The following is a 576,716-nucleotide window of genomic DNA, read 5'->3' as shown; positions in this document are numbered from 1 at the left end:
GCCAGCTGAATAAAATATCTTGTGATTTGAGAGGATATAATGATGACCTCAAACTCTATGCTATTCTATCGGCAGAACTTCCCCTCGGAAAGTGTAATGCCTAAACAACACTTGCTGGAGAATCATGTAATCCCTTGGCTAAGGGAATTGGGAGTCATCCTTGGAATGATGGATGAGCAGGGAGGAGAGTCAATTCACTGCCAGCTGAATAAAATATCTTGTGATTTGAGAGGATATAATGATGACCTCAAACTCTATGCTATTCTATCGGCAGAACTTCCCCTCGGAAAGTGTAATGCCTAAACAACACTTGCTGGAGAATCATGAAATCCCTTGGCTAAGGGAATCGGGAGTCATCCTTGGAATGATGGATGAGCAGGGAGGAGAGTCAATTCACTGCCAGCTGAATAAAATATCTTGTGATTTGAGAGGATATAATGATGACCTCAAACTTTATGTACAATGCATGAAAAACCAGTGGATACTAAGCAGCCCATCAAACTACTATAAGTTCAGTTTGAAAAAGTAGATCCACTGCAAAAACTCTCAAGAGTAGCATATTACTGACCTCTCATCATTCAGAGAATTTGGGTCTATTTGTTTCATTGACCTTGTATTCGAATATCATTGAATCACATTTCGATTTTCTATTCCATGGACAAATTGCTGTCACTATGAAGAGCTCAGGATATTCCAGAAATGACATAGAACCTCTTGCCATTTGATTGTTATCACTTTGCTTATTTCAAAATTTCTTTCAAATTGAAGATTCTGGTGTCATTCAATATTACGCCACCAGAGAAAGTTTAACAAAGATATAATAAAGCTAAACATTTTACATTTTTTGCAGGATACTGCTATGCTATAAAAACAAACCCACTACTCTGCATGGTTCTTTTGAAGTCGTGTTTATATTGATATTAGTATGAAAATGGATTTCAGTTATATGGGTAAGAATTTAATTCAAACCTCTTATTGAATAAAACAAAAATTGTATTGATTAAAACACGTCAAGGACCTACATATATGATGCCCATAAAGATACACAAATTTGAAGGGATATTTACATGCCTTAAACACTTAAATTAGTGTTTAAAATGTTCATCTCAATGTGTGAATGAATGGATTGAATGTGTAGATGAAATTGTAAATTTTGATTTAATGCATTTTAGAAAAGGTAACTATTTGCTTCTCTGACAAATATATGAATTTACAATTTTAGTAATTTGCATTTAACACAATTAGAAATAGATAATGAATTCACTCAAAAGCCCGCCTATTGATCATCTACAAGGAAACTCAAGGTATAATTCCCAGTAACATCAAACATCTCTTGAGAATCAACATGGCTCAGAGTATAACAACAAGGCACTCTTCAAAGAAGTTTGCTTACAACCACATAAGGGCAAACAAGAGATCCTACCAGCAGTCTCTATACCCAAGAACTATCCCACAATGGAATAAACTCCGATACTGTAAGGGAGGCTACACCAATCCCAAATTCAAAGAACTTCTTGAAAAGATCCAAATAAATTAAGTACACATCCGACTTCATGCACTGTTGCCATAAATGTACAGGATAGCCACACCAGGCGTTTGTACATCAACCATCCAGATCCAGAAAATAGAGTTTGCAATGATAGTTACATTGTATACAGAGTCGATCAATTAAGCTGGCCTCAAGTGGCCTGATAGAGTATAGGGGCATGTTTTACGGTTAGTGTGTATAATTCGACACTTCATTATCACTGGTACTTTTCTTGTCTAAGATTTATTCATTATAATTGGCTATTGTTAAAAAACTGAGTAACTCAATGTATAAATAAGTGGTGGTATGCTGTTCAATTTGTGTGAAATATTGTTTACATTTAGCTTTGAAAGTCAATATTGAAAAAAAAAATCCTCAACCATCATGGAGATCAATGGCTGTAATAAGGTTTGTATTACAAGTTATTGTGTATTATGTGATTGCCTTTGTTATGTGTGTTCATATTTGCCATAAGGCTGCAGAGCTTATAAAATTTGTTATCAGATCTTGTTGAAATTTTTTCGTGTTTCGGCTTTTGCAGAATTTTCATTTTATTACTTTTTATTTCATTATTTTCAGCCTGGTGTACCTCTTTGTTTTGAATGAAAAAGATACAATATACACGTAGTAAATCAACGATGCACATAATATGTACATAAACTTTTCACTTGCCCCCCCCCAAAAAAAAAAAAAAAAATCTGCGTAGCCGTATGGTCATGTTCAGGCATTAAATAACTAAATGGAATATTTCTAGCTTTGAAAAATAACATTCAACTGTTTGACGATAACACTAAAACCACTGATAAGGAGAGCGACTTGCAACAATACCTGTAGATCTATATTCTGCTTTCTTGGCCTTGCCCTTGCCTTGTTCCTGCTCATTTTTCAACCAACTTCTCTCAAATCTCGAGTCAAGTCAAGTCAAGTCATTAAATTCTTGTAGATATCGACCCTTCACTTGATGCCATGCCATGCCAATGGTCTGTAAAAAAGCAAAAAAGGTGTCTTCTTCAAATAATTTCAAGACAGAGCAGAGAATCTGATGCAAACAACAACAGTAGTTACAGTGGACGCGACACACGTGCAAACCGTACCCTATCACCTACCCCAACTGCTATCTTAACTATCGAGGTGGGACTGAGTAGTCTGCGCCTGCTGACATGGCGGTGGAGCGTGATCCGCTCCGCTATGATAGAAAACATTGCGGGTATTGCTTCACAGTACAATGCATTTTACAGGAAGTTGGAAAATAAAATCCAGTTAGATTAATATCACATCAGCATTAGACACTCTTAGACATTCAAATCCAATCAAATCACAAATTCTAGCATGGACATTTCAATTATGATATCATAAAAAACAATGGCATTTTTTCCACTGAAAGTACTATTTACCTAAAATTTGAGCCGGTTCACGGTGAAATCCAGTTCTGGGAAAAATCCTAGGAGGTCTCGTGAGCGTGCAATTGGGAAGTACTGGTCCTCGATCCCTTAATGTGCAATATCCCTAAGTTGTGAAAATAATGTTTTTTTTTAGAATACTTTGACTTTTAGATAAAAAATTACAGTGAATTTTAAACATTTTCCCCACAAAATAAGGTATTTTAAAATACAGATTATCCTCCCTGATACATACATGTGGTAACTATTATTCATGTAAAAGTGCTAAAGTGGATCTGAATATCAGGTCAATTTACCTTTTTAAGGTAATTTCATACTCAGTTTTGATTGGTTGGTGCATGAACAGGGGACATCTTTCGTTTACATTTTTTTCCCTTTAGCGATGCCCATTAAGTGAGCGCGTATGAACATACATGCTTGGTCATGTGACCTGAAACTCGCACAGGATGTTCAGTGATACTTCATTACTCTTTATGTCCAAGTTTTATGAATTAGACCAATACAATGTCGTCAGAGTTATGATGGTAATTCAACAAATACCCCCCCCCCCCCAAATGTCCAAAGTTCATTGACCTTGAAGGACCTTTGCCCTTGCACATATGTGCAAAGAATGCCAGAGCTGCTCAGGTAATGTGTACATAATTGGCCGAGAGAGGGCTCACTTGATTTTAAAGTTTAAATAGCTGCACGACCCTCGATTTTGTTGACTTTGGGTTACTACCGACGCTTTGACTCACAAATCCAGGGCAGTTGGGGAAACCCCAGAGTGATAACCGACCATTTCTTTTGATAATAATGAAATCAAGATACATACACTTACATACAAAACGATGGTTTGAATAATTATTGTTATTTTCATAAGTATGATAAAAAAGAGAATCCAAAATGATTTAAGTCCACTATAATTAAATGCTTAGGAGCATTTTTAAAATCCTAATAGTTTTATTAATTGAACAAATTTCCATGGTATTTGTATGAAAATGTTGAATACTATTTTCACTACTTATTACAGACTTGGTGAACTCACCTGGCATAGGGAGCAATACCGGACAACGAAATCTGGCTGAAGCTAGGTGGGGATGAGGAGGAACCTTCAAATTAATGGTACAGGTTGCCAACTTGAAAAGACCCAACAGTCTACACAACACAAGGGTTATACTTCTATTTCCAGCCTCTGATTCCACATATAACCTTGATGTGACGCTTATGATGATGAGACACCAACTAGATGAACTGAGGTCCATGTCATGGAGGTGGGTTTCTTCTGTTGATTAAAATATAAAATCTTTGAAAGTTTTAAATGTGTAAAATATGTAACAAATGTAAACTAATGAATCAAATTTCATTACATATCAAATCTTTTCTTTCTACAGAGGGAAAAACCATTTAAGATCTTTGCTTTCGGCGACTATGAGTATCTTACTTGTATGTACGGTCTCACTGGCCCAATGTTAAGTCTTGTTTTATTAAACATGATATTGCCACCTACTCCCGCCCCGCCCCTCAACGAAGCCTGGAGACCCTAGGGGAATCACTGGAGCAGTTTAAAGTGCACCTGATCCCCAAGGAAGCAAATAATGTCATCAGAGTCCATTCTTTGATATCCCAATCAATATGGTAAGATTTTACTTTTAACATCAGAGACAAGAGGTGAATTGTATAGATGTATAGGTAGTGCGACTGAAAAGTCGGGACTTTATGAGCAACATCATAATGTGAATAATGTACATGTTAATGATTAATAAACCTGATAATATCAACTCTTTAATCATTGCAGGTATGCCCTCCAGGGCTCCACATTTCGCTTGGAGTGTTTTAAAACACTTTGGTGCATTGTGTCATGCATGCCACATCCTTGACATAGAAATAAGCAATTCCTTGAGTCTGATGGACACCCCAGCAGACTAACTGGAAACCAGAGAAGCTTTCAAACAGCAGATAAGAAAGCTCACCCTTGAGTCCAAAGTGAAGAAAAGCGGAGGAGGAAATCAAAGAGCTCATGGAACAGCATGTGATGATTGGCCTTCTTTACACCGAAGCTGAACCACGGTTAGTATCCTGATAATATGAGTGCATACAATATTATTGTATCTTGCATCATCATATAAAAGGCATAGATATAAATAATGTTTGATGTCTTATTTCTATTCATAGGAAAAGAAACTTGGCAAAATACCCAACATGGCTGTACACTCCGGACCAATCAATGAAGGTCTTGAGGATGCTTTACAACAACTAAAATTCAGCCTGCCATCGAGGTATGAACACTGGTACAGTTTCGGACAACTCTCATGGACAAGTTGGGTAAGATCTGAAAAATATGTTTGTAATATTTAGTATTCTATCTCATCAAATACAGTACAGAATGAAAAAAAACTTGCAATTCTAACATTATAGATTTGATTTAAGTACAAACAGTTTTTTTTTAAAAATTGTTGGCAGATGTCGACATTAAGGAATACATGCTCTTCTATCGGCAGAACTTCCCCTCGGAAAGTGTAACGCCTAAACAACACTTGCTGGAGGATCATGTAATCCCTTGGCTAAGGGAATCGGGAGTCAGCCTTGGAATGATGGGTGAGCAGGGAGGAGAGTCAACACACTGCCAGCTGAATAACATATCTCGTGATTTGAGAGGATATAATGATGTATTCATTGGCAGATGTCGACATTAAGGACTACACGCTCTTCTATCAGCAGAACTTCCCCTCGGAAAGTGTAATGCCTAAACAACACTTGCTGGAGGATCATGTAATCCCTTGGCTAAGGGAACGGGGAGTCAGCCTTGAGATGATAGGTGAGCAGGGAGGAGAGTCAGGTCACTGCCAGCTGAATAACATATCTCGTGATTTGAGAGGATATAACGATGACCTCAAACTCTATGCTCTTCTATCGGCAGAACTTCCCCTCGGAAAGTGTAACGCCTAAACAACACTTGGTGGAGGATCATGTAATCCCTTGGCTAAGGGAATCGGGAGTCAGCCTTGGAATGATGGGTGAGCAGGGAGGAGAGTCAACACACTGCCAGCTGAATAACATATCTCGTGATTTGAAAGGATACAATGATGACCTCAAACTATATGTACAAATACAATGCATGAAAAACCAGTAGATACTAAGCAGCCCATCAAACTACTATAAGTTCAGTTTGAAAAAGTAGATCCACTGCAAAAACTCTCAAGAGTAGTATTTTACTGAACTCTCATCATTCAGAGAATTAGGGTCTATTTGTTTCATTGACCTTGTGTTCTAATATCATTGAATCACATTTCAATTTTCTATTCCATGGACGAATTGCTGGAATATGATGTCAATCAGAAGAGCTCAGGAAATTCCAGAAATGACATAGGACTCTTGCCATTTGTTTGTTATCACTTTGCTTATTTCAAAATTTCTTTCAAATTAAAGATTCTGGTGTCATTCAATATTACGCCACCAGAGAAAGTTTAACAAAGATATAATTATGCAGAACATTTTACATTTTTTTGCAGGATACTGCTATGCTAAAAAAAAAACACCACTCTGCATGGTTCTGTCATGTTTATATTGATATTAGTATGAAAATGGAATTCATTTATATGGGTAAGAATTTAATTCAAACCTCTTATTGAAATAAAACAAAAATTGTATTGATTAAATCATGTCAAGGACCTACATGCCTTAAACACTTAAATCGGTGTTAAAATGTTCATCTCAATGTGTGAATGAATGGATTGAATGTGTGGATGAAATTGTAAATTTTGATTTAATGCCTTTTAGAAAAGGTAACTATTTGCTTCTCTGACAATTTTAGTAGTTTGCATTTAACACAATTAGAAATAGATAATGAATTCACTCAAAAGCCCGCCTATTGATCATCTACAAGGAAACTCAAGGTATAATTCCAGTATCATCAAACATCTCTTGAGAATTGACACGACTCAGAGTATAACAACAAGGCACTCTTCAAAGAAGTTTGTTTACAACCACATACAGGCAAATAAGAGATGCTACCAGCAGTCTCTATACCCAAGAACAATCCAATGGAATAAACTCCCTGATACTGTAAGGGAGGCTACACCACTCCCCAAATTCAAAGAACTTCTTGAAAAGATCCAAATGAATTAAGTACACATCCGACTTCATGCACTGTTGCCATAAATGTACGGGATAGCCACACCAGGCGTTTGTACATCAAACCATCCAGATCCAGAAAATAGAGTTTGCGATAATAGTTACATTGTATACAGAGTCGATCAATTAAGCTGGCCTCAAGTGGCCTGATAGAGTATAGGGGCATGTTTTACGGTTAGTGTGTATAATTCGACACTTCATTACCACTGGTACTTTTCTTGTCTAAGATTTATTCATTATAATTGGCTATTGTTAAAAAACTGAGTAACTCAATGTATAAATAAGTGGTGGTATGCTGTTCAATTTGTGTGAAATATTGTTTACATTTAGCTTTGAAAGTCAATATTGAAAAAAAAAAAATCCTCAACCATCATGGAGATCAATGGCTGTAATGAGGTTTGTATTACAAGTTATTGTGTATTATGTGATTGCCTTTGTTACATGTATGTGTGTTCATATTTGCCATAAGGCTGCAGAGCTTATAAAATTTGTTATCAGATCTTGTTGAAATTTTTTCGTGTTTCGGCTTTTGCAGAATTTTCATTTTATTACTTTTTATTTCATTATTTTCAGCCTGGTGTACCTCTCTGTTTTGAATGAAAATGATATAATAGACACGTAGTAAATCAACGATGCACATAATATGTACATAAACTTTTCACTTGCCCCCCCCCCCCCCCCGAAAAAAAAGGGGAAAAAATAAAAATGAAACTTTAAAGTTTTAATTTGAAATTTGCTTGAAATCATTCAATTTCACTTTAGAAATTGAAAAAGAACCCAATGAGCTTAGTCATTAATTCACTCCCTCGCTTTAGTTTCTACAACAATTTTTAAATGTCTTGAATTTCTTAACACCCCCCAAAAAAAAATATCTGCGTAGCCGTATGGTCATGTTCAGACATTAAATAACTAAATGGTATATTTTTAGCTTTGAAAAATAACATTCAACTGTTCGACGACAACACTAAAACCACCGATGAGAAGAGAGAGCCACTTGCAACAATACCTGTAGATCTATATTCTGCTTTCCTGGCCTTGCCCTTGCCTTGGCTGGTTCCTGCTCATTTTTCAACCAACTACTCTCAAATCTCGAGTCAAGTCAAGTCATCAAATTCTTGTAGATATCGACCCTTCACTCAATGCCATGCCGTGCCAGTGGTCTGTAAAAAAACAAAAAGGTGTCTTCTTCAAATAATTTCAAGACAGAGCAGAGAATCTGATGCAAACAACAACAGTAGTTACAGTGGTCGCAACATGCAAACTGTAACCTTTCACCTACCCCAACTGTTATTTTAACTATCAAGGTGGGACTGGGTAGTCTGCGCCTGCTGACACAGCGGTGGAGCGTGTTCCGCTCCGCTTTGATAGAAAACATCGTGGCTATTGCTTCACAGTACATTGCATTTTAATACAGGAATTTGGAAAATAATATCCAGTTAGAATAATATCACATCAGCATTAGACACTCTTAGACATTCAAATCCAATCAAATCACAAATTCTAACGAATGGACATTTCAATTATGATATCATAAAAAAACAATGGCATTTTTTCCACTGAAAGTACTAATAATTACCTAAAATTTGAGCCGGTTCACGGTGAAATCCAGTTCTGGGAAAAATCCTAGGAGGTCTCGTGAGCATGCAGTTGGGAAGTACTGGTCCTCGATCCCTTAGTGTGCAATATCCTAAGTTGTGAAAATCATGCGTTTTCTTTTAAATACTTTGACTCTTAGATAAAAAATTACAGTGAATTTTAAACATTTTCCTCACAAAATAAGGTATTTTAAAATACAGATTATCCTCCCTGAAAAAATAAATGTGGTAACTATAGTTCATGTAAAAGTGCTTAGTGGATCTGTATATCAGTTCAATTTACCTTTTTAAGGTAATTTCATACTCAGTTTTGATTGGTTGGTGCATGAACAGGGGACATCTTTTGTTTACAGTTTTTTTCCCTTTGGAGACGATTTGACCTACTTCCGGGATGACGTCATAACAGAAAATGGAGCCTATTAAGTGAGTGTGTATGAACATACGTGCTTGTTCATGTCACCCGAAACTCGTACAGGATGTTCAGTGATACTCGTATGTCAAAGTTTAGTGAATCAGATCAATAAACTTTTAAAGTTATCATCGTAATTCAACAAATACCCCAACTTGGCCAAAGTTCATTGACCCTAAATGACCTTTGACCTTGTTCATGTGATTTGAAATATTTAGTAATATTTGATTACCCTTATGGCCAATTTTCATGAACTAGGTCCATATTCTTTCTAAGTTATGATGACTTCAAAAACTTAACCTTAGGTTAAGATTTCGATATTGACTCCTCCAACATGATCTAAATTCATTGACCCCAAATGACCTTTGACCTTGGTCATGTGACCTGAATCTCAACTTAGGATGTTCAGTAATACTTGAATAACCATATGTCCAAGTTTCATGAACTAGGTCCATATACTTTCTAAGTTATGCTGTCATTTCAAAAACTTAACCTTCGGTTAAGATTTGATGTTGACAACGCTGTCAGAAAAGCGGCGCCTATACTCTCACTCTGCTATGCAGGTGAGACAAAAATCAGTAGCATCATCAATCATCATCAGACGATTTTAGATTATGAATAAAACAGTTCTAACGTTAAGGCCTATGCCTTATTTTTTCCTTTCTTTGTTGTGAGTGATCAAATAAATATAACCAAATAAAAAAAAAACATGATATCTGCAGTAGATATGAACCTACCTCAGGTGATGGTTCATGTACGCTCCTCTACACCTCACTACTGGGGGGGGGGGGCATCTGAACTTGATTCTTGATTAAATGAAGTCTGGTCTAAAATAAAAAGAAAGTGAACAGATTTAAAATTTGAGTGGCAGGGTACCACTGAGTTCAGCTCTCCAGTCCAAGGATGGAGAGTGATACCACCTGCGGTATAAAAATGAAATAAGACAAGTCATGTATTAAAATAATTTTTGTTGTTATGTCTACATATAAACCTGTTTAACATATTGATATTCATGTTTAAACAAAAACACCTTATATAAAGCTTGCTAGTGGACCATCTGACATGGCAACAGTGAATGCGGTCACTCAGGGAAGGCACACATATCAATCGATCAAGTAATAACAAACTGGTCCCCTATGAATGATTAGCGTCTCTTTATAATTAAATAGACAACTAGGGCAATATTCTGTGTATACATTTTCATACACATCTTCCATAGACCCTATTCAGTTTCACAGATCCATAGACCCTATTCAGTTTCACAGATCGATAGACCCTACTCAGTTTCACAGATGTGAAGATATTCTCAAACATGCTCTTCAACCCCCACACCTCAAGAAAGGTAGATACAACAAGGTAATGTCATTGAGTAATTCTAATCAATTCAATAGTAAGACAAAAAAAAGAAATAAAAAGGTATTCACATCAGAAGTTGGGTTTGCCGTCAGGATGATGTTGGATAATTCAGTCTCTGCTTCCTGGACGGGACGGCTGAGATCGTTGGTCCCGACCTTCAAGACTATCACGTCAGGCCGGCATGTGAAGTTGACGAGGCAAAGTTCGGTCTGTACATCCTTGCATGTGCCTCCTGGGTGGAATTTATCTTGGGTACATCAGGCAGGAGGACAGCCCCTTGCATAAATCCAAGTAATTTGCAGTCCCCAAAGATACAGCATAACTGAAACCGAAACAAAGGTAAACAATAATTTAGTGCGCTACTGTATATTGTTTGCGTTTCTTCGGGGGAAAAATGTAGCACTGATTTTGGAAAGTGAAGAAATATTTTTAATAGGTAGAAGCATTACATTCATTTTTTCTCATCCCTCCTCTCTCTCTCCCACTCTCCTTCTCCTCTCCCAATACTGCATCTGCAATATACTTTTGAATAAGTTTTTAAAAAAATAGTCCCTTTGTAATTTTTTTTTTTGGGGGGGGGGATTCGGTGGCAATGCATCGAGCTGCTTTTCATCTCTGTTTCTTGTGTTATTCCCCCTATTATTTTTCTTTTTAGAACTTATAAAAAAATCATAGAGGGCGGTGGCAGGTTAACCAGACGTCCTGTATTCCAAGGGACAGTCCCGTATTTCAACATTTTGTCCCACATCCCGTATCACCCTTCCCAGGACACTGTTTTGTCCCATATTTCACAATATTGAAAATATTTACGTGTATGTGAGGATAGTTAAAATAATAATCATAATATAGAATTTGTATAATGCACGTATCCACCTTGCTAGGTGCTCAAGGCGCTCCTATATTACCCCGACTAAGCTAGTCTACCGATTCTGGTGCGCACATCTTTTTGAGGAATTACTTACAACATGTAGGTATTTTTTTCACATATAATCTTGAGTTTGGGTCTCATCTATCTAATGAAAGTAAAAGTTTTGACAGAATGTTACACTTGAGTGAGCACTGTCCATTAATGAAAAGCTCGCAGAAATCTGTTTGCGCAGAAATGCTTGTTTTCACGCTGTGTCAAGGGGAAAGGGCGAAATCAAACTTACCCTGTGAAACATTTCTCATACATTTCCCTTGCACTTTTAGTCAATTGAAATAAAACGGATACATTCAAGCATTTTGTAACAATTTTGCCACCCAAATTGAAATTTCAACACTTAGTAAGCACAATCTTTACCCTTTTTGTGCCAGCTGGATCTGAGGACATAACTGAATCTGAACAAAAGTTTATATCAGACATCTCCAGCATTTTTTTACTAAGTTTCCATCATTTTAAGTGGGTTAACATTTCATTTTTCATTTAATACTTGTTTCTCCACACTTTTTCCAAGCTTGACAATGATTAACAAAATGAAAATCAAGCCTAAGCCATTTCATGTAAATCACAGCTCAGTGTAAAGCAAAATATCGTCACGATAGCCTTGGTGTATGGGGATTGGGTTGGGGCGCAATGCACTCTTCGAAGTGTTTTGGGCAAGGAAACAAGTTTAAAAAAGGTAAAAGATATATTCAAATCAATTTTACGAGCTAAATTCATGATTAAGGTCTACTTTTATTCGCATAGCTATTTTAAAGTTCTGCGCAAATCATTTTTCACTAACTTTTCAAAAGTTAGTGGTGCTCACTCAAGAGGAAATATTTTTCCACAGTTATATCGTCATTTGCTTGAATGGATCTGTACCAATGTTAAAATGTGGAAAAATCTTCAGGATATTACAAATGTATAATTTTACAGGATTTTTTTCTAAGTGTGATCTTTTTTTTGATACGCACTGTATAGAGAAAATGTTTGTAATCGGCAGTAGTTATGAACGTACATGTACTGCAAACGTGTGTCTGTGTGGCTGCTTGTTCACAAAAGATGATAAGCGCCTAAATCTATGAATCGATTGGGCAATCACTGACCAACTTTCTCATATTTTGTATTGTTATTCTGATGCCTTCTCACTTGGGTATTTGCATCCAATTGGTATTTTGAATCTCATTCTGTATTTATAATTTGAAGTTTTACCAAGATGGCGGCTTCAGCATCATTTTCTGCTTCCAAGAAAATGTTCAAAAGGGAATGCATCTTCCAAGCCGAGTGGCAAAAAACATACAAATGGCTTGCACCAAATTACAAATCTATACTGTACTGGGCTGCATGTATGAGGGCTTTCAATGTATCCCATGGGAGTCTAAGCGATGTAAAGCAGCATGCTGCTAGCAATCAACACAAGATCAATAAGAGGCATGTGGCAGTGAGGATGATCATGTCTTCTCCCCAACTAAAAATTCCTCAGAAGCAGAAAAGGTGAGCATGCCAACAAATTTTGGTTATGAATGAGTGTGTGGACAAGAGCATCGTAGAAAAATATCGAATTCAAAGATAATATTACTTTAATACAGCGCTATGATCTTACATTTTGCTTATTTTCTCTTTGTTTACCTTCCCTATAATATTCTTTATAGTATGACATTATTCTCTTGATCATTCTCTCTGGCTTTCTGATTTTTTCCACCCATATTTCCTGCTTTCTTCATGCATAGTCTTCCTCTCGTATTTTATCCGACTTACCTTGAAGTAGAACAAAGCCAATTGAATGTGACAGATTTGATCAAGAAACTAGAGATCAGGATCATACGGCGATGGCCCTTTATATTTCTCGGTCGCAACAGATACATCGAACAAAGGAAACAAAAAATATACCCTATTTGCGTGCAGTATTACTTTCCAAGCGTTGGTTGCATTACCAATCTTCTTGACTTTTCAGAAAATGCCTTTGAGTCGGCAAAAGCCATTGCACAACAAGTTTTGAGTGCTCTTGAATAGGAAGGATTAGACTTCCAGTATGTGTCAGCCTTCTCCGCAGAAAACAGAAACTTTGGACGTCAACATTCTGCATTCACCATCCTTGCAGAAAAGAATCCAAAGCTCTTCAAGGCAAGTTGCCTTGCTCATGTTGTGAACAACTTCAAGGCTGGATTGAGGGAGATTGACATTGATCTTGATGCTGCAGTGACAAAAATATATCCATGGACATTTTTCATCTTAAAAAAAAAATATATCCCCAGTAAACTTGATGATATTGCTGCTGAGTTAATGCAATGTGTGGCTGTTAAGAACCTACAATGGACCAGAATGAAGAGGCAAGGATAAGCCAAAGGTAAATCTGAGGAAGTCAAAACATCACACTCTGGTGTGGTGGTCAAGAGCTCCTGAAAGAACTTGCTGGAGATATGAAAGAACCAATCAAGAGAACAGTCACAGCATTTGCACACCACCTTTTTGTTGCAGGTTGGCAATACCGACAGTTTGATGTAATGAAGAGAAATCTCCCTGAAGACAATGTACTGATGATTTGGGATTTTGGCGAGAACATTTCGGTCAAGTTCCAACATGAAATAGAGAGTGCTCACTGGTGCAAGTCCCAAATGACCATTCATCCAATCTCATGTTACTACCATGAATGCCCGTCTCCAACAACCTAGTCCGCGAAGCTTTTGCGATGTTTTCAGACTACATTCAACTTGACCACCATGCTGCTACGAGATTTATTCAGGAAGCCAATGCCCATCTCTTGGAGAAGTGATCGCTCTCAATTAAACACGAGGTGCAGTTTGATGATGGTGGTGCTACTCAGTACAAGAGTGCCCCCCCCCCCCCCGCTTTAATTAATGTGAGTCATGATGAAGTTTGGCTTCATGATTTAGAGGGCTTTCTATGGATCTAAACATGGTAAAGGCGAGTCTGACTGCATTACCAGTCATGTCAAAGCACAGATTAACCTTGTTGTTTTGGGCCAGAAGGCAATAATCTGCATTGCAAAAGCATATAAATTCTGTGAGAATAGTTTCACTACCGAGATGTCCTGTAGCAAAGATCATGTTGCCGAGACAAGGAGACAAACTTTCTTCCTTGTCAATGACATTAACCATTCACGGGGTAGAACTGAAGAACGCCGCAGCATACTGAATACGTACAAGAGAAATCACATCAGGTTTAAAGGAGAGCCTTTTGTTCTCCAAACTAAGATGCTGTGTTACTTCTGCAATAGGTGCATGTTCGGGACAGGACCTCCCTGCATCAGTCAAATCTACGCTAGAGATTATGCAACCCACAGACTCAGGAATGACACATCAAAGAGTATTGTTTATTAAAAATTCATTTCATATTTTGGTAACTTCACAATTGCTCTTAATTTTACACTTTTGATTTATGCATATAATGATTCTTTAATTGGAAATGAACATCAGGTTCTGTGCATGAAGATGATGTCAGGCAGACCAAGGTGGCTGATGAGACCGAGAGGAAGAATTCAAAAGATGAAAATGATGTAAATAGATATAAAGTTGGCACCTTTGTAGCACTGAAAGCAGGAGAATGGTACGCTGGCTTGATAACACAGATAGATAAAGATGAAGGAGAAGTACTTAAGCTTCTTGAGTCGACCACCAGGTATCTTGATTTTTTTGTTTCTAAATATTTGCTAATGCTAATATTAATTGTGACAACTGACAAGTGACTGTTTTGTAGAAATTTAAATACATGTATAGCCATTGTGTGCTTCTTTCATTACAGATGCAGATTACTTCATCTGGCCAGCTGAAGTTGATTACTCATGGATGAAGCTGAATTCTGGCACTCTTATACCTATTCCCTTTCTGACTGTTGCAGCAAGAGGGTTACGAAGATGAACATATGAAGCGAATTGAAAAAGAAATTAAGTCATTGAACTTCAATGCTTGGAGATAGAGGCATGGGCCCACCAGTTGTCTATTGAATGTAGTTTTCTCTTGTCTGGAAATATCATACAAATGATGGCCAAAATCCTACATTCAAAAGGTGACCGTGAGTCACAAAACAAGTAGGTGTCCCCAAACACAATCATTGTTTCCATGCAGTGAGAGACTACCTCAATGATCCAATGTAAAATGAAAGAAACTTTTCAATGCCAAAAGCCTATTTGAATGCATACGTTGGTCTTCACATTGTTATATTCTAGAGAGTCAAAAGGGGCCTAAGCTTTCGATCCTAGCAGAATCTTCGTCGGAGGCAAAATGATTGTTATATTCTGACAGAACATACTTGTACGGAAATGCCAAATTTTGAGGATGAAGTGCATATGAATACATGTATCTAGCTCTGGCTATGAAACCTTAATGCTGTTTTTCACTTTCATAAATTTCATTAAAACTTCAAAATGACCATTATTGAATCAGATGCCATGATATTAATTAAGCTCTGGAATTAAATTTTATGGTAAATTCACATTCTGGAGATGACAAATGTAGAATTTTCCATAGTTCAAATGAAACTTGAAATTTTGACACCCAGGTTGACAAAAAATGCGCCTAACCGTGAAACAGGCCATATATGAAACACGTAAAGTACACGGGAGAGCACTACCACATTCCTTGACCCAGAAAGCTGACAACTGAAATTAACACATTAGGAATGTAAATAGTGCAAGTAGGCAAACAAAATTTTTACCAAAACAACCAAATCTCTATTTTCCACCCCACTATATTTATACAGAGAAAACTGTAAACAAGTAACGATGAATAAATAAAGAGAAGTGATCATATGTTATCTCAAATGCCCACATCTGTGGTACTCACTGTTAACTTATTTCAGGCCATGTATTTTTCTTTCACTTGATAATAGTGGCAACAGCCAGGGAGGGTTAATCTTACCTGCATCTGACCAGGGGCCTGTTAGGGACAGTGATTTTCCGTTTCTAAAAATTGCCTTTTCCGTTTCAGAAAATCTTTAATTCCCTTTCAGCATGTCTGATAACGGAAATTCTGTTTCCCCATAGACTTTGTGTACATGAAAAAGTGACGATTCCGTTTACAATAGAAAATCAATGCGCAATGAGTAGCGATGTCAAAATGCTTGCGCTGGTCAAAATTTGCATCTGCCACTGTACTAACAACGCTTAAAAATCGATTTTAATCGAATAGATTAGAGTACAATAACTATTTAAAGAAACATAATCAACATGAATATATCCTCACCTTTCACATTATTAGCATTATTTTATGATTAAATGAGATTTTATCGTTGATTTTGGGACTTTTTGGGCATCGTTTTTGAGCAGTCGACGACTTGGACCGTCTATCCGCCATTTTGGATTTGTTGAATCACCGCAATCATGATATTATGACCGAACACAGAGGGCAGCAACACACGACCGTGAACTGCCTTATATGCGGACGTGAGTGTAAACTAATTTCGATACGATCGAGTGATGGAGGGGCTCGAGTGCAGTTTCTAAAGCCGGGGTAATAATAGCAGGGCCCGATGGGAGAACAGTTTTCGGAACTGAAGCGGCTACCCTGGGTAAATATACCGCTATTATTATTATTATTATTATTGTCATGATTGTTGTAGCGAAGTGAGTTCATGTTTTTTCCAGTTGATATTCGTATTTTGTTGAGGATTTGGGAGTAGTTTCTGTTGCTATTCTGTGCATTTTGAGAAAAAATATGTTTTCCATGATTTTCCGTTTGAAAAGCCACTTTCTGTTTCAAAAGGCTGATTCCGTGATTGCGGAAAATCACTGTCCCTAGCCTGTTTCATAAACTTTGCCATAATGGCAACTACCATGGTAACCTTGATTGTGATTGGCTGCTGAACCCTGTTACCATGGTACTTGCTATGACAAAGTTATGAAATGGGCGCCTGGAGGTGTCCCGTATTTTAACTGTCCAATTCTGATCACCCTGGCCAGTGGCCCCCACTCTTCGCCTGCCCCAAGCGAAGATGATAGGGGTTCATTATAATACAAATAAAATGACTTGTGCAGGCCTACCAGCTAAATATTTCAGAATTACATTTTGATAAAGTTGTGAATATTCTTCCAACATATTTCTGACAAACCTGTGGAAATGATGGCATGGACATGCATGATATTGTATCGATGCATTACATGTATGTAGTTAAGATTATCAGGGGCAAAGGGGGGGGGGGTCTTCCAGGGGCCATGGCCATAGAGAAATATGAAGGCATTAATCGACAGTTACATAATAATTATTGTCATTCACCGGAGACTCGTATCATAATTTTGTTTCCCTACTTTCGTTTACTACTTTCTCAAGCCCACAATATGAAAAATACACCATGTTGTACACCTACCTTTCTTCTCCTGTCATTTGGCTGCCGAACCATCCATTGTTTGCCGGTAGAAGTCTTTTTCAAATGTGGTAGCCCTCTATCTCTTTCCGGTTCCAGCCATGGATTCTAATGAGACAATGAATAGAAATAACTCATTTTTCAAATGAAGAACACAACAATAGAGAAACAATACATGCAGCATTAAAAATTTGTTTGATGCAAATTTGGAGAGTTAAGTTTTAATTATCACTTTGTTTCTTCCATGCCACGAGCATACTGGAGGGGGGGGGGGGCTTTGAGGTGACATCATTGTCACACATGCATGATGCATCACATCTTGTCTAGACAATTTAACTCGCTTTTGAATGACATACCACAGAAGGATATCTCCCAGCAATAGAGAATTCAGAATATCTCTACACATGTCACACACGGCGCACTAGATGTTCATCATCCATAATAAAAAATATTTTAAACAGGGGGGGGGGGGTTGTGCCAAGTCCAAAGGCTGCTCAAGAATTCTTCAAAAATGAATAAGTGAGTGCAAGCCGCGAGAACAAGAAAAAAATACAGAAAAACAAGAAAGTGTATTGAATGCATTTCACAGAACAGTATGAATGATCAAAGCCAACTGCCACGTTGGCAGTGCTGCCTCAAGTGTTGCTGCCAAGATGATGATCATGAATGCTTGCAATGGAAAAATGAAATGAAAAAAAATTGGTATCATGTAGGGATGAAAATAGCAAGCTAAATCGGGAGCTGGATGATATCAATATGCAGTTGGTGTCATGACAACAAACTGTTGCATTTGGTTAAATGTATCCAACAAGCAATAACTCATTTGTGGATGTTATTATACTATACAAATACGAAGGAAGGGCAATGGACAAAGGAAGGAATATCCACAACAATCCCACTAGAATGCCCACAAACCAATCAAATACCAGATATCTGCATGTTTGGAAGAACATAAAGAAACTTCACACATTTGAATTATCAGTCCATATTGAAATGAATATATCCAATGCCACATGAGTTTAAATCTAACAAGTACTGTAGGCCTATGCCCCCTCAGTGGTATTTCTTTCTTTGGAAATTGGCTCTAGAGGTCACATATCACCAGACAATCTACAGTGTATCACGACTGGCTATAGAAGTTAAAGAAAAGATGGAAACAAAATCTGCTGTGATTGGTAATCTGCAGAAGCAAGTCCTAAAATTTTGAAGGATGAGTTGTGTGTATACATTGACAAACCAATGGCTTTCAATGAGAAGCAAAAGTATACCGAGTGTAATTGAGAGGTTCACATGAGGTTCAACAAAAGAGAATGTCAAACTCTCAAAAGAGACTGCAGCAACTGTTGTCTATAAAAGAAGATCACATCTGTTTCTCTTGCACCGTTAAAGGGGAACAAAGTTTTTGGAGTGGCTAGGCCAAAGCCCTGACCTGTACCCTATTGAAAGTCTGTGGGGAGGGGGGGGGGGGTACTAAAGATTTTTAAAGGTAAATGCAATATTAAAACCAACCAACTTGAAGGACCTAGACGAGAGAAATTTGCAAAACGAGTGGTGGTGCAAAATCCCAGATAAAACATGCAGGAACCAAAGAGTAACTTTTGGAAGGTGTCTGGAATCTGTCATCGCAAATAAAGGCTATACTGTATTCCATTGATTACTAACTTGCAGTTATATTACAGGGATATGAATATTTCTGAACATCCCTTTTTTGCATATTGTGGAATAAAACAGCAATATTTCAGAATTTTCATCTGAAAAGCATATTTGTGTAAGTATGTTGTAACCTCTATATGAATTCAAAGAACAAAGGGAATGTGCACAGAAATACATGTGACAATCCTAAAACTGTCAGGGGTATAAATACTTTTGAGCACAACTGTAACTTTAATAATTTGTTAGGCACCATATCCATCTCATAAGAGATGCTCAAGGCGCACAAGTGAAGGGGGGGGGGCAAACAAAATTACAAGTAACAGAAAATCATTGATAAAATGAGTTAAAGAGGTAAGTTTTTAGCTTAATCTTAAATGTTTCGACACTCTTGCTATCTCGGATCTCTCGTGGGAGGGAAATCCATAGTGAGGGCCCTGCATGGATGAATGCACTTTGGAAAATATTCAACATTATAATAGAATATAAATACTGGTTCAATAAATAAATCATTCAATCAATCATACAATCGCTAATTACTACCTGATACAAAAATCCAAAACCATTCAAACATTTATCATTGAATTCTTTTTCATTCCATTTATAAAAAAATAATTTCGAGAACCTATAACTCCAACTTCCCTGATCTAAGAATCATTCAGCTTCCAACTGATTGTTTGTTATGTTTTTTTGTTTGTTTTTTTCTCATTGAATTTGTGATTATATGATGTTTTTAATATTTCTTTAACTTTAAGTACAATTTTTGTTATGGGTTGGCCTCACACAAGGTTTCTTCCTTTTTGGTCATTACCTTCCTCACTTTCTTTAAATTTGATGCATATTGTGTTTACATTGTCTATTTTTTATGTATTTTTATCTTGATCTCTTGAGGAGAAATAAATGGAACTTGAAACTTGAAAACAAGTGGAATGCCTCTGGCCGTCTCACCTGCATCGAGCGATTCAATATAGCAGCAGTGCTGATTTTGAAAACTACTATAACTCGCACAAGATGTTCAGTGATACTTGGTTACTCTTATTTCCACGTTTTATGAACTAGACCAATACACTTATAGAGATATGATGGCAATTCAACAAATACCCCCAACGTGGCCAAAGTTCTTTGACCTTACATGACCTTAATCATGTGACCTGAAACTCGCACAGGATGTTCAGTGATACTTGATTACTCTTATGTCCAAGTTTTATGAACTAGACCAACACACTTTCAAATTTATGGCTGTAATTCAACAAATACCCCAATTTGGCCAAAGTTCATTGACCCTAAATGACCTTTGACCTTGATCATGTGACCTGAAACTTGCACAGGATGTTCAGTAATACTTGATTACTATTATGTCCAAGTTTCATGAATCAGATCCATAAACATTCAAAGTTATGATGGTAATTCAACAGATACCCCCAATTCGGCCAAAGTTCATTGACCCTAAATGACCTTTGACCTTGGTCATGTGACGTGAAACTCATGCAGGATGTTCAGTGATACTTGATTAACCTTATGTATAAGTTTCATGAACTAGGTCCATATATTTTCTAAGTTATGATGACATTTCAAAAACTTAACCTTAGGTTAAGATTTTGATGTTGATTCCCCCAACATGGTCTAAGTTCATTGACCCTAAATGACGTTTGACCTTGGTCATGTGACATGAAACTCAGTCAGGATGTTCAGTAATACTTGATTAACCTTATGGCCAAGTTTCATGAACTAGGTCCATATACTTTCAAAGTTATGCTGTCATTTCAAAAACTTAACCTCAGGTTAAGATTTGGTGTTGACGCCGCCGCCGCCGCCGCCGTCGGAAAAGCGGCGCCTATAGTCTCACTCTGCTATGCAGGTGAGACAAAAACTAAACAAAAAACAAGCGAGTGTGCATGTTCAAGCCATGCAATAATTTTGAAAATGCCAGTCATACATGTATGCAGACAATCACAATGTTCATTAATGACTATTCTATCCCATACCTACAACACATTTTCATCCAATATTTATTGGTTTATCTTCGAACAAACAGGTCATTTGATTTGACCTGCACACTCACCAACATGTTGTCCTGGTGGAAGGTATTTGTTATTTTAACGATTGAATAAAAATATTTAGGATCATTTATACTGCACTCTATTTTTAAAAAAGAACTCCATGGTGTATGTTTGATATTCTGAACAACGCCACCTCATGTTTAGAGGTTGCTAAGTGTCGACTCGTATGCATTACGTTTATTTCATGACATTGGCGCAACATGTAACAAATGGCTGCCGGACGAGACAGAATTACACAATAACGATCAGTAAATAGCACTTGCTCAGAGGTAGGACACCTACTTCATGTTATTTTTTTTTCACTAGGGTAGAATATATCTAAATACATTAAGTTCATGAACTGAAAATGGTAACATAACTGGATTGGCTGGTGCGTTTGCATGCTCCGCTGTGTTACAAACATGACAGCGAACGATCGAAGAACCTGATCTTGGAATGAATGTTTATCATAAAAATCTGGTATTTATATATTTCGGAAAGGTGGTTAAGCTGATTAGATCCAGTTCCAGTCAGTCTTTGGAGATGGAAAATCCTTTACCAAGGATGAATTTCTACAAAAGACTGGCATGACAGATCCAGGAATTCCCACAATGGACAAAATTGTGATATCTGTACAAGGAGTAGAAAAACTGATGGAAATTCTACAAACGTATAAGGCTAGCGGTCCTAGTTTGCTTAAAGCACTCTCCAGAGAAACTTGCCCCAGCACTCTCCAGAGAACTTGCCCCGGCACTCACTTGTGTCTTCCAGTCTTTACTTACAACAGGTTTTGTACCAGCAGACTGGAGATTTGCTCATGTGGCCCGTGTTAAAAAAGGGCGAACACTACGACCCAGGTAACTACAGGCCAATCTCAACTTTGTCATGATGATCAAGACCCTCGGCTGGCAGACTCTTCAGCAGAGAAGAAAGATCACACGCCTCTCCATGCTCTTCAAAATAAACAACCTTGCACATTGCCCAATAATTAATTCAAAACTTGTCCCACTACCAACTCGCCTGCATCGTTCTCACAACAGACAGTTCCAGCTGATCAACTGTAGAACCCAGTACAGAGAGGATCTTCATTCTTGCCTTGCACTGGAAGGACTGGAACGGGCTACCAGCCGAGGTAGTGGATGCTGCAACCCATGACACATTTGTGACAAGGGTCAGCAAGAAAATGGCATCACCAGCAATGTCTTTTTTATCTTAAAGAAAACAAAATTCAAATGTTTCAACAGTAGGGCCTACATGCAGTAGGATATTGCAGTCACAAGGTCAAGTCAACTTTTTTCAACTTTGCCATTTAATCAACGGAAAGACAAGACAAGATCCTATATACTTAAGACTAGACCTATTCACTATTCATTTCCTCTTTATAATTGTGCCCCTTTTTGCCCATTAAAAGGGGGAATTAAGCAGTAGAGTAAAGTCGCCAAACATCGGACGGTTCCAAATATCGGACAAAAATGACTTCAACTCCCTCCCCATAACTACCCGCACTGGCAGGGGACTTGCATGCATATTACATGAACATACCTTCTATTGAACTGCACACACAGTATCCAAGTTGCTGCTCAAAAAATATTCCAGGTGTAAAATACATGATTTTGACTTCCAGAGATTCTTATGACACTCGCTAATTATGGACTCCAAGATATTGATGACCAAAAAATCTTGTAAGGGGGAAGTGATTTCCGTCGGAAATATCTCTGCCATGATCGCACATGTTCGATCTTTCGCAAAAAAATCTGAAATGGCCTCTGCAGGGGTTCCTCTCGGCGAGAAATTCAACTCCCTTCCAAATATGGCATGATCCCGGCCAAACATCCAACATATCGGCCGATTGAATTGGAAATGAGTGCTGTTGACACGTGCGCGCTCGTTTTCAAAACAAGTCGCGCGCAACTGAGCAAAGACGTCCGATGTTCGGAGCCGAAAGAGGTCTGTTTGGTAAGTAAATTATTATTATTTACTGATTTCTAAATCAAAATTATTGATAGTGATAAATAAAATCGGCATTTGCGCAGCTAAAATAAATTATTTTATCAACATTTAAGCAATTATTTTCAGGTCTAGAGCGCGATTTAAATTGCCGAAATTGATTGTGGCGCACAACTCTACGGTCTACGCGTCCGATATTTGGAAACTGCTTCCGAGTTTTGGCAAAGAGCAAGCTTCTGGTAGTAAGTAAATAATTTCTGTTTACCATAATTTTCTTTATATTCTGTTTTTCTATGACATTAATATTCTACATTTGTGGTACTACATTTTTATTTGATTCAATGATTGTATTTTTGTTTTGGTCCAATTATGCTTTAGTGTCCAATATTTGGGCACTTTAATCAAGGAGGGTATGCTAGCATACCCTTTTCTTTATAGACGCTGTCGAACCTCCACCATTACGAGCCCAATTACAGACATCCGTCTGAATAGGAAGAAAAAAAAAATTCGAAAATGCTAAAAGTACTCCTCCAAAACAGCGGATATAGGATTTTTTCTTTTGTTCTGGATGTGAAACGAACGCTACACAACTTTATCTCTCATGATTTGTCTCTGGGACATAGTTTGCACGGGAGACAGAAAATGCTTTGAAAACAGCAAATATGTTTTCAGTCGCTTATCAAAATCAATTCAATAAACCATGGACAAGAATATAATAACAATCTACAACCTCGTCCCGTTATACGTTGGTCGTGAAATCTGTCACCAGCTAATAGGATTTCAAAGTTGTATGTCTACATATACATCTGCACAATAGGCCTAACGTTGAAAATCTTGATCAAACATTTATTTCGTGGATTGGATTTTTGAAATCATGGGTTGACTAAATAAAACTAATGTTTGAAGTAAAGTTATAAAGGAAATAATTTTAGTGTTTTGGATATTTCTAGATTTTAGGAATATTTTTCACTTATTTGCAGAGAAGAAAACCAAACCACTAAATAAATCAATATTTCATCGTTCATTTAGTATAAAACTCTTGTCGACTGAAAAAGGCTGCAGAGATCATTTCATTGAATTGATGAATGCCTATAACGTTTCCGTTGAGAATCACAAATCAACATTTATTCAGATCATGGATGATCATGTTCAGATCCATTTATTTAGTGATTCACTAAATTGCCATCCTATTTTCCAGCAGCCGAGACCCAAGCCCACATACGTTGGGACACAAAATAAATCACAATGATGCCTAGGCCTACTTATTATTTTTTTATCAGAAATATTATATATCATGTATGTTAATTTAGTGTATTGGATGTTTTTAATCATTGTCTTAAAGAGGATAATTGCATTTTGAAGAAGAAAACGTGATTTGACTGAATAAAACTATATTTGAGGAGCTGGATTGTTTGGATATTTATAGAATTTGTTTTTAAAAAAAAATTTATGATAGCCAACTTTGAAAGAAAGTGGGAGCGGTTTTGAAAATTAAGGGAAGTGGGTGATGGAATAACAAGGCAAACGCCAAGCGTTGTCTCGCCTGCATATTGCAGTCATGAAGAGACTGCATGTATGCTATATGACTTAGATGGACCTCTGTTACGAGTTTGGCGATCCCACCTCGAAGCTATAGAAAGTTATTGTGTGTACAACACAGCAGTGCCAGTCATGGAAAGTTCATTGACCTTTGACCTTAATCAAATTCAACTCACATTCGAACTTGACCTGCACCTTAAAGAGATGGACCTCTTGTTCGAATTTGGCAATCCTACCTCGAAGATATAAAAAGTCATTATGTGTACAACACAGCACAGTGCCAGTCATGGAAAGTTCATTGACCTTTGACCTTAATCAAATTCAACTCACATTTGAACTTGACCTGCACCTTCTTAAGTTCTAAAGTGATATTAAGTTGTTAATTTTTATTCTTTTGAAGTATTTGAAAAAAAAAAGTTTTACCCCCAAGTAGAGGAGGAAAAGGACATCCTAGTTGATTAAAAATTGCAATATGCAACATTGATGTAGTGCTATGTTTCTTAGTGCTGTACATACTATTACTCCAGCTTTAGATTAGACAGATGATTTTGATTTGAGAGCCCATTTTCTTTATGTAAATTTTGATAGATGAATTCCAGATGAACATATCACGTTATGCCTTCACCTACTTTCCAGAGGTGACTAATTCACATAGTAAAGGTGTAAACTTGTACTATTGTAGTTTTGTTAATACCTAAACTCGACCCAATGCAGCTACTGCAGCAGCAACAGCAGCAACATAGCATGGGTTGGAGTATGGCACGGCAAGGGCAGAGTTTCAAAAGCGAACGGCGGGGGATTAAAAGCTGTAATGGGATATTTCCTCTGAGTGTGATTACGGGGACTTACGCTGCAAAAATAGCCAATGTCAAGGCACATCTGACTGAAACAGAGACACATGAGCAAAACATGACTTCTTGTGTTTCAATCTGGTGCTGCCAGATTGTCAGAGTATCGGTAGAAACATACACAGCGCGCTGCTTTATGCATGTTCCGATACTTTGATTGCAGTTGTAGAAGAATCGCTTTGGAAAGTCTTAATTTCCTTGATTTCCAGAGTGATCCTGCTTATCCCACTTTAAATCGAGGAAAGGTCTTTACAGTAAATGCGTAGGCTAAACCTTTTTTACCTGGCCTTGAGTGTGTACACAGTATGGATTTGAAGAAAAAACACAACGTAGCTGGTTATTTTTTATGCTCTGTACACAGTAAAAATGAAAAAAAAATTATACAACCTGGGCCTTTGACCTTATTCAAATTCGACTCATATTCGAACTTGACCTGTGCCTTCAGGAGATGGACCTCTGGTATGAATTTGGTGATCCCACCTCGAAGCTATAGAAAGTTATTGGGTGTACAAAGTTATTATGTGTACAACACAGCACAGTGCCAGTCATGGAAAGTTCATTGACCTTTGACCGTATTCAAATTTGACTCATATTCGAACTTGACCTGTGCCTCCAGGAGATGGACCTCTGGTATGAATTTGGAGATCCCACCTCGAAGCTATAGAAAGTTATTGGGTGTACAAAGTTATTATGTGTACAACACAGCACAGTGCCAGGCATGGAAAGTTCATTGACCTTTGACCTTATTCAAATTCGACTCATATTCGAACTTGACCTGTGCCTTCAGGAGATGGACCTCTGGTATGAATTTGGTGATCCCACCTCAAAGCTATAGAAAGTTATTGGGTGTACAACACAATTGTTGACGACGACGACACCGGAAATAGTGATACCTATGTCTCGCTCCGCTACGCAGGCAAGACAAAAATGACAAAGAATAACGAATCAATTTGAATTAAAATTAAGAAGAAGCAAGGAAGAAAATACGATTCATTTAGTGATTAAAGAATTGCCAGACTATTTTCCAGCTTTTCACAAAATAAATCACAAATCATGAAATAGGGGCCTAGACTGACTTCTGTGATGCATGCTCATAGCAGGGTTGTTGATTTTTTTGATTTTTTAAAAAAAATCAAAAAAATCGAATTTTTTTTATTTAAATCGGATTTTTATGATTTAAATCAGATTTTATTGATTTTTTTTCCAATGAAAAATAATGGTCACACTTAACAAGTTTTAAACTATATTTTAACTGTTTTACACCAATAATAGTGGTCAAGTAGTCTTTTGAACATTGTGTATTGTACTATTTGACACAATAATCCACTTATATACAGGTAATTTTTTTAATTTTTTATTTATTTATTTGCATTATAGAGAGGGACATTTTATGGAAGCCCAAGTAATGTTATGTATTATGTATACATTTAATTTTTTGCTCTGTTTCATTTCTATATTCCCATAGACATGTTAGCATACACGTGAGAACATGCAACTCAGATTTTTAAAACTGAACACAATGTTAACCAATGCCTTTAAGCCATTGTAAAGCTTTATCATATTAAGTCTTGTTTCCACAGAAATAGGGTTTGCAACTCTAGAGCTACATCTGGTATACAAAGCATTCGCAAGTCACAACTGTACGTTAACATCTAATTTGAATGTAATATTTAACCAGATTTGCAATATAGGCACTTCCTGATATGCTTGTAACAAAATACACATTTTATGTTTTCATTACAGTGTAACCTCAGTTCCAAATATAACTTCAATAAATTTTGTTGCAAGATGCAGGATAAGCACCACTGTCCACCACATCATTGATGTGCTGTTTTTTACAAACTATTACATGAACAAGCAAGCACAGCAGTTGTATTGCTGCATACAGTAACACTTGCCCAGCAACTTTCCCATTTTTAAATTCTTACTTATTAAGTATACATGTGTACTTTGAAATTGTGTAATTGAATGTATGGGTATTGATAAGAAAATACACAAGCATGCAAATATACATGTAATTCTTATCAAATAAACACATATGCCTTCAACTTAAGTAATTGAAAGAATGGGTATTAATAGTAACAAGAAGGAGGTACATACAAGTAGTTCAGCTGTTTTGTAAAAGTATCCAAGTTGTGGACTTTGAGCACCTTTGTAGATTTTATATATTATTTTATTGAAGATTTAACAGTTCGGTGTACATACAAAGAGTTATTTATCATTACTTCGTTAGAAACTTGTTGTTTTCATCAGTTTTGCTTGTTTTACAATTTGAAAATAAAACAGTGGTGTTAAATCAGACTCCATGAGGGTGTATCATTCTTTTAAAGTATCTCTAAGGCATGTGGAACAGAAATGAAAATGATTACATTGAAAGTATCTGTTAAGAAGAAGAGAAAATAGAGAAAAATAATTTTTTTTCATAAAAGTTGATTTAAATCAGTGATTTTTTTGAAAAAAATCAAGTGATTTAAATCGCGATTTAAATCATGATTTAAATCGACATGATTTAAATCAAACAACCTGCCTCATAGCCAGCGGATTGTCATGAATTCGAGGTTTCGACCAACTACGAAACGTACGACAATAACAAATTGATGGCATGTGCAAAATGAATTAGTACAATCAATGACTTCAAGTTTAGACCAATCACAACGCTGACTGATGAGCGTGCGCAAACATTGACCAATGAATGATGAACATAGATAAAGGCTGCCGAGCGTCGGTGACTTTCGAGCATGTGCATCACAGAGAACTCCCTAGTACAACCTGCCTATCTTACGCGCCCCACCCATTACTAGTAACCTTGAACCGCCCGCTAACTTCTGCAACCCGCCCAACACACACACACACCCACCCACCAACTTGTATTTAGTTCATTCACATCCCACGCCACAAAAGAAAGAACCACTTCACAGATCTGACTCCTACCAGAATTCGGATTTTCCAGATAGTCGACTCACTCCAGCTTGCTCAGTATGGATGCAAAATAAGACAGTCGAATTCCGGGGTCGAATTAAAATGCTGCATTGATTCCCTGGATTGTTTGAATGATCTCCCCTTCCCTTCCAGAAAGTTAGTTTTATCCTGAATTGATCAGGAACGACGATGTATTGATTTATTTAGTGTTTAATTTTTCCTGTTTTTAATTCGTGAATTCTTTTCTATTGGTCGTTTGTCACCACTTTTTTCAATAAAATAACGATAATTAACCTTTTATTCCATCAACCCCTCTTTTCCCTCCTCTTCAAGACCACTCTGCCACTTTTGGACAGTTAACTATCCAATTAATGAATCAATATCCTTAGATTCTATGTAATGGTCGTGAAATTTGTCACCACTTGTTTTCACTAAATTAACAGTAATTTAACTTTTATTCCATCAACCCCTCCTCTTCAAGACCACTCTGCCACTTTTAGACAATTAACTATCCAATTAATGAATCAATATTCTTAGATTCTATGTATTGGTCGTGAAATTTGTCGCTTTTTTCACAAAATTAACAGTAATTAAACTTTTATTCCATCAACCCCTCTTTTCCCTCCTCTTCAAGACCACTCTGCCACTTTTAGACAGTTAGCTATCCAATAAATGAATCAATGTTATTAGAATCTATTTATTGGTCGTGTAATTTGTCACCTCTTTTTTTTCCATAAATTAACAGTAATTAACCTTTTATTCCATCAACCCCTCTTTTCCCTTCTCTTCAAGACCACTCTACCACTTTTAGACAGTTAGCTATCCATTTATTGCCTCAACCCATCCGTCTCCTATTCAACTGTTCGTGAAATTTGTCACCAGCAGTATATTAAATCTCCGAAATCCCATAGCTGGTGACAAATTATAAGATCAATACATTATTACATAGAAGCCGATTGGGTTGAGACTATAGGATGGCATACTGTCTAAAATAGTACGTTTTTACTTGTAGATTTCAGAATACGCACCCGCGCGTATCCTGAAATTTACAAACAGAAATGTAAAATAGCCTAAGTGTGTGTATTTTGAAATTTACAAATATAAATGTACGAGAGAAGGCGGAGCGGAGTGATATCGACAAAGAATTTTAAAATCCATGATTGACACGCCCCGGCAGTTTTTCATGATTGACACGCCCCGGCACGCGACTCTATTAGTGTTATTGACGTGGCTCTAACTTTTTTTTTTTTTTAGACTAGGCCTACCGGTATCTGTATTGCCGCATATCACTCAGGTTAAAAAATGACCCCCGTGGAAATTTGTCACTGGTGACTTATTTCACGATAATGCCCAAACATTGATGTAGGTCTAAATTTCATTTTGTGGAAAGACATTTTAGAACAAAAAATACTGCAAAACAGCTTTAACAATACATGTCAAATTCTGGGCAGCTTACTCTCGTCTAGACAGCTGGCAGCCGTCTGTTTTGAGGAGTTTTTTAACATTTTTTTTTTAAAGTTCTCCTCATACACAGACGGCTCGCTAGCGTGCAGCCACCATTAGGGGACTTGCAATGCAAAATCCCCCCGTCGGGGCTCTTCAATTTTTGTCTTTAATCAATAAAAATTTTGAAAATTAATGCGACCAAAATGCAAATTGATATTCCCTCTTGGCATTAATTGCCAAGAAACGGAGAAAAATCGAGTTAAAAGGAACAAAAACAGTGACTTACCTCGGCTGTCGCGCAAATTCACTTCCCCGTTTTATCCGATCTTAAGTACATAAACATATGGCCATTGAGTCCCCTGTACAGATCGCGCTAGAACTTCGGTCTCTGTATTTGGTGAGTGAAGCCAACGGAGTTCAGCTGAACAACCAACATAACAGAGACCGAAGCTTTTGGTCTAACTCTCGTCTAGTCTCGCCAGGCTGACGACGGCGTCTGCCGCCGCTGGGCGCTAAAGTCAAAGACCGCTCCGACTACGAGTACGAGTACGAGTTTGTAACTTCGTTAGAATTCTAATACCTACCGGAATTACATGAACACCCTCCTCCATTTGCTGTCTTGAACATCCTGATTGCACGACAAGCTTTGATTCCTTGTACAGAGCACAGTGGGCCTTATTTAGGCATGTCTTTAACTGAGTTTGAGCCTGAGGTCCGACTTGGGGTGTCATCACACGGAAATCACCGCCACGCTTGCTACTCCATCTTGTTGTGTGTACGCGCCGCGAGATGGCGGGCTAGCTGATATTGACGTCATCCGAATACTACTGTCTCATTGGTTTAAAGTTTGCGACCCTTTGCGATTCAGTTGGGAAGCCCCCGCACATTACAGTCACGATCCAACTATAACGCAGATGTATATATACTATTTAGAATAATATATCTCTATTCTATGACGTGACTTTTTAAAATCCTTTTTTATATGAAAGTTCATAGAATTCAAATTATTTTTATTTTGAAGTTCAGTATGCATCTAAAATCAGAGTTTGGCATTTGATGGAAGCCATGTTGTCAGAGTGAAGTCCTAATCAGCTTCAGGTCACAGATGGCGTAATTATGAATTTGAATTGAATTTGCATTTTACATCCTACAAGGAAACTGGAAATAAACTGGCTATTTTTATTTTTCGTACCATTGTTCGGAACGATAACTGTTAAGATTTTTGAAGTTGGTTCATATCAATTGACAATAATATGATAATAATAATAACGTTTACATAGCGTTTCATACTGTATCTAAGTGCTTTACATTGTAATGAATATTCCAGTCATAGGATCCATCACTGTTCCACGCATGAAGTGCACTATCTTCAATAGCGTATCCAGCATCAACTCTGACAAAGAAATGTATGGGCCCATGCACAAGGATGGTAGACTCACTATTGTCCCAGGACAATTGGGCCCATGAAATGCTCTGTAGGATCTGATGCTGGATACGCGCCTGATATCCACTCCCTGGGGAGTATCATAAGCACCATAATCATTACAGCAAGTTTCTTTTCTCCCTCTCTCTTGCAATGTTATATAACTCTTTAAATCATGCATTCTGGCTTAGGATTGGTCAACAAAAGAGGGATCAAGCAAACAGTAAGCCAGCCAGCCAACCAACAACCCGACCAACCAACAAAATCAACTAATCGATCGATCAATCAATCAATCAACCAATCAACAGATCAAACAATCTATCATTCGCAAATCAATTCATCACCCATACAGCTAATAAGCCAGCCAGCCAACCAAGAACCCAACCAACAAAAATCAACCAATATATTAAACAATCAATCAATCAATCAGTCAGTCAGTCAATCAATCAATCAATCAAATATATCAAACAATCTATCATTCGCAAATCAATTCATCACCCATACAGCTAATAAGCCAGCCAGCCAACCAAGAACCCAACCAACAAAAATCAACCAATATATCAAACAATCAATCAATCAGTCAGTCAGTCAATCAATCAATCAATCAAATATATCAAACAATCTATCATTAGCCAATCCATTCATCAACCATACAGCTAATCTATAAATTAATCAGGTATATCCATCCTTACTTACTTACGATGTATTCTTGCATCCCTATGAAATATGTCAATCATGATGAATGTTTGATAAAAAAAAAAACAAGATGAAAACAGTTTACAATATCACCATATAATCAGGTTTATTTTCTTACAGTAAACACAACAATACACATACCACATAAAAATGAGAAGCAAGCACAAAAATCAAAGGCACATCTTGCTTACAATCCCAATCTGCACTAGATTCATAGACCGACTATTGAATCTGGTTTCATAAAACAGCAAATCCTTGAATTCAGTGACAAATTTGCTTTAAGCCAATCAAACAGCACCATTTCAGTGGCTTATAACAGTAGTTAGTAACTTGCCACTGAAAAGAAGATTCATGAAACAAGGCCCATGCACCTATATAGAACAGGTCCAAACTTGATACTTGAGTTAAGTGCATTTTTTCTGCAATTTGCAAAGGAAGTGAATGCCCAAGACTAACAGAGGATTTTATACAGCAAAAGTTTGATCAACATGCGCATAGGTTTGCCAATCACCCACTGGCATTTTAGTTGGCTAGAAATAAAAAATAAAACAAATTCTTGCAAGCTTTTCTGCACCATGGATGTTTTTACTTGTCATTTTGTTGACGTTTAATTCCTTCACAAATAGTTCACATGTTCCTTGTAAACCACACTTTAGTCAGCCTTACATAACTAAAATAAACTGCTAAGTGGAAACATGTTTTCAGATCATGAAAAGCAAGCATTAATACGTCTTGTAATGGACATGGCAAGAAACTTGTAATCAATGCAAGTCATTTGGGGTAAAAATAAAATCAAACATGTCTTGCAATTAATTTCAAATGTGCAGTTAACTGCTTGTCCAATTCATTAACTTCTGTAATATGCTATGAAGCACCTTAAACATCTAATTAAAAGATGGAAAGTGTGCTATACAAATTCTATGTATTGTTATTATTTTGAAACATGCAAAAAAACAAGCAGTAAACATGAATTTGCTTTAGTTGCAAGTGATATGTCAAATGTGATTTTGCAATGAAAATTTGCAAATGATTTGCAAATATTTTTGCAAAACATCCTAGTTGCCGGTTCTTTCTATTTTCCCAAGAGATCCAACTTTAGGCACCTGCAAAAAGAAGGTGATGGTAATAATGTGACCTCATAACCATTATGAAATATTTCATTTAGTAATTTTATTATTTTTATATCATCATAAGTACAATTTCATATATATGCAATTTCGTGCTCATACTTGATAACATAGGTTCAATAAAATTCATCAGACACTGAAGGACAATTCCAGAAGGGAAGTATAATTCCATGGCTAAATGTTGTTAGTAGTTGGTGTAGCTGTTTTACCATGGTAAATATCACAATGTCTGTTCTATTATTGAACTCTTCCATCCCATAATTCATTCTACTGAAATTGCTGACAATGTTATATTTACCATGGTAAATATGACATTGTCATATTTACCATAGTAAATATCCTATTGATGACATTATTATATTTACTATGGTAAATTCACCACAAAATCAAGCCCATTCTACAAACAAAAATCTTCATAAAAAGAACCCCCAAAACATGAATCATACAAATACTAACTTTCATTGGGCGATTTCCGTTTGTATAAGATTTTTTTACTCCAAGGATATTGGTCTAAAGCTTAGTGATTGATTATAGGGCTCAATTTTAAGATTGATCTTACACATTAATGAATGCAATCAATCATAAGTCAGCCCTATGATCAATTGCTACGCTTTATGTTACAGGGGCCCGTTGCAGAAAGAGTTACAATTAAAGGCAACTCCGAAAATCAATCGCAAGTCCCTTATGAGCGCATTTCATTGGTTAAAATCAAGTTGCATTTGATTTTTTGAGCTGCAGTTGATTGTAACTCTATCTGCAACGGACCCCAGGACTGTCGACATGATTATTTTACTGTAAATATAGAGTGAACTGATCATTTTCTCACATAGGATTGTCCTGAAACAAATGTAAAAGGAACAGTACTTGTGCTCTTGCCATTTTTTTTTAGTATTGCAAGGCAGAGATTTGTGTTCAATTCATGACATAAAGCAAGGCAGATGAATAAATATAATCAAATCAATTCATTGAAAAGATGGTAACCAACAGCCACCATCAAACTCAATTAAAATTCACAACATACAACTGTTCATAGAAAATTCAATAATTTCAATTTGATTTTCAAATTCTATTTCATTGTGGCAATAATAATAATAATAAATGCTGACTTTGTATAGCGGTTTTTGCCTGAGGATACAAAGCGCTGCTATTATCACAAGGAACAAGGTGTATATGAAGAAAACCAAAAATAAAATGATACACCATCTTAAATAGCTCTGAATGATCATTTATAATGCCTGCATCGTTAGAATAAGAGTCTTCATTTCGCATGAGCTGCTATACATGCCAGCAGGTTTGACTACCAGAGATTAGATATCTGACGGTCCTTTGCAGGATAAGCTTTCTGCAATTGTGTTTAAATGGTGAACTGCCCGCTCGACAGCATAGGAAATATGTGAGAGCGATGGACAATTTTGCTCTGACAGCCCTAATCGCCCCTAAAATTTCCCAAATTGAATGCTATGGGGCGACCAACTTTTCGAATGTTGCCCCAATATCTACCACAACAATATTCAAGAAAGTTTAGAAAATAAATTTTCTACATACAGCAGAATAATGAGAAATGTTTTGGCAGCATATCTGCCTGCTGCACAAAACAGAATGAAAAAATAGACCCTAAAATTCAGGAATTGCCCTAATTAAAATGAATTGCTCCTAAAAAGTTCAAATTATTTCCAACACTGTCACTTAAGATTTCACAGAAATTAAATTGTCACCCTTCGTGAATTTGTGCAGGTAACTCAAGAAAAGAAAGTGCACCATTACAAACATATCTCCCCATTCTAGCCTTCCAATTCACAATAGAGAGTTTACGTTACAAGACAGGAGGTTCCCAAGAACACTTAAATACTACAATAGAATTCAGGTGAACATGCACATGAGTAGGGACAGTGATTTTCTGTTTAAACGGTAAATCAAAACTGACAATCTGTTTTGGTTCTTTACTTATGTAAAAATCAATGAATCTACCATTATAAAACAGAAAAAAGGACATTCTATTAAAAAAAAAAAAAATCACTGTCCCTGCATAAGGCAAATCAAGGGTTGAATTGCCCCATTCTCTACACTATACAGTATTATATGAATAATGCCAAGAAAATACAGGAGACAGAGAAAATTATTGTTGCTGCATGCATTGAAGGGAAGTCAGTTGATGGATTTCGTTCCATTGAATCCTTTTGACGTTAAGAGACTGTTTTCAAGCAATATGAGGTTGCTAATCATTGCCATTTCTAAAATACAGCCTTTTCAGAGGTGCATTCATCATTTTTTAATTTTGAGATTCAAGAGCCTTTTTTAAACATCCCAGTGACAATATAGGTAGGGATAGTACTATGTAAGATGCAAGACACTTCTGTACAGTCGAACTGGGTCAGTTGGGTGTAGGGAAGGGACGATGGAGATGGTATTTGATAGCCTTCATCCCATTAGGATAGAGCATGGTACAAAATACTTATGGACCACATGTCGATTCACATCCAACATTCCTCGAAAACTGAACTCTTGTCACAAGTTACCATTCATCGGTTCATCAGAGTGAATTTTTCTCTATCAGTTTTCCTTCTCTTCACACATCACATTCGTGTTCATTTCTTTATCATCTTCCTATCATTCACGACTCCATCAAATAAAGTAATTGCATCAGCACTTGAAATCCTTCTTCAATTAACCTTTGGAAACAGTCTCAATAAACTAGCCAGTTTCATAACTTTTTCAACTTTCATAACTTTTTCAACTTTGGTAATTGGTAGCCTGCTGTTAAGCTCCGCCTACTTTTTGCCCTTCATGAGTTCTGATTGGTCCATCTCAGCTGTCAATCACCCAGAGTATGTTGACCCCTGATAGTCCAAGGTTCACCCTCCTGTGATAAAAAAAAAATGACCAAAATCAATTGAACATTCAAATTCTGGCTTGTGATATAATTACCTGCAGCGAGATTTAAGAGCCAATAGATTTTTACAATTAGTGTGGCCAAAAATTCATGCATGACCTTGTTTTGTTGACAGTCATATATCTAAAAAAGTAATTTCTATTTTGAAAATCTGATATCACCAACAGGACAAGTTACCTAAAATTCCTGAGGTGTAACTTGATACCTATTGACAAAACAACAGCAAATTTTGTCAACTTTTGTATCAGTTCCAGGAAAATCTGAACTACAAGACCAGCAACAGGAAATCACTATTTTGCAAGCAGATCTCTTACAAAAGAGCAAGTAAAATAATGATAAAAACCATGTGATTTTTTTATTAAAAACCACATTAATAATTATTCATTAAATGAGCATGAAATATGGACACCAAATCATACCTGTCTTTACTGAATTTTTGATAGTCTAAAGATGAAATTACGGTCGTTAGAACAAAAATATCTAATAAACTATATGATGCTTCGGAATAACGAACCTTATTTCATTTTCAGATTTACCAACTTCTTAAATATTGAAACTAATCATTTTCGGAATAAACAAATTTTGGGCTAACAAACCTTCTGACTAATGAATTTTCAAAATATTGAACCTTTAGAATACCAAGCTGTAATTGATTAATTAATTTCTCAGCATATACACTGCAAAAATGCTCCATTTACGAATACATGCTTCTTATTAGGATTTCAGCATAACTGAGCCCACTATTTGATTTCTACTCCTTAAACTTAATCTGGGCCCCGTCTTACAAAGAGTTACGATTGATCTGATCAATCGTAACTAAGGACGGCCAGCAATGTCAACATCTACTATGCATGTTTGTTCAAAATATTTTCGAACTATAATGTATATTCATGCATTCATTGTTTTCTTGAAAATTCATTGTGCTTCTCTTTGTTTACAAAGGACATTGTGCAAATTTCCTTTGGAAAAAATTATGACACTGATGGATTTCCATAGAGTTACGATTGTTGATTGGATCAGTCGTAACTCTTTGTAAGACGGGGCCCTGATATCATAAGATATACTTACCCCAACATTCCATTCTCTTTGGTTTTGATATGATGCAGAAATAAGAGGATAGCCTGAAATAAGTTGTTTCTTCCCTGTATTTGGAGGAAATAAGAATATTTATAACATTAAATGTATGAATAGCTTAACATCATGATTCTTGTCCACTCGAGATGTATATATATTCTAATGACTTCTTTACAAAATTAGCATGTAGTAATGACCATGTATGAATAAAGGTTTGTTCATATTTTAATGAACATATAAAAAAAAACTTAACGTAGAAAATACATACCGGTACATCAAACATTTTAATATCCAAAATACCAGCAAAATTTAATAGTGTGATTAACAAATGGAATTAACCCCCCCCCCAAAAAAAAAAATAATGAAGTGAAGTGAAAAGGGAGATGGGTATGACGAGCAGCAACTTTATAACCATAAATTCAAAAGCTATTTGTCGGAGTAATCAACAAGAAGTTATTTTTGTTTTCTTCAAATTTATCTAAGCTCACCCAAGGCAATGGCCTCTGATGCCTTACTGATTGGCCTAAATGCCTCTTCCACTGGCCTAAGGTAGTTTAGTGGCCATTTTATAGTTGTAATACAAAAAAAGCCCTTTGATAAGTGGCCTTGTCTGAAAAAAATAGCAATTTATGGCCTAAAATTCATCTCGAGTAATCCAAGCGTGTATCGAACTAGTTACATTTGGTAGGTCCCATGTATTATCACCGAGTAAAACCTTGCAGTGAGGGGGGGTCTAGGATTGTTCTGAACTAACCTTTTGGAAGTCCCATGTGTCATAACCAAGTATAACCTTGCAGTGAGGGGGGGGGGGTTGGTGTCTAGGATTGTACTGAACTAACCTTTGGTAGGTCCTATGTATCATCACCAAGTATAACATTGTAATGGGGGGGGGGGTGTCTAAGATTGTATTGAACTAACCTTTGGTAGGTCCCATGTATCATCACCAAGTATAACCTTGTAGTGAGGGGGGAGGGGGTGTCTAAGAATGTACTGAACTAACCTTTGGTAGGTCCCATGCATCATCACCAAGTATAACCTTGTTTGTAGTGAGGGGGGGGGGGTGTCTCAGATTGTATTGAACTAACCTTTGGTAGGTCCCATGTATCATCACCAAGTATAACATTGTAGTGAGGGGGGGGGTCTAAGATTGTACTGAACTAACCTTTGGTAGGTCCCATGCATCATCACCAAGTATAACCTTGTTTGTAGTGAGGGGGGGGGGGGGTGTCTAGGATTGTATTGAACTAACCTTTGGTAGGTCCCATGTATCATCACCAAGTATAACATTGTAGTGAGGGGGGGGGGTCTAAGATTGTACTGAACTAACCTTTGGTAGGTCCCATGCATCATCACCAAGTATAACCTTGTAGTGAGAGGGAGGGGGGTGTCTAAGATTGTACTGAACTAACCTTTGGTAGGTCCCATGCATCATCACCAAGTATAACCTTGTTTGTAGTGAGGGGGGGGGGGGGTGTCTAAGATTGTATTGAACTAACCTTTGGTAGGTCCCATGTATCATCACCAAGTATAACATTGTAGTGAGGGGGGGGGGGTCTAAGATTGTACTGAACTAACCTTTGGTAGGTCCCATGTATCATCACCAAGTATAACCTTGCTGTGAGGGGGGGGGGGGGTCTAAGATTGTACTGAACTAACCTTTGGTAGGTCCCATGCATCATCACCAAGTATAACCTTGTTTGTAGTGAGGGGGGGGGGGTGTCTAAGATTGTACTGAACTAACCTTTGGTAAGTCCCATGTATCATCACCAAGTATAACCTTGTAGCGAGGGGGGGGGTCTAAGATTGAAATGAACTAACCTTTGGTAGGTCCATGTATCATCACCAAGTATAACCTTGTAGTGAGGGGGGGGGGGGTGTCTAGGATTGAAATGAACTAACCTTTGGGAGGTCCCATGTATCATCACCAAGTATAACCTTGTAGTGAGAGGGAGGGGGGTGTCTAAGATTGTACTGAACTAACCTTTAGTAGGTCCCATGTATCATCACCAAGTATAACCTTGTAGTGAGAGGGAGGGGGGTGTCTAAGAATGTACTGAACTAACCTTTGGTAGGTCCCATGTATCATCACCAAGTATAACCTTGTTTGTAGTGAGGGGGGGGGGGAGTGTCTAGGATTGTATTGAACTAACCTTTAGTAGGTCCCATGTATCATCACCAAGTATAACCTTGTTTGTAGTGAGGGGGGGGGAGTGTCTAAGATTGTACTGAACTAACCTTTAGTAGGTCCCATGTATCATCACCAAGTATAACCTTGTAGTGAGAGGGAGGGGGGTGTCTAAGATTGTACTGAACTAACCTTTGGTAGGTCCCATGCATCATCACCAAGTATAACCTTGTTTGTAGTGAGGGGGGGGGGGTGTCTAAGATTGTACTGAACTAACCTTTGGTAAGTCCCATGTATCATCACCAAGTATAACCTTGTAGCGAGGGGGGGGTCTAAGATTGAAATGAACTAACCTTTGGTAGGTCCATGTATCATCACCAAGTATAACCTTGTAGTGAGGGGGGGGGGTGTCTAGGATTGAAATGAACTAACCTTTGGGAGGTCCCATGTATCATCACCAAGTATAACCTTGTAGTGAGAGGGAGGGGGGTGTCTAAGAATGTACTGAACTAACCTTTGGTAGGTCCCATGTATCATCACCAAGTATAACCTTGTTTGTAGTGAGGGGGGGGGGGAGTGTCTAGGATTGTATTGAACTAACCTTTAGTAGGTCCCATGTATCATCACCAAGTATAACCTTGTTTGTAGTGAGGGGGGGGGAGTGTCTAAGATTGTATTGAACTAACCTTTGGTAGGTCCCATGTATCATCACCAAGTATAACCTTGTAGTGAGAGGGAGGGGGGTGTCTAAGAATGTACTGAACTAACCTTTGGTAGGTCCCATGTATCATCACCAAGTATAACCTTGTTTGTAGTGAGGGGGGGGGGAGTGTCTAAGATTGTATTGAACTAACCTTTAGTAGGTCCCATGTATCATCACCAAGTATAACCTTGTTTGTAGTGAGGGGGGGGGAGTGTCTAGGATTGTACTGAACTAACCTTTAGTAGGTCCCATGTATCATCACCAAGTATAACCTTGCTGTGAGGGGGGGGGGTCTAAGATTGTACTGAACTAACCTTTGGTAAGTCCCATGTATCATCACCAAGTATAACCTTGTAGCGAGGGGGGGGGGGTCTAAGATTGAAATGAACTAACCTTTGGTAGGTCCATGTATCATCACCAAGTATAACCTTGTAGTGAGGGGGGGGGGGGTGTCTAGGATTGAAATGAACTAACCTTTGGGAGGTCCCATGTATCATCACCAAGTATAACCTTGTAGTGAGGGAGGGGAGGGGGTGTCTAAGAATGTACTGAACTAACCTTTGGTAGGTCCCATGTATCATCACCAAGTATAACCTTGTTTGTAGTGAGGGGGGGGGGGAGTGTCTAGGATTGTATTGAACTAACCTTTGGTAGGTCCCATGCATCATCACCAAGTATAACCTTGTAGTGAGGGGGGGGGGAGGTGTCTAGGATTGTATTGAACTAACCTTTGGTAGGTCCCATGCATCATCACCAAGTATAACCTTGTAGTGAGGGGGGAGGGGGTGTCTAAGATTGTACTGAACTAACCTTTGGTAGGTCCCATGTATCATCACCAAGTATAACCTTGTAGTGAGGTGGGTTGATCTTGGATTGGAAGAGCAGCAAATTTTCCTTCTTCAGATCTACAAAAACAATGAAACATCAAGATTGGATAATTTGTGTTGCATAAAAATGTGATGATCAGAATGTAGGGGCTTGGTAAAATTTTTAATACCATCGGTCACAGCTTGTTATTCCAAATGTTTATATACTCTGCAGTTTTGACATTCTGAAGCTTCATTAATCTGGAGATTTGTTAATCCAAAAAATGAATTTAGATTCAAGTTTACAAAAATTTGTCAATCTGACAATAAAATAATGCTCGTTATTTAAAACTTCTTACAAAAAAATTGCTAGAATTCTATGGAAAATGTGCTCTTGGTCAATCAAGCGGCATCATATTTTCAAAAGTTTGAACCATCACTAAAAGTGTTTCATCAACATTAGCCTTCCAACATAAGTTGTCAGATCTGACAACTTACCTTGGTTTTCATTAGCTGAGAGGGACAAGTGTCTGAATGCTACCATGGTAAATGTCAGATCAAACAAACTTTGTTGGGTAAAACATCCAATAAGTACTTTTATCAAACGCTCTCATGTATTCAGGCATATATCATGAACAATGGTTAGAATGAGAAACAGCCAACAGGTCATTTTTTCAAACAATCTGCACATGATGACAATCCTCTCCTGCTCATTGTGAATGTTATAATAATTTGGTGGATCATATTTGTTTGGAATGATATATATATATATATATTTTTTTTTTGGTCAACTTTATCTGGGATTCAAGTCCAAAAGAGCAATCAACTTATTATACAAATGATATAAATGCAGAAAGAAAACAAACAAATAAAAATCAAATTAAAAAGTACCTGGTTTGTCAGGCATCTTCATGAAGTATTGGTCAGTAAAGATTTTTCCATCTGGATGCTTAGGGTGGGGTGGAAGGCAGGAATCCAGATAGGTGCATAGAGCATGGAGTACAAGCTGCAGAAATAAATAAGTACAGAAGAGTTTGTGAAAATTTGCTCAAGGAAATGAACACAAAATTACAGGATAAAATAATTACATTTTTCAAACACGATATTGTTATAAGTCCCCCAAAATTGAACTTACAATACTCTTCTATAAGATTTTGAATCACCTTTTAAAAAAAGTTATCTTCACCTTTAAAAAAATACATATATATTTTTTAACCTCTATCTAAATTTTTGTTCTATCCTAAAAATATATAGAGAAGATATCTTTAATAAGTGTGGGAGCATCATAAACTAGTGCCTTTCGATCAGAGGAACTTGGGTTTGAATCTCAACCATGGCAATGTTTCCCTCAGCAAGAAATTCATCCAAATTGTGCTGCACTTGACCCAGGTGAGGTAAATGGGTACCTGGCAGGAATGAATTGCTTTAAATAATTGTGTGGTGTATAAAGGCTGGCCAGGCCAAGGCCAGGGTAATAATATCCAAAGTGTAGTTTTGGAAGCATAGAAACATTAGATGATAACGTGATATGAGCTATATAAATACACAATATTATCAATTATATCATAAAACAGAGATATGAATCCTAATCAAACAACCAACTGAACTCTTTCACTTTACCAGTCTTATTGGCCCAAATTCACAAAGGTGGTTTTGAAAACCCAAGGTTGAATCCATGGTTTATGCAGATTTCCTGTATAAATTACGCTTAATTTGGCGCGTATCGGGCGTGTGTATAAAAAATGTCCAATGCTGATGCGCGCTGTTGTCACAGTGCGCCAAATTGACGCCCGTTACCATGGTTAGATACGCTATTTTATTCATGAGTCCACTGTTTGAAGAGTGGACTCATGAATAAACAGCGGACTCATGAATAAAATAGCGTGCATAACCACGGCAACAGGCGTCAATTTGGCGCACTGTGACAAAAGCGCGCATCAGCATTGGACATTTTTTTTTATATACGCGGTAAATAAGCATAATTTATACAGAAAATCTGCATAAACCATGGACTCAACCGTGGGTTTTCAAAACCACCTTTGTGAATTCGGGCCATTTTGTTTTAGCTAACAAGCAAATTTGCTAATGACTAATACTAACGACTAGTTCTATTGACCAATCATGGTTTTGAGATGAGGATGGTTTATCAAATTACAAGGATCAACATCACTTTCTTTGAAAACATATAAGAAACATCATATTACACAAGCATTAATATAATTACACACACTTGTTACCTTTAAAAAAGTCAAAATGCCCAAGGCATAGTAAGAGCTGTTCCATAGTTACCTAGTGAATAATTCTTACTAATGCCCTCCATGATGTGTATTATTTCATACTATTTACTCACCACACAGTCGGTAGGCAAATCCTTCTGCCACTTGCGGCCCTTATACTCTCCACCCTGATCCCAGCGGAACTCACAGATGTAACCACCTCGAGCAAGGTCTGAGGAAAAGGTGCCAGAAATTTGCAAAATTGATTTGAAGATTCTTTCTTTTCTAATGCATGAAGAAATGCATCTTAAACTACTGAATAAATAAGGATTAAACCTAAAAGGACTTCACACGATTTTTCTGGAATGCGCAAAGATTCTTTGAAGTCTTGTACACCATTTGAGATCAAATTTGTGACATGTGGGTTTGGCATTGTGAGACCACATGACTTTTACGAGACAATGTCATGCCAAAAATGGCTCATTCTCATACCTCATGTACAAAGTTAATGGGAGATGAAATTCATAAAAGAAAGATTATTTTCAATTCGTAATAGTCTGCTTAATTAATTTAGGATTAAATTTACTTCTTAAAAAAATAGTCTGTAAAAATTTTGATTGAAAACTAAACAATGAAAAACAAACGATGAAGAAACAAAGAAATTGGGTATAACCAGGGTGCTACATAACTTTTTTGAAGCACTTGCCCAGTCGGGCAAGTAAATTTTCAAATAGTTGGAAAATACTTGCCCGTAAGAAAAAGGACAAGACATAAATTCATTCCTCGTAAATGACAAAGTATGACAGCTTCGGTCTCGTCTTTGATTGAATTTTTATCAGTCTCAATTTTTTTATTACCATGAATTTATTTATTTTTCTCATAAAATGTGGGGACATTTTAAGCTAAACTCGGTTAAAAAGTGTAGTTGAATTACGTATAAGTGTAATCGATCATGATTGTGATCGGGCGTCCATGTAATTATTTTGTATTTAATAATAGGAAAAAAATGACATAAATTCATTCCTTGTGACTGACAAAGTAATGGTAAAGTATGTATATTTTACCTTCTGAAATATACATATCAATATTAAAGATAAATAAATAAGAGATGAAGTACTGAGGTTAGAAAAAACGGAAAAGATAAAAATTCAAAGCAAGTCAACGCATGTTCCCTGATCGTGTACCGGAAATGGTTGATAAGGAAAGGAAAACAGGACGTCCAAACAACCTGCTCTCAGTTGCTATTACGCTGGTAAAATTCATATTCTGAATTTGAAATGTTTTTCCATTGTCAATCGAGCTTAACTCGGTTAAAAAGTGTAGTTGAATTACGTATAAGTGTAATCGATCATGATTGTGATCGGGCGTCCATGTAATTGTTTTGTATTTAATAATAGAAAAAAAATGACATAAATTCATTCCTTGTGACTGACAAAGTAATGGTAAAGTATGTATATTTCACCTTCTGAAATATACATATCAATATTAAAGATAAATAAATAAGAGATGAAGTACTGAGGTTAGAAAAAACGGAAAAGATAAAAATTCAAAGCAAGTCAACGCATGTTCCCTGATCGTGTACCGGAAATGGTTGATAAGGAAAGGAAAACAGGACGTCCAAACAACCTGCTCTCAGTTGCTATTACGCTGGTAAAATTCATATTCCGAATTTGAAATGTTTTTCCATTGTCAATATTTTCTAAAAAGTGGTTTAATCTGGTCATTTACTGAAAATGAAATGATAAATTTTCAGTTCCTTCTTGGTTCTGACGATCAACGCCGAGTGATTTCATAACACTAAAATACACAGTACAGTCCCATGTACTCATTTTCGTGTTGGAAATATGTTTGAAGTCACTCGAGTGTCAATCTTTCGGGACCAAGAATGGACTGATATTTTATCTTTTTAAAGTAATTGATTGACCAGATTTAACCACTTTTCAGAAAATAGGGACTTTCTAAAAGATTTCATATTCTTTGGAATGTGAATTTTACCAGTATAATAACAGTTGAGTGGAGGTTGTTTGTCTACTGTTCCGACATTCCCGATCAACACATTCCAATCGGAGAAGCTGCGTTTGCAATGGCATTGTAATCGATCATGATCATATTTTCATGGAATAATCAATGAACAAAAAATATTCTGTTCTTTGTAATTCTGTTTCTGTCCTCATTCTCTCGTTATCAATATTATTTTCTTTGTTTTTTTATTCAATTTAAAAATGAAAGTAGAAACGACTCTTATTTTTGGTTTCAAGATTGAAATAAATAAAAGAAAGTTATGCAGCAATTTTTATAACCATTCTTTATAAAAACAAAATTTATTATAAATATACGACAGATATTGCTTATGTTAATTTGTTGGAGGGTTGGCAATCTTTAGTTTCATGTGTTGATAATTTAATTGCGCATTTATTGCCGAACCCCGAACCGAACCAAAGTTCAGAAAAAATTTGCCGAACCCTGCCGAACCGAACAGAACCCGAACATGCCGCCTGACTTGCAGCACTAGATGAAGGAAGGCAGAAAGAAAAAATAAGGAAGAAAAGAAAGGATGGATGAAAAAAAAAAGAAAGATCAGAAGAACAAAAGACAAAAAAAATGAAAATCAGAAAGAAAGAAGGAAAGAAAGAAAGGAAGAAAGAAAGAAGGAAGGAAAGAAAAAAAAATAGAAAAAAACTGAGGGGAAAAGAAAGGAAGGAAAGAAAGGAACGAATAAAAAAGAAAAAGAAAGAAAAAAGGTAAAAAGAAAGAAAGGAAGAAAGAAAAGGTAAAGGATTGATGGAAGGAAATGAGAAAGAAAGAAAACGAGAGAAAGGAAAGAAGGAAGATAGGAAGAAAGAAAAGGTATAAGGATAGATGGAAGGAAGGAAAAAAAGATAGAACGATAGACAGAAAGAAATGAAGGAAAGAGATGAAGGAAGGCAGAATGAAAAATAAGTAAGAAAAGAAAGGATGGATGGAAAAAAAAGATCAAAAGAACGAAAGACAGAAATAAAGAAAAACAGAAAGAAAGAAAGAAAGAAAGAATGAAAGACAAAAAGAAAGTATGAAAGGGATGAAGAAAGTAAGGAAGAAAAAAAGACAGGAAGAAAAGGTAAAGAATGGATGGACGGAAGGAAGATAGTAAGAAAGAATGAAAGGAAGGGGAAAAAGAAGGAAGGATTAAAGAAATAGGTAAACAAAGGGCGGATGGAAGAAAGAAAGATAAAAAGATAGAAAGAAAAGAAAGACAGCTATAGTAACAGAAAAAATTAACAAAAGAAGGTAGGAAATTTAAAGAAATAAAAAGAGATTCAAAAGAAGGAAAGATAGGCAGAAAGAAAGAAAATAGAGAGGAAGAAAGCTCAAACTATCCAGTCATAGATAAAGAAGAAAATTTATCAATTTCCTTGGCTAAAAAAATAGTTACGAAAGAAACCACGTTTATCAACATACACACAAATGCATATGTGGGACTGTCAAACAATGTATTTCAGTGTGTGCGATACAGACGATCATTTGAAACCCGATCTTTTTGAAGCATAACAGAAGGGAAAATTTCTCCTTTTACTGCTTACAAATGACAGAGCTACCTCCAATTTTTAGGAAATATGGACACTACAAGAATTTTCATTGGTAAGAAATGTGAATTTTGACAGTTCTGTGGGAGATTTCTTCCAGAGCAAACTTCATTCGTGCAGCACGGTACTCGTACAAACTTAACTACATGCTTATCGGCTGCGTGGACTAAGCGCTAGCTAGCTAGGTACATGTATGCTAGACTGCCAGTGATTCTGTGTGTGTGTGTGTACGTCTCTGAGCTGTGTGTTTATTGCAGAAAATGGCGCACATTGCGCAAATTTTGCAATTCGAAAGAAGAAATTAAGGATATTGCTTTTTTTTTGTCTCTTTTTCTTTTCTATATTTTGATGGTGAAATATGGGTGATCTTTCTAAAATATAATTTCCATAGGAGAATTTTGCTTGCCCGATTCGGGCAAGCAGTTTTTGTCTTTGCTTAAAAACACTTGCCCGACTCTAACTTTTACTTGCCCCGGGCAATCGGGCAAGCGCTTATGTCGCACCCTGGTATAACATATGCAATTAATGTTTTTCATGAATAAATTTGCATATTTTATTCATGATAATAAAAAATAAAATTATTTTAGGAATTTTTGATTTTATACTGGCTTGACATCTATGTTGCAAAGAAATGGCCCAATCTATTTAGGGATAAAAAGGAAGCATGAGCTCTCACCTCTGTATCTCTGTATAATGTATTCCTGGTTGGATGATATATCAAGGTATGAGAGCAGGACGTTGAGCGAAGGTACATGCTGGCTCTTCAAAATGGCAACCTGACGAAGAGCTGATATACTCGTATCTGAAGCAAGATTTGGAAAAAACACAACATTACTCTCTTGTGTTACAAAGTCCTGAGCGGCTGAGCCCAATAACATAAAGTTTCGCAACTGATTTTGAAGCTGATTTCTATGACTGATTGCATTGATTAATGTGTATGATCCATTGTAAAAACTAGCCATTGTTATTAAAGCTTTAAGTTTCAGTGTCCTGGTGGGTGTTTCATAAAGCATTTTGTAAGTTATGAGTGACTTCATGAATGACTGGTGACCCTTTCTTACGAACAAAATCAACACCTATGGAAATCTGGTGGGTTTCATTTACCACAAGAAAGGAACACCAGGGCCCCGTCTTACACAGATATGCAATTGATCCGATCAATCACAACTATGGACGGCCATCAACGTCAACATCTATTATGCATGTTTGTTCAAAATATTTTCTAACTATGATTATATTCATGCATTCCTTGTTTTCTAGAAAATTCACTGTGCTTCTCTTTGTTTACAAAGGACATTGTGCAAATTTTCTGTAGAAAAAATATGACACTGATGGATTTCCATAGAGTTACAATTGATTGGATCAATCGTAACTCTTTGTAAGACGGGGCCCAGTTGTTTGTAACTTAAGAACAGTTTTATGAAACACCCACCAGGTTGAACCTGGGAACGGTACTGCAATCTGTACCCTTATCTGTATAACTATATACATACCCCCTATCTGTAGATCCCCATGTCCAAGCCTATGGAGTGTCTTGTTAACATTGTCTATCTCTTTGACAATAGGTGCAAGTACAGTCTGACTCAGCCACTGAAATAGATAAAAAAATAACAAAATAAACATATACCCAGGCATCTCATTCATTGCTATTCAGTAGTTTGCATATTACACACCATATTTATTCATTTTCAAGGCCTTCACAGGGTTTTCATTAGTCTGGATTAGGATAATCATTTGATTGTTTTTTTTCTCTGCATATGTGTTGTAAGCAGGATGCAGGCAATAAAAAAAGAAGTCACATATATCCAGATCTAGAATAGGTTGATTCCATACATTGGCGGCGGAAGGCAACACATTTAGGGGGGATCCACCTGAAATTTTGGGATGGACACAGTTCAAAAATTTGACAAGCCAAAAAAAAAAATCAATAAAAAAGGTTATCAACACAACATTTTTAAAAGGGACCACCAAAATTTTTTGAAAAGCAAAAAAAAAAAAAAAAGGTTACCAACCAAAGTTTTAGAGGGGGAACACAAAATATTTAGGGGGGACACCTGAATTTAAGGGTGAAGCAGGAAACAAAATTGACCAGCAAAAAAAAAAAAAAAAAAAACGGTTCTCAACAAAAAATTTAGGGGGGGGACCAACCCCCACCCCGAATTTAGAGGGGCACAGGTCCCCCTGTCCCCCCCGCTTCCGCCGCCTATGATTCCATATACATGAAGGTTGCTCCTTATCTTTTTGAATTATAAAAAATTACATTACATTATATTCTGCTTTATCTTATTGTTATAACTGATGAATCATTTTATTGTGTTTTGTAATAACTTTCTTGTTATAAGGCTTATATTTTCTATACTAATTTGATATCTTAATCTTATTCATTCATATTTATAAGAGCTTAAGAGAACTAATAAGTTTTTTTAAGTATTTAATAAGCATTCTGCATTATTCTTATCATTATTATTACTATTATTATTATACTACTGCATATGTGGCCATTAATTTTCTTTTTTTTTTAATGCCAATTATACAGATACCAAGTAAAGCACCTGTAGGAGTGATATCAAAATAAGGGTGCAAAGATAGTGAAATGCTCGAAAAATCATTCCTATGGCCCATACCAACGCACCTGTCTTAAATTGGCAATCCACCGGTCAAGGGTCTCCCTGTCCACCTCTAGCTTCTCCCAGGCCTCTTCTGCTCCGTAGGTAGCGGGATAGTCCTGGTCATCCTTGCCCCGTCCAGTAGCCGGAGACTGAGGAGACCTACTGGCTAGCTGGTACTGATACTTGCCCAGCAGGTAGGTGAAGTCCGCAGCTGACCGGTTGTAGGCCCAGAAGGACGGGCTACTGTTTGGAGATTGGTCTGGCATTCCTGTTGTTGTTGTTGCAGAGTTGATAACACAAGTTTAATTTACTGAGACACAATTTTAATCATAGATTGCTTTACGATTGGATATAGGAGTTTCAAAATGAAAAATTGTGACTGACCGAGGTTCAGAATCTTTAAAAATCTAAACTTGAGTGACTTAAATAATCTTTGAAAACCACTAATTGCTGATAATTGAGTAAATGGAAGGGAGTGGGGCATTAGTCTATATCACTTGTCAAAATCTATTTATCTTGACAAAATTACAAAATTGTATTGATCTCATTTTTCAAATGGCCATAATCTTTTTTAGTTGTATTATCATATAAATAATTTTATAATGACTGGATTCCCTTAATGATGTTGCTAGAGTAAGGGGTGTTTATTCCAATACCATAAACAATAAAAATGTTTTTTTAGAGATAAAAAACTACAAAACTATATTAAAACTCGTACAGGATGTTCAGTGATACTTGATTACTCTTATGTCCAAGTTTTATGAAGTAGATCCATAAATTTTCAGTTAGGATGGTAATTTAACAAATACCCCCAACACGGCCAAAGTTCATTGACCTTAAATGACCATTGACCATGGTCATGTGACCTGAAACTCGCACAGGATATTCAGTGGTACTTGATTAACCTAATGTCCAAGTTTCATGAACTAGATCCATAAATTTTCAAAGTTATGATGGTCATTCAACAAATACCCCCAACACGGCCAATGTTCATTGACCCTAAATGACCTTTGACCTTGGTCACGTGACCTGAAACTCGAGCAGGATGTTCACTAATACTTGATTAACCTTATCCTTAAGTTTCATGAACTAGGTCCATATACTTTCTAAGTTATGATGTCATTTCAAAAACTTAACCTTCGGTTAAGATTTTGAAAATAATTTTCCCAACATGGTCTAAGTTCATTGACCCTAAATGACCTTTGACCTTGGTCATGTGACCTGAAACTCAGGCAGGATGTTCAGTAATACTTGATTAACCTTATGTCCAAGTTTCATGAACTAGGTCCATATACTTTCTAAGTTGTGATGTCATTTCTAAAATTTAACCTTAGGTTAAGATTTGATGTTGACGCCGCTGCCGTCGCCACCGCCGCCGCCGTCGGTAAAAGCGGCGCCTATAGTCTCGCTCTGCTATGCAGGCGAGACAAAAAACAAGTGGAGCGCCTCTGGCAGTCTCGCCTGCATTACACAATTCAATATAGCAGTGCTGACTTTGAAAACTACTATATTATATCATATAATGATATAATACTATGTTCATTTGGCTCTAAATGACATCTGATCTTGTTCATGTGACCTAAGACTTGTAAGTGATACCGGATTACTCTTATGTCCAAGTTTCATGAACTAGGTCCAAAAACTTTCAGTTATGATGGTAATTCAACAAACACCCCAAACATGGTCAAATTTCATTGACCTTAAATGATGTCTGACTTTGGTCATGTGACCTGAAACTCGCACAGGATGTTCAGTAATACTTGATTACTCTTATTTCCATGTTTTATGAACTACGTCCATAAACTTTCAGAGTTATGATGGTAATTCAACAAATACCCCCAACATGGTCAAATTTCATTGACCTTAAATGACCTCTGGCCTTGGTCATGTGACCTGAAACTCGCACAGGATGTTCAGTGATACTCAATTACTCTTATGTCCAAGTTTTATAAACTAGATCCATAAACTTAGTTATATTGGTAATTCAATAAAATTTCCCCAACTTGGCCAAAGTTCATTGACCCTAAATGACCTTTGACCTTGGTCATGTGACCTGAAACTCAGGCAGGATATTCAGTAATACTTCATTACCCTAATGTCTAGGTTTCATGAACTAGATTTATATACTTTCTAATATATGATGAAATTTCAAAAACTTAACCTTAGGTTAAAAATTTGATGCTGATTCCCCCAACATGGTCCAAGTTCATTGACCCCAAATGATGTTTGACCTTGATCATGTGACCTGAAACTCAGGCAGGATGTTCAGTAATACTTGATTAATCTAATATCCAAGTTTCATGAACTAGGTCCATATATTTTCTAAGTTATGATGTCATTTCAAAATCTTAATGTTCGGTTAAGATTTGATGTTGACGCCGCCTACAGTCTTGCTCTGCTATGCAGGCGAGACAAAAATTAACATGGGAGCAATAACCACTGTATATAACTATAAAAATCTTATCTGAATGTTAACTTTTCTTACCAAGCATGTTTTTCTTTTCCTTTTCTTCATATGAAGATAAGTAGCTTCTTAAAGCAGCCTCATCAGAAATAACTGTATCTGGCGTCATCACTGGAAAGCAACAAATCAAAGATATTTTACATTTACAGGTACACATCAAGATATGAGCCAGATATATCATTTACACATCATGGTGGACTGATAGATGGATGGAAAGATGGATGGGTGGAAAGATGGATGGTGGAAGGATGGGTGGATGGAAAAATGGATGGGTGAGTGGAAAGATGGATTGGGAGATGTATGGATGGGTGAGTGGATGGATGGATGGACAGGTGGATGGTAGATGGAGGGGGGGGGGGTTGATGAATAGATGGATGGATGGATATGGATGGATATTTAATTTTGTATACAGTGTATATACATTTGTGTTACAGTGGTTATATCTATATAGATTTATAGAATTTTGCTGATTATTTTTACTCTACTTATATCATATAACCCTTGTATAAAAATTTGATAGGGGGTCTACATTTTACAAGCTTTGCTTTTTTAGTAGGCCCCTCCACTTTTTTCCATTTCATTGGTACGTTTTAATCCTGCATGTGTTATGCAGTTGATGCATCTTTTCATTGTAAAAATTATTTATTACCAAATGTACTTTGATGATTTGTGGAATATGAATATATCAATTAAAAAATAAAAAAAATAAATGGTAGATGGATGGGAGGGTAGAGTGTGTGGATCGGTTGATGAATAAATGATTCAATTATATATTTTTTTAATTTCATCGACACAACAGTTTCAGGACATTCACTTTCATATAATGTAGTAATGAACTGGAACAGTGACAGACACAATTAAGGGGTTAACCAAAAACTTTTCAGAGGCTTTCACATGACTTACAAGGAGAGTGCCTGATTGGGGATGATTTGTGTCTGGGTCGAAGATGACTTCCACCACTTCCACTGGTATCTCTGAACAGAACTGATGAAGAAACAGCTGGAGTATGAGGAGTGCTTCCTGGAGTCTATCAGAGAATTATTAAAAAAACAAACAGAAAATAAGCAATGATGACCATAAACAGTCAATATTTGTACAAATTTAGTTATTTACAAATAAATGGAAATGATGCATATTAAATATTTTACAATGGTTAATGTCATGTGCAAGATTTATACCATCATTCGATACCGTAAAAAATGTACCATTGTACTGCTCTATAGTTGACATCATAATACCGCTCAACATACTGATCTAAAAGTAAATAAATCCAGGTGCAATACGTGCAGAATCAACTGGCTGAATGAAAAAGCATGCTGTAAATATGATGCACACTTAAATTAAACCTACCTAAGTGTGCATTTTGCATGGTGTTATTCAGGGACATTGCTTTTTACTCTGATATTCCTTTCCTAATTTCCATAGATTAACTGGGAGTTTTTGCTAATTCCTAAGGTGTTGTACGACACAAACAGCAACTTTTCTTATCTGTGCAATATTAAAAGACTTTGCATTCCATGAAAGAGAGACACTCTTTTCATTGAGGCATATCTTTCTTTTACCTCATGGTTAATCTTGTACCATCGCACTCATACCTATTTGCTATTTGTTATTATACAACTCCCAAAAATGTTCTGTAATCCGACATTCAGCGAATTGCAATATGGCAGCGAAAATGCACTATCCTGCACTCTGACGTCATACCAAATGTACTATCCTGCACTCTGACGTCATACCAAATGCACTATCCTGCACTCTGACGTCAGAGTGCAGGAATAGTGCAAGGTCTGCACTGTGGCGCGACGTACGTAATGATCAGTTCCGCAGCGCAGACGTCTGGCAAGTTGAAGTAAGTTCGCACCAACAAATTTGCAACAGAAATTCCAGTTGCGCTGCACGTATTTTGTAGACCAATACGCGGGCAATACAGTACGTTAAACGCACTCGTGATTTCAGTCAGCTACACGTAGCTTGACGTAGCGCAATCGCGACTTTTGTTGGGTAAGGGTTGCTGTACTAGATTGACCTTGCAACGGATTTGTTTATTTTCTGCTTTTGTCGTGCCCCTTGTTGGATATAAATTGGATTATCAGTATGAATGAACAAAGAGGATTAGGATTTGTTTTGTTGACTGATCAAGAAATGGATGAACTTCTGGACAGTGTTGACAGTAAGAACACAAAAAAGGTTGAACGTTTCGCCAGACACCGAGTTGAAAGAATTTGTGGTTTAGTTGGAATTGATGCTGATGCTGCTTTGCATCAACTCCCTACGAGAGAACTTGACAGTGTCTTGAGTCGCTTCTTTGGTATTCTGAGGAAGGAAGATGGCACCTTGTACAAAAAGAAGTCTCTACAACAGGGATTATCAAATGGTGGCGCACCGAGCCTTGCAGAGTGGCGCGTGGGGGGCCGGTATAGAAAAAGAAGAAAAAATGAGAAAAAAGTTTGATCTTCTATCAACTCAGCTCTTTTTGAAATCTAAATGCTAATTGATTTCCTCTGATTTTGTGCAATCTAGAATTCGATAACCCCTATTATGGAGGATCGATGGTGTTCTTCTTATTCATTCTATCCTTGATGTATTCATTTACGATTGGTACAAAGACTATGTACATATGCTTTTAATAATAATCATAATTACGTTTTATTTACTCAGGGTAGCCATTTTAGTTAGGGAACTGCAGCGGGCCCTGCATTTCCATGTATGTTATTACTACCCTTCTCCAATCTAAATGCTGAGCGCCAAGCAAGAAGGCAGGAGGTTCCATTCCTATATTTTTTTGTATGACTCTGTTGGGGATCGAACCCACGGCCTCCCGTTCATGAGACTGACGCTCTACCACTGATCATCATACCCGGTTTGCTTTTCAAACATGAACCTCATCAAAAACAAAATTTAATACAGAAACATAATAATAAACATTAATTTGAGCAAGTCACTTATCATTTTTTGAAAATAAATTGTGTAGTATGTTGGTATTTTTATATCTTCTGTTGATTTAGACCCCTCTCAGCCATTTAAAAGGCTTCCTACTTAAGCTCTTCAGGGGGTCCTGTATCCCCCCCACACAACAATATTCTGCTCATTCGCGTGTTGGATAGAGCAGTCAAGATTCTCAACATGAAATTTGGAGCTTCAACAAAATTATTTGAGAATGGCTGCTCTACAATCTATCAAATTTGGAGTATGGAAAATGTTCATCGCCAAAGAAATTGACATCTCGTCATCAAAGGAGTTTCATAAGTTGAATAACACATACCAAGCTGTCCTCAAGCAAGTGGAGAAGGATGGAAAAGGTAAAACACAAACCTCCTGTAAACATCGATGACATGAAGAAAATCCATGGTAGTGGACACCAATTGGTCTCCAGAACAAGGTTTTCCTGGATGTGATGGTCTACTTTGGACAGAGAGGAAGGGAAAGCCTCAGAGCCATGGCACCGGATGATTCTCAACAGAGACAGCAAAGGGAAGAGATATTTCAAGATGAAGAACTCATTGACTAAAAATCGACGAGAGGGAGAAAGCGAAGCATACAGTGGGCGAATGAAGAAAGGGATTCTCCAAGATGTCCTGATGAAAGTCTCTTAAAGTATAAGTCAATGTTGAACCGCACTTGTACAGCTTTCTGGCATAGATCAAAATCTCGAGTTCCTAATGATGGACCATGGTATGACGCCGTTCCACATGTAGTGAATACTTTTGGCAAGTTACTGAAAAACTTGGCAGCTGAAGCAGGATGCGTCACTCCTTATACTAACCACAGTCTAAGGGCTACCACCGTTACAATGCTGAATGATGCTGGATTCCAAGCATGAGATATAATAATGGTGACTGGAAACAAGTCAGAGAGCTCCTTGAAACATTACAGTAACACGAGTGACTAGAAAAGAGGAAATGAGCAGAGTGATATTCAAGAGCAATTAATGATGAGCAACCGTCAACTAGCGCAGCCACCCACGATGATGGAAACAATGTCAGCAGTCCAACAAGAGGCTGATTCACATGACAAAGGATTGGACTCCATTGGCTTCAGCCTGAGTCAAGAGCTCACGGTCAACAATACGTGGTCTTCACGGGTCCAAAACTTCTATTTCAACGGGCCTGTGACCTTCATAAATAAGGCATAGACCCTTACAAGAATTTGTAAATATGTAAATATCCATGGTTTGAAACTTGTGATTTGACAGCATTTTGTTTTATCTTAAATTGTGTTGGATGTTTGATTTCATTAATGACTTTCTGAACATTTGGAATAACTTTGTGGAATGACTACCATATAAACAGTGACTTTCTGGATTTTTTAATTTGTGGACAACTCAATTGGAGTCAAGACGGTCAGACGTACTCAAGCAGCATAATTAAGGTATGTGATCTATTATTACAAATTATAGACCCTAGACTAGATCTAGAATTTAGATCAAATATAGCATTCAGGGCAACTCAGTAACATGGGGGGGGGGTGTATAAAGCAAACAACGCACGTATTCTTGTGCATAGAGGACCTAAATAATGAACTCTATGCTCGGCTCGCCAAATGGATATACCTCACTCGGTCCTGCAGACCTTGGTGCGGTATATCCATTATTTGGCCCTGCCTGCACGCGCATATGTGCATTATTTGTATACTATACCTGATTGAAAGAATGTCCAGTCATCGAGATGAAGCTCCCCTGTGAGGAAGGGGAAGCTCCTGGAGAGTACTGGCCCTTGTAAGCACTGTTTGGCGTGAGTCTGGGGGTTCCATATGCACCCATCAAGGATGGACTAGCCCCAGGGCTACCGGTGGTTGTGTTGGAGTAGAGGTAGTGACTGGGAGGTTTCACCGATGGGGACGATGAGGATGGCGATTGGTGGGAGCTGTACAGGTTGGCAGGAGCAGATGCTATCCTTTGGCGGGAAAGCTTGAAACCAACAGCTACAGAGATAGGAAAGACATCATACCATTATTTACAGATGATATTTCAAAACAAGTTTCATTTTAAAAACCAAAAGGTCTGTATTCTCAAAGGCAGTTTGTGCATATTTCATTCTAGAATTATTTTATAAATAATTATTCTATAAATTACTGGACTCTCTCTATATACTTGTTGAATAAAGCATTCAACAAGTATATCGAGAGAGTCCAGTAATTTAGGTAACATGACATTTCCTCCAGGCTTTATTTTGTCTAAGATATAGGGTTAGGTGAAAGGATGCTATAAGATTTTATGCTAGGTTTAGGGTAGGGTATAGTGTTAAATCCAGGGTTGAAGTTAGTCGATTGAGTAGTGTGTGCAATTTATAATGGAGCAAATGTCACAGAACCATAATTAATACTCACATTTATCACAGCGTGATAAATTGATAGTTTGTTACTTTTCATTATTGAAAACTATCAATATACTGGCTGAATTAAGCGTAATTAACGGCTAGTAAACAGATAGATGAAAACTCAATAAATCATGGTTTCAAAGAATGGATTCAAAATCACCTTTATGAATTCAGACAGAAGCTTTACATTTCTCAAATATAGGCACATTTACATTACGAAACTGTCACAAATACTTAATATCATCTCTTTTTAAAGTATGTTTTATATCCATCACACTAAAATCATTTTTGCTTGCAATCGTTTGTGATAAGATTTCACTGGTTTGATGAAGGTTATCTTCTTTAGGTGACATAATTTTGGGATCACATCCAGGTGAGGATCCAGCCGGATTACACACAATACCATTTTAGGGACCATATTGTTTTTGTAAAACAGTCGGCTTCTCAAAAGTATTGCGTCCAATTTGGCTCGAACCGCGTCTGATCACAGCCTTGTGAAAAGTGTTAGGAAGCTACTATTAGCATGAGCTAAGCAAAGCTGCCCATGTCACATTAGTAGTCCAGTAGCTCAAAATCACTACTGCATATTGAGTAGGCTTGAGATACTGCATCAAGTTCTCACCATTGTCTTGGACACCAAGCATACTCTTCTCCACCGGTGACAAGGCAATGGGATGCCGCATTCCCTGAAGAGTGGGTATGACATAGCGCCACAGATCCACCAATGAATTGAATGTAAAGAGTACAGTGAAGGCACAGGTGACATACCAGACAGACGGATGGCTCAGCTCAAAGAAATCAATCGTGGAGCTGAATGTCCTGTGGGTGTGAGATAATGACAATGTTAATACCAAGCAGTCTACTACACATATTTTTTAAAGAAAAAAAACATTGGGTGATTTCAAGTACGGTGTTCGTCAACACCAGCCGCAGTGCTGGGTTCAGCAGACGACAATCAACACCATCCTTCAACACGAAGATGGAAATACGTCATATTTTTTTTAGGTCAATCCCAACACCAGCCTGATTTCAAGTGCGGTGTTGTGGCTGGTGTTGGTGTTGTCACAACACCAACACCAGATTTCAACACCGTACTTGAAATCACCCATTGTGAAGAGGTATTACATAATGTCACTGGGCAGTTAATCCTTGTACCTCCAAATGTACAAATTTTGGACAAAGCTTAGAAATAGCTAAGGTGGTATTCTAATAGCCAACCTAATCTGTCAATCAGCATTGTGTCTAACAACCATTTGGTCCAATCACCACTTTGTCTATCACCAGTTCGTCTATGACCATTTTTTCTCATAACCAGTTGGTCTAATATCCATTTCATTTTCATTAATTTCACCAAATTAACACAAGTTTAGTCCAATTAGACCAAATGGTATATGGACTAAATGGCTATTAGACCAACTGCTTAAATACACAAAATGGTGAGTTAGCAAATAGCAATTAGACCATATGGATAGTGGATGAACTGCTGATAGACCAAATGATAGTAGACGAATTGGCATTACACCTACTGAAAATAAATAAAAATGTCAAGCCCCTCCCCACTCAGCTATATAAAGTTAAATATAGAAAACATATTTTATGAACTCACATTTCCAGGAAGAAGAATACAGCGAGGATGAAGTTGATAGCAAACCATAGCAGAGCCCGGTTAGCCAACTGATTCTCTGTCTTTCGTTTCAGAGTCTTCTCTGTGACAGGGGTGGCAGTGGCAGTGCTCCCGAGGCCTGCTCGTAACATGATGGACCTACATTGTAAATACGAACAGATAAATCAAGAGATGATGATCAAGAAGACAAAGGAACCAATTATTAGCTGAATTTTTCAAACAAGAGAGCTTTGAATTACAAGGGCATTTTGCATCTTTGATGATTAACTGCCCCTGGGACATGACTAGTCTGGAGTCCTGGAAATGCATGGAGAGTATTGTATTTCGCTATTGACTATTTGTGAGATTACTTGTACAAATGGACAATCAGCCAATCACTAAGCTAAACTGAAACAATTAAAACAATTTCTGACATTTTACTTTAATCCCCATTCATCGGTAGAGTGTTGGTGCTAGCCTGCATGAGTAATCACATCGCCCAATTCGGCCGGTAGTGTTTTGTCTAGATTTTTATTTTTTTTAAGGTCTAAATGACATATTATCTTGAACGATGGCCTACTATTTTCATTAGACTCTAATCTTTCTTTTGATACTGCGCATATTCCAAAAAAATATATGTTACCTCTCTGCCGGAGAGGAAAGAATGGCAGCCATGTGTTGTTGCTGCCCTCTACATTCATTGAGTAATACTTTTATCAAGGCTTTCCGATTAGAATTTTCGATATCCTGGCCAATCAATACGAGCGACAAGTTCCGAACGCACGCACATATACAAGCGCAAAACAGCGGCAATAATCGCTATATATAGCGACTGGTAAATACGTCTGTAAGGATGATGACGTCATTCAAGTCCAAGATGGCAACTTACGATGACCAGCGAAAGGATCGAGGATGACTATATTTTATTCATCATTTGAAAGGAATTAGCGGTAACTGAGGCCTAAAGTACGATATTTCTGAATTTTATATATATAGGGAGGGAGCGTAGCTCAGTCGGGTAGAGCGCCTGTTCCGGATAAGATCATAGATCTCAACGTGTGTGGGTTTGAGTCCCGCAGCATGCCGGAAGATGTCTAACAAAAAAAAACTGATGCTAGCGTTGTGTGTTAGCGTGCTTCACCGCCGTGTTCAGTGCGGGTGTGAATACAGTTGGAAAACACTCCGTCCATCGGAAAGGACGCAAATGTTGGTCCAGTGTAGGAGAGTCACAACCTATGCACGTTAACACCAATACACTACTCGTCAAAGATTAGGGTGTTCACCCGGTGTATTGCACCTGCCGGTCCCGGTACTATACTACTGCAATAATCTTCAAGATTGAAGGAGGCAGTCAGTGTAGCTTGAAGAAGGTTGAAGAAGGAACCAATATATTATTTAGTAAATTTGGATGTAATTTTTTTTTATAATGTGACATTTTATGTACAAAAAACGATCCGAAAATCAGGTTTCTGCCAAATGTTTGATCTAACGTTACTGCTAATACATTGTCTTTACATACGGGCCAACAACTCTTCAGTCTATGTATTGATGAGCGGAGCAATGTGATTTCATAGTACATTTTGACGTTTTCATCACACGAATGTGAGGGAATAAAACACGCCAAAACTTTAAATATTTCTTCACTATGTAAATGACAATCTTCTGAAATAACTTAAAGGGGAATGAAACCTTTGGAATAAGTAGGCTTGTGTCGAAACAGAAAAATCAGAGAAACAGATCAACGAAAGTTTGAGAAAAATCGGACAAACAATGAGAAAGTTATGAGCATTTGAATATTGCGATCACTAATTCTATGGAGATCCTCATATTGGCAATGCGACAAAGATGTGTGATGTCACTTGTGAACAACTCTCCCCATTACATTAGTATATATTTCATTTAAATTGCCTCTTTTATCACATCTATCAGTACTAGATCATGTATTCTTTCTATAGGAGGGCATGTAAAACAGATTTTTAAAGAATACATCATGGATAAAGAGTTTGTATCACCATAAGAAAAAGCAAAGAGACATTTTGGGGGTATTTTATAGTCCATCAAAGAAAAAGTTGTTCACATATGACATCACACATCCTTGTCGCATTGCCAATAGGAGGATCTCCATATCATTAGTGATTGCAATATTCAAATACTCATAACTTTCTCATTGTTTGTCCGATTTTTCTCAAACTTTCGTTGATCTGTTTCTCTGATTTTTCTGTTTCGACACAAGCCTACTTATTCCAAAGGTTTCATTCCCCTTTAAGTTATTTCAGAAGATTGTCATTTACGTAGTGAAGAAATATTGAAAGTTTTGGCGTGTTTTATTCCCTCACATTCGTGTGATGAAAACGTCAAAATGTACTATGAAATCACATGCGTTGTGCGAGGTCAGTATATTAACCTCGCTAGACCAAGAGCTTCAGTCTCTGTATTTTGGTTGTTCCGCTGAACTGCGTTGGCTCCACTCACCCATACATAGACTGAAGAGTTGTTGGCCTGTATGTACAGCCAACTCTCTCTCTTAGGTGATCCCTCCACTGTTTTGGAGATTCTCAGAAACGAGTATATCAATTCCAGTCCGATAAGTTAGTGATTCAACATCAGGTTGGAGCGGTGGTCATGAATTTTATGTAGAAAAAAGAGAGATTTGAGGAGCAGACTATTATTCACTTTGGAAGGGAGACCAGGTTGGTGGGTTAATAAGGTAGCACAGGAAAATTGCCAACGTATTAGCAGTAACGTTAGATCTAACATTCGGCGGAAACCTGATTTTCGGATCGTTTTTTGTACATAAAATGTCACATTATCAAAAAGAAAGTAAATTCAAACTTACAAAGAAATATATAAAATTTAAAAAAAATCGTACCTTAAACCGCAGTTACCGTTAATTCCTTTCAAATGATGATCAAAACATAGTCATCTTCGATCCTTTCGTTGGTCAACGTAAGTTGCCATCTTGGATGACGTCATCATCCTTACAGACATATGTACGAGTTGCTATATATCGCGATTTGTGCCCCTGCTTTGCGCTTGTAGATGAGCGTGCGTTCGGAACTTGTCACTCGCATTGATTGGCCAGGATATCGAAAATTTAATCGGAAAGCCTTGATAAAAGCACAACACGTTGCGGCTGCCATTTTTTCCTCTCCGGCAGAAAATCAAAAAAATAAGGAATAAATCATCGGTAATGTATATTTTCGTTATTTTCTTAGAACTTATAAAGTATCAAAGAAAGATTAGAGTCTAACAAAAATAGTGGGCCTTCGTTCAAGATAATTAATATGTCATTTATAATTTTTTAAAATAAAAATCTGGACAAAACCATTCCGAATTGCTGACCTGATTACACATGCAGGCTCGCACTAACACACTACCGTCGGTGAATGAGGATTATAGTAAAATGTCAGAAATTGTTAAATAAATCCCCAGAAATGACGGTTATTCCTGTCTATAACCTCGCTAGACCAAAAGCTTCGGTCTCTGTTATGTTGGTTGTTCAGCTGAACTCCGTTGGCTTCACTCACCAAATACAGAGACCGAAGTTCTCGCGCGATCTGTACAGGGGACTCAATGGCCATATGTTCATGATGTTTATTATGTATTTAGTATTAAGATCGGATAAAACGGGGAAGTGAAGTTGCGTGACAGCCGAGGTAAGTCACTGTTTTTGTTCCTTTTAACTTGATTTTTGGCGCTAGTGTAGTTTCGCACCTCCCCGTTTAATGGTTTTCAAACATGTACAATCTCACCCTAAATTGCCTAAATAATTCACAACCTAAAATACTTGCATCTGAGCCTCCAAAGTCCAGTAGAAGTTGAATATTTGCCGTTTTGACACTTTTTTACAAAGTTTTACACCTATTTCGGAATCACTCGGTCGCTTGATCAAGCTCAGCGCTGCACATAAGCAGTCGGTACGCGTACAGTACGTACCACCTAGTGAAGTGCAAGAAGAGCGAGTTTTTCTATGGTATCTTCAAAAAGATTTTTTCCCCTCTTTCAGCTTGCACCAAGTATTACGGTAGTGGTTGTGCAGAGTGGTTGATGTTTGTTTTGTGAAGGTGTGTGTGGGGTGTGCGTGTGTGTGAGATTTTTTGAATGAAATAAGAAATGTGAAAATGTGAATACACGTAGATTTAGCGATGAAATAAGAAATAATAATGTAGAGCCTTGTTTTGAACTCTAGGTCAGAGAACTTTCCTTCAGTTTACAATTGTATGCCGATTCGGCCCCCTCCTAACAGCCTGAACTCAACAGCATGAAATCAACATACATGTAGCATACAATCAACATAGCATACAATTGTAAACTGAAGGAAAGTTCTCTGACCTAGAGTTCAAAACAAGGCTCTACATTATTATTTCTTATTTCATCGCTAAATCTACGTGTATTCACATTTTTCACATTTCTTATTTCATTCAAACAAGCACACACACGCACACCCCACACACACCTTCACACAACATACATCAACCACTCTGCACAACCACTACCGTAATACTTGGTGCAAGCTGAAAGAGGGGAAAAAAATCTTTTTGAAGATACCATAGAAAAACTCGCTCTTCTTGCACTTCACTAGGTGGTACGTACTGTACGCGTACCGACTGCTTATGTGCAGCGCTGAGCTTCAAGCGACCGAGTGATTCCGAAATAGGTGTAAAACTTTGTAAAAAAAAGTGTCAAAACGGCAAATATTCAACTTCTACTGGACTTTGGAGGCTCAGAATCAGATGCAAGTATTTTAGGTTGTGAATTATTTAGGCAATTTAGGGTGAGATTGTACATGTTTGAAAACCATTAAACGGGGAGGTGCGAAACTACACTAGCGCCTGATTTTCCCCCGTTTTTTGGCAATTAATGCCAAGACAAGAGGTAATATTAATTTGCATTTCGGTCGCGTTAATTTTCAAAAGTTTGATTCATTAAAGACAAAAATTAAAGAGCCCCGATGGGTGGATTTTGCATTGTAAGTCCCCTAAGGCTAATGGTGGCTGCACGATAGCGAGCCGTCTGTGTACGAGGAGAAATTTAAAAAAAATAAAAAATTATGTTAAAAAAAACTCCTCGAAACAGACGGCTGCCAGCTGTCTATAACCTCGCATGCTTGTGTGAGTGGGTCTAAAGCTTGGACTGGATCTTGGAGCAAACACAATAATGTACATCTGGGACCGAAGTGAAAACAAACGAACAGACAAGAGGCAGACAGCGATAATTAGCAAAACCACACATCCATTCAACTTACTTAACCAGGTTTAGTTGTTCAGAACAATTCAAAGAAATATAGAACAGCCACAATATCTAAAATTATCAGGAAAACAATAAATTCACAGGCAAAAGTGATATAACGGAACACGATCCACATCCCGCGATCCCGCGTTTTGAATTCACGTACCGTAGGCCAGGGTGTCGTCGAGTCGATCGAGAATACCCGTAAACTGGGTTCCAAAAAAGAAACTTATCAAACTTCACAAGCGCACTACACACATTCCACTTAATCAAAAATAAAATGAACAAAATTTTTAGCTTTAATAATCTTTAATAAGCACATGTCAACAATTAAGAAAATTGTTTAATCACAAAGAGGCTATAGCGGCCCCTCAAAACAACTGGTTCCAGAATCCAAAGTCACAAAATGGCAAAAGAAAGACCATATTGAAAATGAGATGGGATTATGTCGGCATGTTTAATTGATTGCCTCAATAACTACGAAGTTACATGAAGTTAAAATCAACATTTTAAACACACATACTGAGGTCAAAGAAGCATAATGCATGAATGGACTCAATAGCATTCAAGCAAAGAATGACGATTTGGTTTAATCCCATCTCATTTCCCCGTTTTTCTTTGCCATTTTGTGACTTTCGATTCTGAAACTAATTGCTGTTAGGGGCTACAGCTCTTTGTTATTAATTAAACCAATATAATTATTGACATGTGCTTAGTAAAAATTATTGAAGCTGGCCTGTGTTAAAATTTTGTTCAGTTTGACTGAGTGGAATTTGTGTAGTGCGCTATAGTGAATTTGATAAGTTTCTTTAGGAACCCAGTTTAATATTGGTATGTGAGGAGAAGTGAAAGCCAATGGCGACAATACTCAAATATGACTAATCGCCAATCAAACCAACAGAAGAAGCAGAAGAAGAAGAAAGCCCACTATCTGTACGCCAGTGCAGTCAAATCCCGGAGGGGGAGGGGTGGGCACTTCCATTGATTAGTGGACCATGCGTGACCATGGGGTTTCAAAAAGCACCCTAAACAAGTATTTCCATGTTCTGAAAATGCACCCCTGAACAAGTATTGGCGTGTGAAACCCTACCCTTAAAGGACAAGTCCACCCCAACAAAAAACTAATTTGAATAAAAAGAGAAAAATCCAACAATCATAACACTGAAAATTTCATTAAAATCGGATGTAAAATAAGTTTCGCTTAATTTCACAAAAACAGTTATATGCACATCATGATCGGTATGCAAATGATGAGACTGATGACGTCATCCACTCACTATTTCTTTTGTATTTTATTATATGAATATTCTCATTTTCTCCTCATTGTCAAGTGAAACAACGATTAATTCCTCCCTGAGCATGTGGCATTAGCATTGTTTAATACTATATGTAGGCCGTAACTATATGGTTCAGTCAAACTGGTCCTTATTGTCAAATCCGTAAAAAATGAAATATTGGCTAATTCAAACAATACAAAACAAAAGATATAGTGAGTGGGGGACATCATCGACTGTCTGATTTGCATGCCACTGAAAATTAATGTGCATATAACTGTTTTGTGAAAAATAAGCGAAACTTTAAAATGTCATAACTTTCTTATTTTACATCTGATTTTGATGAAACTTTCAGTGTTATGCTAGTTGATTTTTCTCTATTTATTCAAATCAACATTTTTCTAGGGTAGACTTGAACTTTAACAAGTATTGGAAACAAAATGGTATCCTTGACAAGTATTCCCTGAATTGACCCCCCTAAAAAGTACAACGATATCTTAATTGTTATGTCACGAACGTGATCACGGATGTCGGCTTTACCTTATATTATATTAACTTTCATTGGATTTAGTAACTACCACCACACATACCTCGCTCAAATCGGACCCTAAACAAAAAAGGCAGAAAGTACATCCTTTATAAAGTATTTCAGTATTTTTTATACCCTTGCAAATTGGACCGTAAAACACGTAGTTTTACACCCTTATTTTTGACACCCTTATTACGTTACGTAAGTAACCTGCCCTATCTTGAAAAAGGAGATCATTTTTACGCGTTTTGGGGATCACGCATGGTATCCACTCGTCAATGGAAGTGCCCCTCGCCCCCCCCCCCCCCCAGTTGAATATCACACAGTTAGATGATAGCGGAGGCAAGAACACAATCATTATAAGATGACCCAATTTTCTCTCTTAATAAAAAAAATATTGACTGGTAAAGTTTTATTCCTTTCCTATTTTTTTTCTTTGATTCACCCCTTTTCACACTATGAAATGGCTGAGGAATGTCAGCTCAAATATTGACAATTTGATAATAGTCAGAAATCATTGCCTATTTTAATTCTGTAATTCAGTAGCCTATTCTATTTTTTAAATCTTCATTACCATGATTACTACGATTTGATAGCGATAATGTAAACAATAATCTTCATCATCATCATCATCCCCCATCATCAAGACAATCCCCTAGAATTGAGTCATTTAAGAAGTCCCTTAAAACTCTTGTTCTAGGCAACTGCCTTCATTTAATATGCCATTCCGATTTTTTTGTTTGTATAAATAAGTAAAATTGAAATTGTGAGCGCTTTGGGCCATGTAGGAAAGGCGCGTAATAAATGTTGAGTATTATTATTATTATTAACATCATCATCATCATCATTATCATCATCGTCATCATTCTTGTTATTGTTGTTATTATTATCATTATTGTTATTGTTATTATTATCATTATTATCATTATTTTGATTATTTTTCATCCATATAGTTTATTGTATAATTTATATCTTTAAAACTGAAATAGTCGGGCCAGTCTTCCCACCCCCCCCTCCCCGATTTCGTTACCCATAACAATGAGTTTATGTGTCAAGTGAGACACCTTCACAACCCAGTGAACTGTAGCACAACACCACCAGGCGTTCTTTGTTCCAGTCAACTGTAAAAACACATGTGTCCAGTGGGTAACAAAGAAAAGGAGTCGTGTCGTCTGCTACGGTTTTGGGGTCTGGTTCAATCGCAGTTGCTTGTCTTTGATTTCAGACACGATATTTGAAGAGGGGAAATATTAAATTAAAAGATGAGAATGAATTACTGTTTTAAGAGATTATCAAGAACCAAAGTAATCTTGAGCTTTGAATGTGTTTAGATTTGTGTAACAATGATTAAATGATTCCCTTTGTTGTGGGTTCATTTTCCTCACCACGCTGAATCATTACATAAAAGTCTGTGCTAATAGACTAAATAGGTCTTCTTTTACGTGGTCCCAACCGATCTCTCTTCAGCATTAGATGTCGTGATCTTCTGGAATATTTCTTACAATGTCATTCATATCATCACGATTTTCATATTTCCAAGATATTCTGGTAAGCCACCTTACTGTTTATTCAATGTCTGTATGGGAATTAAGGGTAATTTATTTCGAATTTGGTTATGAATTAATGGTCCCTTGCACTGTTGAAGAATCTCAATGCGCGACGTCTGTAGTATATACCATTTGCTAAAGTTGTGAAGTTCGGTCCATGCATGCTTTCTCCCAGACATAATGATGGCGGGAAATGAGTTGCATGTTAATTCTTTGTGAGAGTGGAGACGAAATAAACACGGAAGTATTGACTTGAATTATTGAATATCATGCGCATTCCTTTATTGTATGATGAATATGAATAATAGTACTGTAATATAACACAAAATACAAGCCCATAACAATGTGCAATAGAAAATGAATAGTTTGCAAGCCCGTATACATTTTTTTTTCTTTGTCAAATATTGGTTCCAATCGACAATTTCCTCCACAAGAAATTGACAAGTTGAATAAAAAAATTTGAGAAGAAGCTTATTAACTTAAAACCGTTCGACATTTGGGTTGGGGTAGCGCGACCCCCCCCCCCCCCCCATTTTGCCCGACCCTTATAATATTGGATGTATAGTCGTATTAATTGTTAAGTTCGTTGATTGATGATTGAAATAGCAAGGAATGAGAAAAGTAATACATCTGATTCGGATGAAAAAACAGAATGAAAAAGTAACGAAGCCATATTATGTTTTGATTTAATTCAGCGAAACACTGCATGGATTATAAAGTAAAGCTTCGTGTGCAAATAGTAAATGATGTGTAAATGTACTTTTTATGCCATACGACGGAGTAATCATGCGTGATTATGATCAATGTCTCTTTTTTCCCATCATCTCCGAATTTTCCGTATAAAATTCTAAGTCTCGGTTTTATAACAACATTCTGATGTTTGACTGATTTGTATTATTATTAAACTTAATTGAAACATTCCGGCATTTTACGAATCTATTTCAGTTAATAGAACTATATTGTGGTATGAATATGTTTTTCATCAACCGAGTAATATAAAGAGTATCTAAAGTTTTTTGGTACTGTTTGTTTCATAAATTTAAAGCGGTATGGGCTTATTAACAGTATTCCAGGAATTATGTTATTTTCTTCTCCATCATGTCCATGAGCTTCGAATAAAACTTATATAAACATAATTATATATAAATATTTTCTTTCAATAATCTCTTCCTTTGACGGTCGGGCTTCCATTAGCATTTATAGGGGATCATAAGACTGAAAATCCGTTCGGAGTTGAATAAAGAATCCAAAATCATGAAAATTAATTAGAAGATGAATGGAAATTACCATGGCAATGACACTCGCTGCATGGATTTAAGCAATGATTTTAATGCATACATGACCCAAAACACTCACCATAGGCTCGTATTCAAATACATGCTATAATCATGCACTTTCAGATTTTTTTTTAAACCATGGACCATACTGTTTTAACCAACCCCCAAAGTTTGTTATGAATTGACCATGTTGGTTGAACATGTCTGATATGAGAGTGTGTCTTGGGGGGGGGGTCTCGTGTTGGATTTAACCAATTAGAGACCAATTAACCAACGGATCGGACAAAAATCACAAATGAGTTACATGACTGTAGATCACTAGCGTACCTACGGGGGGGGGGGGGGCAGAGGGGGCACTCTGCCCCCCTGACGAGCCACAACCCATACAAAAGACATATACCTGCCCCCCCTGACGAGCTTAAAATACCCTTTTTGCCCCCCCCTGACGAACTTGAAGACCTTTAATGCCCCCCTGAAGAGCCTGAAAACTTTTTTTTTTTTTTTTTTTTTTTTTTGCTTGTCAAATTTTTGGCGGCCGATTTTGCCCCCCCTGTGGAAAATCCTAGGTACGCCACTGCTGTAGATCCATTCTTGCATGAATAATCAAATGTTGCCAATAATTACAAATCGAAACTCTAAGTATGGATGATCTAATGAAAGTTGTCATCATGCGATGACGGAACGTGATTGGCTAATGTAGATGTGACGTCATACAGGAGAGCGGTGAATTAAAGTTACTTGCCATGTTGCCGAGTACCCCCGAGTACTAGTATATCACATACCAATATTCGCACTCGCTTCATGACTGGTCAAGCGAGCGACGCTGTTTTTCCTGCTCATTTTCTATAACATTTTCTCGACGATTTCTGCTTCACATCCATCCTCAAAGGTTCTTTTCGAAGTCTTGAAAGTCATTCTCCCACTAGAGGTCACACGAAGCGGAGAATCACGGCTCTGTCACGGTCCAGCGTTTCGTATGAATAGTGTGAACATGACAGAATTGCGACCCTCGCATGAACGCAACTCGTGGAGAGGGAGAGCAAATATAACAACAAGCTTTCATTTATGATATCTGTCTGGAGATCATTCACTAATAAATAACATTTCTCTTTTTGTATGTATGAGATTTTCCCAGGTTTGTGGCCTGTGCACGTCACATGTGTCCGTTTGAAGCGTGACAAAGTGTTATATAGAACCCCTCCCCTTTAGTTCATCCATCACTCCGCGTGTTTGAGGTTGGTGTGCAGTGAGGAATTGCGCTGAAACGCACCGCACATTGTGACCTTAACCTGGACATTCTTATATCTACCTTGAGCATCATAGGCCTAGTATTGTCTCATCTCTATTAAAGTTCATCAATGTGTCATAAGTGAACAAGTATTCTCCACAAAAGAGGACACTTCTAGCTTTTATTCATCAGCATGGCTCAAACTCACTTTGAGAAACCAAACTCAAGGAAATTGAGAGATTCTCTAAGCAGTTTCATATCACCTCATCTGCCTTCCTTTGTAAGTATAACAGATAAAATATCATTTTGAAAGTCATGTCACCATGCCATTCTTTATTTAGAGAAAAATAAAAGTTTATAAACAGTTGGAAGTTTAAAAAGATGCTGCTGTGCTGGTCTTAGTTAGAATTGAATTCATAGTTCGTAAAACTATGTATGTTTGTATATACATGTAGTTGCATTTTTACTGACATGCATCAATCTATAATAATTTACGTCTGGGACCAGTCCTCAACGTCACCATCAGAATGACGTGACCGGGGATCGAACCTCTGTATCAAGTTGATCGTGCCGTGGCCGAGTGGTCTAAGGCGCCTGGCTATACATGGAAAGTCCGGGGTTCGATCCCCGGCCGCGGCACCTATGCCCGTGAGCAAGGCATTTAATCTACAATGCTCTTTTATCCTGCTTTCAAATAAATGGAAATGCTATATGCATTATTGGAAACTAGATGTGCACTTGTTAAAAAAAAATCGCGACTTTCCCAATAGCTTGGATGATAGGCGGACGTCACACAACGTCCAGTTGACGACGAAATCTATTTATTATACATCATACCGTGCTCTTACATTATTGTATAACTAACAAAATTGTAAATATAAAGAGAACATAACTAAATTCCAAATCGTCACCCATAACGCGTCAGTTTTCAGTTTAATTTCGTCATTTTTATAGAAATATATCAAGTACCATTGTTTTTGTTTTGTGTTGTTTATTTGCTTTTCTGCTAAATCATCCAATAACATTTCTATTGTTTCATAATAGTCCTATACTATATTACCATGGTGTGTGTATATATATATATCGGTGTATACTCGTTGTGAAGAGGGTAATTAACAACCGGAATTAATGTCTGTGTGACACACTATGTTTACCGAGAGTGAGTCATGACTGTATACATTCTGTGGTATATAATCACCATGCATATATTACGATCAAGGTCGTTACTGAACTTTCACATTCATGTTTTCATTTGTTTTCCCATATTCTCGTATATGGACGAGGATTGCTTTGATAAGGCATGATTTGGGTAAAATATGGAAATGTGAGGACAGAGGACATGCAGTAATCAACTATGTTTATAATATATATTATGAGATAACTATTTGCATTCAGTGTGAAAGTACTGCTTTCGTACACCATCCTTTTCACTTATTTTGTGAATCTCATCTTACTTGTGTTTATTTCTATTCTTTGATTTAATTTCCTTTATATGTCTATTGATTAATGCTTTGGTCCCTTCCTTTTGAGAAGGGCACTGCAACTGAGTCATTGATCTCCATGTTTACAATGCTGCAGTCACACCGATGGAAACTGACTCCAGACTGATCAAAGCTATTACGTTATTTTCGAACGGCATATCATCGGTCGGGTTGGACTTGATTTCGTGGTGTGACTGCAGTTTTGTTAACACTCCGAACATTATAAAAATTGAAGAATTCGGTTCTATTTGGTCAGGTCTGATTTAATAATTAGACCTGTAGGCCTGAATTATAAAATCGTAAAAGCTATAGAAGATATAGTTCTGAAAATATTACATTGATATGGATAGAATAAATGTGCCAGCAGAATTAATGAAAATTCGTCATATGAGCTGCTGAAGGCTGTTGCTCCTGTTAACAGGTTAATTGGCTAATGCTAATTAATTTTATTGACAATGTTATGCCATATGACGTTAAACCACACGAATAACATGTTTTGTTCTGGAAATGGTACAAACTATACATTATGTTGTAAAGCATGACCGACTACAAATCTCATTTCCTCCTTACATGTACGTATCCAAGTCAGATTTAAGGAATATGTTGGTGAAATTCAGTAAGGATATAGATCAGTGTGGTTTCTCATGTAAAGGACATAGGACACCTTTAAGTGCCATCTTCCTTCCGCTTTCAAAGTAATGAGGAATTGAGAAAAACAAACAGTCGTATCGATTTCATGATAGCCGAGCATTTAGGCCATAACGAAAAAGGTGACCCTAATACAAATAAATCTTATAAACGTGTTTTCTTTTCCTTGAAAAGGTATAGGGAAACAAACACGTACGAGAATCGAAAAGGCTTTGACTTTCATTGAAAGGTTAATGATTCTTGGATATTCCTCAGCAACCTTTGGTGACTTTTTATTTTTAATTGGCCTATTGAAATTGTTATTTCATCACACTTTGAGGTCTCAGTATTATGACCCACTTGCGAAAAGATGGGAGGGGGGGGGCCTTGGGGCCATGAATTTCACGACCAAGACCCACCCCCCCCCCCCCAAAAAAAAAAAAAAAAAAAAAAAAAAAAACACGAGAAAGGACAGGAAAAGAGTGAAATGTTATAGTATTTTCTGAATATCTATCAAGAAATTATATTTTTACAATAAAAAGATAATGTTTGCACGCTCGTTTCTCTCGCTCGCTTTTGTAGAAAAGTTCTTATTTTATGTAATAATGACGTTGATGATAATAAAAATGATCAAAAAATACCCAGTAAAATAGCATCCGCGTTCACTAAAAAATAAAATGAAAAACATGTACGAATAATAATACAACATGTGTTAATAAACAACAATTAATCGTAGTTTCACTTGACAATGAGAAAATTTGAATATTTCATATAATAAAATACAAAAGAAATAGTGAGTGGATAACGTCATCAGTCTCCTCATTTGCATAGTGACCAGGATGTGCATGTAACTCTTTGTGAAATTAAGCAAAACTTTAAAATGTCATAACTTTTTATTTTACATCCGATTTGATGAAATTTTTAGTGTTATGCTTGTTGGATTTTCTCTTTTTAATCAAATCAACTTTCTGTTGGGATGGACTTGTCCTTTAAGTAATACCTGGGCCCCGTCTTATAAAGAGTTACGATTGATCCAATCAATCGTAACTCTATGGAAATCCATCAGTGTCATATTTTTTTCAGCAGGAAATTTGCAAAATGTCCTTTGTAAGCAAAGGATAACACACCGAACTGTCAAGAAATCAATGAAATTATGGATATACATTCATATCTAGAAACAAAAAAATGAGCAAACATGCATTTTATATGTTGACTTTGCTGGCTTTCCATAGCTGCGATTGATCGGACCAATCGCAACTCTTTGTAAGACGGGCCCCATGCAGGTTGTATCATGGTTGTGTAAAGTGTTTTTACTTGCACTATCTTCTCGTGTTGGTTAATTCCTTGGATTGAGACCTGCAATATAGCGACGTGCTGAGATTTATTTTTAGTCAGCCTGAACACGTGCAAGCGAGTAGTAGATGGTTTAAAAATAGACCAACATTCCATGATGCCCGTCGATGAATTGCCAAGATCATGATGATAGTGTGAAAGAGATGCATTGATACTGCTCAGTTTTTAAAAGTCTCCGTTTAAACGATTGTAATTTGATTATGTCTAGTCTAGACACACTGATTTGCATGCAGTCAAACTTTACATTGCTTATATATTTTTACATTTTTTAATGTAAAGAACACCGTTGGACCCCCCCCCCCCCCGTTATTGCCGATATGCCTTGAGCATCTAATCAAGATGGAAAGTGCGCTAAGTCTTATTATTATAAAGTTACAGTATACTCTGAAGTCAGATATACATATAAGGATTAAATTGGAAGCACGTTATATCAAATAAAATGTCCTTCTTAATTAATTGTTTACTGTATTGCCGAAAATCTTTTATTTCTGAAACATAGGCCCATATAATATACATTTCTAAAAAACTGTATTCGTGTAATCATGTAACATTGTATATTGTACTTAAAAGTAATTCTTGGTTTCATTTCGACTTTGTGGGTTTTTTGTTTTTCCCATTCAGAATCACTCATTTTGATTGGACTTATTCCGAGTTTTGATCAGATGTGCTCTCTCATGAAATTGTGATTAAGAGCAGAAGGGCATGTATATTGCAATCGATAAGCAGTTGGAGTTATGCCATATGCATAACAACTCATAATTATGAATGGGTATCTAGTTCCTGTTTGTTTTAGGCGTGCACACAAAGTGTTTTAATCATGAGTGATGATTTCATAATCATAAAATAACTGCAAGTTTAGTGGTAAAAAAATGATGGATTTTAGACGCACTTTAGCTAACTATATGATTTTTTTTCAGATTTCAGATTTTTGTAAGTTTTTATTTCTCATAATAATATTTAAAAAGAATATTACCACCACAAATAATAAAGCTTCATCAAAATAATAATCATAATGAATAATATATATAAGTTGTACACAAATACAAAGCAACTATTACAAGTCAACTCTTTATAAGTCATAAAAGTAAGAAGTAGTTTTAAATCAAATGTATATAGACCAAGTGGTATAGACGAACTGGTATACTACCAAAAGGAAGGTAGACCAAGGGGTGTAGACCTGACCAAGGAACAGTTTATACCTCATATTTATCCCGGGTCCCTAAACCGTGGCATTACAAAACTTAGCGACAGATCGTCCGACTGATATCAACAACCGATTGTACTTTATCGTCAATGCAATCAATCGTTAAAAAATTGCTCTACATTTATTGCTAAGCTTTTTCTGGGACCCATGCAGTGATTACCATGATTAGATGATTATATCACAATATGGCAGATGAGATAATAATTCTGGCAAAGTGTGAACAGGCGCTGGCTAAGGACAACATCTCTCATTATGTTGCATGATGTGATTATCATCTCAAGGCAACATGCAAAGAAAGATTGGCAAATGTGTTTCATTCCTTCGTAATGACCAAGGTGTATAACATTTTTGGACGGACGGTTATTTTGGCCAGAGGAAACGTTTTGAAGGAACACTGAATTTGGTTGGTATTTTTTAAAACCATCTCGTAGCCAAATTTTGGTCCATGGGTCCAATGCTTCCAATCACATTTTGGGCATCTATCACCTTTGTTGGTTGATTTCTCATACATACACTCACATTGGGTAAATCTGACTCAATATTGGATAATTCCCAATCCCATCGATCTTTTTTTTTCAACGAAAGGTCGTATTACTGTTGTCTGTTACATTGGGGGCATTTATTGCCCAACTGTATGAATTTACCAAACTGTTGGGTAACAAATTCGAGGTCATTGGGCAAAGTTCGTTGCCCTCACTTTCAAAATATAAAATTATATCCATTGTTGTTTCACAAATGTGCAACCGTTAGCCTATCCTATTCCATTCAATTGATAAACTATAATCAAAAGTCTTATTTAACCAGTAATACAATAAGAGTCGTGTGACTATTAGTGACCAAAATTGCAATGCTGCGTCAGGGTATGCTAAACCCCCTTAACCATGGTTTTAAGAGTGAAAAGGAAGACAATAATAGATGCTTGACAATTTTGTTCGGATGTGCATGGTTGAATAAATTTAAATGATTCATATCATTTTGTTAGCACTGCAAATGATCATACGAGATCGTTCATATATATATAGAGAGAATTGTGAATAAGAAATAAAATAAGTACATGAGATTAAAGAAAGGGGAACTATCTGGAGAAGTTTTCAAACATTTTGTTTTTTACTTTTTACTTTCTCCTACTGTAAACATGGTAAAAAAGGAGGTGAAGCACGATGTTGTCTAGCGGAACAACAGAAAAAACAGAGACTGAAGCTCTCGGTCTTACACAAAGAAGTTATGAAATTATACTGAGGACAAAAAAAAATTGTTTGTCGTAACGGAGGAAATAATAGGGCCGGTCGGTCGAATTTTCTTTTGTTGTCTTATGAAAGAGCTCCTCTATATATACAGTAGAGGGTTATTCGGGCATATAAGCGTCTTCTGTTAACAATATGGACAGGTTCTTGTCCGTCGGGTAATGGCAAACAAATATTTACTTAATGTGTTTTCTTCGAAGCAGGTCATATCATAGGTGGGTCAGGGTATACCTCATATCGCGGTATATATTTATTGAACGCTAGAGATTCATGCAGTTCAGTTCTTTATTCAATTTCCACTCAAATGTACTGTAAAATCGTATACAAATTAATGGATTGACATTTTAAAGAAAAGCAATATAAAATAGAGCATGTGGAACTGGAAATGTGGGGGTCCAATGAAAAACAATGCTTATAAAGTGTGGATTCTCCTTGAAAATGTAAAACATAATTGGGTACTTAATATTATGTGCGTATATATATTACAAAGAAAAAAAGAGGAAGAAACGAAAAAGGTAGATGGCAGACTGAGGTAGGTATAGTACTTTGATTGATACGCTTGACAAGAAATTGACCATGTTAAAGGGTGAAATTCACTCAAGAACAAATGAAAGTCACTCGTAATATAGTGAATTTTATGCACTCCCTCCGAGGAGGTTTTAAAAAAAGTACTTGTCTTTTAATTCGAAGCAGGTCAGATCATGGTTTGGGTCAGGGTATGCGCTTGTCATAACTCATATCGCGCTGTTTATTGAACGCCATAAATTAATACTTCTGAAAAGAAATTGTCTCTGTCATCCAGCTCAAAGGCCCCGGACTTCCTTCTTCTGACAAGTAAGGACGCGTGATAAGTGGCGTAATCAGAACAAGATTGGCACAGAGAAGGGGACTAAAAGAAGTTTGGCTTGTACTTGCAAATTGATTAGAGAGGCCATCCACTTCCCTAGATAGTTGGGGTTCGATGGGGGTGACCCGGCTGTTTTTTTTTTCTTTTTGTCCTCCTTTTTCTGAAAAAGAACCAACTTAATTTAGGAATAGCTCAAGCCAACTGAAAGCGTATGAATTGTGTTTATAGTGTATGTCGGAAGAAATAGTTTTTTTTTCAATGAATTCCTCTTCGACTGTAGAAAACTTATTTCATGAGTGTCTATTATGGTATTACTTCTCCCTTAAATATTGTTCACGAAAATTGTAACCTTTGCGAACCGATCTTATATTTGTTTTTGAAACTGTCAGAAATATACATTTCACAACAAACACTTGTTTCTTTATTTATAATTCTCCTCTCAGCAGAATGAAATTGTTCAGATAAATTAACTTATATGAATAGGCAACTAGACCTGTCTTGGCCTAAACATTGGAATTGGTTAGATTTATTTATCACCTTCTACTTTCGCGTTGAAGGCTAGAAAGACATCTCAGACATTCAATTGTCTATATGATACGATATACGGCCTTGGGGTGGTAAACATTATAAACTAAGTACACGACACGGACCTGCAAATGTTAAAGTCACGTGGACGTCGTTTGTTTCAAGGAAACTTCTGAAAGAAGTCACATGCAGCGAAACATGTTTTAAAGACAGACTTCTCTTACAATAAACCGTAGATTGAACTTGCTGTACGATTACTCTTTCCACTAAACTTGCAGTTATTGCAAGTTGCCATGGCATTTCAAGCAAAACTATTTTTTTAACGATCCCCCCCCCCCCCGGAATTCGGAATCTTAATTCTCTTCATTGTCACCAAACTTTCTGTGTCATATATAAAATGAGAAATAAGGGATTTGTGTTATGATCCAATCCAAATAATACAGTTTTGGGTTTTCTTCTCTATATATAGGGGAGTTGGGGAGGTTATTCTTATCTCATTTCGTTTCTTTGTATTGGTGACTCCATTCTTGTCTCATATTTTGCATGCATTTGTTTCAAGAGCATATCATAGAAATGAATAGCCCATTAAAGATTTTACATTCCCCTTTTCCTAAAGAAAACGTTTCTTCACCTCAGCCGGTGCCACAGTATTCAGTATTCCCTTTTATTCGGTAGGAGGGGGGGGGGGGCGGATATAGACAACCAAATTTTTAAAGGTACATGAGGGTATTAGAGTTTCACAATCCAGGCCTCTCTTTTGATAAATTTCTTTCTTTCCTTTTATTTCTTCCTTTTTTAAAAATATATTTCCGCCTCTTTGTTCACTATTTGAAAAATCGTAGGGGTGGGACTGTCCCCCTGCCCTCTCCCTTTGACATCCGCCCCTACCTCACATCATCCCACATGACAGGCATGAATGGAATGCTTTCAAGAAAAGATTATGAAGCGCCCCGGTGACTGACAATCTTGAAAAAATATACCGGAGAGTTGACAGCGCACGAAATATTTGGCTCACCATCTAAGAACTCATATCGGAGATGCCAACGAGGTGGGCCGGAGGGGGGGGGGGGGGGTGAAAACTTAACATATTTTTTTTTTATTAATATGTTTTATCGGGTTTACAATCACAAGCATAATTACAATATTTACATATATCAGTGGTAACAATATTGGAGAAAAATCAAGGTAATAACTAAATATTAATTGTGGAAAAGAGGTTTACTTCCAAACGTATAGCCTAACGAAATATAACCCATCTGATGTAATGACAAATGAAGTGTAGCCTGTAACATTTGAAAAATGTATGATGCAGAATTTTTGTTTAGTTAAAATGACCATGTATTAATTTGTGGTTTACTGTATTAGCTACAAGATTTCTCATAGGCCTATCTGTGCTGACTGTTGTAATAAATGAATTTGAGCGAAAACTGAGCACAGATTAGTGTTACATAGAATGTTAGGGTTATGTATAAGAATGTCATAGGGTTATGTATAACAACTCATATAAAAACTTTATTTCATTATTTTTTCAAACCATACAGGCCAGGTCGAGATATACTATGTTAGGTCTATTCATGTTTAGTCAACATAATGGTCAAGGTTGTGGTCAAGGTTGTGAGAACTTTAATGTTTCTTTGTTATTGGCCTAAACCAGTATAGGTCCCGTACCTCAAAGGTTGGCGATTAATCGCACGCTTGATTTTCATGATTGATTGTACGTTGTAGTCAATGCAATCAATCGTAGAAAAATGTTCTACGATCATTGCTAAGCTTTGTGTAACGGGTCTCAGGTGACATCATGATCACCGTGTATACGTACAGTCTGGGTTTTTATTTTGATTTTTGAATGTACATGTCTGTTGTTAATATATTTCCTGTATAGTTCCCGTCGAGAAGAGGCGACTCACTCGTGACTAATGCTACAGTCACATCGGTCAAACGTACCCCAAACCGACCAAAGATATTACGTTATTTCCTATGACATATCATTGGTCGGTTTAGTGTGGTGTGACTGCTCCCTTTGACTGCGGTTGTAAGATTAAGATGATGATTCATAAGATGACAGGTCAACGTCATGGTTGAGGTCTTGTGAGGACAATGGAAGAAACCTTGGTAGACAGGCTGAGGCGGTGCTACATGGGGGGGGGGCAGGGGGCGATCACCCCCTTTATTTATTTCTTAATGGTGGAAAAAAGAGAATACATAAAATAAAAGTTAGAAATGAGGAAGAAAAAAAAAAGTTTAGTATTAAAAGAGAGGTCTGGGATCGGGAAACTGTATGTTAGCCATGTTGTTCAATTTAAGGGAAAATTACGTAATAGTTAGATCATTTAGCCCCCCCCCCATATTTTGAAAAATACCCTGGCGCTGCCAAGTTTGAAAGTATCCCATACGATATCAATCACTAATAGGTCTACACGTGTATATTTTCTCGCTCAATAAATTTGCATTTCATTTGCATCATCTTGATAAGTAACATTACGTTATCAATAAAGATGGAGACAACTTTCATGTAACGATTCGTATGGAGCACTGGTCTGCAAAGACCGATATATTACACTGTTCTCCGAAATAATTTCCAAGCGTTGCACAGTAATTTGATGGGGGATGTCCTGGACCCCCTGTGAAGGGGAGGCGGGCTGTAACACTCAAAGGGATGGTTGAAGGGTAAAGTACCATCCCCACTCTTTATAAATCATTAGGCTATGCGGAAACAGCACTGATTTATATCATTATCATTCAATTTCTAATTTTTTTTTTAGGTTATCAGCCCTTCCAATGAAGAACAAGCTGTTCCAAGGGACCTAGCTATATCAAGTGCATACCGTTTGCCGTCCTGCACAATTAATGCTACGAACAGTCACACCAACAAACTTATTCCAAACCGACCGATGATATGCCTTTGATAATAACGTAATAGCTTTGATCGGTCTGGAGTCAGTTTCACCGGTGTGACAGTTTCCGTAAAGTACATTCACCTAATAAGGAGTGCATGGGGTGGAACGAAATGTATATCGATTTCCTCCTCTATAAATCTTATTTATTGCCTCGTTATCTCGTTGGAGCATGCTGTTTGTTTTGTGCTTTCGATAGCGAAGGCATGCGGGAAAGATTAATTGCCTATGTTTTTTGTGTGGGTATATTCCTCTTTGTGATATGCAACATGAATTTTGAGTGTGATTTGGAAATTGGACATCCAGGCTCCCTGCCCGTAGTTTCCTTGTGCGACAAAACACATAGAAACTGATGGTACTTGATCCTTTATTGACGTAAATGCAATTGGTTGTGGTGTAGGGGTGTATAATGGTGATTGAATTATTCGCTAAAATTTCACCCCACGTCATTACGCCCATGCCCGGGCTTATAATGTTTACATTGACTCATTAGAAGGGGGGGGGTGTCATTACTTTATTCCTTTGTTATAATTTGTAGAAAAATTAATAATTCAGGGTCTAAATTAAAACTAAGTTGTTTTAAAAGTCAACATGAAACGTAAATATGATGCACTAAGCGCTTGGCTCTTGGCCCCAAACTGACATCGCTGGATTTCACGAACCCCTCCCCGCCCCCAAAAGTCTGAAAATGAAATTGTTTTCCTCTCAGAAGCGTGTAATGCTATTTATTTATTTGTTTATTTATTCATTTATCTATTTATTTATTCATTTATTCATTCGCTTTCCGAATGTCACGTCATGAAATTAAAACTTGAAATATTCACATCTCTCATTTTTCTGCTGAACCTTTATTTCCCTTTTTCTCAGGTTTTTTTCCAGCTTACCCTTAACTGTTTTTACAATTATCATATCACTCATCGAACATGCAATTCAACATAATTATCATTTATTATTTCTAAATAAAATTGAAAGAAAGAAAAAAAAGCTTTATGTAGTGAGAGTATGGGCTCCTCTTCCGGCACGATTTCCTCTATAAAATTAAATCTCACACGCACAACCCGTGAAAAGTCTTATCTCGACTTACTAATTGGTCATGATGAGCACATCGCTATAGATGTGATGCATGTGTAATAGTTTCACCGAGGGAACGATTACTTATTAAATGCGATCTTTGATAGAGCCTATTACGCCGGCTGCTTTGGCATTTAATTCTCATAGCGGTGATTGATAGGAAAGAGAGTCTTGCTCGGGGAGTATTTTAAGTTTGTGATTGGTCTCATACATCCATCATGTACATGGACGTAAGTTTTCTTTCTTGTTTTATTGGCTTATTTTCAATAACTGCCAGGGACGACGGTTGCTAAATCCACTTTTATAGTTATGCATGTGATCAATGTTTTTTTTTTTTTGTTCAATCAGGGGCGGCGGAACATATTTACTTTTTTTTACATTTCATGCAATAAGACATGAAAATTAAACATTCCGAGCATTTTTTTTTTGTCATGGAAAAGATGTGTATCTAACATTAACGCGATCGCGAAGCGCGCGCTGAAATTTGTAATATACTGACCATAAAGGAACCTGTAAAGGAATGCATTTAGTGACTCATGAATAGGATGCCACTCGAATAATGCGAGCGCGAGCTGAAAATTGATGATAATCCAACCTGAAAACTGGTAATTCTAAGCATTTTTTTGTAACCAAGAACAGAATGAGTACCTTACTAAACAATAATTGATGCGAACGAAAAACGCTAGCCAAAGATTTTTGATATTCCAACCTGAAAACTGGACATTCAAAGCATTTGTTACCATGAACATTATCAATACCTTACTAATATCAATAATTAATGGGAGCGCGAAGCGCTAGCCAAAATTTTTGTGATTTTCTAACCTGAAATATATTATGTTTTACTTCAAACATGCTATTTCATATTGAAATAGGACACATTTCATTTTGAAAAAGGGACTTTCCATTTTGAAAAAAAAGGCTTTTTTTTTCCTCCGGGGATTTTTTGGGGTGGCAATTTCCCCCCTGCCCCCCTCCCCGTTCCGCCGCCCCTGTGTTCAATATCATATTTTTCAAAATACATTTAAGTATATTTACCTGATATATATACACACACCGACATTGTCCATTGTATTATTTACAAAATGATAGACACATGGGCGACAATCCGGGGGGGGGGGCAGAGGGACAATTGGAGTATAGGCTTGATGCTTTCAATTAGTAAATGAGATCTTATTATTCTTGTCCTTATTGTAAAAATAAATATCATCCCTTCATTGCTATTCCGCTCCATGTCTTACTTCATGCTAAGGGCTCTATTATTGGTTATATAAATTATATCTCTATGTTATATCTAAAGATGGCCCTTTTCCTCACTCGCTTTGCCCACTTAACAAACCAAAATACTAATACCTCGGTCACATTTGCTCTACGGCGAGTCGAAAACAGCCGTTTTATTCATTTTTATTTAAAACCACCTATATGTAGCTGGTACAAAAATGTTAAGACGGCTGTTTTCGACTCGTCGTAGAGCAAATGTGACCGAGGTATAAAGAATACTGGATGTTATGTAGGCCTGTAAACACGCATATATGTCTACATAAAACGTATATCCACACCTAATGCACGGTGAGCAAATCATTTTATGTCCTATCCCCTCAAAGATGTTTGGCTCATTATGCCTTGGTAAGCCATTATTAAGCCATAAGCATAGCCAACCGCGGAATGATGCTAGTTTTCAAGGGAAAATGTACTTAATCAAAATTAATAGTTGAATTTGATATGCGCTATCGACCTCATACGGAATACGATCAACATAAACATGATAACTTCTGTGCCAGTCGGAGTATTATCGAGTTGCCCATTGAAATCCTATCCAACATGTTCAAGGACTAGTTTGATATTTGATGCACTCTAGTAGTCTCATTGGTTGAGTGTTGCTTTATTTTAACCAGTTTAAAGTCACTCAGAAAATGTGCTTAATTAATTTCATGAAAATATTTGTCAGTGACTTTCACCGGCATACTTTATGTTAAAAGCTATTACATATCCTCACATCTGGTTGGCTGAGAGCAAATTTGTTGGTAAAAAAAAAACACTGAGGAAACTTCTTATGAAACACCCCCAGATATATTACACTGTAGCCCGATACACTGGTATTGTATACGTGTTTCTATCTCTTAATATTACGAAATTATAAAATTTGATTGTTTGGAATACATTTTGAAAGGCAAAGAATTTTCAACACTTCCTCAACCGAATACACGTTCACACATATATGGTTTAGAGTTTGCGGACATCAGCTGTGTAACCAGCTGTTTAACCCGCATTAAAATCAATACCAACCAATATACTGATATTCTGGTTGACGGCATCAGGTTGTTTGATATTGAAAATTAGATTGATTGGTCTATATACCTATCTTTGTTTGTTAACACTCTTTGTTCATTGGAAAGTAATTTCGTTTTCAGTCCATGTAGATTATTCCATGCTGGATGATAACAGTTTTAAATGAAATTTAAGTCTATACTAACCTGAAAAGTGAACATTTAAGAGGTATTAGTATTTTTGTACAAATTCGTGAGCATAGAACGATACATAGCGCAAGCAGTAAACAAACAATGCGAGCGCGAAGCGCGAATATTGATATTAAAAAATACTTCTCCTTGGCCTTTACCCTTTGTCCCTGTTCTCTACTTATCCCCTTGTTTGTGTTACCGAAGTACGGCCGCGATGCCCCCCCCCCCCCTGGATCTGCCTATGGTTATATTAAATAAAGAGATGTCGTCCCGATGTTACAACGTTGTATAAAGCGTCATAATGATTATTATTGTTATTATTATCTTTCACTTTCGTCAAGCCCTCATTGAAAAGACGTCTAATGGTCTAGTAGAACTACCAGCTACTGTAGCTGCATGGCGATAGCAAAATACTTTTATCGCTCTTTGTTTACCAACGGTCTGAGGAATAATGAAAATAGGCCAATATAAAATCGCCCTGATATTTGACAAAACTGTATAAGCGTACGGGTTATATTGATGTAATAATGTTGTAGTTTCGCTTGGCGGAAATTAAATCTTTAATTAAAAACGCCAGTCGGCAGTCACCCCTTGTTTCTCCCATCTCTCTGTGTGGATCTCTCATCCCACCCCCTCTCTCTTTCTTTTATCTGTATATATTCCTGTCTCTTTTTCCCCCTCTTTCTTCTTTCTCTCACTCTCTGTTCCTCATTCTTTATATCTCTATCCAACCCTCTCTCTCTCTTCCTCTGCATGTCCTGTGTTCGACCTCTAGCGATCATACTGGTAACGATTAAACATTAACATGATTAACATATAATCACGATCTTGGTTCAACGATGCCACTGCACGTGATGGTTAAAATGATTGTGATGTGCAAATAATGACGTATTTCATACCCATCTATATCGTGTGAACCAGCCGGTAAGGCGTTGACCCTTGGTAAAAGGTTTTAAAATTCCCCGTTGGCGTAAGATGGTGAGTTGGGACCCTGGGGGGGGGGGGGGGCTTGGGGGAGATGAACCCCAAAAGCTTCACGACGAAGAAAAAAAATAGCTCATAAGAGAAAGCAAAGGGATGAGAGTAAAATATGATAATATTATGTGAATTTTATCACAAGTTCGATTTTTGTCCTAAAATTGTCTCTTTTTTGCTCGCTCGCTTCGCTCATTTCGCTGTATTATGTATCTAATCAAATGTATTTCTTGTATTGTGTTATTATATAAGGAGTTAAATAATTTTGGACATGCCTATAAGCAGTGGAAGAGAAGAGATGGGTTGGGGCTGAGCGAGGGGGGGAGAAAGAAAGGTACAGGCAAAAGTTAGAGAAGGAGCGCGGGGAGGGGGTATAAGGAGCACTTTGTGTATGATCATCGGTTCAACATTATGGTTAGTTCAGTTCTAGTAAGTTAAATACTTTTATTTTTAGTACAGTGACGTATTTTTTAGCAGACATCACCCGTTGTATGTATATGGAAGTGAGTCTGTTTCCGGGCAGATGTTGGATGGCAGAAAAAAAAAATCGATAACATGAATCCCGAATGATTGTGGTTTACTTTTTTTGCGGAAATGATTTACACCATGATTTAAACATACATTTAAAACCAGTGTGTAACCATAAAGATGTATTACTAGTTTGCTTAGCGTTATTAGTATATATCTCTATTTGTGTAACCAATCCAACCATACACACGACATTTTCCCATAATTATAATGATTAAACAAGAATTCGAATTGATTTCTTACTGCACCGGAACATCAACGTCGGACAAGATAATGAAATAATTATCGTGGGAATTTAACCTGGTTTCTCATGGAACGTTAATAGAATTAAATGTATCAGAAGTATAAAAATACTTCGTCATCTATGTGGCAAAATGTTCTTTCAAGATTATATTTGGCAAGAATGATCCAAATTCATCGTTTTATAATTATGAAGGATAAAATTTGGCACTCATCAGTCAATTCATAACGATTAGGTTAGATTATAATCTAAGCGTTTGTCGCTTGAAACGACAATAGTACATTAATTATCTGGAGAAATAAAACCCGCCAATTTAGTGTTTTTTTAAATCAAAATTTAAACAGTCCAACGTTCATGGGATGGTCCGATCATGATCTACAGTACAGAGATACTTCATGAACTGGTGAAAACGTGGCCGTTCCCAATACTAATTGCGTCCAGAAAAACCCCACAATATAACGGTCCAAACGAATTCCTCATTACCACAAAGAGTTACGATTGATCCGATCAACCTCAACTATTTTTTCTCATGGAAATTTGCATGATGTCCTTTGTGAACAAAGAGAAGCATAGTGTATTTTCAAGAAAATAATTGATGTATGATTACACCTCATATCTACAAATTATTTTGAGCAAACATGTGTTTTAGAAGTTGACGTTGCCGGCTTTCCATAGTTGTGGTTGATCGAATCAATCGTAACTCTTTGTAAGACGGGGCCCAGATTATTATCTGTTAGGATCTTTTGACCGTGGGAAAATAAAATCCATCTATCTATCTTTTTACAATTAACTGTATAAACTTTTTTTTGCTTGTCAAATTTTCATCGGGAAAATGTGCCCCCCCCCCTTTGGAAAATCCTGGATGCGCCCCTGGGAACAAGTATGTTTGTGGGGTAATAAACAACATCACAGTCATGTTTGATTAGAGCTCTATACTTTTGCATATTTTACAAAGGAACCTCATTATTTATCATTTAAATCTCAAGATTTTTGTTTAAGATTTAAACAAAACTTAATTGTCATTTTTTTTTAAGTTAACCAATCGGTAAGTAGTTTTACTTTGTAAGTTTTATCCGTAAAGTGCAAATGCAGGTCATATTTTGTAGTGATCTTATAATATACCTGCTTAAGGTGTGATTAAAATACAACTTTACGACTGTTAAGGAGGGGACTGTGTGTCGGTCGGAAATAAGCCAATACGTGAAGGCCTTTTTAATGATGGCCATTAACGTTAAGGGTTTCGAGGAAATGCCAAAAAAAAGATTACAACCTGCGTTTCCCCGCGTAATGCATGATGTAACGTTTACCTGTTAATCATCTTGCTATTTCAGCTCTTGACTGAATAAATCAGATATAAACAGAACACTGCAAATTTCATCAAAATCGGATGAGAAGTAACAAATTGATAACATTTTGAATTTGTGCATTATTTCGGCGATGCACTTATTAATATGAAATTTCATATAACAATATTCGTGCAATTTTCGGCTCCGAATAATGTAAAAATAGAATCCACTCCTGCTCACATGAAAAAGAAAAATTGTGTAAGATAGCCATTGCTGTATTTTTTATTCCAAAGGAGACATGCTGTACGCTCATGTGTTAATGTGAAGTGATTATAAAATAAGAAAATCGGAAAATGGGGGCATGATGTCATCAGCCAATCTATTGCATATTCATGCACGCCGGCATAGGCCTACATTTCACTGTTTTGATTATTACTTTAAATTCAACATCTTTGTTATTTCAGATCAGATTTTATTAAATTTTCGGCGTTTTGTTCCTGAAATTTCCTTATTACTTTTCGTTAAGATGTAATTATCTTCAGTCAAGAGGAAAGAAGAATGTCCTATTATTTTGTTATTTCACTCGTGAATTCCCGAAATTTGTAAAATTATTAATTTTCTCTTGTTCTTTTTATTCTCTTGGAAACTTATTCAGACGAGTATAATTATGATAACACTCGCGATCGATATAAAATTATTTCAAAAATATCATTAAAGATATCATGTGGAGCCACTAGCGTACCTACGGGGGGGGGGGGCAGGGGGGCACTCTGCCCCCCTGACGAGTCACAACCCATGCAAAAACGTATCTTTGCCCTCCCTGACGGGCTTGAAAAACCTTTTTTGCCCCCCTGACGAGCTTGAAGACCTTTAAAGGGGAATCCAGCCTTGGCCATAAAATGTTGTGTTGGGAAGGAGAAAAATAAATTAAAGTTTGAATGAAATCGGATAAGCAATAAGAAAGTTATAGCTGCTTTAAAATTGAGATCACTTATACTATGTAGATTTCAAATTGGCAACTGGGTAAGTAAATTATGACAAGGGGCAAGGACAACTTTTCCATAGGCCATGTACTTTATTATCAGGGATTTGTGGTTTTCTCTTAAGTGCCCATTCCCCTGGGGGAGTAATCTAAATATAACCCAGGTAGTATATTGTTTTATGTCCTCATGAAAGAAAAATATAATTTGAAATAAAACTTTTGGGAAAAACGACATTTTAGCCATAATATGTATTGGAGTACATGGAAGAGTAGTCCTTGCCTTACATCACTATGACATCCCATATGCGGCCAATTTGAAGTTTCCATGGGTATAGTGATTACCAATATTTACAACTTTAAAAAATTCATAACTTTCTTGTATGTCCAATATTGTTCAAACTTTCACCTATCAACTTGTCTGATTTTTCTTTTCCTTATAAAAACAAGTTTTTATTTGGGTAGGATTCCCCTTTAATGCCCCCCTGACGAGCTTGAAGACCTTTTTTTTTTTTTTTTTTTGCTTGTCATTTTTTTTCTGGTACGAAATCCTTTATTTGTGATCGAAGACCTTTTATTTTTTATTTTTATTTTTTATTTTTTATTTTTTTTTGCTTGTCAATTTTTTTGGCGGACGGTTTTGCCCCCCCCTGTGGAAAATCCTAGGTACGCCACTGTGTAGAGCCCATGATGAATAGTTGCATTCTTTTCTACCCTTTCTTTCCTCATTTCATAAAATTGATCTACTCCATGCCCCTCAAGTAGTACACGTCTGATGCATGTGAGCTCTAGTTGACACCAAAGATACAGCATTTTTATAAGATTCCTGGGTTTATTGACATAAAGATGCATGCGTAAGGTGGATGGATGGTCACCCTGTTCGCGTGCACGTAATATTTGAGTGCACTAGTCAATGATATACAATTTAATCAAGGGCATTAGTAAGAATTATTGCACGAGATACCTTTGGAACAGGTCTATGACGCACGAGGCAATGCCGAGGGCGTTTATATTGTTTCAAAAAGGTAACATGTGTATGAAGATTGCAAGTATAAAAATTATAAAAATTTGTAGGGATCAAATGTATTTTATAAATTTCCCCCATCTCTTACCATAATCATGATTAGGGGGCCAGTCAAATCATGGAGCTATTAGCTCTATGGTCAAATAATTATATTGCTGTACACACGCGTGACCAAAAAACGCGTTTAAAGGTGTTTTTTTCGCGGGCGCGCGTGCACTCGTTAAAGGTATCAAAACACCGATTTTTTTTTAAAAGGGTAGTTTTGAAAGACTGGTCAATGGTCAATCGCAGGGTTAAACGTATTTAGGGTATGTTTTTTTCCAAAGCTTCTTTTAAGAGACTAGCCAAACGTGTTTAGGGTATGTTTTTCCCCCCATTAAGCTTTTTCCCCGGGGTCATATTCTGGCGACAACTTGTTTAGGGGCCAAAATGTGTAAATAAAGCCCGCGATAAACTTGTTTAGGGGGTTATTTTGCACACAGAGAAAAACTCGTTAACGTGGTTAAGGGGATTGTTTGGAAATAATTTGGCCACGCGAGTGTACATAGCAATACATTTGACTCCCCCCGGATTAATGTACCTTCTTCTTCATGTTTTCGTCGCAGAATCAGACTTGAACTCGATTGCGTTCGGGCAGTGTTCTTCATTACACTTAATGAAATGATAAAACTATGACAACGGTTGGTGAACATGATTAATTTGTCCTATTTACTTCATAAAAAGCCATTCTTGATCAACAGTTTTGGCAATCCTTTTTTTAAAATAGGCTTAATCGTTGTACTCCGCCGTTCGATTGAGTGAATAATAATAAAAAGAGATAATCTACTAGCTAAGGGTAATTCATGGCTGAGAGGGTTTCTAATGCTGTGGTGGAGCCACAATATGGAGGGGGCAGCTGCCCCTTTTTTCAAGTAATGGAAAAAAAGAGTAGAAAATGGAAAAGATGGAAAAAGGAATACGGAAGGGAGAAGGTTACTAACCAATCTGTAACCCTTATTGATAATATTTTCTGTTATGTCACTCCTTTACCCGAGTCGGGCATTATTTTATCTGATATCTCAGACCATTTTCCGATATTTTCAAGAGTCCCGTTTAGGTTAACAAAAAATTATTCCCCGCAGCAAAAGTTCCGAAAAGTAACGCCAAATAATATAGCGAGGTTGAAAGAAGGTCTAGAAGACGCCGACTGGTCTGAGGTGTTCAGTTTGCAAGATTCCAATACTGCATATAATATATTCATTAAAAATTTAACCACACACTTAGATAAACACTTACCTTTAGTAAATAAATATTATAATTATAAAAAAGAGTCCAAGACTTCATTGGATATCAAAATCAATATTACGGTCAATATTCGGTCAATTTTACTCACCGACCAAATCCTAATTCTCTTTTTCTATTACCAGTACATATATAGGAATGAAATAATAGATACAGTGAATAACTTAAAAAACAAAAAGAGTTGTGGTCATGATGGTATTGATAATATTTTATTAAAGAATGTCATAGAATATATTGTTGATCCATTAGTACACATATTTAATCTTTCCTTAATTAGTGGCGTCGTGCCTGACAATATAAACATATCTAAGGTAATACCAGTGTATAAAAAAGGAGATAAGAATAATGTATGTAACTATAGACCGATATCTTTATTGCCTACTCTATCAAAGGTTCTAGAAAGAGTGATGTATACAAGACTATTAGACTTTTTGAATAAATATAATATAATTTCTGACTTTCAATTTGGATTCCGCCAAAAGCATAGTACATCTCATGCTACTCTTTCATTTGTTGAAAAATCACAAAAGCTATTGATAACTTTGAACATACAGTAGGTGTTTTTCTGGACCTCTCCAAGGCCTTTGACACTATAAATCATGAAATACTACTATACAAACTTGAAAATTACGGAATCCGTGGAAAGGCCTTGGAGTGGTTCAGGAATTACCTAATAAACCGTAAACAGTTTGTTAACATAAATGAACGAAATTCTTCTCTACTAAAGTTCAACTGGGGTGTTCCTCAAGGTAGCATACTGGGCCCACTTTTATTTACGATCTATATAAATGAAATCCACAATTCTTCGACAATATTATCTTATATTATTTTTGCAGATGATTCAAATGTACTTTATTCTCATCCTAATCCCGATATTTTAGTCAATATATTGAATATTGAACTGGAGAAGCTAGTACAATGGATAAGATCTAATAAATTGTCAATCAATGTACAAAAAACGAAATGCATGCTTTTCAGCAATTCTTTAGATAAATTACCATACGATATTAAATTGGACAACGCTGACATTGAAGTGGTTGCTTCAACAAAAATTTTAGGCTTGATAGTAGACAACAATTTATCTTGGAAAACACACATTGATTCTATATGCCGTACAATTTCACGTAATATTGGTGTTATAAATAAGGTCAAGTTTTTTCTTCCAACTTCCTCCCTAAAAATGCTTTATTCAACATTAATTTTACCTTATCTAAACTACGGGATAATTGCCTGGGGAAATACACATACATCATATCTAGAAAGAATATTACTTTTATAGAAAAAGGCATTGCGCGTTATTTTTAATATGTCCTGGAGATCCCATACAGACCAATTGTTTATTGACAATAAAATCTTAAAAGTAAAAACATTATATCAATATAACTTGGGTCAATTTATGTATCAATTAAATAATAATATGCTACCATCAATCTTCGATTCTTCATTTAACAAAAACAAAACTATCCATAAATACCCTACACGTCAATCCGACGAATTTCATTTTCCTTTACCCCGGACAATTCTTGCCAAATCTATCTTTACTTTCGAAGGCCCTCGACTTTGGGGCACTCTTAATAATACTATCAAAGATTCCCCAAGTCTAAATTCTTTTAAATTTTAGTTCAAAAAGTTTCTCCAAGATACTCGTTAGTTTGTTTAACTCTTCATCACTCATACATTATATTTTTCATATATACTTAGCACTACTAAGTGTGAAATATGATAATTTTCGTTTTCCTGTTGATCCGTAATATTCGCTGTGAGTGCCGGGGCAAGAATCTGAAGACCATTGATATCGTTTTTTCTCTCATTTTCTATTTCTTTCTTTTTTTCTTTTAAACTATTCATTTAAATAGATTTAAGCTCAACTTCTACATGTTGTATTTGTGTTTTGTTTACATTGTTCATACAAATATGTAATAGGAGGCTGCATTCTACAAGCTTCGCTTTTTTAGCAGCCTCCTCCGTTTCCGACCTGTTATCTTAATTATTACATATAATAAGTTTCTTTGTTTTATTGATTATATCAAGATGTATGTAACAAAAATTATTGTAAATGATTGTTGGAAATGGAAAAATAAATGAAATGAAATATAAAAATGAGAGGTCTTGTACGTGTAACTCTGTATACCAATATATTAAATTTGAGAAAAATTTAACATATCAATATGCATTCGTAACGTGCGGACGTCATCAGCATATGAGCTCTCAATTTTCAAGATTTTGAATATGTTAGAGGACCTTATTTCGAGTCATGCCTAATGAGGAACGTTCCTATACCCTTAGATCGTCTTCTAACTCCAAAGCGTCAGTAAAAACTCAGGAAAAGGGTAAATTAACGGCCTCCAAGACCAGCAAAGCTGGGGCATCAGGAATTGCTAAGCACAGCACGGCACGCACCGAGAACCCAGCCCAGAGGTCCCCGAGTGGTTTGCCCCAACATAGCAGCAATTCAAATACCAGTGGACGCTCGAACAGTCACGTGACCGCTCAAACAGCCAACGCCCAAGCAAGCCCAGAATATCACGCAATGGCTTCAGGTCAGTCTAATCTTTTGCCAGAAATGAAGGAAATGTTTGCTAATTTGAGTAAAGAAATGAATTCGCGTTTCGATAACGTCAGCTTAGATATGCGGATGATGAAAGTTGAACTTGGTGAAACGAGGAAAGTCTTACAAGATTTAGAAAACGCGGTTACTTTCAACACAAGTAAGATTAGAGAGATCGAAAAGGAAATCATCCCCCAAATTTTGGAAACCATTGAGAATAAAAACAAAAAAATAGAAGAGAAACTTATGCTGCTAGAGCTACATGATAGGAAGCAAAATCTGCTGTTGTATGGAGTCCCGGAAAAGAAAAGTGAAAATGTGTATTCTGCAGTATACGAAGTTATTGCCAAATTCCTTCAGATCCCTATCCCCGAGGCAGCTAGGACGCCACTTGTCAATGCACATCGTCTTCCGAGCCCGAAACAAGGAAACCCTGGGAGGTCAACGCCGCCGCCGCCACGCCCTATTATTGTTCGATTCGCCTTTATGGAAGACCGCAATCGACTGATTGAATCCTTCGAGAAACCCAACCGTCAACGTCCTGCTAATTCCGCTCATCCAGATCAACAGACCTCCCAGCAACCTCAACCGCAGCAGACACCTGAGAATTGCTACGATCGCGTTACGATTCGTACGGATCTCCCACCGGATATGAAACGTGAACGTGGACGTTTAGCTTCAATCGCCTACAAGATTAGGAAAGAAAAACAGCTTTCTACGAGAATTCGCGTCAACGGAATCAACCTATATCTCCAAACCCGCAAGAAAGCGCAAAATGGTTCGGCCCAATCGCCATGGATCAACTGGGACGAGTGATGCAGTCTGGAATGCTTTGCTGATTTTGATCCACATGTAAGTGATGAATCTATTTTAACATTTATTGTGGATCCGAGTGTCTACGTTTTTTCGTCAGTGATGCAATAAAAATCCTGAAAAAAAAGTCTTTTCAACCAGATTATTTACTGTCTCAATTATATTTTGTGTTACATCCAAATTGAAAGAGGTTTGGTTAATGGTTTACGTTTGATATCAGCCAATAAAGCATCAAGTAATGCCTAAATGTCTGACAAAAGTGAGTTAACACTGATTTATTATCCAGATTCCATTTTTGATGAACCTAGAGAATGCATTAGAATGCAGAATTTTCAAGTGCCTCTTTCTAAGTGAGTCCTTGTTATTTTCGCTTCTAACCATGACATCTTTGCTTTAGCTCACTCATCCTGTGGACGAGCCGAGATAGCTGAGATAGATATACTGAGTTACATGCTTCCAACAAGATCATAACTCGTCTTTGAACCGTTAACTTCAGAGAAATGATAAAATCAATTTTTATTTTCTTAGCAGCGCTTATTTGCCATGCCTAAAACTTAACGTGTCTTGAGTTATATCAACAGTCCATAGAGTAAGAAAACTACATTACATTAAAAGAAATTGTTTTTCTCTTTTGTCATGATAGTCATGTTAATGATAATGAATATCTTCCATATTTTCTTTATCAAAATGCATTTTTTTTTCATTAAAAAGGATACTCTTTAGAATCGTGCACTGACTAATTTCAGGTATATCATTGTTTTTAATGCTAGACATGATTTGTATTGCCACTTGTCTCCTTTAGCATGTCAAGCATGTTTGGTATTTTTATGTCCCACAATTCATCTTTGAAAAGCATTTTCTTGTCATATTCATAATACCAAAACCAAATAGTGCACTAGCTGTATGTGTTGTGATATTTATCGCAAACATATTTTGTATTTCGCAAGCATTCCTTTTTTCACAAGGTTTTTGACAACTCAAAATATTGCATAAAAACTATAGATAACTTGGAAAGTGACCATAATACATCCATCTTAATAAGATTTTTCCACTTGCATGCTTTAATAATAGTAAATTGGTTCCTACTATACATGCTATAGCATAAACATGTTTAATGCCTGTTCATGTTTACTTAAAATTTGAAATATGTAACACAGAATTATTACTTAGTGTTTTATTCTTTAGAATAAAGCAAGTGATATTGCACTTGAGGATCATCAGTTGATATGATCTCGTTTGACCTGATGTTTCAATAGTACGCATAATGCAGATGTCACAAAACCTTTATCATTGATGATTAGATTTCTGCATTATATCAGTATTGTTCACATTTATTATATTGTCTTTAATACGTCTCTATACAAAAATAGTATATGCTCCGAATGTATATTTTGTTTTCCGGGCATTAAGCTTCCACCAATTATCTTTATACTAAGTTTATGGTGCAGTTTAAGATAAGGATTATCCAGTATGGTAGCTTCAAATCATTTTCATTTGAGCTGTATTAGCACAACAAACTTACCTGTTTATGGGTCTTACATACTTTTTACAATCAAATAATAGCTTTTTTCATTGGCATCGATCAGTGTTATCTGGTCATCGCAGTATTTTTCCTGCTGACTTTTTATTAATGCACATGCTGAATTCCTGCATACATTAACTGGTAATGAACATGGATAATGAACCTTTTCGTACTTGTGATCGGTTCTTCTTTTTAATTTTTTTTTTTTCTACATTCTTCTTCGTTATATTCAGATCCTTTACATCTGCCATTTTTTTGTTATACGTATTCATGATACACATTGCATGCACCGTGTGTTGCTGGGTTGAGTGAATCTTAATGTTTGCCCGACCTAGTGTTTGTGCCCGCGTTTGCATTTGGACCGTTTGGATTTTGGAAGGGTTTTGTCGGTTGAGTGGATGATCACTGAGCAAATTTGTATAAAAAAAAAAGAAAAGAAAATCAACACATTGCAAAAGTGGTTCATTAGATTCCTATTGCTGAAGTTTTTATTTATTATTTTAAAGCAGATGTGCCTACAAAATGTAAAATCGTCTACTGGCCTGGTAAACATACCTGGCCCAGGCTACTCTTAGTAAACCTAATTTTATCTTGATGTGAATAAAACATTAGTAAAGCAGTTATGTCACGCTGATTTGTTTTTTACTCAATTTTCTTCTTTTTTTAACGATTAGAATCGAGAAGATGTATTTTAACAGCTTAGTCAGATGGACAGTTCTTAGTTCGGTCAAACACAAATGCCGTCAAATTCTTTTCATTCGTTTATTCTGAACAATGATTTATAGTATATGCAATGATTATCATTGATCCATTGTCATGATAACTGAGTAGCGCATGTCTTCTTATATTACAAAATGCTAACTTCGTTCATATTCTAGAACGTAATCATATTGTTTATACAGTCATGTTTATCCCACAAATCAAAATACTTGCCACGATTAAATGTTGGATTATTCTGGCACTCGTTCATTTAAAAATGATTGTTTCTTTCTATAAGGTCACAGTATACGTATTGTAAGTAATACTTCTATATTTTCTGTGCGGATAGCCTTATATGTTTTTTTTTTTTGGGGGGGGGGCGGCGTGAATCTATGTGGCTTTTGATACTGACTTACGTTCTCGTACGCGTAAACTTATCTATTTGAAAGAATACATCCTCAATCTATATGTTTATCCTTTTTTCGTTTGTCCTTAGTGGTGCGAATGAAATATCTTCCAAGTTATCTAAATAAGGGTTGTTTTATCAGTATAGTAGTATTTGCTACTTTGTAGAAAATGTTGCCATTTTTTCCCTCATTAGAATGAATTTTGTTACAAGTATATTTGATGATTTATACCTCTATTCTATCAAAATCCCTCATTATACAAGTTCTTGTTATTTGCTCTAATGCTGATTATTCTTTCCTATGATGTTCCAGCCTTTAGATTGCCCTAAGTTTGTTGTGCCATCAGAGACTCTGTGTTTGTATCTCCTTTCTTATTCATCATCATCATCATCATCATCATCATCATCATCATCATCATCATCATCGTGTGTTCATTTCTCCAATCGTTTTTTGTTCTTTATCACCACTTTCTTCCATTTGCATTTGTTATCCATCTACTCGTCTCCAACCTTACTTCATGTGGACGTTGTTCATTCCCCACATCCTCTATATCTTACTGATAGCGCTATTTTAGACATGATTTATTTTAATCGCCAAATATCTGTAATGAGAAAATACTTTTTAATCTATGACGATGTCTGATTCGTTTGATAGACAATCATTGCCTTTCCATAGGCTTAGTGATGACGATTTCTTCGAGTTACATCGACCTATGCAATATAATGATGCCTCTCTTACCTCTACTAATTTATACGACAATCTTATCAGAGATAGCATGAATTCTTCATGTGTAAACTTGGAGTTTGATTTTGATTTCGATGACCCAGCCCAACGAGGAATTACTAATTATTTAACCGTCAATCAGTTTTCCCGTGTCTTGAAAGAATTTGAATTAAATACATTTTCCTTACTTCACCTAAATATCAGAAGTTTGAATCGACATTTTGATGACCTTCTTTCACTTATAGATAAGCCCATGTCAAACCCACTTTCTCTGATCGGCCTTACGGAAACTTGGTTAAATCACGATTTAAACCACCCATTTCATATAAAGGATTATGAGTTCATCAATAAAAATAGAAAAAATAAAGTTGGTGGTGGTGTTGCTCTCTACGTTCGCAAATCACTTAATTATACTATTTTGAATGAAATCTCTGTTTGCAACAACATTATTGAATCCCTCTTCATTGAAATTTTGATTCCTGGAAATAAGAATATCATCGCCGGTGTTATTTATAGATCCCCTAGCTCTAGTACTAAAGAATTTTTACAATATTTTTCAGATTTATTAAGAAATATTAATTTTGACAATAAAGATTTTTTTCTGATGGGAGATTTTAACATAGACTTATTGAACCATGAACTCAACAACGTTTCCCAAGAATTTCTTGAGTTGATTTTATCGGCCTCTTGTCTGCCACTAGTTTCCAAACCAACGCGCGTTTCGAATACATCTGCCACTTTAATTGATAATATATTTTCAAATGTAATCCCACATCCTGATTCTTATATAATAATTTCGGACATTACTGATCACTACCCTATTGCAATGCACTATCCACTGAGACAACCTATAAATACCAATAGTTCCTCACTATTCAGACGTAAAGTTAACGCCGAAAGATTGGCACGTCTTGGTATTAATTTGGAAAATTATGATTGGTCGAGTGTTTACATAAATGAAAACATAAATAATTCATATGAAGCTTTTTCCCAAATATTAAGCAATCAGCTGGACATAGTTATGCCGAAACAAAAAATCAAAACAAATTATAAAAAAACACCAAAACTTCCTTGGATTTCAAAATCTATTCTACGCTCAATTAATCGAAAAAATAATCTTTTTTATAAATACAAATTAAAAGGTACTGAGAAAGCAAAATTAAAGTATACGTCCTATAAAAACACATTAATCAATATCATTCGTTTAGAAAAAAGAAAATATTTTGTAAATCGTTTGGAAATGTTCAAACACGATACCCAAAACACATGGAAAATCATCAAACAGGCGATGAACTTAACTAAAGGAGTTTCTGAAATAAATAGAATCAGGAATAATAATGAAATTTTTGAAGATCCAAAATATGTAGCGAATATTTTCAATAATTACTTTTCCTCAATTGGTAACGATCTGGCTAAAAATATCCCCCCTTCTGACAGGTGTTTTACTGACTTTTTAGGTCCTGCTAATCCAAGTTCTATTTTCCTTTTTCCTACGAATAGACATGAAGTCACAAACATTGTTTCCAACTTACAAAATAAAAAAAGTTCCGGCTTTGACGAAATCAGTAACGTTATTTTAAAGGCCATTATTCCTTACATTGTAGATCCATTGGTCCACATCTTTAATTTATCACTGCTGCATGGTGAATTTCCTAATTCCATGAAACTTGCTAAAATCATACCATTGTTTAAGAAAGGTGACACACTTGAAGTAGGTAACTATCGGCCAATCTCGTTATTGTCTTCTTTTTCCAAAATTTTAGAAAAAATAGTTTTCACTCGAATGATAACTTTCTTGAAGAAAAATAATATATTTTCTAACTTCCAATTTGGTTTCAGGGAGAAACATAGTACTGTTCACGCTTTAATGACTTTTGTAGAAAAGGTTGCTCATTCAATTGACTCTTCTTCTCACACAGTTGGTATATTCCTGGACTTCTCCAAGGCCTTCGATACGATAAATCATGACATTTTACTTTATAAACTCAATCATATCGGTGTCCGTGGAAAGGCCTTGGATTGGTTCAGGAGTTACCTTTCTAACAGGAAACAATTTGTATATTTAAATGAGCACGAATCTGATTTTAGAAATATTACTTGTGGTGTTCCGCAAGGGAGTCTTTTAGGCCCTTTGTTGTTTATTCTTTATATAAATGATTTTCACAAATCGTCCAATTCACTGTCATTCATTTTATTTGCAGATGATACTAACTTATTTTTTTCACACAGAGATCCAAATGTTCTTGTTGATGTCGTCAATGCAGAGTTGCGAAATATTTTAGAATGGATAAGAACAAATAAACTGTCATTAAACCTTTTGAAGACGAATTACATATTATTTAGTAACTCCTTAGCTTCATTACCGACTCAAATTATGTTTGACAATACCCCAATTAAGCAGGTTTATCATACAAAATTCTTAGGTGTTTTGGTTGATAGCAAGCTCTCCTGGAAATTACATATCGAAAATATTTGCAAAACAATCTCTCGAAATATTGGTATTATTAACAGACTAAAATCACATCTTCCACAACGATCTTTGCTTACTCTTTATTATTCTCTTGTTTTACCCTACCTAAATTATGGACTTTTGCTTTGGGGAAACACTCATCAAACTCTGTTAGAAAAAATGATATTGTTACAAAAAAAAGTAATTCGTATAATCTGCAATGCTCCGTTTCGTGCCCACTCAGATCCACTTTTCCTTGAACATAATATTCTCAAAGTAAACGATCTCTACTTGTTTCATCTTGGAGAATTTATGTATAAATTCAATTCTGGTACCCTTCCCTTAGTTTTTCATGAGATGTTTATAAAGAATCAAACTATTCATAAATATCCCACTAGACAGTCTGAAGAATTTCATTTACCTTTACTAAAAACACTTTCAGCACAAAATACATTCATTTTTGAAGGTCCTAAATTTTGGAATACTTTGTGCATAGATTTGAAAAACTCCCCTTCACTCGCAGTCTTCAAAAGAAAACTTAAGACATTTTTATTGGCTAATTACAAAACCTAGCTCTCCCTGTTGTACGTAGATTGTCCCTTCTTTTATTGATTATCACTATTATCATGATTATTTTTGTTATAAGTATCATGATTACTATTATTATTGTGATTATCAATATCATCAACATTATTATTATCTCTATTATCACTATCATTGTTATTATTGTTGATATCGAAGAACTCGTCACCATTGCTCAACCAGGCATACACTTTGATCCGTTTCTTTTGCGCGTCTACTTCATACTCGTTATACATCACCTGTGAAACATTCTCTTATTTTAGTCCACATGCAGATATGTTCTTCTCATCGTCTCTCCTTGTGGTTATTCTTCGTAAATTACTCATTTCATGCATCATGTTATTGTTTATTTCACATTTTCTTCCCCTCTTTTGGCCACTATAATTATTTTAATAATGTAATTTAATATTAATGAATAATTTGTTTTGAGGGGTCCACGATTTACAAGCACAGCTTCACAGTGGACCTCTCCATTTCCAGCATGTTATTTTCAGCCACAAATATTTAATGATCCATATTAAGTTTCAAATGTATAATTTAGATAAATATATATATTGTGTTACATGTTTCTTTATACATTTCAATTGTTATAAATGTATTTATGATGGATTTTGTATACTGTTTTGTTGGAAATGAGAAAAAATAAAACTGAAACTGAAACTGAAACATCCCAGTTAGGACGTCTAGAATTTGCCCCTTATCAAAACATCTTGGCGCCTCCCCATAAAAACTTAAGGCATATTTATTAAAAAATTTGCTCTTTATATTTCACAAACCGGCTCCTAATCTGGGCCTATAACTTTATAAGGAACTATCTAGCATAGTTTCTTGCTCGACGGAGACCCAGCGTGAGAAATCAGATCATGCAGTAAAATAAACACAATCAGCATGATCAGTGAAGTCCAAAGAGTAGGTCTATAAAAGGGGAAAAGTCCCTGTATCTTTAAAGCTACCTGGATACGTCATACCTTGTGAAATAGGGGCTGTTCAGACTCAATATGTCCCAGCGGACCGGTTTAATAAAACAATATCTGTAATATGATTTTCGTAAACTGATAAACTTATAAAGTGTAAAAGTTTGCATTTCATATTCTAAAGAACCAGTCAGTATTTGACGAAATCGATGATAATGTGCAGAGGGCCACTGAGGCTCGCAAACGTACCTCACCGTATATACATACTAGAATAATGGGAATTAAAATCATCAACCAATCTGGTGGGTGTTTCATAAAGCTGTTCGTAAGTTAACAGCGACTTTAAGAACGACTGGTGATCCTTTCTTGTGGTAAATGATATATTCATTGGCGATAGTTAAGCGCGTGAGAAAGGATCACCAGTCGTTCTTAAAGTCGCTCTTAACATACGAACAGCTTTATGAAACGGCCCCCTCGGCCTTTATACTGTAGGCACACCAATGACCCTCACTCCAGACCGATCATTTATAATATTGTACCTTATTTCCAAAGACACACAATCGGTCAGTTTGGAGTTGGTATCGTAGGTGTGACTGTTGCATTACCCGAAATCTTAAGTCTCGAGAAAAAAAAAATACAGGACACTTCTTCCAAGGGGTCTGTGTTCTTCTGTAAACATTATTTGGACCGAACAAAAGTTGTCGGTAAACCATGCGTGAGAAAATTATTCCAGAAGTTCCTAAACTAAAGATTTTTGAAGGAAATCGCAATTTTCTTCCTCTTAAAATGTGTAAATTCCCTTGTGTTGAACAGAACACACCGTCAGGAAGCGCCAAATAGCCGACATTGTTATTTGATTGAAGTGATATCCGACCAGGATATTGGCACATTTTGACAGCTATTCAAAGAAAACTTTTTACTCTGTATTTTCCGTCCTCAGATTACGTAGTGATCACGTGGTCATAACATTGAGAGATATTTATGGTATTTCAGTTCCGACTGTGTTGGTATAGGCTCATTCTGGTCGGCATTTTCGTTTATTGAGGACGGGCCCGGGATTATAATACTCAAACTTTTTTTATTTTATTAAAGAATCGTTGGCTATTTTCTATCTTTATTTATCGCCAGGCAAACCGCATGATGCCGCCAACCAGTCTTCACGACAACACGAATCGCCTACCTGTGTATTCAATCTCGGGGAGCGGAACTTCGCCAATTGGCGGGGCCAAGACGACAGAACCCGAGCCAAAGTCGCCAACTTTCTCGGCCTACTCCTTTGACGGACCCGTATGTAGAATATGCCATGACGTCACAGATGTTTCAGGTTAGGATGATTTTGTTTTTGAATTTGTAATTTTGTTGTACTGTCAAATTTTCGTGATTTTTAGATAGATTGACAGATTCCAATGGATAGTTACGAGAAAACAAACAGACGTTTACAAATATTCAACAAGAAAAAGAAAGTCGGGGGGGGGGGTGTCCAACCATCTGGATCCACGCCTGATATTAGGTGTATACGGTTTTATCGCTTGCTAACCGACCTATCTGTTTACAGCCCTTACAATGTATCATAACTTTGTACCATAAGAAGTTATATCTTTTGTAATTGGAATGTATAGTTTCTTCATCAAAGTCATGCTTCTCTTCTTTCTGTTTCTCTTAATTTCCATTAATGATTTTTTTCAGTCTTTGTATCACAGGCAATCCTCTACAATGTATTATTTTCCCTTCATCTTAAAAAATGTTAAGAGATTATCGTCCATAAAGAAAATGATCATAAGGAATGAATTTATAGGGCGTATACAATCACAACAATCTGGGGGTCGTTTCATGAAATGTTACAAAATTAAAATTATGGCTATGACCATGGTAATTTGGCTCAGCAGCCAATCGCAATCAAGGTTCCGATGGTAGTTACAATTATGGCAAAGTAACATCGATGTTGTTAGTCTTTATGAAACATACCCCTCATAGTTTATCCCGAATTAATACATGTATTAATGTCCGTTATGATCTCACGATGAACTTCTGCAGGTAACAAGAAGCTCATAACACCATGCGGCTGCACCGGCTCTGCTCAGTATATCCACAAACAATGTTTGCAGAAATGGACAAGGTTAAAAGGAGCCTCCACATGCGAGATCTGCAACAAGTCATACCAGAAGAAATACGTCAAATTCAAAATGACAGTAAGTGCCTGTTTCTGTTTGTGTTGAAGTATAACTCCCCCTATCGGAACTTGGCAGCGCATCTTTAATTCCGCAGCATTAATGCCAAGCTGGTATACAGACATGACAGAGGAAACATTTCACGTTAAAGTTAATCAGTCATAGTGGTTCACCTTACAGAGACGTCATGAATCAGTCTCGGGCCTTTTTGGGGTTAAAGTGGAGATAGTGGTCGAGTGGGGATTCGAACTCACAACCTCACATTCATGAGTCCAATGCTCTAACCACTAGACTACATGACCCTTGTTATATTCTTGAAAACATATTTCATGCCCAGGCGCTCAAGTTTGTGGAAAGAATAGTCGGACATTCGTTTTGTCCAAACCTAGCTGGGTCTCAGTTCATTAAGACTTGTTAGAATAACAAATGGACAATTACTACTATCAGCCAATCAAAGTGATGGATTTTAGTAGCTCTACGTTTGTTATTATAAATTTGTTATTACAACAAGTTTTGTGAAACGGGTGCAAGGATGACATTTGAAAAAAAAAAACACCACAAACACCCTCATTTAAGTTTGATAATTGCAACAGAGTTCAACCCAAAGTTATGACTAGAGGATTTATACCAATCGGTCTGTCGAGAGATAGCATGTCAATTTTAATTGAATGTTTTATATGGCAGATCATGATAGTAAAACGATAGGTGTACTAAAATTTAGAGAAGCTCTTGTGATGTTCAGCCACATGCACGTCAAAAAGTGTTCTTTCATTGCCGCCATATCCCCACTAGAGCAAGTGACTATCCATCGTTGTCATGGTAACGAACATTAAGCGGTGGGTAATTAAAGGATATGCGTCTACCCCGGAACAGTTACTTGCCAGCAGAAAGCGTGAAAACAATATCAAATAGTCGCATGACACCGGTTGTTTTCAAACCTTATTTTAGGCATCAGTCACATCGCCGAAACCAATGATATATTACGTTTCTTATGTGTGACTGCTCCGTTGAGATGTATTCATATGACAGGCTCCCTTTAACCAAGGTTACGTTATAATTGACTTAAGCAACGCCGACCATCTTCACTCAATACCCCAACAGGCCCGTCGATCGTTAGCGTGTGCTGACGAAATTTGTTAAGATATTTCTTATAAAAGAACGGTTCCGTCGCAAAGGAAATGTTTCATGAACATCTTAACCTAATCAACTTTATTTCATTAAATACTTCTTCATCAGATATACAAGAAATGTTATGAAAATTGCCTCGGTTTGTCGAGGTGCGCCAGACGTTGTGGTATGAGTCTCAACTTAGTCATGCCGAAGAGGGAAAGAAAATGGTAAAAATAAAAGAAAGGGAAGGAAAATGGGCCTGTTCGTTCGCTATCCTTGACACTACAGCTGTTGATCACACCCTGTTGTTCTTGAGACAACCATTAATTCAAGCAGCGTCATTTTCCTATTTTAGCATCATGGTCTAAAAAACTTTTATCCATTTTTAAATACACTTGCATCCGGTAAACGGTGGGAAAGATGGTAATATTCAAGGGAGAAATTTACGACCAGGGTCCCCCGTAACACTCAATGTTCGCAATAGAACTGGAATTTGAAAAACCAAATCTGATTGGTTACTAGTCAGTCTTTTGAACAAACTGCGCATGCAACAATGGTCTTGATTGGCCATTACCATTTTACGATTGATCGTAAGCCTATGTGTTACGGGGCCTATAATAGGCGGATATGTGTTTTGGGGATCAAGCTTGAGTCTTTCGAAAAAAAATTACAATTGGTGTTGTGCTGTGTTTTGCTTAACAATGGAAAATATGAAAATACGAAATATTTGACCCGCGAAAAATGGACTTTAAAATATCGTAGACTGATGATTTTGTGAGGTTGGTCAACGCGGAACCAATAGTAGCCTGACTGGCAACAAAACCTTTTCAGCTATTCTTCAAGGATATAATGATCACTTTCGATCGCTAGGATTTGCCTTCTATTGGACATGACATGTGATGTCTCGTGTTTTATGCCTGATGTTTTCTTTCCATTGTCTTGATTGTTTTCGACTTTAAAAAAATTATCATGTTCACAGAACTTTTGTCAGAATAAAGCGTCACTTATTTCATGGTTTGACATCGGTTTGAAGTTATAATAAAATACAGCTTTTAAAAGTATCATGCCAATTGAAAAACAGTCTCCAAACTTTGACTTTTGTATAGATATTTATCATTGATTCCGGTAATTCGTTTTATGATATCAATACTATAGATCACGCATGCAGAATATATACTTTGTTTGTCACGAAAAAAAGAAAGAAAACATATACATTCTCGTTAAGGGGCTGTCGTCACACCTGCATAGCCAGCGTATACCGACTTATACTCCCGGGCGTATATACTGTACTTGTGACCAACTGCTTTCTCCTTATCACATTTACTGATATCAAGAATTGAAATTTGTTAATAACGCAAAAAAGACAATTCAGATTCTTTGTATGAAGAATCATTTGTGTTTTCAAACAAAATGCAGGGTTTTTTTTGTATAAAAACATAGGATTAAGAAAATGGCTTGCCATAGCCTACGCTGGCTAAAACGTTCAGAAGTGATAGCCCCAAGAGATTGAACAAGATCTTCATATCTTAAATCTTGAAATGCTAATCATCCATACATCGTGTCAATCCGATCAAATTGGACCTCTTCCGCTGGTCCGTGTCTTTAGAAAAAAAATCCGGAAAATCGTTGGTTGATAATTGATTAGTCATTTTAACCAATGCAACTATGCGAAAGATGATTTGTTGAAGATGATCTGGATATAATACACCAAGCGGAAACATCTCGTGACAGGCTAGTTTTCCACGACAATTCATATTACTTCGAGATGATGACAATGTTTCGGTTTGAGCTAAATTTACCCATTTTCTCCCTTATTGTTACCTTCTAAAATTGAAAGCAGTTAGTGCCATGTTGAGTGCTATAAATCCTCAAGGGTAACGTTTTTGAGTGATGATTAAGAGCTCATATGTGGCCGAGAACATCTATCCAGTACGGACGGAAATAGGGTTAGATCGATAATGGCATCATCTTGGGAAAGACCTAAAAGTTCTTTGCCTTCCCAAACGAAAAAAAGGACGGAAATTGTTATTCGAATATCGCCTTGGAGAAATTTTTCGATTTCCTATCCTTTGAGAGTACGAGATCAAAGCGCAATTTTAGGGCGTTTGTACTTTTGAAATGGACGGTGCTAAATCTGAGCCAAAATGTATACGAATTTATTAATGACCTTGCATGAATTGACAATTTGGCAAGATAAAGGGGTTATGCGAATGAAATGTAGAATTCATGTAGATTGGCTATCTAGCGTTAAAATAAAATTAAAATGCATATTGATGTGTTAAAAAGTTTCAATTCTTTATTTATTTGTTTTCTGTCTCCTTTCGCTTACAGTCGTCCGAAGAGAATACAGTAGCCTCAGCAATTACAATCCTTCTTCTGCTGATAGGTGTCTTATCCGTCGGAATCTACCTCCTCGCCGAATACCTAGTCAAAGTCAAACACGACCCGAAGGTCCGCGGTTCCAGTGAGATCTGGGTTTCCATCAGCCTCGTCATCATCGGGTTCCTAGGCATGCTCGTCTTCCTACCGTGGTTTATCTGTTTCTGCTTGAAGACGGGGAAGACGCCGAGGGCGACAGCCAACCGAAATGGAAGATCGACGGCGGATACGTCACAGGATACGTCGGTTGTGTCGTCGGTTGTCAATTTATCCGAGATAGACCCGGTTGTGGACAATGCGCAGTCGGCGTACACGTATGAGCAACAGAACTTTGAAGCAAGCGGCTACGCTGAGGGCGCCAGCGATACGCGCACCTCAAGTGACGACATCAGCGGGACAGGAGCGTATGTCAACCAAATAGTTCAGGTGGACGGATTAGAAGAAGATAATAGCGTGCATGACAAAGGCAACGCCGCTGTCCTATTAGTATGATGATAAAAGAACAGCATAAAAACTGATGTTTACGTGTGACATGTTTATTTATTGAGTCAGTGAAGACATTTTGACTTGTTAGTATATGTTACTATACTAGAAAAAGAAACTTATGAGGCCTTTTTGGATTACTCGTGAATCAGAGACGGAAAGACACACGTTGTCCTTAAATGAAAAGTAAGGAACGCTGACGGAAGATGTCACCATATTTGAATAGGAAATACGCTGCCCTTGGATGAAAAAGTATAGAACGCTGAAGGAAGCAATCACCATGTATGAATAATTGAAAATGAGTGGTAATGGCTAATATGGCTTGAAAGGAGAGATCAACTAACTGCGCCCCGGCCCAATGTTCAATCTGGAAACTGTTTTATCAGTCACATCAAAGGACGTATTGGTTTGGTCGCCAATTCCTAGAGGGAAATCGCTCTTATAAAAATTTGACGGTCATCTTACATTTTCGTCCCAGGGCAGTGGGTTGTTGGTACAGTTCCAACAGGACTTCTCCCGGAGACAGAGTTCTCAAGAAAAGTGTTTTCAAACTCCCGGAGCATTCCCATGTTCTTAATTGCCTGAGAAGGTCCTCACACTTTGATGTGCCCCAGATAAATGTCTTTATGTGTTCGATTTTAATATAATGTGCAATTCATCTTGTTCTCTTGTCATGTTGAATTCAAACAATGTTAACAAATAACTTTCATGCCTATTTCTGCTTGTTACCAAAAGTTATCGTTTTTTTTTATTATCAATCTTTGGTGGTAATGTTAAACTTTAATTTTCCATAGGCATATGTTTACCCTATTAATGGATATCTAGATCCTTTCACATTTCATGTCAGTTTGTATCTGTTAATTTATTGTTTCAAATCAAATGCTGCAATGAATGTATCATTTAAATTCTAGCGAATTTAGAAAATGAACAATAAAATTGTTATTATTGCAGTTTGGTCTTACGTACTTCGACGCTCATTTTGTTGCAGGAAATACAATAACGTAATACACATAATCCTATAGCCTGCTTTTCACGAGACAAGAATGGTTCACTATGAAGTGCTGACGGATCTCTTTTTGTTTGTTCGGGAACAAATTGGCATTTGAAAGGTGAATTTTTAACTATTAAGTGTACTTTAAGTGTTTTCTGTTCTTTTCGATTACCAAGTAATTAGATCAATTAGGTTGAAAACACGGACGTTAATTCACGAAATGAGTAATGCCTTCTACATTAATAACCCTTATACACGATACTCATGTTTGACTTCTATAATAAACCTTGGCCTAATGATCCCTAATCAGCTACTTAAGACTTACTTTTTGTACTACAGGTACGAACAAACATTTTATATCTTCCTATATCATTTATTCCCTTTAGAACTATTATGTTTGTTTTTATTAATATGTTTAATATTACATGTTTTCAAAGGTATTTATTGTTTGCTTATTGCATTATGTATAATTTATTATAATTGTTACTGTAAAGTAAGAACTAAGAGAAGTGTTATTTTGAAAGAGGTTGATATTCAACGATTGGCGCAATAAGCCCCCACCCCCCCCAAAAAAAAATGGGGGGACACCATGGCGTATGTGGAGGAATTTTTAAAAAGGGGGCGAGCGAGAAACAATAATACAATGTTCAAGAAATAATATCACATTTCACACCTTTTCCTATCCTGTTTTTATTGTCCGTGTGACTTTTAGGAGGGATGGCGACAGAACCCCGCCAAGTCCCACCCCCCGCAATTTATACACCGCACCGGTGTACCTCCGCCCTGTCGTCAACCCTATGTGAACAAAAGAGAGTATATATAAGCAAAGAGCAAAATGATGAGAATATCACGGAAATTGGACGATGACTCCCTCCCCCGAAGTTACTTCGTCTAAAGATAGCATTTAATTGTTCCATAGTAGATTGTGTCCAAATTATGGAGGTAATGATGATACAAATTTCCTTTTCTCATTTTGAATCATGCAATTACAATGTTTCCCTTTACTGCTCAGACAAAACACGATTTTGGATTCTGATGGAATTACTTATTACTTTGACACTTTCATAGTTTAGTATCAAAATTTGTTCAAATGAAAATTATTGTGCAAAAACAAATTCATTTTTTCAAAATCACGTCATATATCTCGGTGGAGTAGCACTCTTTCGGGCGACTGCCAACTTGCCTATTTTGGATGTGGTTCGTGAGAAATCATCTACAAAAAGTAGATATAATTTATGTCTTTGTATGTATGAAAATGAAGTACAATTTATTAATAAAATAACAAATAAGAACTTGGTATGTTGCATTGATTCTGTTATTTTAAGCCCAGCAATATTTTAGAACACTGTCGCAGTGGGCGAGATTCATCGCGTGACTTGTATACTCAATAACCCATAATAAGTCATGGATGTGGATTGTTCTCGGTTCATGACTTTTTGCGTAATGAGATGTGAAAACGGATGAATGAAACATATGAATAGTAAGGGGTACAAAGTAGGGTATATGGATTAAAATCTAATGTCAGTAGACAATACAGACATCGATCCTATTGGTTCATATTCACTTCGTCCTCATGTAGCATGGTTTCGGTATCGGTCTAACATCACATGGGCTAAACACATTTGGTCTAAGTAAGAGTCATTATTTTGGTCTACATTCCACCCACTTAGTCTCTTCAAGGGCGTATAGGCTGGGGGGGGGGGTGCACGTGCACCCTCCCGCTGAGGCAGAGGAGTTCTGACACTGGCAAGTAAAACGAAATTTGTACCCCTTCTGCCTACAACAGCTGATTTTCCAAACTTAAGTTCCACCTCCCCAAGATGTGCACTCCCATACGACTTTAGTTCCACCTCTCCATGCTCAAACCAGCTTACGCTCTTGCTATTTGTCATTTACCCAGTTGGTCTATTTCCTCTGCATTTACATATTACTTTTTACTTTGTGAAAATTTGGTTTATAAAAGTTTTGTCTAACGTATCAGAGATGTTTCTATATGGTTCATTTTCCCCCTTCTTCTCGCTCTCATCTATCATTCCATTTTATGTCACCATATGACGACATGTAACCCTTAGAAGTCGACTTGGCAACATACCTGATATAATCAGTCGACATGATAAGACTTTGAAAGTTGGCAGGACAAAATGGCCCACCATCTCGTCAATGTCGTCAAATAGATTACACTCGAAAGCTTTCGCACGATCGACATCGTGCTAAGTCTTCTTTGGTTGCATGTGGAGTTTCCGTTCACATAATACAAGTTTCCGGCCATTAAGTCATCGATTAAAGCCTTCATTCCTCGATCCTTTAACGTTCCAGGTAAAGCCGAGGTATACATGTACAAGTAGGTTAAAAAAAGCTCCTTAAAATACGCGTTAAAGAGTTACATCGATGCTTACAGATGTATCAGTGTGTATTCGGGCTGCGAAGAGTACAAGCCATGGGTCTATATTCTTTTCAAAAAGAAATTTTAACAGTTTGGCTAGAAATCATTGTATAAAGTTATGGTATTAGGGGACCAATCCAAAGTAGACTGAAAATAAGAAAAAACTTTAAATGTATACTAGATTGAGGTTTTCATTGCAACAATGGACTGGTCTCTCATAACAATCTAAAGAAATTAGAGAGTACAAAATAATGTAAAGGTAATTTCTAATTTTTAATTTGCTGTTGGTGATACGAAGGTAATGATGAGTGCGTTGGATGGATGGATGTGGGGGGGGTGGCGGGGAGTAAGTTAAATGACGGGGTCTTAATATTCAGAATGGGAGAGACAAGGGGGGGTGGAATGTAACAAATACATGATAATGAGAGTGGTCGAGAGCCTCGAGGTCGGGCAATATTTATTACGATTATAATCAGGTTAAATGTATACTAAAATAACTTCTTTGGTTTTTTACAAAAAAAATAAATGACAAAAAATTATTCTCCCCCCCCTCAGTTAAAAAAGATGCCTATACTTGAGAATATGCCGAGAGCAAGATTAACATAAAAAAATATTTAAAAAGAAATCAGTTTTGTCCACAGTTTACCCTATAATATTGACTTGCTAGTTGGAATGTGTGCGAAAACGTGGAAGAGGTACTCTAATTAAAGTTACCCCCTCCTACGGAAGTCAATGTTATTTACTATAACCGGGTATGTGGGGAGTGTCATTCTATTTTGAGGAACTGTGAGAAGGTTGTTCGTGACATTAGTGTCGATTCTACTATTTTGATACCCTTATATCATTAAAAACAGAAACGAAAGGTGTACCACCTTCTTGAATGTTATCCGCCCTTCCTTAATCTTAATTCAACATAAGGAGAGGGAATAAGTAGGGGGAATATCTTACTCATGGAATATAATTATCAATGCAAAAAGACACATTTAAATGTTTCATAGCTCAGTGTCTTTGAAGGGAAAGTTCCATGACGCATTTGACTTTGAATGAAAAGAGAAAAATCAAACAACGCTGAAATTTTCATCAAAATCCGATACAAAATAAGGAAGTTTTCTTGCGATATTTCAAATTTCCCTTTATTTTACAAAACAGTTATGCGCACATCCTGGGGAGTGTTTCATGAAGGACTTGTCAGACGTTTTATCCGACAAGTCCTGTTCTATCCGACAGTTACCATAGTAACAGTGCTTCTTAGCCAATCAACATCAAGGAAAGATGTCAGATCTGACAACTTGTCGGACAAAAATGTTGATGAAACGCTCCCCTGGTCGGTATGTCAATGAGACCCGATGACGTCACTCATTGTTTCATTTTATTTTTGTATTTCAGTAATTGAAATATTTCGATTTCTCCTCATAATATGAAACAAAGCTGATCCCTCCATAAACATGGGAAATCGCATTTTTTTGTAACCTTTTGCTAATAAAAATAATAAGAAAAATATATTGAAAACTGTTTCTCAGAAATCATTCGAAGAAAGACATCATCATTTTATCTTTTTTTACTCTTTGTGCCTTTGATTAATTCTGAAGAGAACACTATCAGGGGCGGATCCATGCATTATGTCCAAGGGGGGGGGTGTGGATAAACTAATCAACACTTCCCGGATTGGCTATTTAATAGTGATAGAATCCGCTGCTTGACAAGAAACAATTAAAAAAGTGACAACAGCTTTGTATAACCCACTGAAATGGGGCATTCATATTTATTTCCTGTATATAGCTCACATCAAATTTATATCGCGAATCAATACTTGGATAATGATGTGTCTGAGGCTGAGGTAGGCCAATAGAGTAAAAACAAAAAATGAACCCCGATTATGGTGTACATATACACTAAGGTTTTATGAGAGATTATCTAAATGGACTAGCAGTCTTATATCACTAACCATTTCCACGAAAATACATACCACACCCAAATTAGATTCCTAATCTAGAATAAAGTTGCGGGGAAAGATTTGCAAATGCGTCCCAAAGTGAAACATATCTGACTTGGCAATGTTACTTGGCGATGACCCAAAGTGTATAATCAATTCAATATTTACGCTATCTAAACTAATTTATAAAAACATTATAACTACATGCATTTTTGTTAAATCTTATTAATTTTTCCAGTTTTACCATCCGATAGGGGTGGGATGACGAGCCCCCCCCCCCCCCGGTTTCGCCACCTCATGAAAGGAGGCTTATGTGAGAAAACATACCTTTAGGATTAAAGGGTTTGTGTCAAAAGGTGAAATATACATCTGGGAGCTCTCAGGGGCAGCGGCATGTTTTTTTTTTCATTTACACATATGTAAAGGGGGGGGGGGGGTGGACAAGACTACCCTAAATGTGACGTCATATGTTTTATCACTTGATCAACAGGGGTGATATACGACTCATACCTCTATTCTTCACACTCTTCTTTCATTTTAAATTCATTTATGTCATTTTCAACAAATATAAACCAGGCAAAAATACAATCATAACATGTCAATGTCATAACACAATAATTATAGCAAGGTCATTAAATCACCTTTTCTTCTTCTTTATTCTCTTACATTATTTCCGCTTCTCCGCTTTGTTTCCTCCACTAATTAATAAATAGTAGGGGTGGTCGCCCCCTGCGTCAGCGCCCCTGCACCCTCCCCAGGAGGTTCGGTTGTTTTGTCGCTCTAGTACGTATGGTTTGGTAAGGCGTATGTAGAGCAACATAGTCAGGGGCCTTAGGGCCATAATTTGAAGTTTTGGGGACAGAGTTTACAAAAGCACCAAACTTTCCCTATGTCACTATTAGGTCAATAGCTTCATTTTTTCCCAAAGAACATGGTGTTGAAAATTGCATCTTCATGCAAAAATATGCTAATTTATGTAAATTAGCAGTAATTTATGCATGAAGCCATATGCCAATCGGAATTAATTAATAAAAGTTAATAAAAAAGATACCAAACTTTAGGAAAGTCTCTATCATGTAAATAGCTTTAATTTTTCCCACAGAACATGGTGTTGAAAATTGCATCTTCATGCAAAAATATGCTAATTTATGTAGATTAGCAGTAATTTATGCATGAAGCCATATGCCAATAGGAATTAATTAATAAAAGTAAATAGATACCAAACTTTAGCAAAGTCTCTTTCAGGTCAATAGCTTTAAATTTCCTTAACAAACATGATATTGAAAATTGTGTCTTCATGCAAAAATATGTTAATTTATGTAAATTAGCTGTTAATTTATGCATGAATAGTAAAAATTAGTAAAAAGGAATAAAAAGAAACCAAACTTAAAGAAAATCTCTATCAGATCGATAGCTTTAATTTTCCCTATCAAAAGTGCTATTGAAAATCCCGTCTTCATGCAAAATATGCTAATTTATGTAAATTAGCAATTATTTTATATGTATAAATTAGTCCCATTTCAATGGGTATTAACAGTGGAAATGGGCCAAACTTTTGAAGTACCTCTATCAGCTCAAAAAGCTTCAATTTCACCAGCAAAACATGCTATTGAAAATCCTGTTTCCAAGCAAAAGTGTGTTATACTTATTTAAATTAGCAATAATTTATGTATGAAGCTGTATTTCAATGACTAAGCAAATATCACAGTGAAAAGAGGCCGAAATTTGGAAGAAAGCCTGCATCTTTCCCACAAAATATGTATGCTATTGATAACAAATTTATTTAAAGCATATGCTATTTTGCTAATTATGATATGCTAATTATTTCTGCTCATGGAAATAATTCTGCATAAATAATAAGTGCTGCTTATTGAAACAAATTTGACGCAAATTCATCTTACGGGAAACAGAACCCTCTTTGAAGGGGTGTCAATTTTAAATCCTGTCCCCCATTCTCACTCCCTATACACACTGGCGTAAATCCGGTCGGAGCAGTATATTGACAGGAAAATTCAAAACTTTGGAGACACCCCACACCAAAGGCTATGTATACGGAGGTATATAGCCATGTACTATCTGTCAGTTAAAGTCTGATTTTCTCAATAGCTATAAAGTATAAATGGATCACAGTTAAGCAAATTTTCAGTCGTTGGGAAACAAAATGGTGTCCAAAAATCTCTTTCAAGTTGTGTAATAATCACAACATGGGCAATGTATACATAGGCATATTCTATAAATCTGTACATTATTACTATCTCCTTTCGATTAGAGACCTATCCTATATTGTAAATAAATTGTTGGGATGTAAAGTAATGATTTTCAGTAAATATCGAAATCTGCAGCTTCACCGTGAGGAGGGATTGTAGACCAAGATATAATTCAAGCAGCAAGCAACGAGTCTGATCGAGACTATACTTCTACCAGGGTTACACGAGAACCGAATTCTCCCTCATAAATTTGGACTGATTCTTCCCGAATATGGCCTGATTCGGATGAATTCGGTGGATGCGCAACCTATTCGTCTCTGATTCGGTTCTGATTCGGGGTGCTCACTGAATAAGAGACGATTAGGTCTCAATACGTCCGGTATCAGAGCAGAATCCCCAAGAATTTACCCGAATCAATATTGACTGTCCCGCATAAAGCCGTATGCCAACCCGAACAGTGGCAACATTCAAGCCAAAGGTGGTCAGAATCGAGCCGAATTTAGCCCGAATCCTCCGATTATTGCCAAATGACGACCTGAATCGAAACGTTTATGCCCGAATTCGCCAAGTACGCCACCGAATTTCCCGAAAATATGCCAGATTCTTTCGAAATGGGCTATAATTGACCGATTCGGCAGCTATTCGGATGCCATTTTTCTATTTTCTGGCCAATTCATCTCACTCGTCTATATTCGAGTAATGATTCGTACGATATGGGGAGGCAAGAGTCGGACCTTTACTCTACGACTAATACGACTAGGTCTTAATCTTCCTAGAATACCCCAAATGCTTCCCAAAATGATTCCATCGAAATACATCCCGAATGTGGCCCGAATTAAATTTGTCGTAGCCACATTTGGGAGTATTTTGGAGGTATTCGGCAGCAGCGGCTGGTCTTGAACATTTCAAAATGAGCTGAATTCCTCAGCGAATGTTCGCGAATTTTCTCGCATTTACGAAGGCAAAACAAGATATTCCTGAAACCACCCGAATACGTCATGTATGTGTATATGTATGGATTCGCAGCTGATTCGGTTCCGTTCTAACCCTAGCTTTAAGCAAGGGTTACACCTAATTCAAATTCTCCCGAACAAATTCGGACCAATTCTGCCCAAAATGGCCTGGATTCGGTACTCATTCGTCTCCGATTCGGGGAGCTCCCGGAATCGATTCGGAAGGATCCTTGACTATTCTGTTCTCCCTCCCCATATACGAGAACATTCGTGGAGGGATTCTGCTTGTCTTGAAATGTTTAAAACCAGCCGAATATCCTCCGAAATACTCCCGACTGTGGCCACGACAAATTTTATTCGAGCCACATTCGGGATGTATTGGGATGGAATTCGGTTGAATTTGGGGAGGCATTTGGACAATTATTTTGGGAAGTCAATAATGCTCTGATTCGGGACTTATTCCAGACCGATTTGACTCTGATTCGGTCTGAAATTGATTGGGAGAATTTGGTTTTGGTGTTTATTCATAATTTATTTATTCATAAGCCAATAAAGAAAAATCACTGAAATTATTCAGGTCACCGTCAACCAAGGGACGCCAGAAAAAGAAGAAGGATCAGGTCTCTTTGCTCAAATCTGATGTGTCCCTATTCTAAAAAATGGACATAGTTGTCAGAGGGGTAGACATGGACAGCTTTTTCTGACATGAGAACCATCCATATACCCTCCTCTTTCTGACAGGGGAAAACTCTACTTGGAAAAGAAATCTGACCTCTTGAATTGCTTTGAAAAAAAAAAATACTGGTTTATCTTTTCCATATGATTTGGGCCTTTTTTGATTGTGTAAAGGGTATGCACAGGATTTATAATTTGCATAAATTTGCATTTTAAACATGATACCCTCCTCTGGTCGCATGGAAAGTCACCATAATGAATGAATTGTGTAACAGTGTCTCATATACATAGTGTTATAATGCTCGTCCCTCAGTTTAAAACCTCGAAATATGATAGTTGATGTGTTTTACACATATTTGCAGTAATTTTGCATAAATTTGCATTAATTGTCATTGAAAATTGATTCTTATTCGGGAACTGTACAGAAATCAATCTAGATTTGATGCCTCATCAAAATAAATCCCAAATACCCCCCCCCCAAAAAAAAAAAAAATAGGCTTCTAGAAAAGTTTAGGTCTCTACATACATGTAACTATACATATACAGTAATTTACGGTGAATAGTGTGATTTTGCATAAATTAGCACTTTGAAATAGGATTCCAGTCATTGATATCGAGGCATCCTATCAAGAATTAATGCTTATGGTGCCAGTGACACATGTGGAAAAATAATTGTGATCTTGACAATTCTATGTGTCGAGATATGATAAAATATGTGTTTTTACATATAATTTGCATAAAATTTGCATAAATTAACCTTAAGAATTGATTCAAACTCACCAATTTTATAAAAATTGACCTGCAGTTGAATATTTAGCAAAAGAAGACCCAAATACACAAAAATTGGGCATTTGAAAATTATTTTTAGTGAGATATGGTGAATTATGAGTTTTTTGCATAAAATTTGCACAAATTAGCATTTTGAAATAGGGTGCCCTTCACCGATTTTGGGGCACCCTATCTAAAATTAATGCTTTTGATACCAGGGACCCACATGCAAAAAATGGCGCTTTTGTAAATTCTGTCCCCAAAATTTTGCTAAGGCCCCTGACTAACATCACAGCCGCACGACATGAGAAGTGTTGCAAGAGTTAATTCGATTGCAAGTTCATGTACGTCCCAAATTCAATCTTTTATCTTGTACAAATGTTTACCAGCTCCTTGGAACAAGCTGACTGTCTATATCAGCACATGACATTCCGTAAAGTGACTTTCGCATTTCCTACTTTAAATAGCTGTCATAATACTAAGGAATAGATATCTATAAATACTCATGAGGAATTTGCCAAATAGTTTTGAAATATTCCTCTGTCCTTGAAAGCTCAAACATAAATGTGGGCATGTCGCAGCCTTGTGCTTATAGTAAATAGAGCTCTTATATGCGCGAATATCATGAATATTCGATGTTGTTGAAAATTGACCTTAAAAGTGTACTTCTTAAATCCACTTAATCACCTCGTTGAATACACCGCACCCCTAATGCACTTTTAATACATGTCAGTGGTTGTCCCGAGAAATTATAAAACGTGAAAAAGAAATTCTACAGCAAGAACATGTAAAGTACAACCACTTGGACCGATAGGATTTGTAGGAATTAAAATTCAGGTTGAATTCACATGGAACCATGCACTATAGATTGGGGGGGGGGGGGCGGGGCTTGGGCGCACTTGACTCACCACCTCCTCCCCCCCCCCTAAAAAAAAAAAAAATAAGGGTCCACGACCACTAAAGATAAGAATAAACGAGAAAGTTCAAGACAGTGAAAGTGAAAATAGGTATGATAGAATATACTATCAACTGAATAGTATGTCAAAATCTATCCAAAACTAAATTTTATTTTCATTTTAAAGAGTTGAAAATGTTTGCTCGCTTCTCTCGCTCGCGACATTTTAGAAATCTTGCCCCATAAACCATGTTGTGCCCCCTCAATATTTTTGACTAAATATGTCACTGCGTGGAACATGCGTCACAATTTCCATTTGAAAACCATTCTCATAACTCTTATCATTACCACTATCATCAATCATCATCATCATCATCATTATTATCATCATCTTCATCATTGCCATCATTTTCATTCACCCCCCCCCAAAAAAAAGTGAATAATTCAGTAAAAAAAATCACTCTTTTTCATTTCACTCTAACAACACAACCAAAATGCACAATTCACATTTAGGGAGAAACTAATATGGGGTGTGTGGTGATCCGGGCGATAAATCCGATATAGAGAAGTCAAGCAATATATCATGATACCCAATTGCATACTTTATTCATACAAAATAATTTTATTCCCCAAAAAGCCCCCCTAAATCCCCCCAAACCAGCCGTCTTCGCTCCGAGGGGTCTTCTAGCATCCTATGGGTCAATATAAAAAGAATAAAAAAGATCGATTTCGGAAAGATTTTCGGGTCTCTCGCCCCACCCGCGACCTGGCCAAATTGTCAGAAATTGAGCAAAAGAATTTTATTTAAAAAAAGCCCCCCTAAACCCCCCCCAAACCAGCCATCTTCGCTCCGAGGGGTCTTCTAGCATCCGAATGGGTCAATATACAAAGAATAAAGAAGATCAATTTCGAAAAGATTTTTAGGTCTCTCGCCCCACCCGCGACCTGGCCAAATTGTCAGAAATTGAGCAAATAATTTTATTCCATAAAAGCCCCCCTAACCCCCCCCCCCCGAACCAGCCGTCTTCGCTCCAAGGGGTCTTCTAGCATCCGAATGGGTCAATATACAAAGAATAAAGAAGATCGATTTCGAAAAGATTTTCGGGTCTCTCGCCCCACCCGCGACCTTGCCAAATTGTCAGAAATTGAGCAAAATAATTTTATTCCAAAAAAGCCCCCGTAAACCCCCCCCCCCAAACCAGCTGTCTTCGCTCAGAGGGGTCTTCTAGCATCCGAATGGATCAATATACAAAGAATAAAGAGGATTGATTTCAAAAAGATTTACGGGTCTCTCGCCCCACCCGCGACCTGGCCAAATTGTCATAAATTGAGCAAAATAATTTTATTCCAAAAAAGCCCCCATTAACCCCCCGAAACCAGCCGTCTTCGCTCCGAGGGGTCTTCTAGCATCCGAATGGGTCAATATACAGAGAATAAAGAAGATCGATTTCGAAAATATTTTCGGGTCTCTCGCCCCACCCGCGACCTGGCCAAATTGTCAGAAATTGAGCAAAATGATTTTATTCCAAAAAAGCCCCCCTAAACCCCCCCAAACCAGCTGTCTTCGCTCCGAAAGGGTCTTCTAGCATCCGAATGGGTCAATATACTAAGAATAAAGAAGATCAATTTCGAAAATATTTTCGGGTCTCTCACCCCACCCGCGACCTGATCGAAATTATGGAAAATTGAGCAAAATAAGTATTTAAAAAAAAAGCCCCCAAAACCCCCCCAAACAAGCCGTCTTTGCTCGGAGGGGTCTTTTAGCATCCGAATGGGTAGATATACAAAGAATAAAGAAGAACGATGTCTAAATTTTTTTTGGGTCTCTCGCCCCACCCGCGACCTGATCGAAATTATGGAAAATTGAGCAAAATAAGTATTTTTTAAAAAAGCCCCCAAAACCCCCCCAAACAAGCCGTCTTCGCTCCGAGGGGTCTCCTAGCATCCGAATGGGTGGATATACAAAGAATAAAGAAGAACGATGTCGAAAAATTTTTCGGGTCTCTCGCCCCACCCGCGACCTGATCGAAATTATGGAAAATTGAGCAAAATAAGTATTAAAAAAAAAAGCCCCCAAAACCCCCCCAAACAAGCCGTCTTTGCTCCGAGGGGTCTTCTAGCATCCGAATGGGTGGATATACAAAGAATAAAGAAGAACGATGTCGAAAAATTTTTCGGGTCTCTCGCCCCACCCGTGACCTGATCGAAAGTATGGAAAATTGAGCAAAATAAGTATTTAAAAAAAAAAATCCCAAACAAGCCATCTTTGCTCCAAGGGGTCTTCTAGCATACAAATGGGTGGATATACAAAGAATAAAGAAGAACGATGTTGAAAAAATTTTCGGGTCTCTCGCCCCACCCGCGACCTGATCGAAAGTATTGAAAATTGAGCAAAATAAGTACTTAAAAAAAAAAAACCCAAAACCCCCCCAAACAAGCCGTCTTCGCTCCGAGGGGTCTCCTAGCATCCGAATGGGTGGATATACAAAGAATAAAAAAGAACGATGTCGAAAATTTTTTCGGGTCTCTCGCCCCACCCGCGACCTGATCGAAAGTATGGAAAATTGAGCAAAATAAGTATTTAAAAAAAAGCCCCCAAAACCCCCCCAAACAAGCCGTCTTTGCTCCGAGGGGTCTTCTAGCATCCGAATGGGTGGATATACAAAGAATAAAGAAGAACGATGTCGAAAATTTTTTCGGGTCTCTCGCCCCACCCGCGACCTGATCGAAAGTATGGAAAATTGAGCAAAATAAGTATTTAAAAAAAAAGCCCAAAACAAGCCGTCTTTGCTCCGAGGGGTCTTCTAGCATCCGAATGGGTGGATATACAAAGAATAAAGAAGAACGATGTCGAAAATTTTTTCGGGTCTCTCGCCACACCCGCGACCTGATCGAAATTATGGAAAATTGAGCAAAATAAGTATTTTTAAAAAAGCCCCCAAAACCCCCCCAAACAAGCCGTCTTCGCTCCGAGGGGTCTCCTAGCATCCGAATGGGTGGATATACAAAGAATAAAGAAGAACGATGTCGAAAAATTTTTCGGGTCTCTCGCCCCACCCGCGACCTGATCGAAATTATGGAAAATTGAGCAAAATAAGTATTTAAAAAAAAAGCCCCCAAAACCCCCCCCAAACAAGCCGTCTTCGCTCCGAGGGGTCTCCTAGCATCCGAATGGGTGGATATACAAAGAATAAAGAAGAACGATGTTGAAAAAATTTTCGGGTCTCTCGCCCCACCCGCGACCTGATCGAAAGTATGGAAAATTGAGCAAAATAAGTACTTAAAAAAAAAAAACCCAAAACCCCCCCAAACAAGCCGTCTTCGCTCCGAGGGGTCTCCTAGCATCCGAATGGGTGGATATACAAAGAATAAAAAAGAACGATGTCGAAAATTTTTTCGGGTCTCTCGCCCCACCCGCGACCTGATCGAAAGTATGGAAAATTGAGCAAAATAAGTATTTAAAAAAAAAGCTCAAAACAAGCCGTCTTCGCTCTGAGGGGTCTCCTAGCATCCGAATGGGTGGATATACAAAGAATAAAAAAGAACGATGTCGAAAATTTTTTCGGGTCTCTCGCCCCACCCGCGACCTGATCGAAAGTATGGAAAATTGAGCAAAATAAGTATTTAAAAAAAAAGCCCCCAAAACCCCCCCAAACAAGCCGTCTTCGCTCCGAGGGGTCTCCTAGCATCCGAATGGGTGGATATACAAAGAATAAAGAAGAACGATGTCGAAAATTTTTTCGGGTCTCTCGCCACACCCGCGACCTGATCGAAATTATGGAAAATTGAGCAAAATAAGTATTTAAAAAAAAGCCCCCAAAACCCCCCCAAACAAGCCGTCTTCGCTCCGAGGGGTCTCCTAGCATCCAAATGGGTGGATATACAAAGAATAAAGAAGAACGATGTCGAAAATTTTTTCGGGTCTCTCGCCCCACCTGCGACCTGATCGAAAGTATGGAAAATTGAGCAAAATAAGTATTTAAAAAAAAAGCTCCAAAAACCCCCCAAAACAAGCCGTCTTTGCTCCGAGGGGTCTTCTAGCATCCAAATGGGTGGATATACAAAGAATAAAGAAGAACGATGTCGAAAAAATTTTCGGGTCTCTCGCCCCACCCGTGACCTGATCGAAAGTATGGAAAATTGAGCAAAATAAGTATTTAAAAAAAAAAATCCCAAACAAGCCATCTTTGCTCCAAGGGGTCTTCTAGCATACAAATGGGTGGATATACAAAGAATAAAGAAGAACGATGTTGAAAAAATTTTCGGGTCTCTCGCCCCACCCGCGACCTGATCGAAAGTATTGAAAATTGAGCAAAATAAGTACTTAAAAAAAAAAAACCCAAAACCCCCCCAAACAAGCCGTCTTCGCTCCGAGGGGTCTCCTAGCATCCGAATGGGTGGATATACAAAGAATAAAAAAGAACGATGTCGAAAATTTTTTCGGGTCTCTCGCCCCACCCGCGACCTGATCGAAAGTATGGAAAATTGAGCAAAATAAGTATTTAAAAAAAAGCCCCCAAAACCCCCCCAAACAAGCCGTCTTTGCTCCGAGGGGTCTTCTAGCATCCGAATGGGTGGATATACAAAGAATAAAGAAGAACGATGTCGAAAATTTTTTCGGGTCTCTCGCCCCACCCGCGACCTGATCGAAAGTATGGAAAATTGAGCAAAATAAGTATTTAAAAAAAAAGCCCAAAACAAGCCGTCTTTGCTCCGAGGGGTCTTCTAGCATCCGAATGGGTGGATATACAAAGAATAAAGAAGAACGATGTCGAAAATTTTTTCGGGTCTCTCGCCACACCCGCGACCTGATCGAAATTATGGAAAATTGAGCAAAATAAGTATTTTTAAAAAAGCCCCCAAAACCCCCCCAAACAAGCCGTCTTCGCTCCGAGGGGTCTCCTAGCATCCGAATGGGTGGATATACAAAGAATAAAGAAGAACGATGTCGAAAAATTTTTTCGGGTCTCTCGCCCCACCCGCGACCTGATCGAAATTATGGAAAATTGAGCAAAATAAGTATTAAAAAAAAAAGCCCCCCAAACCCCCCCAAACAAGCCGTCTTTGCTCCGAGGGGTCTTCTAGCATCCGAATGGGTGGATATACAAAGAATAAAGAAGAACGATGTCGAAAAATTTTTCGGGTCTCTCGCCCCACCCGCGACCTGATCGAAATTATGGAAAATTGAGCAAAATAAGTATTTTTAAAAAAAGCCCCCAAAACCCCCCAAACAAGCCGTCTTCGCTCCGAGGGGTCTCCTAGCATCCGAATGGGTGGATATACAAAGAATAAAGAAGAACGATGTCGAAAATTTTTTCGGGTCTCTCGCCCCACCCGCGACCTGCTCGAAAGAATGGAAAATTGTGCAAAATAAGTATTAAAAAAAGCCCCCAAAACCCCCCCAAACAAGCCGTCTTTGCTCCGGGTCTTCTAGCATCCGAATGGGTGGATATATAAAGAATAAAGAAGAACGATGTCGAAAATTTTTTCGGGTCTCTCGCCCCACCCGCAACCTGATCAAAATTATGGAAAATTTAGCAAAATAAGAATTAAAAAAAAAAGCCCCCAAAACCCCCCCAAACAAGCCGTCTTCGTTTCGAGGGGTCTCCTAGCATCCGAATGGGTGGATATACAAAGAATAAGGAAGAACGATGTCGAAAATTTTTTTCGGGTCTCTCGCCCCACCCGCGACCTGATCGAAAGTATTGAAAATTGAGCAAAATAAGTACTTAAAAAAAAAAAACCCAAAACCCCCCCAAACAAGCCGTCTTCGCTCCGAGGGGTCTCCTAGCATCCGAATGGGTGGATATACAAAGAATAAAAAAGAACGATGTCGAAAATTTTTTCGGGTCTCTCGCCCCACCCGCGACCTGATCGAAAGTATGGAAAATTGAGCAAAATAAGTATTTAAAAAAAAGCCCCCAAAACCCCCCCAAACAAGCCGTCTTTGCTCCGAGGGGTCTTCTAGCATCCGAATGGGTGGATATACAAAGAATAAAGAAGAACGATGTCGAAAATTTTTTCGGGTCTCTCGCCCCACCCGCGACCTGATCGAAAGTATGGAAAATTGAGCAAAATAAGTATTTAAAAAAAATCCCAAAACAAGCCGTCTTTGCTCCGAGGGGTCTTCTAGCATCCGAATGGGTGGATATACAAAGAATAAAGAAGAACGATGTCGAAAATTTTTTCGGGTCTCTCGCCACACCCGCGACCTGATCGAAATTATGGAAAATTGAGCAAAATAAGTATTTTTAAAAAAGCCCCCAAAACCCCCCCAAACAAGCCGTCTTCGCTCCGAGGGGTCTCCTAGCATCCGAATGGGTGGATATACAAAGAATAAAGAAGAACGATGTCGAAATTTTTTTCGGGTCTCTCGCCCCACCCGCGACCTGATCGAAAGTATGGAAAATTGAGCAAAATAAGTATTTAAAAAAAAAGCCCAAAACAAGCCGTCTTTGCTCCGAGGGGTCTTCTAGCATCCGAATGGGTGGATATACAAAGAATAAAGAAGAACGATGTCGAAAAATTTTTCGGGTCTCTCGCCCCACCCGCGACCTGATCGAAATTATGGAAAATTGAGCAAAATAAGTATTTAAAAAAAAAGCCCCCAAAACCCCCCCCAAACAAGCCGTCTTCGCTCCGAGGGGTCTCCTAGCATCCGAATGGGTGGATATACAAAGAATAAAGAAGAACGATGTTGAAAAAATTTTCGGGTCTCTCGCCCCACCCGCGACCTGATCGAAAGTATGGAAAATTGAGCAAAATAAGTACTTAAAAAAAAAAAACCCAAAACCCCCCCAAACAAGCCGTCTTCGCTCCGAGGGGTCTCCTAGCATCCGAATGGGTGGATATACAAAGAATAAAAAAGAACGATGTCGAAAATTTTTTCGGGTCTCTCGCCCCACCCGCGACCTGATCGAAAGTATGGAAAATTGAGCAAAATAAGTATTTAAAAAAAAAGCCCAAAACAAGCCGTCTTCGCTCTGAGGGGTCTCCTAGCATCCGAATGGGTGGATATACAAAGAATAAAAAAGAACGATGTCGAAAATTTTTTCGGGTCTCTCGCCCCACCCGCGACCTGATCGAAAGTATGGAAAATTGAGCAAAATAAGTATTTAAAAAAAAAGCCCCCAAAACCCCCCCAAACAAGCCGTCTTCGCTCCGAGGGGTCTCCTAGCATCCAAATGGGTGGATATACAAAGAATAAAGAAGAACGATGTCGAAAATTTTTTCGGGTCTCTCGCCCCACCTGCGACCTGATCGAAAGTATGGAAAATTGAGCAAAATAAGTATTTAAAAAAAAAGCTCCAAAAACCCCCCAAAACAAGCCGTCTTTGCTCCGAGGGGTCTTCTAGCATCCAAATGGGTGGATATACAAAGAATAAAGAAGAACGATGTCGAAAAATTTTTCGGGTCTCTCGCCCCACCCGTGACCTGATCGAAAGTATGGAAAATTGAGCAAAATAAGTATTTAAAAAAAAAAATCCCAAACAAGCCATCTTTGCTCCAAGGGGTCTTCTAGCATACAAATGGGTGGATATACAAAGAATAAAGAAGAACGATGTTGAAAAAATTTTCGGGTCTCTCGCCCCACCCGCGACCTGATCGAAATTATGGAAAATTGAGCAAAATAAGTATTTAAAAAAAAAGCCCCCAAAACCCCCCCCAAACAAGCCGTCTTCGCTCCGAGGGGTCTCCTAGCATCCGAATGGGTGGATATACAAAGAATAAAGAAGAACGATGTTGAAAAAATTTTCGGGTCTCTCGCCCCACCCGCGACCTGATCGAAAGTATGGAAAATTGAGCAAAATAAGTACTTAAAAAAAAAAAACCCAAAACCCCCCCAAACAAGCCGTCTTCGCTCCGAGGGGTCTCCTAGCATCCGAATGGGTGGATATACAAAGAATAAAAAAGAACGATGTCGAAAAATTTTTCGGGTCTCTCGCCCCACCCGCGACCTGATCGAAAGTATGGAAAATTGAGCAAAATAAGTATTTAAAAAAAAAGCCCAAAACAAGCCGTCTTCGCTCTGAGGGGTCTCCTAGCATCCGAATGGGTGGATATACAAAGAATAAAAAAGAACGATGTCGAAAATTTTTTCGGGTCTCTCGCCCCACCCGCGACCTGATCGAAAGTATGGAAAATTGAGCAAAATAAGTATTTAAAAAAAAAGCCCCCAAAACCCCCCCAAACAAGCCGTCTTCGCTCCGAGGGGTCTCCTAGCATCCAAATGGGTGGATATACAAAGAATAAAGAAGAACGATGTCGAAAATTTTTTCGGGTCTCTCGCCCCACCTGCGACCTGATCGAAAGTATGGAAAATTGAGCAAAATAAGTATTTAAAAAAAAAGCTCCAAAAACCCCCCAAAACAAGCCGTCTTTGCTCCGAGGGGTCTTCTAGCATCCAAATGGGTGGATATACAAAGAATAAAGAAGAACGATGTCGAAAAATTTTTCGGGTCTCTCGCCCCACCCGTGACCTGATCGAAAGTATGGAAAATTGAGCAAAATAAGTATTTAAAAAAAAAAATCCCAAACAAGCCATCTTTGCTCCAAGGGGTCTTCTAGCATACAAATGGGTGGATATACAAAGAATAAAGAAGAACGATGTTGAAAAAATTTTCGGGTCTCTCGCCCCACCCGCGACCTGATCGAAAGTATTGAAAATTGAGCAAAATAAGTACTTAAAAAAAAAAAACCCAAAACCCCCCCAAACAAGCCGTCTTCGCTCCGAGGGGTCTCCTAGCATCCGAATGGGTGGATATACAAAGAATAAAAAAGAACGATGTCGAAAATTTTTTCGGGTCTCTCGCCCCACCCGCGACCTGATCGAAAGTATGGAAAATTGAGCAAAATAAGTATTTAAAAAAAAGCCCCCAAAACCCCCCCAAACAAGCCGTCTTTGCTCCGAGGGGTCTTCTAGCATCCGAATGGGTGGATATACAAAGAATAAAGAAGAACGATGTCGAAAATTTTTTCGGGTCTCTCGCCCCACCCGCGACCTGATCGAAAGTATGGAAAATTGAGCAAAATAAGTATTTAAAAAAAAAGCCCAAAACAAGCCGTCTTTGCTCCGAGGGGTCTTCTAGCATCCGAATGGGTGGATATACAAAGAATAAAGAAGAACGATGTCGAAAATTTTTTCGGGTCTCTCGCCACACCCGCGACCTGATCGAAATTATGGAAAATTGAGCAAAATAAGTATTTTTAAAAAAGCCCCCAAAACCCCCCCAAACAAGCCGTCTTCGCTCCGAGGGGTCTCCTAGCATCCGAATGGGTGGATATACAAAGAATAAAGAAGAACGATGTCGAAAAATTTTTCGGGTCTCTCGCCCCACCCGCGACCTGATCGAAATTATGGAAAATTGAGCAAAATAAGTATTTAAAAAAAAAGCCCCCAAAACCCCCCCCAAACAAGCCGTCTTCGCTCCGAGGGGTCTCCTAGCATCCGAATGGGTGGATATACAAAGAATAAAGAAGAACGATGTTGAAAAAATTTTCGGGTCTCTCGCCCCACCCGCGACCTGATCGAAAGTATGGAAAATTGAGCAAAATAAGTACTTAAAAAAAAAAAACCCAAAACCCCCCCAAACAAGCCGTCTTCGCTCCGAGGGGTCTCCTAGCATCCGAATGGGTGGATATACAAAGAATAAAAAAGAACGATGTCGAAAATTTTTTCGGGTCTCTCGCCCCACCCGCGACCTGATCGAAAGTATGGAAAATTGAGCAAAATAAGTATTTAAAAAAAAAGCTCAAAACAAGCCGTCTTCGCTCTGAGGGGTCTCCTAGCATCCGAATGGGTGGATATACAAAGAATAAAAAAGAACGATGTCGAAAATTTTTTCGGGTCTCTCGCCCCACCCGCGACCTGATCGAAAGTATGGAAAATTGAGCAAAATAAGTATTTAAAAAAAAAGCCCCCAAAACCCCCCCAAACAAGCCGTCTTCGCTCCGAGGGGTCTCCTAGCATCCGAATGGGTGGATATACAAAGAATAAAGAAGAACGATGTCGAAAATTTTTTCGGGTCTATCGCCACACCCGCGACCTGATCGAAATTATGGAAAATTGAGCAAAATAAGTATTTAAAAAAAAGCCCCCAAAACCCCCCCAAACAAGCCGTCTTCGCTCCGAGGGGTCTCCTAGCATCCAAATGGGTGGATATACAAAGAATAAAGAAGAACGATGTCGAAAATTTTTTCGGGTCTCTCGCCCCACCTGCGACCTGATCGAAAGTATGGAAAATTGAGCAAAATAAGTATTTAAAAAAAAAGCTCCAAAAACCCCCCAAAACAAGCCGTCTTTGCTCCGAGGGGTCTTCTAGCATCCAAATGGGTGGATATACAAAGAATAAAGAAGAACGATGTCGAAAAAATTTTCGGGTCTCTCGCCCCACCCGTGACCTGATCGAAAGTATGGAAAATTGAGCAAAATAAGTATTTAAAAAAAAAAATCCCAAACAAGCCATCTTTGCTCCAAGGGGTCTTCTAGCATACAAATGGGTGGATATACAAAGAATAAAGAAGAACGATGTTGAAAAAATTTTCGGGTCTCTCGCCCCACCCGCGACCTGATCGAAAGTATTGAAAATTGAGCAAAATAAGTACTTAAAAAAAAAAACCCAAAACCCCCCCAAACAAGCCGTCTTCGCTCCGAGGGGTCTCCTAGCATCCGAATGGGTGGATATACAAAGAATAAAAAAGAACGATGTCGAAAATTTTTTCGGGTCTCTCGCCCCACCCGCGACCTGATCGAAAGTATGGAAAATTGAGCAAAATAAGTATTTAAAAAAAAGCCCCCAAAACCCCCCCAAACAAGCCGTCTTTGCTCCGAGGGGTCTTCTAGCATCCGAATGGGTGGATATACAAAGAATAAAGAAGAACGATGTCGAAAATTTTTTCGGGTCTCTCGCCCCACCCGCGACCTGATCGAAAGTATGGAAAATTGAGCAAAATAAGTATTTAAAAAAAAAGCCCAAAACAAGCCGTCTTTGCTCCGAGGGGTCTTCTAGCATCCGAATGGGTGGATATACAAAGAATAAAGAAGAACGATGTCGAAAATTTTTTCGGGTCTCTCGCCACACCCGCGACCTGATCGAAATTATGGAAAATTGAGCAAAATAAGTATTTTTAAAAAAGCCCCCAAAACCCCCCCAAACAAGCCGTCTTCGCTCCGAGGGGTCTCCTAGCATCCGAATGGGTGGATATACAAAGAATAAAGAAGAACGATGTCGAAAAATTTTTTCGGGTCTCTCGCCCCACCCGCGACCTGATCGAAATTATGGAAAATTGAGCAAAATAAGTATTAAAAAAAAAAGCCCCCCAAACCCCCCCAAACAAGCCGTCTTTGCTCCGAGGGGTCTTCTAGCATCCGAATGGGTGGATATACAAAGAATAAAGAAGAACGATGTCGAAAAATTTTTCGGGTCTCTCGCCCCACCCGCGACCTGATCGAAATTATGGAAAATTGAGCAAAATAAGTATTTTTAAAAAAAGCCCCCAAAACCCCCCAAACAAGCCGTCTTCGCTCCGAGGGGTCTCCTAGCATCCGAATGGGTGGATATACAAAGAATAAAGAAGAACGATGTCGAAAATTTTTTCGGGTCTCTCGCCCCACCCGCGACCTGCTCGAAAGAATGGAAAATTGTGCAAAATAAGTATTAAAAAAAGCCCCCAAAACCCCCCCAAACAAGCCGTCTTTGCTCCGGGTCTTCTAGCATCCGAATGGGTGGATATATAAAGAATAAAGAAGAACGATGTCGAAAATTTTTTCGGGTCTCTCGCCCCACCCGCAACCTGATCAAAATTATGGAAAATTTAGCAAAATAAGAATTAAAAAAAAAAGCCCCCAAAACCCCCCCAAACAAGCCGTCTTCGTTTCGAGGGGTCTCCTAGCATCCGAATGGGTGGATATACAAAGAATAAGGAAGAACGATGTCGAAAATTTTTTTCGGGTCTCTCGCCCCACCCGCGACCTGATCGAAAGTATTGAAAATTGAGCAAAATAAGTACTTAAAAAAAAAAACCCAAAACCCCCCCAAACAAGCCGTCTTCGCTCCGAGGGGTCTCCTAGCATCCGAATGGGTGGATATACAAAGAATAAAAAAGAACGATGTCGAAAATTTTTTCGGGTCTCTCGCCCCACCCGCGACCTGATCGAAAGTATGGAAAATTGAGCAAAATAAGTATTTAAAAAAAAGCCCCCAAAACCCCCCCAAACAAGCCGTCTTTGCTCCGAGGGGTCTTCTAGCATCCGAATGGGTGGATATACAAAGAATAAAGAAGAACGATGTCGAAAATTTTTTCGGGTCTCTCGCCCCACCCGCGACCTGATCGAAAGTATGGAAAATTGAGCAAAATAAGTATTTAAAAAAAATCCCAAAACAAGCCGTCTTTGCTCCGAGGGGTCTTCTAGCATCCGAATGGGTGGATATACAAAGAATAAAGAAGAACGATGTCGAAAATTTTTTCGGGTCTCTCGCCACACCCGCGACCTGATCGAAATTATGGAAAATTGAGCAAAATAAGTATTTTTAAAAAAGCCCCCAAAACCCCCCCAAACAAGCCGTCTTCGCTCCGAGGGGTCTCCTAGCATCCGAATGGGTGGATATACAAAGAATAAAGAAGAACGATGTCGAAAATTTTTTCGGGTCTCTCGCCCCACCCGCGACCTGATCGAAAGTATGGAAAATTGAGCAAAATAAGTATTTAAAAAAAAAGCCCAAAACAAGCCGTCTTTGCTCCGAGGGGTCTTCTAGCATCCGAATGGGTGGATATACAAAGAATAAAGAAGAACGATGTCGAAAATTTTTTCGGGTCTCTCGCCACACCCGCGACCTGATCGAAATTATGGAAAATTGAGCAAAATAAGTATTTTTAAAAAAGCCCCCAAAACCCCCCCAAACAAGCCGTCTTCGCTCCGAGGGGTCTCCTAGCATCCGAATGGGTGGATATACAAAGAATAAAGAAGAACGATGTCGAAAAATTTTTCGGGTCTCTCGCCCCACCCGCGACCTGATCGAAATTATGGAAAATTGAGCAAAATAAGTATTTAAAAAAAAAGCCCCCAAAACCCCCCCCAAACAAGCCGTCTTCGCTCCGAGGGGTCTCCTAGCATCCGAATGGGTGGATATACAAAGAATAAAGAAGAACGATGTTGAAAAAATTTTCGGGTCTCTCGCCCCACCCGCGACCTGATCGAAAGTATGGAAAATTGAGCAAAATAAGTACTTAAAAAAAAAAAACCCAAAACCCCCCCAAACAAGCCGTCTTCGCTCCGAGGGGTCTCCTAGCATCCGAATGGGTGGATATACAAAGAATAAAAAAGAACGATGTCGAAAATTTTTTCGGGTCTCTCGCCCCACCCGCGACCTGATCGAAAGTATGGAAAATTGAGCAAAATAAGTATTTAAAAAAAAAGCCCAAAACAAGCCGTCTTCGCTCTGAGGGGTCTCCTAGCATCCGAATGGGTGGATATACAAAGAATAAAAAAGAACGATGTCGAAAATTTTTTCGGGTCTCTCGCCCCACCCGCGACCTGATCGAAAGTATGGAAAATTGAGCAAAATAAGTATTTAAAAAAAAAGCCCCCAAAACCCCCCCAAACAAGCCGTCTTCGCTCCGAGGGGTCTCCTAGCATCCGAATGGGTGGATATACAAAGAATAAAGAAGAACGATGTCGAAAATTTTTTCGGGTCTCTCGCCACACCCGCGACCTGATCGAAATTATGGAAAATTGAGCAAAATAAGTATTTAAAAAAAAGCCCCCAAAACCCCCCCAAACAAGCCGTCTTCGCTCCGAGGGGTCTCCTAGCATCCAAATGGGTGGATATACAAAGAATAAAGAAGAACGATGTCGAAAATTTTTTCGGGTCTCTCGCCCCACCTGCGACCTGATCGAAAGTATGGAAAATTGAGCAAAATAAGTATTTAAAAAAAAAGCTCCAAAAACCCCCCAAAACAAGCCGTCTTTGCTCCGAGGGGTCTTCTAGCATCCAAATGGGTGGATATACAAAGAATAAAGAAGAACGATGTCGAAAAAATTTTCGGGTCTCTCGCCCCACCCGTGACCTGATCGAAAGTATGGAAAATTGAGCAAAATAAGTATTTTAAAAAAAAAATCCCAAACAAGCCATCTTTGCTCCAAGGGGTCTTCTAGCATACAAATGGGTGGATATACAAAGAATAAAGAAGAACGATGTTGAAAAAATTTTCGGGTCTCTCGCCCCACCCGCGACCTGATCGAAAGTATTGAAAATTGAGCAAAATAAGTACTTAAAAAAAAAAAACCCAAAACCCCCCCAAACAAGCCGTCTTCGCTCCGAGGGGTCTCCTAGCATCCGAATGGGTGGATATACAAAGAATAAAAAAGAACGATGTCGAAAATTTTTTCGGGTCTCTCGCCCCACCCGCGACCTGATCGAAAGTATGGAAAATTGAGCAAAATAAGTATTTAAAAAAAAGCCCCCAAAACCCCCCCAAACAAGCCGTCTTTGCTCCGAGGGGTCTTCTAGCATCCGAATGGGTGGATATACAAAGAATAAAGAAGAACGATGTCGAAAATTTTTTCGGGTCTCTCGCCCCACCCGCGACCTGATCGAAAGTATGGAAAATTGAGCAAAATAAGTATTTAAAAAAAAAGCCCAAAACAAGCCGTCTTTGCTCCGAGGGGTCTTCTAGCATCCGAATGGGTGGATATACAAAGAATAAAGAAGAACGATGTCGAAAATTTTTTCGGGTCTCTCGCCACACCCGCGACCTGATCGAAATTATGGAAAATTGAGCAAAATAAGTATTTTTAAAAAAGCCCCCAAAACCCCCCCAAACAAGCCGTCTTCGCTCCGAGGGGTCTCCTAGCATCCGAATGGGTGGATATACAAAGAATAAAGAAGAACGATGTCGAAAAATTTTTTCGGGTCTCTCGCCCCACCCGCGACCTGATCGAAATTATGGAAAATTGAGCAAAATAAGTATTAAAAAAAAAAGCCCCCCAAACCCCCCCAAACAAGCCGTCTTTGCTCCGAGGGGTCTTCTAGCATCCGAATGGGTGGATATACAAAGAATAAAGAAGAACGATGTCGAAAAATTTTTCGGGTCTCTCGCCCCACCCGCGACCTGATCGAAATTATGGAAAATTGAGCAAAATAAGTATTTTTAAAAAAAGCCCCCAAAACCCCCCAAACAAGCCGTCTTCGCTCCGAGGGGTCTCCTAGCATCCGAATGGGTGGATATACAAAGAATAAAGAAGAACGATGTCGAAAATTTTTTCGGGTCTCTCGCCCCACCCGCGACCTGCTCGAAAGAATGGAAAATTGTGCAAAATAAGTATTAAAAAAAGCCCCCAAAACCCCCCCAAACAAGCCGTCTTTGCTCCGGGTCTTCTAGCATCCGAATGGGTGGATATATAAAGAATAAAGAAGAACGATGTCGAAAATTTTTTCGGGTCTCTCGCCCCACCCGCAACCTGATCAAAATTATGGAAAATTTAGCAAAATAAGAATTAAAAAAAAAAGCCCCCAAAACCCCCCCAAACAAGCCGTCTTCGTTTCGAGGGGTCTCCTAGCATCCGAATGGGTGGATATACAAAGAATAAGGAAGAACGATGTCGAAAATTTTTTTCGGGTCTCTCGCCCCACCCGCGACCTGATCGAAAGTATTGAAAATTGAGCAAAATAAGTACTTAAAAAAAAAAAACCCAAAACCCCCCCAAACAAGCCGTCTTCGCTCCGAGGGGTCTCCTAGCATCCGAATGGGTGGATATACAAAGAATAAAAAAGAACGATGTCGAAAATTTTTTCGGGTCTCTCGCCCCACCCGCGACCTGATCGAAAGTATGGAAAATTGAGCAAAATAAGTATTTAAAAAAAAGCCCCCAAAACCCCCCCAAACAAGCCGTCTTTGCTCCGAGGGGTCTTCTAGCATCCGAATGGGTGGATATACAAAGAATAAAGAAGAACGATGTCGAAAATTTTTTCGGGTCTCTCGCCCCACCCGCGACCTGATCGAAAGTATGGAAAATTGAGCAAAATAAGTATTTAAAAAAAATCCCAAAACAAGCCGTCTTTGCTCCGAGGGGTCTTCTAGCATCCGAATGGGTGGATATACAAAGAATAAAGAAGAACGATGTCGAAAATTTTTTCGGGTCTCTCGCCACACCCGCGACCTGATCGAAATTATGGAAAATTGAGCAAAATAAGTATTTTTAAAAAAGCCCCCAAAACCCCCCCAAACAAGCCGTCTTCGCTCCGAGGGGTCTCCTAGCATCCGAATGGGTGGATATACAAAGAATAAAGAAGAACGATGTCGAAAATTTTTTCGGGTCTCTCGCCCCACCCGCGACCTGATCGAAAGTATGGAAAATTGAGCAAAATAAGTATTTAAAAAAAAAGCCCAAAACAAGCCGTCTTTGCTCCGAGGGGTCTTCTAGCATCCGAATGGGTGGATATACAAAGAATAAAGAAGAACGATGTCGAAAAATTTTTCGGGTCTCTCGCCCCACCCGCGACCTGATCGAAATTATGGAAAATTGAGCAAAATAAGTATTTAAAAAAAAAGCCCCCAAAACCCCCCCCAAACAAGCCGTCTTCGCTCCGAGGGGTCTCCTAGCATCCGAATGGGTGGATATACAAAGAATAAAGAAGAACGATGTTGAAAAAATTTTCGGGTCTCTCGCCCCACCCGCGACCTGATCGAAAGTATGGAAAATTGAGCAAAATAAGTACTTAAAAAAAAAAAACCCAAAACCCCCCCAAACAAGCCGTCTTCGCTCCGAGGGGTCTCCTAGCATCCGAATGGGTGGATATACAAAGAATAAAAAAGAACGATGTCGAAAATTTTTTCGGGTCTCTCGCCCCACCCGCGACCTGATCGAAAGTATGGAAAATTGAGCAAAATAAGTATTTAAAAAAAAAGCCCAAAACAAGCCGTCTTCGCTCTGAGGGGTCTCCTAGCATCCGAATGGGTGGATATACAAAGAATAAAAAAGAACGATGTCGAAAATTTTTTCGGGTCTCTCGCCCCACCCGCGACCTGATCGAAAGTATGGAAAATTGAGCAAAATAAGTATTTAAAAAAAAAGCCCCCAAAACCCCCCCAAACAAGCCGTCTTCGCTCCGAGGGGTCTCCTAGCATCCAAATGGGTGGATATACAAAGAATAAAGAAGAACGATGTCGAAAAATTTTTCGGGTCTCTCGCCCCACCTGCGACCTGATCGAAAGTATGGAAAATTGAGCAAAATAAGTATTTAAAAAAAAAGCTCCAAAAACCCCCCAAAACAAGCCGTCTTTGCTCCGAGGGGTCTTCTAGCATCCAAATGGGTGGATATACAAAGAATAAAGAAGAACGATGTCGAAAAATTTTTCGGGTCTCTCGCCCCACCCGTGACCTGATCGAAAGTATGGAAAATTGAGCAAAATAAGTATTTAAAAAAAAAAATCCCAAACAAGCCATCTTTGCTCCAAGGGGTCTTCTAGCATACAAATGGGTGGATATACAAAGAATAAAGAAGAACGATGTTGAAAAAATTTTCGGGTCTCTCGCCCCACCCGCGACCTGATCGAAATTATGGAAAATTGAGCAAAATAAGTATTTAAAAAAAAAGCCCCCAAAACCCCCCCCAAACAAGCCGTCTTCGCTCCGAGGGGTCTCCTAGCATCCGAATGGGTGGATATACAAAGAATAAAGAAGAACGATGTTGAAAAAATTTTCGGGTCTCTCGCCCCACCCGCGACCTGATCGAAAGTATGGAAAATTGAGCAAAATAAGTACTTAAAAAAAAAAAACCCAAAACCCCCCCAAACAAGCCGTCTTCGCTCCGAGGGGTCTCCTAGCATCCGAATGGGTGGATATACAAAGAATAAAAAAGAACGATGTCGAAAATTTTTTCGGGTCTCTCGCCCCACCCGCGACCTGATCGAAAGTATGGAAAATTGAGCAAAATAAGTATTTAAAAAAAAAGCCCAAAACAAGCCGTCTTCGCTCTGAGGGGTCTCCTAGCATCCGAATGGGTGGATATACAAAGAATAAAAAAGAACGATGTCGAAAATTTTTTCGGGTCTCTCGCCCCACCCGCGACCTGATCGAAAGTATGGAAAATTGAGCAAAATAAGTATTTAAAAAAAAAGCCCCCAAAACCCCCCCAAACAAGCCGTCTTCGCTCCGAGGGGTCTCCTAGCATCCAAATGGGTGGATATACAAAGAATAAAGAAGAACGATGTCGAAAATTTTTTCGGGTCTCTCGCCCCACCTGCGACCTGATCGAAAGTATGGAAAATTGAGCAAAATAAGTATTTAAAAAAAAAGCTCCAAAAACCCCCCAAAACAAGCCGTCTTTGCTCCGAGGGGTCTTCTAGCATCCAAATGGGTGGATATACAAAGAATAAAGAAGAACGATGTCGAAAAATTTTTCGGGTCTCTCGCCCCACCCGTGACCTGATCGAAAGTATGGAAAATTGAGCAAAATAAGTATTTAAAAAAAAAAATCCCAAACAAGCCATCTTTGCTCCAAGGGGTCTTCTAGCATACAAATGGGTGGATATACAAAGAATAAAGAAGAACGATGTTGAAAAAATTTTCGGGTCTCTCGCCCCACCCGCGACCTGATCGAAAGTATTGAAAATTGAGCAAAATAAGTACTTAAAAAAAAAAAACCCAAAACCCCCCCAAACAAGCCGTCTTCGCTCCGAGGGGTCTCCTAGCATCCGAATGGGTGGATATACAAAGAATAAAAAAGAACGATGTCGAAAATTTTTTCGGGTCTCTCGCCCCACCCGCGACCTGATCGAAAGTATGGAAAATTGAGCAAAATAAGTATTTAAAAAAAAGCCCCCAAAACCCCCCCAAACAAGCCGTCTTTGCTCCGAGGGGTCTTCTAGCATCCGAATGGGTGGATATACAAAGAATAAAGAAGAACGATGTCGAAAATTTTTTCGGGTCTCTCGCCCCACCCGCGACCTGATCGAAAGTATGGAAAATTGAGCAAAATAAGTATTTAAAAAAAAAGCCCAAAACAAGCCGTCTTTGCTCCGAGGGGTCTTCTAGCATCCGAATGGGTGGATATACAAAGAATAAAGAAGAACGATGTCGAAAATTTTTTCGGGTCTCTCGCCACACCCGCGACCTGATCGAAATTATGGAAAATTGAGCAAAATAAGTATTTTTAAAAAAGCCCCCAAAACCCCCCCAAACAAGCCGTCTTCGCTCCGAGGGGTCTCCTAGCATCCGAATGGGTGGATATACAAAGAATAAAGAAGAACGATGTCGAAAAATTTTTCGGGTCTCTCGCCCCACCCGCGACCTGATCGAAATTATGGAAAATTGAGCAAAATAAGTATTTAAAAAAAAAGCCCCCAAAACCCCCCCCAAACAAGCCGTCTTCGCTCCGAGGGGTCTCCTAGCATCCGAATGGGTGGATATACAAAGAATAAAGAAGAACGATGTTGAAAAAATTTTCGGGTCTCTCGCCCCACCCGCGACCTGATCGAAAGTATGGAAAATTGAGCAAAATAAGTACTTAAAAAAAAAAAACCCAAAACCCCCCCAAACAAGCCGTCTTCGCTCCGAGGGGTCTCCTAGCATCCGAATGGGTGGATATACAAAGAATAAAAAAGAACGATGTCGAAAATTTTTTCGGGTCTCTCGCCCCACCCGCGACCTGATCGAAAGTATGGAAAATTGAGCAAAATAAGTATTTAAAAAAAAAGCTCAAAACAAGCCGTCTTCGCTCTGAGGGGTCTCCTAGCATCCGAATGGGTGGATATACAAAGAATAAAAAAGAACGATGTCGAAAATTTTTTCGGGTCTCTCGCCCCACCCGCGACCTGATCGAAAGTATGGAAAATTGAGCAAAATAAGTATTTAAAAAAAAAGCCCCCAAAACCCCCCCAAACAAGCCGTCTTCGCTCCGAGGGGTCTCCTAGCATCCGAATGGGTGGATATACAAAGAATAAAGAAGAACGATGTCGAAAATTTTTTCGGGTCTCTCGCCACACCCGCGACCTGATCGAAATTATGGAAAATTGAGCAAAATAAGTATTTAAAAAAAAGCCCCCAAAACCCCCCCAAACAAGCCGTCTTCGCTCCGAGGGGTCTCCTAGCATCCAAATGGGTGGATATACAAAGAATAAAGAAGAACGATGTCGAAAATTTTTTCGGGTCTCTCGCCCCACCTGCGACCTGATCGAAAGTATGGAAAATTGAGCAAAATAAGTATTTAAAAAAAAAGCTCCAAAAACCCCCCAAAACAAGCCGTCTTTGCTCCGAGGGGTCTTCTAGCATCCAAATGGGTGGATATACAAAGAATAAAGAAGAACGATGTCGAAAAAATTTTCGGGTCTCTCGCCCCACCCGTGACCTGATCGAAAGTATGGAAAATTGAGCAAAATAAGTATTTAAAAAAAAAAATCCCAAACAAGCCATCTTTGCTCCAAGGGGTCTTCTAGCATACAAATGGGTGGATATACAAAGAATAAAGAAGAACGATGTTGAAAAAATTTTCGGGTCTCTCGCCCCACCCGCGACCTGATCGAAAGTATTGAAAATTGAGCAAAATAAGTACTTAAAAAAAAAAAACCCAAAACCCCCCCAAACAAGCCGTCTTCGCTCCGAGGGGTCTCCTAGCATCCGAATGGGTGGATATACAAAGAATAAAAAAGAACGATGTCGAAAATTTTTTCGGGTCTCTCGCCCCACCCGCGACCTGATCGAAAGTATGGAAAATTGAGCAAAATAAGTATTTAAAAAAAAGCCCCCAAAACCCCCCCAAACAAGCCGTCTTTGCTCCGAGGGGTCTTCTAGCATCCGAATGGGTGGATATACAAAGAATAAAGAAGAACGATGTCGAAAATTTTTTCGGGTCTCTCGCCCCACCCGCGACCTGATCGAAAGTATGGAAAATTGAGCAAAATAAGTATTTAAAAAAAAAGCCCAAAACAAGCCGTCTTTGCTCCGAGGGGTCTTCTAGCATCCGAATGGGTGGATATACAAAGAATAAAGAAGAACGATGTCGAAAATTTTTTCGGGTCTCTCGCCACACCCGCGACCTGATCGAAATTATGGAAAATTGAGCAAAATAAGTATTTTTAAAAAAGCCCCCAAAACCCCCCCAAACAAGCCGTCTTCGCTCCGAGGGGTCTCCTAGCATCCGAATGGGTGGATATACAAAGAATAAAGAAGAACGATGTCGAAAAATTTTTTCGGGTCTCTCGCCCCACCCGCGACCTGATCGAAATTATGGAAAATTGAGCAAAATAAGTATTAAAAAAAAAAGCCCCCCAAACCCCCCCAAACAAGCCGTCTTTGCTCCGAGGGGTCTTCTAGCATCCGAATGGGTGGATATACAAAGAATAAAGAAGAACGATGTCGAAAAATTTTTCGGGTCTCTCGCCCCACCCGCGACCTGATCGAAATTATGGAAAATTGAGCAAAATAAGTATTTTTAAAAAAAGCCCCCAAAACCCCCCAAACAAGCCGTCTTCGCTCCGAGGGGTCTCCTAGCATCCGAATGGGTGGATATACAAAGAATAAAGAAGAACGATGTCGAAAATTTTTTCGGGTCTCTCGCCCCACCCGCGACCTGCTCGAAAGAATGGAAAATTGTGCAAAATAAGTATTAAAAAAAGCCCCCAAAACCCCCCCAAACAAGCCGTCTTTGCTCCGGGTCTTCTAGCATCCGAATGGGTGGATATATAAAGAATAAAGAAGAACGATGTCGAAAATTTTTTCGGGTCTCTCGCCCCACCCGCAACCTGATCAAAATTATGGAAAATTTAGCAAAATAAGAATTAAAAAAAAAAGCCCCCAAAACCCCCCCAAACAAGCCGTCTTCGTTTCGAGGGGTCTCCTAGCATCCGAATGGGTGGATATACAAAGAATAAGGAAGAACGATGTCGAAAATTTTTTTCGGGTCTCTCGCCCCACCCGCGACCTGATCGAAAGTATTGAAAATTGAGCAAAATAAGTACTTAAAAAAAAAAAACCCAAAACCCCCCCAAACAAGCCGTCTTCGCTCCGAGGGGTCTCCTAGCATCCGAATGGGTGGATATACAAAGAATAAAAAAGAACGATGTCGAAAATTTTTTCGGGTCTCTCGCCCCACCCGCGACCTGATCGAAAGTATGGAAAATTGAGCAAAATAAGTATTTAAAAAAAAGCCCCCAAAACCCCCCCAAACAAGCCGTCTTTGCTCCGAGGGGTCTTCTAGCATCCGAATGGGTGGATATACAAAGAATAAAGAAGAACGATGTCGAAAATTTTTTCGGGTCTCTCGCCCCACCCGCGACCTGATCGAAAGTATGGAAAATTGAGCAAAATAAGTATTTAAAAAAAATCCCAAAACAAGCCGTCTTTGCTCCGAGGGGTCTTCTAGCATCCGAATGGGTGGATATACAAAGAATAAAGAAGAACGATGTCGAAAATTTTTTCGGGTCTCTCGCCACACCCGCGACCTGATCGAAATTATGGAAAATTGAGCAAAATAAGTATTTTTAAAAAAGCCCCCAAAACCCCCCCAAACAAGCCGTCTTCGCTCCGAGGGGTCTCCTAGCATCCGAATGGGTGGATATACAAAGAATAAAGAAGAACGATGTCGAAAATTTTTTCGGGTCTCTCGCCCCACCCGCGACCTGATCGAAAGTATGGAAAATTGAGCAAAATAAGTATTTAAAAAAAAAGCCCAAAACAAGCCGTCTTTGCTCCGAGGGGTCTTCTAGCATCCGAATGGGTGGATATACAAAGAATAAAGAAGAACGATGTCGAAAATTTTTTCGGGTCTCTCGCCACACCCGCGACCTGATCGAAATTATGGAAAATTGAGCAAAATAAGTATTTTTAAAAAAGCCCCCAAAACCCCCCCAAACAAGCCGTCTTCGCTCCGAGGGGTCTCCTAGCATCCGAATGGGTGGATATACAAAGAATAAAGAAGAACGATGTCGAAAATTTTTTCGGGTCTCTCGCCCCACCCGCGACCTGATCGAAATTATGGAAAATTGAGCAAAATAAGTATTTAAAAAAAAAGCCCCCAAAACCCCCCCCAAACAAGCCGTCTTCGCTCCGAGGGGTCTCCTAGCATCCGAATGGGTGGATATACAAAGAATAAAGAAGAACGATGTTGAAAAAATTTTCGGGTCTCTCGCCCCACCCGCGACCTGATCGAAAGTATGGAAAATTGAGCAAAATAAGTACTTAAAAAAAAAAAACCCAAAACCCCCCCAAACAAGCCGTCTTCGCTCCGAGGGGTCTCCTAGCATCCGAATGGGTGGATATACAAAGAATAAAAAAGAACGATGTCGAAAATTTTTTCGGGTCTCTCGCCCCACCCGCGACCTGATCGAAAGTATGGAAAATTGAGCAAAATAAGTATTTAAAAAAAAAGCCCAAAACAAGCCGTCTTCGCTCTGAGGGGTCTCCTAGCATCCGAATGGGTGGATATACAAAGAATAAAAAAGAACGATGTCGAAAATTTTTTCGGGTCTCTCGCCCCACCCGCGACCTGATCGAAAGTATGGAAAATTGAGCAAAATAAGTATTTAAAAAAAAAGCCCCCAAAACCCCCCCAAACAAGCCGTCTTCGCTCCGAGGGGTCTCCTAGCATCCGAATGGGTGGATATACAAAGAATAAAGAAGAACGATGTCGAAAATTTTTTCGGGTCTCTCGCCACACCCGCGACCTGATCGAAATTATGGAAAATTGAGAAAAATAAGTATTTAAAAAAAAGCCCCCAAAACCCCCCCAAACAAGCCGTCTTCGCTCCGAGGGGTCTCCTAGCATCCAAATGGGTGGATATACAAAGAATAAAGAAGAACGATGTCGAAAATTTTTTCGGGTCTCTCGCCCCACCTGCGACCTGATCGAAAGTATGGAAAATTGAGCAAAATAAGTATTTAAAAAAAAAGCTCCAAAAACCCCCCAAAACAAGCCGTCTTTGCTCCGAGGGGTCTTCTAGCATCCAAATGGGTGGATATACAAAGAATAAAGAAGAACGATGTCGAAAAAATTTTCGGGTCTCTCGCCCCACCCGTGACCTGATCGAAAGTATGGAAAATTGAGCAAAATAAGTATTTTAAAAAAAAAATCCCAAACAAGCCATCTTTGCTCCAAGGGGTCTTCTAGCATACAAATGGGTGGATATACAAAGAATAAAGAAGAACGATGTTGAAAAAATTTTCGGGTCTCTCGCCCCACCCGCGACCTGATCGAAAGTATTGAAAATTGAGCAAAATAAGTACTTAAAAAAAAAAAACCCAAAACCCCCCCAAACAAGCCGTCTTCGCTCCGAGGGGTCTCCTAGCATCCGAATGGGTGGATATACAAAGAATAAAAAAGAACGATGTCGAAAATTTTTTCGGGTCTCTCGCCCCACCCGCGACCTGATCGAAAGTATGGAAAATTGAGCAAAATAAGTATTTAAAAAAAAGCCCCCAAAACCCCCCCAAACAAGCCGTCTTTGCTCCGAGGGGTCTTCTAGCATCCGAATGGGTGGATATACAAAGAATAAAGAAGAACGATGTCGAAAATTTTTTCGGGTCTCTCGCCCCACCCGCGACCTGATCGAAAGTATGGAAAATTGAGCAAAATAAGTATTTAAAAAAAAAGCCCAAAACAAGCCGTCTTTGCTCCGAGGGGTCTTCTAGCATCCGAATGGGTGGATATACAAAGAATAAAGAAGAACGATGTCGAAAATTTTTTCGGGTCTCTCGCCACACCCGCGACCTGATCGAAATTATGGAAAATTGAGCAAAATAAGTATTTTTAAAAAAGCCCCCAAAACCCCCCCAAACAAGCCGTCTTCGCTCCGAGGGGTCTCCTAGCATCCGAATGGGTGGATATACAAAGAATAAAGAAGAACGATGTCGAAAAATTTTTTCGGGTCTCTCGCCCCACCCGCGACCTGATCGAAATTATGGAAAATTGAGCAAAATAAGTATTAAAAAAAAAAGCCCCCCAAACCCCCCCAAACAAGCCGTCTTTGCTCCGAGGGGTCTTCTAGCATCCGAATGGGTGGATATACAAAGAATAAAGAAGAACGATGTCGAAAAATTTTTCGGGTCTCTCGCCCCACCCGCGACCTGATCGAAATTATGGAAAATTGAGCAAAATAAGTATTTTTAAAAAAAGCCCCCAAAACCCCCCAAACAAGCCGTCTTCGCTCCGAGGGGTCTCCTAGCATCCGAATGGGTGGATATACAAAGAATAAAGAAGAACGATGTCGAAAATTTTTTCGGGTCTCTCGCCCCACCCGCGACCTGCTCGAAAGAATGGAAAATTGTGCAAAATAAGTATTAAAAAAAGCCCCCAAAACCCCCCCAAACAAGCCGTCTTTGCTCCGGGTCTTCTAGCATCCGAATGGGTGGATATATAAAGAATAAAGAAGAACGATGTCGAAAATTTTTTCGGGTCTCTCGCCCCACCCGCAACCTGATCAAAATTATGGAAAATTTAGCAAAATAAGAATTAAAAAAAAAAGCCCCCAAAACCCCCCCAAACAAGCCGTCTTCGTTTCGAGGGGTCTCCTAGCATCCGAATGGGTGGATATACAAAGAATAAGGAAGAACGATGTCGAAAATTTTTTTCGGGTCTCTCGCCCCACCCGCGACCTGATCGAAAGTATTGAAAATTGAGCAAAATAAGTACTTAAAAAAAAAAAACCCAAAACCCCCCCAAACAAGCCGTCTTCGCTCCGAGGGGTCTCCTAGCATCCGAATGGGTGGATATACAAAGAATAAAAAAGAACGATGTCGAAAATTTTTTCGGGTCTCTCGCCCCACCCGCGACCTGATCGAAAGTATGGAAAATTGAGCAAAATAAGTATTTAAAAAAAAGCCCCCAAAACCCCCCCAAACAAGCCGTCTTTGCTCCGAGGGGTCTTCTAGCATCCGAATGGGTGGATATACAAAGAATAAAGAAGAACGATGTCGAAAATTTTTTCGGGTCTCTCGCCCCACCCGCGACCTGATCGAAAGTATGGAAAATTGAGCAAAATAAGTATTTAAAAAAAATCCCAAAACAAGCCGTCTTTGCTCCGAGGGGTCTTCTAGCATCCGAATGGGTGGATATACAAAGAATAAAGAAGAACGATGTCGAAAATTTTTTCGGGTCTCTCGCCACACCCGCGACCTGATCGAAATTATGGAAAATTGAGCAAAATAAGTATTTTTAAAAAAGCCCCCAAAACCCCCCCAAACAAGCCGTCTTCGCTCCGAGGGGTCTCCTAGCATCCGAATGGGTGGATATACAAAGAATAAAGAAGAACGATGTCGAAAAATTTTTCGGGTCTCTCGCCCCACCCGCGACCTGATCGAAATTATGGAAAATTGAGCAAAATAAGTATTTAAAAAAAAAGCCCCCAAAACCCCCCCCAAACAAGCCGTCTTCGCTCCGAGGGGTCTCCTAGCATCCGAATGGGTGGATATACAAAGAATAAAGAAGAACGATGTTGAAAAAATTTTCGGGTCTCTCGCCCCACCCGCGACCTGATCGAAAGTATGGAAAATTGAGCAAAATAAGTACTTAAAAAAAAAAAACCCAAAACCCCCCCAAACAAGCCGTCTTCGCTCCGAGGGGTCTCCTAGCATCCGAATGGGTGGATATACAAAGAATAAAAAAGAACGATGTCGAAAATTTTTTCGGGTCTCTCGCCCCACCCGCGACCTGATCGAAAGTATGGAAAATTGAGCAAAATAAGTATTTAAAAAAAAAGCCCAAAACAAGCCGTCTTCGCTCTGAGGGGTCTCCTAGCATCCGAATGGGTGGATATACAAAGAATAAAAAAGAACGATGTCGAAAATTTTTTCGGGTCTCTCGCCCCACCCGCGACCTGATCGAAAGTATGGAAAATTGAGCAAAATAAGTATTTAAAAAAAAAGCCCCCAAAACCCCCCCAAACAAGCCGTCTTCGCTCCGAGGGGTCTCCTAGCATCCGAATGGGTGGATATACAAAGAATAAAGAAGAACGATGTCGAAAATTTTTTCGGGTCTCTCGCCACACCCGCGACCTGATCGAAATTATGGAAAATTGAGCAAAATAAGTATTTAAAAAAAAGCCCCCAAAACCCCCCCAAACAAGCCGTCTTCGCTCCGAGGGGTCTCCTAGCATCCAAATGGGTGGATATACAAAGAATAAAGAAGAACGATGTCGAAAATTTTTTCGGGTCTCTCGCCCCACCTGCGACCTGATCGAAAGTATGGAAAATTGAGCAAAATAAGTATTTAAAAAAAAAGCTCCAAAAACCCCCCAAAACAAGCCGTCTTTGCTCCGAGGGGTCTTCTAGCATCCAAATGGGTGGATATACAAAGAATAAAGAAGAACGATGTCGAAAAATTTTTCGGGTCTCTCGCCCCACCCGTGACCTGATCGAAAGTATGGAAAATTGAGCAAAATAAGTATTTAAAAAAAAAAATCCCAAACAAGCCATCTTTGCTCCAAGGGGTCTTCTAGCATACAAATGGGTGGATATACAAAGAATAAAGAAGAACGATGTTGAAAAAATTTTCGGGTCTCTCGCCCCACCCGCGACCTGATCGAAAGTATTGAAAATTGAGCAAAATAAGTACTTAAAAAAAAAAAACCCAAAACCCCCCCAAACAAGCCGTCTTCGCTCCGAGGGGTCTCCTAGCATCCGAATGGGTGGATATACAAAGAATAAAAAAGAACGATGTCGAAAATTTTTTCGGGTCTCTCGCCCCACCCGCGACCTGATCGAAAGTATGGAAAATTGAGCAAAATAAGTATTTAAAAAAAAGCCCCCAAAACCCCCCCAAACAAGCCGTCTTTGCTCCGAGGGGTCTTCTAGCATCCGAATGGGTGGATATACAAAGAATAAAGAAGAACGATGTCGAAAATTTTTTCGGGTCTCTCGCCCCACCCGCGACCTGATCGAAAGTATGGAAAATTGAGCAAAATAAGTATTTAAAAAAAAAGCCCAAAACAAGCCGTCTTTGCTCCGAGGGGTCTTCTAGCATCCGAATGGGTGGATATACAAAGAATAAAGAAGAACGATGTCGAAAATTTTTTCGGGTCTCTCGCCACACCCGCGACCTGATCGAAATTATGGAAAATTGAGCAAAATAAGTATTTTTAAAAAAGCCCCCAAAACCCCCCCAAACAAGCCGTCTTCGCTCCGAGGGGTCTCCTAGCATCCGAATGGGTGGATATACAAAGAATAAAGAAGAACGATGTCGAAAAATTTTTCGGGTCTCTCGCCCCACCCGCGACCTGATCGAAATTATGGAAAATTGAGCAAAATAAGTATTTTTAAAAAAGCCCCCAAAACCCCCCCAAACAAGCCGTCTTCGCTCCGAGGGGTCTCCTAGCATCCGAATGGGTGGATATACAAAGAATAAAGAAGAACGATGTCGAAAAATTTTTCGGGTCTCTCGCCCCACCCGCGACCTGATCGAAATTATGGAAAATTGAGCAAAATAAGTATTTAAAAAAAAAGCCCCCAAAACCCCCCCCAAACAAGCCGTCTTCGCTCCGAGGGGTCTCCTAGCATCCGAATGGGTGGATATACAAAGAATAAAGAAGAACGATGTCGAAAATTTTTTCGGGTCTCTCGCCCCACCCGCGACCTGATCGAAAGTATGGAAAATTGAGCAAAATAAGTATTAAAAAGAAAAGCCCCCCAAACCCCCCCAAACAAGCCGTCTTTGCTCCGAGGGGTCTTCTAGCATCCGAATGGGTGGATATACAAAGAATAAAGAAGAACGATGTCGAAAATTTTTTCGGGTCTCTCGCCACACCCGCGACCTGATCGAAATTATGGAAAATTGAGCAAAATAAGTATTTAAAAAAAAAGCCCCCAAAACCCCCCCCAAACAAGCCGTCTTCGCTCCGAGGGGTCTCCTAGCATCCGAATGGGTGGATATACAAAGAATAAAGAAGAACGATGTTGAAAAAATTTTCGGGTCTCTCGCCCCACCCGCGACCTGATCGAAAGTATGGAAAATTGAGCAAAATAAGTACTTAAAAAAAAAAAACCCAAAACCCCCCCAAACAAGCCGTCTTCGCTCCGAGGGGTCTCCTAGCATCCGAATGGGTGGATATACAAAGAATAAAAAAGAACGATGTCGAAAATTTTTTCGGGTCTCTCGCCCCACCCGCGACCTGATCGAAAGTATGGAAAATTGAGCAAAATAAGTATTTAAAAAAAAAGCCCAAAACAAGCCGTCTTCGCTCTGAGGGGTCTCCTAGCATCCGAATGGGTGGATATACAAAGAATAAAAAAGAACGATGTCGAAAATTTTTTCGGGTCTCTCGCCCCACCCGCGACCTGATCGAAAGTATGGAAAATTGAGCAAAATAAGTATTTAAAAAAAAAGCCCCCAAAACCCCCCCAAACAAGCCGTCTTCGCTCCGAGGGGTCTCCTAGCATCCGAATGGGTGGATATACAAAGAATAAAGAAGAACGATGTCGAAAATTTTTTCGGGTCTCTCGCCACACCCGCGACCTGATCGAAATTATGGAAAATTGAGAAAAATAAGTATTTAAAAAAAAGCCCCCAAAACCCCCCCAAACAAGCCGTCTTCGCTCCGAGGGGTCTCCTAGCATCCAAATGGGTGGATATACAAAGAATAAAGAAGAACGATGTCGAAAATTTTTTCGGGTCTCTCGCCCCACCTGCGACCTGATCGAAAGTATGGAAAATTGAGCAAAATAAGTATTTAAAAAAAAAGCTCCAAAAACCCCCCAAAACAAGCCGTCTTTGCTCCGAGGGGTCTTCTAGCATCCAAATGGGTGGATATACAAAGAATAAAGAAGAACGATGTCGAAAAAATTTTCGGGTCTCTCGCCCCACCCGTGACCTGATCGAAAGTATGGAAAATTGAGCAAAATAAGTATTTTAAAAAAAAAATCCCAAACAAGCCATCTTTGCTCCAAGGGGTCTTCTAGCATACAAATGGGTGGATATACAAAGAATAAAGAAGAACGATGTTGAAAAAATTTTCGGGTCTCTCGCCCCACCCGCGACCTGATCGAAAGTATTGAAAATTGAGCAAAATAAGTACTTAAAAAAAAAAAACCCAAAACCCCCCCAAACAAGCCGTCTTCGCTCCGAGGGGTCTCCTAGCATCCGAATGGGTGGATATACAAAGAATAAAAAAGAACGATGTCGAAAATTTTTTCGGGTCTCTCGCCCCACCCGCGACCTGATCGAAAGTATGGAAAATTGAGCAAAATAAGTATTTAAAAAAAAGCCCCCAAAACCCCCCCAAACAAGCCGTCTTTGCTCCGAGGGGTCTTCTAGCATCCGAATGGGTGGATATACAAAGAATAAAGAAGAACGATGTCGAAAATTTTTTCGGGTCTCTCGCCCCACCCGCGACCTGATCGAAAGTATGGAAAATTGAGCAAAATAAGTATTTAAAAAAAAAGCCCAAAACAAGCCGTCTTTGCTCCGAGGGGTCTTCTAGCATCCGAATGGGTGGATATACAAAGAATAAAGAAGAACGATGTCGAAAATTTTTTCGGGTCTCTCGCCACACCCGCGACCTGATCGAAATTATGGAAAATTGAGCAAAATAAGTATTTTTAAAAAAGCCCCCAAAACCCCCCCAAACAAGCCGTCTTCGCTCCGAGGGGTCTCCTAGCATCCGAATGGGTGGATATACAAAGAATAAAGAAGAACGATGTCGAAAAATTTTTTCGGGTCTCTCGCCCCACCCGCGACCTGATCGAAATTATGGAAAATTGAGCAAAATAAGTATTAAAAAAAAAAGCCCCCCAAACCCCCCCAAACAAGCCGTCTTTGCTCCGAGGGGTCTTCTAGCATCCGAATGGGTGGATATACAAAGAATAAAGAAGAACGATGTCGAAAAATTTTTCGGGTCTCTCGCCCCACCCGCGACCTGATCGAAATTATGGAAAATTGAGCAAAATAAGTATTTTTAAAAAAAGCCCCCAAAACCCCCCAAACAAGCCGTCTTCGCTCCGAGGGGTCTCCTAGCATCCGAATGGGTGGATATACAAAGAATAAAGAAGAACGATGTCGAAAATTTTTTCGGGTCTCTCGCCCCACCCGCGACCTGCTCGAAAGAATGGAAAATTGTGCAAAATAAGTATTAAAAAAAGCCCCCAAAACCCCCCCAAACAAGCCGTCTTTGCTCCGGGTCTTCTAGCATCCGAATGGGTGGATATATAAAGAATAAAGAAGAACGATGTCGAAAATTTTTTCGGGTCTCTCGCCCCACCCGCAACCTGATCAAAATTATGGAAAATTTAGCAAAATAAGAATTAAAAAAAAAAGCCCCCAAAACCCCCCCAAACAAGCCGTCTTCGTTTCGAGGGGTCTCCTAGCATCCGAATGGGTGGATATACAAAGAATAAGGAAGAACGATGTCGAAAATTTTTTTCGGGTCTCTCGCCCCACCCGCGACCTGATCGAAAGTATTGAAAATTGAGCAAAATAAGTACTTAAAAAAAAAAAACCCAAAACCCCCCCAAACAAGCCGTCTTCGCTCCGAGGGGTCTCCTAGCATCCGAATGGGTGGATATACAAAGAATAAAAAAGAACGATGTCGAAAATTTTTTCGGGTCTCTCGCCCCACCCGCGACCTGATCGAAAGTATGGAAAATTGAGCAAAATAAGTATTTAAAAAAAAGCCCCCAAAACCCCCCCAAACAAGCCGTCTTTGCTCCGAGGGGTCTTCTAGCATCCGAATGGGTGGATATACAAAGAATAAAGAAGAACGATGTCGAAAATTTTTTCGGGTCTCTCGCCCCACCCGCGACCTGATCGAAAGTATGGAAAATTGAGCAAAATAAGTATTTAAAAAAAATCCCAAAACAAGCCGTCTTTGCTCCGAGGGGTCTTCTAGCATCCGAATGGGTGGATATACAAAGAATAAAGAAGAACGATGTCGAAAATTTTTTCGGGTCTCTCGCCACACCCGCGACCTGATCGAAATTATGGAAAATTGAGCAAAATAAGTATTTTTAAAAAAGCCCCCAAAACCCCCCCAAACAAGCCGTCTTCGCTCCGAGGGGTCTCCTAGCATCCGAATGGGTGGATATACAAAGAATAAAGAAGAACGATGTCGAAAAATTTTTCGGGTCTCTCGCCCCACCCGCGACCTGATCGAAATTATGGAAAATTGAGCAAAATAAGTATTTAAAAAAAAAGCCCCCAAAACCCCCCCCAAACAAGCCGTCTTCGCTCCGAGGGGTCTCCTAGCATCCGAATGGGTGGATATACAAAGAATAAAGAAGAACGATGTTGAAAAAATTTTCGGGTCTCTCGCCCCACCCGCGACCTGATCGAAAGTATGGAAAATTGAGCAAAATAAGTACTTAAAAAAAAAAAACCCAAAACCCCCCCAAACAAGCCGTCTTCGCTCCGAGGGGTCTCCTAGCATCCGAATGGGTGGATATACAAAGAATAAAAAAGAACGATGTCGAAAATTTTTTCGGGTCTCTCGCCCCACCCGCGACCTGATCGAAAGTATGGAAAATTGAGCAAAATAAGTATTTAAAAAAAAAGCCCAAAACAAGCCGTCTTCGCTCTGAGGGGTCTCCTAGCATCCGAATGGGTGGATATACAAAGAATAAAAAAGAACGATGTCGAAAATTTTTTCGGGTCTCTCGCCCCACCCGCGACCTGATCGAAAGTATGGAAAATTGAGCAAAATAAGTATTTAAAAAAAAAGCCCCCAAAACCCCCCCAAACAAGCCGTCTTCGCTCCGAGGGGTCTCCTAGCATCCGAATGGGTGGATATACAATGAATAAAGAAGAACGATGTCGAAAATTTTTTCGGGTCTCTCGCCACACCCGCGACCTGATCGAAATTATGGAAAATTGAGCAAAATAAGTATTTAAAAAAAAGCCCCCAAAACCCCCCCAAACAAGCCGTCTTCGCTCCGAGGGGTCTCCTAGCATCCAAATGGGTGGATATACAAAGAATAAAGAAGAACGATGTCGAAAATTTTTTCGGGTCTCTCGCCCCACCTGCGACCTGATCGAAAGTATGGAAAATTGAGCAAAATAAGTATTTAAAAAAAAAGCTCCAAAAACCCCCCAAAACAAGCCGTCTTTGCTCCGAGGGGTCTTCTAGCATCCAAATGGGTGGATATACAAAGAATAAAGAAGAACGATGTCGAAAAATTTTTCGGGTCTCTCGCCCCACCCGTGACCTGATCGAAAGTATGGAAAATTGAGCAAAATAAGTATTTAAAAAAAAAAATCCCAAACAAGCCATCTTTGCTCCAAGGGGTCTTCTAGCATACAAATGGGTGGATATACAAAGAATAAAGAAGAACGATGTTGAAAAAATTTTCGGGTCTCTCGCCCCACCCGCGACCTGATCGAAAGTATTGAAAATTGAGCAAAATAAGTACTTAAAAAAAAAAAACCCAAAACCCCCCCAAACAAGCCGTCTTCGCTCCGAGGGGTCTCCTAGCATCCGAATGGGTGGATATACAAAGAATAAAAAAGAACGATGTCGAAAATTTTTTCGGGTCTCTCGCCCCACCCGCGACCTGATCGAAAGTATGGAAAATTGAGCAAAATAAGTATTTAAAAAAAAGCCCCCAAAACCCCCCCAAACAAGCCGTCTTTGCTCCGAGGGGTCTTCTAGCATCCGAATGGGTGGATATACAAAGAATAAAGAAGAACGATGTCGAAAATTTTTTCGGGTCTCTCGCCCCACCCGCGACCTGATCGAAAGTATGGAAAATTGAGCAAAATAAGTATTTAAAAAAAAAGCCCAAAACAAGCCGTCTTTGCTCCGAGGGGTCTTCTAGCATCCGAATGGGTGGATATACAAAGAATAAAGAAGAACGATGTCGAAAATTTTTTCGGGTCTCTCGCCACACCCGCGACCTGATCGAAATTATGGAAAATTGAGCAAAATAAGTATTTTTAAAAAAGCCCCCAAAACCCCCCCAAACAAGCCGTCTTCGCTCCGAGGGGTCTCCTAGCATCCGAATGGGTGGATATACAAAGAATAAAGAAGAACGATGTCGAAAAATTTTTCGGGTCTCTCGCCCCACCCGCGACCTGATCGAAATTATGGAAAATTGAGCAAAATAAGTATTTAAAAAAAAAGCCCCCAAAACCCCCCCCAAACAAGCCGTCTTCGCTCCGAGGGGTCTCCTAGCATCCGAATGGGTGGATATACAAAGAATAAAGAAGAACGATGTCGAAAATTTTTTCGGGTCTCTCGCCCCACCCGCGACCTGATCGAAAGTATGGAAAATTGAGCAAAATAAGTATTAAAAAGAAAAGCCCCCCAAACCCCCCCAAACAAGCCGTCTTTGCTCCGAGGGGTCTTCTAGCATCCGAATGGGTGGATATACAAAGAATAAAGAAGAACGATGTCGAAAAATTTTTCGGGTCTCTCGCCCCACCCGCGACCTGATCGAAATTATGGAAAATTGAGCAAAATAAGTATTTTTAAAAAAAGCCCCCAAAACCCCCCAAACAAGCCGTCTTCGCTCCGAGGGGTCTCCTAGCATCCGAATGGGTGGATATACAAAGAATAAAGAAGAACGATGTCGAAAATTTTTTCGGGTCTCTCGCCCCACCCGCGACCTGCTCGAAAGTATGGAAAATTGTGCAAAATAAGTATTAAAAAAAGCCCCCAAAACCCCCCCAAACAAGCCGTCTTTGCTCCGGGTCTTCTAGCATCCGAATGGGTGGATATATAAAGAATAAAGAAGAACGATGTCGAAAATTTTTTCGGGTCTCTCGCCCCACCCGCAACCTGATCAAAATTATGGAAAATTTAGCAAAATAAGAATTAAAAAAAAAAGCCCCCAAAACCCCCCCAAACAAGCCGTCTTCGTTTCGAGGGGTCTCCTAGCATCCGAATGGGTGGATATACAAAGAATAAGGAAGAACGATGTCGAAAATTTTTTTCGGGTCTCTCGCCCCACCCGCGACCTGATCGAAAGTATGGAAAATTGAGCAAAATAAGTATTTAAAAAAAAAGCCCCTAAACAAGCCGTCTTCGCTCCGAGGGGTCTCCTAGCATCCGAATGGGTGGATATACAAAGAATAAAGAAGAACGATGTCGAAAATTTTTTCGGGTCTCTCGCCCCACCCGCGACCTGATCGAAATTATGGAAAATTGAGCAAAATAAGTATTTAAAAAAAAAGCCCCCAAAACCCCCCCAAACAAGCCGTCTTTGCTCCGAGGGGTCTTCTAGCATCCGAATGGGTGGATATATAAAGAATAAAGAAGAACGATGTCGAAAAATTTTTCGGGTCTCTCGCCCCACCCGCAACCTGATCGAAATTATATAAAATTTAGCAAAATGATTTTATTCCAAAAAAGCCCCCCTAAACCCCCCCAAACCAGCCGTCTTCGCTCCGAGGGGTCTCCTAGCATCCGAATGGGTGGATATACAAAGAATAAGGAAGAACGATGTCGAAAATTTTTTCGGGTCTCTCGCCCCACCCGCGACCTGATCGAAAGTATGGAAAATTGAGCAAAATAAGTATTTAAAAAAAAAGCCCCCAAAACCCCCCCAAACAAGCCGTCTTTGCTCCGAGGGGTCTTCTAGCATCCGAATGGGTGGATATACAAAGAATAAAGAAGAACGATGTCGAAAATTTTTTCGGGTCTCTCGCCCCACCCGCGACCTGATCGAAAGTATGGAAAATTGAGCAAAATGATTTTATTCCAAAAAAGCCCCCCTAAACCCCTGTGAACCAGCCGTCTTCGCTCCGAGGGGTCTTCTAGCATCCGAATGGGTCAATATACAAAGAATAAAGAATATCGATTTTGAAAATATTTTCGGGTCTCTCGCCCCACCCGCGACCTGGCAAAATTGTCAGAAATTGAGCAAAATGATTTTATTCCAAAAAACCCCCCCAAACCAGCCGTCTTCGCTCCGAGGGGTCTTCCAGCATCCGAATGGGTCAATATACAAAGAATAAAGAAGATCGATTTCGAAAATATTTTCGGGTTTCTCGCCATACCCGCGACCTGGCAAAATTGTCAGAAATTGAGCAAAATGATTTTATTCCAAAAAAGCCCCCTTAAACCCCCCCAAACCAGCCGTCTTCGCTCCGAGGGGTCTTCTAGCATCCGAATGGGTCAATATACAAAGAATAAAGAAGATCGATTTCGAAAAGATTTTCGGGTCTCTCGCCCCACCCGTGACCTGGCAAAATTGTCAGAAATTGATTTTATTCCAAAAAAGCCCCCCTAAACCCCCCAAAACCAGCCGTCTGTGCTCCGAGGGGTCTTCTAGCATCCGAATGGGTCAATATACAAAGAATAAAGAAGATCCATTTCGAAAAGATTTTGTGGTCTCTCGCCCCACCCGCGACCTGGCAAAATTGTCAGAAATTGAGCAAAATGATTTTATTCCAAAAAAGCCCCCCTAAAACCCCCCAAACCAGCCGTCTTCGCTCCGAGGGGTCTTCTAGCATCCGAATCGGTCAATATACAAAGAATAAAGAAGATCGATTTCGAAAAGATTTTCGGGTCTCTCGCCTCACCCGTGACCTGGCAAAATTGTCAGAAATCGATTTTATTCCAAAAAAGCCCCCCTAAACCCCCCCAAACCAGCCGTCTTCGCTCCGAGGGGTCTTCTAGCATCCGAATGGGTCAATATACAAAGAATTAAGAAGATCGATTTCGAAAAGAATTTCGGGTCTCTCGCCCCACCCGCGACCTGGCAAAATTGTCAGAAATTGAGCAAAATGATTTTATTCCAAAAAAGCCCCCCCTTTAACCCCCCCAAACCAGCCGTCTTCGCTCCGAGGGGTCTTCTAGCATCCGAATGGGTCAATATACAAAGAATAAAGAAGATCGATTTCGAAAAGAATTTCGGGTCTCTCGCCCCACCCGTGACCTGGCAAAATTGTCAGAAATCGATTTTATTCCAAAAAAGCCCCCCTAAACCCCCCCAAACCAGCCGTCTTCGCTCCGAGGGGTCTTCTAGCATCCGAATTGGTCAATATACAAAGAATAAAGAAGATCGATTTCGAAAATATTTTCGGGTCTCTCGCCCCACCAGCGACCTGGCAAAATTGTCAGAAATTGATTTTATTCCAAAAAAGCCCCCCTAAACCCCCGCAAACCAGTCGTCTTTGCTCCGAGGGGTCTTCTAGCATCCGAATGGGTCAATATACAAAGAATAAAGAAGATCGATTTCGAAAATATTTTCAAGTCTCTCGCCCCACCTGCGACCTGGCAAAATTGTCAGAAATTGATTTTATTCCAAAAAAGCCCCCCAAACCAGCCGTCTTCGCTCCGAGGGGTCTTCTAGCATCCGAATCGGTCAATATACAAAGAATAAAGAAGATCGATTTCTAAAAGATTTTCGGGTCTCTCGCCCCACCAGCGACCTGGCAAAATTGTCAGAAATTGATTTTATTCCAAAAAAGCCCCCCTAAACCCCCCAAAACCAGCCGTCTTTGCTCCGAGGGGTCAATATACAAAGAATAAAGAAGATCGATTTCGAAAAGATTTTGTGGTCTCTCGCCCCACCCGCAACCTGGCCAAATTGTCAGAAATTGAGCAAAATAATTTTATTCCAAAAAAGCCCCCCTAAACCCCCCAAAACCAGCCGTCTTCGCTCCGAGGGATCTTCTAGCATCCGAATGGGGCAATATACAAAGAATACAGAAGATCCATTTCGAAAAGATTTTGTGGTCTCTCGCCCCACCCGCAACCAGGCCAAATTGTCAGAAATTGAGCAAAATAATTTTATTCCCAAAAAACCCCCCTAAACCCCCCTGAAACCAACCGTCTTCGCTCCGAGGGATCTTCTAGCATCCGAATGGGTCAATATACAAAGAATAAAGAAGATCGATTTCGAAGATTTTCGGGTCTCTCGCCCCACCCGCGACCTGGCCAAATTGTCAGAAATTGAGCAAAATAATTTTATTCCAAAAAAGCCCCCCTAAACCAGCCGTCTTCGCTCCGAGGGGTATTCTAGCATCCGAATGGGTCAATATACAAAGAATAAAGAAGATCGATTTCGAAAATATTTTCGGGTCTCTCGCCCCACCCGCGACCTGGCCAAATTGTCAGAAATTGAGCAAAATAATTTTATTCCAAAAAAGCCGTCTTTGCTCCAAGGGGTCTTCTAGCATCCGAATGGGTCAACATACAAAGAATAAAGAAGATCGATTTCGAAAATATTTTCGGGTCTCTCACCCCACCCGCGACCTGGCCAAATTGTCAGAAATTGAGCAAAATAATTTTATTCCAAAAAAGCCTCCCTAAACCCCCCAAACCAGCCGTCTTCGCTCCGAGGGGTCTTCTAGCATCCGAATGGGTCAATATACAAAGAATAAAGAAGATCGATTTCGAAAAGAATTTCGGGTCTCTCGCCCCACCCACGACCTGGCAAAATTGTCAGAAATTGAGCAAAATAATTTTATTCCAAAAAAGCCCCCCTTAACCCCCCCTAACGCTCCGAGGGGTCTTCTAGCATATGTACCGTTTTTTTTTTTCCTACTATATAGTCTTATGTTTTTTTCCTGTCACACCTAGCGGATTACAAATCAGTTACACCATATTGTCACGTGAGAAGTGACTTTTTAAAATTATTTATCTACTGCTGCTTGACGCCAAATAAGTAATACGTAAAACTGAGGATTACAGTTAGTAAAAGATTTAAACAAAGCTCTTAAATCATTCTGTGGTCTCCTTTGATTTCTTTTACAATGATTCACATGAAAATATACATGGATATGGATAACAAAACATAACTTAACTTAATAATAGTTGATGTGAGCCCCCATCATCTCATCTGGCCTGACATGCCCCACTTGGCCCTGGTGGTCGGTCCAGTTCCTGGCCTCCGCAGCTTGCGATGTCTCTTCCACTCGGCCTCGGCCTCCGCAGACTGTTGCCCCTCGATGAGTAGCCCCCAGATCAGAGATGTGGCTTCAACGAATTAGTGGACGAGATCGAGCCCCCAATAATGACATGAGTTTTGACGAATCATGTCGGTGGAGAACTGGCGGCAGCTGGGATCGTTATCTCGTCACCGACGTAGTCCCTCAGTTCTAACTTCGACTGCCTATAGTAACATCTGTAGTCTATTCTAGCTTAGGTGGTTCTCCCCGAATTACTAAAATTAACCTCCTAATATACCCTACCGTTACTAGGACTAACTGTAAAATTTCTATAAAGTAATTCAAAGAATTTCAATAACAGATAGTGCATTAAGCAACACATTCTTTTAGTAAAAGACTTCCTGTGCATTCTATACACTTACATTCATCAATGCTAGAGCACTCTTTGCTATGTATGACACCTGTATGAAAATGCTTACATAGAATAAAATATGACATCAACCTGGTACAAAGGGGGGGGGGGGGGGTATCAAGCGTTTCCAATGCTTGCTTTTAAAATATTTAAAACATATGTACCTACTTGTCTACAAGACAACCCTAACCTGGATGAAGTAAAAAAATGTTTAACACATGTTATAAACTTTAGCTGAAACATTCTATAATTAAATTTCTTTCCTGACACATATGTGTATTTATATTTTTTCATATACATTTATCTTTTTTGATATATTTATATACATATCACTTATAGATACATATTTACACTTACATGTACCTTCTTCTCTTAGTTTGTTTAATGCTTTATCATATATACTTATATGTCTTTTGCACATTATCAGTTGTTCCCCATTCTTTTCCCTTTTTTCCCCCTTTTTTTCCCCCACTCTTATGCACCAGTTTATTATGCCTTTCTTTATAGTCTGTTTGACCCACCTCTCACTAATTCTCTTGTTATTCATCTCTTCCTCATACCCTCTATCACTGTTTTGTTCCAGATCCTGTTTGATGTTGCCTGCCTCATTATCTTAATCCCTCTTGGCTTGAGGTCTTTTACTGGCCTTACTTACACTAACTTCCCTTTGTGTCTGCCTACTCCTTTTCTTTCATCCCCTTCACTATTAAACCTGATTGGTCTTCTCTACTCACTAATGCCCCTTTTGTCTCCTTGTTTCTAGTGTTGCTGTAGCTTGTCTGTGGTCTATATTATGGTTGTTCCACTTTATATGTTTGTCATTTTGCCTCCGATTAAGATTCTGCTAGGATCGAAAGCTTAGGCCCCTTTTGACTTTCGAATATAATTATACCTAAAACAATATACAATACAATATAAGTACAAATTGACCACACGTTGTGTAGCTGCAGTGAACACAGGGACTTCATAAATATTACTGTCACATTACATATTCTTTAAAGTCAGCATACAAAAAGACTTATACAGAGGTGAATGGTTTCTAAAAACAACAAAAACATAACAAAACAAAACAAAACATGTAACTGTAGTCTTGCGGACACGTCTTATGTTGTGAGGTTCATAGTTCAAATCCCTTAATGGTAATCACATAAAACTAATAGTTACCAGAGAGTTAATCTCATAGCTCTCACAAATTAGCATTTTAATTTTATGAAAATGTAAGACATTTATTGTTCTCTAGAGTCGTGTATTTAAGAATGCCTCTCTAATTATGACATTAATTTAGAATAATTATGATTTCTTCACTCATTCCAAGGCATCAACACATGGAGGCATAATCTCTTGAGATTAAAAAAGTGTGATTTTTCTTTAAAACATAATCAACTAAAAATGGATTGTGGTTCAGTGTTCATTATTGTTTATCTAAAATAGAAAATTTGATTTAATTAATTACCACATCTCACTGATATACCACAAATTCTTATCTCCATAACATGATACACAATTGGTGCTGATAAAAGAGCAACATACATTGTTTTCATTAACTGTCTATGTTTACACATTTAATGCACAGACTCATTGAAAACAACTTTAATTTGTTTTTGAATGCCATATTGAAAAAAAATGAAAGCAAATCAAACAGTATTAGCACTTTTCACATTTGGTAAAATAATTCGAAATTAATCTTTGGAACATTTCTCAACAATATATTAAAGGCAAACGAACTTGAAAATGAAAACATGTATCTTAATTCACGCATAAGTGCGTAAAAACAATTGAAGAAAGGGTACCAAAAAGTCATTTGGCGGGCGGTATCTGAGTTTCAAAAAGAAAATCACATGCCTGATAAGTTCAATATCTTCTCTTTAGTTTGATACCTCAATCACAAAAAATGGTCAAGAAATAACAAAGTTCTGTATACCTTCGAATCAAAATGCTTGTATTTCCATAATTTCATTAAACAAACACGTTTTTACTAGTTTTCCTTCGAAGCTATCACACGGTTAACAAAAGACTTTCTGCATGGCTGATCGTCAACAAAACGGAGTGTCGAGGAAAACTGAAAGCTACCCTGTAAAATCTCTTTGTTTTATGAAATTATTGAAATTCAAGCCTTATTTCAAATAAAAGAACTTTGTTATTTCTTGACCATTTTCTGCAATTAAGGTATCAAATCAAAGAGCAGACATTGAACTTTTTTTTAAATGTGATTTTCTTTTTGAAACCCAGATACCGCCCGCCAAGTGACTTTTTGGTATCCTTTAAAAAGTTGTTTTTGCTCATCCATGCGTGAACTAAGAATAATCTAACTTAATTCAGTCGAAAGAAGAGACCCTAAGCTTTACAATGATAGGTCATTTGTCTATTTTATTTGTGATTAAAATATGATAAATCATCAATAAATCTGGGTTTCGTTTTTTGTGGGACGCACTGTATATTGGCATCACATTAATATACATTCATAAATTCATACATACATAAGTACACACTTAGACAATAGTTAAACATGGTCACAATCTCTTTAAACAGACAATCCCATTCTGAAGAAGATCGGTCATACCAGGGAGAGTAACACAAAGAAATACGATTAATTTTCACAATCAATCCCAACATTTTATACATAGTTTGTCATGGTAAGTTACCTTTAATTGAACAATTAATTACACTTTGCATGTTACAGTATCCATATCTGTAACATTCATTTACACTAATACATATCAATGATTATAAAATCATATCCTTGCATAGAACAATATAAAGTGGTATATAAAGTTCAATAAATTCAAGTTCAGCCTCATAATAGAATAAAATCACTAATATATCTATTACAATGCCATTCGATGGAAGATAAATTTACTTGCACAGGTATAACAAAATCATCATTTTGACATTAATATTACATCAATATACATGTATATATATATATTTACCAATCATTTACACAAATATCAACAAGAAATTCATAATGAAATGACACAATACTTTAAGGCTAACTTTAAAGAGAGTACTACATTATACTTGACCTTATATACTTTCAATAAATTGATTTTGACATGGAAATTCATGCCTCTGCAAATGTCAATCTACATAACATGTTTACTTCATTTCAAACAAGTAAATCACTTTTAATCTTTCAATGATTTGCATGACTTTTCTTTTATGTACATGTAATGTCTTCTAAAATGAAATGCATGCCATAACGTCAGTGATGATTTAACAAGTCATACATTTTCAATGATTTGAATAAAAAAAGACTTCTTTGCAATAAAGTTCAATCCTGATGGCAAAGTTGTGAAATATTTCACCACAAGAGGGCTCATATCTTTTTTAATGGTGGTAATCTATTTAGTGAATGAGGAATTACATGAAAATGTTTGACAAGAACTAAAAATGCAGACAGTTGATGTGCCAGCATGATAAACAAATGGCATTCTTGAAAACTCTTATCATGCAATAGTTGATATCAGGAAACAAACCAGGTATGTTTGTTCTTTGTTACTCTGATTAAAAAAAACCCAAACATTGTTGACAGGGTAAATTCCGACTCGCAATTGTGCAAGAGTAACATACAGATCATGAATTGCATGTTGTAAAGCCCAAAGGAAATTGAAATTTCAATCTGTTGGCAGCATAATTTGTAATCATCAATATAAAAAAAAAAATTTTAACTGTTGACAATTGCAAATCTAAATTAAATACAATGTAGAAGAAAAGTAACAAATGAAGTTAACATCCAACATACAAAAAATGTATTAAAATGTAAACATTCAAATGTATGGCAAAAATCGTGATCAGTATATCATGTCATTGACAATTTGAGAAGCTTATACTAATAATCAAGTAGGATGTTAGGATTGCATAACACAAAACCATAATGATGATATTAACTGATGAGTCTGGAAAGCGGTGACAACAACAATTTGAGAAATTTGCATTGCTTTATAATATTACATAGCTTACATGTATACACTCTAAATTCCAAGGATTTAAAATAAATCCAGATCGGCTGTGAATAGTAACCAGCTGAATTATTTTAATTTATTTTAAATCTCAATGATTAACTTTTAAATCTCATAAGATTTAAATTCAAATCTTTTAAATTTATATTTAAATCAACAAGGTTTAAATCTATATCTAATAATCGGCTGATCACTATTCACAGCCGATCTGGATTTATTTTAAATCCTTGGAATTTAGAGTGTATAAGCTTTCAATTTGTGCGTTCTATAATTGGGGACAAAATCACCCCAAGCCCCAATGTGGCGTTGAGAACACTAACTAAACCAATCTTAATTCAGGTTTGTTGCATACATGTATTAGTGGTGTGCGTGATATGACGTCAAAATTAGGGCCCAACTTGACACCAGGGCACCGTAACACAAAGGTTAGCGATCAATCGTACGCTTGATTTTACATTATAATCAATGCAATAAATCATAGAAAAATGTTCTACGATCATTGCTATGCTTTGTGTTACGGGCCCCAGGATGTATTACAAAAATATACAAATTGCTGTAAAGTTGCATGTAGTATATTCTGGGCCCTGTTTCATAAATACCTCTTATAATAACAAAAGCAAAATATCTAGAACAAGTTTACTACCAGCCAATCAGGTTGAATGATTACAGTATAGCTTTTAAACAGTTTCAAATTTGTTATTATGACAAGTTTTATGGAATGGGTACCTAGTCTGATAAGCCATGAAGTCCAGTTAAATTTGCAATATACTTGTAATGTTTCATGTAGTCAATACATACATGTATATGGCGTTGATGACGATAAAGAGTTACAAGTATCTATAACCTCTCACTTGCAGCTTTCATTGTTAAAAATTCATTAAAATCTCCTCAAGTCAATGAAGCTTTTTTGTATTAATTGTAAGCCAACTGAAACAACACACAACAAAAAAAACCCTGGTAATAGAAATCACAAGAATCTCACCCTCTCGCTGGTAGATTTCATATGTCCTAAACATACAGAGGAAAGAATAAAACCAATTCAACGAAAACTGTCTGTTGATGAAATAATCCTCTCAACATGAGTGAAAGAAAAACACAGAAAACTTATAAAACAAATGGGTTAAAAGAAGAAATATAAAAAAGTGTCAAACACCACATCCCATGAAATGATTATAAAAACCTCTCAAAAAAAGTTTGGAAATCTGAGTTTGGCCATTAATTTCGCCCAACTCCCAATTTTACACAATGCATATTTGACATCATTCAAAAGATCATTTAATTCTCTTTAGAATAAGACAATGCTTGCTATGATCATGCCCTCACGAAAAGAGCAGGATTCAAAAGTGTTGGATGAGGTCTGAATTGAAAAGCTACAAAACGAGCAAATTTTTTTTTGGAAATCTGAGTTTGGCCATTAATTCCTCCCAACTCCCAATTTTACACAATGCATATTTGATATAATTCAAAAGATCATTTAATTCTCTTTAAAATGATACCATGCTTGTTATGAGCATGCCATCACGAAAAGGGCAGGATTAAAAAGTGTTGGATACGGTCTGAATTGAAAAGCTGCAAAACGTGCAGAAATAGCCATGAAGGGTCAATACAGAATATGATTCTTTTGTCTGTGTCAATAGAGATGAAAATCCTTTCAAATCAAGCCCCTGCTTCTTCATTTATGTTTTGTTGTGGTTTATGTAGTGATGGTTCTGTGAGATAACATGGTTTGAGTGTGGCTTGAAATACCCAAGCATGTTTGTTTGTTATGTGTTTGCTTGTGCAGAGGCGTGTTTGATTCCATGTTAATGTTGATGTTAAGGTGCATAAAAACAAAAGAAACCACTGAGAAACTCACTCGTCACCACGAAAAAAAGCCAACAGTGACTTTCAATATTGTGTCATTTTGCAACTTTTGAATTTTGACCTTGCCCCACATTTCTAGGCACTACACCTCCATGTGAACCGCAATCATATCATGTAGGGTAATATTCTATTTATTTATATTAATTACACATTGATAGTTACTAAAACCGAGGAGGGATTATGGATCAAAGTCAGATTTCCAAACTTTTTTTGAGGAGTTTATCTACACCTGTAAATTAGTTCAAGTGAAAACTAAATCTATTTATGTTTATTCCTATCAATAATGATAATTTTCCCCCTAATTTTCATATAATTATGAAAAACTAAATCCTTTGCTGCAGAATGTCCAATTTACAAACCTATACAAACCTGTACAAACCTATATACTTTTTTCTGTACTACTGTCATACATGTATGTACATTCAGGATCATACACATGACGTCATAAAAAAACGTTATTGGCATTTCATCATGTCTGATACCATATTTAAAAAAAACCATGATGAAATACCACCACAAATCAAATTTGGTGAGAATCGGTCCATGGGGGCCTTAGATATGACCTCATGAATACATAATTAGCCCCGCTGAAGTCAATGTATTATTGGCCTGGTTCTAAACATTAGGAACCAAGCAAATAATACATCGACTTCATGGACCGATTCTCACCAAAATTGGGTTGTACAGGTATTTCATCATGCTAAACCAAAATATGGTATCAAAAATGGTACTCAATAAATCCATACAATCATGGGGGTACACAGCGAATGGGGAGGGGCAGAAATTTTGAAAACTTCCATTTTTTAATTGAAAATTGTCACAAAATGCACCAACAAAAGGAGCGCCTCTGGCAGTCTCACCTGCATCTCGCGATTCTATATAGCAGCAGTGCTGACTTTGAAGACTATAATTATTCACAAAAAACACCATTCATAAAATGATACAATACTACGTTCATTGACAATAAATGACATTGGACCTTGATCATGCGACCCAAGACTTGTCAGTGATACTTGATTACCCCTATATCCACATTTCATAAACTATATCTATAAACTTTGAAAGTTATGACAGCAATCTAATAATTACCTCCAAAATGGCAAAAGTTCAATGACCTTAAATGACCTTTGACTTTGGTCATGTGACCTGAAACTCGCAAGAGAAGTTCAATGATACTTGATTACTCTTATGTCCAAGTTTTATGAACTAGACCAATACACTTACAGAGTTATGATGGTAATTCAACAAATACCCCAAACATGGCCACAGTTCATTGACCTTAAATGACCTTTGACCTTGGTCATGTGAACTGAAACTGGTACAGGATGTTCAGTGATACTTGATAACTCTTATGTCCAAGTTTCATGAATCAGGTCCATAGAAGTTAAAGTTATGATGATGCTAATTCAACAGATCTGATACCCCCCAAAAATGGACAAAGTTCATTGACCCTAAATGACCTTTGACCTTGGTCATGTGACTCGAAACTCAAGCAAGATGTTCAGTAATACTTGATCAACCTTATATCCAAGTTTCATAAACTTCAAGTTATGATGACATTTCAAAAACTTAACATTAGGTTAAGATTTTGATGTTGATTCCCCCCACATGGTCTATTAAAGTTCATTGACCCTAAATGACCTTTGACCTTGGTCATGTGACCTGAAACTCAGGCAGGATGTTCAGTAATAATTGATTAACCTTATGGCCAAGTTTCAAGAACTAGGTCCATATAATTTCTAGGTTATGCTGTCATTTCAAAAACTTAACCTTCGGTTAAGATTTGATGTTGACGCCGCCGCCGCCGCCGTCGGAAAAGCGGCGCCTAGTCTCACTCAGCTATGTAGGTGAGACAAAAATGTGCACAAAACCCTTCAATTTCATTTAAGAAAAGCCCCCTAATGTCAAGCTTGGTCGCTTGGCTCCCTTGCTTTTGAATTTATTTCAAAAGTTTTAAGCGTCTTGCCACCCACGTACGGCCATGCATATAATGCACAAAATTCTACATGGACAATTGGACATACTCCCCAGTTCTTTGCATTTATAATTTGGATTAAAATAACAGCCATTTGTCATTTTCCTGAATGAATTAGCATACGAACATGACTCTTACCCGTAAGGCATTACAAACTACATGTACTGTTTCTAATATCAATTACCCCCAGTATACAATACATTTAGATACAAGAAAACACACAAAAATCACAATATACAAGATATTTCCAGATAACAACCACTTAAAAAGACAATAAAGGGAAAAATACAAGTACCCTATAAATCATGTCTTTAGTATTTACATACTTTTTGTTGATTATTCTATATCATTTATGTGTTTTAAAAACCATAATACAGGTCTAGATGTCTTTCTTAATTTTTTTCATAAATTGCATATTTCCTAACTTACTTGTGGAAGAACGATTCCCTAAAGCCTTGATCAAATATTAATCAAATTCAAAATAACGCAAATATATCCCCTCATACAATACTATCAGAATAAAATAAATAAAACCATCATGATCACAGAATGTTTCTTGTCTTAATTTTTGTGTTTGGGGGGATATAATTCTTTTTTTGTAAAAAGAGTAAACAGAGATTATATTAACATGGGTATTTCAAATAAACCTTGGCTTGGGGACATTTCTCCTCAAGTTCATATGCAAGAAAAAAAAAACACCATCAGAAATAACTTTATAAGATGAAAATCAGGATATTAGCCAAAATATGCTCTTACTAACTTTATTGTAACCAGTGAAAAAGGTTGAAGAAATACACCATAAAAGGGTACTAATTCTACACGATTTGAGTTTAAAATCGGTACAATTGTTTCACCTCTCTATACAAGTATATAAAAAATAATTTATGAAATATTTATGCTTCTATTAAGTTACTCAAACACTGCAATCTATGTTCTAGTATTTCAATAAAGAGTTTATTGCGATAATAATAGTAATCTTATTTTCAAAAAATAATTAAGTAAATATGAATTTGAATACTTTACATGTAAAGTTGTAGTAGAGAAAGTTGATCTCTAACAATCACTGATGGCAGCTTACAATTATTCATTTTTCAAGTCCTTTCAGGGCATTGGATTATTTTTTTCTATGTGTGTCATACAGAGCAGTGATTAAGAACAAACATGCTGTTTAAACTTTAAAAGAGCCTGTTTCTGAAGGCAAAAATATACAGAATTGTTTTTAGAACTCTGTACAAATGTCACGATTGGCTTTTTGTAGCTCATCACAATTTTTTTTTTCTACAGTCAATACGATTGCCACAATTGATCTGACAAGATCACAATATGTATGTCTATTTTACGATCAAGACCATGGTTTTGATCGTAACACAAATCATGACAGTGTGAACTTGGTATTACATAATATACAAGGTTAAATTAGAATCAACTCTACCTTTGGTATCAAATACAAGCACCATTACACACAATATATATATTTTTTCATTCTTAGTTAGAATCAACCTGACCAAATAAATAAAGGGATAAAAGCTGCAATGTAAAAGAAGGAAACAATCCTTTCATTTAGTATCATGTCATTCCGTCCATCAACATTTCGTCTAACAACCATTTGGTCCAATGACCATTTGGTCAATCATCACTTTGTCTAATCACCAGTTCGTCTATGACCATTTCGTCTAATAACCAGTTGTTCTAATACCCATTTTCTTTTCTTTCATTTCGCCCACTTATCGAATTAGACCAAATGGTTTATGGACTAAATGGCTATTGGACTAACTGGTTATTAGATGAAATGGTGAGTGGTCAAATTGGCAATTAGACCGTGTGGATAGTGGACGAACTGATGGTAGACCAAATTATAGTAAGACGAGTTGGTAATTGGACGAATTGGCATTAGACAAATTGGAAACAAACCAGAAGAATACCATTAAGAAAGGTCTAATGCCAAGAATTGCTCTTCAAATGCCTTCACATTCAGAACATTACAAACAAAATCAGAGACTGCCTAGCAGAAAATTTTCACGTAGTCCCATATAATGCTCATCTGAGTGCAGTGCACATGACCAAGTACCAGGTACCCTAGGCATGAGATTCCTACATTAGGGACACTTGCTTATCCCCTAAAATCTCTTGCTCACACCAGCATCGCAGTGTGTCCCTGGTGATCTCCCACCAAGTCATGGTTCCCTGCCTAAAATCCCATTCATCGCTTGTCATTGAACTTGGCATCTCTGGGAAGTATTGGCTCAATTTGTTATCATATTGGTTATTCCAATGAGTTACCTCAAACATAAGTTTTGGGGGAATTATAAATAAACAACCTTCCACAGTCACTTTGCAACTGTTTTATCCATTATTCAAATTACCACCCAAAAACTACATGTTATCTTAATATCTAAACCAAGCTTTAGGAAAGCTCTAAACATGGATTTCACTTGCCTGTTGACTCTGTATCACTATCCATAGAGACAACCTCACTGTGACTATTCAACAGCGACATATCTTCGGCCTTGGTCTTGGGCGACATCAGAGTCACAGCGTCCATAGATATATTCGCATCCTTAAAGGTATGGAGGAGATAGATGCCCATGAAGATGACCCCAAAGCCGGCGAGCGTGGATAACGAGTCCTGCATGCTCATGCTGGCCCACTCCTTGAAGAGTATCCCCGAGGCGGTCACCACGCACGTCGTGAAGAACACATAGTGGATCGGAGCGATGACCGCGGCGTTGAAGGTGTCCAGAGCTTTGTTCAAATAGTGCATGCTCATTAATATACAGATCACAAGGCTCGTCAGCAGGAACCACGTGATGGGGAAGAGGAAAGTGTTTGTGCCTTTGGAGTATTCCTTGACGGCGATGCCGAAACCTTTACAAGCGAGGACAGAGAGGGAGCCCACCAAGGAGCAAATAGAGAGGTAGACCAAGATGTTTTTATGGCCATACGTTGGCGAGACTACGTAGATGAGGACGATCACCACTATTAATAGTCCTACGATGTACGTTACAAATACTGTAGGAGAGGAATAAAACGTATTGTAATCATAATAATTTATTTATTTGATGTACATCACAAACATTGTCGGAGAGGGATTGAAGGAAAGACGTAGGCCCTTATTATCTAGAGGTTTCAATTATACCATGGTATAAAACCATGGTTTATGCAGATTTCACATGTATTTAGTGCACGCGATGATAGAAGCATAAATATGTATACAAATATATACACAAATCTGCATAAACCACGGTTTTGTACTATGGTACAATTGAAACCTCTTTTGAGAATATGGGCCATAGAGGTAATGACAAGGCACATTCAGTAGATGCATAAAAAGCTATATGTCGTCATGGCAGGTTACATTATCATTGTTACATATTTCGCCATTATGACAACTATTTTCAAGTCAAATTAGCAAGATAGCCAAGAAGTTATAGTTCTAACGGCAATCAAATCAACATGGCAAGATAAAATTTCTCGCTGTCTCGTCAGGTAAATGGCACTTGGGAGCATGCATAGAAAGAATATACTGACCTGACTCTTGTAAAAGTATGGACAGTTCAGCCAATGTGTTGGCCCCCTTTTCAGCCGGTGCGTGTAACACCATGATGGTTGACCCAAATATACACTGCATACAGCCGACTTTACCAAGTAAGTTAAGATTTTCTTTCAAGAAGTTATGGGATAATACAGCCCTAGGAGTACAAAGGAGCATAGAAAAAGTGAAGAAATATAGAGGAAATATCACAATAATCAGGGGTAGCTCCTAGTCTGCAGGCACAGACCCTGATTGAAACTTCGATCAAAAAAGTGGGTCTTCACAGGAGACTAGCTCATATAAAACTTGCTGTTCAAGTTTGAGGGCCTTCGGTATACAAGCCATTGTAGGCTGGGCATTCAGACCACTTTACTCGAGTGAAGGGTTTGCACGGCAGACTAGGCGGCGAGGGGTATAGAGGGGCAAGACTACATGTACTACCTAAAGGTGACATCATTTTTTTCTCTCTCAATTGAATTACAGAGTTAATATATAGTTACACGAGCAAGAACTTTTTTTTTTTCTTCCTACTTTTCTTTCTTTTCTTCTTGTGCACAACTTGAAAAAGCATGGGGGAGGGGCAGCCGACCCTGCCACACTGTAGCATCATCCCTGACAATAAGGGATTCAACACAGTTAAATGGAACCATATTATATCCAACATTGAGACACATGAAAATTTTCCTTTCAGCGTCACAGTGATTTATAGTGAGATAATAGTATTTGACTGATACAGGCTATTTATGTATTACTCATAAAATAATCACCTTTATAATTAGCTTAATTGCATGTACAGCAAACCACGTACAAAAAAACATAATTATTTTACAATGCTAATTAAATCTCTTCATATCACAGTCAAGTACAAGTATATGACCCTGAAATCTACATTCAATTGTATAATAGAAAGTACACAAAAGCAATTCAAAGACCAAAGGACCAAAAATAAAGCATCTTGTAGGTCAAATGGAATCCATTTTGAATGACCCATTTCAAAGCATATAGGCCTATATTTTTGTGTGTCAACACCCTCAATCTTTGTTCATTACATTGTACTACATACTCATTTGCCTGTACAGCTTGGATAAAACTATAAACACATCAGTCACTGGCACATGATCGTACATGTACATTGTAAATGCAGGTGTCAATGTAATTAATAGAGGGGGGGGGGGCAGTTTATCCAATAAATGTGAAAATTGAAAAAAAAAACATACAAATTACCATCAGATTGATTTTTTACATGGTCTGCACCCCCCCCCCCCCCAAGAAAAATTATGTATACATGGCAAAGCTCAAATCCATAGAGATATAATGAAGATAAATCCAACTTACGTAACTAAAACACTAAGAGCACCAAGCGGGGTGACGAGGAGAGCTGGGGCAAAGGCATAGGCAATAAAGTTGAGGAACTCCCCGGTAGCCACTGCAAATGGAGATTGAGAAAGATTCAACTAATGAAAATGATCAGAATTTAGAATGATATTGGTACTGCATTGCGCATGTATTCAACAAAATGGAAATGGATATGGAATCTCTTGCATTGAACATTCAACAAATGAAAATTAATTTAGAATAAAAAATTGTTTATTTCTTGAATTGGAGAATCAACAAATCAAAATGAAGTTAGAAGATATCTGAATCTCTCGCATTGCACATTCAACATAAATGAAAATGAGCTAAGAAATATATGTGAATCTCTTGCATTGCACATTCAACAAATGAAAAAGAACTAAGAAATTGGAACCTCTTGCATAGTTGCATTGCACATTCAACATTAATAAAATTAAGAAATATATTGAAATCTCTTGCATTACACATTCAACAAATGACAAGTGGAATGCCTCTGGCCGTCTCACCTGCATCACGCGATTCAATATAGCAGCAGTGCTGATTTTGAAAACTACTATAACTCGCACAACATGTTCAGTGATACTTGGTTACTCTTATTTCCACGTTTTATGAACTAGACCAATACACTTATAGAGATATGATGGCAATTCAACAAATACCCCCAACGTGGCCAAAGTTCTTTGACCTTACATGACCTTTGACCTTGATCATGTGACCTGAAACTCGCACAGGATGTTCAGTGATACTTGATTACTATTATGTCCAAGTTTTATGAACTAGACTAACACACTTTCAAATTTATGGCTGTAATTCAACAAATACCCCAATTTGGCCAAAGTTCATTGACCCTAAATGACCTTTGACCTTGATCATGTGACCTGAAACTTGCACAGGATGTTCAGTAATACTTGATTACTATTATGTCCAAGTTTCATGAATCAGATCCATAAACTTTCAAAGTTATGATGGTAATTCAACAGATACCCCCAATTCGGCCAAAGTTCATTGACCCTAAATGACCTTTGACCTTGGTCATGTGATGTGAAACTCATGCAGGATGTTTAGTGATACTTGATTAACCTTATGTATAAGTTTCATGAACTAGGTCCATATATTTTCTAAGTTATGATGACATTTCAAAAACTTAACCTTAGGTTAAGATTTTGATGTTGATTCCCCCAACATGGTCTAAGTTCATTGACCCTAAATGACCTTTGACCTTGGTCATGTGACATGAAACTCAGGCAGGATGTTCAGTAATACTCGATGAACCTTATGGCCAAGTTTCATGAACTAGGTCCATATACTTTCTAAGTAATGCTGTCATTTCAAAAACTTAACCTCAGGTTAAGATTTGGTGTTGACGCCGCCGCCGCCGTTGCCGCCGCCGTCGCCGTCGGAAAAGCGGCGCCTATAGTCTCACTCTGCTATGCAGGTGAGACAAAAATGATTTTGTAAGATAAGGGAATCTCAAGCGTTGCACATTCAACAACTTTACGGAAATAAACAGTAGATAAGTACGGTAGGTTTGTAAAAGGAAAAGAGGGAGAGAGGAGAGGAACTTGAACTTCCCACCAGGAAATGAATACTTTGATAATTTTATTTTTGGTTACTAATATCTTGAATCAATAATTATGAGCGATATAGTCAGTATTTTAACAATATCAAACACAAGTGACGGTCAATGATACACATATCTTATTAGGTTTGATCTGAATACCAAAAGTCAATGCCAATTCACCAGAAAAAATAACAAGTTGGTAAAAAAATAAAAAAATATTAAAAGAAGATCAGTAAATTATTGATTTGTGGAATGAAATAGAGTTGTGGTGCACTCTTGGTAATTACAGTTCCACATATTTCATTTGAAAAAAAAATACATATATATATATATATACAGACATTATAAAGAATGACATGTATGTAAATTGTGACTGTTATTTACAAGTACATGTGTAGGCCTATATGTAAAAAGGGCTTTCACAATCGCTCTTGCAATCATTTGCGATCATTTGGTCACAATATATGCTGCACACAATCGCAACTGTTGTAAGCAGTCACACCACCAAATGTGAAAGGGGCTTTATATGATAAAAAAAATTTCCTAATCCCACAATTACAAAAACATGTACATGGCGTACAGCTTTCACACCTTTTCTTTGTTGAGGTCATATTCATGCACGGCAGTTTGCGAATCAGTAATAATAAGTGGATGACACAAAATCGTCTGATTTTCATTTTTGTAATGTTTTGAGTGAAGCAGAGGACATCGGTCAGACAAAATCAAAGAGTGAGAAAAAAAACCCACCTTTTTGTCAAAATATACCCAGACATGTTTCAAATGTCTTTATTATAAAAGCCCCAGATTTCTGTGAAAAAAACCAAAAAAAATACCGTCTGATTTAACGTAATTTCACAGAAAGTGTAATTTTCAGCCCATCCCCACCCCCCTCCCCCCAAAAAAGAACTAAGAAAAATAGAGTGGAAAATCATGCAAGTCAAAGTAAAATCCAATTAAACAAAACTGTGCATAAGTGAAAAATCTACTCATCAACCTTGTATGCAGTGTTATGCTTTATCAGCATGGCAGTACTAAGTACAGTAGATATTATGTGCATGTTGTTTCTGTATGTTCTACAACATGGGACTGAATTAACTATAACCCTTATCAAAGTTTGATGCATTATAAACTGATCATTCAGAATTTCAGATGCTTGGTAATACAAGAAGAAATTTCTTCTACAAAGATGAACAAGATTCTTATTTATAGTATGCATGTAGTACAGAGCTCAAATTAATCTACGGCTATCCAAGGCCATGGCCTCAGATGCTCTTAAAAATGGCCTTGATGTCCTTCCAAGTATTTGTAGACTTGAGGCCAAAGTTGCATGCCCTTTTCGGCCGCTGCCCTGCAGTAATCCTATCCAGTACATGTGTCCCATTGAAAAGTACATTTTTCTATTGATGCCCCTTTTTTTCATGGCCTTGATGCCCCCTGAAGCACTGCCTTCCCTTTCCTTTCAGTGCCCTTTAAAAATGGCCTTGCCCCTTTGAATTCTCATTTAGCACCCAAGAACATGTTCTAATCAGGTACCATGCAACAGTCACGCCAACAAAACCGACTCCATACAAATTGATGGTATATATCTTCAGTCGGTGTGGACCAAGGAAAACAAATTCTTACTCTGGGGGCTACTTTTTGTGACTGACTATCTAAATCTGCCCTGGATAAGCTTTAACACTGCAGTGAATGGGAATTTTGGGGGGGGCTCTTTTGAGCCTTTTGCGGGTGAAATCGCCCTGAACCCCAGGTTCATTTTCCCTGGTCTAAAATCAATTTTACTAGTGTAATCTTGGCATTAAGGTGAATTCTAGCTTAGGAATTCCATCCACCCGACCTCACCCCCTATGATAAACAAATAAACACACTTTTTTAAATAATAATTATACTTACAAAGTGCAAAACCTGCCCACCAGAGCCATTCCTTGAGATATGCATGGCCACCATCACCTGCAAAATAAAATTAAAATTATGCTATTAACTTAAAAAAAAAAAGACTTTCATACTGAAAAAATACCATGCAATATCTAATTCAAAATTATGATATGAATAAAGAATCCTTTAACTTATCCCTAAAACATTGTGTACTGTAATTACATGTATGTATCCTCATGTGCAAAATCATTATTGTCATACACCGGTAAATTCTGCAGAAGTCATCTTTAAATGCGCTATATAAATGCGGATTATTATTATTATTATTAAATATTCGGTTTCCAAACTTTCCCAAGGGCTTCAACAGGTTTGAACAGACAAAAAAAATATATTTGAAAAAAATTGAAAGCAATGTTTAATATTTTGAGCAAAGAATCTTATAGCTAATCCCCTAAAACATCTAAAACACCTAAGTTCCTTGGAACTTGAGAATTACAGTCCAGATTATTGGTTGGTCAACTGATAAATTCATAGAATTAAATTAAACCATGTGAACAAAATCCTTATTTACATGTACATGTATAACTTGATATATAATTTTCTGTAGAAATCATCTGTAAATATTTAATAAGTGTCCATCATAACTTCTGATGTAACCAAACTAAAAGCTTAAGCCAACCAAATCCTAAATTGTCACATGATCAAGGATGGTAAAAAGTGATAAACTGAACCAATTACAATTTTGAAAAGGATATAGGATAATCATTAAAAACACAACTGATATATTACCTTTATCCTTACAAAGTCTTATCTATACTGGCAAAAACATGATCTCAATTACATTAAAATGCAAATCCACCGAAACAAAAGTGGATTTGAATAATGACAGAAAAACCAGGTGTAAAATTTTCATCTCAATTGGGTGTGAAATAAGAATGCTACAGTGTTTCCACTTTGAAGGAAATTAACCGAATTCTGGGAAATCCAGATCATTTTCAGGTAATGAAAAAATTCCAGTTAATTCTGGGAAATCTAAAGATAACAATCAAAGAACAATTAAACGTAACAACTCTCAATATTCATGTTGTTTTCAAAGAATTGTCTCATAGTCATATATAGCTCAAAATTTTATGCTCGCGCTCTGCGTTTGCACTTCATAATTTTGTTGAATTCCTTGATTTTGGTCACTTGGACCAAGTTTAAGCTTGCTGTAACATTGTCCGAGATTTGTCAAAAATCAAACTTGAAAATTTCAGGAAATGTCCGTGAATTTCTGGAAATTTGGGATTCAGTTTCGGGAAATTTGTTTTGGATCTGTGGGAACACTGATGCTACATTATGCTAAAACATTTCATCACAATTGGGTGTAAAACAATAATGCTACATGTGTAGCATTTTAAAGTTTCACTTACTTTCACAAAACAGTTGTACATGTATGCACATAACATTGATATGCAAATGAAAGATTTGATACTGTCATCACTCACTATCTATTTTGTATTAAATTTTTTTTTTTTTTTTCACCAGGTTTTACAAGGAAGTACTGTACATGTACATGTATGTACACATATATGAAATACAATACTAGTATTTTGCAACTATAGGAATCCCACATATTAAAGGAGGAATCAAACCTTGTTTCAAATTATAATGAGGAAAAATTTAAGATGATAACATCCAAAAGAAATAATGAGATGGTGGTGTCATTGGTTTCCTCATTTGCATACTAACCAGGATCTGCATATAGCTCAACTGTTTTGTGAAATTAAGCGAGAATTCAATACATCAGAACTTACATTTTACATCCAATGTTGATGAAATTTTCAGCATTATGCTCGTCTGATTTTTCTCCAATCATTGAAATCAACTTTTGGTTGGGGTGGACCTGCTCTTTAAAGGGGAAGTTCACCCTGACTGATGGATTTTCCTTGAACCATCACCAATATTTTTTTTAATCATTCTTTTCTGGTATATTTACAGGGTTAACTTCCCCTTTAATAGTATTACATAGGTCTACATATATACCTGCTCTTGTTGCATATGCATGAATCTTAATGAGAGCCTTCTTCTTGACTATCCCACTTGATCCAATAAATACCGTTGAGCTGATGGCAAGCAACAATCCAACTGTCAGATCACTACTGGATCTTTCTTCTTCTCCTCCCATTGTACAAGCTTTTGCAAGCTTGGTAGTATTTTGATTTGCTAGGGAGGAAAAAAGCAGAGGCACAATGAAATCAAAATTACATTCTCTTTTTAATTATTTAATAACTTAAATAAATAGGCCTAAACAGATTTAAAAAATGATATTGTGAACTGCAACATGAATATGGGCACAGGGAATAATTTTGCTTTTAAAATTGCTTATCGTTTTTGTCATAAGAGAACAGATCTTAATTACTTTCTGTAAAATCCTACATAAAAAGAAATTCTGTGTAGCAGTCTTTGAAAATTATGGAGCAAATTGCAATACCAGGAAAATTATTCTCTTGAGCTGAGATACTGCCTGCTTTGTCATCATTGCCATCGGTGTCATCTTCTCTCAATTTTTCAGTAATACCATATACAGCACTCATGTCCTAGTTATAGATGTGTGGGGTTCTAATGTAATAGATGCATGTATTGAACAAAATCTACAGTTAAAAGTTGGGAAAATAGAGTTAGGGGCCTATACTTTGAATGTGAATTTGGAAATGTACCTATTCAATGTTGTAAATACATTCTCGGGGTCAACTGCAAATTTAGCAGCGATTGGTGAATATCCTAAACTTGACATACTGGATTTGAATATGTAATATGGATAAAGAGAGTTTAGTTTATAATTCTGTCATAGAAAATAAAAAAACATTGAATGATAGACACTATTGTTGGATAAAGACAATTCAAGATATTTTAACATACATTACAAGATATTTAGAAAGAAGGATAATACTAAAATAGTTGATCCTGAAAATATACCTCACATGTAGGAATTCATGAAAATATTAAAAACCTCTCTGGAAATAAGATTTGATGAACAATTGAAATTGGCTTTCTTCAACGACAGGGATTCTCAAATTGTTTGTTTGTATGATTTTAGTCGCTAACTTCAATCTATATCAAAATTACGAAAAGTTGAAATAAACTGAAGTTAGTGACTAAAATTTTGCAAAAAACAGGTGAGCTGCCACAAGGAAAATATTTTGATCGTGAACGTCAGTTAGAATTCGCGCATGCGCCCATCGGTACCAGTTTCACATTTTGTGTGCAATTTTCAATATGAGAGAATGGTCGCCACACTACATACATGTATTTTCCATATTTTCAGGGTCAAGCTCCTGGTGCCCGTTTATCAACACCGTCATAAGTCTAACTTCTTTACTAAATCGGAGATAGTGAGCTACTTGTCCGCAAACCGCTTCACGAAGCCCTCTTTGCCAAGATCGGGTACAACAACCTCACTAAATATTTATGACACCTCCGAACCTGTCATAACTTCTTTCTTAATGACATAGTGGCATCACGTGGGTTAGACTATGACATGCAAAAGTGCCTCAAAATTTGAAAATTATAATCTTACGTAATCAATCATAGAAGTTGAAATTACATCGCAAAGCAAGTGAGATAGATCGTTGAATCATTCAATGATAATTGTAATACAAAGAAACTATAAAAACTGTTGGTAAAACGCCACAAAACCATTCATTTTGAAATAGTAGAATAATCGAATCAATAAAGACTCTACCACATCAGGCCATCCATAACTCGAGTCATATTTGTTGTTTTCAGACCTCTATTAACATTTGGATAAATTTTATCTCTAATCTATGCATAGAAATAAAATAAACGGTCATCAAAATATAGTTTAACATAAATAATTTAAATTCTATTAGAATTTAAATTATTTATGTTAAACTATATTTTGATGACGATTGGAATCATTAAAAAAAGATATATTTATCATCATTCTACAAAAAAAACCCATCATGGTTTACTTTTGTAAACTATTAAAATTTGATATCCCAGGGGTACCCATCTCAACGTCCACATGTGATTTTTTAGTCATGAAATGAACTATTCATAATTTAATTTTCTCAGCAATTGAATGTTCCAGTCTTCATTCATGGGTTAAGTATGCATGATGCATAATTTACCTCTGCTATTATTTTGAAAAGATGTATTTCCCAATTCATCACAATATTTGCAATTTTATCATAATTTTTCTTCTTGAAAATTATGCTATTTTGTGACTAAGGCTACGTCTCGTCTGCTCTTTTTACCGATAGTATCGATATCAAGGAATTCTAGTTAGGAAGCCTTTTGTGAAATGGGTTTAGTAAGATTGGAACCAACTCCGTGGTTGGTGGATAAAGATACGACTAACTTTTCCAGGTGTTGAGAAACGGGGCCCCTGAATACTAGACTACTTATTGAGACTATGTGGGCAAACATCAGTAGAATTGAGGTTAGTGCATGTTTTCCATTTTCTTTTTAATTTGGGGGTGTTTTGATGTACCCCTGCCTCGCGAAAAATGCAATCATATGCCGGGTGCTCATGGGTTAGATCAGCACTAGCAGTAGAGGCGCTGGTCAAAAAATTGGGATTGTCCCAGATAACAAGGATATCCTCCTAAACCAAGACAAATCATGTCTTGATAATTTGTAGGCCAATGACAGCCATTGGGCTCGTAATGAGGGAGCAAACTGCCGCTTCGTCTATGGAGAAAGGGTGCGCTGGCGCACCCTCCTCGATTACTCCAAACTTTTGCTTTTTTACGGGAAAAAGGAAAGAAGTAATAAAGATAAATTTATATTAAATACATTCAGCTTACCACCTTTCCGAAAAATATAAAATGACAAACAGAGCAGGATCAGCCAGGTTCCTTAATTGCTCTATCGCCGTTTATTTGTTTTTATCCCTTGTTTAATTTTACTTTTTTACTGAATAATTCCCATCATATCCCACGTTTTTCGTGATGTTTGTATTTATGTAAATTAACAGAAATTTGTGGAAAAAAACTCGAAAAGGGTGGGACAACTCGGCCCGCGGTCCCAGATGTCCGAGTTGTCCCGACCCCAAAATTCACCCCTACAAACCGATTTCACCCTCGGCCCGCGGTCCCAGATGTCCCGTGGTCCGAGTTGTCCCGACCCCAAAATTCACCCCTGCAAACCGATTTCACCCTCGGCCCTCTAGTGACAGTCTATGGATTTCCTTCTCCTAGGGCTAGGCCCTAGCCGGAAATCCATCCGGGTGTGTAGGTCTCGCTTATGCGTCTATGGAAACAGTGTCAAGGTTCCATGTCTGAAGAAGTATATGGCAAAATATCAGACATGGACTATGATCTGGACTCTGGACTGGAGTCCTCACGGCTACCCAAATCCTACACCAAACTCTGCGTCTGGGACCGATAAAAGCAAATCTCTTCGCATACTAGAATTTTTTAGAAATGGCCCTTGTTTAGTGAATAATTCCCATCATATCCCACGTTTTTCGTGATGTTTGTATTTATGTAAATGCACAACGGATCTTATTAAATAAAACTCAAATGATTGTCATGCTTCAAACTAACGTTAGAGTTAAATTACACATACTTACTGCAGTCCTCTCTTTCTTTCTATCGATCGCATCACAAGTTCAGCTTCAGTGAACCTGACGTGACGTCATGGTCATGCATCAACAATTACATACAACAATGCAAAAAGATTCTGCAAAAAACACGCCAGCTTTCTCGAGCGCGTTTCGACGTACAAATCTATCGAGCATTGCTAGTGCTGTGCATGCTGTCCATGAAGGGTAGTACAGCTGGGGTATAGGAGTACCGTACTCGATTCTTTCTTATCTTTCGGATCCCTTTTTTATGGAGATAGGGGGGGGGGGGGTAGTAAATTATGGGATTGTTTTTTTAATTTTCCTGCAAACTTGGATTAAAAAAAAAAAACCTTCATAAATCATAGCCTACCGTGAATAGCATGGGTGGGACTGGTGAAAATTGTTTCATGGATTTACAGAGGTTGACGCATTTATGAAGATGTTCTGATCATCTAGTTTTGACAGATTAAAAATCTGAGTGAATACTAAGTTTTCAAACTGAGGTGCTCCCTCGACAAGTTCATGAACCAATCCCTTTGGGCCACTGATGATGAGAATAAGGCGAATATTATTTGCTAGGACTGGTCTTTCGCAAATATGATTACCTTTAATTCTGAAGTGGCTTTTGACAGAAAATTTACTTTGTAGTCGAGCCGGGTAGCCGAGTAGCCAATGACTGCAGGGAAAACCGACTATAGGCCTATATGAACTATGAAACGACCCTTGTAGCTTCACATAACGAAGGACAAAAAGGGCCAATTTAATCCAGAATAACGTTCACCAAGCAGCACGTGAAGCGTGTAAACTGACCATGTAAATCGTATGGAAAGAGACGGCTGCCTTTATCTGTTTGATATTTTATACCCTAAGGCAGTGAGTTTGTATAGATATGTATATTTCTTAGCAGTTTTTATCCAACTGAATTCATTTATTCAGTTGTTCGATAAAACACCTTTCCATGTTATATGCCACTAAAACAATAATCCACCACCTCAGAATGGTCAGCTTGTGCATGTCCATGCACTGAGTTCATTTTCATACTGCAGATGGGGAGTTAATATTCAGCCTGATTTCAGTTCACTGACAAATTTGCTCTGAGACATTGGATGCGGCAAGGAATTTCAGTATAGCTCATAAAGAATTAAGTCGCTGACTTATTGTTTCATGAAGGCTCCCCTGTGGTTAGGAGTGGGATAGATCAATCATATTGTAACTTGCGTGAACTTGAAGTTTAATTCTTTGGTACAACATATATGCAGGGACACTGCGAAAATGAAACTACTGCTACTATTACTTGGTAGCAGTATCAGCTACTAGAATAGCTTTTTCTGCATGACTTAGTAATAGACTTGCATGTTAACCGAGCTGTAGTGTAATTTGTGCAAATGATAGTGTTTACTTTTTTTTTTTTGGGGGGGGTGACTATAGGCTTGTTGCTGTGGGCTGTTTTGGGGTAATGCCCTTTTCACACATCTTTAAATTAATTTACTGTTCTAATAAATGTAGGTCTCTATATACCCCCCCCCCCCCCCAAAAAAAAGAGAGAAAAAAATATATTACAGATAATAATAAAACTTTTGAAAATAATAAAAAAAAAACCCTTCAAAATCTAAGAATAAATGATGAATAAATAGAAATTCCCATGAAGCTTTAAATACTCATGGCCCACAAATATTGCATCTAAGTATGCAAGAAAAAATCTAAATGTATAAAAAAAAAATTGTCTTAAATTATGTCATTTACATACCATTCACTCTAACGAAAGGAAAAAAAAGGTGTGCAGTTTGAATGTTTTTTAATTCATGTTAAAGGGGAATCCAACCCAAATAAAAACTTGTTTTTATAAGGAAAAGAAAAATCAGACAAGTTGCATAGGTGAAAGTTTGAACAATATTGGACATGCAACAAGAAAGTTATGAATTTTTAAAAGTTGTAAATATTGGTAATCACTATACCCATGGAGACTTCAAATTGGCCGCATATGGGATGTCATAGTGATGTAAGGCAAGGACTACTCTTCCATGTACTCCAATACATATTATGGCTAAAATGTCATTTTTCCCAAAAGTTTTATTTCAAATTATATTTTTCTTTCATGAGGACATAAAACAATATACTACCTTGGTTATATTTAGATTACTCCCCCAGGGGAATGGGTACTTAGGAGAAAACCACAAATCCCTGATAATAAAGTACATGGCCTATGGAAAAGTTGTCCTTGCCCCTTGTCATAATTTACTTACCCAGTTGCCAATTTGAAATCTACATAGTATTAGTGATCTCAATTTTAAAGCAGCTATAACTTTCTTTTTGCTTATCCGATTTCTTTCAAACTTTCACCATTTTGTTTAATTTATTTTTCTCCTTCCCAACACAACATTTTATGGCCAAGGCTGGATTCCCCTTTAATAAATATGGCAGCATGTCAATGGTTTCCAAGGGTATACACTGCTTTAGTTTTAAAAGACATTACCAGCAGGTACTTCATGTAAGCCATGATTGGAGATCTTACAAAGAATGAAAGAAACATATCATGGATTCTTCAAATCGGGTGCATCGCTGTAGATGGTACATTATCGTTCACTTTAAATTCTTGAAGATAATAGAAAGACACCCCCACCCCCTCCCCCAATCTGCATCCCCACTGGAATAATCTATTCATCATACACTTTCTCTCACTCTCTCTGTCTTAGTGTAAATGTTTTTCTATTTCTCTCTTTTTCAGTTAATTTCCTCACCATGTGCATACTTCTCAATCCATTTATTGGTAGTCGAGTATCTTTCATATACATGATCATATTCATTTGGTCTACAAGCAGTTGGTCTACTTCTCATTTAGTCTAATACCACATGGGCTAAATCCAATTGGTCTACTATTTTATGTAAATGCTGTTTGGTCTACAATATACCAGGGGCCAGTCTTACAAAGAGTTGCGATTGATCGGATCAATTGCAACTATGGAAAGCCAGCAAAGTCAACATAGAAAATGCATGTTTTTTCAAAAACTTTTCTAGAAATGAATGTATTACCATAAATTCATTGATTTCTTGACAATTTGGTGTGTTCTCCTTTCTTTACAAAAGGACACTGCAAATTTTCTGTATAAAAAATTATGACATTGTTGGATTTCCATAGAGTTACGTTGATTGGACCAATCGTAACTCTTTGTAAGACGGGGCCCTGGATTGATTTCTACTTCATCAACTTGTTATTTTTACTTCGCCAAATGAAAACTGTTAATCCAACATTATACACTCGGTGGTTTCAGACCAAGTGGATATTGGACGAATTGTGTATATCCTAACTGGAAATTAGACAAAGTGATTAATGGGCATAATAGAAGTTAGATCAAATGGTTTGTAGACGGACTAGGATTAGACCATGCTTGAGACAAAACGGAAGCCGGTAGGCAAAATGGTTGTAGACCATTCGGCAATTTACCAAATATTAACCCTTAGAAGACTGAGCCCACATATAAAAGGGCTGGAGTCTATGGCAAACATGTGCAATAGAAAAATAATTAAGTCTCCAAAGGGTTAATACCATTAATTCCTTGTTTTCAGCATTTAATGCATCTTTCCATCATTCACCACTCTCCCAAACAATGCATGTCTTCAAACAATGTTAGATCATAAGAAAATAATGCAATCCAAAACATGTTATGTTAAGCCTTCATATAACAACACCTCTTCTCTTATCAACACCACATAGCATTATGAAAGCAACAAAGCAAACTAGAGATTTTCTTGAATGTATACAATAATGCACATTTATTTTCTATAAAAAAAATTACATTTTAAAACAGAACAATTATGGTACAGTGCAAAATATAGTTTAATTCTCTGTGCATTTCATCTGCACATTTCATCTGCACATCTGTGGGCACATTCACAATTTTCCACAACTTCATATTTCATTACCATGCCCACTTGCTATACAGAATGACCATGGATTTCCTGTACTCAATCTTTCCAGTTTCCAGTGCTCTTAGGCACAAATTCTGTACACATGGCATGTATGATTTATACGCATTTACTCTTTAATTCAAACATTTCAAGTGGAGCATGTTATCGTTTATTGACCCACTTTCACATGAACACCATTTAGGATCCACTAATGAGGCATCTCTATGGATACATTCACTATCAAAAAATCTGAAGTGGGATGCTTACTACGAGATGTTCTTTATAAGGAAAAAAAAAATTAACACTCCCTCATGAGATAAGAATGACACCAGGAAGTCAATTGAAAGGAGGCTGGAAGGGGGAAAATCAATAACCCCTTCTCAAAACAATAGCCAAGTTTAGGTTCCTTGTTATGAGCCCATGATTCATACAACCAATAAAAGAGGAGCTCTTCACAAAGACATGGTGGACCAGGTCAACGGTCACTTCCTTTTCTTTCTATTGCATAGGTTCTTCTTGTGATAAGAAGATTTTGTTTCGTTCAAAAGCTCGTCTTCTTATCTGTGCAAGTGAATACATGGAAGTCTTGCCACACACAACAGACAAAGAAACAATGGCTGAAGATATGCTGATAACGACAGAAGAAATGGTATAGAAATAGAGAGTTTTGTAAACACAAGTTCACTAGTATTCCAATCAAGGCAGACATGATTAGAAAGACCATTAACTACTCTACAAGTTTGTCATAAAACTTTTTTTTCTTGCAGACAGTCTTGTATTTAGACCAAGCAAGAGCAAATCTATTTGTGGAGAACAAAGAATAAATAACAAGATATATTTTATGATTATAAGTTAGCAACCCATAGATATATCAGTATAGGCCCAGATCCAGGAGGGGGGAGGGGTTGGGTAGGGGATGCAATGGCCTTGGCCCCATCCATTCTTGTTGTTTTCTTTAGATAAAAAGGGAAATGCTTTCCACAAGCAACAACACTTTTCTTCAAAGTGTGTCCATGAGACAAAGACCCCCCCCCCCTCCCCCTCACACCCTCATCCATCAATCTTGGCTCTGCCTGTTTCAGTAATCTTCCTCATCATGTATATTTCCAGCAAATTCACATATAATATCATAATCCATCTTGATGATCCGGTCTCTCTCTCTCAGCAGCTGAACACTGGCTTGGCAATTAGCTTTGTCCCTCTTGAGAACAGTACCAATCTGTAATGAAATTGTAAATAAAAAGAAATATCCAGTGTTAACATTGACGATAAATGTTTCTCCTTTTCTCTAAGTACAGTCAAAACTGTCTATTAAAGCCATCCAAGGGAAATGGAAAAACATGTGGCCACTGGAACAAGGTGGTCTTTACTGATGGGTTGTTTTCACATGGGAAACAACTTAGGTGTCAACTAAAGATAAAGTTTTCACTATAGATATGTGGATGCTAAGACATGTTTAACTGTATGTATTTCAATGTCCAATGCAATGTAAATTTGGGGGGAGTTAAAAATACACACATGTGGTATTACCCAAGGATCATTTGAACCAAGTGTAAACATAATTAATGCAGAAATAAAGAAATGAGAGCAATTTGAAAAAAAATATATACCTTTTGACCCCTAGATGACCTTTGACCCCATCACCCTCATGAACACAAATGTGGTATTACCCAAGGATAATATGTACCAAGTGTCAACATAATTGATGCAAAAATAAAGAGATGAGAGCAAGTTGAACTAAAACTTAACATTTTTGTAACAGACATGACCTCATATTATTTGACATTTGGACCCCTAGATGACATTTGACCCCATCATTCTCATAGGCTCACATGTGGTATTACCCATGGATCATATGTACCAAGTATGAACTTAAGTGATGCAGAAACAAAGAAATGGGAGCAAGTTGAACAAAAACTTTAAAATTTTTGTAACAGACCAACAGACTTAACAGGAAAAGTGATCACTAGGGTCTCTGCTGAACTTTGTTCAGGCGAGACAAAAAAAAAAAATTGGCTATGAGTAGATAGAAGATAGCAGAGGACAGACCTGGCCTTTGTACTTCCCACTGACAACCATAATGTATCCAGGATCGGTTTTGGGTATGAGTGTCTCCAGCATGGACTGATGGATATCTGCAAGAAAAATGGATGATATAAAGAGTAGAAATACAATATAAATTATAATCGAAACTTAAACAAGCAAGAATGCCTCTTGATACATTAGCAGGGTTCCCACAGAAATTTGAAAACAGAATTCCATGACCTTTCAATGACTAAATTGCTGCTTTCCATGACTTTCCGTGACATCCCGGGAGTTTTTTAATTTGGGATGTCACAAACCTGGGAAAATGGAAATCATGAACACCAATCATAAAAGCAGAGTATGATCATAGAGTATGAGAGTTGTGAGATACAACAAACTGGAAAGCTGCCATAGCCAAGAGGTAAATGCAATTCCATGACTTTTCACAAATTTTCCAAATTCCCTGACTTTCCATGACCACAAATTTTTCCAGGATTTTCCATCACTGTGGGAACCCTTATTAGACAGGTTGTAATTGCATTTGAGAAGAACCTTCAAGGTGGTTTTCAAATTCAATGACATAACCATTTGTGATTTGATGAAAATCCATATACAGTATGTCTTTTATAGTATTCTTCACATTGCATCCACTGCAGAGCAACAAAGTGCTCATGATGGTTGGGATTGGACAGTAGCCCAAGTAATAGCCAATGTACCAAAAGCAGACAATGCAACAGACGATTTCCAAATTTGATTACCGATGTACTATTCTAATCACCTATGCCGACCGCACAGATACGTTGTTAGCCTAACAGTAAGCCCAGTCACATCTTTTGGATTGTAAAGTGAACACATGTGTAAGTAGTGCATTGATGTAACATTAGGCATCGCTGCCACATTACCAGTTGTAACAGGGCCTCTGTGCAGTCACTACTGGTCTATAACATAGCTTTCTTTATACCACATGATGCTATGTTGAGAAAGTCTATGAAATATCCCAATCTGGAAAGTGTTATTGCTTCACCCATTAAAAAATGAAAGAGGTCATTTAGGAAAAGCTGCTCATGAGCCAACTACAAACTGGCTTGTTCCCATCTGACTATTCCCTAGAACATGACTTCCCCCGAGGTAAACTTCCCTACAGGCATCTCTCCACTAGTTTTCTTCCAATGGGGAAATGTCCTACAACCTCGTGAGAAAAACCAAGATTTGATTTTACAACAAACCGTTTGCTTTCCCCAATAGACAAACACATTCCCATTACATTCCAAGCCTTGATATAAATGCTTATTAATTAAAGTCATGGGGGGGGGGGTGGAAGCAATAATCATGCTTCCAAATATAAAACTAGCATTAAACTAGAAATATAATCTCAAAAGAAATGCTTCTGAGATACAAGTAACACTTACTACTGGAATAGCTGACTACTTCGCTTATAAAGCTATGGCTATTCCTGTTTAATCTACAGGATTCTGAATGATTAATACATGATTTTGATTAATAAATATTTTCAATCCTGAACAAAGTTACTGACTGCCATTACCTTCAATAAATCTGGCATCATCTGTTTGACATGTGCAAGTATCTCTGGTGATGACATCGACAATCTTGACCTTGACATTGTAATACTTGCCCTTCTTGTAGGTCGCATCAATAAAGCGTACTCTCAAATCAGGGCGCAACCAGTACATGTAGTTCATCTTCTCAGAAGTTGAGCTACAATAAGAGACAAGCAAAAATAAATCATAGATTTATTGAAAACTAGAAATATGACATGTCCAAAGGACACAGATGCCCCTGCTTAACGCAATCAGAAATTCATTCAATATGATTGAACTTAATATCATGCAGAAACCAATATGCATATATATTATGAACAAATTTAGACCTTTGACCTACAGACTCACTCTTTCCATAATAATCTCTGACAGAAGATATGACAGTCAGGTCATTTGATGTGACCTGACTGTATTTTGGTGTCATCTACCTACACATCAAAATCTTTTAAAATCTGTTGAATATTTCATAAGTTATCATGCGGAAGCCAACTTGCATATAAAATGAGCTGTGACCTTTGACCTACGGACTACGAATTCAAACTTGGCCTGTATTTTGGTGTCATCTACCTACACACCCAAATTTTTTCAGAAACGGTTGAATATTTCATAAATTATCATGCGGAAACCAACTCACATATCTAATGAGCTGTGACCTTTGGAGGAGGTGCATACATTGTGTGCCATCAGGAAAGCATCTAATGATCAGTGTCAGGATAGAATTGTAAAGCAATTAGAGATGTAGTCCTGATGTAGGCCTAATAAGCTTTTTATGAGACTGGAATTGTTACCATCACGATGCATTGAAGGCTCCAGTAACATTTGAGTAAAAATAGTAAAATATAATTGATATACCATTGTATTTTCCCTGAAAAGAAATATGATTATACAGCAAAAACCTCCAAAACAAATTGATAGCAGGTAAGAGGGTAGGTCATCATCAAGGCAGAGGCTGCCTCTATGATAAACGTAAGTGATGGGTATGATAAAGTGAGACTCGTGATCTAGACAATGGCTACAGCTTTATCTTTGTTATGAAGAATAGTGCCTGGGGCCCGTTGCATAAAACTTTTTACCTGAGAAAACTCAGGTTGTTTTTACCGGAGTTTTTGCCCTGTGTTAAAGTCAATGGCAGAAATCAGACTAACCTTAGTTTTCAGATTTTACCAGAGTTTTCTCATGTAAAAAGTTTTATGCAACAGGCCCCTGATGTGGTAAGACTACAGTGACTGCAGAGCAATCACCAGCTATACCCTCCCGTCTTGGTTCAGTCATTGTTGTCTGATTATCGACTATGATTGGTTGCGGGATTTTCGTAGAACAACTGTAACAGAACATTTGTTGATCGAGGCTTCTGCCTAGAATAGGCGAGTAAGAGAGGCACTGCAAAAGCACTAAAAGAGCATGATCTAGAATCTGTCATTCACATACCTAGAATGCCTATCATAATCTGAATGATGCTTGACTGATCTATCTGTTCTCTCCTCTTTCCTTTGACTAGAGTCCTTCCTATCATCATCTCTTTTCCGATGCCCATCATCTTTAGTTCTTGATCTGTCGTAATCCTTATCATCTCTCGAAGTGTGTTTGTCTCTTTGATGCTCGCCATTTTCATATCTCTCTCTATTCTCGTATCTGTCCCGTTTAGAATACTTATCCGACCCATCTCCATCCTCTTTTCTCCTGTCTCTAGAATGCTTATCATGTCTACTACTGCTAGTCCTTTCTTTATCAATCTTGTGTTTGTGTTTCCTCCTATCTGATTCACTATCATCCTGCGATGACTGGTCCTCTCTCTTCTTCAATTCATCATGACCTCGACTAAACTTCCCTAAGAAATGAAACATATGGGAATCGTCATCTTTAAATTAATTTAAATATAATCTGAAAAACATCTCAGGTCGATTGACAATTAAGGTTTACGCTGGCACTTGCTACTTTGTTAAATTAATGTATTGGAATGTTTGAATAACGTTGAAATAATCTCTCTAATTTTGCAATGTTTAATAAAAACCTTATTGTGAATTAACTAATTTGCAATAATCCTGAATTGGTCGACAGCAGTGACTTAACACCAAGTATCAAAGTTAAACAAGTTTTGCCGGGATTTAATGGCAAGTTTTATCGGTTAATCCTTATTCTTCCCTGTGCTTGTGATTTGTCATTCATTTCACAATCTAGCACATCAATGATGTGGTGCTCATCCGACATCTTGTAACGAAATTTAATACAATTTTTAATTTCAGCCCAGTTGACACTGTAGTGAATTATATTGGTGACATAAATTGAGGAAACAGAATTGAAATTGATGAAGAAATGACAGAGAAGAAGTAACTGTTGTGATTTATGAATAAATTTCATATAAATTAGCATGAATAATTTTCTAGTCAAAATTTCTAAATTCTGTGTAGAACCTTGGTGAACCTCATGTAGCTCTCGGATGGAAAAAAAAAATCAAAATCGGTAAACAAATAAATAAGCATTTTTGTGAGTTTTGAAAAATAAGCATAAATTAGCATATTTAATGAGTCTCAAAATTCTGTGTCAAAGTTTTGTATCCCCACCTAGAGCTATCATATAAAGCAAACAAAATTGAAATTGATCAACAAATGAAGGAGAAAACGCATTTTTTTTATTTTTTATTTTATTCTGTGATGCCTGAAACTGTAGTTTTCACCCAAATTGTCTTTTCTAATTTTGAACCCCAAATGACCTTCGAACTTGTCCTAGTTACCCAAAATTACATTCATCTAATTACCTATACTTTAGTAAATTTTGTGGAATAGATAGATATACAGCTTTGCTCAACAGAATATGGGTCCATATTTTTCATTAATTCTATTTGAAAAGAATATCGTGATTTATGAAGAAAAACCATAATATTTCTATAATTTGATTGGAAATTGTAATTTTTTATGGCAAAAATGTAAAAGTTGGTAGCTGTGATTACATAGGAGACAAATTTTCGAACAGATGCAACTTTTTAAAGGTGAAAATTTCCTCCAATAACATCTTAGTGCTAAAGATATGTTATCAATTATGGCATAATAGGATATAATGTATGCACAGTGCGTCTCAGAAAAACGAAACCGAGATTAAGCGATGATTACTCAAATCTCATGCCTAAAAAGTTCAATATCTGCTCTTTTATTTGATACCTTAATCACAAAAAATGGTCAAGAAGTAAAAAAGTTATGTTCCCTCGAAACAATGCTTGTACTTCCATAATTTCATTAAAAAATCGCATGGTTAACAAAAGACTTAATGCATGGCTGATCATCAACAAAACGGAGTGTCAAGTAAGTTTGAACGCTAGCCTGTAGAACCTCTTCATTTTATGAAATTATTGAAATTCAAGCCTTAATTCAAATAACCAGAACTTTGTTATTTCTTGACCATTTTTTGTAATTGAGGTATCAAATTATAGAGCAAATATTGAACTTTTTAGAAATGTGGTTTTCTTTTTGAAACCCAGATACAGCCCGCCAAATGACTTTTTGGTATCCCCTCTTCAAATTGTTTTTGCTCACTCATGCGTGAATGAGAAATAATCTAAGTAATTTCAGATGAAAGAGGAGATTCAAAGCTTTACAATGGTAGGTCATTTGTCTATTGTATTTGTGATTAAGTTATGATAAATCATCGATAAATCTCGGTTTCGTTTTTTGTGGGATGCACTGTATACTGATAGGAACAGACATTGCAGCATTAGAAAAGCATAGAGAAAGAAAGATCTTTCGATCAAGAGTAAAGCATTATCTTTTTCCCAGAAATATTATACTGTAAGTTCTAAATGTTTTCCTTATATTAATGTTATGTTTATAAATGACTATGATTATGTCCTTTGTTATTGTTTCTTGTATATGTAGCACCTTGAGTGATAATTCATCGCAAATAATTACTATTATCATTATTACTATCATCATCATCATCAATCATCATCATCATTATCCTCATCATCATCATCATCATCATCATCATCATCATCATCATCATCATCATCATCATCATCATCAGCATCATCATCATTTCTATAATCATTATTAACCACAGCTAAAGAGTGGAATACACCTCAGACTTAAACTAATGAGAAATGAAAAATATAAATCATATCATTGATTATATCATCATATTGTTTGTCATCACAGGTGTTTGCATGATAGGGGAGAGACTGTTTTATAAACTGAAAGTCATGCATGACTTTAAACAGCACTAGTGACATAATCTTGTAATAATTGGGATGGTGCAAATTGCATTTGTTTTAACATAGTGAGTGAATGTCTAACAAATGCAACCCTACATAAATGAATGCATTTCAAGGGGTATCACATTTGTCTATAAAACAATGCCAATTGAAGATTTCTTATGAGGAATCGTATTAAAGAGTTATAATCAATTTTTATAAGGATGGGAGTGTGCTTCATGATGCAAGAAGTCTGTGATTTTCACTAGGTATCTCCGGCGTGTGATTCTTACTAACGTTCTTGATGTGTAACAATTTCATGATCATTAAAGTTATTCATCTGTGCTAATCAACTTACCGAGATCTTTAGAATATTTCTTGTATTCCTCTTTTGAGACTAGCTGAACTGCAAACTGGCTAAGTGTAGCTGATTGGTTGCTCAGGGCGAACTTGATGACTACCCGAGAATTATCTTCGTCCACACCTTCAATCTAGGATATGAGGTATAGTCAGGATTGTTGTGAAAAGAGTGACATTCATAATGGAATCCAAATGGCAAAATTTACTCAAAATATTTCATAATACTGAAACTGATACATATCTATAATCTACAAGTGTTAACCTATGTTTTTTTTCATACCAAATTAGAGTTGAATGACAAAATAGTGTTTTTTTTTGCCAATTCAATAAAGTATTACATCTGACCCCCTTTAAGTGTGAACTTGCTGAAATTATTTGTTTCTGTTTTATTGTTTAACATGTAAAGGTGTAATGGTCTCAAATTATCATAGCTTGAAAAGCTCATGAAGTGAAGTAAAAACTGAGAAAAATGGGGGTCGGACATACTAATTCAATTGGTTGACTATTCTATACTTAACAAAACTTAAAAGAAAGAAGAAATACCATTCCATAAAGATTCTTGTGTGGACCACTGCACACCAGAACATGAGCTCCCTTTGAAAACCCTTTAGGCTCTCCTTCTTCTTCCTTCACAGCAGGCTCTCCTGGCTTTCTCCTTCGCTTCTTTTTCTCGTTCAGAGCATCTCCAGGTCGTCTGTCTGCACCAAGCCCTTGACCTTTGGGTCGCACAGTCACTTCAATGGGTTCTACAACTCTGGAACAATGAAACAAAGTGGTGCACGTATTCTCAATCAATAAATCTGGGGATGTTTCAATTAAAATTAAGTCTGATTAATAAATATCACATTTAAATTGCTAGATGTGTGTCATAATGGTCAGATCATGATCTGGGGCCCGTAACACAAATGATCGTAGAACATTTTTCTACGATTGATTCCACTGACTACAATGTACGATCAATCGTGAAAATCAAGTGTACGATTAATCGCTAACCTTTGTGTTACGGGACCCTGGAGTTGTGTGGTATCACATATCCATCGATAAATTTGTGGTAAATATACATAAGACATTCCTACCTTTAGGGTGCTCTTGTAATTAAACATTCTTCACTCACTTTTTTATCTTGCTTCCTATTCCTTCATCTTCCTTCCATCCCATTCCACGAAGCATAGCCATACCAAACTGTTCAATGGGAATCTCTTCATAGTTTGCCTCGGAAGCCTGAAATGTAAAATACAGCGTGGTGAAAAGAAATTCAGTGTAATGTTTTGCTATCATGATCATAAATTTGCTTCATGAGATGTACATAATGGAAAGATGTGCCTCCTCTCTTTTCCATTTGAAGACCATCTCAACACTCACAATGCATGCATGACAGTTCAACCGAATGTTTATTTGCATGAGCAAATTATGAGTGAGTTTTTCTCACTTTTTCGGCTATCTTTTGCAAAAAGACAAAATCACAGCCTTAATATCCATAATGTTTCATAATACTATAAGGCTAATATGCTTCAATTTTACCCAGAGAGGTGGATAGTTGAATATGGAGGCTTCGGGTATAAAAAGGGTCAACATTTAAACAAATGATGAAAAGCCTGACCATGCAGCTAAGCACAGAGCAAAGGTTTTTTACCATGAGAGAGTGGTCTCATTCTGGGGGCCTGCAACAAGTTGCAGCAGCCTCCTATGAGCTATTTCCACATGACAATGCACCTGTGAAATCAATGCTTTGGAGAAATATTAGCAAGAAGGGACAAGCCTCAATCTTAACAAGGGGCAATCTAGTCAAAGAAGGACTGTCAGATTAAAAGAAAATGTGGTAAAAGTAAGGCGTACAATAAGAGAGAACCTCCAGGTATCCATTAAAGGAATGCACAGGCGATATCCAAATCTTCATTCCATCATGTTGTTTAGCAAGACAAGAGATGGTATCCCTGCAGGATGCTGTGTCGGGATCAGCATTGGCCTGGAGACCCAGCAAAATGTCTGCAGTATTGCAGATGGCTTTTTGAACAATGGTGAACGATTACTGGAAAGCATCTTTATTACCGACGAGTCTTTTTTTTTCATGGATGGCCGTTTCTTCAGTCACAACATCCGTCAGTACGCTCCCCATCAGGATCCACCGTCATTCATTTATGAAAGGAATGCAAGCAAAGAGAAAATTTCTGTGTGATGTGGTCTCTGACACTACAGGGTTCTGATAAGTCCTGGGTTTTTTTCAACAGAAATCTAGGAGAAGCATACCTGTGCCTGATTGAGAAGTGATTAGGTAGCACCACTGACCATTGTTCTAACTCAGTCATGCATGGGCTTCAACTAGTAGAGAAGCATACCTTTCCATACAGTATATCTCATCAAGCAAATTTATGATCATGATAGCAAAAAATTACACTGGATTATGGTTTTGATTTTCTGTGACACATTGTATATATTCTGAAAGAATAACTTCTCCTAATAACTTGATACCATTTTTAAGCGGTACATGCTTTGATAATCTAGAGGTATTTGTTGAGTAAGGCATGACTGCAATTAATGAATCCTGATGTTTGTAAACTTAGGTATACTAAAAATATAAAAATATATAAAAAAATATGTACATCCGACCCCCTCTATGTGGGACCTTCATAAAATTTTCTGTCTCTCTTTTCTAGTTGTTTTAACAGCCTGTGATGTCCTCAAGGGACCATGACTTGGTCAGTGTATGGAGTGAAGTAATATGTGAGAAAAATGGGGGTCGGACGTACAAAAAGGTTGATTATTTAATGGAAATGCGCTACTGCCATCCCATGACAAAGGAAGCAACTGGTTTTCTTTCAACAATTACTTTTTTCTTGATATGGGTTATTTTCTGTATGCTCTATATGATACTAAAAAAATTTGAGTCACATAGTCCATAATTTCTGAAATATAATTTTTCAAAGGCAAGTAACACAGAAATAATGATACATTTTCCTCTTTCAATAAAAATCCCATTCCGCAGCATTGCTTCCTTTTTTCATGGGACAGCAGTATACTGCATGAGTTTATGAAACTTCTCCCTAATTTTCATATAGATTTGAAAAATAAACTTACAGCATCTGGCCTGATGGAGACATCTAATTTATCATCTGTTTCGAAACCCTCTGGGACCTTGTTCTGCATTAGAAGTGGAATGGTTAGATTCAGATCCTCTTTACCTCTCTCGTCCCATTTCTCACTGTATCTTGATACATCTGATGAATAAAACAATTAAGTCAGGAATAAAACAAAGAACATGTTATGCTATGTCATTTTATCTGATCTACATGATGATTTGTTCCCTGCATTATATTATGTTCATATTCATTTTGCTGTTTTTATGAAGTGTTTACATTTGTATGATGTGAGTTTTCTATGAATACATGAATTCAAGCAATTCAGTCAATCAACATTTCATCAGAAATTGGTAGTAAAGGGCAGCTTGCTGTACTATTACAACAAAGAAGTATGTAAAAACGATATGGAAAGATGAATGTTTATGAGTTCAATGGACAGAAGGTTTCATGAATTGAAAGATGAAATCCATTCAACAAGGCGTGGCCGAGTTGAATGGATCATTCATTTCATCTTTCACCGCATGAAGTATCTTGTCTATAGCACAAATGAAAAAACAGTTTTATATGAAACCTAAAGATAAACCCTGGTCATTTGACATTTATGAATAAAGATGCAAAAGTGCATGCATGCAGCTGAGCGAACACGGTCTGTTGATGGTCACATATACGCTGCAAACATGAGTTTCTGTACAATCTTGGTGCTTACAGGTTGTGCCGGTGATCTCGGTGAGCGCTTGCAATGGACAAAATCGTATGGATCAAAAATTACATAAATGATGTCATTGGAAATAGGGCTCAATGATCAATATCAAACAAACAATCAAATAACAAGGATCTATTTAGGTGTCATAAAACGTACAATTAATATCAGTAGTCACAATTTGATCAGAGTTGTTTCGTAAATTCAGTCCACCTATGTTAAAACATAAGAACATGCACCATCTGTGCATACATGATACATGCAACTAACAAACAGTTTAAGAAACAGCCCTCAGCAATTCCTTGTTCACATAAACACACAAGACATTCTCTTGTTCTACACTTCTAACAAAACAAAAATAATATATATAAAGACTGACTTTTTTAAAGGTATGTTTCTTTCTAATTTTATGTGACTGCACAAGTAGCTGTACATAATTTTTATAGATGTAGTTGAGGCTTGCCTTAAAGCCAATTTCTGCTGGCCTCAAGGCCAATTCTTGCCACCTCAGGCTGAGTCACATGTGCAAAGTCTATGGGAGAATGTTTCTGCCAGCAACCTTGTGACTCAAGTACCAGCCTCGGCTACATCAGTGAATTCAGTACACACACCTTCCATAATCTCCTTCACGGCCTCATTTTCCAAAGAATTGACAGGAGAACTCGGCTTCCGTTCATCTTTCTTCTTTTTGGAACTGTGGCTGTGCTCAGCATCTTTGCCGTGAGTCTCTGCTGGTCGTTTTCTCGTCTCGTCCTGTTCTCTGCTCTTCTCTGTCTGCCATTCATTTCTCTTGATGAGAGGGATGACAAGCTCCTCTGGTTTCTCTTTTGGGATGACACTGCAATGTAATTGAATGCATACAGAATAATGTATTAATTAATATAACATATAATGCTTTGATTTTATTTGTATTAATTTTATTCTTGTCTCATCCTACTCACTGCTCTTCTCTGTCTGCCATTCATTTCTTTTGATGAGAGGGATGACAAGTTATTATTATCTAAATGTCTAATATAAACAATTTAAAAGACCTTCATTAGCCACTGTCTTCTAAAAATGAATTCGTATCCAGACTTTGAAATAGATGATCATGGATCAAAGACATCCATGGTAGAAGTTCTTACAGCAAGAAACTGATCCATGCAGTGATGCACTCAACCCAGACAAGGTAAAGGTGTACCTGGCAAGATTTGATTCCTCTATGTATGTCAATGAGCTGAAAAAGGCTCGACTCGTTAAAGCCAGAGTAGACTCTAATTATAAAACTTAAAAGTCACGATTAATGACAATGCGTGTATATACCGATGATACTGTTTAGTCATAAGCAATATAAATATCACATTACAACTAGCACATTCCTATTTATAATATTATTACAAAAAGGCAAGCCGTTTGACGTTTTGTCATTTAATCCTTTTCGCATCAACCATTTGGGGCACATGCATTAAAATATAGTGACATGCAGTGAGTTGCATGCACATTTGGGCCGGATGACTTACACAAACTTAAGAAAAAGATATAGGGTCTCTGTTGTTTAAAAAATCTAAATCAATTTACAATTTAATGTTTTCTGATACTTAAAGGTCTTGTCTACCTTGATGATTTAGATCAATCATCGAACATTCATTATGCTTACGTAAGCCCTCAAAAATGAATTTTTACTGCTGGGATGGAGCCTTAAACTTAAATAAAGCTCCAGCTTGCCTTGACTTTGAGGCTTGCCACGATTCTTGGCTTGAGCAAACTCCAAACCACTCAAGGGTTCATTACCATCCTGCCTGTGGGGAATCTACAGTTTAAGACTATGGTATGCCAATGCTGTACACAGCACACAATTTAAAAAATCATTAAAATATCTCTTTTGTGACCAAAAATACTAATTTCCATACAATTTATTTTTCATTAGTAACTTGGGAGTAATTTTTGTATTCACCAGAGCGCTCGAAAACTTGAATTTTTGGCATATTTTTGTGTACGCCCTATATTGGTGGAAACAAATGTGACAAGACAATTGTCATTTTTCAATCTCTATTTTTAATTGAGAAAAAATAATTTTAAGAATCAGATTTACTTTAGAGCAAAGTTATATGATGAATAGCTGTAATGGAAACTGACAGTGTCAAAAAATCAAGCATTTGTTCCAAAGAAAAAAAGAGAAAATAAGCCAAACATTGCCAACCTTATTTCACCACACAGGGAGTAGTAACAGAGAAATGTTATATCATAACCTTGTTCCCCAGGGAGGCCAATTACATTGTCGAGTGGATCCATGCACGACCAAAAAAAAAACACATAAAAAGGATGTCTTTTTCAAGTAATAAGGGTGTCAAAAACACTAAAATAATGAAACAAGTGGAATGCCTCTGGCCGTCTCACCTGCATCACGCGATTCAATATAGCAGCAGTGCTGATTTTGAAAACTACTATAACTCGCACAAGATGTTCAGTGATACTTGGTTACTCTTATTTCCACGTTTTATGAACTAGACCAATACACTTATAGAGATATGATGGCAATTCAACAAATACCCCCAACGTGGCCAAAGTTCTTTGACCTTACATGACCTTTGACCTTGATCATGTGACCTGAAACTCGCACAGGATGTTCAGTGATACTTGATTACTATTATGTCCAAGTTTTATGAACTAGAACAACACACTTTCAAATTTATGGCTGTAATTCAACAAATACCCCAATTTGGCCAAAGTTCATTGACCCTAAATGACCTTTGACCTTGATCATGTGACCTGAAACTTGCACAGGATGTTCAGTAATACTTGATTACTATTATGTCCAAGTTTCATGAATCAGATCCATAAACTTTCAAAGTTATGATGGTAATTCAACAGATACCCCCAATTCGGCCAAAGTTCATTGACCCTAAATGACCTTTGACCTTGGTCATGTGACGTGAAACTCATGCAGGATGTTTAGTGATACTTGATTAACCTTATGTATAAGTTTCATGAACTAGGTCCATATATTTTCTAAGTTATGATGACATTTCAAAAACTTAACCTTAGGTTAAGATTTTGATGTTGATTCCCCCAACATGGTCTAAGTTCATTGACCGTAAATGACCTTTGACCTTGGTCATGTGACATGAAACTCAGGCAGGATGTTCAGTAATACTTGATAAACCTTATGGCCAAGTTTCATGAACTAGGTCCATATACTTTCTAAGTTATGCTGTCATTTCAAAAACTTAACCTCAGGTTAAGATTTGGTGTTGACGCCGCCGTCGCCGTCGGAAAAGCGGCGCCTATAGTCTCACTCTGCTATGCAGGTGAGACAAAAAGGTATTTGTTTTCGCTAAGAAAGCTACGAGTTTAGGGTCAAATTTGCGAGGGTATAATAATATAGAGCATTTATGAGGTGCCGATTTATCTAGTTTCCTATTCAATGGCGCACTATATATTACCCCAGCTGTAGCTCCAGCTGCTAAAGGCGCTTGGTGCATTCAAGGAATTAATCCTGCTGGGTACCCATTCACCTCACCTGGGTTGAGTGCAGCACAATGTGGATAAATTTCTTGCTGAAGGAAAACACGCCGTGGCTGAGATTCGAACCCACGTCCCTCTCATTGAAAGACGAGCTTCGTAACCACTAGACCACGACGCCCCATAAAAAATTAAGACTAAAATGTTTTATAAAGAATATACTATTTTCCCCAAGAGTACGATTTGCATGAGGTGTGGGAGGTGGGGCTGTACTAAACCTAATGATATAGGTAAAATCGATGTCCGTGATGTAATATTTTGAAATATCGCTGTACTTGTTTAGGGGTTCAATTCAGGGAATACTTGCCAATAGTATCGTTTTGTTTCAAATGCCAAGGCATGTAAGGTTAGGGTTTCACACGCCAATACTTGTTGAGGGGTGCATTTTCAGAATATGGAAAATACGTGATTAGGGTGCTTTTCGAGACCCCATGGTCGCGCATGGTATCCGCTTGTCAATGGAAGTGGCCCCACTCCCCCCCCCCCCTTCTGTCGGCCTGTGCCTTGTTGTTCAATTTTTTGTTGTTGTTGTTGTTGTTGTTGTTTTTTCAAATGAGTCTCCAATTCCAAACATGCCAAAAAAGCAAAAACTGATTAGGGGCCTAGGCCTACTTAAAATTCTACTGTTATATTGATTCGGAAATATGACCAGCTAGACATAGATCTAGGGCCTTCTAGGCACTAGGTTCCTATATCAAAAATATTGCGAGCATAATCTAAAATTTTCAATTATAAATCCTGCGAAGCGGTACTGAGGTGGCGGAGCCTCTCATGCCTGGAATATCGCCGGGTGGGTTCCGGCAGAAGTCCACGCTGAGCCTGAGGCGAGCCGCTGACGAACTGAAACTGAGGCTGGTGAACGTACCTTGTTACTTTCTTTGAGTCTACTGATAAAATGTAGTCCGTTTCGGTCTTATTTTCCAAAATTTCAGCCTCACCGATATTTTTAGATTCTAGAGTTTTCGTTTCTTGTTTCTTCTTGGCAAAGGAAAAGGAAAATCCTTTCTTCTTCTCCCCTTCGTCAGATTCCATTTTCGAAATTGAGTCGTCCACCGTCTCTCTGATATGGTGAAGTAGATGGAAAAAATTGAAGGAGAAAAAAGTTACGGTACTAGTATTTCAATCCCTGTCGACTTGACATTTACCAGACTCATTGACTCAACTTTTGCAGTGATATACCTGCCGATCTCCGAACAACGGAGGAACTGAAGCGAGAGAGAGAGGGTAACGCGATTCTCGCCCCCTCCCTCCCCCAAATAATGACTTTAGGGGAGATTGGGATTAGTTGGAACATTTATGACAAAAATGACTGTAAAATCTAAATAGATTTTATTCGAGAAACAATCAATATATCAGCTTAAAGCACATATCTAAGGGCTTCAAAATAAAATGTACCCCATAATTTTTTTAACTCTGTGATGGTTACTAAAAAAAAAAAAAAATCTATTTTGAACAAGACCATCGCAAGTTCCAACTTACCCCATATACGTGGTAAGTTGGAACATGGTATGGGGTAAGTTCAGTTGGAACACTGCATGGTCAATTAAGAATTATACTAAAACTACTTACAACTGTAATATTACATGGTTCTAGCCTAATCACTTTGTTTTTTTCAAGTTCAAAATATTAAAAGTGTGTATTCTGATTTGTTGAACTTTATGTTTTCTATTATACAGCCACTCACGCAAGCCGAATGTCAGTGTAGTAGAATTTCGCGTATTTGTGTGCGTTTGATTTTACATGCAATAAAGTGTATCAGCAATTTCATGTACTTCTGCATCAAATTTACATGACAAAATTAATTGGTAATATTTTCTAATTAATTAATTATGCAAATATGCAGGTATGAAATTTGCCCTAATTTAAAAAAAATGTTTTTTCCTTTAACTGAATTTATTTATCTGGTACATGTAAAATACTAATTTTTACATTTTTTTTACATTTATAACAAATATCTACAAAAAAATTGCAAAAAATATAATTTCTTATGTATTTTTTGTATTTTTAATTTGTATTAATTTTGTTTTTTCGAACCTCTGTTTTTTATTGTTTTTTCCGATGAACTTCAGTTTGTCAGGGACCTTTTTGCGATCATAAATAGCATGAAATAAATCCATTTGAACCGACAAAAGTAAAAGTAATCATACATTTATGATTTTTTTAATCACGTTTTTGAGCAATTCTGGGTCCGACATGCACTAACAAAATGTTGCGTAATTTCAGAACCGGGCACCCGGGCATCGCAAATTGGTCTCAAATGATTCACAAGACTTGACATTAAAAAGTCAGTGAGCGGTGCGGTCAAAAAAGTTCGCGCGACGGCGTAGTGACAAAATTTGGCGAGGGGGGCTCAAATTGACCGACCGCTCCCCCCCCCCAGTTTGATAAGGGTTAATTTTGCATTAGGGGCCTACAAGAGGCCTTAAATGCACACTCAGACCTAAATAAGCATGGCTTTCGATACAATGTTCAGAAGAGTGTGAAATGCTGTATACATTTTTTATATCCAATGTTTTTATTCATAATTATGTTTTATGGTAAGTTGGAACATGTTCCAAATAGCCCTTTCAATTTTGTTCCCACAAACCCCAGAGGCCCATTTGACAATTATAAGCTTACAGCACAAAAAAGGACTTCACCGTGGCATATTAAAGGACAAGTCCACCGTCCACCCCAACAAAAAGTTGATTTGAAAATTTCATCAAAATTGGATGTAAAATAAGAAAGTTATGACATTTTTTCGCTTAATTTCACAAAACAGTTATATGCACATCCTGGCTGGTATGCAAATGAGGAGACTATGGCGTCATCCACTCACTATTTCTTTTGTATTTTATTCTATGAAATATGAAATATTCTAATTTTCTCCTCATTGTCAAGTGATACATCGATTAATTTCTCCCTGAACATATGGAAATAGCATTGTTCAATAGTCAATACTATATGGTTCAGTCAAGTTGGTCCTTATTGTCAAATCTATAAAAAATAAAATATTGTATAATTCAAACAATAAAAAACAAAAGAAATAGTGAGTGATGGACATCATCGACTGACTCACCTAGTTGTGCATTTCACCGTTTTGTGAAAAATAAGCGAAGCTTTAAAATGTCATAGCTTTCTTATATTACATCCGATTTTGATGAAATTTTCAGCACTATTCTAGTTTGATTTTTCTTTATTTATTCAAGTCGGCATTTTCCTAAGGTGGATTGACCTTTAATAACCTTATTTTGTAGCTTGGTTCAAGTGTCTGTTACACCCCCAAACTGGCCAACTTGATCTATAAACTTCTCTGAGATAATAAAACATTTCTGAAAGAAAAAAAAATACTCAGGTGATAAAAACTAAAATTCCTTTTTAACTTCACCAGGCTTGTTGCACATGTGTTGTCTGTAATATGGTGGATGGTTGTTGATAATGGCAATAAATTGAGGGCAGTATTGCATAAATTTATTTAAAGGCGTTAAAGAAAATTAAAATGTTTCAACTTACCCCGCGTTCCAACTAACCCCAATCTCCCCTATTTTACTGGATTATAAGGTAATGGATTATGTTGCAATATATTTATGTAATGATATCAATTATCAGAGGCGTCGATCCTGGGGGGGGGGGGCGATCGCCCCACCAATAAAAATATTGGGAGGGGGGAACATAAATCATTTTGCCCCCCCCCCAATAATTCCGGATTTTCAAAAATAAAATGAGATTGTAATGTTACACAGAAATCGGCAGGCGAGATTGAAATAGACAACTCGTTCTTTATTTAAAATCGTGCTCAAAATGTCCACTTTTCAGATTGGCATATAAAAAATTTCAGCTCGCATCTATTGTTCTTTTAGGTATTCATCTTAATCATTGGTACCAAAATGCTTATAATATCAAGTTTTCATGTCAGAATATAACAAAATTTCACCTCGCTCTCGGCTCTCGCATTATCTGTGTAGTGAGATTGTATCCTCCTCATGAGTTACTACAAACAGTCCTAAACAGGTACTTTTTTTCCTGTTTTCAGGTCAGTATACTAAAAAAATTCAGCTCGCGCTTTGCGCTCGCATAAATTTGTTTGTGAGATATGTGTCTCTTTCTCATGATGTGTGTGTGTTTGATTTTTCCAGACGTGTATCAATCAGAAATGATTATCTACGTCTGAGACTGACCTTTAACGTCACCATCCGAAAGACGTGACCAGGGCTCGAACCTCGAAACTCTGTAACAATTGTAATTTCCCCCACATAGCTTGGATTACAGGCGCAGGCCACAGCGCCCAGTCTTTCTCATGAGTCATATATATATATACACATATATATATAGAACTATGTGTGCGTGTGTGTGGGTGTGTGGGTGAGTTTGTTTGTTTTATGTGATCGAGCGCCTTTGGAACGTTGATTCATGATTTTGCCCCCCCCCCTCTGAAAAATGGATAGACGCCCCTATCATTTATCAATAGAGTATGATGACGAATTGATAACATGAACTAGGAGACAAAAAAACGAAGACTGGGAAATAGGGCTGCAAAAATAATGTTGCCCAATATATAAAGCCTATATGCACGATGATATTATTGAGTACGAATTCTTTCTTCTTCTTTTTCTTCTTCTTCTTCTTCTTCTTCTCTTTCTTTTTCTTCTTCTTCGTCTTCTTCTTCTCCTAGAACTATAGGGGGTGTCATCTCCAAATTCATCAGCCTTAATTTATGACCATAAACCTTTTCTGTGTCAGTAGCTAATTAAGTTGATTTGAATACACAAAAACATATAATGATCACAGCCGTATATATAATGATAATAATTAAGAAGATACCGTAGTGGAAATTGGGTACAAAACACCTCTCGTAATGTTGTCTGTACATTTCAGGTTGTATGCAGTAGTTGATTAATTCCATTTATATATCCAGCTCTGATTTAGAAGACTGATTGAGTGTTTTTTTTTCCAACGTGATATCAACGACAGCTTTAACTAATTATTTTCCTGCATTTATGTTACTCTAAATAATTATCTATATTGGTATATATACGTATTACTTGTCTTGTAATCCATGTACTGACCTGCCATTTGTTTGGAATGGAAACGATGGACCTGGTCTCTTTATGTATATATTGTATATCAGTGTCTTTGAACTTGAATAAAGTCATGATGAAACAACATGGTCGATAATTTTTTTTTTAAGGGCGAAATTAATTTATCTTGCTTATGATGATATCATTACTGGCCACATTAACATTAAAAAAGCCAACAAACTTTGCTTTAAATATGTTCAAACATCTCCTGTTAGAAGACAGTTTGCATGTATTATTTGTTGCTATGTCAGACAAGCCTTGGACAAACTTTCAGGTTGTCAAAAACAACATTTGCTTCAAATATATTCAAATTTAATGCATACCTTTAAAGTTTAAAGATATGCATATACAATTTGAAAATATTGTGATTATGAAAACCGACTGGGGTTCAAAGAAGTGCATTCAAAACCGGTTAAAAGAAAAGTGTCATTTCCCAATCAGTATCAATACATTTGAATGAATGCAGAATGCAGTGTTATGTATGATTTTCTTTAAGATCTGAGGCTGGCTCAAAACTTTTGGCCTGAACTTTTTCATCAATAAAAGTTTAGGCAATAAATCAATTTAAAAGTTAACTCAATCAAACAAACATGCAAACACACTGAGCTCTATTATTGTGTAGATGTATTGTCTCTCTGTATAACTTTTCTCACTATATCGTGCGTCTTTGGTCAATAAAGGGCCTGTAACTAACCCATAGTTAGACAACATTTTCGTTTCAGCTTTTTGATCTTGCGAGAGAGAATTCAGTCACTTACCCCCATATACCCCACTGAAGGGCCTATATATACCTACGCAATTACCATTGTTCGCCGTCTCTATAATAATTGATAAGAAACCCATCCCATCTTCCCCCCAGTGCTTTGTGACAATCAGCCCTTATCGATCCCATGTAGGTTTTAAGGATTCAGATAAAAACACCGGGACGTGAGTTACCTGTTACCACAGTGCATATCGATCCGTACTTGGTACACAGGGGCAAAAAAGCCCCCTCTGCAATACTCATATTGTGCAATCAATGTAGCTATATCATAAGTTTTAGGCCTTCGATACTCCTTTACTTTCATTTCATCATCTATGCCAGCGAAAAGGTGAATGTTTCTGAAAATGGACTGAACGTGACAACGTTTCTATCAAAACTCGTTTGATTGAGGTACTATAGGAGAGATTATTCTTCTAGTAAGCTAACTGTTTGCTGGTATAAATTCATTTTGATGCGTGATAAAAAATAAAGGATAAAGGAGGACTTAGGTGAGATTTGATCACATCCAAACTGAAGATGGCATGCCGAGCTGGAAGATGCCACCTTCGTCAATGGGCCGCGGACACTTCCGATCTACATGGTCTCAAACACATAGCAGGATCTGGAAACATATTCCGACGTCTCGTCTGGCTGTGCCTCTTCTTAACTGCACTTGGTTTCTGTATTTTTGAATGCTACCTTGTTATCAAGGGATATATATCTTTTAACCATGTCACCCAAGTTGACGTCTACTACACGACTGAAGTGGAGTTTCCAGCCGTTACTGTCTGTAATATCAACAAATACAGAGAATCGGCGCTTACAGAAGAGGATATTAAAAATGTCGGCGTCCACCTTGGTATGTTCAGATGTTCACTTATCTCATTTTCTCCTCAATCAATGTAACAATTGAATTCAACTTAAACTCTACGTCACATTGTTGATGAGGCCTATCTACTTTAATAACTAAATTTGACAATGTAAGATAAGATGATGTCAAATTATAGGCCTATACATGTATGTATAATTATATGACAGAAGTTTGCATAATCATGCTTCTCCAAAAAGTAGAAGGTATAGGCCTATGAGCATTGTAATGGATTTTTCATATAATATGGATTAGATGTTAGAGTATGAATTCACAAGCTTCATAAATATGATTCTAATATAATGGATATGAATATATTGCCAAACGTAGTTTTATGAGTTGCTTAATTCGATTTAACTTTGTTGCTGGAAATAGTAAGTCTCTCTCTTTTTTTTAATATACATATATATTTGCCCTAGTAAAGTGCATTTCATTTGGTAAGATTTTATATCAGTACTAAATGCACCAGATGCCAAACACTTCCAAGTGGAAATCAAAATGCTTCTGGGTTTCGCTTAGAGTCAAAGATATCATTATTATTGTTTTCGTTATACAACTTCTTATAAGCCTGAGGAAACTTTATAGTGATGTGGAGCCTTGAAAGTATTGAAAAATTCAAACGCATGCTGGATCCGAAATAGGCCCTAATAAAAAATTCCTGATCGATCGACCGATCGATAGGATACCTCCTTTTATTTTAGTTAAGCAATGTCGATCACAAAAAACAAACATTGTACAAAATGGAAAGAAGCCGTACTATAAGAGAAGAAATTAATATCGGATTCAGTTGAACTTTCCTCTTTTCACCTCTTGTGTTTTGTTTTGCTTATTATTTGTTTTTGTCGTACGTGGTAGCGATCATTGTTATTATCTATTGTGTTTATAAAATTATGTTTCAATTAAGGGAATGAAATTATATGAACTTATACCCGATTACGTTAAAGGTCGGTTTTATCCAAACTATCGAACCGAATGAATAGAAAAAATAGGCATAAATAACAACTGACATTTTCGTCCAAATATCAGATTAAAGGTAAGAGAAAAAAAGGGTCATATGACACTTTACTATTCTCTAATTTCATCTGGTGGTTATGTACATAACATAGAACGGCCGTGAGCCGGCCGTCGACGTCAGACATGGTATTTCATTTGTATTCTATCGACAGCTAAATCTACACAAAAATTTAAACATTCTCTCCTGATTTGAAGCCACCTTGAACTTGGGGAATCTTCTTCCCTATCTTATTCACTATAACTTATTATATGAATAATTCCCGAGCTTCTTGATCTGATCAAATTTACACAAAAGTCGTATATTTGATATTTCAGATTAGAAGGTCATCGATATTCCAATTGGCATGCACATTTTGCCACATTTGAGCCAATGGAATTATAATGAATGTAATAATTATTAATTGTTACAGGTATCGTAGATGAAGATTATAATCTTCTTCTCCCCGAGCTTTATACGGATGAGTTCAAAGACTTCATCAATTCTGTCAACTGGACGTCCGTGGAGGAGGATACCGATTACAACATGACTGATTTCACCATCAGAACTGGCCACAAACAAGAGGACATGATCGTTTCGGTAAAAAGTTCACGATTTTCCTCACTCCTGTTACAATGAAAATTGTTATGTTCACACCAACATGATTTGAGCTTTTAATGAATGTTGACTGGGATAAAAAAAGAAAATTGTTGTGACCTAATATGCTTGTTATCATAAGTCATATTTGTTTAATTATATCACATTACATTATGTTATGTTATATTAGATTATTATTATCGTTATGTATTATTATTATTAGTAGTAGAAGTATTATCATTATCATTATCCTGCATTTATAGTGTTTGTGGAAAGAGGAGCCGTGCGAGGAGACCGATCTGCAGCACTCATTAACACATCTTGGAAATTGTTATTCCTTCAATATACAAGGCGAAAACTCTGATGAAGATGATTGGAAACACTCATATTCAGCCGGTGCAGGTAAAAGAACAAAACTCCCAGACATATTATCCCCTATCACACTGGCGTACTAATAGGGGAGGGCCTGGGGGCCCGCCCCAAACGTTCCTCGACCCCCCCTTAAAAAAAAAAAAACAAGAGAGAAGGAGAAAAAAGATTTTAAAAAAGATAAAAAGGAGAAAATAAAAGAAAAAAGAAAAGGGTAAACTATGATATATTTTTTTAAACATTATGTCAAAATTTATCAATTTTTTTTCGCTTGCTCGCGAATTGAAGTCATTTTTCGATATACACCTCTGCGCTGTGTTAGGCGAATAAAATTTTGTAGTTTTTGAAGTACGCGTGTATGGATACAGCTATAAGAAAAATCCGCCGAAATTGATCAACTTTTAAAGTGGCATCTAACTTGATCTGATATGAAAAGCACATTAACAAAACTGTGAATTTACCTGGGATTTCACTTTATTAATTCCTAATGAATATTCAATTCAAACTAATCTTATAATACGTTCGTTTACCATTGTTTGGTCAGATGCGTTCCAGCACTGACGAGAAATCATTCAGTCAGAGTCAATATTTGGTCGTGTCATTAAGACGTTGAAACAGATTGATGAATCGAAGAATGTTTGCTTATTCTAAGTAATTAAAATAAGAACGATTAATGATTAAGGAAGTAATTAATGCATTGTTATGGAGGTGCTCATAGAAAAACACAAATGTAGACAACAGCGCACATTGACATAATGTGATATAACAATGCTTTTTTATAAAGTTTTTATTCATAAGCGTTATATATTTTTGGTTTTCCTTCATAATTCTATATAATCATTCCTGTCTATATTGTCATTTAAATTATCATTGTGGTATAATTTTACCATTATTGCCGGGCATCGGTTGGTCGGGCGAAGGGATACCAGGTTACAGTGATTAGGGGTTTTCTACTCTTTCTTGACCTACAGCTGACACACTGGGTAGATCAGGGGCGTGGATCCATTTTTCAGATGGGGGGGGGGGGCAAAATCATGAATCAACTCGATCACACAAAACAAACTCTCACACACACATATACATGTATATATAGTATTAAACATTTTGTGCAATGTTTGTGATCCTGAACAAGATGCGTATATAACTAAATAATTAATATTTTTTAACAATGTGAACGCAAATAGCGAGCCGAAATTTATGACAAAACTGTCATGAAAAGGGGAATTTTAAGTATTTAAAAAAAAAATCAAACTCAACTGGATCCGCCTATATAAAAAAAAGCGTTTGCCATTTTTATTCATTGGCAAAAACGAATCCCTATATATTGAAATTCCTGCGTAAATGTATACCTAAAAAAAACAATGATACACGGAATCATTTCCCACGCGGAGCGTGCGGAAAATCATAATTTTGTATTGTACTATATAGATGTAAAAACTAAATTTTATACTGTATTGGGTTAATTTGCAAATTTCTGTGTAATTTTATAGTTTGATTTTCTTTTTGCACTTACGGAATTATTGGGGGGGGGGGGGCAAAACGCTATGCTTGCCCCTCCCCCAATATTTTCGTTGGTGGGGCGATCGCCCCCTGCCCCCGCCCATGATCGACGCCTCTGGGGTAGATTGCTCCCACAAATTTCATTTGTTAGATAGTACATGTCATTTTATACATATATGAATGTGTTTTGAAGGGCCGATAAAGTAATGAATGAATAAATAAATAATGTTGAACTCCACAGCCAATGGTTTACAGCTAATCCTGAACGCTGAGATCCCGGAGTACACCCCTAGCAATGATCTCGACTCAGGAGCCATGGATGCAGGTCTAAGGATCATGTTCCATTACCCGACCGAACCACCTTACCCCAAAGAACTGGGCTTCTCGGTCTCGGCGGGAGATCACTCATTCATCTCTATGCGACATGAAAAGGTTAGGAAAATGTCACTAATTTAGTAGTGGATTTGGTCCCTATGAAAGAGCTGTATACCCCGCCCCGATTTATTCCATTTAACCAGTGTAGCTACTATAGCACAGAGATACCCCCCCCCTTTCAAGTGCAATTTTCTCCCCTTAAATAATTATGTTGAACGTGAATTGAAGTGGTTCTCACCCCCCCCAAAAAAAAAAAAATTCTCCTTTCCGAGAAAATTCGGGAACATGGATGCGGTGTAGATAACTCCTGAGCGGGAGGGGGGTAGGCCATACTACATAAAACAAGAAAAGGGCCCCTATATAGCTCACTTTCTGAATATAATGGGAACGACGGAGCTCTTAAAAAACGGGTGCTCATTCAAGCGGAAAGATTTGACAGTTATGCTGCCATTCTCTTAGAAGGACCTAATACATGAATGTTGGAAATGCTTCAGGCAAATACAAATTTACCAAAATATTTTTATAATTTTTTTGTCAAGGTGTAAATTCTTTTTTATACATATTGTACGTAAAGAATTATGTTAAATTAAATTCATTAACTATTTTAATTTTTACACCCATCTTAGATCACGAGTCTGCCATGGCCATACACGGAATGCGAAACGGACGGAGGGGACATCATCACCCACTTCGGCCACTACTCTCTTCAGGCTTGTAGAATAGAGTGCGAGACCCTGGTCATCGAGGCCGAGTGTGGATGTCGGCTTCCCGAGATGCCTGGCGATGCTGAAGTGTGCAGCCCGGCCGACGTCCACGAGTGCGCCCATCCTACTTTAGGTAGGTCATAAATAGCTTTATGAACATGGCTCTGGGAAGCAGGGGTGTCAGGTGTGTAGAATAGAGTAGAAAAATATACCCTACCGGATTTGTGATAATCTTTTGTGTGTATGTTTTTCATATGTTTGGGTTTAATTCTATGTCAAGCAATCAGATAATTTCCTTTCAACGATAAACTTTTGTTTTTGCTTGTCAACAGCAACAACAACATCCAAGATTGTCAAACGTATCAATTTCCCACCCTCCATTCCACTAAAACGCCATTAGAATTTGCAGTACTAAATAGCTTATACACATGTGTGACAAAATAAAGGATGACGAGATATATCTTCGAAGACGTTTGTTTTATCATTGTCATGTGACAATTCAGTGAAGGATCAGTATCTTGCGCAGATTATGCTTACGATAAATTTTAGAATAATGATGTTATTTCGAAATGTCCATGTTTTTATTAAAGTGTAGGTGTAGGACTAGGCCTTTATTATCTTTCAAAAGGTATTGAAATACAAACAAATAAAAATGAATCGAGCAAGAAGGTATTAACAGGGACAGAAACACATGAAATTTAATAATTTGTTATTTTAATTTGAATTCAGTTGATTTCATTTCGGGTAACCTGAACTCTTCAGAGACGTGCGAGTGTTTCTCGCCCTGCCTAGTGGAAAATTACCCTTTCACCCTCTCAACGAGCAAACTACGTCCACTATTTCTAGAGGCCCTCTACGCCAACACTAGTACCAACTTCACATCTGCTTACATCAGGTAATAGAGAGCCCCCCCCCCCACGACGCGAAACGGATTTGAGAACATAGAAAATTTATTGTGAAATGTTCGTCTTTGTCGAAAATTGGCGAATTAAAACAGCAGCTTCGTCTGCAATCTGGATGAACATAATTATTTAATTGTTATTTTTTCGTTAGCTCCGATAATGGGAACAAAACTGGTGTTTCGGTTTACCACATTTCGACAAATCCCTCCCAGCTGTTTATTGTCATTTGACGGGCATTACCAATACATTTACTGTGTTCTTGAATCCATCGCGCATCGCGGTGCGAGACTCCATAAAAAGAAACCAGATTTATCATAATACTGATCTATGCTTCAATTGAATTGCCGAGCATAAAGTATTATTACTTTATAGTTTGCCATTATCCGTCAAGGTGTAATAAATTGGTTTGCGGTAAGAATGCATTCCTTGTATATGCTCCTGAAAATCCTTGAATTGTCTGAAAATCATAGACCACTCTCAATGACAGAGAAATGGAAATCCTTATGGATCTTTTATTATCACTTCTGAAATGAATACATTCATTATTATTATTAATATATTAATATTATTATTATTTTCATATCAATCATTAGAAAGTAGTGTTAGTAGTAGAATCAATACTATAATTATTCTTATTACTATTATTATTATCACTATCGCTATGTTCACTATTATCATCATTATTCAGTGTGTTTTTTATCATTTTAATTATGTTTTATTGTTTCAAATCAATTCACCAAATTTACATAATTGGAGGGGTTCTTTAAGCAAGTATACTTTATGTTCCTTGATATATTGCAGCGAAAACATTGCGGTGGTTTCAATTTACTACGAGGCTCTAAATTTCCAGACCATTGACATGTTACCAGAGTACACCTTTGCCACATTGCTAGGTAAGTAAAAGATCTTAAATTGTGTTCCAAATGACAGAAACTGTTCTGTTGAAAAGATTTTTTGCAAAACACAGGCACCATTCTGTTGAAATCTTCAAGGAGAACGAATAAATCTTTCATTAAAATGAAAACGCTGTTTCAAAATCAGGAAAATGATTTCCTTAATTATCAATGAATTCAAAGAGAAGGGAAATGGAGTGTATAAATACGGAATACTGGAATAAGGAAAACCTTAAAATGGTGATGTAGTCACGAATCATGCTGACTGGAAGGAATGACAAATTTGAGCAGTATTTTTTCCTATTATTATAAGCTATCGATTCCTTCTTATTCGAGTTGGTTTAATATCTTATTCCATCCAAATGTTATTCTTCATGAATATTCATATCTATTTGCGCATCTCTTATCTGCTTGGTAATAACACTAATAAGGTCTTCATTAGAAATAATTGCTTTTTACTCCAAGATACATGAATAGAAATGATTTCCAGGGGCCCGTTTCATAAAGGACTTGCAACTGTTGTAACTTTGCCATATTGGCAACTACCATGGCAACAGGCCTCAGCAGCCAATAATAATCAAGGTTTCCATGGTAGTTGCCATAATGACAAAGTTACAACAGTTGCAAGTCCTTTATAAAAATTGACCCCAGATACCCACTGTTAATCACTAAGAATGCGACTTTAAGAAAACAATAAAAAAAAAATAGATAAAAAGAAGATAACATCGGATTGCGATTAATACACAAAATTTAATGACTTTTTTTTGTCTGTTTCTTCCATTTCTTTCGAAATATCCTCGTCATTCCACTTTCTATCCTCCTCTCTCTTTCTGTTCTGTAACTCTTCCTCCTACAGCCGTTCTCGGAGGCAATCTTGGTCTATTCTTGGGGGCGAGTTTCCTGACGATAGCCCAGCTAGGCGAATACTTTCTGGACGAGATGATTGGATGGTGTATTTGTAAAAAGAGCAAAGAATTGGAAGAAGAAAGGAACGGTGGAAATAAAGTTGAACCTTCTCCCACAGTGAAGACCACTGATGCTTGGGGCGCTTGAAAATGAAACAAGCCATCTTTTTATAAGCCAGTTCGTAGATTGCTCAATCATGTGTATCTTTTTTTTATGACACTTACCATTTTCCAATAGGATGTAAGCCCTCATCAGTTTTAAAGAACAAGTCCACCCAAATAAAAAGTTAGTTTGAATAAAAAAAAAAAACAATCAAATAAACATAACATTGAAAATTTCATCCAAATCGGATGTAAAATAGGAAAGTTATGACATTTTAAAGTTTCGCTTAATTTCACAAAAGTTATATTCACATCCAATCGGTATGCAAATGAGGAGACTGATGACATAATCCACTCACTATTTATTTTGTATTTCATTACATGAAATATGAAATATTCAAATTCACCCCCTCATTGTCAGGTGAAACGAGGTTTAATTCCTTCCTGAACATGTGTATATATATCACTGTTTTAACATTTTGTGGATCAAACAAGAGGGTCCTTATTGTCAAATCTGTAAAAATTGAAATATAATGGTATATTAAAACAATAAACAACAAAAGCAATAGTGAGTGAGGGACACCATCGACTCTCTCATTTGCATATCACCGAGTTGTGCATATAATTTTTTTTTTTTAATGAGCACAACTTTAAACTGTCATAACTTTCTTATTTTACATCCGATTTTGATGAAATTTGTAGGACAAAAAATGTTGACGTAACGCTCCCCTGCCAGGTGACTAAAATAGTACGTCAGTGATCAAATTTGGAAATCATCTGTTGCATTGTCTGGTTTAATTTTGGCACAATGGCTAAATCTGGGCTACTGTCAAACATCAGCCATATCATGAATAGTATGTTGCTCTTCAGTGGATGTGATGAAATTAATATTTTAACACGAATGTATTTATGAATAATCATCAAATCACAAACGCTAAGGTCAGCGAATTTGGAAAACACCCCCAATGTTTATTGGCAGCTCAGACTGCTAATGTACGAATGACAATCACTCTTTATTTTGGGGATGGGAATAATTACTCTAAAGAACTTAGTGTAAAGTGTGTTCACAGTGTGGAACACAAAGTGAAATTAACTTCAAACGTTTGAAATGCTCAAGCTTTTGTGACTCACGTTCACAGAGCTCCATTATGTGAAGACACTGAAAACACTCACATTGCAAATGTGCATGTCCACAGTTTTAAATTATTTTCACATTTTTTACTCTGCGCTTTTAACATTGTGAATCGCATTCTCGCACATCATCAAATGTGGACACAGTGTGTGTTTTTTTGGTTTCCCTGGAACACGAAGTTCCACGGTGTCTTCATGTTGTGTTTACAGTGTGGAACACAATGTGCTATCATCTTCACGCTGTTGAAATGCTCAAACTTAAAATTGTGACTTTAATATTCACACAAAGAAGGAAGGAAACAGCACCTATATTCACAGAATCCCCTGTGTGTACACACCTTGAACACTCTTACTGTAGAGATGTCCACAGTGTCACACAGTGTGATCACAGTGTGTTCACTGAGTGAACTATATGAAAATATTATTCACATTGTTAAGATGCTCAAATTCAACTATGTGAAGATATTTTCACACTGTGAACACCTCGACAGTGTGACTGTTTACAGCGTGTTCACATGGTCGACTATTTGAATATGTGTTCAAATTTCACAGTGGGATGGTAATTTAACATCATGTTACACACTGTGAACAAACTGTGGCACACACTATGGGACATTGTTATTTCCAGTATGGTTGAGCATTCTAGCATTAAGAATCGCATCTCTACACATCATATCCTAGTATTCGATCACATTGAGCGGTATCATAATCTCATTTCCAGCAGGAAGTTAGTACCCCTAGAACGCAGTGTTCCACAGTGTGGAACACAAAGTGAAATAATCTTCACACTTTTAAATGCGCAAAAATCAGCAAGGTCACACTTACTTTCATAGAATTAACTATGTGAACACACTGTGAGTACTCACATTGCAGAGGTGTCCATTGTTTGAAGTTGTCTTCATATTATTAAATTTGAGTATTTCAACAATAAATTTGTGCATGACATCATTAATACACATGTGGACATACTTTTTTACTCTCTGTGATATTATCTTTCTTATAAGGGCATTATATCGTTTAAGTGATCATTTAAACCAAGTTTTGATGCATGATTCTCTTAATGCTTATCAGCAGAAACAAGCAGCACAATATTTAACAGATATGCATTGCTAAGATACACAATTACCACAAAAGTATTGTAAAATTTTGTATACCCTGTGCTGCTGCCATATCACATAGATTTGACTTCAAAACTTTCACTTATTGTGACATATGAAATGACACTGTGTACTATCACAATGTAAATGTTTAAATAAAAGGGGTCGAGTGTGACAAATTTCTGACGAGATATATTATGATGATTAATGAAGTTGTCCTGCTAATACAAGTTGACGACTTAGTAATATAAGAGTCTTGCCAAAACACAATATCTTGTCAAATTTCGTCATAGGCCAATTTCATGAGTAAAATCAAAACCACTTTTTAAATATACATGTAATATGTGATTATGCTTATATATATCGTTGCTGTTGCCTGTTTTTACCTGTTTATAGAGGAAGACACACTTGGAAAACAATCAAGAATTCCACTGCACGAAATGCTGGGTATTTTTGTGTTTATTTCCTACGTTATATTTATTACGTGTATTTTTTGTACATATTTTCAACCTGCATTGTAAGATATGCATTATGGCGATAATGTTATTATGAAAATAAATGCTTTTATGTGGAACGAATTATATAACTTGGTGAGCATCATTCATATATTGACTTTCATTATATGATATAAGTTACTTTATTTATCATTATTGTACTGATAAAACAGTAAAAGAAATAACCATTACTAGAAATATTAAATCGGCATTTAAAGAGAACTAAAAGTTAAGACATTTGTCAATAAAATGTACTTTATGGACAATTTATGATATTCAATGATAGCAGAAAATACCAAAAGATATCATAAGTAGACAGATTACACTGCATTCATGAAGCATTAAAAAAAAATATAATGCTACACCGTACTTTCTCTCCATTAAATAATGTCCTTCTATATACTCATTTGAAGTTATAATCAAATGCAGGTAATTACCAGAACATTGGCACTAAAATTTCATCGTGAATGTTTCAACTCTAGTGGAAACATACAAAGATTACATGGAATTTAATAACGTCAGTTACAAAGCGTTAGTATTTTTTCATGGCAATTGAAACAGATTATACATATTGCTCAATAGTTTGCATATCCCATCCGAGGGACTTGGGTGCAATGTCAAATGATTTCGAAACATGGGATATATATTTATGATTCTACACCATTTTCTAAGTCCCTTCTGAGTAATGTCAGTTACCGTCACATTTTCACTTGCTGTGTGATAAGAAAAGCAGTTTAAGATAAAAAAACACACAGGAAATATCAATTATAGAGCTACTGCATAAGTATACCACTCTAATACCCCATGATTACCGTGGATTGCTTTGGAATAAACATTTTTCTGCATTCATTATTGATTAAGTTTAGACAATGATTCTGTACTTCTATTATTAGTACGCGTGCAGTTATTAGAAACGTCTTTCAAAAGTTATTGTATCATATTCGAATTGGTACATCATAACTCTTTTTCTCTCGTAGATATCTCGAATTCTTAATATTATATGTATGTATCATACGAAACTGACAGAAATATCCCAAATATTATTGTCATATTATTATTATTATTTATAAGACCCACCTAAAATATACACATACAATACATCAGAGAAAAAAAAGCACAGTAAGAATGATAAAATACAAGATTCACTAGAAAATGAAGGTCATTTTCCATTTTCGGAGTTCTGTACAAAATGTAGGTCATTTTGGTTACATTTCTCCATTTTGCCACACCGTCCAGAATTCCTGGGGTTGCTGCCTATCGAAAATAATACACGCAGAACCCCCAGCACCCCGCTTTCCATGGCCATGGTGAAATATACAAACAATTAATATGGGGAATGGGGAGCAGCAAGTGGGTCGGGGGGGGGGGGGGAGGCGCGCTGATCTGTATGTATACTACAGCTGTTAGTATAAAGATCGGTGGTCAGGGAACGCAAAAGTGAGATTCAACGCTGTTGCCCGGAAGCAAGAGCCCCCGTACACGTCACTACCACGACATCATTATAATATATAACCATCTACACATAATATTGGAGATGAAAATGGGAAGAAAAAGAAAGGGGGCGGGCAAACTTAAAAGACTGAGATGGATTGGGGTTAAATTATCAAAAGAGATTAAAACAGAAAAGAACGAAAACATGTTAATACGTAAATAAAATCATCACCTCAGCGCTGAACAAAATTATATCCACCGAATTAATAGATGAGTTGAAGCTGAATCTTGTTGTTCTGGATGTATAATATATAATTATTATATATTTTTCTATTTACTATTATAGTAAAATACATAAATAGAAATGATATATTGAAGAACTGTTATCGAAATTGGGTTCACTCGGATAAAGAATAGGAATTAGAAAGGCAAGCACCTAGGGCATATAACACAACTGAGTGTAAATTCTATATTGTAACAAGCATTTCGAATTGATAGTCATAAAAACCGAAATATCTCTTTAAAAACTTGTTAAAACTAATCTGATGAAGTAGGAATGTGTATTTCACAGAGTAGTTGGATGTTCAAGATAGAGTGTAATTAAAATCGAACTCTAAACAATTTCATGATATAACAAAATTCAATATATCATAATACCAAGCATTAAATGAATTGAGATGATTTACAAAATAAAGACTTACAAGGTATAAATCAATATTAAGTTCTCCATACATGAAAACATAAGTAACTATAATGCTACTATATCAAGTTCGTAGATTTAACTTTCATAAAAAGAGAAAGCGTTGAATATGGTGAACAGTAGGCCCCTAGTATATTCCAGATTCCACGTCTTTCTCTCTCATGTTGTATTACGTTAAATGGATGCAGCGGGCAGAGAATATTTATATCTGAATAAATAAAAAGTAAAATTCACAAAGCAAAATGCTGAAAATTTCATCAAAATCGGAGAACCAATGACGATGTAATTGAATTCTAAAGTTTAACAATATTTTGTGAAAAGTTGTATGCATGTCGTGATTAATATTCATTAGGTCGGCTGATGATGACACACCCCACATTTTTTTATGTTATTACATGAAATCATAATTGTTTCATTTTTCATACATGTGTAAATGATGTGTCTCCATTATAATGAAATAAGTTGCAGCAAAATAAATAACTAATGCACTTAATCGGTTGTCAATCCAATTGTTTTAGTTTTTGGTAGAATTTTTTTTGAATAAATCTGATTTCATAGAATAAAGTACAAAAGAACAAGTGGGGATATGACATCATCAGCCCACCTAATGAATATTTATGAAGACATGCCTAGAACTGTTTCACCGGAATAATGCAAATCTTTAAAATTCAATAACTTTGTTACTTGTTATCCGATTTTGATCAGATTTTCAGAATTTCGCTCTGTGAATTTTACTCTATTTATTGAAATAGAAATATCTTCAGCCTAAAAATAGATCGGTGACTGGATGATAAGGTTTGTGGTGACACCATGTAAAGTAGTCTCGAAAAAACAACTGTTGGTTATCTTTCTGGTAGTATTCCTTGAAAGAACTATTAATCTCGACGTTACAAAAACGTAAACTCTGCTCTTAACTGTACCATATCATAATTAGGCAGATAGATAACTGACCGAAATCACTCACCAATCAAAATATGGGCATTAGAAGAAACTTACATTCAAGACCCAACATCTAAATCGATGGGGTGTAACGAGAAAGTTTAATAAAAGGAATTATGCTTGATTGTGGGACTTGCAATTGATTTGAAATTGAATGTAATTTTCTTGCAACAATCAAATAGTCTGATAATTGATCGAAAATAACGCCCATTGCCTCCTTTTTCATTAACTTATCTATCAAGATGATTGAATAGCATCATCTTAAGAGGTAGAAGCTGAGCTTCTTCCTGGCGTTTGAACCATTCTTCCGCGCGTCCCATGCATTCCATGTAGTCCACAACTTTACCATTTGCATCCTGATTAGATGGAGAGATGTCTTCCAAATTTGGGAGAACCTCCGGAAGAACATCTTCCAGATAGATGAGCAGGAGGAGGGAGAGAAGGATGGAGTGAAGATTTTGATGCACGTACGGTAAAACCGGAAGTTGGCCTGTGGGGGAAGATTTTTTTTTTTCAATTAGAAAGTACTTGAAACGCAACCAAAAACTGGCTTTAAGTTTCATCGTCTAAAATGAATGCAACCATTCACAGCAATATCTTGTTATTAATGGAAATCCAATGATGATAAATATTACGAATGTAAATTAAGGCCAACATATACATGTATATTAGTTATTAATACTTCAAAATTTTATCTATCTATCTATTCATTTATTTATTTCTGATATTTATACAGGGTTGCAGATTTTTATCACCTACTTGGTCGTCTTCCATGTGGCCCTGTTAACAACAACAAATAATCAACAAGTGATAAACAGTATATAATACAGTAATTAACAGTATGTAGATACAGGGATTTCGTTTGCTTGTATCCTCGCCTATATTCTAATACAGTGAAACCATTTTTTCACAAATCTATGTAGCTTGTTTCAGTTAAGTGCATGGAATGTGATGCAATAAATAATTCATGTTAGTCATCTTCAAATTAACAAATTATGTTTACAACTTACAACAAAATGCATATATATCCTGAAAATCGATCACAAACAAGTCATCTATTAGGTGTCCATGATCCTCCCACGACCACATACCATCCTGCAATAGTAACGAAATAACATTCATAGAAAGAGATGAAACAATGCCAGAGGGAAAAAAGAAAGAATTCTACAGACAAATTGATTGAGGGTGTTTTGTAGATTAGAAATGATTATTCTTGTATATGAAAATTTACAATTAACGTAAAAGCTGTAAAAAAGTGAAGGCCTGGAACATTATTATCTAGGATGAACTGAGACCTTTTTTCATTGTAAGAATGATAAAACATTCGCACAAAACCGACTTCATGTTTTATTTACAATTATCTGTCAGTAAATGAAGAACAGCACTTACCTTATTTTGTAAAGATATCACGTGGTTGAAATCCGAAAGAGTCCTCTTTGACTCTTTAATCATGATTAGTGATTTGAGTGTCTTCATTGGTTGGTTTGGTTCCGCCTCCACCCATATTATATCACCCTCATCATCACTGGTTGAATCCGATGCCATGCTTAGGGTACTACCAAGAGGCATTAAATCGAACATCATATCTTGGTCTGCGACAGATTTATCCTTCGATTTCAAATCAGTACTCTCCAAGCGAGGAGAGGGCTTTGGGCGGGGTGGTTGGAATGGAGGGGCAGTCGGCGGAGGAGGCACTACCGGCATCCTCCTTGTTGGTAGTCCTGCTGGAGGAGGTGGCGGTGGTGGAGGAGGAGGTGACACTCCCGGCATTGGTGGGCCTGCATCCGGAGGAGGATGCACCTCCCCCATCCTACCTGTCAATACCAAACCCGAAGTAGGAGGCAGTGGAGGAGGAGGTGGTGGTGGTCCTGATGGTGATGGCAATGGAGCTTCCGCTCCTAGTATCAGCGGCGGAAATGGTGGAGGCTCCGGACGGGCTGACCCATACTTCCGATAAACTTCCGGTGGTGACATCGTCGAGGATAGTGACGGGAATTTAGATGATACTGACGCTAGACTGTACGATGGCTGAAATTCGTCGTCAGATATTTCTAGACTCCCCTGTGCCAGTACCTCAATCGGTCGTGCCCTAGCTAATGCTGGCGATGATGGCGGGCTGTACTCGGCTGTTAATGCACAAGTTGCTTCATCTTCCCCTTCCTTCTCATATAAAGAATCTTCAGATGCTTCTGACAATCGAGTCTCAATCGAATCCATGACCAGGGGTGAAGACCGGCGAGACTCTGCGGTTGAATCATATGCCATATTCGACCTTTCAAACTTCATCATGCGTGCAAAAGATAGATAGCTAGCAGCATCTTCCGGTTCTTCGTATTTTCTTCTACCACTACCAAACAACCGCTTATTAAAAGAAAAGCCAACAGTCGGAAGAGTCAGACCCGTACGTACAGGCCTACTCCGGCGCATTAATTTCTTTTCCTTTTTGCTTTCTCCTTTCCCCCATCCAAACAATGAACTTCCCAACGATTTCTTCTTTTTAAACACTTTGGCCGACGCTAGAAGTGAGTCGTCTTTTTCTAGCTGTTCTTCAAGTCGGTTAGCTTGCCTCCTGAGTTCATCTAGAGTTGCTTGATCCAGTGTAGTATCACTGTTCGTATAATATACTGGTTTGGATTCCCTTTGGTCCAATGCTATCTCTTCTTCAGGTTTACTCGACATACCCACCACACCACCACGAAATTGCCCCTTATCAGCAAGTGCGGAAGGCATTGCGAACGATATTGGTTCCATTTTATTCTTTTTCTTCTTCTTTGGCTTCAAGAACGAAAAGAAAGGAAATGTCCTTCTCGATTTGTATTTAACTGCTTTGAAACTTTCCCTTCTGGCTAGACTTATAGGCCTGATCTCAGTTGGACCTCTCTGGGCATATCCTGTAGCTGTGTGCAATAAATATAAATCAAGTTAGAGGTCAGGTGAATACACTACAAACGCACACTGATATTCATCCACACACACACACACACACACACACACACGCCGTCTCTTGTAATTTGACAATCAGGCACTCGATAATTGTCATTTTTCAAAGTTGGGACGTGCATGTGCGGTCTCATACACCCAAATTTTTAATTTAATCCACTAACCCGGCTCATTATCGGACATAGCGTGAACATATTCCGCCAATCGGGGACAACCCCTCACCCTAAAACACACGACTTGAGTTTAATTGGCCAAACGGGATATTTTCACAAATCATGCGTTTACTTTATGAATTGGTTTGAAAAGAGATGAGGAATTGTTTTGTATGGTTATCTGGACTCGATAAATCGTCCCTTTTTTATAGGACGTCCCCATGATCCGATGGGTAAGTATACGAAAATGTCCCCAGAACTAGGATATTAAAATATAATACACAGATTCTGTGCTACTCTTCACATTACTTTTTTTTTCTTTGCAGTTTTTATTCGTCACAAAAACAATCAAAGTATACAAAACATATCGTTGCACTTCAATCAAACAGAACATTGTATAAGTACATACAACATATCCTAATTTACAAGCAACTTGTACCCTAGTCCTGCCGACAGGACGATCCATTAACCGAAGAAGAAAAGGGGTACGGTAATACCCGTCGGTCCACTGTCGTCCTGGCGGCATCGCCGGGGTATAGCGCAACCCCCAAAATAAGACATTTTCATGTATTAACATGACCGAAGGTATGACATAAAAAAAACCACTACAACATGAACAGAAGATAAAACAAACTCACAAAAAGACGATTAACAAAAAAATACTAATCTACAGTGGTTACAATTTATGCAATGGAAAAATACTTGTTTATGTTTTGCCATTTTACATTGTGTTTATTGAGTTTGTTTTTCTTTTTTGCAATAATTTCATCAGTAACTTTATAAGACAAAATATAATGATTAAATTGTTTCAAACTAGGGAGAGTCTCTTGGTATTTACATCGCAAAATGAATTGTTTACCAAGTAAAATCAGAAAATTAAATGCTAAGGTGGATGGACCTAACGGTTCTAGTAATCCAAATAAAATAGTATCTCGTGAAAGGAAATAATTAGGATTAAAGTCAGTCACTCTCATACGCAACGCATTCCAAAAGGATGCTATTTTAGGGCATGCAAAAAACAAATGATCCAATGTCTCGGGTGTCGCATTGCAAAAAGAGCATAATGCATTGGTTTTCTTTCCTATTTTTGTGAGCCATTCATTTGTAGGTATTAAGTTATTTAAAATTTTATAGTGTGTGATTCGAAGTCTGGTGTCAATAGTGATTCGTAATGGAAGAGTGAACAATTTGGAAGTCTGTTGCCTATCGATGTTCTAAAGTTTATTAAAGCGAGTAAACACCTAGGAGGTTTCGGAGTTATTAATGTTTAAAAAAGTGCGATAAAATTGCTTTGTCGATAAATTCTGAATTTGTCTAAATGCAGATTCACAGAAAAGAGAAGGGAAATCCCCAGGTTCTTTTACAAGATGATGGTAGTTTTGTTGTAAAAATAAAACTTTCCATTTCCCTGGCATTATTTTATAGCAATCTAAAAATTCAAAATACTCAGTAAACTTTAACCCCTTTTTTTCGCTTCCCTCCAGCGTAATGGGCGTCCAAATTCATCTAACATATCAGCAAATTTTAGTGAATCCCTTTTCTTTTATGTTTGGTTTATAAAAAGATTTTCCTTTAAATGTGATAAATTGATTGTTCCATATAAACTCATTGGTAATATCTATTTTCCTTTTCCAGTAAACACCATGTTTGTAAAATGTCCATCAACCAATTTGACAATTCAAATATTTCATATCAAAATTACAATAAAACATGTATTCTCTTCACATTATACTGATACTTGGAATATTATCATCCAATGAATATCCTATGCCCAAAGAATAAATTCAGAAAGGAGCCAAATTGTAAAGTCATGTTTTGATTATGGAAAATGTAAAAAGGTTTTCTGCACTCACTTTATGAATTGTGAAAATTGCTCTAAATAAATTTACTTTCCGAAATCCCTTTGTTTCCCAGAAACTCTCGGTTTTGAGATTCTACTAGGATAAATTCCAAGAAAAAGAATTGAGAAAGGTACAAGGGAGTTAATAAGAAATATGATGATACATACCTCGAGATATGACAATTTTTTCAGCCGGGCCTTGGTGCACCTTGTTTTGGAGTCTGGAAGCGAATTGGGAATATGATTTGTAAGATTAAAGGCTCATCAGTAAGAAGAAAGACAATTTATACTGAAATCTTAATATCAAAGTATTACTCTTTAAAAAACAAATAAAATATATACATGTATAATGAGTATTCCGTACAATACGCTAGACTGGATGATTGATAACTCCAATATTTTGGACACGCCCTTTGCTTTGAGAACAGTTCATGTTCTCACGTGGATGATCGACAATCCTTTGGCTCTATATGTGAAGGTAAATAGTGATTTGTATGAATAGAATATTAATAGGTCAAAGTTGTTGAACTTACAACCGAGAATACTCCCGGGCAGCTGTATCCATTGCTAAATCTTCTTCCTCCCTCTCTTCCTCTTCCAGTTCTTGCTCTGTCACTACTGATAATAATAAGAATATACAATTTTATAAAATGTGTACCTTGCTGTAGGGTTGCTGTATAACTAATTCTTAAGCTGAACAAAGATTTTCCTGTACTTCACAAAATATTCATAATCAACTTAATTAAGTTTTATCATGGAGTTGAAATTGAAAGGGGAAATAATTTTTCCAAATTAACTACTGTCATTCGTCATCATGAGACAATAATTTACGATTTCATTGATGTTTTATTGACACTTCTAATGAACTCAATATACATTTTTATATAAGGATATTTAAGATTTTTACAGAAACATATTCAAAAGTAGCAAATATGGCCAACATGAAATGCATGTTTTATGTGAAAAAAACTAAAACCGTATCAACGACGATTTCAGATGCAAACGAGAGTAAACAATATCAATTTTTATTGTAATAAAAAATACATATTTTTGCAATGTGTTATTCTTCTTTGTAAAAAGAGAGATTAAAAACAGTTCAACACTTTGCGTATTATTGAAAAAAAATATGTATATCTATACATCTTCTTAATGATTGCTTTCGCCTGGATAAGAAGCAAAAACAACAACAACAACAAAAAACCTGCAAACGATTTAACCAGACATTTCCTTAAATTGATATGGCAGGTCTACAACAAGGCAAGCAATTTAGCAAAGATAGTTCTTATTAGTGCAAATGATTGTTGGAATAAGAATAACGAACAATGTGTAAGTACACATGCCTCATTCATTAATACATTGGGAAATCATGAAGAAAATGATGCCGTCGAAAATTTGAATAATTAATTTGGCAAATAATACAATAACTGTCGCTGCAGTTTTCCCAATTTATTGGAGCCTATTCTGACGCATGTATGAGTGTGTGTGTGGGGGGTGTTGGTGTGTGTATATCTAGAGAAAAACATGTGTTATTTTTTTTTTTACTTTACCATGTGTAACGACTGGCTGAATCCATTGCAATGCCTTCTCTGTATCTCCTTTAACCCTCATTGTGAACTTCGACAGTTCCAAGCAACACTTCAAGTACATGCAGGATGAGGAAAGAAAAGGGAAAATGGCATTTTCTTAAAATATGCATAGATTGCAAAACCTCAGTAGAACAGGATTTAAATTGGGGAGGGGGGATGGGCTTACAAAATAGTCCACTGGCCAAGATATTCATCTGGCTATACCAGAATTATATCAAGAAGTAAATTTGCTTACAAATAAAATACAGATTCCATGACCCCTGCATAAATTAAAGGATAGGGCTATTCAGAACATTCAACATGATTTTATTTCCATTAAATCTGAAGTAATCTGACTGTTTTTCTCACGTGGAATCGCGCTGTTCTTAAAAGTTCAATCAAGTTAAACATAATATGCTCCACGACTATGATTCTTCTATAATGCTTACAATGCATTTAATAATGTTTCCATATAAATGAATTTGAATAAATGTATATATAATTCCATAAATATCGCAATTAAGGTTCCTTCATATTCAGGTGACGAACCATGGGTACCATAGTTTTCTACGACTCATTCTTCTCTTTCAACACCCCTTTTCTACAGACCTCATGCTGCGCTTTGCTTCACATTATATTTTAATCACTTAAATAATCATAAGGGTTGTGCCCCTTCTGGCGCCATCCTAATTTCTACACACAAACAACAGTCATGATGGGCAGAGGCCGCGGAACCGTTTTGAAAGTGGGGGCTGACCATGCAAAAAAATCACAATCAGATGGTCATTTTTACGTTTTTGTACACGGTTTTGGAAAAAAAAATTGGGGAAGGGGGCTGATGGGCTTACTGTTTTCAAGAGACTCTGCATGCTTGTCACGTTTTCTTTAGCCATGTTCAAGGCGCTGTTGTAGTACTTCTCGGCTGATGCATAAGAGAAGTTGGATTGAGCAATCTTTGCCTGTCTCAGAATTTTTGTAACATTGCTCTCCGCTGATCCCTATAGAGTCGATGATACAACAAATTAGAAAATGAACGAGGATAAGTACATTTTATTTTTAAAAAGTATTAAAAGGAAATGTGTTTGGATTATAATTTTTCATCAGTTGACAACAACAACCCCAAAAGATTGCAGAAAGGTTTGGCCAAAACAAACGGACCAAAAATTAGTCAAAATGATAGTCAAGAAAGGATTGTGTGAATATGTTTAAAGTTAATAGTACATTGGTGGGGCATACATATCAGAAACACATAAATTTTATTAATTCATGGAAAATCATTTCCATTAAATGGTGAGAAATACGATTTGGGTTCAGGGAAAATATCGATGGGAGACAGACATCATGACTAATTGAATTTTAAAAAATCTCAATTTCACCCCCCCCCCGACAGAGTGGTTCAATCATAATCATGCAGATTCCAATAACTCAAACAATATGTAACCGACACGATAGTATCTCAACACTGTTAATTATATCGATTCAAAATTTTCTGGAAAACAAAAACATAGAACTTTATGTCAATTGGCATGCATTAGAGCGTGAATTAAAATAATAGATTTTACTTCTCTTCCTAAATTTACATAAATATATCTTGCAAGATAAAGAAAATACCTCTTGTTCCAAGATAACTTCAGTCCAATGTAATGATTCCAGATCGTCACGGGTGATTATAGACAATAATTTATCAACATCTGGTGATGCAGTTTCTAGTTTGGTTTTCTGCGAAACAACGTTACAAACCGAATGATAACAATATTTCTTATTTTTCCAGGATAGCCACTTTATATATAATGAACTGTTCTCCCAGTACCATAGAGATATATACTAATAAACCGGTAATATATCTCTACTATGCCCAGTACACACTTCCGAACGTAATATATGTTATTATTACATTTCTACATTCTAATACGCCGAACGCAAGAAAATAGAACAGCCGGGGTACCCAATTTTATGTCTTTGGTATGTCTCAGCCGTGGATCGAACCCGCAACCTCCCGTTTATGAGGCGGGCACTTTAACGACTGTGTCACCAAGTCCGAACCTGTGGATTAGTTCCGTGTCTTCTAGGTATATTGTTCTGTATTTGATGGCTAGCTAATGTCAAATACACATTGCGAGATTACTAAGATTAAAAGTTGAAAAGTATCTGGATCAAATTAACAGGCTTTTAAAGTCAAATTATTAAAAAGTTTTGAGAAGTTTTTTCTTTAATGATTGTATCAATTTTTATGAATAATATTAATAATAATAATGATAATAATCAATGATAATAATTACTACTACTACTACTACTACTACTAATACTACTACTACTACTACTACTGCTACTACTACTATACTACCACCACCTATACTACTAGTACTACTATTACTACTACTACTACTGCTGCTACTACTACTACTACTACTACTTCTTTAATTATGACAATAAGAGTGAATTCATTCGAACAAGATAATATTCTTCTGCACTCCCGATATGCCTGTTATTAATTAAAGGACAAGTTCACCCCAACAAAAATTTGATTTGAATAAAAAGAAAAAATCTAACAAGCATAACACTGAAAATTTCATCAAAATCGGATGTAAAATAAGAAAGTTATGGCTGGTATGCAAATGAGGAGACTATGACGTCATCCACTCACTATTTCTACAACGATTAATTCCTCGGTGAACATGTAGAATTAGTATTAATTAGTACTATATGGTTCAGTCACGTTGGTCCTTACTGTCAAATCTATAAACAATTAAATACTGTATAATTCAAACAATAAAAACTAAAGAAATAGTGAGTGATGGACATCATCGACTGACTCACCTAGTTGTGCATATCACTGTTTTGTGAAAAATAAGCGAAACTTTAAAATGTCATAACTTTCTTATTTTACATCCAATGTTGATGAAATTTTCAGCACTATGCTAGTATGATTTTCCTCTATTTATTCAAGATAGCATTTTCCTGGGGGTGGACTTGACCTTTAAGTTTTGATTCGAATAATCTATAAGCATTGGTGATTTGTCAAAGCTCACTTACTCTATCCCGTTTTTCGATTGCTATGAAGCTTGTGAGCGGTGTGATGATTGATAACCGGATACTGAGGTCAGTAAGATACTTCGTGAGGTCATACATCCGGGTCTCATGAAGGGCGTGGTCTTGGTGAAATGACCCAAACTCATAATCACGAACTAGTGCTCTTCCTGCTAGACGATGAAGAGTCTGATTAAGACGAGAAGGAAATAGTTATGAAGACCTATATTTGCATTTGAAAATGTACTGGCAGGTGAATCGATCGGTCCTGGTAACATTCTTTTCTTCAAAATTTTGATACGTTTAAACAAATTTCGATAAGTAATCTAGAATCATATTGTATATACAGTATCGCAGCAAAGCGTAATGCGATATCAGCGCATGATGTCGCAAAGTTTGTCATTAAGCGTAAGGGGTCTCATGTGACATTATGCGTCAGAAAAGTTGGGACATTTATGCTAAGTTCACACCAACGGCGAATGCTGCGCTTTAAATCGGCGATCAATTCGGCGTCATTTTTTGTTTACTTTTCAAAAAATCTCACGATCTCCTCAGATATGTTATGCTCTGATAAGCTCTGATACGAAGTTCGTTCCCGCTTTGGGCGACAAATTATACCCGAATCGCTACGGCATCTCACGCTTTGATGCCGATTGATCAGGATTTATTACGCTTTAAATCACGCTTTGATATGCTTTATTACTTTTTGATAAGCTTTGATGCGCTTATCACGCTTTAAATACCGCTCTGATACGATTATCAAGCTCTCTTGTGCATTGATAGGCTCTGTTAAGCTCTGTTACGCAATGACAGAATTCGAGATTCTGATTGCATCCCGCCTCTGATCCAGAGTATATATAAAGATGCAGCAGATACACGAAATCATTGCATCTTTGGCAGAAGAACAAGATATGGAAGTTCAATATGTACCAGAGTATGAACCATCTTATGATGTAGACATGACCTTTGTTTCCCTGCTATATAACTACATCCTAGCCCTCGAGGCAGAGGAGAGAGAGGAAGAATTGCAAAGACAAGAGGAGATTGAACTACCAGCAGGAGGGAGAAGACCATTCATCAGTTGCTTTTTTGCACCGTTGGTGTGAACTTAGCATAAGTGCTGGTCAGCGCACAATGCTACACTCTGCGACATTAAACATTGTTGTGACATTGTGACGTGACGTCATGAGTCGCTGCGACATTAACGGTTGTAATATTGTTTAACTTCAGTACATTGTTTGTGATAAAATGAGCAACCATCATTCAAAACGTCTGACTTGTACTGTTTTAACATTCCAACCTTAATAGGACAGATAAATCATGTAGGCTTACATCTACTTACCAAAGATGATCCTTCAAACTCGATTGGTGATTTGAGTGATTCTCCTACAGATTTACCAGCAATTTCCACATTCAGTTGAACCTTGAATTAAAAAAATTAACACTGAGGTTACTTGAAACAAAAATTGCATTACTTTTCACGAAAGTATACTTTTGTATTTTTAATGAAGGCTGTTAATTTCATGGTAATTTAAAAGTGATACAATATGCAACAACTGGCAGCGGTAATAATAAAGCAAGGCAGAGTATGCTTTTACATGCAGCTCTAAATGTTTGCACAGCTTTTGGGAGAGTGTAAGGGGAACGAAATATTAATTGTCACTCTCACACATCCTTTTCACCCACCCGCTCGCCCACACATGCACACACCTTGACGCTCACCCTCAGACCATTACTAAATTTCACTAACTCAGCCACACTTGCACACCCACACCTTATACTCATATATAGCGCTCACTCACCCACCCTTACACACTCACACCTTCTCCTCCTGCTAGCACTCACTCACCCACACTTAGACATCCACTCCTTATCCTCATAGTAGCGCTATCACATACCACACTCGTATTCTCATGCCCCTCACCAACATCTGTATCCCAGTACTATTAATCGTCCACACACAATCAAACCCCTCACATACACCCACACCCCCACTCTCACATCTTTTTCATCTTAGCATTGCACATCAACGACATACACACCGTAACCCCGATACAAACACACCCACATCCTCGTAGGCCTATACACTTACTTACCGATAAACAAACTCTCACGCATCCCTACCCTTAAAGAGAAAGGAATGTAGTTGCAGTAAAGATTTATTTACAGTGAAAGTCTATAAAACTATAATTAATTTTTACTACATTACATGTATAATTCTTATGGTAAATCTAGATGTGAAATCATAAAATTTAAGCTGACCAATGACCACATGGAGGAGGATCACCAACACACATAGGCACATATTGGATAGTGTATCATTGTTTGAAAAAGAACCCCGATATCTTTGTTGCTGCCATGTTTATTTTGCTTGTAATTTCACAGCAATTACACAGTTTCTTCCAGAATCATTTGGTACATACTTTTCAATTCATACATTTGGCATGCTTGGGTGGTTATTTTATTGGATTCTGTACGAACTCATTTTGAAATCATAACAACTGGCGTTTATTCTTATACGTATTCCCTCAGACAATCCTCATCCTCCAACATAACAAAGATTTACCTCTTGCACTTTCGGTCCAAGTGAGTAGAGAAGAACCTTCGATCCTGTAAAGACTGAAGACGTCTGAGCTGGCACCTGAATCAAATCTTTGGGTTTCATGCCTCCGTCCTCGTTCTCTTTTGTCTGCCATATTGCATTTACACAACTCACAGACGGCTGGCGACAACGGTCAATTTGGGCAGAAATCTTTTAAAGGGGTCATATTTGTGATAAATAATTAGGAAAGGAAGTGTCATGGGTAAGAAAAGATTTGATGTAGAATGATAGTGCCCCTGAACATTCCATTACAGTACTTCTTTGTTTGTTACTTGCACAAACTTGCACATTCGTAGAAATTCACTGGACGATCCGAAATTATAAAAGTCCTCTTTCTTCTTTGTACCGAAGGCACTAAAACAGCTTTTGGTAAACAATGTATATGATATAATTTCAAATATCAAAGTTGGGATAATCAAGGTAGATAGAGAAATTCGTCAGCATCATCCCCTCCCAAGTCATTCAACAAATAAAGAACTGATAGTCCAAAAATTAGGAATATAGAAAGTAAATTTGACTTAAAAAATTAGAGTTTTTCGATATTCCAAGATCAATGATCTATTGTCAATTCTTTGATGTTGATGGTTAAACAGATTCGAATTCAAATTCATATCCAAGAAGAAAAATATAGTTCATTATTATTAGACACACACATAATATACATATATATATATATATATATATATAAAACTATTTGAAAGAATATTTTAATCATAGAGCGTTTTTATATAGGAAAGTCCCGAAGCATCCAACACGAGCGTGAAATCTTCTTCGCATTTATACAGAGAATCCACAATCAAGTTATAAATGCTGACTTATCCAATTGGTTCCAATAATAACAAGCTGCACCCGAAAACTGATGGATGGAAAAACTCTACTATGTAAATTCCCAAAGTGTCATCCTCTAGTGTCAGCCAGAATCCGCCGGGATGAACTACTACTAGTATTTGGATTCTCTGTACACTGTAAAAACTATAGAATGTATTGGGTGTTAAAACCGACACCACTTGGTGTCCCAAAAGAACTTCACCCTGAGAAGCTAAACCTTACACCATGGAATTTGAACACAACATCAAAGAGTGTTAATGTAACAACCAAAGATGTTGTCATCACACACATGGGTGTTGAACTTGCCCTGTAAATCTAACACCGGTGTAAAATGACTTGTGCCATTTATTATGTACACCTGTTGACATCCGAGTTTTTGCCGTGTATAAACTTGAAGAAAACGGAGTAAAATATTACCTTTCCTTCCCACTTAGATTTCGCCTTTGGATTGAAGGATTCGAAAGCACCACCGCTGACATCTGCCAGAGCACGAAGAATGTGACGGTTCCCAGCAGAACTGAAATAAAAGAAGAAAGGGATAAAGGTATGGTTCTGAGATATAGTATCATCTCAATTATGTAAGCTTTATAGGCTAAACCATCAGACATTAATGACAGTTAAAAGGATAATAAAAGAAAAATGAAAATAGGGTGCTTATATAGCGCCTAATATTGCTAATATGAATGTGCTTCACAAACGGAAGGCACGTGCACGAGATATTGAAAACAAATTAGTGACTTAAATTTCATTAGATTCACCATTAAAACCAGATGGTACAATGATATGATAAACATTAAACTGTACTGCATTATACGGCATTCTACTTATAAAATCACGTTTTTAAAATCATGAATTACTACAGTATGCTAAAGCATTGTCAAGAATGAGTCTATATATACGTTTGTTAAATATCGCTATTGACGGAACTGCACATAAATTATTTTGGAGAGTTAGAAAATATGTGATTCCAATAGTTTGATACTTCTATAACATAATATTCCATTTGAAAAATAAAAGCTCAATTTCAGATCAATAAACTTCCAAGTATTTTTTTAAAAGAATTTCACATCTACCGTAGATACTAATTATTGATTATTATAAATAATTATTACCCTACACCACAAGTGAATATCCTGTTAACGCTCTTGTAATTGGAGGCAATTTCCAAAGTCAGCTTCTCGTTGGTGAGGTGACCGTCGGATACAAGTAATACGTTTCGAACGGACTTCATCATTGAAAGAAGGGAGAGGGAACGTAGAGGGCGCCACCCTTCAGAGCTGCCTCCAACGGATCTTGCAGATTCGATAAACTCAAAGGCTTGATGAAGCTGCTGCTGGCCAGTAGGTTCGACAGTTGGAAACAGCTCGATGAAATCTATGGGAAAAAAACACCTCCAGTATTTAATAATTACGTACTATGGTCACTTTTCCTTTGTGGTAAGTGTACCATGGAAACGTGATTTTGATTGAATGCTGTGCTACATTTATCACAAGATCAAAATACTCTATGGTTACTATTAATGTAGACTGACCACTGGGGTCAGCTTTACGCAACGGGATCGTGAGCTTAAGTTTTGTTACCATTGTAATTATCTTCAAATTTGAGCTTGTGCAACGAGAATGTAATGGTACGGGGGAAAACAATGAAAAGAAAATAGTTACTGACCTGTTCCAAAGGTGATGACATTGAAACGGCTCTTCTTTGGTAACGACTGAAGAAACATTTTGCAAATCTTCTTTGCGTCCTGTTTGGGTTCCCCATTCATTGATGTTGAACAGTCCATCAAGAGAACAACTTCCGGGTCAGGAATCGAATCGGACTGAATCGTCGGATAGAAGACCGCCATACTAGCCTGCGGTAAAAAAAGTAATGTCGCAGGAGCAGCGTTATAGCTTCAAGTTTATTTGGATTTTGGGGAGCTTTTTTATTTCACAACCTAGGCCATGACGTATCTCCCTTTACGCTGTGCTTTCTTCTCATTCATGTGCAGTAAGGTAGATTTTCTCTACCTTAGAGTCATGAAATTATATTTACGCCATAAATAAGAAACTATGTAGGAACGTGACACGTCTGTTGTAGGGTCATGTTTCTGTTTTCGATCAACGTAGACCTATAGATAGCTCTAAAACATTAACTGAATGTGAAGATTTCCAGTAGTACCGCTTTAAGGTCATTTTCATAACATGCACATTGCAGTTCTGAACGATTAGAATAAAACCAGAAAATATTTTTCAAAGAGCTTACATCTCAAAGAGTAAGATTTCATTAGTGTAGGAGAATTGAGCTTGTATATGAAATTAAAATTTCAAAAGAACTTACATATGAATTATTTGATGGATCAAATTCAGTCCAGATCCTTGGTTTGTTAGCATTGAGGATGCCGATAAGCAGTTGGAAACCATCTCCAAGACCCACACCATCTCCCAAAGTGACGGTAGCCTTCGTTTTCTCCCGCTATTGAAATCAGTATAATAATCAAACAATAATAATACATGCCTTTTCTTTTTATTTCATGTAACACCTTCCAAAAGGATTGACTATCAACGTAACTCAACAAAACAAAAACATTTTACATTCAAATATTAAGCCTATACTCGATAAAAGGTGGAAACTTAAGGATATTCCTACTTGTCCACCGATCAGGCCAAAGTACTAATTGCCCGAGGCTAAGACCAACGGTCAAATGCAAAGGACTTAAAACTTCCGAGGTCGAGGTCAGGGCCAAGGCCGAGAACAAGACGTCCGATGACAATGACAAGGTCCAAAGGCATAAGAATCAAGACTTAAGAGATTTAGGCCAAAGCAATGACTAGATGCCAGACAAGGAAAAGGTCAAGGCCACATGATTTATCTCGAGTCGAGGCTGGCTGTAAAAAGCACAGTACGTTATCTCACCTTTACTTTAATCGCATGCGTCGGAGATTGAACTGTTGAGATATCAGATGGCATCTCGACTGTAAGCTGAAGAGACTCCTTCCTTCAAAATAAAAATGATAAAATAAAGTACTTTCATAAGGAGGGACATAATAAATTTGTATTTATTTCATTACCAAATCGTTTTTAACTATCAATGATTTGTGATATACTTACATTACTTTCAGTACGTACATGGTTTCAGTAAAAACGAGGGTATATACTAAATTAAACAGACGGTATATCTGCCCACAGATGTTTGACTAAAAGCGAGGACAGAATTTCAATTTAACAGATAGTATCTGCATAATAAACAAAAGACCCAATTCATATTCAATTACTTTCAATAAACGGGGAGATAGATTCAGGCCTACATATCTGTTCATGATAATTCAGAAATAGTGAAATAAAAGAATGGAACACCTCTAAATGAAATGACTTGCTTCGAGTTTTAAATATTGAATACAAGCAATAACCACATATAGCTTGCTACATATTCAAACAGATTTTTTCTTAATTGGTCGAGAAATGTCAGTTCCAGTTTGATAACAGATTAAGCTTTTAAAAACTATATTCGTGATTACCATAATGGAATATGCAGAGATTAATAGCTACCTATCGGTCTCATTTGATGCAACACCCACCAGAGCTTGAGCTTCCTCTGTAAGCTTTGTGCCATGAATTTCCTCCTGCAACCAAGGAGCAACACTACCAAGAAGATAGAACGCCATCTTGCCTCCATCCTCTTCTACCAATTCGGTGACGTAGGTAATCTTGATCACCACTTTTGCATTCGGAGGGAGGTTACCGATGCTGACCGAGAAAACGTTCTTTAACAGCAAAAAGATGCAATAACAGGATTAGGAATAAACTTTCCTCCTTGATTAATAGCATTATCGACCGCATGATAAATAAATACAGTAGGTGTGATGGGTCGTATTCATTTTTGAAAATAGCAATTATCTCAATATAGGTATTTCAGTGATCAATATCTAAGTAGGACAAAGTAAGTCAATATCAACTCTTCATCTGTTTCAGTCTCTGAAACAGGAGGATTATTCATCAAATTTTATCTAATTTTGGTTTCAAGGCTTTTTCAGATTAAGCTTCTACGAGGAAAGTGTGGGGGGTGAATATGCACAGCTATGAAGACACTTCCAAAGGTGTCTAAATTATTCATTCATATAGATATCGTTTTTCTCGAATTAGCACTTGATACCAAACCTTAGAAAAAATAACTTCGTTTAAAGCATTCAACCACGAAGTCCATATAAAACGCCAAATCTTAAGTTATTCTTTCCAATTTCTTATGCAATTTTTGCTTTTCAGATGATTAATAAGAATATTCTATTTTGTTTTCTTTACATATGTTGTGGATTTAATTTTGAATTTTTTGTATTGTTTCTTTGACTAAATTTGTTCCAGAATAAAAATTCGACCAATTACAAAATTAGAAGTTGTGATTGAAATGTCCCAGGATGTATATAAGTAGCAATTTTGTAGAAATTCTAGGTTTTCCCATATTTTCATCCGTTCGTGCACAAATTTCTTGCAAGAGTGACCCCAGTTGGTACTTGGTTTGGGGTTGAAAATTAACATGGCGTCCGTTAGCTCATCATACCGCAGCTTCTTCTTGCATCAGATAGGCCCCATGGCCCTCCCGGATGGCCTCCTGGTATTCTTCCTTTGCTTTCTCTTTGGTCTTCACCGTACCCACTACGTGCCTGTCATTGATGAATGCTTCAAAACCACACACGGCTGCCTTTTCATCCAAAGGAAATACATAGCGAGCTTCCGGAACGTCTGTCCCACCAACAGTGTTCTGGTAAACTTGCAGGACTGTGATCTGCAAGGAGGAAATATGAAACATTTTGCTGGTCATGGATTGGTCTAAACTTAGTTTTCACATGATTACTTTCGTCTCAAGGTTTATTACAAAGGGTTCTAGGACAATTACCCCCCGGACAATTACCCCCCGAACAACTACCCCCGGACAATTACCCCCCGAGGACAATTACCCCCCGGACAACTACCCCCGGACAATAACCCCCGGACAATTACCCCCCGGACAATTACCCCCCAGACAATTACCCCCGGACAACTACCCCCCGGACAACTACCCTCCGGACAATTACCCCCCGGACTACTACCCCCCGGACAATTACCCCCCGGACAATTACCCCCGGACAACTACCCCCCGGACAACTACCCCCCGGACAATTACCCCCCGGACAACTACCCCCAGAAAACTACCCCCCGGACAATAACCCCCGGACAATTACCCCCAAGGACAATTACCCCCAGAAAATCCCCCTTCTCTCCAGCATCAAGGTTAGAATTAAGCGGGACCCATTGTAAGTTTTGGTCGGTGGCACAGGTTTTCGAAATATTTTCTACTTTATCTTACTTTAATAACTTTTTCTTTCTCTTTTATATTGCTCTTTCTCCTGTTCTCTCACTTTCTTCTTTTTTCCTTTTTTTTTGTTTAGTGGCGCCTTCTGCATCATGAAAAATGGGGGGGGGAGGCTTGCACCCGAAACCTCCCGTTTGGCTATGCATACATACATCAGAAAATGTGTAAACTGGCCCTCATACTAAGTTTTCATAGAATGATTGAACACGATTAGTCATAATAATCACAAATGCTGAATATCTCTGATTCCAACTTATCTGATTTTTTATATTTATTTTGGGTTTAATTTCAGGAAAGAAATCAGGCAAATAGATAAAACGTAAAAAAGACACCTTCATAGGTAGAAATATTGAAAGTCGATAACGCAACTATCAACACTAACACCTGTTAGCCTGTTATTTTAAAACAATTCAACTAACAAGAAGCTAAGAATTTTGAAAAAATTGGTGCACATTCCAGATTAAGATGTGGCTTTATAACTTAATACAGTACATGGGCGGAAATCCCAGGGGGGACAGGGGGGACGTGTCCCCCCTACTCAAAATAGTAGGGGGGACACAATATCAAATGTCCCCCCTACTATTTTTTGTCGTTTATGATGGTAAGAAATACACCATTCTAAATCGAAATAAAACATGTATTTTGGGACGAGTTGGGACGAGATGACCGTACTTTTGGGATGATAAAAAAAAAATTGAATTAAATTGAATAACCTTTTTTTTGCTTGTCAAATTTCCCCGCCCCTTGTCCCCATAGGCGGATCCAGGGGGCCGAGGCCCCCCCCCCCCCCCCCATTGGCGGAGCAAAAAAAGAAAAAAGGGAAAGAAAGAAGGAAAAAAAGGAGGGAAAAGAGAGGAGAAAGAAAAAGAGAAGGATGACGAGTGCATAAAATAAGATGAGGGGAAGACTTGGAAGATAAAAAGAATCTTTCGTGCCACTATATAAAATTTTCGCTCGCGCTTCGCGCTCGCATTGCCTGTTAGGTGATTTACATATCTTGTTCAATATGGAGCTGAAATATCAAGTTTGGAAGTCAATATACAAAACATATTTCACCTCGGAAATCGAACTTTCATTATTTTGTGTGATTTACAAATTGATTTTTAAAAAGTGCTCTGTAAAAATATCAGTTTTATGGTCTGAATAATTTTATCAACATTTGCTGCTTGCGCTGCGTGCTCGCAAATTTTGATTTATCAGGTACCTATTATTTTCGTGTATTCCATAAAGTTTTCAAAATGTCCCTTTTCGGGTCTTATTTTCAAGAGGTATCAGCTAGCGCTGCGCGCTGGCATTTTGATTGGCGAGTTATGTATGTTTCAATATTGATTATACAACAAACTACTTAAAATCCCATTTCCATGACAGTTTATCAAAAATTTTAGCTCGCAATTTGCGCTCGCATTAATGGTTAAATATATATTAACTGATGCATCCTATTCATAATTACAAAAGTGAAATGTCCAGTTTTTATGCCATAATATTATCAGATTTCGCGCCCTCATTAGGCATTAATAAATATGATATTAATTTAATACTTAAATTGCCCCTTTTGTTTCATCTCGCGCTTAGCAAGAGGAATAGGAAGATAGTCATCACTTTCATGACATGTCGTAAGGATGTCCCGGTCCTATGTCAAAACTCAAAGTAATAATAATGAAAATTTTAGCTCTTTTTTTAAAGTGCGATCCATATCCATCTTTCAATTTTTCTACAAAGTGCTTGAAATATAAAGCTGTAATTGACTCTTTTTTCAGATCGGAATATCAAAGTTTCATGATTTTCATGATTAAAGATGTATTTAGAATGCCTAGATTCTTTAGGTTTATATAACTCTATGGTCTAAATATGAAACACGCGCACGCATGTTTATTCAAATACTCAACTTGTTCTCTATTTAAATCATCCAGTTTCAGATCACAATATTAAAATTTTTCTGCTCGCGCTTTGTGCTCGCATTATTAATGTAGGAAGACCCCCTATTACTCATCCTTTTCATGATTTACAAAACATTGATTTCGATTGATTTCTTTTATCTAAACACGGTAAAAGCCCTCGATCAGCCTATGGCTGTTTACAAAACATGAACAGAGTGGCCCATTTTTAGGTCTAAATCTCGACTTTTTTCTGCTCGCGCTTCGCGCTCGCATCAATTGTTGAATTATATAGCTATCCTGTTCACGATTACAAAAATTGATTAATATTTCCATTCTTTCTTTAGAAATTTTCAAAATTGTCAGCTCGCATTTTTTTATTGTTGAAATATGTAACGCCTTCATGGCTAAGTGCAAGCAGTCCTTAACAGGTACCTTTTCAACAGGTACCAGTTCAAAACGTATATCAAAAATTTATGCTCGCGCTTTGCGCTCGCATTATCAATACTCATCCTCATCAATTGTCTACTTATATACCTATTCTGCTTGAGTTACAAAAAGTGCTTAGAATTTCCATTCTTTAGGTGAAAATGTCCAAAAAAAATCAGCTCGCGCTTCGCGCTCGCATTATTTGATTGTTAAATGCTAACTGCACGCAGTCTTTAACAGGTATCGTTTCCATCAGTTCATTTCTGCTCGCGCTTTGCGTTCGTAGTAATTATTAAGTTGCATACACATTTTTTTTTTCAGGATAACAAACATTGCCCAGAATGTTCAAATTTTAGGAAAAAATACATAAAATTTCCAAAAAATTAGCTCGCGCTTCGCGCTCGCATCATATAAATAATGATTATAATATTATATATCAATTTATAAGAATAAAGCTAAGAAGTGACTAATGAGGACTACCCCTTCAAAGAAACAAACACAAATCATCTTCGAGCTGCCGATCGGGGAAAATATGGCTGAAACAAATTTCCGCCCCCCCCCCCCCTATTGGCGAAGGCTGGATCCGCCCCTGTGTCCCCCCTACCTTTTGGGAGAGATTTCCGCCCCTGATACAGTAAGCAAAAAAACTTTATGCAAAGATAATACACACAAGAACACCTTGTAATTTTATCATTTAGGCCCTAAATGGTAAAATTACAAGGTGTTTTTGTGTGTATTATTCTTGGGTGAAAGCAATTAAACATTAAAGAAGGAAATTAAGTACCAAAATTACTAAATTGTAAACAATATGACATAATCAAATACAGTGTTTTTTCTATACAAATTGGCAATCATGATAGTATACAATTCGTTTAAGGTGCATTTTAAGGACGGTTTGTTAGAATTTGTAAAGAAGTAGGCCTATGCAAATCAAATAATGCGACCGAGCAGCGTGAGCTGAAAATATTAATATTTAGACCATAAAACGGACATTTTACAGAGCACTTGAAAAAATCAATTTGTAAATTTGAAAATAATGAAAGCTCGATATCCGAGATGAAATATGTTTTGTATATTGACGTCAAAACTTGATATTTTAAGCTCCATATCAGCCTATATTGAGCAAGATATGAATCTCATCGAAAAGGCAATGCGAGCTGGAAGCGTGAGCGAAAATTTTATATAGTGACATAAAAAGAAAGTCTTCCCTTCACCTTAAATTATTCACTCCTCTTCCTCTCATTTTCCTCTTCTTTTTCTTCTTTCTTTCCCCTTCTTTTTTTTTTTTCTTTCTTTCTCCCCCTTTTTTTTATTGCTCCGTCATTTTTTTCAGGGGGGGCAAACCAAATCTCAGGGAGGGGCACGTGCCCCCTGGCCCCCCGTATACTACGCCACTACGCGAGCAGAAATTTTTAATATGGGTTCTGGCTTGATCGAAAAGGGACCTGTTAATGAGGTTTTGCAGTTAGTTATTAAAACGATACATATTTCAACTATTAAATAATGCGAGCGCAAAGCGCGAGCTGAATTTCTTTTGACATTCTGACCTAAAAAATGAAATTCTTAGCACTTTTTGTAATTGATGCGAGCGCGAAGTGCGAGCGGAAAAAAAAAGAGATTTCAGACCTAAAAATGGGACACTCTAATCATGTTTTGTAAATCATGAAAAAGGATGAGTAATTTGGTTTCTTCCTACATTAATTATGCGAGCACAAAGCGCGATCTGATCTGAAACTATACATTTTTAGCACGTTTTGAATAAAGATGAAGCTGCGTATCTCAATGTTGTGCGCGTGTTTTATAGAGTTAGACAATCTGGGCATTCTGATATTTTTATCACGAAAATCAATAATACTTGATATTCTGGTATGAAAATGGTGAATTTGAGCACTATTTAAAGCATTGTGTAGGGAAATTGTGAAGTGGATGTGGAAAGCACTTAATAAATTATGCAAGTGTGAAGCGCGAGCTGATATCTTCATTATTATTTTGACCTAGGACCTGGACATTCTATGTCTAAGGACATTTTGTCATCATATGAAAATGATGACAACTTTCTTATTCCTCTTCCTAAGCGCGATATGAAACATATGAAACTGTGATATTGTTGATATTCTTTTCTGAAAAGGGACAATTTAGTCATTAAGAATTCATGAAAATTTTATTATCATATTTATTAATGTAATAAGCCTAATGAGTGAGTGAAATGTGTTGACACTGAGGCCTGAAAACTGGATATTTTAAGCACTTTTGTAATCATGAATATGATTTTTTTACAAAAATGGTAGCGCAAATCGTGAGACGAAATTTTTGGTAAACTGTCATAAAAGGGGGGTTTTAAGTAGTTTGTTATATAATTTGGCAAACCAATTAATGCGAGCGCATAGCGCAAGCTGCAAGTTATATTCACACCATAAAACGGACATTAAACAGAGCACTTGAAAAATCAGTTTGTAAATCAAACAAAATAATGAATAATGTCCGAGCTGAAATATGCTTTGTATATCGACTTCAAACCTTGATATTTTAAGCTACATATCAGCCTATTTAGCAAGATATGTATCGCATCGAACAGGCTATGCGAGCGCGAAGCGCGAGCGAAAAATTTAATATAGTGACATGAAATATATTTTTAAATCATTTTCCAAGTTTTCCCCTGACCTTTTTTTTTATTGGCTCCCTCCTCTTATTTTACCTCTTCTTTTTCCTCCTTTCTTTCCCTTTCTTTTTCTTTTTTCTTTCTTTCCCCTTTTTTTTGCTCCGCCAATATGGATTGGAGCTCACTTTTACAGCTTTCTTACGGCGTTCGTTTGATTCCAAGATACTCGAGAATGCCTTGAGTACTTCTTACGTCAAACGTACGGCCGACGTATGACTCTGTGCACTCCCTTTGTCTAGGGGGTTATTGTCCTCGGGGGGGGGGGGGGAGGGAGTAATTGTTCCCGGTGGTAATTGTCCTCGGGGGTAATTGTCTGGGGGGTAGTTGTCCGGGGGGTTATTGTCCGGGGGGAATTGTCCGGGGGTAGTTGTCCGGGGGGGTTAATGTCCGGGGGGTAATTGTCCGGGGGGGTAATTGTCCTCATGGGGTAATTGTCCGGCGGGTATTTGTCCGGGGGGTAATTGTCCTCGGGGAGTAATTGTCCGGGGGTAATTGTCCGGGGGGTAATTGTCCGGGGGGTAGTTGTCCTGATCCCATTACACAGGCATAAATATAGCATTCCTCCTTCTTCTTCTGTTGGGTATTACGTGTTAAAGATCGAATTTCATGATGAAAACAATGTAAGAGGACAGGGGTGGTGTCATTGTGTTTTGATAGAGGCAAGAACATAGGTCTTAAATAGTTTCTAGCACCTCTTGTCAATTTCTCTCTCTCTCCCTTCCTGCCCTTTCTTCCCATTCAAAAAAGTATCACACATGCCGGTTGCTGAACCTTTTTCCTCAACCCCTATGACACCCTCTGTAATGGTGACATTTACCTTTAGATACTCCTCACCTCCATCAATTGCAATAACATAGGTATGATGGACATTAAACTTCAGATACACCCCTGCCTTCTTCCTTCACCTTAAAAAAACAACACAGATTGCCCCTCCTCCCCGACCCCCATTTTAATGTCCGACTTTTCATCTTGGCAGATGGTTTGTGCTACTGTTCCATGAAGCCCCTGTGAAAAAGTAATAAGATTTAGATCGTACCTTTGCCGCAAGATCAGTGATGTGGCCTCTGACATGAACCTGTTCAAGTAGGACGCCCTCTCTACTGTTATCCACAACAAGACCAGTTGCTGTTCTACTGACTGGATCTTGACAGCACTGCACGTCAGCCAAATCTAATAATAAAAAGAAAGAGAAATATAACAACCTGGTGATATTTGATCGCATTTAGCTCTACATTATAATAAACCGTGTTTAAAATTTCAAGCAGGTTGTTTAAGCCCGTCACTCAAAACTGTTGTTTAAAGTTTTAAACAAGTTGTTTAAAAGGTTATTTAAACAAATTATTTTCTAAAAGTTTAAACAACTTGTTGTTAGAGTGACGGGCTTAAATTACGTGATTAAAATTAACAAAGTATATCCAGGTTAGTACAACAAAACCTGCAGAAATAAAAATTAATTTAAAGCTATAGAGAGGTGCCATCTTCTATGTATTCATAAGTTACAGAGTTTAAATTTTCTCTGGACAGGCAGGTTGAAAATAGAACAATTTGATACTTCTACTATTGCTGATGATACAAACCGATTTTATCAAGGGTTTCCTTTTCTTCTTCCACCTCGTCGTCTTTGACGTCATCCTCATCGTAGTCGTAGCCATAGACCACATCGTCATCGTCATCGAAGCTGAACTCGACCAGATAACGAATGCATTGTTGTTTGGGAGAATAAACAACAAACTCGTCCTCCTATGTATACAAGATACACATAATGGACAATATGAAGATATATCGTTTTCTTAAAGCGTATACGGTCTTTTAGATGGGTCAATATATGGTTTGACCCGGAACAAATTGCAACAAATGATTTTTCAACTGTATTTGTACTATTTGACCTCAGGAATAACATACTAAGAATCTACCAAAATCCGCATACGGGAAAGTGGTTATTTTCAAGATGGCGTCCAAGATGGCCGCCATTTACTAAAAATGGATATAACTCACTCATTATCCACCCTAGAATCATATTTTGGTTCATATTCCATGGTCCAATGGGTAAAAGAATTTATTTATACAAGTTAGAGTGAATATTAGCACTCCAGGGTACCAGGAAAATCCAAGATTTTTTTTTTTTTTTTGTACCTCTAAACGAGGGATTTATTAATAATTCATCACACATGTCATAATAAACTGAACATCACAATACATTTAACATTTTCTCCGGCAATCTCTTATCTGGCTTCTTCAATTCTTTGTTTGTAATTATTCTATTTTCCATTTCTCTTACAAAAAGGTATTTCAAACTTGAATCTCTTCTATCTATACCATATCTATTTCTATTATGCAACATTTTATGTATACACCAAAAGGCGACTGTCATTGTTAGATCTGTGTTTACATCGGTATTGATTTTTAGTAAACAAAAAGTATTCACATGAATTTTGACTTTAAAAGTATACATAACAACACTCTTAACAAAAGAAAAGAACTGTTTGTTCAAATCACATTCAATAAAAGCGTGTATTAAGTCTTCTTTTACGTGACAGTGCGGACAATATTTATCGTCAGCAAGACCCCATTTAAAAAGATTACTTCTAACGGGTAATAAATTGTATAAAAGTTTAAAATTAAATTCTCGTAAACGAAGCTCACCTATACATGTCAAGTTTCTTTTAAACACAGAAAACCAGTAAATATCAGTCTGCAGTATATTTTCCCAAAAGATACAACATCTATTCGTATAATTCGGTGTTAAACAAATCAGATTATAAAAACGTTTACTACTTATGTCACTCACTGCAACGAGCCTTTCTCCAATGAAAAAAGTAGGAGTTTCAAGAAAGTAATTTAAATCATTCGCTGTCTGTATATTTGTATAAAACTCTTTTAGCCACACTTTTGGAATAGCTTTCTTTAACTTTGCATAATCAAATAACATATTCTGCTTGCCTTTCTTTGTTGTAAGGCGAGCTAGAATTTTTTCCATAGAAACAAACTGTCCTTCCTCAAAAAGATCCTGTACATAAATAATCCCACTATTGAACCAATCTTCATAAAACAAAGACTTATTATTCCAAACAATGTTCTTATTATGCCATATCACTTGTTTGTGAATATACATGTTTTTAACAGAACCAGTTTCACATGTAGTATTATTGTTTACATAACTCCATGCTTTTAAGATTTCCAGATAAAAATCAGGTATATGAACACTTCGAAAGTCTAATAAATTATAATCATAATTACAGTGCAACAAAAGATTTAAGCCACCGATACGATTATAAAAGTAATGAGAAATATCTTTCCATGGACCTTCACTATCATCTAACAGTCTTCCAAGCCATCTTAAACGAAAACTGAGTATTTGTTTGGTGATATCAATCATTCGTAATCCACCTTGGCTATAGTCTTGTGAGAGTGTACATCTTTTTACTTTTTCAACCTTAGAATTCCAAATGAAATTAAAAATTGATCTATTTAGTTTCTTGATATATATTTGCGGAGTCACATCTACTGTCATAAGATGAATTACCTGACTCAAAGCAAGCGATTTTACAACGGTAATTCTTCCGAAAAAAGTTAAACATCTGCTCCTCCAGTTATCTAGGAGTTTCTGTAATTTCGACAATTTGTTTTCCCAACTTATTTTGATTGAGTAGTAGAGGTCCGTGGATATAAAATACCCTAAATATTTAACAGGCTCTGTTGTCCAACTTAGATTCAAGTCAGAAAGATTCCATCTTTTACTGGTGTCCCCAATCCAAAAAAACACAGTCTTGTCTTTATTTAATTTTGGACCTGCAATGTTTCCAAATAAATCTAATTCACTTAATATATTAAGTAAAGACGGTTCATCTTTAACAAAGAACAGAGTGTCATCGGCGTACTGTAAAAGTTTTAAGACTGAAGTGCATCCTTTAAATTCAATACTTTTAATTCCATCATTTTGCCTTATTCTATTTGCCATAAATTCAGCTGCTAATATAAACAATAGTGCCGAGAGGGGGCAGCCTTGACGTATCCCTCTTTTCACAGAGAATGTTTCCGAGATCCAACCATTTACAATAACCGAACTTGTGATATTAGCATAAAGAACCCTAACCCACTTCTGAAAGTAAGGTCCAAAATTCATTTTTTCTAGACAACTGTTTACAAACTGCATATTAATAACATCAAACGCTTTACTGAAGTCTACCAACATGATCGCTCCAGTTTTCTTATTCTTTATTGTATAGTGAATCACATCTTTTACGAGTCGTACATTATGGGCCGCCAGTCGACCTTTAACATAACCAGTTTGATTTGGGTCAACAATCCGAGATATAACTCTTTGTAATCTGTGGGCTAACACAGCTGCTATGACTTTATAATCACTATTTAAAAGTGTAATGGGTCTCCAATTCTTTAAATTAAGTCTGTCTCCTTTTTTATATAAAAGTGTAATGAGACCTTTCCTCTGAGTGTTTGACATGGTTCCATTACTATAACATTCATTCAGTGCTTCAACAAGCATATGACTAACGTCGGACCAAAACACCTGATAAAATTCGACGGGAAATCCATCACAGCCGGGAGCTTTATTCTTTTGCATGGAGAAAATCGCACGCTTACATTCCGAAACTGTCAACAAACCTTCACAAGAATTTTTATCATTATCATTCAGATACGGTACATTTTGTGATTGTACATATTCTTCAAAACTATCATCATTTATATTTTCATCAGTATATAAAATACTATAAAATTTCATTGTTTCTTTTAAAATATCATTTTCTTTATTGAGTATTCTTTTCCCATCTACTGATCTTATTTGGTTTATACCTTTCCGAGAAACGTTTCTTTTTTCCAAACTTAAGAAATACTTTGAGCTTCTTTCGCCTTCTTCCATCCATTTTACTCTTGCTCGAATACCTGCACCTTTTGATTCAAATTTATAAATAGTTTCGAGTTCTTCTTTTACTGATTTATAATTCATTTCTGTTTCAATATCATTCTTTTTTTCATCAATCTGTTTTCCAAGAAAATCCATTTTTTCCTGTAAAAAATCTTTTCTCTCCTTTTTCCTTTCCTTATTTTTACTGCAAAATTTTTGTGTAAATTCACGAACCATTATTTTCAATAGCTCCCATTTTTCGGAAGAAGTAAAATCTTTAGTTTGAACCTTACATATAATATTACGAACGTTGTCTTGATAGTTTTCATCTTTCAAAATACTAGTGTTCATTTTCCAATAACCAGGACCTTTATTGTTGTTTTTAATTTTGATCCTAAGCGATATTGCGTTATGGTCGGCTCTTATTGCCGGTCTAATATCTGATTTTATTACTCTGGGCTGTACATTTTTGTTTATAAGCCAATAATCTAGTCTTGATGCGATTCGTAGAGATTGGTTTCTCCATGTAAATTGCCTGCATAATGGGTTCATTCTTCTCCAGATATCACAAAGGGAATATTGTTTTAACAGTTTACAAAAATTTCGTGGTTTTTTATAAAATTTACTGTAGGTACCTTGAACATCACGAGCATTTAATACACAATTCCAGTCTCCACCTAAGATGAGATTAGAATCTGAATAATTCACACCATTCCTAGTAAGAAAAAGTTGTAAGTTTCTAAAAAATCTCTCCTTATTCTTTTTTGATGTAGGTCCATATATGTTAACAAGAGAATAGTGCATAGTATCAATAACAATTTTCAGAAGCAACATTCTCCCATAATTATTCTGTTTTACAGAAATAACATCAACATCAAATTTTTGATTAAAAAGAACTGCAATTCCTGATGAATGATTCGATCCATGTGAAAAGTAACATGGTCCTTGCCATTCATTTCTGATTAAATTCTCTATATCAGTTGTCCAATATGTTTCTTGTAGAAAGATTATATCAGCTTTTTGTCGTTGGAACCATCGGAATATCTGTCTTCTCTTTTCTTTATTTCTAAGTCCGCGGACATTAAGACTGATCAAATGACAGGCTGACATCGGAAAAATGGATGTAGATGTATAAAATCGTATTCAGATATGCTCATTTCTTTTTTGATTGTTTTTTTATTCCTTTCTGCTTCCTTTTTTGACTATTGACGCTTCCAGATCTTAAACGAGGTCGAACAAACTCTGGTGACTCAGCTGAGACATCAGAGAAACGAGAATCAGCATGACCATTAGCGTGATGTTGACTTTGCACTGGTGTATCGCTGTAAGAAACTCCAGAAGCTTGGTCTTGTAGAAGCGGCGGATTGTTGCTGAAAAGATCTTGTTGCGGGTTGCGTGTAGCGGAGACGAAACGTGTTATCTTCGATTGTGATGTTGTATCGCTTGACGCTCGATCGCGAATACGGGTACGGGGTCTTGACGGTTCGCTCTCATCATCCCCGTCGTTGCTAGAATCGTCGTTCGAAGATTGCGACTCGAAGGTGGGAACCACATTTTCCGTGACCTTGCTAACTGCCTCTCGTTCTTTCTGCAAGAATGTCGTGATCATGCTTTGTTGCGCTACATTTGGCGGTTGATCTCGTTTGGTAGATGGTGATGAGGCATCCTGTATTCCGGGTTGAGCGGTGTCGTCACGTGAAGCTGGGGAAGGGTCTGGGTCTGTAGTCGTGCAGTCTCTCTGATAGTGGCCAGGTTTGTGACAAAAGCGGCAGATGACTTCATTCTTGCACTTGGAACGGTGATGGCCCCTTTCCAGACAATTCGAACAAACCGTGGTCGTATTGTCGTCGGTGACCTGATTTGGGTGGAACACCCTCGCTTTGAAGGCGCCAAAATTGACAAACCTTGGCAGGGATTGGGAGGGGTTTTCGATGTATAACACTCTGTCCCCGGTTAGACATTCTGTCAGTTTACCATCGACTCGAAGTCTTTGCAGTATGATCTTTCCCACTATTTTCAATTTCCTAGCTTGGAATTCATTCAAGATAACATCATCATGAACAGATAATGGCAAATCTTTGATCAGTACTCTGGTTAGGTTGCCCTGGCTTGCAGGTAGGTATGGGTTTAGCTCAAAGACAGTGACACATGAGTTTCGTAAGTCTAGACCTTTTGATATGAGGTCAATTCTACTTTTCTGATCCGACAAGTATAACCTCCAAAGTCCTCCTATCTTCTGAATGCCACGCAATTTCGTGAAGGAAAATGTTTTAGTCAGGGCTTTATACATTTCCTGGCTTGTTACGGCATTGTCCTTGGACAAAGGTATATCACTGTGCTTGATGAAAACAGGCTTACCTTCCGTGTTTATAGCGTGACGTTCATGTTCGTGTGCGCCTGCTTTCGTGGCGCTAGCGTAGGATGAACCTCGGGAAAGCCCACTAGCCGCCATCTTACCACCCAGTTGGTTGTAGAAAAGTTCAAAAATTTAGGCAATCTAAAGTCCAAATCCTCCAAAACGATAAGATAACAGGTCGACAAAGTGTTTCTGAAAATTATGTAGTCCTTATAAAGAGTATTCGTAGTCCGATCGATGAAATATCGAGGGATTTTTTTCTCCGGTTTTTGAAGTCGTGACTATCAATATACCGTGAAAGGGCGAAGATGGCGCCCAAAATGGCTGCCGTAATCTAAAAAACATACAATTCATCTATTACTTACTTAAGTGGCTTTAATTTGGTTTCCATTCGATTGTTTTAATGATGATGTAGTACGTCAGGACAAGTTACAAGGACAGCCAGTGGTCTGGTGTGTCCAAAAATACAAGATGGCTTCCAAAAATTGAGTTTAAAATGGCTGTTAATAATTAAAATGGACATAGCTCATATCAAATCCACCTGAGGGATATGATTTTGGTGTCTAGTCCATGGTTTCAATGGTCAAATAATACATTGGGACAAGTTACATGGACAGTCAGTGGTCCGGTATGTTCCAAAATCCAAGATGGCTTCCAAAAATGGAGTAAAAAATGCTGTTGCTGCTTAAAAAACCCCAACATAGTTTGTTCAATATCCGGGAATATGATTTTTTGTGCCTATACCATGGTTAAATGGGTCAAATAATAAATTGGGATAAATTACAAGGACGATTGGTGGTCAAGTATGTCCAAAAGTCCACGGTGGCTTAAAAAATAGTATCAATTAGCCGCGATGGTATTTAAAAATGGACATACTTCATGTTTTATTCGTCAAGGGCATATGATTTTTTTGCCTATATCATGGTTTCAAAAGGCAGAAAATTAGTTACAAGGACAGTCAGTGGTCCAGTATGTCGAAAATATAAGAAAGTTTCCAAAAATCAGAGTCTAAAATGACTGCTGTTACTTTAAAAATGGACATAGTTCATTTAAAATCCACCTAGGGGATATGATTTCGGTGTCCACACTATGGTTTCATGGTTAAAATAATACGTTTGGACTGGTTACATTGATATGCAGTTGTCCAGTTCGCCTAAAACACAAGAGGGTTTTTAAAAAAGAAATCTAAAACGATTCATATCATTCAATAGTGGTCAGAGTTCTACAATATTCATCTGCAAGAAATAATGTTGGTGTCCAAATTGTGGTATGAAGGGTCAAAAAATACATTCGGACAAGTAACAAGGGTGGTTAGTACTCCATTCTGTCAAAGAATCCATGATGGAATCTAAAATTTCATCAAAATGGGTGCTGTTACCAACTCATGAAACAATATGATAATTTGTCCCCATGCATTTAAGTGTAGGCACCAAGATTATTTCTAACAGGTAGATATTTTGTGTAACAGTAGTCACTTTAGAACCCATTTTTAAGCCAACTTGGATTTTAAGGCAAAATGGATAGCTGCATATCATGGTAACCAGTCCCGAAGTATTGTTTGGCCCTTGAAACCCTAGTGTAGACGCCAAAATAATATCCTCAAGGTGTATTTATAATGTTCTCTATCCACTTTTAAGTAACAGCAGTCATTTAAGACCCCCATTCTTAAAGACATCTTTGATTTTTGGACATACCTGACACCTGACTGTCCTTTCAACTTAACCCAATGTATTGCTTGACCCTGTAAACTCTAGTATAGACAGCAAAATCATATCTCCAAGGTGTATTTATAATAAACTATGCATACTTTTAAGTAGCAACAGACAATTTACACCCCATTTTTTTAAAAGTAATCTTGAATTTTTTTAACATACAGACAACTGACTGATCTTGTAACTTACCCTAGTGTATTACTTGACCCTTTTAAACCATGCTTTTAACACATCAGACATTTTTTACTCCATTTTTGGAAGCCATCTTGTAATTTTGGACATACTAGACCACTGACTGCTATTGTCTTGTCCTAATATATAATTTGACCCTTGAAACCATAGTTTAGACACCGAAATCATATCTCACAGGCGGATTTAAAATGAGCTATGCCACTTTTATGTATCAACAGCCATTTTAGAATCAAGTTTTGGAAGCCATATTGGATTTTTGGTCATACCAGACCACTGACTGGCCTTAAAACCTGTCCTAATGTACTATTTTGGCCTTTAAACCAGTGGTTTAGACACCAAAATCGCATCTCCCATGCTGATATGAAATAAGCTATGTCCGCTTTAAGTAGCAGCAGTCAATTTAGAATCAATTTTTGGAAGCCAACTTAGATTTTTTTGACCGACCAGGCCACTGACTGTCCTTATAACTTGTCCTAATGTATTAATTGATCCTTGAAACTAGTGGTTTAGACACCAAAATTACATTTCCAGGCCGATATGAGAGGAGCTTTGTCCGCTTTAAGTATCAGCAGCATATTTTAAGACCAATTTTTGGACGCCATTTTCGATTTTTGGACATACCAGACCATTGACTGTCCTGGTAAATTATCCTAATATATTATTTGACCCTTGAAACCAGTGGTTTAGACATCAAAATCACATATCCCAGGCCAAAATGAAATGAGTTTTGTCCACTTTAAGTATTAGCAGCCATTTCAGAATCATTTTTTATAATCCATCAAGGATTTTTGCACAAACCAGACAACTGACTTTCCTTGTAACTTGTCCCAATGTATTATTTGACCCATTTAACCATGGTATAGACACACAAATCATACTTCTGAACATTGAGCAAGCTATGTTGTTTTTTTAAGGAGCAACAGCAATTTTCGACTCCATTTTTGGAAGCCATCTTGGATTTTTGAACATACTGGACCACTGAATGTCCTTGTAACTTGTCCCAATGTCTTATTTGACCATTGAAATCATGGTCTAGACACCAAAATCATTATGTCCCAGGCGGATATGAAATGAACTATGTCCAGTTTAATTATCAACAGCCATTTTAAACTCCATTTTTGGAAGCCATCTTGGATTTTTGGACACACCAGACCACTGGCTGTCCTTGTAACTTGTTTCAATGTACCCTTTCACCCTTAAAACCATTGAATAAAAACAAATTTAGAGAATTGTGGATTTTCAGCCTACGGCAGCCATTTTGGGCGCCATCTTGGATTTGCATGGTACACTGGAGGACTTATAATGCATTCTAGCCTAAATTAATTGTTGTACCCCCAGACCATGGAATATGAACCCAAATAGGAATCTAGGGTGGATAATGTGTCAGTTGTAACCATTTTCAGTGAATGGCGGCCATCTTGGACGCCATCTTGAAAATAACCACTTTCCCGGATGCGGATTTTGGTAGATCTTTAGTATGTTATTCCTGAGATCAAATAGTACAAAATACCGTTGAAAAATCATTTGTTGCAATTTGTTCCGGGTAAGGCTATTTTTGGTCGTATATTGACCCGTCTATTTATAAAGGGGCTTTCACAATCACTCGTGCGATCGTTTGCGGTCATTTGGTCACAATATATGTTGCACAGAATCGCAACGGTTGTAGCAGTCGCACCACCAATTGTGAAAGGGGCTTAAAGCCCAGCGCACACTATGCATGCGATCCGATGCGACGTGATTTTTTTGAAATAAATCACATTTTGCAATAAATGTGAAAGTTTCAACAATTAAAATGATTTCTTTTGAAGGTCGGCATAATGTTAGGAATAAAAAGATCATATTTTTGCTTTTCGGCAAGCCCTCTGGTCGGAGTAAAGTCCGTGGTAGCCGACGATGACGTCATTACGATTTAGATTTGAATTTGCTTTTATTCCTACAGCGAGGCTCGAACTACCCTTGTTTTTTTTTTTTCATTTCTGTATAGTCCTACCACTATTCTGAAATCTGATTGCTAATATTAATTGATTGGAATGTTCATATGAATACAATTTCTTTGAAATTCGGATCGCAACAAATCGCATAGTGTGCGCCGGGCTTAAAGAAAATACAAGTGGAATGCCTCTGGCCGTCTCACCTGCATCACGCGATTCAATATAGCAGCAGTGCTGATTTTGAAAACTACTATAACTCGCACAAGATGTTCAGTGATACTTGGTTACTCTTATTTCCACGTTTTATGAACTAGACCAATACACTTATAGAGATATGATGGCAATTCAACAAATACCCCCAACGTGGCCAAAGTTCTTTGACCTTACATGACCTTTGACCTTGATCATGTGACCTGAAACTCGCACAGGATGTTCAGTGATACTTGATTACTATTATGTCCAAGTTTTATGAACTAGACCAACACACTTTCAAATTTATGGCTGTAATTCAACAAATACCCCAATTTGGCCAAAGTTCATTGACCCTAAATGACCTTTGACCTTGATCATGTGACCTGAAACTTGCACAGGATGTTCAGTAATACTTGATTACTATTATGTCCAAGTTTCATGAATCAGATCCATAAACTTTCAAAGTTATGATGGTAATTCAACAGATACCCCCAATTCGGCCAAAGTTCATTGAACTTAAATGAACCTTTGACCTTGGTCATGTGATGTGAAACTCATGCAGGATGTTCAGTGATACTTGATTAACCTTATGTATAAGTTTCATGAACTAGGTCCATATACTTTCTAAGTTATGATGACATTTCAAAAACTTAACCTTAGGTTAAGATTTTGATGTTGATTCCCCCAACATGGTCTAAGTTCATTGACCCTAAATGACCTTTGACCTTGGTCATGTGACATGAAACTCAGGCAGGATGTTCAGTAATACTTGATTAACCTTATGGCCAAGTTTCATGAACTAGGTCCATATACTTTCTAAGTTATGCTGTCATTTCAAAAACTTAACCTCAGGTTAAGATTTGGTGTTGACGCCGCCGCCGCCGTCGCCGCCGCCGTCGGAAAAGCGGCGCCTATAGTCTCACTCTGCTATGCAGGTGAGACAAAAATGAGTGATTATTTCACACGCTCTTCACTTCTAAGGGTAGTGATGTCAGGGTTCACACAATTTTGAGTCAATATGGAGTGAATTTAGAATGAACATAATTCCAAGAACAAAAAGTCATACAACTTTGAATTGTAAAAATGTTGAAATTAAATGAATATTAAGTGAAAGTCCCTATTAATCTAGAATCTAGTAAATTTCATTCATTCCCTTCAATAGGTGAATTATTTACTCGATTTTCAAGGGAGTAATGTAATATATTAAATGATAAAGTTAACAAAGATAATTTCAGTTTCGACCGCTATCACTAGCCTATCGAGAACAATGCAAATACACCAACCTTAAACTCTGAGGGCCTGCCCTCTGAAGCTCGAACACCATGAGTGCTATTAAAACCATCTGGTGCTTGCTTTAGTTTGGTGTTAAATTCGTAGTAGTCTTGAGTGGCACCCATAGCCACTTTCAGGACAAGCATCATCCTCGTCTTGGAGAAGAATCCGTTCTTTGTGTACTGAATGCATGTGCTATGGTAAACAAATATTATCATTTATGTCACTCTCACATTCAACTGGGATAAATCACACTCTAAAATATAAAATGTTAAATAAACAATTCAAAAGGTTGAAGGAGTAAAAACCTTTTCTAAACGTTGCATTTACCATTTGAAATGGTTGGACCCTTCAATTAGAATGTTGGATTCACCTTTATGAAACTTCCCCAACCTTTCAAATTTTGATTAAACAGTTCATTTTTAGAGTAATTGGTATATATATTATATACATATGTATTAATATATATATATGTATATATATATATATATATATGTATATATATATATATGTATATATATGTATATATATATATATATTTATCTATGTATATATAAATATATGTGTTATATATATATATATATATATATATATATGAATAAAATTATCGCCGTCACATATCAATGAAAATGATTCGAGCAAAGAAAATGAGTCACATACATTTACCAAAGGGGTACTCCAGGCTGAAAATAATATGATTTGAACAGATAAAGAAATATCAGACAATATAAAAAAAAATGAAAATTTGATCAAAAATCGGATAAAGAATAACAAAGTTATGGCATTTTAAAGATTCGCATTATTCAGGTGAAACAGTTCCAGGCATGTCTTCATGAATATTCAATGAGCAAACTGATAATGTCATATCCCCCCTTGTTCTTTTGTATTTTATTATATGAAATTAAGTCTATTCAAATATTTTCCTCCAAGAACTAAGAAAAAATGGATTGACAACTGATTTATTGCATTAGATATTCATTGCTGCAACTTATTTCATTATAAAGGAGAGATATCATTCACACATGTATGAAAAAGCGAAGCAATTATGATTTCATGTAATTAAATAAAAAGAAAAGGGAAAGTGGGGATGTGAAATCATGAGCGGCTCATGAGCCCACCTAATGAATATTCATGGCGACGTGCGTATTTAACTGCAGTTTTCACAATATATTGCTAAACTTTGATATTCAGTAACTTCACTATTTGTTATCAGATTTTGATGAAATTTGCTTTGTGAATTTTACTAATTTTAGCATTAATTCATTCTCATTTTTACTCATTTTCATCTTTACTAATTTTATTTATTTACTGTAGATATAATTTTTTTCAGCTCAGAGTACCCCTTTAAGAAACTTATCATGGTCACGTAGTAAAGGTACGACGGAATAAATTATATTGAGTTATGAAGAAACGCGTTATGCACAGACGAAATAGTTTGTGCAAAGTCATGAATGTATTATCTTCTCATATCAATGAAATGAATAGTCTGAAGTTAGGGATAAAGGTATATGCGTCACGTATTACTGGGCACTAATACGGATAGTGTAAAGTTATGAAAACACCTATCATTGTCACATTTCAATAATATTGATCGTGTAAAATCAAGAATAAACGTATCAGGTATTGATGAAATATAATTATCATTAAAAGCTATGAGTGCAATTTGTATCATCGTCACGTTATGGTGATAAGCGCTCTGCTTCTTAAAGGGAATCAATCCCTAGTAAAATTGTACATATTGCAAACATGCACTTTTAAATGCTTGGATGTGGGATTAATGAAATGAATGAAATAAAAGAAATTTCGACAAAATTAATCGGGCTACGCCATGAATTAATCTATTATCGTCTCATAATTATAAATCGTAAAAAGAAATAGACTAAAACCTTATCCGATCACCAAAATAAAGACCCGGACCAAGCAGTCCTTCATCACGGCGTTGTCCGTTAAACATCTCCACCACAACCTTTGGCATAAGAAGACCCCTTGTGTGAATAAAACAATGAAAAATAAAGAAATTGTAATTAAGGGGTATTTTTCAAACTCCTTGACATAATTGCTATTACAAAGTTGTTTTAAATACATCTATACTTCATCCAAATCGTGTCGGAGAAATATCAATCGCAATTGGACCTGGATTTCTTTATGTAGGCTATTAAAAGCTTCAACATTTCAGAAATCGATATGATCATTATTTTATCATTATTTTCATCTTAATCGGTGCAAAAATAATAAATAATTTGACAAAGTTTTCCAGCGTACGGCCACCTCCAGCTATGGTTTTCTATATTCAGTTAAGTCTTCATTATAGTAGGCATATTACATGCAGAAACCAACATTCACTTGGCTCCAGTATCATGAGTATGTTCTCCTTCCAGCATCCCCTCTTCCTTGTTACAATGAAAATTATAAGTACCCGGGTTTGTTTCATTAAGGTTTACAATTTGTAACTTTGCGATGATAGTAATACTACCGTGGGATCCTTGATTTTGATTGGCTGTTTACCAATGTAAACATGGTAGTTAATATAAATACAAAGTTACCATAACTTTAAGTCCTTTATGAAACGGGACCCCGGAACAAGCTACATTTGTCATCTAAACTTACCCTCCCAATCCTATATTGGATTTCATACCAGAATACTAGGATTTGAACCCACAGCCTTGCCATTGAATGCACAAGAATTACCCCACTGCGCCACGCAGAGGAGTTGCTCGATAAGTTTCAAATTACTTTATATCTTTAGGGTTCCTTTATTCGATTTGGTTTATGAATATTCATAAAGTGTATTTTTGACAGGATGAACCGTCTTCTGACATCGGGAAGAAAATGTAGGAAAGACAATTTGGGAGGGGTGCTTATGCAGTGAAGGCAACCATCTTGGTCTCATACAGTGTATTTCAAATAAAAGGTAATTCATTTTGAGAGAGCCGACATTGATTACCATGCTCATTGTTTTTGCTGTTCATATTATGTAACATATAATTAATGACGAACTCTCCGCCTTTCCAATGATACCTTTCTTGATTCATAAATGTAAAGCATAAATGAGTAAATTTTAAATTTAGATGGCAGGTATAGAGTCAATTTTTCCAAGTTTTAAGGAGATGAAAGAAGACTGAGTGAATGCTGTCCTTGCTGTTCCTGAGCTCTGAATAGGATTGCGTGCAATGTTGCTCAACTCCTTTGAAAGCATCTACTCAGTCATGTCAGTCGTTCATCCTTTGACCAAACTTGGAATAAATGGATTTTGTACCTGTCACATTAATTTGTAATTTATTCAATATGCTTTACAAGTATGGTTCAAGAAAGGTATCATTGTAAAGGCGAGGAGTTCATCTTTAATTATGAGATAGAATCAAAAATCCAAAATGCATGAGCTGGGAATATAGCCCCTCCAAATTTGGATTACTTTTTATTTGAAACGCACTGTACACTCTAAAACCAAAATCAGTAAAAAAAAATGACTAGTTAATAGGGTCAGCTTGGTGCAACTGTTATTCTAGTCATATTTTACTATTTTCTAGTCGTATTTTACTAGAACAGAGTTATTTCTGACTAGAATGAATGTCAGAAATGTGACTAGACATATCAGTTGCACCCATGCAGCTGACTACTGGTCTAGTCAATTTGACTTATTTGTTTAAGAGTGTATAGGGACGTTTCGCTTCAAAACGCACGGCTGATTGAAGAACATAGAAAATATATTGTCAGATGACCTTAATGACAAAGAGCAACCATGAAGTCTTTGTCGAAAATTGGTTAATCACAAGAGTAGTTTCGCCCTATAGATCCTTGGCAAACGAAATATTTGCAATTTTTCGTTAGCTCGGAAACTTCCCAAGAAACTGCTGCCCCGGGATTATCGACGAAGACCTCTCAGCTGTTCATTGTCACATGACGTTCATTCTCAATACATTTACCGTGTTCTTGAATCTGTCGTGCGGGAGCGAAAACTCTTATTCTTGTTACACACTGTATGCATAACACTGAATTAACACTGGTGTCAATGTAGTATACTATACACCGGACAATAGTATACCAGACAAGTGTGAACAGCACCAGGGGCCCGTTTCATAAAGAGTTGCAGCTGTTGTAACTTTGCCATTATGACAACTACCATGGTAACCTTGATTTTGATTGGCTGCTGAGCCATGTTGCCATGGTAGTTGTCATAATGGCAAAGTTACAACAGTTGCCACTCTTTATGAAACGGGCCCCTGATTGGCTTTAGGCTAACACCAGATAAACGTTTGATCAACACCAGTCCGCGTTAAACGAACATCGGTTCAATTCTAAACTGGTGTAGTTTCAGCACCACTTGGGTGTTTTCCTGTATAGATACCACTCTGGTGTTCGTGTATTATCCCCATTTACCTGGATAAGATGCCAAGTACGTTGTTTGGTTTGGTGGCATGAAAGAGCAGTGTGTCATTGCCGATGTCATGGCGGTAACCTTCTTCTTCCGGTGGTCTACTTACTGCGAAAATCCTCAGTGTATTCAACTTCATTCCTCTTGACAAGAGCAACAAGAAAAGCAAAACATAAAGTCAGATACTTACTTACTTTACTTTACTCTAATCCAACAATGCTTATAGGACTATGCCTGTTTATCGGTCAAAGGAAATAAACTTTTGAACACAGATCAAAGAGTCTGCGTATCAATCAAGAAATTCATAAAACAATCAGCTTGGACGAAATTACCTTAATCTTTTATCATTTACATTTTGATAATTAATTATAATGATTTACTATACAATGATAATTATAATGCGTTTTGTTATAAGGGGAATGTAAAATAAAAGCTGAGATTTCCACATTTTTTCTCTCCTTCTTTAAATACTTGATTTGTATACTTTTAATCGCAAACGTATTATTTACATGTTTATTTGAATATGTACCGCTTGAACATTGGTTTGGCTATGATGAAAGTGGAAAGATAAATAAATGACTATATAAAAATAAAGATCATTGATCAATCCGAGACAAAGAATGGTAATTTTTTAACATGCCTTACGACGTTCGCTTTTCATCTTACTTAATCTAAAACAACTTTCTCAATGACGACGCTTGATCATAAATGTCAGAAACTTTATCATAAATCCTTATTTTCTTAAATTAACTAACTTTAATTGGGCATTGCAAGAAACTTAAGTTCAATTGCAAAACAAGTGTAAGTCCCAAACCCGAGGGTAAAATAAGAATTATCATTATTATTATTATTATCATTATTATTATTACTATTATTATTATTATCAAGATAAATACCCAGGCATCGTCGACAAGACGAGACGTCTGATCTTCTCATACTCTGGATGATTTGATGGTAAATGTTGGATGTAACACCGGAGAGCTCGGTACTTGGCTTTGGGGGTAGGTCGTTTCTGCCACCCAGTCTCCTCGCTAATGTATACAACGTCACGAATCATCTATTGTCGTGGTCAATAATAATAATGATAATAATAATAATAATAAATAATTATATAAGTAATAATGATAATAATAATAACAATAAATAATTATATAAGTAATAATGATAATAATAATAACAATAAATAATTATACAAGTTATAATGATAATAATAATAGTAATAATAACAATAAAGATAATGTCAGAATACGCGCTCCTGATTGGTTGCAGAGCTTATTGGAAGGGACACGGGTTACAACATGTGGAAAATGATTGAAAATGAGAATGAACAAAGGAGCAAAGGAAAATTGAGGAAGAGAAAAGTTGCTGATATATTACATATACATTAAATATCAATGTATTTATACCACCATCATCCAGGTTTCATCACTGATAACCAATCAAAAAAGTTATTACACTTAATACGGTCATACGAAATACAATTTATTTTTCATACAATAAATGAATCACAATGTGTTCGTGATTCTGGAGAAAACAGAGCTTATGAAGTAGGTGCCACCAAATTGAACAAAATTAAAGCAGAGTTTATTAGGGTTACTATTCAAATTCAACTGGATGAACTACTGCGGCAATATCCTGAGTCATTTCCTGAAAATCTTACCATAATCATGGTCATAGAATGGATTGCCTTAGAAGTTTGAAGCTTTGGACACTAGTATGCGTACCAACGAGAAATAAACTTTGTTTATTGAAACAAAAACCTCTGATACAAATAAAAGAAATAAAGAAGAAATCGTTTGCCGATCGATCCCCACATTTTTCAAATAAGTTTACCTGACATAGGTCCAGCTTCGTTGCGACTCTGCTGAGTAATACGAGTGACCTTTCCATATAGTCATGATGAGGAATAAGGCCGTAGAATTCTTTCTCAAGAGTCTTTAGTTCAGCAGTCGATGATTCGACATCACTCTCTTCATCAACTTTTTGTTTTTGTTTGTGTTTTTGTTCGTGTTTTTGTTTGTCTTTCCTATCGTGTAAGATGTTCCACATCCGGTAAAGTACAGCCTCTGCCTTCGCAACCTGAAAAAACCCAAAACAAACAAAACAGAGGGCAATCATTTTTATTCAAGACAGTTTGCTATCATCAGCATACATTGATGAAATTGGGGTGTACAATTATTAGTTACATGATGACATCCGAATGATTTGTTTTTATTTTGTTTCGTCGAGTTTGTCATTCTCCATTCGTGCATGCATTTCCTGTATTTTGTGAGTGTAGTAGATTCTATTTCATTATCCGTATTGATGATTATAAACTAAAACAAGATACTACAAAGGCTTCTTCTCTTTCCGTGGGAAGCATTTTTCTGTGTTTTTTTTTACATTGTTATATATTTCCTGCTAATTATCAATACTCTTATAATTGTCTTTGATGGGTTCTATAATCCCTGTATTTTGTTTTATTCAAACAATATACTTCTGATACGTATTTCCTTTCTGTCTCTATCTAATCATTTTTTTATGATATCTTCCGACCGTAACATACTATATTTCTGAAAATGATATACACAATAAGGCAACAAATTCACGTATAATTAAACATAATGATATAGTCATAAGTATACATCAAATTTATGTTTATTCGTCTACTATCAAATGATACAAACTTGTTGATTTTTTATCATAGTGTTCAAAGAGCGATAAGAATTCAACAAAAATGTTAGAATGTCAAATTATATAATGCTGGCCATTTTTCGAAATTAGCGAATAACAACAACCCGGGCTGATTAGTTTTATTAGTAAGCTCTATTGTATCTTATGCTGTCAAAAAAATAAAATCTCCGATAAAATCGACCAGGTAAAATCCAGTTTGTTCATTACTTTTAAAGGCCACCCACCGCACACCTTACGACTGGTTCACGATCAGATTTTGCTTATTTTCTGGAAATGTGAATGAAAAGTCTCTTTAAGGTTAAAAATAAATGTAAGAATACTAATGTAACAATTTTGGACGATTGCAAACCCTTGTTCTGGAGTAAAGGTCAAATTAGTTTCAAATCGTAGCATAGATTGCTATGACGTCATTACGACGATAGATATTAAATTCGCTTTTATTCTAATAAGGATGACAGCATAGTCCCAGATTTAAATATAATTATTTGTACGATGATTGAGAGCATTACACAGTAAGAAGTTCCATCTCTCAATATTAGCATCAAATTCTACTGCGTTTTATTAAAAAAACGGGACGCAGACCAGTCGTAACGTGTGCGGTGGCCTTAACATAAATACGTACTTGCCCTGGAAGAATAGACGCCACGGGGACTGCAAGATGTTCCTTGAGTTTCCCCATTGCCTCCTTCCAGACGTCATCCACCAATTTGGCCACCTCAGGGGACAGGTCCTCGGTTGGTGAGTAGGTTTCTCGATAAAGAAGTGTCTGTATAAAATAATTATGAGAAATCATCATGTATGCAGTCAAGTGAAGTCATTTACTCAATAAATGAGTTATATTCTGGCAATTATTACACACTGAATCTTTGAGTTTGAGCAAATACCAAGAACAATCCTTTGCTAAAATGTCATTACATAACACAAAATAGTGCCCTCTCCCAAACAAATTCGTATTTTAATTGGATGGCATGGAAATAGGATCTGAGCATGAATTAACCAATCCTTTTTCTAAAATGCTGCGAGTGAGCAAAAATTTGACCTCTTTAATACACAAAAATAAACTTTTGATAGATTTTGATATAGCATTCAGACAAAATAGTATCATATCCTACCCTCTTCTACCCTTCCCTTTCCTTTTCTTTCTTTTTTGTTTTTCCTTATTTCGTTAAAATTGTGTTGGGTCCGTGGCCCCCAAGCCCCAATCTGCACGCCAGCGATTAAGATTTTACCTTTCTGAGGGCTACTGAGCCGATCCACCGTGAGTCATTGACTGATGAGACAGGTTCCATCGACATCCCGCCATCTCCCGTTGAAGCATGTTGCTTGTAAAGATCTTCATAGATCTGTAAAGCTTCTTCCGCTGAAGACGCATAGTGGCATTCTCGATCTCCGCTATCTTCGTCCTACAAAATCAAAATTCAAAAATTCAAGAAATTTATTTCATTTCCATCACAAATATACATCAAATTTTATTTTATGTTTATGTATTCCGCAATCGTATTTTGCAACTGGGATATTCAAGTTTCTTGTAGCTTTTTTGTTTTACCATATTTTTCTTATAAGTTTTATAATTTCAAATTCATATATCTGTTCACTATATTATTAATTCAATTAGTATGCTTTTATTATTTGAATGTATGTATTTTGTATTGATTTTATCGTGAGAAATAAAATCAATCAATCAATCATTGATCTTTACTATTAATATGGGGGGGGGGGGTTAAACAATAGATCATACCCCCCCCTATTAATAGGTTCACCGCTTGGTTTTACGCCAGTGATCAAATACAAATCAAATATCATTACACATTAAAACAGATCAATAAATAAGAATTGTAAAATAACTTTACATTAAAAAAACCAAAAACAATGTCAAATATGTATGGAAATGAGGGGATCCACCGGAGGCATTGAAGAAATTGAAGAATTCATTCACATGATGTACAGATAAACGACATAGTAACATATATATATATATAGTACAAAAATGTAGCACTCGTCTGTAGTGAAAACCTATCGTTAGTGGCCAAAAAGGGAACATGAATGTGTTTAATGGAACCTGTTTATAAAGGCCACCTGTCTACAGTGGCCTCTGTTTGGTTATCCTCATTGAGTGTCTATCTTATACCCCCGTCACACTTATTCGGAATCAGCAGGAATCGAGCAGAACCAGCCGGAATGAAGAACTTTCAAAATTCGTGCCACATTCGGGAGGGAATTTGAAATTTTAACTACTTTTGCAAAATGTCGTTCGAATACTTAAAACGTCCTTTGATCCCGCCTCTAATTATTCTTGCACATTCCGGGTGTATTGACTGTCGAATGCAGCTCGAATACAGTCGGAACACAGGAAGAATATTAAGAATGCTGTTAGAATGCAGCAAGAATATTTAGAATGCAGTCAGAGAGCAGTCAGAATGCACTTCGAATGTCGTTCGATATTTCTCCACTTCGAATGCACTTCGAAAGTTTTGAACATGAGCAAAACATTCGGGCCGGTCACAAGAATGGACCCGAATGTCTGGAATGCACTCAGAATGCAGTCAGAATTTTTAGAATGCGCTTCGAATATCCAGGAATGTACCAAGAATTTTCATTCCGACGGCATTCCGGCTCATTCCGCCTCTAGTGTGACGGGGTTTAACAGATAAACATTGTACTGAAAACAGTGTCATGATATTGTGTATAAGGTCACAAAATTTGATCCGTCTTCCATTACTTACAAATTATTTCATCGGGGCCCGTAGTTCTACAAACTTTCCTTTATGTAGGTCCCTTCATATTTCATTGACTTAGATCAAGGTGTAATTTTTAATACTTGACTGATTGTATCATGTTACTTGTACATTTCCATTTGTATGTAATTGTGTAATATGTATTTTTGTTGTTGCCTTCTTTTTATATGAAACAAATGTCAAAAACGAAATATGGAAATAAATGAAATGAAAATGAAAATATAAAGATGCTCTATTGATAAATCTTTCAAGTGATAATGTATACTGGATGTTATGTGCTTGTCATATACTGTATCAATTTTATGGATAAAATAAATTGTAACTGGGACAGGAACTGAAAATTTAATTACCGTCGCTGACCCTTTTGACGTCAGATGGGTCACCACTTTGAAAGGAAAGTCTTTTCCACTGGAAGTGTCATTTCCGTCCACCTGATCACCTGATGATGTTAATTTGTCAGATGAGATTATGTTTCTTTGGATCTCTACTGAAAATAACCGAGTATTTTCAGGGGCGGCAGCATGTGTGTCCTGCATATTATAAAGAAATTGAAATTGAAAACAAACGATAACTAACAAAAAGGTCATCGTTATTAAAACTTATTATATATGTGAATATACATGTAGGACAAAAATGTCATAAGATTAATGTTGACCGGGTCAGAATTTTGAAAAAAAAATCAATTTCTTTTTATTTATTTTTAGGCCTAAAGCCCAGTTATAATTCAAACTATAAAGTAATTTAATCCAATATTGTTATTTTTTTTAATAAATCTATTAGACCATGCATAGGCATTGAAATATCACAAATTATTTGAAATTATTATAATAATGTTTTTTAAAGACTACCTGTTTTTTTAAGCATAAAAATTAAATGAAGTCAGATATGACCGCTGATCTATGTGACCGATACACAGTGGTCATTTCAATCATAAATGATTATGAGGTCGTCAGCAGGTCGTCAAACTGGGAAACAATAGATAACACAGAGATCAGTGTATTAAAACAGACCCTACTGACGTACTGTGCAAAATAGAATGAGGCCGAAGTATAATGGAGGGGTAGTGTTTTTTCAATTTACATTATTAAAAAGGACTATGCATTCATTATGACCAGATAAAGACTATCGGTTCTACCCCCCAGCGATATTCCGGAGGTTACAGTTTTAAAAAGCAAGAAATTGGCCCTCCTTGAGAAAGAGACAAAAACTATCCCATGTTTGATGGGGGGTCCCGTTTATTACAGACCATATAGAGATGATTAGAATACCGGCTTACAGACGGGGTGGGGGTGTCAGGGGGAACTGGCCCCTTAAAAGTTCCACCAAAATTTCGCAACTGCATCTTTTCCAGAATTTTGATGACTATTGATAGGAGTGAACTTTGGATATTCACTAACAATACATACTTAGAACCAGATAAAATCAAATATTGTCATTCCAATTTCAGTTTCAGTTTTGTTTGTTTCGCAAGAGGGCCACTCATAGGAAAAATAAAGCCTCTGTCCTTTGGTTTCGTTATACATTGCATTTGATGTAAATGTATATATTACAACTGGGGCTGAGTCAAACGTGGGGCTCATGTAGTTCCCCAAACGCAATTAGATGGTATTTGCTTTATATTTTTGTATACGTTACAAAAGGGAGGAGTTGCCCCCCTAGTCCCCAATTCCACTACCCCAGCACTATGGCGACGTATACGTAGCTACTTATAAAAATTAATATCATCCTTACTTGAAGAACTGCTGCTTTGACCAGCTGCTCTTGCACTGGTACAATGGCAGGTTCGTCACACCTGTATCAAATCAGTAAACATAGTAAATTGATAATAGTTCATGAATTACTTGAACAAAAAAAAGAGTGAACGAAACTATATGTTGTCTAAGTTTCATAATCATTCTTAACCTTGATATTGTTAAAAAAGGATTAAAATGTAATTATATATTATATCATAATGATAAAGGGTGGAGATGGGGGAGGCTATCTTATGGTGTCTTCATTTTTTTCAATAGAATAATGAGGGTATTGTAGAGATCAAAACTCTCTTTTCAAGTTCTTCTTTCTTCTTCCTCAACCTTTGTTATCCTTCTGTTTTTTCTTCACTTTTTCACATTTTATTATTTCATAAATCGAAGGAGCGACCTGCCACCTTGCGGCGGTGCCCCCTGAGTGAATATGCCTCACTATGGCAATGTATGGGAGAAGTTATTAATATTGAATTGTGGGCGTCAGAGCAGATGATTGTCTTTTGTGTTGGGGGGGGGGGGAGCGACGGGACGCAACAATAATGACCCCCATGAACGAAGGATAATCATCTGCGCTGACACCTATATATATATATATATATATATATATGTATATGTATTGTTTAAATCTTAGCTCTGGTATCATTGGATTTCGAGATGAGTTTATTATAGATTTGCCGTTTTCCACTGCAGAATCTTCAAATCGATTTGAATAAAAGATATGATTTTCATCATCATAACTCACCAAGGCTTATTTGTAATGTTGATTGACGTCGCCATATTAAATTTATGATCACACATCGATGTTAGACTGTACGATATTGACGGATGTACATCTCAATTCTGATGAGTTGCCAAGTCAGTTGCTTTCCGAAATTAGTTACAAATAATACCCATGATATCGAGAATACATGTTGCTGTTCAAATCCATATAGGCTTCATCGAAAAGAAATCATGTAAAAAAAAAATAAGACAAGAATGAAAACAAAAATCGTTATAGATGAAATTCTCTATTTCATGAATTTCTAAGATTAAAAAAACTAAACGAAGAATGTACTTTTTCATATAAAACCCTTGCGATTTATACTTTATCAATTGTATTCGTTTCAGTTGTTAAATATTATATATATACATGTATATACTTCCTAATTTTGGGGCAAATGCATGGGTAGGCCTATAACTGAATAGTATTCAAACAGGAAAGCAAATGTATTTATAGGTATAAGTGGATAGCCTTACTAGGATAAAATATAGACAGGTATATATAGTATGATAAATAAATTATCTCTAAGACCTTGACCTGATCACGTTCTTTTTTTAAATACGTTCTACATGTATTATGTTGTATTCGGACTCGATGATATATACCGTGTTTACACACGACTCGGCTCGAGTGTTGAATCCTCAAGCAGGGTCAAACGCTGCAAAGAGGGCAACTGTGATCGCATTTATATATACCGAAACAAAAAGGCGAGTTCGACACGGCCCGCGGATCACGAACGGAAATAGGCGTCACAAATACGCCGTGTTTGAATTAGGTCATGCGGGTTAATCGACACGGCTTTCTGTTTACACAAGCACGAAAAATAGGCGAGTCAGACTCGGCTCGCGGGTTGAAACCTACGAATTTGGCGGATCAAAAGAGCCGTGTTCAACACGGCTCGCGGATCACACTGATCGCGTTTACATAGCATAAATTGCCTTTTTTGAGCTCGGCTCGCGTGTCGAAATCCCGAGCCGAGTCACTGTGTAAACACGGTAACGGTGTGTGTTGAATTAACCTTCATGAATATAATACATTGGTATGCAATTGATTTCATACTTTTATTTCAAGTGAGGAGTAAACAACGGGGGTGAAGAAGGAGAAGAAGGCAAAGAAGAAGAAGAGAGAGAGAGAGGTGGAGAGACAGAGAAGAGAATGAGGTCAGGGGGGAGCAGGGGGGAGACGGGATAGAAGGGGTGGAGTGAAGATTGGATAGGCCTACATATAGCTGTAATGCCAATGTAAAAAGAAAATACATGTATTTCATGGAAATCAAATTGAACTTGAATCTAAAAATCAAAGAATAAGATTCTACTTATAAACGCATCGAAAAGACCAAACCATATATAGATTTGAAATTGGCAGGTGGAGTAATTTCTTTCTAGATTCTAGTCATAATACACGACTACCTTAATTCCTTCTGCATTTTAACCTTTTACATCTAACTTTGATATATACACCTCTGAAACTTTTCTATATTCACCCCAAAAACTGATGCATGTACCTTTAACAAGGGTTTTTTATAGGCGCAATTCATGCAGTTTATATCTCTATATCAAACTTACCCTCGATCTATTCGATATCGCAGCAGACGACAACAACGTGAAACAGTCATGCAGTGCATATACTTGTAAAATCCTATAGTTTGGCAAGTAATACGTTCTGTTCTGATATTATATTTCCACGAGCATTTCATACAAAAGCGAAATTATAGTAGTATCCTATTTTCCGCATGATTACGTCTACGTGATAATAAGCAAACAGTGTTATATGTTCAGTGACATCAGGAAATACAATAGTGCCTGTGCCAACAAAATACTGAAAGAGAATATCGGTATAGCTCATCCGATGTGTCATATATCCGGGTATGTCGTCCTGATTTGCCACGTACTTTGACTCCTGCCTTATATCGACTATAATATAATTATCAAAATACAATAAGAAGTGACCCTGGCGACGATTTCATGAGATTTTTGGTCTGTCGGGGGGGGGGGAGGGAATTGTAGGCTCTCATTTGAATTTGGAGGGGGAGCTATATTCTATAAATATATCTAAAATGTATAAATATATAGGGATCATGTACGTCGCAGGGGATCACCATCCATACTAAATTTAACCTCCATGCAGTAGGCCCTGACATGGCATGATATATGCCCCAAACAAAAAACGATGAGGCAATATCTGAATGTGGTAATATCGGGGGCAAAATCGTACAATTAAGCAAGCAAAAAAATTTGATTTTTTTTCTTAAATTTAAAATGAGAATCTAATTCGTGACATGATATCTAAATAATCATGAACCCCTTCCTTTATTTCATTAATTTCTCTTTTCCTTCTTTCCCCCTCCCCCTCCCCGACTTTTTGTGAAGCGGGGATGGGGGGCGCTGGGTACCCCAAACCAATGCCCCCATGCATTTATCATTTTGGTATCAGCTATATAATCTTGTCAGAAGTAGATTTAGATTTTTTTTTTAATTTCTGTAACAACATTGGACCATATTTTAGATGTAGGAATAGCTGAATAGGGTACGTACAGGAGTTTGAATTAATGGACTCGATGATAAAACACACAAAAATGTAGGCCTATATAACATGGTTATTTCAAGACTTTCCCGTTATACTGGAAACAAATGGAAAACCTCACTCGAGCTCACTCAACAAACGAGCGTGTAAAGCGACCTCGGGTGGGCCGAGAGGCATGAGCAGATCCCCGGAGCAAATCGAGGCAGTTATTCGGCAACTTGAAAAACAGGCCGGGCTGAGTGAATTGTGCACCGGTGCACTTTTAATTTTGAATGGACAGATTTTCAATTTATTTTTGAGAAATGAATTTTTTTGTCTCTCCTTATCATACACTGTAAACAAAATATTGGGTTAAATTTTAACCAGCACGAGGGTAATTACCAACCAATTTGGGGCAGTATTTTACCATGTTTACCCAATGCTGGAAGCATATTGTCCAGTAAGGCTAAAAAATATAGCAGCAATTACTTTAGAATTGGCAAAATTTTCATCAAACTGGATAAAATTATAAAAATGCCCGAAAGAAATGCCCAGTGTTGGTTGCATGGACACATAATTACCCTCATCATGGATATTTACCCAATGTTTTAGAGTGGTGAGTGACTGTTATGTGCACTGGCGTAAATCCGGTCCGAGTAGCGGGGGGGGGGGGGGGTGAAAGTATTGACCTGAAAATTAAAAATGGGGGAGGGAAACCCCCGGCCCTCGCCTATAGGGCTGTGTATCGCGGGGTATATAACCGTCTACATAATCCTTCTATCGTTCAGTTAAAGGCCTGTAAAGATTTTTATCAATGGCTATAATGATGAATTTGCTGTGTAATAAACTACTCAGTGAAGTACAGGATATCCAAATACGATAAATATATATACATATATCGACATAAATACATTTTGAAATGTGGGAGACCTCCATCTTAGTACTACCATCATTTTATGGACTATCACAATGATGGTTATATTGTAATGGATTTGTTGTGACGTATAAGCTACTGGATTACAGTTCGTAACCAAGCGCGAGAGAGCGAAGCGAACAGAAACAGAATGATTATCAAATCGTATTTCAATGGAGTGTAATTAAAAACTAATTCATGGGAGAAATTGCGGCGGTGAGCGTAGCGAGCCTTAAAAAAGTTGCTTTAGTCGTTTAAAATAATTTGCATTAACAACAGAGGATTATAGGCCTAAGGGTATATTATCAATAACGTAAACTTTAGAAGATAGCAAGAAAAAAATATATAAAGGAGCAAATAGCCGGGGATTTGAATAGTCGTGTTTTGTTCAATGAAAACTCATTTGCTCACTGGTTAAAGTGAGATGAGAATGAAAACAAAAATAGGAGCATGATTATCGGGATCATAGGCCATCACAGGCCACAATATAAACTTCCAAAAAACGGGGAAATATCACAATGATGAATATGAGAATGAAAGATTTCGAATAATCTTTAAGATTATTTGGGAGAGATGATGCAACATTCCAAATTTTAAGCAAAATTTCACTTATGAAAATATCTATTACATTGTTGTGTTAATTAATGCGATTTAAAATCCCCTATAACTTGATAAATGGTAAAGATGAATGTTTCATTAACGGCATTGATTTGATCAATGCCATCAGCAATTCATCGTAGGCCTATACCTTTGAAGAATACGGTAGGCCAAATATTTTTTGTACAAAATCCCCGCTTCCACCAAAATACCAGATGACCCCCTCCCGTCACGAAAGTGTACTTATATAGGCCTAAAGAATGTTTTAATTCGTTTATGATAAAAGTTATAATCATATTTGACAGTCATTCGGGAATCACATATATTCATAAATGGACTTATAACTAAACTCCCATGATGCAGTGGATATAACCTTTGCAATAAGCTAAACATAGAGATTTGTCATGGCCAAATTAATATTGGTTTAGCGCGAGAAATTTTTCATTTTTTAGAATGCAAAATTAGGCCAATTCAAGCACTTTGGCTGCATATCATGGTAAATGGCGGTGACTGCTAAGAAAACATGAATACTTGCAAGCAACCAGAGGACCGACGGCTTAAGGTCCTCTCTAACTGAGATGCATCCACACATTAGAAGTAATATTAACCATTTGATTATAAACAATTTCTATCTTGAAAAGGGGGGGGGGGCACTTTTCCATTGACGAGTGGATACCATGCGCGACCATGGGGTCTCGAAAAGCACCCTAAACAAGTATTTTCCATATTATGAAAATGCACCTCTTAACAAGTGGCATTTTAAACCCTACCCTTAACAAAACGATACTCTTGAACAGTATTCCCTACATGAATGGAACTCCTAAACAAGTACAGCAATATTTTAATTGCCGGGTTTAATTGTTATGTACGGGACGTCGGTCGTCGGTTTTACCTTTACCTGTGACATAATTGGGTTTAGTACGGCCAAACCTCCCGCAAATCGTGCTCTTGACTGTTGGGGCAAAAGGTACATCCTTTATAAAACATTTCAGTCTTAATTTTTAAACCCTCGCAAATTTGACCCTAAACACGCCCTAGCGAAATAGATACCCTTTTTTCATTAGTTTACTGTTTTTGACACCCTTATTACGTAACATGCCCTATATTATCTTGAAAAAAAGACATCCTTTTTACGTGTTTTTTGGTCGCGCATGGTATCCACTCGTCAATGTAAGTGCCCCCGGGTGTATCCCCCACCCCCTCCTCCCTGAATTTACGCCCGTGGTTTCTCATCTTTCCAGCCAGCTCCCCGGCCCTGTCTCCCCCCTGTCTCCCCCTATCTCTCTTTCTTTTTTTTGCAATACATCTTGGTTTTTTTTACCCCAGCGGAAAAACAGTTACATTTAATACCGATCTCTCCAGTTTTGCTAATTTTATGGCATATTTTTAAATTCCAAAACATGAAATTCATAAATAGAGGTGTTATAACCACGGTAAGTAAGCTTATAGGCCGGATTGGGGATTGGGATTGGGCCCCTTTTGGGATCACACTAAGATGCAAAAAGAAGCAAAAATATGTGTTTCCACTACATTTTATCATATTTGCCATTATTCGATACATTTGTTGACAAAGTCATTTGGTTGCATGTTTGTTAAGAACATTTAGAACATAGAAAGAAAGGGGAAAGAAGAAATATCCTATAGCACTGAGAAGAAGCTTATAAATTATAGTCTCTTTTACATATAGACAAGACCAATATGGGGAGAACTTGAGTTCAAGGAGCATTTTGGGGTAAAAGTTGGGAACCGGTCTATTTCACCTAATTTGAATGTGCTGAATCTGATAAGACCGGTTCCCAAGCCAATTTTTCATGTTTTTACCACCTAATTTGCATAAACAAAATGGCTGCCAAATTGACAATTTATAATCTTATTTATACAATATTCTTTTATACTATTCGCTTTCACCGATATGGATACTGCAAATCCTGCATACTTAACATGTACCATTTGGGAAAATTTGTTATTTCTGTTTGCGGCTAATTAATTATGCAAATTTATGCATATTTTGCAATATTATGCTATAATTTGATAATTACACCTAAGGTGTTTATTATTTTGGGTACAAATAACATTTGTATCATTGTGATAATTGTTTGGCCCTTAGATATAATACTCAAGTCAATTTTTATATGTATTTTATTGTTCTTTGATATTTCCTTTGTGTTCTTGTATTTTCTGCCATTTGCTGTGTATATGTTTGATATGAGATCTTTAAACAACTAATATCAATGGCAGACAAATATTAAGCTTCAATGATTGAATCATTTGATAAACTTCTTTTGCCACAACTGTTAATTGTACTCAGGAACAAATACACACACATGCTCCCACACCCACACCTGTATATAGAAAGTAATATACTTGCAAGGTATAGTAGATATGCCCAATATAAAAACATTGATGCTGATCCTATAATCATGACAATTACCAAATTCAATGAACCCGTAAGAAAAGAAGAGTTTAAAAGTTGGAAAACCTGTAATCATGCTGAACTTAAATTTCTTGAAATAGATATATTAAAATGTTTTATAACAGATCAAATAATCAATTAAACGTATGATGTACGCAGTGTAGTTTATCAATCGGATATACATGTAAGTATTAGTACATTGTTATTATCCTTGTAGCAAAATTTTATCTTTGATTCAGCTCCATCAGAACTGCAATCATGGCAGTTAATTAACCAAAGAACAATTTGTAATAGATGCAAAGGGTCTGTATTACTTGATCACTTACTAGTTTTTTTGGTCATTACCGATTTATTTATTTATTTGGCAACGATACATTTACCCCAAGTCAACCATTAAAGTGATAACTGAAAACCACAGCTTTTATCCAATCCTTGCCTTGGAAGATTATTTGACGAACGATACTGAATACAGAAGAGGAAATGATAAAAACATAGGGCTAAACACAGATTAGCTCCATGGTTAAAACATGGGCAAAACAAGAAGGTTTCCAGCCCAGTTACTGCCCAATGCAGAACAAATTTTCACAGTGTGTCCTATGGTTAAAAAGTGCTAGAGATGCCTGTAGAAGGTAAACCAGCATGGAGACAGTTGCAGAAGTCCAGTCTAGAGGTTATTCAGTCATCGATGATATTTTCTGCACCACCTCATGTAAGACAATGTCTGATCTCAGCAATTCTGTGGAGCAGGTAATATGCAGATTGGCAGACATGTGATGTGTGTTTCTTCATGCTCATTGTTCTATCAAAGACTACGCCAAGAGATCTAGCCTTGCATGCTGGAGATATATAGCTTCCTCACTTATTAAGACTGGAGTTTTAGTCATAATAATTACGCATATATGAAGATAACAGAACAAGATACTTCGCTTTTTATTGTTAAGCTCCAGGAAGTGACCTTCATCCAACATCGAATCCTCAATGGTAGCACCAACAACAGCAGCTGCACGAACCTCTGGATCTTTAACTTTTAGATCAAAAGTGAGGTATACAGCTGGATGTCATCAGCATAGAAGTGTATACCAAGACCATGTTGCCACATTACAGAGCCAAGAGGAGTGATGTACAGTTTGAAGAACAAGGGACAAGGACAGACACCCAAGGAACTCCATATCAAAGGGTAGTCACAGGAGACTGCATGCCAGTGATGAATACAGCTTCATACAGCTCTGCTCTGTTGGCAATGTAAGAGGAAACCTGCCATTGGACTGCAGAATCATCAATTCCAAAACAGACTGTCAGTCTCCCAAGAAGAATGACATGCTCATTGGTATCAAAACCGGTTGACAAGTCAAACATAACTTAGGCAACTGCTTTCCTCATAGAAAGAGAAATCCTGGCTCTACAATCGAAGAAATTCTCGACCTAGACTTTGATGGTGATATCTCAGACTCGCATGCAGCCTATCAGAGCTGGGTAAGCTATTGGATGATGTTGGGTTTAATACTGATCAAACTAAGTGGATTAATAATCACCTACAGGAACGCCAAACATGCCAGGAACCCACCATCCTCTGAAAGATATCTTCGTTATCAATTATACCATCACTAGAGACCTTCAAATCTAAACTGAAGTCTTGTCTTTTTAAACAGTATTAGTTATTGGCGCTTTGACACTCATCCAAACTTTCTTATTCTTTCTTTTCTTGTGCGCCTCGGAATAGAATATTTCTAGATAGATGGCGCTATATAAATGCCTATTATTATTATTATTATTATTCAATAGTCTATCTTATGAAGATATGTAGATGTGTGAAAATTAGAAGTTTGATAAATGGCCTATAAGACATTACACAATTCACTGCGGTATTGAAAAGGTGCACTCCGAGCATTTTAACACCTGAAACAAGATCTGGTTAGACAGCAGATTCTCTCTCAAGACATGCAAGACAAAAGTTTAGGTTTTCTCTATGAATCTGTGACATGAGAATCGGACATATCTCAAGAACACAAACACGATGACTTTGATACGAACTGCCTCCGCAGAATACTTGTACTAAATTGGTTTTGATTTCAACGATTAGAGATGACTTTTATAATATGAGGCTGCCCTATCAATCAAGCCATCCAATGGAAAAAACAAATCGATGATAACTGACATTGATCATTCAACAACCCGAAGGTAAAACTGTATTTCAAGCTGGGGGGAGATGGATGCCTCTAAGTTGGCTAAAGCTGCAATCCTTGATAGGACAGGTGCAGTACTGCATTGGAAAAGATATATTATGGAGATGCACATGTAATCCGTTAATGAAGTCCAATGATAAAAACATTGTTATTAAAAGGATATGCAGTGACTTATTCGTTGTGGAACTTTAGAACATCACAGTCTGGCTTTTAAAACACAGAAAACGGTGTAATTGATAGGAAAAATGAGAAATTAGATGGATTATAATTTATTATGTGGGTTCAGTTCTGAGAATTTATTTTCAAAATTGGGACAATTTGAGAAGCGTAATGGAGAAAAACACAAGACATTTCATTTTTCAGCAAACTGTTTTCACTTCATTTTGCTGAAGAAAAACACACTAAATGTATACATGTATGTGTGATCGGATTATGTTGGTCGGGAACATAACTACTCCAAAGGATATTAAATGCAACTGATTGACTATTAGGAGTTGAGAATTACAGTACTGTTATGATTCAAATTTAATAATTCATCATCTAAAATTGTAAATATGAATGAATTGATTGATATCATAATTCAAGATACCATTTTATAATAAAAATATAAGCAATTAATAGTGACATTCGCTTGAATACAGATAGGTTCATGAAATTCGTTGGATCTCCACCAGTGTGCTTTTAAATGGGAAGGCCCTCTGTGCAGGAGTTTACCTTTGTATGCAGATGTGGGTGTGGGAGTGGGTGCATCTGTTTATACCCATGGATATATGCGAATAAAAAAGTGATTACATAATTAAATTATTGAAGCTAATTATTTTCTGCCATTGATAATCAATAATTTGACAGATCCCATAACAAAACATGTACAAAACAAAAGGTACAAAATACAAAGAAATACATAAGAAATTAAAAAACAATAAAATACATTATCATTCACTGTGATATTATATTCTAAGGGCCGTACAATTATTTATAATGATGTAAATGCTATTTGTACCAAAAATATAAACATTTGAGCCGAAATTATCAAATTATAGCATAATGATCCAAAATATGCATAAATTTGCATAATTAATTAATCGCAAACAAAATTAACAAGTTTTCCCGAAAGGTACACGTATGTTTGCAAGATTTTGCAGTATTCATGTCTGTGAAAGCGAATATAATTAAAGAACATTGTCGAAATAATATTCTGAATTGTCAATTTGGCAGCCATTTTGTTTATGCAAATTAGGTGGTCAAAACATGAGAAATTAGCTTGGGAACCGATCTTATCAGATTCAGAATATTTGAATTGTGTGAAATAGTCTGGTTCCCAACTTTTACCCCAAAATGCTTCTTAAAGTTTATATAGGCCTCTTTTTCCAGAATGGGTCTAGTCTAATACTAGTAGTATAATAATACTTCCGCTTGGGCCATTCTGCGCATGCGTGATATTTCCCTGTTGATGAGATTTCGATCGGAGACGGAGGAATAAAATTATTGCTGATTTTCGAGGTAAACTGTTCAGAATTTGTAGTCATTTATCTGCTTGTAAATAATAACATTGTTGGGTGACAGATTGAGGGATGATGGGTAAGGTATGATGGAGGATTATCACACAATTTCCCATCGAAACGCAGCATATTTTGCATTATAATTTTACATGATGGCCCCACGCCTTGTTATTTGTGTAATGTCACCTTTGCAATTATGAAATTATTAATGACTATGTTACGTTTGTCCAAATTGTCGTACTGCTTCTATAATATAATGCCCAGGCGCCATTGAATCTGCCAGACCAAGTGAATATTAAGTTTTTGGCACCAAGTTTTTTTTTTTTTTTGGGGGGGGGGTGGTAAACTGGAATTTGGAAATCAGAATGTCAGAAATCACAATTTCAATTGTCGTGTCACTGTCAGATCGAATTTGATTTTGAACGGAACATATTCTAACCCAGAGAGCCGAGAAGGTAACCATAGGCTGCCACAGGTAACAAATACTAACATGCATGGGTACCTTCGATTTGAGGTTGGGGTACCAAGAACACCCAAAATTAAAGAAAAAATATGATGTACCCACCTCAATTGGATAAAAGGTCTAACGCCAAAAGAACTAACAGGCAGCAGAATCCTGACATCGAGGCAGTAGCCAGATTCTCAAAGAGGGAAAAAAGGCAAGGCCGTGCTCGTTCACTCGCTGTCAAAATTGCAAACAAAACTGGCTGATTGATATACCGATGGCGCATGCACAAAGAAAACAGATTTTCAAGCAAAATGAACAGACTTGGCCAAATTTGCGCATGCGCCCTTGGTAACTACATCTCTACGTAGATATCTACATTTGCCCATTATAGATTCTATGTTACCAATAATAAATCAAATATACACATAAAACTAAAAAAATATATACTATAGTTCCAAATATGATTTGATGAGTTTTTATAACAAATCTTACACCCAGCCATATCAGCGATTTCCAAATTTGCAAATTAGCTAGCATTAGCAAGAATTAATCACTGTAGCCAATTAACTAATATGCAAATTTGGAAATCGTAGATAAGGGTGTAAAATTTATCATTAAAATTCATCATATTGTATTTTGAAACTATAATTTAATATAAGACATTTTTTTTTTTTTTAATGATTTTTATGTGTATATTCGATTTATTATTGGTAGAATATAATCTATAATACGCAAATGCACATATCTACTTAGAGGTGTAGTTCGTTGCTGATGACCCAAATTTTAATTAAATGGAGATCTACATCCAGAGAGTTTGAGACTGAAGAATCTCAAATTTAAAGAGGTGGTACTCCATACTGGGAAATTGGATTGGGGTATAAGTGGACTCATTTTTCTAATTGTGTATTTATCAATGATATTATGTGGTATTAGATATTGAGTTTCATTTTCCTTTAAAGTTGAATTAAGAAGGGGGTGAGTTTCCATAAATATAGGTTCTACATACAATATATAGTATATATAAGTTGTTCAAACACATAGCATGTCACAATAATCCTCTGCCTTCTCGATATTTTGCTTTGAAAGTCTATGAAATTAGCCACCTGTCAGAGCCCGAGAGACGAGTGTACAGAAAAGTCACTCGGAGTGTGACGTCACCGGGGGGAATTTAGTATAAGAGGTGCCTGAATGTCATACAGAAATGCTATGCAGAGAGAGAAAGATATTTTACAATTTTTTTTCAAAGCAACTCAAATCAAACAAATAGGACTGATATGTACAAATCTTTACTTTCCCTGTATAAAAAACAGTATGAATAACCACCATGAACTCTTCAGTCATGATGTAAGATAGCAAACAGTGAGTTATTGAATGATATTTTCACTATTTCTCATTTATTTTATCACGATGTTCAATCAAGTGAGTAGCTGGAAAGTAATTCCGGCGGCTAGCTCAGCGCGCGCTGAACGCATAATACTAGTACACACAACACCCAGGCATTGAGTGTACTGTTATGGTCTGGTATGTCGACTTAGTTCATGGCCGTGCAGCGATCCCCTGGCGTTTTTTCTTCTTTTCTTTTGTCTTTGACTCCACTTTTATATCCTCTGGATCATTTCCACTCATAGCTCATTCCACAGAACAATCTTGAACCAAACGTATAGTATTCTTTCTCGGCCTTCTGAGTTGTTTTCTATATTTAATTACGCTAGGGGTCACCGTCACACATACAAACGCAATTCGGAAGTGAGTTGAAGACAGAAAGATATATAGTAATTAGTATACATCTCTATGGTTGAAGACAACAAGAACGGTACGGTAGCTCGACAGCTAGCTGCGCCGGAGCGGGCGGCCGGTCGGCACAAAGCAATTCCGCAACCAACTGTGTTTTTTTGCAAGAGCCGCGTCACACGCGGATAAATATGTCATAATAACACGTCTGCTACGTTATCGACTGGTGAGAAGATCTCGATCAAATTTCATATTATTCACCTTGAAATTATTCCTTTAGGGTCTATGGTATCATTCTGAGGGAATTCACATATTTGGAATAATAGTACGGCCACAAATATTTTAATCATTTCCTCTTTGCAAGTTCTATGGCTCGCAGATACAACTTCAACTGCAGTTAGTCCATATGAAGGAGTACGTGCATAGTACACAAAACGGCACTGCCTTGTTTACTACACCGGGACCGAATACCCCCCGGTGACGTCACACTCAAAGAACACCCGTCTCGGTAGGAATTGCAGGAGCGAACTCAGGGGAAATGGGTAGGGATAAATCGTTCAAATTCACTATTTTGAAAAAAGAAAATGGGGGGTCGAATCACCTATTAGTGTTTGGGGGGTTGTAAGGTTGCTATTAATGTAAATATCTCAATATTTGGAATCGTCTTCTTAATTCAACTTTAACATTTGGCTTTATTAGTGCAGTAATAGTAGTGACGGGCATGAATTTAGTGAATTGTGGCAAAGCCTGCATTCATTATCGGATGCTTTCAAAATATATGCACTGAATTAATGCATTAAATTTGCATAAATTATTTTTTCAGCGGATTCAAAATGAACCTTTGTGATTTGGGTTACTGACTTAATCCATTTCACAGGTACACAATCTGAAATGATGCCTGTTTCTTCAAAACCTTATGTCATTTTTATATGCCCGTCCTAGGCGGGACATACTATGGTAACATGCTCGGTGTCCGTCCGACTGTCTGTAAACTTTTCCTTGTAAATGCGATAACTTCAGTTTAAAGGGGAATGAAACATTTGGAATAAGTAGGCTTGTGTCGAAACAGAAAAATCAAAGAATAAGAACAAAGAAAGTTTGAGAAAAATCGGACAAATAATGAGAAAGTTATGAGCATTTGAATATTGCAATTACTAATGGTATGGAGATCCTCCCATTGGCAATGCGACAAGGATCTGTGATGTCACATTTGAACAACTTTCCCTTTGATGGACTATAAAATACCCTCAAAATGTCTCTTTCTGCTTTTTCTTGTGGTGATACAAACTCTTTATCCATGATGTATTCTTTAAAAATCTGTATTACATGCCCTCTTATAGATAGAACACATGATCTACTGATAGATGTGATAAAAGAGGCAATTTAAGTGAAATATATACTTAAGTAATGGGAAGAGTTGTTCACAAGTGACATCACACATCTTTGTTGCATTGCCAATTTGAGGATCTCCATAGCATAGTGATCGCAATATTCAAATGCTCATAACTTTCTCATTATTTGTCAGATTTTTCTCAAACTTTCATTGATCTGTTTCTTTGATTTTATTGTTTTCACACAAGTTATCTTGTTCCAAAGGTTTCATTCTCCTTTAACTTAATTTAGGCTCATATAATTTTGTGTGTATGATAATATGTGTAGCATGGATCTCAGGAAGCCTATTGATTTTGAGGTCAAAATGTCAAAGGTCAAGGTCACTGACATGTTTTCATCTTTCCCTTCTGAAGTCCTTGTAAACGCGATAACTTCAGTTTAACTTGACCTAGGCTCATATAATTTGGTGTGTATGATACTAGCATGGACCCTATGAACCCTATCGATTTTGAGGTCAAAAGGTCAAAGGTCAAGGCCACAGGGATACATGTTTTCATCTTATCCTTCTGCAGTCCTTGTAAACGTGATAACTTCAGTTTAAATAACTTAATCTAGGCTCATGATTTAGTGTGTATGATACTAGCATGGATCCCAGGAAGCCCCTTGATTTTTTTAGGTCAAAAGGTCAAAGGTCAAGGTCACAGTGACATGTTTTCATCTTCCCCTTCTGAAGTCCTTGTAAACGTGATAACTTCAGTCTTACTTAACCTAGGCTCATATAATTTGGTGTGTATGATACTAGCATGGATCCCAGGAAGCCTATTGATTTTGAGGTCAAAAGGTCAAAGGTCAAGTTGCCACCTTCTTGCTTAATCAAAAACTCAATTTTCCATGTTTTCCGTGTTACATGTATATGTGCTCACCCCAGCGACACTCTAATCTTTTGTTTTATAAAAAAAACAGCTGAGAAATTCTGTCTTATTATGCTTGCAGCATCAGTGGTCATGTTTCTCATGTCAGCCTCTGTATTTCTGTTTCCCTTCTACAGATTACACGCCGAGCATACCACATGGTTTTTCTTGTCTTCAAAAGTTTTGCCGTCCTTCAAAAGTGCTGAAGTCATATCAGAATGCACTCATGAAATAAAGTAAAGGAACTATCAATCAACGACAATGGAGCAGGAAAATGAAGTTGGGCAGTTTAACCTGACTGTACAAGGTACAACGGAGGAGGAGAATAAATCGGACACTGCAAATGAAAATGATCAGTGTGAAACCACCGTCCATCCTGGTCCATCGGAAGGTACCAAGGACACATGTATTGGGGATCCGGACGACGTTCATGCAGCTCAAGGAAGCATGGAAGATCTTACCAATCAGAATGTGCCAGGGAACACTGAGGGTAGTGTTGATGGAGTGAACAAAGTAGGGATAGAGATTCCAGTGGATTTGGAAGATCATTCCTCTTTGGAACCAGTGGGAGTGGTCTCTGGTGCTTCAACAGCTGCCGTTACAACTGAAGTGAATGATAGTGAAACTCATCCAGAGGGGAATACTCCATCAATGTCTACTGAAGAACAAACGATCACACACGAAGATGCAGATAGGTTAGATCCAGGTGAAAATTTAACTGAACTTGCCGCTTCAGGTACTACTGTCTCCGCAGATGAAGTAGTGGTATCATTGCAAGAAGTCAATAAAGACCCCATTTCTTCATCAACAGATGATCGGAAATCTGAAATATCAGTCCAGGATAGCAGGGATTCTGCAGAAGAATGTAATCAAACTGAAGGTATTGTACAGATTGACTCACAACTCAGCAAGGAACTGATTACGCAATCCGTTGATCAGACTGGTGCAAGTGCTGAGCAGGGTGACAACGCACTCTGCAGAGGAAGCCCAGGAGTTGTCCAGGTAATTGGTGCAAGTGACACTGGAGAAGATGGAGAAGAATCAGCTGAACTATCTGCTTCATCATCTGAGGAATCATGTTCAAATAAATTTGTTGGTACATTCAGTGGAGACCATAATATCCCTTCACATGCAAAGTCAGTTCATGAAGATAACATGTTGGTTAATACATCAGCTGTTGACATTACCAGTGATGAGGCTGTTCCTTCAATGCCAATAAACTCTATGACAACATGTGAAAATGCATCGGTTAGTGATATGTCCTCGACAGAAGCAGAAATTGCTATGACCAAAAAGCAAGATGAGGATACCATAACTTCTACAGTTCAAGAGGTTTATCAGCAAGATTCAGATCATACAGACCTTGCTCAGATATCACCAGTGGATACTAATGTTTTAAATAAAACAAGAAATGTTCTTGGAAACGAGTCTTCTGATTTTGTGACAAGTACTTCCACACAAGAAGAACGTGGGTCTAATATGTCTGATGGTACTCTAATGAAAATAAGCATCGACGCTAATCAGATAAATGAAGCAACACCACGGGATAGCATTCAAGTGGTAGATGATGACAGAGGGAAAATGGTTATGGAACTTTCTACAGATGTGATTCAACCAAACCAGTCTTCAGCGCATGGTCCAGGTCAACAGTTAACACAATTGATAGAACCAATGGTTTTATCTGAAGAGCCAATGGATGTAACAGAAAGTGCACTTCACATCTCCAGCAGCCAAACAGTCGTAGACACAATAGACCCAAGTGTGGTTCCATGCATAGCTTCTGAAATGTTGGGCAAAGATTCTGAAGCACATGCATCCCATCATCTTTCCAGTGTAACATCTTCAGATGCAGTAAAGTCTCAAGAAAGTGGTCCTGATATGGAAGAGGAAAGGCTTGAGGAATCAAGCAAAAACCCTGAAGAAATTGTACAGGATGAAGGTGTTGTCATCACTACTGCAGACTATCAAAAACCATCCATAGAATCAGGTGGAGTAGTAACTAGTGATGTTTTAATAAGTTATGATGAAATGGGATTAACAGGTCAAGTTTCAGAAATGGAAATAGATCAACATGATCAAAGGGATGATGACAAATCTGAAAGTCGGATATTGTCTCAAGAAAACATAGCAAATGCCTCAGTCATGGAAGCAAGTTCATGTTCTGGAACAAGCTTGGCATCGGAGGAAGAGCAAGAACAAGGTGAAAAAGATCAATCCAAGGATAAGGAGATGGAAGAGCATGTCCACCCAGTTCCAACCACACATTGTACAATAAAGCCAGACTCACAAGCTAGTGATGTAAAATATAAAGATATTGCATTACTTGAGCCAAGCAGTGCAGAAGCCAAAACCTATTCTTGTGATACAACAACTGCTGATTCTGGATCGGCTTCAGAAATCGAGCAGCCTTTGCAGAAAGAGTTGATTGAAGAATGTCAGTCTTCAGGTACAGACCCACTGAAAGACTTAACTGAAAGTTTTGATGAAAATGAGCAAACACAGCAGACACCAATAAACCCTGCAGTCAAGCCATTGGCAATGTATTCAGGACAAATGGATTTGCCACATGATCAGGATACATGTGATTCAGACGATAGAACAATACTGGATCAAAGTGCTCATGATGGTGACAGTTTGACAGAAGAGGCGAAACCATCAAATATATGCGATGTCAAAAAGATGCATGGAAATAATGCATCAACTAGTATGCAATTTGAACACTTAGAAGATGATGAGCAACGTCTTGTTGAAGACGGGAACAGATTAGCTGGTGAACGTGTTGCTGATAAGGTTGGTTCTGGTTATACAGAAGATGAGAATAGAATTGAATTACCTGCTCCTTTGGACCAGAAGGAAAAGATGGCTGTTGAATCATGTGATGGTGATACTGCAGAATGCAGTAAGCGTACTAGTCATGTGCCTGATAGTGAAAATTCAAATGCAGAAAGCAGTGAAGTGCAAGGAGAGCAATTAACAGAATCCCATTGTATCCAAACTGCTGTGGGAGATGTTGACAGTGATGATGAACAAATGACTCCAGAAATCATTCTGAAAAAAGGTGAACTATCAGGTGATGTTAAAGGAGAACTGGGCAAAAATATAAGTTCATTACAAGAGGAGGTTACCAGCAGATCAGATTCAGGTCCAGTGGCTGGAAATTCTGATGTCACAGTTGGCAGTATTTCTGAAGATAATCCGGTTAGCATAGAAATATCTTCAGAGACAGACATTGTTCATGATATAGAGCAGGTGAGAAACCTTGATAATCCTGTATCGAGTGAAAGTATTCAAGAGAACATTGGATTAGAGAACGATGAAATAGATGAGACTGTCAGTGAAGAGGCTCAAGTATCAAGTAAAAATGAAACCAGTGCATGTCAACAGTTAATTAGTCAAGAGAGCACAACAGGTGCGAGATTGATGCATGCACCAAGAGATAATAGTCATATTAATGACCCAAGTCAATCTTGTTCAGAAGCTATAGTAGAATCATCATCTAGAGAAATTTCAGAAAGCAGCTATGAAGAGAGTAGAACAGAGGCGAGTGTCATGCATCCATCACAAGATGACGGTGATACTTTTGACCCTAGTCAGTCAAGTAAAGAAGCTGCATTAGAATCATCTAAAGAAATTTCAGAAAGTGACTTTGAAGGAGAATCAGAAACCACTCTAAATGACACTGAATGCAAGTCTTCAAAAACTATTGATGAAAAGAGTGGTGAATTACCTTCTGGACATTTGCAGGAAACCATCAGTGTTGAAGTGCGTCCTGGTGAATTAGAATCACACCAGAAAGATGACTCACAGCTGGAGGAGATTCCCATGGTTGTTGATAAGTGTGAGGACATAGAGGCTTCTGATGCTGCTGACAATGAAAGTAAATCTAGTGCCGAGATGAAGTCTGATATTCCAGAGGACATGGAGGTTTTTCCTGCAGAAAACTCTCTGGGTAAAGACATTGAAGAAATAACTGATGAAGCAGAGACAAAGTCCACAGGTGTGTCGGAGATTGAGCCAGTCAGTGATATTGCAGAGAACAAGGATCACTTATTGACATGCTCTGCAGAAGGGTTTGATCATGTTAAAGACGTTGAAGAATTTACTGAGATTGCAGAGAAACATACCACATGTTCGACTGAATCTGATGCTGCAGACATCAGCAACACACATGGTAGTGAAATAGAGTCTGTCAGTCATATTTCAGAGGAACTTGTGGACAACAAGCCTTCATGCACATCATCTGTAGAGGCACTCTATCCCAGTAGCGACACCAAAGAAATAAGTGAGGTAGCAGAGACAAAGACAATAGGGGTGTTTGATGTGACATACAATGAAAATGAATGCAGCACTGAGATGGAGTATGTCCGTAACATTCCAGAGGAAATTGAGGACAATGAGGCTTCACATACATTGTTTGCAGAAACACTGGATCCCAGTAAAGAGATCATAGATGTAACGGATAAGATAAACACTACAGAAGTTTCAGTCATTGATATTCCAGAGGAAGTTGTGGACAAAGAGCCATCATATACACCTGCAGGAGAACCTGATTGCAGTAAAGACCCTGAAGTAATAACCGAGGTAGCGGCGACTAGTACTGCAGGTGTCTCTGAGTCTGTCAGTAACATTCCAGAGAAAACCGAGGAAAGCAAGTCTTCACATTCATTGATTTTTGCAGAAGTCCTGGATCCTAGTAAAAAGATCGAAGAATTAAGTCATGCAACAGAGACAATCACAACTGGGGTATCTTATGTGTTAGACAATGATAATAAATGTATGGCTGAGATAGAGCCAGTAAGTGATATTCCAGAAGAAATTGTGAACAAGGAGCCTTCATGTACACCCTCTGCTGAAATACTGGATCCCGGTAAAGACACTGAAGTAATATCCAAGATAGAGGAGAACACTGGTGTGTCTGAGTCTGTAGGAAGTGAAAATGCATTTATGGGAACTACACTTACGGATTCTGCTGTTTTATCTGTCAAGATGGATGGTTCTGAGGATGATACTTCAGTTGATTCATCAAGGGGCATGGAAATGGAAATATCTGTCATAGATGATGTTGTTACCCCACATTCCAAAGAGGAAGAGATGGTCCTTCAAAGGTCAGAAGCCATTGAAATATCCACAATAATGTCCAAGAAATTATTAAATGAAGAAGTATCAACTCATCAGTCGGTGAGTTTCGAACCTGGAGACATCACTGCTAACACTACAAATATGGAAGGAAAAGAGGTGATTCATGACGTTGATAAAAATCTGGAGATATCTAATGCCGCAACTGAGTTTGCTTCACAGGAAAATAATGATAGAGCTGACATGACAAAGGATGTCTCTGGTGAAGAAATCGGTAGTGGTAATACAGTTCATTCAGAGCCATCAAACATTGACTCATATGTTGAAGCAAGTGATCTTGAGACTGAAAATATGCATAGTATTGAAGAGGATGGAGCTGGGGAGTTAATTCCTATTGCTGCTGATTTGACAGCAGTTGATGTGACTTCTGTCCCTGATGAGTTGCAGGAAGTGTCCAGTCGAGAACTTGGAAACATATGTCAAGATGTTGGACTGTCAGATCTAAATCTTAAGCAAAGTGATGAGACCATGGATGTTGATGAGGCTATGGAAATTGATGATGAACAGGAAATCCAAGAATCAAATGAAGAATCAAGGGTGGAATCAACCAGTTCTGATTCCAGTGGCTGTGTAGTAGAACAGGCAAGTTTTGAAGAACAGAGACATGTGGAGTGTTCAAGAGAGAAAGAATCAGAAATATCAAAAGATCATGACTCTTCTGAAATGGTTACAGGTGTATTAGAGAACAATGAGGTGTCATCCATGAATAATTATGAGGAGCCTATCCAGGGTTTATCAGTGGATGAAAATCAAGACTGCAATGCCATTGAGTCAACAGTTCTTTCAGATAGTTACACAGACCACAAAGACACCATTGCAGCAGAAAGTGTGTTGGAAAGCTTACCAGAAAGATCTGAAAGCACCTTTGGAGATGGCAAAAGTACAGCAAGCGAAAATGTAGATGAAGAAGTCCTTCCTGTAAAGGATACTGAAGGTGTTGAAAGCGTTCAAGTTGGAGATGATGATTCTGTGATAATTCCAGATGGAGTAACCGACCAGAAAGAAACAGTTAGGGAAGAATCCATACACCAAAGTGATGAAAGGCAACCATCCAGCGGCGAAGTTCTACAACTAAAGGATTCACAGCCTGAAACAAGCAAGGATTCTCAAGATGTGAGAATTGACTCGACCCCAAATGAAACACAGGAAGGACAGAAAGTTGATCAGATGAGCAGAGAATCAGACAGCTCGGAGAAGTGTGAGAGGGAAGATGATGCTGTACCCATTGAAGAAAGAGTTCAGACTGTTCGGAAAGAAATGGAAGAGGTGTCGAAAGTCATTAGCAAGATTAGTGATCAACTGGTTGAGAAGATTGATGAAGAGGACATGGAAATACCTGTATTAGAACGTTCTCTTTCTGCAGAAGAGGTTCCTGTCCTTGAAGGTGAAAATCTGGCAGAGATTGATGCACCCATCTTGACCCTGGCAACCTCAAAAGAAGTGCAAGATGACAAAGATACTCCAGACAGTGGTGATACCAATCAAGTAGATAATGCCAGTTCTCTGAATGTAAATGAACCTGAGAATGCTCCACAAGAGAGAAAAGGTATACCTTCCAAAGAATTTGATGGTATAACTCATGCAACCAAGCAAGCTGATTCGAAGGTGGAAAGGGTTTATGATGATGATGATGCATTGTCAGATCAAGAGGATGGTAAACTGATGATAGATGAGGGATCTGCAGAAGACAATGATATCATCGTATTGGATGATTCAGAGATGTGCAAAGATGTAAATGATTTCAGAGTGAAAGAATCTGCACCTGAATTGGTACCCTCTGATGTAAATGTTGAAGCAGCTGACGACACTAGCAGGGGAAGTGCAGATGTTTCCACACACAAGCTGGAGGATGAAAATAAAATGGATACACCGTCACAATCCTTGACTATTCAAACAAAGGATCCACAGCAAAGCATTGCGCAACTTGCAGTGACTGCTCAGCCAGCCGACGAAGAAACTGCCAATATGATATTACAGGAGATATTAAAGATGTCTGAAACTATCGGGGAAGGTGTGGTGGCAATTCCAGTCACGACTCCAGAAGGAGAAATCTTGAAAGTGCCTCTGACTGTTGACCAAACTGGTGTGTCCAGCTGTGTGGATGACGGAGAGAAAGCCATTAATGAAGAGGTTCAGGTAGTCGTTGAAGAAAAAGTAATGGCTCCGGAGATGGACCATGTTCCGGAAGAGAACGGAGCTGAAGGCGAAATGGGGGATACCTCAGACCATCACTTACAAAGTCAAGATAACTTTGATGAGGCAGAGGTGAGAGCCCTGGAGTCTGAAGAAAATCAATCATCCCCTGTTTCTGAAGCCAGAAAAGCTAAAAAGAGGATATTTTCAAAGACATGTCGGACCGGGAAGTGCTCTTGTAAACACTGCTTGGAAGCGAAGAGAGCAAAGCAAGCTCCTCCCGAACCTACACCTGACGAAAGCAGTAAAGCCAAGAGAAAGCCACTACCTACTAAGTTTAAGAAGCTGGCAATAACCTTTGCCCCTACTATGAAGAAAGTCAAGTGTTCATCCTGTATTTTAGAGTTTGAAACTGAACAAGATATGCAAGCCCACTTCAAATCTACCCATGCTAATCAGCCAAAAATGTGTTCCATTTGCCAACAATCATTCCAAAACGAAGAACTGGTTAAGCTACATGAATTGTCTCATGTAAAGTCTGGGATGTTTATTTGCCTAGTCTGTGACAAATCATACAAGAGGAAAGCAGACATAGTGCGTCACTATAAATCCCATAAGGATCCAGTTCCAAGTTCTGTCAAAAGGAAAAGTTCAACTGAAATTTCTATCGTAGTTGATGACTCGATGGAAGCCAAGCCCATTCAGCCTGGAAAAATTAGAAAACTGGCCGTTGCGGAGGATACCAAGAAAGAAAAATCTGCAGTGTGCCCAAAGGAATCTGAAAGGGGAGCAGAGATGAAGGCAAATTCAAATTCCGTCCATGCCAAAGGTCCTGTGAAAACTCCCTTGCAAAAGGTCAAAGTTGAAATCAAAAGTGAAGACAAGCCCAAAACAGCCTCTGCTTCTGCAGGTGGACCTTCCAAAAATAAGCAGACACCGGTAAAACCCAAGACGGATCTCTTCTCCTGCAAGCTATGTGGAAAAGACTTTGTTCATGAGGAGCTGCTTGAGGAGCATAAGAAAATTCATACAGGTAAGTTTGAGATCCCACATGAATGGGTATACTACAGATTTGTTTCAAGATTATCTAAAGATGCCAGTTTTATTGGCGATCATCCAAACTGTCGATTGGCGATCATCCAAACTGGCCTGTTGGGGATTTGCAAAACTTTTTTTCAAGAAAATTTAGTCCAAAATGTATGATATATTTTCAATTATGTTAAAATTGGTCCGAGAAAATTTTCCTTGAAAATTACATAATGGAACTACAAGATCTTTTGTTAATTGTTATATCTTTGACTTACTCTAAATCTAGAATTTGAGAAGGTATCACAAGAGAGCTACATCCTTGTAATATATCTTCTTTCCAAAAAAGCCATGTAGAACCGACGACACTACTTTTAATACATGCTTTCACCCAAACTGTTGTATCACTCCCTTATATTTTCATTATTATTTCATTATTACAGTGCATCACATAAAAAAGAGAATCAAGTCTCAATCTCAGTTTATTATTTGCAGCAAAGGCAAATGATTTATGGTATTATCAATCCCTTCATGAAATCCAGATTTCTCCCTTTATTTTAATACTTTTTATGATAAGAGCAAGAGTTTGACATTTCAATGTAAAAACCAATTTGCATAGAAAAAATCGGCTAAGGATAAGTTATATCTTTTGTAACATGCCTTAGTATTTATTGTTTATTTTCTGCCATTCATGGATAATGATTTATTTGATTTAAAATCAAATAAGAGAAGTCACTTACTATAAGTGTCAAATTTGTAATCAAAACATATTTAATGATTGTGATATTTATCTCCAAAAAACAGTTTTTTTTTTAATCTGAGAAGCATTGTATTATAAAAAATGCTTATTTTGAAATAAGATTGAAAAGATTGAATGATCAACACATAAATTTTGCAAAACAACAATTTCTTCTAAAAAGAATTAATGTTTAGAAATAAAACAGATATCTGAAAATGTAGGTCAGTGTGATAATAATGATATTCTCTAGACTCTTCTTTTATATGTCAGGTCTATGTTCTTCTAAGACTTGATGTTAACCTGACTTTGACATGCTTTTCAAGGAATTTATGCCCCAAAGGTTCCCATTTACCTCACCTGGGTGGAGTATGGCAAATGTTGATTTATGTGGTGGTGATAACGTTTACCCTGTTTCTTGATATCGTTTTACAGGAGAGTTCCCATTCCCTTGCTCCATGTGTGACAAGGCATTCAAGGTAGCGAACCAGCTCAAGAAGCACGAGCGCGTTCACACAGGCGAAAAACCCTACATGTGTCAATATTGCAATAAACGTTTCTACAGCAGCAGTAACAAGAAGCGGCACGAACGCACCCACACCGGCTACAAACCCTACGTCTGCAGCGTGTGTGATAAACCGCTGAGCGAGAAGTGGATCTTGAAGAAACATGAGAAGATGCATCTTAGTATTGGTGGAATCTCGTTTGATGATTAATGGGGTGAAGTGCCACTTGGTCTATACCTGCTTTGTGTACATGTACCTTCCATTAGGTCTCAAACCACATGGTCTAAATCATACTTTATCTCCAATCACTTGTCTACTGACCATCTGATGTAATTGCCATGTCACCCGTTAACTATATTGTCTAATTTCTAGTTATTCTTTTCCCATTTCGTCTAACATCCATTTGGTAACACCATTTGGTCAATATGGTAAGGCGAACTGTTAACGAATGAAATGGTCATTTTACAAAGTAAAACAAAAAATTAGTAAACAAATTGAAAAGTGGACCATCTGGGCATTAGAATAAATAAGAATTAGACTAAGGATATGTATAAAGCCCGGCTCACACTATGCAATTCGTTGCGATCCGAATTTCAAAGAAATTGTTATAACATTTGATTTGGACATTTTAACTAATAAAATCTTACGGATCAGAGAACAGAATTGTGGTAAGACTACTGAAATCGAAATTCAGTCCAGTTTGAGCCTCCCTGAATGAATAAAAACAAACTCAAATCGTAATGACGTCATCAGCCGCGACTAGAAGCCGATTTGGACTTTACTCCGACCACAGGGCTTGCTGCAAAGTGAAAATATGATTTTAGTATTCCTAACAATATGCCAAACTTTAAGTAAATTAATTTTACTTCTTGGAACTTTCATATTTGATACAAAATGCGATTTCTTGAAAAATCGCGTTGCAACGAATCGCATAGTGTGAGCCGGGCTTTAGACTCAGATCTAGAGGATTATAGACCAAAGGACAATTAGACCAGATTAATAGTAGACCAAGTGAATGTGAGCCATTGATGGCAGGTGAAGAGTTTCAACTTCTAATGGGCAATTCATGCGTTACATGCACTGCTGATGTTCAGTATCACTGAGAAGCCTGTGGGGCAACCACCTTTCCGAAAATATATACGAAATAGCACAGGCTGCGAGTGAGAATATACAAAGTGATATTATATAACTGAACAATGAATTCCAAGTGCAGCGAAGAATAAGGATTACCGGTAACAGAAGAAGTAATTATGAAATCCCAGGAAAACTGAAGTGATTATGGGATGTTTACAATCACTTTGAAGGACAAATACTGTGATCAATGCCTGGAGTTTTGGTCGACCAATCATTCAGAGAAGCAAAGGAACGACGTCACAATGAGGACAAAATTTGCACGCATGTTTTATGAAACCAGTGAATTCCATGAAGCAGACACTTCAGTATTCATATAGTTTTTGCAGAGTGTATCAGAGACATCCAATAGTCAGCTTTCCACATTATGAAATTGTCAAAGATTTCTGTCAAGTGACATAATAAGTTAATATTTTTTCTCGTACATGTAAGTGCATTTTTCTATACAACTCAATAAAATTGGCTTTGCAATCGCTATTGTAACTTTGTTGACCGCATTCACAGCATATTCCAAGTCAACATATTTTTCTTACCAGAAAAAATGTGTTATTTGTAAAGTACATTTCCTTATTAGAATTTCACCTTGTGTTAAGAATGACTCAGTTTGGCTGATTATGCATGATGTCTTTTGTCAGATGACATGCGTAATTTGTCTGATGTATACTTCTCTGAGATCCTATTAGCATATGTTAATGCATTTCCTTCAAAATGAATATAACTTATATGATTAAAGCATTATTTGTATACAGTTTCTTAGCAGGTCAATATTTTTTTCTTTTTTTTTTCATTTCGACTTGGTTTAGAATCAAATCTTATACAAAAATCTGGTCCATCATATCGCATATTTTTCATTTACAGGAAATTCTTGAGGAAGCATTGTCAACCAAATTTGGGTGAAATGTGTGTGCCAAACAAACTTTGTTTAATACCATGTACAATATGATATGAATTTGAAGTAATGCAAGAAGCACATTGAGTTTAGTTTTACTGAAAAATGATGAATACAAGAAAAATAAACACGGCATTACTACATTGTTTGCGAGAGATGTCTTGTACTGTGGCAGGTATTATTAAAACATGGAACTTTTTGAGATCTGACATTTGCACATTACCCTCATATCTTCCTCAGCGCATGCCTCCATTATATGACCTTATTTGGGCAATGTTATGATTAGTCCATGTTATCATATTACAATAATATTTTTTTGTCTTGTAACCGTTAATATTTACATGTACAAGTCAGTGGCAGATCCGGGATGCTGAAATAAAGGGGGTGAAATAGCAAATTTTGAAATACAGGGGATGCAGATTGAAATTTTCTTTCTAAAAAATATAGAGGCTCCATGTGCCCTGCCTGGATATGCCGCTGCAGTCAATTTAAATTGCAAGATAATGTACATTATGTACAGCTAGTATTGTTCTGAATGGGGAACGGTGCAATTTTTTATTTCTCTTTTTGTACTCTTAAGAAAATTGGACATCAAGTTCATCCTTGCTCTATTACTTCTTCACATTTACATTTTGGTCACAAATATACGTAGCCTGTATTTCTCTAGACTTCTATTATACATCTCTCCTGTACAGTTAGTATCAATATATAATTTGTACATATGATAACTGTTTTGGTTTTGTAATGTAAATTGTGGGTATATTTAGTACAACTCAGACAAGTTGGTATACACACTGGTCAATTTTTAATATTGCATTAAGAAATGCATAAAAAGAATATCTTTATGACTGATTACAGTGACCACAATGTACGATCAATCGTGAAAATCAAGCTTACGATCAATTGCTAGCCTTTGTGTTACAGGACCCAGACTGACTACATTACATTATTTTCAATGACACACCTTCGTTATGTTTGGAATCAGGTTTGACTGAAGCATTACCTTTTGTTTGGAATAGACATTGATGGTGTTTTTCCAAAGCTGTTTGTATGTTATGTATTTAATACATTAGGAACGACTGATTACTTGTCCTAAGGTACCAAAACATGTTCTCAATGATTTTGATACGTGCAAATATCTTTAAATTATTTTTTAAAGGTACATGTAATTGTCTATAAAAATCAACCTTGCATTAGGCAAATAAACACAGAGTCAAAGCAATTTTTTATACTGGGTTATTCAAAACACGATGTGTCATATACCATTTTCAGTCCAATTTCTCCTACATGACAGATATTTCTGTGGTCCTGAAATATTCATCTTTAATAGCAAGAGTTACCTGTACATTGAAACAGAAAAAAATTGGATATCTGACAAGGACGAGGTCAGCTTCAGCTGTTCGTAAAGTTGTGGATAACTAACTTACAGCATTGTGAAACACCACCAATGCATGATTGACTAAATTGTGGAGTACAGTTAATGGGAGAAATATTTGAGCTAGCTTATAATTGTATAGATAGCATTTTGCAATGTGATTCCATGAGAACTTGATTTAAATGGCAGAAACAGGATAATCATGTTTCATCTTTGAAATCACTGCAGAGACTTACTTTGTATCAGGGCCTCTGCCTAAAAGTAACTATTATGGTAATTGCCATCCAGCGGTAACTACCATGGTAACAGGATTATAGGGAAGTTACCATTATAGTCATGTTTATGCAACAGACCTGAGGTTTCATGTATGTTTCTTCATGTTATGAAGAATGGAAAGTTCATTCATAATGATATCTACCTAACATGGAAATATATATATATACATGGGAAGTTGTTACTTTATTATTATTTTTTATTTATACAGTATACCTGATAAAAGGTCATTAGATAGTGCATGCATTATTTATACCATAATTATGTTTAAAAGTGCATTACATATGTGTATTCCCAAGAAAAATGAAGAAAAAGAAAACCCCTCTAGATCTGAATTTCCAAGAGGGAGATATACATTGCATGTATTATAATTCAGGCTTGTAAATAAATGATTGGTGCTGTGTCCTGTACATATGTGACGTCAAGAAAGATTGTACATTATGCATTGTAAACATAGTCTTCTTCATGACATTATTTTTTCTTAAAGTGATATTACCCCTTCATTTGATTCCCCTCTACACATATTCTTACTATGTGTGGCGGTTTATTACTGCATTTTTCCCCCACACCCCTTTCAATTTCCAAGTGAAATCAATATTTTTGAATGCAAATATATATATTTTTGAAATACAAATGTGATCATGTAGCACATTTGAAATTCTCCACCCATATTTATAGTTTTGATATACCAGTAATGGTTGAGTATGAGGTCTGCTTATCTCTGTCTATCATGTTTATGAATCAAAATTTAAAGTCCCATCAGTTTATTTCATTGGTTTTTTATTTCCTTGATATCTTAAATGATCCCAAGTCATTGTTTTTTTTTTCTTTAAGAGACTAATACATGATACTAAAGTCATCCACCTTGCCAAAAGTAACAATCATCTTATCAACTATGAAAAAAAATTGTTTGTAAAATGTTATTTTTACACATATCAACTCGATATGGATCTTATAATTTTGATTCTAGCGCAACTATCTTAGCTTGTGATTTATATTCAGCATCTGCTTTTATACTGTAATTTTTTTATAGATATGTTTCCTGATTCATCTCAATTATTGTTTCATAGTGGTGATGTGATGTAACATATTTTAGGAGTAGAATGAAAATGTGATGTACAGTGTTGCGTCAAATTAAAACCATCTATCAAACCAATTATTACAGCAGACAGTGGTTTTGTGACCTTTGTGAATTCATGAGCATGATGGTAGGATGGAGTTTTCGCACAGCGACGCATGATGGATTCTTGAACATAATAAATCTATTGTCAAATGCCATGTCTTCTGTCGAAAATTGGTGAATCAAAACAGCGGACCAGCAGTGTTCGGGTTCACCTATCACTAACAAAGACCTTCCAGCTGTTCATGGTCATTTGACGGGCATTTTTAGTATATTTTCTATGTTCTTGAATCTGTCCTGGGTTACAGGGCAAAAACTCCCTAATTTGGAGGAAGGTACATTTTATTGAAAGTTTTCCATTATCTAAAATGCATATTCTGGGTTCTTTGGTGTTCTGAACCTCCCATTTGGTGTTCGTCAGTGACATTATGTACAAAGCAATTATTGATAGTGGAAATCTAAGAAGGGGGGGTGGGTAATCCACCGATGAAAGTTTTGTTTTATTTGATTTTGCTTTGATTTTTCAATGTATTTTTCCTATTTCATTTTTTTGGTCTGATAACCGGTGTTTACTGCAAGATTGTGAAAATTTTTCTCATTGAGTAACACTTGGGTCTTTGGGTGAAGATAAAATGGGGAAGTAGAGAGATGAGAGAGAGAGGTAAACTGGTGAGAATCGACAAGGGGTGTGGTTTAGAGAAATCACAAGGAAGAAAATTTTGAGCAGACTGAGATGAGAAAATGTAGAGTTGAAAGTGAGAAAATGAAGAGATATATAGTGGAAAGTTTAAGGCAAAAGGGGGAGGGTGGAAAATATTAAGAAGAGATGATCGAGAGAGGGAGGCTGAGATAATAGATTAAAAGGGGAGCATATTGAGATGGGGGGTTGAGTGAAAACACAAGAGAGAGAAGGGGGTGAGCAAAAACACAAGGGGGAGGGGTGAGAGAAAACATGAGAGAGAAGATGTGAAGAGGAGGGATGAGATAGGGACAGGCTACAGAAAACGATGAGAGGGAGAGGAATGACTGAGGGATAGGTAACAGAAAAGAAGTAAGAGAATTTCGAGATGAGAGGTAGATGTGGAAAGGATGAATGGGAAAGGAACAGGTTAGAGAAAAATAAAAAGGAGAATTTTTAGATGAGATGAGAAGGGGGGGGGGGGGGTTGATAAAAATTGATACAAAGTAAGATGGGGATATTGTCACACGGGTATACAGAAATACATGTTCAACAAATGCCATGCATTTTTTCAAATTCAAAGGATCTATTAGGATTCAACTTATCCCTTGCAATATCTTTCAATTTCTCCAAATAGAGGAACTTCCCGATAACTGAATACCATATCTCCTAATTTTTCAATACCAGTATGACTTCTTGCTTCTCAAGACTATGGCTTTGATGATAACTTCTAAAAAGAAGTCATACTTTTATTATAAAAGATAAAATCACAAAACACCCCAACCATATCAAAATACTACATTAATCACATTGCTGTGAAAGTTATTGATCTCTCATTAATCTAACAGTTTGTCAATGTGACGTTCAAAAGTTCCCTTTCTCCCATATCCAAAATTATACATCACTGTTCTTGGCACGCTAATTTTACACATTTGTGCAATTAAAATAAAAAATGGTAATTAGTTTTCTCCTTTACAATGGAGAATTCTAATAAATTGTTTTACTTATTGGGCATCCATATAATAGATATCAGTATCAATGATGCAACATGGAAAACTAGATTCATAGAAAATATACACACATCATTATTATCCCCCAGAATTAATTTAGCATGCAAAAAGTTAAGCTTGCTAGATGATGAGTCCACTGGGGGATCACTGCTACAAAATATCACTGAATGAAGAGGTTCGGGGTGGGGGAGACTCCTAGCTGCCCCCAACTAAGTGCCATCCAAATTCAAAGTAAATTAAGAAATCAACCTCTCTGCTTTCCAGATCTCTCCATTACCTTAAAATGTATCATCTTACATAAAAAGCACAATTACAAACCTATAAAGCAATGAGAAATAGCTTTTCTGAGTCATTTTCTACCATTCTTCGTACGACAGACATACCAAGTCTCACGCATTAGGCATAAGACTGTACGTAAGACCTGAGCCGTGAAGGGACTCTTGCTCATCCCCTAAATCTCTTTCTCACGCCTGTATCACAGCCCATCCTCGTATACGTTATACACAATGCCTGGTGATCTCAAGCCAAGTCACAGTTCCCAGCCTAAGATATCATGCCTCGCGGGTCTTTGAACTTTGTCTCTGCTACTGACGATACTGAGACATAGTGATTAATGATTCAATAAATATGTACCAACATTGTTTGAAAATAGCAAACATTAATTGAAGTAACATAGAAGAGATATTAATTTCTTGTCATCTCTTTATCATTCTTCTTCCTAGCCTTGGAAACTTAAAAAATTATAAGTCAACTCACCAGTGGTGATCTATAAAATAACTGCTTAAATCTTTCTGTCCAGAGGTGCTATTTGCTTTTACAAACTCGGATGAACGAACAAGGCAAAATAACATAAGTGGTGAAACTGAAGACAAAATAAGACTCAAAGATGACAGAAAGGCTGCCAGAGGCAGTGGGTCCTTCATCTTACAAAGGCTGGGCATGTTTGTCCCAAATACCCTGTACTAAAGCTCTTGATTATGGACATCTACATGCCTGGAATTTATGACTAATTTGCATCGCTTCACCTGAATTTTTCTGGTTGTAAAGCAACTACCCTGGGCCATAGATTAAAGCATGCATTTTAATGAACTCAAAGACAATAAGGAAAAACCCCTTTCACACTCAGCATTGAACCCCAGCTATCCGATGTGCCTTATCAACTCGACACCAATATATCCAGTGGTACTTTCACAACCTACAATTATTTTCACTTGTTTTCCTTTCATCACCTTGAACCTTTTATCTCTTTGAATTGCATCTTTATTTTTATTCATTTTATTTCAGCAGATATGCATATCTATTTCATACCTCTATGCATCATCATTTCTCTCGTTGCATCTATTTCAAAGCTGTACACATCAATGGCACATCTACTACTCTGAAGGAAAGAGAATAGTATCATATAATTCCACTGTGACAGATGAGAGGACTCAGGAGGCATAGGGAGGAATTGGTTAGAAAAAGGATGAAAGGGTGAAAATGTGAATCATAGAAGAGAGAAAGGGGGGGGGGGGGAGATTCAAGAGCACAGATAGGAGAGGGGTTAGGGAGTTAGAAAAAAAATGTAGATAATATAAAGACTGGAGATGTGAAAGATCGATGATGTACACAGAAGGATAAGCTGGAAAAACAGAATGGAAGGGTAAAAACAGTATAGAAATACAGGTATAAGGGGTGAGTGAGGGAGAGAAATCGCAAGTTTTGAATGGCATTATCTGTTCTACAGCTCATAAATATTTAATTCCAAGCTTATCCATTTTCAAAGTTTGAATAATTGATTTGAAAAAATGAAATTATAGTTGAATTTGCCCAAAGTAAAATACTTTGGGAGCACAGATATCTGGTCGAGACAGACAAAATTTGACTTAGAAAATGAGAATAACTTGTGTTTGCATACTTTTGGTCTGAAAGAAACTGCTATGACTAAGGCAATTATTTAGCTTATGGAGGCCGACTTATGCAAAGGCTACTTTATTTCATAGAACAATTGTGTAAAAGCTGACTTTTAAAATCTTATCTTTTGGGGTCAAATATACAGAAAGTCTAAAAAGTTTGCTAATATGTGATTATTCCTTTTTGGTATTAAACAATTTCTTAAGCTTGGAATTGGAAAAAACATACTAGGATGAAACCTTTTGTCTAAATTTTGAAAAGTGTTTGAAGTGCCATTATAAAAAAAAATGACATTATTGAAAGAAGCTTTAAAGCATCATTGAAAGTTAAGTAAAGATCACTACAAATGTGTTGGAATGAAAGAATGGTGGTCCCACTAAAATTCACACCACTGAACCATTACCAAAACATGTTATTTGACTGGCTTTGATACAAGTGACAACAAAACACAAAAAATAAAAGATTCAATTATTTGTTTCAGGGAAAACGTATTTAGCTACGTTTCCTTGTATATTTTATTTACTTATTTTAACACTGCTCTAATTCAATTTTGCAAATATATTCACACGACTCCAATGAAGATTATCTACATTTTCATCATAAATATGTATTATACACCCCAAATGCATATCAATAACATATAAAACAATCCATAAATAAATTAGTACTGCAACACTTTAATACATCTATGGATACAAAATAACCATCCTACATGGTTTTTATTAAGATATATTGAAGGCAAGTTGAAAAGGCAAAGTGTAATCACCGATTTATTTTTCTGTGCCAAAGAGGCGGCTAATGGTTGAATGGGAAAAAATTTCCTCTATAACCGACAACAACCCAATGCAGAGAACCTACTTTGGGAAATAAGATTCAAAGGGAATACAATAGTACTTTCTTGCAAATACTATCTTACACATATTCAACAATGTATATATGACTGTACAGTAGATCAGTTTGTGATCAACAATAAATCATACACTTTTTCAAATTATTGCAAAAAGTCATCTCCCATCTTACTACCCTCTGAATTTCATTATGAAATGCAAGTATTTTTTTATTTTTTATTTTGAAGATATCAGCTCAGATAAACTGTTTATTAGAACTATGATAATGGTGGCAACCTTATGTTGTTCGAAAACAGTCTTCTAATTCCTACCAAGAACTCTTTCTAGGAATAAGAAGGTTGCTACTTACATGAATGTCAACAATTCTAAAAATCTTGCATTTTATATTTTGATATACAAGGTTTTAGCAGCACGGCTAGCATTAGCACTCAAACAAGCTGGAAATCACTGACATCAACCACTACAATAAACCATTACAGAAACAAACGTCAGAAACAAAATAGCAAAAAAAGCCAAAAAATATGAAGAGACAATAAAAAGAAAACATATTTAATCATATGCATACCAGCCTTGGGAATGGTGATTTGGTGAGCAAAACCATATTGTACAGTAAAAAGGAAAAATGTTGGCCATAACCAAAGACCCCCATTATGTAACATATTCCTCAAAAAATATATTTTATTCATATATAGTAGCCAGTTCCTTGGACCCCATTACGAAGTTTTGTGAGGCACAACCCCATTATATTATGACTTGGGTGTCCCTAACCCCTGAAAGATACCACTACATCAGCATGTGAGCTTGTCGTCTGTCTAATAGGAACTAACGCTTCTATCTAAACAGCACCTCCAGTGATCATGCCTTTATTGTACACCCACAACCCTCAGGACATCTGCTGAAAGAGAAGAGACAGCGACATTAGCATGTGAGCTTGCCGTCTGTCTCATACAGTTTAATGCTTCTATCAAAGCAGTGCCATCAGTGTTCATTCTTTGATAGTACACCAACAACCATCAGGATATCTGCTGCAAGAGAATAAAACACTACATCAGTATGTAAGCTTGGCGTCTGTCTCTAGCACCTTCAGAGTTCATGCCTTTTCTGTACACCAACAAGCCGAGGATATCCGCTGCAAGAGAAGAGACCACTACATCAGCATGTCAGCTTGCTTTCTGTCTCGTATGCACCAATGCCCCAATCAAAACTGCGCTATCAGTGTTCATGTTTTTATTGTACACCAACAACCCTCAGGATATCTGCTGCAAGAGAAGAGACTGCTACATCAGCATGTGAGCTTGCCGTCTGTCTCATACGCACTAATGCTTCTATCAAATCAGTGCCCTCAGTGTTCATTATTTACTGTACACCAACGACCCTCAGGATATCGGCTGCAAGAGAAGAAATTACTACATCAGCATGTGAGCTTGCTTTTTGTCTTATGTGCACTATAAATGCCTCTATCAAAACTGCGCTATCAGTGTTCATGTTTTTATTGTACACCCACAACCCTGAGGATATCCGCTGCAAGAGAAGAGACTGCCACATCAGCATGTGAGCTTGCCGTCTGTCTCATACGCACTAATGCTTCTATCAAAACGGTGCCCTCGGTGTTAAGATGCTCTATATGGTGTGTCTCTGTTGATACCTACAATGGAAGAAGATATACCATAACAGATTGATTTATAATTATTGTTACAAGCTATCAAAATTGAAATATTTGACACAGGAAATGGTTGAATTGGCTCCTATTGGGGAAAAGCACAACTTTTTTTTTTATAATTTTATAGAAGTATTTCCTTTTTTTTGTCTGTTTACCTGCTAAGTAGCATTTAAGGACCCACTAAAAATTAGGCCAAAAAAGTTGTACCAAATACTTTCATATTACAACCCCCATCCCTATGAAGCTGTTCCATAACATTTGCTCCGGCGACAATTGCTCCGATAGAAAATCTGCACGTTAAGCCAAACATAAAACCCAACCCAACATTATTCTGAACCAAAAACTCTAAACCTTTTCCCTCTGAGATATTAAGACCGGAGCAAATGTCGCAGGTGCATAGGTCGCAGGGTGCATATGTCGTGTCAAATGTAAAACAGATCAATATATTTAGATTTCATTTACTTAAAAAAAACCTAAAGATGTGCAATTGTGCATCAGTATGCTGCGGGGGAGAAAAATGACTTATTTTTTTAATCACAATTAAAAACAAATCCATGAGAAGTAGACATTTTTATTCACCATATTACAGAGATCAGGGGAGTGTTTCATGAAAAAAAAATCATTGATTCTCACTGACAATCTACTCTGAGCCAATCAGATGCAAGGATTTCAGTAGATAATAACAATAGGCAGTTAAAATCACTGCCTTATAATACTTACCACTCTCTTGATGTATCTGAGGATCAGTTTTTGTCTCTTGGTATCAAAGGTCTGGAGAGCTTTAGCCATGGCTTGTGAGTTATCGGATGAGAATGACGTAGGGTATTCCCCTCCATACAGCTGACCAATCAGGGAGAGACACTCACAGGCCGTCGTATGGATCTCTTTATCCTTGTGACAAAGCTGAGGAAAAGACATATATGTTTTTAAAACTAGTTTTTACTTCAGCACATAAATGATTAACAATAATAATCACAACAACATTAATACTAAAAATAATTCAGAACAATTAAAAAATAATAATAATATTCAGTTCTTGTACAGTGGATATCACACAAGATTTAATGTCTATATGTGCCTAATGAATTGCTACAAAGGCTACTCTACTACTGAGGAAGTAGTTCACTCTGCAAAATTTTTATGTTTTAAAAGGCTTTTGCCTTCTTTGATAACTTTCTTTGACACTTACCAGTCTAATAATGATGAGACTACAGTTGACCAAGGGTTTGTTTGCCATCAGTATTCTCTCCGCTCCCTGTGTGTCTGCGCTACTACCAGACTTTTTGGCCTACATACATAGTAATAATAATAATGATAATAACAATTATACGAGTTATTCATATTGCAAACACATCCATCTTGCTAAGCGAGGCCACTGATCTCAGTGCTCACAGCTTATTGAGGAATTCCTTCCCAGTGCAACAGAAGGCCAAAGATAAGCAAGGCTAAGGTCACATAATTACCCTTGAAGCCAACCTTGAGGACCACCGTGACGTGACAAGACATTTGCTCCTGCGAGAATTGCTCCGGGCTTAATTTAGTCTAAGATGTGGGTTAAGGGTTAGGATTGCAATAGGGTTTTATGTTAGGTTTAGGGCTACGTTTAGGATAGGGTATAGTGTTAAACTCAGGGTTGAAGTTGGCGATTCCATTAGTGTGTGGAATTCAGCGGAGCAATTGCCGCTGCAGCAAAAGTCATTGAACCCGCTGTGAACTCCACTCCCTGACAGTGGCTCATGAGACATTTGCTTGAAACTGAACCTTATCATAATGACATGTCCTATTACAATCAACAAAGTAGTTTTGGTCATACCTGTAGTACACTCCTGACGATGCATGCGATGTGTTTGAGCAAGGTATGTAGAAGATCAAGAAGACCCGTCATAAGAAGGGTCAGTGACTTGGAATCCACCTTGGTGTCCTCCGCTGATAGGTACATCCGCTGGACGTCTTCAAAAAGAATGCTGATGTGATCCTGAATACCTGATAAAATATCAAGTGAATATTCATATTAATATTATTTCTAATACTTACAGGGTCAGAATAAAGTCCAAATTGGCTTCAGGTCACAGCAGAAGATGACAACATTACGATTTAGATTGAATTTGCTTTTATTCCTACAGGCAGGCTCGAAACAGATTGGAATTTTGATTTTGATGTATGTTTGTTGTTTTGATGTTCATATGAAATGATTTTTCAGTACCTTTGAAAATCATATTGCATCGGATCGCATAGTGTGCGCCGTGCTTTACTTTATCATTTCTTACCTTGATCATAAAGGCCTTGCATGTCTGTGTTGGTATCTGCTAACATACAGTTTAACACTGAGATAACATAACGTATGGTGCTACATGTGGGACTGTTCCTATGATCTATCAGTACTTGAAATAGCACCGGTACGAGCTCCAGTTCTTCCATTTTTCTATGAAAAGAAAAGAAAAATTTGATTATTCAGCATAATTAGTCAGTGACTGATGGTCAGATCAATATGGATGCCCTACATATATCCCCATTGCTCCTGCATAGGTAAAGGATATTCAACATCCGTTAGGAACCATAAGAAACCAATAGATATATTTTGACAGAGACAGAAGGAAAGACAGAGATGGAGATACAATGAGATATAGACACAGAGAATGACAATGAGAGAAAGAGAGACAAATAGAGAAACATAGCTACGAGGAAAAATAGACAAAGAGAGAACGAGAGACAGAGCTAGAGAGTTGGTACAAAGAAAGATAGACAGAGTTAGTGAGAGCGACAGAGACAGAGATAAAAGGAGAGATAAACATTGAGAGGAAGAGCAACAAAATGAGAAGAGAGAGATAGACAAAGAGAGACAGGCAGAGACATAGCATAACAGAGACAGAGAGAAACAAAAACAAAATAGAAATAAAGATAGAGAGAGAGAGAGAGATTAACAACAAATTTATGAGGAGTAGGATCTGCCTACCTGATGAAGGCGGGGCTTGTTTCAATGAGAGCTAGTATGAGTTTGAGTGCATAAAGTGGTAGAGGATCGGCATCGACGAGAAGCTGCTGGAGACTAGGTAGAATCTGTGACGTGATGTCAGTCAGAAGCTGCGGGTTTGTGATGGCTCCATTCTCTGTAAGGTTGTCATGGTTTAGGAACAAGCAGATGATCTCAGCGAACAGACGCACACAGAACATACGGGTCTCATCTGAAAGAAAATAGAAGGATATATTTCCTTTTTTAGGTATCACTCTAAAGTGAGCACTTACATCATAATAACTTTTAATTTTCTAGGTATTATTCAAACCATATAACCGGGAATCCAAAATTAATTTACAGAAATACCACCACATGAGATGTCATTCTCAGAAAATCGTCAATAACATAATATTTTTGAAATGCTATTCAATATTTAGAATTTGGAATCTAAAGTTCAAACACATAAATATCACAATAACACTTCATTTCAGAACTGCTTTAATGAACATTTTGAACTTGCAATCTAAAATCCATTGACTTAAATATCATAATAATATTTCATTTTTTAGGTATGAGTCAAAACATAGAACTCTGAATCCAATATTCAGTTAAGATACGTCATCATAGATAAAATTTTACATGTATATTTCAGATGTTATTTCAAATTTAAGAACTTGGAAACTAAACTTAATGTAATTTACAAAAATAAGATCAAGGCATTTTGTTTATCAAAAATGAAATAGTTTTGTTTCCCCATCTCTTTTCAATTTACTTGTAAGAATTATGAAACACAACATACAACAGGTCCTAAATATGCAGTTCTGGTGAAAATCAGGTTTGTGTAATTTCTAGAGCCGCATTCAATTGCTACTATTTCTTAATGGGCCGAAGAGTGAATAAAAAAAAATCGTACTGTTTCTACTTGCTTGAGGATTGAGGATACTATCAATGACCTGTATATGATGCTCCATGATACTGAGTGACTGCTTTCAGGTAAAACAATATACCTACACATTTCCTTCATCCCTTTTCCCACACACACAATCCACTTTAAGTTAATATTTCTTTCTAGAATTCCACAACACAAGTAGTTTCAATACCATACTTTATCTGTATTATTTATTTTGTAATTATCTGTGTTATTGTTTGAATATTTTGTGTGTGTCATTATTACCTTGAAAATACATTGCAGTTCGGCCTTAGCCGCGATGATGTCTTGATTTTTATTACTAAACCATCTATCTATCAATCTATCCATCTATCTATCTATCTTCTCAATTAACTTGTAAAGCAATATAAACCTAGATTCATTCAGAGTGGATTCGGAAAGGATCTTACCGTTTCTACTTGCGACCAGAGTAGCTAGAGGATTGAGGATACTATCAATAACCTCTATATGATGCTCCATTAGGATTGATGGATGCTGAGTGACTGCTTCCAGAATGGACAGGATAATATTGTTGAACTCCACGATGCCTAACATCCCTGGGAAGAGGTTAAAATAAAAGCATATGTACAATAGGTCAATTGCCAATTGGTCTTCCCTGCTTTGTCTAGTTTTTGTTGGTCTCATCCCACATAGTCTCATCCAATTTGGTCATGGAGGTAAAAAAAAAAAAAAAAAAAAAAACAAGTGATAAATTGGCACTTGGTCTACCCACTTTTTCTATGTTTCATTTGTTCTCATCCCATGTGGTCTAATCCTAGTTTGTTTACTAACCATTTGAAGAGTTAATTGCAACTCTTTTAAACTCTTAATGTGAATCCTATGGTAATAAATGTTAATGAATTGTAAAGTTTAGTGACTGAAGATGGTCTAAATCAAAGATTGGAAATTTGATCTGAATTTAGCATTACTCTATTTTTAGTTTCCATTTTTATTTCTTTATTGAAGCCTTACCTATTGCAGGTTTATGTTTTTTTCTCTCCCAATTATAGATTCTCGGTTTTTTTTTAAATTAAGAATTGAAAGTTTGAACATGGTATTTTATTTAGTTCATTGAAACCTTACCTATTGCAGGTTCTATGTTTGTTTCTCCACAATCCATTGATTTGACATGAGTCAGTAGGGCACCAATATTGGACAAAAACCTCTCACCAACAATTCTTGGCCTGAAAACCTGAAAACAAAAAATACAGCAACATGATATACTTATTAGATTGCATGCGTCTTTATCCAAACCAACCATAACATTCAGATGAAAATAAGAACAATAGTAATTATTTGTCCGAGAAATCATTTTTCATAAACAAACAGGAAGCAAATAAAAGTATTTACATCTTCTAAATATCAAGTGACATCACTTTATATGCCATTCTAATCGATACCTTCTTCTAAAACTGCAGACAAGGTTAGACTTTGAAACAATACCCAGTGGTGGACTGTGACCCGGAAGAGACAAAGCATTGGAGGGGCACAGCATTGTTCACAAACAATACAGTGCCCCTCCAATCATTGTCTCCTCTGGGTCACGGTCCACCACTGACAATACCTATACACTACCAACACTGCATTGCCTTTTGTATCATACCTGGCACCCTGGGTGGACAATGGCCAAGTGTGGATCAATGACTTGCCATGGAATGCTAAGCCATGGTGGGATTCAAACACATGACCCTCTGATTACAAGTCAAGAGTCAGAACTCCGGCACTATGTCCCTTCCACAATAAATGAAGAAATGATGAAAGCAAGAAAGAAAGAAATTACTTCTAAAAGGAAAAGGAGAGTCAAGAAAGAAAGAAGAGATTGAGGCAGGAAAAAATTGAGACAAGTGGAGCAGCGGTGTAGCTCAGTCGGAAAAGTTTCGGAAAAGATTATATGATCTCAACATGAGTGGGTTCAAGTCGCGCTCAAAACAAAAGACATCTAACAAACAAGTGGAACGCCTCTGGCAGTCTCGCCTGCATTACGCAATTTAATATAGCAGCAGTGCTAACTTTGAAAACTACTATAAGATAATCATTCACAAAAACACCATTCATATAATGACATAATACCACGTTCATTGACCATAAATGACATTTGAACGGTGAATTAAGACTTATCAACTACACCCATGTCCACATTTCATTCACTCTATCTATAAACTTTCAAAGTTATGATGGCAATTCAGCAATTACCCCAACATGGCCTAAGTTTATTGACCTTAACTGACCTTTGACCTTGGTTTTGTGACCTGAAACTCACAGGGGATGTTCAGTGATACTTGATTACTCTTATATCCCAAGTTTTATGAACTAGATCCATAAACTTTCAGAGTTAGGATGGTAATTCAACAAATACCCCCAACACGGCCAAAGTTCATTGACCTTTAATGACCTTTGACCATGGTCATGTGACCTGAAACTCGTACAGGATGTTCAGTGATACTTGATTACTCTTATGTCCAAGTGTTATAAACTAGATCCGTAAACTTTCAGAGTTAGGATGGTAATTCAACAAATACCCCAACATGGCCAAAGTTCATTGACCTTAAATGACCATTGACCATGGTCATGTGACCTGAAACTCGCACATGATATTCAGTGGTACTTAATTAACCTAATGTCCAAGTTTCATGAACTAGATCCATAAATTTTCAAAGTTATGATGGTAATTCAACAAATACCCCCAACTTGGCCAAAGTTCATTGACCCTAAATGACCTTTGACCTTGGTCACGTGACCTGAAACTCAAGCAGGATGTTCACTTATACTTGATTAACCTTATGCCCAAGTTTCATGAACTAGGTTCATATAATTTCTAAGTTATGATGTCATTTCAAAAACTTAACCTTCGGTTAAGATTTTGAAAATAATTCTCCCAACATGGTCAAAGTTCATTGACCCTAAATGACCTTTGACCTTGGTCATGTGACCTGAAAGTCAGGCAGGATGTTCAGTAATACTTGATTAACCTTATGTCCAAGTTTCATGAACTAGGTCCATAGACTTTCTAAGTTATGATGTCATTTCAAAAACTTAACCTTAGGTTAAGATTTGATGTTGACGCCGCCGCCGCCGTCGGAAAAGCGGTGCCTATAGTCTCGCTCTGCTATGCAGGCGAGACAAAAACTGCTGCTATAGCGTTGTTTTTGTGTGCCTCACCACTGTATTCAGTGCAAGTGTGAATGCAGTTGGAAAACACTCCACCAATCGGAAGGGATGCAAATGTTGGCCATGTGTATAGGAGAGTCACAACCTATCCACATTTAAAACCAATACACTAATCGTCAAAGAGTTAGTGTTCACCTGGTATATTGCATCTGCCGGTCCCTGGCAAAACTCAACAGTACGAATATACCCCCCAAAATGATCTGTACTAAAAACAGAAAAAGAAGAAGAATAAATACAAACCTGACTTGTAATAAGATGTAGAGCCAATGAGACCAGAGGTAGACTTCCTTTGAGCTGTTTAGCTTGTATTGTAGAGGGATGCTTCCGACCTGATACTGCAGCTAAACTACTCTCAGCATCACCTAACAATGAGAGATAATATTTACAGACCACTTAGTAAAGTTATTCAAATAGAGATGAATAAGAAAAAAAAACAATTTAAACAAAAAACAGCAAACACAAATAATGAATACAAATGAGTAGTCTTGTTTTAATTAATGATTCAAAATCTAACAACATGCAAGCTAGTTTCTAATAACTGGCATACTGCACTTGCTGAATTATACTTGACATGAATACTTTGAGTAAAATGTCACATGCAATAAAATAGTGTCCTAGCAAATTGTGACCTACAACTTAGATTTCAACAAATAATTCTTGATAGATCCCTTGAAATGGTTCACATAAAGAAATTTGTGGACGAATTTGCTACCATACAATTCACTAAATTACATTAGAACATATATGTACAGCAAAAAATTACACTGTATAACCAATATTCTAAGAGTTTTCTGACTTATTTTTCAGATCCAACTTAACCATCAATCCTTTAACATCCCTTTCCATTGTCCATGGAGGACTAAGAATGCAAGCCAGAATAAAAATCAGAGGAATTGAGGAATTTGTTCTTATTTCATTTTGAATGTGCTATGGACCAGTGATGGCCTGGTGGAAGATGACAGGTTAAAATCCTGTTGACTCCAAGATTTTTTCCGACTTATTTTTCAGACCAAATATATGTATCCTCATTTACTGGGTGTAAGCCAGAAAAGCAATTTGCCTTTTCAAACACCAGGGGCCTGTTTCATAAAACTTGACATAAGAACAAATTTACAATAACAGTAAAAAGCTACTGAAATCCTTTTATCTGATTGGCTGATAGTAAATTTGTTATTATAACAAGTCTTTATGAAACAGGACCCTGATTGCTGTTGCTTCCATCACTTTTACAATAATCAATTGAGTATAGATTTGAACATAAGAAGGACGCAAGTCTACCTGTTGGCCAATTGGAGTTTACCATGGGAAATTGTTGCCCCCCAAAAAATCCACCTTGTTTCATTCATATCTCTGCATTTAATCCCAAAGTACCTGAAGTGAATGAAAAGCTGACCAAAATCCTGATTGGACAAATTTTGAACAATTTTACTTTTCTTGATCTACTTGAAAAGAACTAACAAGGACTTGGGTTGTTACTGTACTAGATTTACGCAATTTGAAAATAATCACAATTATACATGCTTATATAGCACTCAACACTTCTTCATCAGAAGTCTCTATAATAAATGCAGCAAAATTACCCTGGCTGCTACAGCTGAGCTACTTTTCACGCTCAGCGTTTAAATTTTATGAAATATGTTGAGGTAGATTGTTTATTAAATTGGATGGGGAAATACCTAATATTTGAGGGAGCAGGTTGACCAGATGATCAGCGAGAAGGGTGAGACATTGGTCCATATACTTCCATTGGGCCTGACTATCCACCTTGCCTCTGCTCATCTGTTGACGGATGTCTCGCTCCATGTAAGTTATCAACCTGAACACAAATACAACAGCATACAGATACTTAATAGGCAATGGTATAAGATTTTGCATGAGGTGGAAGAAAAATAGTCTATTCAACAGGGCGTAGCCGAGTTAGTAAAGTTATAAGTTATTCTTGCATTCCCCTGAAAGTACTATATTCTTTTCTTTAACTCCAATTATTTGAAAGAATGAGAACAATTAGAGAGGAATGTGTCAAATGGTACTATGTTACATGGTGCAATCATTTTACCTCAGCTTACTTGGTTAAAAATATTCATACCTTGCCTGACAGCACGCCATGATCATTTCTGGGCTAACCTTGATGATTTCAAGAACAACAAGGAGAGCTTTGGCACGGATTAGCACCGACGGACTCTCCACCAACTTCATTACGTGCAAGCAAAACTCCTGAAAACATGAAAGAAACCAATAATAAATCTTTAAATACCATCAACAGTATGAGCATTAGGAACAGGCTATATATAGAATAAGAAGCAGATGAGGTGAAATGTCTCATTAAGTCTACAACTGAGTCTGGTGTTATTCGAAAAAGCAGGACATTTGTAATCGAGTTTTAAGGAAAATTAGTGAGTGAACTAGTTTTTCATTTGAAAATAAATGTACGATAACATTCAATTCAAGTGAGAACAAAACAGGATGCCTCCAGCAACAACCTTTGGATGGCAGATGCATACAAATATTTCAACTATCCCTTTGCATGCATAAAACTATTTTCTTACAACTTGAAAAGAGCTGGGGGTTTTATTGTTTACCTTATCTTGGGTTATTCTTTGAACGTGTGATCCTTCGGTCAATAGATGACCGAACATGGTGACCAGTGCTTGCTGGACACGGCTGATATTGACCGCTAGCCCTTCCAATACCTTGGGCAACCCAACCTTGTCCAGAATACTCTGAAAGATGCTGACCGAATGACGGCAAATTCTACATAGAGCCTGGATAAAGAGAGAGAAATGTTAGAATGGGTTAGGGTAGATCAGGGATAGTTTTAAAATGCGCAAACATTTCACTCAAAAAAAAGGGTTTGAATATGCAGCCCACGATCACTGCCAATGACTTGTGTACTGAAACAGCAAGTTATATTTGTGCTAATCTTTTGAGAAGACCCACTTATTAATCAAAGTTTCAATCAGGGTCTGTGCCTGCAGACTAGGTCAGGGAAGTATTTCATGAAGCAGATAGGCAGTGATTTTCACTGAAAGTTCTTCTCATCATTTATCATTAGAATAGAACAAATTATTCAGTAAAAATCATTGACAGGAAGCTTCATAAAACACTCCCTAGAAGACATATTACAGGTAAATCTACCTTTAGTTAGTCAAATATTTTGGGACTGCAGATATCTGTTTGACTTGGGCAAAATTTAACTAATGCAAAGTAGAGTATTTGAAAGATGACTTGCTAAAATGGAACATACCATGGGAGTGTCGGCCAAAGAGTGCATAAAAATGTTCTAGTACATGATAAAAACACCTTACTGTTTTAAAACTCATCTTGTGTTGTCAGCAATAGAGTGCATAAAAGGTCCTATTACATGATAAAAAAAACTTACTGAAATGGCACATATCTTGGGTGTGTCGGCCATAGAGTGTGTAAAGAGCTGCCACAGAAGATGTCCTATCTCGTTGCTGGATAGTTTCTCACCATGGACGCTGTTTGTTGCTGCAACATTCTCTATCACCTTGGCTGCAAAGTGTTGCACAATTGCATCCTCCTATGAAAGAAAAACCATGAAATGAATATTACCACACTATAGAAACACAAATTGGTTCATGTTTATGTATAGCAGAAGATAGAACAAGAATAAACTCAAACATATAAGATAGAAATATTTGATGACGAAATGAAATATAGTCTTATTTTAGGGTTATGGTTAAAATGAATGAAATAGATTAAATAAATTAGCAACATACGGAAAATGAAATTAATAAAAAGGTAACCCAAATGCATGAGATCGAAATGAAAACATGATGCCTGTTATATTAAGAATAAAACCTAAACTTCTGTAGTTGTAGCAAACAACTGTTTCATGAAAAAGGTTGATTGTCAGTTGTCACCATAACATTGTAGATCTAGATCAAGTACGTTTACACAAACCTAACTCTTGCAAAATCATGAAATCCAAAAGCAACCACACTCAAGATGGCCAACACAAATAAAAACATGTGGGACTGTGTGCCATTATTGATTGGAAGAAAAAAAAACCATCATCCCGCAGGAATATCATGCTTATTTTGCTCATTTCTCAGCAATCACATATTTTCTACCAGTATCATTTAGCGCATACTTTTTATACATAATATACATACAAACCTTGGGAGGCTATTTTATTGGATACTATTCAAACTTATTTTCAGATCCTTACCACGGCTGGCATTTATGTTTAAGAATCTGTGAGGACAACTTACCCCTTCTCTAAGGCACCTAGAGATCATGGTGTAGACCAGGGCAGGTACGTTTGAAGGGTTCGATGCCTCGTCTTGATCATGGGTAGCTGCCAGGAACAACAGTTCTCCAATAGCTGGGACCATACTCTGCTTTAGCTTGGCGTTACGATTGTTATCTCGTAGAACTTCTGTTAGTGCTGTGATGATCTGATACAATGGAAGTGCCATTAAAGTGGCATTAATTACTTGAATTCCAAATAAAGTAAAGACATATTCTTCAACGATATCATCGTCGTAATATTTTAACCAATATCCTACACTAAACCGGAAAAGCGGCGACTATTGTCTCACTCTGCTATGCAGGTGAGGCAAAATTATAATTTAGATTTGTACAATTGCATCAAATCTTCACAAACTTCCATTTAATGGTTCATCTCTCCAGCAAATGGGAATAATTTCTTGACAAGTTGTGAATCCACATCACTCCTGATAAGCTTAATCACAAGGGGCCCGTTTCTCAACACATGGACAAGTTAGTCTTATCTTTAATCCACCAACCACGGAGTTAGTTCCAATCTTACTAAACCTGTTTCTCGAAAGGCTTCCTAACTAGAATACCTTGATATCGATACTATCGGTAAAAAGAGCAGACGAGACGTAGCCTTAGTCACAAAATAGCATAATTTTCAAAAAGAAAAATTATGACAAAATTGCAAATATTATGATGAATTGGGAAATAAATCTTTTCAAAATAATAGCACAGATTAATTATGCATCATACACACTTAGACCATGAAGACTGGAGCATTTAATTGCAGAGAAAATTAAATTATGAATAATTCATTTCATGACTAAAAAATCACTTGTGGACGTTGAGGTGGATACCCCCGGGAGACCCAATTTTAATAGTTTACGAAAGTAAACCATAACAGTTTTCTTTGTAAAATGATGATAACTATACGGACTTTTACTATTCTAAACGTCATCAAAATATAGTTTAACAAAACATTTTTAATCATTGATACCGAAAGATACGATATTGGACAAATTATATGCATAAATTAGAGATAGAATTCATCCAACTGTTAATAGGGGTCTGAAAACAACAAATACGAGTCCAGTTGTGGATGGCCTGACGTGGTAGAATCTTTATCGATTAAATCATTTTACTATTTCAAAATGAATGGTTTTGTGGCGTTTACCAACAGTTTTTATAGTTTCTTTGTATTACAATTATCATTGAATGCATTAACCCACTTGTTTTGTGATATAATTTCAACCACTATGATTGATTACGTAAGATTATAATTTTAAAATTTCTAGGCACTTTCGCATGTCATAGTCTACCCACGTAATGTCACTACGTCATTAAGAAAGAAGTTAAGACAGGTTCGGAGGTGTCATAAATATTTAGTGAGGTTGTTGTACCCGATCTTGGTAAAGAGGGCTTAGTGAAACGGTTAGCGGACAAGTAGCTCACTATCTCCGATTTAGTCAAGAAGTTAGACTTATGACGGTGTTGAGAAACGGGCCCCAGGTTTCTACAAGAACTGTTTTTATTCCAATACATACCTCAGTTAGAGGGAAATCCTCTGACAATTCATCAAGATTTTGAGCAAGTAGGCCAAACACCCTGCCACATCGGCATCGTCTGACATAGAAAAAAAGTATTGTCAAATATTAGTACAGTAAAAAAAAATTGCACTCAACTGTTATCCCTGTAATTAAGACTGTTAATTATAGGATAAAACCTGGATGATTGACTTAAGACCTTGCCATGTATAGATTTATTCTGCCAATCTTCAAATTATTGATGGTGAATAAGTGTAAGTCGTTTTATGTGCTCCTTTAAAAAGAAAATTTCAAGTTTATTCATCCAACATTAGTATGATATATCACAACATTGAACTTCCAAAATCTTGTAGAAAATTCCAATTTTGTATATAGCTGCAATAGGTCTCTTATCACTTATTGTTCATAAATATACACTGTTTTCATATACATTTTTTATTATTCAACAAGTATATTCATGTCTGTAAAGTAAACTTACATTTCAAGGGGTTGTGATGGCTTTAAAAGATTTATCATGCAGGGAATCTGTAAATAAAGTTCAAAATAATAGAAGAAATGAAATAATTTCATTATTAGGATAAGCATTAAACCCATCAAGATATCATACAAATAATAATCAGCATTTACATTGTGACAAAGCTTCCCCTGATGAGGTCTGCTTTGTCTTAATTAGGAGAAACGCCTGCAACCATTAAGCTGTACGAAGCACGGGAATAAAAACGCTTAACACAGTTGTGTTGCCGTTGATTCTTTCCTGCTGGATTTATTACCAGTTTTCACTCGATGAGAAGAAACAAGTCACAATATCGTTGTCGAAAATGACGGACTTAGCAGCTCCTATGTCTGCACTCGGCCACGCCCGAGAATCTTCTCCCAAAACTCTCACTTTCCCCTACTTTTATCCTTTTCTTAAATCTAAAACAACCGTGTTGGCCATGTGAGAATTTTTCGGGTTACATAAAATTGTATAAAGAAATACTTAGAGAATTCTGGTTATGTAAAATATATATAAAGAAATACTTAAGAAAACCCTTTTCATGTTTTCCCCTTGTCTGGAACTTACACAACCAGAATCTGTTCAGACAGGATCCCTTGACCCTCTTTGGACATTTGTTTTGAGATGAAAGACTCTTGGGGTCAAGCAAGGGACACCAAGATACAGCAGAAAGTGGAGCCAACATAATGAATGCCAAATGCCATGTGAATAGGGTCATTCTAGCTACTATGGGTAAATTCACATGGAAATTTTAAGACAGGGTATATATTCATTAGTTATTGTTGACATATTACTGAGACATTTATATATCAATGTCACATACATAGTGCAATTGATCTAGGTAAAATCTTTTCTGAGGAGCACTTTTATCATTACCCAAGCTTTGGCTAGAGCTGCTGTTTCCAGCACTCACATGGGTCAATTGCAGCAGTGTGGGCAAATTTTTTGCTGAAGGAAACACACCATGGCTGGGATTCGAACCCACGACCCTCTGATTAAAGTCAAAACCACTAAACCACAGCGTGTCACAATCAAAATACATAAATATCTATATGGGTATGGTGACAGGGTATCAAAGCCTGGGTGATGATGGTTTGAATCCTCCCGGGCTGATTCATGAAACCTTATCCTTAATCTTTGAATAAATTTTAGTGCAAAAAACGCCTGTAGATGACAAATCCACTGACCAATTTTGATATAATAATCACTCTTGAAGCAGTCTTGGGTTTTTCATGGAACTTATAATCGATTGAAAATTAATTTTAGTGCATGAAACTACCCCTTGATTCCAAAATTACGAACAGGCTTTGATACAGAAATTGCTCTTGCAAAAGCCTTGGGTGTGTAAAGACACACTTGAATTTATTTCAAATTTTAGAATGAAACAAGCATTGAGTGTTTCATGAAACCTATTGTTTTTTCAATTTTAGTGCATGAAACATTCCCCAATGATAAATTAACTACCAGTATTGATAATTACTCTGAACTTAAAGGACATGTCCACTCCAACAAAAAGTTGATTTGAATAAAAAGAGAAAAATCCAACAAGCATAACACTGAAAATTTCATCAAAATCGGATGTAAAATAAGAAAGTTATGACATTTTTAAAGTTTCGCTTAATTTCACAAAAAAGTAATATGCACATCCTGGCTGGTATGCAAATGAGGAGACCATGACGTAATCCACTCACTATTTCTTTTGTATTTTATTATATGAAATATTCTAATTTTTGTTTAATATTATATGGTTCAGTCAAGTTGGTCCTTATTGTCAAATCTATGAAACATGAAATATTGTATAATTCAAACAATAAAAAACAAAAGAAAAAATAGTGAGTGATGGACATCATCGACTGACTCCCCTAGTTGTGCATATCACTGTTTTGTGAAAAATAAGCAAATCGTTAAAATGTCATAACTTTCTTATTTTACATCCGATTTTGATGAAATTTTCAGCACTATGCTAGTTTGATTTTTCTCTATTTATTAAAGTCAGCATTTTCCTGGGGTGGACTTGACCTTTAAATATGATTAAAATCAATTTTAGTGCATGCAATGCCAATGACCAGGTTAGATCGCTCTTGCAACAGCCTGGGTGTTTCATGAAACATTAAAGTTGATTTAAAATCACTTTTAGTGCATGAAACATGACGATGAAAACCAATGGAACAGCCTTGGGAGGTTTCATGAAACCTAAAAATGAATTTAAAATCAATTTTAGTGCATGAAACACAAGCTAATGATAAATCTACTGACCAGTTTTGATACAGCAATCGCTCTAGCAACGACTCCTGTCCCACAGATAGTTCCCACGTAGTTGAGTAGTTGAAGTTTAGTTCTCTGGGTCCCTGCTGACTTGTCCCCACTCTTGCTAGCTAAGGACTCGGTGATGTTACCAAGGTAGATCTGAAGAGCAGTGTCTGTCATCTTCAAGAGCTTATCATTGCTGTGAACAGGAATGCCCATGCTACGTGATTCAAACTTCAGAGATGCTGGCTTCTGAATCTGCAAAGACACATGGAAGATGCAGATACCATTTAACTGTTTATCACATTGACTGAAATTGACTGGAAACCGTACCAAATGATCAGTGAAACCCGATAAACGCTCATAACAATTTTTAAAAGCATTTCACTGAGTTATAAATGATCCCATTTAAAAATTGAATAAAATAAGATATAATAATCTAAGAAGGCCATATCTTCTCGAGCAAATTATAGTGTTGTACATGGTACTGAAAAATTGTACAAAGTACAAAATCTTGATCCCACCGCTGCCACCTTCACATTGCATTACATCCCTACTCTACCTTTGGATTATCAATGATGGGGGAGACAGAGAGATCCCACTGAGTGAAGATGCTGACGTCAACATCAAGACTGTCCTCATGGGAGATCTTCCTCTCTTGCTGATATCTACTCCTGCTCTTCACACCACCATCACTCTTCCTCCTCTTGCCGCTTTTCTTTCTGGTAGGAGGTGGTTCCTCCAGAGGCTCTTCTGGAGGTACTGCTGGAGATGTCCTTGGTCTTGAGCTAATCATTAAATGAATATGGTCAAACTTATTTTGTCAAGGAAAAAACCCCCAAATGTTGCAGATTTTTAGCAAATAATATGATATCCAATTTGATTAATGCATGAAGTAATTTTACAAGTTACATTATCATTTTATTGTTATGCAATAATTTCTTTTGTGACAGAGATAAATGGTACTCTGCCTTTGGGAAATGATGAGTAGATTACAGCATTCTGACGAACCCCTGTCAATATGAATAAAAATACAGAAATATTGCAGCAATATTGGAATATTCTGAACAGACCTCCCAATCTAATTCAGGGGGAAATAGGGCTGAAATTACTATTTGAAAAAATAGAGAGAAATATTATTTCCCAGATTGGTGTGCAGAAAATTTATCAAGAAAATTAAAAAAATCATATCAAAATAAGAGCAAAGAACTGTCAAAAAGTCTTCCTTTCTTTCCTCCCAAAGTCAGCATGTTTGAGATGTGTGTGTATGTTACTAATGATCAATGTTTTTGATTAACACAGGAATCCTGTCAGTTCTACAGTGTGGGTGAAATTTCATGAATATTACTGCATAACTGAAAAACATCTCCTACCTCAATAAGAAGTGTGGATCTTTCTTTGCTGTGTCCGGAGAGCTCTGAGGCCTTGACTCAGGTCTGTTGGAATGGAGTGAAGCTTTCATAAGGTTGTCAGGTATTTTCATTGATGACACTGGTCGACCCTCAGTAGACAGTGTCACAAGTGTTACATTCTAGGGACAATCAGGTAAAAAAGATTAACTCATACAATCAGAGTGATATTTAACAAAACATTATGGAAATGGGCACAAGAATGGGAATGAAATTAATAACAATAACAATCATATTATTCTGATAATTTTGACCATTACTATTATTATTATTATTATAATAATGATATTGCTATCATCATAATTACTATTATCATTATTATCATTGTTTTAGTATTATTATCATAATTACTATTATAATTATCATTATTATAATCATTATGAGTATTATTACTATAAAAAGTAATTACAGAAACATGAAATATTTATATAGTGCTTAATACGTCTCTAAGCATGGCTTTATTAGCCTGTCTACCCTGATCAGGTGCTCAAGCTTTTAGGAAATTCGTCATATCAGGTACCAAATTATTACACCTAGGTGGAAGATGGCAAATGTAGATTAATGCCTTGCCAAAGGAAGCGAGTGTTGCGGTGGGATATTGAAATCATCATGAACACAACCAGAGGGTTGATGGGAACACTACCAAATAAATGAAGTAAATAATAATAATAATAGCTGGATTTATGAAGCGCTTTTTGCCTGAGGATACAAAGCGCTGCTATTATTACCTCGGCTTTAGCTCGAGCTACAATCACCGGCGCTCAGTGCATGCAAGGAATTACTCCTGCCGGGTACCCATTCACCTCACCTGGGTCGAGTGCAGCAGTGTGGATAAATTTCTTGAAGGAAAACACGCCTTGGCTGGGAGTTGAACCACGACCCTCTGTTTCAAAGGCGAGAGTCAGAACCACTAGACCACGATGCACCCACTGGATAAGTTACACTTACTATAAATTGATTCCCACAGACTATAGAGGGAACAATCAACACACTAGAAATGCCTACCTTCATTTCATGAGGAGTATGTGACGTCAAACTAGTATGACTCTTTGCCATATCATCAGCAAGAGATTTCTTGGTACCGTCATCGACCTGCAGTTGACCATGCCAGAAGGGATGGATGACCAATTCATGCCATGTCGCCCTGAAAGACAAATACTTATCATTAAAACCAAGTACCTTCAATTGCAGCAAATAATTATTTCATAATAAAGTCTTCAAACTCAATATTGACTCTCGGTCACCATATCATCATCTAATATAACACAACTAAGTCTACATGGTTAAATAATCTGTTTTAAAGAAAAAAATATATTTGGAAAAAAAAGTACACAAACTAAAAATTAGGCCAATTGGGCTTTCGAGTAAATGAGAATTAGACAATGAAGGTAGTGTATACCAAACAGCAATTAGAAATACATGTAGTAGACCAATGGCCCACATGAAATTGACTTTTTAAAAAGTACACCGACTGCTTGCAGACTAAGTGAATATATTGTCTCACCTTCTTGTGGGATCTTTTGTCAACAAGACTTTGATGAGACTGCAGAAATCTGGAGTAGGTTTAGTAGCCAGTCTTGGTCCTTCACAACAAATGAAGAAAACAGAGAGTTCACAAAGAGTTCACGTAGTAATTAAATGGCTATAAATCAGGCAGAATAAGTCTCATTATCATTACATAATTCCCAAACCAGTGGTGGATCCAGAGTGGGGGTGGGGTCTTCCCCCTCCCCATCCTACCTGACTCAAATGTTATTCTTTCTCCAAAATATTTAATCTTTCATTCATCTCATATTTTTTGCTCATCAATAAGTTTTCAAAGGAAAACCCCCCCCCCCCCCCGTAAATCCTGGATCCCTGGCAAGGCTTAATTTCACCCCAAAAAATTGTCTTGCATATGAAAGAGGAGGCAAAACATACCTTTAACCTTTGGTGTAGGATAGTCTTTGGTGAGAATCTGTTCCACTAGTTTGGAAAACTCCTCAGCCTGGAAAGGAGGGTTGCCTTGAGAAAAGAAAAGTATGAAACAAAAGAAAGTAATTTTAATACCATTTTTAAAGTATTATTTCTCCAAATAAATCACACAGTATCCAACTTTCTTTCTCTCTTACATAAAACAAATAATAGTAATATTGATATCATTTTGAAAATCTAACCTGTTTACAATATCAATCACTGTTCACCCTACTTCATCTGCACAGAAATTCAAAATTTTTCCAAGATTCTCACTGACAATTCAGGGGGCGAGGAACAGTTTTGAAAGTGGGGGGGGGGGGGCTGAAGCCCATCCCCCCCCCCCCCCACCGCTGCCCCTGCAATCATTTCATCATATGTTTTTTACCTGTCTCTGAAGAACATGGAATATGACGTTTGAAACAAATGAAGACGTCAGAAATGGCTATTTAAAAAGAATAGAAATCAAGAATCTAACTTATCGTGCTTGGATAACTAACCTGTGTACATCTCATATAGGAGGCAGCCTAATGCCCAAAGATCAGTTGCAATGCTGTGAGGCTGTCCTTGTAAAACCTCTGGGGCAAGATAATTTGGGCAACCTACAAGAACAAAGATCATCATTACAAAATCAATGAAAATACATAGTCGCATTATGCATTCAATCAACAAAACATGAACAAAAAATCAGCAAAAAATAACACTATTTGCTTCATAAAACACTGCCATGTTCCGGTCATGAGTTTAGATTGAGGTGCCTGGGAATAGCTTCTTTCAATTTTTCATCATTTAATAATAAGTGTGTGCTGTAATTTTAAGATTATATCATCATCAAAATTATTTTGTTGGGAATTCCTTAATTTTGTTGTGAGTAATATGCACTACACACAAAAAAGTGTATCAATAGGACTGTGTTCAGACAAAATATTTCAAGTGCTCTTTTTAATATTTCAATGGAACAGCATCTGACGAGCAACCCCTTTCATTATACATTGCTAATATAATGTTCTTCCTAAATTATGTGAAAAGAATTCTAACAATGAGGATTGTTTTAACCAATCATGCAACAGAAATTCCCCATTATTGCATATTCAGACAACAATATTCGACAATCCAAAAGGGTTTGGGGACTTTAATACATGGTAATGACAAATTACCTAAGGTACTTTTGTTTGTTCCTTCATCATCCTGCTTAGTTTGGTCAGAGGTGCCCTCTGGTGACGTCATATCAAATATGTCTTCCAAGTTCTCCTCTTCCAGACGAGCTAAGCTAAAGTCATCATACTTCAGTGATCCTGAACTATCCACCAATATCTGATTGACACAAAGGGCAAACAATCATATCACAATACTACCTCATATATCTTTTTTTTCAGTAAAACAGGGTAGTTTATTTGTGGAATGGCTATAACAATCAACTAATATCCACTGTGGAATAGTTATAAATATCTTATTGTCACAGGGAAAAATTCATTTCAAGTAGACAGTAGTTGACTTGTGATATAGCCATTTACTATCCATTAATATACAGCATGGTATAATAAGAACTATCAACATATATCTGATTGTCATAGAGCAAAATTCATATTGTGTACTCATTCTACGTGTACCTCAGAGATCATATTTCAGTAACAGAGTAGATGACTTGTAAAATAGTCAACACTATACAATATGTCCACTAATATCCACTGTGGAATATCAAGAACAATCCACTAATATCTCATTGCTACATATCAAATGATCATATCATCGCTTCGGTATTCAGAAACAAAAACAATATATTTTTTTAATATGTTCTCTAAATGTGTATTTCATTTCTTGATAGGTATATGAATAACAAGTTTAATGAATTCATATAGAAAATAGATTGAAGTTAGTACTAAAGATAAGCTAATTACATTTTTTTTCTAAATGAATGTGTTCATTACCTTGCTTGGTTTAAAGTCTGAAAAGAGCATTCCAACAGAATGAATGTAATGAAGTCCTCTCACAAGATCCAATCCAAAGTCACGAACAGCTTGTTCTGGAAAATGGCCATCTTGTGACAAGATGTGCTCGAGACTACCACCTAGATTTAAGAAAACAAGTGTGTTTCATACAGAAAGGTAAATGAATTACTAACTAGAGGATTCTCAATAATATTGTGAGTGAATGAAACGGGAGAGGAATTAGTCAACAATTTTGCATTCAAGCTACAATTCTGTTTAAATAATTTGTTTTGAAAAGTACGACTAGTTGAATTAATTCCAGATTAGTTATCTTATTATTATTCCAACATCAGAGGTGAACAAATGATTGGAAAAAAGGGAGGTGATGATGATAGTGATGGTAGTGATAATGTGATGATAATGATGCTGCTGTGATGATGAGGATTGTGGTGATGATGATAATATTAATGATGATGATGTGATAATGATAATGATGATGTTGCTGCTGCTGATGATGATGACAAGGATGGTGATGATGGTAATGATGATGGTAGTGGTGATGGTGATGATAATGATGATTTGATTTGAATCTGTACCACACAAGTTCCAGGGCAAGCCCTAGTTGGTTTTCATTTAAGTTAAACATGAAAAACATTTTATTTGTCGGTGGGGAAATCAGTGCCGGTTGAGTGGGTGAGATTGCACCAAGCAACAGTCAGAAATGTTGAGTGGTCTGAATGGCCCCGGACCACCCATCCTACTGACAACACTCCACCTTGCAAGTAATGAAATGGTGAAAGGAACATGAATATTATTGTGGAGAGCATACAAACTCAAAATAATACCTGTACAGAGCTCCACAATTAGCCATAGGTGATTGGTCGTTTCGTACCACTCGTAGAACTCTACCACGTTGGGATGACTCAATTCATGGGTTAATCTGACCCGGTTGGTGACCTCTGACCTTCTTGCTTTATCAATACAATGGATGGCCACAAAGTTCACTGACCCCTTCCTCCTACCTTTGTACATGGTGGAGGTTTCAGTCTGTCGAATCTCATCGTACAGGATGAAATTCTCCATCTTAATAGCTTTTCAGATCTATTTCTCTAAAAGAGAGAGAGAGAGAAAAAGAAAATGAATTCCCCAAATGTTTTGCTTTTTCCCTATTGTACCAATCAGTGTTCATCTTTCATAAAAAGTAACAGGTTGACATGATATCAAGAATGATATTCTGTTTATTCAATTACTGTTCAGAATGATCATTTTTAAGTTAATTTCAATGGAGCTGAGAAACATTGGAGGAACATCGGTATCACACGGATGACATTCCATATGAATTTAATTTTTTTTAAACTCTCTTGTGATTGTGATTTATGTATTTGTTGGGGTTGAAGTCACCATCACTGGCCTGCATTAATTCCTATGTAATCCTCCCATGTCATATTCCAATATATTTTGTCTGACCCCCAAAATACATGTGACTGAATGTTCACAGATAATCATTTTCTTTTAAAAATAATCAGGAGTAAATACTTTAAATCATTTTTTTGTTGTGTACTCTTAAAGTAAATCTTTACTTAAATTATACAGCTATCAGCGATAGATGTGGACCTGTTAACAATATGGAAATTCAGGCTGCTTGACAAGCCTTGAGGGATACGTCTTTTGATACTGCCTGTGCTTGCTGGCTGTGAGATTATCAACATGGCCTTGATCTTGGGGTGTTGGAGATTGAGGTTTTCTATTAAGTAGTTCATCCGTTAATTTCTTCTTTATATTGATTACTGCTTTTGCACAGCTAGGTAGCTCTGTATTTATCAGTGGAATCTCTCGATACCTCAGAAACCTGTTTTTTTTTTTTTCATCAGAGAATGGAGATACTAGGGTCACATGATTTGGTTCGGACAGGTTGTTTGTCTGGTCTCTGGTCTCTATTATAAAACAGCAATTTCTGTTATTTGGCGATTAATTTCATCAATTGTTTGAGAACAGTCTGAGACAATAAATGCTTGCAATCAGGGAGACCATGCTCAAATATTCCACCTTTCATACACATGCCGTGCAAGATCATGACTGATGATGGGTTCATTATTGTTCTAACATAGACTAAGGGAGATTGAGCTAAATTGAAAAACAAAGCCCAAACAAGTGCTATCGCGGATGTGCATGAAACTTGTATGGGAGCGTTGGCTAACTTTTCAACGCGTTGCTGCCGATATCGCTTCCATGATGCAGTATGGCAGGTCGGAAGAATCCTCTATTTCTCTCTCCGTAACTGTACCCCTGTAGGGTGAATGCGGCAATGAAACCAGCTGGATTTCAGCCAAATTTTTGTATCAGATTTAGCTTCAAAATCCAGCGTAATCCACTCAAAAAAGCTAAAATTTGTCAATAATTTGAAAAAATGTTGATAGCTCATTTCAAGTTTCGCCACATTCCTCTATCATTTTAGCAGGTTTGTTTTTTGATATCTTTTTTATTGTGATTTTTTAATCGTTTTTGAAATATGACTTGTTGACGTGTTCGGTTTTGGTGGGTGACCATGGAAAGCCAGCACAGTGCAGAACACAAAGCATAGTGAAGCCATAGACATACATGTAGGCTTTCACTATGAATTTCATGGATTTTCGAAAAAGTGTGATCTAACTTTGTGGACCAAAGTTGTGTGGAGATTTAAAAAAAACTCAAGCTCAAAAGATGAGATACTTATAGCAGATGGACGGAAAAATGCTATAGAATCGATCAGTATCATGTCTTACTCACATTTTTTATGATATACACTTACAAAATTATGATATCGTAAAGTTCTGATTTTTTCGGAACGGGCGCTTACTAGTTTACGGTGACAAATTTGCCAATCTTTTGTCAATATTTTCATGAATACTGAACTCACCCTCTACAGGGGTAATTTTAAGTCGCTTTTCATGTTAAGGATGTCAGATTTTGAAGATATTGAATAGTTTTTGAAGTATAATGACCGTCCGCGAGGTATGGACACATACGAAGTTTGGAATCACTGTGGCACTGCCATATTTTTGAAAGCTTTTAAAATTATTTTGGTCATAGATAGACTCATCAGTGGCAAATTGTGTAGAACGGATAGCGTAGCGTTCAACGCTAGCGGACATGTACACTTTGCTTATTACATGACATCATCCAGCCACTGTCGCGAGCCAATTTGTGAATGAAAATATAGTAAGCATGCGCAGTGCAAGCCTTCCAGTGCCCCACACAGTATTCGATCAAAACAAGTGTGCAATTCTCTATCACCTCGTACCAAAATCGACCTAGAATTTCACTTTTCTATATGAAAGGTATTCTCAGAGGATCAGTTTTCTCACCGATACCGCACATATAAGCAAATTTCGATTATGTCTTGCTTTTCCTTCAAAATCTTATGGTATCGTCAGTCGAGGCGCTGGTCAGAAAATTGGGATCGTCCCAGTTACAGGGACTGTCTCAGTTTTCAAAGATATCTCCAAACAAGAAATCTTTGAAAGTTAATTCACCTGTCAAGTGCTGACATCAATTGAGTGCGCAAGTCAATGTTAACATTGTCTTGTCTTTCCGTTGATGACCACAATCAAAGTGTTGATTATTATGGCAAAGTTGAAACAAGTTGACTTGACCTTGTCTGCGATATCCTACTGTAATATTGAAACATTTGATTTTTTTTTTACATATCATATAGACTATGTATATGAAACATATCAGGTTTCATAACAAGATTATTAGAAGACGTTAAGTCGTGAAAAATAGACGGTGAACTGGGGGGAATTGAGGTCACTGAATCTACTTTTAGCATTCTCAATCCCAAGAATTGCCATCTATGTCCCACAGGGGTACATGTAAGTGAAAAAAAAGGCCCCATAAACAAGGACAATCTCAGTTTCTCAAGACATGATTTGTCCTGGTTATGAGGATATCCTTGTTTTCTGGGATAATCCAAATTTTTAGAACAGCGCCTCTACTGATCGTGTTCGTTACAGTTTGTAGAATCTTTCACAACGTGCACAAAGTCAATTGATTTCCGGGTTTCGGAGCGTCGCATGAACATGCACGATATTGCAGAATTTCAATAATTTTCGATCGATATTGGAGTGATGCGATGATTGCGATCATGAACCAAGACCATGGAGGTGCCGTGGCCGAGTGGTCTAAGGCGCCCAACTATGCGTGGTAAGTACAGGGTTCGATCCCCGGCTGCGGCACCTATGTCCATATGCAAGGCATTTAATTGACAATGCTCTTTTAGATTTATCCTACATTCAAATAAATGCAGGGTGCGACATAAGCGCTTGCCCGATTGCCCGGGGCAAGTAAAAGTAAGAGTCGGGCAAGTGTTTTGAAGCAAAGACAAAAACTGCTTGCCCGAATCGGGCAAGCAAAATTCTCATTGTGAAATGAAATTTTTCAAAGTTTTCCCATATTTCACAAGCAAAAATACAAAAGAGAGAGAGAAAAAACAAAGTGAACAACTTCCCTCAATTCATATTGCAAGCCGGTAATTGCGCTATTTTCTTAAATCTACACACAAAGACACACACACACAAAGTCAGCATACAAACATTTACTAGCCGGTGGACATGGCCGGGCCTCCCGCCCGTGTGTGGCAGGCATGCAGGCTGTGCTTACCTGCACATCCCCGATCAAGCAGAGTCAACAATCTCACATGAAAAATATTTTTTCCACCAAAATAATCACAAAATCGACGGGAATTTGTTATAATTATATCGATTCTCATATCACTGATTTGGTGATGTGATCAGAGGAGCAAGTTATTGAGTTTTCAGCTTTGGGTTTGAGTCTTGAGATCGGTGTGAACTTGTAACTGTGTGTGTGTGATGCCGTGATGATTCACCTAATTTTCAAGTTTGACAAGGTTTCACTTTGATTTTTGTTTATTTTATTCTAAAACATTTTAGTTTTCTATCAATTTTAAGATATATAAAAACATATCTGTAAATTTTTTTTTAGATGATTGGATGTTTTTTTTTAGTTTGAACTTTCTTTCCTCTCTTTCTTTCTTCCTTTCTTTCTTTCTTTCTTTCTTCCTTCCTTCCTTCTGTCCTTTCTTTCTTTTTTTTCTTTTCAATCCAATTCATCCTTTCTTCTATCCTTTCTGCTGGCCTTTTTTGTTCCATCTATCTTTGTTTTCAACCTTTCCTTGCTTTCTTTCCTGATCCTCTCTCTCTCTCTCTGTTCATTTTTCTTTCCTTCCTTTTCATACTTTAATTCCTTCTTTTTTCTTAATTTCCTTCCTTCTTTCTTTCCTAAAATTTTTGTTTGCTCCCTTCTCTCTTCCTCTCGTTCTTCTTTTTGTTCTTTCTATCTGTCATCCCTTCTTTCTTCTCTCCTTCCATCCTTTTCTTTCTTCAGTTCTCTCTTGGTTTCATTTTTTTTCCCTTTTCTTTTCCCTTATTCTTTCTTTCCTTCCTGATTTTCCTTTTTCTCTAATTTTTTTCTTTCTTTCCATTCCTTCTTTCTTCATCCTTTCTTCTATCCTTCCTGAATTCCTTTTTTCATTCCATTTATCTTTATTTCCTAGCTTTCCTTCCTTTGATTCTGTGTTCATTTATTTTCTTCATTCATTCTTTCTTATTTCCCTCATTGTTTTTCATGTTTTTCTTCTTTTTATTCCTTCATTCTTTCTTTCCTTGAGATTTTCTTTTTGCTTCCTTCTCCCTTCCTCTCTTTCTTTTTGTTCTCTTTCCTTCTTCCATTATTATTTTTTTTTTCATTCTATCTCCCCTTCATTCTTTCCTACCTCTTTTTCATCCTTTCTTTCATTCTTTCCTTCAATGTTACTTCCTTCCTCCCTGTTTTTCATAATTATTTCTTTCTTTCAAAAAATGAAGGAAACCTTTTTCTTTCCTCATTTTTTCTTACTTTCTTTTTCTTTTTTGCTTTCATTCTTTCTTTCACACATTAATTCATCTTCCATTTCTTTCTTTTTCTTTCCTTTCTTTCTTTCTTTATTCCAAAGAATGAAGGAAACATTTTTTTCTTTCCTTTTTTCTCTCTCCTTCATTCTTTATTTATTTATTTCCTTCCTTCTTTCTTTCTTTGTATTCAGTATTATTTTCAGTGATTCTCTTTTTTATTTTATGCCATTGACATATACAAAAGTACATGAAAATATTTGATAGAGGAAATTAATCATATGGCATATTGACACTAATGTCAGTCATGGCAGGCAAATACAAGGTACATAGGCCAGTTCATGTTTAAAAGAGAGGAAAAAAGCAATGGTATATAAACCTGCACTTCTTTCTTTTGGAGTGGTAAAAACCTTTTGAAAGAGATTTTCCGGGCAAGTGAAATATATTTTCGGGCAAGTATTTTCCAACTATTTAGGAATTCACTTGCCCGACTGGGCAAGTGCTTCAAAAAAGTTATGTAGCACCCTGAAATGGTAAAAAAAAAAATTAATGCGTAGGTGTAGCTAGACAATGTGACCGGATATATTGTTATCGTTAGCGATACTTCCGCAAGCGGTCTAAAGAAATTATTTTGGCGACCACGTAGTCATGACGTCATGATGATGGACCAATCAGCGGTCTCCGAATAGCTGTGCGGAGATGGTCTATCCGAACTTGTACACAATTAATGGACAATTTGCCCCTTTTTTGTTCTCATACTCAGAGTCATACTACATGTAGTAATGACTCTGATGTAGTTGGATCTACATTCTATTCTACATACACACACCCAAATTGATTTGAGACGGACGTCGCGTCGATCCCCCCCCCCCCCCCAACCACAACAAACAATGTCAATGCACATAAATTATCTCTCAATTTGACATGCTAGAAAATCATGATACATGCCTTGTGCAGATTTCTCAGAAAGTCTGTCAAAACGGCCAAAACAATCATTCGCTCATTGTTCACCAAGCTCTTAGTCTTAGGTCCATCTGCATTACATGTACGTGCGATTGTTCTAGTCGAAAGTCTCATTTAATCGCCACGTTTCCGTGTCAAACCGCATTCGAATTGCACATGAAACACGTCGCTCAGGAATCACACACACTTACTGCAATTCATAGTCAGGTCATTTTGCAACGAGAAAACACATTTTTCAAGAGAGGAATACAAGTTTTTGTAATACCAGATAAGAAGTTATATAATATAAAAAGGACGAAAATATATTCTTTTCTTACAATTATCAATATTTCAGTCCAAAATCAAGCTGTATGGTTCAAAATGTTTCGACTTCAAAGATGTAGCCTTGACGAGGCGACGCGAGCCGTCGAGGGTGTCTTCGAAAAAAAATTTAAAAGAAATTTGGGTGGCTAGCTAGCATGCACGTGCACGAGCAGCAGAAGCCCGACGAAATCCTTTCCCGGGCGCTTCGGCCCCGCGCGGACTGACGAACCGGCAGAGTCGGTGTAGCTATAGCCGCGTCCGTCTTCGCGTCCATGCAGTTTACACGGCCGTCGAACTTTCCGGCTGCGCTGCTCTGTTTTGTTTGAAACCAATAATATATCCGGGACTTGCAACTCACATTGAGGCTTGAGTGACGTTAGAAATAGATCAACATCATGGATGAAGAAATCAACAAAACCTTTGAAGCCTTCAATTCTCATTTGGTCAAAGAGCAAGATAAGAGAGAGGTAAATTCACGTCAGCTCAGCGTTATCATTCCAACGTTGCCAGAACTGGCATAATTATGCTTTCTGGCACAATTTCGACCCTTTCACTACTTATATATGTATACATCATATTGGTAATAATATTATTATGTGAGAAGTGAGATTTTTTATTAATAATGTCAATGGCGACAATAGTCAAATATGACTAATCGCCACTCAAACCAACATAAGAAGAAGAAGAATAGTCTATAGTTTCAGCGTAATTCATTATGCCGGCATAATTAGACTTTTTTTCTGGCATAATATTGACCCTTTCAGCATAATTTGGGGCATAATTATGATTTTTTAAGCAAAGAATCTGGCATAATAATAGCATATTTAGCATAATTTTGATCTAGGCCCTATTTGAAGATTGAAGTCTGAAGACCTTTTTATTTTATTTTTATTTTTTTATTATTTTTTTTTTTTGCTTGTCAATTTTTTTTGGTGGACGGTTTTGCCCCCCCCCCTGTGGAAAATCCTAGGGTCCAAAACGGTTTGGCATAATTTTTCGCGATTTAGCATAATTTCGCTGCTCCCCTGGCATAAATAATTTGATTTTGATTTTTTTCACTAGCCACGCTGCATCATTCCCACTTGTCGACTTGAGCTCATCCCCCTTTCTTCCGTGGCCCTGGTGCTGGTCCCAGTGTTTCTACACTACAGATCCAATTTTGGGAATTTTTTTTGGATTCTGAAACAAATTTCCCGAAACTGAATCCCAAATTTCCCGAAATTCATAGACATATTTCCTGGAATTTTCAACTAAAGTTTGATTTTTAACAAAAATCAGGCAACACTGCTAGCCTATAAAAAAAAGTATCATTCAAAATCAAATGATGATTGGGTAAAAAAATCAAATGATGATTGGGTAAAAAAATCAAGGAATTTAACATTTTTTGGTTAACGCCCTCTTTAGAAATAGGAACAAAATTACGAAATGCGAACGCGGAGAGGGAGTGGAAAATTTTGAGCTACATATCGAGGTTCTAGTTGTAAACAATTGTTTAAATTTAGGCCCTTCATGATATATATATTACATGTAACGTTATAGAGTACATATTACAATTTTTACAAAGGTCTAACATGCATGAATTGAGAACCTATAATGCTATTGCCATTGGCATTGCTACATTCTAATTGTTTAGAGTTCAGACTAGATTCTAGATTTAGGCCTAATTCATTGTAATTGGATTTCCATGATTTTTTTTATTTCCCGAATGGAAAAAGTCAAAATTTCGGGAAGAGTTGAACTTGAAACACTTTATTGGCCCTGCTGCCCATGCCTGGTAATGGTCCTCGGGTCTGGCTCTGACTGAGCTGCTAGTCTAGACTTAGAACACTCATATACTCATTCAGTTTCATTTAAATCACTTGAACTGAGTAAGGATTTGGTGTGTATCCAAAAAGTTGAACATTGTATTGGTAATATTGCTTTAGAATTTGAGATATTCCTTCCGTTGATGAGTGGATACCAGCTCGAACGACCAAAGAAATGCGTGAAAAGGATATCTTTTTCTAGATTAGGCATGTAATAAGGGTGTAAAATACTAAAATACTGAAAAAAGGGTAGCCTATATATTTCATTAAGAAAGCTACATGCACTAGCGTACCTACGGGGGGGGGGGGGGCAGAGGGGGCAGACTGCCCCCCCTGACGAGTCAACCCATGCAAGGGACATATCCCTATTTGTCAAATTTTTTTCTGGTACGAAATCCTTTATTTGTGGTTGAAGACTTTTTTTTTTTTTTTTTGCTTGTCAAATTTTTTGGCGGACAAGATCCTTTTTGGTTGAAGACCTTTTTTTTTTTTGGTTTGTCAAATTTTTTGGCGGACGAATTTGCCCCCCCCCCCCCCTGTGGAAAACCCTAGGTACGCCACTGGCTACATGTTTACGGTCAAATTTTCGAGGGTGTAAAAGAGACAACTGTTTTATAAAGGATGCACTTTTTGCTCCAACACTACGTATTTAGAGTCCGATATGAGGGAGGTGGGGCAGTACTAAAGCTGATGTTTGGCTAAAATATCGCTGAACTTGTTTAAGGGGTCAATTTAGGGAAAGGGCCTTGTCATGGGTACTGTTTTGTTTCCAATACATGCTTAACTCATTGAGGATAGGGTTTCACACGCCAATATTTGTTAAGGGGTGCATTTTCAGAATATGGAAAATACTTGTTTTGGGGTCCTTTTCGAAACGCCATGGTCGTGCCTGGTATCTACTTGTCAATGGAATTGTCCCCCCCCCCCCACAGGCTTATTTTTTTAAGAATTCCCTTTTACGTTGTTATTAATTTCTCCAACTTCACAAAGTTACTACATGTAGGCCTCGTCTGTAACCTCCCCCTCTGCTGAAAGGAGATCCTTTCAACGGTTGAATATGATTTGAATAAATAAAGTAAAATCAGAGAAAGAATACACTAAGGAATAATGAAAGATAAAGCAACCAATAGTTAGTTTTGTATTATTTCAGTGAAATTATGCCTGGTTTAGATGCGTGTCTTCATGAATAAATGAGCAAGCTGACTATATCATATCCCTACTTATAATTTTGCGTTTCAGTATATGAAATTATATTAATTAACTTTGTCCTCAAAGAATGAAAAAAAATGGATTGATTACTAATGTAGGCCTTACGTGTAAGATAATCATTTGCTGCAACTTATTTCATTAATACATGTACAAGGAAGACATTCACACTTAGTTCTAGTACTAGTATGTAAAAAAAATGAAATATTTATGATTTCACATTGCATATTCATGAGAACGTAGATATAGCTGTTTTCAGAAAATTTTGCTAAACTGTATAATTCAATAACTTCTAAATTATCAGATTTGAAATTTTCAGCATTTTGCTTGGTGAATTTTACTTTATTTATATTTCATTCAGCCCAGACCCCAAAACAAAAAGATAATCCCTTTTCCAGCCCTTATTCTGGCCCCAACTCAAGTTTTCAAAACTAAATACCAAACTAGCTCTTAATTATACCCACTTATGACCTTGGATTTGCATCAAAATCAAATATTGCCATATGTATCCTCTATGGGGGATCCCCAATTTATATCATAATCATCATCATGAAATCATCATTGTTACCGTATCTGTTTTTTTACATGAAGAGGTTGTGCATCAGTGCATGTATACGTATGTTGTATTCATATTGTAAATGTGTTTGTACTCATATACCCCGAGAGGGGATCGATAGAGTGAATAAAATCATTCAAATTTATCTTACAAAATTTATAGTAATAGATCTACACCTATGAAATAGAAAGAGCAATTTTTGTATCTGCAGAAGTATTAGAACATTTACCCATACAAATAGGTCTAAAGTTAGATATCTCTCAGTCAGTTTTCTAAAATTGAGTGAATTCATTTCTTTACAGGAGATTCGAAATGTTGTTCGTGAACTGGAGCAAACTGGAAGGGAGATTATGACTGTTCTAAATGCTATCCATCAGGGTAGTGGAATCAAAGAAGGTTCGTTGGAATTCTGGTTTTGTGGCATTAGGTGATTTCAAGTTCATTGTTAAATTTGTTGGTGTCAAGCCAATTTTTACATGAGCACAGCTTCAAAGGTACAAAATCAGCCCTGGATTAACCTCACTAGGTGTAAAGCTATTTGTTTTGGATAATTTTTGTAAACTCATAGATGGGTGTTGGTGCCGAATTGTGCTTCCAACATCAACACCAGCATCTGAAACACTGAACTTCAAATCACCCACTGTAATCCACTGATCATTTTTACTGTGAAAGTGATTATTTAAACTAATATTATGTAGGGTCACCTTTTTTCCCTAGCTGAATGATCTGATAAGTCAACTATTGATTCACCCATATCAAAACAATGCTTATACCCCAGGGTGCTACATAAGCACTTGCCCGATTGCCTGGGGCAAGTAAAAGTTAGAGTCGGGCAAGTGTTTTTAAATTAAGACCAAAACTTCTTGCCCGAATTGGGCAAGCAAAATTCTCTCAGTAGAATGACCAAAATTAGGGTCAATATAACATATTGACCCTAATTTTGGTCATGGCAGGCAAGATAAAATCACTTTGGAAAAAGAAATGCAATAACAAGGTAGATCAGTTCATGTCAAAGAGAGAGAAAAGGTCAATGGTTTAAATAACCGCAAAACTTTTCTTTGAAGAGGTAAAAAAAAAAAAATTCAAGGATTTTTTCGTGCAAGTATATTCCAACTATTAAAAAAATTACTTGCTTCTAAAAATTTATGTAGTGCCCTGTTTATACCACATTGTGTTTCAATCTAATCAACATAAAATTGTTTTATATGAATCAAAATATGTTTTGTATTAAAGGTTAAAACTATATATTGATAAAACAGATGTAATCTATTTTGTCAAAATGATCCAAATGCTTTTGAATGACTGTTTTTATAATTTTAGTTTCTCAGATTTGCAAGAGAAGTAGGGAGCTGTTTCAAACTGTTAAATCAAAAATAGAACAACTGGCTGCTTTGTTCCCTGCAGATGAATATTACAGGTATGTTATGCTACGATTACAGTTGTATGCATAGTTTGATTTTGTACAAATTCCCTAGTATGTCATTATTCACAGTTCATTGCTCATAAGAAAAAAGTCCATTGAATTTGTAATTTCTGTTTAGATTAATTTATTTATATATAAACTTACATGTAAATATAAGTAAAGAAAAGAATTATGATTATTTTAATAAATTCATCAAATTTGATCACATGATGTTGACCAAATGGAGGTGTCATGGTTCTGACTCCTGTCTCTTAATCAGAGGGTCACAGGTTCAAATATTTCTCCATTCATGTCCTTCAGCAAGAAATTCATCCCTAATGTGCTGCACTAAACCCAGGCAAGGAAAATGGTTACCTGGCAATATACAGTTGCTCTGCTAAAGCCAGGGTGATTATACTCCATTTTTATAGAGACATCAGATTTTCACATGTTAAGCATAAGTGTTACTGTTAACTGCTGTATAACCAAGTAAACATATTATATTTCATGTTTGTTTTCTAGGTTCCATGATCATTGGAGATTTTGTATTCAAAGACTTGCCTTCTCAGCTTCTCTCATTGTCTATCTTGAATCAGAGAGATTAGCAACTAGAGAGGAAGTAGCAGAATTTTTGGGAGGTAAGATCGGTTTATATTCACTTGGTCTACAAACATTTGTTCTCAGATGTTGTACTAACTTGCGTGTGGGTAACGTTCCTGCTGTGATCTTTAAATACCTTGTAATTTTTTTTTCTCATAGTTATTCCATGTTTGAGTAAAATATCATATACATGTACAGGGGCCCCTGATTACAAGCTGTGCTTCTTTGGGGTCCCAAACCTGTCATATTATTTCAGTTCTTTATAATGTAACCATTTATTTTGTTTGTACTTTGCTCTCCTTTTGACTGGTTTGAATAAATTCAATTCAATTCATAGCTACCACATGTGTGACACAAATTTTGGTCTAATACCTGCTTAATCTATTTGCTATTTGATCCGCACAACACTTGGTCTAATAGCTACATTGTCTAATTCTTACTGAGGCAAATGCCCAGTTGGTCTAATTTACTGTGTCAAATGAAAATGTGGTTTCACAAAACCCTATTGACTAAGTGGCATTAGACCAAGTGGATTATTAGGCAAAAGGTTAGCAGACAATGGCCTAAATGAGAATTAGACAGAATGGTATGTAGATGAAGTGGCAATTAGACCAACAAGTTATTGGTCAAATTGGTTGCAGACAAAATGGGACTAGACCATCTGGGATGAGACCAAGTGGCCACTAACCAAAGTAATAGGCAATTTACTGTAAGAATGTCATGATTTAACTTTAAAACATTAATTTGATATTAAGTGCTGCCAGGCCAACCATTGCGATCCCTTGTTTAGGAGGTTGGGTCTCTTTGTTCACACTTTCCAACTTGTCCTTCCTGTAGGAATTCCAGAGTGTTGGCCCTTGGGGAATGGTTAACAAGATTCTTTTGTACAGATATTGTTAATAGTGGCAATAGTAGTTTTGGGAAGTATATGTTACAACTGGAATGAAGATTTGCCAAGTGACACCATGCTTTCAACTCATTTGAAATCCCCCCCCCCCCTTCTGAAAACATTTTTTTATTCATTTAAAATTTGTCATAGGGATTCCAATATGAAATGGCTTACAAAATACAAAATTTTGTTTGTTTTGTTCACGTTTTTGGTTCACTTTTTTAGTAGGTGGATAGCACTGTGACTGCACTATAAATATCCTGTTTTATTAAATCATGATTATTATTGTGTATTAACAGAAGTTTATGTTTTCAATCCATTTGTATTTCTGTATATCCTTTTGTTTCATAGTTACTGTCAAGAAATCTGATGGATTCCACATCGACTTAGAAGATTTCCTTCATGGCTTGCTATCATTAGGAAATGAGTTGGTAAGTGATTTATACCCAAAAAAAAAACAGTTTTTTTTCTGTAGGCTGCATATGTAATTCTAGTTTGTAATTCATTTCTAAGGATTAGGAAGCACTGTTGTGACTAGAATATTAAGACATTTTATATTCCCGAGTTCATTCTTATGTTGTCTTTATTTGTTGGAAATAATTATTGGTAAATTTGCGAACCTTGTAACCATTTCACTGCTGCAACCTTACTAAATAAATCATACTGCAGGGATGTTTAATTCTTGTACTGTCGATATGTATGAGCTAAACTGTATGATGATAAACATTATTCCTTTACATATGAAATGGATCTGCTTTCTGAAATAACATGGGACATGTCTTACAAAGAGTTTTAACTGATTTGATCAATCTCAACCATGGAAATCCGTCCGTCCCATTACTTCATGAGAAATGTATACTTCCTTCAGGAAACAAAGAGGGACATACTGATGTGGATAATGATGTGTGCATGAGTACAAATCATATATAGAAAACACTAAACTGACTTGTGCATTCTAGAAGTTTGGTTTTGCTGGCTTTCCATATTTTTGACTAATCAGATCAATCATAACGTTCTGTAAGATTGATTGGGTAGATAATGTGGTATGTTCTTGTTTGTATCCACTGGGTCTTCGAGCACATGGTCTTATTCTCAGATTGTCTAACACCATCATGACTAAACCCACTATCCAATCTGGTGTAACTCCTATTAGGTCTAGCTATTACTTGGCCTAACTCTTATTGAGTATTATGTCTAGATGGTCTACTTTTCACCCCATCATCTTTTTAGTTTGCACTTTTTTCAAATAGAGGATATAGATAAACTGGATATAGCCTAACTAGAATTTTGGCAAAATGGTAGTAGGGCTGAATGGCAATTAGAAAAGGGTAGTTAGACCATGCAAGTAACCTTGAGACCAAATGAAAAATAGACAAAGCGGGTGTAGACCAAGTGGCAATTAGCTGTTTTCATATTTGATTCCTATTCCTATTCACAGTCCAGACTGGCAGTGAACAGTGTCACAGCAGGGGATTACAGCAAACCCATTCGCATCGCAGCGTTCATGGGAGAGTTGAATTCTGGTTTCAGGCTTCTGAACTTGAAGAATGACTCGCTCCGAAAGCGATTCGATGGACTCAAGTACGACATCAAGAAGATTGAGGAGGTCGTGTATGATATCTCCATCAGGGGTCTGAGACCCACGGCTCAAGATGCGAAGGAACCGTCCATGGAGGAGACACCAGCACAAGGAGAGAAATGACCTTTGATGTAGCTGCTGGAGGAAGAAGAGTTGGGAGAAGGGACCAATGCATGACCATAAGCCCATTGCAGAGAGAGTTCCATTTAAATGCAACCCCGTAAATCAAGCGTTAATCCAGAATACACTCATTTCATTGGCTGAAGGCATAGGTGCATTGATTTTTGGGGTTTCCTTCAATTGCAATCATTTCTGCAATGGGCCCCTTGAAATGGGAAATTTTATATGGATTTTAACTTTGCCAAAGTATTATTGCTTTTGAAAGGAGGGGCTGGATACGAACTTTATTAGAGAAGAAAAGTTTTATTTGAGAGTAGAGGGTAAAACATTATCCTTCTTGCCTGTTTTTGTTTTCCATTGTTAGGTGACGTTTGCTACCCCTGAATGTGTTTGTTAATAAGCTTTTGTTTTTAGATAAAGCTATCTAGTTAATTGTATTTAGGTACATACTTTAGGTCCACAGCTTTGCTGCATGCGAGAATTCATGGAGACTTTCCCTGATCCTCCATCTCGTCCATGGTAAAATTTGAGGATTAGAACTGACAAGAAGCTATGCAGGATTATTGCCAAAAGCCACAGTTAATCTTGGCATAGACTTTTATTCAGGTACCTTAAGACATTCCAGACTAAACTTTTGTGTGACCCCAATCATGACATTTTTTATGCCTGTACTTATGACCAATATCGAATCGTGTCAAAATATTGATTGGTAGATGGATTCAAGCTGCCATGTTGGATGACAAGCAATATAAACCTGTGCATTAAGCTGTGATCAGTCATTGTTTTCAAGGGCCCATCTTACAAAGGGCTACAATTAATCCGATCAACCTTAACTCTGTGGAAATCCATCAATGTCAATTTTTTTTTTCCAAAGTAAATTTGTACAATGTCCATTATAAACCAGGGGAAGTACACTAATGTCTTAATAAAACAGTGGATGTATGAATATACAGAAAATATTTTTTACAGACATACATTTTAGATGTTGATGGCTTTCCATAGTTGTGGTTGATCTGATCAACTTTTTGTAAAATGGACCCTGGTCTAATGCACAGGGTTCCCATTGTTATGTCCTCCAGCATGGCTGCTTGTGACGTCATGTGGGAATCCTCTGTATGAAAAAAGGATAAAGTTAGGAGTATCATATATCTTGATGGGGAGCAGCCCAAAAATAGTGAAATGGCTCATTGGCAAATGGGGGCTCTTACCCTGGTAACTGATAATGTCAAAGTCTTTTTACAGCAAAATATGATGTGGAGTTTTCATTAGCCCAAGATACTTGATGTGCTTATGATACCTGTCTTTATTAGCAGCAGGGCAAGATGTTTACAAATTTGCTAACAGGTTTCCACAAGCTTCTGTAAATGAAAGCTACTGGGGTGATTTTTTCAGGTATTTGAAATAAAAGGGACCGAAATTTTTACACAGACATCTACTATAGAATACTTAATTCTTTTGGATTTTAACTTTATACAATGCATTTTAGAGGATGGTGGCTATGTGCTTCAATATGAATGCTTGCATTATTTATGGCCATTGTATGATTTCATGTGTTGGCGATTGTAAAGACAAGCCATTTAGAGGCCTAACAGTGATCGTACAGATGATCTTATAGTGCCCTCACAATGCCTTGGGGCTGATTGTACACTGCCTGTATTGTGTGTAAGGGCCATGTCCATAGATTTAAAATAAAATTGTATATCATAGCACTATAAACTAAAGTCTTAAAGCTGTATGATGATTGTGAATTTGTACGAAAATTATACAATCATTGTGTGCCACCCTGGATACGATCACCCTAGAAAACACCCTACGATGATCGTAGATCAAATATCAATAGGGTATATTAAAGTAGTCTTGCATCAAATGCAGTTTTTTTAATTTGCCTTTCTTTAGCTTTCAAAGAAGCCTTCAATTATGGATGTTCTTAGATGTGGTGAATGGAAGGTGGAAGAAAGAGGAATACTCATCAAGAAAAGGTAAACTTAGGCCAATTGTTATGAGACAAGCAAGCATAAAACTTGCATAAAAACGTCTATGTAAAGTAAGTTTTTTTTAATGAGAATGTTATCATTAAAAGTATTCTAAAACCTACAAAAAAACACAATAGATTTGTTTAATTGAGTTACAAAGTTTTATTTTAGTGTTGATATGTATTTGAAGAAATGCATCTCAATTCTTGATTTCTTGTGATGGATGTGGGGGCAGGTTGTTCATGACAGGCTCCACTGTGGTATGGTGCTTTAATATAATTTTGGAAATTTGTATTAAATTACCAAGATTTATCATAAATCAACTGGGCCAAAGTACTAGTCTGCAGGCACTGACCCTGAATGAAACTTTGATCAATAAGTGCGTCTCCACGCAAAGACTGGCACATACAAAATTTGCTGTTTCAATTCAGAGTGAGAGGGCCTTCAGTACACAAAGCATGAGTAGGCTGTACATTCAGACCCTTAACAGCAGACTACCAAAGTATAGTAATAGGAGAATTACCAGCCCATCCTATTTGTACAATACACGACCACCAATATGATTTATCTCATTCCAACTCTTGTGCCATGAAAACACTCCCTCCCTCCTCCAGATCAGCCTTAACCCTAACTCTCCCGGGGTATTTTGATTCTTGTCATTCCCGGGGGGGGGGGGGGGGGGCCGCCGATCGCGCAAGTGACGCAAAAATTTGCACGCTGGTAGTGTGCGATGTAATCTACAAGGCTGTCTGGTAAAATTTTCCAAAATAATGAGATTTTGTTTTATATGAATTAATTATGCTAATTTATGCATAAATCATACTTTTTGCTCCAATTCACTAAATAAAGCTCCTAGAATGCTAATTTTTGGTAAAAATATTCTTTGTAGAATTCTTAACAATCGTAATTAAAAAAAACTTCGGTTTGGAAATCAATTTCTTATGTATTTTATTGTTTTATGAATTTCTTATGTATTTCTCTGTTTTTTTACTTTTTGTTTTTTATCGATTTTTCAATGGAAATCGTTCCAGACTTAATTCTGATCATAAACAAGGCAAAATTAATTAAGTTTAATCAGTAAAAGTAGAAATAATGATACATTTATGAATTTTGGCTAAATACACAATTTGCATTGGATTTGTACATGAAATCACGTTTATGAGCAATTTTGGGTCTGACATGCACTTACATAATGTTGCGTAATGTCGTAACCGTGTACCCGGGCGTCACAAATTTGGTCTCAAAATTTGCGCGAGACTTGAAAGTAAAAAGTCAGTGAGCGGCGAGGTCAAAAAGTTTTGCGCAGCGGATATATCGCGAAAATTGTCGAGGGGGGGGGGCATTATGGCCTCCCCCCCCCCCCCCCCCCCCCCCGGGAGAATTAGGGTTAAGTTACTGCATGACACTTGGTTGGTTAAATGAAAGTAATATCTTTTACAAAAAAACAACAACCAGATAATAAAAGAAATAATGAGGTTGAAAGAAATTTTATTCAAAGAATGAGAGCTTTGAGTCAAATAAAATATCAGACAAAGGCCAATAAAAACATATTGGTTGTTTGTGGTATAATCCATTACTATTCCTCATAGAATCCCAGAGAGCTTTTCTCTGTTTTTGGCGCAACCAAAAAAAATTAAAAACTAAAACTATACTGGTATTTGTATAAATTCCATTGAGATTGAGTCACATACATCATTACAGACCTATCAAATGTCTAGAACATATTGGGCCCCGCAAAAGCTTTAGTGATTGTTCATAGGACCAATTCTTTTAAGATTGATCACACATACTAATTTATACAATGCTATTAATCATTAAAAATAAGCTCCACGGCCGATTACTTTGTTGTGTAACCCTGATTTGGCAAATTGAACTTTGATTGGGATTTTATGCCCTGAATGCATACCGTTGTGATAATCTTACACCATATCTTTAATTCCAATTTTTAACATAATTTTCAAATCACTGGAATAATAACATCAAGGTAAGACATACAGGTACATGAACTCAAGATACACAAACTGTAGCTGGTTAAAAATGAATTTACACTTCTGCTCAAAGATTTACAACCAAAGCCAAAAATAATCCCACATGTAACATAATCATCAAGGCATCTCCAAATATATACAGCTTGTTACACAACATTCTTTATGACAATCTTGACAAAACTAAAAAAAATAAACAATGAATCCTAAATGTTGCAAGATTTGCACCTGTCATTACACAGATGTTGACAAAGAAAGAAAGCAACCACCTCATTGATAGCCCACCGTCATTCCTTTTTATTTGGAAGAGGGGGGCATGATCGATAATCCACAACATTTTCTCCAGCGACAATAATCCGATGGAAAGTCTTTAAAATCAAGTTTAATTGGCACCATATCCCTGAATATCTAGATGTTATAAGCACAGCTCTGTAATTAAGTGTAAGCTGAAAAATGATCACACTGGAGAAGATCACCAACACAGAGCATGTGTGGGACAAAATCATCATTGCCTTGGCAAAAACACCTAGCAAGAATGCTATGCTTTAATAATTATCACATTTCCTACCAAACTCATTTGGCACCCATTTTATATTTATACATACAACCACTTGGGTGGTCATTTCATTGGACTCTGTTCAAAACTATATTTAGATGTTAGTCCCACAACTGGCATTTAATTAACAGATATTCTTAACCCAAAACAATATCACAGCACTTAAGGGGTGCTACAAGAAATTTATTATTGATCGCAGGTCAATTTCAGGTCAGAAAAATCAATTAAAAGTTATGCATTTCAATGCAAACTTGAAATTGATGGATGGCCTGCTTCATGCATCAGCAAAAAAATACAAATTTATTTGCTTTTAATAGATAATATTTATCTATCACTTGTAAATTATCATTTGAAATTTGCAATTGATTGCAAATACTTTCTTGCAACACCCCTCAAGTCCCTTTCTTATATATATATCTCCTTATAATTTCAGGCAGGATCAATTGCTGTGGGGGCCAAAGGCATGTCACCTTGAATATGATAAAAAAGTGTTGTCATTCTTTGTAGCTACTACACTCACTTCACTTGGAGAATATCATTGTTTTCTCCTAATCTTCTAAAGGAAATCTTTTTTTGCATGGCTTTAATTGAAATCACATCTTTTGTGATAGTACTTATGTCCAATAGCACTGAAATTTATTTTAGAATATCTCTATGAAAGAAGATTAGGTATTAGGTCTACAAATGACAAGTGTTTATTTCCACTTGTAACATATATCAAAGGTTTCTCTGTCTCTATTGTTTATCTAAATTCTTTTAAAATAAACCTCTACACAAAATGACCATTCCTGAAAGGATGAGAAAAAATCTTTCTGATTCAATTCACAGTCCAAATAACCAGTCATAGTTTCTTATCGCGACGAGAGATAACAGAATACAACAAATTTTCACATTGTACAACGTGTTTAACATTCACCATTTTAAAGCAAAATCTCCCAGTACTGCCATTCTTCCATCTATCATTTAAAACATTAAACCATAAAACATTAATAAAGACCAGACTAATACATTTTCTGAAATAATGATTGTTGACAATGGAACAAAGCGAACGTTTCTTTTTTTCTTAAAATGAAAATGAATTTATTTCACACTCACTTATTTTGTCAGAAAAAACAAAGTTACATATTACCCGAAATCAAACCATCACCCATTAGCGGCTACTGTACGATCTACTATGTGACCTGCGACGCCTTCCGTAAACCCGGTCATCGAAGGACCGTGATCGTGAACGAGACTTGTATCTTCGCTTGACAGGACTTCGACTCCTGCTGTACCTCCGGCGTGGACTACGGGAACGACTTCTGATACGTTTAGAAGGTTGGTGTCTGCTGCTATCTCTTGACCTACCAAATATAAGAATGAATGAATAGTGGTTCTTTTAAATGCAGTGAAGACTGATATTCTCAGTGACAAATATTTTCTGAGAACGAGTACAATCTTTCTTAACCCTAGTAGCCCTGGGATATTTATAGTCTTGTCAGTCTTGGAGAGAATTTCATGAGAGGAATTGTCGGATGTTTTATCTGACAGTTGCCATAGCAAAAGTGCCTCTCAACCAATTAGAATCAAGAAAAGTTATCAGATTTGACAACTTTTCGGACTCTCCAGGTGGGAGGGGGAGTGGGCACAGATCTTATTGTATTTCCATTATAAATGAAAAATTTGCATGTAAAATGGCAATTATGAGGTTCAATTGCATTGCCAATTAGGGGATTTTTTTGTGATTTTTATTAAAAGATTGTTCATCACACTGAATAAAAGATATGGATGCATTACATATGTGCTCTTTATACAGGGTCAATTTTCTTTTTTTCATTCTGATGTACATATATGTATGATTTTTAGAGCCTTCCATCAAAAGTGATTTCATGTCAAACCACAAAATGTGGTGGTTGTTCTTAATGGGGCAAAATTACAATAATAGTTCACCTTCTTCCTCTGCTCCTTGACCGGGAATGTCGTCCTCTAGAATGCCTATGAGAGGGTGACCTTGAACGCGACCTTGAGCGTGACCTTGAACCTGAAGATGATCTTGAATGTGACCTTGTGACAGATCTGCTGCGACTGAAAGAAAAGCAAGCTTGTGTTTAAAAAGTTTGGTCAAACTAAAGGTGAACCACTTTCAATGACATACAGAATATAACACAGATGTTTGACATAAGATAAAATATGATATTAACAGGGAAATTTAAAGTTGAAAATGTGTGAATTAAATTAATTGGGATGCCAGAGTTTTCGCATATTTTTTTGTATACTTCTAAAGCAAGGAATGGGACAAAAAATCAATAAAATAATTTTTGAATAGAGCATTCTGATGAACAGTATCTAAACCTATGGGATGAGTATTTGAAGGGCCAATGTTAAAAAAAAAGTGTAAAGTATTCCAGCAAGAGAGGGCATTATATCTGATATACAATGCAGATTTATTGACATTCTAATTGTTACGTCAAAAGGTATGTGTATCAAGACATACCTTCGTCTCCTGTGTCTATCTCTGCTTCGGCTGTAGGATGTGTTTCGATAAGGACTTCGAGAGCGACGACTGCGATCACGCGACCTGGACCTACTGGAGTATGATGAATACGAAGAAGAGGAATAGCGACGATACCTGCAGAAAAGTGATTCAAACAAGGTCAATTATTGGATGAGAGAAAAAAATTACCTGGGAATAGTATGCAATAACTAAACTGCCAAGTTAGTCATGGGAATGCAGTGATGTGATTCTGTCATTGTCATTACCAACATAAACTGACTTCTCTCTTCTGTTCCAGTAATAAAAGATTCATAAATCATAGCTATGTGACACTGTGTAAACAGGTTAGTAATGAAATGGGTTAGTACACATATGAATCAAACACAATTTACATAAAACTCTTGGGTGATTGATACATGATGGATCCCAGTAAAATAAAAGTTGCAAGAAAAACTGTTGATATTGACATCATTAATCAGGGGTCCGTTGCAGAAAGAGTTGCGTTTAAACGTTAGTCAAAAAATCAATCGCAAGTCCCAAATGCGCGCTGTTGATTGGTTGAAAATCAAGTTGCGCATGATTTTTAGAGTTGCGATTGATTGCAACTCTTTCTGCAACGGGCCCCAGAGGAGATCATAATATACTCATATAAAATCTAGCTTTCCAGGTGGGTGTTTCATAAAGCTGTTTGTAAGTTTAGAGCATCTTTAAGAACGACTGGTGATCCTTTCTTGTGATAAATGGTATACACAAAAATGTTCACTGGCAATGGTTTAGTGTGTAAGAAAGGATCACCAGTCGTTCCTAAATTCGCTCTTAACTTACGAACAGCTTTATGAAACACCCCAGGCTTGTTTTTGTTCAATACATGGGCCCTTTAGCATGAAGCTTAGTGATTGATCATAATGCAGATATTTACAATTGATCATAAACAATAACCGATGCAATCAATTGCAGAAATCAGCCACATGATCAATCGCTAAACTTTATGTTACAGGGGCCCACTTGATACTCATGTGACTCCTGGGCAAAGAACGAGGACTAAGATTTCTGCTGATATGCAGCTCCATCACAATCTTCAGTCATACTTGCCAAATCATTTTGCAAAGCTCCCTTAATCTTCACATTACAATACCATTTATACGATTTAATCTGAATAAGGTAATATCTCACCCAAAAGGTTAAAAACAATGCATGCCCCCCCCCCTCCCCCTTGGACTGCTATATTACAATACTAAATTACAAATGGAAATCTGAAAAAGAATACCTCCTGAAAATGTATATCTATGATTTAGGTTCCTGTACATCATAATGTGACAGAGTATCATTATAAAATCATAGAATATGTACCACTAGCCCTATGTCATAATAACAGTCTTAATTCAAACTATTTAAGTAACAACACCTGCAGCACATGTTCTTATATCAAACTGTTATGAATGCACTAATGTACATTATCCATACATGTTGGAAGTAAAATAAACCATACTCCTCCATATAAAAATATGCAGCCCAGTCTGGCCTGATACTAAAAATGACATTGTGTTGAATTTAATGACTTAATTTACATCTACGTAAATAAAAAATGTATTGTAAAACCAGGTTAATTTTTTTTATTCTTAGGTGTTTTTTCAGATTGGGGTGATGGCTACATTTAGGAGCAACTTCTCTCATTTCAATGGTTACTTTTCTGCAATTTTTTTTTTGGCACAACAAATATGTGGCAAAGGCAAATATCGTTCTTCAGCATACGTAGAACACCAATTTCTAAATAGTTTTTTATATTGTTTGTGGCAGATCTTGTAACAACTCGCGAAATGAGCTGTGATGAGTGTAAAATCAGCTGTTGCATTCATGTATTTTCAAATGCTGATACAAAGTCAACTAACAATCTTATTCAAATAACAGATTGTTCATATCATTTAAAAGGTATAATCGGGCCAAAGAGCATGTATCTGTTATTAATCTAATACATTATTTTCTATAGTTTGTATCCTTCATTATGACAAATAGATGTTTACTTATTGTAGGAAACCCTGATTGATCAGATATGATAAGTGGGATTCTGAGCACTATTTACTGAGATTTTTTATATTTCAGAGATAAATGTCAAAACACTTCATCTAAACACCTTTGCAATACGTGGACTGATCAAACGAATTGACTCACTCACTCACAAATAAATAATATGTATACACACATGATGACATGGTTTATATCCACATGGTCTACAAGCAGATGGTCTAAAGCCAGGATAACCATCATATTAAACTCATTTTGTTGACTTTCAATTTGGTCTAATTCCCAATTTGTTTTATGCCTAGATGGCCTAATTTCTACTTCATCCATATATCCCTTCCACTTTGTAAGATGAAACTCTGGTTCATAAACAGTTAATCTAATCTCAAGTACTGTTAGACCCAGTGGATATTTGACAAAATGAGTACGGCCTAACTGGCAATTAAACAAAATGGTGAATGGGAAAATGGGATATATGGCAATTAAGACAAATGGTTAATAGAGAACCGAAGTGTGACGTCAATAATGTTCACTTTTTGCATTTCAGCGTTTTTTATACCATATTTTAGTAGAGCATGATGAAAAACCTACACAACCCAAATATGGTGGGAATCGGTCCGTGGGGCCCCAAGATATGACCTCATGAATACATAATAAGCCCCATTAAAGTCAATGTATTACTGGTCTGGTTCTAAAAGTTAGGAACCAGGCCAATAATACGTTGACTTCAATGGGGCTAATTATGTATTCATGAGGTCAGATCTCAGATCTCAGGCCCTCATGCACCGATTCTCACCAAATTTTGAAAGTGGTGGTTTTTCATCATGCTCTACCAGAATATGGTATCAAAAATGCTGAAAAGCGAAAAAAAAGAGAAGCTTTTTGTGATGTCATCACTTTATAGACAAATGCCCGTATTCTGAAGTCAGGCTTAACTTAGACCATGGTCTAACTCTGTGCTAAAATTATGGGATGCCAAAAGTGTCAACATTTTTATTAAGTTGTATGTTTCTTATGTTTACTGTGCTCTTTCCTGAATCATCAATGAAGACAATAATCTATTTATAATTCCGACACAATTATGAATGATTTGAGAGCCAAATGAGGTGAAATGTTATATCTCTACTGTCAGTGATTTATGTAACAATTGGCTATCCATACTTAAACCACAACTTTAAACCGAGTTTAAGTTAAACCCGACTTCAGAATACGGGCCAATATGTTTTGTCAATGAACTAGGATTAGACTAAGTGGGAGGAGACCAAACGGAGAGTAGACAAAGTGAGTGTAGACCAAGTCGCAATTTACCAATCAAATAATACACTTAGAGCTTACAATTTACCTCACAAATGATGGAAAAGCCAGCCAATCAGATATGTAAAAAAAGGGGATATGGGGGAGATAAAAAGCAGACATATCAACAGACATTACATTCCAAAAGTCAGGTGACAGGCCAGATGTATAACAAATATGAACAAGCTAGGAAACTCATTTAATTAGAAGCAGCAACATATTATTCAACAATTGGTGTTATCCTTTGAAGTGGCAAGTAAAGCTGGTATATTTTCTGCAGCAGTCACATTACTTCAATTATTTAACAGCTTCTATAATACCAATGTATTTGTACATTACCAGCCTTCTTGTACATCCAACCATTATATTTTCAATTCACTTCACAAACTGCTCAAGCCACGATAATTTCACGGTATCAAAACCTTTGGTATGAACTAGAAAACAGAAAGTATTGATGACATATAGGGGTTTGATGTACATGGAAATTGCTCAGAAATTGAATAATGCATGATTATAGATCATCTAGGTATCTTGAATTATTACTTTATATGAAACAATGGAAAGGAAATATCTTCTTTGATCAATGTACAAGATGCTTGTTACTCACCGTCGTTTCGGTGACCTGTGCCTTGCATTCTCTCTAGAATAAGACCTTGATCGTTTCCGTCTGGATCTACTGTCTTCAATGCTTCCACTCCTGCTTCTGCTGCTAGAACGTGATCTACTCCTTGATCTTGAATGTGACCTTGAATGTCCCGATCTTGATCCCCTGCTGCTTCTACTACTGGAACTGCTGCTTCTACTTCTGCTGTACCTCCTATGCTCACCATTTCGTTTCGGGATACGCTTGGTGCTGGAGGGAGTCTGGCGTTTGATGGGCTGAGTCTGGGTGATGTTGGATGCTGTACTTGATTTGACGGTTGGGCTGGGGGCTTTGCTTGGCTCTGCTGGGATGCTGGTAGGCGGAGTCAGAGGGTTGATGGGTGGGGTCACAGGGTTACTTGGCAGAGTTAGGGGGATGTTTTCTGGGCTTTTCGGGATGCCAGTGTCCTGCTGGACTTCTGTGTTGATGGACGGGTTTCTAGGTCTTGGTGATATAGACTTCTTGTGATCTGCAAGGACAGGGCTTGGCATCTTGTTAGTTAGTTTGTCAGGGTGTTTCTTACTCTTCCAAGTCATCTTAACTTGTTGGTTTGGGAATACTGTTTGTCCTTTTTCTTCTTCCATTTTATCATCCGCCTCACCAGACTGCTCCTGCTGTGCATCCATGCTTACCACATCACCATTCTCTTTCACACCACCTTTCTTATCTTCGTTCACATCTTCTTCTGAATCACTACTACCAGAACTGCTACCAGAGCCACTGCTGGAACTAGAGGAGCTAGGAGACTGGATCTCTAAAGTAACACTGCCTGGTTGATCTGGCTGTTTGGCCACCTCCGGTTCCAAGTCTTTATCTGTTTTCTCTTTCTCCTCCTCCTCATCCTTGGTAACAAACTGCTTGATCTTTTGATTATGAGATGACAGGATATCCAGCCTCTCATTCAATGATCCTTCGCCCTCTGCGACCTTTTCATCATTTGTCCTCTCCTGCTTCTTGCCTGCATCCACAGCCTCGCCTTTCCTCTTCTTGCGGAATCCCTGTGGCTCTTTGTCATCTTCGCTGTCTATCACAGGACTAGCTTCATCATCTTCCAGAGGTGGGTTCCACTTGAAAGTCTCCTTGACAGGAGGTTTAGAGGTTTTCTTTCTCTGCTCTTCTCTCTCTGGAGACATCTTTTCATCCTCTTCCGAGTCAGAACTTGATGATGATGATGGTGAAGAAGATGCTACATCTTTCCTACTGGGAGAAGAACTTCCAGATGGGGATCTCTCGATGACAGCATCTTTACTTCCATGAAGAGGACTTAGGGAATGTTTCCTGGAGAGTATTGGGTTGGTGGGTGGTTCTTTGGGCTTGGGACGATCGCTAAGTCTTTTCTCACTAGCACTCCCAGAGGAACGACCATCTTTTGCAGATCTGCATAGTGAAAAGACATTTTTCATTAATCTTAAAATTCATCTTCACACTCTCTCACTTACACACACAAAAAAATAACAGTCCCTTTTTAATCAGAAATTTAACAAGGAACTGGTTATAGATGATATAAATAAAGTCAAAAGATACCCATATATTTTTCACTTGAGATTTTCCACTATATACAGGTTGAGATTTTTCTACTATATACAGGTTGAGATTTTTCCACTATATACAGGTTGAGATTTTTCCACTATATATATAACCTTAAAAAAGTGTGGACTAAAATAAGTCAAAACAAATGAAAATTATAAGCATTTTTTAATGCCCGGAGGGTGTTTTATAAAGCCGTTTCCTAAAGTTATGCAGGACTTTACACACGACTGGAGCATGCTCTTAATCTTACATGCTATGTCAGCTTCACAGGGATACATGCATATCGTATAGCACAAGAAAGGGTCACCAGTTGTGCAGAAAAACATCTGCAATTTACAGCTAGCTTTGTAATTCACATCTTATATGTTGAATTTTTCCACAAACCCAAAAAGACATCTCTGGTCCCAAGAAATTTGAGTCAGGCAGATTTTTTTATGTACATAACTTCGTAATTTCAATTGATATGCACTTCACCTTTTGATAAATAACAATGTAAATCGATGACTATTTTATTAATCGGAAGTTGACGTGATTATCCTACCTTGGACTCTTGGATGGTAGAGTGGTTGGTGGTGGTGAAGGTGATTTCTTGTAGAGCTGGGGTGGAGGTGATACCCTCTTCACTAGTTTACTACCCCTCCCGGACTGCTCTATTTGTTTACGTGCTTGGCTGGTCAGGATGGAAACAGGTAATGAAAATCAATTTCCAAAGACATCACAAACAGAAATCTTGTATTTTTCAAGTATTCTAAAAGGAAAAAATATTCTATAAAACTGCAAATGAGAAGCCTAAAAGTAACATTCAAAATTCTTACCTCATGATACCTAGGCTTGTAAATGACGGCCGCGTGTTCAGGGGTTTCTGACCAGGCTTCCAGTGCGTCGGTGGCGGGCTATCATTCTCAGATGATGAGTCATTCTTTCGTGTACTGGACAAGGAAAATATAAGAAAAATTGATTTGATCCCCTTGAAACATTTTGTACATAAAAACTTTTGTTGTCACATCAAATGTTTTGGAAATGTTAGATCATCTATGATTCCTAATGGGGACCTAAAATCCCTTATAAGGGAGCGCCTTGCTCAACATGCATAAGCTTGATGAGGTCTGCCCGTTTTGGGCTTTTGTACATTCAATATTGGAATATCTGAATATGAATGAAATAAATGGAATATATCAAACATACAAAGATTGCCTTTATGGAAAAAAATGTATCAACAAACATAATGCAATGAAAACACATGAAAGCAAAATATTTGTCATATTTATAGCTACATTGATGCAAGAATAGCAATTTTTCCAATATAGTGAGTGGTACTAAGCCTAGGTTTACTGTTTTATTGTGATAACCAATTAGAGCTCAGAATCCTTTGCACCGTGTCTTCAATTTAGCTTCCTTTTCATTTCGTTTGTTTTCGCTTCTGTTCCGTTTGCAATTGATGTACTTGACAAGTGCAAGACAAAAAATGTTGGAAGTCTCAGTACAGCCCAATTTCAAGGAACTGATATAGAATGTGAGGATCATTCACCTGAACTTGAATTTTTCGATCGTAACAGCACTGGTAATGAGCGGACTTTCTGACTTGTCTGAGTAAGCTCGGGATGATTTCGAGAATCTTGATTCCAAGAAAGAATGTGAAGACTCATTGTGGCCCTCTCGCTCCTTCCTACCTCTGCCTCGATCCCTACTTCTACTCCTGCTTCTCCTTCTGCCTCTACTGCGATTTCTACTCGAACTTCTGCTCCGACCTCTGCTCCGGCTTCTACTGCGAGTTCTTCTGCTACGTCTTCTGCCCCTACTGCTGCTCCGACTCCTGCTTCGGCTTCTTCCCCTACTGCTGCTTCTAGTCCTACTCCGGCTTCTGTCCCGCGAGTCTGGGGTGCGAGACCTTGAGCGAGAACGGCTGTCGGGTGAACGCGAGTATGAACGTTGTTCTGGATAATCCCCTTCCTCCTCCTCTTCTTCTGAGTAAGAATGATGTTTGCTTGAAGTACGATGTCTGGATGACGATGATGATTTCTTCTTATGTCTGTCTTTCTTCTTACTGTCATGCTTCTTGTGAGACCTGAGCGATTTGATAGAGACAGCCATCATTAGCACCAAACACAAAAGAAAGATTGGCTTGTATAGGGGCACCTGGCAAGATTTTCTTTTCATAATACCAATCAATATACAAGGACCTCCTACAAACTCATCATCACACAGCAGAACAGTTACTGTAGTATAAACAAATTATAACATAAACATTAAGGCTGTGAAATTTCATGTACATGCTCATTTACGTAATATTCATGCATGATTTCTGCAGTCTGTTTACATGTAAAAATGTACATACACAATCAGACAAGTGTTACAGTAGTAGACTACATAACTCTGGCAAACTCCACTGTGCAGTACAGCTCTGTAGCTGCTTTGTAGCAGTTTCGTGAGCTAATGTTCATAATATCACAAAATCATGAATAGCAGAACCTGCTCTTTGGAATAATATACTTTGATTTGACAATACTAGCATCCTTTCAGACAGACCTGTAAATCCAAACAGAAATCTTCTTTTACTCACAATACAAGTTTATTGGCACAATGACACTTGTCCAACTCTCTTATCTAATTTTCATGCGTGCCTTAGAGGACTTTACTAGATAAATAGCACTACATACAAGCCTAAGATTATTATCAACTTTTTCATTTTCACTAACATCATTATCATAATTATTCATTGTTATTATTATAATTATCATCATCATCATTACTCACATTATTATTATTATATATATCATATATGATAGTGCTGTTCTTTTAACATCCAAAATTTATTCTCTAAACTTGATTAATTATTTTCTGTTAATTCCTTCCATGTGATGTTTGAATTTGTATTGTTTACTCTTTCCCTCTATTCGATAAACCTTGCCAATGAATCATTCGTTTTGTTATATACATTGTGTTATGGATCTTGGTTCTTTGTATACTTACTTATGTATATTTGAATGATTTTAATAAAGATGAGATTTATTATCAATATATTTATTCATCATTCAACATCATTATTGAACATTGTGAAGGAAGAAGAAATGACCCACTTACTTGTGCTTCTTTGATTTATGTTTTTTCTTCTTAGATTCCCAGGAATCTTGTGACACCACCTCTCCTTCCTCCACCTCAGAGTCAATATCATGGTCTCTCTCGTGTCTTCTGTATCTATCTTTTCCTTTGTAATCATCCTCTCTCGCCCTCTCCTTTCTCTTTCTGCATATAATAATAATGATGACAATAATAATGATAATGATGATAAAAATTATGGCATTGATGACGATGATGATGATGAAAATTTTGGCAATGACGATGACAATGATGATGACGACAACATGATAATGATAATATTCAGTTCATGTATAGTGCATATCACACACCATAGTAATCATCTAAAATAAAACAATACAAAATAACCTTTTTCCTAAAATATTGACATATGGTCATTTTCACAATATATGGTGTAACTCTGAAATTTCAATGTTTTTATCTGTAGCAGTCTCATAAAGCCACATAATTTAAAGATGCTTTGGCATATGAGTAACCTCAATGAGTGCTACCTCGGGTAGCATAGACATCTTCACTCATTACTTCGTTTAATTTTGGCAGGCACATAAGTACCCTAAGTTGCACCTTTTTTGTGTACATAAAATACATAGACTTTTTTTGGAATGCCCTTTCTTATTTCTGGAATGTTGATGATTACTTTTGTTATGCAGAATGTGAAGTTAGATGTTCAATGAAAAATACCAGATAGGTTTTTAGTGTGACTGCTTCTTTATTTCTGAGAACGGGGTGGTCCAATTTGTTGTTTCGGAGGCTTCATTTTCCGTTAACAATAGCTAACAAACTTTGTATTCCGAGCATTGGTTTTCAAAAAATAAAATTCTGCTCCCTAGGACCTTTATGCAACATTTGAAGTATAAACTTCCAAATAAAAACAAAATATCTTGGATCACACTTCTTTTTACAATTTTTTCAAAGCCTAACTGATCAAGGTTAATTTTCCGTTAACTGTTTTGAAGCCTCCGAAACAAACTTTACAGACTGCCCATATAAATATGAACGAAGGAACTTGTCCAATCAATACATCACAATGTAGTATATGGACACCTAGTTCACCTGTCAATAAATAGCAGAGATATTCCTTGCTGTTTGAAAATAAGAGATGATACTAACTTTCCGTTAACAATTGAAGCCTCCAAAACACTTGAAGCCTCCGAAACAGTCAAATCACTTGTTTTTATTTTTTTGTTACTTCAGTCCAAAATTTGTAGGTTAAATTTGTATTATAATCATATGTTATGTTGTATAGACTGGCCTCAGGTAGAAATCGTATGAATATCAATTCAATTTCTTTCAGAATTCGCTGATAACATAAAAATTCTGTTTAGGAGGCTTCGAACATAAGTTAACACATGTTTTTTTTTTGTTATTCTAAATTCATAGATAAGAGAGTGTTCACATTTTATTTTTTTGTTGTTGGTTTTGATCTACTTAAGAACAGAAACATATTTGATTTTATAATTAATAATATTTCTTAAGTTATACCTGAGCTAAGTATTTGAGATGGGATTTTCCACTCATAAAACATGCATTTCCCTATTTCTAACTCAGAATATAAACATTAGATATCAACTAAAAGAAAGAAAAGTCACACATATAAACCATGTAATGTTTATTAATATTGTAATATACAGTGGCTCAAAATAAAGCTCTGCATTTTCCCAAATTGACAGGCATCCTAAACTTATGTTAACACTTGTTTCGGAGGCTTCAAACAAGAGTTAACACCATATTTTGTGTTATTCCAATGTCCTGGATAAGAAAAATTAGGCATTTTTTCAACAGCATGTTTGGTTTTGATCTACAAAATTACAGGAATGAGTATTTCTTCATCAGATTTTCAAATTTTTAATGATATACAAAAGAACTTGTATTTGTGATTGAATTTTACATTTGTAAACGTGTGTTATCCTCAATCAAATTCAGGTTACTCAGTGTGTAGATACATGCATACTTACACACATACGCACAAATACAATATTTAGGAACATTTTAATATACAAAGATTTAAATAAATCTTTGCATTTTCTCAAATTTTCAAGGTATCTGAGACATGTATGTATATATGTACATGTAAATACATGTACATGTAAGTTCTATGTTTCAGAGGCTTCATTCTCTTTGTCATACCATTATAAGTTAAGGTTTTAAGTTTGTCATCCAAAAACCATAAATTGGTGGACAGACCATCCTTTTATAGATTCTGAGGAAGTAATAGTGTTATTACCACAAATGACTAGATCATGATGAACATGTATTGGTATGGAGAAGTTTATGTAAATATTTTATGCAACATCTAATAGCATATGTATCTTCAAGATAGGCATGAATACCAAATACAGGGTTCTCATTCTCCAAGCACTTAGTCCATAATAGTACATTTGCTTTTTTCATTATCATTATTTTATCAATATTTTCTGCACAATTTGTTTTGATGGAATTGTGAATTCAAGTATTTTCAAAATAAAAAAGTCTGTTACTACAATTTATTTCAATGAGCTCTTGGTAATAAGTACATAACAATTGGCATTACACTTTTTGAGTAATGTATGAGCAATGCAGAGTGACACAGCCTTATCATGTTCGCAATCAGTGATTGTGAATTGTGATCATCCATTTTGTACATTGATTTCTTCTGAAATACAGGTTGGTTAGACTGTGACCAGCCACCCCAAACCTACAATAAGTCACTAGGGAAGGTTCTCTGTAAATAGCCAGAATATTATGTTTTTGTAAAAAAAATAGAAAAAAAAAAACTAATTGGAAAGAGTAATTTTTCTTCTTCATATACAGTCAAAATCTCAAGCAGTAAACTTAGATAGAAAATCAGATAAAATAGTCTTGACAGAAGTGTTTGTGGACTGTTTGGACTTTTCTATGAGATCGCTGCATCTTAAGCTTGAATGGACCCTAAACTTTGAACATTGTTTTTCCCTATTTAAAAAGTTTCTTCTGCATTCAATCAATGACTTACATGTATGTGGGTTATAATGGATTAATTTTGACATGTTATATACCTTTTAAAAGCTTGAGATGAAATAATTTAAACTCAATAAAAATTTCATAATTCATTTTGGCAACATATACACTGTAGTTGGATTCGGGATGGCTGGTCACAAATTACCTATCAAAGCAATGTTAATCCCATTAACTTTCTCAAATAAAATTACTATCTGTGAGAGTTGTATCAGTTTGCCTTGAAGGATTTTCATTTCAGTTTTTAGAATATGATTTGAAATAATTTGTTTATAAATACTTAATGTACAGCTTACAATGTATGTCTTGATTGTCTTTTTTAAGAAAAAAAAGTGGGAAGAAAACCAAGTGCCAAAGATATGGTAACATGAAAAAAGATCAAGATGAAAGCAAAGCATGATATAAAACCTTTCAAGTATAATTTGATTAATTTTGTGAGCTTAAGCTCTAGGTTGGTATGCAGACAGTACTTGTGCCATAAATAAAATTACCCTAACTCCATTCACTACAAGTGATTCCAATACCAACAATTGTTTTGAATTATAATCATAACTTACATGTATTGTATGTACTTTTTTTAAAAGCTTGTTGTTGAATGATGCAAAGTAAAGTGCTATTAAAGGGGAATCCAACCCAAATAAAAACTTGTTTTTATAAGAAAAAGAAAAATCAGACAAGTTGATAGGTGAAAGTTTGAACAATATTGGACAAACAACAAGAAAGTTATGAATTTTTAAAAGTGGTAAATATTAGTAATCACTATACTCATGGAGACTTCAAATTGGCCGCATATGGGATGTCATAGTGATGTAAGGCAAGGACTACTCTTCCATGTACTCCAATACATATTATGGCTAAAATGTCATTTTTCCCAAAAGTTTTACTTCAAATTATATTTTTCTTTCATGAGGACATTAAACAATATACTACCTGGGTTATATTTAGATTACTGCCCCAGGGGAATGTGTACTTAGGAGAAAACCACAAATCCCTGATAATAAAGTACATGGCCTATGGGAAAGTTGTCCTTGCCCCTTGTCATAATTTACTTACCCAGTTGCCAATTTGAAATGTACATACTATTAGTGATCCCAATTTTAAAGCAGCTATAACTTTTTTATTGCTTGTCCGATTTCTTTCAAACTTTCACCATTCTATCTAATTTATTTTTCTCCTTCCCAACAAAACATTTTATGGCCAAGGCTGGATTCCCCTTTAAGCACTAATTTGAAAGTGCAGTATTAATAAATTCAAGTCCCTAGCATAGAAAATTTCACTAATCACACATACATGTACATGTTTGCTCATGGCTATGTTCCTTAACACTTCCATTTGATAAAACAGTAAGGAATAAATATTCAATTTTATATTGTCATATCAACAATATGGTCGAGGTGCCGCGGCCAAGTGGTCTAAGGTGCCTTGCTATCCATGTACTTGGAAAGTCTGGAGTTTGATCCTCGGCCGTGGCACCTATGCCCGTTAGCAAGGCATTTAATTGACAATGCTCTTTTATCCTGCATTCAAATAAATGGAAATGCTATTGGTATTAACTAGGTGTGCATTTGTTTAAAAAAAATCATACATTTCTAGTGTCAATTCAATTCAAATCCAAACTGCCTTTTAATGTGTGACTTTGATGCACTTACTTTACTTTGGTACTTTGGTATTTTGGGTAATGCACATCTACCTAACAAGCAGAATTTAAATATAGAAAATATTTCCTGGACATGTTCATTGTAAAAATATTGGATATTACTTTAATATGCATGTATATGTTACAGAAACTGTTGGACTATTAACATCATTGAAGTCTCCGAAACATACACTGTTGTTACCTAAAGGCATACAAAAAATAATTGTCAACCAACTTTCTGCATTGAACTTAACATATAATTCTGGATTTTTTTACAATTGGATTTAACATAATAATAAACAAGTGTTAAAATTGAAATAAGCTGTTAGCTATATGATGGAAAACGCAATATGTTAACATGATTGAAGTCTCCGAAACACTCTGGGAACCCTAGCAAAGCCACTGAAACACAAGTTTCAGTATTTCATCACTTTGTTTATGCATCATGAATATTCTTTTCTGTATGAGATGTACTTCTATTACTATATTCCCTTTAAAGCTGAACAATTACCTATCTTGGCACCAAGGCATTGAAATATGATGTCTTTGTGCAGTAGTTAACATTCGTGAATTACATTTTCCCATTCACGAGACATTAGTTTGTTTGATTTTGTTTACATTCAGTCTTATACTGATATGCCATTTGAAAAAGATAGATTTGTAAAAGTAATCAACTTAAATAAGGGACTTTCATAGTGCTAACATGACTGAAGTCTCCGAAACACATATTTTTGTTAACTGAAGCCTCCGAAACACACTTGGGAGAAATTTCCAACTTTCTTATTTGGTATCTGATTTCCATGGGATTTGTGTTAGTAATTAACCTTCATGGAGAAGTAAATGTACAATAATTTTTGCTTTCCTCTTCCTCTTGGAAGACATGTAATTTTAAACACTTTGTTGTCAAAATCCAAATTTGTGATAAATTTCAAAAACTCATAGAAATTTTTAGAAAACTAATAAACTTTGACTCCAAAACTTTTAAAAACCTCAAAGAACATTTAATTTGTGAATGAAAAAGTGCAAATGAAAATGTTTTCCACGAAAAAATTTGTAATTTTGGTAATGAAATCAAAAGGCTGATTTTATTAAATTTTTCTCATTTTTCACAGTTGCACATAATTTTTTTGAGGTTTCTCAAGTAGATTAAGCTCCAGAACAGACAGAAATGAAGAATTTAGACATTTATTGACCTGTTTTTATTAGAAATGTTTAAGAAAGTCCATTTTGAAATTTTGATCTTGAATTTTGAAAGTTACACCCTTGACCGTGAAAAGGACCATATGGTATCATTTGCCTGAATGATCACATGTTTTATCAATCAATGAAAAGGAAATAAATCCAATGAACAAAAACCAAAGGAAAGAAAGGTAATTTATCATCTGAGGCTACTCACGCTTTGTAAATACGTTCTTCGAATCTTGATAATAAAAATTTCAAAGAATTGTTTTGAAAACAGAAAGAAAACAAGTTTAAGTACACAAAAATCTTAGGTTATCATTGAGTATACTTTATAAGCTGTATTTCAGACATAAAACTAAGTACAGATGACAAAAAGATGAATGCCTTTGGAATGTAAAGATAATTCAGAAATAGAATTATAGTTCATTTATCATACCATGAAATATCAAATGAAAAGTGGTTTGAAAAAGTAAAGATAAAAAGAAAAAGTTTCAAATTTGTTTCCCGAAGCAATTTTGTCATTGAAATTCAATGACAGAATGTTTCATGAAACACCTTCTATATATCATTAAATAATATTTGCTCTGATCCAATCAGATGCAAGGATTTTAGAAGCTTATTAGTGAAAATCACTGACAGTTGTTTTGTGAAATGCTCCCCTGACCTTATGATTGTGTAGTTTTATGATCAGTCATAGGTTTCTTATTTCATCACACACATTGAAAGAAATTAAAATAATTGAAAGAAAGGGTCTATTCTTCCAAGCTTATAGAAGAACTTACTTGGCTTTGGCCTCCCTCAGTGCCCCGCCCATCTCCCAACGGGCGGGGGAATCCCCCTGACCAATCTCTCGTTTGTTACGGTTCTCTGCTCGCCAGTGGGGAGGATTACCCATTCGATATCGCTGCACAAAGAAATACGATAAAAGACAAATGACATCAAGATAAAACTATTGAAATAAAGGTAAACTTGCATAAGTTGACCTTCAATGAGTTAAATCTTCGCAGAAGTCGAAGCAATTTTTCAGACCAGGGTCCCGTTTTATAAAGAACTAAGTAAGTAACAAATGCACAATTTCTATAACAAATTTACGATCAGATAGAGGAATTTCAATAGCTTTTAACTGTTATTGCAAATTTTTTATTACAAGTTTTATGAAACGGGTCCCTGATTATGCGAAAAATGTGCTGTATACCTCTTTCTGGTAAAAATTCTCCAAATTCGAATAGATTTACGTGGGGATTCAAATTAGGCAAAGATACCTGTGAAAGTTATGAAAATATATTTATCTAAACCCATTCCATTGATCACTAAAATACTACTTGTATACTTACTCTACAGAAAGACGCCCTGCAATTAAAAAACTTATAAATAAAAAAAACATAATTGGAAGAAACAGAGTGAAGAAAAACACAAAAGTCACAATTAATTATATCTAAAAAATAATGAAAACTTTAACAACTGTTGATGTCTTAAATCTTAATGATTGGATAAGATATTACAACAAACACAGTCATTTATATCAAAGCAAAAATTGTACAAACATTAAAAAGTGAAGCCAACAAGTGAGCCAACTTTGCCAATTTCGCAAGTAATTTAGCCCACACATAATGACCCTTTCATTTCTAGACATGAAGATTTCCTTGTTTTCTCATATGCTATGTAAATCATTTTTAAAAAAAATGTCATCTGTCCACATAAGATAATTAATGACCAGAATGTTGACCACTTCTTTTAATCTGGTATAAATGTATCGTCTCTTAAGGGAATTAAAAGTGATACATTATTATGTTTTGAGACAATGAGTATGACATACCACTTGACCTCTCCCTTTAATCTTACGTCCAAAGGCATCAACTGATCGCTGGTGCTGAAGCTGCTGGTTACTCTCTCTGGATTCAAAGAAAAGTATCAATGAAATTGACATCACAAAAAGGGGAAAATACTAATTACAATAATATTTCTATTTGACATGCGGTCATCAGATCCAGGAAGGCCCGCACACAACGTATGCACTTTCTCCCCTCCCTGGGCAGCACTCTTTTTTAAGAGTTTCAAATATATTAGGCTTTTGCATCCTACCAGATACCTGTCACATACATAAAGTCATTGGAGTCCAGCTTACCGCCCATATTTCCATGTCCTGGGTTTAAGTTTACTTACTGTAACATACCTCAATTCCAGATCAATTTTTTGTCCTGGGGAAAAACCAAGTGTGAAAAACAAATCAGCATGAATAACTTGTTGTTTGCCCAAAACCTCCCATCTACCCCACAGTCCCGATATTTGAATTGCGCTTCTTCTTTCTCTGGCTTACCCTGCATGAGAAACCTATCAGTTGGAATCTCTGGGAACCTGAAGCCCCTTATCTACCTCAAGGCTTCCATGTTTGACTTACCCCTTTTCTATCTCTGACAAACCCCGCATGAGAAACCTATTAGTAGGAATCTCAGGGAACCTGAAGCCCCTTATCTACCTCAAGGCTTCCATGTTTGACTTACTCCTTTTCTTTCTCTGACAAACCCCGCATGAGAAACCTATTAGTTGGAATCTCTGGGAACCTGAAGGCCCTTATCTACCTCAAGGCTTCCATGTTTGACTTACTCCTTTTCGTTCTCTAGCATACCGCACATGAGAAACCTATTAGTAGGAATCTCAGGGAACCTGAAGGCCCTTATCTACCTCAAGGCTTCCATGTTTGACTTACTCTCTTTCTTTCTCTGGCATACCCCGCATGAGAAACCTATTAGTAGGAATCTCAGGGAACCTGAAGGACCTTATCTACCTCAAGGCTTCCATGTTTGACTTACCCCTTTTCTTTCTCTGACAAACCCCGCATGAGAAACCTATTAGTAGGAATCTCAGGGAACCTGAAGCCCCTTATCTACCCCAAGGCTTCCATGTTTTGACTTACTCTTTTTCTTTCTCTGGCATACCCCGCATGAGAAACCTATTAGTTGGAATCTCTGGGATCTCCTCAGGGTTGATCGTGACATGAGAAAGCTCACTCTTGACTTCCTTAGTCTCCCACACAACTTCATCTTCCCTGCGAAAGCAAACATAAATGGTCTCAGTGAAAGCAGCCCCTTTCCTTCACCCTTATCTACATATTGAATCCAAGTTGAAGTGCAGGGGGTGTTTCACAAAGATTTAAATCTTCCCTGTCATAGCAAACAGAAAGGTAGATTGTTAATTGGTCTACACCTGCTTTGTCTAATTTCTGATTGGTCTCATCCCATATGGCCTAATTCTAATTCACCTACAACCAGTTTGTCTACTAACATTTGGTCTAATTACCATTTAACCCATTTACTACTTGATCTTATTCAGAACATAAAAACTCACTTCTTATGAATAAAAGGATGTACATGAAAGAAGGAATGAAATAAAATAGATTTTAACAAGACTCAAAGGAAAAACTGAATTTTAATCAATAAAACCCAAGTGAATACAAGGAATCACCAGATTAAAATGAGCTTTTACTCTCAGAATATCATTACTAATGCATCTAAATCGAATAGTATTTCAACATACTTCTTCATTTTCTTTGCTTTCTTTTTCTTTTTCTTTTCTTTCTTCCTGCGTTTGGCTTCCCTGAGCTTCCTTCGATACTTCTTTCTCTTCCTTCGTTCTTCCTCGCTGTCCGTCTCTGAGGAGTCAGTGGTTGTGGTAGAGCTCTCATTGTCTGACGAATCCTCAGAAGGATCTGAATCAGATCCCTCACTCGCTGCTTGCTTCTTCTTTTTAGATTCTAAAATTGGAGGCAAAGTAGTAAGGGGGTGTTGAAATGTCAAAGACTGAGAATAATAATTTTTAAGAAATATGTCATCAGCTTCTGTTTAGGGGCAACAAGTATTATGCAGTAAATGCAAATATCATTATTCTGCCAGTTAGAATATTGATTTTCTAAATAATCTTGAATTTCGCTTTTAACAGATCTTGGGGCCACTCTCAGAAGAACGGCCGCCCCAAAGCATGCATTTTGGGGGGAATTTTAGGGGCGATTTGAGCTGTCATGAGGCAAAATCGCCCACTGTCCTCATGTATTTCTTATGCTGTATGCCATAAAGAGAAGTGCCCTTGCCCTAGAAATATCAAAATTTAAGACCCAGACCTACTAACCTTGGAAAGGATTCATACAATTTCTTCTATCACATATTTCAATACATTTCTTATTTACTCTATGTATGTACGCGACTGATATTAAAAGAAATCTGGGTGTCACAGCATGCTGAGAGGAATGGCAGGCATGTTTTCAAAAGGGCTTTTGAGTTTGAGGTGGGTGGTTCAAGGAGGGGGAGGGACAGCCAATGAAGACACGGAAGAAGCAAGTAGAGGAGAGTACGAGGGTTGGGACGAGGATGGAGGATGCTCTGAATCATGCAAAGTGGAGGGAGGAGGTAAAGCCGAGTGCCAAGATTGTAAACTGAATCTGGCCATTCCCGTTCAACGAGGACAGATCCGGACTTTAAAAACTTTGAACTTCTATTTGACTAAGGGGGAAATAATTTTTTAGACAAGGGAAAAAAAGAGCAAAGTTACTGAATAGCTCAGAGATAAATAATGCGGGTACCTTTTGGTTTGACTTTTAGCACAAGTTCTCCGCAGTTTGTGATCCTGATATCAGTCAGTGGTCTGTTCTTAGCATCAGTCCTTGTGTTCTCTACCTGGCTAACAACATCTTGACCTTGCAACACTGACCCAAACACAACATGGATACTACAAAACAAAAATGCATAAAACGTATTTGGAAATTAGGCATGTACAAATGTTATTTGCCCCTTGGTATCAACTGTATTACTCTTGAATTAGACAAGATTAAGTCAATTTCAAGACACTTTTGATGTTAAGTAAGTTTAGATATCCTTGGGCAAAATAAAAGATTTTTCTTACGATATGTCCCTGCAAAAGAAAAACTAGAATAAGAAAATAATTAACTTTATAAATCATTAGGAAATAATAAATTATTTCAAAGCTACATCTCTTATGATTTGGTTGAGATGAATAATTCAGATATAAACCGTAGTCGGAATCACTAGCTGAAAATACAATCTTCAAACCAATTAATATCATAAAATTTGAGAATCATTCTTTAAGTACAGTACCCAAGTCATATTTTGATGAAGTAAAGAAACTTCGTAAATTTGTAAACATTTTTAATTCATTCTTTTAAACATCTTATAAAACAATTAAAAACATAAGCAAATATCTTAAACCCCTCATCAATTTACTTAGAATATTTTTGAAATCTTTCATGACTTACCCATCTAAATGAGGAGCTGGCTTGGTTGTTCTGGAGTGATGAAGTTGTAGTGTGAAAATGAAATTGTATAAAGAAAGGGAATAATATAAGAAAGAAGTGAAGGAGATGTGAAGAGGAAGAAGTGTGGAATAGAGGAAAAAGAAAGTAGCAGGAATAGAAGAAGGGGAATGTACAAAAAAAGATGAAGAACGAGAAGTAAAGATTAAGAAGCAGAGGAGATGAAGAAAGAATAATACAAAGGAGCAAAGCAAGAGGAAAACAGATAAACAATCTATCAAAAGTGATCATATCTAGGTAATCATTTAAAAATAACATACAATTAAAAAAAAAAATTGAAAAAAACATTCATTCATCAAAAAATAGAATACCTTAGAAAAAAATGGACAACATAGAAAATCTGCTGGTGAGAACAAAACAGAAAGTTATCGTAAACACTGTGATGTCAGAAAATGGAGAGAAAAAAATACCTGGAGACTGTTTCACAAAAATTCAAGTCTGACTGCAGTCAGTACCAATGCATTCATACATGAATCTAAGGCAAAATCTCATTGATTTTTTCTGTATATGTAGTACCGTTCTGTTGGATAAATTTTGATCTGACCAAAGCATTCACGTTTTATATACAACATACAGTTGGGAATTTAAGTAAAATTTTACATCAGATTTTAATTTTTGTGAAACACTCCCTAGGGCACACTGAAAATAGATTTGGGGCAGATATAACCCCTCACCCACCCCCCCCCCCCCCCCCCCGAAATGGTGACATTGGATATAATTGATGTTCCATGAACCACAGCATTGAAGCGTCAATCAATACTGGCTGGAATTTACATGTACATGAAATGAACCGCATATTCTTTCTCTTCACACTTTGCCTCTCCTCAAAAAAACTTTAAAAAGGTTAACTACTCTTTATTTGTGTCAATCATGATGGTTCACTGTTGAATGGATAACCAGCTGCTTCAAGTCATGTTTCCAGTACAATACCTTGATAAGTAATACAATTACAAGATTTACAACCTTCCCAATTTGCCTCTTAATTGTAAACATTCACTCCCAATTTGAGGCAAAGCAATACCGTTTTATAGTATCAAGGATAACATTTGAGTATATGAATACAAGAACCACTCAAGTCCGTAATAGTTCATTTTGAGTAAATCAAGAAAAATTAGATAATTTTTGTGTTTGTCAAATTAGGATTCCAGACCAGTCAATTTCCATTTATTTTGAGAACTAACAGGTGGAATTCTGAGACAGAAATTACACACAAGAAAAAGGGTACATACATGTGGGACTATTCAGTTTGGCCACAAGGTGGAGTTGTGTTGTTATTGCATTCATACAATCAATTCTGTTCAGGTTATACAGCTGTTAGCAATCATTTACAAATCACTCTGGTCACCTACGTCCCTGGGAGCATTTCATGAAACATATATTTAATGATTTTTCAATGACATCTGTTATAAGCTACTGAAATCCTTACATCTGATTGGCTAAGATCAAATAAGTCAGTGAAAATCACTAACTTTTGTTTGTGAAATGCTCCATCCCTCCCACTACCAATCTAACCATTTAAAATACTCTTACATTCTTCTTTTTGCATCATGAAACTTTCAGCATTATGCTTGTTTGATTTTTATCTAGTTATTGAACTTGTAATCGGGGTAGACTTCTCCTTTAAACAATAAAAGTTGTGTGTAACTATACTTCCTGTCATATTAAAAAAACCATTGATCAAGTTTATACAATACCATACAATAAATGGACTTTCTATATTTGTATTTCTCTCAACCTTGAAATATACGTGTACAGCTATAAATGAATAACACAAAGCTCATCACACAACCCCCAAATTACCTTTACGAAGCTTGATATTTTCTCTGAAAAAGGGTGACAATTAAAAACCAGGAACATTGTAGTATTAATATTTCATACAGTTTATACTCTTAATGGTACATGTATATGATATGTGTGCTACGGGCACCCTCATGCACTACACTGATTTATGTGTTTTCATAAAAAGGACAATTTAATAAAAGAAAAAAGGTAATAAATCATTTGCCCATAGAGTATAAGTAGGATTTAAAAGCACAATTTTTTATTCCAACATCTTGATTCCATGCCCTGATATTATAAGTGGGGCAGTTTCAAATATCGCCAGTAATTTTCATTTCATTTTTTCATACAAAATCATTTAACAATTATCAGAGGAAATGAAGATAATCAGTTTGAATTTGCTATTAGCACATTCAGTAATACAATAAAATTATGCAGCTGTTGCCCTTTCTGTTAATGGACACATTAAAAGTTTCATGTGATTTTCTTGGTGTCCAAACCGCTACTCAAATTATCAAAGTGGACTTAAAGAAAACCCAAACAATTTAACATGGAAAGATATGACACTAACCAATACTGCAAAAAACCCTGAGCAATTTTAGGATTTAAACATTGCACTCACAAGAAGAACTGAGAACCATTGGTATCCTTTCCTCGATTGGCCATCGACAACAAATGGGGGCGGTCGTGCTTCAACTCAAAATTCTCATCTATCATACAAAAAAAAGAGTCAGCGCAATACAAAAATAATTGGTGTTAAAGAAATGAAAGATGCGTGTGTAGAAGGAAGGAATATCACATTGACAAAGAGAAAGGTAAATTAATATATACTGGGTAGGTCTACTTATGGTACACATTAAACATCATTTTTTAATTATTAACCCTTTTGTGACTGCATCCTTTGAGTCAGTGTCACCCTGGCTTACTTCAAGGTTTTCAGTGTCAACAATCAGAGTTACCTCCAATTCCCAATGGTGTGAAATGGAGCATTTGAATGATGATTTTTGCTCATATCATGCTGATAATGCATATTCCTTTGATATATGTATTCAACAATACTTTTTCATATAATTTTAAATCAATTTCCAGACATTAACATCAGGGGATGGAAAATGTATCATCAGTTCTGTAACAAAACAAAAAACAAAAAATCTGTGTATATGCAGTCTCGCACAATCCAAACAAGAATAAAATGATAACTTATACATGTATGTATAGTATGCTGTGAATTGAAAATAAGTGGTCAGTCAAGACACTATTGGATAATACCAAATTTAAGTTATAGGGTTGTTTGATTCACAAGGTATGACCAGTTTTCGGGGGGAATGTTTTTTGTAGCAAATAATGTGGAATTGGTCAGTGAAGCCAGCTTACGGTCTGTCACTATATGGCAACAACGGCCACAAAAGGGTTAAATAAAAAACTAATCAACATTCTATTCACATGTAATTATGAAATGACTCATATAATTCAAAATTAAATTTCCTGAATGAATACTCTAATCTAATGGTCTTACCTCACTTGACGCGACTGTATCATAGCAATAAGAAAGAAAAGGAATAACACCCAACAGATCATTACCGTATATCAAACCATTATATAAAATCGTGACCTTATCAATCATCATCTTATTAGCATTTAAGCAATAAGGAAAGCCATAGGTTTGAGAAATAAAAAACTTTAAAAAAATTATAAACAATAATCAAAACAAATAAAAACAAAAAAAAAGAGAATAAGAAATTCAATCAAATTTCTTTCTCTAGTTTTTGCTACATTCAATATTTTTATTTAAAAAAACAACTAAAAAATCAAATGGAAATCATACATGCTTCTAATGAGCAGGCAGTCAAGGGGGTTCAAAATACTGTTATAATTGTTTGCAGTTTAATTTTGAAGGCAAACTTTATTATGCAAATAGAGTATTAAAACATGATACAGACATACAGCATGCATCCTGCATAGAGCATCACATTGAAATTATAAGCACCAAAATAATCACACACCGAAAAAGAATAATTCTATGAGCCCCATTATTAGATACCAGTAATCAAATTAATTTTTTTTTTACAATGCAAAATAAATGTGAAATCCAATTGAGATTCACCTATAATAATAAACAAAAGAAAAAATATTAGAGAGGATAACCCAAGGAAATTTATATGATAGTAATCATTCACAAGATCATACCTGCAAATGTTCCGCCATAGATAGATTCTCCACCAGTGCCTGTCCCTGTAAGAAAAAATACTACCAATTTTATGAGTATTCTTATGGTTTGAATACAGAGTTTTGACCACAAATTCGGGTTATGGTAATAATGCAAATTTTGGAATCCAATTTTGATATGACCACCCAAGTGTTTGTATGCTTAATTAAAACAGTATGTGTCAAATTATTCAGGTAGAAAATAGGGCTGTCATGTCATGGATAAGAAGTGGACAACATAAGCATGGCCTTCCAGCTAGAAATGCTAGGTCAGGTTTTTTCCAAGCAACAACAATACATTGTCCCATACATGTATGTGATCTTCAGTGTGATCACTTTACCCTTTCAAAGTTATCAAGAACAATAATCAGGGAGGGATGGGGATCTTTACTTGCTCTCAACAATGAATTTGATATTTAAAAAAAACAAGTGGAATGCCTCTGGCAGTCTCGCTTGCATTACGCAATTCGATATAGCAGCAGTGCTGACTTTGAAAACAGCTATTGAATAATATTCACAGAAGAAAACACTAATATGATAATAAAATATTATGTCCATTGACTCAAAATGACCTTTGACCATGATCATGTGACCAAAGACATGTGCAAAACAGTACCTCATTACCCCTATATTGATGTTTCATGAGCTAGATCCATAAACTTTCTAAGTTATGCCAATTCAACACATACTCCCAACACGGCCAGAGGTCATTAACCTTTAAATGACCTTTGATCTTGGCCATGCTCCTGAAATGCAAACAGGGTATTCAGGGATACATTGCATATTGTACATTCTTATGTACAAGTTTCATGAACTAGATCCATAAACTTTTAAAGTTATGATGACGTTTCCACAAATACCCCCAACATTACCAAAGTTTGTTGACCCTAAATGACCTTTGACCTTGGTCATGTGACCTGACACTTGCACAGGATGTTCAAGGATACTTGATTGCTCTTATGTCCAAGTTTCGTAAACTAGATCCATAAAATTTCAAAGTTATGACAATTCCTCTAATACCCCTAACATGGCTAAAGTTCATTCACCCTATTTGACCTTTGACCTTGGTCATGTGACCTGAAACTCGCATACGATATTCAGGGATACATGGTTGCTCTTATGTCTTAAGTTTCATGAACTAGATCCATAAAGTTTTAAAGTAATGATGACAATTCCTCAAAAAAAAAAACAATGTGGCCAAAGTTTGTTGACCCTAAGTGACCTTTGACCTTAATGTGACCTGAAACTCAGGCAGGATCTTCAGTGATACACTGTTACCCTTATATGTCTAAGTTTTATGAACTAGGTCCATATACTTTCGAAGTTATGACAACATTTCAAAAACTTGATTTCGATACTGATTCCCCCAACATGGTCTGAGTTCATTGACCCTAAATGACCTTTGACCTTGGTCATGTGACCTGAAACTCAGGCAGGATGTTTAGTAATGCTTGATTACCCTTATGTACAAGTTTCATGAACTAGGTCTATATAATTTCTAAGTTATGATGACATTTCAAAAACTTAACCACGGTTAAGATTTCAATGTTGACGACGCCACCGTCACCGCCGCCGCTGTCAGAAAAGCGGCACCTATAGTCTCGCTCTGCTATGCAGGCGAGACAAAAAAAACAATGTTTTCCATGTCTTATAAGTAACATTTCTATCTTTACACTAACTTTGAGAACTGATTGATTCTTTGGGCTAATCAAATCTATAAAAAAATCTCTCAACAGCTTTATTCTAGTCTTGGTTAATCACCCTCCCCCCCATCCTTCCTTACTGATTTAATTCAGGTAGGCCCTATATGAGAAATAAACTCACAAAGAAACTGGGTAATAACCTACATATTTTTATAACCTTGAAATATGAGGTAAAAACACAATTAGCTCATGCATGAATAATTGAAGCGTGTAATACATATTGTGATTGGAGAATGGCATATATCAGAATTATGAAGGACACTTTCCAAAACATACACGTACATACATGTATAGGCCTATAATACTAGTACTACCAATGTAGAGTACCGACGTCTATAGTTTACAACAGATCAATAATATTTGTATTATTGTATGTACATCCATCTTCCAAATTTACAGCTGTTGGAACTCACAGGGGCATCCCGGGGCCCGGGGGAATACTCACCATAATGTACGTGTACATATTTAAAGAATACACACAGAGAATGATATTATTAAAGGTCAAGTCCACCTCAGAAAAATGTTGATTTGAATCAATAGAGAAAAATCAGACAAGAAAAATGCTGACAAATTCATCAAAATCGGATTTAAAAAAAGAAAGTTATGACATTTCAAAGTTTCGCATTTTTTTCACAAAATAATTACATGAACGAGCCAGTTACATCCAAATGAGAGAGTTGATGATGTCACTCACTCACTATTTATTTTGTTTTTTATTGTTTGAATTATGCAATATTTCAATTTTTACGAATTTGACAATTAGGACCTCCTTGCCTGTACCACAAGATGTTAAAATAATGGAGTTCCACGTGTTCAGGGAGGAATGAAACTTCATTTCACATGACAATGACGAAAAATCAAAATATTTCACATTTCATACAATAAAATACAAAAGAAATAGGGAGTGAGTGATGTCATCAGTTCCCTCATTTTCATACCGACTGAGATGTGCATATAACTGTTTTGTGAAATGAAGCGAAACTTTAAAATGTCATAACTTTCTTATTTTACATCCGATTTTGATGAAATTTTCAGCGTTATGCTTATTGGATTTTTCTCTTATTATTCAAATCAAGTTTTTGTTGGGGTGGACTTGTCCTTTAAGAAATAAATAGCTTAACTACCACAACATGGAACATTGGAAGAACCAGGAAATTGTTAACAAGTCTTTTTTTAAAGTGAAAAATTGTTAACGATTCCCTGGAACTGGAAGAACCACAAAAACAAGTTAGTAAAGGTAGATAAATAAGGGAGACAGAAACAGATGTCAACCATTTTATTCCCTTTTTTTAGTATTGCCACACTTCCTCTTGGGGACAATAAACCCTGGGAGGGTTCCATGATGCATCTCGACAGTGATTTCTAATGGCAAATTTGGCTCTGGGCCAATCAGATACAGGGATTTCAGTAGCTTACAACAAATCATCAGTGAAAATCACTTTTGTGAAATGCTCCCCATTGCTATAACCCCTCATGGCAGGACAAACACATGGGACCTATCAACCAGAAATGACTGAGTCCATGTCTAATGCAATGCCAGCGTGACAAACAGTGTTCAGCATGCTGTTACAATTGCATCTCACTCTTCATCTTTATATATATGCTTGTTTCCTCTTTCTGAAACATATTAAGAAAACCATAGGAAAGTTGTTGGTTTTTTAAAGCAAAGCCAAACGATGGTATGGGGATATCATAGAAAGTTTGTGGCAGAATTCCAGCAGCTTTTTAATTTGCCATTAGTAGGAATGGATAGGAAACAGATGACACGATGTAACACAACCTTTTTATTATAGGATTTGAAGAACGGATGAAACAGTTTAGAGCAGAAAATTGAAACAACAAAGAGTGCGCAAGAACGCAACAGCACCAACATGAAAAAAATACAAGGCCGTGTATTTCTGAAACCTTTTTCTTTCAAAAGGTTTCCAAAAAGAAAGTAAAAGGTCAGCAAAAGCATATAGGGCACAAAAAGAGAATCTGCGCAACCACTCACCCTAAATAACAAAAAGTTGAAGAAAAAAAATTATACAGGTAACTGAAGGTGTGTCATAAACTATTTGCTTTAAAGTGAAGCACTATCTTACAAAAAAGTGGACAATGACAAACAAACATTTCTTGCAAAATTCTTTATTGGCTAAATAAAAACATGCAAACACATGTCAAATCAATATCTATATTTCCAGGAATAAAAATTATTTACAGGGAAAAGTATCATTTTGCCTTAAATCTAATGAAATCATCATTGTTTGTTTAATATTTGTCAGGAAAAACTTTTGACTCATTTTTTTGGCACTCCATATGCCATTTGTGCATAACTTTATAAATGGCTTCATGAAACAGTCCCCTGTGCATGATGTTAGATATAAACTCAAAGCCTACCCCAGGCTGGATTAGGACCACCCAAACATGATCACAGTTCAAGTTCACAGAACTGCTTCCTCACCCAAGATGGGTCTCTATCAGAATGAACTGTGAATGCATCACCTCATTTAATTATGCAGAAATTAGCTTCAGTTTGCATCACATCTCCTTGAGAATGAAGTCAGACCAAAAATTGAACTTCAAGCTCTTGCCCAAAGTTGGCTTGCAATGTGCTGCATGTCCGGGGCTCTGTAACACAAAAACTAGCGATTAATCGCTAAATGGACTGACTAATCAAGATCAATGTTACACACGCATTTGGTTCAAAATACTGACCAGGAACCAATCAGAAATGTTCTTTCATATTTGCTATTCATCACTAAGCTTTGTGTTACGGGGCCCTGGTTTGTTTTGCATGCTCCATATAAGGGAATTATGGGATTGGTCTTAATTTTGTCAGGAACCGTATAAAGAAATATTTGCAGTTAAAAGGGCTATTCTGAAAAGATTTGGGGGGCAACTTTTCAAGCAAAATAGTGGGCTAAAAAATAAGCCCATACCACAAAGTAAGACCAAAATTTTCTTCTTGGGCTAATTCATCAGGTCAGCCATATCAAGCTTCGTTCTGACGAGGACACCCCTTACAAACTAACCTGCACTGAAATCGCCTCCTTGTATCATGAAATCCTTGACGATACGATGGAAGGAACTACCCTGGTAGTGAAGTGGTTTGTTGGTCGTCTTCCCCATACCTTTTTCACCTGTCATTGTCAAGCAAAAGGACAAACAACAAACGTAATGATGATGATGATTATGACGACTTCTGGGGCCTATGGCAGACAAGAGGTGTGTTTACATGTTTACGCTGGTGACTGCTTCTGACTGGATAAAAATCAGGTTGGGTTGAATTCTTAGCAAGGCCAAGTCCGACCAACCACGCTATTGAACCCGATAAGATTTTCAACCAAGATAAAAACATTTTGTTGCAAAAAACATGTTTAAAAACCTGTTCTGAATCAAGTCGAGTTTTTTTTCTTCTTTTCTTTAATCAATTTTTTTTTTCTGGATTGGAGCCCTTTCAAGCCATTAAATGACCTTTAAAATACAGGTGCACAAACACTTTTAAGGAGAGCCTTTTAATCTAACAGATGAAATGTGAATAGCAATAAAAAGCTGCTTGCTAGATTCCTGCATGAAGGAGCTCTGACTTGGGATTTTATCCAAAAAAATGTTATCGTTATAGCCCAAGTTGTTTGAAACATAAAACATCAAACAGATCTTACAACGTAAATATGTTAAATACTCAGTCAATATTACACAAAGAAAATTATAAATCTGGTATTTCGAATAGCCAAGACCAAATTAAAGCATTTCCAAATATAATTTGTTTCTTTTTCATGAAAAGCTACTTGTCTCACTCAACACACCTAACACATGTTGCTTTCCACAATGACACAAAGAGTATGTCATTGTACATTTAAGATATTATAAAAATAAAAAAGGGAAAATAGAAATCATTTCCAGCTGAGAAAACTGCCATCATCTAATACAGATGTACCTGTCATCATGCCTTCATTATTTACCACAACAAGATAATTAAAACGGTATGTGAGCTGGCAAAGGTGAAGGGGTGAGTGTAAAGATTCATAACAATGAACAGCTGATACAACTGTCCACATACAGATGTGCACGTACAGATGTACATGTAGGGCCTATATAATAATTTTCAGCATTATTATGCTATTTTTTCTATTTTTCTCTTTTTATTCAAACCAGCTTCTAGTTGGGGGTAGACTTCCTCTTTATTGGCTTCTACTAGAATTTCAAACATGCCCAAAGAAGTTATAATGTAATGAACAGATAATGTTTAATAAAAAAAAAATGATACGGACCTACATGTACTCTTATACAACTATATCTCTGCCTCAGCACAACATTGCACATCATACATGTATACATACAGAGGTGCTCAAAGTTAGTGAACTCCACTAGTATTTAAAGTATTCTGCCATGTTTTATAATATATTTAATTGTGAAGTCCGGTGATAAAATATTACATCAATTTGTTTTTCTGAGCTCGCTGAACATTGCAATTGTCTACATTCAACACTCCGCATGAATGAGTGCATTTTGTGGTAGGGGTTAACAAACTTTTGAGCACAGCTGTATGTCAGGCCGAAATGAGCATCCTGGGGCCTGTTGCATATTGCATTTAGACACAAGTAATACAGTTGAGTATAATTTTCAGAATTGGGTTTGATTGCAACCATTTTTGCAACGGGCCCCAGGACTTCTGAGAATCAGAGTACTACAGATGGAGATGAAAACACAAAATGACTCACAAATCCAATCCTATCAACTCTCATACTGAAACCAAACTTATCAAAGCCAACTGGTATGGTCATATTTGTTGTGAGACCCGTGCCCTAGAATGACCCCTTGTCCCTTTGGGTAATATCTCTGAAAGACCACTTTGTGTTTACTATGTTCAACAAGGTATCAGTACGTACAGGTACAGATACAGGGGGGATAGTGGGTGGGGGAGAGTCTGATGATTTATGTATATGAAGCAGCTAGAAATGTATATGTACAGGAAACAGCAAGAATTCTACTACAGAAAAGACATGATAAATGCATGCACCCAAACCGATTCGCAAAAAAATGCTGAATTCTCTGAAAAATACTGCCTCCTCTGCACATTCACTTGTACCTTTATCTCTCCTTATAACCAGACAAATAAACAGTACTCATATTTGAAGCATCATAGCATATGTTCCATAGTGCTCATGCCCTTTCCACAAAGACCTTCAGGTTATTATTTTTGAATGTGCACAAAAAATGTAAAATATAATCTTGGGAGTTTACATGGGGGAAAGGGGGGGGGGGTGGTGAAGGGAAAACTGAAGCTTCTTCTTTTTAGCTTGCCAGCCAAAATTTGTGGACCTAACAGGAATTTTAATTTCACGTGCTGGGATTTGGGAGGCATTTGGAGGGGGCGATTTTTGTCTCAAGCCCCCCCCCCCCCCCCTCCCACTGGCAACTATAATTTCCCCCTGATTTGCACACATTATGTTGACCAGTCCTATGAGAATGGTAGAGGGAAATCTATTAACAATATTGACATTCAAGTACAGTACCAGCAATGAATATACACTGTAATTATGAACTCTTGACTTTCGGAAAAGGTATCATGAATCAAACACTCATAATACAATGGATCATCAAATTATAAAAACAGTAATAAATCATACTGTAAAGAGAAGAAAGCTGAAAGCAGTATGCCTTCTTCATTTCTTCAGAACAATGTATACAATGAGCAAAAAAGAGCATAAATGAATTTAAAAGTTTGATTTGTAATTTTTTTATGATTCTGTGAATATCCTACTTATTTGTTCGTTTTTTCTTGTATATTTAAATTTTTATTTTTTATATTTTTGAAAACTGTGCTTCCCGCATGTAACATTTGTGTTAAGCTATCGTGTGCCAGGTGGTCTAAAAGGATTTTTTTTTAAATATATGGTACTTGGTAAACTAGTACACAGTATACATGAATCTACTATTCAATATTTCTTACATATTGTTTACTTTCTCAAACTCTATAATTGCAGTTATGAGCAATCGCAAACTAGGCCAACAAATCCTAGATAGAGAAGCTTTCACAGTAGGGGATATTGGCCCCTTCATTTCATTTCCCTATCCTATTGGAAATTCTGACCAATATCCCCTTTGAAACACAGGTAATTTCTCATCTGTATTTATGGTCTGAATTCTCATAATGAATGATTGTGCACAGGAAACCGAATATTACAGAAAGGGGAGGATCAATGATGTCTTTTACAGAAGTGAAATTTCAAAAGTTTTTCATCAAATTTAAATTGTTTGTATAATTTTAGATTGACAATGCCATGCAGACAAAAATACAAAATAACTTTGTGAAGTTTCTTTAAATAGGGTTTCTAATTGTATGGAAATGGATAGGGCCTATAAATGGACAATTTAGTCACAAGTTTTGCTCTCAAAATCATGGTTCAATACAAAGTTTTTTTCTAAAGATACCCCGTTTATTACACATATGAAAAGTTCATGATCAAGTTTAAGTTAAAATAGATTAAATATCTTTTAAATATAAATTATGTAATATCCCCCTTAAAATATATCATCAGCTCACTTGTAGTTGTATCATCATATTCACACATTAAAGTTATAACTGTTTCATCATATAGACGATACAAAACCTCACCAAGTTTCATCTGATATTGAAAACCTTTCATATTTGCTGGTTTAATTTTGTAATTTCAATGGATTCATATTCATTTCTAGCAAAGACCACATTTACCTGATGAAAAGGGTAAAGTTGTATGTACAAGGTTAAACTAAATAAAATACTAAAACTATGGGGGGCAGGGGCATGGGGGAATAATGAATAAAAATTATTAATTTTTAAAGCCAAAAGTATTTTCTTATTTATTTCATGTCGTATTTATTTTATAGACGCCAACAATGCATTAAGACTGTATGTACAGGTAGTATTATTTGCTACCTTGAACATGATATTCATGGCAGCTTCCCTTGAAAATGAAGAAAACAAAATTAAATTTTTTTTTTCATCAAAAGATATAAATGCGATGTTTTGATTTGAGATTATTGGACACATGATCCATAGAAACCTCACAGAGCATGGTGTGATTTGGGAAGCTCATCTTTGGGTCAAGCTGTGTTGGTGCTGGTGTGGGGCATTGACCCCACTTAAGGGTGTGATACCTACCCACCAGGCACACTTGATTAGATTAGTGAAGGATAAAAGACCATACTGTATGACAATGAACTCTTTCATGATGATACAATCTTAGTCATTCTTCCCTTGGACAGGTGAGGCAGAGAAATCAGATTTCATACTTGTAAAACCAATCTAATACCCCTTTCATAAACCTATCCTCCAATTAGCCGCCTAATAGTAATGCGGATAATTCAATAAAAATTGCGTTCACAAACTCCGAAAATTATCCGCATTATTTTTACGAGCGCCCGTCCTGAAAAAGGCGGATAATCGTCATGACAACTGGACACGCCCCCTCCGATGCGGTTGTGTTGGAAAAGGGTGACCTTGTGACCGCACCATGGCAATTATCCGCATTATTTGGAAATACGTTCATAAACTCAAAATCTGGTCCCGATGCTGCTATTATGCGGATAATTGCAGCATCAAAATAATGCGGATAACTCTGGTCCTCCTCCGATTTTACGACCAAATTATGCTGCTATTAGCCGCATAATTGGGTTTATGAAAGGGGTAATAGAAACCCCCACTCCCTCACATTATCAATGGGTAAAGGAGAATTCATGTTTATTGTACATGAAGTGTTCTTAGTCCCACTATTCAAATGTTTTGCTTTTATTTTTTGGTCCGCACTTAAAACTTCAAGTCCAAATGCAATATTTTCATCTGATAAAAAAGAACACTCCAAAATTGTTCATTTCACCTGCCATCTATCATCTTCAAATTTCATGCATACATTTTCAAATAAACAGTTGTTCTGGACAACCTGGGGAGCGTTTCATGAAAGGACTTGTCGGACGTTTTATCCGACAAGTCCCATTTTATCCGACAGTTACCATAGTAACAGTACCTCTCAGCCAATCAACATCAGAGAAAGATGTCAGATCTGACAACTTGTCGGATGAAAATGTTGATGAAACACTCCCCTGAATACGCTGTAAATGCTCAATTGCTGTAATTCAAAGGACTTAAACCTCACACAATGGAATTCAAGAACAGTCTTTTCAAATAGTGCGGACTCTGCAGTCAAGTTTTTTACCACTGCTGCACACGATACGATCAAACAACAAATTCAACATGCTTTATCACTCGTGGTTACCGTAACAATAATCTGGACTGTTTTCTTGCTGTATTCTTAACAAAAAAAGTACAGACTATGTTTTAATAGTCCGGACTATACAGGGGCCACGGAACGGTTTTTAAAGTGGGGGGGGGGGGCTGAGCCAAAAGTGGGGGGCTGACCATGCAAAAAATCACAATCATATGGTAATTTTTACGTTTTCGTACACGGTTTTTGAAAAAAAGTTCCGCGGCCCTTGCTATATGAGGGTAATCATAATACCTAGGGTAAAAGAAGACAGGTCTATCATTAATATTACAAATCTAAGGAATACTATGATGGCAACTTACCAGTGCAGAGTGCTCTGAAATTCTCACTGGTGATTGGGCAGATGTCGGAGAAAAGCTCAAAAATTATCCTCCCTCCTACAAAAAAACAAAAGATCAACAGAAAACTTTGAAATTCAAGCATGTACCTTTGAATCATGACAATTAGGAGCAAAAACAATAAAAACTTAAGGGGCTAGGTCAGCTGATTGCCCATTCATGCACGGTACTCGATGCACTCTCACATGTTTATTACATTATAAAATGTAAACAAAGGAATCATGAGAATGTGTAAATTATACAGATGGAAATAGGAAAAATCAAGAAGTATTACTGGAAAAATCATGAAGAATTACTGGAAAAATCATGAAGTATCACCAGAAAGTAAATCTTGGGAGTAACTTTTAGTTGGCCACCATGATAAATTCCATTTATAGCCTATCATGTCAATTGCAATGCTATGCTACATCATTTTCTTAGTCTACAACTATGCAACCTACATTTGTACATACATAAATGTACTAATAAGCTTTCAGCAATGATCTAAGCATAAAATAAAGTTAACAATTTTTTTTACATAACATAAACAGGAGTCCTGAGAATAGAAAGACTTGTAATCAAATGCCAAAACTTGGACTTAATCAGAAGAAATTTGATTAAAGCATGCACTATCATAAAGCTCAAAATAGGAGAAGTTTACCTCAACCAACATCTAAAGGAAAGAAAAGGGGAAAAAATGATATCAACTACATTATATGAGATTTAAAAAATATATAGGCCCTACATGTATGCATCTAAAAAAGCTTAATACAAGCCACTAGTTTAAAACCAAGTCAGCATTGTTTCTCTAACTTTTCTAATTACGTCTTTAGTGTATTTAGCTTTCATAATGCATTAGAATTTGTATTCGTTCATGAACATTCAACAAGCCTAATAACACAAAGAAATGTAGAATTCATTCCCTATTTGGTACACCCTGAGCAAAGACATTATTCCATATTTGAAAAAAAGTAACCAACAGGTAAGAGGAATCCAACATCTGTCATTAAAATAGGGAGATAATTAAAATAATGAGAAAAATAAGAAAAACAGAATGTGGAAATTTGAAAGAAAATGGACAATGAATAAGAAAGTTATGACTGTTTATAAAATGTCATCAATATAAACATGGAGGTAGAAATGGTACAGGTACATGTAGAATTCGAACTTTGGTAAGTAAATTATGGCAAGTGGTATTAGGACAACAATCTCATTGTATATTTAATCATCAGGAATTTATGATTTTCTCGTTAGGGGCATACATGTACCTATTCCCCTGGGGCAGTAATCAAAATACAATCTACCTGTTGGTAGGGAACTTTTTCTGTGCCCTCGTGAAAGAAAATAATTTTTTTTTTCCCCCCAAATAACTTTTAGCCAATTGGTGTATAGGGATTAGGGATTGCAACTTTTTTTTATAACTTTTGTAAATTCATAAATTTCTCATTGTTTGTCCAATGTGGTACAAACTTTCATTTATCTGCTTACGGTCAGACTGATCTTTTTTCCTCTGGAAACAACTATTCTTTTGGGTAGGATTCCCCTTTAAGAAAAACCCTCCATTGTAAAATATGAATACCTAAAACTAAAAGCTGAAAAATTAAACCTATGCATGCCCAAGGTAAACTGCAAGTCATACGGTGAGTACTTACCTTCAAGTTTACACAAAGAGAAAGATGAATGCACAATAAAAAGAAAAATGTAAATAAATAAATTCTTGTCATTCAAAAAGCTATATGAATAAGACACATGATCATTCCCCTCCTTAAATAAAGTGGCTGTTCATCCAGCGGAGTGACTTGAAAACTGATACCTCCTCCCAGACACTCCAATATTGGCTGATACTAGGAACCACAAAAGCAATGAGGGGTCGGGAGGAGGGACATTTGTTGGACTCTTCCACTTGACTTTCACTAGTAGGGGTGACCAGCATAAACTACTCTGGTTTGATATTTTGTACACACAGTAAAGTACATGATAAGTGCAAAAATATTCAATATATATTTTGTTTGATTTTTCTTATTTTGAGGGAGGTTACATTGTAATTTACAATTCCCATGACATGGTAGCCCATATTTTTTTTTTATATAAGTTCATAAAACTAGTATATTTAAAATGTAAAAAAAAAAATTATTCAATGCAAGAGATGAGGAATAAATGTGTTAATTCTGAAAAAAAAACTCTTAAATATACCTCGTTATATATGCCTTTCTCCCTCCATTCCTTTTTATGACCTGGGTTCCGTAACACAAAGGTTAGCAATTAATAGTATGCTTGATTTGTACGATTGATTGTACATTGGCGTCAATGCAATCAACCATAAAGATGATTGCTAGGCTTCGTTTTACGGGTCCCTGCATGATATATTTTCCTCACTTCAAACATCACATTCCATCACAAATATTGACCATTGATGAGAGCAATGCCTCGATCATAAAAGTAGAATTATTCTATCTTTTTTAAGGTCTTGACTCTTGATGCGATTTTAAAACTTGACCTACAGAGGTATTTGAGGGGCCTAATCCAAAAGGGAATAAGAGGTTGACCAGTGGATCTGTTTTCATGATTCTGAGGTCAGATTTGTGGTAAAAATAAGGGCCCTGTCTCACATAGAGTTGAAAGTTGAAATTAATGAGATCAACCTGAAGTATGGAACTGCATCTGTGAAGACAATGATGCATTGCTTGAGTATTATATATTTGCGAAACATTTGAATGGACATTGCTGGCTTGCTATAATTGCGGTCGATCTGATCAATTGCAACACTTTGTGAGACAGGCCCCCGAGTGTAATTGAACTCTTCTCAAACTGACATGATACATGTGTACTACCAAGACAGAGGCAATATCTGGGCCCTGTTTCATTTAAAGTTAACTTTTATACGTGCAACAGAGAAAACTCATGATCAATATTTTCTTCTTACGGTACTGGTCAAAGTTTTTTCCTGTGCTAAAGCCAACTTAGGCAGAATCATGCTGATATGAACTTTCATCTTTTATAGGAATTTTATTTGAAAAAAAGAATATGTAGTTTGTTCATGCAACCTCCCCTGAATATTTTATTTAGTATGGTTTGAGCCCTGGTCGCATCATTTGGATGGTGATCGACTGAAGGATGACAACAGATATGAGAAAAATATGACTGATTTAAAACTTCAATTACATAGTCACACACACTACTAGTACTACAACAAAAAAATGGGTGTACAATGTACATGTATGAATGAGTGCTAGTTTGCATGTAAATTCATGAATTAGCAACAGATTTCAACATAAATTAATTTCTCGTTCATCTCTCCTAAACTCTTGTTCTGTGCCTCCTCCCTTCTTCTAGACCTCTTCATGCCTTTCCTTTTTCACTCTCCCCCTCTCATCTTTCTCTCAAATCTCTGCCATCTATTCTTATTTACTTGTTATTCTCCTCCTCCTCTTCCTATAATTCAGTCAACTCCTTTTTCTTTCTTCCATTTAGTCTTCAAGATCAATTAACACAAAGCTCAGCGACCAATCATACAGTGTACAATTGATTTTAATGACTGATTGTACTTGTACATTGTGGTCAATACAATCAATCACAAGAATTCATTCTATGACCAATTGCTAAGCTTCGTGTTAACAAAGCCCTGTGGATGAAAAAGATGAACTTACCTCCAATGCCCCCCAAGCTGACATCAAAGAAGCAACGGGGTCGATGGCTGGAAGGCGTGGCCATGGTGCCCTGTTGACGATGTATTCACTCAACGGTTGAAAAAAGAGCCTCGGCTATGACTATCAAATCTACATTAAAAACAATATCATAAATAAAAATAAATAGCCCTTGCCAAAATTGCATCATGGAATCAATGACTTACTGTATGATGTAAATAATGTAAGAAACTAGCAAGTAAGGAATATAAATAGTCTTTCACTTTTCTATTTCAATAAGAATTCATTGAATTAAAAAAATTAACATCATCTTCACTTTAATTGTCTTTTTAAAACACAAGTACCTAAATGAATTAACTTTGTAACTTCCTTAAAGTACTGCAAAGGAAGGGACAAATCCATGTAAAGAAAGACATAAAATTATTAAAAAAAGAAGAGAAAAAGAGTCCAGAATTAGGACAAGATTAAAGGGGGAAGAAAAAGGATGAAAGAATTTTCTTTACTGGGGAATAGGGAACACTTTTCACAAGGTCTCTTCTCTGTCCAAAATTTTCAGTCATGATTTCGAACTTATTTGATACTTTCAAATAGTTAGCAACATTTGGAATAAAATGTATGATTGGTTAACAATATTTTTAATGTTACTTCTTGAAAATTGAAATGAATATATAAAAATCTGATTTAAATATTTCAAATCAAATGTGTAAGATTTGCTGCCGTACATGTAAAGGCCCGTTTACACCGCATCCGGCACGGCGACCGTGCACGGCACCACGGCAATCCGGCACGGCAAAAAAAATCGATCCCCACTAAATTCTATGAAACTGTTTCCACTTCAACGGTGCCGTGCCGTATTGTACAACACGGCGTAATTTGCCGGATTTGCAGATCGATCAGCAAGCCATTTTCAGAGCACGGCACACGGTTTTTTCACTTCTGGCCAATCACAGTCCAGATAAATTACGTCATTGCCCACATATTTTCTGATCAAGCGACAAATCGCCTGCGGTGATAGTCTATGGGAGTTTACGTGTTAAATGCAAAATCGCACATACACGTAGGTCTACGTGTATTACCTGCTGAAGAGAGGTGACTGAAGGAGGACTTGATCTTGCAATTCTTGGTCTGGTAAGCAACTAATTAAGAACAAGTGTCATTTCGCATACTGTAGAACCGAGCCCCAGAAAGTAGAGCACAAGAAAATAAGGCCAAATAATATAAGGCCGGAAATAAAAATCTGGGATAGGGCCTAAGTAACAGTGATCTAACGAAGATCTAACGTAAGTTAGCTTAGACTCGGTCTAGCAAGATATAGGTATCTAATTTAGATAGGCTAGATGTTTATCCTAGCCTAAGTTACATCCAGATCTAACGTTAGACCTAATGTTAGACTCGATAATCAATTAGACTGGCCTAACGTAATTACTAAATAGGGGCCTAAAGAAAGTTAGACTTAAAGTTAAAGATAAATGAAAGTAGTTGCAGGAAACACTGATTTCTCGAGAAAGTGTGTAAAACCGAGCTTAATTAGATCTGGTACAGTTACATGAACTGAACTTTGTGAAATCTTGAAATCTACGCTGAAAAATGTTCATACTGAAGATCACTAACACAGATAAGCGCACGTGGGACAGTGTACTATTAAAAATTATTGCTTTGAGTTTGAATGTCGGCCCGACGCTTGACCCAAATCCCGTGCTTATTTGCTAATTTCTCAGCAATTACACAATTTCTTCCGGAATCCTTTGGCACATATTTTTTATTTATACAAACAGACACTTTGGTAGTCATTTCATCGGATTCTGTAGACTGTACGAACTCATTTTGAAATCGTTACCAGTTTTACCACAACTGGCATTTATCTTTAACTTAGAGTCTAACTAACAGTAACATTAGGCCTAACGTTACTTATAGTTAGATATAACGTTAGGTAGACCTATAAGTAACGTTAACAAAAGTTAGACCTGTTGTTGGTCTAACGTTAGGCCTCAGTAGTCTAGAGTCTACACATAGTCATAGGTCTAACGTTAGTAACACTAGTAGTAAGTTAGACCTCTGAATTAATATGCTGAATTCCGGGATGAATTATTAAGATATAGACTAGCCTAGCCTAGTACTTTAGTTTTAGTAATAGTAGTAGGGTCTATAAGTATAATAGATGAGAGCTAGGCACTGAGTCGTTTTGTCAGCAGCAAGAGTGGCAGATAGGAGGGTGGCAAGGAATTGATAAGAGGGGATCTGGAGTGGTGAAACTTGGGTAGCCTGAACTGAAAGAAGTTAGACCGATTGCTCAGTTTGACCATATTTTTGTGTGACCCTCTGGTCAAAACCAGTGACTTATTAGATGGTGTGAATGAAGTGTCTGTTTATGAAGTGTGTCTTGCTGCAGAGAGAGTTTGTGGTGATTCCACCATTGATGGAGCTCAGAGAATCAGGAATCTATGGCGTATCTATCCACTTGATAAAAAGTCTAGACAAAAACTACTTGTCACTGGTTTATCCATCAGAAGTCAGCAGATAGATCTTATGGACGCTAACCCATACCTTCACACTAGTGAGAAGCCTACCACTAAAGTGTTCATTAGTGACGTACCACTATCTGTTGCCAACAGTGACATAAAGTCTACTTTCATAAAAAGAGGACTGAAACCAGTAACTGAAGTGAAATATGAGTGTGCGAGAGATTCTGACGGAAAGCTTACTCGTTTCAAAACGGGGAGGAGGTTTATCTTCATGGAAATACCGACGTCCCCGTTACCTAATACGGTTGAAATCGTAGGATTTCGTGCAAAAATCTACCATAAAGAGCAAAAGGAATCGAGTGACAGAAACAAAATGAAAGAAAACATCAGATGTAACAAATGTTTGAAAGAAGGTCATTACGCTCGCGAGTGTCGAGAAAATCAGATTACATGTTACGATTGCTCCCTTCCAGGGCATAAGAGAGGCGACCCCCGGTGCACTGCCTTTACGGAAGGTTCTTCCCATAGAGATGTATACTAGTAACGCTAGAGGGCGTACTTCGTCAAATCGCTGTGATTACGTGGAGACCGTCCGCCATTGCTCGATAGGTATTCGCAGCCTGCCATGAGCGTACAGTACCTATGGGGCATGTACACGGATGAGCACAGAACATGACAAATTGATGACATATGAGCACGAAAGCATATGGAAAAGCAAAATTGTAAATATTGCACTGGATTAAAGTTCAAATACAACAAAAATCTAGCAAAACTGAGGTCAAAAGGCCTATATAGGCCTATCTATAGCGCATAATATAGGCCGATACAGCTATAATACAGGCAAACGATTTAAAGTCCCAATTGTTTTTGCTTAGGTAAAATTTCGATACATTAATATGACTTCTATTTTCTAATGATTTGGAAGAGATGAATATCAAAAATAACATTTAGGCCTAGGTCCTGATAAATAAATTTAATGTGTTTTAATATGATTTGATGTACATTAACCTAAGAAAATTCATAGGCCATATCACAGTGTCTGATGCATCTGAGACGCTGTATCGAAAAAAAAAACCACGATTGTATTTTTATAGTTCATAGTTTCCTAATTACTATTATGCTGATTGCTGATAATTTATTTCTTCACTTTAGATAATTGTTATAATTCATTTTCCATATATATCTACACAATAGGGCCTATAATAACTCGATCCCTTTTCCCCATGTCTTACACGCTGATGTAAACCAACATCACAAAAACTCGCGAATCATAAAATGACTTTTTATTGATATTTGGAAATGATTTACGCATTGATTCAGTTAAAAATTGATGATTTAGATTTCCTTTGCTGGCAACCATCCCATCATATTTATAAATATGTATATAAAAGTATACTTTCTTACTTGCGATCAATGTATAGAAAAGTTTGTTGACAGCAAAATTTGCATATCAAATGCGCGCATGCAGTCGTACAATTTTGCAATGTACAGGAGGCCTAATGGGGGGTTGGATGTTTATGTACAGTGTTATTGCCTTGCAAACATTTTAAAACTTCGGAGAGTAAACAAATCACAATGCGCAAAACAATTTTACTTTGATTTTCTGGAAAGTATAGACTTGATTCTCCCCGGCTGAAAATATGCTGATCGGCAAACTGGCTGAAATATTTTGTTTATCGCCGTTGTTTCTGATCCTATAATGATTGGACCAATATCATGTGAACAAATCAAGGATAGAATAATAAGGAGAGGAAGAAGGGGGAGAAGGAGAGAAGAAAAGGGGCGGGATTATGATATATAATTTGTATTATACTATAAAGAATATTATTACTACTGCAAGAGTGTATAAAACTAATATCATGAAAGACATCAATGCAAACTTATCATACTTTATGAAAACGGTTGCAAAATTGTGAGTACTAAAACCAAACATAATTATGAAACAATAATATTGCAAAAGTGACAATACTTGGAATAAGATATTAAAAATCCTAATTTAATCTCAAATTTGATACCTGCCTTGAAATTGTGTTAATTAACTGTGTCTGTGTCGCTTGAATAAATGAACTTTATGGCAAATATTTGTAAGCACTGGCACCGGCCTAACATATAAACAGATAAACACGCGTTTTGATTATCCAGTTTTGTTTTTCATTTTAAAAGTATAACTGAACTTGATTTTCTAGTTTTCTTCCTTTAATGTCATTTGCTGGCCTATGGACCTGAGTTTGGTTATTCGATCAGTTTTTTTTAAATAAGATTTCCATGGATGAACAAAATTATTATATTATGTTAATTACGGCGTCGCGGAATGATTTTGAAAGTGATGGGGTGCATAAAATCACAATCATTTATTATGTGTAATGTTCATTTTCATTTCAGGGAGGGGTCCGGTCGCGCCCCCTGTATTTTATTTTGATCAGTATGTTAAAGCGAATTTGCTTCTAAAGGTGTGTTTGTTATTTTAATTGCACACACGGCCCCTAAAAAGCGAATTAAAACAAATCTAACTTAAAGTGAAGGGAATTAAAACTGTCATTTTTGAAAAGTTTGAACAAATTAGGCTATATTCTCGACATTTTAAATCAATATTTTATTTTCGGGCCATATAGGCCTGCAGATTTTGGGGAATTTATTATGTTCCTATAAAAACAAAATCAGCACGTTCACCAAATAACACAAATTTCAACATTGATGGTGTAACGGGAGGCTCACCAAGAACAATAATGAGATGCCCTTTAATAGCGCATGTAGATCAAAACACTAACTTATACAGAATTATTGTACAACTTAATATATAAAAATGATAGGCCTATATTTCATACAAATTAAAGCAAGTTACATATCATGTAGGCCTATATAGAAATTACAAAATTATATCCAACATAAACATAGAATCAAAGGACGTAAATGTGGGAAGGATGGAAGGAGGACGATGCAGTTAAAGGTAGGGAAATCCAGAGAAGGGCTAATTCACTGCAGTCTTTTGAATTAATTGTCAATCTTTCTATTAATGTCCGCTGTATGTTTTTATTTTTATATGATTGTTTATATGATAGTATATCAACATTGTTATCTATTACAGGCCTATAAACGGACAGGTAAATGCAAATTATTTAGAATTTCATCCCGAGAAATCAGGTTTTTAAAATGCCAAATTAATAGCATAATCCCCATGTAATCACTCTAATAGTGTATTGAGATGCAATTTGTCATTCATATTTTCGATTTTTATGAGGTTGTGTTCTTTTCTTCAAGAAAAAGGCCGGAGACGGCACCCCTTTTCACAGCGTTACAACGCACGAGCTATGGGTACATCCGGGTACTTTTGCGAATCTATACCTATCGAGCAATGGCCGCCACGCTCCACACAATCACAGACGTTAAGTACGCGCGCCTATGGCGACTCCGCACTCTAGCGTAGTTAGTATACATCTCTATGGTTCTTCCCAACCAGACGACAGTGATCATGTGATCGTGAATGAACGCAATGCGCAGGTGGCGCCCACTTCAAAATATGCCAGCAAAGATGTTTGCGACGTACAGGTAGCAACTCCGCAAGGATCGATAGAGGAATTAGCATATACACGCACTAGTAGTCTCGTTGGTGAAAGGTCAGGCACGGTCAAGCAAATAACGCTCGACGAAGTCATTAAACAAGCGCGTGCCCGTAGCAACGAAAATCAACATCGAATAAAACAGAAGAAAAAGAGAAAAAGAAGGCATTCTAAAAACACGCCAGAGAAGGAAGAATTTATTCGACTGAGTTCTGAAGAAGATTATGAAGATGCATATAACACAGCTTAAGAATCATGAAAACGATGGAATTAAGTATCTTGACAATTAATTGTCAAGGATTAAGAGAAAGGAAAAAGAGACTAAAACTGTATAAATGGGCAAACGATAAGAAGATTCAAATTCTTTTTCTTCAAGAAACTCATTTTACAAAAGAAATTATTCAGGTTCATGACAAATTTGATTGGAAAGGTCTGTCTTACCACTCTATTGGAACTTCAAACAGTTGTGGTACGAGTATTCTAATAAATTGTCACTCAGCTGAAGTTCTTAATCATATATCCTTCCATGAAGGTCGATCAAATGCTGTTAACATATTATATGGTGGTGAGTCGCTATGGCTACTTAATATTTATGCTCCGAATATTTTGACAAATAGAAGGATTTTTTTCAAATCTTGTTTTGCCTTCTTAGATGACAATATCCTTCCTAGTGATTGTGTTATTTTTGGTGGTGATTTCAATACTGTTTTAAACTATAGATCTGACAAAAGAGGAGGGATTTCGAAAGATTTTTCGGATGCAAAGTACCTAAGAGAACAGTCTGAGTTAAGAGATTTCGTTGATATCTGGAGACTCAAACATCCCAACTCTATCGAATTTACTCATCAACTAATACGACAGTCTCCTATTGAGACAAGAATAGATTTTTTCTTAGTTTCTGATAGACTTAAGAATAATATTATCAATTGCAATATAATAGGGAGATTTTTATCTGATCATAATCCAGTTCTTATAAGAATTGAATTCAATAAATTCAGAAAGGGCAAAGGTCTATGGAAACTTAATAACTCTTTGTTACAAGACTCTGAATACAAAAAAATCATTATTGCTCTAATAAAAGACCTTGGGGAAAATATTAATAATCGAGTAGCTGATATAAGATTACTTTGGGATTTATTTAAAAAAGAGGTTAAACAAAAATCAATATATTTTTGTATAGATAAATCTAACAATACAAAATGTAAACAATTAAATTTACAACAAAGACTTGACCATCTTACCAAGCAGAAATTTATATCTACTAAACAGAATCAAGAAATTAAAGAAATACGAAGAGAACTAAATAATCTCTATGATTATAAAGTTCATGGAGCTTTGGTGAGATCCAAAATAAAGTGGTACGAAGAGGGGGAACGTAATAACAAATTTTTTCTAGGTCTTGAAAAAAGAAATTATCAACAGAAGAATTTGTTTAAAGTGGAACACAATGGTAAAGTTTGTATAAGTCAAAACGATATCTTGACTGCTGAGGTGGATTACTTCTCAGAACTTTTTTCAAAATCGTAAAATATAGAAAGTAAGGATATAAATGATTATTTTGAAAATATTAACATAGAAAATTCATTAAACGAAAAACAGAAATTAATGTGTGATAGCACACTTACAATTCATGAATGTAATAAAGCTATCCAAAATTCAAAACTTGGTAAAAGTCCAGGTCCAGATGGTTTAACGTTTGAATTTTTCAAATGTTTTTGGGATCATTTAAAAACTATATTATTAAATTTATTTAACCATTCGTTATCAGTTGGGAATTTATCAGTTAGCCAAAATAGAGCTGTTATTACACTTTTGCATAAAAAGGGACGAAAAGATATACTATCCAACTGGAGGCCTATCAGTCTTTTAAACACTGATTACAAAATACTGGCATCAGTTTTGGCAGATAGATTGAAACTAGTATTAAGTTCATGTATTTCGCTTGATCAAAATGCCTACTTAAAAGGCCGTTTTATTGGAAACAATATAAGACTTATTGATGATGTGATAAATTATATGACAAAACATGAAAAATCAGGGGCTATTTTATTTTTGGACCTAGAAAAGGCCTTTGATAAAGTTAATAGGAATTTTCTTTATAGAGCCCTTGAGAAATTTAATTTTGGTAATAATTTCATAAGTTATATAAAAGCCTTATATGCTGATGCAGAGAGTTGTATAATGAATTTAAATTGGCAGTCAGTTTATTTCCCTCTAACTAGAGGGGTAAGACAAGGTTGTCCAGTGTCTGCCCTGTTATTTTTAGTAGTTGTAGAATTTTTATCAGTTGATTTGAACAAGAATGATAACATTAAAGGTATTATTTTGACGAATAATGTAAACAATTCTGTTGAGATCAAGATAAGTCAATTCGCTGATGACACCACAGTATTTGTAGCGGATGAACTGTCTTTAAAAACTGTAATGGAAAGAGTCCAAAGGTTTTGCAAAGTTGCTGGACCATCGTTAAATGTTTCGAAAAGCTCGGGTTTTAGCTTTGGAAATTTTAACAGCAATCTTTTTCAAAAGGTTGATTGGAAAAGTGTGTTTATAAAAACTCTAGGGGTGTATTTCAGTAAAAATATGTTTGATGCTTATGAAAAAACTTGGAAAGAAAAAGTAACAAAAATTGAAAACCAAGTATTATTGTGGAAATGCCGATATTTAACATTTTTCGGAAAAGTTACTGTACTAAAATCTTTAATTCTTTCAAATATAACTTATTTAATGACTGTATTTCCCATGCTTGATCACATTAATAAAAAAGTTGAACAAATCATATTTAAATTTATATGGAAAGGGCGTGATAAAATAAAAAGAAAAACAATGATTGGTAGAACTGAAAAAGGAGGAATAAACATGCCTGATTTTGTTTTACAATGTAATGCCCTAAAAACAGTTTGGCTAAAAAATCTATTTGAAACCAAGGATCACAATTTTAGATGGAAGTTCCTTCCTGAACTACACCTCAATTACTTTGGACCGAATTCACTTGTTCTTAAAATGTCTTTTGAAAAAGAATGTCAAATGCCTGAAATGAAACAACTTCCATTATTTTATCGTCAATGTATAATTGCTTGGAAAATGTGTAATAACAAACCCTCTTTTGAGAATACAGGTGAAGATATTAGGCAACAGTTATTATGGGGTAATAAAAACATTTTGTATAAGAATAAGTGTTTGTTTTGGAAGCATTGGGTATGCTCAGACATTCTTGTTATTGGAGATATTGTTAACAACGATGGACTATTGGATATACTGTGTATTCATGCAAAATTAAAGAAAAAAGGAAATTATTTATGTGAATCGAAATTAATTTGGAGTTGTATACCAGAAAAATGGAAAAACATTTTGGTTAATGATAAACATTGCTCAAATCATTCAATTGTTAGCTACTTTCAATTGAAGGACCATGATCCTGTTTTACATATAAAACAAAGTAAACATTTATCTGTTAAACTTTCCAAAAGATTATACAATTTTCTTGTGGATAATAAGTTTATAACCCCAAATGTTGAACAATATTGGTCACTTTATTTCAAAGAAAATTTGATTTGGAACAATATCTGGAAAGAAAAAGTTACTTTCATTGAAGAATTTCGTTTAGCTGAATTCAACTTTAAATTTTTGTATAAACTTTTGATGTCAAATGAATATTTGTTTCGATTTAAATTGGCAGAATCTCCACTCTGTTTTAAATGTAAAACTATTGAAAACTATTATCACTTATTTTATGATTGCCATTATTCTAGACTCTTTTGGTTAAAATTCAGTAACTTTTGTGTTACCATTAATCTGAATATTAAAAATGTGGATATTAGTTATAAAGACATTGTAATTGGTAGACACGGTGGTAATGGACACAACGTTATATCTTTCTTTAATGTATTAATCAATTTAGCTTCTTATACAATTTTTCAACAAAAAAGAAAATCAAATTTTAAAGAAATATTTGAAATTTTCTTAGAAGAAATAAAATGGAGAGCAAATATAAAAAAAAGTATTTTTTGGAAAAATTGTAAAACAAAGATTGAAAAGTCAATTTAGGCATTATGTTTGCTTACTATTGAACATGTATCTAAACATTTTTCTTGCTATATTTGTATAATGTTGTCAATTTTTATGTTGAATTCTAATGTATATCATGCTGTTGTTTTTTATTTTTGTTCAATATACAGTGACGATGTAAATGAGAACATACAAATAAAAAAAAATTAAAAAAAAAAAAAAAAAAAAAAAAAAAAAAAAGTTAGACCTCTGAATTAATATGATGAATTCCAGGATGAATTATTAAGATATAGACTAGCCTAGCCTAGTACTTTAGTTTTAGTAATAGTAGTAGGGTCTATAAGTATAATAGATGAGAGCTAGGCACTGAGTCGTTTTGTCAGCAGCAAGAGTGGCAGATAGGAGGGTGGCAAGGAATTGATAAGAGGGGATCTGGAGTGGTGAAACTTGGGTAGCCTGAACTGAAAGAAGTTAGACCGATTGCTCAGTTTGACCATATTTTTGTGTGACCCTCTGGTCGATCTGTTCTAGATCGAAACAAATGGTGGAAAGTAGATCTAGACCCTAGTAGGAATTTTGGAGTCCTAGGCTAAGGAGTAAGGCTAACTTAGTTATTTCCCACAAACTCTCTGGAAAAGACTAGGCCTACGAATAAATAATGTAAAAACCTAGACTCTAAATCCTCCCCATATGACGTCATAGGCTTAGCTAATTAACGTTAGACCTTGTTTTCATTGAAATATAGAGTCTAGGCCTAGTCACTAAATTTAGGCTACTATAATTTTGGAGAGAACTTGCATTAAAAAAAGTTATTGTTTCTAGTTTGTCAAAAAATGTCAGTCTGTTATTATGTAAAGGATTTTAAAATGAGCGCACTTTCCTTTATCCAGGGGCAGCTCAATCGTGGGGCGATGGGAAGGGCCTGGGTTGGCAATAGAAATCCCCCAGAACAAAAGTGACCCTTTTTCAATATGAAATATGTCCTTTGTGTGCTGGCATAACTTTTAAATCTGCACATTCTGTTCCAAAATTTGATTGCTTTATTTGTGTAATTTCATTCTTTTTTCATTGGTTTATTTTTTATTTAGTATTTTTTTTTTTTTGGGGGGGGGGGCTGAAGTGATTGGGTACGTATACTATACAGAGAAGACATAATTTGCTGACATTTTATTCAACAAACATTTCATCCCTAAAAAAAACCTTATATGGCTTAGCTTATAGGCTCTCATGGAGGCAAAAAATTGTGCCTCTATCTTTTTTTTCTTAACATGACCCTATGTTTACATGTACTTTTCAAATGATAAAAAATTATTATTTCAATTAAGCTCTTGAAGGAATTTCTAGACGATCACTTTTCTCTACAACTAAGCAAAATCATTTCAATTAGGAGAATTTCTATTTGTGCATTATAAAAATTGGACCCTGATCAGCAAGCCTGCCAGTTACAATGTAAATGTAAGAAATTGCTGATTGGGCACTGGCCTTTCACTAATCGCTTTTGCAATTCTTTAAACCTTTATTATTATTATTTGCTAACAAAATTTATATGGAATGTGTTGCATGACAGATAACCAACATGGAGGAAGCCCTTATCCTAGAAGTGTAGGAAAATCCAATCCTGTATGACAAGGGATTGGAGATGTTCAAGGATACAGAAGTATAAAAAAAAATGTATGACATGACATTGGGCGTCAGCTTGTAATCTCAGGTTGGTATCATTTTACGTCCTATTAATTTTTTCAAACTTCACGATTTTTTCACTATCAATTTGAAGAAAAATATTGAACAATGTAAAAGAGTTATATTTGTATGTGGATGTTTGAAAGCAAATCAAGTTCACAATCTAACAACTGTAGCTAACTTCTGGTTGTTGTAATTCAATGAATACCAATGGTAAGTTTAGGTCATTATGGCCATGTTTAAAATTGTTTGCACATGTGTAAAATAGTCTAGTGTTTAAAAAAGAAAATTAAATGAGACACAAGAGCAAGGGTATGTAAATGCAGAAAGAGACCTTGCTTTGTGATGTGGACCAAAAACTATATACCAACCCCACCTCACAAATACGTAATATAAATATCACATCACTTTTACAAGCAAAAAAAAAATGGAGGCAAAATTCTTTACTATCAAAAGCATGTTGTCCAATTTCACATTGAAATATTTCGGAGGGGGGGGGGGAGTGGGTAGGGCTTTAAATGAGTCATAAACAGAAATGAAAATTTTCAGAGGTTATAGGAATTAGATTTCGTGTTGTTTTTTCATTATTTTAAGGTGACGTAGCGAGTTGAGGGACAACTTCCTAAAACACGACAGAAATGGAGAGGAAGAGTGGTGACGGAGCTCCCTCAAATGCAGCACGTAAATACAAGAGTAAGATATTCAATATTTTGTTTTCTTATCCCAGGGAAGAGAGAATATGTGTATATCAATTTGAATTCATGCAAAGAAATGTATTTTATAAATATGAATTCTGATATTGTGCTGCACTTAATCCAGGTTTAGTTTCTGGGTTCTGACAGGAATACCTTGCAACAGGAAACGGTCGGGCAACAGCTATGGTATTAATTTGCACTTTGTGCACTCTGCAGGGTGGATATGAGCGCTCTCATACAAACTATACAAATCATTTTGAATTATACATTGATGATTGGCTCATTCTCTCATGTTTACATTAACCCGTTTCCTGTAATTATACATCCACATTTTCATTCAATATGATTTATCATATTTGTACTTGACTACCTGTGTAAAATAGTACAGGTTAATGGGTGTTGCATTTCCTTGAAGTGAGAGCCATTTGCCTTCAGAAAAGTACCCTTAAAAAAATATAATATAATAAAATAAAACTAAAGATGTTTCGAATATTAATGAAGTAAAGAACAGACAAACTGTATCGACTTGGTACATGAGAGTCGATTTTTTAGTATTCATTATTATGAGTAAAACATATGAAATACGTTTGAACATATGATTTTTCTGTCAACAGAACAAGTTCAATCTTGGATCCTGTGTTTGATGTGGACACACCAGGAGAAGCCTGTACCAAACAGGAAGAAACTGAGCAGGAGAATGGTGACATCTGTCCACAACGTGGGTCAGGCTTCATCGTCATCGTCCTCAGGCACGTCCGCAACATCAGTCCAGTCTTCAAGTCCCAAATTCACTTCAAATCGAGGAGACAATTTTGCAGTATTTTCAAAGCAGCGATAGTCATGGTGACAACATAACTGTAGATCCATTTTTTCCAGCTTGTCCCCCATTGTCCCACACTGTAAAAGTTACCTCAATGCCAGCTCCATTGCAATGCGGTTAAATTTTGGTCTTCTGAACATTGAACATACTACTATAGGAATTAAAAGTTCTGTGTCTTCTAAACCTAAGTCGATTCCTATTGATGTGATAAACGTCTCACATGTTACAATTTAAGAATCCAAATATGTTTCGTAGATTAAAAAAAAAAGTTAACAGAAAATGTTCTAACTTGCTATGCTCCACCGCTAAAAAGAGAGCTGATATCTTATTCCCTCTGACATCACTCAATATTCATCTGATTGTTAGCTAACAAAGGGACAGTGGTTTGTAGTTTGCCAGAGCTAACAACCTGTTAATAGTCTCAACATAAAAGATGCAATGTCAGACATGCAGCATCACCAACAAATGGAAAGCGATGTATATATGATTACATCTGAATGACTTATGATAAATCCATATGAAATAAATCATTTGCAGGAAATCTACAACTTTAATGACTGATATCGTATTATAAACAACTACACCATAAAATGTGCTATTCTAATTTCCACTTGAATTTTTCACTTTAACTTCTCTCATTGTTACAGTTGCAAGTTAGTCTCAATTTGCAGAAATTACGATTGTAAAGGATTATGATCTTCCTCTTTTGTAGATCTGGGAAATATCGGCTGAACATGTTCACCATTTATTAAAAATGTATTTATTTCTTAAATTATACTTGAATTTAAAATCAGGATTTGTTTACAGATAAGAGAAGATGAACATTTTGCACATCACAAAAATTTGGTTCATGCAAATATTAACATGATTTCTAGTAATGCACTATCAAATATCAACACATGCAACCAGTTACTGTGAAAATAAAAATGATGGGTACTGGACGAAACGTGGTACAGGTAATTTCTGGACTAATGTTTTATTTTTGGAAATAGATCTAGGATTGTTTGAAATATGACAAAATGTTGCCAACTAAATTTTATCTCTAAACAGAATGGCAATCACACTCCTGGGGCCTGTTTCATAGAGAGGTACAACTATCACAACTTTGTCTTTCATATGGCAACTACCATTATAATATGGCGCAACATCCAATTATAATTGTGGTTTCCATGGTAGTTGCCATAATGTTAAAGCACTTTTGAAATGGGCCCCTGGACATGAAGAATACTGACAAAAGAAAGTTGATGGTGAAATAAAAAGAATACATTTATCTTCAAGAAAGTTTTTGCCGCCCCATGCATTTTTTTGGTTTATATATATATATATATATCGTTTTATTTTTTTCTGTAATAAATTCATGAGCATCACTTTTATTTTCAACAACAAATATAATGTAGAGAGCTGATTGTTCACAGATAGATCTCGAGCAATCGGTCATTAACAAGCAAACAGCTAGGAGAAGAAGAACTTAAAATTTAATTGGAGCTGAACTAAACTCAAAGTAAAGATGTCGACAAAATGAAGTCCAGTGTTGCTCTGATTTATTGGGCCAGACCTCACTTGGCATTGATTTTAAAGAACAAGTCCACCCCAACGAAAAAGTTGATTTAAATAAAAAAAGAAATATCCAACAAGCATAACACTGAAAATTCAAAGTCCGATGTAACTTAAGAAAGTTATGATATTTTAAAGTTTGACTTGATTAAAAAAAAACAGTTATATACACATCCTGATCGGTATGCAAATTAGGAGACTGATGACGTAATCCCTTCACTATTTCTTTTGTATTTTATTATATGAAATGTAATTTTCTTCTCATTGTCAAGAGAAACGACAATCAATTCCTCCCTGAACATGTAGAATTAGCATTGGTTCAGTCAAGTTGGTCCTTATTGTCATATAAATGAAATATTGTATTTTTCAAACAATAAAAAAAAAAAAAAATAGTGAGGAACGGTCTCATTTGCATGTCACTGAGGTGTGCATATCACTCTTTTGTGAAAATTAGCGAAACTTTAAAATGTCATAACTTTCTTATTTTACATCCGAGTCTGCATGAAAATTTTCAGTATCATGCTATAGTTTGACTTTTTTTTCTATTTATTCAAATCAACAGTTTTCTTGGGTGGATTTGACATTTAAACAAATAATATACCGTATTCGAATATGTTTAGAAATAATTTCGTATAATAAATTTAACGAATAGAAACAGTGAGAATAGAAGAATCCAGAAAAGTGGAAGAACTAAGTGTGAAAGGTGAACCAATGAGCATGAGGTAGGATGATATGAATGAAGAAGAATGTTCTGAATATAAATGAGAAGACAATAGAAACATGTGGAGTTGGAATGGCAATATAATGTGGTGTATAAACTGAGGAATGAGATAACAGGTGACAATGGCAGAGAATGGAAAAAGAAGTATGGAAAGCAAAGCGTAAGATAAAAATATTAATCATGACAAAATTCAACATTTAAATAGAACGATCCATTCCCGTATAGACGAGTGAATAAAAGAAAGAATATTGTGTCTGTCCAATGAGCAGTCCGTCAGATTGATTGAGGCTTCTTGGTGGAATTCAAGACAAGATTAATTTATACATAGATTCACGAAAACCCTTAAAATTACTTTTTGCCACGCCTGAAGCAGGCTTCTTTGCCATGGGTTTTCCTGCCACATCGGACGGTTTTTGCCTGCCGGACGGCATCCGAGCACGGCTTTATTGCCGTGCCGTGGGGCAGTGGAAACTGGAAAACGGCACGATGTGCCGTATGCCGTGCCGGAATGCCGTGCACGGTCGCCGTGCCGGATGCGGTGTAAACGGGCCTTAAGTCTGACACGGTCATACATGTATGTAAAAAAAAAATTTTAATCTAAAATTTTAAATGACAGGCCATGTTGTTTTTTCGGTAAGGGATTCAATGAAGTTTGCTCAAATGTTATTTTTTGTACAATTACTTTTGAGAATTAAGGAACATTATCAACTAGGACTTCTGAGGAATTTTAAAGAAACTCAAGTTTAATCTTATTCTTTAGTTCCATTTCATTTTCAAAGTCAGCATGCCCACCCCCTTTCACACAAGTTCTAGACTGAATCAAAAATTTTGATTCACTACTACTTCTACTAAATTATGCCTTCTCAGTTTCTCTTCATACTCATCATACTCAAACAATTTTTAGATTCTTCTTCTTCCATTGATTACAGTTCTCCTTGACCTTGTACTATCTTAAGCTACTCCTACTAGTCTACTGATTTCCAGATTTCTGAGAATTTCCTGGAGGCCATGCACCTTGAACTCACCCCATTTGTTTTATAACAAGTGGAATGCCTCTGGCCGTCTCACCTGCATCACGCGATTCAATATAGCAGCAGTGCTGATTTTGAAAACTACTATAACTAGCACAAGATGTTCAGTGATACTTGGTTACTCTTATTTCCACGTTTTATGAACTAGACCAATACACTTATAGAGATATGATGGCAATTCAACAAATACCCCCAACGTGGCCAAAGTTCTTTGACCTTACATGACCTTTGACCTTGATCATGTGACCTGAAACTCGCACAGGATGTTCAGTGATACTTGATTACTATTATGTCCAAGTTTTATGAACTAGACCAACACACTTTCAAATTTATGGCTGTAATTCAACAAATACCCCAATTTGGCCAAAGTTCATTGACCCTAAATGACCTTTGACCTTGATCATGTGACCTGAAACTTGCACAGGATGTTCAGTAATACTTGATTACTATTATGTCCAAGTTTCATGAATCAGATCCATAAACTTTCAAAGTTATGATGGTAATTCAACAGATACCCCCAATTCGGCCAAAGTTCATTGACCCTAAATGACCTTTGACCTTGGTCATGTGGCGTGAAACTCATGCAGGATGTTCAGTGATACTTGATTAACCTTATGTATAAGTTTCATGAACTAGATCCATATATTTTCTTAAGTTATGATGACATTTCAAAAACTTAACCTTAGGTTAAGATTTTGATGTTGATTCCCCCAACATGGTCTAAGTTCATTGACCCTAAATGACCTTTGACCTTGGTCATGTGACATGAAACTCAGGCAGGATGTTCAGTAATACTTGATTAACCTTATGGCCAAGTTTCATGAACTAGGTCCATATACTTTCTAAGTTATGCTGTCATTTCAAAAACTTAACCTCAGGTTAAGATTTGGTGTTGACGCCGCCGCCGCCGCCGTCGGAAAAGCGGCGCCTATAGTCTCACTCTGCTATGCAGGTGAGACAAAAATGGTCATTAACTTTTAAAATATCTTTAAAATATACTTTTTCTGAAAGGAAATTTCACGAGGATTAAAAAACTGGCATTAAAAATTAGGGTCGGGTCAACTGCTGACATCCTATGAGTGACAATGTTTGACTTTGTAGGACCCCAAATATACTTCATTTCAGACATCCATATTTTGTTTCTCTTTGCCCATACCATTGCAGACTTACCAGATTTGTAAGTTCCTACAGATGATATATAAATTAGCGGGATTTGTATATTTCATTAAGTTAATTTTGATATGCAAATTTATGTTAAGTTCAAATATCCAACAAGTGGAATGCCTCTGGCCGTCTCACCTGCATCACGCGATTCAATATAGCAGCAGTGCTGATTTTGAAAACTACTATAACTCGCACAAGATGTTCAGTGATACTTGGTTACTCGTATTTCCACGTTTTATGAACTAGACCAATACACTTATAGAGATATGATGGCAATTCAACAAATACCCCCAACGTGGCCAAAGTTCTTTGACCTTACATGACCTTTGACCTTGATCATGTGACCTGAAACTCGCACAGGATGTTCAGTGATACTTGATTACTCTTATGTCCAAGTTTTATGAACTAGACCAACACACTTTCAAATTTATGGCTGTAATTCAACAAATACCCCAATTTGGCCAAAGTTCATTGACCCTAAATGACCTTTGACCTTGATCATGTGACCTGAAACTTGCACAGGATGTTCAGTAATACTTGATTACTATTATGTCCAAGTTTCATGAATCAGATCCATAAACTTTCAAAGTTATGATGGTAATTCAACAGATACCCCCAATTCGGCCAAAGTTCATTGACCCTAAATGACCTTTGACCTTGGTCATGTGACGTGAAACTCATGCAGGATGTTCAGTGATACTTGATTAACCTTATGTGTAAGTTTCATGAACTAGGTCCATATATTTTCTAAGTTATGATGGCATTTCAAAAACTTAACCTTAGGTTAAGATTTTGATGTTGATTCCCCCAACATGGTCTAAGTTCATTGACCCTAAATGACCTTTGACCTTGGTCATGTGACATGAAACTCAGGCAGGATGTTCAGTAATACTTGATTAACCTTATGGCCAAGTTTCATGAACTAGGTCCATATACTTTCTAAGTTATGCTGTCATTTCAAAAACTTAACCTCAGGTTAAGATTTGGTGTTGACGCCGCCGCCGCCGTCGCCGTCGCCGTCGCCGCCGCCGTCGCCGTCGGAAAAGCGGCGCCTATAGTCTCACTCTGCTATGCAGGTGAGACAAAAACCAGGGTGCGACATAAGCGCTTGCCCGATTGCCCGAGCAAGTAAAAGTTAGAGTCGGGCAAGTGTTTTGAAGCAAGACAAAAACTGATTGCCCGAATCGGGCAAGCAAAATTCTCCTATGGAAAGAAAGATTCCCCATATTTCACCATCAAAATATAGAAAAGAAAAAGAGACAAAAAAAGCAATATCATTAATTTCTTCTTTCAAAAAAGTTTATAAGTCATGATTCGAATTGCAAAATTTGCGCCATTTTCTGCAATAAACACACAGCTCAGAGACGTACACACACACACAGAATCAATGGCAGTCTAGCATACCTAGCTAGCTAGCGCCTAGTCCACGCAACCGATGATTGTAGTTAAGTTTCTACGGAGTACGGTGCTGCACGAACGAAGTTTTCTCTGGAAGAAATCTCCCATAGAACTGTCAAAATTCACATTTCTTACTAATGAAAATTCTTGTAACGTCCATATTTCCTAAAAATTGGGGTAGCTCTGTCATTTGTAAGCAGTAAAAGGAGAAATTTTCACTTCTGTTATGCTTCAAAAAGATCGGGTTTCGAATGATCGTCTGTATTGCACACACGGAAATACATTGTTTGACAGTCCGACATATGCATTTGTGTGTATGTTGATAAACGTGGTTTCTTTGACTATTTTTTTTAGCCAAGGAAATTTATAAAATTTCTTCTTTATTTATGACTGGATAGTTTGAGCTTTCTTCCTCTATATTTTCTTTCTTTCAGCCTATCTTTCCTTCTTTTCTTTTCATTCTTTCCTTCTTTAAATTTCCTTCCTTCTTTTGTTCATTTTTTCTGTTACTATAGCTGTCTTTCTTTTTGTCATTCTTTTCTTTCTTTCTTTTTTCTTTCTTCGTTCCATCCAACCTTTGTTTACCTCTTTCTTTAATCCTTCCGTCTTTTTCCCCTTCCTTTCATTCTTTCTTACTGTCTTCCTTCCGTCCATCCATTCTTTACCTTTTCTTCCTTTCTTCATCACTTTCATTCTTTCTTTTCTTTATTTCTTTCCTTCATTCCTTCCTTTCTTTTTGTCTTCCATTCTTCCTTTCTCCTTCCTTCCTTTCTTTCCTTCTTTCTTTCTGATTTTCTTTACTTCTGTCTTTCGTTCTTTTGATCTTTCTTTTTTCCATCCATCCTTTCTTTCCTTCCTTATTTTTTCTTTCTGCCTTCCTTCATTCCTTCCTTCATTTCATTCTATCTTTCTTTTCTTTCTTTCTTTTTTTCCTTCCTTCCATCTATCATTGTACCTTTTCTTTCTTCCTTTCTTCCTTCTTTCCTTTCTCTCGTTTTCTTTCTTTTCCTTCCTTCCATCAATCCTTTACCTTTTCTTTTTCTCTTTTCTTTCTTCCTTTCTTAATTTCTTTTTCTTTTTTTATTTGTTCCTTTCCTTCCTTTCTCTTCCCCTCAGTTTTTTTTTCTCTATTTTTTTCTTTCTTTTTTCTTTCCTTCTTTCTTCCTTTCTTTTTCTTTCCTTCTTTCTGATTTTCTTTTTTTTGTCTTTCGTTCTTTTGATCTTTTTTTTTTTCCATCCATCCTTTCTTTTCTTCCTTATTTTTCTTTCTGCATTCCTTCATTTCTTTCTTTCTTTCGTTCTATCTTTTTTTTTCTTTTTTTCCTTCCTTCCATCTATCATATTATACCTTTTCTTTCTTCCTTCTTTCCTTTCTCTCATTTTCTTTCTTTCCCTTTTCCTTCCTTCCATCAATCCTTTACCTTTTCTTTTTCTCTTTTCTTTCTTTCTTCCTTTCTTTCTTTTTAACTTTTTTCTTTTTTATTTGTTCCTTTCTTTCCTTCCTTTCTCTTCCCCTGAGTTTTTTTTTCTATTTTTTTCTGTCTTTTTTCTTTCCATCCTTTTTTCCCTTCTTTCTTCCTTTCTTTCTTTCCATCTTTCTCTTCCCCGCAGCAATTCTCTCTCTCTCTTTATTTCTTTTTTTTCTTTCTTCCTTCCTTTATTTCTTCGTCCTTTCTGTCTTTCTTCTTATTTTTTTCTTTCATTCTCTCCCCCTCTCTTAATTTCTTTTTTTTTTCTCTGGTTATTTTCAGTGAATTCCCCCTTTTTTATTGTGTCCTAGTCCCCTCCAAAATGTATGGAAAATATATGAGATCAGGAAATTAATTACAGAGCATATTGACCATATATTTTGTCATGATCAAGATAAAAATCATTAAAAAAAAAGAAATACAACTACAAGGTACATCAGTAGTCATGTTGAAAAATGCATTTTTAAAGCCGTCAATGGTATGGTATGTACCATAAGGCTATAACTTGTTTTGAAGCAATAAAACTTTGTTTTGAAGGATTTTTTCGGGCAAGTGAAATCTATATTCGGGCAAGTATTTTCCAGCTATTTGAAAATTTACTTGCCCGACTGGGTAAGTGCTTCAAAAAAATAAATGTAGCACCCTGCAAAAACGATATTTTGAAATAGTTTTTACTTTAAATTTCTTATAAATCATAACAGATTAATGATTCTATGACGTGTAGATGTTTTATTATACGTGTTATATTGGAAGGCCAAAATCAAAGGTAGAGCCCCTAGTTATGCATGTTTAATACTAACAATACAACAATACCATAGAGTCACATGTAACACACGTACTGCTTTCATGGCCACCGGCATAACTACCCTTGTTTTATTCATTTTAATGAGCACTGCAGTGTCACAAATTGATGCACATGCATATACATGTAAGCGTATACAATCATCCCTACTGCAGCTTATATACTCAGTTTTCAAATGACATCACATCCATGACAATATGTCTCCACTCGGCTGGAAAATCACCTTATAAATAATGTATAAATACTTGTGTGAGAATTTTCGGTGTTTTCTATGTAAAGATTTTTAGCGTTTTCTCAATTATCGTCAGAGGCAGATCAAGGATTTTCCAAAAGGGGGGGGGGGCACATTTTTCCGCTGAAAATTTGACAAGCAAAAAAAGAAAAAAGGTTCTCACTTAAAAAAAGGGGGGGTGTCACACTCGGGTAAAATCTGTAGTTTTACATTACAAATTTTGATTATGGCTCTCATAAGGGGGTGGGGGCATGGGCAAGCTGTGTCCCCCTAGATCCACCACTGATTATCATTAATATTAATTTAATTGAAATCAATTATGAGGAGTGATGGATTATACAAGTCTTGTCAAGCTTTAGCCCCCTGTATGCCAAAGTTATTCACATTTAAAATATACAATGTGTCTCTCCAGTAGACTCTGTGTCTACCACTTGCCAAGGTTGGCGGATTTAAAATCACATTGATTTAAATCGCGATTTAAATCACTATTGTGGGGAACTAGTTTGTACATTATTCAAGTTTATTGCAGTTTTGTTTGTTCATTTCAGTTTTGGTTACAAGTTCATTACTTTTAAGCCAGAGTTCACAGAGTTCTTTAACCCCTCTCTCATTTTCAGGACATTGCTTTACTCCAAAATAACCATAATTTACTTTCCCCTTTCTTCAGTCTCCATCAGCATTCTTGCCTTTAATCCTCATTTATCTTTGTTATCCCCATCTCCTTTGTTACCCTCATCCATCCTTCATTCCTTGCATCCCACACTTGACCATTCCTTTTGTTATCAAATTCCTTTATCTCTTGGTCCTCTCTTCAGCTATGTTAATTACTCCCCTCCTCTCTCTTGGTTGACTGAATCATGAATATTTATGTTGTAAGACTCCTTATGTGTTATTGGTTCATATTCATGATGATACGTTACTTCTGTTGTCATCTTCCAAGTTAATTTGAATATGTAAACATTGAAATCTAGTACCTTGTGCAAAGAAAGCCTAGAGAAGAAATGAAGAATAAATTATGCCCTGCCAAGCTCAGGCAGTTGAGCACAGGCCTTCAAACCAGCAACATCTACCTCTGACTTCATCTGTTCTTGTTCTGTGTTGGTAGAACCCACGTATACTTAGAGCTAATACTATGTTTATTTTTCTTTAATCATTGATTTAAATCACTTCCATGGAAACATGATTTTGTTTGTGGCGATTTGTGTGCTGTCGCCAAGCGAAAGACAATGAAATCAAGATGGCGACGTGAACACGGTGGCAAGTTTTCCCCGTCTTTTCATAACATTTTCCTCGTTTTTGAATAAATTCTTGTTTAAAAATGAAATCAATATCGTAGAAATGTCGGAAATGAAGTTGTATCCCATGTACATGATTTAGGGCTAGATCTTTTTAATAGAAGGAATATAGAAATCTCGGGGCCGAAAGTTTGAGCAAATTGAGGTTTTTTGGCAGTACACTACCAGACTACATTGTATGTGTAGATGAATAGAATCCCTGGGCCTGGCTTCGTTGAGAGTAAGCATACGTTAGTAAATGATTTTTACTCTCTAGAAGCCTCCTGGCTAAGCCTAAGCCATCCCTCAAGAGTCAAGTGGAAACACTGGATAATATTAATAACTTTAAGAGTTTTGCATGCACTCGACGCTCTCGCTAACGCTGCGGGGCACTCACTTATTTGGGGTAAAGATCGCCAACAACGTACAACAGCCGGTGTATTCTAGCCGGTGATTTTGCTCATGTGCTATTCCAACACATAAATCATGGAATCGTGAGATCGACGATTCATTCCTGTGCCTGACAAATAGCACACGCTCGTAATGGAACTTACCTCTCGTGCTCGTCGCGGATAACAGCCGTGATCGCGATCGCGACAGTAAAACATAAATATTCATCTCATTAAATTAGTATCATAAGTTAAAACCAAAAGAGTTTGAAAGACAAATCCACCTCGTCACACAAAAAACAAATTCTGATTAAAATTTTAAGAAAGTGGTAAACTTACAAGTTTTTCTCGCTTTAATAACAAGGAAGCAGGAGGTACGCACGTTAGAAAGAGCATGTAAAAACGTAAAGGTATATCTTGTAGAGAACGTAGAGGGCCTAGGGGCAATAAGTATTTTGACAAACCAAACATATACGGACAAGAAAATACTATGTCATTGAAAATTACTTCAAAGAAACTAAGTGAACAAACATAAGGATTTGTCATTATATTTGCCATTATAATTTTTTGTGCATTTTGTATTTCATATTTTATGTATGTAGGAGATGGCAGCTTAAATAAAACGTTGTATGATTATCTCCTTGAGACCTAGCTTGACTATATAATCACCGTTAACTTGCTGAGATTTTAAACACAAGAGAATGAAGGTCAATATTGAGAAAAATCGATGCATATTAAAAAGAATCAAAGTCCATCGGGTCATATAGTGAAGGTGAAAATCTACATTCACCAGATTCGCCCTCATTACATTTTGTGATAACACATTATGATCATAATGCAGCTTGACAGCTGAATTGACGAATGGTTCATACAAACAAACAACATAAGAAGCCTTAACAAACTTACAACAAAATAAGAACGCAAAAAGAAATAATTGCATAAATGAATGAATTTCAAATATTATTATTCATTCTGTAAATTACTTGCTCGATTCATAATTTTGTATTTTTATGGTGAATTACCAACTGACCAAACGAGAATGTTGTCTTAATTTAAGAGCTAGGTGCCGTTACCACAACCACTGAACACTGTAAGGGGAAGTCTACCTCGAGAAAAAAGACTTGCATTTGAGGGGGGGGGGGGTCTGATGTAGTCGAATAATTAAAAAAAAATGACGTCTTGGTATAAAACTTATATTAACTTAATTTGCAATCAATTGGTAACTAATTCCTTGGGGGCTTGATTTTGAAAGGAAGTTGCATAAGCCTAGTCACCATGGTAGCTGTTACCATATCCATTGAATGTCAAAGTTAACATATAGTTATTAGTAAGTTATGCCATGAGGTAGATGTTTAAAAAAAAGCCTGGAACAAAGTATAGAAAACAACAAAAGGGTGAATTGAATGATAGGACCCTGGAGAAAGAAGAAGAAATATATGGATGGCAGAAGAAATGTGAGGGGAGGAGGAGGTGGCTGGCTATACAGTGCCGGGAGAGAGAGAGAGGGGGTGGGGGAGGGCTGATAATTATGAAAGAAACATGGGCCTGAGAAAGGTTCGTCCCTTTTTCTAAATACATCTGAAGGCAAGTTAACAAATCAGTTCCAAAAATAATAATAATAATAATGATAATATCTTGAAAGTGCACAATACAATGTAAAACTCACTCCCCGGCCCCGACATCGCACACATGCATAATAAAGCGTTTTATTGAATAAACACTCATTACATAAACAAAATCTGATGTGAGTGTGTATCACAATGACTGAGTAATGAATGATCATTGACCCAAATATTACCAGAGTTAGATAGTGTCAGGGTAACCTTCGAATTAGAAAAGCAAACAGATTAGTCTAGGGTGACAAAATATAAAATTTATACAGTCTCATGCATAGAGCAATGATGTTGTATATCAATAATTACTCCCTTATTACTCATACATTTTTATATACCCTGGTCTATATTTTTTAGTAATCCATACATACGGTAGGGCATAGACCAGGGCAGTGGCGTTCCTAGGATTTTCCACAGGGGGGGGGGGGCAAAACCGTCCGCCAAAAAAATTTACAAGCAAAAAAAAAAAAAAAAAAAAAAAGTCTTCAATCTCGTCAGGGGGGCAATAAAGGTCTTCAAGCTCGTCAGGGGGGGGGGGGGCAAAATAGGTATTTCGAGCTCGTCAGGGGGGGGCAGGGATACGTCCTTTGCATGGGTTGTGGCTCGTCAGGGGGGGGCAGACTGCCCCCCTGCCCCCCCCCCCCGTAGGTACGCTAGTGGACCAGGGTATAGAATATAATATTTTAAGAAAATATTTCCTGGCTCACTTTGATCGCTGGTAAAATCGTACTTAGGGTTGTTACTGAACGGGACAGCGCCGAAATCCTTGTGTCACACACCTATTAATTGTTTAGGGGGGATGGAACAATATAGATCACCCCCTGAACCAGGGGCGGATCCAGGATTGGCAAAAATTTGACAAGCAAAAAAAAAACTAAGGGTATACTTCGTCCACGAAAAAAAAAGACAAATGAAGCCCAAAAAAGTCTTCACTTTCAAAGACTTCTAAGGGGGGGGGCACACTTCTCTTTTAACGGCATTTTTACATTGCAAATTTTAATTGTGCCTCTCAAGGGGGGCACGGGCCGGCTTTGCCCCCCCCCCCCTTGATCCGCCAGTGCCCTGAACAATAGGTGTGCGGACGCAAGGACAGTAGAACGGGAACAATATCATTGCAAATCCAGGTTCAAAAACAGGGAATTGATTAAAAAGTAATGTCCGACAGAGGAGAGCTAGGGAATATTACATTAATTTTTCTTTGTTATATATTGTCTATATTAGACGAAATTAGTGAATTGAGAAATTAATTCTCTGTAATGACCAGCGACCCTCTTCTCTCTTAATACTAGCGATCATTGCTTTGTTCTCCTATATAATTATGACTAATGACTCCTCCTCATGACTGGCTACCTTCTTCTCCTAATATGTTTAGGCTTATCTGTCATTTTGAAGTCAATCTTTACCTCAATCTGATTTTGAATTATCCCAACCACGTACACGCGGTGCCTTTCCGGTGCCCTTCCCGAACTCCTTCGGAGAAAAACAGGGAGTATTATAATAGGCCTATAAGTTTGGAAAAGACACTATATTCTAAAATTGGCGCCCCGACACCCAAGGGTGGAAATCTGTCCCTAATGAAGGTGGGGGGGGGGGGGGACCAGGGGCTGGAAAATTTGACAAGCAAAAAAAAAAGGTTATCACCCCAAATGTAAGGTCATCTCGTCCAAAATACATGTTTTATTTCGACTTTTTTTTAATGATGCATTTCTTTCCATCATAAAAGACCCCAAAATAGTATATTCGATATTGTGTCCCCAGTACTATTTTGGGTAGGGGGATGCGTCCCCCTGCGATTTCCTCCCATGCCCACCCCTCAAAACAATAGGGTGAGTGCATGGAGAAGGCCTAATGAAATATCGACCCTTTTAAAAAGAAAAAAAATAATTATTTGGACGTATACGGGAAAGTCACAGAGCAATGAGTAGGGGATGAGCCATGGCCTGTGGCCTATTTTTTAAGATCTTCCCCTCGACCTATATTGGCTACATCATTTTTTTTTCCCGCGAGGGGGGGGGGGGGCGGGGAGGGGTTGTCTGACCACGGCTGAACAACACCCCCCCCCCCTCCGATCCGGACCATGGGTTAGAAATAATTGGGGCATCCATTTGCCTGCACCAGGGTTAGGTCGGCTAGTTATAGTACCGGTAGGCGAACTAGCTATGCACCTGTCATCACGCAGGTATGGCAACCAGTGACGCTGTCGCTACCCTCTTATTTGGGGGCCGGGGGAGACTTGCAAGATCGGGCTGATATTATTTGCTCCACATAAAATCGACCCCTTAATAAAATTTCCAAGGATCTCGATCAATTGGCATAAAATATAAAAAAAATAATAATATAAAAAATAAAAAATAAAAAAAAAACATACCGTATATAAATAAGCAGACAAATTTAAATGGGGCAAGGTAAAAAAAACATGGAGATAAGGGGAAAATGAATGAGGAAAAAAAGTATAAATTCCTTGAAAACAACCGTGGTGGCGGCCGACGATCGGGGACGGTCCGACGTCATTGACTGAAGCAGGAAGAGGGCAGGAATTAGCTTTCCCCCAGGGCCCAGATTCGACGCCTACCGATCCAGCGGCTGCTCATCAATCTTATGCCCCGTCCCAAAAATATGCGTTGTCTATTTGTATGTTTTTATTGTGTAAAAATTATGAAAATGAGTCAATGAGATTGTTGCCAGTTTACTTCTGCGTTATGGGCCGATTTGCTTGTAGATCTTGAATTTGCATTGGACGATTTGTGCAGTAAACACCACCCGGATGCGCTATGCTGCAATTGGAATTGTTGGCTGCAGAATTACAACGTTAACTCAGCTGGAACTGGAAAATCGAAGGCGGGGGTTGCTGTTTCGGTGCTTGATTAAAAAATTATCTTCGAAAAATGGGCAAACCCAACCCGACCAGCGGAGGTAATGAATCTTTATATAGCTATGCACCTATTTATGAGCTAATTTGTATTGAAACAACAAGGACAGACAGGTGAGTAGAAAAGTGATGTAATAACACTAACCAACCTTGACAGAGCCTGAGCTGAGTCTGAGATGAACGTGAGTGAGCTGAGCGAATGCCCTGTGCAGTACAGTGTGTGTGTGACTGTGTGTTATTGTTTGTGTTTTGACCACATCCTCACGGATTGAATTTATGTTTTTACCTCACTTGTCGGTACCTCATTTGTCCAACCATTAATTTCTAACCAGTATTTGTAACTTAATAAACTTAGACCAAAAGCTTCAGTCTCTGTTATGTTGGTTGTTCAGCTGAACTCCGTTGGCTTCACTCACCAAATACAGAGACCGAAGTTCTAGCGCGATCTGTACAGGGGACTCAATGGCCATATGTTTATGTACTTAAGAGCGGATAAAACGGGGAAGTGAATTTGCGCGACAGCCGAGGTAAGTCACTGTTTTTGTTCCTTTTAACTTGATTTTTCTCTGTTTTTTGGCAATTAATGCCAAGAGGGAATATTAATTTGCATTTTGGTCGCGTTAATTTTCTAAAATTTTATTCATTAAAGACAAAAATTGAAGAGCCCCGACGGGGGGATTTTGCATTGCAAGTCCCCTAATGGTGGCTGCACGATAGCGAGCCGTCTGTGTACGAGGAGAAATTAAAAAAATAAAAAAATGTTAAAAAACTCCTCGAAACAGACGGCTGCCAGCTGTCTAAATAAACTATGCCCAAATGTCGATGTGTCGTGACTGTGTTTGATTGAGCACCCAGTCTTAGCCAGGTGGCTTCTTGAGAGTAAAAATCATTTACTAACGTAGGCTTACTCTAAACGAAGCCAGGGAGTCCTTCCTATTCATCTGCGTGGACCGCAAAAAACCCTGAAACTTTCGCCCCCGAGATTTCTACTTTCCTTCTAAAAGATCTAGCTCTAAAATCATGTACATGGGATAAAACTTCATTTCCGACATATCTACGCTCTCGTTGTTATTTTTAAACAAGAATTCATTAAAAAAAATGAAAAAATATTGTGAAAAGACGGAAGAGACTTGCCCGATGTTTACGCCGCCATCTTGTTTCTTATTGTACTTCCCCAACGTTATGCGACGCTCGATGAATTCTTGTTTAAAAATAACAACGAGAGCGTAGAAATGTCGGAAATGAAGTTTTATCCCATGTACATGATTTAGAGCTAGATCTTTTAGAAGGAAAGTACTAATTTTCAGCTTAGTTTTTGCCCAGAGAGCCTAACCTAACCCAACTCTATCCCCTGGAAAGTGGCAGGTCCTGAGGGAAGCCCCCCCCCCAAAAAAAAGCCCCCCCAAAAAATAAAAATCATAAGGCACATACATGTAGATCAATTACCACAATGCCAGTATGCCACTTGAAAACATTCCATCTATTAATCGATTTTGGGCCTGTTTCATGCTTATAATAACAAATATCTATTATCAGCCAATCAATTAAACGATTTCAGTAGCTTTAAACTGTTTATGCAAATTTGCTATTCATCATAAATAAGTTTTATGAAAGTTAGCAAATGGGGCCCAGCTCTTCCTACATGTACACTTTGTAAAATATATACAGTCACTGAGTGTTCATAGTTACCAGGAATACATGTACAAAGTTATTTTTGTCAAGATATCATTTTTATTTGATCTTCAAGAATAAAAACTATATTGATATTCTAAAATCATTCTTGTCTTGCAAATGAAATTTAATCTTACATAACAAGAGATGATACAGTAAAATCATGCTCGCATAGATACATGATGGGTGTACCAATTATAATTACCCTCCCCCCCCAAAAAAAAAAAATAGAAAGATGCTTACATCCTTGTTGGTTAAAATAAAAAGGAAAAGGAAATAGTGTGGGGCTATTTAATTTCTGTGTTGTCAGTTTTTTACCATAACAGAATGGTACTGAATAATTCAGTACATCTGTTATGGTAACAATATTATGCATAATACCGTAGAGACGTAATATTATACATAATAAGGTAATATTACATTAAAGGAAGGCAGCAAAAAGAACAAAAACAGAGTATATAACTCACTTCAATGACTTCATAGTGTGAAATGTGTGGATATGGGCCTTCAAAGCAAATTACTAGACGAGTTGAATATTGAAAAAAAAAGGATATTGTAACTTAGTATTTTGTACTTTATCCCAATGTTGGTCCTTCCTACTGTAAAAAAATAAGAGACGATGATAAAATGGCATATTTTTCTTGAAATGATGCATACTAATATGATATTTACATGTATATTGTATTGTATTGTTGTTTTATCAGAGAAATTCCTGTAATTAGAGAGCATTGGCATACATGTACAGTGCAAGTGCATTTGAATTAATATTGACATCTCATTGATCTAATTGGATATTGATTAAAAAATAGGTGTGTCTTACAGAGATAAAATGAAGATAAAATTGTTCTCAGAATCAAATGAAATGACAGTGTTAATTTGCTTTTCTCATTGAATATTTTGCTTCATAAGTTTGTAGGTGTGTCGAGTAATAGAATCAGAATACTGATTTGGAGAGATTTTAAGTATATTTTATATCACTGATTTTTACTGATATAATGTGAATCTTAAAATACCACCCCTGTAGTTTAGGACTGGTCAACAATGTTCAGTCAAGCGAACATGTATTCTGTCCAAAAAACATAGTGATGTCTACAATGTCACAAGCCCCCATGAGTAGGCTATGGATTACTAGCAGTTCTCTAAGTATTTGTAAGTCATGTGAAATATATTTGTTGCTTGTTTTGTTGAGTCAGTACAGTCAAGCTCCATTTAGTTCCATGTAATGTTATGATTGATTGAAATAAAATAGATCCAGAATAATGTAATATTGTCTTTTCTTTTCTTACCTTTTTATTGACAGGAAAACCATGTTGATGCAATGCCCTATATGTTAACATCTGAATAGACTATGGATTTTGAATTCATCATGGCATGTCTCTGGTTGTCCTTCATGTAGCATGCATACATTTATGCCGGTTTGCCATTAGGACAAAGAATCTGTACCAAGGCACAACTGACAGAAACACAATGGACTGCCGGTTTCTTCATAACCCTTCAAAAAGTTGATCTTTGCAATGCCTTTTCGGAGAGTGCAGGTGTCCCAGAAGCCAAGAGATGCAGTGTCTCGTCGGAGCTCTCATAGTCCTTTGAGACAATCAGCGATGGGGAACAGACAACTTACCCCATCGGCTCCACCTGGAAGAGGCAAAAATTCCCTGTTAAACAAACCTACAAGGAAAAATGTTCTTCATGTGAATAGAGCAGTTGGCGATGGAGGATTTCAGAAGAAGTCCTCGTCTGGAGCCGTAACAACGGTGGGAACAACAGGTATGATTCCTTTTCAAAGAGCTTCCAGAAGAGAACCACACGTAGAACCGCAAGCCACGGAAGTGTCTAAGAAGTTGGTGTCAAAGAAAAATGATGTCTCTCATAGGCAGTCTCTTGAGCAGCAAGACAGTGGAACCAGCAACCTAACCAACAGCAAAGAAAGGAGCTCAGCATCAACATCAGACTCAAAGACTCTCCAATCAGGAGGGTCAAATACTAGAAGTGTGAGGCCCAAACTGAAGCGACCATCTGTTCCCAAAGATCAGATAAAAACTAGTCGATCTTCCCAAAAGACTTCCAATCATACAGGTGCCATTAATGTTGATTCAGGTGCTAATGGTAGAAACCCAAGTGAGGTGGAATTGGTCAATGTAACCTCCACGAGTCCCAGAAGAAGAATTGTAAGGCGCAAATCCCAAACCACAGCAGCTGAACGAAAAAATGATAATGATGATGTTCACTTGGCTTCATCAATAAACGAAAATGAAAGAACTAATGATGTATCTCTGAGCTCATTTGAAGTTAATGGAGTTGAAGATGACCAACTGGACATTGTATCTTTGTCACTTGACGTAGGAAACTCTCCCAATAATAATATACCAGTGCCGAGAACAGTTTCGCAGCCCTCGGATGAGAACTTACCAGAAAGAACAGTAAGGAACAATGCAAGTGAACATTCAGAGGAAACACCAAGGCTAGATAATAGGAGACCATTGTCTCGATCACAACCATTGAATCAGACCCTACCAGAAGGTTACCATAGACCGGGAACTGCCAGACAAACTTCAAATGAAGAGTCAGAGAACAATCTAAGAAGACAAACTGAACTACCCTCTGAAATGCTTCCTAGACCCCTGTCTCAATTTGAGACTGGCAGACCGACTTTTCAACCAGCGACAGCTATAGCAACAGATTTTCATGAAAGTTCTCAGGTCACATCGGGTCAAGACAGGCAACCAAACAGTGTCAGAAGAAGCCTTGAAAGATTAGGAACTGGATCAGAAAGAAGTATTACGGGTGAAAGATCAAGGCTTGCCCGGCAAAGTGCATTAGGTTTGTCATCGCGAGGTAGACCAAGAGAAATGATTGATGTCAATTCAGCAGTATCAGAATTGACCACAACTGTTCCTCAATCTCCCAGAACACAACCTGGAAGAGTTGGTAGAAACTCTAGGTTAGAGGCGAGTACTGCATCAACTGAAGAAGATGTATGGGTTCCTCGACTAAGACCAGATAGTGGGGATTCAACCTCTCCCCTTCATGATCAGAACCCTAACTCTTCAACCCAATTGCCATTTTCGTCAGAAGCATCAAGTGTCCATCACGGACGAAGTGAATCCCCTAATGTGGTGTTCAGAGACAGTCCTGTGACAGGGTTATTACATAGAAGACATTCCAGGTTGTCATCATCTGAAAACGAAACATATCCCTCAGTGAGAAACACTACTAGAAATGCCCCAACTGTTCCTAGCAGAAGTGGTCTCTACAGAGCCCTGTCACTCAATAATGACAATACATCTGCAAGTGAGTCAAATGCATCTGAAATAACAACAACTATTATTCCATCACAAAATCAGAGAGGTACTAGGACAAATAGCAGAATTGGAAACATCGACAATGATGATGTTGCGAGCTGGAGACAAATTGAAAGGGAGCACTCCTACCCATCAAGGGAACCCAGACAACGCCTGATCTACCAGGATCGCAATAGGGGTCATGAGACAATCCTTAACCGCAATACGTCAGGACATAGAATTGTCCCACCCAGTATAGATTCATTTCCAGACATCAGTGATGAGCAGGAATTTCCTCCGCTTGGTAACCCTGCTTCTCCTGCTGGTGCTTTTAGAAATGGCAGTGGCCAGGTTCAGACATCGCAAGGTAGTGGTTCGGATTATGGTTTTACGGCAAGGAACAGAAGAAGTGAGACACCTCCACCAACACCAACACCTGGCAGGGATCCCCCCGAAGAAAGGTATGTTCTGTTGTTCTAATAGCTTGTTTACTCCACTTGTCAACGACAAGAGGTGCAAACAGTTTGCTGTTTAACATTGATTATAAGGGGTTTACTGTTATCAGAATACATTGCCATTGAATGTTTTTCATCTGTATTTGACTATTGCATTCCATAGAACCCTGCAGTAATGTACATTAAAATGGAGTACCGTGGAAATTGGCAGTTATGAAAGTAGGGAATTGTGTTTAACCCTAATTGAGAATGCCAGTAATTACAGTTGGAATATGGTTAGATATAGAAAAAATGTGCTGTGAAAAAAAATCCATTATTTCCCAGTAGGCCTACAGTATGTGGTGCCATTCCTCAATAAAAGTCATTTAACATGAGTTAAACTTTACATGATACATGTACTCTAATTTGGCAATGGGATGTAAGCAATGAAATCACTGTTTAAAATGCAAAATGACAACTCTTTCAGTAAATTAATTCTTTTATCATTAATTTTTATTCATGCTATATCTATATTTCATTTTTTCATAGTAAGAAAGAATAGAAAATTGATCATTATTGCCAATTTGAGTAGCAAAAGAAGATTGATTTTTTACCTAATGTTAACTGTAAACCTCTATGGCAAGGAACTCTTCTTTTTCCTGTTATGTTACAGATTGACAGGAGATGACCCTATGCCCATGGTAGACCACCTTGTCTTGTTAGCATCCCCAATCTTTGGTCCTCTTATGCTGCAAGCCTCTCCCGCAGTTCTTTTCAACATGCTATCTCGTGCCAGAAGAGACTTTGGGGGAGAATTTGTTGAATTGCTGATTGAGGTAGGCCATCAGGTCCAGTGTATTTTATATATTGATATATACCATAATTGACATTGCTCGTGGCTATAATAACACTTGTATATCTGCAACAAACTTAGAAGGTTCACTTTGCCAACATCCACTTTAATTTTCAAAATAGGCAATTGAGAGAACATGTAATTATAAGTTTAAACCCCTATAAAAACAAAATAAGAAGGTGACAAATTTTAAAGAAATATGATTTTACACACTTACAACACAATGCACACAGGCACATACACAAATTGAGGAAAAACACAAGAACTTCTTTAGTCAAATGAGCAGTTGGGTTGATTGTACCTGTACACGGAGACCATATCATAAGTTTTTCTTTTCTTTTTTTTGTATAGAATGTAGTGTTGAACCTCCTTGCCCAGCACACGTTTGATGGTGCCAACCAAACTCAGAACAACAATGGAGCGCCCCCTCCAGCCTCACAGGAGACAATTGAATCCTTGGAAAAGGTTACTGTTACCAAGCAGATGGTCTGTAAGTAAACAAACATTCTCCTGTGTCTGTCTTGTTGGGTATTGCTAGAAAATATTTGCAATTGAATGAAAATCTTTTTTTGTTCTTTTGTAATTGATTGATCAATTTTAATTGTAGCAAAACGGTCTACACTCCTTGTGGCAAGAAGCAGATGAACAATCAACTGAAGATTTTCAGTTATTGATTGGTTTAGGGACCCCTGCCATCGTGAATATACAACAGAATACTCTTGATCAGCTATGACTGAGAGTTACTCTCAGGTGTATAGTTTTTGCTAATGCTCTATGTTTAATATTTGTTCATGCATATAGCTGTTTCCAGCTGATAATGCATTCATCAACAAGATAGCCACTTCATTATGAACTGGACATCCAGTGCGCCCCGAGTATATGATTGAGGAAATCTTTGATCAGCTGTGACCAAGAGCTACTCTCAGGTGTATATTTTTGACTGATGCACTGTGTGTCATACATTATTTTGTATATTGCCCTTTCCAGCTGATGATGCATTCTGTTCTATCTGCCATTGCGAGTATATGATGGATGAAGTTCTTGATCAGCTTCCATGTAAACACAACTTTCACAACCATTGCATCACAGTCTGGCTTAAAAAGGTGGGTCATTTCATGTTTTTACACCGGCTCCCCCATCCACCTCCGATCCTCCCATTTTTTTTAATGTTCGTCTTAATTTTTTTCTCACTTTGACTTCCCTCCTAGAACAAAAGAAATGACTTGTCAGGAATGATCTTAAATTAAAGTTTGGTTTCATTACTAGGTTTGGTTAGTCCAATGAATGTATTTTAATGGAATAATTAAGATCTCTGCAAAGCAGAAAGGAGATAAAGACAGCTTTTCCTTTTTAAAGACATTGCTGAGAGAAGGCGCCATACATTTATATTTGAATATAGTAAATTTTCACAGAGAATCGATAGTTGAAAAAAATGGATTTAACTGGTGCTACACTTTTGTAAGATTGGCATGTAGATAATACTGATTATAATTCAGATTATTGACCATAATAAGAGGATTAAGTAAACCATGTGAATAAATGATTTTAGCAAAAAAAAAAAACCAAAACAAACAATCAAGAATATATCATAAGTATATGGTGGGATCCAAAGCAGACACATAAAGATTTTTAATTATTGACCCCAATCTTGCAAAAAAATAAATTGAGACCAATAAGGGCATAATACAAATGAGTGAAAGAATGAAACAAAACATGTAATCTTCAATCAATAACTACATGTATATTCAAATTTGATTTTTTTTTTCAATTGAATTACAGTCTGGAACATGCCCAGTGTGTCGTCACAAGCTTTATACAGACAGTGTGGACTAGCAGTCATCGTACTATTCACCATCCAAACCCACGATTAGGATTGCTTTTAAAGTACACCGGCCTCTCTGAATGAACACTGCATGGTTGAAGATAAACATTATTATCCTACATGTGGAAGGCAGATTTATTCAAGTGTACCTGTAAATGTAATGTGAAAAGACATCATTCTTTATTGTGGCTCAAAAATGTATTTCTCTATTTTTCATACTGGCAATGGCCGTCATTGGGAAACTAAAAGATTTTTCTGTTCTTAGGAAGGTGGTTAGATGATCATGGATGTTAATTGTATAATCCATTTTGTATTACACACTGGAGAAGTCAGTTTGTAAATTGAAGTCAGGATTCAAAATCATAGTTTAGATTTATAATGAAAATCAGGTTTACAAATGCACATTGCTTGTCAATGGAAACTGTTGGTGCAAATGTCTTCCACGTACAGCCATTACCGTTATATGTACAGTCCATCACCAATAATGTGCCATGATAAGTTAATTGTGTGAATGACAATCAATTTCTTTCAATAAAAAGATTCTTTTGAAAGAAGGAAAGAATCATGTGCTGAAAATAATTTTAGCATAATAAGTTTATAGATCTCTGCCCTCCAAACAGCACTCATATTTGTCCATCTGACTTGATGAAACTCAAATCAGGAATATCTGACCATCATATCATAATAAAACTGTTCAACCTACACCAAGAACCAAATATTTATTATTGCTTTGCCATATTAATAACTGTCATCTTTATACATGTTAAATGATACATTTTGTCAAGCTTAAAATTCTCTTTCATTTGATATAAAAAAATAATGTGAATACTTCTTGCATAAGAAGTAAATGATTTGAAGAGAAAGGTACCAAAAGTTGGTTTGGCAGGCAGTTTCCATATTTAATAGGAAATGCTATAGATAACAAGGTTTATTATACCTTTGAAAATGATGATTTAATCCAGAAAAAATGAGCAAGGAATAACAAAGATCATTCATTTCAAAGTAGGGCTTGTGGTTCTTTTCTTTTTAATAATTTTTTTTCTTACTGACAACCACAGCCTACGATAGGATAAAAAATAATGGCTGATCTTCAACAAATCAGAAAGGTGATGAATGGATGAAAAAAAAATATTACTGTTAGTCATGCAGTGGAAACATCTAATTTTCCCAGAATTATAGAAATGCTGGCATGACTTGAACAAGTTATTTCTCTGTCAATTTTCTTGATGGCAAGGTGTTGTATCGTAAGGCAGGAAATGAAATATCTGGAACTTTCATGTTTCTTTGAAATTTGAATTCTACCCGCTAAATGATTTTTGGTACCCTCTCTACAATTTATCTTTCTCATTCATGCTTGTGATTGAGGTATATTTATAGATTGCTAATTCTCATTTTCATTTTTTTTCCTGAGACACACTGTAAATCCCATATTGGAGTGAAGGAAACAAAAAAAATGTCCAAAATATATGCGTGTGTCACATCAATAATCAGTCTACCTTCTTTGTCTCACCCACCCACTGGAGGTGAAGGTGAGACTATGAGATCCAAATGGCATCCATCTCTTGTCCATCCGACCTTCATAAATGTTAAAGTTTACCTGCAAAACTCTTTTAATGATGCATAACTTTGTAAATGTAAATCAGCAATCAAACGTGGGTGATAGATGTTCTTCGGGTACATTCATGTGGTCTCTGCAATGGCATGTATGGTATTGCGATAATTTTAGTTAGCTATAAATCATGGACATCATTTTGATCTAAGACCTCCGTAACAAGCTCTTATAATGTGTCATGGTGCTTGCAGATGTTTTATCTCTGTAAAGTAATATATAGATATTTTTATTCTTAGGTGTAAATACAGATGTATGTTCTTGTATTATATACCATTCACTGTATCCTATTATAAATGGTTCTACTATGGAAAGAAACAAATTTATTCACTCGTGTCGGAGTGAAAATATTTTCCTGGATATTCATGAACTTCCTATGGAAAAATGTGTATGTACTCTACTGTATGTGATAGAGAGTGATTTGTTTTGGGTGCTATGCCTTCTTTGGAAGCAGATTAATAAAGAGCTTTTGGTAATATCATTCATTAAAAAAACGGAAAGTGAATAATGCATTCCTAAGACCCAGTGAAAATTTGAACAGAAATCATTATTATTCAATTCTTTTTACTAACTTTACAAGAGTTTCGATTGAACGGTTATTTTTCAAACCAATTAGCTGTCTTTGGTTTCTCTATTTCAAATGCAGTGGCATGTTAAGGGGGCAAGAGGGGCATGTGCTCAGGTGGCTTAAAAAAGGACCCCTACCCCACAAAAAACAAGAACAAATTGAGCAAGATAGGCTATAGGTTTCAGAATGTATGATTTCAAAACAATTGACGTTGGAAGGGGCTCAATATAAGCACTTGGCCTTGGGATAAGCCGTTAGCTGATTTTCTTAGATATGCCCCTGTGTAAATGTGCACTGAGTAACAAAGGGATCCACAAGTGTTGATTTTCATGATTTTTTAGTCCCACTTCTAGGTCACTAAATACTTAGCTTGGTCATAGATATATCTTAGGAGTGTGATTGACTACTCTCTAAACAATTACAAAAAAGAGAAAAACTAGTGAAAATAAAGTACAAAGCCAAAGGAAAATGATGAATAAGACATCGCACAGATCTTGAAAAACTGGATAAAGATTTAAACTAAAGTTTAAAAACATATAGCTACAATACAAATAATACAATTTCATTCAATTTTTTACTGGTGGGCTTATCGATATATTCCTCATTGAATCAATCTCGTTTTCTGTGGATTTGTATATATTCAGGTAAGCAGAAGAAAGCTTGATTAAGCCATTTAATTAAAGTGAATTTTCTCTTCCACTCATTTACATTATCTTAATTTCATTGTGTTTTTCATTGGACATCAATTGAGTTGTACCAATTGCAACATGGCCTTTTCTTGTGGAAATAGTATATTTTGTCCTCTTGAAAAAATCTTGCCTTTGTCATTAACTATTGTAAGTACTTGTAATTGGTTTTACCTATGTTTCAGTCTTTCATTGTCAATAAAGATCTGGCAGATTGTATTGTTATTATCATTTTTTTTTTTACTAATGTTGAACATTGCATTTGAAATACATGTCCATGTACAGCAATATTTTTTTTTTCAATGTGAAATATTGAACCACACTGTCTTATTTTCATCATTTCATCATGGTAAGATCAATTTATTTGTGTGTACTTTGTTATGAGAAGATGCTATTACTCCTGCCTTTTGTATTAAACATGGACAAGAGTACACAAGTTAGTTTGCATATCATCTTATGAATATATTTCTCAAAAATGCCTCGTACATGTTTGCATTTGTAACCAAAGGTAACTATGGGTCAGAAAAGGAAGTAAATTGGAGCAAGTATGTACGTTTTGTTTTCTGTAGACCTACTCATGCAAGTTTTGTATGAGGAAGATAGCCTTTTGTATTCCATGTGCAGTGATATGTTGATTGTTACTGAGTTGATGTCTGTATGATAAGTTAACTTTATTTTTGCTGATATTGCTTTACTGGTGCAGTGAGTTTTATTTTCGCCATATAGGTAAATAATTGCTGCCCCCAGAACTAAAGGGGAAGGAGAGAGAAGGGGGGGGGGGTACTTTTTACATGTCCTCCTAAACGAATATTTTCTTTATGCAAAACATACTTATGTTGTCATTTCATCGTGAAAAAGTATACAACAGATGTTATCAACATGAACATCATTGTAATAATGATACATGAATTGTCTTGGTTTGATTCAATGTGTGATTAAAATCAAGAGATCTTGGAACGAATGGAGAACTTCATTTTCTTTATCTTTTTATCCCTGGTCATGTTGTTGTCTACCACCGTGTACCAAGCACATATATATTATTTCATAACTCTTTATGTGAAGGCGACAGAGAGAGAGAGAGGGGGGGGGGTTAGGGCAATGTATAAGTCTCGGAAATCAAACTCAACATAATCGATGTCGGGTGAAATAATTGCAGAAGCTTGATATGAAAGTGGATTTGGATTTCTTCCCTCAATTTCATTTTATTATTTTTTCCCTTAAATTCACAGACAGGCGCCACCTTTCCGACGGTGGCATATTCCCTTACAAGCTTTAAAAAATTAAGAGAGGGGGAATGAAATAACGATAAAGAAATAAGCAGTATGATATCCTCGCCATTTCTCGGTTATTATTCTTTATAGTCCGAAATTTCGTGAATTTTTAGACTTATGCTTTTCAGCCCTCTATATTTTTTTGTTTAAAGGGGTACTCCAGGTTGAAAAAAAAATGATTAAAAAACACTGAAAATTTGATCAAAACCAGAAAAGGAATAACAATAATTGGTATTTTAAATATTTCCGGTGAAACAGTTCTAGGCGTGTCTTCATGAATATTCAATGAGCAAACTGTCATATCCCCACTCGTTCTTTTGTATTTTATTACATGAAATTAGATGATTCAATTTTTTCTCCAAGAACTAAACAAAAATATGGATTGACAACTGATTAGTGCATTAGATATTCATTGCTTATTTCATTATAAGGGAGACACAATTGTCATTCAAAATGTAGGAAAAAATGAAACAATTATGATTTTAAAAAAGAAAAAGGAAAGTGAGGTTGTGACATCATCAGCCCACCTTATGAATATTCATGACGAAGAGCATATAACTGTTTCCGTTTTCACAATAATATTGCTAAAATGTAAGATTCAATAACTTCACTATTTGTTACCAGATTTGATGAAATTTTTAGCAATTTGTTCTGTGACTTTTACTCTATTTGTTTAGATATAAATATTTTCAGCCCGGAGTACCCCTTTAGGCCCGAAAATTATGCTAGATTCTAGTGAAACTATGCTAGATTTCTCAAAATTACGCTAAGAAAATGCTATATTCTAAGAGGATGAAGAGAGTCAAAATTAGGTTGAAAAGTATAATAATCATTCTAGGTGTGGCAACTGTAACAGCACCCTGATAAAGTGTTTCAATTCGTTTACATGATTAATGAAGCCGGAGGGGAAAGGGTGTCAGCAAATGAACTAAAATTGTTACACCCAATTCAAATAATTACTTGTTCGTGATTTTATTGCCTTTGCATTGTGCGAAGTCAGTATAGGAACTGCTCATGCACGTAGCTCGGTCGCGTGCGTGGCGTTTCGTAAGTGTATGCTTTCAATTCGTTGCCATGGAATCAGATATCGATGATTGGCCTGATGGAGATGTCTCCGCATCGACGTCCCTGTAGTAAGTGGTACCGAGTGCGACATGGAGTTTTTAGTATGGTTGTATAATTGCTGGCTAACACAAGATATTTCCATAGTTAAAGTCAATTGGTGGTTATCGAGGTTGCTTTAACCTGCACCTCTCAATGCCAACACTGGCAAAGATAGTAACTATATAGACTGGAGAAACGAGATAAGAATGTAGGAAAAAAACAAGAGTGGTAGAGATAAATTCCGGGGGGGGGGGTAAGACTCGGGATGATAATTTACAAGCAAGCATAAGCATGATGACGATGCTTCAGACATACTACTAGTATATAATTCACCGAGTTCCCCTAATTAACAAAATAATGCAGAATGTAAATGCGCGTTGTGAAGCAAGGCCCACTGCTCATTATCCGCTTCAAAGAAATTTCAAGCAGGAAACCTTTTGTAAGGCTTCATTATGAGAAAATGGGCGCTGTTTTTTTTTCATGAAGATATTCGCATCTCCATTGAGGTTTCCAAGCTTCAATAGCTAATACTATTTGTAAATTTGGCTTTGGGAATGAGAAATTGGAGGAATCGATAAATGATCGACTGTCCCAATAAAAATTGATGTGAGCAAACAGGCGAGTTGAACATATCCATCCATCATTCAGTTTACTTAGTACGTAATGTATTCATTGCATCTATTGAACGTAGTGAATAGTTAGAGCTATAACACGGTAGCCTATGTAATGCACATCAGCCGTTATGAAAATATCCTGAGATTGAACTTTGAAGCAGTTTTATTTCTTCTTTCTAGAGAGGGCAGAAGATTTTTATCCCTTTATTTGCTTCATTTCATTCTGATCACCGACCAGGGAAGGGCTCGCATCAAGCTTCAAATGCCTCGTGACATCTCGCAAGATACACATGATACAGGTAAGATGATTGAATGCATTTTCTGGGAGGTATCTGATATTTCTTAAGTTTGTTGTTGAAAAATTGTAGAGTTTTAACGATGGGTTGTTGATGATGGTGATGGCGACGATGGTGATGATGATGGTGACTAAGTTTTAGAAGAAGTTGATGGTAATGATGATTGGTGACGATGATGGTGATGATGATGGTTGGTGATCGTAGGTTGTCATGTGGTGATGGTGATGATGATGATGATGATGGTTATGATGTTTATGATGGTGAGGATGATGAAGAAGAAGAAGAAGAAGAAGAAGAAGATGATGATGATAATGATAATAATGGTGATGATGATGATGATGATGGTGATATGATGAATGGTGAATGGTGATGATGAAGATGATGATGATGATGATGATAATGATGGTGATGATGATGATGATAAGTATGATGATATGATGATGATGATGATATGATGATGATGATGATCGTGATATGATGAATGGTGATGATGATGATCATGATGATGGTGATGAGGTTAAAGAAGAAGATGGTAGTGATGGTTGGTGATGGTCATGATGGTAATGGTGATTGTGATGATGATGATGATATGATGATATGATGATGATGATAGTTATGATGTTTATGATGGTGATGATGATGGTGATATGATGAATGGTGATGATGATGATCATGATGATGGTGATGAGGTTAAAGAAGAAGATGATAGTGATGGTTGGTGATGGTCATGATGGTAATGGTGATTGTGATGATGATGATTATGATGATATGATGATGATGATGATCGTGATGATAGTTATGATGTTTATGATGGTGATGATGATGATGATGGTGATATGATGAATGGTGATGATGATCATGATGATGGTGATGAGGTTAAAGAAGAAGATGATAGTGATGGTTGGTGATGGTCATGATGGTCATGGTGATTGTGATGATGATGATTATGATGATATGATAATCGTGATGATAGTTATGATGTTTATGATGGTGATGATGATGATGATGATGATGGTGATATGATGAATGGTGATGATGATCATGATGATGGTGATGAGGTTAAAGAAGAAGATGATAGTGATGGTTGGTGATGGTCATGATGGTAATGGTGATTGTGATGATGATGATTATGATGATATGATGATCGTGATGATACTTATGATGGTGATGATGATGATGATGATGATGATGATGGTGATATGATGAATGGTGATGATGATCATGATGATGGTGATGATGTTAAAGAAGAAGATGATAGTGATGGTTGGTGATGGTCATGATGGTAATGATGATCGTGATGATAGTTATGATGATTATGATGATATGATGATGATGATGATCGTGATGATAGTTATGATGTTTATGATGGTGATGATGATGATGATGATGATGGTGATATGATGAATGGTGATGATGATCACGATGATGGTGATGATGTTAAAGAAGAAGATGATAGTGATGGTTGGTGATGGTCATGATGGTAATGGTGATTGTGATGATGATGATTATGATGATATGATGATGATGATGATCGTGATGATAGTTATGATGTTTATGATGGTGATGATGATGATGATGGTGATATGATGATGATCATGATGATGGTGATGAGGTTAAAGAAGAAGATGATAGTGATGGTTGGTGATGGTCATGATGGTAATGATGATCGTGATGATAGTTATGATGATTATGATGATATGATGATGATGATGATCGTGATGATAGTTATGATGTTTATGATGGTGATGATGATGATGATGATGATGGTGATATGATGAATGGTGATGATGATGATCATGATGATGGTGATGATGTTAAAGAAGAAGATGATAGTGATGATTGGTGATGGTCATGATGGTAATGGTGATTGTGATGATGATGATTATGATGATATGATGATGATGATGATCGTGATGAAAGTTATGATGTTTATGATGGTGATGATGATGATGATGGTGATATGATGAATGGTGATGATGATGATCATGATGATGGTGATGAGGTTAAAGAAGAAGATGATAGTGATGGTTGGTGATGGTCATGATGGTAATGGTGATTGTGATGATGATGATTATGATGATATGATGATGATGATGATCGTGATGATAGTTATGATGTTTATGATGGTGATGATGATGATGGTGATATGATGAATGGTGATGATGGTGATATGATGAATGGTGATGATGATCATGATGATGGTGATGAGGTTAAAGAAGAAGATGATAGTGATGGTTGGTGATGGTCATGATGGTAATGGTGATTGTGATGATGATGATTATGATGATATGATGATCGTGATGATAGTTATGATGTTTATGATGGTGATGATGATGATGATGATGGTGATATGATGAATGGTGATGATGATCATGATGATGGTGATGAGGTTAAAGAAGAAGATAATAGTGATGGTTGGTGATGGTCATGATGGTAATGGTGATTGTGATGATGATGATTATGATGATATGATGATGATGATGATCGTGATGATAGTTATGATGTTTATGATGGTGATGATGATGATGATGGTGATATGATGAATGGTGATGATGATGATCATGATGATGGTGATGAGGTTAAAGAAGAAGATGATAGTGATGGTTGGTGATGGTCATGATGGTAATGATGATCGTGATGATAGTTATGATGATTATGATGATATGATGATGATGATGATGATGATCGTGATGATAGTTATGATGTTTATGATGGTGATGATGATGATGATGATGATGGTGATATGATGAATGGTGATGATGATGATCATGATGATGGTGATGATGTTAAAGAAGAAGATGATAGTGATGATTGGTGATGGTCATGATGGTAATGGTGATTGTGATGATGATGATTATGATGATATGATGATGATGATGATCGTGATGAAAGTTATGATGTTTATGATGGTGATGATGATGATGATGGTGATATGATGAATGGTGATGATCATGATCATGATGATGGTGATGAGGTTAAAGAAGAAGATGATAGTGATGGTTGGTGATGGTCATGATGGTAATGGTGATTGTGATGATGATGATCATGATGATGGTGATGAGGTTAAAGAAGAAGATGATAGTGATGGTTGGTGATGGTCATGATGGTAATGGTGATTGTGATGATGATGATTATGATGATATGATGATGATGCTGATGATGATGATCGTGATGAAAGTTATGATGTTTATGATGGTGATGATGATGATGATGGTGATATGATGAATGGTGATGATGATGATCATGATGATGGTGATGAGGTTAAAGAAGAAGATGATAGTGATGGTTGGTGATGGTCATGATGGTAATGGTGATTGTGATGATGATGATTATGATGATATGATGATGATGATGATGATCGTGATGATAGTTATGTTTATGATGGTGATGATGATGATGATGATGATGGTGATATGATGAATGGTGATGATGATGATCATGATAATGGTGATGAGGTTAAAGAAGAAGATGATAGTGATGGTTGGTGATGGTCATGATGGTAATGGTGATTGTGATGATGATGATTATGATGATATGATGATGATGCTGATGATGATGATCGTGATGAAAGTTATGATGTTTATGATGGTGATGATGATGATGATGGTGATATGATGAATGGTGATGATGATGATCATGATGATGGTGATGAGGTTAAAGAAGAAGATGATAGTGATGGTTGGTGATGGTCATGATGGTAATGGTGATTGTGATGATGATGATTATGATGATATGATGATGATGATGATCGTGATGATAGTTATGTTTATGATGGTGATGATGATGATGATGATGATGGTGATATGATGAATGGTGATGATGATGATCATGATAATGGTGATGAGGTTAAAGAAGAAGATGATAGTGATGGTTGGTGATGGTCATGATGGTAATGGTGATTGTGATGATGATGATTATTATTATGATGATATGATGATGATGGTGATGATAGTTATGATGTTTATGATGGTGATGATGATGATGATGATGATGGTGATATGATGAATGGTGATGATGATGATCATGATAATGGTGATAAGGTTAAAGAAGAAGATGATAGTGATGGTTGGTGATGGTCATGATGGTAATGGTGATTGTGATGATGATGATTATTATTATGATGATATGATGATGATGATGATGATGGTGATGATAGTTATGATGTTTATGATGGTGATGATGATGATGATGATGATTATGATGGTGAGGACGGTGGTTGAGTTGCCGAAAATGAGGATGATATTGATAATTTTTAGGTGATGGTGATCGATGACGATGATGGTGGTGATGAGGGTGACAATATTCAAGATGATGATGACAATAATGATGGTGATGACGATGGTGGTGATGTTAGTGATGATGGTGAATGTGTTTTTATGATGGGAATGTTCACTTCACTCGCACCCTAGTGGGATGGGCACCGCTCCCATTGTTTGTAGTATTATAAAATGACTTAAAATTATTTTCGGACTTTGTTTTCATTGAATCGATGGTGGTTATTGTGATGATAATGACGGCGACGACATAACAATTTGCCTAGTAAGAACATCGTGATTGTCGAGCCTGGGAGTAGGAGCTTACTTTAGCCCCCCCCCCCCCAAATAAAAAAGGGGGATAAAGATTGAAAAAAAAACCTACATGCATAAATAACATTACCAAAAAGAATAAAACATGGAAAAATAAAATCCAAATATAGATAAGTAAGTGAAATAAATAATGATGATAATTAATACATTTTAAGAAAAAAATAAAAATAGAAATAAAAATGAAAGTAATCAAAAATTGTTAATGAATTGAATTTTGAATATATCTAAGAAATGAAATAAATTAATGAGTAATAAAAGAAAAAGCATGGTGAAAATATTAAATAAATAGAAATAAAGATAGAAAGTTCGTGCTAAGATGAAATATCATAATTACAATTAAGTAATACGAGGGAGCTTGGACCTTGCTAACTCATATCTTTTGAGGACCCCTCCCCCGAAATTATGAAGACTGATAGTGAGTAAATGTTGTAGCATCCAATATTCTGATCAAGTGTCCGAACTGAAATGCATTTCTCTCTTAGAAAATTATTAGGATAAACCTTTTGTGATATTTGGATTTAAGTCTTAAATTTTTCAGTAATGGTGGAGAGTAGTCGCAATATTTGTTCATAATCATTCTTCTCTAGTGCATTGTTATAGAAAATATTCTGAAAACGTATTCGCCAAATAAATCTGCCCGTCGCTAAAATGCTCGTATACTATAGTATAGTATAGTATTGTGTGATACGTTCAGAATTCACTAATTATGCTAATTGCGTGGTCAAATGTCGGATTTTTTTAAATGAATGCCGTGGAGCTAAAACACTATCATAATTACTTGCAAACGAAAGATCTATTTCCAACATTAATTCATAACATGAAAAATCAGGTAAATATCTCCCTAACTTAATATCAGTTTAGATACATACAATATAAAAACAAAGATATTTTAGCATTTGAAAAAAAAACTATTTTTTATTTTCCTCATTCATTTATTTTTTTGTAATTCGATTTTATAGCGGTATGCACACTAAATGACCTTTTACCGGGCATTCGAGAACATTTTTCGCTCGATCGCCACTTTCGGTCGCTTTGTTTTGTCTCCGTCGTATAGGATATTCTGCCAATTTATTCAGCATCGATCGTCCTCGAAATAGTGAAACTAAACCATAAATACATATTGAAATGCCCCCAAAATACAGCCCCACCCTCCGCCCTTCCAATGTCTTTTATTTTAAATATTTTCATTTGTATATGGATTGGAGCCTGAAAAAGCTCTTTAAAAAAAAATCGAACAATGATGATAATGTCTTATTTACAGATGGTATCCGTTTCAATTTATTCTGTACGAACAGTTCTTGTGAATTATTCTCCCAGCGACTACCATAACTACATGCATATTACGACCTTGCAACTCATTGGTAATAAATGGAAAATGCGAGAACGTTGAATGCTCTCGTCTTCACATCGATGAATTACGGCGCCCCCATTAATTGTATTTCATATTTTTCTAAAAAAGAATAATATTTTTTGGACGGTTTATAACAGCAAGGAAGATATATGACATGCGCCCGTTTCCATGATTATTGAGAGAAATGTTGGGCATATTGACTTGGTCTACAAGCCGTTGGTCTACTCAGATATTAGTGTAATACCACAAGGGCAAACCCTTTTGGTCTACTATCTACTACTTTGGTCTAGTTGCCGTTTGGTCTACACGTGGTCTGTCTTATTCCAATTTACTTTAAACCTAGTTTTAATCCACATCGCGTCCACTTTTGAAATTAGTTTTTACTATGTCAGATGAGATGAAAATAGTATTTAAAAAAAAACACTTCGCCTTACCAAGGTCCAACCCAGTGGATATTAAACGAAATGGGTATAGCAACTGGAAATTAGAAAAAAGTGGTAAATTGGGTAAATGGCAATTAGACCAAGTGGTTAGTATAAACGAAATAATGTAGAATAATTAGGATTAGACCTCGGGGTCTGGGAACGATAATAATAACAATAATAATAACAATGATAATAATAATAATGATAATAATGATAATAATAATAATAATAATAAAAATAATGATGATTATAATAATGATGATGATAATAATAATAATAATTGTGATATCTTATTGAGCGCACACACCGTCCAGAGAGGCTCATGGCGCTAGCTCAGCAACAGTTCCTTTGGATATACAAACAACAACAAATATAAACAAATAAAAAAGAGATCTTAACAAATATAACCGAGTTCATAATAATATTCATAAAAGGAGTACTGGTTTGTTAACTAGCAAAATGAAAAATAAAATAAACGTAGAAAAGACTAGCCCCCCAAAGGTTTTCACTCCATTTCAAGGGGGGGGGGGGGCATTGGTCTTCTGGGATAAGACCAAACGGATAGTAGAAGAAACAGATGAAGACCAATCGGCAGTTTACTGTTGGGCTGGCTTAAATGTCACACCCACAATACCCATGATAATGTGATTAATGTTGACTTTTCTCGTGCATTAAGATAGACCATGTCACATTAGTCGACACGTGCATAGAATAATGGACATTATGATGGATTGGAGCAAACAAGATTGCAGACTAGTTTTCTGCAAAGAAAGGAATGACATGATACTGATATAATAAAGTAATAATAAGACAAGTAACAAAGCTCAACATAATTATGTGGCCTTTCATTCTACCATGTTCTACTTGATGTTGTAATCCCGGGTTGTGATATTGGGGAAACCTATTATTGCTTTATTGATACTGGAGAAACAAATTTGCAGAGCGGAGAAGAAACCATTTCACAAGACTGAACTGGAAAGCCACATTTTCTCCTTCAGTAAAGAATCCGTTGCCATAGAAACTCGTACGTAGTGGATCCCTCTTGTGGAGTAGTGAGGATACTCGGGGATACTCTACACTGTTATGCCTAAATAATTTGACATAATTCGATTCATCATTTAACACTCGGCATTAGGACAAATTTAGAAAAAAAAACATGCCGCTGCGAATTTCTGAATTTCTCATAGCACCCTGTTTAACCTCGAAACTAAACAAAATGTAACCACTATTATTGTCAATATTCAGTATAATATGTATATTTTTGTTTTATCCGCTTGTGAAATATAGATGCTGAGTGTTCACGTGTGAGGAGTATCCTATCTTAGTACTGTACTTGGTATGAAGCGTAAAGGTCAGGTGGTCCTTTAAATCAGAAATTAGAAATAAGAGTTAAGAAATAGCAATTTAAAAAAAAAAGAAATAAGGAACAAGAAAGTGGCAAAAAAATGAAAATAACAAAAAATAGGAAATAAGCAATAAAAAATAAGAAAAATTAAGGAATATAAAATGAAAGATTAGAAAAAATTAGAAATTAGAAATAAAATTAAAAATAGATATAAGAAGTAAGAAAAAAAAATCAATCGCAAAAAATAAATGATTGAAATAATTTGAAGAAATATAAAGAAAGAAATAGGAAATCAGAAATTAGAAATGAGGAATCTAACTAAGATATAAAAATAGATACAAAATAGGAAATTGATACGAAATAAGAAAGATGCAGTAAGATATATTAAATAAAAATAGAGCAGGAAAAGGAGAAAGAAGTAGAAGAAGACGAAGAAGAAGAATAGCAGGAGAATGGGATATAGGAAATACAAATGAGAAATCAGAAAGAAAAAGTATTAAAAAACGAAGAAAAAGGAGAAGAAGAATATAAGAAAGAAAAGAAGAAAAAGAAAAGAAGGAGGAGAAGGTAACGAAGAAGAAAAGGCAAACTGAAAAGAATTTAAGATGGGATTGAACTAAAATCATCCTTTTCCTTCAAGATAATTTCACCCCTGTACTTTATCTTTTTATTTCTGACACAAGAATGCAATGACAAGTCTATTTTTGTCCATCCATTACCAACTATTCTTGTACATTTTACGGTTCACAGCTTGCCACATTATCATAATAGAATTGGGAATTTATTGGAGAGTTATATTATTAACAAACGATCGATAATAAACCGTGTTGCTGCTAGTGCAAAGTCTAGGCTCATTTTGTCTCTCACATCAACTAAATTGAAAGTGTTGGAACAGAAGGAATGAAATGGTACAAATGCAACTGCCGGTGACTTTATTCATTCAGTTTTCAAAAAGATAGAGAGCGACATTCACCCCTCACCTAATTTCTCTTCTTGACTCATAGATGATAATTTTTCTTAATATTTCCCCCGAAGAATGTCATTTCTTTCGACATATTTCAGGACGAACGAAGCAGTTTTATATTTTGCTGAACCACTTTTAAGGTAAATACTAGTAGTCCGAATGTTCAACACATTCCATTACATTTGTTGGAATGACATATATCGTGGATTCCATGTGAATCTGATGGTGACTTTGAAGCATGAAGTCTGAGGTTCGAAGTATCTTCCTGGTGATGATGGTGGTGGTGGTGGTGATGATGATGATGATATTGATGACGAGGATGATTATGATGATGATGATTATAGTAATGATTATGACGACAGTGATGATGATGCTGGTGGTGGTGATAGTAGTGTTGGTGGTGATGATGAAGATGATGGTGATGGATTTCAAATAAATATTGTTTATCCCTTCGTTTATAGGTGGTATCGTTATTACAGAAGAAAGGCCACCCACAAATTTCGTTATGAAGGTTGGCCCTTCACCAGGCGATAATGGAGCTAGTCAAAATAATTCTGCCGTCGATGTACGAAATGATCACCAACCTGACAATGATGTCCCACCAGATAGAGAAATATTGGTCGCAGAGGAAGCTGGTGGAATGTTTGGCTCTATCGCAAATAGGTTAGATAATGATGATGACAACGACGATGATGATGATGATTGTAGTATATGATTATAGTGATGAAAATGACAACGGTGGTAATAATGATGCTGGTGGTGGTGATATGTGATTGATGCTACTGCTAGTAACTACTGCTATATTGATGGAGCTACTACTGATTGTTTTTCAGTTTTTGATACAAAAATGAAAGTTTACTACGTGATCCTACACAGATATACAGATGTTTATCAAATTTATAAAGCTAACTCTTCCCTGTGAAACAATAGCTGTAAGTTTTTTAAATCAAACGCTGGAAAACTAGACAATCAACACATCGAAGAAAAAAAACACATTTAGTTTTCCCGGAGGCATGGTACCAGCAGACGTAAACTAGAGGTCCAATATTAATAATTTAACATGATTAGCTGATAAGAAACACTGAATAAATGATGATTAACAAAATGAGGTTTGCTACCAAGGGCATGAAACTTGATATTCCCTTTCATGGAAAACAAATCTAATCATGATAAATTATGGAAACAACAATAAACGAAAAATTTCCACTGCTGCTTAATATTATAATCTTATTGACAGTATTAACAAACAAGTTTTTATAGAATCTCTGCATTTTTCCGAAGTGTAATGGTAAAGTTGCGTTTGTTAGATGATAAGGAAATGGTTTTATATGGAAAATTGTCTTGATTTAACCAAACGGTTATCCATTAGCTGACTGAAATGAAGGCGATTTATAGTTCAATTTCAATTTGAAGGCAATAATAATGAATAAAACATACACGGATAAACGGAAGAAGTTCCAAAGTAATCAAACCTTATTTCCAGCTTGAACATTATAAACAAGAGTCAATGGTATTAATATACTTTGGTTATCCAGTAAGTTTTAATGACGTAGTTACATGAGATGATATATTTCACCATGGCGATGTGTTTGTCACCATGTTCGCTAAAACGTTTATAAATCGCCAAAATAACGGTATCAAGTCGACTTGACATAATATTGAATCATCATCCTGAATCCTAAATAGACCTCCATCATGTTGATATATATTAATAATCTCTCTTATTTTGCAGCAAACTATCCATTCTATTATGTTACGGTAACTACGCTTGAATCATCTTCTTGGCAAATTTCAGGTATTCTCAATTCTTAGTCTCCTATCCATCCGTGGTCTTGTTACTCGTTCTCGTGGTGGTCGTCATCTCAGCCGTTCTTGGATTCATCCTCAACGATTTCCCTTCTTTTAATGATCCAACATCGGTGAGATATTATATCCTTGGGTTTTAAAGATTTAGTGATAAAAAAAATCTTGCTTGAAACATTTTTTTTTATCCACTATTTAATCAGTTGCCATGGATGTCATAAACGACTTTACGCACGACTGTCTCCCAGAGTTGATAAATAATTTGGCGCAAATTTTCACTACTGAATGATACGCGCCGTATAAGCTAAAACAAAAACAACAACAACATAAATATAGTGCTGTCTGATTACACCAAGTTTAGTAACTGATCGCGGAACAACATGCATGATCGGTGTAATGATAACAATGTGCAATCAAACGCGAGAAAACAATAGTGCGATAAGTCGCTAACGCTGGAGTCGCACTATTGAAACCGACTCCGGATCGACCGATGGTATGCCATTGGAAATAACAAAATAATTTGTTATCGGTCTGTGGTCGGTTTCACCTGCGTGACTGAAGTAGGCCTATAAGCTTTGTGTTATGTGGCCTTGAACTCGAGACCTATCAAACAGCCAGATGTTGTGAAAAAGTTACATTTTTTTCATATTCATTTTAGCAAAATTATGAATTATATGAGGCTTTTGAAAAAAAAAACAGTCCAGAAAGAAATGATATAATTATGACAAGAGGGTATATTGATCTCTTTTCATGCAATTGATTTCACTCCTTTTCAGGGATTTGAAGCAAGGGGAACAGCCATCAGCGGTAGATTGAAAGCTTTGGGAAGAATGTACTATCATAGTAACGGTGATGATGATATCTACTCATGCCCATCTATATCCAACCACTCATCGTGTTCTCAGACCCCTGGTGTTCTTGATCGTCAAAGTCGAGACACCGATGTTTGGTCCAACCTAACTCTGGATAGTGATGGACCTGATGGTCAATGCAGCCTTGATCGTAAGAAGATATTTTTTAAAGTTAGAAACCCACCCTCTCAAATACAACAAGGCCAGTGGTGTACCTGTAAAACTCGTCGGGACAGAGGGGGGGGGGGGTGGTTCAAATATTTTATGACAACTAAAAGAGTGAAAGGGTTAAAAGCGATCTCCCTTTTCGCAAGGAAAAGTCGAAAAAGGAGTATGTTAGTCGACAAGACTCGATACTATGCCCTCTCCCACTTGAATAGATTATAAGGAAATAATGTATATACAGTGCGTATCAAAAAAAAGTTTACACTTAGAAAAATTCCTGTCAAATTATACATTTGTAATATCCTGAAGATTTTTCCAAATTTTAACATTGGTACAGATCCATTTAAGCAAATGACGATATTACTGTCGAAAAAATATTTCCGCTTGAGTGAGCACCACTTTTTTTTGAAAAGTTAGTGAAAATTATTTTCGCAGAACTCTGAAATAGTTATGCGAATAAAAGTAGACCTTATTCATGAATAACACGTTAAATTTAGCTAGTAAAATTGATTTGAAGATATCTTTTACCTTTTTAAACTTGTTTCCTCGCCCAAAACACTTCGAAGAGTGCATTGCGCCTCAACCCACTCCCCCACACACCAAGGTCATTGTGACGATATTTGCTTTACACTGAGCTGTGAATTACATAAAATGGCTTAGGCTGGATTTTCATTCTGTTAATCATTGCCAAGCTTGGAAAAGGTGTGAGGAAACAAGTATTAAATGAAAAATGAAATGTAAACCCACTTTAAATGATAACAAGTGGAATGCCTCTGGCCGTCTCACCTGCATCACGCGATTCAATATAGCAGCAGTGCTGATTTTGAAAACTACTATAACTCGCACAAGATGTTCAGTGATACTTGGTTACTCTTATTTCCACGTTTTATGAACTAGACCAATACACTTATAGAGATATGATGGCAATTCAACAAATACCCCCAACGTGGCCAAAGTTCTTTGACCTTAACATGACCTTTGACCTTGATCATGTGACCTGAAACTTGCACAGGATGTTCAGTGATACTTGATTACTATTATGTCCAAGTTTTATGAACTAGACCAACACACTTTCAAATTTATGGCTGTAATTCAACAAATACCCCAATTTGGCCAAAGTTCATTGACCCTAAATGACCTTTGACCTTTATCATGTGACCTGAAACTTGCACAGGATGTTCAGTAATACTTGATTACTATTATGTCCAAGTTTTATGAATCAGATCCATAAACTTTCAAAGTTATGATGGTAATTCAACAGATACCCCCAATTCGGCCAAAGTTCATTGACCCTAAATGACCTTTGACCTTGGTCATGTGATGTGAAACTCAAGCAGGATGTTCATTGATACTTGATTAACCTTATGTATAAGTTTCATGAACTAGGTCCATATATTTTCTAAGTTATGATGACATTTCAAAAACTTAACCTTAGGTTAAGATTTTGATGTTGATTCCCCCAACATGGTCTAAGTTCATTGACCCTAAATGACCTTTGACCTTGGTCATGTGACATGAAACTCAGGCAGGATGTTCAGTAATACTTGATTAACCTTATGGCCAAGTTTCATGAACTAGGTCCATATACTTTCTAAGTTATGCTGTCATTTCAAAAACTTAACCTCAGGTTAAGATTTGGTGTTGACGCCGCCGCCGCCGTCGCCGTCGCCGCCGCCGTCGCCGTCGGAAAAGCGGCGCCTATAGTCTCACTCTGCTATGCAGGTGAGACAAAAACTTAGTAAAAAAATGCTGGAGATGTCTGATATAAACTTTTGTTCAGATTCAGTTATGTCCTCAGATCCAGCTGGCACAAAAAGGGTAAATGTTGTGCTTACTAAGTGTTGAAATTTCAGTTTGGGTGGCAAAATTGTTACAAAATGCTTGAATGTATCCGTTTTATTTCAATTGACTAAAAGTGCAAGGGAAATTTTTCGCAGGGTAAGTTTGATTTCGCCCTTACCCCTTGACACAGCGTGAAAACGAGCATTTCTGCGCAGATTTTTGCGAGCTTTAGAAAAATGGACAGTGCTCACTCAAGTGTAACATTCTGTCAAAACTTTTACTTTCATTGGATAGATGAGACCCAAACCCAAGATTATATGTGAAAAAAATACCCACATGTTGAACATTTTTTAATTTCCAGGGCTTTTTCAAAGTGTAAACTTTTTTTTGATACGCACTGTATAGAGAGAGAGAAAATGACTGATTTCTTTATAAATTATTTAAAGTTAATCTTTTTAATAACATTATGGACGGCATCATCAAAACTATATTGTCTAGATATTGAAGTGCTTAGGCTTAAAAGGGATAAAATAGATCTAGAATTTATAATAAATGCAGTACAGAGTAAATATTATGTAGAATTTATACTGGGAGCTGGATTTGTTACTTCCCATCATAACCACATCGATGCATAACCTCTTTCTCGACATTGGCACCTGAACGCTCTGAGGAGACGAAGTTTGGGGGTGAACCATTGTTATATATCACAAAACATAGGCCTCCAAAATATCTTGTTCCGCTAGGAAGTTCCGGTGCCAATATTATAACTGCTGCTTTTCTTTTTGTCTCTTCCATAGTTTCATCTAGGTTTCCGATTGTTTACCAATCTACTGACTCCACGGAGATGTTCACCGCCTCAGGAATGAAGATGGTGTGTCAACGTGACGAAGAGAACTTTCGCAGACTCCCAGTCTTTAATGAGACCTGCTCCTATCGTACCTACAACGGAAGTTGTTGCCCTTCGATGTCACTGGGTCATGTGACGGCATTGATGGTTGGTAAAGAATCGTGCCAAGACATCGATGAGAACGATGTACTCAGAACGAAGAAGCTGCTGGAGGAATGCGTGGGGTACTACTCCAGAGGATGTTTGGTGGATGACAGCAGCAGCATGAGCTGCGACGATGTGCCTATAAACTGTACATCTTACTCTGGGGTGCATACCATATTCTACTATCTCACGCCCAAGAACTTTGCCCTGCAACTAGAAGAAAATGTTGTTTTTGATCTACAAACTGTCGTGGTGCTTCAACCTTTGACAAAGGGATACGATGCAGAGACTTTGTATGAGAGGTATATCAAGGAACCTCGACTTAACAATGATGCCGTCCAGGTCGTCGCTATTGGTGGAAGATTTAAATTAAGCTTATTTGCAGGTTTCTTGTTTTCAGACACGATTTATATTGCTATCGGGTGCTTAGTTGTGTTCGTCATCATTTGGATGTATGTGGGTTCGCTTTTTGTTGCAATCATGACCTTCATTAGTATAATAATGTCGATGGTTGTAGCATATTTTTTCTATCATACTGTCTTTCGATTGGTGTTCTTTCCCTTTATAAACGTCGTAACAGCAGTCCTGATGATCGGTGTAGGAGCCGACGATTGTTTCGTGTATGTCGACATCTGGAAATTGACTAAGAAGGAATTTGGTGGGGATCGCAACAACCGTGTGTTGGTGGTTCGTAAGACACTGAAACACGCTGCCGCCACCATGTTCGTTACAAGTTTCACAACGTCAAGTGCCCTCTTTGCAGGTTGCATCAGCAGCATCACAGCAGTCAGATGCTTTTCCGTTTTTGCCGGTTGTTCCATTCTGGTTAATTTCGTCTTCACTGTGACCTGGATTCCGGCAACTGTCATGATTCATGAAAAATATTTCACTTGTGATGAAGAAGTCCATGGTGGGTCTTCCTGCAGATGCTGTCGTTTGTGGTTCATCATGGTGGGAATATACGACAGTGTCAGCAGAGTTGGCAATAAGATTTTCGAGGAATACTTGCCCATTGTCATCGTTAAGTTACGTATCCTGTGGATTATTCTTTTGAGTGGTCTTGGAATTGGTGGGTTCTGCGTGGTGTTTGTCGCACCAAAACTCTCTCTCCCGTCCCAATCTGAATTTCAAGTGTTTAGGAAAAGTCATATTTTAGAACAATATGATCAGGTCTACAAGGGTATTTTCAGCTTTGAGAGTAATTCAGAAACAATGAGAGCATTATTTGTTTGGGGGGTCGAACCTGCAGACAATGGGGATCACTGGGATCCAGATTCTTTTGGATCCACAGTCCTTGACAAGAACTTTGAGGTCAAATCCACCGAAGCTCAAATGTGGCTTTATAGTTTCTGTAAAGATCTCAGAAATTCAAGCTTTTATGACAATACGGCGAATGCGTATGACGAATTCTGTTTCATTGACCTATTCAAAGATTTCATGGAGAATGATTGCACGGGTGGCGTTTCTCCTTGTTGTAATCAAACAACATTTCCATATTCACCCTCTCTTTTCAGTCAATGCGTGCCAATATTTTACCTTGTTCTGTGTCAGTCTGTGGGTGGCTGTGAACGCTACATACCTGGGTTATGGTTTAATTCAGATGATGATATAGTTGGAATGGCTCTTTTAATAAAAACAAATGTTAAGTATTCACTGAGCTATAATACCATGGGTGACTTTTGGGATGACGTCAATCGCTTCCTAGATGATGAAATGGCTGACGCTCCTTCTGGATTGCGCGGAGGATGGTTCATAAGTGATGTTGTCTTACAACTTGCGTTCTTTGATCTCCAACAAGGTTTAGCTACAGGAACCCCTCTTTCCGTAGGGATGTCACTGATCTTCTCAGCTTGTGTCCTGTTGCTGACCGTCAGGAATGTTTTAGTGACTATCTACGCGGTGTATTCCATTGCATGTGCAGTATTTGTCGTAATTGCCTCTGTGGTTCTGTTGGGATGGGAACTGAACATATTTGAATCAACGGTTCTCTCCTTGGCTGTCGGTTTGTCTGTGGATTTCACAGTTCACCTTGGTGTTGCTTACCGTCAAGCAACGGAACCAGACAGAGAAGCTCGGTCGATGCATGCCCTCAAAACCCTTGGATCGGCTGTCACACTCGCAGCACTGACCACCTTTAGCGCAGGAGGATGCATGTTGCCTGCGACGGTACTATCTTATGTCCAACTGGGGACCTTTCTCATGATCGTCATGGGAGTTAGTTGGGTGTATGCACTCTTCCTCTTCATGTCCCTCTGCCGAACCATCGGACCACAAGGAGCCTTTGCACAGATCTCCAAAGCATGTTTTAAGCGCCAATCTAACTTGGGCGGGAATATTCAAGAAATGAAACCAGGAGAATATGTACATGAACAGCACGTTGACACGAGTGATGAGAGGATACAACGTTGACCCCCCCCCCCCCCAAAAAAAAAAAGGCGTAGTAAAGAAGAGTATTTTCTTGATTCAAATATATACATTCCATGGGAGGGGGTGCGCGGATTATGATACGCAGATTTTAAACCTTGATACTGAGTCCAGGGGTTGCACCGAAGTATTTCGACAGGGGTAAGATTACCATGACAATACCCTAGTTTTTTATGATCTTTATTTCCTCTCTCGCAACGACAAGCGCCATGAGCGCCGGCCCTCTTTGCAGGATGCGTCACCACGGTATTTTGATCAAGTAGGGCCACTATTCAGATCAGTGAGTAGGGCCAAGTTTACCACGACAGAACCTTAGTTTTTGTTATCTTCCTTTTCTCTCTCTCTCTCTCTTTCTTATTCTACCTCTTTTTCTCCCCCCCCCCCTTACACCTCTTAAAAAACACAGAGGGCGGTCTCCCTGGCCCGTGAAGCACCGCCACTCACGGAGTCAGACAACACACAATATTCGTCATTCAGTTGATCAGCCGCTTATTACTATCGAAGGCATATTTCGGTTGTACAACAACAACTAATGAAAATGTTAACGTTTCGGGATATAAACAGCAACAACAACAAACAACGAAAAACAAATGACACACTTTTCATATCTGGATGATGCATCATTCTAGATACACTTTTATCTCATTTAGAGTTATCATGACTCAGTTTTGGGTGAAATCTGTGTATATATTCAGAGTTCTAAATGCCTAAAGCAATTACGGATGCATAATATACGGGAGGGGGTTAAAGGCGTTTGCCTCTCGACGCATTATCTTTTTCTTATTTATTTCTTTTATCTATATTTTGAATGAAATGGTTATAAAATGCTAATAATGCTAATTACTCCTCATGCTCAGTCAAGAATGGGTAAACTATCTTTCCTCTTAAATCTTGAAACAGTCCAATATATACTTGGCGTGTTGGCATTGCCTCCGATGCTGCAGACTCTTTCAACATGTCAAAAGCTATCGTTTGGTAGATGACTATCAATAATACCCTTAATTGTAGATACGGATTATTTGTAGGCTTTATGATCAATATGTTTTTCATGTATTAATAGATCGCGGCTGAATTTACACATCTCTGATACAGCGCTGTATTCATAAAACAGAAAATAAAAACATATCGCATACTCGACTTAATGTACAGCACTGCAGAACTTAAACGAGTTCATTCATGATAGGCTTTGCTAATTATGTTCCTTTAAAATCCAAATGATTTTAAAATGTATACAACTCTCAATCTTGAAGTACACTTTCTTAAAAATAGTAAACTGAATGTATGTTAATAATTATGACGTAAGCTACACGTATGTTTTGGACAGAGTTGTTACACTCTGAATAGTACATAGTTAAGCTACTTTTATCTGATAGTACACAGTGCAATAAACTTTAACCAAAGATAGTGCAGAGTATATGGATTTTTTTTCCTCTGGTGACTGATGGCTGAAACGGTTTTATCATATGATCAATTTTTGACCATTTGTCCAGCAAGAATTTTAGAATGTGCAATATATCTAATATATAAGTTATTTGTTTTATGAAGTATATGAACAATATTTCATTTGTTATATATGTGAAAAAAAGGTTTTTTATATTGCGTGATCGTAATTGCTGTTTAATATCAGTCAATAGATATTTTGATATCATATTATCTTTGACCGTGGTAAAAACTAAACAAAATATTGTTTTGAATAAAAGCCTTACGCAGGTTGTATATTTATGTGCAATATGTATATTTATGTGCAATACTGTGGAATATTCTCCCTGCCACTGCAGTTAATTGCACTTCAGTAGCCAGCTTCAAGGCTGAGGTGCAGAAATTCCAACTGCGCAAAGACTGTGCTGATTCTTTAACCGCACGTAGAATATTATCTTCCACAGCACTGTACATACTCCCGCAGAATTCTACAAGTACGATAATACACCAACCTGGTGGACTGTACTTTCACGGATGATGATTATTTGTATTTTATGTTCTTTACTACTTACATTTCTTCATAAACTATAAGAATATATTTTCGATTTGAATGAAAAAATGACATGATGTATTAAAAAAGAATCGTTTATTCTTATTCACTCTTTAATGCACTCCACAAAATGTTCATGCACTTCACTACATGTACTTAATGTTGCTATTTTTGCACAAAATGAGTGCTATGCTGTTATTTTTTTATCACTTTTTCTATTTCATTAAATTATAGTTTGAACATGCATTTTGGTGATAACATACGTTTGTAATGTTCGGTGTGTGTGTGTGTGTGTGTGTGTGTGTGTGTGTGTGTGTGTGTGTGTGTGTGTGTGTGTGTGAGAGAGAGGGTGTGTGTGCCTGATGGTGGGAATATTTACGATAAATCCTGTGCGACTACACACTTGAAAGTCCGGGGTTCGAATCCAGGCAGCAATTTATGCCCCTAGTATCTGAGTGAAAAAAGGCATTTCATTTGCATTTATCATCTTTTGGATAGTGATGTTAGAAGGCAGCCTTTGTCGTGAACATGTTAAAGAGAAATAGCTGAATAGCATAAGCTTCAAATTAGGAGAATGTCTCATACAAGTAATGAAGGTTTTGTAAAAGATTACCCCAAATTTTAAAAAGGGGAACTCACCGGCTCTCCTGTGTTTATAGGCCTATTTACACAACAAAAGCAGGCTGAAAATAAGCACTTGATAATTATTTCATATTTCCTATAATAAACGTTTAATTGCCCCGTAAACGGCGCTTTCCGCATAACTAGATACAACCCTGAAAGCAGTGACGCCACCGGGGTTCGGTTTCACCAAGTTTTAAAATTCACATACATCGATATTGCCATCACTTTCACTCTTGATTTGGCATGACATTTGGGGAGCAGACAACGAGTGTTTGTCCGCGTGTATGTTCGTAGCGGTGACGTAAACAGTACATCGATCGATATATAAGCCTTTTCATCAAGAAAAGACAAACAGTTACACAACCACGTACCGGTCTCCGGCCAACACGACTTTCACGTATCTTCTCAAACCTGTACAAGCGGAAATAGGCTTGCATTTATGTCCGACGCTTTCCTGGTGAAGACAGACTGAAAAAAACATGGCGTGTTGCTGATAAATTTCATCTCCAAGATGCAACAAAATTAAATTCTTGTTTCTCAAAAGGTTAGTTGCATTCATATTATAATAATGACGTTTTTGAATGCCTTTATTCGATTGGGAAATGCCGAGTATGGGATTCCATCTTCATGATCATGTATCTTAACGACTTAGCTGAATCATGTAGCTAGCCGTGATGATAGGTCTATATATAGTTATTTAAAGATTTATTTGTCTAAGACATACATGAATGAGTGAAAAATGTGTGCGCCACTACAGATATCGATTGATTTAAAATTTCCCCACAATAACATTTCATATCAAATAGGCACTTTGTAAATCGATAATTTTGTATATTGATAATTTTGTTTATCTATTAATAATCAATAATCTGTTAATTTTCAATTATGCTATTGCATGTGAATTATATAATGAATTTGTATTATTTTTTTGTTGGAAATGAAGACATATGAATTATGAATATTAAAGGGATATGATATTCCCTGATTGGTGTAGGTAGATGTACGGTGTGCGAGGGTGTGTGTGTGAGAGAATGTGATAATGTTCGGACGAGACCCCAACTCTGGTTAAGGAGGACAAACTTACCCCCACTTGCCATAAATATTTTTCCATGTACGGAATTCCTGAAATGTATAAGAAGTGGGTTTTCGTTGACTTTATGGCACATGTTTTTAGAAAGTGGGAGTTTTTACCTTATATACGGAAATTACCACGATTATGGCCACATTTGAATGATTCAGAACAAAACACCGCAACAATAAAGAAAGTTCATCTGCCCCAAAAACAGTGATTCGTGTGAATGGGACAATAAGGCAGGTGGTGGTTAAATTCTATTGCTTTTTCAGTAACCTGCCTAAAACTTGGGGCCGTTTTATAAAGATGTTCGTAAGTTAAGAGTGACTTTAAGAACGACTGGAGATCCTTTAATTTGTTGTGGTAAATGATATTCACCATTAAATTTTCATTGATGATTATTTAGCACGTAAGAAAGGTTCACCAGTCGTCCTTAAAGTGGCTGTTATGAAACACCCACCAGGGCGCAGTAACACAAAGGTTAGCAATTAATCGCTAAATGGAATGGCCTATCAAGATCATCGTTGCATGCGCATTTTGCTCAGTAGACTGACTAGGAACCAATCTGAATTATTCTTTCAAATTAGCGATCAATTGTTGACCTTTGTGTTACGGGACCCAGGTAAATTGTTTCCATTCATTCTTACAAACCTAGCAAGGCCGCCGTCTTGGGCTTCTTAATCATCATGGAGTCAAAAGTGGACACCAGTGCAGATGATGACTCCAAAGTGGACACCAATGCAGATGGTGACGAAAACCAAAATGCTTCGAGAAACAACCTTTGGGAGAAAGAGAAAGGAGAACAAGAAACACAGAAGACAACAACTGGATTATGGCATCGGTAAACGAACGAATCGCATGGGTCTTTACAACTATGGTGTTACTATCAGAAAGTATATTCTAAAATAATCTAAAATAAGTATATACATTAGTAAACGACCTTATATTAGTTTTTCATTTTATACAATCTCAAAAAATCTCATAAAAAATACATAGGATGATAAATAACGGGTAGCGTATCTCGGGCTCATGAAATATTCTTAAGGTTAGATCAATTTAAGAATTAGTGTACCAATTAGGGTGATATATATGTAAGAGAATTTTGGTAATGAAAAGAATGAAATGTATTAAGGAAACCCAAGCAGTCACTTGTGTCTCTGTATAAAGATATTCATTCAACATAGATGATATAGATGATAATTATACCTTAAAATAATAACAAAACAGAATACAGAAAATGACATTTATCTGACGCCTTCCTATATTGTCATGTATATCGCCATAATCGGCTATTAACGATAGTAAACATGGTAAATGGAACTATTTTATCAAAATCACTTGATGACTCTTTTTTTATTCCATCCTATGCAGATATGCTTGCTTCCTTGTGAGATTTCCTTCCATCGTTCTCCTACTCGTTTTGTTATTCGTCGTTGCTACAGGAGTTATGGCGGTGTTCTTCAGCCCAATACCGTCATTTTCCGATCCTACAGAGGTAGCTTTATTTTCAATATTTCAATGGTTTCAATTGTATTACTGATGCACTAAATCATATACCTACGGAAATAAAACACTACTATGACTATCGCCCTTAGATAGTGCGTGCTTTTTAATTCCCTATAATTCCGATAAAAATAACAAATTTTCCAGCATTATTGATGATCATTATAAAACTTCTTTTAATAAGTGCTTTATAAGTGATTAATGTAATTTGACGACATGGAAGATATATGATTTGAGAATCATTTATTTATGAATAGGCTACTCATGAATATTCATCGAAGGTTAATTTCGTAGTAAAAAAAAAGATGTACAAATTTTCGGTGATAGACCTTCATCAGGTATATAAAATGAATTTAAGAGCGTATTTAATAGCACATATATATTATTTATTATAATGAGCCTATAAAATTCTAATATCAGTAATTTGACACTTGTTAAACTTGTTTTGTTTATGTTTCATTTATTTTGGACTTCCTTTAGTAGTTCAACAGTCCAATACTAATTTTCTTTGTCACGGTTGTGGATAAGGAATTACTCTCTAGCAATTTCTTAATCTTGTCATTAAAGTAGAAACTTGCGAGCTGATTAATGTTTTATCCTGTTGAAAGATGTTTTAATAAAATAAAATAAAATAAATATAAAATTTTCTACTGAACAAGTGAACATTATTTTTTTAATTTATTTTAAACAGGGGTTTCAAGCACGAGGAACTGTTATTAGCGGACGGCTGAAAGCCTATGAGCGAATGACAGCGGAAACACAGTTATTCTTTCCTAATCCATCAGAAATGAGTTCGAATGTCAGTCGCCGAAGTATTCCAGAAATCCCGAGACGCAGAGACGAAAGGGATGCCGGCAATGATACAACCCTTTACGTTGAAACATGCAGTGCTTATCGTGAGTAGGAGATTATCACATTATCATAAACAAGGTTACAATGATTAATTGGTTTAATCAGGTTTTATTTTCACACGAAGCAACCGCCATATGAAATTGCTTAATACCTAGCATAAGTAGGGGTATTGTATATTCTCAAAGCTGGTGACTTAAGAACGTTAAGACCGACTGTTCTTAAATACGGAAAGTTGGATAAATACGAAAGATATTCACATATCTGTCTGAGCTTAGGCATACTTAGACAAGGGCTGTATGTACAAAACATTCTCATCAACTATACATTGTTAGTATTTTCCATAAGCATAATCATATTTTCAGTTAGGGTTTTCGCAAAATTTTTCATAAAGTAGTCACTACTTTACACACGACTGGAACATGTTCTTAGGTGCTAAGTCAGCTACATTGTGATATATAATTTAACAAAAGAACAGTCACCAGTTTAAGCGTAACGTCATTCATAACTTACGAACAGCTTTATGAAACACCATTTTGGATTCTAAATTGCTTTTAAATGTCAAGTTATTTGTTTCATGAACAGTTTTCTTCAACACCAAAGAACAGGTATGAACACTGGATTGGGGATAAATTACCACCATGAAAGGGTCAAGGCATATCACCATTGTAACAGAGCCTACATAGCCTATCATTGGAAATTATTGAAAATCGTAACGATCTTTAAACTGATGGATAAAACTGATTGATAACTCATTATGACAAAAATAATAAATGTCTTTTGTGGGTATATCCCATTCGTAAACTTTTAGATGCAAGTGAAACAATGAGCTAATGAAATGACAATTGCTTTCAAACGTTTATTCGTTTCAGTATCGTATCGTCTTCGGATGGTGTATCGATCGTCTGGCTCTTCGGACATGTTCACCGCTGACGTCATGAAGGCTGTGTGCCAACACGACACAACCAACTTTCGAAGTCAGGACATCTTCAACCAATCATGTGGCTTGTACGACCCAGCAGGGGATTGCTGTCCAACCTGGACCCTGGGATACGCGGTGGCCCTAATCGCCGGCAAGGAATCCTGCGATGATATAAACCAAAGTGACGTGGAAAGAGTAAAGACCCTGTTGCACGAATGCATTCAGTATTATACTTCAGGGTGTCTTGAAAGTGACGCCACCTGCCAGGATGTCCCTTCTAATTGCACTTATCTGGGAAACATTCACAAAATACTTCATTATCTAACACCTAGTGAGTTTGCTGATAATGTCGAGAATGATAACTATGACTTGGAAGTGGCGCTTGTCCTTTCATCTCTTTGGTCGTACCATGAAGACACACTTAACGTCTATGAAAGTCACATGGGGACATCGTCATTGAAAAGTAACAATCTTGAGATCATAGCAATAGGTGCTGGTATCAAGTTCAACGTATTTGACAAGTTCGTCTTCTCGGACTCAATTTTTATTGCTATCGGTTGTGTTTGCGTAATATTAATAATCTGGGTTTACGTTGGTTCTTTATTTGTTACTGTTATGACGATGATCAGCATAATTTTGTCGATGGTAGTAGCTTTTTTCCTTTACCATGTCATATATAGAATCCCATTCTTTCCCTTTATCAATGTCATTACTGTAATTCTCATTATTGGTGTTGGGGCTGACGATTGTTTCGTGTATGTAGACATCTGGAAGGCCACCAAAAATAAGATAGGTGAAGGGAAAGAAAAACTTGTTCCAATTCTTCTTGATACTCTGAAGCACGCCGCCACAACCATGTTCGTCACCAGCCTTACGACGTCAGCTGCTCTTTTTGCAGGAGTCGTCAGCACAATCACTGCACTGCGATGCTTCTCAGTCTTTGCTGGAAGCGCAATTTTGGTCAACTTTGCCCTCACTTTAACTTGGATCCCAGCAGCAGTTATGATACACGAGAAATACTTTATATGGGAAGAGGGCGAAAATTCGTCTTGTGAATGTTGCGGTTGTTGGTATGCAGTCGGACGACTTTATGATCGAATTGCAAATATTGGGAGGAAAGTTTTCGAAGATTATTTACCGGATCTTATAACTAAATTACGTTACCTTTGGATAATCGTCTTGAGTGCGCTCGGAATCGGAGGTTTCTGTGTTGTTTTTGTGGCACTAAGGCTACGCCTGCCTTCCCAATCGGAGTTTCAAGTATTCAGAACAAGTAACATTTTTGAGCAATACGATCAAATCTATAAAGGATTGTTTAGTTTTGAAGGTGATTCAGCGAGGTTGATGCCGGCAATTATTGTCTGGGGCGTAGAACCTGTTGACAATGGCAATCATTGGGACGCTGATGGAGAAGGATTTACAGTGTTGGATGAATCGTTTGATCCAACTCCATCAGAAGCACAACAATGGTTGTATAATTTCTGCATAGACTTTAATAATTCAAGTTTCCATGACAACGATGCGGAGTCGGGAGACGAATTTTGTTTCATTGATGATTTTAGAACCTTTATGGAAGACGGCACTTGCATACATCCTTTAACTGGCGATGATCTGAATCCTTGCTGCAATCATACTTCATTTCCATATTCAAGCGATCTGTTTAGCCAATGTTCAATTACTTTCACCGAAATACAATGCGAACTTTATGGATGTGAATCGAGTTCCCCTGGTTTAAGATTCAATTCAGATAATGAAATTGTTGCCTTAATTATGTACTTAAAGACAAACGTTGAAGAATCTCAGGATTTCACCGCTATGAATCAATTCTGGGAGGATCTCAACGGCTGGGTTGAAGATCAAATAATTGCAGCTCCAACAGGTGTAAAGAGAGGTTGGTTCATAAGTGCCGGTGATTACCAGATGTCTTTCTTTGATCTACAAAGAGGCCTTGCGACCGGTGCACCTCTCTCGGTCGGAGTCTCTCTGGCAGTCGCAGCTTGTGTTCTTCTCTTAGCCATAAGGAACATTTTGGTAACTTTATATGCCATTTACTCTATAGCTTGTGCCGTTTTCGTAGTCATTGCTTCCGTTGTTCTTATGGGATGGGAACTAAATATATTTGAATCTATTGTTTTGTCCCTTGCTGTGGGCCTGTCGGTTGATTTTACAATCCATTTAGGCGTTGCCTATCGGCAATCAACTGCATTTGACCGGAAGTCACGATCAATGTACGCCCTTCGTTCCCTTAGTGCTGCCATTACTCTAGCTGCTTTCAGTACCTTCATAGCAGGTGCGTGTATGCTACCTGCCACAGTTCTTAGCTACGTACAGCTTGGGACTTTTCTGACACTTGTCATGGCAATCAGTTGGATTTACGGAATATTCCTATTTGTATCTCTTTGCCGAACGATAGGACCAGAGGGAATGTTTGCCCAGTTATCGCGATCTTGTTGTCGGCAAAACCCTCGTGTCACACCTCTTGAGGGTGGGGACCCGGATAAGAAAGTCCAGAAGGGTGTTTCTCTAGATGATGATGTGGCTGGGGTATCAGTTATTTCCTTGCCAAATGAGAAGTTACCTGCTGAATAATGGAAACCATGATTTAATGACTGATCATTATGTTTCTGTATCACTTATCTTCTGTCGAGTTAATGAAAACCAAATAAGTGTGCGTGCATATGTGAGGCTGGATGGGTGCCCTGGGGGGCCAATCAAATATATTGCTGTACACACGCGTGACCAAATAAACGCGGGGTAGTTTTGGGAAAGACTGGTCAATGGTAAATCGCAGGGTCAAACGTATTTAGGGTATTTTTTTTTCCAAAGCTTTTTTTTCAACAAGACTAGCCAACGTGTTTAGGGTATGATTATTTTCCCCAAGCATTTTCCCCGGGGTCATATTCTGGCGACAAATTGTTTAGGGGCCAAACTGTGCAAATATAAAGCCCGCGAAAAACTTGTTCAGGGGGTTATTTTGCACACAGAGAAAAACTCGTTTCGGTGGTGTTTGGAAATAATTTGGCCACGCATGTGTAAAGCAATTCATTTGACTGGCGCCTCAGGGGGTGGGTGCGGATGTGTTGGTGTGTAACTGTGGGATGATGTGTGAGTGGGATGACTGCGTCAGTGTGTGCGTCTGTGTGTGTTATGTTGGTGTGTTTGTGATTGAGGTTGTATGGATGTGTGTATCAAAGCGTGTCATATGAACTTGACTTTGTATTTCTCTTTATCGTAATTCACAGTTTTAGAAGCCTAGTCATAATAAAGCAAGAAACTAAGATTTACAATAAATATTATCACATTATTTTTGCATTTGTTTATTATTTTTTTAACACAACAATATTCTCCGTTGCAACTGTACGTCTACAAAAGATATATGCTCACTTTAACCACCGGCATCTATCGTGCACTACATCAAAACAATATTATTTCTTAAAGCAACAACATTTCTTTTAATTATTTTTTTCTGCTTCAATTCCATACTTGCCCTTTTGCCGTAAGTCATGAATACTGATTGACTCTGTTTATCATTCCGTTACATTACGATATATTATGTTGAAACATTATGAAATATTTTTGTTTGTAAAAGGATGAAGTTCGAGAACTTATTGACTAGCCATGATTTGTCACAAAGACTTGCAATATGCCCTATTTTTAAGTTTTGAAATTGGCCACGACAGATATTTTATTGGAATGTATAATATATATTGATATTTCATCGTAGTGTGCAATTGGAATTTGTTAAAACTATATATTTTTTGTATTGTTTTTTTTCATTTGAAGAAAAATGTATTTATATTACACTGTGCATTAAATTTCATAGAACAATAGTATCAGACTTGTAACTTCACCTATGTTTTGTGTATCATTTGCGCATAAAAATCTAAGCATCAATTAAAAAGAAGAGTCCAAGAGGGACAGACCGTTCTTTTTTATTCCACCCATTCCTTATATTTTAGTAGAGTTATCCATCAGAGGATAATTCTACTAGAAAAGTTTGTGTCACAAGCAGGGGCGGAAATCTCTCCCAAAAGGTAGGGGGACACAGGGGCGGATCCAGCCTTCGCCAATAGGAGGGGGGCGGAAATTTGTTTCAGCCATATTTTCCCCGATCGGCAGCTCGAAGATGATTTGTTTGTTTCTTTGAAGGGGTAGTCCTCATTAGTCACTTCTTAGCTTTATTCTTATAAATTAATATATAATATCATAATCCTTATTTATATGATGCGAGCGCGAGCAAATTTTTTGGAAATTTTATGTATTTTTTCCTAAAATTTGAACATTGTGGGCAATGTTTGTTATACTGAAAATATTACTACGAACGCAAAGCGCGAGCAGATATGAACTGATGGAAAAGATACCTGTTAAAGACTGCGTGCAGTTAGCATTTAACAATAAAATAATGCGAGCGCGAAGCGCGAGCTGATTTTTTTAAACATTTTCACCTAAAGAATTAGTCCTATAATATATACTGAACGAGACACTCTATTCATGTTTTGTAAATCATGAAAAGGATGAGTATTAATAATGCGAGCGCAAAGCGCGAGCAGAAAACTTTTATATACGATTTGAACTGGTACCTGTTAAGGACTGCTTGCACTTAGCCATGAAGGCGTTACATATTTCAACAATCAAAAAATGCGAGCGCGAAGCGCGAGCTGAAAATTTTTGAAAATTTCTAAAGAAAGAATGGAAAATTTTAATCAATTTTTGTAATCGTGAACAGGGTAGCTATATAATTCAACAATTGATGCGAGCGCGAAGCGCGAGCAGAATAAAAAAATCGAGATTTAGACCTAAAAATGGGCCGCTCTGTTCATGTTTTGTAAACAGCCATAGGCTGATCGAGGGCTTTTTACCGTGTTTAAATAAAATAAATCAATCAAAATCAATGTTTTGTAAATCATGAAAAGGATGAGTTATAGGGGGTCTTCCTACATTAATAATGCGACCACAAAGCGCCAGCAGAAAATTTTTGATATTGTGATCTGAAACTGGATAATGATTTAAATAGAGAACAAGTTGAGTATTTGAATAAACATGCGTGCGCGTGTTTCATATTTAGACCTAGAATCTAGGCATTCTAAATACATCTTTTATCATGAAAATCATGAAACTTTGATATTCCGATCTGAAAAAAGAGTCAATTACAGCTTTATATTTCAAGCATTTTGTAGGAAAATTGTAAGATGGATATGGATCGCACTTAAAAAAAAGAGCAAAAATTTTCATTATTATTACTTTGAGTTTTGACATAGGACAGGGACATCCTTATGACATGTAATGAAAATGATGACTATCTTCCTATTCCTCTTGCTAAGCGCGAGATGAAACAGAAGGGACAATTTAACTATTAAATTAATATTATTAATGCCTAATGAGGGCGCGAAATCTCATTTATGGCATAAGAACTGGACATTTCACTTTTGTAATTATGAATAGGATGCATCAGTTAATATATTTTTAACCATTAATGCGAGCGCAAATCGCGAGCTAAAATTTTTGATAAACTGTCATGTAAAGGGGATTTTAAGTAGTTTTTTGCATAATCAATATTGAAACATACATAACTCGCCAATCGAAATGCCAGCGTGCAGCGCTAGCTGATACGTCTTGACAATCAGACCTGAAAAGGGATATTTTGAAAACTTTATGGAATACACGAAAATAATAGGTACCTGATAAATCAAAATTTGCGAGTGCGCAGCGCAAGCAGCAAATGTTAATAAAATTATTTAAACCATTAAACTGACATTTTTACAGAGCACTTTTTAAAAATCAATTTGTAAATCACACAAAATAATGAAAGTTCGATTTCCGAGGTGAAATATGTTTTGTATATTGACGTACAAACTTGATATTTGAGCTCCATATTGAACAAGATATGTAAATCACCTAACAGGCAATGCGAGCGCGAAGCGCGAGCGAAAATTTTATATAGGGGCACGAAAGATTATTTTTATTTTCCAAGTCTTCCCCTCATCTTATTTTATGCACTCGTCGTCCTTCTCTTCTTTTCCTCCTCTCTTTTCCATCCTTTTTCCTTCCTTCTTTTTTTCTTTTTTTTCTTTTTTTGCTCCGCCAATAGGGGGGGGGGGGTGGGCCCTCGGCCCCTCTAGATCCGCCTATGGGGACAAGGGCGGGAAAATTTGACAAGCAAAAAAAAGGTTATCATCCCAAAAGTACGGTCATCTCGTCCCAACTCGTCCCAAAATACATGTTTTATTTCGATTTAGAATGATGCATTTCTTACCATCATAAAAGACAAAAAATAGTAGGGGGGACATTTGATATTGTGTCCCCCCTACTATTTAGAGTAGGGGGGACACGTCCCCCCTGTCCCCCCTTGGATTTCCGCCCATGGTCACAAGTCACATTAAGCTATCCATCGCTAGACCACATTCAGACCGGAGTTCAAAATACAGGTCTGCACGTGAAGGATTATCTGAGACTTAGAGGGCGACAGATAGAAAAGAGGGAGAAGTGGGTAAAGGAGGGGGGGGGGGGGGCAACAAACACATTCACAGTTGACAGATGATAGAGGGTGCGAGGTATTAATAGAACTTATGAAAGCTAAGATAAGACAGAGAAACAAACTAATAAAGGAAATACCTTTTCAAAACCCAGGGGGAATTATGCTATAGCTGGAATGTAGGCCTATATTGGGGAAATCTGGTATCATTGGAAAAGCTGAAAAATTATGAAACGCCAAATTTATGGAAATTATATCATTACCGTATTATTAACCCAACTGTAATTTCTACAGTGATTTACAATATACTGCCTTGTTATTTAGCGTTGAACAATAAACTTCCATTATGAATTAATTTCATTTTTTTTTATTTCATATAATTTTCTCGAAATAAATTCAAAATTAATCAATGCCAATAAATCGTGTAGCAATGAAAGCGATTTGATATAATGCTTGCCCATATACATACATACACTCTAAAAAATATTGGGTAAAAATACTCCATGAAGGTAATTATGTGTCCAGCCAACATTGGGCATTTGTATGTATCCAGTGTGATGAAAATTTTGCCCATTCTAAAGTAATTGCTGCTTACTTTTAACCTTACCGGACAATATGCTTCCCGCATTGGGTAAATACTGCCCCAAATTGGTTGGACACACAATTACCCTCGTGCTGGTTAAATTTTTACCCAATATTTTTTACCGTGTACTAATCTGAATGTTTAAATTTTGTGATAGATTTTTCTTTCATGCGAACTAAATTTCAGGCAATTTCAATATGTAATGAAAATGAAAATAGATCATCATTATATACACCAAGTTATTCCCAAGGTGTGTTTGTGCAATTAATAAGAGATTTCGGACTTCTTTACTCTTTAGCGTTTGAGAGAGGCTCATAGAGATTGCACGTGCATTCCGAAGTGGATACAGCTGAAGACAGTAATTCATATAATTAAATGGTATATCATCCATACAATCATAATGTCTGCACCAAGAATGGGAAATGGTGGAATCATTTCGTAAAAATGGTGGCAAGTGTACATTTTCAAATAAATTCAAAATTAAGGTAATACTTCGTTTCATGGAGTATCCCTACAAGTCTGCTGTGCAAACCCTTCATTCGAGTTAAGGGTCTGAATGTGCAGCCTACTAATGCCTTGTGTACTGAATGCCCTCTCGCCCAGCAAGTTGTGTATGTGCTAGTCTTTGCGTGGGGACACACTTGCTGATCAAAGCTTCAATCAGGGTCTGTGCCTGCAGACTATATCCCTACTGGAAAGAACACAGTGTCCCGCAGTGTGTTCACAGTGTGGAACACAATTTGCAATCACCATCACACTGTTAAAGTTGAACATTTCAACAGTGTGAATCACATGTTCACATAGTCGACCCTGTGAACACTCTGTGACAGTCACACTGTCGAGGTGTCCACAGTGTGAAAATGTGAGTATCTGAACAATATGAATAATATTTTCACATAGTACACTATGTGAACCTCTAGCGTACCTACGGGGGGGGGGGGCAGAGTGCCCCCCCCCCCTGACGAGTCAGAACCCATGTAAGGGACATATCCCTGCCCCCCCCCTGACGAGTCTTGAAGACCTTTTTTTTTTTTTTTTTTTTTGCTTGTCTAATTTTTTGGCGGACGAATTTGCCCCCCCCTGTGGAAATTACTAGGTACGCCACTGAAGCAGGGATAATTTAATGAATGGAATGAAATATTAAATCTTTAATATGAAACAATTCATAAAAAAATGAATTGGAACTCACTCTCATCGTCTTTTTGTTATTTCTATTTTTCTTCTTCTTCTTTTTTCTTCTCCTTCTTCTCCTTCTTCTTCTCCTTCTTCTTCTTCTTCTTCTTCTCCTTCTTCTTCTTCTTCTACTTCTTCTTCTACTTCTTCTTCTACTTCTTCTTCTCCTTCTTCTTCTTCTTCTTCTTCTTCTTCTTCTTCTTCTTCTTCTTCTTCTTCTTCTTCTTCTTCTTCTTCTTCTTCCTGTCCCTTGTTCCCCTAGCTTATTGGAAATATTGGTGGTGATTTTTTACTTGATTGCTAAGAAAGCATGAATGCTTGTAAGCAAGCAACCAGAGGACCGACGGCTTAAGGTCCTCTCCGAAGGACCTGGTACTGAGGATTAATGCCTTACCAAAGGGCACTAGCGCACCAAGTGAGAATCGAACCCGGGTCACCGGAATACGAGTCCCCCGCTCTACCGACTGAGCTATCGCGCCTCCCTCCATACCCCCTTTAAACAAAAATCACTTTCCATGCCCATTTTTTAAATCAACAGTCATCCTTCTCTGTGATTAAAGATTCAGCTTAAGTCAAAGAAAACACTCATGTTTAAGGGATTGATCAACAGACACTTTTGTGACGTAATGTGTAGTAGTCATGGTTGTTCTTGGGTCAATATAACGGCTTAATCCGGAGTGAAAAGTTCGGATGTTGAATAGTAATGACTATCAGCTCTCCCATAAAAGCATCATAATGATTTGGAGCGTATATCAGAGATTGATTTTCCGTGATGGGAATAATTCTACTTAGGTGGATAACTTCGCTACCCAGCTGCAAAATGCTTTAATCGATGTTGTGTGTAAAATTTGAGGTAAGTCAATTACATCATCTCATTCCTTTTCAGTTTTGAAGACATTTGTTTGGAGTTTTTGACCAAATCTGAACATGCTGAATAAGACACACTTTGGAATAATTGCCAGAGAAAAGGAAGCTGGGTACATAGGTGTTGTCCCCCCCCCCCCTGTGCTTCAGATGAATCACATTTGCTGAAAACAATCGCTAACAACAATTTAACACATTTCACTCAAATGATTTGATTGATCTGATAAAAAGATTTCATATTCTTTATAAAATGCATTTGATTATTCACAGATTCCGATATTTCTCCGTTTACAATCTTCATCTTTATAGATTTCCCGTAAATGGATTATATATACAAAACAAAAATAACAGTTTACGATCTGTTACTAGGCAAAAACACGACTTCTTTAAAAGACTGGAAATGAATAGATTAAGATTTGAAAATTGAAATTGTTTTATGTGTCAGAAATTCAATGATTATGGTATTTTTGGTTTGACGAACCTGTCACTAATGGCACCGAAAAAAATAAACATAGCATAGGTGGTTAGTTTTGTAACTATACTTTATGAAAACCTTGTATATTAGAAATAAATGGAAATACATTTGACATATACTGAATTTGCAGAATGTGGCAAAAATTTGATAACATGTTAATTCTTTGTTTATGTAATCTTTAACTTTGCAGTGAAAATATAATAAATCTAAATCATGAGTGTTTGAAATTCTCATGCTCATTTTGATATTCAATTGTTCCAGATCTTACCCGAACAATCATGAAAGTTACCACAGAGATCAAACACAACAGCAAAGGCCAACATTTTACAGGCTGGGTTGGAAAGAAGGAAAGTGACGTCATGGAAATCTTCACTAGTTGCTGGCACAGGTGAATGAAATACGTGAATTACTTGAATATTATTATTGTTCATTTTTTTGTTTATGCTATGTTCGTATTAAATGTTGTTTCCACATCATATAAATTAATTCAATGTTCTAATTTTCATATAGGAAAATCAGAAATTATGGATGAAAACACTAAAAACATTGAATTATCATTTTGTTTAGCCGAGTAGAATCATCTGCTATTTAGAAGTCATCATTGCATAGGAGATTAATACCACTTTATGAAATAAGTAAGGGTCTTAATAATAGTTTGTTTATTATTAAAGAATTAAATCATATCAATCCAAATAATTTTTCCTTAGAAATTTAATTTTCAGGTTGTTTAAATTTCAGGTTCACTTGATAGATAACAACATTCGGGCTGCTTTTTCGGCGATATAAATGTATTTCTTTATTTTGTCTTTTGTATAGCTATGCTGAATTCCTTGTTCGATGTCCGTCCATCGTACTCCTTGTCATTCTCCTGTTCGTCATTACCACGGGGGTCATTGGATTTTGTCTCGGCCCTATGCTTTCATTCGAAGATCCTACGCAGGTACAGGCCATAAATATAAACATTTAAAGATAAATAAAAAATTTCATTAACTGGCACTCACCGATCAAGAATATGGAGGGTGATGAAGTTCGACCTTATCTCTTTATTTTAGACGTTACAAAAGCATGATTTACGATTTGCACCCATAATGAGTCACATTACTTGTAAGTAGTAGTACCGTTAATGTGTATTATATTCTTCTTGAATTATGAAGGATAAAGATTGGAGTATATGGTTATTCGTATGAAAGTAACCTGTTATGGTTATGACGTACAACGGAGGTGGTGCTGCTAAATGATGATGATGGTAATGGTGATGATCATGATGATAATGATAAGGATGTTTATGATGATGGTGATGGAGGTGGTGGTGATAATGATGATAATAATGACTTCTATGCATTGGGTATCCTTTGACATGGGTATGATAATGATGTATTTAGATTGTCGGTTAGCTGGTGTTTGTAAGTCTTGCTAATAATGATTCGTTGTAAAGTTATACCAATTTTTTTTTACACATTTAAAGGGATTTCAAGCTCGTGGAACAGTTATCAGTGGGCGTGTCCGGGCATTTCGACGGCTGACAGAAGAAACGCAGTTATTCTTTCCAAACCCGATGAACGACAATTCTAACATCAGTCGACGCAGTATTTCAGAGACGCCAAGAAGCCGTATAGAAAGAGATTTACACAACGAAACAGCAGTCTGCAGTACCCAGCGTGAGTAGACATTATAAACCTCGCTCTGTTTTACATTTCCAAATCACAATCATCAACTTTCATCTTTTTTAGAAAGCATATCAAGTAGACAGTTTATAATGGTAAACATACATCAAATGCATCATAGTGCCAAACAGTATAGTAGTGTTACGTTGCCAGGAATTATAGACGGAAACATCGGAAAAGGGGAACTTGTGAGGAAACATATCACTGAATTGCTTTCAGTGCAGTCTAATGTTGATTTCCCCCTTTCTGCTTGAAATTTCCAATTAAATGCATTTAAAGACATTAAGGTGTCAAGTAAATGATTCTTTATCTTGTCCTCTCAAGAGAATCCTCAAAGAATCTAACTGCGAACTATATGCTGTGTAACCATCCGAAAACGGTTCGTGAAAGAACCTTTATGATTCTACATGGAACCATAAATGGAAGAGGAATATTTTCATAAGATTCTTCAAAGAACTATCTACGGTATATAAAAAACGTATACTATCAGGTAAGGTTATAGTTATATCCTACATTATGAATAAGATAGTCTTGGTATTAATTTTCTCTATACAGTTTCTGATCGTCTTCGAATGGTGTATCGATCCTATGGCTCAACGAATATGTTCACGGCTGACGTCATGAAAGCTGTGTGTGAACATGACGCCACCAACTTTCGTAATCAGGATATCTTCAACCAATCGTGTGGAGTTTACACTTCATCGGGAGACTGTTGTCCTACATGGTCATTGGGGCACCTTGTAGCCGTCATCGTGGGAAAGGATTCCTGCGATGAGATCGAAGATATTGACGTGGAAACCACGAAGACACTTTTGCAAGGTTGCGTCGCGTACTACACAGCTGGATGCCTGGATGTCGGCGCCACTTGCCAGAATGTTCCAAGCAACTGTACAGATCTAGGAAGCGTGTATACGATATTTCATTATTTAACACCAAGTGGCTTTGTAGACGATGTGATGAATAGCAGGCACGAGTTAGAAGTGACTCTCGTCCTGTCTCCTCTGTGGTGGGACAGTCAGGAGACACTGACCTTCTATGAAGCACACATGCGGACATCATCACTCAGAGGAAACTTCCTTGAGATTATAGCAATAGGTTCAGGGATTAAGTTGGACGTATTCAACAAGGCTGCTATTGCTGATTCGTTATTCATCGCCATCGGTTGCGTCTGTGTGATTTTTATTATATGGATTTACGTCGGTTCTTTCTTTATTACTATTATGACGTTTATCAGTATAATTATGTCAATGGTCGTAGCATTTTTCCTGTATCACATTGTATACAGAGTGCCATTTTTCCCATTCATCAACGTCATAACCGCTGTTCTCATCATCGGGGTCGGTGCTGATGACTGCTTTGTCTACGTTGACATCTGGAAAGCCACAAAGAAGAAACTTCATCTAGGAGGTAGCCGTGAAGACATGATACCAATTGTCATTGACACGTTGAAACATGCAGTGACCACCATGTTCGTCACCAGTCTCACAACGTCATCCGCCCTGTTTGCGGGAGTCGTCAGCACAATCACTGCACTGAGATGCTTCTCGGTTTTTGCCGGAAGTGCAATCCTGGTCAACTTTGTGATGACCATGACCTGGATACCTGCTGCCGTTATGATTCACGAGAATTACTTCCTGCGGGAAGATAGCAACAATAAGACAAAGACCAATGCTTTGTTCTATTCAGTGAAATGGTTTTACAATGTTGTTGCCGAGATTGGCAGAGAGGTCTTTGAACTTTATTTACCTTTTGTGATTAACAAGTGTCGGTTTCTTTGGATAATCATTTTCAGTGGCCTTGGTATAGGGGGATTTTGTGTTGTTTTTGTCGCGCCTTCTCTGCGGCTTCCATCTCAGTCTGAAATACAAGTATACAAAATCAGTAACATTTTTGAGCAATACGATCAAATTTATAAAGGATTGTTTCGTTTCGAAGGCGATTCATCCACTTTGATGCCTGCAATCATTGTTTGGGGTGTAGAACCTGTTGACAATGGCAACCATTGGGATGTTGATGGAGAAGGAACTACCGTTTTGGATGAATCGTTTGATCCAACGTCATCAGAAGCACAACAATGGTTGTATGATCTCTGCATAGACTTCAAAAATTCAAGTTTTCACGACACCAGCGCGGAGGCAGAAGACGAATTCTGTTTCATTGATGCTTTTCGAACCTTTATGGAAGATGATACTTGCATACACCCTTTGACAGGCGAGGACCTGAATCATTGTTGCAATCATACTTCATTTCCATATTCAAGTGATCTGTTTAGCCAATGTGCAATTACTTTCACCGATATACGATGTCAACTCTACGGTTGTGAGTCCAATTCACCGGGTTTGCGTTTCAATTCTGATCAAGATATCGTTGCAATGTACATTTACTCTAAGACAAACATCGAAGAATCAGAGGGGTTCACCACAATGAGTCAGTTCTGGGAAGACTTAAATGGCTGGGCCGAAGATCGAATGAGCTCGGCTCCATCAGGTCTGGAAAGAGGATGGTTTATAAGTGTGTCCAACCGGCAGATGTCTTTCTTTGATCTGCAACAAGGTCTCGCTTCAGGGGCCACTCTGTCAGTTGGTGTTTCCCTCGGGGTTGCTGCAGGTGTGCTTCTTCTATCTATACGGAACATCTTGGTGACTTTGTATGCTATCTACTCAATTTCGTGTGCTGTCTTTGTTGTCATTGCGTCTGTCGTTCTCTTGGGATGGGAACTAAACATAGTTGAGTCAATTGTCCTTTCCTTAGCTGTTGGCCTGTCGGTTGATTTTACAATCCATTTAGGCGTTGCCTATCGTCAATCAACTGCATTTGACCGGAAATCACGATCAATGCACGCCCTTCGTTCCCTCAGTGCTGCCATTACTCTAGCTGCCTTCAGTACCTTCATAGCAGGTGCGTGTATGCTACCTGCCACAGTTCTTAGTTATGTGCAGCTAGGGACTTTTCTTACACTTGTCATGGCAATCAGTTGGGTTTACGGAATATTCCTCTTCATATCTCTTTGCCGAACGATAGGCCCAGAAGGTATGTTTGCCCAATTATCACGATCGTGTTGTCGACGAAACCCTCGTGTAGCCCCAGAACAGAAGGACTGTGTAATTGAGCACATTTCAGTTAAGCCTCCTAAAAACGAAGGTGTAAGCCTGGGTACAAAGGAACCAGTCACTTGAGGCAGACAATAAAAGTCAAAACTTGCAATTATTCTTTTTTCTGGAACTAGCCATACACATATACCTTTATGATCCGAGGGCACGAGTCATCCACTAATTCGATTACACTCGACTCGGCAGATCTTCCCTAAATGCCGAAATTGATAAACGTTGAATGACTGATGCTAATCTGCTTGTCTAGTGAACCTTGGGGGTGAATATGGTGAAATTACAAGCTCTAGATATCCTATCGGTGAAATTTCACCATTCTAATGGATTTGGTAGCTTAACTTTTCTCTTTTTAAATGCTTTCACTTGCGAGTTTTCGCACCGGGACGCAAAACGCTTTCAAGAACTTAGAAAATGACGTGAAAATGCCCGTCAAATCACAATAAACAGCCGGGAGGCCTTTGTCTACAATTGGTGAACTGTTTCGTTCTAAGTTATGGAGCTGAAGAAAAATATGGCGTATGTTTACAGTCCAGAACAAAACTGCACTTTGGGTTCACACATTTTCGACAAAGACTTGGTTGCTCTTTCCTTATTTCGACAATACATTTTCTATGTCCTTGAAAGCGTTCTGCGTCCAGGTGCGAAAACTCCTTATTGTTGAGTGACCAACTCGTCTCTCTGGTGATGCTGATTGTGAAACTTTTTTTCTTACCACAAGGGAAACGCGCCTTGTATTGTATTATATTAGTACTACACAGAGATAGTCGAGGAATTGAAAAAAAGTTAGAAACATGTGGTTATTTGTAGCCTAAAAAGCAAAGAGCTTAATTTCATTTAGTGTTGTTGATGCAATAGGGTTGATAAATATCTTGTTATAAATCTATTTCTTACATATAGGGAGTTGAAATTGATACTGTTTGTTTTCTAAATGAATATACATATATATATATATATATGTGGCATCTACGTCGTAAATTATATACATATACACACACACACACACACATTAGGGTTTTTTGGCATTATAGCGAGTAGTACTGTTAATTTACGACGTAGATGCCCATATTGGAACAATTAAAATTATCTGCATAGTCGATTAATAGTTGAAATTGGGTTCAGTTTTCAGATCACTTTCAGATACCATCATGTATAGCTTGAGGTCGCCCAATATTTCCTTCTTCAAAAAGATACGGCTTTATATTAGGGTTCCGACAAAGTATCTACTTCATGCAGGGGGGGGGGGGGAAGTACAAATTAGAGTCGGTATATCTATTCCATTTGTTTGTGTGGTTTTTTGTTGTTGTTAAGTTAGGGGCAGTTCAATGGCACAGGGTGCAGAATTTGATCAATTTCGTTCAACACATTTTTTTACAAGTTAATAAAAAAAAAAGGGGGGGGGGGCTATCACAATGAGAAATATCATAACTCCCATAAAATAATGACAAAAGAGGTTGCTAGCTATAAAAAAAAAAAGTATATAAATATGCACACTGTCAAGAGGCCAAAATAGTCGGGACACAAAATAGGTCACTTCTCATGACATGTTATAGTAAAGGTGTATAATTCTGGTTACTGGTATTATATCATTATCAATTACGGAAATAAAATGTCGCTGGGGCATTATGGGAGATTGAGTTACTTCGTTGCTGTGTTTTTAGCTTTTAAAGCATTGTTTTTAAATCATAGACACTTTTCATATTTGTTCGAGATAATTATTTTTTCTTAAACAAGAAAACAAGACGATTTTTACTTTTTTCTTTAATACATTCCATTTTTAAAATTGTTTATTCAATAAAGATCGTCACGCTATTCATTATATTGAAATACAATATTGTATAATAAGTGTTATTATCTCTAAACATAATAATTTCTCTGTAATAATTTACTACAATGAATGTGCATTGCGATTACTGTAATCATTATAATAATTGAATAATTTTATTTATTTTAATAACTATGAAGATGATTTATACTATAATAATCATTAATGATTGCATTAGCTTATTATTTTTATTATCATTATAAAAAAAAGATAAAATATAAGATGTAAACAACAAAAATAAATGTCACAAACAACAAATTAAAACGACTTGTGTTTTTAATGAAGATAATTTTGTAGTGTGGACATCTGTAAAGGTGAGTGTTCACACTGTGTGCACATATAAGGATGCGATTCACACTGCTAAAATGTTCTAATTTGTTAGTGCACAGATAATAATGTGAACATCTCTACAATGTGAGTGTTCACAATGTGTGCACATATTCACACTGCCGCTATAATACTCTTATTTATTAGTGTGAAGATAATTTCTCACATGTGGACATCTCTACAATGTGAGTGTTCACACTGTGTGCACTTAATTAGGAAGTGATTCACACTGCTAAAATGCTCTAATTAATCAGTGTGAAGATGATTACACACATGTGGACACCTCGACATTATGGACATTCAGAGTGATTTCAAATTGTTAACTGCAATTGAAAATGTGATCCACTCTGTTAAAATGTTCAACTTTGACGGTGTGGATATAATTTCACAGTGTGTGCCACTCTGTGAACACACTGTGGGCCAATTTTTTTTCCAGTAGGGAAGTACAGGGGCTCGTTTTCATAAAGATTTGCAACTGTTGTAAGTTTTTTGTAACTTATTCATTGTGCAAAATGTACCACATTAACCCGCATGGTAACAGGGCCCATCTACCAATTAAGGTTACCATGGTAGTTATAATAATGGCAAAGTTACTATTATTGTAACTCTTTATGAAACGGACCCCAGTTCTATGATGATACACTCTTAAAACAGTCGGGCAAAAAAAGCCCAACTTTTCACCAACCCTGGACAACATACTGTCCACAGAATTATTGGTTAAAATCTGCCCTAATTGGGTAATAAAAACTAATAATTGGGTAATAAATTTGCTCAACTGGATAATAATTGCCCAGGATATATTACCAACATAATACATTTCCCAACACAGTGGACAGTATGTTGCCCAACATTGTAAGTGTGTATGACTAAAGTTGTAAGAGTGAATTGTGATGAGTTGATAAAGAAGCATAAAGTCAATTCAAGGGTTAATTTAATTCCCCCAAGAGTCATAATTTGATAAAAAGGGAAAAATTATACAAGGATGCTGCTGAAAATATTATCGAAATAAGATGGAATATAAGGAAATTACAGCCTTTTAAACTCTCGCTTATTTTTTTTGAGCACACAGTTATACGCACAGATATGTACAGTATAATGAGTGAATTGATGATGTCACAGTGGGAACTCCATGTCCGGAATAATCAAACCTTGTTTCGCATTGTAATGAAAAAAATACTAAAAAAGATTTTTCATACAAAAAATAGAAAAGAAATAGTGAGTGGAAGGTCGTCTGTCCCGGCCCCTAATTGTGCATACTCACCAGAACCTGCATTTAACTGTTCTTTGGAACAATGAAAAAAAAAAGAAAATCAAAATTCATAACTTCAAGTTTCCGTCCAGTTTTGAAGTTTTTTTTTCACGTTTTGCTATAGTTTGATTTTTCTTAATTTGTTCAAATCAGCTCTTTGCTAGGGTGGACTTGCCTTTTAAAGAGATGAAGAATAGAAAATGCAGTTTTTACTGTAAATTTAATGATTGTGGTATTAGAGCGGAATCTCATCTTTAATTTGAGACCAACAGCTTAGCAAATCATTCACGCATGGCAGGTAAATTAGGTTGTTTGTAATCAAATAATCCAGCATATGGAATCCAACAGTTTACTTGATCCATTCCAGTCAGCATACAGGCCCAAACACAGTGTAGAATCCGCTCTTGTTAAAGTAAAAAATGATATTTGTTTGCACTTAATTCTAACAAAGTTGTACTGATGGTCCTTTTGGGCCTATCTGCTGCTTTTGATACTATAGATCATGATACTTTTTTATCACGCTTGTCCAGTAGAATTGGAGTTAGATCTGTTGCTTTGACCTGGTTTAAGTCATATCTAAGTGGTTGGTCCTCTCAAGTTGAAATATCGGGTGAATTATCTAAACCCCAAATTTCTAACTTTGGACTACCACAAGGCTCGGTTATTGGTCCTGTAGGTTATTCAGTATATACACTTCCGGTGGGTGACATAGCAAGACATCATGCTATTAGTTATCATCTCTACGCAGATGATACTCAGTTATACATATCTTTTGACCCTAAAACTGCAGGAGACCTCGAAAATGCCCTTGATAAATTAAAGAGATGCATAGTTGACATCAAACAGTGGATGACTGTAAACAAATTAAAGCTGAATGACACAAAAACTGAATTTTTCATAGCTACCTCCCCACACAATTTGAAGAAATTGCCTGATATTCAACTTGAAATTGGTGATCTTCGTATTAATCCTTCAGAAAAAATTAAGAACCTAGGAGTATATTTTGATAAACATATGACTATGAATGATCATATTTCCACTGTTTGTTGTACTGTCACATATCATTTGAGGAACATAACTAGAATTCGTAGGTTTATCGATCAATCAACTGCTAACCATGCCATACGCTCCCTTATCCTTTCTCGTCTTGATTTATGTAATGGCCTTCTTTCTTCAATACCAGTAACTCACATCAATCGTCTCCAGCACCTCCAAAATTGGGCGGCCCGTCTTATTTTTGAAGTCCGCCGTGACACACCTCCTGAACCCCTTTTAAATAATTTACACTGGCTCCCTATTAGACAACGTATTAATTTTAAGTTACTTCTCTTTGTATACAAATCTCTCTATAACCTAGGCCCAAAATACTTGTCTAATTGTTTAGAAATTTATGTCCCAGGTAGAAAAACTAGATCCTCTGAAGACCCACTTAAATTAACATATCCAACAAAAAGAAAACAGACCGGAGATAGAACATTCACCGTTGCATCCTCAATGGAATGGAACAAACTCCCTCTCACAATAAGACAATCCCCAACAATTGAGTCCTTCAAGAAATCCCTTAAAACCCTTTTGTTCTAGGCAACTGCCTTCATTTAATATGTCATTCTGATTTTTGTTTGTATAAATAAGTTAAATGAAATTGTGAGCGCTTTGGGCCATGTGGGAAAAGCGCGTTATAAATGTTGAGTATTATTATTATTGCATTGCTTGCACACACACTCAGCAAAAGGAGGAGCTATGACAACACTTAGGTCCATAATGGAATGAGTTTATATTATTTAGTGCTGAGTTCATTACAAAGGTATTGAATTCGAAAATTTTATATTCCATTCAGTAAAATTTGCAACAATTTAATATGGGCATACAGGCGTATTGCCTAGTTTTTTTTTTTTTTTTTTTTTTTACAAAAAATCGGATGTAACGTACGTAAAAGCTACACGATATAGCTTCAGGGGGAATTCGGTTCTTTTTGTATTTCTCTTTATTCCCCAGCAGAATTCAGCAAAATATCAGTCAATTTGATCAATTGGAATCAAATTCAAGTAATTTTAGTTATTTTGATTGCCCTCAGTTTCTCTTTAAAAGTCAAGTCAGTGATCCCGTCCCCCTCCATAGCGTGAGCGTGTTTGGCACCGTCGTAATTGACTGCTTTTCTATTGGGGTGAACAAACTTTCAGTTTGCTAACCAGTTTCTCGAGCCCTTTGCAACTGAATACATGCTTACATACCAGAATTTTGTTTGAATTAAAGATTTAACTTTCTATTATTTTGACCGGCGGAAAGTCCTTGCAACGAAGGGGGTGTGGGGACTATAATTATAAGGGGGAGAGGGGAGGGACAGCAAAAAAGGGCACATTAGAGGGCGCCAATGTGGCAGAAAGCATAAACATAAAACGTGTTTACACTTCCTTTTTAGATCATAGTTGAAAAGATAATTAAGCACTAAACTTATTGTATCAATAATTAAATTGATGATAGCAGAAACCATCAGCATTATAATGCTGAAATCAGTTTGTTAATAAGTATTCTTGTGAATATTTTAATCATATTTTAAGCCTACATATTTCTTTCTTTATGTTCAATAGCCTACATGACAATTCAGATGTGCGTCTGATTGATTTCATTCAGGCCTATTTTAAATACATTCAATTTTGTTTCCCAGACTGCCTAGATTTGTATTGTACACGTCCTCTCTTTATTTCATCTTCTATGTTCCCACGTCTATTGCTTTTGTAAATTGTTTTTTTTTTAATGCCCAATAAAAATCATAAAAGTAATAATACAACGAAATGAAATAATCCGGGGAAATAATTCATATTTTCAACAAAATATTTCTTTCATACAAATAGGCTATACCAGACAATGAAACACTGAAGCATTTCCGTTGACAACTAATATTCATGATATCACGTTTCCTTATGAATTCCATTTAAAATAAAAACTCTGAAGGTCTCCATTCTACTATTTGTGTAAGTCATATTCATATTAGTTCGAATTTTATTGGCCATTTTCCGCTGGCACTTACCATGGTATATTAATCAAGATAGGGGGGTGTTAAATTCTTTAATTTCGAGTGCCTCGAGCGCTACTTCAGGCTTGCTGTATATGTCCCAAATTAAAACAAACAAACTTTAAGATTCCATAAAATGCTGCTGACTTGGGGAAATTTGAGATTCAGTTTCTTTTACTTGAGATGAATGAATATAATAATTTTTAGTTGTGAAAAATGCATAGAGATATATTAAACTAGTAATATATCTCTATGGAAAACTGTTATACTGTTCTGCAACTGACCACAGAGGGAGCACTAGCAGCTCGCTTTAATTTTTACCACGGGAATTTCCGGTCAAACTTAGAATTTGATTTTCAGTCACCGATATAATCTAACTTACACGGATAGGTAAGGTATAGCTTAATTTCTTTAATATTAAAATGTCCTGATTACCTAATCAAGGTTTCATACTGAGCTTCAATGTTGAAAAATAGAGCTCGATTCTCGATCCGGCCCTCGAAAATGTCGAAGTTCATTGTGAATTAGTGTGACTGTGAGTAAGTTGTGTGTCTGAGCGGGAATCCGAGCAAGTGCAGGCGGGTGGGCCAGGCGGTTCGAGCGGCTGTATTCAGGGGCGGAGCTCCAGATAGATGAGGTCGGGTCAGGAACAAGAGAAAATAAGCCAACCTATGCCAACCTACACCACACAGGGAGTAGTTAAAGAGAACAATGGGTGCATTACGTGCCGCCGTGTACAGGAAAATTGAAGTGGGCACTGCGCATGCAAAATTACAATTTTTGCATTGCATGGCACTCCCGCGAATTTAAAAATAGGTTTATAAAATCGAGTCCTTCTACTAGTTCTACGAAACTTCCCAAACGATGTGAAGTCAATTCCCCCTAATATCATGCATATCCCTCAAATAGCGTCATTTAAGCACTGATTTCTCTTCTCGTTGATAAAATATGGATCCGTCTTTTAATTTCCAAAAGTTGTCATCCAATTAGCTAAAAAGGGCGCGCGAATTATCGGCCAAATTCGCTATTGTGCCCAAGCGCCATTAAAACTGCTCAGCCCAGTGAAAATTCTTATCGCTAGACGTGCGTAAGAGCATGTGCGACCGGTGTCACACATGACCGCACAATAACAAAGCTCAGTCAGCGGGATATCGGCGTTCAGTGAAGTGGCGTGTTAATGGGTATTTCAGCTGTGCGAGAGAGGGGCGGGGATTAGGGATTTGGGGGGGGGGGGGGTGAAGGGGCACTAAAATATATGAAATCGGCGGGTTTTCAATAAAATACTATGTGCATCGTATTTTCGTTTTCTTTTTGTGTTTTCTGTATGATACATGGTGGGTGGATTTATTCCTCATTCATTCATTCCATCCAATTTATTCATCATACTGTGCATTTCATTTCATATTATATTACATAACACTGTTTTACTAACCTTATTTTTTCTGTCCTTGATGGGGATCGAACTCGAACCTTTTGATCTGCAGTCCAGCATCGTAGTCAGCATGCCACATGAGATGAGCTGACAGCCGAAACTGGTTTAGCGCTCAAGTCGTACGGAGGTTTCCCCGGCGGCAGTTATAGCAGGCCAGGGAATCAACGATCAGTGATTTAATTCATTAGAAAATATATATATTTAAGGATCCAGGGGCGCAAAAATGGTACCAATAATTCCAAACAGGATTTTGTTATTTTTTTCACTTCGTTTATATTATCGCTATGTATTTTAACACGATGTGCGTTTACTATTGAGTATATTGAGTCACCTGAAATAACACCCGGAACATTTCTCTGTTTAGGCAACAGGGGGCCTAAACATGGAACAAAAAACTCACGCAACTAGTTTGCACTTGATGTTCGTAGTCGGCGTGTAGGCCTAAAACTTTATTTTAACATATATATAGCTTCCTTTTTTCATTCTAAACTCCCAAGTTATCCCCTCTACAGCAAACCTCATGTCGCTATCGGTCCGCCAATATACGATCTTCTCGGATATTTTCAAATAAATGTGGCATTTTGGTAGGCACGGCAAAATTGAAAAAAAAAGTATGCACAAGAAATTGTAAATAATTTCATATACTCACTTTTGCGTTATCCTTCTTGGTTATATATAAATGCCCCGTTATATTGAATTTTAACCTCCTTCACTCCTTCCGCCAAAATATTCCAAGTCAACAAATTTCCTCATTTTTTTGTTCGCCCGGCAAGCTCATCAATCATCTCTCTCAAACCTTTCTTTCTTCACTCTAATCCTCTCAAACAATCCTCACTCTAATCCTCTGCGAAAAGTTGCGCCCTCCATGTCAATCGTGCCCCACTGACATCAAGATGTGTCTTGCCGCATCTCGCACATAATGCATAAACTTTTATGCATGATTTTATATATTCATGAACTTTCACTTTATGCTGTATTTTTATGTTGTTTCTCAATTTTCCTCCTTCGCGTTATTGCTTTATTCCGTAATTGTTAAACTCTATATAGGGCATTTTATTATGTCCAACATTTTTGCGTATCTTTTCTACTCTTCCATCGTCACCCTATCATAAATGGATTTTGTCAATGTTAGCTTATTTTTATTTTCCTCAAGAAAGAGCAAGACGGACTTTTAATGGTACAGATGTAGATTCCAAAGGTGATTAGCTACAAACATGACAAATACGGAATAAAGGAAAAACATATGTTAAAACGCAATTTGATTTTTTTGATGGGCAAATTGATTAAGGTGTTAGTATAGTGACAAACTTCACTAAATACGGGATAAAGCTTATAGAGAAAACGGAAAACTTGGTGAGCATAGGGACGAATCAACCGAGATTCTAATAATTACTATTGACCGGAGGGCGAGAAAAGTGGTGTTCTGGGTTTGAAATGTCTGGCTGGGCGGGGGGTAGAGCGAAGGAAAAGTATATAAGGCAACAAAAATGGGAGGCATATTCGGGTGTTAGTATAAAATCTTCAACAAAATACGTAAAAACCGTTATAGTAAAGTTGAAACGCAATAATATATATATATATTTTTTTTTTTTTGGGGGGGCATAATTATTTAGGTGCTAATAAAGAGTGACAATTAAGCTTCACCAAAATACGGAATAAAGTAATAAAGAAAAGTTTGTGGGCATAAAGTACTAAGTGATGATCGAGCCAAGATTCTTAATTCTCTATTGCTTTAGTCCGTATCAATTTGATGCAGTATAGAGTGACTGCATAAAAAATATACAGAATAAAGCAATACAGAAATGTTGGCATATTAAGGTGCTGGTATAAAGTGACAAACTTATCAAAATACGGAATAAAGCGATATAGAAAATTTTGAACACAATTTAATTTTCTGTGGGTATATTAATGTGCTATTATAGAGTGATAAACTTCATAAATATACGGAATAAAGCAATATAGAAAAGTTGGTAGGCATATTAAGTTGCTAGAATACAGGCCCAAATTTCTTGAAATATGGAATAAAGCAAGAGAGAAATGTTCTCATTTAATTGATTCCTCAAAAATTGAATATGTTATTTTTATACAATTGTTTTACTAGTGATGATTCTGATTTTAATGTTATTGATATCGAATTCATTCACTATTTGTATAGAACCTAAGTTACACTTTTATCTTTTTGTATATATTGTTATTTCATTTTAACAGGACCATGTTTAAAAACAGTGAATCTGAGCTTGTTATCCTGTATAAATATATTTAAATAAATAAATAAATTTGTTATGTTTGTTTATAGTCTTCATTCTTTATGGTGTATATTGCTTTATTACGTGTCTCTGGGTCTTTTTTTTTTCTTTTTTTCATCTGTTCATGATTTTATTTATTCATGAACTTTCACTTTATGCTGTATTTTTATGTTGTTTCTCAATTTTCCTCCTTCGCAATATTGCTTTATTCCGTAATTTTTAAACTCTATATAGGGCATTTTATTATGTCCAACATTTTTGCGTATCTTTTCTACTCTTCCATCGTCACCCTATCATAAATGGATTTTGTCAATGTTAGCTTATTTTTATTTTCCTCAAGAAAGAGCAAGACGAACTTTTAATGGTACAGATGTATATTTCAAAGGTGATTAGCTGCAAATATACGGAATAAATGAAAAACATATGTTAAAACGCAATTTGAATTTTTTGATGGGCAAATTGATTAAGGTGCTAGTATAGTGACAAACTTCACTAAATACGGGATAAAGCTTATATAGAAAACTTGGTGAGCATAGGGACGAATCAACCGAGATTCTAATAATTACTATTGACCGGAGGGCGGGAAAAGTGGTGTTCTGGGTTTGAAATGCCGAAATGTCTGGCTGGGCGGGGAGTAGAGCGAAGGAAAAGTATATAAGGCAACAAAAATGGGAGGCATATTCGGGTGTTAGTATAAAATCTTCAACAAAATTTAGGTGCTAATAAAGAGTGACAATTAAGCTTCACCAAAATACGGAATAAAGTAATAAAGAAAAGGTTGTGGGCATAAAGTACTAAGTGATGATCGAGCCAAGATTCTTAATTCTCTATTGCTTTAGTCCGTATCAATTTGATGCAGTATAGAGTGACTGCATAAAAAATATACAGAATAAAGCAATACAGAAATGTTGGCATATTAAGGTGCTGGTATAAAGTGACAAACTTATCAAAATACGGAATAAAGCGATATAGAAAATTTTGAACACAATTTAATATTCTGTGGGTATATTAAAGTGCTAGTATAGAGTGACAAACTTCATAAATATACGGAATAAAGCAATATAGAAAAGTTGGTGGGCATATTAAGTTGCTAGTATACAGGCCCAAATTTCTTGAAATATGGAATAAAGCAAGAGAGAAATGTTTTCATTTCATTGATTCCTCAAAAATTGAATATGTTATTTTTATACAATTGTTTTACTAGTGATGATTCTGATTTTAATGTTATTGATATCGAATGCATTTACTATTTGTATAGAACCTAAGTTACACTTTTATCTTTTTGTATATATTGTTATTTCATTTTAACAGGACCATGTTTAAAAACAGTGAATCTGAGCTTGTTATCCTGTATAAAGATATTTAAATAAATGAATAAATTTGTTATGTTTGTTTATAGTCTTCATTCTTTATGGTGTATATTGCTTTATTACGTGTCTCTGTGGGTTTTTTTTTTCTTTTTTTCATCTGTTCATGATAGAGGGGGGGATAGAGCGAAAATAGAAAAGTAGGAAAGCATATTTTAATAAAAATTCTTTTGGGCATATTAAGGTGCTAGTATAGAGTGACAAATTTCATGAAAATACGGAATAAAGCAATATATAAAAGTTGTTGGGCATATAAAGGTGCTAGTATAGAGTGACAAGCTTCATGAAAATACGGAATAAAGCAATATTGAAAAGTTGTTGGGCATATTAAGGTGCTAGTATAGAGTGATGAACAAGCCAAGATTCTAATAATTCGTGTTGGCCCGGAGGGCGAGAAAAGGGGTTTTCTTTTGGGGGTATATAAGCAGCGGACAGGGGGATTGAAATGTCTGAGGGGGGATAGAGCGAAAGAGAAAAGTAGGAAAAGCAAATTTTATTCAAAATTCTTTTGGGCATATTAAGGTGCTAGTATAGAGTGACAAATTTCATGAAAATACGGAATAAAGCAATATATAAAAGTTGTTGGGCATATAAAGGTGCTAGTATAGAGTGACAAGCTTCATGAAAATACGGAATAAAGCAATATTGAACAGTTGTTGGGCATATTAAGGTGCTAGTATAGAGTGATGAACAAGCCAAGATTCTAATAATGCGTGTTGGCCCGGAGGGCGAGAAAAGGGGTTTTCTTTTGGGGGTATATAAGCAGCGGACAGGGGGATTGAAATGTCTGAGGGGGGATAGAGCGAAAAGAGAAAAGTAGGAAAAGCAAATTTTATTCAAAATTATTTTGGGCATATTAAGGTGCTAGTATAGAGTGACAAATTTCCAGAAAATACGGAATAAAGCAATATTGAAAAGTTGTTGGGCATATTAAGGTGCTAGTATAGAGTGATGAACAAGCCAAGATTTTAATAATTCATGTTGGCCCGGAGGGCGAGAAAAGGGGTTTTCTTTTGGGGGTATATAAGCAGCGGACAGGGGGATTGAAATGTCTGAGGGGGGATAGAGCGAAAGAGAAAAGTAGGAAAAGCTAATTTTATTCAAAATTCTTTTGGGCATATTAAGGTGCTAGTATAGAGTGACAAATTTCATGAAAATACGGAATAAAGCAATATATAAAAGTTGTTGGGCATATAAAGGTGCTAGTATAGAGTGACAAGCTTCATGAAAATACGGAATAAAGCAATATTGAAAAGTTGTTGGGCATATTAAGGTGCTAGTATAGAGCGATGAACAAGCCAAGATTCTAATAATTCGTGTTGGCCCGGAGGGCGAGAAAAGGGGTTTTCTTTTGGGGGTATATAAGCAGCGGACAGGGGGATTGAAATGTCTGAGGGGGGATAGAGCGAAAGAGAAAAGTAGGAAAAGCAAATTTTATTCAAAATTCTTTTGGGCATATTAAGGTGCTAGTATAGAGTGACAAATTTCATGAAAATACGGAATAAAGCAATATATAAAAGTTGTTGGGCATATAAAGGTGCTAGTATAGAGTGACAAGCTTCATGAAAATACGGAATAAAGCAATATTGAACAGTTGTTGGGCATATTAAGGTGCTAGTATAGAGTGATGAACAAGCCAAGATTCTAATAATGCGTGTTGGCCCGGAGGGCGAGAAAAGGGGTTTTCTTTTGGGGGTATATAAGCAGCGGACAGGGGGATTGAAATGTCTGAGGGGGGATAGAGCGAAAAGAGAAAAGTAGGAAAAGCAAATTTTATTCAAAATTATTTTGGGCATATTAAGGTGCTAGTATAGAGTGACAAGCTTCATGAAAATACGGAATAAAGCAATATTGAAAAGTTGTTGGGCATATTAAGGTGCTAGTATAGAGTGATGAACAAGCCAAGATTTTAATAATTCATGTTGGCCCGGAGGGCGAGAAAAGGGGTTTTCTTTTGGGGGTATATAAGCAGCGGACAGGGGGATTGAAATGTCTGAGGGGGGATAGAGCGAAAGAGAAAAGTAGGAAAAGCTAATTTTATTCAAAATTCTTTTGGGCATATTAAGGTGCTAGTATAGAGTGACAAATTTCATGAAAATACGGAATAAAGCAATATATAAAAGTTGTTGGGCATATAAAGGTGCTAGTATAGAGTGACAAGCTTCATGAAAATACGGAATAAAGCAATATTGAAAAGTTGTTGGGCATATTAAGGTGCTAGTATAGAGCGATGAACAAGCCAAGATTCTAATAATTCGTGTTGGCCCGGAGGGCGAGAAAAAGGGTTTTCTTTTGGGGGTATATAAGCAGCGGACAGGGGGATTGAAATGTCTGAGGGGGGATAGAGCGAAAAGAGAAAAGTAGGAAAAGCAAATTTTATTCAAAATTCTTTTGGGCATATTAAGGTGCTAGTATAGAGTGACAAGCTTCATGAAAATACGGAATAAAGCAATATTGAAAAGTTGTTGGGCATATTAAGGTGCTAGTATAGAGTGATGAACAAGCCAAGATTTTAATAATTCGTGTTGGCCCGGAGGGCGAGAAAAGGGGTTTTCTTTTGGGGGTATATAAGCAGCGGACAGGGGGATTGAAATGTCTGAGGGGGGATAGAGCGAAAGAGAAAAGTAGGAAAAGCAAATTTTATTCAAAATTCTTTTGGGCATATTAAGGTGCTAGTATAGAGTGACAAATTTCATGAAAATACGGAATAAAGCAATATATAAAAGTTGTTGGGCATATAAAGGTGCTAGTATAGAGTGACAAGCTTCATGAAAATACGGAATAAAGCAATATTGAAAAGTTGTTGGGCATATTAAGGTGCTAGTATAGAGTGATGAACAAGCCAAGATTCTAATAATTCGTGTTGGCCCGGAGGGCGAGAAAAGGGGTTTTCTTTTGGGGGTATATAAGCAGCGGACAGGGGGATTGAAATGTCTGAGGGGGGATAGAGCGAAAAGAGAAAAGTAGGAAAGGCATATTTTATTCAAAATTCTTTTGGGCATATTAAGGTGCTAGTATAGAGTGACAAATTTCCAGAAAATACGGAATAAAGCAATATTGAAAAGTTGTTGGGCATATTAAGGTGCTAGTATAGAGTGATGAACAAGCCAAGATTCTAATAATTCGTGTTGGCCCGGAGAGCGAGAAAAGGGGTTTTCTTTTGGGGGTATATAAGCAGCGGACAGGGGGATTGAAATGTCTGAGGGGGGATAGAGCGAAAGAGAAAAGTAGGAAAAGCAAATTTTATTCAAAATTCTTTTGGGCATATTAAGGTGCTAGTATAGAGTGACAAATTTCATGAAAATACGGAATAAAGCAATATATAACAGTTGTTGGGCATATAAAGGTACGTACGCGTGTGTTCATATGTGTGCGTTTTGCGCCCGTCCCGGATTTTTTACTTAGATGAGCGGTATTAATGGCGGCTGGGCATATTAGCTAATATGGCCGAATTATCTTCATATAAAAAATACTGCATAGTAGGCACAAAAACTATTTTACACAAAGCGTTCAATCTTTTTATAGTAAAGACTTTGGTGGAATGTTCGTTGACAAACGAACGGTAGCACTGCTGGCTTCGTTCAAGGACAAGGCACGTAGAATTGTCTATTTTTTATCTAATTTGTCATCGCTTTGAATGTTTTCAAAAAAGTATTATCGTCAACAAAAATAATCTAAAAGTATGTTAAAATGTTTGTAGGTTATTGCATTTATTGGGGTCTATATTTTATCACACAATCATGGGAATTTCGCATACAATGAATCTAGAATCTAGACGTTTTCTAGTTATAAAATACCAATGAACTGAATTAAGGTTGTGAATTGTATTAGCGCCACCAACGACCTTCCTTTCATTTCCGTGGAAGAGACATGCGAAGCCACTTTCCCGGCCGAGGTAAGCGATTTTGCTCTTTTTTATGTGCTTTTTATATTAAAAAATAATATAAAAATTGAAAATGGAACGCCCGTCACCAAAAAAAGCCCCGGGTTGCGATGCAGAGGTACCACAAGTGTACCTCAAAACATCCCAAATTATTTAAAATATGGAAACCATGCACCCACTTTGATTCCATGGATATTCCTTTTCCCGGTCGGTAGAATATGATTATGACTCAAGCTGCTTTACTCTGAACTAAAATGATGCATCTTAGCTCGGCGTTTGATATCTTCAGAATCAGTGCATAAAATGGCTAAACGGGGGTCTGATGTGCATGCACAGGAATCACAAAATTTTACTTGTGTGTAGTGCTTGTTGGAGCTTTTAAAAAAGGGAATCCCCCATCCCATCGTCCTTTTTTCCCTCTGCCAACCTTATTCTAAAGAAAGTTACTCCATGGGTGAAATAAAGCCAACTTTACCGTTGGTAAGATATCACATTTTGAAATGAATACGGTATTGAAAATGATTGATATTCTTCATTTTTGTTGTTGTTGCAGATTTCCACCAACTTCTTCATTGCTGTGATTTGATAAATACACCTAAATCATGGTAAGAATTATTTTATTGCAACGACTTCTTGTAAAACACTCCATTAATTGTTTTTGTATTATATAGACTGTAGTTGAAATGACAATTGAAATATGGAGGATGATATTTAAGGACACAAAAAAAATGGAAGAGGCTTCCCTACCATTTGTCCTGCAATTGCCAGTTTGAGATTTACGTGAATTTCAATTTTCCTTTTCTTTGTTTGATCTCCCAAACATTCAAAATTCTGTTTCTTGTTTTTGCCATATCAAAATGATCATTGTCTTGCCAGTTTTTGATGTTTCTTTCAGAATAATTACCAGATTTTAAATCCCTTAGTTTAATTGATATATATTCAAAGAAAGATGGTGACTGCTGTTAAGTATAGTGAAATCAATATTTCTATATAGTGTTTATTAGATATCATGGTCCATGTTTTCAGAAGAAATAAGGATGTTTTCATTGGAATGATTATCCATCAATAATATTTGAACAATCTTTAAGTATTTTTGTCTTTAGAAGAAATTATATTTATTATCAAATTAAGTCATTATGCAACCCACAGGTCATTAGTTGTTGAGTTCATCCCGAATCCTGGGTGGAATGGGTGTGGGGGCTTAACTTAAGTTGTAAAATGATACCATGATTGCAATGGAGAAGTTTTGCATTTTTTAGAGGCCATAGCAGTTGCAATGCTCAGGAACCTACTTATTGTGGATAGTTCTGAAATTGTATACATGTTCATTCCCAATTGGGAATATTGACATCACAGTTGACAACAAATAACAACAAGTAAGAGTTGCATAGTGTTGTAACCTATTTTCAAACAAATCTTATCTCTTGAATGGATACTACAATTTTGATCTGATTTTGTTATAGCTGATTTTTTTTTCAATATATCCTCATTATTTTTAAAAGGATTTTAACCTTTATTGCTACATTGATCAATGCTTTATTCTTGTGTGTTTTCATTGTAATTGTTTTTTTTGGTTTTTTTACAGCCTCTGTTGGGACCTCAACTGGTGTTTACCCTTGTAATGTCTAGCATCATGCAGAAGGTCATTGTTCCATATCATTCCTTTGCTCAGTGGCTTCTTGCCAGAGGGTCAGTATTATGATTATCATCATCATTACCACCCCTGTCAGCACCATGACCACCATCAATCATCGTCATCATCATCCTCATCATTATCATTATCATCATCAACATCACCACCACCATCAGCAGCAGCAGCATCACCATCATCATCATCATTTTTATCATCATCATCATTTTCATCATCATCATCGCCATCATCATCATAGCTATCATCACCATCATCGCCCCCACTACCAACGTGAGCAGCAGCAGCATCATTGTCAACATCTTAATCATCATCATCAACAACATCAACATCACCACCACCATCATCAGCAGCAGCATCATCATCATCATCACCATAATCATCATCATTTTCATCATCATTATGATCATCATCATCATCTCATCATTTTCATCATCATCATCGTCATGATCATTACCACAACCACCACCCACTACTACCATCAGCAGCAGCATCATCATTATCATCTTTATTTGTTGTAAATGCGCAAATTTTAATGATTGTGGAATGTTTTTAAGACTGTTTTAAATTATATACACTTTCAGTGATTTCAATGGGGAAAAGTAATGTAATGAAAGATCATCATGAAATAATCCACTTTACAAGTTGACCTAGTTGAAAAATTGATAATGTGGCGGTTCATCATGAAGATAATAAATGCACTCATTTTCTGTCATTACTTATTTGACTAGTACTGCAGAATATAGCATTCCTACTTTAACAGAGTCGATTCATGTAATGTTTCTTTACAGCAACCTGAAGTACTTCAATTACCCATCGGACGATGACCTAAAGAAAGCCGCTGGCATTGTACAGAGCAGAGGAAGGCACAAGAGAAACAGGTACCTCATGAAAACTTGATCTTGTGATAAACGTGTGATTTCCAAAGTATAAAAAATGAATAAATTTGCACTTGTAGATTCCCTTCCTCACGTGTATCAGTGTCCCTCTAATACAACGAGATACAGTCAATAATTTGCAAGAGATTGAAAGTCACTGTTCACCACAGACTGACAGTAAAAATTAAGATTGATTTATATTACAGAACCATGATCATGCTTGTATCATAAAATATTTTGAAAACAGAGACACACTCTTAAAAAGGGTTCTGATTAATTAATATCAGCCTGAATTTTTATTTCAACTGTTCATTTAAAAGATAGGAATTGAATGCAAACTATATATGGGAGTGAAATCATGGCTCATAACACAATGCCCTGCCTATGTAGATTGGTATGTATTGAGGCTCGCAAAAAGGTTCTACAGGCAACTCTGCCTAAGTCAAATCTCTTTGGACCAGAGAAATCTGTTAGTCTTGGGCAAAATTCGACTTAGAAGAGGTACATAACACTTGCTTAGAATAATCTGGTAAAAAAAATGCTTCAACCTTGGTGGATATTTGACTTATGAAAGGTCGACTTGGGCAGAGTTACCTGTATGTTCTTTTTTGAGAACTGCTTCGACATTTCTGAGGTTGAGGTTGTTTTGTCACTTTTTTTTCAATTTGAATGCATTTTCTAACTTCATTATTGAAAATTTGGTGATCATATCCCAGCCTTGCAAGAAACAAAACATCAAATGATAAAAATTTGTATAGAGTGTTTGATCATTTGATGAATTCTCCTCAAATGATAAATTCTAACAGAATGTTATTTAGTAAATGAAGAGGCTTTAATAGGAGGAAATTATAATTTGTTTACAAATTTTTTGGCATTACTCCTATTTGTTTATAAAGATCAATATGCTCGATCTGTAATGAAAATTGGAACCAGTGGGATTCGAACCTGCCATCTACTGCTTTCCGGGCAGCGACTTTACCACCAGGCTATTCTGGTTCACGGGTAAGCCAGGATGAACTGGAATTCAAAAACCTTCGATACTATTATGAGTCAGAAAGAAGAGGATCGAAGGTATTTGAATTCCAGTTCATCGTGGCTTAGCCGTGAACCAGAATAGCCTGGTGGTAAAGTCGCTGCCCGGAAAGCAGTAGATGGCAGGTTCGAATCCCACTGGTTCCAATTTTTATTGACTTATGATTTTCATTACAGATCGAGCATACCGATCTTAAACAAATAGGAGTAATGCTGAAAAATTTGTAAAGAATGTTATTTGATATCAACAGACCTGAAAACTTACATAAGAGGAACGGTGCTGCAGTCGGGGACCAGACTTTCACAGTGCCCAAGAGCATTGACATCGACCTTGGCACAGAGACTCTCCAGCCGCCCCACCTTCTCACCATTAGATTCTACGGAGAGTTCAAATGGCTTTTAGATTTCATCGTCATGGCAACCATAGTGTATACAGTGACGGAAGCATACTATGCTCTGGTGGACACCAAAGGCGATCTGAATCTTAGTCTCATTTGGATGGTGATGGGTGTTTTCTTCACATTGTATCCTTTAATTCAACTCCGACACAAAATATAAAGTGCTTTTATTGTGGTAGGTTCACTGGTGTATTAGAGAAATTGTAACGGCAGTTTGGTTGCATTATATTAGGTAAATCTTCAAGCATGTTTTAAGATTTTGTGCATCAGATATAATCTAGATTTCCAGTCACAAAGAAAAAAGCCCTGCTCACTGTTGGGCTTTATTGGAGCTTGCTGGTTTTGAACCTTTCAACCATGAAATCAACCTTAGTCCAGTACTAAATTGTATGAGATAATTTCAAAGAAATATCCTTAACAGATACCATATCCAGACATGTTTTATTCTCGCTAACTTCACTCTACTTCAAGTCCGACGATGCTGGCGAGATGGCGCTGTGTGTTACCTTTGGGTTCTTATTCCTGGTGGTTGCCATGGCAGTCATTGTTATTGATGAAAAGTACTTGGAATTTGGTGTTGATGATGGTAAGTATCAGTGGAGGCATTCAGTTTTTTACTTCAAAAACACATTTTGTCATCAGTCATGTATAATTGTTATTGATGTAAAGTACTTGGAATATGGTATTGATGATGGTTAATATCATTCGAGGCACTCAGGATGTTTTTCATATATACATATTTCATTGGTGGTCACTTGAACCATTGTATCAGGATACATGGATGATATATTTAGAGTCTAAAGACTCTAAACTTTATCATATATTTCCATTGTTCGTGGAAAGCCTATTAGAGTTTTAAATTTATTCTTTGTATTTTGTAATGTGTGTATATATACCTTTGTTTCATGTATGACATGAATGCCTAAGAGCTCTCCTTTACTCAACACTCGTGCACGGTGAAGGGCGATCAGTTTCCACCAGTAAAATCTTGAACTAGACCCTGAACTAGACCAATATCTTTGATCTTTTTCTTTCCAAGCCTATGATGATTTTCTTGAAGGAGCTAACGAGCATCTAGCCTACAGTGAGCTTGAATCCCAGGGTCCAATGTCTCGTACCACCTTTGAGTTCCTCCTGGCCTTTGTAGCAGCCTTGCTTGGAGCATTCATGACGTTCCCTGGTCTAAGACTTGCCAAGATGCACATTGATGCTCTGAAGTACAACGCCCATCTTCCTTACATGCAGTGAGTACTATACCAATAATGCAAAGGTATCAGTGTGTCAATATCAGTGCAAGGCACTTAAGGGTATTTACAATGTGTGACAAGCATGTAGTGCTTGCTCAGAGTGCATTGTTTCTTTTATAAAACAGGTTGTGGTCCCCAGAAGCTCTTTGAAACAACCATGCCTCTCATATATCTATACAATAAAACAATGCCAGCCAATGGTAAAAACCATGGCAACAGTGCTCAAAAGCCAATCAAAACCAAGGATTCTATGGAAGTTTCCTTTGGATGGTAAAAGATATGTAATTTTATGCAATGGGCCCGCTGTAGTTATTTTATGTTTACGCCTCAGATCATCCCGTTTTCATTCTTGTGATAACTAAAAAAAAAATCAACTTTGAACTTGGTCCTAGTAAGCATATAGAAGTGACATTGATCTGATTAGTTTGGGGGGGGCACAAAGTATAAGGTCGGAAGTCAAATAGGTCATTATATATATTTGAGAATTACTTGTTCTTGCAATAAGTAGAGAACCATTTGAGGGTACATCTTCAAACATGACTCATGTATACATACTGGAATGACAGTGATCATGTTAGATTTATAGGTCATGAGGTTCTTTTTATAGAGGAATGCAGATGTCATGATCAGTATTTTAAGAAACTTCATTTCAATGCATTAAGTGCTATTTAAATGCAGATTGTTAATTATCATTATTTTTCCTCTGAATTTCAGAATTCTCCTGCATACCAGTTTCCTGTTCCCTCTACTTATTTCCCTTCTTTGGGTGAAGCCAATAGCAAGAGATTATGTACAGAGTCCTACGCTTGGCAAGAAAGTCAATGTTTCTGGTGATGCACTGTAAGTAAAACAACAAGAAATCCCTGTCAGTCCTGCCTCTCGACATTTTGCATTATAAATCAGTAATGTGAAAAGCTCATACCACAACATTTCTGCACACAAATTTTTAGACCGAATTTGCGACACCAGTGTACACGCATGAACAGTTCCAAAGTCATGCAACATTTTGTAAGTCCATGATAGAAACACATTAAAACCCCAAATTGCTAAAAAAAGGAAATTAATTAAAGGTCAAACATGTCAAGTAATGGGCACAGCCAGGTTCATATACCACCTTTTTTTTTTATAGCTAAGACTAAAGGAATGGAAAGATGGGAGTAAGATAATGGTTATAGGTATGACATTTTTATGACCCTTTACCTGGGTCCCTAGTGAGTTTTATAGTAGTAATGAAGACAGTGCCAGTATTTTATAACATTTTAACTGGGGAGATTTCTGGTTTGAAACACACTAAAACCCAAATTGTTTTCAATATATATGAATTTTACTTCCGGATGGGGTGGGGGTCTTCCAAAGAAGAATAATATCACTTTCAGTGGGCTATGTAATGGGCTAGGGGAGCATTTCATGAAATATTTTTTTTGACAGTTATCTTAGGACTGTGCTTCTCAGCCAATCAAAACCATGCATGAATATCATTTGTTAGGTTACTTGAAGCCTCCCCCTTCCCCCTTGTTACAACAATAACACTATCATGATGATACCAAAATTTCTAATTCATATATGTAATTGTTTCTGTAATTGCTTGATTCTTTTGTAATGTTGCTTGTTTTTTTGTTTTTTCATGTGTGTATTTTCCTCTGATTTACCAATCCAGCTGTTACAAGCTGCGATCATGTTGTAATAAATCTTGAATCTTGTTAGACATTACCATAGAAAATAGCACCCAAACCGAATTGGTCTGTATCATAGACCAAATATATTTGATATCTCTATCTCATCATCATAATCACGCAGCCTTAATTAAAGTATTAAGGTAGTCGTCACCTTCAATGATGAGTGTTTTACAATTCATACTTTTGAATGCGTCCTCTGTTCCTCAGAATGAGTGATGAAACGTTTGACATTGTGCGGGTGAGTTTCATCCCGGTGTTTGCCGTGCTTCGGCTCGCTTTGATGACGCAGCATCTACAAGCATATCTCAATATGGCTCACGAGAGGATAGAACAGATGAAGAAAGAGGCAGGAAGGATCAGTAGTCTTGATCTCCAGAAAAAGGTGAGAAAACAAAATGATTATCATAACAACAACATCAATAATAATAATCAGCAGTTCTTGTATAGCATATGTCACATTAACCCTAAATAGACTGGGCTATTTTGATGCCTAAGAAGACTGGGGGGGGGGGGGCTGATTCAGCCCCCCCCCCTATGATCTCGGCCGTCGACCACGCGATCGCGATAAAAATTGGCACATGCATTACCCATGGCATAATCTCCAAGACTGTAGGATCAAATTTTCCGAAAAATCTCATAATTCATTAATTATGCTAATTTATGCGTAAAATCAAAGATTTGCTCTAATTAACTAAATAAGGCCTCTAAACTGCTAATTTTTAATTCACAGACTCTTTGAAGGATTCTGATCAAATGTACTTTAAAAAAAATTCAATATCACAATTCTTTTCTTATGTATTTTATTGTTTTTAAAATTTCTTATGTATTTCTTTGTTTTTCGACTTTTTGTTTTTTATTGTTTTTTCAATGGAAATCGTCCGCTACTTTATTTTGACCATAAACAAGATGAAATTAATTGAGTTTGATTAGTAAAATTGAAAATAATGATACATTTATGAATTTTGGCTAAAAACACAATTTGCATTGGATTTGTACACAAATTCACGTTTTTGAGCAATTTTGGGTCGACATGCACTTACAAAATGTTGCGTAATTTCAGAACCACGTACCCGGGTGTCGCAAATTTGGTCTCAAAAGTTGCGCAAGACTTGAAAGAAAAAAGTCATGGAACGGCGCGGCGCCAGCCTTTCGCGTTACAGATTTATCGCGAAAAATGTCGAGGGGGGGGCTGAATCAGCCCCCCCCAGTCTTTTTAGGGTTAAGATATAACATCTCTGTGTGCTTCCAAAGGACTTGAATATTGATACCCTGGCTAAAGCATGGTGGCCTTTCAGAACAAAAGCATGCTAAGGAATTTGTGCCAAGTACCCATTCACCTCACCTTGGTTTAGTGCAGCACATTGTGGATCAGATTCATGCCGAAGGAAATTATGTAATGGCTGGGATTTGAACCCAAGACCCTCTTTTTTTTAATATATAGATATGCAGAGATGACAAGTATGATTTTACGATACATCTTTTTTTCTCTTTGCGAAAAATGTATATGTGACGCCAGTCATAGCCAGTCATAGCTCTCGGGAGACCCAACAAGAACAGTAGGAATATTAGGAAAGACTTTGATATAAATATGATTTTGTCCTTAAAATTGTGCTTTGTGTTATGTCTTGATATTAAAATCAAGTTTCATGGAAAATTTATATTGAAATGTTGATGATATTGATATGTAGTCAAATATTTATTAATTTATTCATCCACGAATTATTTTAATCTTGTGACTTTGTGAGCTTTATTTATTTATTGAATTATTTATTAATTTATTTTTATTTTTTCATTTACATGTATTTATTTATTTATTTATTTACTTTTTGCTCACTGAAAACAGACACCATTTCCTGAATTTACTATTAGATGGTGTTGCAATGCAATTTAAATTGAGTAGTATTTTTCCTGTCAGCTTCCTTTTTATTCCTATCTCTGAAAAAAATATTCTTTTATTTTTTTATAGGTAATTCGGGTCTTCTATTATCTATGTGTTGTAGCACTTCAGTATATTGCACCAGTTATTCTTCTCTTCTGCTTCAGTTGCCTTTTAAAAACATCAGGTAAGCATCTTACAATTTCCCTTTCTCCTCACAATTTAAAGTTTTATTTGGATTGCATAGTACTTGACGGGAGGAGAATCAAATCATTCTTTGTGAATGTTATTTGTAGCTAATGTTACTGAATATTATAAAATATGTCTGTGGTCTATATTATGGTTTTTTCACTTTATATGTTTGTCATTTTGCCTCCGACGAAGATTCTGCTAGGATCGAAAGCTTAGGCCCCTTTTGACTTTCTATTATAAAATATGCAAGTACAATTGGAGATTTGTAAAAAACAAAATAAAACACCACAAGTATGCTGTCTGTCAGAGAGAGAGAGAGCCGTAGCACATTACATACATACATGGAGCTGCAGAATGTGAGAAAATCGTAATATTACAAATTTTTAATACATTGATGTGCTTAGTGCACATATTTTCAATCTACGCAGTTAGTGGGTTCACCCACTGTAGCAGCTTGTTCCGCTTATAGGGGGCAAATAAAAAACAAACATCATTCTTAATGTCAGGTGTGGCCATCATCTTGCGTCGTCTACCCAGGTTTAGATACTTCATTTTTATTGATTTGTGATAAAGGTATTGACACATTATCAGGGCATATCTTGAATCTTTCATTGATTTTGTACACACAAAAAATTTGCACGTTGGACTTATCGCGAAAATGTCAGGGGGCGAGGGGTCAATAGCGCCCGCCCCCCGATTAGTTAGGGTTAAGGTCAACAAATGATTTGTTCACAACCTATGCTAAACTGATGAATGGTGTCCACATGGAATTATTCAAAGGCATATAGTCAAAGAAAAATCATGTCATTCAGGTTTATGAACTGAAGTAAGAGGCGATGAATTAGGTGATGAATTTATTTATCATCAATCTCCAAAATTTATGATGAATACTCAAAGGGTTATAACTATCAAAATTGAGTAAAAGTAGAGGATGGAAAAATAAATGCTTAATTTCTAAAATTGCTGTAAGCCTGTGGTGCAAGGTTTGTGTTTCATCAGATCTGTGACACACGTCAAAATTTGTTTTTATTATGCTATCTAAAGAGAAGAAATGTTACTATCTGTTAATAAATTTCCTGCCTAGGACCAGCCTTTTCAAATTTGTAGGTAAGAGTGAAATCTAACCCCCCAAAAATGATATATTTTCAATATTTTGTTCTCATACGTACGTGCTCATATTCCATTACTTCTGGTACATAGCACAACATTTACTTTTCTTAGATGATTAGAGTACTTGATTAGAAGTTAAGTGATAAATATCAACCTGTGTAACAATCTTTTATAAGGTTTCAACATCGAGAGAATTCCATCTCATATTTTTTGCGACCTTTAACTAAACTATATGTGCTTAGCATTGCTGCAGATAGAAACCAATCTTAAATTGTGGATAGTCAGGGGTGAATGATTTGTGTTTAAAGGACAAGTCCACCCCAACAAAAAGTTGATTTGCATAAAAAGAGAAAATCCAACAAGCAGAACACTGAAAATTTCATCAAAATCGGTTGTAAAATTATGACATTTTAAAGTTTCGCTTAATTTCACATTACAGTTATATGCACATCCAGGTCGGTATGCAAATGAGGAGACTGATGACGTCATCCACTCACTATTTCTTTTGTATCTTATTATATGAAATATGAAATATTCGAATTTTCTTCTCATTGTCAAGTTAAACATCGATTAATTCCTCCCTGAACATGTGGAATGAGCATTGTTTAATACTATATGGTTCAGTCAAGCTGGTCCTTATTGTCAAATATGTAAAAAAATGAATATTGTATAATTCAAACAATAAAAAACAAAAGAAATAGTGAGTGATGGACATCATCGATTGACTCATTTGTATGTCACTGAGTTGTGCACATCTCTGTTTTGTGAAAATAAGGGAAACTTCAAAATGCCATAACTTTCTTATTTTACATCCAATGTGATGAAATTTTCAGTGAATGCTAGTTTGATTTTTCTCTATTTATTCAAATCAAAAATTTTCTGGGGTGGACTTGACCTTTAATAAGCTCTGTGACTCTTGCCAACATTTAGTTTTCATAGCCTAAAGAAATGTTTTAATGGTAACATTCTTTATTTCATATCATTATAATGTTTCCATGAATGAACATAATTAAACACCACTAACAACATAAAAACTGTCACATTTCAGTAATATCTTTAGATTGTTGAATGTACTAAAATGTAGAAAAATAGCTTTTACTATAGAAACTTCTGCAAACACTTTTGTTATAATTTTAAGTTCTGGCGCTTATATTTCTCTTCCTCGTACAAGCACTCTTATTTCTAATAATAGCATTGTTGGTAATAGTCCACTTCATAAAAGCGATTTGATTGCTTGAAAGTGACTTTTTCAGCTGATGCAAAATATCGGGTCCCAACTTAGGATCGTAGAACTCTTTTTTTTTGCAAATATGTACAGCGAATGTAAGGGGGGAGGGGGAGGCAAAAGAGAGAGAGAGTATGTGTGCTTGTATGTGAAACGGGGTAGGGGAAGGGGTGGAAGTGGCATATGAATTTCATATTTGTATGTCATGCAAAACAAGACATCCAGTTGCCCATTGTATGAATGACTTTCTATTATCTAACTTTGCCATTATGGCTATGACCATGGTAAGTAAACTCAACAGCCAATCATAATCAAGGTTTCTATGCTACTTACACCATAATGGCAAACTTACCATAATCGTAAGTCTTTATGAAACACGGCCCAGTGCAACACATTTTCTTCGGTATTATGGCTCATTCCAATAAAATAATTTATTTTCCACATTTCAGCTGGTTACTCTTATGGAGTCTTCGATCACTTCCAATCAAACACTACAAATGCAAGTTCAATGCCCAACCCCTCGCCACCCACCCCATCGACATCGTCATCATCGACGCTTACAGACGACGTCGCAGCATTTGTGAACCCTGTGCGTGAAGCCAAAGCCCAGTTCGCGTTTGCTCTTTCGGTTCTTAAACAAGTCTTCTCTCCAATCTTCTTCAAAGGCATATTTTCCTTCTTGATTTGGTGGGTTTGTGTAACCTGGTTCATCACCAGTTCCTTTGGTCTTGCCTTTCACACGTATGTCTCTACCAATACCTAGTCAACATAATCTTGGTCTTGTTTTGTGAAGACTTGTTATAATAACAAATGCACAATAACAAGTTAAATATCAGCCAATCAAATTGAATGATTTTGGAAGCTGTAAACTGCTATGTCAAATTTGTTATAAGTTTTGTGAAACTGGCCCTTTGAATCAGGTCCACTTATTTATTCTTTATGCCCCTTCTGTTGGGTTGATTCATTGTGTCAGGCCATGGAACTAGGGGAGTGTATCATGAAAAGTTTTGTCAGAGATTTTCAACAACAGATGTTATAACCTATGGAAAGTCATTGTATATGATTGGCTGAAAGCAAATTAGTTGGTGAAAAAAAAACTCTTCATGAAAATGCTCTTCATGTAGGTTGATACTCTTCGTGCTTTCCTTTGGATTGTTGATGTAGATGTCACCAAGATCTTATTGAACTACAGGCCAATTTTCAAACAATTTGTTTTGAGGCTTGTTTTGAAATATATTTGGTCTTCAAATCTTTTTGAAGGTCAAATTTATATTGTGAATATGAACGCTGACCAGACAAATTCCTCTATTTGGTAATCATAACCAGAAAGCTTTAGCGATCAATCATGGGGATATGACAAGTCTAGATAGGTTGAATAGGCACCCAACAGTCTTTGTAGGGTTAGAGGTAATGAACTTTGTATCATGTCAAGCTGATCTTGGTTTCTTTTTGGTGTGATTCACTTATTTCCTTGTTTTAATTGGATAAATTTGGATCAGACCTTATATTAAACTGGATTACATCTTCCAAAGATCAATTCTGATCAATCCTAATTTCTTTGTTTGAAATCATGGATTCTTTGTTCAAAATCAAAATCTTTAGCATCGGTTGAATAGGCACCCAACAGTCTTTGTAGGGTTAGTGGTAATGAAATTTGTATCATGTCAAGCTGGTCTTGGTTTCTTATTGGTGTGATTTACTTATTTCCTTGTTTTATTTAGATACATTTGGATCCGACCTTATATTAAACTGGATTACATCTTCCAAAGATGTTTCTGATCAATCCTAATTCTTTTCCGTGAAATCATTTTTTTGTTCAAATCAAAATCTTTAGCGTTGGTGAATGTCATTGCGGTCTGCATTTTATGTGTATAATCCGTGCACATGGCTACATGATATGTGGGAGTCCTTGTGGCAAGAAAAATAAAGTGAAAATCTAGATATTAGTGCTTTCATATTATGCCACAGAGCACTATTTATCATAATACAAAAAATTTGTTTGAAAAAATATATATTTGAAATCTTGACCATCAAACCCTAATTCATTTCTGTTTCGGCAATTCAACATTTTTGTCTCACCTGCATAGCAGAGTGAGACTATAGGCGCCGCTTTTCCGACGGCGACGGCGGCGGCGGCGTCAACACCAAATCTTAACCTGAGGTTAAGTTTTTGAAATGACAGCATAACTTAGAAAGTATATGGACCTAGTTCATGAAACTTGGCCATAAGGTTAATCAAGTATTACTGAACATCCTGCCTGAGTTTCATGTCACATGACCAAGGTCAAAGGTCATTTAGGGTCAATGAACTTAGACCATGTTTGGGGAATCAACATCAAAATCTTAACCTAAGGTTAAGTTTTTGAAATGTCATCATAAATTAGAAAATATATGGACCTAGTTCATGAAACTTATACATAAGGTTAATCAAGTATCACTGAACATCCTGCATGAGTTTCACGACACATGACCAAGGTCAAAGGTCATTTAGGGTCAATGAACTTTGGCCGAATTGGGGGTATCTGTTGAATTACCATCATAACTTTGAAAGTTTATGGATCTGATTCATGAAACTTGGACATAATAGTAATCAAGTATTACTGAACATCCTGTGCAAGTTTCAGGTCACATGATCAAGGTCAAAGGTCATTTAGGGTCAATGAACTTTGGCCAAATTGGGGTATTTGTTGAATTACAGCCATAAATTTGAAAGTGTGTTGGTCTAGTTCATAAAACTTGGACATAAGAGTAATCAAGTATCACTGAACATCTTGTGCGAGTTTCAGGTCACATGATCAAGGTCAAAGGTCATGTAAGGTCAAAGAACTTTGGCCACGTTGGGGGTATTTGTTGAATTGCCATCATATCTCTATAAGTGTATTGGTCTAATTCATAAAACGTGGAAATACGAGTAACCAAGTATCACTGAACATCTTGTGCGAGTTATAGTAGTTTTCAAAATCAGCACTGCTGCTATATTGAATCGCGTGATGCAGGTGAGACGGCCAGAGGCATTCCACTTGTTAGGTTTTAGCTTCATGTGGTATTGAAGTGCACAGCAAAATGTTTTCTACATGTATTCATGTATGTTTATGTTTTGCCGTGAATTATAGTAATGTAGACTTGTTATCTGTGTGCAATATTGATATCTAGCTCCAAAAAAGTAATATGATGACATCATATTACACAATATCTGTACAATCAAAGGTTGATTTCGACAAAATCAATGGAAGATGCGTGGTGCTTGTTTTATAATGGAAATCTAGTGGATATATAATTTTTAAATGTGATACATTTTGTGATTTTCCATAGAAATTAATTCTGGTCTAATGCCTAAAGTTCAAAATAAAATACAGGTGATTAAGAACCACAGAAATCTGTTTTACTTCAAGGAATAGTTTGACTTTGAATGAAATTATTGCTTCCACTGGGGCAAATATATGCGTCTCTATGTGCTTTTTTGAGGACTTGGATATTTAGCTCTTGGCTAGATTGTACTGTGGTATATGGATAAGGAATATTCCAGCTATGCAAAGTTCTTTTGTGAAAATTGTCGTTCTGATAAAGAAGGAAAGCTATCACACTTCACATCAAGTCTCTAATTTCCATATAGTATTATGATATTTGAATAAACCAATTTTATAAGTGCATCTTGATATTTTTTTTCTGAAATGAGAGATGTACTTAATTGGTTGGTTTGTTATCTGTTTCCAATAAATCTTGTGTGAAACCATCATTCGAGTGCTGTGTCATGAATTAATGTGAATAATTTGTCAGTTTTGCATAGAAATTGAGTATATGACTATGAAAATGACCCAAGTCATTCTCTTGGCTAAATTGAGTTTGTAGGAAATTGTGATATACGTACAACATAAGTCCACCTTGTGTGTAATTCATATTCTAGAATTCTAGTCGAAAGTGGCCAGAAAAAATGAAGTTCTCGCAAAAATCATTTTTGTTTTCTTGATTTATAAGGAAAGGTCTTTCAAGGACTTGGGTCATTATTATATTCATAATACTTCATTGATATTGAAGGATAGAAAAGTAAAGGAACGTTATGAATGAGGAATGATTGATGTAATAAATCACTTCCCCCATATGATTGATGCGCAACCGTCTGCTGATATGCGAAAGTTTACCCACCCAACGCTATTGGGTGCCCTTCCCATGAACGAAATTGAGCATATAAAAAAATCACCTAAAGAGTGTCCAGTCTCCCCCTTGTATTGTCTGGTGTGTGTTTCACGTAGCTGTTTGAAAGTCACTAGCAACTTTATGAATGACTGGTGACCCTTTCTTAGGAACTAAGTCAACACCCTTGAAAATCCGGGACATATATCATTTAGCTCAAGAACGGGTTACCAGACATTTGTAAAGTCGCTAGTAATTTACTAATAGTTTTATGAAACACCCACCAGCTTTGCTACTTTCCATTTGGTCTCCTCTAATTCTCCAATATGTTACTGCCCTTTAACTTCATAATACGAACAAATGACACAAGGCAGTTGTACAATTCCAGTCATTTAATATATAATAGTTTTTTAAACCACATCAAACAAATAAGTTATCATTGATGATTTATAGAGAATAGTAATAAATATATTGCACTGCCACTTAATTGATATAAGGTACAAAGCAATATCCCTCTTTTTATATACTTTATTTTTTTGTGTATCCTTTTAATTTTCCCATTTTCTTGTATTGTTAAATTAGATACAATTTTTAGTAATTCATGATGCATCAAAATATCTCTTGTTGTCGATGAGAAAAAGAGAAAACTAGTTTTGTGAAACAAGATTAATCTAGCAGTATCTGCCAGGATAACTTTAATATATAAATTAATGATGACCTAGCCCGTTACAGACTGAAAAATTGTGATCAAAACTATCAAGATCTTATCTAATTCATGTACAAATGTATCAAAACCTTCACTACAAAAACCATTGTAAAAACCATGCTCTTCAAACTTACATATAAACTTTCATCATCTGTTAATTTCATACTAACATCTCCTTCTCTTTTTTAAAAATTCTAATAAACCATGTTTTTTGAATACTTAAGATGATAGATTTAGGGTCAGCTCGGTGTAACATTAATGTGTCTATCTAGTCATATAGAAATGAACGAATATTCAGATGCAAATAGTGAATAGGGGTCAAAATAATGAACGCACCTAGCTGACCCTACTCTCTAAAAAAGCTGAAATTAAAAAGTTTTCCAATATTGGGTTAAAAGCATAGAGCTATTACAGATAGCTCTATGGTTAAAAGGTAACATACACGTTTGTTGAGTAACAAAAACACGTTTCGTAGGTAATTTTAACCCAACATTGCGTAACATTTACACAGCATTAGGCATTGTTTTACCCAAGAAACGGGAATTTTCCCTCTTGGCCCAATATTGGGTAAACCTTTGCTACAGAATATCATCTCAAAGTTAAGAAAAAAGTTATTTCAAGAGTGTATAGTATGACTCTTATCAGATGAGTATACACTGAAGTCAAAAAGTAATTCTGTCATCTAATCAGACTTTCCCCTCCCCCTCATTAAAAAGATAACATTAATTACCAATTGTAAGTACATTCTTTCAAGAGCAGACGAGTACACAATGTAATCCAAGTCTTTTTTTTAATTTCTAATCAATCTCTCTCCATTCCCCTTTATAAGTGACCATTAATAAGTTAATAAATTGGGTCACTTTAAATGAGAAAATACTTTTGATAAAGGCAATTAAAGTGTTATGAATAATGAATCAATTCAAATTCTGATTTTTGTTTTCTTTTAGAATAAGGTAATTCCGCGTAAACTAATATTCTTGTATCATGTAAGTTCAAAATCGAAAATCTCTACATTGAAAAAAGATGTCGATTTTGGAATAGGCACATTACATTATAATACAAGTCATCATCATCATTCAATCAAAATTCCAACACCTCCCCCGAAACATGCAAACTATTCTATTTCTAATCTATCTACTTCAAATTAGATTGCCTTTCAGGGGTGTGAGAGTTCAGATTTTTATTTTTGGCTTTCCTCTGTACAAAAACTATGGGAGCTCTTTCTATTTCAGACTTTTTCAACACTCTTCAGCTTTTTTCAGATCTTTTTTATTTGTGACCACTCACACCCCTGGGGCCTGTTGCATAAAACTCTTTACCTGAGAAAACTCTGGTAAAAACTGAAAACTAAGGTTAGTTTGATTTCTGACATTGACTTTAACACAGGGCAAAAACTCCGGTAAAAACAACCTGAGTTTTCTCAGGTAAAAAGTTGTATGCAACGGGCCCCTGGTCTTTCCGGCAGGAAAGCAACAACTGGGCAACTGGACCGAGATGGAATATTTCGAGCGCAAAATAACGATGATTCCGCAGTAAAATAGCTGGATCAAATTGTATATTTCAAAAAACCCGAATGAATTACCGATAAAAGAAAGTTATTTCATAACTAATAGTACTTACAAAGATACAAATATACAAAACAACGTGAACGTAGATTGTAATAATATTTACAACATTCCACAATTGTTGAATGACTTTTTGTAAGTTATTCAAATCAATTGAAAATGATATTAATTTTGGCAGGGAACAGTCTATTCTAATATGTAGGATTAATTTAAATTGACTCAGAGGTTAATATGTCATTCCTATATGTCATATTTCTTTTCCGTCACACGATACTTCAAACTGATTATTAAGAGGGAAAATATATTTTATATAAAGGTGAGTTAATGGACAATTCGAGATAAATCTTTCGTATTTTTCTATAGGCCTACAATTCTACAGTGTACATGCAAAATTGCATAAGATGTTCGTGATCACAGATACAAAACTTTGCAAGTTTCAATCAATTAAATGTTCTTCAAATTACCTACTCTGTCGTTATGTTAGCTGATAATTGAATTAAGTGTTGGTGTTTACATTTGAATCACAACTGGCCGTTCCAATTTCCAGGTTAAGTGTCAATTCCGCGTGGATTATAGAGCAAAATATTAGTAAGCCTAAGCAAGCAAAATACTTCACATTCTCTCTCTCTGTCTTGCCCCCCCCCCCCTCTCTCTCATTCTCTCTTGCGAGTGGAATATTTTCTTCTACTATAAAGTTAACGACAGAGTAGGTAATTAAAGTGAAACCCTAAACATCACTACCACACTAACACGGTCTACGCCTTGCTCATTTGCGTTTTAATTTCTTGAGCTGCTTCGCAATCCGCGTTAGTTCTTCAGTCACGTCGTCTGTGGCTTCCCGCTGTGCAGATCCCGATTGTTTGGTCGTTTTAATTGATGATTTGCCTGGTGGAAAATAAAAAAGTAGAAAGTAAAATTAAGATAAATTTGTATCATTGGATAGCTACCAGAGAACGTATAGGGCCCGTGCCCCCCCCTCCCGCCGGGGGGGGGGGGGGCATTTCCATTGACGAGTGGATACCATGCGCGACCATATGGGGTCTCGAAAAGCAACTTTATCAAGTATTTTCCACATTCTGAAAATGCACCCCTTCATTTCATTTAATTTATTTATTTCACCACGGTTAAAAGGCCATTCAGCATAGCTGTTTTTCAAAGGGGCCGTGATACAATATACAATATTCAATAGGCCTACACAAAAAATTATCATAGTTTTTTAAGCAAACAAAGTACTTCATTAAAAAAAATAACAATATTACACAGATACAAACAACTAAAGGGGATAAATTAACATTACAGAGTGCAAGTGGGATATAAATTATTATTATTAAAATTCAGTTATCTTGCACTTAGATTTATATATTTTTAGTTGTATACCTAAGTTAGGTATACAAATAAAAATATACAAATCGTTATTCCTTATTCCCCCTTGTGTTTCCCCGCCCTTCCCAAGTGAAATCATTATATAAATCTCAATCAATATGTCTGATTAAAGCTTTAATCAAAGCACATTCGTAATGGTAGCTTCATTTAAATGGAGTCTTAGTTGTGATCTGAAGCTGAAGGTAGACCTCATTCCTTTCTAGTCATTTGTAAGATTATTCCAGGCAATTGCACCTCTATATTCTAATCGCCTTTTCCCATAATTTGTTTTTACTTTGGGGATGCAAAGACTATAATCCGATTTGCGGGTTCTATAGTAATATATTTGATAATTAAATCGTCCAGTTATATATTCTGGAACAGCTCCATACAAAATTTTGTGAATTAGCATTATCTGTCTCACTCTAAGTCTTTCAGTGACTTTGTCAATTTTTAATTGACGATAGAGGTCTTCTGTTGGATACCTTAGGGATACCATCAATACTAAACCCCTTAAGTATTGGGGTGTGAAAGCGTTGAGCCCTCTATGTTTCTTTGACTGCGACCAAAATGAACTTAGCTGATTTTGAAACAGATATCAGACAAAGTTTCCGTGGCAGCTTTGAAGAAAGTTATAAAAACAAGTGTAAATTACATAACCCTGCTGGTTGAATGTTTTAAAAATTGGAAAAGAAAGTTCTACAAAGGAATAGTGTAAGATGAGAAAATTTCCAAAAAGGAGCAATAAAAGATAAAAAAGTTTTAAAAGGAAAACGTGTTTATAAGGGAATAATATGATAGTTGTTGAGTGCTAAATATTGACAAAATATTAGTTTACATAATTTTGTTATGAGATCGATTTCATCTCCCCTTTTGCAATTATATGTCTCGTTATTTTGCTTAAAAGTAAAAAGACACATTAAAGCTGCTATTTTCTTATAGTTACTCTTTCAGCTATTTTGTAGTTTGTAGTTTCTTGGGCATTAATATATTTTCATTTTTGAAATACAAGTAACTTCAACATTTCTCAAATGCATGGATTCTAACTGATGTTTACAATATTATTGATTGCAAATAATTTGTTTGCAACGTCACAAATTTCCACTTGTTCCTCTCCTCCTTTCCCCCTTTTAGGTAGATGTAATTTCAACAACGAATTTCCCAATCTCTAATCGATACCCAAAGCCCCATTGAATTGAATGTCCGATTGTAAGCTGCAATCTCGAGTATTATCGAGAATGCTTTTTTCTTGTTTTCTCCTTCCCCCTTTTCCTCGGTTTCTAAAATCAATCCACGGTTTGTTTTTATTCATTTTTAATTCAAGGGCCTTACCAGATTTTTGCTTGTATTTCTTAAGTTGTGACATAAGTTCGTTGACAAGGCTCTCCACCGGATCTTCATCGTCATCAGAATCGCTGTCGCTATCGCTATCATCAGTATCCTGGTCGTCATCGCTATCAGAGTCGCTATCTTCATCGGTGTCATCAGTTTCCGGGTCGCTCTCAGTGTCACTATCAGTATCGCTATCAGTATCCGTATCATCGTCGGAATCGCCGTCGCCGTCTTCCTCATCGGATGTATCGTCACTGTCGGTGTCACTGTCGCTATCATCGTCATCAGATGTATCGTCGCTATCGCTGTCACTCTCCGATTCGGCTACTTTGGAGGACGGTTTCTTCGATTTGCTGACCTTCGTTTTCGCTTTCACCCTATCGTCATCGCTATCGGAATCGCTATCGTCATCAGTGTCATCGGTTTCAGTATCACTCTCGGTATCACTATCAGTATCGCTGTCAGAATCCTTGTCATCATCATCATCGGTATCATCATTGTCGCTATCCGAATCAGAGTCGGTGTCGTCGTCAACCTTTTTCTTTCCAGAAGACTTCTCGATTTTCCATTTAGACTTTTTGGGTTGTTTCAGATCACTCTTTGCTTTACTTGGCGGTTCGTCGTCGCTCTCGCTGTCGCTATCGCTATCACTGTCTGAATCGCTGTCATCATCGTCGTCATCATCATGAATTTGGTCTTTTGTGTAGTAAGACTTGCTTTTGAATTTGGCAGGCTTTGGTATGATAGCCTGAACCTGTGTGGGGCAGATTTAAAAGGAAATAAGCAAAACAAAATCGTGAATATATGTGTGAAAACCTATGCAATAAAAATGGGGATACTTTGAACAAACAGAGCTATACCTGTATTACGTTTGACCTTTAACGCACCTTTTAAAAGATTTACCTATTTTCATGACCAGAATTTTGTCTCATTAACTTGAATGAAACCTGGATTGTGGTGAATACACATGAACATGGAATGTACAGAGCTAAAGCAATCTTCCTATCAACATTCCATATACATTTAAATGAATCTATTATTTAGAAACCCTTTCCAATTCGTCTCTTAATCCAACCCTTCTCAGTGTATTGCCGTGCGACAACGGCGGTTGATTTCCCGAAAGTAGACTAATCAATTCGGAAAACAATTTCCTTGCATCGAGAAGGATTAGGATAACGGGATTTGCCTGAATTTTTCAGGCAGTAAGGTTTTTGTAACTCATTGTAATGATATTGAGTTTTTGTCTGCAAACTCAATTAAACAACTGAAAATTTGGTCAGGTTATAATATTAACTGTCCAACTGTTGGTAAGAAAGAAGAAATATCCCAATTAACTTTGCATACAATTGTGTCTTAAACCAACAATGGGTCTGTTCATGATGTGCTTATATCTAATTACCATGCTAAAGAGTTTATTAATGAGTGTCTCTTCGTCGACATCGTCGTCATCATCTGAAGAATCGTCATCAGAGTCGGAATCAGAGTCTGTATCCTTTTTATCGTCATCATCGTCAGATTCAGAATCACTATCATCGGTGTCGTCGTCGGAATCGCTATCCTCTTCGATCTGCTTCTTCTTCTTCTCCTCTTCCTCCGCCTTCTGTCTCTTCAGCGTCGCTTTCGACTTTGTCTTTTTCTTGCTCTTCGAGACCACATTGTCATCGTCGTCGTCATCGTCTACAGGCACTTTGTATTTGGAGGAAGCTTTTTGAAGTTTCTTTGCCGCTTCGTCTTTGACGCTCTTTTTGGTTGATTTGCTCTTGTGGGAGGCGAGGTCGTTGAGATCCTGAACGAGAGGGTCTGCTGCATCTATCGCATCCTAAAATAAAAGGGATGAAGATGGAAACAAAATCTAGGTAAACTTGAATAATTTGTGCCTTTCATTAGTCGAATATTTGTCTAAGTCGAAGCATTTTAATAGACCAGGGTTCCGGCATACAAAGAGTTTAGATGGATCCAATCAACACTAACTATATGAAACTCCATCATTGCCATAATTTCCCTTCAAGAAATTTGCAAAATGCCCTTTGTAAACAAAGAGGAACAAACTAATTTTTCAAGACAACGATGAATGTACGAGTATATATCATAATTATCTAGGAAGAACATTGAATAATCATGCATTACAGATGTTGGCGTTGCTGGGTTTTCACAGTTGTAGTTGATCGGATCAATCGCCTCTCTTTGTAAGACGGGTCCAGTTTATGCAAAACAGGAGTTATATTATATACCTCTTCTAAGAGGGGTAATGGGCAAAGAAGAGTTAATAACAGACATGAAAGAGCAGAGTGGATCTTTGAACTTTATACAATATCCGTATTTTATGGATGAAAATAATGTCACTTTTAGGGCCCCCTTGCCCCCCCCCCCCCAGCAAAGTACAATGGTGCAAGCACCGCCATAACAAAACTGTCTTTTTCTCAACTCTTTTCTTTTTATTTATCTATCCTCTTTAATTTGGACAATCACAGGACAGTATCGCCTCTTATATTATGATAAACTATTAAAGGTATAAAGGATGCCCTTTTTCAGTAAATCCGAAGCTAATTTGTAATTGAAGTTGTTGAAGATATCAACAATTAGTAATTAATTCAATTAGTTGAATTTGTAGAAATCATCGGGGTGCCGTTTCATAAAACCTGTAATAATAACAAATGGACAATATCTGTAACAAGCTTATATACTATCGGCCAATCATATTGATGGATTTCAGTGGCTTAAAACTTTTATTCAAACTGTTATTGCAAATTTGTTCTAAAAAGTTTAATGAAGCGGGTTTGAGTGGAATATCATTCTTACCTTCTTGACTGCTTTGCTTTTCCCTGCCTTACCGAGAACCACATCTGTAACAAAAAAATAATGAAAGAAAAAATGAAATATATTAGAATTTCATTCAAGCCATTCTGTAAGAATCAAATTTGAAGATATTAAAATTAGATTAATTCTGTTTGAATTAAAATGTAAGGTGTCTTAAATATAATCGAAATTTCATAAATTCTGTACGAATAGGAGAATCAAAATTCAAGATATTTGAAATATATTAAGATTTCATTACTTCAGTATGAATCAAAATTTAAGATATCTAACAATTATTTCATGTGGATACCTACAATATCAATTATTATTATAAAGCGAAATAATTATGATCAGTCGGTAATAACACCACTTATACCTCGGTCACATTTACTCTACGGTGGCCGTACGGCGAATCGAAAACAGCCGTTATAACATTTTTGTACCAGCTACATATAGGTGATTTGAATAAAAATGAATAAAACGGCTGTTTTCGACTCGCCGTACGGCCGCCGTAGAGCAAATGTGACAGAGGTATTAGCATTGATGCTACAGTCATACCAATGAAACCGACTGCAGACCGATCAAAGCTATTACGTTCATGATGTCCAATAGCAAACCGGTCACTCGGTTAGGAATCAGTTCGTTGGTCCATGCGCCATGATGATAGAGGGCAATGTACGAGTACAATGCAGCGCACACTCTTTAATACAATTCTCAATTCTGTCTTCTTTTTCTCTCTTCCTTTTTCTTTATTCAACTCTTTCTTTCTTCATTCTTGATTATGGAAAGCCATAACAGAGGCCCCGTGTGCATGGTGTGTCATCAATAAATCATGAAAATCATGACATTTGTCAGGATGAAAGTATATGATGATTTTGGATTTACTGATATTGTAAATAATTGTAATTATATACCACGTTACAAGTCTCAGGATATAGCCTCATGAATAGATTCATAGCACACAGGAAATATGAGATAAGAAAATCAATTAAGAATAAGCTGTTCGAAATGGAATTTAAAGATTTATGAATACCAGTCTATAATTACGCCATCTTTTTATCTTTTTTTTTTATAAATGTCTGCAAACTACTTCATTCCAAGACCTAAATTTCGTGAGAGTTGGGTAAAGTGTTATTTCAGGCTGGAAAATGCGTCATGTGGATGATATCATTATAAAGAAAGAATGCAAAATATGAGAATGTGATGGTCAAGAGAGAATAGGACCATGCTTAAGTTGTGGAGTAGTGGTTTTAATTACTTATAGAAGTGTATCATGCAATAGGTCAAGCACATGTTGGAATTAGCAATGTATAAGCATAACAATCATTAGAATTAATGTGAAGAAATACTTAAAAGGGTGCATGGTTTCTGGGTTACAAGAAATGCGTGTGTGCGTGGGGGGCGGTTGTCCATTGTCGTTGTATTTGATTTTGTTCTACTATATTGACGAGAAGGGCCTAATTGCAATCAAACTGATTCGCAACGCTATCGGATCGGGTCAAGATTAATCACTGAATTCAATATCTTATCAGTGTTATTATTGTTATAACTGACACCCACTGTTATAACAGAGTGCAATATAATATATTAAGAACACCCAGTTAGGAAAACAAAATTGGTCATTGTACACAGGTGTCCTTTATAATAAGTTATATAAAATACTTTTCTTCTTTGATAAAATACTTCTATTGTTGGCCACTAAATACAGTTGTTCACTGGTGGCAGGTTTGAATGTTCATGTACTATATTTCTCTTTTTCGTGCATCGGAAAGTGCTGAAATCTAAATTATTTTGTAAAAAAATAATGTCCATCCTTAATATCGGTGGTGACGTGTATTGTATGATATTCTAGTTACTTGTTTTACCTTCTTCACTATAATGATGTTTATTTTCTTCGTTGACATAATATTTGTTACTCCTCTTGACGTCAACGGCGTATAGTTCAAATGAATATATTCATGAAATGTCAGACAACAATTACTAGATCTATCTTAAGGAGAAAAAACAACACTTCATATCGGTATATATCCCGAACCTCTGCCACACGAAACAAAATTCTGGAACAACTTACATTAAACATGTATCACAAGCCCGCTCTCAAAACAATTGAAAATTGATGAGTAACGTTATAAAAGAGTGATATCAGTTTGTATTTCCGATTTGTTTTTCCTCTTTCTTAGCAAAGTGGATCACACACACAATACCTACGAACTTTGTGCAAACAACATTGCATTACATGGATATTGTCTTATTGAAAAAAAAATAGAACGAGATACTCTGAGATAGTTTAAATGTAATGGATCGAATGATAGCTCTAGCTCTTTTAATCATTTTGCTCTTAAAAGCTTGATAAATCAAACACTTTGAGCATCATTTCAGGGCAAAATTCGGACGCATTAAACTCTCTTGTTTCGGGAACATTAATAAGCGAAAATGTAAATGATTATTCTAGATTGAATCACAGTGAAATGATGAGATACCTTCATGTTCTGTACAATCACTGCAACCTAATAATGAACCAAAAATGAATACAAGGATACAAGTTGTATTTTACGTGTTTATAACCCGACCTGGGGGGGGGGGGGGGTGGCGGGGGATAATGTTTCACAATTAAGCTTGGCTTGGCGCTTTCCTAAATCTTATATCAGTTTAACTTTATTCATTTTGTGTACGAATTATTATTTACATATTCTCAGTTTTTGTAACGTCACTATTTAATCTGGAAGCTATATACCAATTTGCGCTAATATAACCTTTTAAGTACTATACACTGTAGAAAATGAAGTGCTAATTTAACACTTACAGTGCTTGTACAGTGCGTCCCAGAAAAAACGAAACCGAGATTTAGCGATGATTTATCATAACTTAATCATAAATAAAATAGACAAATTAACTACCAATCTAATGCTTAGAATCTCCTTTTTCATCTGATATTACTTAGATTATTTCTCATTCACGCATGAGTGAGCAAAAACAATTTGAAGAAAGGATACCAAAAACTCATTTGGCGGGGGGTATCTGAATTTCAAAAAGAAAATCACATGCCTAAAAAGTTCAATATCTGCTCTTTTTTTGATACCTTAATCACAGAAAATGGTCAAAAAGTAAAAAAGTTATGTTCCCTCGAAACAATGCTTGTATTTTCATAATTTCATTAAATAAACGTGTTTTCACCGGTTTCCCACAGAAGCTATCGCACGGTTAACAAAAGACTTAAAGGGATGGTCCGGGCTGAAAATTTCTATATCTTAATATACATAGAGTAGAATTCACTGAGCAAAATGCTGAAAATTTCATCAAAATCGGATAAAAAATAATGAAGTTATTGAAGTTTAAAGTAAAGCAATATTTTGTGAAAACAGTCGTCATGAATATTCATTAGGTGGGCTGATGATGTCATATCCCCACTTTCCGTTTTCTTATGTTATTACATAAAATCATATTTTTTTCATTATTTCATACTTGTGTGAATAATATGTCTCCCTTATAATGAAATAAGTTGCAGCAATAAATATCTAATGCACTAAATCAGTTGTCAATCCAATTTTTCTAGTTCTTGGAGGAAAACAATTGAATAAACCTAATTTCATATAATAAAATACAAAAGAACAAGTGGGGATGTGACATCATCAGCCTACCTAATGAATATTCATGACGACTGTTTTCACAAAATATTGCTAAACTTTAAAATTCAATAACTTTGTTATTTGTTATCCGATTTTGATGAAATTTTCGGCATTTTGCTCAGTGAATTTTACTCTATTTATTAAGCTATAAATACTTTCAGCCTGGACCATCCCTTTAATGCATGGCTGATCGTCAAGAAAATGGAGTGTCGAGTGAGTTTGAACGCTAGCTTGTAAAACCTCTTCATTTTATGAAATTATTGAAATTCAAGCCTTATTTCAAATAGCCAGAACGTTTTTATATCTTGACTATTTTCTGTAATTGAGGTATCAAATTAAAGAGCAGATATTGAACTTTTTTAAAATGTGGTTTTCTTTTTGAAACCCAGATACAGCCCGCCAAGTGACATTTTGGTATCCCCTCTTCAAATTGTTTTTACTCACTCATGCAAGAATGAAAAATAATCTAAGTAATTCCAGATAAAAGAAGAGATTCTAAGCTTTACAATGGTAGGTCATTTTTCTATTTTATTTGTGATTAATTTATTATAAATCATCGATAAATCTCGGTTTCGTTTTTTCTGGGACGCACTGTATAGTGACTGCACTACGAGTGCTGATTTTCTAGTTTAAATTTGAACTAGAAAATCAGCACTCGCAGTGCAGTCACTATACAAGCACTGTAAGTGCCAGATTAGCAATTCATTTTTTACAGTGTAGCATGATAACTAAAGCATCCTAAATCTAATATTCCATTTCCGATGACTCCATTTCGATTTATTATATTATATATTGCCACTCTCTTTTTATCATCATTAATAGCGTTCAGCACAACCGTGCATGGTCACTCTACCCGTGGTGCATGGTAGAACTAGGTTTCCACCATTCTATTGATCTTATTTTTCGTTATCATTTTGATTCTTAGTGACAGTTACACTCTAAATTCCAAGGATTTACAATATATCCAAATCGGCTGTGGATAGTGACCTGCCGAATGTTGGATTTATTTAAATCTTAAGGATTAACTTTCAAATCTCAAAAGATTTCAAAACTTTTTAATTTATATTTAAATCTACAAGGTTTCAAACTAAATATAATATTCGGCTGGTCACTATTCACAGCCGATCTGGATTTATTTTAAATCCTTGGAATTTAGAGTGTATAGATTTCTCCGAAATACCAATACGCATTCATCTCTATACCGGGTTCTGTTTGAGTGACTATAATTTTACATTATATATTCGACATTATACCATGGATAAAACTACAAATAATTCCTACATATTGTGCTAATCAATCAATATCAACATGATATAGTGCTGGGATATATATAGAATTCACGTGAGCGACCTTCAAAATGCACTGAATCAAACAGCCATCAGGGAAACGGAAAAGCAACAGCATATAGGTTTCACAAACTGGCTATATCTATTATCAAAATGCAAAAAACACCCACTCGAAGAAAATATCAACTCAATATTTTTTTGGTTTACCTCGAATTTCATTGAGCTCTATGCCGCTCCATTTGGTAAAGTTAGCTGCATGAATGAAATAGAGGCGTTATTGAAATATTTCGGATTTGTAGAAATAATGAAACAAAATATTATTTCAATATTTTATGGGAAATGTGGTGAGGTCTTATTCGATTGTAAATAAATCACTTGGGAACATGACATGAAACGATATTTAATTATTATACCGAATATTTTGACGGATTGAATTTGTGCTATTTTGGAGATATATCAAAATTAGGCTGAGCTATGCAATGAAAAATGTAAGATAAATGGAGATAAATTGATATTGGTTTCAGCTATCTATACGTGTACAATCCAGTGAAAAAGAATATCAAAAGATTAAAAGAAAAAAAAAGACATCTGAAGCACATCCCTTAATACAAAGGGTTACCAAGACAACACCTTATCATGAGTCCACTATAAAAAATTTTGAGTAAAATCGTATACTCAATTTTGGGTAAAAATGAGACATGCATGCATGTATACTGGGTAAAAATATTTGGTAAAAAGCATGTTTCATGGGTAAACGCTAAGAGTTTACACAATATTTTCGCGAAATTTAACCCAACAAGCATGCATGCACCATCTTTGCGCACTAAATGGGGCTCACAATATGACTTTGCGGTCTATTTTATCAGGGAAAAGCCATTATGTTGTCTACTTTTATACAAAATGTAAAATACAAACGTCTTAATTTGATTTCAATGCCCCTAACCATGGCAACATTTATTGTATTCTATTCATCTATAATTGTCAAATAGTGAAGAAAGTTATTTTAGTCGTTAATTAATCTTTGAAAGTTAGACAAGAGTAAATAACATAATTATTTGATTAATTTGCAAATATGAATAAATTAAATACACGAACATAACAGACATGATTAAGATTTTCAAAATATTCTTAAAATAAAGCTAATAAGTTTAACACAATGTATATGGGATTTCGGCCTCATTTAGATTAGACTCTGTAAACGTACTTTCAATTGGTTGTCACAAGGATAATGTGATAGTGTTTTATATTTCTTTTTTTTTTGCTGCACGTTGTTTTGCTTGTTTCGATGTATGAAGTATGATGCATATTTTGTACCACTCTGTAAAGTAATCTTAATGTTATGTAATCGTTGACAAAGATCACAAAAAATTGTCAAAATACATATTTCAATAAACCTTCTTTCGATATGGGAACAGGGATGGTTCACATCCACTTGGTCTACATGCAGTATAGGTCCAGGGGCGGATCCAGGATTTTCCAAAAGGTGGGGGCAAATTTTTCGGAGAAAACTTTTGACAAGCCAAAAAAAAAAGGGTTTTCAACCACAAATTAAGGATATTTCGTACCCGAAAATAATTGACAAGCAAAAAAAAAAGGTCTTCAATTACAAAAGAGTGGGCACACCTCGGTTTCAATGGCATTTTTACATTACAAATTTTAATTTTTCTACTCAAAAGGGGGGGGGGCACGTGCCCCCTGTGCCCCCTGGATCCGCGCCTGAGTAGGTCTACTTCTCAGATAGGTATATGGGCTAAACAAATGTGGTATACTATCAAGTATGTCTTATTGCTGTTTGGTCGACACTACACGTGGTATAATACACACTTAGCAGGGGTGGATCCAGCTTTCGCCAATAGGGGGGGGGGGGGGCCGAACAATATTTTCATCAACATTTTTCTCGATTGGCCGCTATATAATCAGATTTTTTGTTGGTTTATCAGGGGGTAGTCCTAACTAAAGACTGAAGTTTTAAGTATATGTTAGTTTTTATTGTTATAAACAAGTTAAGGTATCTCATGTGGTCTTAATATATAATGCGATCGCGAAGCGCGAGCTCAAATTCTTTGATATTTTATGTCCTTAGACCTGAAGATTCTGAGAAGATTTTATAATCATGAAAAAGATAAGTATCCAACTAAACAATGCGAACGCGGAGCGCGAGTCGAAATGTTATTATAGTAACGTGAAAAGAGGATTCAATTAGGACTGTTTTTTAGTGATAAATGAAGAAGATTACAAGTATCACCAATTAAATAATGAGAGTGCGAAGCGCGAGCTAAAATTTTTGATATTCCGACCTGAAAACTGGACAGTCTAAGCGCGTTTTTATTTTAATAAAGAACAAAGCTGTGTGTCTCAAACAATTAAATGCGAGCGCGAAGCACGAGCTTAATTTTTTGATATACTGACATGATAAAGGAGCATTTTGACAAATTTTGGTAAGAATTTTTCAAAGAGGATAGGTAACTCACAAATCAAACAATGCGAGCGCGCAGCGCGAGCTGAAAATTGTGATATATACTAACAATTTGTGTAAATCAAACAAAATAATGAAAGCTTGATGTGCGAGCTAAAATATTGTGTGCAAATTGATTTCAGAACTGGATATATAAGTGCCATTTAATTCTCTTGAATGGGATTCATTACACAGGCAATGCGAGCGCGAAGCGCGAGCGAAATCTTTTATATAAAGTCTATTTTCCAATTTTTCCCTCACCTTTTTCTTGTTTCCTTTCGGGGTCGGGCCGGCCGTTACGAGGCTGTAAATTACACATCATGGGTATGCTACCTCTTTCTTACTTTTCTTTCTGTTTTTCATAATTTCTATCAAGTTAAAGAGTACACTTTTTTCTGCAGGTTGTCAAAAAATAGGGGGGGCCGGGGCCGGCTCGGCCCCCTCCTGGATCCGCGCCTGCTTAGTCTAATAATTCTCTAGAGTCTAATGTCCGATTGATTCAATTTCACTTTCGTCTGCTTTTTTTTTCATTGTCAAATAAACATTTGGTTCATAAATAGCCAATTTAACAAAATAGGCCGAGTGGTGTTAGACCAAGTTGATATTAGGCGAATTAGTGGAGCCTAACTGGAAATAAGAAAAAAATCATGGGCTTAATCAGACTAAATAGTCGACGAACTGGTCGTTAGACGAATTACGATTAGACCATGTGAGATGACACCAAAATGGAAGGTAGATGAAGCGATTAGTGTAGACCAATTGGCAATTTACCTCAATGAGCATGTCTTACATGCATCTTTTTTAGAATGTTATTTAATAAGATTTATAGCGCACTTTCTTTCTTGATTTCGCTCAAGGCTCTCCAAAGCAAATAAGGGAGAAAAAGTACATTACAGTTTCGAAACAAATGCGTAACTAGATGTCTGTCAAAAAGCACTCGTATATATAAAGATACATATATGTCTTCAGTATGAGTTTGCAACCATTTTTTTTGCTGCTCAGTATGAAATATTATTCATAATAATATTCAGCATCATCAGTCCAGTGTGAATTGCACATCGTTAATTAAATGGGGGGGGGGGGGGGCACGTTCTGTCATCAAAGCCGCTCCCACGTAGAACCGCGACTGTCTGAGAAAATAGAATGCTGAACGTGCTAAACAAGACAATTTCACAATTATATATATCGATTTTGAGACATATAGCCGAATTTCTTCCTATTCCGTATCATCATACTGAGGTTTATTGTGATGATTGGACCAAATGGTTATTAGACCAAATGGTTGTTAGACGAAATGTTGATGGACGGAATGGCATTAGACTAAATGAAGGTAGATCATGTGGTGAGTGGACGAGTTGGCAGTGGACGAATTGGCAATTTACCCATACTGATCGGTCTCTGGTTCCCTATTTCACCTTCTCGTGTATAACCGCAGAGATATCCCTTTGGCCACAGACGACATTTGTGTAATCGGTGTTGATATCTCACGTCACCGCAATTTAAAAGTGGAAGGTCGGAGGGGAGGATGGAGGGGGTAGATACCATGGGTTCATTATGCGTTTCAGCTAACTAAAGTCCTTTGAACACATTGGAATAAAGTGCTATACCAGCCCTCCCCCAACATGTCGAAATAAAAATGGTATATGAAATAATGTTAAATGAAAGTTCACATGAATCAAAATAGCATTCTTATTGTAGAAATATTTTCACATTACGTGATTTATTTTCAGGGATGAAAATTGTTTGCATTTTTGTTTCTGCTCCAGAATAATTCTTCACGGAAGCCATTATGAACTAAATGATGTTGTAAGGCTAGACTCCATTACCATGATTAGTGTTTTTGCAAAACATCCCTCTATGTATTCTTTCCGATTAATTCTTCTGAGGATGATTTATTCCAATATAAGTTGTGGTCTAGGTAATTTACATAACATAGCCTTATGTTGCTGGTGTTTTTTTTCTTTATGACTTGATTACCTTGAGGCCACTGTATCCCCACCCCCCTTTACCAAACTACATGGACCTACAACCAAAATTCGATTTCCCTGAACTTTTTTTTTAAGAATCAGCTTCATAATTATAATGACTCGATTTCTTCATTCTGTCAAGGTCGTTGTCGCCATGTCTTCTAAATATTTATCAAACCCAATGTACACAAGCTACAAAAGCATGAGCAGCAAGGAGAGTGTATGCATGACATTCGCGATCAAGCCGTTAGTCGATGTTGAATCTATAATGGTTAAGGCAATTATGATAAAGGGACCTGAGTGAGATACAAGTTAAAGGGATGGTCCGGGCTGAAAATAGTTATACCTAAATAAATAAAATTCACAGAGCAAAATGCTGAAAATTTCATTAAAATCGGATAACATATAACGAAGTGATTGAATTTTAAAGTTTATCCATATTTTGTGAAAACAGTTATATGCACATCGTCATGAATATTAATTAGATGGGCTGATGATGTCATATCCCCACTTTCCTTTTTCTTATGTTACTACATAAAATCATAATTGTATCATTTTTTCATACATGTGTAATGATGTGTCTCCATTATGATGAAATAAGTTGCGGCAATAAATAACTAATAAACTTAATCAGCTGTCAATCCAATTGTTTTAGTTCTTGATAGAAAATATTTGAATAAACCTAATTTCATATAATGAAATACAAAAGAACAAGTGAGGATATGACATCATCAGCCTACCTAATGAATATTCATGAAGGCATGTATAGAACTGTTTCATCGGGATAATGCAAATCTTTAAAATTCAATAACTTCGTTATTTGTTATCCGATTTTGATAAAATTTTCAGCATTTTGCTCTGTGAATTTTACTCTATTTATTGAGGTATAAATATTTCCAGCCTGGACCATCCCTTTAAGTTACTTGAAATTAACTGAATTAATGAGTTACATTATTAGAATCGTACAAGTAAGTAAACCGCAAACAAGCAGACAACTGCATGCAGGGTTGCACAATATTATATTATGTTTGTAAAGAATATGCTCATTCAAATTTACGCATTCATTCGATTTCTTTCCAATGCGATATAATCATTTCAACTACTGGCGGCGCTTCAAGAGGGGGGGGGGGTAAGACGACCATAAAATAATATAATTTTTCTCGCTCAATTGGATAACAGGAGTTACACGGTCAAGACCCTAATGATATTCTGTTTTATTTCTATTTTTCCATTGTTTGCATTGTTTCTTTTCCCCCTTAAAAATGAATTAGAAACTAAAAAATGGTCACGTCACCCTTTTTTGCTGTAGCGTGGCTCCTTATTAAAAAAAGAAGAAAAAAACACTTTAAAATGACTTTGTGTACAAAAAAATGAAAAAAGAATCGAAAACGTGCATAAGCAACCAAATAATAAAATTAGTAATAAAATTAAGCTTGCCTTGTTTTTTTATGCTTCCAAAAATGTTTCTAAAGTAATTTATTAAACTGATCCCGTCTGTCAATTTCCATGATTGCAATGAAAAAAAAACCCGCATCTATTTTTGACTCTGTAACAAATGACCGGGATTTAAGCAACGGTGTGTCTTTATCCGAGGTGCCGCGCGCGATTTAATGTTACGCTGTTTGGCGCCAAAATGACCTTTATCACGTGATTAATTTTACACTAACCCAGTCAGACGATCGTTCTCCGGGTCGTTCTACAGGCAAGCTCTCTGATACAATTTGGTTAGGCCTCTACTTTCACTCGAATGACCTTTTATTCAGGTGTTGGGTTTGTCACCCTTTGTCACTAACGACACTGTGACGTTATCTGGGTTTCGGAAAAGAGATGGAGGGCAGTTGGCAGTGCAAACCCTTCACTTGAGAAAAGTGTTCTGAATACGCAGCGGTCTGTTAGTGGTAAAAAAATGACACGACCGGTTCACAGAACAGGTCAGATCTGATCCAAAAATTATTACGTCGGATAACATTTCGTCTGTGATAAAAATGCGTAATACCTATATACTCGAGTTTTGTTTTCTTTTATATTTCAATCATTATCCCCTTGCGGTTATTTGTTATCTATATTCACCATTGTACAGTTCGTTTTAATTGAAACTATAAGTACTGATGTCATATTCCCTCTCCTTCCCCTCTAAAAAAAATATTGCGTTATGTCATTCTGCACCATTGATTACATTGCCAGAATGGACAGCAGTATTTGTAACTGTTAAGCTTTTTTTAAAATCTATATTTTCCTTGTAATTTTTGACCCGGAATGTGAGGAAGCCGAATAAACCCGGTCTCCGGATCAAGCTGACCCGAGATTTTTTCGAGTGTAAATTACTCATTCATATTTATAGACTGAACATTACATTTTAATACATGGCAAGCTATTTAAGGGCATTGTAAGTTATATACGCCCCTTTCCTCGCTATTCATATATCCGGATGCAACGCAAGTAAATCATATTACCCGGTGCCCCAGGCGCCGTAATTCACATCTTCACAGATGTTTCTAGATGAGATTATAGAATAGTTACATTTAAATATAGCATTATAGCTCCATGATAGTTTCATATGCATTGATGCGGAATATTATGTGCTGAGGGTCAAAAGACTAGTACATTTTTCGATGAAATCAATTATTATCATCATGATGTAAATATAAGATGTTCAAAGTATATCTTTGTCAATATATTCATAGTGACGAACTTCAATTTTAGAGTCAATGATGTAAGTTTCAAGCTATCGATCACTTCTTTCCGACTTTGATATTCGGGAAACACAGGCTCTCGTTTTGGTGGCATTCTTTCCTCGTCCTGCCTTTTCTTCCCCTTTCTTTTCCCCCTTTCCTTTTCCTTTTTGTGCACGACTTGACAAAAAAAGTAATCAAACTGCCGCCCGAGTTGAAACGTTTAAAAAGGGTCTTTAACAAACTAAAAGCCTTTCAAGTTACTGACTAGTGGATGGTGCTGAAAAATATAGGGATATGGTTAATCGAATGGTAAGGTGGAATAAGAATGAAGGGGGGGGGGGTGATAGAATGGGAGGGGAAAACAGAAAGAGAGAGAGAGAGAGGGGGAGGCAGCGAGGCAAATGGTAACGGAAATGGAGAGAGTGTAATTCAGAAATGAAACAGATCCATATGTATAATTATATAGATAGAGATGGATGCTTTCTCCGGAGCTTTGAAATGGTTTCAAATAGCACTCGACCACGGGGTTCACTTTCAACCCTAATTATAACACTTCGAACAAAACTCATAATCAGTAAGTAACGAGTTTGGTTTTGAGCACGGGGAGTCAACATTTTGAAAATGGAGAAAATGATGCAATCATGCAAGGGTCTTAACGAGACGAAGGGGGGAAATGTAGAGAAAGGATGATGGCGATTCAATGAAGATGATTGAGGTGAAACGAGGTTCGATGAGTGCTCTGTGGAAACCTCTCTCTGTGTCATTGAAATCAAATATGATGGGCAAACATTATCAGGGTGGCACGGGGACAGTGATACTATCATCAATGGCGGCAATCAATTTCGTATGGGAAATTGTATAAAGGAAGAAAATGTCAGGGGTCTCGATTTCGCCAATATGTCGGGTACTTTATATACTACTGGTGTAAAAAGGTATAGTCTGGAAGCACAGACTCAAATTTGGAACTTTTACAAAATGATACTATGTCTAAAGTGTAGTCTAAACCTTATGTGGGGACAGAAAAGAAAAAGCGTTAATATTCTTTAATTTTTAATGAACACCGTTATAAAACAAATACAACAACAGCATCAAGAGTAGCCTACACCATGGACCTATCCATGCCTTCATGAGCAGAAGAATACGTGAGCGAATCGTTTACTATTTCAGACTCTTCATTAGGCACTATGCGAAAACCAAAGTCTTGGTCCTGCAGACTAACGAAAAGATGTGATTCAAGGTGTAAACCATGTTAGTATAAAACACATAGTCTGATCATGCGAGCATTACTAGTTGCAAACAAACCATTAGTCCGTTGCACACAGCGGAGAGGAAAGTAAAATTTCCGCCAAAATTATAAGTATTCTATTTGCACTCTTTTATAGATGTTTGAGCCAGAGTGATGCTTTGTCATGCTTGCGTCAATGATATTAATCTAAAAAGGGGAATTAAAATTTCCAATCTAATTTACATTAAAGGAGGAATACAAAGTTCAATAAGGATGGACGAGCACTGAGTTCAGTTAGATAAAAATTTAAAAAGAAACATTCGAAATTATAAAATTGAAAAATGTGAAAAGCATTGTCATTATTGTCCTTTCTCCAATGGAAAGAACAATGTCCCATAGTGTGAGACACTTTGTGTTCACAGTGTGGAACACAATTTGAAATTACCTTCACACTGTTAAATTTGAGCATTCAGTGTGAATCACATGTTCACATAGTCGACAGTGTAAACACGCTGTGAACAGTCACACTATCGAGATATCTACAGTGTGAAAATATCTTCACACTGTTGAATGTGTTGGTTTTAACAGTGTGAATAACATTATCGCATAGTCCACTATGTGAAAACACTGTATCAAATTATGTGACACTGTGTTTTTTCCTGCAGCTGGGACTGTCGGATGTATCCATTCAAATTGGGTTTATACATTTAGTTAGTAATAATGTCAAAACTAATGAGAATCTCAGCAAAGTATAAATATGTCCTTTACCGTGGTTACTATGGCAACGAGCATCTTTCTTGTTAAATTCGTCCGTCACCCTGAGGAACGACCCTTAAATTTCCCTGATTAAATACATGACCCCACGTTTGACCATTGAGAGGATAAGATTACTCGATATTTTCAAAGGGAGGTTTGTAAAAAGTAATAATGTTGTCAAACTATATAAAGACTAAATTAGGATTGAACTAAGTGTATAGTGAGTAAATTACGAACTCGTCTACTGCCAACTCATCCGCTCACAACATTGGTCTGCCTCCATTTGTCTAATGCCATTCCGTCCATCAGCATCTCGTCTAACAGCCATTTGGTCCAATCATCACTTCGTCTAATCACCAGTTCTTCTATGACCATTTCGTCTCATAAACAGTTGGTCTAACATTTTATTCTCATGGCATTTTGCCCAATTAATACTTGGTCTAATTAGACTAAATGGTATATGGACTAAATTGCTAATGGACCAACTGGTTATGAGACGAAATAGTGAATGGACGGAGTGGCAATAGACCTTGTGGATAGTGGACGCACTGATGGTAGACCAAATAATAGCAGACGAGTTGGTTTTTGGACGTATTGGCTTTAGACCAATTGCAACTAAACCGTGTATAGTGTAGACCAAACGTCAATTAGACCAACTGATGATATAGCAATTCGGTTTATATTAGCCCATGTGGATTATCAGACTATCTGAGAACATGGTGATTATAAACCGTAACCCCTGGGACTATCAGCTAATAGTGCAATAATGTTTCACGAGTGTTCGTCAGACTTTGGTATGTAACTTATGCTTAAAGGTATAGGCTATATACATGTTGAATAGATATAACCAGGAAAATCACTATGACTGGGAACGAATAAATCGAGTTAGAGGTTAGGAAAAATACATTTAATTCATAATCAGATTAATTAGTATTGTAGACGGAATTTTGCATAAAAGGTTATTAAGTCCCCGTTCTTCTGAGGGATTAACTGCAGAAATATATAAGTATGATAAATGGTAATTCAACACTTTAATTAAAAATGCATTTAATTCATTATCAGTTTAATTACTGATGCAGACGGTTTCGGTTTCACGGTTGGTAAGTTGAAAAGCTCCAGCTGGAACATCACTCAACTTGGAGGAAATAGAGGTCGGCTAGAGAAGACCATCCTAGTCAAGCTGGAGACTTATCAATTTGTTATTAAATATTTGTGAGTTGGTTATAGAAATTAAGTCATATGGGAGGGTATTCCAGTCCCTTGCCGTATTAGGGAAGAAGGATTTCTTGTAGTAATTTGTTCTTGAGAATGGTATTTCGAGGGTCAGGGAGTTGAATTTCCTTGTACATGCTGCGTTCGGATCCCTTCTGTTGAAGCTCAGGTGCTCTTGAAGCGGTAGGCTGACATTATTATGGATTATCTTATGCATCATGGTCAGTCTGCTCACCTGCCTTCTATGTTGAAGGGTGGGTAATTCCATAGCTTTGAGCATGGCCGTAACAGAACTCTCCTGGCTGTAGTTGTTGGTGACAAACCGCGCAGCACGTCTCTGGACTGCCTCCACCTTAAGGATGTTACTTTTAGTGTGGGGATCCCACACCGAGCTGCAGTACTCAACATGTGGGCGAACGAGGCTTTTGTATGCTTGTAGCTTTACTTTCTGGGAAGCGTTTCCAAGATTACGACGGAGGAAGCCTATCATGCTATTAGCTTTGGAAACTGCTTTATCAACCTGTGTGTTCCATTTCATATCCGATGATAGAGTTACTCCAAGGTATCTGTGCTGGTTGGCAGTCTGCAGCGTCTGGCCAGCTAGTTTATATGAAGATTCTATTTGCTTCTTACAACGGGAAAATCTATAAAAGGTAAATTCCCTGTTCTGTAATCAAGTGGTTAACTGCAATGATTATATAATGTAAGCATGATAAATGATACTTCAACTCTATGTATAGCATGCATCGTAACGCTTAGGCCTAGTACCTATATTGTCGCCATATTAAAATTGTCCTTCAGTTTTTCATAATTACTCCACCATATCAACTACAAAATATTTTTCTGATATCTCATTAAAATGGATGAAATTGCTCAATGATTTCCCAGCTCGAGTATTTCATGTTGCCTTAAGAGATGGGAAGGTATTTGAAGTCTGTACAAAGTAAGGTATCGAGGCTAAACCCTTCGCCGTCCATTTGTAATTCAGAGTACTGCATGAAAAGATGATTACGAAATTTTAAATCACTTTTATGTCCTGGGGGCATCATCTATATCACAAGCGAAAGTATTCATCTGGGGAGTTTTCATGAAGCAAAAACGTCAATGATATTCATCGAATGATTTGTACTGAGCCAATCAGATGCAATGATTTCAGTAGCTTATAACGATTGTCAGTAAAAATCTCTGACTATCAATTTCTTTTCAGAAATGCCCCAGGATTCAGGCATTAATAAAGCACTGGGGTGAAACAGAACGGGGTCATTTATTTGGATTTGTTAAAAAGGAATCGACAGAAAACGAAATCAAATTTTGATTTGTCAATTTGAAATCATTTGAGGCCTTCTGACTTAATAATCAAGGTAGATGAATATTTTCATTACCGGCATACAGATAATTATTGTAGCATTAATAAGGCGCCGATTATCTAGTTGCCTATTCAGTGGCGCACTACTGTACCGGCTGTAGCTCCAGGGCCCCGTTGCATAAAAGTTACCATTATGGTAACTTTGCCATCCAATGGTATCTACCATGGTAACGATACTCAATAGCCAATCAAAATAGAGGATTCCATGATAGTTGCCATTGGATGGCAAAGTTACCATAATGGTAACTTTTATGCAACGGGGTCCAGCTGCTTAAAGGCCCTTGGTTCATTCAAAGAATTAATCCTGCCGAAGGTACCCATTCACTTCGCCTGGGTTGAGGGCAGCACAATGTGGGGGAAATTTCTTGCTGAATGAAAACACACAATGGCTGGGATTCGAACCCAAGTCTCTCTGATTGAAAGACGGGAGTCGTAACCACTAGACCATGACGCCCCCACATATGGGGGACCTTTGGGGCCATTAACCCACAAAATCTTTACGGCCAAGGAAAATAAATTGAAAATAAGACAGAAAAGAGCTGAATTATGATATCATAATTATGTTAAGTCTTTCAGAAAATTGTATTTTGTATCAACATGAAAAAAAATATTTCGCTAACAGAATTTTTGAGTAATTTTACCCCATAGGCTAAAATAAATTTTGAGAAATTTTACCCCATAGACCATTTTCGGCCCCGTCATTTTTTTTCTTTTGGTGGGAGTGGTCATCATGCCGCTGGTTATCATCAACACTGCCAGTAATAACAAGCCTTTTAATTTGCACCTTTTTAAAACCAACTGCAAACAATTGCTACATCTGTTATGGCAATTGACGTCCCCCTGTCCTAACTGACATCAGCATATCTTCTGTAAACCATCGTTGCTGATGATTGCGCTCTTGTAATTTCTCGCTGACAGCATCACACGAGGGCGACAATGTTGAACCCATTAACGGATAGACAGCGAGTGAGGCGCGAAATAAGTCTGATTGTTTAATTCCGAGATCACGCACGCGTGTGCGTAGGTGTGTGGGTGTGCTTTTGCGCGTAAGGGTGTGGGGGGGGGGGGGGGTGGCGGGGCTTTATAGGTATAGTGACAGATCTGTCTTCTTTGTATATTTCTACCAAATAAAAAAATATTATATTTTAAAAAGGGATCCATTTATTTTGACAGGTACTGTATATACATGTATTTCCTGTTAGCTGTAAGCATGAAAATAGGATGTTGTCGTGATGTTTTTGCATAATCACCCAATTTGTTAACTCTAACCAGGTGATGTGTGGGTAAAGGCTTGTGACAGAAATCACAAATAGTCTACCCTTTCGCTATCGCCATTTTAACTCATGGATGGATTTCTTTATTGAAAGGCTTTTAAAATTGTTTTGTTTTTGGAATCTTCTCTTAAAAAAGTGCCAAAGAGCGAGCTTGTGAATTAGTTAAGAATAATGTTACTCAGTATTGATTAAGATTGTAACAATGGTTCTTTTTTTAAGAGTTCTTTTTATTTTATGAGCAATGAAAAAATATCGATTTATTTTCTCGGGGCACAGGCTATATAACTCACAATAATTGGATATAAAAACCGTTTATTAATATTATTAGGCCTATTTGGAAGGCAAAATGTCTATAATCCTTTGCTGGGTGGTATGTGTATTCCGTTAACGAGACATGAAAGTATGTTATGAAACGCTGTTACGTACTATCCGAACAAATTATGTGATTCACAATCTAGGAAATGAACTGGGTTAATTTTCAAATGAATTGGGTTTCAACTTTCAGGAACGAAAAATAAACACACACATCAAAGGATTCTGACTCCGGTGAACGTGCAGACATTGAAAAAGCGTGTGTACCTGAAAACACAAGGAGAGAAGCTCCTATGAAAAGCAGCAGCATCCAGTTAGGAATCCCCACTGACTTGGCCGCTTGGTTCTTGGGATCTTTCTCCGCCATCTTGAATTATGACGTCACACTCAGGCCGGAATGCAGAAAACTTCGTATAATGTAACAATGTTAGCGATTAGGGATGACTTTTTTTTAAAGAAAATCCGACAGTTGAATGTCCACAATTGCGCGATAGAGCAAGTATTTTTGATCCAAGGATTATGGTTGATTAGTCGATGGTGGCTTGTATACCACCTATGGCCAACTAATTGGCGTAAATTATTAAGAAATAAGAGAATAACACACTTTTCAAAATGTCTCTAGACGATTATGGTGATGCTGGTTTCTTTCTTGATGCAAAGTATTATCAAGAACAGATAGAATCACATTTCAATCGCAATGCACCAATGTTTTGATTAGTTTATCTTTCTCCTGTGATGGTGAATAATCCAGGAACACATCCAACGTCTTGATCTATTCCTTAGTAATCCTAACTTCAAATAATGTCAGACAATGAAGTTCCGAATAACTATGTCACCGATACAGGCGAAGTTTCAGGAGAGATATGGTATATCCGAGCACTCAAGGGTCTCCGGCGGATGAGCGATACCTGAATATGGAATAGGTATGATGCTAGCTAGGCGCATTGATACCACTCTCCTTGCTCCCATCCGCTCTTTCGCATTCCAAGACGATATGAGTGTACTTCCACGGTCACCCAGCCTTATTCTCTTTCTTCTACACGGGGATAGAACGTCACCCTCAGGCACCCCGAAATGAAAAATAGAAATGTGTTTTGCTCTTTATCACAACATAGCAATTTGGTCAGTCTCATGAACTACCACTGTCACGAAAGACCCATGGATGCTGTTCTTGCAATCATCGCAGTCCTGCTAAAGATTATAGCCTGGGTGCTTGTGTGAACACATTTTTTAGGGGAGGGAAGCCTGCATGGGTTGCTCGTATACTATGCTGGCAGTCATAGACGAGGCGGTTTAGGAAGTTAATGACATTAAAATAAACCAACAACAGGCCCTGGCGATGCTGCAGACATGCATTTGCTCGTATAGGGGTGCTCCGCCCTCCCGCGCCAAGAAATTGGTTAACTTAACACATGACATGAGTACATGACCATGATGGCTAGCTTGTGGAATTCACCCCACCCCTTCTGCTCTGTCTCTCTTGCAACCTCCGTGGACATGAAAGAAGGAGACATCGACTGTTCATGTAATGAATATTATCGTTGGTATTTCCCTGGAATACTACACACTGACAAGACAAAGATAGAAGGAAGAAACAGACACTCTAGGGTGAGAGAAAGGCTAACAAAATGATAAAGGCGAGCCCTCATCCACTAACAAATTGCATAATGTTTATATATAAAACGAACTAGATAGTTGGATGTTGGTTCAATATCGGGAGATAACTTTTGGAAGATAAGGACGATATCAATAATGATGATCAACATAAATACACTATGATATGTTTTTGTTAGGGTATGGAAAATATAAATGAAGAACTTACAGCGGCCTGAAATACTTTTTGATAGGTATAGGTCAAAGTAACTTTTAAGTATCTATTACAATTTTGGTTAATAATGACCATTATCGGTCAGACCAAAGGTTAGAAGATGAGAGAGAGAGAGAGAGAGAGGGGGGGGGGGACACTTTGTGTGTGTGTGCATGTGAGGGTGAGGAAGAGCGTGTGTGTCTGAGAGCTAAAGAGAGAACAGCCACATAATTTGCAAAGATAAAGCCGTCTCTTGGATAGAGAAAAGGTGGAAAGGAATAAAAAAAACACCCACACACCCACAGAGAGAGGGTGTGTGTGTGAGAGAGAGAGAGGGAGGGGGAGAGACAGACAGACAGACATACAAAAGGGAGATGGAGACAGAGGGACGAGATGGGTGGAAATACAGCTGGTACTATTCATCTACAGAGTCAGCGAGATGGGATAAGATGTTGTTCGAATGCTTGGGATGTTTGTCGGGTCATGCACAGGATGAGCAAGCAGAGTACGCAGACCTAGTCCATTAAAGGGATACTCTCGGTTGGAAATTACGTGACATTGTGATTTGATCGGATAGGGTCAAATCAGACAATCAAAATACTGAAAATAAATTTTATTCTTTAAAGTTTGGACAAGGAATACCAGTGTTGTGACAAATCAACAGTTTTTATTAAAACGATGAAACAGTTCTATGCATGTCCTCATGAATTATGCATTGAGCGAGCTGATGATGTCATCTTCCACATATTCATATATATTTTATTATATGAATTCTATTAAATTCAATTCAAATAAACATTTATTTTCTTCCATTTCATTACATTTTTCGAAACATTATTTCATACGAAAATCAATATTATGAAGAATATAAATATGAAATTATATTCATCACAACAATTGTTTCCTATTAGACTGATATGTAACTGTTGTCACAAAATATTGATCAACTTCGATTTTCAACAGCTTTATTAAATTCTTTTATCAGATTTTGATGACATTAATCAACTCTTTGCTTATGTATCAAGGCTTTGCTAATTCAATATTACTATATTTTTTAAAGATATCATTTTGTTAACTGACCTCTACCAATCCCATTCAAACACCCAGAAAGCGGAGCACGCTAAGACGAGCTAGTCTACCAGCTATACCCCTACCTATCCAATTTAAGCCTCCAGGGTCTTAATTGTAATTGCACCATCCCATCCATCAATACTAATTTTCCCCGTCGTTTGGGTGCTACAGTAGCAGCAACAATGAATAAGATAGCTTGGAAAAAAGACAAGCCCGGAGAAAAAATATCATTGCACTGCATAAACAGGTTCTTCCTCGTAACAATATTCGAACAGGATCTATTTCAAGTGTTACTAGCTACTAGACTATACCCCCTTGTACAGTATGTTCTTGAGCATAAGCTATTCTTATTTTCGGACGTAAATAAACACGTTAAAATACTATAAACGTTCTATGTGCAGGGAATACGACGATGGTATTGACGTGTTGATGATGCAATAACAATTCCATTACACTTTAAAATGATAACCAGTGACCCGTTTTACAAAGCGTTACGATTGATCCAATCAATCTCAATTGTACGGAAATTCGTCCATACCATATTTTTTATACAGGAAAAATTTGCACAATCGCCATAGTAAATAAAGAGAATCACACTGAATCTTTAAGAGAGCGATGAATGTATGAATATACATCATATAATCATATCGAGAAAATATTTTGAACAAATTTCCATTTAAGATATTGACGTTGCTGGCCGTCCATAGTTAAGGTTGATCGGATCAGTCGTAACTCTTTGTAAGACGGGGCCCATGTCTCATTATTGATGTGCATGTATTTAAGACCATTCCATTTGTTTTCCCCTCTTCCCCTTCAAACAGTATTAGGCCTAGCTTAACATACATATAGCCATTAATCTTCAATATGTCAGACATGTCAGGTAAAATACGTTGGCGGTAATGGCTGAGGTTGAGTAGTGTTAATGATGTGGATACGTGTCCTGCTCGACACCTCAATAATTCATCTGATTTTTCCTCTCTGAACGATGTCTCCCATGTCAGATAAAAGAGTACACTGTCCTGTCAGAATACCAACCCACTTTTGTATACAGCTGCCGATACGAGGTGAGCTTGAGCACTTTTGTTATCATTGGTAGAATATAGTCTTATGAAGTACACTTGCGATAGTAGAGATACATTTAGAGAGAGGAAAATGTTGTATGACGAGGTTTTCGACACCATAACAATGGTAATGTAGCAGATTGTTTAGCCTATATCACCACGCTGAAAAATGAACCAGAAGTTTGATTTTGCTATTTAGTAGTAAATGTAGATTTATGTCGTGCCAAGTGACGAAAGTGCCTAGTGGGATTCGAACCTTTAGATTAAGAGTTAAATGACTGAACTACTACACCACGACACCCAGTGGCGTACCTAGGATTTTCCAAAGAGGGGGGCAAATTTTTTGGAGGATATTTCTTCCTCGAAAAAATTTGACAAGCAAAAAAAAAAAAAAGGTCTTCAATAAAAAATAACGGATTTCTTACCCGAAAAAAAAATTGACAAGCAAAAAAAAAAAAAGTCTTCAGGTTCAAAAGAGGGGGCACACGTCTGTTTTTATTGCATTTTTACATTACAAATGGATCAGTTGTGACTCGTCAGGGGGGCAGGGGTACGTTCCCTGCATGAGTTGTGACTCGTCAGGGGGGGCAGTCTGCCCCCCTGCCCCCCCCCCTCCATTAGGTACGCTAGTGACGACACCTCGATCTTTGTCACCTTACATGACCGAGATGATGGTAGGGGTGAGTTGGGGTGCAACCCTATGCCCCGTATTTGAATTATAATTCAAACTTTGGTCTAAAGTTGTGGTTATATTATAGATAGATCAAACATGAACGATCAATTAGACAGCGCATTTTATGCTCACTTCATCGTAAATATTTAGAAAAAGATAAATAGAATAGGTTTATTCACCATTAAGGCTTCGGAAAAGAACTCAATAAAATAATAGAAGTGTGTAGGGGGTCTAATTTTAATAAAACTTTGTTCATTTTCAGCTTCCCATAATTTAAACACAGAGTTAGACCATGGCCTATAGGTTGAACCGGATTCGAGAATACGAATAGGGGCCTATTTGTCGCAGTCATACCATACCAACAAAGCCGACTCTAGACCGATCATATGCCATACCATTGGATGGTTTGGAGTCGCTAACGTTTGGTGTGACTGCGGTATATCATCAAGGTTATCTGCTGTAAGGATGAAACATCTCATGGGGAGTGTTTCACGGCAAGTCTCCTCATGCATAAATTTGCCTTCGACTTATCACATGCACGGATTTTAGTAGCTTACTACAATTTTCAATGGGAATCACCGACAAACCATTTCAAGAAACGCGCCACGCAAACTTCATATCTACCGAAGACGTACATTTTTGCTCAATAATCTACATAATTTTGTTTTTCAGAGCATCAATCCCCCGTCCCCACAAAAGTTGTATACAGAATTTCTAAACCATATACGGCGCTGCAGAACCGCCCACACTGCAAAAACGCTTGTGTTAATTTGACATCAGCTTGGTATCTATATCGGCCCACATAGAAGCGTTGAAACAACACCGGTCAAGAATAAAACCGATATTGGTTTAACACTAATTGGTGTTGCTTAAATGCCAAATTGGTGTTAGCCTAACGCCAAACCGGTGCTGTTTCAACACCTCTCTCGTGTTGACCGATATAGATACCCGGCTGGTGTTAAATCATCATCGGCGTTTTTGCAGTGCAGTTTATTGTTGTTGTTTTTAATGCGATTCGTGCCATCGGTCACGGGCAGCGCTATACAGCGGGCATGAGGGGCGAACGCCCTATTTTTCAAGCGGTGAAAAAAGAGGGAAAATTTCAAAAAAAAAAGGAAAGTAAGAAAGAGCGTCAGCAGGAGAGGCTGGGTCCCGATACTCTAATCACCCCTGTTATTATATTTATATATATATATATCTTCTCCCCCCATCAATATAGCAAGCGCCATCCCTGTGATCAGCGGTACAACTATTGGAGCAGTGGGAAGTGCTTATCCCCCCTCTCCCTCTATCAAGACATTTGATGAAAAGGATAAAGAAGTAAGTAATAGGTGGAAGTAGCATGACGTCACCCTCACGTAATGGTAGCGCTCCACTACCTATACGTCTCTTTTTAACTCTTCAGTCTTCTTTCTTCCCCTTTTTATCACTTCTTGAAAAAAAGTCATGGGCTGTCGCCACCCCTCCCCTGTAGCGTCGCTTCTGCTGCATTCCTCATGGCAACACTGATGCATGTAACAATTGTTGATATCATCAAATAGCACTAAGGTTTTGTGTGAAAAGGTGACGATTAATTAATCATGACAATATTGTTCACTCAAAATTGACGATAGTTCGGCCGACAATTGGGTCAAGATAATGGGAATAATTACGCTTAGACGCACCTCCAAAGAACAAACGCAAATTTTAAGTGCATGCGACTGACTGGTTGAAAGTGAAGTTGCGTTTGATTTTATTTTAGTTGCAATTGATGACATCTCTTTATGCAATGAGCCACTCGACCACTATTATACTGGGCAGGTGTTTTACAAAGCTGTTCGTAAGTTCGAGCGACTTTAAGAACGACTGGTGATCCTTTCTTGTGGTAAATGGTATTTACCACTAAATGTTCATTGGTGATTAATTAGCGCGTAAAAAGGTGCACCAATCGTTCTTAAAGTCACCCTCAACTTGCGAAGAGCTTTATGAAACACCCACGGGGGTGGGGTAGAATTTTGATGTCCATTTTCTATTTGCTTGGTAGAAAAATAATTGACGGTTGCTTCATAAAATGGCGTCACCTTTGACCTCACTCTTTTTATTCTCTCTCTTGTAATTTTTCTTGTCAGAATATTCAAAACGATTTTGGCAAGGTTCTGTATATATACCACTGCCCTGGATTATTGTAAACAAGGCCTGGAAAATTCATAAATTGGAAATGGATTGGAAAATGATGGTTTTAAGAGCAACCTAAATGATGAACACGCACATGATCAGGCTCATTTTCCGACACTTTGCCTTGCCTTTCGACATGCAACACATCATTAAATTTTACCAGTCAACATTTGGCGTCAGGCACCATGGCAACGGAAACTAGCAACCCCTAGGTCGGTGTGATCCATCAATCATACTCGCTATTTTCCACTTAGACCATTCAATGATGATCAAACTATTACACGGCATCTGAGCACAATGGCGCGCATTCAAAGATGTCTCTTGATTAATTTTCACCAGCTTTTTATATTTATGAGGCTATCATATCCCCTCACACGACGCAGATGAATACGAAAATAAAAAAACACTGAGGAGTAGATTCGAAAATTACCATCGCACCAATGTACTCATGCACAGATAATTTTCCTCCATAAAAAAGACTTTGCATGTACAATTCAATATGTAATATACTTAATTTTTCTGTAATTTCAAATTCAAGAGAATCCTTAAATCGACATCAAAATGCTTAATTGTGCATAATGCTGTAAGTACTAGAACCATCGAATCGACATTCTTTATGTAAATTGTCTTACAAATGTACTCAATACGATTTGCGTGTAGATTAATGTTCGTGCTCTTAGCCGTAACATACCCTTCCCCCTCTTTCTCCCCCTTTCCCTTCTCTCTTCCCTCTTGTATTACCCCCCCCCCCCTCCACCGTCCGCCTTCCCTATGAGTACTGATATGTCTTAATACAGCGATTTTGGCTATACGTCATTTTTAATATCTTATTCTGCAAGATAATGGGTTTGACATTAATGATCATTATAATGGCATATGCATTATAAGTATGATAATGATCGTCTTAATTTGTAAATGCAAGACCAAATGCAGATAGATTTGCTAAGAAATGTGTTCCTTATAACAAACATCTTTTAAAACAAAATACAAGAAATTAATACCTGCAATACGGCCCATTAAGGTGGCCCAATTATTTCTCAATTAAGAACATTATGTCTCTAAAAATCGAGAACACCTGTAATCTTACGTGCACTGTGTAAAATGACAGGATATTGGTTTCGGTGTATGAAAACTTACAAAATTTCCTCAAATAAAACCTTTTCCCACTTTTTTTAAAATAGATCTGTTAAATTGCAGAAAATTTTCTGTTGTAACAATTTCTAGAAATGATTCTTTAATTTATATTTTGTACAATTTTTTTTTTCTGTAACATTTTCCGTTTTTAACAGTGTGTGATCAAATTCCTTCCTTTCATTACGCTTACTTCTTATTTCTCCCTTTTTTCCGTTTCCGCCTTTTCATTTCTCTTCTTGATATTGTTTTATTGATTGAAATGTCAAAGGAGGTGGTCACCCCTCCTCTCTTTCTCTCTTTCTCACGGGGGCCTACCCCATGGCGCCTCCACTGGATACATTGCAGTGAAAGAAATAACTTAATTTTCATTCATGCTTTTCGAAAATAATGATACTAAACCATTCACTAACCGATCGTGTCACCATCATCATCGTCGTCGTCGTCATCATCGATCTTTTCACTCGCTTGATTCAAATCTTTATTGAGGACATCTTCAATCAATTCCATCTCAGCCTTGAGCTCATCTTCGTTCATAAGCTCGGCCTCTTTGTTGATGAAAGTGCTCTCTGCACGCTGAAGGTCTTCCCTTAGGCCAGCTAAGACCTCCTGAGATTTCCTGCCAGGGAATAACTTAAGAAAAAAGAAAGAAAGGAAAATCGTTATCAGGATATGAAATAAACGTTTCAAATCGTACCATTAAAAGAAACAAAATAATATACTCTCAAGGAAGCAGCAGCATCAGTGTACTTACGATACACGTCCCTCGTCATTACTATTGTATTCTTCAAATATTCCTCATTCATATAGTTTAGAATCAACGTAGATAACTCTTTATTTGCAGTAACCATGGTAACGAAATATTTTGGGAAGGAATATAGAAGCATGTTGATATTGTCCAGGGAGAGATTGTATATACTTCCCAGGCACTAGGCATAGATACTTATCCGGTCTATTAAACAGAAATCGTGTTGGTAACGTCTGATTGGCCTTCCGAAAATTACAGTCAAATCACTGAATGTATACTAGGAAGTAAAGAGGATGGCATTCCGAAGGAAAATGGTTCCTATAATTATATATTAATTATATTTACCGAGAATATTGTCAGAGGAATTTGGAATGAATGCATTCAACAATGAACAGTGGCGTAATGTGCTTTAAGAAAATGAGGGGCGAGACATGGCGTTTGGAGAAAAAAATCTAAAGAGCTGCAAGCGAGCGAAGCGAGCAAGTAAAATTTTGAACTTTTTAATACCAAAAATATAAGTTTGTGATATATTTTTTTTACATGATATTCGGAATTGATATCATATTTCACCCTTTTTTGTTTTATTTTCTTTCTATTTCTCTTTTTTTGTTGGTCGGATAAAAAAAAATTGGGGGGGGGGGGGGGTCCGTGGCCCCCAAGCCCCACATCTGTATGCCAATGATTATGAATAGAAAAGTTTTCTGCAAGAGCTTACTCACCTTTCCTGCACATTTGGGCGCGGAAAACGGAAACTTGACAACTTGGGCAAGACACTCAATCTTCAATTTCATATATGTCTGTAGGATTTGAGAAAGAAGGGAGGAAGAGGGAGAGAGAGAGAAAAAAAACAATATCCAGTTTCATATATGTTTGTAGAATTTGTTAAAGAAGGGAGGAAGAGAGAGAGAAAAAAAAATCAATGTCATTAATGAATGTACACAGAGAGCCTTCGTCATAGAATATGACTTCCCTTTTTAAGAAAAAAAAATCTTGATTTATCGTCAAATTGAAGATGCATTAGTTTATTAAAGTAAGAAGAAAATCAATATCAGAACCATTAATGCTGAACCATCACTTCATCATTCATTTAATTGTTGTACATGGCCTGTCAAAACCCATACATGAAGAATGTCTTTACTATCATTTTCAATTTGTATCAGAGTAGGTGAATTATCTTTTTTTCGATATCTTTAGACAAAACATTTAAATTTTTATGGTTATTACTAATTTTAGTAATAACCTTCAAGTATCATTTTTGAGTAAGGCTAATGAAGAAAAATAATCACTCGCATGCTGAGATTGAAAGGGTTTTATATTTTATTCATATATAAACGCTGAATAGATTTAATGTTGGCAAAGACAAATTAATTTATTTTGAACACTCTAAGCTAAATTTGAAAAATTGTCTTTTGATTATTTTTGTATGTTATCAGTCATGTTTGTTTATTGTCTTTTTATTTGATGAAAAGTGCAGGATATTTGGAGATATACGTATTTTAGTTATTTACCCTCATCGTAGTTCCATTTAATGATTTTAATGTATGTTTAATTTTCAAGAGTAGATTTTGAAAATGATGAAGTGTTGGTTTGTTAAGTGAGAAAGGAATGACTCTCACGAAATAGAAATCATCCCTAGCTATATTATGCTTCGTGCCAGACAAGTTTATTGTGACGTCATATGAACGAATACGAACACCTAGCTGATGTGGAAATACATACGTTCTTGAAAATAAATGAACAATGAATATGAATGGCATCGGGGGAACGTGTTTGAAAAATTGAAGTAGTTCATGGAGCTCAGCGATATTCTTCCTTCACAAATATTTTATTCCTGTCTTACCAATTTTGTCTATTCCTGAGGCTGTTTACAAAACCAAGGGAAATACCTCTTCCAAATTAAATGTTAGAGTGTATATACATAATAGTTCCACGCACAAAATAAAATAACAACAAATGCAACAAAGTTTTTTTAAGGTGATGCGAAACAATGCTCTTTATGTTACATTGACGCTTATTCTTAAAACAGAAAAGGGCAACATGATTGAAAATGAATAAAAATTAATCCCAAGAGGAGGAAGACAGCTGTGGTCCCGAGAATTGTATTAGCACTGCCTGGTGCCGAAATTGTGCCCGGTGGGTTTTGGGCTGTCGCCTGCTTTGTGCGCTTTTCTCGCAGCACCATTAGGTGTGGTTTTGACACTTTTGTTTCTGCATTGTTAAAAATATTTTATTTGTTTAAGTATTTTCATGTATCGTGGTTGTGCAATTTCATATTTCAAAATATTATTTTGTAATCATTTATATTAAAAGCAGTATTTTGCATATACTAACAGGTAAAATATTATTGTTATGCCATTGTTGGTTTGTTTTTTATTTGTGCATGGCAACCAATTTTGAATATATGAATATCTTAATTTATGGCTACCGTAATAACACTCCCTACCCCTCCAACCCACCCCTCCAAAAAAGAAGAAATTACCTCTGCTGTTAAGCGCACTATCTGCTCTTCAGTGATGCTAGGTTTCGTTGCATGACCCTCCATCGATTCTTCGTCATCTTCTTTAGATGTGTCCCCTTCGATGTCCTCGCCATTGACGCCATCGGCGTCGTCATTGTCTCCGTGGTCGTCTTGATCGCTCCCTTCTAGAACAGTTTCCACCTCATTTTTATTGCCTTTATGATACAGAGTTACAATGAAATGAATTTAATAGCGGTGTTTGGAGTTGCTTGTGGCCGGTATAATGATTATATAGTCACACCAACGAAACAAACTCCAAACCGACCGATGATATGCCATTGATAATAACGTAATATCTGTGATCGGTATGGAGTTTTTTTTAAATAATTATTTTGGTGTGACTGTAGTATTAATCATGCAAGAATATGAAACAGTAGACTGAATCATTCTTACATTTACAAGTGGGCCAGTATAATATCCCGGAATGCCCTCTTTTTCGTTTAATTTGGTATTTCACAATAATCATGTTGGGTATGTGTCATGTTTGTGGGTGCACGCGTGTGTGTGAATATGTGAATGTGTGCGCATGCGCCAGTGATTGTGTTCATGTGAGGGTGTGTGTGCGTGTGTGGAGGTGATAGGGATTCACTTGACTGTTGACGGTCGATACTGTACATACAACCATGATTATAACCCCCCCCCTCCGATTTTCAGATTGTTGATAGAGCACTGACTCACCATCGTCATCATCATCGTCGTCGTCATCGTCCAAGACGTCGTCTTTGTATATAACGCTTTCATACACGACATTGTTCTGATTGTCAGCCGAGTTCGAGTAGTACGCGCTCTCCGCATTGTTGTCATCGTCGAAATGGTATTCACTTTCGATGTTGACATCGTCGTTGGTATCATGTGGTATTTCCTTTGAAGTTGATCCGGCAACATCGGGCATTGACGTCGGCGATTCCGGATCTGGATTGGTCAGTGCCTCTGCACTGTCTCCAGCACTTTGTGGTACCGATCCTGTATGATGATACAAGAGAAGAGAGATGGTGAGAGAGAGAGAGAGAGAGAAAGTGAGGGAGAGTGCGAGACAGACAGAAAGACAGACAGACACCGTCACACCGAGAGAGGGAGATGAGGGGTGGAAGATGGAAAAAAAGCGGGGGGGGTGAGACAGAGAGGTGGGGCAAGGAGATAAAGTGTAAAATGCACTATTGTCATAGACTTGAACCAGAAGTATATAACCTTCAAAGAGCAAAGAACTTCTTGCACGACGTATGAAAACATTATCAACAAGCCAGTCACAAAAAAGAAGCCCAAAACAGTAATGAAAACAAAAACTGAACCCCAAAGAAACAAGATAAAAATACAAAGCAATGTAAACACGGTAAAGGCATATAGGTTGTAGCTATTTTTGTCTTCATTCGTTGTCTTGGTGATACTAATGAGGTCAAAATATTTTGTTTTCATTTGTCCCTGTATTTGTTTTCGGAATTTACAAGGTATTTGTAAATTTCTGTTTTCTTCTTGCAGCATAGCAGTGTGCTCGCTGGTGATATTTTGAAACTCCTCGTCACAATATTTTTCATCATACTGTTTTGCTCCTCGAGAGTGGAATATACATTGGGATGTATGCCTTATGCATAATATGGGAATTGATACGTGATACACATGTAATGGATGTCCAGAGATTATATTCATTCCATGAACAAAGACAAGGCCATTGGCAATTTTTGGTTGACATTACTTCTAAGTAAATGACATCAGCAAGGTCTAATAACCCGGCGGCAATATTATTTGAATACGTTCCCATTGCTGCCGTTTTGATGATGGTTTTGGCGTTATACTTTCTTTCTGGTTTGCGTGGTTATACCAGGGCGGGTACCAGGGTGACTGCTCATGGTTATGCATACAATTGACCACAATAGAACCAAATTTCAAGAGGTCATGTTGGCTTGATCGGTGAGTGCCTACCTCGAGAACGGAAGGTCGTGGGTTCGATCCCTGGTCAGGTTATTCAAAAGAATTTAAAAGCAGAATCCTCTGCCTTTTAGCCAACTATTTAAGAATGAACAACAGTTGTACCACCATAATATGATGCAGGGCCCGCTCGGATAAGACGTTATTATAAGTTCTTATCATCAAGCTTTGAGCCGGGCAATACCATTTTAAGATTTTATCATTTAAAAATACGGAAGTGAGAACGTATTTTAGCAGTTTCTGTGTGAAATGTCAGTTCCTTGAACACACGGTTCATCAGGAGGACATTAAGAGTGGGCTATTGTGACAAGTAGAATGACCATTACTCATATTACCTGTGAAACCTGCTGGGGATATCTTGACGTAAATGACGAAACTCTCTAAATATTACTCTCATGGGGAATGCTATGAGATGTCAAATAAAATAACATATTGTCAGTAACCTTTCTGCTTGTCTTCTGTGGAGCGTTTCTGGAAAAGTACTTCTCGGACGTCTTATCCGACAAGTCCTATTTTATCCGAGACTTACCATACTTTAGTAACAGTGCTTTCCAGCCAATCATATTCTAGAAAAGGTGTCAGATCTGCCAACTTGCCCGACAACCGATGTTGATGAAATGGTCCCCCGGTCAAGTTAGTCAAATGAATTATGGATTAATCAAGTTTCTGTTATTCCCTGGGCAGGGGGGGGGGGGGTGGCTTTACTCTTCAACCTGTCCTGCTACACAAATCGTCGACATGGGTCCCGTTTCAAGCACCCAGGCGTTGTCGGCGTCTTTTGGAAAAAGTCATTTGTATCACTTTTTCAGCACCACTAAAAGTGGCCTTTTCTCATAAATAACGCCTTTTAGGGTTGCCAATTTGGTTATGAAGATTTCTACATTTAGGAATGGAGTTAGTTTTCAGATAAAAACACTTTGGTTTATTAGGCATCTAGTCTAATACCAAAATTGTCTGTCTAATTTCCACTTCGTCTCCTAATTAAACTGCTTTTTGTAAAATATTAACGTAATGGACTAAGTGGTGTTACACCAAGTACTTGTAAGACAAAAATATATGGCCTAACCAGAAATCAAAATCAAAAAATTGTAAAATGGGCTAAATGGAAATTACACCAAAATAGTTGGTAGGCAAACTGGTTGTATACGAGTAAGAATTGCACCCTTGTCTGCTTGTGGCAATAGACCATCTTGAAAGCAGCGATTGTAGACATACTGGGAATGCTATTCTTTACCAACGACAAAAAGGAAGTTTCACACCTCGTCGCAGAACGCTTTCAAGAACATAGAAAGTGTATTGTCAAATGCTTTTCATGACAAAGAGCAACCAAGAAGTCTTTGTAGAAAGATGGTTAATCACAAGAGTAGTTTCGTCCTATTTGCAATCTTTCGTCAGCTCCGAAACTTAAAACAAAACTGCTGTTCCGGTTCACCAATTTTCTACAATGTCTTCCCAGCTGTTCATTGTCATTTGAAGGGCATTTTCAATACATTCGGTGTGTTTTTAATTTGTTCCGCGTCACGGTGCGAAAACACCCTAGTGATTGCGTCAGCAACAGCGAAGACAACAACGAATCATTCTTTAAAAGATAAAAGACGTCAGGATAATGTTGCATTGACGAACGAACAATCCAAAATCTTTCATCAACTAATCAGTGAAATGGTTTTCTTCACTTTAACCCATTATATTCCCCTAGAGCAGACATCTTTCATGCGAATAAAAATAAATAGTCATCCCACCAGATTCACCACAACGGGCCTCACCAACTAAGAAGCCAAAATCTATCCTTCTACGCCCTATACTATTATGATGGTGTTTGCTGATTTCCTGGCTAGGGCCATTAGCAAAGGAGGTAACCCCAGGTATTCATTGACCTTTTATTAGTCAGAAGAACATTTGGGTTATTACAGAATGAGCATCCGTTACTCCGGGGCTTGGTGATCGTATTTCCTACAAAGCAACCTGTTTCTGGTTTCCCCCTTCACGTCATTGCAATATCAAGAGAGACACTTCATTATTTCCTACATGCTGTTGTAAGAACCCCCTAAGGAATGATGGAGAGCTGTGCATATCTTTCCCCATTGCTAATAGTCCATCTTACCTGCTTACAATCTACTTCATCTTGTTTTTTCTTTTGTTAACCCCATGCAATGTTTAGCTGCCACCATCATTGCCTCGCGGTGTCTTAGATAAACGAGCGGGAGAAATTTGCTTCATGTAACTAATCGCGATTCTATGTTGGTCTTCAGCAATACGGAGTCATTCACCTTTCCCCAATGCAAGGGTCTTCGAAGGGTCGAGGTGTGTTGAATCATCTTCTTTCAAAAGATCGTTATCCCAGAAATTTGATGCAATTTATTTCAGGTTGTGACAGCCTTTTTATAGATGTTATTTATTAACGTCGATTTCGACTTACGGTATGTTGCTTTCATTGAGTCAGATGTTTAAAAAGGAGCAATTGTTGGCAAGCAGTTGCTTCAAGCATAAGCAATTGCTAGCCAAGCAAAAGATCATGCCTCAGCAATTGCTTCATTTCATGACATGCATGAAGCTTTGCTAGTGCTTGAACCCCTTTCTTGCCTTCATAAAGCAGTTGATATCGACGTCAAGCTGGTGCGAACACGACTCACAGAAAAGGCAGGACTCGAACGCAAAGGTGTGGCAGTGCAAATTACCGCGTCTTTCCTATAACATTTTTTCCTCAGACGTGGTGTCAAACTAACTCATTTCTTTTTGATAAATTTATATGTGTGACATTTGGTCTTTACTTATTAGGAAGAAAACGAGGACATGTAGATAACGATACACCTTGGAATTCTCTCTGAAGTGCATAAACATGATTTAAAACGCGAATACCCTAATCAAGCAAACGCTCAAACTGCTCCGACGGATCTTGACAAAACCCCAAGCAAGTGCTTAAACGCACTTGAAAGCAAACTGTTCGCTTTATGCATACGCTTTTTAGTAATAGTTTAATCTTCATGGAAGCGCTAACAGTCAGCGATTGCTTGAACTTACTAACAAAAGCATTTGCTCGCTCATTTTTATGCATACGGAATCAAGCAAAAACTAAGCAAAAGCCCAGCAAAAGCAATTGCTACTTTTTATGCAATCTGACACATTATCTCACTTACATGTATCACGCACTGGATATAAATTAAAATGTAATAAGATAATTAAATTCGCATAATCGGTTTCATCATCTCGTGTCTTTTCTGGCTTTTAATTTCTTTTCTTCACCCCTATGTCTCCCCGCATGTGTATCTATCTCTCTCTCTCTCTCCCCCTCTTAATCTCCCTATTATCTCTCCATCTCTCTCTCTCCCTCCCTTTGTTTTTACATCTCCACATATTCCTTCACTTTCCCCACTGCAAGGGGCATCAGTATTGCATGAGTTCGAAAGTTACTTAGTGGTAATCAGTTCAAATCGTTTCCGAATGTCGGACTGGTCATAACCCGATTTCAAAGCGAGGAGGGGTTTTGTTTGGATGTGTTAAAAATCTTATTTAAAGATACAATATCACAAAAATTTTATGCAAAGGTTTCTGACCAAGTGCTACGATTTGTTTTTTTACATCGTATTTCCCATGGTCCGTTTGGTTTTATTCACCTTTTCTTAATACCCCGTCTTTTTTTTTGTACTTCCCCTCTAACCTTCTTTCTCATTCCCTCTCTCTTTCTCTCTCCCTTTCTTTCTCCGGCCCATACTACAACTTATCCGTTCGTGAATTTCGTCTTTCAAAATTATTTTCGGGGGGGGGGGGTCCCTTACTTTGGTCATGAAGGTTTCAGAGGGAGCCGGCAATCGCTCTAGGGATATAATATTTTGTGAAACTCAACAATGATGGGCTATGGTATTTGGTTTTGAGGTGTGAGTAACTGGAATTTTTGTCACTAATTTGAACTTGGTGTGAAATTTACGATGATAAATTGTCACATTTCTATACGAAGGGCTAATTAATAATGTTTCTCGAATATGTCTAATGCCTTTATGAAGTTCAGGACATTATATTCATGATACCTGGTTTGTAGCAAGTGTGATAAACAAAATCTCAGTTTCGCTTACTGTAAAACTAACAATATTCTACTGATGGTAGTATAATTTGAGTGGATATCAGCTATATACTTGTTGATTCTTTTCTCCTGCTCTTATGCCATTTATAAAGTAAAAGAAATATAGAATCATAGTGGTTTGACAACATTGTTACACAAACAAAGATCATTAATGTTGAAAGTGCTCCAAAAAAAAAGGCACGTTAAATTTCAAAAGAAAAGCTTCTCTTTATGAATGACGCAGTCTAGAAAGGAAATTAATACAATGTGATGGCAAGATATGACTGTAGCGGAGGGGCGAGGCGTCCCACATCAATTTGCAGATAAATCAACCTTGGCAATTCTGACAGCGAGGTTCCCCAAGGCGACTATCTAGGACCTGTCGTGTTTTTCCCGCTACATGCACCGCTTCTTGAATATCCACCTCCGCCCACATTTTTTGGTTCGGTTCTCAGACCAAGTTTCGGTCGGCGGAGGAAACTTGAGTAGGGTTGCAATTTCCTTCAAAATTGATTAAAGTTTGATATTTATCCACTGAGATTGAATTACAAATCACACCTGAACAGTCAAGAAGAATCGTGTGATTTGATCTCTGCTCTAATGAATACTAGTATATTTTTATCATCCTGGAACATTACTCTGTGCACCATTATAACAGACTCTCATATACGGTCATGATATACTTTTAAAGGTCAAGTCCACCCCAGGAAAATGCTGACTTGAATGAATAGAGAAAAATCAAAATAGCATAGTGCTGAAAATTTCATCAAAATTGGATGTAAAATAAGAAAGTTATGACATTTTAAAATTTCGCTTATTTTTCGCAAAACAGTGATATGCACAACTAGGTCGATGATGTCCATCACTCACTATTTCTTTTGTTTTTCATTGTTTGAATTTTACAATATTTCATTTTTTATAGATTTGACAATAAGGACGAACTTGACTGAACCATATATTATTAAACAACGCTAATTCCACATGTTCAGGGAGGAATTAATCGTTGTATCACTTGACAATGAGGAGAAAATTAGAATATTTCATATTTCATATAGTGAGTGGATGACGTCATAGTCTCCTCATTTGCATACAGCCAAGATGGGCATATAACTGTTTTGTAAAATTAAACAAAACTTTAAAATGTCATAACTTTCTTATTTTACATCCGATTTTGATGAAATTTTCAGTGTTATGCTTGTTGGATTTTTCTTTTATTCAAATCAACTTTTTGTTGGGGTAGACTTGTCCTTTAAGAAAGTCATAGTTCAAGCCACAGTCAACCCGTATGCGCCCATTGTTTACCTTTTTACTCAAGTCCATATACTTTAATTCTGATCTGACACCCACACACACACCCACGTGTACCCTTTCACCCTACGCGCGTGCGCACACACACACCCACACACAAAGCCTACAAAAGAAAAAAAAACTCAAAAGTAACAATGAATTTTATTGAATTGAATACCGTACGTTGATAAATTATTATTCAAATGACAGAAAAGTGGACATTGTTGTTTTTAAAATATTTCATTGTATTCAATATGACTTTATAAACAAATACTATTTTGATTATTTTGATTATATTTTTAATTAAATTCAGAGATTACCCATTTTTGTAAAGAAAAAAAGAATGATATGCTTATAATTGAAACCGATAAATTATCACTATCTCTGACACAATATGACCCAATTATTTCATTTAATAAGCTTTTCATGCCAAGTCGTTCAAACACGACATACGCCTGATACAGCATGCACTGTCTACATGACTGTGCACGCCACTCAAATTATAAAATAGCTTTCCAGGGCTGAAGCACGCGTGCCTGTGAAATGAAATTAACAGATCGAACAAAAGAGCCAGTGTATCGCAAGGGCGGGCGAAAACGAAATCTTTGTGATCTTGTACAGCAAGCTTGAGTGATGCCCAAAGAAACTCCTGAATGAGAAGCTAGGTCGGGATTGATTAAAGCGGTGAGGAGAAAGGGAACTGAGATTGATGCAGCCAGAAATCACACACGGTTATATCATGTACGTACGTGAGTTGTTCTCGACTTACCTACTTGACTGCCTAAAAGGGATTTCAGACCATTTAACTTAGCAACGTCATTTCACGAACCGTGAATTCCGATATGATGCTTGAAAAATATACCAGGCGATACGAATCGGCTGACATTTGGAATATCATTTGTATAGGAATATGTTGGAATACCAGGGACCCGTGACACAAAGCTTAGCTGTGATTAACAAATATGTAAGAACGCTTCTGATTGGTTCCTGGTCAGTATTTTTAACTATAATGCGCGTGTAACATTGATCTTGATTGGTCAGTCCACTTTGCGATTGATCACTAATCTTTGTGTTACGGAGCCCTGGTTTATAAAGTTATTAGGGAGTTTTAGCAACTGCAACGGATACGGATTCAAGAACACAGCGAATATATTCAAAATACCCGTCAAATGACAAAATACAGCTGAGGGTCTTTGTCGAAAATTGGTGAACCGAAACAGCAATTTCGTCCTAAGTTTCGAAGCTGACGAACATTTGCAAATATGTCGTTTGTCCAGGGAAGGTACGAAAATGCTGTTTTGATTCATCAAATTTTGACAAAGACTTCTTGGTTGTGCTTTGTCATGAAGGGACATTTGACAATATGTTTTCTATGTTTTTTAATCTGTCGTGCGTCGTAGAAGCGGAAACACTCCATTATTTGCATCGACAGCTTACCTTATATACACAAATTCTTCAGAGATCATACTGTGCCTCGTTCTTTTATGATTTAAAACATTCCCAAATATGTAAAACTTTTTACTCTATTACACAACACGGACAGTGGTGTTCATTGGTATACATAGATACCACACCAGCCAGTTTACTCTGGTGTAAAGAAAAGAAGGAGGAAGTGAATGAAAATTCTGATGACGACATGGGTTTCGGTCTGTTCGACTAGAAATCTTGAACATGCCAACACCATCGCTGCCCGTTCTTTTATGATTCAGAACATGCCCAATATTTATGTAAAACTTTCAATCTAATACACAACAAGGACAGTGGTGTTCATTGGTATGCATAAATACCACACCAGCCAGTTTACTCTGGTGTATAGTTTGGTGTAATTTGAACACCTCAATGTGTGGTCCTCTTTAATAGGGACATCAACTGGTGTCAATTTCAACACCCCGTTTATTTTTTTTACAGTGGAGGAAACACCAGACACATCTACTGTAGATATGAAAATATTATTTGTCAAGAAAAGCGAGATATTATGATTTTTCTCAATCATATAAACTTCAGAGATGGAGTTTAATCGTCGAATCAAAGATCTCTGTTCATTCTGTCTTGAATCCATTCCCATCATATTTTTTTTTTCAAAATTGTTATTAGTTTATTTCACTTTAGCCATTGATTTACAGCATTTACATCTTCTTGCAAAGCCAGTTTCATATACCTTCTTTATCGGATCATGATAAAAGTAATGTCGTGTCTTCGGCATAAATTGTACCTTGGCCGTCCTTTATTACATTAGGCAAGTAGTAAATTAGGACCAGTAAGAGTAGTGGGCCTAATATGGACCCTTTTGGTACTCCGATCGACACACTTTCTTTCCCAGAAATAGATTTATAATGATAATACTATGATAAATTTGTGTAGCGCAGCCACTATATATTATATTGGACACATAGTGACCTCATATTCAGATACGAAATGAATGTTTTATCTGAACAGTCGATAGACTGAAGCTTATTTAGCAATACATTGCTGTTATTAGAGTCAAATGCACGCCCGCCTAAGATCTTTAAAAATAGCACACACAAGCTTGCCATTGTCCATTGCTTTAGACCAGTGGGGCGTTTACAATTAGAAATCAAACCTTCATTACTTCAATTTATAGCCAAAGTTTAACTATATAGGCATTGACCCGGCCTATGTGGATTTATTTCAAATCTCTCTGATATATTCAGAATGATTGATAAAGCACTTTTGAAACAAACTTAAATTTCAGTAAAATGAACACCATCTAAAATCCGAAAATATATTATAGGTAAAACCAAATAGTTTATTTTGTTATTTAAAGAGGCACGGGAGCAATCTCTTTCATCATGTGTAAGTTGAACCAATATATTTTATTCCGTAATGATAGTCTCCCATGGGCTAAATCCTTCATTTTCGATATCAATACGATATCATAAGACTCACAGCTCGCCAACCACAGTCTTCCGCACATATGTTACTGTCACACTAATGAAATCGGTCGCACATTGTACGATATACTGTGTAATTCATGCATTGTCTTTGCTCGGTAGAAGAGATTCTGTTGTGTTGGTGCGACTGCGGTTTAAGGATAAAACCACCGTCTTTCTAATGTATTTGGATGTGGCGTTCCCAGCCATTAAGTTGTGGCGGAAGAAATTCTGCAACATTTAGTATAGAGTCTGTCATTTTTGACTGGATAACTTTCAAAATAATGACGTTATGTGATACATTTGTCTTTTTTAGTATCTCCACCGGGGGCTCACTGTGGGCATACTGCTGTTATTTTTTATGTATGTGAATTCGGAAAAGAGGTTTGCGGGGAATTGTTAAAACATTCCAACTGGAAAGACTACTATGCACACTGGCCCGTATTCCAAATTCGAGATTGCCAAACGCTGTTCTGAAACCGTGGTTTAAGTATGGAAAGCCAGTTGTGACACAAAGCTCTATAACCAAAGAAATTCAGTATGTCAGAACAGTATTATAATTCACAATTGTCCGAGAATAATTGCTAAAATGCCCTTTTCCGCCAATTAAATCGTGTGGAAAGAACGGAGTAAGAATATGAATGATACAATATAAACGAAATTTTGACATTAATTTTGTCTGCCTCCAATAATTTTACCACGGAGTTTGACCATGGTCTAAGTTTCTTTTTGTGTGTTCACATAGGTAATACCGTTAAGATGTGATCCACTCTGTTAAAGTGCTAATATAATAACAGTGTGAAGATAATATCACACTGTGCACACCTCGACAGTTTGAGTGTAGGTAGTGTAACGCGTAGACTATTTCCAAATGTGATATTTTTGTTTGTTCCATCTGAGAGCTTCACCAAGGTTCTTCACAGAATTGAGAAATTTTGACTAGAAAATTATTAATGCTTAATATGTATTACGAAATTTATTCATAAATCACAAAAATGCTTCTTCTCTGTCATTTCTTCATCAATTTCAATTCTGTTTCCTCAATTTATGTCACCAATATAATTCACTACACACTGTAAAAACTGTGGCGTTAAAACTGACACCAGTTGGTGTTAATAGAGGACCACACCCTGAGGTGTTAAAATTACACCCTAGAGATTGAACATGGCACCAAAGAGTGTAAATGTAACAACCAAAGGTGTTATAATAACACCTATAGGTGTTAAACTAACACTGTAAATTTAAACACCGGTGTAAAATAACCGGTGTGGTACTCTATGTACACCGGTTAACACCACAGTTTTGCTGTGAGTGTCAACTGGGCTGAAATTAAAAGCTGTGTTAAATTTCTTTGTGAGATGCCGGAGGAGCTCCACATCATTGCTGTGCTAGTTTGAAAGTGGGGAGGGTGGCTGAGCCGAAAGTGAGGGGCTGACCATACAGAAAATTGCAATCAGATGACAATGTTTACGTTTTTGTAGTCTGTTTTGAAAAAAGTGAGGGCTGAAGCCTCCCCAGCCCCCCCGTTCCGCGTCCCCCTGTTATTGAAATATAAATTTAAGTGTGAAAGTTGTTTCACATTGGGCCATTAGGTCTTAAGTTTAGACTCACTAGGACCTACCCCAGACCAATCAAACTATACAAACCATGACAATATAAAAAACGCTGTATAAAAGTTTAAGCAGGTTGTTTAATCCCGTCATATTGACAACATAATTGTTTAAGCTAAAAAAAAAAAGGTTTTTAACTACTTGTTTAAAAGTTTAAAGCAGCTTGTTTTAAGTTTAAACAGCAGTTACTAGAGAGACTGGTTTAAACAATGTGCTTAAAAGTTTCCACAGCGCTTTACAGTGTTGATTTCGTTGGTATGACTATGGGCATTAGCATCCAGCACTGTATTCCAGAAAAGATTTAATGAGGAATATGTCAATGGCGATTATTCGCGTCCATGTCATGACAAATAACACCGCGGTGATTAAAACATAAATGCAATTCACGCTTTAAACTCGTCCTTTTACTATCCCTTTTAGCAAGGCTAATAGCGATATTAAAACATTTGATGATATCTCCATGGTTATATTATATTATTATGGGTTTGCTATTGCTTGGCTTGGATTATTTTACATTATTGACAGTCCAGCTGCTTGAATTTTTAGACATAGAGTGATAGGGAATGCGAAACATACACCTTAAAGCTTGAGTTCAATATTTTGAAATAGATAATAAGAAGCGTATGCAACGAAATTACTGTTTTTCTATGTTTTATATCAATAGCTCATGTTTTTTTTGAAAGAGCGTAACATGGTAAATACCGTATAAAAGGAATAGCAAAGCAAAATGGTGGTGTCTTCAATTAAACAAACTCATATCATTTTGCCATAAACAGAATGATGCTTTCTTTGTGAATTCGAAATATATATATACTTCTGATTTTTGTAGTGTAATTTTTCTTTTAAAATTTTTTTTCACTACAGATGGCGACAGCTTGCTGCCCAATGTACTAGTTGCTTAGGACGTAAGTATTTTTACAGCTATTTACTTCTATCATTGATAAAAGAACAAGTTCATGAATATTGGTTTACATATACATAGCCCCGGATACGATCATGACAATCTTAATTCGGTTCATCTAAAAATATTTCGAAATTTGTCAATAAGACTGATTTATGTTGTGATTTTGAAAAACTGATTACTGATGTGAATGCACTATTGCGGGACTCGGGTCATTCTCTCCCGAGTTGTTTTCCTCCAGAGTAAAAAGAAAAAAAAATACTCAAAATGTGTGACTAAAAGGAGAAATGATCGCGGAGACATGATTCAAGTAATACACAAATGAAATAAAAACATAATTCCATTCTTTTCGATCTATCCTCATATTCATCGTGAGAGGAGAAATATTAGGTAAACATAACAACTTCTTTCTGTCCTCATTCTTTGAAGGCCTAATTAGGAAATTGGAAGCGAAAGGAGAGTCAAATTCAATGATGATGGTAAAGGCCCGAGGCAAATTGATGACGTGGTGTTAAATCTCAGCCGCTAATCACTGTCTAATGTTTTCCTTTGAAAATGGCATAAATTGGTTGGGGGTAATGGTATAATGTGAACGTCAGAGGTAATTTACGTCAGGTTGACCGCTTTTCTGTCTGATTAGAGTCTGATCAGTCTCAGCCGGGGGATGTTTTAGCCGCATGTTCTTGGTCAAAAACTTATATCATCTTCGAGTGTCAGGATATATTATATAAGTTATGACTTTTATAATCACAGCATATTTTCAAAAGAGAGTTGCCAAAGCGGTTGGACTTGAGATTTCTCACACTTTTATATGTATTATAAAGATGGTGACGAATAATGAGTTTTTGCCATTAAAACATGCATCGATCTCAAATTTTTGACGTACAACTTTTTCGTCAGGAGTTTATGCATATAATTATATGCGACTTTTAAGATAAGATATTTTTTACCCGTTTTATTTGAACAGAAGTATAAAGATTATCATTCATATCTCAGTCATAATTCCCCTACGGCGGCCGTACGGCCAGTCGAAAAGAGCCGTTTTATTCATTTTTATTCAAACCACCTATTTTATTATGTACACTCATAAAAATGTTGGGCAACATACTGTCCACACAACAATAATTCGTTAAAATTTCATCCAATTCTGGGTAGTTTTACATCGATAATGTGTGCTTCGGTTGAAAACTACACAGTATTGGTTGATAACTACCCAGAGTTGGATAAACTTTTTGACCAATTATTGTTGTGTGGACAGTATGTTGCCCAACGTTTTAAGAGTGTAGGTAGTACAAACTAATGGCTGTTTTCGACTCGCCGTATACGGCGGCCGTAGAGGAAATGTGACCGAGGTATTATAAGAGTAAGAAGAAGAAAAGTAGTCGTCACTGCTGTATATCAGCACCATCGTGTGCATACCACTCTCATCTTCTGATCTTCGAAATGAGATCAAAACCATTATCTCAATATTGAGTAGGCTTTTATACTCTCAATGGAGCCACACTGAAACGGGTGAATGGAATCTGTGTTTCCTTTTCAACACAACTCTCAAATGCTGGAAATCACACAACAACACGAGCCTCATCTTTGCTTGTAGTCATCAATAATTATACGTCCTTCACCGGAAGAATATGGGATAAGATTGCGGAACAATGTACGGGATTATTCTCCGCATAAAATCATGACTTTTTTTTTCTTTATTGGGTAATGTATTGCGCGCTCTCCCTCTCTCTCATCATCCTCATGACAGTATGGAACGCCTAAATGTGTTTTCTCAAGCAATGCTGCGGTGTAATTAATGGACATGGAAAGCTCTTTACGGGATCTGTGTCATTGCACTCCCGCTTTTAAATACAAATGTTTTTATGGTCTTTTGAGCTTACATCTCTGGGCTTTTAGATGCCCAAGTACACCACCCCTCCCTCTGTATATGGATCAGAATCAATAATTAATCGTAATTACACATCAAAGGGTAATGAGCTTGGAAAGTAAGATCGCAGAAAAGCAATTAGGCACTTCCCATTTTTCCAGTTATATTGATACGACAGAGCCAACACCGTGAGTAAAACCCAGGCAAAATGAAATGTTTTGTCGGTCAGTTGCCCCCAGAATACGGAATCACTAAATAGTATATTGGTGTAAAAATAAAAAAATCTGATGATGATACTCAGTTACCCATTCATTTATATATATATATATATATATAATTAAAAAAGAAATGAAAACTATATATATATATATATTCTTTTTCATCATAAATCCCTCCTTGCATGGACGAAAAGCAATGTGACGAGTATATGATATATCCGGAATAAACACCCGGTTTATACCGACAATAATAATTAAGTTACGTCCCACCTGCGGACACCGGAACGGTTTGAAGCCACTCCGTATTCTTAAACCGTCTCCCATAATACGCTGGCGTACAATGAAAGGAAATCTCGCCAGGGACCCGTTGATGTGGAGTGTCATTAACCAACTCAATAGTTTATATCTTAGTCACGTGATATGTTTATTCTCCCTCGTCACCAGTTGCCATGGTAATGACATTTTGCGTGAAAAAAAGTTGGGTTTAGATTCTCTCTTCCCGGAAAGGGATACGGAGATTGTCTCGGGGGAATAAACTTCCCCTACATAATCCGACTCCGAATTTATTATTCACTAGATTCATCGATTTCATAGTCGTGAATAGTACTTCCCAAAGCAAGAAGCAGCATTTGACTGGGATTACTAGATTTCAACAATTTGAAAATCAATCTCTAACCATTGTCATATTTAGAGTCTCCTTGGTAAACCATTTTTTTTGTCAAATCACCATCTTATGTATTTTCATGTTTCAAAATATCAAATAAATTTAGATCAGCGTGGAAACTGACAATGTGTACTTACAGTACTTAGCATGCTTTAGTTACACGTGACTATGATAAGTACATGCATGATATCAAGAGAGAGAGAAAAAAGAAAACATTGAATTTTGGTAAGATCGAGGACGGGTTTTGACAGAGATTGGCTTCAGTCGGAATCACAAAGCCTTTAGGGGGACATCAAACGCAAAACCTATATGTATAGAGATACCGGAAACAGGAGTGATTTGAATAGCGGATCTTCCTGCCATTTCACCTGGCCCTCGATGTTTGGCACGCATTATGCCCCAGTCACACACACGAAACCGAATCTAGACCGATCAAATCTATAATACTTTATGTCCAATTTCATACTATCCGTCGGTTTGGAATCCATCTCCTTGATCATGTTGATTATGATTGTAGCCCGCTCTCAAACCCTCACACAACCTCACACACAGACACCATCTATGCTACAGGCACGCCAACGAAACCATCTCCAAACCGACCGATACTAATTGGCAATAACGTAAAGGATTTATCGGACTGGAGTTCATTTTGCCGGTGAGACTGAAGCACTGCATTACCATTAACGATGTTAACATTACAGCTCTTCGGTTGAGATACCATGGTAATTGGATTCTTCTCCACATACGCATGCGCAGTCGTAAGGAACCCAAGGAGTGCAATTAGGTTTGCTCGCATGTCTGGAAAGGAAAACTGAGGGTCGTGTTGTCTAGTTGTAAGAACTCTAAACTCATGATTGTGGGGTTGCGTGTTCGAACCTCCGCTCGGCCATTATCTCCACTTTAACCAAAAAGGCCTGAGAGTAATTTCTGTAATATAAAATTAATAAAAGGTCAGCCACTCTGACAGATTAACTTAAGACGCAAAAATTAATGTTTCCTATGTAATATTGTTGGTTATATACCAGCGTGGAGCTGATGCGACTGAAAGCTGATTTTTCGAGTTCCTATATACGGGAGTTAATATTTCAACAGAAAACAGGAAACCCCAAACGACGGATTGGCATTTTCTGCACGTCTTTCCCTTCCTTTCGCGTAATTTTTTATATTACTTAATCCGATACAAGCCCAAGTTGTATCAAGACGATCCGTCAATCAAACAAGACATGCAAATTTACCCATCTGGGGTTATATACCGCCGTTATAGGAGACTCATAATAACCTACAACGTGCGTAAGGTGTACTTAAGATAAAATCGAAAGTGGAATATCTCACAACCAATAGTCCCCCCCCCCCGTCCTCCCTCCGTTATAACTGATGTGAATTGATTGAATAAAAGGGCATGGACGCAAGGAAGAGAAGTAATTCGCGCACGGAATTCTAAAGCATCCTAATGCCCAAAGCTGGCAAACAAACATCTTGATTTGTTAGCAGAATCCGGTCGGGTAAACGACCAGGGGCCCGTTGTAGAAAGAGTTTCAATCAATCGGAACTCTAAAAATCATGCGCAACTTGATTTTCAACCAATCAACAGGGCGCATTTGGGACTTGCGTTTAAACGCAACTCTTTCTGCAACGGACCCCTGGACAGGTACAGTCAAACCTGTCTAATAAGGCCAGCCAAGGGATACAGACAACATGGCAACTTCAAATAGGAGGCCTTTACATACCGTTTCTATGATTATCTTAATAGGAGACAATGTTGGCGGCACATGGCTTTCACTATAGCAGGTGGCCGCTATTAGACAGGTTCGAGTGTGTTTAGAAAGCCACCGTGTGAGCATGCTTTTTCTTTTTTACCTATATTATCGATACGTGTCATGTCAGAACCATTTTAATAGAAAGTGTTAACGGTGATCTCATGAAGAAATGAACGTACTTGGTCTTATCTTGCCTTCCTTATTCCAGCTTTAACGCGCCAGAGCTATAACATTTCTTTGGGATTAATGTATGAGGATTACTTTTGGTGTAACACAAGCGGATCCAAACCGACCGATGATATGCCATTGGATATAACGTAATAGCTTTGATCGGTCTGGAATCGGTTTCATTGGTTTGACTGTATCACATTCATGATGATGATTTATCTTAAAACATCCATAGCAAATCACTTCTGACTTCAAGATAGCAGACCCCATCTAGGCCCGTTTCATAATGATTCATAGCTATTGTATTTATATGAGATTGGCTGTTGCCGGTTACCAAGGTAGTAAAATGGCAGAATTACAATAGTTGTGATGCTTTATGAAACTGGCCCCTGGGGGAATATAGTTATGGGAGAGAAAGGGAACAAATAATTTATCAACTGTATATGATTTATGTCTTTTTCAATCAAAAAGGACAATTTCAGAGTCTTGCTATTGTTCGGAAAATTTAGAAATAACATGAATAAGAGGTCATTACAAAATCACAGCTTTTGATAATAATAACAATTATCATTATTTGTATAGCGCTTATCACAAAACATGTCTCTAAGCACTTCGGGGGAAAAAATGCTTTTACATGTATTATTGTTATTTTTTTTTTTATTTATATCAGTTTTATTTACGCAGGGTAGCCCTTTCAGTTATAGAACTGATTTACAAAGAGGCCCTGTTATTGAGTCAAAACAGATCAATCAAAAATATAAAACGACTTAAGAAAAGTGCTCTTGGAATACGAGAGGTGTTTTAATTTTCAAGTAAAGTATTTTATATTATTGTTTTGCATTATGGCGCACACTACCAGGCACGTGCATTTGGAGGTAATTTCGCAACTCTGGCATTCCAGGAAAGGCATCGAGGTATTTGGTTAGGGTGTGTGGTGGCGAAGTCGAATTCGATGGGTTTTTTTTTAGTAATAGTGTATCATATTAAGTCATAACAAGACAAACCTTTAATAAAAACTCTTTCGTTCTTCTTTCACATCTCCCATTGTGTTTTTTGTTTTGTATCGCTTGAAAAATCAAGGGACCCTCCATGCCTTTATGAGAAACACCTGTGACAGCTCAAGTCATTGTGCTATGAAAAGAAATGTTCAGTACGTTAAGTATCGTCAAGAACTTTATATCTTTATTGGAGAACATTGTGTCATGCATTTAAACTTTTATGAGATCTCAAATACGAAACTAATAGTTACACAATTGATGACGTTAAATTATAAAATTATGTTTAAATATTGCAAATCCACATTGCCGGTTAGTTTATAAATAGTGTGTATATAGGAAAACATCGGAGAAGTGTTGAAACAACGCCAGGGACTCGTTGCGTAAAATTTACCATGATGGTAACTTTGCCTTCTATTGGTAACTTGCATGGAATCCTTGAATTTGATTGGGTGTTGATCATCGTTACCATGGTAGTTACCATTGGATAGCAAAGTTACCATGATAGTAACTCTTATGCTAAGGGGCCCAGCTGTTTTTTTTTTTGTAAATGATTCTTAAACCAGAATTAATTGTGAGTGTGTGACATGTAATTATCATTTTTGTATATTGTATGCTTATGTGAATCATAATATACCACGTGAATTTTTTTTTTAATTTATTGACAATAAAGTTATTTAGTTAATCGATTCACAGACAAACTGTGCTGATCAAAAACTTCTCTGGTGTTCTCTGGAACATCGGCGTTTTGGAGTTGAATGAAAAGTATGTAGTGGGTATTTCATTTTCGTCTTATTTCTGTTTTCGACATCGTTTTGGTATCTTGGTATTATGATTTGATGTCTTTTATTCTTTAATGTTGTAAATTCTATTTTGATCAAATGTAGAACTATATTCGAATCTTATATTGTATTTTAGAAATAACCGAATCCACTTTCCATCAGTATCTTATCTTGAACTCGTATTATGATCAGAAGTGAGTCATAATTTTAGCCATGTTTTCAATGAAAATAATCATCTGTTTTGCCTGTTTATATTAAAAATGCATCTTTAACTACAATAATTCTGCCTTCTTATTGTTAATAGCTTCTTTATTCACAGATCATCTCAATTATTTGTTAATATTTTAATTAATTTGTAATTCTTTTTTATTTGTTTCAATGTAAACTTAAAAAGAATGGTTCAAACGGAGATAGAAAGACTTAATTACTTTTTGATACGCTCAAGTAACTCAATCCAATGTTATTATTCTGACTATTATCTCACTTCAATCGAAACTGGACATCATTAGTAGACTTGAGCTTAATACCGTCTTCCCGCCAAAATTTGTGCGTGGGCCCACAGCCACAATGATTTTTTTGCGGCGAGCATTTCTTTGCAGTCAATGAAGGAGGGAAAAATAGGCCAGAATTCAGGATGGCTTCGATGAATGAACCTTCGGCTGAACTTGTGAATGAAAAAAAATGAAAGCATGGAAAGTGGGCGTTTGGTTTGTAAAACATCGACATCTTGTGATACAGTCAAAACGCTTCTGTGCTTAGGTAAAAGTGTTTAATTATTCAATCATTGTATGGGGATTGTACGCAAGATTGATGCGGGGGAAGTTGTTGACAGCTGTATGCTTTCATTTCTGGTGAGCCTCTTATACGTGATCCTTTTATTTATTAAAACAAAATACAGGAAAAGGCGGCAATTATAATTTATATCGATTCCAGATGCACCGCTTGTTAACAACTCTTTATTTCCATTGAAGACGGCTTTTTTCCTGTCTGATGTAACAGTCACATCGACCAAACCGACTCTAGACCGACCAAATCGATAACATTATTTCCAATGACATCACATTGTTCGGTTTTGAGTCGGTTTCGCTGATGTGACTGTAGCATTAACGAAATGACTGAAGTATATTGTTCGTCGTTCTGAGAAAAAGATATCAATCTTAACATTTATCATATTCAAGGAGATATTGAAGAGATCAATAGTTTTCATTTGAAAAATCACAATTTCAATGCCGACAGAATATTGATTTATTTGAATATAATATTTATGATCTGTTTTCTGAAAGAGATATTTGGTTTCAGATATTATGCAATTGCCCTTTTACTAACACTGTACTTTTCAGTGTTAAATCTATGACAAACTATTTCGATTGTACATTCTGCATGACTATAATCATCATGGATGCGACACTCCAAGTTCCCTGATATCGTGACCATGGTATAGTAGTAGTAGTAGTAGTAATAATATTATGATAATAGCAATAATAATAATAATGATGATAATAATATAATAATAATGATAATAATCATAATAATATTATTATTATTGTTATTATCATTATTATTATTTTGTTGTAGCAGTAGTAGAAGTAGTAGTAGTAGTAGTAGTAGTAGTAGTAGTAGTAGTAGTAGTAGTGATAATAATATTAATAATAATGATAATAGTATGTATTTGTTAACAATGTAGTTTGATCGTGGTGTGTGTCCTTATATGTGGGCGCTTCTTATTTGCCTTCACTTTTTTTTTCAAAGTGTAGTATCAAGCACTGACTAGTTGGACAATCGAAGCTTTGTAATAATTGAGAGAAATATTCTCAAGCAATAGACATGGCCCTGGGAAGCGGGGGTGCTCGGGTGCTGAAGCACCCCCAATATTTTCCCAGGGGGTGCAGCGTTCTGGTATAGGTGTGTCAAATTGGAGCACGTGCGTAAATCCCGGTGGGGGGGGGGGGGGGGCTGGGAAGGATAAATCCCCCAACTATTCGGAGAGAGGGTGGGAATGGCCCCGGGGGATGGCATGTACAATCATCCCCCACTTTTTAAGACAGAAACTATATTTTTTATCATCAAATTATTAATACTTCTGTTAATTCGTGCATTCATCTTTAAATGCGGTCAAAGTGCTTAAACTAATTCCTCGCGCTCTCGCTACGCTCCCGCGCTCAATCTAATCTTACAAGATATTAGCCATGGTAAAACCCTACGTTTAGCTTATTGCAAATGTTATATTCCCTGCATCATGAGAGTATGGTTATGCTACGTCCATTTATAGGAATTGTATGATACCAATATCTTTAAAATATGGTTATAACTTTGATCATAAACCGATGGGGGTGTCATATCCTTACATCTTTGTGAAAGTGGGGGTAATTAATACAAAAAAATATAGGAATACTCTACAAGTTAAATTTTCGAAGAGATACTGATTGACCAAATAAATGTCGTTAATGAAACACAGAGGCAAGTTGGGACAGCAATATTTCCCACACATTTACAGTTTAATCCGTTTATAGGAGACTTTAAATCACATTAATTCCATTACAATCTAATAAATATTTCAAATATTTTGTTTAAATTTTGTTCAAAATTTTGAATGTTGCATTATCTCCTAATATACAGTAATCTTAAATATTACTCAAAACCTTCCCTTTCTGCAATATTTTCCTTTTAATTTGCATCTTTGTGCTATTTCCACGCGGCTTTTATGGTCTGTGATGGCCTATAACCATCTTACGAAGCACCCTTAATTCCGATAAGCATGATCCCTTTGTTTCATTCTTATCTCACCTTTAGCCAGTGAGCAAAGGAGTTTTCATGGAACAAAATGTGGACTGTTAAATACTTAATATTTACTCTTTGCAATTTTTTTCTTTTCTTCTAAACCTTTTCTTCACCCTTTGGATGTATGCACATCAATTTTAACGACTGAAGCAACTTTTTCAAGGCTCGCTCAGTAAGCTTACTCGTTGCATTTTCTCAAATAAGTACACACCCCCTTGAAATACGATTTCGGTCATCAAAAATAGGTCTTTATATACTGAAAGATGGAAGTACTATCACATTTACAGTATATACCTGCGTACATTGCCCGTGATGTGAATATTACCATGGACCTACTGATATTACACACCACTTGAAAGAGGTTTTGGGACACCATTTTGTCTTCCAATTACTGAAAATTTGCTAGCTTCGCTCGCTCGCATATTGTTATTAACTGCAATTCGTTAATTTATATCACAATAAATCATTCCATTATAAAGCCATCGAAAAAATCGGCATAGACCTTTTTTACAGAAAGATTGTAGTAATATGTACACGGTTATATACCCCATAAGTAGCCCTGGTGTAGAGGTCCGTCACCCCTGCTCGGACGGATTTACGCAAGTGAATTGGAAATATGTATCGAACAGTACCAACATTTTGTAGTGAAACCCTTTTTTTTCCTTTCAAATTTCTTGGGACCAAAACGGCCTTCACTAAGTTTATTTTCTAGTGAAAACTTTTTTTGGGGGGCTGGTCAAATTTTCTTCAGCACCCCCAGCAAAAAAATAGTTCCCAGGGCCCTGGCAATAGGCCGACTATAATATTCCTTGCCAAGATTTGTTTTCGTTTGCTCGGATCGAGATGCTTTGTCAAAACACACTATAATTGAATCATATAGTTTTTTAAATTCATATAAAGTTGTATTTAAAAGAAATAGAAGAGAACGTATATAACGTTTTAGGAAGATATCACCTAAATGACTTCCAGCACCAATTGAAAATAGTTTTCAGAAATAGAAGAAAATAATTGTGAAATTTCACTTACTTGCTTGAATTTCACTTGAGTATACAGTGAACAAGAACCAGGTGAGTAACATAATAGACTTGCTCCGAGAAATCATGGTTATAGATGAGAAGATGGGGACAGTCCCACCACGGGTAGAAATTAATATAGCCTCGTCGATAAACTCTAAATCTGTCTTGATTTCTTTCGATCAAAAGCACAAACGCGTCTTCATTGATGAGGCCTCAAAAAAATGATCCACCAAATTTGATCGGTTGGTTTCCGACCGACTTTCTGAACAGTCTGTGATGATTCAAGCCAGAGTAGAGCTTAATCGCCAATGTTCAATCAGTCGAAAAACCTAAAAAAATATTATCTACGAGATCAGAGCTAGAGCATCACAACCTGACTAATCATGACCTGACTCTGGTCGTCAGCCAAATAGCTACCTGTAAGATTTTATGCCTCTATTTCTCCCGCTTTTTTTGTTCTCTGATAACTCGCGCGCCACTCTGGCAGTACGTTCTATTTTTTTAGCCAAAGTGCATGCATGCGTCATGATTACCCCTGTATATCTATCTGGTAGATTCATGCACAAATCTTGATTCAAGAACAAATGTTTTTTGTATCTTTGGCATATTTTATATTTTTTCACAATTCTTCAAAGTCTCTTCATCACTATTGGGATTACAAAACGTACAATTGTTTTCTTCAAAATATTAATCCAACAAAAGATACTAATATAATATTGTCTTTCAATTGATATGTAAAATTTGCATTTTTTCAATATTTCATTTTGATTCAGTTTCCTTAATTATGTTCATGTTTTATCATATGGAATTCGATTAGTTGTTGATATCTGCACATCTCAATTTAATATGTAAGTATATGGGTTTCTACTTTTATATATACACCAAAACCCCGTTAGAAAAGAGCAAAACGTATTCAAATTTTGTCTATTTGCTATTTGAAGGAAAGTTTGTTGATCGGTTTACAATTTCAACCAATTCTAAATTTTACAAATTTTAAGGTCTTAGTTTCAAATGATACTCTTTTCGAAGTACTTAAAATGCATTACAATTGAAAAAACAATCGATTTGCAAAGAGTGCAATAGCTGTGTAAAGTTCAATAGTTTGTAAAACGTGTCTTATGCATGTCAGTTTCTTCTGTAGATTTTGTTACACACACACAAATAAAATTTGATAAAAGTGCGCCCAATCATATAAAAAACTCCTCAATACGTAGACATTACTGTTAAAGTGATGGCGGTTGCCTAGCAACGCTTTGCCAATAGCCTCTTTGCGCGGGAACATCATCATAAAGTGGATCCTCACCTGACAGCCTTATCGTCTGACTACGCAGCGTGTCAACCGCGTACTCATTACGGTAATGAGATGATACCATCGCTTGCTTTATCCATTATTCAGCCATATTCCAGATCGTATTCCATTTCTTTTGCTATATTGTATCATATTCCATCAATGAGAAAGAAAGATGATGTTATGAAAAGTGCCGCTTCGTCACTTAGAGATGAAATGAATCAAATTTATACTTTTCGATGCGGGAGTGTGGGCATTTATTCTTGCGAAACACAACCGTGGCAGTATATAGAGAGTGGAAGGGGGAGGGGCAAGAAGAAAGGGGGAAATGGGGGAGGGGTTGAAACGTAACCCCCAAATAATGATGATAACCGTGTGTGTCCTTGTAGCCATGGTTACGACACCATGATTGCGGTCTGGTGCTTTCTCAATGTATTAAAAAGCTCGTTAACGAACATTATGAAATAATAATAAAAAAATATAAAATGAAAAGTAAAGAAAACAATGCTTTTTATATGGAAATTATTTATCGGTAGGCTTATACATGTTTTAGTGGCTTCCATCACGTATTGAAATTGATTTTTTTTCCTAGCTTACAGGGTAGATCCTACTTGCAATGCGCAACGTAGAAATAAGTAACATTCAATTCGTTATCGCTATCAATTTGTAGATTATTATGGAGATAGCGATGGTGATAGACCTGAGCGCCTATATCAGTGAAGGAAAGTAGTAAACTTATTTGGTTGTCCTTTCTCGAAGCAATACATATTTACATACAGCGAAATCATTTTATTTTAACGGATTTAAATATTGATACAACAATAAAAACTTGGTCTTATTAAAAAATCAAGCAAGACAAGCGTATGGGAGGGGGGGGGGCACTCTCTTCACGATGTCGTCTCTTTTCTCATCCCTGTTTTTGGTAAAATCTTGTTTTTGTTCTTTACCTGATGCTCATCCTCCTGCTTCTCCTTTCTCTTGTTGTTGTTGTTGTTCTTCTTCTTCTTCTCCTCCTCCTCCTCCTTCTTCTTCTTCTTCTTACCAGTGTTCAAATTGCAGACCACTATCGTTTGTCAAAAACATAATCATACAAACGTCTATAATACTAAAATAAATACCAAATAAAGTAATAGGCCTGCATTTACGCCCTATATAGTTTTATTCATAATCGTGAATAATTAATGTATAATATAGTTCTACTGGTGGAACATGCATTATCAATGGTATAGGTTGGATTAATGTAATCAAATACCATGCATGCAGGGGATGAAAATTTGATTATTGATATAAGAGATGGTATAATGTGAGGTCAAGACAGAAGAATATGTAGGGAAGGAGAGACGAATGTAGATGAGAGAATGAAATAGAAATGAAGAGAGGTGAATAGAAAGAGAGAAAAAAGGAGGAGGGAGACAAGGAGAGGGAGAAATGAGGAGAAAGGGGGAGGAGGGGAGCTTTGGAATGGAAAGGGACACGGGTGGACAGAATTAGAGAGAAAGAGAGTGGGATAAATGAAAAGTAGGTAGTAGGTCAAACCTAATTACTAAATTCTACCCCAAAGTCAATTTTAACCATCGCTCATCGTCGTCTCATCTCAATTGTAAATTTATTCACCAAATACAATTGTCATTCATTGCTATCTGACGATGAACGACCGACATTGATAAACACTAAGTACAACAAAAAGGCAATTTCCGCTCATCTTATTATTTTTTTATCTCGATCACCTTTCCTTTCACTACTCGACAGACCAGTTAAAGCTAAAACAAATTATAAATGGGCTCTTATCTGCATATGAATTATTAATATAACAGTCGGTATTGAAATGAGTTATATGTACGATTTCGAGTGAATATAATTTGGCGAAAAGGGTAAAGTGGATATCAAATTTTGCTTCATCGCAGAAGCAGTCAGCCATATACTCCCGATTCAAACTTTACCCATCACATAACCTATAGAAGCAACACTGAGGAATTAGATGAATAGGTAATTTAAATCTGATCATTTTTTTTTATTGTTACTTTTTGAGTACTTATCCCCAAAGAGTTGTGGTGCGATAGGAGGGAGGGTAGGACGGAGAGGGGTGGGGTGGGATAATGATTGGTAGAGAGAGAGAGAGAGAGGGGAGGGGGCTAGTGGTAAAAAAAGAGAGTGAGAGAGACTGTGGGGGGAGGGGGATGATAAGGAGATAGATAATGAAAAAGAGGTCGATAGACAACAGGAGGGGGCTTGCTTGTGACTGTAAATGAGAGAAAGGATGGACATAGTGAGAATAAGAAACACAAATATATCAAACTTACAGAAAACCGGTTACTTTTAAAAGATAATGGATATTTCCATTGTAATGACGAGTAAGAGAGGTATACAGAATCGGGAGACATGTAAAAATACGAATGGTTCAAATATTTGATCTGACTAAGCACCTATTGACAAGGAAATCTGTCGATGCAAATGATTCTAAAAACCCTCTAAAGATTACGGAAGAATAATTGGAAACAGAAACAAATCAAACGTGTTTTACATTATAAAAGTGACAAACAGATCTGAATTCTGGACGAATAACCTTTAAAAAAAGATTTGATTTAAGTACATGCTGAAAATCTATTTATGAATATTTTCAGGTTTTACACTTCATATCATTTCAAGATAATATGTACTATATGTAATTGTTTTCGCAGCCCCTTTCCCATCAATGATATATTCTTATAGCTCAGTAATTTATGCCCTCTTGTAAAGAAAAATGTTTTTTGTTTCTAATATATCAAATTCCCATGACAAAGCCTATTTGAAATACTTCAGCCCCAAAATTACAAAAAAGTAACTCCCAACTTAATTTCCCCTTTCTCTCTCAACTGTTATTTTCCCTATAAGTTTTGTTATGTTTTCCTAGATTTCGTTTTGTTAAATTTATTTCTCCATGTTAAGTAATATTTGCACTAACAACAACAAAAAAGATCGGCAGATACGAATACACATTTAGAACAAGACATTTAAAGTACCAGTCCGCTCCAACAAAAAGGTGCTTTGTATAAAAAGAAAAATATCCAAAAAGCATAACACTGAAATTTAATTAAATCTGGATGTAAAATAAGAAAGTTATGACATCATAAAGTTTTGCTTAATTTCACAAAACAGTTATGCACATTCAAGTCGGTACGCAAATGAGGGGACTGGTGACGACACCCACTCACTATTTCTTTTGTATTTTATTATGTGAATATGAAATATTCTAATTTTCTCCTCATTTAAAAAGTCATGTGAAACAAAGTGTTATTCCTCCATTGAACATGTAGTCCTAACATTGTTTTAACATTTTGTGGTTCAGTGAAGTTGTTCATTATTGTCAAATGATTTGAAATATTGTATACTGTAATTCAAACAAAAAATAAAAGAAATATTGAGTGATGGATATCATCGACGCTCTCATTTAAATTTCACTGAGTTGTTCATATAACTGTTTTGTGAAAATTAAACAAACCTCCGAAATGACATAGCTTTCTTTTTTACATCCAATTTTGATGAAATTTTCAGCATTCAGCTTATTTAATTTTTACGCCATTGATTAAAATGAAAACAAATTCTGGGGTGGAATTCATCTTTAAAGATGGCGCTATACCTGCACTGACATCAGAGTAGTAAATATTTACTGACTGACATTTAAAAATCACACTGGTCATGGTGGGTTGATAAGTATGTAAAATCAACCCAGGCCTATACAATACGCATACCAAAAAACAGAGTTTCGGAAGATAAAATATTTATCTTATTTCTTGTGACATCTTTACACGTCATGTTATTTCACCTCACTGAAATCATTAAACACTTGCCATTACTCTGCTTCAATTCTAATAATAATAAAAAAAACAGACACATATGCAAACAAAATAAATGTGTGAAGCGTTGGGTCCCTTAGCTGGATCCCATTTCATAAAGAGATGCAGCCATGGTAACTTTGCCATTAATTTTTTTTAATTTTTTTATGGCAACCATCATGGTAAAAGGACTCAGCAACCGAACGCATTATGGTCCAAAGTATGGACGTTACAATAATTGGGCGATTCCATGCTAGAAAAATCAGCAATTTTCACCACATTTTTCAAACTGCTGTCCAAACAAACGAGAAACTTCAATTAGTTTAGCTGTATAATAAGTATTAGTAAGTAGTCATATAAAAGAACCAACAAACATAATATGTCGTCCAGCATGCGTGAATTAGAAGGGGAAATGTTGCGTGTCGCACGGGAAATCTTTGAGTCCCGTACGACACAACATTTTCACCTATAATTATTCCATAATCAAACATTTTATGTTGGTTATCGGTTTTTCACAATACCAACTATAACTTTATCATTGCCAAAAAAAAAAAATTGCTTAAACATTCAGCTAGTAGACTAGAAATTGTATTTTGTCAAAATATCCCGTACGACACGTTTTGAATAGCCCAAGAATTGCGGATTAAGTTTAACCTCTTAATGATACGGGGCGGGCCCCAAATAATTAATTCATTGAAATTAGCACATGGTTTGAAATAAAGCAATTATAATTTTGTTTTCACAGAAGAAAAAAAATCGAAAAAAAAAATCAAGCATTGAAAGTGTATTAAAAGTAGAATTATCCAATGGTAAGAATAATATTACTTCTCTTTCCCAGTTGTCAACCTTTAGCGTGTTGAGTCTCTTCACTCAATCTTTTATGATATTATTTAGGGCCTACTCTGTCAGCATATTGGCGGGCACTTATGTCTCATTACTTAGTTTTCACAATGCATGTGACCACAATTTCTCGTTTCTTTCATTTTATATTATATTATCAGTAAAAATCTGTAAAAATGAAACTATTGTATAATTCAAACAATAAAAAACAAAAGAAATATTGAGTGCACATGAGGGACATCATTGACTGTCTCATTTGCATACTTCACTGAGTTGTGCATATCACTGTTTTGTGAAAAATAAACAAAACTTTAAAATATCAAAACTTTCTCATTGTACATCCGATTTTGATGAAATTTTCAGCGTTATGCTAGTTTGAATTTTATCTTTTTATTCAAATCAATATTTTTGTGGGGTGGACTTGACCTTTAAAGAAAAAAGAAAAAAATACAAAGTTGGACTTTAAACTTGGAGAATAATCAGTGCCTTTGGTTAATTGCGTTATGAGGCATATAGCTATAGCCATAGTGTGAATTGTTGATTGTAACAATATTAGGTATATATTTACTAAGATACTGTATAAGAACATTGTCAATATTTTCTTAGTCCAGGCGCGATGCCAGGATATTTTGAAAAGGGGTAGGACCTAAAGATTACGTCACAGTTAAAAAATATATAGATTTTATGAATTTAGATGTATCAAGAATTTAAAGGTCAAGTCCACCCCATAAAATTGTTGATCTGAATCGATAGAGGAAAAACAAACAAGCATAACGCTAAAAATTTCATCAGTCAAAATCGGATGTAAAATAAAAAAGTTATGACATTTTAAAGTTCTTATTTTTCACAAAACAGTTATATGCACAACTCAGTGATATGCAAATGAGAGATTCGATGATGTCCCTTTCTCACTATTTTTTTTATTATACAATATTTCAATTCTGACAATAAGGACCAACTTCAAGTTGACTTCATCATACACTGTTAAAATAATGTAATTCATGATGTTCAGGGAGGAATAAGGTTTTTCTCTACATGACAATGAGGAGAAAATTAGAATTGTTCACATTTCATATAATAAAATACGAAAGAAATAGTGAGGGGTGACGTCATCAGTCTGCTCATTGAATACCGACCAGGGTGTACTGTTTTGCGAAAGTAAGCGAAACTTTACTAAATTTCTTATTTTACATCCGATTTTTATGAAATTTTCACAGTTACGCTTGTTAACTTTTTCTCCTTTTATTGAAATAAAGTTTTATTGCGGGTGGACCTGGCCATTAAAGGAGAAGTTCACCCTGACAAAAAGTCAATCAGTGTAAAATAGCAGAAAAATACTAAAAGAAAATAATGCCGAAGGTTTGAGAAAAATCCATTAAAGAATAAAAAAGTTATTAGGATTCGAATTATTTGATTTGTGACGTCCTATATGCGAGCAACTTTCCTAAATATCGTAATGTAAAAAAAAAAAAAATGAAATGTAATTTTCTCAGAAAATTGAAAATGGTTTTATTGCACCTTCATTATAGTTTAATCGACAAACCATTTCACTCCAGTTTCTAAAGAGAAATAAGTAATCACGAACCAGTAATTTTTTTTATGTATGCATTTTATAATTACGTACCATAGTAATGGGGCAGTTGCTCGTTTATGACGACACAAAATCCGAAACTTAAATTTCTAATAACTTCCTTAATCTTTAATGGATTTTCCTCAAACTATCACCAAGATATTTTTATTATTTTGTTTTTCTGCTATTTTTACAACAAACTTTTCTTCAGGGTGAACTTTCCTTTAACGACCTCTCTTTCTGATGGTCTTCTTCCTTCCTTTACCCCTGTTTCCTCTTTCTTTTTCAGCTTGTTTTCCGCCCCCCCCCCTTCTATAACAAAATATGTCACGACAAAAGTTTGTAGATCAACATCGATCGCTTTGCCTTTTCGTTTCACATCTCAACTTTGCTTCTGAATCTTTGGTTCTTTAGCAATATCAGAGTAGTAAATCATGGAATGAGTAAATAAAGCAATATGGTCGAGCGCCATCTACAATTTTCTTTCTACAACGTCATCATTCTTTTCACATAATTCCCAGGCCCAAGCAAGTATTACTGAATTCTATTGAAATTTTCATGTATCAATATGCGTTGGTAATCCGACGCAAAATGTGTCACGGACTTACCTCTGTCACATCCCTTCACTCGAGTAAAGGGTCTGAATTGCAGCCTACTCATGCCTTGCGTACTGAAGGCCCTCTCGCTCTGAATTGAAATAATATATTATAAGGTCTCTGATTGAAACACTCAATTGAAACAGCAAGTTTTGTATGTGCTAGTCTTTACGTGGAGACACACTTGTTGATCAAAGTTTTAATCAGGGTCTGTGCCTGCAGACTAGTCACATCCTTTGTACTCTGTACCAACCATAGAGGTATACACATAGAGATGTATAGTATACATCTCTATGGGTATACATCTCTATACCAACGGATTGTGCTCTGTACAGTGCAGAACCCTGGGAGTATTGAATAACTGTATAACCTCTGTATATATAGCGTACGTCTCACAGTATCGTCGTGAAGCACTGGTGGTTCAGTGGTAGAATTCTCGCCTGCCACGCGGGTGGCCCGGGTTCGATTCCCGGCCAGTGCAATTTTTTTTTTTTTTTTTTTGGGGGGGGGGGGGGGGGTTGAATATACTCCGTAAAATACTATAAATTTCAGTTTTAGGCCTAACAGTTAACCATTATCATCTTCGTTGGAAAACAAATTATATTAGGAAGCAATATGTAATAATTTATGTCAAATATTGTTTGGAAAATATTTAGAGTGGCAAATCATTTCTCATCCTTTGGTATAGTGTACATACATTACAGATCAAATATGGAACTCTGTGACTAATGATGTATCTTTAAATTCTGCCACTTGATATATCGTATACCAATCTAGCATTTTCATTTTTTTTTTTCATTTCATTTCATTTATTTTCCTCCATTTTACAAAATTTCTTCATTTTTGTTAACAAGAATTCATATGAAATCAATTTCCATAAAGAATATAAATATATACAACTTATGTGTACAGAGGAAGGCGTAGGTCAAGGCGTAGGTCACTTTACAAGCTTTGCTTTTTAGTGGATCCCCCTCATTTCCATTTATGCTCTATATTATACTGTTTTTTCTGTTTTGTTTTTTTTACGAAGTAAGAATGCCCTTCTGTAAAATTGTACTTGATTTGTATTACTTTATATTACTTTGTATTATGTTTTTTGAATGGAAATGAAATAAAAGAATAGGTCCCTAGAAGCACATGCTTGTGGCGGGATACGCCTGTGGACATATAAATATATACAAAATACAATACAAAGATAAGAAGGGCTAGAAAAAGAGAAGAGAAGAAGGGAAGAAAACGAGAGAGGGAGAGGTGAGCAGGAAGGCGGGCATGAGTTACCCAGTGCTATAGCTATAGCTCCATGAATCAAGACTAGTAATATAATTTATAGCTAATAATGGTCGATTTCATTCGTTAAATTCACTTATATAACTCAAGAAATCTTTAAATTACAGGATTACAAGCTAATTCCATGGCATGATAGTCCACCTGAAGAGGGGAGGCGGAGGCCAAGATCCCTTTGTTATGACACAATGTTACAAAAACGATCAATATCTAAGAAAGTACCATAATTAAGTCACATGGAATAAAAAAAAAAGAGTGACTGATATGCGCATAGACTGAAATTGTAAGCCTGTGAATGCAAGCCATGTGAAACTAAAATAATGCACTCTGTTGATATTTTGTTTTCATTGCTACCTTTTTTAGGCCTATGTTGTATACTCATCTCTGATGTGAATGCAGAAATAAAGGCTCTCTAATCTATATTAATCTTTTTAAGAATTAGGCAAGAAAAAGGTGAAAAAGTGAGAGAAAAAAGGCTTTCAGGTCCAAAACGGTTAACATAATTCTAGCTTGGTATCTACTTCATCTCGGGCAGGATGGGGACTTATATTTAGGGGGCTGAGTTTTCCATTTTTATTAAATATGCAAGTGAGCCCAGCGATCACTGCATGTATCATTATCATGATACATTTTGTAATTCGACTTGTCAAAACTCATATAGTCTAGAAAGTTTATGGTGAGAAAGTGAAGAGGGTATATGAGGGTAGAACTTATAGAATTTAAAATATTGTGATGTGATGTGTTTTTTTTTAGCTCGGGAAGACCCCCCCCCCCCCTCCACTTTTAATTAAACGACTCGATAAATCGTCCGACACAATGGAGGACCAAATGAGAAGGCTTTAAAATTAGATAATACATTATGCATGTAGTATCAAAACACATTGATTTGTTGGTCAAAAATGGGGGGGGGGGGTCTCCACAGAGTTGGGACTTGATTAGGCAACCTATAGTTAGACTTTTAAACATAATCATAAATTCATACCTGACGTGCATATCGATTGAGACATGTAAATGCAGAGAAAACGGGCAGAGAAACTATCAACTATTAACAACTGCGTCTAATTATCTTTGGGAAAAAAGTAACCTAATGTCATACATAAATCAAATGTCAGTGCACTGGTGGTTCGGTGGTAGAATTCTAGCCTGCCGCGCGGGTGGCCCGGGTTCGATTCCCGGCCAGTGCATTTTTTTATCTGATATTTTAATATTTAATTCTCTTCACGTTATTGATTTCATGTACAGTTTTTCCTGCATGTTTCGATTGATGAAACCTACATCTCGATCTCCATGGACTATTTTTTTGCCATCTTTCATATTCCAGCTTATTTATCTGAATTCAGATAAAGCATAACATTATTTTTTCCTGACATTTTTTAGCCATCTTTCATATTCCAGCTTATTTGCTATCTGTATCTGAATTCAGATTATGTGTAACATTATTTTTTCCTGACAATTAGGGTAATCTTTAGAGCTACAAGTCGGATCAGTGTCAGTAATTTCTTATATCTTCTCTTTGTCTTTTTTTTTGTATATCTTCCTTTCTTTTCCGTTTTTTCTTGTCTAATTTTGACGATCTAAATGAGTAGACTCAATTCCACAAACTCACATTTTTGTCCCCGTCGTTTCAAACTATGTAGGCTTTATTGTAAATGTAAGCTTAGGGAATTTAATGCGGGCATGAATGAATAATAGTAGATTCAATCCAAATTTGGCAGTGGGGCCGGGGGGGACATTTTGACCGAATTTTGCCGTATGGGTAGAGTTTTTCCACAAAGACTGTTGGGTGTGAATTGTTATTGTTAGATATTTAATATGATATTCATAAAGCTGTGACAAACATAAAGCTTCAAGGAAAAAAAGGGGTTGAGGCTGACGTCACATGAAGTCAAGCAAGCTCAGTTTGACCAGCTACAACTGATTGAGGGCGCTTTGTACAAAGCGGAGGAAATTTTCTGTTTTGAAAGTTGTCTCAAAATTTTGCATACAAACCCAATAACGTGAGTAAATGAAGATTTATCAATGAAGTTAAATAATTAATTTGGCAATTGGCATAATCGTGATATAGTCCCCAAATCCAAAAGTGGGGATTATTAGAATCACACCTACCAGAACGCATGAAAATCACTTCCTTTCTCCAGAACACAGTCTCCAACTCTCGCACAACTCTGTGGCAAAATGATAACACACACAAATGAAACACATTGTATGATGGGGGGACCTAAAGCTACGCACTTTGTTTACAAACGATAAAAACTATGCCAATTTTAATATTTGAACAAATTATCTTTCACTAATTCATGGCAAACATTCCAAAGATCATTAACCAAGAAGAAAATATCACAAAACTCACTAATACGAAAATCCCGCCGTGTTTTCCGAACACCTCTTGATTTCGCCGCCCGATGTGAAGGGGTCCTAAAGCTACGCACTCGATTTATCATGCAAAAAAATAGTATTTCCTGTGCCTCAATTTCTAAAATATTTTCATATTATTATAGGATAATATGAAATTAAAGCAAATATAACTCAAAAATGCCAAACAGTTGTGGGTTTTCTCTGCATTTAGAGATTTACTGCAGCCTCTGTAGAAAAAATTGAATAGGAATCGTTCGTCACTCTGTAGTCACAATTCCACACACAGAGTGCGCATTTGCCATTAAAAACTGCATGCGCGATGAGTGGTGCGTAGCTTTAGGACCCGCGTAGCTTTAGGACCCCCTACCATATATAAACACTAGGGTTCTCTCCGGCTCCCTATTATATACTCGTGATACAGTCCCCACTCAACGGGAAATCAAGCTTGATTTTCACGGCGGTGGGGACACACTTTCTTGTAATTTCGTGAGATATAAGTATGATAATTTGTAGTGCAAAGTTAATACTCTAGGGATAATTAACAGAGTTCAGTGGCCAGTCATGCCAGGCAGTGGCAGTGGATGAACAAGTGAATGCCTAACCCAGGGAGCTGCGGGCCGGAGCTCCCTAGGGCCTAGCCTACATGGCCTAGGTTAGGAATTGGGTACGGTGCGCAGCGCTGTTGTGTATGATGGGGTGTCCAAACTTCGCGCACTTTTCAAAAATATTCATCAGGCAGATTTTTTTTCACAAAATATTCATAATTCATACAAAAAGAATTCAAGAAATAGTTACCACATTGACGGCAAGATCGTAAAGTATAAAATCATGGACGAAAATGTGAAGTAGGTCAAGGGCTTTCGCCGGTATCGCGATCTCAAAATTCTATTCCGATCGGTGAACATGGCGAATGCGCGCTGTGCTGGAAAACCGTTCAGAAAAAGTGTGACCTAACTTCGCGGACCAAAGTTTTTGTGGAGATTTAAACAGAAACTCAAGCTGAAAAAGTGAAAAATTTATATCAGATTGATGGCAAAATGCTATAGAATCGGTTAGTACCATATTTAACTGACATTTTTGATGATTAATGCTTGCAAAATGGTGATATCGTGATGCTTGTTGAGAATATCAGATTTCTTCAAAACGGGCGCTAACGGCGACAAATTTGCCGATCTTTTGCCAATATTTTCATGAATACTGAACTCATCCTAAAGAAACTTACACCAAAGGGTAATTTTAGGTCGCTTTTCACATTGGTGATGTCAGATTTTAAGGATATTGGCTAGTTTTTTAGATAATGACCGTCCGCGAAGTATGGACACGCGCGAAGTTTGGACTCACTGCCATACTGCATATACCGGTAAATGGCAGAGCTATTAAAAAGTATTATTACTAACCCGAGACTTAGAGACAAAATGGTCTGTAGTGAAGAATGAGATGATTTGTTTGGGCTTCATTGCAGAATACCCTAATTGGTAAGGCATCACACTTGTGTCCTTAGGCCGGGTGCAGGGTTCGAGCCCAGGGGTGAACATGATATTGATAATTTTTTTTCTTTTCTTTTCAACATTTCACAAATGGTCCTTTATGACCATTACAATGTTTATAAAATAAAACATTGGACGATTAAAATAGATTAAAATCCCTTTTAATGTACAATATGTGTATGACCTAGACTTTTTCACAGAACTTTCTCATTTCCCTCTTTTTCAAGAGTATTCAACATATTCTTATCGTAAGAGAAGTTTAGTTTTCATCATGATGATCATATTGATCTCAATAAACATGCTGATTGTCTTCGTGATCATGAAATCAGAGACAGATCACCTATTTCGTCCTCATGACGAATTAAAATTCTAGTTCACATTTTGATTTTTGTTTGCATGATTTCGACCGCAGTATAAAAGGATCTTCGGAGATCTTCGAGATTTGGAGGTAGACCCTAAGCATTGATAATTTTATTTTTTACATCCGTGATGACATTTTTACATATACTTTTACATCACAGAGCCTTGAAACGCTCCCCATACATGTACATGTACATGGCTAAGCGAGACATGTAAACACGGATGGATTTCCCTAGGAAATCCATCTTTAGAGCTAGAAATCGTGTGAATTTGTTGGATTTTATTTATCTAGGCCTACAATACATGTATACACCTTCATACGCCTAATGCGTATGAAGGTACAAAAAATCTGTTCGTATAAATATGAAAAATGAGAGGTTTCTTACCAGACCAATCTTGTGTAAACACCACAAATATAATAGGCTTGAACCACTTTGTTATGTCGTAGCTGCGATGAGCGATGTTACAAAATCCCGTTTTGAAGAACAATTTATAGATAAAAATTATTATTTAACAAATAATAACATTCAAATTTTGATTATGATAATAATTATTGTTATAATAATAATTATTTATAATCAAGTTTCAAATTTTGTTATTTGTTAAATAATAATTTTTATCTACAAATTTGCTTGCCCAACAGAAAAAAAAACTGCTTGCCCAATTTGTTTTATTATTTTCTTTGTTTTTTCATTATTTTTTTTATGATAGTACTATTATTTGTAAAGGCCATACAAAATAACAATTGATGATCGTGTAAAGTGAAGAACACACATTTAAAAGTTTATTTTCAGCAAAGTAGGTTTGAGTCATTACGTTTATTTAAAGATGCAAAATTTGAAAGTTTAGCCTCTGGTGTTTTTTTGTGTGTTTTTTTTGCATCTGCAAATTGCGCAAGATAGTACTTAAGTAGCGCATGCGCACAAAGAACGTAAGATGCGATGGTATGGTTCTTTCGAACGAGGTACCTAGCGATAAATTATCGGTAATTGGCGCTGATTTTACATCAGTTTCCACTGTTTTTGTACTGGTTTGACATTATACGAGAGATAATAGTGATTATCCAAGAGATATTGAAATTTACTGATATTTTATTATTTCATTTCCAAAACAACCACTTGCCAGATTGGGCAATTGACTTTGAGAAATGCAAGCGGTTTTGTCGCGCCCTGCCTCAATACCAGGTCCCTCGGAGAGGACCTTAAGCCATCAGTCTTCAGGTTGCTTGCTTACATGTACAAGCATCCATGCTTTCTTAGCAATCACCAGGTAAAAATCTCCACCATCTATGATAAACAACACCTTGTCGCAGATTGGGGATCAGGCAGCAACGATTTCCAGTATTAAACTGACAGATACATACATGTAGGGGATTGTTACTTTACATGATTACATTGTTCATGTTTTAAAGGGGAACTGTGTGTGGTCTCTCATTGACCGTGTGTTATAAATATATCTACATGTATAGTCTTAAAATATATGTTTTCAGATATACTACAGAGAGAAAAAAATACCTAATTGTATTTGTATAGAGAAACCAAAATGTTTTGAGAGGAAAAGTAATTGTTTTGCTACTTGTTAACATAATTATTGCGGTATGAATGTATTGAGTAGTTAATTAGCATAGTATCATTCAAGTGGGTCTATATTACTAGACTAGCATTACTATATTACTGCACTAGCATTATGGGTCAGGAAACTGACCAGGTATGAGTAATTGAGGACACGAGATGGCGCTATTGGTTCGTATCTGCTTTAACAGTAATGTTTTAATTCCGACCAAGTTTCTGAGCAAGTTTTTGATAACTTTTTTAAATATAATTTTTCATTATTAACAGGCAATTGACAGGAAATGATATTGATGAACTGGAATTCTTAATGATAATGACATTTGATAACTACTCTCGTCATCACTTATGAACATTTGGATGTAAAGTTGGATCTACTTTGCATTTTGTTAATTAGTCTTCATCTTTTATCCATTTGAAATACATTGTTACAATATATTATTTTTGGAAGATGATCTGGAGGTCTGTAAATTATACTAATAATTGATTTATGTTATATTGCAAAATTGTTTTGTACATGCATAAAGATTTTTTTATTTCATTTGTTTTTTATATAAAATCCATTTGAAATAAATTTTATTTATCACTTGAATTTATTCATACTGGTTCATCTTTTCCTTTATATAGATCAGATAAATGAACCAAATATCACTCTCTGATATGATGATCATTTTAAAACTGATATTTTCCAGGATCTCTTTTGTAAAACTCTGAGTAATGCTACACCTTAACTTCTTTCCCTCAACATGACAAACAGCAATTTTAGGCAAAGCTTATTATCCAGAATATTATTACTAGGCAAGTGAGAAAATGAATCAAAGTTGTCCTACATTTATTTTAGTCAGTGACAAATTTCATTGCAATTTTGATATATCAATTGTAGCTGTAGCGAATCAGTTTGCATTCCTTGTTGCAAGAAGCAGATCAGGGGCCCTTCTTACAAAGAGTCGTGATTGATCTGATCAATCGCAACTATGGAAAGCCAGCAACGTCAACAAATGAAATGCATGTTTGTTCCAAAAAACTTAAATTCTCTTAATTCTTGAATTTAAACATTCATATCTAGAATCTTGACAATTTGGTGTGTTCTTCTTTGTTTACAAAGGACAGTTTGCAAATTTCTTGTAAAAAAAATTATGACACGGATGGATTTCCATAGAGTTATAATTGATTGGATCAATTGTAACTCTTTGTAAGACGAGGCCCAGTAATCAAATGCAAATTTGCAATTAATTGCAAGACATAGTGTGAACGACGTGATTGATTTGTGGAACCCATAAGGATGTGTGCAATTCATCATAAGTTTCTTGCAATGCCCCATTACTTTGTGACAGTCTACTATAGAAGAATTTGTGATGAATTAAAATATCTGTCTTATTTTGTTATTAAAATGAAAATGTAATTGATATTTTTGTTATTACTTATGAGTAGGTAACTGACCTAAATGCAGGATTGTTGTTACCTCAGTTACATTTGCGCTACGGTGGCTGTATGGTGAGTCGAAAGTAGCTGTCTTTAACATTTTTTGTAATAGCTACACATCTAGTGCATACATTGTAAGTGGTTTGAATAAAAATAAATAAAACGGCTGTTTTCGACACGCCGTAAGGCCGCCGTAGAGCAAATGTGACTGAGGTATATATTATGTTATACATTGTATTTTACTCCGATTTTGCAGAACCCTGAGCGCTGAGAAGTTTCTGCTATCCAGAACGACATGATGGACTTGATAATGTGCAATTTCGTATTGTAGCCGCCGGAATCTTCCGCTAGCTCTGTCTGCTTGGGCCACCGCGCTGGTAGCTGTGGGCGAATCCCATTTCAGGAATAATGGAGGTTAGTTCAGAATACATATAGTCTTATTTCCTTTTTTTGGGGGGATGGGGTGGGGGTGAATTGAATGTTTGAATATAGTTTTGGACCATTCCATTATACTTGATAATAATGCATTTTTTAAAAATCTACATAAATATTTAATATTCATGGCCCAACTCTCTTCAATCCTACATTACAATATACTCTACCTTTTCAATGAAATTAAACTTTGCGATTAACTTGTATATTCCATCAACTCCACTTTTCATTCCTCTTCAAAACCATTGCCACATTTACGACAAATAAGATCCACTGAATAATTCCAAATCAACTATGTATCGTTCTTTTTTACACCACTTTTTCAACAAATTACAATCGGTACTTGTATATTCCATCAACCCCACTTTTTCTTCCTCTTCAAACCACTGTCACATTTACAACAGTTAAGATCCACTAAATAAATTCAAATCAACTATCATTATGTTTTACACAAATTACAATCGGTATTTAGCCTGTATATTCCATTAACCCCACTTTCCCTTTTCTTCAAAACCACTCTGCCACTTTTAGACAGTTAGCTATCTACTGAATAGATCAATATCAACTGCCTATACTTATCATTCGCTTTTAGTCCACTTTTTTATGAAATTACATAGTGTGTTTATGGTATTGTGTGTGATATTTTGTGTAATATAGCCAGGAGGTTCCATTATGAATATTATATGGGGGTGGTGATGATGCGAGAACTATTGTCACAGCACTGTTGGACAGCTACATGTATGTAGCTGAGTGTTTCGCAGGTTATTTTACCTTCATGTAAACAAGGCATTTTATTTTATTTGCAGTTCATAAGGAACATGAGAGTGAAGATGAAGGGAGCGAAAGGGGGGAAGAAGTGGAGCACCGCTCTGGAAGACAAGACATTCAGATGTGGACTGTCTATCCAGAAACCTAAGATGATGGCTCTGGATCAAACCCTGAGACAGTACAAGGTAAAGTGGCTGTCATAGACTGCAGTTCCATGATAGTTACCCTTTGATGGACGTTTTCCTGTGCTCACCAGTGTGCTTAATTTATTGATATGTAGATTGACAATAAAGCACACTGGACACCAGGGGCCTGTTGCATAAATCTTTTGCCATTTAAAATCTGGCAAATATAATTATGCCATTGAGACTTTAACACATAAAAAACTCTGGCAAAAAAAATGCCAGAGGTTCTCATTTAGGCCCAGCACACACTTTGTGACATGATGTAAAGCAATTTGTGAAATTTCCAAGAAGTAAAATTATTTTATTGGAAATTCGGCATAATGTTAGGAATAATAAAATCGTAAATTTGCTTTGCAGCACGCCCTGTGGTCAGAGTAATGTCTAAAGGGGCTTCAAGTTGAAGGGGATGATGATGATGATGACATTACGATTTGGAATTAAATGTTCTTTTATTCCTACAGTGAGGCCCGAAGTAGACTGAATTTTGATTTCAGTATAGTCCTTCCACTATTTTGAAGTCTGATTTTATTGGTTGGAATGTTCATGTTAAATGTAAATACAATTTCTTTGAAATTGGGATCGCAATGAATTGCGTAGTGTGCACTGGGCTTTATGCAACTTTCCCCAGGCCAGCATCTAATGATATTTTAGATTTCAGTCATTGTCGAAAGTAAGCCTGCGTGCCCATTGACTTTCATCACACATAGTTTTGAATGTTTTGCTGAAGCTGACATGTAGTTCAAGAACATCAATTTAAATAGCAAGTGTAGAGATTGAAATTCTATCCAAGGATGATGTAGTTCTCTTCATAGCAATAATTTTGTAGCATGTATGAAAGGACATGTCGCGAATGATGTTTTTTTTTCTTTACAGGAGGAATCAGAACATAGCGGCTTATTTCCATTTCCCTATTTATGAAGAAGCCTTCAAATGCTGCAGTCACATTTCCCCTGCGGTGCCTGCACAGGGAGTTGTAAATGGTTGTTTCATGTATTTCTATATAAATGATGTATATGTAAACTGGTATGAGAAATATTTAAAAGACCATTTTCGACTCACTGTACGGCCACAGGAGGGGAAATGTGACTGCCATAAGGAGTATCCAGACTTCATCACACCATCACTGAACCAATCGATTTGGAGACTATCGAAAGCAACATCAAGAATGACAAGGTGAGTACAATAATAATGTGAATATACTTATTAGCTTCTGATCAAATTATATTTTTCTGATCATCATTCCAAACTGAAGTAGGGCTGAGTCATTATGTTTATTTTAAAAAATGTTTAAATGTTTAATATAGAAAAACAGGCGGTTGCGTATAACCTTTGTGCAAAAAAGTGGGAAGAGTTAAAAAAGAAATCAATGAAAAACTCCCTTAAAATTACCCTGAACCCCATGCCATGGAAGGCGAGACTTCCGCTCGCTTTGCTCTCCATACTTCACAAAGATTTCAGGATTTTTTACCTCACCCTGTGGCATATCTGTTAGATATTAAATAGTGAAAAAAAAGAATAATCGTTTCATTTTTGTCTCGCCTGCATAGCAGAGCGAGACTATAGGCGCCGCTTTTCCGACGGCGGCGGCGTCAACATCAAATCTTAACCTAAGGTTAAGTTTTTGAAATAACATCATAACTTAAAAAGTATATGAACCTAGTTCATGAAACTTGGACATAAGGTTAATCAAGTATTAGTGAACATCCTGCACCAGTTTCAGGTCACATGACCAAGGTCAAAGTCTCATTTAGGGTCAATGAACTTTGGCCAAGTTGGGGGTATTTGTTGAATTACCTTCATAACCTTGAAAATTTATGGATCTAGTTCATGAAACTTGGACTTAAGAGTAATAAAGTATCACTGAACTCCTGTGCGAGTTTCAGGTCACATGACCAATGTCGAAGGTCATTTAAGGTCGATGAACTTTGGCCATGTTGCAGGTAATTGTTGAATTTGCCATCATAACTTTGAAAGTTTATGGATATAGTTTATGAAATGTGGACAATGGGGTAATCCAGTGTCATTGCTCATCTTGCTCAAGTCGTAGGTCACTTGAAGGTCATATGTCATTTAGGGTCAATGAATGTAGTAGCATATTATGTGGATGGTGTTTCTTTGTGAATAATTATTTTATAATCATTTTCAAAGTCAGCACTGCTGCTATATTGAATCACGTAATGCAGGCGAGACTGCCAGAGGCGCTCCACTTGTTCCCTGTCTATTTCACACAAAAAAACTTTTAGGAATGCAAAATAAAATTACTCTTTTTGTTGGATAATCTTTTATATTCATAAAGTTACAAAACAGTTTCATGTTTAATTTGGAAAAGAATGTTTTAACAAATTCCATGCTGTATACATCCCAACCCATATGTATGGGGCCTTCCTGAATAAGTTCATCTCCACTGTGTGCTCCATATTAAAAGGTGTACTGCTGTAAAATTATCATGACTTGGCATGAGTAGTGAAATATTGAGAAAAATAATGACTTTTTTTTCCTTCCATAGGAACATCCGGAATACTATCGGGTGATCAAGTGCTCTATGGACAGGCAACATATCCAACAGAAGATCTGGAGGCTGTGAGCAACTAGAAGATATGGTCTATGATTTCATTCTTATGTGTGACAATGCATACAAGTTCAGTTAACCAGGCTCACTTATTTACAAGGTGTGTACTAATCAACTTCATATTCTCTCTCCACACTCTCTTTTTTTATGTTTTCTAATTTAAAAGGGAGTGTTTAAGTGCATCCAAAGTTAACCCTACTTGGCTGGGGGTTGGGGATGCCTCCCTGGTTCCCCACTTTGCATGATGGGTCCAAATTGCGAAAAAGATTTTGTCACATATCCTGATCTTCTTTTCTTTAAAATCTTGCGCAACTTTTAAGATCAAATCTGCAAAGCCCGCTTACATGGTTCTACGATTAATATTTTGCAAATGTATGTCAGATCCAACGTTGCCCCAATACCATTTCATGTGCAAATGGATGGATGGACGGACGGACGGGTGGGTAAATGGTTTTAATGAGTAAAAGTAACAAAATAAATACAGGCATAGTAGTTTAAAAACTAAATTGAGCCATGAATTTACAGTAATGGAATAATACATTGACAGTAAATTAATCATCAGAAAATTCAATGCAAGTATGCAATTTTATTACTAGCTAAAGCACATAAATGTTTCATTATTTTTCTTCTACTCATTGAAATCAATTCATTTTATATTGTATGACTCAAATAGTGTTGCTGATGATTTCCATAAGAATAAAGAACCCCCCCCCCAAAAAAAAAAGGGAAAAGTAAAGGAAAGAAAATACACAAAGAATTTGTAAGGCAATATAATACTTAGGAAATTACTTCTGATATTTTTTTTTTTGGATTTACATAAAAGGCCACAAATATTTCTGAATCCCAAATTATGATATTTAGACTTTTTTTCTTGACATAAATTAGGATTCTGATTTTATTTTTACAGACACATATCAGTATAATATTTTAGTAGTTAAACTTCATTTTATAGCAGAAACCTAAAAATTATATTATACTGATTTTGTTGCAGAAAGAGTTTCGATCAGTTGTTCTTAGGATACAGCATATATTGTTGAGTTTGCTAGTTGTGAAGCATTAAGATTACCTCTGACCCATTAAATTTTTCAATATAGAACTGGGCAGTACCTACAAGCTCAACAAAGATCATCGATCGTGATGAACCATTATCCACAGTGAGAGTGGAAGCAGTGTTTGCTGGATCACCACAAGATATTCTCATGATACATTTGGTTCATCAGTAAACATACCAGCATTTGACAAGGAAAGTGGGGTAAGGAAGCTTTTTGATAGATTATCATCAAACAAACTGAAGTTTGTATGATTCCATTTTCAGTTGTAGCCCATTAAAGGTTTTTTTTTTCAGGAAGTTTCATATCTTCATTTTATACATGTAAATTCAAACTGATGTGGCTGTGATAGTCGTTGATTTCAGAGCTTTATTTATATCACAATTTTTTAGATTGTCGTTAAAACTAACATCTTTGATTGCATAGTAGGCCAACTTTCCTAATCAAATTTTTTCTAAAGTCAAAATAAAGAAATCGTTTAGATTTATTTCAGGGAAGTTCAAGAATAAACTTGTCCCAGTCGGCTGTGATATCTAGTTTTTAGTATAGTTTATTAAAAACATATGATTGATATTTTGCACCTGTTTTTTAGATGTACTTCGCAATTACCTTCAATGTTCATGCTTGCAGTGTTTGAATTTCATTACTGGCAAGCTGATGTTTACTTGACACACTTCAGTATAGTTTTTACTGTGATGTGTTTGGATACAGGATGTATTACAAGAAGGAGCTGGTGATGGATTTCTGGTGTACTATGAACAGATCTGTTGGAATGGAGTATGGTATAAACTAGGTGATGCTGTCTACATCAAGACTATCAAAGGAAGACCTCATATCTGCAGGATAGATACAAGATATGGATGATTGCAAGGTATGTAATGTGTGCATCACTCACTTATCAAAAAGATCTCTTGGTTCTTAGCTGTACACTGTACAGAGATGTTCTACTGAAATATTTTTATTTATTTATTTATATATTTATTTATTCATTTATTTATTCATTCATTTATTTATTCTCAAATATTTATACAGAGTAGTCTGATCAGCATAAAAACAATTAAACATACATATCCAAACAAATATATGAAAACGTAGAAAAGGAGGACTTAATGAAGTAATGTGAAAACATGAATATGTTACGAGATATGAAAGGCATCGGCAAGTTATATGCAAGATATATGTATATATACAAAATATGGTGACATTAAAACAAGCTGGTATTCCTCAGGGCCTCTGTCTAGTTCATAAAAGCTTGTAAAAAAATGGAAAATATCTCTTAAAATAAAAATCATATGAAAATGGATGAATTATATGTAGGATGAGTTGTTCAAATATTAAGCAATGCACTACACATTGATAATCAATTTAATTTAGATATGACAATCAAAGCGAAAGACATCGCGTCAGCTGGCATTGTTACTAACATACATCAGGATAAAAAGTAAAAGAGAAAACATGTTTTATCGTTAAAATGCATGGAGTGAGATGTGGGGACAAAACAGGATAGGAATCGAGGTTAAGTTTACTTGTGGGAATGGCAAATGAACAATAAAGTAGTGAATGATAGTATCATAATAGGCCTAATGATTAAGAGGGATGATCTGATTTGTCTACATGCACTTAAGTAGGTATCTTAAAGAGTGGAGAAATTTTGAAAACCATACATGGTCTGGCAACTAGTTCCGATTTGTTAACGCACTTATTCATTAGAACACAGGAGGCCCTATGAAGAACTTTTTTAGTGAGGGCCAATTCAGTTCTTTAACAATGATTTCAGACAGTGTCTAGATCTGCCATGTTCGATTTGATACAAAGAACGCTGCCCTTATATGGGATATGTTCAGCGTATCGTGATTTCTTTCTGATCTGCCAAACCATACATTATAAGGATAAAAAAATGTGTGGAATGTTGCATTCCCTATAAAGTTTGGAAAGTTAAGATTCATCAAAGTAATGCTTATTTCTGCTAATAATTCATGCTTTCATTTTATACGGTTTTACATCGAATCGACTATCGACATGTCAATTTTTGTCTCGCCTGCATAGCAGAGCGAGACTATAGGCGCCGCTTTTCCGACGGCGACGGCGGCGTCGTCAACATTGAAATCTTAACCAAGGTTAAGTTTTTTAAATGTCATCATAACTTAGAAAGTATATGGACCTAGTTCATGAAACTTGGACATAAGGGTAATCAAGTATAACTAAACATCCTGCATGAGTTTCAGGTCACATGACCAAGGTCAAAGGTAATTTAGGGTCAATGAACTTAGACCATGTTGGGGGAATCAATATCAAAATCTTAACCAAGGTTAAGTTTTTGAAATATTGTCATAACTTCGAATGTATGTGGACCTAGTTCACAAAACTTAGACAGAAGGGTAATAGTGTATCGCTCGCTGAAGATCCTGCCTGAGTTTCAGGTCACATGATTAAGGTAAAAGGTCACGTAGGGTCAACAAACTTTGGCCATGTTAGGGTAATTTGAAGAATTGTCATCATAACTTTGAAATTTTATGGATCAAGCTCATGAAGCTTGGACATAAGAGCAACCATGTATCCCTGAATATCACGTGCGAGTTTCAGGTCAAAAGGTCAAAGGTCACCTAAGGTCAACGAACTTTGGCCATATTGGGGGAATTTGAAGAATTGTCATAACTTTGAAATTTTATGGATCTAGTTCATAAAAGCAATCAAGTATCCTTGAACATCCTGTGCTAGTTTCAGGTCACATGACCAAGGTCAAAGGTCATTTAGGGTCAACAAACTTTGGTAATGTTGGGGGTATTTGTGGAATTGTCATCATAACTTTAAAAGTCTATGGGTCTAGTTCATGAAACTAGGACATAAGAGCAGCAATGTATCCCTGAATACCCTGTGTGATTTTCAGGAACATGGCCAAGATCAAAGGTTATTTAAAGGTCAATGAACTCTGGCCGTGTTGGGAGTATGCATTGAATTGGCATCACAACTTAAGAAGTTTATGGATCTAGCTCATGAAACATCGACATAAGGGTAATCAAGTATGAATGGTTGTTTTGCACATGTCTTAGGTCACATGATCATGGTCAAAGATCATTTTGGGGTCAATGGATATAATATTTTATTATCATATAATATTGTTTTCTTCTGTGAATAATTATTCATTGGCTGTTTTCAAAGGAAGCACTGCTGCTACATGTATATCGAATTGCGTAATGCAGGCGAGACTGCCAGAGGCGTTCCACTTGTTTATTGTTAAAGCTAAATTCAAGTAATGACCGAGGATTCTTTTGAAGAGAAAGACTACTATTGTGATCAAACAATTACATAGACAAAGATGAAGGGATTTCTGTCATAGTTTATGTAATGTGAATGCTGTAAAATTATGGAATCTAAACTGGAGCCCCCACTGAACATGCGCACATGCACTGTTATAACTTTAAAAAAAAATAATAATCTGCCGACCCGACAAAA

General features: G+C 36.6%; 18 protein-coding genes, 1 long non-coding RNA gene and 2 other non-coding genes across 33 annotated transcripts in view; 12 read left to right on the top strand and 9 right to left on the bottom strand.

Annotated features, from left to right (window-relative positions):
• Positions 1 to 32,210: 32,210 nt before the first annotated feature.
• On the bottom strand, positions 32,211 to 64,335 carry LOC129257458 (transmembrane protein 209-like). Of its 2 annotated transcripts, XM_064096810.1 has the most exons (15): positions 64,277 to 64,335; positions 64,021 to 64,118; positions 58,629 to 58,784; positions 57,645 to 57,841; positions 56,344 to 56,627; positions 52,611 to 52,734; positions 51,729 to 51,818; positions 49,267 to 49,511; positions 48,128 to 48,224; positions 47,311 to 47,436; positions 43,206 to 43,303; positions 41,747 to 41,861; positions 40,860 to 40,954; positions 37,216 to 37,289; positions 32,211 to 36,117 (listed from the first exon to the last, which is right to left on the bottom strand). In XM_064096810.1, exons 1-15 carry the CDS (start codon positions 64,277 to 64,279, stop codon positions 36,063 to 36,065), a joined length of 1,857 nt encoding a protein of 618 aa, XP_063952880.1. In that variant the 5' UTR covers positions 64,280 to 64,335; the 3' UTR covers positions 32,211 to 36,062. The 2 variants fall into 2 exon arrangements, with proteins under 2 accessions (XP_063952880.1, XP_054751757.2); XM_054895782.2 differs by lacking the exon at positions 64,277 to 64,335 and having other exon boundaries at positions 63,871 to 64,067.
• A 37,038-nt stretch (positions 64,336 to 101,373) lies between these two features.
• On the top strand, positions 101,374 to 108,805 carry LOC129257459 (E3 ubiquitin-protein ligase MARCHF8-like). Its single transcript, XM_054895783.2, has 3 exons — positions 101,374 to 101,706; positions 102,417 to 102,571; positions 105,992 to 108,805. The coding sequence occupies exons 1-3, from the start codon at positions 101,520 to 101,522 to the stop codon at positions 106,529 to 106,531; spliced, it is 882 nt and encodes a 293-aa protein (XP_054751758.2). The 5' UTR covers positions 101,374 to 101,519; the 3' UTR covers positions 106,532 to 108,805.
• A 50,031-nt stretch (positions 108,806 to 158,836) lies between these two features.
• On the bottom strand, positions 158,837 to 178,799 carry LOC129257460 (magnesium transporter NIPA2-like). Of its 5 annotated transcripts, XR_010293027.1 has the most exons (8): positions 178,186 to 178,272; positions 174,633 to 174,812; positions 172,626 to 172,682; positions 169,154 to 169,244; positions 167,815 to 167,975; positions 166,723 to 167,295; positions 160,698 to 161,456; positions 158,837 to 160,460 (listed from the first exon to the last, which is right to left on the bottom strand). XR_010293027.1 is itself a non-coding variant. In XM_064096806.1 (7 exons), the coding sequence occupies exons 2-7, from the start codon at positions 174,772 to 174,774 to the stop codon at positions 161,416 to 161,418; spliced, it is 1,065 nt and encodes a 354-aa protein (XP_063952876.1). In that variant the 5' UTR covers positions 174,775 to 174,812; positions 178,186 to 178,272; the 3' UTR covers positions 158,837 to 161,415. The 5 variants fall into 5 exon arrangements, 3 of the variants coding, with proteins under 3 accessions (XP_063952876.1, XP_063952877.1, XP_063952878.1); XR_010293028.1 differs by lacking the exon at positions 160,698 to 161,456 and having other exon boundaries at positions 158,837 to 160,495; positions 164,543 to 167,295; positions 178,186 to 178,799; XM_064096806.1 differs by having other exon boundaries at positions 158,837 to 161,456.
• A 3,136-nt stretch (positions 178,800 to 181,935) lies between these two features.
• Positions 181,936 to 198,646, bottom strand: LOC129257461 (G-patch domain and KOW motifs-containing protein-like). Its single transcript, XM_064096805.1, has 10 exons — positions 198,353 to 198,646; positions 194,598 to 194,824; positions 193,285 to 193,424; positions 191,324 to 191,430; positions 190,753 to 190,963; positions 190,208 to 190,340; positions 187,098 to 187,497; positions 185,654 to 185,826; positions 184,135 to 184,220; positions 181,936 to 183,304 (listed from the first exon to the last, which is right to left on the bottom strand). The coding sequence occupies exons 1-10, from the start codon at positions 198,517 to 198,519 to the stop codon at positions 183,164 to 183,166; spliced, it is 1,785 nt and encodes a 594-aa protein (XP_063952875.1). The 5' UTR covers positions 198,520 to 198,646; the 3' UTR covers positions 181,936 to 183,163.
• Positions 198,647 to 203,453: 4,807 nt separating this feature from the next.
• On the top strand, positions 203,454 to 214,298 carry LOC129257462 (acid-sensing ion channel 1A-like). Of its 2 annotated transcripts, XR_010293026.1 has the most exons (9): positions 203,454 to 204,145; positions 205,579 to 205,745; positions 206,006 to 206,144; positions 207,853 to 208,043; positions 208,613 to 208,823; positions 209,420 to 209,585; positions 210,394 to 210,485; positions 211,342 to 211,718; positions 212,158 to 214,298. XR_010293026.1 is itself a non-coding variant. In XM_054895787.2 (8 exons), the coding sequence occupies exons 1-8, from the start codon at positions 203,824 to 203,826 to the stop codon at positions 211,536 to 211,538; spliced, it is 1,485 nt and encodes a 494-aa protein (XP_054751762.2). In that variant the 5' UTR covers positions 203,454 to 203,823; the 3' UTR covers positions 211,539 to 214,298. The 2 variants fall into 2 exon arrangements, 1 of the variants encoding a protein (XP_054751762.2); XM_054895787.2 differs by having other exon boundaries at positions 211,342 to 214,298.
• A 3,123-nt stretch (positions 214,299 to 217,421) lies between these two features.
• Positions 217,422 to 247,842, bottom strand: LOC129255706 (uncharacterized). Its single transcript, XM_064095954.1, has 21 exons — positions 246,628 to 247,842; positions 242,104 to 242,266; positions 241,563 to 241,696; positions 234,773 to 234,997; positions 233,767 to 233,981; positions 233,134 to 233,215; positions 232,558 to 232,692; positions 231,904 to 232,090; positions 231,351 to 231,612; positions 230,656 to 230,755; positions 229,375 to 229,560; positions 228,151 to 228,231; positions 226,815 to 226,997; positions 225,393 to 225,500; positions 224,630 to 224,779; positions 223,764 to 223,851; positions 222,750 to 222,834; positions 222,385 to 222,437; positions 218,674 to 220,181; positions 218,295 to 218,379; positions 217,422 to 217,774 (listed from the first exon to the last, which is right to left on the bottom strand). Exons 1-21 carry the CDS (start codon positions 247,840 to 247,842, stop codon positions 217,515 to 217,517), a joined length of 5,505 nt encoding a protein of 1,834 aa, XP_063952024.1. The 3' UTR covers positions 217,422 to 217,514.
• A 3,536-nt stretch (positions 247,843 to 251,378) lies between these two features.
• Positions 251,379 to 267,160, bottom strand: LOC135153746 (protein mono-ADP-ribosyltransferase PARP4-like). Its single transcript, XM_064097873.1, has 11 exons — positions 266,896 to 267,160; positions 265,313 to 265,503; positions 264,557 to 264,617; positions 263,176 to 263,355; positions 261,320 to 261,493; positions 260,713 to 260,856; positions 259,251 to 259,496; positions 258,314 to 258,474; positions 257,423 to 257,560; positions 254,932 to 255,030; positions 251,379 to 253,240 (listed from the first exon to the last, which is right to left on the bottom strand). Exons 2-11 carry the CDS (start codon positions 265,366 to 265,368, stop codon positions 253,024 to 253,026), a joined length of 1,476 nt encoding a protein of 491 aa, XP_063953943.1. The 5' UTR covers positions 265,369 to 265,503; positions 266,896 to 267,160; the 3' UTR covers positions 251,379 to 253,023.
• Positions 267,161 to 275,353: 8,193 nt separating this feature from the next.
• LOC129257463 (uncharacterized) lies at positions 275,354 to 289,867 on the top strand. The gene is made up of 3 exons (XM_054895788.2): positions 275,354 to 275,438; positions 279,997 to 288,161; positions 289,326 to 289,867. The coding sequence occupies exons 2-3, from the start codon at positions 280,121 to 280,123 to the stop codon at positions 289,604 to 289,606; spliced, it is 8,322 nt and encodes a 2,773-aa protein (XP_054751763.2). The 5' UTR covers positions 275,354 to 275,438; positions 279,997 to 280,120; the 3' UTR covers positions 289,607 to 289,867.
• Positions 289,868 to 298,229: 8,362 nt separating this feature from the next.
• LOC129257464 (serine/threonine-protein kinase ULK4-like) lies at positions 298,230 to 328,567 on the bottom strand. The gene is made up of 27 exons (XM_064096802.1): positions 328,308 to 328,567; positions 321,988 to 322,251; positions 321,143 to 321,282; positions 320,372 to 320,528; positions 319,715 to 319,816; positions 319,182 to 319,265; positions 318,766 to 318,844; positions 318,267 to 318,405; positions 317,226 to 317,383; positions 316,415 to 316,640; positions 315,862 to 316,110; positions 313,588 to 313,634; positions 313,110 to 313,188; positions 311,559 to 311,744; positions 310,703 to 310,864; positions 309,903 to 310,085; positions 309,410 to 309,537; positions 309,000 to 309,139; positions 307,564 to 307,685; positions 305,239 to 305,347; positions 304,566 to 304,712; positions 303,228 to 303,456; positions 302,542 to 302,696; positions 302,088 to 302,257; positions 301,464 to 301,562; positions 300,995 to 301,177; positions 298,230 to 300,259 (listed from the first exon to the last, which is right to left on the bottom strand). The coding sequence occupies exons 2-27, from the start codon at positions 322,223 to 322,225 to the stop codon at positions 300,104 to 300,106; spliced, it is 3,867 nt and encodes a 1,288-aa protein (XP_063952872.1). The 5' UTR covers positions 322,226 to 322,251; positions 328,308 to 328,567; the 3' UTR covers positions 298,230 to 300,103.
• LOC129257465 (translin-like) lies at positions 328,180 to 339,358 on the top strand. The gene is made up of 6 exons (XM_064096803.1): positions 328,180 to 328,760; positions 332,163 to 332,256; positions 333,181 to 333,277; positions 333,785 to 333,900; positions 335,103 to 335,182; positions 336,190 to 339,358. The coding sequence occupies exons 1-6, from the start codon at positions 328,689 to 328,691 to the stop codon at positions 336,451 to 336,453; spliced, it is 723 nt and encodes a 240-aa protein (XP_063952873.1). The 5' UTR covers positions 328,180 to 328,688; the 3' UTR covers positions 336,454 to 339,358.
• Positions 339,359 to 339,894: 536 nt separating this feature from the next.
• On the bottom strand, positions 339,895 to 404,707 carry LOC129257466 (NK-tumor recognition protein-like). The gene is made up of 20 exons (XM_064096801.1): positions 404,619 to 404,707; positions 381,027 to 381,155; positions 377,365 to 377,439; positions 371,831 to 371,938; positions 367,096 to 367,140; positions 365,531 to 365,618; positions 363,073 to 363,102; positions 362,383 to 362,528; positions 361,344 to 361,560; positions 360,724 to 360,855; positions 359,626 to 359,701; positions 358,592 to 358,713; positions 352,004 to 352,165; positions 350,451 to 350,987; positions 349,738 to 349,851; positions 349,464 to 349,592; positions 347,357 to 348,769; positions 343,438 to 343,572; positions 342,894 to 343,028; positions 339,895 to 342,307 (listed from the first exon to the last, which is right to left on the bottom strand). The coding sequence occupies exons 2-20, from the start codon at positions 381,088 to 381,090 to the stop codon at positions 342,115 to 342,117; spliced, it is 3,921 nt and encodes a 1,306-aa protein (XP_063952871.1). The 5' UTR covers positions 381,091 to 381,155; positions 404,619 to 404,707; the 3' UTR covers positions 339,895 to 342,114.
• Positions 404,708 to 408,361: 3,654 nt separating this feature from the next.
• Positions 408,362 to 420,658, top strand: LOC129257467 (E3 ubiquitin-protein ligase RNF12-like). Of its 2 annotated transcripts, none has more exons than XM_054895792.2 (6): positions 408,362 to 408,805; positions 411,733 to 414,174; positions 414,821 to 414,983; positions 415,352 to 415,490; positions 415,988 to 416,103; positions 416,780 to 420,658. In XM_054895792.2, the coding sequence occupies exons 2-6, from the start codon at positions 411,947 to 411,949 to the stop codon at positions 416,831 to 416,833; spliced, it is 2,700 nt and encodes an 899-aa protein (XP_054751767.2). In that variant the 5' UTR covers positions 408,362 to 408,805; positions 411,733 to 411,946; the 3' UTR covers positions 416,834 to 420,658. The 2 variants fall into 2 exon arrangements, with proteins under 2 accessions (XP_054751767.2, XP_063952870.1); XM_064096800.1 differs by having other exon boundaries at positions 408,396 to 408,875.
• Positions 420,659 to 422,341: 1,683 nt separating this feature from the next.
• On the top strand, positions 422,342 to 439,652 carry LOC129257469 (protein dispatched homolog 1-like). Of its 2 annotated transcripts, XM_064096799.1 has the most exons (6): positions 422,342 to 422,380; positions 422,855 to 422,973; positions 432,103 to 432,304; positions 433,437 to 433,560; positions 434,221 to 434,446; positions 437,040 to 439,652. In XM_064096799.1, exons 2-6 carry the CDS (start codon positions 422,937 to 422,939, stop codon positions 439,640 to 439,642), a joined length of 3,192 nt encoding a protein of 1,063 aa, XP_063952869.1. In that variant the 5' UTR covers positions 422,342 to 422,380; positions 422,855 to 422,936; the 3' UTR covers positions 439,643 to 439,652. The 2 variants fall into 2 exon arrangements, with proteins under 2 accessions (XP_063952869.1, XP_054751769.2); XM_054895794.2 differs by lacking the exon at positions 422,342 to 422,380 and having other exon boundaries at positions 422,422 to 422,973.
• A 2,827-nt stretch (positions 439,653 to 442,479) lies between these two features.
• Positions 442,480 to 450,431, top strand: LOC129257470 (protein dispatched homolog 1-like). Of its 2 annotated transcripts, none has more exons than XM_054895795.2 (5): positions 442,480 to 442,794; positions 443,978 to 444,163; positions 444,694 to 444,817; positions 445,517 to 445,721; positions 446,547 to 450,431. In XM_054895795.2, exons 2-5 carry the CDS (start codon positions 444,009 to 444,011, stop codon positions 449,183 to 449,185), a joined length of 3,123 nt encoding a protein of 1,040 aa, XP_054751770.2. In that variant the 5' UTR covers positions 442,480 to 442,794; positions 443,978 to 444,008; the 3' UTR covers positions 449,186 to 450,431. The 2 variants fall into 2 exon arrangements, with proteins under 2 accessions (XP_054751770.2, XP_054751773.2); XM_054895798.2 differs by having other exon boundaries at positions 442,706 to 442,794; positions 443,982 to 444,163; positions 446,547 to 450,424.
• A 6,554-nt stretch (positions 450,432 to 456,985) lies between these two features.
• Positions 456,986 to 462,311, top strand: LOC129256378 (protein dispatched homolog 1-like). The gene is made up of 3 exons (XM_054894601.2): positions 456,986 to 457,103; positions 457,629 to 457,821; positions 458,383 to 462,311. Exons 1-3 carry the CDS (start codon positions 457,077 to 457,079, stop codon positions 461,001 to 461,003), a joined length of 2,841 nt encoding a protein of 946 aa, XP_054750576.2. The 5' UTR covers positions 456,986 to 457,076; the 3' UTR covers positions 461,004 to 462,311.
• Positions 462,312 to 467,632: 5,321 nt separating this feature from the next.
• Positions 467,633 to 491,291, top strand: LOC129257471 (transmembrane protein 161B-like). Of its 3 annotated transcripts, none has more exons than XM_064096795.1 (11): positions 467,633 to 467,735; positions 476,827 to 476,878; positions 477,859 to 477,962; positions 478,713 to 478,802; positions 480,083 to 480,355; positions 480,664 to 480,815; positions 481,269 to 481,473; positions 482,191 to 482,316; positions 483,360 to 483,534; positions 485,119 to 485,215; positions 488,005 to 491,291. In XM_064096795.1, the coding sequence occupies exons 2-11, from the start codon at positions 476,876 to 476,878 to the stop codon at positions 488,316 to 488,318; spliced, it is 1,539 nt and encodes a 512-aa protein (XP_063952865.1). In that variant the 5' UTR covers positions 467,633 to 467,735; positions 476,827 to 476,875; the 3' UTR covers positions 488,319 to 491,291. The 3 variants fall into 3 exon arrangements, with proteins under 3 accessions (XP_063952865.1, XP_063952867.1, XP_063952866.1); XM_064096796.1 differs by having other exon boundaries at positions 467,711 to 467,740; XM_064096797.1 differs by lacking the exon at positions 485,119 to 485,215 and having other exon boundaries at positions 467,642 to 467,735.
• A 772-nt stretch (positions 491,292 to 492,063) lies between these two features.
• On the bottom strand, positions 492,064 to 515,139 carry LOC129255708 (clumping factor A-like). Its single transcript, XM_064095952.1, has 6 exons — positions 514,785 to 515,139; positions 504,567 to 504,611; positions 499,451 to 499,494; positions 498,051 to 498,470; positions 496,652 to 497,405; positions 492,064 to 494,842 (listed from the first exon to the last, which is right to left on the bottom strand). Exons 1-6 carry the CDS (start codon positions 515,137 to 515,139, stop codon positions 494,724 to 494,726), a joined length of 1,737 nt encoding a protein of 578 aa, XP_063952022.1. The 3' UTR covers positions 492,064 to 494,723.
• Positions 515,140 to 525,631: 10,492 nt separating this feature from the next.
• On the bottom strand, positions 525,632 to 529,729 carry LOC129256379 (bromodomain adjacent to zinc finger domain protein 2B-like). The gene is made up of 4 exons (XM_064097872.1): positions 529,443 to 529,729; positions 528,726 to 528,919; positions 526,966 to 527,043; positions 525,632 to 526,131 (listed from the first exon to the last, which is right to left on the bottom strand). Exons 1-4 carry the CDS (start codon positions 529,654 to 529,656, stop codon positions 525,907 to 525,909), a joined length of 711 nt encoding a protein of 236 aa, XP_063953942.1. The 5' UTR covers positions 529,657 to 529,729; the 3' UTR covers positions 525,632 to 525,906.
• A 30,465-nt stretch (positions 529,730 to 560,194) lies between these two features.
• Positions 560,195 to 560,265, top strand: TRNAG-GCC (transfer RNA glycine (anticodon GCC)). The gene has a single exon. It is a non-coding gene; the product is annotated as a tRNA-Gly (tRNA).
• Positions 560,266 to 562,181: 1,916 nt separating this feature from the next.
• On the top strand, positions 562,182 to 562,252 carry TRNAG-GCC (transfer RNA glycine (anticodon GCC)). Its single transcript has one exon. It is a non-coding gene; the product is annotated as a tRNA-Gly (tRNA).
• A 728-nt stretch (positions 562,253 to 562,980) lies between these two features.
• The window catches only part of LOC129256382 (uncharacterized), a 24,609-nt gene continuing 10,873 nt past the window's right edge, over positions 562,981 to 576,716 (top strand). The window contains exons 1-7 of one of the 2 annotated variants that reach the window (XR_010293025.1): positions 562,981 to 563,065; positions 568,517 to 568,674; positions 569,499 to 569,645; positions 570,519 to 570,818; positions 572,152 to 572,314; positions 573,309 to 573,466; positions 573,975 to 574,134. This is a non-coding gene — a long non-coding RNA (uncharacterized LOC129256382). Of the gene's footprint in view, positions 563,066 to 564,296; positions 564,475 to 568,516; positions 568,675 to 569,498; positions 569,646 to 570,518; positions 570,819 to 572,151; positions 572,315 to 573,308; positions 573,467 to 573,974; positions 574,135 to 576,716 lie in introns of those variants that run through there. The other variant, XR_010293024.1, reaches the window with a different exon arrangement.

This window comes from Lytechinus pictus, chromosome 3 (genome assembly GCF_037042905.1).
Source record: "Lytechinus pictus isolate F3 Inbred chromosome 3, Lp3.0, whole genome shotgun sequence".
Taxonomy (NCBI): Eukaryota; Metazoa; Echinodermata; class Echinoidea; order Temnopleuroida; family Toxopneustidae; genus Lytechinus; species Lytechinus pictus.
This window is presented reverse-complemented; position numbering and strand designations above follow the sequence as displayed.

Coding starts and splice junctions, on each gene's coding strand:
- LOC129257458 (XM_064096810.1), bottom strand. Junction 51,819..52,610: donor CCCAATCAGGCACTCTCCTT/GTAAGTCATGTG, acceptor GTTGCTTTCCAG/TGATGACGCCAGATACAGTT. Junction 48,225..49,266: donor GGATTGCCAATTTAAGACAG/GTGCGTTGGTAT, acceptor TATCTATTTCAG/TGGCTGAGTCAGACTGTACT.
- LOC129255706 (XM_064095954.1), bottom strand. CDS start 247,842: ATGGCGGCTAGTGGGCTTTCCCGAGGTTCATCCTACGCTAGCGCCACG. Junction 232,091..232,557: donor ATCCATCAAATAATTCATAT/GTAAGTTCTTTT, acceptor TTTTTACCGCAG/GCTAGTATGGCGGTCTTCTA. Junction 229,561..230,655: donor AATCTAAGTGGGAAGGAAAG/GTAATATTTTAC, acceptor CCCCTTTAAAAG/ATTTCTGCCCAAATTGACCG.
- LOC129257463 (XM_054895788.2), top strand. CDS start 280,121: ATGGAGCAGGAAAATGAAGTTGGGCAGTTTAACCTGACTGTACAAGGT. Junction 288,162..289,325: donor GCATAAGAAAATTCATACAG/GTAAGTTTGAGA, acceptor ATCGTTTTACAG/GAGAGTTCCCATTCCCTTGC.
- LOC129257467 (XM_054895792.2), top strand. CDS start 411,947: ATGCCTTTTCGGAGAGTGCAGGTGTCCCAGAAGCCAAGAGATGCAGTG. Junction 415,491..415,987: donor TGTTACCAAGCAGATGGTCT/GTAAGTAAACAA, acceptor TGCCCTTTCCAG/CTGATGATGCATTCTGTTCT. Junction 416,104..416,779: donor TCACAGTCTGGCTTAAAAAG/GTGGGTCATTTC, acceptor ATTGAATTACAG/TCTGGAACATGCCCAGTGTG.
- LOC129255708 (XM_064095952.1), bottom strand. CDS start 515,139: ATGATAGGCTTCCTCCGTCGTAATCTTGGAAACGCTTCCCAGAAAGTA. Junction 504,612..514,784: donor AAGGGATCCGAACGCAGCAT/GTACAAGGAAAT, acceptor TCATTCATGCAG/CTAACTTTACCAAATGGAGC. Junction 498,471..499,450: donor AAAGCAAAGCAGTCAAGAAG/GTAAGAATGATA, acceptor CTTTTATTTTAG/GATGCGATAGATGCAGCAGA.
- LOC129257459 (XM_054895783.2), top strand. CDS start 101,520: ATGATGCCGCCAACCAGTCTTCACGACAACACGAATCGCCTACCTGTG. Junction 101,707..102,416: donor TGACGTCACAGATGTTTCAG/GTTAGGATGATT, acceptor GAACTTCTGCAG/GTAACAAGAAGCTCATAACA. Junction 102,572..105,991: donor ACGTCAAATTCAAAATGACA/GTAAGTGCCTGT, acceptor TTTCGCTTACAG/TCGTCCGAAGAGAATACAGT.
- LOC129257462 (XM_054895787.2), top strand. CDS start 203,824: ATGGCATGCCGAGCTGGAAGATGCCACCTTCGTCAATGGGCCGCGGAC. Junction 208,824..209,419: donor GTGCGCCCATCCTACTTTAG/GTAGGTCATAAA, acceptor ATTTGAATTCAG/TTGATTTCATTTCGGGTAAC. Junction 209,586..210,393: donor TTCACATCTGCTTACATCAG/GTAATAGAGAGC, acceptor GATATATTGCAG/CGAAAACATTGCGGTGGTTT.
- LOC129257464 (XM_064096802.1), bottom strand. CDS start 322,225: ATGGAGAATTTCATCCTGTACGATGAGATTCGACAGACTGAAACCTCC. Junction 319,266..319,714: donor CCTATATGAGATGTACACAG/GTTAGTTATCCA, acceptor TCTTTTCTCAAG/GCAACCCTCCTTTCCAGGCT. Junction 301,178..301,463: donor GTCTCATCATTATTAGACTG/GTAAGTGTCAAA, acceptor TCTTTTCCTCAG/CTTTGTCACAAGGATAAAGA.
- LOC129256379 (XM_064097872.1), bottom strand. CDS start 529,656: ATGCCCGATGTTGCCGGATCAACTTCAAAGGAAATACCACATGATACC. Junction 528,920..529,442: donor CGACGATGATGATGACGATG/GTGAGTCAGTGC, acceptor TGTATCATAAAG/GCAATAAAAATGAGGTGGAA. Junction 526,132..526,965: donor CGCCCAAATGTGCAGGAAAG/GTGAGTAAGCTC, acceptor TTTTTTCTTAAG/TTATTCCCTGGCAGGAAATC.
- LOC129257461 (XM_064096805.1), bottom strand. CDS start 198,519: ATGGAATCTGACGAAGGGGAGAAGAAGAAAGGATTTTCCTTTTCCTTT. Junction 193,425..194,597: donor CGTGAAGGAGATTATGGAAG/GTGTGTGTACTG, acceptor TTTATTCATCAG/ATGTATCAAGATACAGTGAG. Junction 187,498..190,207: donor GAAATATTCTAAAGATCTCG/GTAAGTTGATTA, acceptor TTCATTTCTTAG/GGAAGTTTAGTCGAGGTCAT.
- LOC129257460 (XM_064096806.1), bottom strand. CDS start 174,774: ATGGGAGGAGAAGAAGAAAGATCCAGTAGTGATCTGACAGTTGGATTG. Junction 172,683..174,632: donor TGCATATGCAACAAGAGCAG/GTATATATGTAG, acceptor TTTATTTTGCAG/GTGATGGTGGCCATGCATAT. Junction 161,457..166,722: donor TAGTGATACAGAGTCAACAG/GCAAGTGAAATC, acceptor CTGTATGTTTAG/GACATATGAAATCTACCAGC.
- LOC129257469 (XM_054895794.2), top strand. CDS start 422,787: ATGCACATCAGCCGTTATGAAAATATCCTGAGATTGAACTTTGAAGCA. Junction 422,974..432,102: donor GCAAGATACACATGATACAG/GTAAGATGATTG, acceptor CTTCGTTTATAG/GTGGTATCGTTATTACAGAA. Junction 432,305..433,436: donor TTTGGCTCTATCGCAAATAG/GTTAGATAATGA, acceptor GGCAAATTTCAG/GTATTCTCAATTCTTAGTCT.
- LOC129256378 (XM_054894601.2), top strand. CDS start 457,077: ATGCTTTCATTCGAAGATCCTACGCAG. Junction 457,104..457,628: donor CATTCGAAGATCCTACGCAG/GTACAGGCCATA, acceptor ACACATTTAAAG/GGATTTCAAGCTCGTGGAAC. Junction 457,822..458,382: donor AGCAGTCTGCAGTACCCAGC/GTGAGTAGACAT, acceptor TTCTCTATACAG/TTTCTGATCGTCTTCGAATG.
- LOC129257471 (XM_064096795.1), top strand. Junction 478,803..480,082: donor GGAAGGCACAAGAGAAACAG/GTACCTCATGAA, acceptor TGATATCAACAG/ACCTGAAAACTTACATAAGA. Junction 480,816..481,268: donor GGAATTTGGTGTTGATGATG/GTAAGTATCAGT, acceptor TTTCTTTCCAAG/CCTATGATGATTTTCTTGAA.
- LOC129257470 (XM_054895795.2), top strand. CDS start 444,009: ATGGAGTCAAAAGTGGACACCAGTGCAGATGATGACTCCAAAGTGGAC. Junction 444,164..444,693: donor ACAACTGGATTATGGCATCG/GTAAACGAACGA, acceptor CATCCTATGCAG/ATATGCTTGCTTCCTTGTGA. Junction 445,722..446,546: donor TGAAACATGCAGTGCTTATC/GTGAGTAGGAGA, acceptor TATTCGTTTCAG/TATCGTATCGTCTTCGGATG.
- LOC129257466 (XM_064096801.1), bottom strand. CDS start 381,090: ATGGCCACGCCTTCCAGCCATCGACCCCGTTGCTTCTTTGATGTCAGC. Junction 361,561..362,382: donor GCTAAAAGTCAAACCAAAAG/GTACCCGCATTA, acceptor CTCCAATTTTAG/AATCTAAAAAGAAGAAGCAA. Junction 349,852..350,450: donor ATCGAAAAATTCAAGTTCAG/GTGAATGATCCT, acceptor TTCCTTGTCCAG/TACACGAAAGAATGACTCAT.
- LOC135153746 (XM_064097873.1), bottom strand. CDS start 265,368: ATGTGTGATCATAAATTTAATATGGCGACGTCAATCAACATTACAAAT. Junction 261,494..263,175: donor CGTCAAAAGGGTCAGCGACG/GTAATTAAATTT, acceptor TTGATTTTGTAG/GACGAAGATAGCGGAGATCG. Junction 260,857..261,319: donor GCTCAGTAGCCCTCAGAAAG/GTAAAATCTTAA, acceptor TATTTTATACAG/ACACTTCTTTATCGAGAAAC.
- LOC129257465 (XM_064096803.1), top strand. CDS start 328,689: ATGGATGAAGAAATCAACAAAACCTTTGAAGCCTTCAATTCTCATTTG. Junction 332,257..333,180: donor GGGTAGTGGAATCAAAGAAG/GTTCGTTGGAAT, acceptor TTATAATTTTAG/TTTCTCAGATTTGCAAGAGA. Junction 335,183..336,189: donor TATCATTAGGAAATGAGTTG/GTAAGTGATTTA, acceptor TCCTATTCACAG/TCCAGACTGGCAGTGAACAG.